We start from the raw sequence: 520,878 nt of genomic DNA, 5'->3' as shown, positions 1-520,878 counted from the left end.
GAATTATAGAGCCTTTAAAACAGGGATATCCAACTCCTACAGGTGTTGTTGGGCTCCAGTGCCATTGGCCATGCTGACTGGGGCAGATGGGCATTGAATCCAACACTTGGAGGGCACTATATTGGCTACCCTCCTTTTAAGATTAAGAAACCTTCATAAAAGTTCTCAAAACTTTCAAGTAAGTTCTCTTTTCGTGTTAACAAACTCAACAGCAAAATCCTTAAAAAAAAAAAAAAGACTTTTGACTTTTTCTTGCTTTTTAAAGAACAGGAAAAACTTCCCAAGAAGCTGTCTTCCTCATCATTTCTCTCCTCAATATCTTTCTCCATCTTCTTTTTTTGCCAATCCCATTATCTGTTAATTATGACTTCTTTTTTTAAATGAAGCAAGACAAAGACCACTTTTGTCACTCACACAAATGGCTGCTGCAATTGCTCTGATGCGACTGAAGAAGTGGCCCAGACAGAAGGGAAACAGTTTCTCAAGCCTGTTATCAAACCCCTTTATTGCCCCCCTCCCCACTGCATGATGCTGCTCAGTAAATAATTAATATGATAGCTTAATTGTAGATGCCACACCACATGGCTGTAACGGAAACCCAGAAGAAGAAGAAGAAGAAGCCCGGGAAACAGAGCCTGGATTCTGCTGACAAAGGACAGGCACGTTAGAAAAGGAACTAACGGCTCATAGCTGCTTAAAGTTACCCGAAAGAGTTTTGCAAGCATCCCTCCTAATGCATCCCATGCGAATGCAACTCTCTCAAGCCGGATGGCAAGGGCAAACATCATGGGGGTGGTGCTGCAGCAGCTTCCTTTGCAGGCAGAAGGCTCCAGATTCATAGGAAGCTGCCTTATCAGCCAGGAGCGCAGTGGCAAATTCCAAACGCAGGGTCCCTGCAGGATACAGCCAGGGCCCCTCACAGCCAGACCTCCTCCTGGCCATGCTCCCTTCTAAGAATATGCAACCTGAGATTATACAATTGTCTTATAGTTAAACAGTAATTATAATTAGGGATGCATTGCAACAATCAGTGCAGATCTCCATGCACTGCCTTTCAGTGAGATTTTCTGTAGATGGGCAAATGAACTAGAGTGCTGCACTGGAGTGCTTCTTTCGGTGTGACTTAAGTTGTGTTTTCCATTGCACATAACAAAACTTGCATGTCTTGAAACTGAAGCCCCTTGTGTTCTCTTAAACGGGCAGAGAGACGAATGCAAATGCTATCTCCCTGCAAGCTTCTGTTGCAGATGCTCACCCCTGCCTCTATCCTCCATCCAGGCAAGCAAGAGGCACTAACGGAGGTCAAGGCCAGGTTAAAAAAACAACAACTCAAGGAGGGTGTGAAGTAGGGCAGGTGAGAAGTGTGTCTGAGGACAGGATGCAGCCAGAGAAGAGTCCCAAGAACAAGATAGAAAAGCATTTGGCTCCAACGCCTGAGGTGCCCTTCCCTGGTTTAAATCTCTACAAGCTGATTAAGTACCCTTGGGCAAATCTTCATCTCCTCCACTTGTTTGAAATATGAAGATTACACTCACTACTGTTCCACCTTGCAAGATGATTGTAAAAATGCAAGGTAAAATGCTTTGATCCCACAAAACTGCAAAATGATGCTGATTCTATTGAAAACAGATGCCAAGTCTTCTGATAGTCAGGAAGCTCGGTGATCCAGGCTCCTGCAACCCCTGGAAAGCTGCTGGTCTGACTCGGTGGGATGGTGTGACTCAGTATAAGACAGCTTCCTCTCTTCCTGTGGGTCTCAGCGGCTACAGCAGCAGAAAAATACCATAGTGTTCTGGGGCAAGGCATTAGTGGCCAGCTCTTTTTAAGGGCAGAGGCGTTCTTTCCACAATTGCTCCAGAACAGCTGCAAATTTGACAGGCTCATCTTTCTCCATCGTATGTAATGCTCCGGAGGTGCCCCCAGAGGCTAGGGTCTCAGTCCAGGAGGTGAACGCCTGTTACTAAAACCCACAAGAGTGTGGGGTTCCATGTGCAGCATAGTCTCAACAAGGTCACGGATACAGAATCAGCTTTAGGTTTGCTGGCCTCCTAAACCATACTCTAACCGTTGCTCCTCTTAGAGAAGGAGCAGCAGGGATTGCATACTCACAAGGCACAAGTAGATCAGCAACTGCACCTGTAGATTCATGCTGTCATTGCTCTTCAGCCTGGACCTCTCAGCTTTAGGTGTTGGCTCTTTCAAGGATGCTCTACCTTCTCCTCTGACAGTTCCAAGGGCTCTTCATCAGGTATAAATCCACAGAGCCACTAAGGGCAGGCCATCCCATTCATGAGGTAGACTGAGGTGGCTTCCTTGGGCTGCAGAATCCAAGGGGTGGGCATGCTCTTTACCTCCACCAGAGAAGCAAGGAGAAATGGCTGCAGCAACTTCCAGGTTCTGGTGAAATTTTGCAAGAGCATTGGATTCAGGAGATCCTGGACCTGTTGAGTGTCTGGTCCATTCTCTAATGACTCAGTAACCGTATTCAGGGCTGGGAGAAGCTTTCCTGGTGAATTTCTGCCCAAGAGATGCTGTCAAAAAGCACACAGGAGCCCCAGGCAGGAAACACAACACAACCCTTCCCTCCTCCTTAGCAGGGATGTAATCAGTTAATGGATCAATTAAAAGCCTTAGTTGATTAAACCATGAAGGTCAATTTTCATTGCTGAGGGTCGGTTTTAATTGGTGGGGCTGCAATCAGGAGAATATCTGATAACATGTTGAGACTGTCTTCTGCCGGTGTTACCTGTAACTGAGAATGAATTGTGGTTGGCGGGGGAGGAGGAGATATGAAGGATAGTCTCCCTACATTGCAGGTATGCACATTTTGTTTGCTAAACTGTGTGCTTGCTTATATTTCCTTCAATATCTCTCTCCCAATGGGGTGGTGGGGTGGTACCTGTACTGAAGTTTCACTGATTTGCAAAGATGTTTCTTTTTAAAAAAACAACAACAAATCAGTTCATTGTTTAAAAGCGGATGATTCATCAGCTCAAAATCCTTTAATTGGTCAATAGTCTGAGAGATTCTGAGCCAATAATCTACAAATTGTATGCAGAAAGTGGCACCACAAACACACAGAGGGGAGAAGGGAGAGGGAGGGAGATAAAGGAGGAAGCACAGAAAAGGTACATTGTATATGGGTTGGGGTAGAAAGGAGTGTTTTCTCAGATTTCTGAGAGCAAAAGAGTGGTCTATTTTTCAGTAAGTCTCCCATATTAAGGCCTTTGGGGGATTAAATGTTATTGCTTCCCCTGTGGCTCAGAAGTGGGGCTCGTATCCGCCAGCAACCATGCATTCAGTATTGTGTACCCAAATTTCATGAAACTCCCTTTTGCAGGAGACCAGACAGGCCCCCCCACTGCAGCACCTACTGAATACAGTGGTACCTTGCAAGACGAATGCCTCGCAAGACAAAAAACTCGCTAGACGAAAGGGTTTTTTGTTTTTTGAGCTGCTTCGCAAGACGATTTTCCCTATGGGCTTGCTTCGCAAGACGGAGACGTCTTGCAAGTTTGTTTCCTTTTTCTTAACACTGTTAATACAGTTGCGACTTGACTTCGAGGAGCAACTCATAGAACGCGATGTGGTAGCCTTTTTTGAGGTTTTTAAAGACTTTGGTGATTTTTGAAGCTTTTCCAAAACTTTCCCGACACCGTGCTTCGCAAGACGAAAAAAATCGCAAGACGACAAAACTCGCGGAACGAATTAATTTCGTCTTGCGAGGCACCACTGTACTTTTTATTTATTATTCCAGCAGGCATTTTAACTGAATTTTGATGTATTTACTTTAACTGATTCTATTTTTCATTGTATTTTTTTGTACATTGCCCAGAGATTATAATAATTAAGCAGGATAGAAATTGTCATAATAGGATAAAATAACATAAAGCTTAACACAAGCTGACAGTGTGATTCAGCAGCAAAAAAACCCCTAATGCAATTCTCAGCTGCATCAACAGAAGCATAGTATCTAGATCAAGGGAAGTAACAGTAGCGCTCTCTAATCAGACCACACCTGGAGTACTGTGCCCAGTTCTGGGCGCCACAGTTTAAGAAGGATATTGACAAGCAGAAATGTGTGCAGAGGAAGGTGACAAAGAAGATGATAAAGGGCCTGGAAATAATGAGGAATGGATGAGGGATTTAGCCTGGAGAAGACATGACTGAGATGATATGATAGCCCTCTTGAAATATCTGAAGGGCTGTCAACATAGGAAGATGGAGCAAGCTTGTTTTCTCCTGCTCTGGAGGGTAGGACCCAAACCAATGGATTCAAATGGCAAGAAAGAAGATGCTGATTAAACATTAGCTGGAACTTTCTTACCGTTAAAGCAGTTGGGCAGTGGAACAGACCCCCTCGGAGGGTGGTGGAGTCTCCAGCATTGGAGAGTTCTTAAACAGAAGTTGGGTGGCTGTCTTGTTGGGGATTCTTTAGCTGCGGTTCCTGCATTGCAGGGGATTAGACTAGATTATGCATGGAATACCTACCAACTCTACCAATTCTATGCTTCTGTATATTTCCTCTGAAGTTCAATCCTGTTTATTTTGTTGGTGTTAATATTAAAGCAAGCAGGTGTGTATTTAGAGGAGGGCACCCACAGCATATCTGCATTACCCCACTGGGTTGGCTTTCCTTATTTCCAATGAGCCCCAATAAGGGACTGGTGAATCTGCCATGTCTTTGAATGGATCAGACTATCACTCCCACTGCAGAGATGCCGGAAAATTATCTGCTGCCCATTGCATTGCTCTAGGCCAGGGGTCAGCAAACTTTTTCAGCAGGGGGCCGGTCCACTGTCCCTCAGACCTTGTGGGGGACCAGACTATATTTTGTAAAGAAAAAAAAATGAACAAATTCCTATGCCCCACAAATAACCCAGAGATGCATTTTAAATAAAAGCACACATCCTACTCATGTAAAAGCACCAGGCAGGCCCCACAAATAACCCAGAGATGCATTTTAAATAAAAGCACACATTCTACTCATGTAAAAACACGCTGATTCCTGGACCGTCCACGGGCCGGATTTAGAAGGTGATTGGGCTGGATCCGGCCCCCGTGCTCTAGGCTTCCTTCTTTCCACAACAACTGCCTGATACAATACTACTTGTCCACTTGGCCTTAGTCAAAGAAGTGTCTTTCCCATCACATCCTACTTGGTCTTTTTAACTGGAGGTGCCTGGGATTGAACCTGGGACACTCAGCATGCAAAGTACTTGTTGTTAGGACATTTATATAATGCTTGATTACTCACATTTCTAAGTAATGTACATAAAAGCAACCCACAGAAAAGAGGACAATAAAACAATCAAAATATATTGTAAAAATTGAACATTTCCTTATTTCCTTATTTATTTATTTATCAGTCAGTCTATAACAAAAGTATCAGGGCAGGGTACAGCAATGTGAACATTTTAAAAACAATGCAAAACAATCATTAGAATGACTCAAGGAAAAAAACACACCTGTACGAGCCTATTCTTGCTATTTACATTTGTCAGTTGCTTTATACAAAACTCTCAAAGCAACTTAATACGATAGCAAATAGAAGTAATGTGAAACCAGAAAAAAAATAAGATGATGAACAATTTTATTTTATGTATTTCATAAGATTTATATACTGCTTGTAATCAAGCCTCAAAGCGGTTTACAAGAAGAATAAAACGATAAAATTACCTGTTAAAAAAACAGTTAACAGCAACTACTTATTCAAAACAGTTTAAAAATAATTAAAATCAACAATAAGCTGGCAACCAGGTTAAAACACATGTCAGTATTCTATATTTCTGGTTCAGCTGGCCTAAATGTTTCAAGCATGCACCTAAAAGGCCACAGCAAAGGCACTTGCCTGTTGTCAATAGGCAAGGAGTTCCAAAGTAGGGGTGCTGCCACACTAAAAGATTGATTTCTTACAAATGTGGAATGGGCGTTATTTGGCACCTGTCCCAATGCCAGTTCCACCAGGGGTGGACTTTGATAATATGGCACCCTGAACAGGGACAAAATTTGACACCCCCTCCCCCAAACATTTCTTATTTTCACAATAATTCCTTTGGGTACAGTTGCTTTTTAATGGATCTTCTCCGTAAGTACCTGCATAAATATAGGTTGTTGTTGTTGTTGTTTTGCACCCCCTCGGCTTGGTGCCCTGTCTGAAGGAACTGCCTCTACCATCCTAAATCCTGTGCTGGTTCCACTCATGCAATCGCATACAAATAAGGACGAGTCCACCCACCCCACCATAGAGGGCAACTTAGTTAACCAAAGGCCTAAACGAACTAAAAAGTCTTAACGTGGCTCCTAAAGACTTGACAGTGATGGTACCCAGCACATCTCCCTGGGGAGAGCATTCTACAGATGGGGGGGGGGGCACCACTGAAAACACCCGTTCTCATGTGGCCACCCTCCATACCTCCTTCGGATAGGCAGATGGAGATGGGCCTCTTTACCATTGAGCTACGGGCTCTTTGCTTAAACGTGTTTTTACACAGCATACTCCTCTGAAGGTGGATCGTTTTCATGCTGTACACACACACTTTTTTGTGCGGGTGGGAGGGAAAGAGTGAAAGATGCTTTTGCTTTTAGTTCAATTCAGCTTTCAGAAGTCTGGGAAGCACTTTTCTGAGCGATTGAGACTAGGAGGTTCCTGTGCTAGATGGGAGGGAGCTGGTGGATGTGGCAAGAGCACTGGGAGAAAGGGGGCGGTTAAGACTCTAATGTGGTCAGTTTTATCTTGGCTTGGGTTGCTGATCATCATGGACAGGTACGGCCTGGCCCTTCCAGTAATGAACAAAGTTGAACTGGGAGATCGACCAATTCTCTTGTCTAATGAGCGAGTGGGGTTATGTGCTGGACACCCTGAAACTCAACTTTCATCTCTCTCTGACCCCACCCCTCCACTGAGCTGAGGGCAGCCCCCACTGGGACCCGGTCTCCCATCATGCACTTTTTCACATCACAGCTGCCTTTGAGCTGACCCCCCAGCACACAAGAGCAGGGATGTGGGCAAGTGAAAGTAATTGCCCAAACTGGAAAATTGGCCTGGGAGAAGGAGATCTTTGCTGGCTCGCTCTCACTGTAGGATCTTTAATTACCAAGATGGGTCAAGACCCTTGGGCTTTTAACCAGTTGCGTTTAATCAGAAAGGACGGCTCCTTGGGATGTTGAGCTTGCCTCTGTCAACTTAGCATTTTGTCTGTGGCATCCCTCCTCCCCTCCTCCCTCTCCTTTCCAAGTGGTGGGAACCTCCAAGAGCATACGGCTTTTTGCAAAGCCAGGGATCCTTTCAAAACCCACCTGTAAACATAAACATTCAGGATTTTTCAGTTTCGAGAAAAGGCGAGCGACAGGTGACATGATCCAAGTTTGTAAAGTTATGCGTGGCATGGAGCGAGTGGATAGAGAAAGGTTTTTTGCCTTCTTCCATCATGTTAGAACCTGGGGACATCCAATGAAGCTGAGGACAGATGAAAGAAAGTGCTTCCTCACACAGTGCATAGTTAATCTATGGAACTCTCTCCCACAGGAAGCAGTGGTGGCCACCATCTTGAATGGCTTCAAAGGAGAATAAGACAAGTTCATGGAGAATAAGGCTATTGTTGATGGTTACGAGCCATGACTCCATGGTTGGAGGCAGTAACGCTTCTGAATACCAGCTGCCACAGGAATGTAGAGGGCTCTTGTGCTTGGGTCTTGCTAGAGGAATTCCCACAGGCATCTGGATGGCCACTGTGAGAGCAGTTTGGCCAGTTTGGTTCTTGCAGCTCTGCATTTCTACCTTTCCTTTCTAAGGACATAAGGAAAACCTGCTGGGTGCCCCCAAACTGACATCTTTAGTGGACTTAGGGCTTCTCCACACTTACCTGCCTGTTTCTTGCCCATCCAAACACCCCCACCAAAAGCCCCCCCCCCCATCTGCCTGTCGTCTGCGCAGCCAGAAAGCCAGAGAGTGCAAGTTAATTAAGAATCTACTTCTGTTTTCTTAGGAGACATCTCCTTTTGTTACCCGCTAAGGAGCCAGCTCGTTAGGGAGAATCAACAGCCCTTTGACCATCTGTCATCCGAGTATGTACCTGGCAGAAAGACCGGGGGTGGGTGGGGGAAACAGAAGCCCCAACCAGGGAGGGCTCCTAAGCCTCTGAAGTCTCAGCAAAGCAGACGATTCTTCCCACAATATAATTACATCAGGTCTGCCAGAGAATGACAGATCTAGTGAGTGGAAAATAGAAGAATGTAATTAAAATCTCAGGGAGGAGGAGGGAAACACACACACACACACACACACACCCCTCACACACATGGAGTGTGGGGGTGGGAAAAGAGAAAGGTATAGAGGCAGGGTGGGATGTAAAAGGAAAGGGATACAAATTTACAGGAATCTGTTTGACTTGTGGAATGTGTAGCATATACACCATAGCACCATTTAACAAGAACCGAAAAAAGTTACGCGGCCAAGATTTTCCTCTCTCCGAAACCACTCTTCTAACAAAATTGTCATCAAATTTAGATTGTCTTTTTTCCCTCTGTAAAATTTTGGGGTGGAGGAGGAGGCTGGCAGCCAGGATCTCCCACAGGAATGGTTGTAAGTCCGGAGGCATGCAGGCAGGGCCTGGCTGAGGGCAGGCCTAATGCACTAGCCTCCACTGTGGATGGCCCCAGACAGCTTTGTCTTCCCCACACCTTGCTAGAGTTCCTCCAATTGCTGGTCTCCCAGCAGTTGCCGCCTGAGATGACTGCTTCAGCCTGCTTAATGGTAGGGGCTGGCCCTTGGACAAAACCCTTTTATAGGATGCTCCCCTCCTCCCTAGCCTAGCTGCTGTTTCTGGTGAGGAAGCAAGACAGTGTTCATTTCTTCAATCACATGAAGCCAGGATACCTAAAATACTCTCTCACCCTTTTTATACCCAAAAAGGCCTTGGGCCGTTCGGCTCTGTCAGGATCTGGCATGGTAGCCCCAGAGGTAAGAGGAGGAAGGAGGAAGGAAGAGGAGCAGATACACAAAGCGATCTGGAAGGCTGGTACACAGAGATGGAGGAGAGAGACCCTCCCCTTGTGGCTGTAGATATCAAAGAGGGGGAAGCACACCTGCCCACTCTTCCCATTACACCTTCTGCAGAGATCAGAGCCTTGTCAGGGAGGGGGGAAGCATGTGCTTTCGAACTGCTAGGTTGGCAGGACCTGGGACCGAACAACGGGAGCTCACCCTGTCGCGGGGATTCAAACCACTGACCTTCTGATCGGTAAGCCCTAGGCTCTGTGGTTTAGACCACAGCGCCACCCGCATTCCCAATAGAATAATAGAATCATATAATTGTAGAGTTGGAAGGGACCACAAGGCTCATCTAGTCCAACCCCCTGCAATGCAGGAATCTTTTGCCTGACATGGGGCTTGAACCCAAGACCCTCTCAGCGCCAAGAACCAGGTGCTGCCTTTGTAGGTGGGATCAGATATACCCACCCAGATGGAGTACACCACCTTGTATTTAAAAGCTTGGTGGGAAGGGCATGTTAACTGCTGGGACATCTTTGTCACTTCTGTTCTGCTACAAACCTCTTTCCTTGCTCACGTAGCTTGGAATCCTGACTTCTGGGCCCTGAGCTTGCTGCTGAGTCTATCCTGCAATTAGTCTGAATAAAGAGCTCTTATTTACTCTAAAGTAATTGCAGAATACGCCAGCAAATAGAAAGAAAAAACATGAAACAAAAAGCCACCAGTCTGGAGAGGCCCACACACTCATTATGTAAGAGCCAGTTTCATTTCTGCAAATAGTTTTAACGTGACAGGAATATGATGGGAGATGAAGCTTCATGCTTGCTCCACGTGCAAACCATTGACTGACATTCTGCAGTATCGTGAATATTTTAAATACGGTGGAGTGGAGGATGCTCAGTGGCAGAAAGTTGAAAAAAATTGCAGCTTTGGAGCCGGAAGTGAGAGATAACGGCTTGGCAGGAGCAAAAATAAAACCACACTTCTGGGAATGGGAGTAGCTGTGCAGTGTTGGCAAGAGTTCTGGTCCAGGAGGCAAGGGGGCTGAAGGAATAGTGTGGATGTAGTGAAAAGTAGAAACCTGGAAGAATCAGTGTGTGAAGAAGATTTTTCAATGGAGGTGGTGTGTGCAACAGAGGGGCTGGAATGGAAGAACTCAGATCCGTATGCAGTGTTTCACCATAGTCAAAAACTTTAGTATAGTGGGGCCATATCAAGCTCCTAGTCCTCTTTGTGATTAACGTTTCCAGGTATTTGAGGCACAGCAGGGAAGACAAATGGTGTGCCCCATTTCCTAATGACCATCTTCTTGCCCCCCGCCCCTTTTGGGGACACTGTGATATGCATCCCAGCTTTAATTATTTTTTATGTTTCTCTCTCTCTCTCTCTCTCTCTCTCTCTCTCTCTCTCTCTCTCACACACACACACACACACACACAATCTCGTGTGTGTGTGTGTGTGAGAGAGAGAGAGAGAGAGAGAGAGACCCTTTCCCCTGATATTGATGGGAAGAAGCTGGCTTCTCATGAAAGGCACTCTCTTCTTCTTCCTCATCATTTGATGCTCAAAGTGCTTCAATTAGCCACATTGGCGTCGCCTTTGATGCTTTGTTCCCTGAGGTTCTTTTGCTGTGCACTCAGAACACTTCCCCCACCCGCGCTCTGATCCCGCCACAATCAAGTCCCCCCACCACCACCTTTGTCGGCCTCTCCCGGGGCAGTTTGGGGGGACCCAGGTCTCCTCTGTGTCCTTGTCCTTTCTCCCGCAGCAGTCAACCCACCAGCGTCTCCCCGTCTCTCTTTTGACAGCTTTGCCCCCCTACCAACCACCACATCTGTTCTAAAACCAATATTGACTCAAAGAAAAGTAAAAGAGAGAGAAAAAGAGAGAGTGAAGGAAGCACCCCTGCCTGTTCATTTTAATCAAAAGTCCCCCTTCTCAAGCAAACGAAGTTTTTGCAAAGTCTCCAGGTGCTAGTCTGGGGAGGGTAGGTAGAAGGCACACACACTGTCCAATTCAGCTGGGAAGAGAGGAACCTCTCTCTCTCTCTCTCTCTCTCTTTCTCTTCTGAATAGGGAGTTGGAGACTCACGAAGCGAACACTCACACCTGTTGGAAGCAGCACTGCAGAAACTGAAGTCACATTCGTATCATACATTTAAAGTGCTCTTATACCACTTAAACTGTCTTGTCTGGCTCCCAGCACTACCACCACCAAAAGAATCCTAGGGACTCTGGTTTGTCATAGAGAGCTCCAGTTCTCAGTACTCTTAACAAACTACAGTTCCCAGGATTCTCTGGGGGAAGCCAGGACTGTGGCAGTGGTAGAAGTGCTTTAAATATATGCCGTGGGTGCAACTTCGATTCTGGCATACCAATGGGTTACTCACTCCCCCCCCCCATCCCAAGACAGCTTATAATAAAAGCACAATGTTAAAAGCAAATCTGCCCTTTTCTTCCAGGAAAACCCAATCTTTGCTGCTGAATTGGAGCAAATGGCCATCAGATTGCTGTTTGCTCCAATGCAACACCAAAGAGAGAGTTTTCCTGGAGGAAATGGCAGGACAAATAGAAAACCACTCAGACCTGTGATTTCTAGGCACAGGAAAAGCAGAAGTGTGGACAAGCCCTCAGTGTGAAAAATGAGGCAAACTTCTCACTGATACTCAATCTTCCTACCTATGTCTGGGTTGCTAGCATTCAATGTTGGTTCTGCTCAGATGAGACCCCATTCATATGAATGGACCTGATTGACCTAGGTGCATAAATTTCAGTGGGCCTGAAGAACTTAGAAACTCCCACCCCGTCCCCATCTGCACTATGTACCGTATTTCAAACAGTGTCATAAAACTTTTAACATTCATGGCTTTCCCCAAAGAATCCTGAGGGCTGTAGTTTGTTACAGGGTATTGAGGGATGTTCAGGGCTGCATTGTTTTTAAGGGCTGTAGTTGAGGGTAGAGCACCTGCTTTTGCATGCAGAAGGTCCCAAGTTCAATCCCCGGCATCTCCAGGTAGGGCTGGGAATATCTCCTGCCTGAAGCTCTGGGGAGCTGTTGCTGCCAGTCAGTGTCAACAGCTTTAAGCTAGAAAGTATCAGTGCATTGATTCAGAGTAAAGCAGCTTCCAGTGTTCCCATCTTAAGCTAGCAGCTTCCAGTGTTCCCATCTTAAGCTAGCAGCTTCCAGTGTTCCCATCTTAAGCTAGCAGCTTTCACCATAACTCGTCGTTCATGAATTTTATTGGTTAATTATGTGTTGCAGAGGTACCAATTTTGGGCTTCGCTGTTCGAAAACAATTGCTGTGGGCTCTGATGAGGGGGCAGGGGGTAAGCGGTGGCCCTATAAATATCGAGCCTCGTTGTTAAAGCTTTGACACATGAGCAGCAATTAGAAAATGCTACCAGCCATCCTTCTAAATGAAGTTTCTTTGATTTCCACCAAACCCCACCCTGGCTTTTACGGGGGAATGTAATTAGTTGGAAAACCAGCAGCCGGGAGTCAGTAGGGGGGCTCCTTTGCTTGAGATAATGGCCCAAATACCTCCTCAACCCAGCCCAGCATATTTCAATCTTCTGATGAGACAGGCCTGGTATTGCCTGGAGCCTAGATCTCCCCCTTCCCTCCATCTCACACTCTACCCTGAGAACCACTTCAGGCTATTGCAAATCTTGTGGATTTTTTTATTAACAGGCCCCAGGGCTTGGTTACTTGACAGGCTGCCTGGCTCCTGTTTCCTGGGAGGGGGCATGAGAAGGATGCTGAGACAGCAATATTTTTGCACAATAGCTTGCTTCCAGATGTCAGGCTAGCCTGGCTCGGCCCCTAGGTGAAGAAGCCGCTAGGCTCTCATCCCCTTAGGTAGCTGCCCCTCGCCAGAAAATGGCACTTAAAAGGATTGTCGTCTCTCTGGTCACATCCCCATCATCCATTTAAAGCACACAAGAAGAGCCTGCTGGATCAGGCCAAAGGACCATTTAGTCCAGCATCATATTGTCAAAATGGTTAACCAGATGCCTGTGGGAAACCCACAAACAGAACTTGAGCACAAGAGTTCTCTCCCTTCTTGTGTTGTCCAGCAACTGGTATTCAGAAGCATTCCTGTCTCCCAGCTATGGAGGAAGAGAGCAAAACCATCATGACTCATAGACATTGATGGCATTATCCTCCAAAGCCCATCCAAGTTTGTGGCCATCACTGCCTCCTGTGGTGCAGAGTTCCATAACTTAACTATGTGCACATTTAAAAAAACCATGGCTTCCCTTTAAAAACATTGAGAACTGTACCTTGTTTAAAGGTGTTGGGAATCATAGCTTTGGATTTTGACTACAGTTCCCAGAATTCTTTTGTGGAACACATGTGTTTTAAATGCATGGTTTGGCTGGAGAACTGCATTGTAAAATGTGGAGAAGTTACAAATTCCAAAGATTAGCTATGTTGCTAGGCTCTCCTTTATAAGCAGAGGCTGGATGGTCATCCATCAGAAATGTTGTGGATGCAAGATCCTTGCTCTGAGTGGCTGGCTGGACTGAATGACCACCATGATTATCTTCTGGCTCTAAAATTCTGTGATTCTAAGTGTGAATGGGATTGCAGCCTTCATTGTGAATAGGTTTTCTTCCTTTAGTCAGTCCTGAATCTGCTGCCAATCAGTCTCATTGAATGACACCCCACAATTCAAGCATTATGAGAAAGATTACCAGATGTTCATCTGGTCCCCATAGCTGTCACAACAGAGAAGGCTCTCCTCTGTCTCCACAGTCAGAGGTGGTAATGTTTCTGAATACCTGTTGCTGGAAACCACAGGAAGAAGAGTACTGTTGTGCCCAAGTCTTGCTTGTGGGTTTCCCATTGGGGGATTTGATTGGCTACTGTGAGAATAGGATGCTGCAAAAGCTGGACCATTGGACTGGTCTAACATATCTGAAGGACTATTGTATTTTAATATTTTGTTGGAAGCTGCCCAGAGTGGCTGGGGAATGAATGAATGAATAAAATAATTATTAACAAGGCTTTTCTTATGTTGTTAACGTTCATGACCAGCGGCATTTAAGAGGTGCATTTATCTCAATGCTTTGAAAAGTTTCTGTTGCTGATTTATTTTTATCATTAAGTTAAAGACACAAGAGTAAGACTGAACACTTTTCTGGTCAGCTGACAGCTCTGTTTAAGAGAAAAGAGGGTGGGGTGGGTATCTTTCACTCACCACTTTTCATAATTTCATCAACCTCTAACATGGCTTTTAGTCATTATTTCTCCTCTAAGTTAATATGCCTTAGCCAGACTTGACAGAAAAGGTTACTCCCCACCCCCACTCCCCAGAGATATTTTTCAGCTTCGTCTAGGTTGCCACGGACCCGGGGGTTTTATTGCTGGGAGACAGACTCCACCAAGTTAATCAACAGCCCACAAGGGGAGTCAGACTGTTTTGCTTAAAAGCATTCCCTCTGGTCATCAGAGCTTTACGGCTCTTTTGAGGCTACAACCATGAAGCATCAATAGTTGACCGCAGGAACATAGGAAGCTGCCTCATACCGAGTCAGACCATTGGGTCCATCTGTGTCGGTACTGCCCGCACTGACTGGCAGAGGCTTTCCAGGGTTTCAGACATTAACCTTCCCCAGCCCTACCTGAAGATGGCTGGGATTCAACATGGAACTTTCTGCATGCAAAGCAGGTGCTCTACCACTGAGCTAAGTTCCTTCCTTTAGTGCTAGGCAAAAATGCTGGCCATCTGATATTGTGGCCCTATTTGCAGACTGCAAAAACAATGGGGCGTTTGGGCAATTTGGGGGGGTAGCAGGGAATTTCAGAGATGCACATGGAACTCACCTGGAGGCCTCCTGGTGCTCACGTGCTGCTGTTTGTTCATCCCTGGGCTGATGCTACACCATAACCCCGTTTACATGTTAACTGGAATATGGGGACACAGGGAGCTGTCTTAAACAGACCATTGCTCCATCAAGCTCAGTATTGTCTACACTGACTGGCAGCAGCTTTCCAGGGTTTCAGACAGGAGTGTCTCGGAGCTCTCCTTGCCAGGGATTGAACTTGGGACCTTCTGCATGCAAAGCAGATGTTTTACCATTGAGCTATGGCCCTTCCTCAAGATTGTATGAATAGTAGGTGGGGAACAAGCCATCAGTGAGATGTCTAGACACATTTATACAGACGTCTGCAAGGAGCAGGAAGCTTACATGTTAACAGCCACTGCAGATGTCCATGCCAATGTGTGAACACAGATTGTGGCTTTGGAAGAGGGGGAATCATGATATTTCAAGTGGTGCAAAGCCTATTTTGCTTATCTATTAAATTTATATCCCACTTCTTCCTCTAAGAAGTTCATGGTCTGTCACACACACCCTTTTGATTTAATCCTCACAACAACCCTGTGAGTTAAGTTAGGCTGAGAGGCAGTAATGGCAGTAAAGGCTGAGAGGCAGTAAAGGCTCAACCAGTGAGCCTTGTGGCTAAATGAGGATTTGAACACTGGTCTCCCAAGACTCTAACCACTATGCCACATTTGTAGCGTTATAGGAATTCTAAGGTCTCAGATATAGAAGAAATGGTGATAATTGCACAAGGTAAACACACATGCATAAGTATATAAACCACATGTCTAAAATAGTACAGGAGAGCAATCCAAAAGCCATCTTGGCTCTCCTAAAGACTAAATATTTCCTTTGCCTCCTTAATCCCCCCTGGCCTGATAACAGGTAGGCAGATAGCAATCAGGGGAAGTTCCTGAAGGGATTCCTCTCCTATATCTATAAACCTCCTTTGTATTCATTGTCATTGTTTGCCCAGATGATCTGCATTGAGGGATGTCTGACCAGCATCCTGATTGTCTTATTGAACACTAATGTTTTGTGTAAACTGCAATGATGTAAAACTTGTCAGATCCTCAGGAATATCACACCTTGTCCTGCCCGAGCCACAGTAACCCCACCTTAAAAGCTTCTCTAAACAGAGCTGCCTTCAGATGTCTTCTAAAAGTCTGGTAGTTGGTATCTGGTGGGAGGGAGTTCCACAGGACGGGGGCCACTACCGAGAAGGCCCTCTGCCTGGTCCACTGTAACTTGGCTTCTTGCGGTGAGGGAATCGCCAGAAGGCCCTTGGCGCTGGACCTTAGTGTCCGGGTAGAACGATAGGGGTGGAGACGCTCCTTCAGGTATACTGGGCCGAGGCCGTTTAGGGCTTTAAAGGTCAGCACCAACACTTTGAGTTGTGCTCGGAAACGTACTGGGAGCCAATGTAGGTCTTTTAAGACCAGTCTAGCTGCCGCATTCTGGATTAGTTGTAGTTTCCAGGTCACCTTCAAAGGTAGCCCCACGTAGGGCGCATTGCAGTAGTCCAAGCAAGAGATAACCAGAGCATGCACCACTCTGGCGAGACAGTCCGCTGGCATAGGGTCTCAGCCTGCATACCAGATGGAGCTGGTAAACAGCTGCCCCGGACACAGAATTGACCTGCGTCTCCATGGACAGCAGTCTCCCAGGCTGTGCACCTGATCCTTCAGGGGGCACAGTTACCTCATTCAGCCAACCAACCCTATTTTTCTATATCAGTAGTTAAGCAAGGCCTGTATAGACACCCAAAGGAAGTTTAAAGTGGTCACATCTTCTCATTGCTTGATATCATGTTCTAAGTCCTCCCCGTGTGTGTGTGTGTGTGTGTGTGTGTGTGTGTGTGTGTGTAGGCAGGGGTGGACTTTGATCTTTCAAATTTCAGCAGCGCCCTGTACGAGGCCAATTTTTGGGCAGGGGGCCACCTCTTACCTTCCATTTGTGTATGCACAATGCCATAGTTGCAATGCCCTGCAGCACCGCCTGTGGCTTGGCGCCCAGTGTGGGGGAACCAGTCATGCAGCCCTAATTCCGCCCTTTTTGTAGGCAACCTTAAAATGGTAAAATATAGCTGAAAAGCAACACATGGAGAGCTGCATTCATTGTAAGTATAATTATAAGATTATTGTATAATCCTATAAGGGGGTGTGGCTGTGACTATAATGAAGGGACCCTGCATTTCTGAATTTATGTACCACTCCATTAGTGCAACTTTATGTGTGCAACCTGAATTTCTGTGTATGTGGTTGAATCCCATTGGAAAAGAGCAATGGCCCAGAAGTGCTCTCTTGAAAAGCACCAGGGTTCATTGACAAGCAATGCATAAAATGATAAAGAGCAAATATTACAAAGCGGTGCCAGCAGCAACCCTCCCTTCCACGCATCTACCAGGCACGCTAAGGCCGCCTGGCTGACTGCATCTGATCGCTTAATTCCACCAGGAGGAAAGGGGGTGTTGGTTGAACCACAGGAGCCAAGGCAACACGAAACCAGAGCCGAGCCAGAGCAGGGTGGGGAGGAATCTAGTCCTGAACATTTGACCTGGCAACAGCTGCTGGCGTGGAGACAGGTCTTCCTCTCTCCCTTTCTGACAGCAGCTGCAACTGCCTGGAAGCCCGTGATGTGACTCTGGGGAGGCCAGCCAGTAAGAGGTTTGACCTCCAGGCTCGGAACCCAGCCAGTGGATTAAAGCAGCGGTTTTTCCAAACAAGCCCCAAGCGCTCCCCTTAGGCTGAGCGTTGCATCAGAAAGAACAGTGGTGATAGGCAAGCTGTCTCTTCCAGGGATGTTTTTCTGCCGTTGATAGGCTTCTTGTCGAGGATGTGTCTTCATGGAACCTCAGAAGAGATGGCACACTTCTAAATGTCAAATGCGTGGGTGGGCGGGATGTCAAGCAAGATAGCTCAGTGCTAGAGTGTCTCTTTGCATATAGGATGTCCTGTGTTCAGTCCCCAGCATCTCTAAGTAATGCTGGGAATGCCCCCTGCCTGAAATCCTGGAGTGCTGCTGCCAGTCAGTGTTGACAAACCCGAGCTAGGTTCATAAAGCAGCTTCTTATGTTCCCTTGCATGTTTACTTAAAAGCAAGTCCTTCTTTGCTCATTGGAGCTTTCTCCTTACTGTGTGTGTTTAGGATTGCAGCCTTAAGTGGCATTCCAAGCAAGGATAGGGGCCCTTCTTCTGCTGATGCTGTTCTCCACTTCAAATTCTACACACACACACACACACCCCTCCAAGGAATGAACTCCTGTTTTGCAAAGCCTTCGTACCCAGCTCCCCACTGAATGGTGGAGTGGCACCAGGAGTTTGACCCCAATATGGGTTTATGGCGCTCAGCACAGCCAGAGGTGGAGACACAACTCCAAGGCGGCGTCAGGGGGCAGCAATGTGATCTCACATCAGCCACCGAGCTTCAAAACAACAGCTGCTCCACAATAAAGAGCTCTCGTTCTTTCGTTCCTCCCACCCCACCCAAAAATAACTCATGCCCTCAAAATAATTAGTTAAATGCCTGTCCACACAGCAGGTTGTGTGTATGTAGCTATGTGCAGAAAGGGCCTTATATAGACCCTCAAATATTACAAAGAGTCCTGCAAGTTTCTGCACACAGAGATAAATTGCAATCACCTCCTGGGAACCTGCATCCTCTCCTCACCGTGGCCAACCAGTTGCAAAGGGAAGCCTGAAAGAAGTATTTGAGTGCAACAGCAACTCTCCCCACAGCAACTGGTATTCAGAGGCATAACGTCTCCACCTCCAGAGATAGTGCACAGCCATCATGACTAGCAGGCACTGATACCCTTCTCCTATATCAGGCATGTCCAAAGTCCAGCCCAGGGGCCACTGGCGGCTCCTGGCCTGGTTTCAAGCGCCCCCCCGGGCAATTTTGAAAAAGCAATCTCTTGCGGCCCCTGAACGCCTGCCCACCCAAAGCCGTTTCCTTTTTGCGGGCTCACCGGGAGCTCTGCTCTCTGCACGGGAGGTGTGGATAGCCCCTGTGACATTAGGGAGTCCCCAGCTGGGTCACTCCTTGGGTCGACCAATCTGGTTGGCCAGGGGTGTGTGGCTAAATAAATAAATACTACAGTACACGTTCGGGATGTTGATGCTGCAGCGATGGCGGTGGCAGAGGGGTGGCCATCACCTTGACCCAGTGCCGGATTTATGTATAGGCTAAGTAGGCTGAAGCCCAGGGCCTCTAAATCTAGGGGGCCTCGCCAGCCCTCCCACTCTCGAGTGCCGCAGTCTTCCCTCTCCCAAAATTGTAAACCCAAGACTTCATGCAAGGGCAGGGCAACTCAGGCCCAGCAAATATGAGACTCAGGGCTAGCCAGTGGGGCCCAATTTGAAGCAGTGGGGCACAACTTGATTTTTTTTGGTAGGGCCCCAGTTCCCAGCCAAAGTCTGCAAAATCTTATAAATATAAATAAAATCCATCTAGATTGCCCTGGTTGGGGGGCCCCTTAGGAGCAGCACACGGAGCCCAATTTGGCCAAATTGCTCCAGTTGCCTTAAGGTCAGCCCTGATGAGACTGTGCAGGGGTTGGACTGACAAGCCCTGCACCTTCTAGGTCCCTGGTGTCACCATTCAGAGTACAGACTCAAGGACTTATTATGGAAATTAAGGGGGGCACTTATTGGAAATCAGTTTTGTCACCTCTTCCCCTCCAAACCCTGAGACAATGAGCCCAACCATCTTCTATTCACAGTTGCATAAGCACTATACTACAGCATGGCCATAAACCTGTACGTTCAACCTCTGAAATATACACCCAATATGTAGCAATGGAGATTTATGTTACTTCTTAATGAATGAGCACTGTGTTTTATGAATGGACTCTGTATTTTGTGAATTACCTAAGAGCCACCAATAGGGAGTTCTAGAATTTGACAGCTAACCAATTGGGTACTACCAAACAGTGACCCCTATTGCTGAAAGCAGGTAACCACCAGGGAATGCTTCAGCTCAGCCTTTGCACTGTTGACTGAACACCCCCTGCTGTGGAGATAATGGAGAAAGCTTGTAAATTGTATCCCTTCTGGCATCCTGGCCAACTCTATCATGCTGGTGTAAACCCTGGTGCACCAGAAGCCCAGAATAGCAGCAAATAAAACCCTTTCATACATCAGCAACTGATAAGACTTGTCAACCAGTTCTTCCAAAGTCTTCCTAAATTATAAAGCTTCAAAATACAGGCCAAAAGAGAGCAGGTCTGGGAAGAGCGAGCCATACAATGGGCACCACCAGTGAAAAGGCCCTGCTCCGTGTAGCTCCTGTCCTGTCATTTGATAGGGTGCCCACTTGCACTCCTTCCTGACATGGAATGCTCTCTGTTGGAGTCTCCAGGTCCAGTACAAAGACCATAAGAAGGGAGAGCAGGGACCTTGAAGTTCCCAACAGCTGTTAATCCAGCAAGCAAGCACACAGGTCACCTTTGTCACAGTCAGGATGCTTATGTCCTGGCCAGGCCTGCACCCAATCTTGTTTTTGTACAATCTTGTTTGTCCTCAGTAACCAAAGTTATGTTATCAACATATACAAGCAGAAAAGTTGTTTTCCTTCATTTGCAAGGAATCGTACAAAACAAAGTGGCCCTAATAAAGAAAAGTTCCAGGGTGGCAACAGAAAGCAAACTAAAAAGGCTTTTGCAGTTCATCAGAACTATCCAGCAATATCAAGTTATAGGAAAACTGGTGCTATTAACAGTAACCCTTCTAGTTGGTTAATTGGTTCAGCAACTTCCATGAACATGATGTGTGATGCTAATTATTTCCCCCAAGAGTTAAATGATAACTACTCAGAGGCAGCTACAGTTGCAAATGGCAACAAAATATCTGTGAAAGGAAGAGGAGCAAATTTCCTCAAATGTGTTGCAGGTAGAAATACTGTTTGTAATGAAGTGAGAGCAGTAGTTTACTTGCTTGATTTAACAAATAAGAAAGTTTTGAGAATTTAAATTCTAGATTAAAATTGATTACTTAATTGAGAAGGGGATTGTAACAAAAACACTGGGGCCTATTTTGAATAGTAGAGTGCCTGGTATTTGGTGGGCAATATTATCTTTTATTTCCACACTGTGGCTGCAGATCAAATCACCTGTCAAGAGAGCTATGAGATTCAGGTGAGGGTCAGATGCCTTGTGAATCCCAGCAGGTATATAACAGGAAGACTCTGCCTGCCCTCTTTTAAAGTTGGTGGCCATCATTAAGCCGAAAATGCTGCTCTTATTTCTGAGCTCAGTTTTTTGGTCATGCAGGAGTGTGATGGAAAGTTGGGACGAGTGTGATGGAATGTGACAGAACTGTCTGCTAGAGGGAGCCTGCAACAAAATGTTGCAGCATAGAGTCCTTGTGCTTTGGGATTCCAGCTATTTAATTTCTCTTCCCCTCAGTTCCTTCCACACACACGCACACACACACACACACACACACACACACAACAGCCAGTCAGCATTCTGTGGCAACACAGCACTTTCATTTCTCATTGGCCTTTGTTGGAGAGCTCTCTCTCACTTAGGGTTCATATACATCTCGCTCTCCTTCAAACTCTTGGGGTTCTCCAAAGCTTGCTAGTGCCTTCTTCTTGTGCATGGGTGATACACCCTGAACATCAGCAATAGACGGGATTGTGACCAGAGGATCAGGCCAATGGCTCATCTATTCCAACATCCTGTTCTCACAGCGACCAATGAAATGCCCCAGTGGGAAACCAGCAAGCAGGAACAGAGCATGACAGCAACTTTCACCACCTGATGTTTCCAGCAATTGGTCTTCAGATGCGTACACCAGGAATAAGACACCAGTCTAGAAGGGCCTTGATATAATGAATTAATTCCCCCAGCCACTCTGGGCGGCTTCCAACAAATTAAAACACAATACAACATCAAACATTAACATTTGCTCTGGTGCAATGTCATCTAACCTCCCAGCAAACAAATCAGAATGAATGCTCCTTAAAGAGCCAGCTGTGGTTTCCTCTCCCTGCATACAAATCAGGATGAATGCTCAACAAACACCCATAGCTAGGGGTTTTCAACCCCTTTGGAAAGCTCACAAAAAAAGACCACATGATAGTTTTCTTCAAATACCTGAAGGGCCGAATAGGTTATCTAGAGGCGGGTGGATAGGTGGCAATTGCATCACAGAAACAAATTAAAGCAGAATAACTCTGCCATTAATTCCCCATCATCGTGTCACAGGTTAGTTGCAGAATACACCCACAATAATAACAGACCAGCCTGCAGGAGATCTCAGAAGTAGAAGGCAATTGGTGGCTACTAGCCATGATTGCGATGCTCTGCCTCGATGGCTGCTTCTGAACTCCAGTTGCTGGAAACTGCAGGAGGGCAGACTGCTCTTGTGCTCTGTCCCCGCCTTGAGGATTTTCCACAAGCATCTGGTCGGTGGCCACTGTGAAAACAGGATGCTGAAGTAGGTGGGCCATTGGCAAGTCTCTTCTTAGCCTCAGAAGGCATGTCAGTATTTTATTAATGTCATTGGAGGAACTGATGAGAGACCAGAAGCAACCTTTGGCGCAAATAAAAGGGGGGAGGGGAAAGAAAACCCTACCCCCAAATACCCTTTAAAGAACCCATCTCCAGCAGACGGGACACCACACTTATGGCATCTGCGAGCCGCTAACTCTTTACGTGGCAAACCTCAGAGGGCTGGGGCTCCCTCTTGTTTACGAGCTCTCATAATTTAGAGGAGGAAATGTGAGGCACATTTTTTTTTTAAGTCCTGCAGTTTCTTCCCCCAACCCCCCACCCCACCCCCGCTTCTCCAGCAGATGCCTCTGCTTTGCTCAATTGCTTTTCTCCTGTCCCCGCCCCGGCAGCCCCCTCTCTCCTCCCAGCAGCTCAACCCTTTGCTCCTTCCGGGCAGCCGGAAGAGCAGAGTGTACTCAAATCCCCTTATGGGTTTTCCGCGCAGGCAGGGAGAGTTTGGGGAGCCAGAAGTCTTGTAAACGGAGGCAGCTGCAGAAGAAAAGACAGGTGGGGAGAGGAAGGGTGGGTGGATTGGCTGGGAGACTAACACTGTGTCTGCAAGAGGAAGGGAGGGAGGGCTGAGTCAGACCCATTTAAGATGCCCCAGGTGGCTAACTGGCTTTGGACAAGAACATGCCTCCTGTCAGTTCAGCCTATTCATTGCTCTGCCCAGCTGAGTTTTGACTGTGCTTACAAGCAGCAGCTCTCTAGGATCTCAGAAAAGGACTTTCTCAGCTGTACCTGGAGGTGCTTGGGACCTTCTTAAGAACCGCCTCTGCCCATTTAAAGCAATCCAGACCCTGCAATCATCATCTGAGGCCATTCTTTGTGTGCCCCTCCACAAGAGGTCTAAGGGGACGCGGTTGGCTCTGTGGGTTAAACCATAGAGCCTAGGACTTGCCGATCAGAAGGTCGCCGGTTCGAATCCCCGCAACGGGGTGAGCTCCCGTTGCTCGGTCCCTGCTCCTGCCAACCTAGCAGTTTGAAAGCACATCAAAGTGCAAGTAGATAAATAGGTACCGCTCCAGCGGGAAGGTAAACGGCGTTTCCGTGCGGTGCTCTGGTTCACCAGAAGCGGCTTAGTCATGCTGGCCACATGACCCGGAAGCTGTATGCCAGCTCCCTTGGCCAATAAAGCAAGATGAGCGCCACAACCCCAGAGTCGGTCACCACTGGACCTAACGGTCAGGGGTCCCTTTACCACAAGAGGTCTGGAGGTAGCGAAACAGGAATGGGCCTTTTCTGTGGTGGCTCCCTCCTTGTGGAATGCCCTACCCAGGGGGCTTGCTTAGAGCCTTTGTTACAAATCTTTAGGCACCAGGCAAAAACATCAGCCTCTGGCTGATTAAACAATTTATGGCCTTTTAAAGTGTGTGTGTGTATTGGGCAGGTTTATTGTTTGCTACTGTGGTATGCATTTTTGTGTTTTATATTGTAAACTGCCCTGTCATCCTCGGATGAAGGGTGGTATAAAAATTCAATACATAATGGTGATAAAGGTGATGATGATGATGATGATGATGATGCAGAGCAGATGTTCTGCCACAGAGCTATGGTCCTTCCCTGAACAGATGGCAACACAGGAATACCATTGGTCTGTCTAACTCAATACATAATGGTTAGCAGCAACTCTCCTGGGTTTCAGGCAGGGTGGTTTTCCCAGCCCTACCTGGAGATGCACAGGATTGAACCAGGACCTTCTGCATGCAAATCAGGTGCTCAACCACAGGGCCACAGTCCCTTCCCTATACTTACACTTGGAATCCTTGCCCTGCCTTTGGCCTGTGTTTCCCCTTTCCCTGTAACATCATTATACAGTTCTTTCGTTGGACTTCCGGTTGGCCTCAGCTTGAATAAAAACCACTCCTGCCTGCCTGCTGCGGATGCAAATGGGCTGTGACTGTATGGTGGCAGCTGGTGAATGCAGAAACTTTAGCACGCCCATGCAAGTAATTGTGGCCACCGAGGACCCACAATCTGACTGAGAGGATGAATCCCCTGCAGCTCCTCCCAGCTGTGCTGAACCCCAAAGATGACAAAATAAAGAGGTGGCCAAAAAATAAAATAAAGAGATGGCCCTTTAACCAGCTAGCCAGTGATTCCAGGCAGGTGTAGCTTACCGCACATCAGGCCTGGTCAGCCTACATCAGCTGATACCAGCTCTCTGCAAAAACAGCTTTTGTGTGTGGTTGTTTTTGAAGGGCTCCTTGGAGGTTCTCTTAGGTGGACTTGGGCTCAGGACTTGACACTCAGGTGCCTACAGAACTGGACAGTGGGGCTGCTTGGGGGAGAAGGAAGGTTGAAAGTCTGCATAGAAAGAGGATTCCAGAAGCCTGAGAGCCTAAGAAATAGGTAGTCAGAGCAGAGGCATGGTGGCTGGAGAGAAAGTGTACCATAGTTTTAATATTGGCAAGGCTTGTTAGTGCCGATGGGAGTTGCGGTTTGGCAACATCTAGAGGGCCAAAGTTTCCTCACCCCTGCCGTATAGGCATTGACATGGGAAGTGATAAAAGCCCAGAGGGAAACCTGAGCAGAGGGTTGAGGGAATATGGGAGCAGGAGAAAAAATCAAAGAGATGGGGTGGAGAAAGGTCACACCAGACCTAACTTGAACAACAGCAGCTGCAGGCTATTGGAAGTGGCTCAGCAAAGAAGGTTGTGTACAGACCATACATTTAGAGCACATGACCCCCCCCCCACAATGAATCCTGGGAACTGTAGTTTGAGCCTCATAGAGCTACAGTTCCCAGCGCCCTTAACATACTAAAGTTCCCAGAATTCTTTTTTTTGTAATAATTTTTATTAATTTTCAATACAAACATACATGTAATACTATATCAAAGTTTTTCACAAATTTTCTCTTTTGTACTTCCTTCAGCTTCTCTGCCAATCATCCATATTTAATTTTTCTTTAATTTCGCATTTCCTAAATTTAATATTGCCTTTTAATATACCCTTCCAATCTTATTTTCTTTTTTACAATACTCCTCAAACTTTCACAGAGCTTCTTGAAATGCCACTAGCGTTATTCTTTCATCACATATACATTCCAGATAATCTACAAATTTTCCCCAGTCCTCGATGAACTTTTGGTCTCGTAGATATCTAATCTTCCCTGTTAGTTAAAGTTCCCAGAATTCTTGGAGGAGGGGGGATGTGCTTTAAATGTATGCTGTGTACACAGCCAATATCTGGCTGAGGAAGCAGTATCAAAACAAAGAAGAGAGAGTAATGGTTGGGTGGAATTTCACATGTTGGCAATTTTCTGAGTTGTAAAATGGGATAGAATTATTCAGTCGAACCAGCCGGTCACAGGATGCGGGTAACAATCTATCCTTGTTTATGTCATCCTGCCCCCTGGTGGGCACAGTAGCAAATGACCACTGTGGCAAAGCTGGAATTTAGACATTGAAAAAAAACCCAAATCTGTTTAAAAAGGGTTAAGGGGGAAAATGGTAAAGTAGCAATGAAGTATAAACCTCCAGAATGGATTAGAGTGAGCAATGATGGGCTAGAGAGAGAGAAAAGTTTAAAGATAAGTGGAATCCCTTAACTGAATTTATGTGGAATAAATATAACATAACTGTTGATGGGTATAATAGCTTTTCTAGGTGGGGAAGTATTAATATATGCATATCAAAAGGTATTGCATGTGTGTATTTAATAACTTCTTGTAACTACTGCATATCTTTGAGATTTAACAGTTTTTTTAAAAAAAATAAAAATAAAAAGCAAAGCCCAAATAAATAAATAAATAAATAAATAGATAAATAGAAAATCTTTACAGTGCAATGATCTAATGCATTCTGCCTCCCCTTAGGCATGCTCAGGTGGGCTTGTGGATGGACACCCCTCACGTGAAGGTGCCGTTTTGCATGAACCAGCACCGAAGGCTGAGTGAGTATGATTGTCTACATGACCATGAATAACTTTCCTGATTGTAAGATGCTTTGCGCAGCGGGGGAAAGCATGGACAGAAATTAAATGAAGCTAAAACTCAGCTTCCATCCTAGCTTTGATCAGTTTTAAATGTTCACATAGAATTAAAAACACATGATCTTTCTCCCTTTTCCCTTCCCCCCACCGCGCCGCCACACTCTACTTTCCAGGATAATTTCCCCTCAAAGACAAACGCTGATACTCTCAGCCAACCTGATACAACTGTTCCCCCTACTGGCGAAAGATAGCATTGCATCGGGCACACAGAACTTTGCTGCACGGAAAGTGCTTTAAGCACATTACCCCTGCTGTAAGCTACATGTAAAGATTGCCAACTGGCTTCCCACCCAGTGCTTTAGGGAAGGGCCATAGCTCAGTGCTCATGCAAAAGACCCCAGGTTCAAGCCCCAGCCCAGCATCTCCAGGTAGGGGTGGGAGGGAGACCCCCTTCTGATATCCTGGAGAGCTGCTGCCAGCCAGTGTAGGTGTTACTGAGCTAGATGGACCAATGGTCTGACTCAGTATAAGGCAGTGAGCACCCTGTGTTCTAAACAGAAGCCGTTGTGTTAGCACAGTGGTCAGCTTTCTTCTCCGGAATTTCACTTGGCACGCCAACCAGCCGTTCGGCCTCTTGCTTGGAAGGGGCTTTGTCAAAATCTGAGCCAGAGGCTGCGGGGAATGGGAAGTGCTGAGGGATCCTTGGGTGGGGGGGGGGAGGAACAAGCCCTCAATGGCTCCCTAACATCCCCCCCACCCCGCGCTTCCTTGTACTCAATCCTCATTAGCGCGAAACCCCACTTCAATTAACAAAGGGCTTCCAAGGCTCCTCCTCCCCTTTTGTCTTTCCTGTAATTGGACTGGTCCCGCTGCTTTAAGTAGGCAGCTTACATGTCCCGAGGTACCCTGAGAAAAGCTGGGCATGGCACGGAACGGTCCCTGTCCCCACTTGATGGATCTTGCAAGTGGGGAGGGCAAATGACAACATAATTGGAACCTCTTCTTTTGTGATGCAGACATCCCCCCCCAGTGCCCATTCATGGGTTGAGGGAGGAGAGAGGGTGACAGATGGGGACAGGATGGTATGGCATCAATGGGGCATGTCCAAAAGCCTTTTCATTGATCTCGCTGCCAGTCTGAACCTCTCCTACCCCCCCTCACTTCCCAGCTTTCTATCTGTTGACATCCAAACTCCCACCGGGCCAGTGAGTCATATTCTTTACCTCTTTTGTGCCACGGGACTCGCAATAAGTTTAACATATGAACATAAGAACAGCCTTGGTGGATCAAGCCATTGACCCATCTAGCCCTATATCCTGTTCTCGCAGTGACTAACCTGTAAGCAAGACCTGAGCACAACCTTTTCTTACCTGTTTTCAGCAACACATCCAGAAGTATTGCTGCCTCCCAACTGTGGAGGCAAAGCATAGTCATTGTGGCTAGTAGCCATCAGTAGCATTTACTTCCATAAACTTTCTTTTTTTAAATACATTTTTAGTGGTTTTTTAACATATCATTTCCAACAATCATTTAACATAAATTCTTATCTTATACAATATTTTAGACTTCCATCAACAACCTCTGAAGATTTTCCGTTCCATATCACTTATTCTGCATTTCTTAATTTCTCTATTACTTTTAATTATCATTAACTAATAATTCTCTTCATAATTCTCTTTGCAATATTTCACATAATCCTCCTTACAGAACATCTTGCAGTCCTGCTAGCGTAATCTGTTTATTACAATTGCTTTTTAGATAGTTCAAATATTTACTCCAGTCTTCTAAGAATCTCTGGTCCCGCAGGTTTCGAATCCTTCCTGTTAATTTGTCTAATTCTGCATAGTCCATTAATTTCATTTGCCACTCTTCTTTTGTCGTTAATTCTTGTTTCCATTTCTGTGCCAGTAATATTCTTGCTGCCGTTATTGCATATAAAAACAATTTACAATCGTGTCTGTTAATGTCCTCCCCTACAATGCCCAGTAAAAATGCTTCTGGTTTTTAATATACTTCCATAAACTTTCTAATCCTCTTTGGGAGCCATCCAAGCCAATGGCCATCCCTGTCTCCTGTGGGAGTGAGTTCCATAGTTGAACTGCATGAGAAGAAGTGCTTCCTTTTATCAGTCCTGACTCTTCCCCAACAATGGATGCCCAAGAGTGTGTGCATGTTTTGTGGGTGCAGTGATGTTGATGGTGGGGATCCCACAACCAGAGTGTCCCATAGAGGTTGCCTTCCACAAAGCATTCAGAGTGGCTCGCTTCCCCTTGTAGGTGGGGGTGGGTGGGGATTTGATTCAATTTGCCTTTCAATGCAAATCATACAAGAGGAGAACTTGAAACATCCATCCTTCAAAAGGCGCACTTCTTTGTCTTCTTGGTTTCTGAGACAAAAACTTTAAGAAAGTTTAAGAAAGAATGGGAAAAATTTATAATTTAGTTAGGAGACAACTGTAAGCAGATGAAAACATTAGCAGGATTTTAACCCCACTTGTAATGTAACAAATACAGTCATACCTCGGGTTGAATGTGCTTTGGGTTGAGCGCGTTCGAGTTGCGCTCCACGGCAACCCGGAAGTAACGCAGCACATTACTTCCGGGTTTCGCCGCTTGCGCAGGCACAGATGCTCAAAATGACGTCATGTGCAAGCGCAGAAGTGGTGAAAAACGACACACACGTGCGCAGATGTGCCATCGCTAGTTACGTTTGCTTCTAGATGCTAACGGGGCTCCGGAACGGATCCCATTCATATCTAGAGGTACCACTGTAATATAATAATAATAATAATAATAATAATAATAATAATAATAAATTTTATTTATATTCCGCCCTCCCCAGCCAAAGCCGGGCTCAGGGCGGCTAACAACACTAAAATAGTGTACTATGGACAATACGGGTAGATACAAAATATAGACTATGAAATAATATGCAGTTGGAAATGTTGGCAATAGGACCCATGGAGGGGATGGGGGGAAGTCTCGAGATTCAGAGAAATCTCTTTTTATGGATATCTATTTGGTATTGTAATAAATTTACATTTGTAAAATCAAATAAAAATTATTTCAAAAGTCGCACTTCTTTGGATTTTGGAATGCAGGTCTCCAGCCAAGCGATGTGTACAAAAACATATACACTGGGACAAAATTTCCATGAAATGTATATGTTCCAGAAAACAACATGCCAGTTTTCGAGAACTGCAGGTGGGGAGAGCTGCTGTTGCTCTCGGGTCCTGTTTGCAGGCTTCCCATAGGCATCTGGTTGGCCACTGCAAGAATGGGATGCTGGACGAGGTGGGCCTTTGGACTGATTCAGCAGGGCTCTTCTTAACATTCTTAACCTGGAGTGCTGCTGGTGATCAGCGCAGACAATACTGAGTTAGAGAGGCTAAGAGTCTGATGCAGTATAAGATGGTTTCCAACATTCCCTAGGAAAGATAGTTCCTTAGATAGCCTTAATAGGCAAATTAGCCTGCCTGGTAAAGGTGTCTTCCTGGGTTCTATATCAGCCATGCTTAACAGAGACTTCCAGATTTTATTGAGCTGCTGCTGCTACCATCAGTCCCAACCACCCTGGTCAGGGGTGAAGGGGGAGGGCAGAGAGGTCTTAAGCTTGGGATTTCTCACCAACAGCACAACACTTCTGGCCAGCCTTGATTCTGTTTGCTATGACAACCGGTTAAAACGACTGCAAAAGCAATAGAGCTTGCACATCCTGCCGTCAGCCCCCTGTACAGAACCCTCAGTGTTCTCAGGTCAAATCCAGAGAAACTTGAATAAATCTTGAGTTCATTAAACTGCAAGTGCTTTTAAGCTGTTGTGACCTGGTCATCTGGAGGCTAGAAAGATTTGGAGCAATAACATGTCTCGGGTGCAGTTGGGCGAGGCAGATCAGGTTGACCCGTTGGGGCCAAATTAGCACGTGCTGTTGCAAAAAATAAAATAAAAAACACAGTCCAGAGGCCATAAATCTTCTGCAAAGCAACAAAGGGTGAGAAAGAAATGACAAAGAGAGCATCTGGTCCGAGAGCTGCTGGAAGGGTGTTTTCGGAGGAGGAAAAGCGGGCAGGCGGCACCCGTCCGAAAGCCGGACAAAGCTGCTTAGCTGATGCCTCCTCTGCTAAATGACTCCTCAGCTTTTAAAGTGCCCAGCTGGGTGACTTGGGAACAGCCCCAGCCACCCAAAAAACAAAGGCAAGTAAGTTAATTTGTACAAAAGGAGCTGGGTCTTTAAAAGGCTGTGTGGTGGTCCTGAGAGCTTGGTAGAATCCTATATATAGTACTTCAGGCTGCAGGTGTCAGATGACCATTTTTTGAATGTGAAAAAACCCGCTGTCAGTAGAAAATCAGCACCCAAGGAAAAAAATTTCCCTGCTGTGCTAGTTTTCTACTTGCATGTAGTTCATAAGTGTATGAGTGTATGCATAAGATTGTAAAAAGAGCCAGCATCCTTTACAGTCAACCAGATGCCTCCTAGGAAGCTCCTAGGAAGCTCCTGAGTACAAAAGAAAACTCTCTGCTTGCGTATGAACATAAGATCCAGGAGGCTATTATGTTCTTCGTTTGTTAAAGGTGCTGTTTTGTGAGAGGTAAACTACAGTTCTCATAATTCTTGCAGCAGAGGGAGCCGTGTTCTTTAAGCCTATGGTATGGAGATGTGACTGTACAACTTCTTGCTGCAGCAGCAACTGAGGATGCTACAATGTCATGTGTGTGCAGTGGGTATCCCTATATCCTCTCCTCCTGCCTCTCTTCATCAGCTACTGAATGTATCAGGTCATATATTCTGGAAGCCCTTTGCAGGGGAGGGGGGAGATTCCAGATGGTGTCAGTTCCACCTCCACCTCTCCAGCCCTGTTGGGAGCACATGGGAGGCAGCTGGAAACAGAAGAGAAGCAGCCGCCTTCAATACTGTATCTTGCCAAGGACCACAGCAGGAAGCATGCCTGGACTGGGCCTGTTTCCCTGGAAACTGCAGTGTGGGGAACACAATGAGGACTGGATGCTTTTTTAAAAAAACACAACAACAACCCACCCCCTTTTTATAACCTCAGGGGAGCCAGGGTGGGTTAAGGTTTGCCCTTCTCGGACAGCCAAATGCTATTGTGTTTTTATGACAGTGGAACGTAGCAAGGTTGGGTTTCTTCGCAGCTGCCGGAGTGACTTATAGGGCTGCCCAGGGCGAGGCTGAGATTTAGGAGGGGGGGGGTTGCTCCGAGTTGCAATTCTCATAAGGAATTCCCTCCCCTGGTTTCGAATTTGATGAGGAGATCTAAGGGCACCAAGTGAGGCTTTGAGGCAAAGCAGCTCAAAGCAGTTGTGGTGTGTGTGTGGGGGGGGTATATTTTGAGCCCCCACCCCTAGAACGGAGCCCTACAACCTGTTCTTGAGGCTTTTAGAAAGGGACATGGCTTAGTGTCAGAGCTCCTGCTTTTCATGCAGATAGTCCCAGGTTCAATCCCTCCATGTAGGGCTGGAATAGACCTCTGCCTGAAATCCTGGAGAGCCGTTACCGGTCAGTGTAGACAACATTGAGCTAGATTATCATCATTCTACACCACTGAAGGCTCAGTGATAAGAGCACATGCACAAGGCCCCAGGTTTAGTCTCCAGCATCTCCAGGTAGGACTGGGAATGTCCTCTGCCTGAAACACTGGGGGGCTTCTCTTAGTCAGCATAGCCCATGCTGAGCTAGATGGATCAGTTGCCCGACACGGTACCAGGCAGCTTCCTATCTTCCTGTCCCACTGTTGGCCCTGCCAAGTTTCTGAGGCCCCATCGGCTGCTCAAGGATGCCAGATGTTGACACCAGCCCAGCCCAGGGCTCTCTCGCCAAGGCAGTGTGACCAAGTGGCAGCATCAACCATTATTCCAGATCAGGGTTTCCCAACCTTGGGTCTCTAGCTGTTTTTGGACTACAACTCCCATCATCCCTAGCTAGCAGGACCAGTGGTCAGGGATGATGGGAACTGTAGTCCAATAACAGCTGGAGACCCAAGGTTGGGAAACTCTGTTCTAGATAGTGCAATAGGGCATCTCAGAGAACCTCAGGAGGCTGCATCGGTGCAGTCGCAGCATGAGGCCTGAGATGTGTCCTCTGCAGGTAGAAAAAACGCCTCCCCCCAAATAAATAAATAAATAAATCTTTCTCTGAAGGCAACAACCCTGAGCTGGAATTGTCTCTCTATGAGGTCTCATACCCACCTAATCTGAAGATGCAGCAATTGGGGAGCTTGCCAGAGTCTCTAGGTGTGGCCTCTACAGTGATGTAATTAGGTGAGGCTGGGTGATGTTGCTGGGTTGCCAACTCCAGAAAGTGAAAAATCTGATATGTGGGGTGGACTTTGGCGCAGAGCCCAGCAGTAAAGGGGCAGAGCTAGGAATGTAGAGAAATACAGGGCATTTTCTCCTCCTCCTCCTCCCCCCCCCTTTTTTAAAGGAATTGCTTCTAATTGTCCCCCTCTAGTGGGGTTGCTGGTGTTGGAGACAGAATGCCTCTGTACCAGTTGCTGGAAATCACAAGTGGGGAGAGTTGCCATTGACCTCAAGCCCTGTTCGTGGCATTTCTGGAGCCTTCAGTTTGGATACTTTGAGAACAGGATGCTGGACTAGATGGGCCTCTGCCTATGATGACATACTCTTCTTGATTTGACATGTTATTGACACGATAACGGTGCATTAGCAGTGGAATAACTTGCTTTATTTTTTTTTTTAAAGCAATTTATTAGGTTTTACAATAAAAATAAACATAATAAGCAATGTAACATTGATCTTAACATATTTTCACTTTTTCTTTGGACTTCCTCACATCTCCCGCTCCCATTTTCATCGTTGTAACGTTTTGTCAGCAATTTATCATCTTATTTAAATTCTTATAACCCTTATATTTCATAATCTTATAATTCTCAAAAGGAGCTAAATTTCACAATCTTACTTATTTTCTTAAAAACTTCTAAATTTAGTGGTGCTCAGTTATTTTGATCTAGCATCTTGTTTAGCATTCACTCAAATTACAGTACTTTTGTAAATAGTTCTTAAATTTCTTCCAGTCCTCCTCAATCCTCTCTTCTCCCAGGTCACGGATTCTGCCGGTCATTTCAGCCAGTTCCATGTAGTCTATCAGCTGTATCTGCCATTCTTCCGGTGTGGGTAGATCTTGAGTTTTCCAATGTTTTGCGAGAAGTATCCTTGCTGCTGTTGTTGCATACATAAAAAATGTCTGGTCCTTCTTTGCCACCCCTTGGCCGACAATACCCAAAAGGAAAGCCTCTGGTTTCTTAGTGAAGGTATATTTAAATACCTTTTTCAGTTCATTATAAATCATTTCCCAGAACGCCTTCACTTTAGGGCAAGTCCACCAGAGGTGGAAGAACGTTCCCTCACACTCTTTGCATTTCCAACACTTATTATCAGACAGGTGGTAAATTTTGGCAAGTTTGACTGGGGTCATATACCATCTATAAATCATTTTCATTACATTTTCTTTCAGAGCGTTACATGCAGTAAATTTCAATCCATTGCTCCACAACCTCTCCCAGTCCTCAAACATGATATTATGCCCAATATCCTGTGCCCACCTTATCATAGCCGATTTAACCGTTTCATCTTGTGTATTCCATTTCAACAGCAAGTTATACATCCTTGAAAGTACCTTAATCTTTGGTTCTAACAATTCTGTTTCTAATTTCGATTTCTCCACCTGGAACCCTAGTTTCTTATCATTTTTAAAAACTTCTTTAATCTGAGCGTAATGTAACCAATCTCGCACTTTGTCTTTCATTTTCTCCAAACTCTGCAATTTCCAATTGTCTCCATCCTTTTCTAATATTTCCCAATATTTTGGCCATTTAGCCTCCATATTGGGTCTTTTTCGGGCCTTGGCTTCCAAAGGTGAAAGCCACCTTGGTGTTTTATTTTCCAACAAGTCTTTATATTTTGTCCAGACATTAAACAATGATTTTCTGACAATATGGTTCTTAAAGGCCTTATTTGCTTTAACCTTGTCATACCATAAGTATGCATGCCATCCAAAGGCATTGTTAAACCCTTCCAAATCTAGCACCTCAGTGTCCTCAAGAAGTAGCCAATCTTTTAGCCAGCAGAACGCTGCGGCTTCATAATACAACTTTAAGTCTGGCAGGGCAAAGCCCCCTCTTTGTTTTGCATCAGTTAATATCTTAAACTTAATTCTGGGCTTTTTGCCCTGCCAGACAAACTTAGAAATGTCTCTCTGCCACTTCTGAAAGCACCCCGTTTTGTCCAAGACCTGAAGTGTTTGAAATAAAAACAACATCCTTGGCAATACATTCATCTTGATAGCAGCAATTCGGCCTAACATAGAAAGTTTCAATTTTGACCAACTATCTAAGTCTCTCTTAATTTCTGTCCAGCATTTTTCATAATTGTCCTTAAATAGACTTAGATTTTTTGGTGTTATGTTTACCCCTAGGTATTTTACTTTTTTAACCACATTAAGTTCCGTCTCATTCTGAAACCGTTCTGACTCTGTATCAGTCAAATTTTTCCCCAAAAATCCAGCCACCCGACCAAAGTCATTAATCAATTGTAATACTCTTTTCGTACTGGGCTCTGGCTTCTGCAAGGTCAAAACCAGGTCATCTGCAAAAGCTTTTAGTTTATATTGTTTCTGACCGACCTGAATTCCTTCCACCAACCGATCCTCTCTAATCATGTTCAATAGCACTTCCAGAACCGAAATAAATAACAAAGGGGAAATAGGGCAACCTTGTCGTGTCCCTTTTTCAATTTTAAACTCTTCTGTTACCACATTATTAACTATCAGTTTAGCTTTCTGTTCTGAATATATCGCCTCGATCCCATTCTCAAAACCCCGTCCCACTCCCATCTCTTTTAAATTTCCCATCATAAATTTCCAGGAGATATTGTCAAAGGCCTTCTCCGCGTCTATAAAAATTAAAACTGCTTTTGTATTTATGTCTGTTTGCAAAAGTTCCAAAATGTCAATAATGTTCCTTGTATTAGCAAACAGATGTCTTCCTGGGAGAAAGCCGGCCTGGTCCTTATGAATTACTTCATTTAAAACTTTTTTAAATCTATTTGCCAAAATGTCTGCAAATATTTTGTAATCCACATTTAAAAGAGAGATGGGACGGTAGTTCTTAAGTTGTGTCTTTTCAGCTTCCGACTTTGGTATTAATGTGATAAACGCTTCCTTCCACGACTCCGGTGCCCTCTTCCCCTCCATAATTTCATTGCTGACCTCCATCAAAGGTTGTATCAAATAGTCTTTTAATGTCTTATAGTACTTGGAGGTCAGCCCATCTGGTCCTGGAGATTTGCCAAGTTGCATGTTCTGGATGGCTTGTTCGATCTCCTGTCGTGTTATTTTAGAATTCAGGATTGTCCTATTTTCTTGTGTCAATTTAGGTAGTCCGTTTTTTGCCAAAAATTGTTTAATCTCATCATCATCTTGCGGCCCTTGGGTGTATAATTTTTTGAAGTATCTCTGGAAACACTTTCTGATGTCCACTGGATTCTGGATGTTTTTTCCATCAACCTCTAAGTTTGTAACAGTATTTAATCTTTGTCTTCTCTTCAGCTGCCAAGCTAGCAGTTTTCCACATTTATTCGCCGACTCAAACGTTTTTTGTTTCATTAATTTAACCTTCCATTCAATTTCCTGATTTATCAATTTAGAATATTGTGTTTGATAAAGTTTAATTTCTCTCAGAGTTGGCTGTGACTTCGGATTCACTCTTAATTTCTTCTCTAATTCTTTTATTTTATCCAAGATCTTATCTTTTTTCTCATTTTGTGTTCTTTTCTTTGCTGCATTCTGTTGTATCAAGAATCCCCTCATTACAGCTTTGCTTGCGTCCCAGATTATTCTTTTTTCCACCATATCATTCATATTTATCTCAAAGTAGTCCTTCAAAACTTTTTGGGCCTTCTTGGTAATTTCCTGATCTCTAAACAGATTGTCATTCATCTTCCATCTAAAGGATCCAGTTGGTAATAGTGTCATATCCATCTTTACTGCATTATGGTCGGAGCAGGTCTTTGGGCAGATTTCCACTTTTCTGACCTTAGGTGCCAGGCCTCTGGAAATCCATATTTGGTCGATTCTTGTCCAGGTCAGTTGGGCTTCAGAAAAGAATGTTCCCTCTCTTCCTAGTGGGTTCTTTGTCCTCCAAATGTCAATCAAATCCATATTGTCAGTCATTTCAAAAAAGGTTTTAGGTAGTCTGCCGTCTTTTGTAACATTTTGACTTTGTGACTTGTCCATGTTAGTTGATACGACCCCATTCATATCTCCCATCATTATGATGTTGTTGTAGTCTAGATAGTCCAGCATTGTCTCCTGCAACTTCTTGTAAAATTCCGATTTCCCTTCATTGGGTGCATAGATTCCTAATATCAGCAGTTTCTCTCCTTGATATTGTATCTCAATAGCCAAGATTCTTCCATGTTCATCTTTAAATAGGAATTTAGGTGACAGGCTCTCTTTTGCATATATCACCACGCCTCTCTTCTTAACTTTGTCGGACGATACAAATTCCTGGCCCAATCTTTTATTTATTAACACTTTTCTGTGGAGCCTCGTCACATGTGTTTCTTGTAAACAAATAATGTCCAATTGTTCTTTTTTTAATATATGAAATATTTTCTTCCTTTTTTCCGGAATGTTACAACCATTAATATTCCAGCTCAACAGTTGCAGAGACATCCTGAACTATCTGGTTATTTTTCAAGGGGTGGTATCTTCTCAGGATCTTCAGGTTCCACAGATGCTGATGTTGGTACTGGCGTTGCCTCAGGCCCAGAAGGTAGTTCAATTCCTTTTTGAAGGTCCTCTCCGTATGTAGACAGGAATTTGTCTCTCTCTTCCAGTGTTCTTACTTTAACCTTTCTCCCTCTAAAGGTAAAAGATATTCCTTGGGGAAATTCCCACCTAAATGGAATTGCGTTGCTCCTTAGTAGTTTAACAAGTTCAGAATAGGCGGCTCTAAGATCAAGCAGTAGTCTTGGGATATCTTTATAAATTTCAATTCTTTTATCCAAAACCTCCAGTGATTTTACAAAATGTAGTCCCAAAATCTTATCCCTTTCCTCCTTTGATCTCAATGTTATCAAACAGTCTCTGGGCCTCTCCTTCTTTATGAATCTTCCAAGTCTGAAAGCTGACACGATTTTAAAGTCCTTTTCTTCCAAGTTCCAGAACTTGGAGAATTCTTTGGTCAAAAACTCAGTTAGATGTCCTTCTTCTGCCTCTTGTAGTGATCTAATCCTTAAGTTGTTCTCACGGTTTCGCAGTTCTATCATAGAAAGATAAATCTGATGTTCCCCTACTTGTTTAGTGAGTGGTCTTACCTCTTGCTCTAAATTTTCTAATTTTTGTCTGGTGTCCTCAGTCAATTTCCGATTTTCTGCTGAGGCCTCCGTTAACTGTCCAATTGCTTGTGCATTCTGTGCCACTTGTGTAGTTAATTTATTTAGACATTCTGTATTTTTGTCAATCTTTGCTGATTGCGCATCTACTTTCTTGTCCAAAGCTTCCAATTTTTCAAAAATTTTGTCTAGAACAGAAACAGATGCTCCTGAGGCCATATCTTCCAATTGTAACTGCTCTGCTTCGCCCTCTCCCTCCACTTCTGAGGGCAAAGTAGGTACAGATGATCTACGTGTCTGTGAGGCTGAGGTTAGAGTTGTTAAAGTTGTTTGTTTAGCTCTCCCTCTTTTTCTTGTGCCACTCATTCCAACGTTATCTGTCAGTCAAGGTCACACTGAGTTGTTCCCATGGGAATGGAAAGGTCCAGAGCAAGCAAACAGCAAGGGAATCGAAAGTAAAAAGTGCATGTAAAATCACTGTTTTAATCCAATCCTCTAGAGGGAGCTTAATATGTCTTTCAGAGTCTAATTTAATGTCCAAGAACCTTCAAATACAAATGTTTAGCAGAGTTTATAAATGGTCACTTTGTTACAGACAGTGCTTATTTATCTCCAAAAAGAATGTTTCAAATTTAAAAGGTCTCAATACCCTCAGATTGTTTCAAATTCCAATATACAGTATCCAAATCTGCAGTGCTGACAGCTCCCTTAGTGCTCAGGCAGCTCCTGACTCTGGGTTTCACCTTCTAATTTGTAATCCAATAAAAGGAGGAAAGTCAAGTGCAAGTAAAAATCCCAAATCTTTAGCTTAAAGTCTTTACTTTAAGATGCAAGTTCAATAGATGCTTAGATCTGTACAACTTAGAGTCTCTTTCTTTCAGCCTCCACTCCTCCAGCTGGTTGCTTTTTTCAAGTTCAATGGCTGCGGAAGACGGACTTCCTGCTTCCACGTCTCTCCGCTTTCAGCCAAGTTCAAGCCAATTTAAATTTTCCCTTTAAAGTCTCAAATTCAAGTGACTCAGTCTTTTACTCACAAGTTAGTTGCTTTTTCGTCCGAATCCGTAATTTAGCAGGAAAAGGGATCAGCGCTCACCGACAGTAGCAGCGCGGCTTCGCTCCTCAGGCTGTGAAACAGCTCTCAGCGCCGCAACCCCCCTCCGCGCTCCGGAGCCCCTTACGGGGTTCCTTCTGCGCTTGGAGGGTCGCTCAAGGCGCCCACCGAGCCTCAAGACCCCAGGCTCTTGCCGCCTGGGGTTTTCCAGAGTGGGTCTCCGCTTCGCCGTAGCGGACGACCCGTTGCCTGCGGAGCCTCCTCTCCCGTTCAGAAGAGGACCGCCATTGCCGTTCGCGCCGCCCCCGGAAGTCCTGGAATAACTTGCTTTAGATGCTTGCCCAATGCCTCCGTGCTATTCCTGTCTAAAGGGGCTACAGAGCAACAAAAGTGGGTCAAGGACCAGAACCTTCATGGGTTAAAAAAATACAGTGGTACCTCGGGTTACATGCACTTCAGGTTACATACGCTTCAGGTTACAGACTCTGCTAACTCAGAAATAGTACCTTGGGTTAAGAACTTTGCTTCAGGATGAGAACAGAAATCGCACGGTGGCGGCGGCGCAACAGCACCGGGAGGCCACATTACCTAATGTGGCGCTTCACGTTAAGAACAGTTTCAGGTTAAGAACAGACCTCCAGAACGAATTAAGTACGTAACCAGAGCTACCACTGTATATATATGGGGATTCAACTGGAAGTTACTGATTGGAAATGTAGCACCGTGACTGCCCTGAAACTTTTGCAGGCACATACAGTACTGAAAGCAGGATCACATGTGAGACCACCTTGATGGCATCATAAACACAAAATATTATGAACGCAAGAAGAAGAAGAAGAAGAAGAAGAAGAAGAAGAAGAAGAAGAAGAAGCTGCTACTGCAGGGTCTCTTTCATACTTCCCAGTGTGTTTCTCTATCACTTGCCTTACATAAGAAAGTTCAGTATTTGGGAGTTTGTGGGCTTGTTGCGCAAGACCTCCCAATCAGTGATTACTGGGTAACCTGAATCTACTGGTATGTGATTGAATCTTTCGTGGAAATAGCCAGAGATTGGAAGTATCTTAGGAATGATATTGCTGTGGGATTCTTCCACAGTTTGAACAGATGTATCTGGGCTCAGGAGGGAGGAGAAATTTGTTTCAGTTAGGATTTTAATACGAACCTACCTAATTCACACTTCCTGAGACAACGTGCAAATAGAAATGCAGTTTTCATGAGAAATTCACTCTTCTACATTTGTGCTGCTGTTCTCCAACCAAATAATGGGGCCAGAAATGTGTATATTAAGGGAAAGTGTGTGTAAAAAAGAACATATAAAATGCATTGTATTCGGGGAAACTGCCTGCAAAAATGTGTGTATGGTGACGAATTTTCACAAAGACCTATTTTAGAAATCGCAAACTGATGTGTATATGTAGAGAACTGAACTTAAGACTGGTAAAACGAGAAATTGAAACGGACGGCGTTCTCCATCCCTAGCCCCAAACCCCTCTCTCTCCTCCCCCACCCCCATTTATATCTCCCCAATGTGGTTTCCAGATGTTGCACAGCCTTCCAAATAGGTCTTGCCAGCATGCTGGCGACAGGCCTCTTGCCTTGTAAACCATGCCTTGTCTTTATCAAGAGGGGACTAAAGCAGAAAGCCAAACCTTTCTAAAGAGAGTGTCCCCTCTGCCTTTTTTTTCCATCCAGAAGCACCCACCCACAGAGGACTTTGGCATGACCTAGAAACAAAGAGCCAACTGTGTATACCGTGTTGAGGTCAGTGACCTACCTTATTGTCCATGGGTTGGGGGGGTCACGCGCTCCACCTTTTGACAGACTTTCCCGTTGTCCACGTTCAAAAGGGAAGAAAAGAGGTAGAGTTTGCAGCGACAACAGGGGTCAGGACCTGACCTATTGTGTCTTCCCAAAAGGAGAAACAAAAGGCTCAGATGGGGTGCTCCAGTGAAACTCAGCTCCGTGAGTGATGGGGGTCCCCACCCTTCTGTCCAATTTTGGAACGACAAATGTCAGCCCTGACCTCGGAGGTTTGCGAAAACAACCTCTCTTTGGCCAGGACATGCTTTTCGCTTTTGTCCCTCAGAAGAAGATGAACCTCGGAGGTGTTTATGGAAGGCTTAGCTGGGCATAACTCAACAGAATAAGAAAGAGGCCAAACAGTGCCACGGAAGGGAACACCAGAAGTGGAAGCAAGCGGTGTGGGCAAACAGAAATTCAGCAGACTTTTTTCTTTTCTTTTGCCAGGGAAGAATTGGCAACTATGAGTTCTGTAAACCCGGTTCAAAACCAGAAGAAAACTTTCTTTCATCTTTCAGAGCCGGAGTGGATAACCTTTTCCACCCTGAGGGCCGCATTCCCTCTTGCACGATCTTCTGGGTGGGGCTGGAGGCAGAAGTGGGTGGAGAAATGGATGCAGCTCTCACCTTTGTTACAGTAGGCTACATTCCAGCCATGCAGCACATACACTCAAATACATACCCCGCTCCTTCCTCCATCTAGACAAGCAATAGACATTATCTATTGGTCATTCTAGTCAGGCAAAACCCATGTTGACAGCATGGAGCAGGGCTGGTGAGAAGGCACTGCTCCAACTTCCATGTGACAGCCATCTTGATATTTGAAGATGGCTATCATATCTCCTCTTGGTCTTCTCTTGGCTAAACATATCCAGCTCTGTCAACCATTTCTCATAAGGCTTGGTTTCCAGACCCTTGATCATCTTGGTCGCCCTTCTCTGCACACATTCCAACTTATCAATATCCTTCCAAAATTTTCGTGCCCAGAACTGGACACAGTGTGATCTGACCAAGTCAAAATAGAGAGGTACTATTACTTCCCTTAATTGGGACACTATACTTCTGATGATGCAGCGTAAAATAGCATTCACTCTTTTTGCTGCTGCATCACACTCTTGACCCATGTTAAGCTTGTGCTCTACTAAGACATCTAGATATTTTTCACTAGTACTACTGGCAAGCCTGATGTCCCCCATCTTATAATTGTGTAGCTGGCTATTCCTGCCTAGAACCTTACATTTGTCCCTATTGAAATTCATTTTATTAGTCTTATTGAGCTCTAACATGTTCCTGATTTCTGGATTGCTCCACAAACCTGCCTCCCAGGTTCATTCCTGGCTACTAGTTTACCCCACAGCCTCCAGGTTACCTAAAAACATTAAGGAGAACCCTGTTGGATAAGGCTAAAATCCCATCTACTCCAGCTTCCGGTTCTCACAATCTGATGCCTCTGGGAATGTCAAAACCAGGACCAGAGCACAATAACATTACCTTGTGATTTCCAGCAACCTAGTACAGTGGTACCTCGGGTTAAGAACTTAATTCGTTCTGGAGGTCCGTTCTTAACCTGAAACTGTTCTTAACCTGAAGCACCACTTTAGCTAATGGGGCCTCCTGCTGCCACTGCGCCGCCAGAGCACGATTTCTCTTCTCACCCTGAAACAAAGTTCTTAACCCGAGGTAATATTTCTGGGTCTGTAACCTGAAGTGTATGTAACCTGAAGCATATGTAACCTGAGGTACCACTGTATTAAGAGGCAGATTGCCTCTGCCAGTGGAGGGAGAATACAGCATTGTGTCCAGCAGCCACTGCCAGCTTTATCCTCCATTATAGTGGTACCTCTAGTTACGAACTTAATTCATTCCGGAGGTCCATTATTAACCTGAAACTATTCTTAACTAGAGGTGTGCTTTCATTAATGGGGCCTCTTGCTGCCGCTGCACTGCCGCCACACTGTTTCCGTTCTCATCCTGGGGCAAAGTTCTCTACTTGAGGTAACTCTTCCAGATTACCGGAGTTTGTAACCTGAAGCGTTTGTAACCTGAGGCATTTATAACTTGAGGTACCACTGTACATCTTGTGGCAGTGAATTCCATAGTTTAACTATACGTTGTGTGGGTAAGTACCTCCTTTTGTCTGTCCTGAATCTTCCAGCTTCATTTCATCTTCATTCATCTTCACTGGATGTCCTTGAGTTCTAGTGTAGTGAGAGAAGACTGTTGTTCAGCTCAGACACACTAGATAAGCTGAGGGGATGGGTAGATTTTATGATGTCAGGAGCTACTTTGTCCAGTCATTCTGCTGCTGCTTGTCATGACCCCTGTACCCAGCAGTGATCTGGACACAAGAGTTGGAGATTGCAGGGGAGCCAGATCTGGGCCAGGGCTCAGAGCTGACTACAGAAGACAGGGAGGCCAGTGAGCCTGAGATGTTTGGACAAGAACTCCTGGCAGAACCTCCCAGACCACCAGGGCCTATATGGCCAGAGCCTGGACCCTCTCAGTCACCTTCCCCTGAGCCTGAAGAACAGGATGCCTCTCACCAAACATCAGCAGTGCAGAAGTTCCAGGAGCACACCAGGAAGGAGGCTATTGAACTGAGGAGGTGTGCCCATCTTCAGGCCACACAGCTGGCTTTTTAAGGCTCTGAAGTTCTCTCAAGGGAATGGAGCTGGAGAAGGTTGTCTGGAGACAGATGCAAGAGGCCTCAGTCTGCTCCCAACTTTTCTTGGAGCACGCTGCTCACTCAGAGCTCCCCATGGTTCAGCAACCTTCAGCTAGCCTTGTCATGTGCTGTGTGACATAACTCTGCCATCGATGAAGAAGCAGGAGTCAGAAACCCAGAGTCAGCCCAAGTCATTTTGCAGCCTGAGGCAAAGGACAAAGTCTCATCTCCTCCTTGTTCTTTGTACAGAACCTGACTGGTCTAGCAATTGGATCTTACTTCTTGAGTGGGCCAAGTCAGTGATGGCTCACCCTTGAGGGTGTCTTGATTGACACTTGGTACGCCCGTGTGGGAAGTTGCACTGGCAGAAAAAAAATGCCTGGCTCAATCATAAAAGCCTCAAGGATGATCCTGCAAGGGAGGTTTTCATGCTGTTTGGTCTGCTTTTATTTCCTATGTAAACAAGAACAGGCAGGGGAGAAGGGCATCCCAAGCACATGGGCACTCTCAAAATTAATGATGGATATATTAGGCTGTGGCTTTATAGGGCCTGGTCAGCAGGGATTGGCCACTGAGGTCAGCTGACCATGATGGCAGTGCAGCCTAGAGGGCACCCTTGAAGCACAAAACTCAATCTGCCAATCATGCAGTAGATACAGAGCATAGGTGAGGCCAGGAATTAAGGCTGCTGCAAGCCCTGCTTTGAGGCAATAGCTGTCTACACACTAAACATTTGATGCACATCTGAGGCACTTTCTTTCCCTCCAAAGAATTCTGGGCACTGCAGCTTGTTAAGGGCTGCTGGGAATTGTAACCCATGATGAATAAATTAGAGTGTCCCAGACTTCTTTGAGGAAAACAATGTGTCTCAAATGTGCTTTAAAGCTACAGTGTGGACGCAGTCACACATGTGAAGATGCCTCATACCAGGGCAGATTGTTTGATCCATCTAGCCCAGTACTGTCTTCTCTGAATGACAGCAGCTCCCCAGGGTTTCAGGACAATGTCTTTTGCCATCACCTAAATGGAAATAGAGGGGGTTGAACCTACCACTGCAATATGGGCACACACAATGTTGTTGTTGTTGTTGTCACTTTACTTAAAAAAAAGTCTCAAAGTGACTTACAAGCACAGTGGAATTACTTAAACCAATTTCAATAAAACCCTTTTTTAAAAAACAACAACACCAAACTCCATATTTATATAAATAAAAGGCAGGTCTTGCAAATCCTACTGCATCAAAAGAAACCACAAATACTTTAAAATTCTTCAAACTAAGGGTGGATAAAAAGGAAACTTTTTACCTGGGAACTACAATTAGACAAATATGGCAACAGGAAAACCTCCTTGGGAAGAGTAATCCACAAATGCATACGCTCCAGTTGTCCTGATATTCCAGGTATAGTCCCAGAATTAAGCTGCCCTGGTTTCTGATTTGATCCCAGACTGTCCTGCTTTTCAACAGGATGTCCCTATTTTCATTGGAAAAATGTTGGCAGGGATGCAAATGGGGAGTCACCACAGAGAAAGTGTTTGCTCATTTCCACCCTCCAGACCTCCTGTGGAGAAGATACATGGAGAAGGGTCTCAAATCACAGGTTCCAGGTTGCTTCATATGGGGAGAAGCGGTCCTTGAGGTATTCGGGTCCTCAGCTGCATAAGGCTTTATATACCTCAAAACCAGCATTTGGAATTGGACTCAGAGGCTGATTAGCAGTCAGGGCAGTCAGGCCAGGATTGGTATTATGTGATCAGACTGTCTTGGCCCGGTGAGCAACCTGGCCACTGAATCGTGCATCAGCTGAAGTTTCCAAACCATCTTCAAAGGCAGCCCCACCTATAACACATTGCAATAATCTAATTTAGAGGTTATGAGAATGTAGACAACAGAAGTTAGGGGAATAGCTGTACAGATAGGGGCACAATTGGGCCACCAGCTAAAGTTGATAGAAGGCACACACCAACAACCTTTAAGAAGCTGCGTAGCAGGTGTTGTACGCACTAGAGAAACCCCTTTTGACTTGGGTCCTCTCTGTGGAGGATTTGGGATCATGGTTAACCCAGTTCAGCTTGGGAAACATAAATGTGGTTCTGGGGAAAACTTCCAATAACACTTCCAGGGGCAAAAGATGCAGGCTTGTGGCTGAGAATAGCTCCGGCCTCCCACCTCCCCTCTGGCCCCTCCACTTACCCAGTGGCGTTTGCGTTTAATCTTGGCCTCCGCACAGAATGAATGTAAGCAGGTGGTTATTATCATCCGCCCCTGCTAAGAACTGGCTGTAAGTCCCTTCTGTATGGGGACGTGGGCCAGCAGGGTGGGGGTTCTCCTGACAGGCTCATGGGACCGGCCGGGGCCTCTTAACAAGCATCCGCGCCCAGCCCTCCGGGAGCGGATGTGTTAACTGTTTCTGGTTCACTGGAGGGAAAAATGGGCACAATGGACGATGTACAAATATTGTGGGAAATCTATTGGCCCCTTCAGATTTCGCGAAGGCCAGGGCCCATTCAGCGGGATGAATTCCCCAGCAAGGTCTCATTCAGGCGGCGTCAATGGGAAACTTTTAATTGAGAGCCACTTCATTCAAGACCCCGTGAATGAGGAGGGGGCTTTTCTGAAGGGTGAACAGAGGCCTTCGTCTTAGCTGAGATAGGCCAAAAAAGAGAGAGAGAAGGGGTAGCATGAAAGAATAGAAAAGCCACTGTTTCCAACACTTAATGCTTCAGTCATGAGGGCTTTTAATCCTTCAATGTAAGGATGGTGGAAAACTGATTCCCTTATTTCTGGAGTAACAAAACTGAGCAGGGAAGAGGAGTGGCGGAGTTGAGGGTAAAAGGCCGTGGAAGACAATGTTGAGGGGGCAGGGGGAGCAGCGGCGTTAAACCCGGCTAGGGCCGGATGGAGACTATGTTTTGGGAGGAAAGCAGTGAGTCAGAGATAGCAGGGAAAATGAAATCAGGTGCTCCCCCCCCCGGAAAAAAAAATCCATACACACATCCCTCATTGATTGTCACAAGGACTTTTCACAGGTAAACTGATAGGAGCTTCCTAAGCTCCCGGTGTGTGCTTGTAATGCCTCTTTCATCAGACCAATAGGGTGGTCTCTTAAGTATCGTCGAAAAAAAAGAGGAAACCTGTCGCCCAAAAAAGAGGGCACAGACCTGCGTAACTTTTGCATGTACAGTGGTACCTCGGGTTAAGAACTTAATTCGTTCTGGAGGTCCGTTCTTAACCTGAAACTGTTCTTAACCTGAGGTACCACTTTAGCTAATGGGGCCTGCCGCTGTGCGGCCGCCACGCGATTTCTGTTCTCATCCTGAAGCAAAGTTCTTAACCCAAGGTACTATTTCTGGGTTAGCGGAGTCTGTAACCTGAAGCGTCTGTAACCCGAAGTACCACTGTATTAAGTTATATGGACTGATACAATTTTTGGAAACCATGGTTTGCTTGCATCCAACGAAATCCGAATCGGAGTAGACCGGTTCTAATTAACAGACCTAAAATACTCATGTCCATTAATTTATGTGGGTGTGCTCTGAGCAGGATCAACACCGGGCACAACCCAATGTCTATAACTTAAAATAAGAACAGATGCCTCCAAGGACAGAGGCATTATACTTCTGATCACCAGTTGTGGAAACTGCAGGAGGGGAGAGGGTGTACTTGCACTGAGTTCCTGGTTATGTGCTTCTCCTAATGGGCTAATGCAGGGATGATCTGTGTGCTTGCTCAGCCTGCTGTCCAGGAGCTATTGATGGGCAGCTTTGAGACCCCGCTGCTCTCTCTTCTTAGGACTCATTTGGGCAGGAGGGAGGACTTGACTTGAACCCCCTTCAAACAGAGGATTGTGCTTTGCAAAGCAGGGCACACAGCCATCTTGCAGACCAAATGATCACAGCCAGAAACAACTCTTCTCCCTGGCTGACCTAAGACACTTTGCTGCCTGAAAGGGACTGGGAGACCAACTTTATTCAGATACATTTAATTTGTACTTTCTGAAATAATGCATGAACCAAAACACAGCCATCTATTGGGATAACAGGGTCCAAATACCTGTTGAAGCCCTTTCAAAAGGTGCAGCGTTTGGCTAGTGAATCTTGGTTAGAGAGATTTTACTTGTTGCAATCACACGTACCGAGATGCTTGTAGGCAAGGAAATAATAAAGTTGCTTATTGTAGGGAAAACATAACATGGATAGAAGAGTTTCTTGTTCTAGTCTAGCTAGTTTGGAGAAGAACATGGTAGCCATGCTTGCTCCTTAGTTGCCTCAGAGGATAGTTAAAGATGACCTCTCATTTTGAGGTCCAAGAGAAAAGTGTGAGGAAGGGGAAGTTGTAAACAGGATGATAAGACGTATCATTTTTAAAGAACAAAGAGATAGAACCATAGAAGTGTAGAGTTGGAAGGGATTCCCTGCAATGCAGGAATATTTTACCCAATGTGGGGCTCCTGAGTCTCATACTTTACCAACTGAGCTATGTTGGACTATAGAGAAGTAAACTGAAAGGTTAAAGGTACAGGAACTGTCTGGGAATCTGGAGGCACCTCATACTATCTGTCTTAACCCCATGCAAATCCCTCTTTTGCAAGCTGAGTAACACCCAAACTTCCAGCAGCATCCTTTGACAGTTGCACCTATCCAGATTTTGCAGAGCAATTCTGCAGCCATGTAATAAGCATGAAAATGCATATTCTGGGGCAGAGTAAGCCTAAAGATGTGTATATTAGTGAAATCAACATGTTAGGGAAAATCACTTTGCAAAAATGTGTATATAAGCAAAATTGCATACAAACATGTGTATATTAGGAGAAATTTGCACTTAAATGCCCGTGAATTTTCTTGATGACTTTAAAAACACACACACACACAAACGGATCTGAAAATGTTGAGAACTGATGAGCAGAAAAACTAGAAGGAAAACGAAATTGACAGATTCCTGCCTCCTACCCTTTGCTCAAAGTAGAATGTCAGCCTTGTATTCAGAAGATCCTAGGTTCAGTCCCTGGCACCTCCAGGTAGCACTGGGAGACAGCACTGCCTGAAACCCTATAAAGCTGCTGCCAGTCAGTGTAGACAGTACTGAGCTAGATGGACCATTTATTTGACTTGGTACCACACAGCTTCAGGTCATTATCCTCTGTTGACACAAGGCCTCTTCTGTGCGCTCTGATCTGGGCTGGTGCCTCAGATGTGCTGGAAGATGCTATTCTGTCACCAGTGTTGAAATGAGATTCAACTGCAGTCCAGTCAGCTTCTGTACCAAGGTAAGGTGGGTATTGCCATCTCACTCTTAGTTTCAGGAAGCAGATTGTGTTCGGCTGGCCCTCTGTACAATTAAGAGCCTAAGAGCCTAAGGAGAGCCCTGCTGGGTCTGGCCAAAAGCCCACCAAGGCCAGCATCTTGTTCTCACTGTGGCCAACCACACGCCCACTATGGGAAGCAAGCGGGATCTAAGTGCGACACCCCGCTTTCCCCTTGTGACCCCCAGCAACTTGCATTCAGAGGCATGCTCCCTCCGACTACAGAAGCAGAGCAGAGCCATCATGACTAGTAGCTGTCAATAGCTTTATCCTCTATGGATTTGTCAAGTCGTCTTTGAAAGCCATCTGGGTCAGTGGCCATCGCTAGTTCTGGTGGGAGCAAATCCCACAGCTTAACTATGTGCTGCGTGTGATTGGGTACTTTCTTTTCTCTGTCCTGAAAAAATATTCCAACATTCCGAGTTATGGGATGCCCCCCCCCCCAACACTGAGAGGGAGGCTTTCTCCCTATCTGAAGCGGGCTGAGTCAAAAAGACCCAGTGGACAGTGGTGTCAGGTCCACTGGGGGAAATCATTTAAAGCCTCTTGCCTGCCCCTGGCCCAGAATTCTGTAAATGGCACTGCTTTGACCCGCTGCTGTCTCTCAACCTACTTCGCTAGATGGTTGAGGGAATCAAACTGGGATTGCTGCCCTGAGCTCATCAGAGGAAGAGTGGGACCCAAAAGTAATAAAAATATTGCGAAAGGCCTGGTCAGATGAAACCAGCTATTTGCTTCAACCTCCATAGTTTATTGCACAAGATCTAGCTATATATGTGGACATAGATGGATCCAAAGACCTTGCAACTGCCTTTTCCAAATCTCCAAATCTGTTGTCTTTTCCAAATCTGTGGAGCAGAGCTTCCCAGCAGTGCCACAGAAATCTCTTTCTTTAGGTGGTCCCAGGAATGAACTGGGAGGGTGGGGGCAGCTTGTGCATTCCTTCCCTGCTCCTCCCCCCTGGGCCAAAAAAAAAGCGCCCCCCAGAAAAATAACAACGCATTTGTTAAGTCTGAAGTTCCCATCCCCTCGACAAAAGCTCTCAGATATTTTAACCGTGGACCCGGCCAGGCTGACAGCTCCGATTGTTAACCGCGCCGCAGCGGCAAAGGTTCCAACACCCCCGGCAATCTGCAAAGAATAACGCTCATTAGCGCGATGCTTGGAACAGTGTATCGGGAGGTGGCATCGAGGAAAAGAGAGGGTGGGTTGCATTCCCCCTTACTTTCTGGACAAAATTTTTTCTCACACTTAAATTCATTGAAGAAGAAGGGAGGGAAAGAGAGAGGAGCGCGGTGGTGTGTGTGGTGGGGAGGGGATTGGGAATGACAGAGGACACCAAAGCTTCAAGAAAAAGTGGATGAGCAAATAATACATTGTTCCTGTTGCACAGAGCCCCCCCCCCCCCGCAGATGTCCCTTTCGTCAGGCCTTCATGACGATTTGTGCTCATGATGGGATCAGGGTGGTTAAGCGTGACCCCCACCTTCCATACCGTTTTGCGCCTGCGAAATCTTGAGGGCGGGCATACTGCTCCGTGTCCATTTGGTGCGTGCCTTGTGAATTCCTGCTGAAATCCTAGAACTGTAGAGTTAGAAGCGACTACGAGGGTCCATCTTTTGTAGGAATATTTTGCCCAATGAGGCTTGAACCCACGTCCCTGACCCATGTCGTCAAAACCCAAAACCACAAAATGTTTGGGTTTCTTTTTCATCTCAGCATGAGACCTGCCCCCCCCCCATGGCAACAAAGTGGTGACATCAGGTAAGCATTGCAGAACAGCTAATAAAGTGGAGTGGTGTCTGGAAAGTCCAGCATAAACACACCATTAAGGAGCTGTCATTGCGTTGGTAGACATGTTGCAGAATGCACCTGCCAATGTCACCCCCTGCCCCCAGAACAACCACCTACCAGTTTACACTGGTTTTTGATGTCATTCCCTTCCCCAAGAAGAACGATAGTTCCATAAGAAGGGCTCATAGCACATCTGCAGCACGTCAACAAAACTAAATTTCTGGAAATGTCAGCCTTGATATAAAACTGGTATATAAATTCCTAACAGCTTTCACCAACTTGGCACCCTCCAGATGTTTTGGACTACAACTCCCATCAGCCCCAGGCAGCAGCTTTCCAGGGTGTCCACCTGCAGACTCTCCCAGCCCTACCTGCAAATGCCAGGGATTGAATCCAGGACCTTCTGCATGCAGGGCAGGTGTCCTACCACTCAGCTGTGGCCCTTTCCAGTGTTAAGCAATTTGTCTCCTACCTAGTTCTCCAAAAAGAATCAAGGCAGCTTCTCAGATTCTCTACCTATCAACTGAGTGATGAATTAGGGGTGAGCGCTCTCATTTCAGCTCTAATTACAGCAGCCAGTGGCTAATGATGCTAATGCTGATAATCAGTAATAGCTGATACATTTATTGTAGTATTACTTTAGTTGTTCATATTCTGCTTTCCTATTGAAAAAATAATCAGTGCAGCGTAGGAAAACACAACAAAACAATACATCCATTGGAACAACAGTAACAAATGCCCTTCCAGTTTCACGTTAACAGCTACCAAGGCACGTTTGGTCTCAAATGACCATCTCCTCTTACCCTTCCAATCAAAAAAACTCATGCACCATTCCTCCCCTCTATTGACCTGGAAATAGTTTACACGTCCCAAGAGGTCATAGGTCAAAATGCTGCCATTTTCCAGGTCATCACACACTCCCTGAGTGTGACAGCCAATTAGCCACCTGGCTTCCCCACTGCCTCACCCAAGCCCAGTCCTACCCTCCGTGGGAAGGATTTAGGTCTGCTTCACCTTTAGAATCGCTGTTCTGTTTGCGGAGTGGGCAGGAGTGACCTGTAATGGTATTGCTAGAAATCTCCCTCTGTTTTCTACTAGATATAGGGACTTCCAAGGGAAGGTCCATAAAGCATCTGTGGTAGAGCATCTGCTCTGCATGCAGAAATGTCCTTGGTTCAATCCCCGCCATCTCCAGGTAAGGCTGGAGAAAGAAACCTCAGAGAGATGCTGCCAGTCAGTGCAGACAATACTGAGCTATATGGAGCAGCGGTCTGATTCAGGATAAGGCAGTTCTCTGTGCTCCTAGGGCTTGCCGTCAGAAATTCATAATCTGTACTCCAGTCAGTTACCTGGGTTTGTGTGTATTTTGAACTCAGAACCCTGTTCATGTGTGGGATGGAATAAAAGCAGCATCAGGAATGAAGTTTTGGGGTTGACCAGCCCTGATATAGAACAATAATGGCAAAACCTTGTACCTAGAAGAAGGGGTGTTTCCATTTTGATGTGGTGGGTAACAGCATGTATATGATCTCTCTTGGGATAGGGCCATAGCTTAGTGGTAGACCACCTGCTCTGCTTGCAGAAGGTCCCAGGTTCGATCCTGAATCAGTTAGGACTAGGAATATCCCCTGTGAAACCCCAGGTGCCTGCTGCCAGTCAGTGTAGACAATATACCTCCAGGTCCCTTGTGTTAAATTTGGCTACTGCCTGCCTAAGTAAGCACAAAGTAATTCACTGCATATGATTTCCCTATTTATGCCCTGCCTCCATTTTCCTCCCTTTCCTCTCTTTCTCCTGTGTCAGGCTTCAGATTGCAAGTTCCTCAGGGCAGGTACTGGGCCTCCTGTGCTCTGCAAAGTCCCACAAACAATTATGGTGCTCTATTGAATGAGCAGATGAATGGCACTGTTATTTTGTGATTAGGAGCCTAGGGCTGCACACTCACCATGCATTTAAAGCCCACATCTTCTCCAAAAGAATCCTGGGAGCTGTAGTTTGCTAAGACTGCTGAGAATTGTAGCTCTGTGGGATGTAAACTAGTCTCTACTATTCTTTGGTGGCGCAGGAGGAAACAGCCTTTAAACAGGCCTTTCAACACACAAACGGACCTTTTCTGCAGTGGCTCCCCAATCCAGAATGCTCTCCCCGGGGAGGTGCGCTTGGTGCCTTCATTATACACCTATAGGCGCCTGACAAAAGCGTTCCTCTTCAACCAGGCCTTTGGTTGACTAACATCCTATATCCTCTTGAATATGCTTGAGGGTGGGGGTGAGTTATTGGTTTGTTTTGTTCTTGTTTTATTATGTATTTTGTATTTTTATCTTGTATTTTTTATGTTGTGAACCACCCTGAGATCTATGGATGAAGGGTGGTATACAACTTCTTATAAAAATAAAAATAAATAAATGCATGGTGTAGATTGTAGCCAAAGAAAACAAGGAGAAATCGGGTTCTGTTAAGCCATTGGGAAGTGGGTAATCTTTCAAACTAGCTGGGAGTCCGTTTGCGAGAAGCTGCCAGAACTGTAAGGCAGAAGAGCAGTTTTCAAAAGCAGGTGGGGTGGCGAGAGAGCACTCTGTCTTCAAGGTGGTTCGTGAAAGAGTCCCCTTTGCCTCCATATGGGACAATGCTGGTCTGTATGGTGATACACCGGCAGACATCTGGAACAACAGGAAGCGGCAACAAGGGTCGCCGCGGCAACGGTGCCTCCGTCTCTTTGATCCTACACCGGGAGAGTTGGGGAGCCAGAGAACCCGCAGGGCCCCGGCCCATTGAGCCTGAAGGGGCTGATTGATGGGCCGGCTTCAGTACGGAGGGAATACGATAAATCAAGGCTTCCACGCCTCCCCTCCCCTGCTGGAAAAATGACAATACTGCTTAGCTCCGGCCGGAGCTTTGATGCCTCTCTGTATCCCAGAGTTCAGTCATGGAGTTGATGCGTCTCTCGAGCCCCTCCTATGGAAAAGTTGTCTGCAGGAGCTGTTTTAATTCCACAATCCCACCCCCACCGCAACTTCTCTGTAAAAGTAGGCCTGCAACAGAGCAGTTCCCAGGTGTGGAGGTGAATAATAATAATAATAATAATTTATTATTAATACCCCGCCCATCTGGCTGGGTTTCCCCAGCCACTCTGGGCGGCTTCCAACAAAACACTAAAATACAATAACCTATTAAACATTAAAAGCTTCCCTAAACAGGGCTGCCTTCAGATGTCTTCTAAAAGTTTGGTAGTTATTTTTCTCTTTGACATCTGGTGGGAGGGTGTTCCACAGGGCGGGTGCCACTACCGAGAAGGCCCTCTGCCTGATTCCCTGTAACTTGGCTTCTCACAGTGAGGGAATCACCAGAAGCCCCTTGGCTCTGGACCTCAGTGTCCAGGCAGAACGATGGAGGTGGAGACACTCCTTCAGGTATACTGAGGTTCCACTGCACTCGACGCCCATGCACATTTACCCAGAGGAAGCTGTGATCCACCCCGAAGGTCTTTTTTGACAAATGACAAGGGTTTTCTCCAACTAAGTCCTACTCATCGTAGGCCCCTTGAAATGAATGAACCTAAGTTAGACATGTCCATAAACTTCAATGGGTCTACTCTGAACAGGACAAGCATTGGCTCCACCCTAAATTATTAAAAAGAAAACCACAAATGAATAAAGTCTTACTGTGTTCAGCGGGGGGGGGGGGTCCCTAGTGCTGGGTAACTGAGCATAGGATTGCAATTGAGCATTTGATATTTATGTATTTATAAACAAAAGTACAATCATACCTCATGTTGCGGCTGTTTCAGGTTGCGTGTTTTTGTCTTGCATCCTGCAGCAACCCGGAAGTACCGGAATGGGTTACTTCTGGGTTTTGCCGCTCACGCATGCACAGAAGCTCTAAAACGTGCTTCGCGCATGCGCAGAAGCTCTAAAACGCACTGCACGCAGATGTGGCGCTTCAGCTTACGTCAGTTCCGTGTTATGAACAGGCCTCCAGAACGGATCCTGTCTGTAACAGGAGGTTCCACTGTAGTTCTAAACTGCCAGTTGTTGTTTTCTGTTTTATAAAAAAGGATCATGTTCGTGTAGCAATCGTGTTAGTCTAACAATAAAATTGTTAGAACGTCATACAATTATAAAATCATAAAGTACAGAGCCAGTGACCAGCACTGATTCAAAGTTCATTTTATTTATTATTTATTTCTCGCATTTACATTATTATTTATTTAATTTCTATAACATTTTATATTTTAAATAAAAAAGATATCAAAGTGGCTTATGCCACCTTTTCCTCCAAGCAGCTCAAGGTGGTGTGCTCGTTTCATCTTCACAACAACCCTGTGAAGGAGGCAGGGTGAGAGAAAGTGACTGGCCCAAGGTCACCCAGTGAACTTCACGGCTTGAGTGGGGATTTGAAGAATGGCCTCCCAGGCCCTTGTCCAACACTCTAACATTTGCACTACACTGGGCTCTAGCCCAAAAGTGCATTACAAGCCCCACTGTGGTAAATGGATCAGCTTTAAGAATAACAACGACCCACAGAGATTCTGCCTGAGTTTCTGTTCTGGGCGTGCCACTACATGCAAAGGAGAACATACCCAAAGCTGTGAAATTATTCATTCATGGAGAGAGGTCAGCAAATTCCCTAACCCTACCCTACTCTAGACAATAACAAAACAACTTCATCTTCCCCCCAGGTGAATTGACTCTCACAAGACATAGTGATAGTGGGCAAGGATCTGCATTCAGCTCCCCCTTGTGGTGAAATCCCCAAATTACACCTAGATGGACAAGATGGGCTTTTGGCCTGACCGGGTTCTTCTGAAGTTAAATGGGCAGCCACTCTGACCTGATACTAGGCTGTTTCCAACACAAGGGACCAAGACAAAACTAGTGAAATAGGCATGGTCATAACAGACTTCACTGTGCATTTTTGCTGTCAGAAGCTTTAAATGAACGGACATCTTTTCCTCTCCTTGCTGGTGGAGATGAGCAGATCTATCAGTTTCAGTTTCTCCCCATTTCTCATTTTTAGGGGCATAAGAAGAGCCTGCTGGAGCAGGTGAAAAGGCCTGTCATCCGTTTCTCACAGTGGCCAAGCAGATGCCCCTGTGGGAAGCCTGCAAGCTGAACCTGAGCAAAACAGTACTCTTGATTCAGAACAACTGGCATGTGAAGGCAGACTTCCTCCAACAGTGGAGACAGAAATTAGCTGTAATGGCTAGTAGCCATCCATAGCCTTCATGAATTTGCCTAGCCATATTTTAAAGTCATCCAAGTTGTTGGCCATTGGTACAGTCACATTTACACAGTGGCACATTTACACGTTTATATAGTGCTATTTTCACTACTATATGCATTTTTGCACACGTTACTTTGCTGGAGAACTGCGTTGCAAAATTCAGAGAAGTGCAAATTTCAAAGGCTGTCTGTCTCTTGGTTCATGTTATTTTCTTCAGAAAGTGCAAATCAGAGCGGTTCGCCTCTAAAATATGAACCATTCCCACCCCCCATCCCTACATCACTGCACACTAAGCTCGTCCTCACACAGCACATGCATATGCCCTGCTAAGATGACCTTTGTTGTCTGCAAGATGTTCAGCTAAGCAGGGGGTAGAGTGTTTGGTGGGGGGAGAGCACCTTTTGTAAAGGCAAAGGTATTTGAGGGCTTGTTATTGTTCTTAAGGCAATGGTTGGTGAAGGGGTCTGGAAAGGGGGCTTAAAACATATTAGAGGGTAGTTAATCCCTGTTGAGCATTCTTCAGGACCCACTCTTTCCCCTTCTCCACTGCTCCACTCTCCCAAATAATGTTTTGTGTTATGCGCTACTGCCCTCTATTGGCAGAAAGGTGGTGACAGCAAAACAATTTTGATTGAGTTGGTTTTCTTGTCCCATCTCCAGCTTGGCATGCTATCCAAGGCTTCTGTCTTCGTCTCTACGTCCCTTCAAGAAGCATGACACTGGACTTGATGGGCAGTTGCTTGGATCCAGCAGGGATCCCTTTTCTTCCTAGCTCTTTCACTTTCTTATAGGGATGGGCACCCTGGGGCCCTCTGGATGTTGCTGAACTGCCACTCCCATCATCCTCAACCACTGGCCATGCTGGCTCCCAGGGTTGTTGTTGGGAGTTGGAGTCCTACAACATCTGGAGGGCCACAAATTCCCCAACATGTGACCAAAATCTCCAAGCTGGGGTTGGTGGTGGGTGCAAGTTGTCCATAACACATATAAAGTGGTACCTTGGGTTAAGAACTTAATTTGTTCCGGAGGTCCGTTCTTAACCTCAAACTGTTCTTAACCTGAAGCACCACTTTAGCTAATGGGGCCTCCTGCTGTCACTGTGCCACAGCTGCACAATTTCTGTTCTCATCCTGAAGCAAAGTTCTTAACCTGAGGTAATATTTCTGGGTTAGCGGAGTCTGTAACCTGAAGCGTATGTAACCTGAAGCATATGTAACCCGAGGTACCACTGTATTCACAAATGTGTTGTTGTTGTTGTTTAGTCGTTTAGTCGTGTCCGACTATTTGTGACCCCATGGACCAAAGCAGGCCAGGCACTCCTGTCTTCTACTGCCTCCCCCAGTTTGGTCAAACTCATGCTGGTAGCTTCGAGAACATTATCCATCCATCTTGTCCTCTGCCGTCCCCTTCTCCTTGTGCCCTCCATCTTTCCCAACATCAGGGTCTTTCCCAGGGAGTCTTCTCTTCTCATGAGGTGGCAAAAGTATTGGAACCTCAGCTTCACGATTTGTCCTTCCAGTGAGCACTCAGGGCTGATTTCCTTCAGAATTGATAGGTTTGATCTTCTTGCAGTCCATGGGACTCTCAAGAGTCTCCTCCAGCACCATAATTCAAAAGCATCAATTCTTCGGCGATCAGCCTTCTTTATGGTCCAGCTCTCACTTCCATACATCACTACTGGGAAAACCATGGCTTTAACTATGCGAACCTTTGTTGGCAAGATGATGTCTCTACTTTTTAAGATGCATTCACAAATGTACACATCGCTTGAATGTTAAGGCACTGTGCAATGTGCTGTCTGGCAATTTGCAGAATGGAGAGTCTCATTTTGACATAGTATAGATATCTGACCATTGCCATCAATGAGCTTTTTTAGCCACTGAGAAGGGGTCTCCTCACCCCTTTGGGCTGATTGGAGCCAATCAGAGTCAACAGAGGTGACCAGATACTGAAGACTTACTCTAGCATCACTCTGGAGAAGGTGCAAGGGAAGAACACAGAGGAGGAGCTGTTCTGTATGTTGCAAAGCTCAGCGTTTAGGAGCACTGAAAACACAAGTTGATTCAGTTTTGGGGGAACAGTGTGCAATTTTTGCTCTGTACAATGGAACTTCCAGGAAAACCCAACTTAAAATATTGGAACACCCCAAATCATTTGCCTGTGTACATACACGGGAAATCATAGATCTAGCTGAAAGGTTACACATGGAGATCTCCACTGATTGCTGCCATACATCCCTAATTATTATTATTGTAAAATATTATTTTATAATCTTAGAAGGGGTGTGGCTGTGAGGGGGTGTGGCTAATCATCATGTGGCTAATCATCATGCACTTCTGAATTTGCCACCACAGGAGTGCTTACTTGAGAGTATGGCCTGCTGAACTCAGTGGGGCTTAGTTCTGCGTGGACACCTGCAGCAGATACGGGGAGCCTGTGACTCTCCAGATGCTGCTGAAGTACACCTTCCGTCATCCGTGGCCATGGACCATGCTTGCTGGAGCTGGTGGGAGTTTAGTTCAGCAACATCTGGCAGGCCAAAAGCTTCCCACACCTAACCTACTGGATTGTACTGTTCCAATGCAATTGGCCTTCAAAATATGCAGGTCCGTGCTTTCCAAGCTCTGGCGCAGATGTTTTCTCTTTCTCCCCTCCCACCCTAATAAAAATTAAAGGCAAAATTCATATCTGCATTGAAAAGGGGGCACAAATTATCTCAATCAGCTCTGAAACTTTGGGCCAGCCACAAGACACGGCAGCAGTTTTCCAAATCCCTGAATAGTTGTCCCTTGCTGCCCTCTAGAGGGCATGACTAGATCCAATGGGCTGATGCTACTACTAAGGTGTAGATTTTGGAGGAGCATTGTGATAAATTTATTGATGACACAAGCAGTTCAACAATGGAACCAATTGTCTCTCCGTCCCCTCTCCCCTCCCACCCCTGGGTAGCCATTTCTCGGGAATGTGCTGGCTCTAGATTTCTTGCCCTGAGCAGCAGGGTAGACTAAATTACCTACAACCCCCCACCCTGCAACTCTGATTATAAGAAAGAGTATAATGTGCTGCAATGTGATGCTCTAGGCTGCCCCCTAGTAGCACCTGGTGGTAAAACTGTCCCCTTCCTCTATGCTTAACTCTGAGCAATTAACAGCTCTGCTCTGCCTGCTCTAAATGTGGCTGGGTGGATTCCAGACAGAAATTGTGCACAAGCTCAGTTGATTTACGAGGACAGAGGTTAATATATATTCAGATATATATTAACCTGCTGAGTCTACTTGGAAGAACAAGTGCTGGACTGCTGAGTCAAACACTCTTGTTTGAAATTAAATTCTTGATTTCCATGGCCAAGCGAAAAGAAACACTCCCCCCACATAGCAACAGAAGTACTTTTTTGTTTTAAATTCCAAGCACTAATATGAATTTATTGAGAGCTCATTTTGGGAGGTTGTTACTCTGTAGTCCCTTATCACAGTGCTTTCTTATAGGTGACACACTCTTTGTCCTCTCCAAACTTAAAACTGAAGGGACGCTGCACTCTTAGGAACTCCCCCTTTAAATGTTTCAAATGTGGAAATGTATGAATGTTCTCTCCACATAGTAGCTTGTCTCCTATATTTTATTTGCTTCTTAGTTGGAAAGAGGCAAGCCCAGAATAGTGATTCACAAGGATGCAATGGGCAACCTCCTCTGACTAGAGGTAGTTCAGCTGCATCTCTGCATCAGGTCAGCTGGTTGCTCCCAATCACACTTGGTGCAGAAGATTCTGCAGAATGATGTGACCCCAGCAGAGACTGATTAGACAGCCAGGCAGAAGCAGTTACTCATGGGGTAGTTACTCAGTGGGCAGTCTCCTTTGTTGGGTGTGCCTCTCTGCCATTTGGAGTGGGCAGGCTGTTTGCTCTGATCACACCTGCTGCAGAAATGGGAGCGCCATTATCTGTCCTTAGTGCAGAGACACAGCAGGTAGCCTCCTCTGTGGGCGGGTAATACTGCTATGTCTCTGTATTGCGGGTGGTTGAATGCTTTACTCACACCCTCTTCAGCAATGGAGCATTGTAGCCTTTGCTCATACAGAAAGTGCTCCAGCTCCTTCCACATTCAGATTGCTTTTTTCTGCATCTTCCCTGCCCCCTCAAACTGTGCAGTATACTGTACCTATTTGAGATAAGGGAGACCCAAACTGTATATGGTCCTCTTAATGTGTCCACCCTGGGGATTAAAATAATGGTTTTATGGATAGCTGCGACTTTCCTAATCATTCCTAACAAGGAATTTGCCTCTTTGGTGCCAGCTACTGTACAGAAGTTGGGGTTCAGCAAAGCCCCCACCCAGGACCTAGCAACAGTTCCAATTACTGAAGTGCTCAGTCTGCAGAAATCTCTGCTTCCACGGCTGGTCAATATCTTCGGCAAGATAATTAATATTAAAGCACCCGCTTCCTGGAATTATGATGAGTGAGGGTTTGGTTCCTTGTTCCTAAAGGTTCCTCTGCAATTCATTTGGCCAATGTCTTAATGTGCCAGAGAGCCCTGAGCCAACCATTCACTTTAGCAATATTAATTCTCTCTCTCTCTCTCTCTCTCTCTCTCTCTCTTTCTCTCTCTCTCTCTCTCGTCAGCTTTGCTTACATTGTGATTTTAATTCCTACGCTGTCTATATTCTGTCTCGCTAGCCTTCCACCCCCACCCCCTCACCATTTTCTGGCTTGATTCCCTTCTAGCAAAAAATGGTCTATGCAACTACTTCTGAGTTTAAAAGCCACATTGACATAATGCATAATGAATGGTTCGTTTGCAGGTGGCTGTTGCGCTTTGTTCATGCTATTTGTGCAGAGAGAGGATGAATGCCAAACAGCAGCTGGGAGGCCTGTTGCTCTTCCTTTACATCAATCTTTTACCTGAGTTTTTTTTGGGGGGGGGTCCCTTTAGGGGGCATCTAGTCTGACCCCGCTGTTTGTTGCAGAAAACTCGGCAGCCCAGCTTCTGCTTCAAGACCTCCAGCAATTCTTCAAACAGCTCTTGTTTATTCACAGGCCAGAACAGAACTGAACTGAAGGGTTCAGCCAGCCTGCTTATATAGAGCTCCACTACAACGCAACAGTAACCATTTTCTGTAACTATCCAATCACTGAACGTCACTTTCAATCCCTTATTTGTGTATGTGGACCTGAGTGAAAACTATCTACAGTATCCCCCTGCTGGCCCAGAGTGAGAACTTCAGTACATAACACCACCATTCTTCTAAGTCACAGTTGGGTGACTTTTTCAGCCTAAAGGCCACATTCCCTTCTGGGTAGGAGTCCGGGGGCCATGGGGCAGTGGCGGGTGGGGCCAGAGGCAGAAGTAGGCAGAGCAATGAATGTAAATGTTTGCCTTTGTACAAGGGGATAGATCGTATGCACACGCAAGCACACCTATCCCTATGCTCCATCCAACGAAGCAAGAGGCATTATCAAGATTCAAGGACACATTTACAGCCAAGGAAACTGTGAAGCAAGACCAGTGAAATGTGTGTCTGGGGAGAGTCTCGGGGCTAGATGGAGAGGCCTGGAGGGCCGCATGTGGCCCCCAGACTTAGGATTCTCCACCCCTGGCTTGCACCGACTGCAAGCAGCTCTCCAGAATTTTGGAGGTAGGCACCCTGCCCAGCTGTACCTGGAGATGCTGGGGATTGAACTTGGGACATTCTACATGCCAAGCAGATGCTGTCACTAAGCTAAGGCCCTTCCCTTCAGACACAGCAATGTAGGAAGTTGCCTTATACTTAGTCTATCTTGCTCCAAGGACGCTCTACAGGGACTCACTGACCCTTTTGCCCAAGCCTACAAGTGATTGGCCTTGAATTGGACAAGCATATTGGGCAAGGCAGCCAGGGCAATGGCTTGCCTCTCCAGAAGGGTATGGAAGAACGTGGTGCTAATGTCCAATGCCAAGATGAAGCTCTGTCGGGCTTGCATGTTGAGCACGCAGCTTTATGGAAGTGAGTCGTGGACAACTTGCAATCACCATAAGTGGTGCCTCAACGCCTTCCACATGCACCACATCAGGAAGATTTTGGTCATCACATGGCAGGACAGAGTATCAAGCAAAGATGTGCTCTCCCAGGCCCACATTCCCAGCATGTTCGCATTCCTGTCTCAGTGACATCTGTTCTGCGTTGGTCACGTCCACAGAATGGAAAGTGGCAGGATCCCCAAGGAAGTATTCTATAGAGAGCTGGCTTCTGGTACCAGGCCAATGGGCAGACCAACTCTGTGCTACAAAGATGTCTGCAAATGCAACGTGAAGGCTGGTCCCATCAACCCTGCCATGTGGGAGTCCCTGGCAGATGACTAGCACCTGGAGACAGAGGTGGAATCTACACACACGTTAAAAATGCTGTGAAAATGCTTTTATTTAAAACATTTTGTGTGTGTGTGTGTGAGAGAGAGAGAGACAGACAGATGCCAACAACTTGCTCAGTTCTGTTGACACTGACAGGTGCCCCCCTGTCCCCAGTCCTACTTGGTGTTGCCAGAGATCGAGCCTGATGCTCCACCACTGAGCTATGGTCCTTCCCTTAAGATGTAAGGAGCTGCCTTATACAGAGGCACAGGGACACGGGTGGCGCTGTGGTCTAAACCACAGAGCCTAGGGCTTGCCAATCGGAAGGTCGGCAGTTCGAATCCCCGCGATGGGGTGACCCCCCAATGTTCAGTCCCAGCTCCCGGCCACCTAGCAGTTAGAAAGCACGTCAAGTGCAAGTAGATAAATAGGTACCGCTCCAGCGGGAAGGTAAACAGTGTTTCCGTGTGCTGCTCTGGTTCGCCAGAAGCGACTTAGTCATGCTAGCCACATAACCAGGAAGCTGTCTGTGGACAAACGCCGGCTCCCTTGGCCTATAGAGCGAGATGATTGTGCAACCTTGTGCAACCCCAGAGTCGTCCGTGACTGGACCTAATGGTCAGGGGTACCTTTACCTTTATACAGAGTCACAGCCATTGGCCTACCAGTAATGTCTACTGCCCAGGGTTTCAGGCAGGGGACGTTCCCATCCCTACTTGGAGATGTCATGGGGACTAAACCTGCATGCAAAGCAGACGCTATGGCCCTTCCCCAACTCTCTCCTCTTGCCTTGTTGCGAGGCTGTCTCCTTTGTCTGGGAAGAGGGGCATTTCATCTGAGAAGGTACCTGATGCCAGGCTGGGGCAGGAAAAGTCTCCATTTGTCGGTGAGCCTGGGAACGCTGCCAACGAACTGAAAGCATTGCTCTGAGAGCGGCTGCGACTGGGAGCCAAGGGCCCTCCATGCGCTGTATATCTCTCTTTAGTTAGCTCCTGTCAGGAGGAAATGCATTTTTTACTTGCCTTTCTGGCACCCAGCTCCCCAGTGCCTTTCAATTAAATTAATTGCTCCAGTGAATTTTCGCCTCTTCATTACATTAAGCACTCTCAGACAGGCTCCTTCTCTGAAGAGTTTCATTTGCGAAATGGTTTTAATTTTTTAAATGTGCGTGTGATGGTGGGAGAGGGGGGTAGAATTGGACAGGGTGGCCAAGCAACTAGCATGTTGGGCTTCCAACTGGTGCTGCAATGCTTCAGCACAGTGCTAATTCCAGGTTAGGGGAGTGAGGGCATGAGCCAGGTGTTCTTGATGTGCACCCCTCCCTGAAGACCACCACCACCTCCTTCTGCCCATTGGCTCATTGCTGGCACTAACTGACAGCAGCTCTCCAGTGTGTCAGACAGAGAGTCTTTCTCAGCCCTACCTGGAGATGCCGGGGACTGAATCTGGGAGTTTCTGCATGCTCTACCACTGAGTTATGGCATTTCCTTCAAGACATAGGACGCTGCCTTGTATGGAGCCAGACCCATTGACCCATCTAGCTCAATACTGTCTACACTGACTGGCAGTGGTTGTGCAGGGTTTCAGACAGGGAGTCTCTCCTGGCCTGCTTGGTGATACAGGGGAAAATATAATGATCATTGGCTTTTTTTGAGTACCAAGAGAAAGCTTTAATTACTCCTTTGTCTCAGGACACACAGCAGAGTCATTAGGAATTGCATAAAGGTTAAATGACTTAGCTGCAGTAATAAAACTGCTGGCACATCTGCAAAGCTAAGCAGTGGCTGGTATGGTTTCAAACTGGCCATGTGTTGAGCTTTCTGCATTGCAGGAGATTGGACTAGATGACCCTCGGGGTCCCTTCCAACTCTATAATTCTATGATTCTAAGTACTGATTCAAAAGTGGTTTCTGCTTCAAACTCACTAGGTAGCCTAGTGAGGCTAGCCACATATTGACCTACCTTATAGGGATGTTGTGAGTATTACAGCAAGATGTGAAGTACTTTAAACACTATCCAGGAGCAATGTATACTTTTACAGTACTATCAATTTACCCTAACTACAGCACTGCAGTAATGCCTACCAATCAGAAGATGGCACTACACTTTACTTTTAGCTAGAAGCCAGGTTTCTCCATAGACGCTCCAATTCACTGGGGTTTTCTTTGGCAAAGATGCGGAATCCAGAGGGGGCATCTGCATTCTTGCAGTGCAGACACAGGATCAGATGTTATGCCTTATTGCTCACTTGCTTGAAACCCCAGGAGGGTTTCATTTTACAGAGGGACTTTTCATTCATCCATACAAATTTATTCAGCCCATGGGCACATTTGCAAACCGGAGAAAGTACTGTAGGTGCCACATTTTTTATTATTCAGGAAAGGGGTATAGCTCAGTGGTAGAACATCTCTGCTTTGCTTGCAGAAAGTCCCTGGCACCTCCAGGTAAGGGTGGGAAACTCCCTGTATGTGATGCTAGAGAGCCACTTCCATTTAGTGTCAGCAAGTCCTGAGCTAGAAGCACCTACGGACTTGACTCTGTTCCTGGTATGCTTTGACCTCTCTTTCCGGGAGATGGTGCAGGCTGGTCCTAGCGGCTCTGTTCTGCCTCCATGGTGGGAGCCAGAAGAATACCAGTTGCTGGAAACTGCACTATTGGAGAGCGCTTTTGTGTCCAGATCCTGCTTGCGGGCTTCCCACAGGCATGTTGCACCTTGGGAGACCAGGGTTCAAATCCCCACTCAGCCATGAAGCTCACTGGGTGACCTTGAGCCACAGCCACAGTCTCTCAGCCTAATCTCAGGGTGGGATTAAAATGAGGAAGGGGGAGAACCATGTATGCCACCTCGATTTCTTTGGAGGAAAAGGTCGGATACAAATGCAACAAATAAAATTGGCAGACACTGGAGAGACCTGTCAGGAGTAAGCATGGACCAATGGTACCAAATAGTATGGGAAACAGCCCTACTAGAAAAATTAACCAATAAACTGAAACTGACACGGGGACAAACAGAAGAAGCCCCTGTATGGCTCCCCTTTATCACACACACAGCCCAACGAGACAATGACAAAAATCCACCAACAGCATACAAATCAATATGGCTAACCTGATTCAAAACGCCCACCCACCCCACTCACACACAAAAACAAAGACCACCACAGCCAACCACAAATGAATAACCACACCCTAGGCCAACCCCAACCTCTCTCACCACCAAAGGAACACAAGTGAACAGCAAAGAACCTGCACAAGCAACGCTGACACCAAACCCCACATATAGTAAGTAAAATAGAAACATCGCCACCCGACCCCACCCCCACCCATCTTCCCCGCCTCCACCTCTTTCCCCCTTTTCTTCCTAATGTCTCAACAAATGAAACTGATTTGTAAAAATGTTACATGGGGGGAAAAGTACGAGAGAGAGACATTGCACACTTTTGTAAATCAACAAAATCTTTAATAATACACACACACACACACACAAAATAAAAATAAAAAAGTTGGCAGGCCAACTGTGAGAACAGGACGCAGGACTAGATGATCCGTTGGCCTGATCCAGCAGAGCTCGTCCAATCTCCTTATGCTGCAGACTGCAACACTAGGGTAGTTTAATCTGAGTTAGTCTTAGACAACTGCTTTGCACTGGAAGTGTTTCCTTTACTGTTTTAAGAAATCCAATTACCAGAAGAAAGAGAAAAGGGTATTAAGCAGCAAAGCACTCAGTCCAATGAGGCCGTAAAAGTGGAGCCAGGAGGAAGCACAGAAGACCGTCTGTTCCCCTCGTCCTTCTCGCTCAGGGCCTGCTTATTCATTCTCCTCTAAGTACTGGCTCCAGCAGACAGCTCCGCCACACTTTATCATCCCCAGAAATAGCAGCCGGGAGAGGGAGGGGGAAGAAAAGAGGGTCTCTACACTGAGGGCATTTCGCTTCCCTCTCCCACAACACTTTATCTCCAGCGCCCAGTCAAGGCATTCGCTGCCGCTGTCACTGGGGAATCTCAGATAGGCAACTCCAACCTGTGTCTCCTCCTTGCACACTGGGCTGTTGGATGATGTTATCAACTTGGGACAGCTGCAGTTTTCTGGTACCTGTCCCCAGGTTGGCACTGCCAGGCACCTGCCAATGCCCCCACCCCAGCAAGCATTGGAGGCTTGTTTATTAGGGCAAATGAAGCAGTGTCCCACCAACCTCAGTCTGCCCTCATAAGAAGATAGGTGCCTTATACTGAATCAGACCATTGGTTCATCTAGTGTGGTCCAAAATGGCACCATGCACCTGTGAGATAGCCATAGCCTTAGGGGGGGACCCAATGTTTGCAGAAGTACCACCTCCCCCCCCCAAAAAAAAAATTCTAGTAGAGGAGCAACTCTGTAATGCAACATTTGGTTGCAGGTTCCACTTATTAAAAATCTACCGGCAATTTGAAATTTAGTATTGTTGACCTTGTTGATCAAGACAATGGCAGCATCTGTTTTTATGTCCGAATCTGCCTTGCTGCACTCAGACCAGTACCCAGATCTATTTGCTGGATCACAACTTTACCATAGGTGGATAAACTCTGCATGGTCATTGTCCTCAAACAACCAAGGCCTTTCATTTCCCATTAGCTATTCAGGAGGATTATATCATGTCACTTTAAAACACAAAAAACACAAATTTTGGTCTTTTGCAGACATTGCATAACGTTTTGATCCCTGCACCGGTGAGTCCAAAGTATCATTTATATGAATAGAAATATATGTTAGGAACATAGGAAGCTGCCTTATGCAGAGTCATACCATTGGTTCATCTAACCTCTGAGCAATGGCTGTTTCCCAAATGCACATTTAATGCATCATGTAAAAATGTACATGTACACAAAAGTTAAAATGTCTATAGACAATAGTGCCTTCATAAAATCACATTATTCCAAGTATTCAGCAGTCCTCAGTATCACTGGTATTCAAATGTGCAAACACTCAACATTCATCTGGTAAACATTTGTCAGTAAATATTTGCTCTTTGGCAAACTACAAGATCCAACAATGGACTTTAATCCTACTGCAGGATTTTCTCCACACATCCAGTCTTGAGGCCAAAACGCATATTTCTGTCAGTGGTGTAAGCAGTGGTGATGGTTGGGGTGCCATTATTGCTGATTCTGTGAAGCCCTTATGTCGCTTAGTCACAGTTGTCCCCAGATTGTCATTATTCTTTGGGAAGGTTCAAACACACACCAAAAATTTAGGTTTGTGCAATTAGGATAATAGAATCCTAGAATTGTAGAGTTGGAAGGTATCCCAAAGGTCATCAAGTCCAATCCCCTTCAATGCAGGAACCACTGGAATCTATAGTTAGTTGAATGGAGTGCCTTGCTACTCTGGGTCCAACAAATCCAATCTCTACAAAAGAACAACAGGTTTGGTTTTATGTTTTGTTGGGGTTTTTTGCAGTTAGGATAATGCATGGAGAAGTGTGGGGTGAACAGTTGAGGGGGAGTTGTTATGACCATGGTGCAAACAAATCTAGGTGAAATCAGGCTCATTGTTGAGTAACCTCCCTGCAAACGAATGAGAAGGAATGCTCAAGAAAGACCAGACACCATTTAACCTTCTGGCGAACTTTGTGCAAGCAAATACGAATGAATAGGTGTGGTAGGAAGCAGGAGCAGGTGCTCCCATTTTAATTTCCCACAATCCCCTGGAACGAAACTGCTTTGGGGGGGATTGTGGGTAATTAAAATGGTGTCCAATGCACAATCTAGCTGCTTGGGGGGCGTGTGTTGTGGAGAGGGGTAGCCCCAAGGCCAGTCTCAGCACATTAGTGCCCGCCCCCAATCATAGGAACATAGGAAGGTGCCTTATATCAAGTCAAGCCATTGATCCACCTAGCTTAGTATTGTCTACACTGACTGGCAGTGGCTTGCCAGTATTTCAGACAGAGGTCTCTCCCAGTCTGGCATGGAGTTGCCAGGCAATGAAATTGGGATCTTTTACATGCAAAGCAAAGGCACTTCCACTGATCTACTGTCCCTCCCTTGCCCAATGATGCTAAGTGCTGACTGGCCTGGAGCTATCCCCACCAAATATTTTATGCTTTCCTGCATGCTCTGCAATTATCGTAGGAGGTCCATAAATAACCTTCTCCCAGTGAAGGTAATCTAGAAAGTGAGCAGCAGATGATCCAAGTTAGGGATGGCGGTGAGGAATGGCTGCTTTAAAACACACCCACTCCCACCCTGCAGCTAGGATAATGTGCTGAGGAGTGCATGTCTTTTAAGAGCTGGTAATGAAGTCAGGACGAGGTCAGTTGTTGGAAAGCAATGATGGACCTGAACAAAGAGGCATGGCGGGAGGTTGCTTTTCCGTCCTGTGACAGCACAGCATGCCCAAGGCAGATTCGGGGAAGCTGTCTGCGCTTCTTCTAAAACAGCAACAGATTAGACCGGGGTGAAGGATCCTATTCACCCCAAGGGCCACATTCCCTCTGGTGCAACATTCCAGGGGCCACGTGCCGGGGGGGGGCAGGGGTAAAAGTGGGCAGAGCAACGAATCTGAATGTTGCCTTCATACCTTCATCCTCAAACAGCACTCTTTCCAGTTGTGATTTCCAGCACCTAACCCTAACCAGGTTAGTGGGGTGGTGGTTCTCCTGGGGGCTGAATGGCCATGGAAGGCTGACATGGATGGAATGGAAAAGCCTGGGAAACAAGCAAGGCCAGCCGGCTGGAATCCCTGACAGGAGGAGCAGCCTGTGCTGCAACATTCTGTTGCAGATCCTACTATTACCAGTCTGGACCAGCACCAAGGCAAATCACACAAACAGAAGCCCCTCCCCTCCCCCTCTGTTTCCAATGTCTCCTGCACTGGTAAGGAGCTTCAGTCGTCACCCACCCACCCACCATTAGGCTGATCGCTTAAGCTGCCTTGCCCCATCTTTGAAGGAGGTGAGTTGGCAGGCACCTCGAAAGAGGAGATGGAGGATAAAATCCAGCTGTATTTGGGTACTCTGCTTGAACTGAAAAAAGCATCAAGGGTTCTGGGAAAGAGGTTTCCAGTAGAAAGAGGTGCTATTAAGATTCAAGGCACGGTTTTCTTCTTCTTCTTTTGGCACAAGCCCCCAAACCGTTGAAATACCAAAGCTGTATCTCGTGGATGCCCTCCACGCCACAGGGCAGAGGACTGGCTGCTTACAAGGGTGCGGGGGTCTGGAATGTCCCTCTCCCTCCCACCCATTTCTCTTCCTGCCCCCCTCCCCCTGCCCTCCGTGGCAAGGGGGTGGGGAGGCGAGGGAGGCGGAATAGAGAGATTTCCAACCTGCAATTCTGCAGTTCCCTTAAATCCATAAAAACAGGATTAATGGGTGCAAACTGTCAGGGGGAAGATAATTAAAAGAGAGAGAGAATTCTTGAAGTTTAGCCAAATACTTAATGTAACCATTGCCATTGCCATTAGCGTGGGCAAGAAAAGAGAAGGGTGAGGGGGAAGAAAAGCACTAAAAAAAAACCCCACCCTCCAAGCTCTTAAAAGATTTTTCTTTCTTCTATAATATATACATCAATTTCCTTTTAAGTCTTGTACAGAAGGAAGAGATTAGTCCATAAATAGGAGCCCCTCTTTTTTCTGGTCGCCAAACCTCAAAAAGGTTGTTATAGTACTAGAAAGGGTTCAGAAAGGGGCAAAGAACAAGACCTAGGGGTTTAGTGGAGCAACTGCATTGTGAGGAAAGGCTGGAACATTTTGGGCTTAGAGAGAGGGGGTGAGTAGAGGGGCGATCTGATAGAGCTGTATAAAACGAAGGTGGGGGCTTCATGATAATCACAGCCAAGCGCACCCCCTCACAGCCACACACTCTTCTAAGGTTTTGTTGTTGCTGTTGTTGTTGCTCAGTCGTTTAGTTGTATCTGACTCTTCGTGACCCCATGGACCAGACCACGCCAGGCACTCCTGTCTTCCACTGCCTCCCGCAGTTTGGTCAAACTCATGCTGGTTGCTTTGAGAATCCTGTCTAACCATCTCGTCCTCTGTTGTCCCCTTCTCCTTGTTCCCTCAATCTTTCCCAACATCAGGGTCTTTTCCAGGAAGTCTTCCCTTCTCATGAGGTGGCCAAATTATTGGAGCCTCAGCTTCAGGATCTGTCCTTCCAGTGAGCACTCAGGGCTGATTTCCTTCAGAATGGATAGGTTTGATCTTCTTGCAGTCCATGGGACTCTCAAGAGTCTCCTCCAGCACCATAATTCAAAAGCATCAATTCTTCGGCGATCAGCCTTCTATATGGTCCAGTTCTCACTTCCATACATCACTACTGGCTTCTAAGGTTTGAATACTGTTATATAAGATATAATGAGGAATGCAATGCAGCAATGATCAGTGCAGATCCCCATGTGTTGACTTTCAGCTAGATCTTCTATTTTCTGTTCACGGTGGTGGGCAAATGATTAGAAGTGCTCCAATACCATTTTTGGAGTGACTTAAGGTGTGTTTCCTGCAAAGTTCTGTTGCACGTATTAGGCCTTGCACGCCATTCCCTTGAAACCAAAGCCCCTTGCGTTTTCAGTGCACTGAATGTTTAGCTTTGGGATGTACAGAACAACTCCTCCCTAGTGCTCTTCCAGCATGCCTTCTCCAGGGTGACCCTAGGAGCCAATCCTCAGTCGCTCACTTCCATTCTCTTTCATCAGCTCCAATCAACATTACCTACCTTTAAAATTGATCAGATTTAGGGTATTATCTTTGTGTGTTACATCAGCCTGTGGGGAAGGGATAGAGATCCAAAAACAGGAAGCCCTGGGGGGCGGAAGTCAGCAGCTGCTTACTCATGAGTAGCCCTACCAGCAATCGGCCAGGAAAGGTTGCAGCTGAGGAAGGGCCTGGGCCTGGTAAGATGCTGCAAGCTTCCAGGTTGGGGCTGATGGCTTATTAGCCTCAGAGGGTAGCAGGGAAGGAAAAGCACGAGCAGCTTGTTTTAATTCTTCCACAAACTCTAATCCAGAGTTTTCTGAACTGTGTGTCGTGACATGTTCATGTGTCAGCTGCGGTGTGTAGATGTGCTGTGTCCGTATCTCTTATAAGGGGTTAGTTTAACCTCCAGTTTGCTAATAAAATTGAATTACTGCATTGCAAAATGATGCATGTCTAAAATGCGTGTCACCAACATAAAATGTCTGGAAAGCTCTGCTCGAATCTGACAAGAAGTCAGCTGTGCACATATTATACCTTTGAAGCACATCATTTTCCCTCAAAGAATTCTGGGCACTGCAGTTTCCTAAGGGTTGCTGGGAGTTGTAACTCTGTGACGGGTGAACTACTACAGTGCCCAAAATGATTTGAGGGAAAGAAAAGTGTTTTAAATGGATAGCGTAGATACAGCCTGGGAAATAGGGCTGACTCACGGCTGGAAACAGTTTGAATGCCTGGGTGCATTCAGGATGCAGAGAGCAAGGACAAAAACAAAACTACCTATGAGCACATGCAGAGTGTGGCAGGAAACCAACCACCACTACTCAGGTTTGCCAATTTTATTCATTTTCACAGTTCTGTGTAGTGCTGCTAACTATAGCCCTTGCCATTTCCTTGAAATCTCAGGGGAGGCCAAAGGAAGAGAAAGGAGCATGGAGACCTGCCTTATCCCCTGCCAGAACCATACACTGCAACATTTCTCGGATGAAAATAGAGACCATAATCATAATCATAGTAGCAGCAATATTTTATTTATGCCCCCACCCATCTGACTGGGTTGCCCCATCCACTCTGGGAAGCTTTCAACATATATAAAAATAATAATGAAACATTAAACATTTTTTTAAAAACTTCCATATACAGGGCTGCCTTCAGATGTCTTCTAAAAAGTTGTAAAGTTAGTTGGCTCAGGGATCGCATAATTCCATACCCTCCAACATTTCTCTGAAATGAAAATAGGGACATCCTAAGGAAAAGCAGGACATTCTGGAATCAAATCAGAAACCAGGACGGCTTCTGTAAATCTGGGACTGTCCCTGGAAATTAAGGACACTAGGAGAGTCTGGTCCAGTAATATCTGCAGTCCAGGAGTTGAAATGGCTGAAAATGGCTGTGGCCCACCAGTCACAAAATGGGTGGGGTGGGGTGGGCAGAGCCAGTCACAAAATGGTGGCAGATGGAGGTACTGATGGCTTTTGCACCACCAAATTTAAACAGTGATGACTTTCCACAAAGAACCCTGAGAAGCGTATTCGTTGAGGGTGCTAGGAATTGCTTGTTTTGTTTGCTGCATTTTGATTTCACTTTTTTCTTTAAGGAGCATACATGGTGGCATACGTGGTTATTTCCTCCTCATTTAATCCTCACAACAGCCCTGTGAGGTAGGTAAGGCCAAGGTCATGCCGTGGCTGAGTGGGTATTCGAACCTTGGTCACAGCTTTCCAAACTCTGTGTTGCGACACATTAGTGTGTCGGCTGCAGTGTGTAGGTGTGTCGCACGCACGAACGCTCCCCACACTCCTCCCGGGGCTGGAAAGGGATTAGTTTAACCTCTGGTTTGCTACTAAAACTGAATTACTATGTCGCGAAATGATGCATGTCTAAAAAGTGTGTCACCAACATGAAAAGTTTGGAAAGGGATAAACTACAATACCCAATGTTCTTTTGTGGTGGGGTAATGTGCTTTGAATGTGTGGTGTGTGTGTAGTACAGAGAGATTGTTAAGGCGGCTGAATTTGACAGATTGGTCTAAAATAACCAGCCAAACCTTTAGCTGTCAATCCTTATAAAACAGGAACTGTACGAAGCAATTTGTGTTACGGGAATGGTTTTTAAATAAAATAGCAAGAGGCCCTTTCTGCAACAGGGGGATTGTTGCTGTATTAGCAATCAATCAATATTCTATCATCCTTCAGATTTTTTTATCTTAAAAAGTACCATCACGGAGGGGGTGTAATGTTTTATTTGATAAAGAGCATAGCTGCATTTCCCCCCTCTGTCCCTCAGACCTCCCCCCACGCTTAGCCCAATTTATCTTCTCCCACCGCTTTCAAATGCCTCTTTAAAAAAATTCTACAGGAGGAATTGCAGAAATCCATTTCCTACGATGCCGCAGTGAGAAAGAGAAGCGTTTTTATTTCTCTGTTATTAGCCCCGTGACAAGGTAAGTAACTTTGAGAAGATGGATTGCTCAATGAAGCATTTTTACTTTCCCAATTAATCCAGGCATAATAGTAATAAATCCACCAGGAGCGGTAATTAAATACAACCGGTCTGTGGCATCCCCTAGTTGCCAGCATGTCAGAGGTAATGTACAGGAACATCCTTCTCCTGGAATTGGTTGAGGGAAAAGTCAATTGCGATGGGATGCCGGAGGTGGAGGGTGAGGTGGGGGTAAGGAGAGAAGGATGTCAAAGGCTTGAGATCACAGGCTTCCCCCCTTCGCTGCTCCCATCTACAGAGAACAGATTTATCCCATCAATCCCTGCTAGGATGCCTCTGCTGTTAAAGATGGCAGTCCAGCCCCAGTAATACAATTAACCTCGGTGCACTTTTAAAATGGGATTTACTAATGGGGAACCCTTTTGTGTGTGCGTTCCTGGCCTTTTCAAAATTAAAAGAAGCTCTCTGGCTTCTTCGGAACTTGATAGATTAGCTTGTGCCAGGATGAAATGACATCTCGTCGCAACAAAACACGTTTTCATGAACCCACGTTCCCCGTCGGAATGCCAGTGTGTGTGTGTGTGTGTGTGTGTGTGTGTGTAGATGACATTTGTAATGAAAAGTCAGCTGGCAGGAGGAGAGGATGTGTAGCCTTTCCTACTTACTCTCCCCTGCAGTGACATTCAATAGCATAACTGACTTACAAAATTTGCTACGGTTGATATAAGAATACAGGAAAAGCCCTCTTTAGTTTGTGCAGTTAAAAAAGGTAAAGGTAAAGGACTCCTGACAGTTAAGTCCAGTCGCGTGACCTTAAACTCTGAACTTCGGTTCAGCGGTGGGGAATCTTTTTTTCCCTTTCCAATTTGAGGGCTGCATTCCCTTCTGCATAGCGCGGCACATGCCAATGATGGGCAGGGCCAGAGGCAAACGTGGGCAGAGCAATGAATACAGATGTTAACTGTGCACAGGAGGGTAGTTTCTGCACAGACTCACATGCGCCCACCTCAGTCCCTCATCCAGACATGATGTTCCAGCCAGCCAATACCACTTGATGAGGGTGCAAAGCAGAGCCAATAAGGGGTGTCGCCTGGGGAAAGGGGTGTGGCTGTGGATGAAGTGCAGGCTGAGAAGAGGACCAGACAGAGCGGGTTGAACAGCTGCATTTGGAGCCCAGGACTTGGGATCTCCACCCCAGCTTGACATGGTCCTATCACGGGAAACCCTGCTTGAGATGGTAACTACCGGCTTCAAAATAGCTGGAAGCCGTGGAAAATTGAGGATGTGGGTTTTAGTGCCTCATCTTGGAATTCTGCACATCTGTCCCTAACATTGCAGTTGCTTGCTTGCTCAGGTCTGACTCAGATATTGTTTTAACAAAAATAAAAACCTGTTTCCTCCAGACCCTCCAAGATATGCCCCTGATCCCGGCAGACGCTCCATTCCGCCAATATAAACAGATCTGGGTTATGTAATGTTGATGGGGTGCTCAGCAGCCACAGGAAGTGAGCGTGATGGAGCTATTGCTCATGTGGGGCCAAAGGCTTCCATGGAGTAATGAGCTCTGATTTCAGTGGGGGTTACGCTACGGATCAACTTGAGCACAAGCTGCGAAAGAGCTCTAAAGAAACCCAGGCTCTGCTCTAAAGATAGGAGGGGGCCAAAGAGAATTCTTTCACTAGGAAAAATAGGAAGCTGCCACATACCAAGTCAAGACTCTTTGTCCCGCTCAGGGGTGGAGCTGTGGGCTGAATGGAGCCCCCTCCCCGAAAAAAAATCTCAATTTGGCCCTTGGAACTCATCCCAGACCACAACCCTCACGGATTCCACTGTGCACCCTTGAGTGCTTTTGGTTTATTTCTTTTTATTATTACATTTATACCCTGCCTCCCGCCCCCCTCCGGGAGCTTGAGGTGGCATCCCCCTTCCTTACAACAACCTTGTGAGGTAGGTCAGGCTGAATTCGTCCTTGAGCTGTGATGGTCCCTCTCCCCTCCCTAGATGGATGATGGAGAGAGAAGCGTGTGGAGAACCCCCTGGGTGTTTGTGTGCTGTGAAATGTAGCCCTGCCACTGTTGGGCACAGGGTGCTGGACTGGAGGCAGCGATGCTGAGTTCTTTATTTCTTAATTAAAACAAAGCAGGTCTTTCCAAGGAGAGGGCGAAGGAGCAACTTCTCAGCCTGGCCCATGCATCAGTTAAAAAGTAAAAGAAAAAAGAAAAAACCCAGGTGGTTTGTTTATGTTTTTTATTTATTTCATCAAAGTTACATCCTGCTTGTAAACAAACAAACAAGCAAACCTCAGCTAAACTGCAAACTGACAATAAAATCTTTAGTAAAGAAAAAAAAGAAAAATTTTCAGAAAATATTTAAAATCAGCCAGCTTAAGAGCCATGTCAACATTCTACATGTCTGGATAGGCTTGCCTTAACAAAAATGTTTTTACGCAGCACTGAAAAGATGTCCTGGGAAATAGGGTAGTATACCTCTCTTTGCCAAGAGTCCCAACTGATTAAAAAGAACCCCAGACACACATCCCCCACTTTAGCCTCTTCTGACTCATTATTGCTCCCACTGTGATCTCATTAACAGATTTACTTATTTGGAAATCATTATCCAGGCAGACAGGCCTAACTAAGAAGCCATCTCTCAGGGGTGACTCCTTAGGGAAGGTGCTGGATTGCGACATTAGGAGATTTGCCTCAACGCTACACAGAGACACACATGCAAGCCATTTCTAAAGAGGAAGGGAAATGGAGGGGAGAGGCAAACTTACACATTCAAACACATTGCCAAGCTTTTAGCAAAGATTTGAACACACCAATGTAAAACAAAACAAAACAAAACCAGCAAGGTTTTCTAACATTGTTTATTTTATTCATTAGATTTCTTGGTCACTTTACTTCCCCCCCAAGGTAACTCAAAGCAACTTACAATATATAAACAAGCAAACAAACACATACATTTAAACCAGCAGAAAAGCAAAGCAAAGCAAAGCAAAATCTGAAAGACAATCCTGTGACTTAAGAAACGGGATTAAAACATCCCACCCACTCAATGAGGCCACAGAGAATTAATAATATATATATACAAATCCCATCGTCCTTGGCCATTGTCCACACTGGCTGAGGTTGATGGATGTTGGAGTCCAATAGCTTCCCCACCTCTGGCCTATAACTCCATCCCCAACCATTAGCTATGCTGACTTGGGCTGATGGGAGTTGGAGTTCAACAACATCTGGAGGGGCGCAGGTTCCTGAGCCCTGAAATTAATAATAATAAAAATTTTATTATTTATACCCCACCCATTAGCAAAGTTTAATATAAATAGAAAAATCTCCTGGGTGTTGTAGTTTGATCCTGGAGCTTGTGCGTACACACGATGATATATTCTGATTTTACCACATATGCTAACTCCGGTCCTCTCCAGAACTTAGACTGTGAGGTCCTTGGGAAGGAAGGTGGGAAGACTGGCCCTCCTGTGCTCCGTGAAGCGCCACAAACCATTATGGTGCTTTATTGAATGAATGAATGGAATTGATTTTTGTGATTCGCTGAGTGGGACTGTGTACACACCATACATTTAAAGCACATGACTTCCTCCAAAGAATCCTGGGAACTGACATTTGGTAAGGGTGCTGGGAATCATAGCTCTGTGGGCGTAAACTTGTTTCCAGGACTCTTTATTTTGGGGTGGGAGGGTGGGGGGTTCTTTAAATGTATGGTGATTACACAGCCTATACACACCTACCTGGGAGTGAGCATACCCTCCAATATTTCCCTGATGAAAATAGGGACGTCCCATTCCATAATGATAATTTTTCTATTTATACCCCACCATAGGCAGCTTCCATCATATATAAAAACATAATAAAACATCAAATATTTTTTTTAAAAAAACCTCCCTTTACAGGATTGCCTTCAGACAGCTTGGGGGTCAGATAACTCCATATCCTACATCATGTCTCCAATGAAAACAGGGACATCCTAAGGAAAAGTGGGACATTCCGGGATGAAATCAGAAACCAGGGCAGCTTCTCTAAATCAGGGCTGCCCCTGGAAAATAGGGACACTTGGAGGGTCTGAGTAAGTCAAACTCCATTCAATGACACTTATTTCTAGGTAGACATATATAGGATTACAGTCACACCTCAAGTTGAATGTGCTTCGGGTTGAGCATGTTCGAGTTGCGCTCCGCGGCAACCCGGAAGTAATGGAGCATGTTACTTCCGGGTTTCGCCGCTCGTGCAGACGCACAAAATGACATCACGTGTATGCGCAGAAGTGGCAAAACGCAACCCACGCACACACAGACGCGCCATCGTGTCTTGCGCTCCGTTCGGGATACGAACGGGACTCCGGAACGGATCCCATTCGCATCCCAATGTACCACTGTATTCTGTGAATCTGGAAAAAAAGGCTGCATGCTAATAATGCTTATTGCTTGTGAGAGTGGAGCATATGAAAGGCTATGGCGATTGATTTATTTTTTTAAATTTTTTAAAAATAGCACTCTGCCCCCATCTCCACCTCCCCGGGTTCCCAGAGGCCTTTCTCAGCTCTGCTATGTAGATCCACTGCGTCAGCAACTCTGAAAGGTTTTTTTGTGAAATTGACTCAAAAGAGCGAGCCAAGGAAATAGTCTCACATCAGCAAAATCATGTTCAATCCATTTGCTCCTCAACTACCTCCAGACAGGGGTGTGTGTGTGCACACACAATAAAGGCACATTCACATCATACATTTAAATGATGCCCTCTTTAAGCAGCCATGACTTCCCCCAAAGAATTCTGGGAAGTGTCACTTATTAAGTGTGCTATGTGTTGTTAGGGGACCACTTAGTCCCCTTCCAGAGCAACAATTCCCAGAGTTCCCTGGGAAGAGGGATTGACTCTTTAACCATTCTGGAAATTGTAGCTCTGTTAGGGGAACAGGTCTCTCCTAACAATTATCAGCAACCATAACAAACTACATACAGCTCCCAGGGCTCTTTGGAAGTAGCGACAATTGTTTAATGTGGTATCATAGTGCTTTAAATATGGTGTGAATGAGGCCTAATGTGAGATTGGACTCCCTTTTCAACGTATCCCATATAAGGGGTATGTTGACCTTAAGCAATCTCCGGGTCAGATTATATAAGAAGAAGATGAAGAGTTTGGATTTGATATCCTGCCTTTCACTCCCTTTAAGGAGTCTCAAAGCGGCTAACATTCTCCTTTCCCTTCCTCCCCCACAACAAAGACTCTGTGAGGTGAGTGGGGCTGAGAGACTTCAAAGAAGTGTGACTGGCCCAAGGTCACCCAGCAGCTGCATGTGGAGGAGCGGGGAAGCGAACCCGGTTCACCAGATTATGAGTCCACCGCTCTTAACCACTACACCACACTGGCCCTTTCTCATATATAAATAACCCTTGTACCGTAAACACACATATATAAAACCTTTACCATAGATGTTATGTACTGAAGTTCTCACCCTAGGCCAGCAGGGGGATACTGTAGATAGTTATGCAAATGAAGGATCGAAAGTGACGTTCAATGATTGGATGGATACTGTAGATAGTTATGCAAATGAAGGATCGAAAGTGACATTCAGTGATTGGATAGTTTTAGAAAGTTGTTACAGTAACATGGTACTGGAGCTCTATATAAGCAGGCTGACTTAGCCCTTCAGTTCAGTTCTGTTCTGGCATCTGAATAAAAAAGAGCTGATGAAGAATCGCTGTGTCGTCTGATATGTTCACCCACAACTTAACAATAGACACCGGGTCTCTTTTAAAATCCCAGTTCAAACCTGGCTTCCTGTTAATTAGAATTACTGTATATTAGAAATGGAGGGTTTTGGTGCCAACCAAATCCAATATCACTATGATTAGAACTGAAGTTTAAATATACCCAATCAAATATTTACTGTACTTATTAAACATGCACATGAAACATTTAAGAAATAGAACCTCTGTACATGTATAGTTTTATATACTTCTGAGGTCCAGAGGAATGGAAATGTGTGGGTCAACAGGAAAAACAGCTAGCACTTAAAAGGCTAGATGTCTAAAATGATCCCAACTAGCCATGCTTTGCTAGAAGCGTTCAAGTGACCTAGCGGATCACACCAAAGCTCTCCGTCCAGCCCTTGCATTCAGCCAGTGACCAGCCAGATTTCTCTAAGGCTGTGTGCAACAGGCAACCTTTCCAATGACTGCAGTGTATAGGTCAAGTTCATGCAGAAGGACAAAAATCATTCTAGTATCTTTAATGGTTCTGCCATTGTGCCTTTAACAACAGCCTCACAAATACAGAAGTGATGCATCCACCAGGCCTGGGAATCTAATCCCAGATTGCAATCCCAGAATCCAGTGTGAATAGTTCTGTCCTGCTGCATTGGCTTATTATCCCCCCCACTTCCTTCACCTCAAAATCTGGTTGGTTACCATGGGAAAGAGGATACTGGACTGGATAGGCTTTTGGTCTGGTCCTTCAGGACTTTTCTTGTGTTTGTATATCCTTACTTATTTATTGATTAAAAGATTTATAAATTGCTTTTGAGGGCGGTTGCTCTCAGAAGGTGGAATGCAAAGTAACTGCATGCTAAGTATAACAATATTTTATTCATTGTGTGTGTGTGTGTGAGAGAGAGAGAGAGAGAGAGAGATTGGGGGTATAAATTATGTATAGACTTGGGTGGCTTACACAGCAACACAACCTCAAAAACTTAACAATAGCAACAGTGTTAACAATCATTTCGAAAACACAAACCAATGAAAACAAAGTAATATAAAATCCCAGAAGTAGAAAACTGATTATTCTTAAAATAGCTCTTTAACAATGAACGTCTTATTTGCTCCAAAATAAATGGGTTTAAACACACACACACACACACACACACACACACACACACACACACAGCTCATTCAAAGTTTGCAGCATTGGGGTTAAAATCTCCATAAGTGGGGAAAGCCTTCAAAAAAGTGAAAAGCTCACATGCAGTCTTAAGTGAATCCTACCACCCTAACTTATCAACCTCATTCTGTGAAATGGATAGACCAGGCATGAACTGTGGAAATATAACAGGTGGTTTTGTTGTCTCTTTCCATGGTGATGGGGAAAACGTTGCTTGCTAGATTTCTTGTTTATTTAAAACATGTGTACTGTATACAGCCCCCTCCTCCAGCTTGAGAAACCTCATCTGTAACTTTTACACCAAATGGGACAAAGTCGCATTTGAGTACATCATCTTGATTCAAAATGGCATCAAACATAGACTAAGATTTCCGACCCCCAACTTGGGCCCCCTTGTGCTGGGTTTGGCAACATCTCAAGAGACGCCTAAACTTAGAGAACAGATGGGTGGACAAACCACAGATAGATAGACGTGAAGTGTTGCAGGTCCCAGGAAAACAAATGAACGAATGGTCAGTACTCAGTTCACCACTGGAATAAAAGCTCTGTGTGTGCAATCTTGTGTGCTTTTGCAGAAAGGCAGGGCATGAAATCAAATAATAACAGTAATAATAATAGATGTGACTTGAATATGATTCTGCTGTCAAACTAACCCCCCTGTAATGCTGGATTCTCCAGAGCCTCAAACTTTTGAGTACCGTATTTTTTTCGCTCTATAACACGCACTCGACCATAACACGCACATAGTTTTTAGAGGAGGAAAATCCGTAGGCATGCCACCCGTAGGCATTCCCTCCATAACACGCACAGACATTTCCCCTTACTTTTTAGGAGGAAAAAAGTGAGTGTTATGGTGCAAAAAATACGGTATTTCCACTTTGTTCTTAATATTCTATAATCTTATTAAGGAAGTAAGTCCTGCTGAATGTGGTGGTGAGCCAGTGTGGTGTAGTGGTTAAGAGTGGTAGTCTCGTAATCTGGGGAACCGGGTTCGTGTCTCTGCTCCTCCACATGCAGCTGCTGGGTGACCTTGGGCCAGTCACACTTCTCTGAAGTCTCTCAGCCCCACTCACCTCACAGAGTGTTTGTTGTGGGGGAGGAAGGGAAAGGAGAATGTTAGCCGCTTTGAGACTCCTTCGGGTAGTGATAAAGCGGGATATCAAATCCAAACTCTTCTTCTTCTGCGTAACTTACCGAGGACCAGACTGGATGGGTGCATTGCTGTGTATGTGTGTGTGTGTGCAGCCATCTTTGTATTTTCACTGTCCTTGTTTTTCCTTTATTTTTCATTAAACTTATTATTCACCTTGTTTGTCAATGCAGCTCAAAGTGACTTACAACAATGAACAAACAGCATACATTTAAACCCCCGTAAAACAAAGCAAGGAAAAATCTTAAAACACTATCCTATTTTTAAAAGGCAGGATTAAAACATCTCACCCACTAAAAGCGGCCACAAATCATTTAAAGCCAAAGGCCTGATGAAAAAGGAATATTTTTGCCCACTGACTATAAATATGTCATGATGGTACCCAGCCTCCCTGAGAAGAACATTCCAAAAGTAGGGTGCCAACACTGAAAAAGCCTGTTCTTATGTGGCCACCCTCCAAACCTCCCATGGAGGGGGCACAGGAAAAAGGTCTCAGATGATGACTGCAGAATCCTTGTTGATTCACGTAGGGAGAGGCGGTCCTTTGAAGTGCTGGGGTCCTGATATGCATAAGGCTTTTAGGTCAAAACCAGCAGTTTGAACTGAGCCCAGCAACTAATTGGTAGCTGTGCAGTGGGGCCGGAACTGTTGATGTGCTCAGATCATTTCCCCCCAGTGAACAACTTGACTGCCAAATTCTGCACCAGCTGCAGTTTCTGAACCATCTTCAAAGGCAGCCCCATGTATAACACATTGCAGTAATCTAACCTAGAGGCTGCCAGAGCATAGACAGCAGACGTTTAGGCTGTTTCCAGACTAAACATGCCCAACTTCACCACCTGTTTCTCATAAGACTTGGTTTCCAGACCATCAATCACCTTGGTGAAAGCGTGGACCAGAGATAAAAGTTTGAGAACCACTGTGTTAAGGTTGCATTGAATCCCAACTCTGTCTTCTGCATAAGCTATCCCTCCCAGTTTTGTATCATCTGCAAATATGATGCACATCCTCTCAATTCCTTTGTCCAAGTCGTTTATAAAGACGTTGAACAACAACTGTCCAGGACAGAAGCCTGTGGCACCCCATATTTCACTCTTTCTCTCTGTGTGTCACTTTTTTCCAGCATGCTGAGGAACCATTATTGAGTGCTCTTTGGGTTTAGTGAGTCTACCAGCTACAAATTCACTTAACAGTTAACCTCACCCAGCCCACATTTTACCATCTTCCTCACAATAATATCATGGGGGACCTTTGTCAAAAGCCTTACTGAAATCAAGATAACACAACATTCACAGCATTCCCCTGATCTACCAAGATTGTAACTCTTAACGGGGGGGGGGGGGATGAGATTCGTCAGGGATGACTAGTTTTTCAGAAACCCATACTAGGTCTTAGTAATCACAGTACCCTTTTCTAAGTGTTCACAGACTGACCATCTATCGTGGTATCAACGTCAAGCTGGTCAGTAGGTAGTTACCTGGGTCATTTTCTCCCCTTTTGAAAATGGGGACATCATTTGACCACCTCCAGTTTGCAGTGACCTCACCTGTTCTCCAAGACTTCTCTAATGATTTTATTTAATCTTCCAAATAATAATAATAATAATAATAATAATAATAATAATAATAATAATAATAAATTTTATTTATATCCCGCCCTCCCCAGCCGAAGCCGGGCTCAGGGCGGCTAACAACAATAAAACAGTACAAAAGTACAGCATAAACAACAGTCTAAAATCATTCATTATAAAATTAATTAATTCAAGCCACTGGCAACCATTGGGCCAGAGCTCCGCGAAGATTGCCGAGGGAGGGAGTCAGGCTGTGCCCTGGCCAAAGGCCTGGTGGAACAGCTCTGTCTTGCAGGCCCTGCGGAAAGATGTCAAGTCCCGCAGGGCCCTGGTCTCTTGTGACAGAGTGTTCCACCAGATCGGAGCCACAGCCGAAAAAGCCCTGGCTCTAGTTGAGGCCAGCCTAACTTCTCTGTGGCCTGGGACCTTCAAGATGTTTTTATTCGAAGACTGTAAGTTTCTCTGTGGGGCATACCAGGAGAGGCGGTCCCGTAGGTACGAGGGTCCTAGGCCGTATAGGGCTTTAAAGGTTAAAACCTTTAACCTTTTACTATATATTTTTATATACTTTATATAATTACTATATAACTCCAATCAGGTGTGTGTGTGTAGATACATAGATAGATAGTTCTCCAATAATTCTTAAAGGTTATAGACAGAGGCTCTGAGATTACATCTGCAAGCTCCTTTAGTACCCTTGGGTGTAGCTCAACAGGCCCTGGAGGTTTGAATTCATTTAAAGTAGCTAGGTGTTCCCTTACCACCTCTTTTCCCATATTGGATTGTAGCTCCCTCCTTGCATTGTTTATTCTGTTATCTCCAGATTGGGCATTGCTTTCCTTTTGAGTAAAGACAGAGGCAAAGTAGGTGCTGAGCAGTTCTGCCTTCTCTCTGACACTGAATACCATTTCTCCATCTTCCCTTCGCAGAGGACCTACTACTTGCCTGTTCTTCCTCTTGCTTCAAACATAGCTGAATAAGTCTTTATTATTATTTTCAGCCTCTCTTGCAAGCCTGAGCTCATCCTGAGGTTTGGCCCGCCTGACCTTCTCCCTGCAACTGTTGGCTACTCGTGAATATTCTTCCTTTGTGATTTCCCCTTCTTTCCATTTCTTATACATGCCCTTCTTAAATCTCAGCTCATCTGTAAGCTCCTTATGCAGCCACATCGGTTTCTCTAGACGCCTCTCACTTTTCTTTCTTGTTGGAATTGTCTGCATTTGTGCTTTCAATATTTCACTTTTAAGAAACACCCATCCACCTTGCACTCCCTTCTCTTTGAGTATTTCTGGCCATGGGATCTTGCCCAGTAGTTGTTGAAGCTTTTTGAAATTGGCTTTCTTAAAGGCCAGAGTGCATGTCTGATTGCACTCAGCTTTATCTTATCTCTGTATCATGAAACCCAAGAGGATTTGGTCACTTCTTTCCAAGGTTCTCAATACTTCCGCTTTGTCTATCAGTTCATTGTTGGTGAGGATCAGATCCAAGATAGGTGATGCCCTAGTTGGTTTTTCTACCTTCTGGGAAATGAAATTGTCAGCGAAGCAACTGGCGAATTTGTTGGACCTTACATTTTTGCCAGAGTTTGAGTTCCAGCAAATATCAGGGTAGTTGAAGTCTCCCATGAATAATCTCTCTCTCTTTTTTGAATATTTGGTATTCTGTTCTAGGAAGGCATCATTCAAGTCTTCAGTCTGGCTTGTAGGTCTACAGCAGACACCTACAGTAAGGTCACTCTTGTTTCTCTCTCCTACAATTTCCCCCCATAGACCATCAATCTGCCTTTCATGCTCCAGGTCATGCTCCAGGTCATGGATCTCTTTACATATAATGCTATTCCTCCTCCCTTCCTGTTTGGTCTATTCCTTTTGAACAGGTTATACCCCTCAATCTCTACATTCTAGTCACAAGTTTCATCCCATGTTTCAGTACAGTGGTACCTCGGGTTAAGAACTTAATTTGTTGCTTGAGGTCCATTCTTAATCTGAAACTGTTCTTAACCTGAGGTACCACTTTAGCTAATGGGGCCTCCTGCTGTCACGCAATTTCTGTTCTCATCCTGAAGCAAAGTTCTTAACCCGAGGTACTATTTCTGGGTTAGCGGAGTCTGTAATCTGAAACGGCTGTAACCCGAGGTACCACTGTAATGCCTATTAGGTCATATTTGCCATCTGGTATGCTCAATTTTGTTTTGTTTCCCATATTCTGTGCATTAGTATAGAGACAACTGAAACTGCACGTCATCCCTCCAGCTGCTGCCTTCTTATAGTTGCCTGCCCTTTAGCAGGTTTCCGGAGCACCATCTCAGTTTCCTGTGCATCCATGAAGCTATTATCTCCAGTACCAGGTGTTCCCCTGTTGTTGTTGTTATTATTATTCACTGAATTTATATACAGTGGTACCTTGGTTCTCAAACGCCCTGATACTCAAACAACTTGGAATCCAAACACTGCAAACCTGGAAGTAAGTGTTCCGGTTTGCGTACTTTTTTCAGAAGCTGAATGTGCTCTGTTTTGAGTGTTATGCTTCCGATTTGAGTGCCACACTTCCGTTTTGAGTGTTATGCTTCCAAATTGAGTATTACACTTCCAATTTGCGTGCCACACTTGCCACACTTCCATTTTGAGTGTTATGCTGTGGTCTGTCTGTTTTTGCTATTTATTTTGCGTTTTGTGGCTCTTTTTGTTTTGTTTTTGTGACTGTGTGGAATCCAGTTCAGCTATTGATTGATTGATTGATTGTGTGTGTGACTGCAGTACATTGTTTATTGCTTTCACTTTATGGATCAATGGTCTCGTTAGATAGTAAAATTCATGTTAAATTACTGTTTTAGGGGTTGTTTTTAAAAGTCTGGAATGGATTAATCCATTTTGCATTATTTTCTATGGGAAAGTGCACCTTGGCTTTGGAACGCTTTGGTTTTGGAACGGACTTCTGGAATGGATTAAGTTTGAGAGCCAAGGTACCACTGTACCACCCTACACCCAGAGGTCTCAGGGCGGTTCACAGAACAAAATCAAAATATGAAACCACAAAATATATAATCAAAATAAAAACAACAACCAAATAATGTCTGTAATAATTGTCTCCCTTCCGGTCATGATTTTCTTTAAACTTCTTCTGATCCAGTTCACGAGATTCTTAACAAACACATTTTTGCCAATAGTTGTGAGGTTCAACCCATCCCGTATAAGACAAATAAATAAACAAACAATTTAAAAATAATTATAAATATTAAAACAGTTTAAAACAACAGCAGCACATGCCTAAGGTCAATCATTTCTGCACTTTTCAGGGTCCTTGTTAAGTGGTATATAAACTGTTTAAATAAATAAAAGTAGTTTGTGCATTAGTGTTGCACACTCATAGTTCTTCCACAGTAAACTACTCAACTTTCCATCCTTTGGCAGGTATTGTGCTTATTTATTTATTCATTATAAAAATTAGACTCTGCTTTGCCCTCCACAAAGCAGCTCAAAGTCAATTACCAATAAAAAAGGTGAGGTCAAAAGAACAATAATCCGGCCATTAAAACACATTTGCAAACTAGAAAGAGCAAAACCCAAAGAGCACCACTCACAATGAATATGTTTACAAAGTAAAATGTTTTCAGTTGCTATAAGAACGCATATAAAGGGACACGGGTGGCGCTTTGGTCTAAACCAGAGCCTAGGGCTTGCCGATCAGAAGGTCGGTGGTTCGAATACCCGCGACGGAGTGAGCTCCCGTTGCTCGATCCCTGTTCCTGCCAACCTGGCAGTTCGAAAGCACGTCAAAGTGCAAGCAGATAAATAGGTACTGCTCCGGCGGGAAGGTAAACGGAATTTCTGTGCGCTGCTCTGGTTCGCCAGAAGCGGCTTAGTCATGCTGGCCACATGACCCAGAAGCTGTACAACGGCGCTCTCAGCCAGTAAAGTGAGATGAGCACCGCAACCCCAGAGTCGTCCGCTACTGGACCTAACAGTCAGGGGTCCCTTTACCTTTTTAAGAACACAAATGACTTTGTGCATTGATTTCCCCCATCTTTGGTCATTTTTATTCCTTAAAGAGGGCAAAGCCTGGTGGTATTCAACTAAGATTTACTCAGAGAAGACCCACTCAAATGAACGAACATGACTAGGTTAGGTCCATTAATTTCAAAGCGTCTGCTCTGAACAAAACACAACTGAATACCAACCCTAGTGTGGAAGCACCCAGAGGATGGGGGGTGGGGAAGCCTGCAACATTATTTTCCTCTAGTAGGGCTCCTGTGCTACACGACAAGCAGAAATTCAACAGGCAAAGTTCCTATGTGCTGGGAATGACTTAAATTTATACTGTCAGATTATACATCTCTTCTGGATGCAAACAGAAGGTGGAGGCAGGCAAAAGCCCAGAAAAGAGAAATAAGGGGTTTTAAACAGGTAAGAACATAAGAAAAGCCCTGCTGGATCAGGCCAATGGTCCATCTATTTCAGCATCTTGTTCTCACAGTGGCCAACCAGATGCCTGTGGGAAACTCAGAAGCAGAACCAGAGAACAAGAATTCCCTCCTCTCCTGCGGTTTCCAGCAAATGGCATTTAGAAGCATTACTGCTTTTGATTGTTGTGGTAAAGCACAGTCATCATGGCTAGTAGCCACTGATAGCCTTGTCCATGAATTTGTCCCATCTTTTGTTTTGAAACCAAAAAAAGCTAAGTTGGTGGTCAGATCGGAAAGAAGATGAGGGGCTCGTGCACCTTTAATTGTTGTGTTGAAGAGGGAACGCCCTTTTCTACAAAACTATTAAAGGTGTAAGAGCACTCCCCACTTTTTGCACCCTAGTTTTAAATATATATATATATATATAACAAGTAAAATCTAATTATCCAAGCAGAAGGTGTAAACCAAGAGAGCACACTGGGAAAGAAGGCTTGTGATTTAAAAAAAAATAAAAATAAAAATAAATCCACTCTCCAAGCAGAAGACTGCTCCACTTCCTCTTCTGCCCGTCTTAAGCTGCACCTTTAAAAGTCACATCACGTTTGGCGGCCTGATTATCCATTAACCTGATGTGAGCTGTATTTCCTGCGGGTGGCGTTTCTCCCCTTATTACTCCAGCTCTTTCTTTCTTTTTCTTTTCGCTTTTGCAAAGAAGACAGAAGCAGAGCAGCAGGCAGGGAGCCAGCTAGGAGCGAAGCTAGGCTTTCTCTTCTTCTTCTTCTTCTTCTCTCTCCCCCCCCCTTTCCTTTTCGCAAACCCTCCCCTCCGCTTCCCCCCTCCCCTTTTTCCTTATCAGCAATTCAGATCGCATGCAAATTCCCTCCCACCCCCCTTTTGCCTTTTCTCACACTGGAGAGAGAGCGAGCGAGAGAAGCAGGGGCAGGAAAACCAGGAGAAGCAAATCTCTCTTTCTCTCTGCCTCACCAGAGCTAGAAATCCATCCCTTTCTCCCCTCTTTCTTTTAGCTTTCTCCTCCCCTCACCAGCTTTCCTTTCAACCCCCTTTTGCAATAAAAGTAACCTTCCTTTCCTCCCTCTGCAAAATCCCATTTTGGGGGTGCAACTGTGCAGTTTGTAAGGGCTTGATCCTTTCGCCCCCTCTCTCTCCAGCAAAGCTGCTTCCCGCCCCCCCTCCTCTCCGCCTCCCTCCTGTTACCTTTTCTCTCCTCTCTCTCTCTCGTTCTCTTTTTTGCAAGCCTCCTCTATCCACCCACCCACCCATCCCGCGCCCGGATTGCTTTTGTGCCGCGATGGGGTGGGAAAAGCGAGCCCCCGGGTCCCCCTTCGCTGGCGCTCGCCTCCTGCGCCTCCTCTTGCCGCCGCTGCTGCTGGCATCGTGGCTGGGCAGTTGCAATGGAAGTTGTCCCGAGAGGGAACTGGAGAGGAGGGAGGAAGAAGCCAACGTTGTCCTCACAGGGACGGTGGAGGAAATCGTGAACGTGGATCCGGTTCATCAGACCTACTCTTGCAAGGTAATTCGGGGCAGAGGGAGGTGGGCGCACACGCTCAACTGGCTGCGCTTCCTGGCTGGGTTGAAACCTTCACTGTTCCCCATGCCAAAGTCTCTGTGTTGTGATCTTCACTCTCTTGCAAAACTTTCACTGTCTCTGCTTTTTTTTTTTTTAAAGATAATTTATAACACCCCCCCCCCGCAACTTGTCGATCTCTTAATTGCAAACCTGCGGATGGGAACAAACTGGGTTGGGGAGGAGTCAGGCTTGGAAAAGATTCTTTTCCCCACACACCCGCTCCTATTTCCTAGTTTAAAACTTACATCCGAGTAGCCCCACTGGACATCTCTGGAACTTTTTCCCCCCCTGCTATTTCTTGCTGAAACAGGCCAACTTAGAAACAACTTTATTTCCGACGCCAGGCCCTTAACTGCCTCTTACATTGATTGCAACCCCCCCCCCCCCCCAGCAAGAAATAGTTGAGTTTTCGGGTGGGCGGGCATGGACTGAAATGCTGTTTTCCCCCCTGTTCAATAAGTGAATGGACAAATACATCCGCACCACTCCCCCAACCCGCCGATTGCCATCCATTTCACAACTGTTGCTAGAACTAAAGGGTGATGTTGCTTTTTAGTTGAGTGACTTACCACTTTTGAAAAATTAAAAGTAGAAACTGAACATTTGAAAAACAAAAGGTGTTTCTGAGGTGTGAAGTTCATCTTTTGCTTGTTCCCGGTTATGTTTTTGGTACATTCCTGGGGAGTTTTTAAAAGTGCAAGATTTTATTTTATTTTTTGGCTCCCAAAGAAAATGCAAGGAAGGTGTTGTAGGAGAACAGTGCTCTTGGTGCCGTGACAATGCTCACTTTGAGCCAGAATAGGATAGCGGCTTGTTGAAACCAGTTATTTAAAAACACAGTTTGAATGGGCTGAAGTTCCAGATAAATCATTGCTATGTATTATCCCACCCCCCCAAAAAGAAAACCCACTGTAATACTACAGAACACAGAAAGCTGCCTTAAACTGAGAGTCAGACCACTGGTCTATCTTGCTCAGTATTGTTGACATGGACTGGCAGCAGCTCTCCAGGATTTCAGACAGGGTTTCCTTCCAGACTTACCTTGGGGATTGAACCTGGGACCTTCCGCATGCAAAGCAGATGCTCTACCAGTGAGCTGCTTCCCATCTCCATATGCATGGATACTTTTCTGAGAGCAACCACCACTGGGTACAGCAAGGATTTCTTCTGAGGCCATAGGATTGGCTTTGTTAAGTGAGCGAATATCAGTTCAGTGGAGCTCAGGCCTGGAATTATTTCCCACTTCCTTCCGAGTAGTCCCAGTGGACTCCAGCAAGATAGCTTGCTCCCAAGTGTGTAATTGCATCTCACAGATATCTAAGACTGATCTTGCTCTGGGTCAGCCTACAATCCCACCTCCATAAGTGTTAGGGGCATGAAGGCATTGGTCCTCCTCTTGCAGTTGTACTTTGCAGCTGGTATTTCTAGATAGGCTGCCTCAGAACATGGAAGTTCTATAGTTTTCACAACTAATAACCATTGACAGAACAGACCGTACCACACCCAACCTTGTCTGTAAGCCTTAGGCTAGTAAAAAACAAATGCTTTCCATTAAACTAGCTTGCAAAGGAGGGCTGGATCTCAGTGACCCTTGTCTAACAACCTCCTTGGTTTTCATGCTGACCTTGGAGGAAAGGGTTTCGAATCCTCTGCAACTAATGCAGAAATAGATGGCTGTCGGTGGGGTAGAGTGAGCCATCCCTGTTCTGCTAGCCTGTTCAAGTCACTTGTGTGGAATTCCTTGTTGCCCACAGTGACCCCGCACAGTGACCCCGCATAGTAATATGCAAGGCTGACGTAACCTTCAATATTTCCCCCCATGATCCTATGTTAAAGCTATCGCTTCATCCTTGCAACAATGAGTTCTGCAAATTCATTAAGCGCTGGGTGGTGAAGCCTTCTTCTTCCTTCACCCAATGTCTATACCCTACCACAAGATAAGAGGTTTGTGGGCTCTGTGGAGTCACACTTGGGCTTCATCCAGTTTGGTCTCGGTGATGTCCAAGGCTGCATACACACCATACATTTAAAGCACCCCCTCAAAAAAGAGATATTGGGAACTGTAGTTTAACAATCACAGAGCTAACATTCCAAGCACCTGTAAACTACAGTTCCCAGGATTCCTTGGGGGGAAATATGCACTTTTGATTTATGGTGCATGCACAACCCAAGTGGCTAAATCTGCCTAGAACTTGGTGTGATGTCAGTTCAATTCTGGACTTTATTCAGCCTTAGGACAGCATGAGGCATCTGAACTAAAAGTGCCCCTGAACATTGTGGGTGGAAGGCTACCAACTTGAATGGTTTTAAAAGAGGATGAGACAAATTCATGGAGGAGAAAGCTATCAGTGGTTGTTAGCCACAATGGATGCCTATGTGCTCTGTGTCTACTGTCAGAGGCAGTACGCCTCTCCAGCAAATGTAGGAGAGGAGAGTGTGGTTGCGCTCGGTTCCTGCTTGCAGGCTTCCCATTGTGGCATCTGGTTGCCCACTGTGAGAACAGGATACTGGGCTGGATGAGCCTTTGCCCTGATCCAGCAGGGCTCTTCTGATGTTCTTCTGTTCCGCTTCAAAGGTTGCTTCCTTCCACCTCTATGAACAACTGCAAGTTTAGGAAGCTGCCTTTATATACCATGTCAGACTGTTTGTTCATTGCAGTCCAGCAGTTCCTTCACCTGCTTCCTGATCCTGTTAACTGTAGATGCCAGGGGGAAATTAACCTGGGACTGTCTGCATGCAGAGCCACTCAATTTGGGTCTCCGTTCTGTAAGTCTAATATGAAAGAATGGAGCACTTTATGTGACATAAAGCAACCTTCCTCCGACCCCAGATAATTTTGGACTCCAGATCCCATCAGCCGTGGCCAGCATGGCCAATGGACATGTATGATGGGAGCTGTAGTCTAGCAGTGTCTGGTAGGCGCCACATTGGGGAATGCTGATGTAAGGCATAGCATCACTGCAAGCTTGGATCACTCACTAAAAACAGTGCAGTCCTAAAATAAGTATCTGCCAAGTTCATTTGCCTTTAACCAACCGGGTTTCCCAAACCTTTAGGCCCACTGAGATGGGAGGGATGCTTTATCCTTGTACCCAAGGAAGTTGATATATAAGATGCTGCTTGATACAGAGTGAAACCACCGGTCCAAATAGCTCAGTATTGCTACCCTGACTTGCGCTGTCTCTCCAGGGTTTCAAACAGGGGAATATTCCCAGTCCTGCATGCAGATACTGGGGAATGAACTTGAGACCTTTTGTCCTACAGATCAGATGCTTTACCACGGAGATATGTCCCTTTGTTTAATAGGATTATAGGAAACTTCTTTATACTGAGTCAGACCATTGGTCTGTGTAGCTGAATATTGTCTACACTGACTCGCAGCGGCTGTCCCAGGATTTCAGGCAGGATAATATTCCCAACGCTACCTGGGGATGCTGGGGATTGAAGCTGGCATGAAAAGCAGGCACCCTGCCAATGAGCTATGGTCTCTTCCTGACTTCTTAGGGTGTGTGTAAAGATTAAGAAGTTAATTACCCACCATTGGAGGAGCCCACCCTCCTAGGTTTCTGCATGAACCACCGCCATCATAATGGAAGGAGGCAAGCTGAGAACACTGACCCACGTGGAGGCACAGCAGACAGCCTCCCATCTGTGAAGAGCAATTACTTGAACTTGATTGATTTAAATCTGTCTGTCTGTCCATCTCTCCCCCCCCCCCATTTCACAGTGGATTAATTTGGAAAGGTGAGCGCCACCCTCACTTCATGTTGCTTGATGTACTTATAAACCAGCTGATAACACACACACCCCCTCCCCACAATCTTGTCTAGATCTCAAAGTCAGTGGAAATGTAATCTTGAGAATCGCTGCACCAGTATATTTCTGTTTTGATTGATGGCAGGTCTTTTCTTTGTAACCTTCCTTCTTCTAAATCTAAACAAGTTCCTTTTAAAAGAAAAAAGCTAGGACACATGTTTTTCATTGGGCGACTTGAAAAGCTTCAGTACATAATTATGTATTTTTAGATGGAGAGTAGCCTTCTTAAAAAGTGCGGCTAACCCCGGAGCAGGCAACATCTTTGCAAGACTGCTTTTAAGCAAACCCAATTCCGAGTGTCTGCAGCAGAGCACATTGCCTTTATACTTCCAGGCTGGGAAAGTTTCAAAGCCACCAGCTTGGAAGAGTGTAGTATGTTCCCTCTTCTTCCACTAAACCTGTGTAATTAAAAAAAAAAAGAAACAAGAATGACCCAGCATGGTTGCTGACAATTTCTTTTATTTATATTGCAGCGTTGGTAGGCATGGAGCTTTTCTAGAGTAGGATTAACCCAGAGAGCCCTCTGCCCCATGGAGCTTGCAGTGCAAATTCTGGCAGGGGAGGAATTTTGATGGGAAGGAAAAGGTCACACCGACTGGGTGAATATGTTTGGACGCCATCATGCTGTAAAACGTTCCTCAAGATTGACCCCTGTTGCTGCAGACTCACTGCTTATTACCACTGCAAATAACCCCTGCTGCTACAAGGTATAGCTTGTGTTTGGTCTTGGAACAGAAATCTTGGTTAACTGCAGGAAGATCTTCTGTTTCTAAGTATGCCAGGAGAGCTGGGGTCAACAGGACCTGCACAGGCCATACTGATGATGATTCCCCCCCCCCCCTTTATGGGCCAACACAGCTTCCTTTAAAAATAATAATTAACCACACTATTATTTATAAGGATCAAGGGTATTGAGAACAGTGGAGGTTGCTTTCTCACAGGGAGAGTCCATGTGCCTGATTTCCTCCTTGCAACCTGTCCAGGGGGTAGCCTTTGCTGTCACTCTGTCTAAGGAGCACCCTAGTAGAATTCAGCAGGACATAGTGTGGGGACAAGCCAGGAATTAGCTGGCTTCATCTCTCATTGGGTCTGACTCTGAATATCATTGACTCTGACTTCACCTGCTGTTGACCCTCCCTGGGCTTCCACCCCGTCACTCCCAGTAGCCACCAGTCAAGGGGTAATTTTCAACGTACCTTTTGTTTAAGAGTTGCTTTCAAGGCAGATTCTGCAGAGATTGGCAACCATGCCCACCATTAAGGCACTGGCATAAAGCAGGGGTGGCTCTGTTTGGGGAGGGGGACCCCTTGATCAAGCCCCCTCAAGTATTTCTTTCTGGAACTGTTTCCCTCTACCAGAGACCCCCACTGATTTGGGTGGGGGGACAAAAGGAAAAAAAAAATATGGATGCAGAGCTGGAGTAGGCAGAGGCCAGCTCCCTGTTGGAGATGTCAGTGAACCCCTCCTGGCTCATCAGATCAGTCATTTGATGAGTGAAGAGCCGGCAGTAACCCTCTGTCCTCTGCTAATCAACCCAGATCTGCTGAGGGAGGTGGGTGACACTGTCTGCTTGTGTGTGAGCATGCAAGAGTGTGGGGTGACTGCATCCACCATTGGCATGTACCCCCCTCCCCAGGCTGAATCTGCCCCTCAGGCCAAAAAAGGTTAGCCAGCCCCTGGTATAAGTGAATGGAAGCCGTTGTTGTTGTTGTTTAGTCGTGTCCGACTCTTTGTGACCCCATGGACCAGATAATCACAGCCAAGCGCACCCCCTCACGGCCACACACTCTTCTAAGGTTTTTGTTGTTGTTGTTGTTACTTAGTCGTTTAGTTGTGTCCGACTCTTCGTGACCCCATGGACCAGAGCACGCCAGGCTCTCCTGTCTTCCACTGCCTCCCGCAGTTTGGTCAAACTCATGTTCATAGCTTCGAGAACACTGTCCAACCATCTCGTCCTCTGTCGTCCCCTTCTCCTTGTGCCCTCAATCTTTCCCAACATCAGAGTCTTTTCCAGGGAGTCTTCTCATGATGTGGCCAAAGTATTGGAGCCTCAGCTTCAGGATCTGTCCTTCCAGCGAGCACTCAGGGCTGATTTCCTTCAGAATGGATAGGTTTGATCTTCTTGCAGTCCATGGGACTCTCAAGAGTCTCCTCCAGCACCATAATTCAAAAGCATCAATTCTTCGGTGATCACCCTTCCTTATGGTCCAGCTCTCATTTCCATACATCACTAATGGAAGCCGTAGGCTTATGAAATTAGCTCGGTGATAGTGTGCATGCTTTGCACACAAAATGTCTTCAGGTAGCACCACCTGGAGAGTATGGGGATTGACCCTGGGCTCTTCGGCATGCAGAAAAGATGTCCTCCTGCTGAGCTGTGGCTCTCCCCACATGTTTGTGTGGAGGAATGAACCTAGCGGATTCCAAATTTGCATGGCAGCTGTTCCTTCAAAGTGTGGAACATGGAGTGGGGGATGGACAGAGGCACACAAGAAGCTGTCTTCTACTGAGTCAGACCAATGGTCCATCTGGCTCAGTATTGTCCAGACTCAGCAGCTCTCTGCTGTTTCAGACTGCATTTGCCCAAATTGTTGTTGGCTACAGATGGCAGTGATTGCCAAGCTACTTCTGCACACCTTAAGGGCGTGAGGGAAGGCTTTTTTTTTTTGGGGGGGGGTGTTCCTGTTCTATCAAGTCGTTTTTGGAATGGCAGCATGTTGTAGTCCAAGAACCGCTTTTGTAAATGGTGTGTGGGGAGGTTTTGCTGTTCATGAACGGGAACTCAAAATCTCCACTGTGTCTGTGTGTGAGTGGATAAACCACAAGGGAGGGCGAGGAAAACTGGCCAGTTGCAGCCCATCTCCCCAAATGCCCCCTTTTGTCCGCACCCCAATAAAGATTGGAAGAGGGAGGACTGGGTTGAAATCCTTTCAGAGCTTTACACCTTTCTCTATCTGGGTAAAGTTATACTTTGGCAAATGTGTATTAGCCAAATGCAGATGTGTATATAATAATAATAATAATAATAATTTATTATTTATACCCCGCCCATCTGGCTGGGTTTCCCCAGCCACTCTGGGCGGCTTCCAAAAGAATATTAAAATACTATGTATATATGTATGTGTTTTAGATGGAAAATTGGAGGGTGAGAGTGAGGCCTAATCCAGCACCTGCAAAAGACCTCCCTCCCACAAGCAGGGCATATGTCTGTTCCAAAAGCTGGGCAGGGGGATGATGACCTGTTTAAAAATGGCTGGGTAGGTTGTATTCATATGGGTAAATCAGCGGGCAGGGCATAGATAAGCCCTTGAGCTGCCAGTACCCTGCCTTTACTTACCAGATAAGTGATGTGAGTCATTGTGAATCCCGTGCTGGACTTGGCAGGTATAGTTGTGTCCTCAACCTAACCTGCCTTGCAGGGCTGTTCTGAGGATATTGCAGAGGAGAAGCGGTGGGGATGGTGGTGGACCCATCTGTGCCATTCTGAGCCCTTTTGGTGTGAGAGAAGATGAAGCCAAAACCAGGATCTCATAGAATCAGCATTATAACTAAGGCGCACTACCACCACCACAGGATCTAGGCCTTTGCTGCTGATTAAACTGGTTTGCCCATTGCAGCTTCATGGGAGGGAAGATTGAGATTGTGCAGGCATTTAACGTATAGCATAGGTGTGTTGATTAAAATAAATAAATACAAATCTTTCATCGGCCAATTTGTACCTAATTTTCCTCTGTCAGTGATTGGAGGTTGCATAACGGATTGCATATAACACCCTGGATTTTAACCTGTTTGAGGTGTTGCAGTGAGAACCTTTGGCCGGGCTGCTTCATGGCGTGATGTTCCCCCACCTGCCGCCTCCCGTTCTGCTTCTCCCCCAGTTGGGAATGTTTTAATAAGGACTGGGTGGTCCGCAGTCAACGTGCTCTCTGAAGATGTGCTGTGCATTCCGCTGAAGTTTCTCTGTCTCTGCTGGTTAAATCCTAACCCTCCCAGGATGAAGCCTCCAATATACACAAAAGATGAGTGAGATAGAGCCAATGAAAGAAATTAGAGCTAATGCTGTTTAAACAGTTGCGGATTGCTTCCAGGCATTGCTTTCCCTGCCAACTGATTAAGAATCGAGTGGGGTGGGGGCGGAGAGGAAGGACAGAGGGCAAATGCTGGGATGGAGACTTGCTCATCTTGCTTCCCTGTTGCTGGATGGAGTGACTAAGCGAGGAGAAGAATCGAGGTGTGTGTGTGTCGCCCTTCTGTGCTGTTGACCCAAGTTCATTGTCTGCTCTCTGAGTCAGAAGCCAGTGGACGAAATACTTGAGTGTATGAGCTGTGCTCCCCCCCCCCTTTCCCCTTTGCTCAGACCAGCTCCTGTGTGGAATGTTGTATCTGATCTTTTGAGTCACACAGGGCTCTTTATCAGCCTGGGGAGGGGGGGGGGAGAGGTTTCTGCATGTGTTAGGTCCACAGTTAGTGTTTGCTATTTTAACCCAGGTGCAAAAGGGAGGTTGGCCTATCCAGTTCTGTATCAGGTGTGCTAGCCTTTCGATCTAACTCATTGAATATTGACTCCAAAACTGGCAGCGAGACAGGGTCCTCTATTGCAGTGGGCTACGTAGGGAATGCATGAAAGGAGAATTGGCGGTAGTGGGAGCAGTGGGGGAACTGCTCCTGCAGCACCCCCCCCCATATGTGTCACCTGGGAAAATTGCATCCCTCTGCCACATGTTGCGGACAGCTCTGTTCCTTCCCTTCCTGTCCTGCTTTCCATAGCTGATGTTTCCCCCACCCCTGAGTATTTGGAATGTGTGGTGAATGTTCCGTGATGTCACAGCAGTCCCATGGGAGCGGGTTTGAGGGGTGGGGATGTGCAGGCAAAAGATAATGTGACTTAACCCTTGGTCTCCCTTAAAAGGCTGACCTCCCCCCTCCCGTGTGTGTGTGTGTGTGTGTGTGTGTGTGTGTGTAAGGAGGGGAATGACTGTCCAATTAACCCCACACACATTTTTAATAGGAATTGTCCATCCTCAGCTAATTGATTGGATGTACCCATTAATGCTCCCAGCTGTAATTTAAACGCAAGATATTTCGTAAAAGCATTTTTGTCTTCCACGGCCCCTGCTCTCGCTGTCTTTATAAATCTCTCTAAAGCACACTTTTGTCGCTGGAAGGGTCTTAACTGCCGCTGTTATCTCCCAGGCTTGATCTCCTTATGTCTCTTCCTTCACAGCTCCCCCCCCCCTTTTAAAATAAATTCTTCACGTGCCTGGTGACTCACTGTGCAAGGAGTCTTAATTGCCCTTGATGAATTCAGTGTCTCTGCATATACTGTATGACCTTCCCATCCCATCCATTCATCCCCCTCATGAGAAGCAGAGGGTTGAAAATGCTGCTTGCAGAGTTTGACCCAGCTCTCTCTCTCACTCTCTGCCATAGCTGTCAACTTACAGATTTGAAAATAAGGGACCAGCAGCCAAAATAAGGGACCTGCAGCCTCACCTGTTCCAGGCACTCCAGTCTCCCTGTCCTCCTGCAGTCTGGTCAAACTCATGCTGGTAGCTTCGAGAACACTGTCCAACCAACTTTGTAACCAGAGGTTCAACTGAATAGAATCACATGCACCACAAGGCCTATGCAGCCTCAACTTAAGATGGCTCCCCGGCCTGGCTTTGCACTGCAAAGTTTGCAGCAGCACGTGCAACAAAATGGCGTCCAGCATTCAAAAAACCCCTCAGCTTGCATTAACTAGCCACACACAAGGCATGCAAGCTCCACCCCCCCCCGTCGTTCTTAGACTTATTGGGTGAGCAACACAGCCAAGCAACACAGTTGGAGCCTCCCTCCTCCCTGGCCGGCAGGGAGGGAGGGAGAGGAGCTGCTTCCTTTGAAATTTAAGGGACATCATTTAAGGGACATTTAAGGGACATCTATCAATAAGGGACAGCAGCGGGACATGGCGCTGGAATAAGGGACTGTCCCTTCAAATAAGGGACACTTGACAGCTATGCTCTCTGCAGATGCTGGAACACAGGCTTTTTTGCCTTATACTGAGTCAGACCCTTGATCCATGTAGCTCAGTATTGTCTGCACTGACTGGCAGTGACCTTCCATGGTTCCGGGTAGGGTTCTCTCCTGGAGATGTTGGGGGTTGAGTTTGGGACCTTCTGCATGCAAAGCCGCTGCTGTACTATGGAGCTACATCCCTTTGCTTACAATATAGAAACTTAGGACGCTACTGAGGCAGACCATTTGTCTACCCAGCTCAGCATCGTCTGCATTGATTTGCAGTGCCTCTCCAGGGTTTGAGGCAGGTGATATTCTCCGCGTCTTACCTAGGGACCGACCTCCTTTTAAGGCATATGCTCTACCACTGAGCCACAGTGTACTCATACAAAATAAATAAAGCAACTTCTCTTTATCAGAGGTGGGCTGATGGGGATCTACTGGTCAATCTATAACTCATTTGCGGTGGATCAGCAACAATTCTGCCTTGCAATTGATTAACAGTACCAACTAAAAAGAGAGAGGGGCCCTCCCATCTAAATTACTCTGCTCAGATAAATTATGCTTGGGGTGGGAATGACCAGGAGTTAGTGGGGAGGGCCATAGCTCAAAGGTTAGAGCATTTGCTTTGCATGCAGAAAGTTCCCAGGTTCAGTCCCCAGCATTTCTATGTTGGTTTGGGAAAAAGACTCCTGAGACCCTGGAGTGCTGCTGCCAGTCAGTGTAGACAGTACTGGGCTTCCCTAGTTCCCCTACCTATGTGCATGGCGTACCCAAGCATCTCTTTGCACTCAAGCTGGGATGTGAGGCCAGTCTTTGCCTTTGCTGCTGAGCTGCAAATCCCTTTTTCTTGTACCTTTGCAAATAAAATGGGTGGGGTTCATCCTGTGGTTTTCTTTTTTTCCTTTTCTCTTCCCTTGCCTCGACTTGAATCTGGGGTAAAGTGTACCTGCAGGGCGCACCTTGGCAAGCAGCTGGTGCGAAGGGCCTTTCATGCCTCCTTTGGCATGGTTTTGGAACTGGCTCCGTTCCCGGCGGGGAAGAGATGCATTCCATAACTCTGCGGCTTCAGGTGGCCCCTCTTAACCTGAGCTTCGGCATGTTTATTACCGCGCTCTCTGTGCCCTGTCAGAGGCAGTGAGCTCGCCCCAGATTTTTCGCAGGCAGGGAGAAACGGGCACCTTTGCTGGTGTTAGAATCATGGAAACAAAACCCCCAAGCTGATTACAGTGAGAAGGGGGGGACGGGGACAGACAAGCTATGGTCTGTGATTGTTCCTCTCCACTGCAGTGGGTCTGGCAGTTCGCCAGTCTGTGGAAAATGTTCGCGCCAGGAAAACAAGGCCTGCAGTTGGGATTTTTGACACTGAAAAGGGGGTGAGATTTGCTTTTAGGTGACGGAAGCTTGGCACTTTTCCTGTGATTTAAAGAGTACTGCTTTCCCTTGTTTGTTTGTTTTTTAAAAAAAAAGAGTGCAAGAGAAGGAGAGGAGTTTTGTTACACCCTCCCTGCAGCTGTAACTTGACCAAGGGTATGCATCAGATTTGGGGGCCAAATGCAGACACCCCCCCCAGGCCTCTCCACCTGGCTCACAGGGCTCTCCCCATGCCATTCGCCCCCCAGCTTGCGTCACACATTCCTCAAGTGGTGGTGGTGTTTTTTGCCCGACTGGAATGTGCCCTTGAACCCTGATCATGCCGCTTGGATGGAGGGTAGACAGCGCTGTGTGAAACTAGCCTACCGTAAGAACAAAAAATTTACATTTGTCGCTCCACCCACTTTCACTTCTGGGCCTGCCCACCACCAGCATGTGGCCCCCAAAAGGTCTCTGTGAGGGGAATGTGGCCCACAGGATGAAATAGGGTCCTCAGCTCAGCTTTAGAGTTTTCTATTTTTGTTATGAGTGCCTGTTTTTTCCTCTCATGGAAGTAGTTCTGATATGACCGGCATCGATGGTTTGTAGTGCTGATATGGCAAACGTCGATGGTTTGTCTTTGCTGTCTCAGAATCGTAGATATTCTCTCTCGCTCTGTGTGTGTGTGTGTGTGTGTGTGTATACTGCAATAGGGAATAGCAAGTGGCCTCCTTGCAACATCCATGCCCATAATGACGTATGCTTGAGATGTGCCCAGACAGGAAATAAAAAGGCCTGCGGATTCGGTTATGGCATCAGATCAAGTCCTCCTGTGCTCCAGCTTGCCTCTCCACCCGCGCCAACAGTTCTCTTTCCTCGGTAGCAGAGATGTAAAGCCACCCCAAGGAATATGGGGCTGGGACTTTGGGGGGATTAGTGTACAGTACTGTGGTACTTCGGGTAAAGTGCTTAATTCGTTCCAGAGGTCCGTTCTTAACCTGAAACTGTTCTTAACCTGAAGCACCACTTTAGCTAATGGGGCTTCCTGCTGCCACCGCGCCGCCAGAGCACAATTTCTCTTCTCATCCTGAAGCAAAGTTCTTAACCCGAGGTAATATTTCTGGGTTAGCGGAGTCTGTAACCTGAAGTGTATGTAACCCGAAGCGTATGTAACCCGAGGTACCACTATACTGTATATGGAATTTGCTGCACACGGACCTGGCCCAGTTTTCAATAGGGGTGGTCACTGTTGAAGTATTACGGTGTTGTCCAAGGATGTGGGGTCACAGGAAGCTGCCTTCTACAGAGTCAGGCCATTGGTCCCATCTGGCTCAGTATTACCTGCACTGGCTGGCAGTGGCTATCCAGGGTTTCATGTAGGGGACAGTCCCAGCCATACTTGGGGATTGAACCTGCCATCTTCTGCATGCAAAGCAGAGCTACAGCCCTTCAAGGACATAACACTTAGCAAAGGTTTGTCATCACAGAAGTATTTACTGTGTTTTTCAAGTGCATGCTCTTGACAAAGTGATGTAAGGGGGCAGACATGTCTGTTTCTCTAAGGAGCTTTCCATCTTTTAAGTCTCAACTGTTGGGGATGGATAAATAGGAGCAAGTATTCACTTATGTTTAGGTAGCCTTTGCTTCACTGGAAAGGCATTCTCTTTCCCAGAGTGGCCACTTGGATTCTCTCCTCCTATTCCTGATATTTGGTGGCTCACTGGTTCTGAATGTGAGGTCTCCCATAGCCCTGATTCCGAACCTGTTTTAGCCCAGAGGCTACATTTCCTTGTGGACAACATTCTGGGGGCCACATACCAGCAGTGGGCAGGGCCAAAAGTGTACAGGTCAATTAATGCAAATTTCATCATTGCACAGTAGCCCAGTTTTTCCTCACATATAAACTACCACACACTGTCCCTTTGTCCAGGCAAGCAAAATGCAGTTCAAGGGCACATTTCAGCCAGGCAAAAACACCTGAGGAGGGTGAAAAGCCCCAGGGATGGGATGTGAGGTGGGGTGGGGGAGAGTCCTGAGGTCCTGACAGAGAAGCCTGGAGCCGCCCCCTGCACCAGGCCTGAGGTGGTTCACCCATCTCAACCATCACATCATTGATGGGCTTTTTAAATAATAAATGTCCTGCTTTCTTTTTCATTCTCCAGGTGAGGGTCTGGCGGTATCTGAAGGGCAAAGAGGTTGTGACTCACGAGATCCTCCTGGAAGGTGGAAACAAAGTCATGATTGGGGGATTTGGGGACCCCTTGATCTGCGACAACCAGGTGTCTACAGGGGACACCCGGATTTTCTTCGTCAACCCTGCCCCGCATTATATGTGGCCTGCTCACAAGAACGAACTGATGCTCAACTCAAGCCTCATGCGGATTACACTGCGCAATTTGGAAGAGGTGGAGCACTGTGTGGAAGGTAGGTCTGTTGTTGTTTTTGCTGTTCAGACTTTGCCTAAAGTGTGCAGATTTCAACCTGCCTGTCCTGCACGGCTAGATTTTGTGTATGCTGAAAGGTTTCGGTCTGTTTGGGCAAATGCCCTCTGCAGTCTTGCATACCTTGAGCAAATAACTTGTTATTTCTTCACCACTTTTGCTGCTTTGTATTGTTTTTTTCTACTTCCGTTAGTCCGGGGTGGGTGGAGGAGTGCTGTGCTGGACATTGAAGATCCCTCCCAACCACTAGAAATCGCATTCAACCACCTCTCCAACTTCTGAGATCTCACCAGAGGTCTCTCACATTCTTTAAAGCACGATTTCACAACCACGAAGGACTAGGAACTTGATGTGTGTTCTTTAAAAAACCAACACAGGCAGGCAGCTGAATATTCTGCACATGGTACCACATTTTGTGCTGCTGTGATATATGACCCGATTACCATGTCTCATGAGGCTGTGGTGTTATGAATGCTGAAACTTTTGGCTCGGCTGGATTTTGCTTTCTGGACCCTAAATCTTTTGATGGAATGGGAAGCAGTTCTGAGAGTGGCAACTGTAAATGGTTTTGCATCTTGCTGGGCATTAGTTGGAATCTTGACTTGGGAAGCAGGGCACAGGGTGAAATCGAATGTGTTCCAAATTGGAGCATAAGCTTTAGATGGAGCTTCCATGTTCAGAGGCAGTTTACCTCTTGCTAACACTTGCTTTGGAGGACAGAGTTTAAAAGAAGAGGTTGCTATTGTCTTTGTATACATTTTCTTTCTTTCAGCCTCTGTTGGAAACAGGTTGCCGGACTAAATGAACCTTGTGTTCCAATTAGAATTTGGGAGCCTTGTTGTAGAAGGAAGCACATTTTGCTCCCCTCTAGTTGACTGTTCCGATGTTTCATCTGATGATGAAAATAATATTGCCAATATCCTAATGCTGTATTATACCAACCTATGGTGCCGGCCGCATTTGGAATACTGTGTACTGTTCTGGTCGCCTCACCTCAAAAAGGATATTGCAGAGTTGGAAGAGGAACTGAAAGGATCAAGGGGCTAGAGCAACTCCCCTATTAAGGAAGGTTGCAATTCTGGGGACTTTTTAGGTTGGAAAAAATGCGAGTAAGAGGAGACATGATAGAAGTATAGAATTATGCATGGCATGGAACAGGAGGCAGGGATGGCCACTAACCTTAGATGGCTTAAGAGGATCAGACGCATTCTTGGAGGAGAGGGCTATTGATGGCTACTAGCTTTACTTTGCCTCCACAACTGGAGGAGCTTCTGCTTATGAAAACCCATTGCTGGAAACCACAGGAGGAGGGAGGGCTCTTGTGTTCAAGTCCTGCTTGCGGGTTTCTCACAGGCAGCTGTGAGAACAGGATGCTGGACTTGATGAGCTGTTGGCCTGATCCAGTAGGCTCTTCTTATGCTTTTATGATGTTCTTACTGGTAGGAGGTGGCCCCCAGTATGATCCATGATTAATCCAATGTCGCTTAGGAACATGTGGGCTTGCATTTCTGAAATGTACCTGACTTCATGCTTCTGCCCAAAGGCTGTATTGATTTTTCTGTGTGAGTTTCTTTTTTTGCAAACAAATCCACTTCTCGTGCAGAGCCCACAAATTCAGCCCAAGGAGCAGGTGAGCAAATAAGACAGAAGGCTGCTGGAATCCTGGTTGAGCCAGCAAATAAACATTCCAGTCAGTCTTTGCCTCTACTCCTCTTTCTGGGGCCTCTGAAACAAACAAGAAAGAAGGGGGGGGGGAGCCTCCTAAAGACTTGAGGCTGAAATGAGCTTCTTGCCATTATTATTAGTATTACTAGAACATTTTTATCCCTCTCTTCAGCTGAGAAAATTTCCCAGAGTAGCTTACATACAATTTGTACCTTTTTAATTAAAAAATATATATTTCTACAACAATAATAAACTGCAGTGGTTAATAAAAAAACACCTGTACAATTAAATGTAAGACAGCCCCTGTCCTCAGGTTTACAATCCAAGAGATATGACACAAAAGGAGGAGGAGGAGGAGGAGGAGGAGGAGGGAAGAGAAAAATCCAGGCTAGGCACCCGAAAGGCTCAGGGGCCAAATCTGATTTTTCAAGGGCTTCCATTATGCTTCTAAGGTATTAGAAGTCTGGGAAACTTTGGCATATGCATTTGATTCCTGAACTGGTGACTCTTTGGTTCAGAGCTGAGATTTCTAATGTTCTGTATCGGCTTCCTTCTTCTTTTCCTTCACTCATTTGAAAGGTCCTTCCCCCTCACCCGACCTGACTAATCCCTCTCTGATTTCCCATCAGGATGAGTGTCTCTTTATTTCCTTCCGATTGTTGGCTGCAAAGAAAGTTGAGTATTTTTTGTGTACGGCCCAAGTGCGGCTGACTCTCAAGTTGAGGTTTCTGTGGAAGGAAACGGAGATAAGAAAGAGGGGGCCAGGAGGTGGGGGAGAGACAGACGGCCCTGTGAGGGCAAAATGTCGACATTCCTATATGCAGGGCGATCTCTGTTCATTCCTGGGGATTTGACTCAGCTGCAATTGTTGCTCTCTTAGTCATGTGGACCTTGAACCAAGCCGCAGAGCTTTGTGTCGCTTGGGGTCAGGCACCTATCAAGCTGGTGGTGCCTCATGTTCTGTCGCACCTGTGGGATACAGCAATGTGAGTGGCAAATTCAGAAATGTGTGGTCTCTTCATGATGGCTACAGCCACACTCCCTTCTGCGATTGTTCAAGATTGGCTCCATTCAGCATAAAGGGTGAGAAGACTTCTTCTCAGTGGCTATAGGCTCCCCTTTCAGGCTGATGGGATGGCTCTAGGGCCCTGGAGAGCACGCTGTAGAAATATAATCATCACCAATACATGCATCTTAATTTAAACGTATAAATCTTTACAAGTCATCCAGACAGGAATTTACATGAAGCTGACGTTTATAAGAATTGTGTTCAAATGTAGCCAGGGCAGCGAGGTCCTCGCTTCGTTGCATAATAGATGGTGGGTGTTCCTGCTTCCAGGCTCCAAGTGCAAGGCTTTCAAAATCCACTTCTGTTGTCCTGCCATTAATCCCCACGCTGCAGGAATATAATTTAGAAGCCCATGGACATCTGTAGATATCAGTGGTTTTCCAGTACAAATTTGACACAGAAAACAACTTCAGACCAAAAGAAAATATCAGTGGATATGCCCACATAATTTCCAAACATTGCACCTCTAGAATCTATCTGTATAAGACGGTGCAATCCAATTTTCTAAATCAGTTCTGATCTTCCTTCCTAATCTCTGCTGCATCACAGTGAACCATGGTTTAGCATGATGTGCTCAATCCCATCCTGACCTCAAGCTTGTATGCTCCCCTCTCCCTTTCCAACGTGTCATTGAAGAAAAATTCGGAAGCTTTCACTTCTGTTGTTGGTTAACTGTGGCTTGTTGTGCTATCAGAGCCTGACAGACTGTGGTTAATCTTTAACTATGGTTTGTCTGAAATGAGCCAACTTTAAACTGTGGACCTAGACATTACATTTCAGCTGAAAACTAGGAGACATTTCTTGATGAATGAAAGCAGTTTCCTAGAGGGATGAGTAGGAGGGTGACTCTCCTAGGGGGTCTTTAAGCTGAGGCTGGACAGCAGTTGGGGAAACTCTGCCTCTGGATTTATCCAGAGGTCAGACTAGATTGCCTGCAGGGGTCCCTTCCACCTCTGATTATACCCCAGGTCAATCAGGATTCCTGCCCTACCTCATGATTAGAAACAAGCTTCCAGATATCAGTACTTGTAGGGGAGAGGAGGAGGAAGTGGTGGGAATAATTTAAACGAGGGCATACAGAATGCCATTTGATGTATAATCCAGTCTGCAGTAGGTCCTGCTGAAACCTTGGTTTTATTTTTACAGATCGCTCAATGTTACTGGGTTAACATCTGTCTCTACATGTAACATCGTCTTATTTGAACATCTTGAACACCTGAAGAAGGACTCTGTATAGGGCACTTAACCTGATCAAAGAAATATTACTTGTTTGATTTTTGCGAATTTTAATCAGCGACTTGATTAAATCTGCATAAATCTTGCATATCAATAAAAGTACAGTTATGGAGCAAAGAGCCTCTATTTGGCTTTAGACTATGCATGCCTGTGTTGAGAAGAGGCATTCATTCTTTTCTGTGCACAAGGATGGGCGGATGCCTCTTCTAAAAGCTATCTGCAGCATTTGTAGGTATGTAACAATTTCTTTACCCTTCCCAGAGTGGTGTACATAAAATAAATTGAAGCAAGACTGCCCACTGGCTTACAATCTAAAAAACACGACCCAAGAGGGAGAAGAGATGTGGAGGGAAGAGGGGAAAAGCCCAGATTCAGAAACAGTTGTTATAATGACCAACTGGCATAGAAACAGTTCCTGTTGGAACTGGTCTTTTAGCATCACTGATGGAATGAACCCTGCAAATGGGGTTGGTAAGTTTTGGTGTTTTGGTCATGTGTGGTTCATATATTGGGGGGAAACAAGGCCCCTGTTCTGATTGCTGCTCTTCTGTTTTGTGTCTTGATGTCTTGAGCCGAGTTTTGCCTGTATACTTGCATGGACCTTCATATTTTCATAGGAAACCATCTTTCAGTTTTCCCTACCTAAAAGACAAGAGGTATGTGGTTACATAAGGAAGATGGCATTTTTGGAGGTGGCATCCCAATTATGGAATGCTCTCCCCTGCAATATTTGCCTTGTGTTCCCTACATTAATGTCCTGATAGTGCCAAGTGAAGATCTTTTAATTTTCCTAAGCCTTCTATATTATAGCCCTTGGAGCATATTACAGTGGTTCCTCAGGTTACAGACACTTCAGGTTACAGACTCCACTAACCCAGAAATAGTACCTCGCGTTAAGAACTTTGCTTCAGGATGAGAACAGAAATCGCGCGGCAGCGGGAGGCCCCATTAGCTAAAGTGGTACCTCAGGTTAAGAACAGTTTCAGGTTAAGAACAGACCTCCGGAATGAATTAAGTTCTTAACCCGAGGTACCACTGTATTTCTGCTGGGTTCTGAATATGACTAAGATGCTTGTGTTCGTCTTTTGGCAAAATAGTGATCTGATAAAAATAAAATAAAATAACGCCTGCCTTCCACGCTCGCCATTTTTGTGAGGAGAAGAACCATTGCCCCAAGAACTTCTGTGTTCTTGATTACTACATCATACCCAGCCTTCAAGGAGGATAAAACATGGGGCCATTTTGTGCTCCCAACAACTCTGTGAGGTTGGACAGGTTGAGAGTTCATAACTAGCATAGAGCACCATGGCCAGTTGGGGTCTTGGTACCCTATCCATCCTATCATGCTGGCTTTTTAAAACATTTATTTTATTTATTTCACAGAATTTATAGGACACTCGATTGTAAAAAAAACAAGCAAACTTCTTAAGTGGTTCACAAAAAGAATAAAGCATCCATAAAATATATTTTTATAAACAACTTATTTAAGACATTCAATCAATGATAAACTAAAAACAAGATTAAAACACATTTCAGCATTCTGTGTGTGTGGATAAGCTTGCCTAAATGAAAATGTTTTCAGCAAGCGCCGAAAAGAGTTCAGTGAAGGCGTCTGCCTGATGTGGATAGGCAGGGAGTTCCATAGTGTGGGTGCTGCCAGACTTACAATTTCCTACAGGTATTATGTGGCACCTGCAACCCAGCTGTGCAGATTAAAGTGCTTGAGTGGGCAAATATATGCAGTAAAGTGATCTCGCAGGTAAACTGGCCACAAGCTGTTAAGGGCACCTTGAGAACCCCTTGAGCTTTTAGAACAGCCTTCCCCAGCTGCACTGGCTGGGGCTGATGGGAATTGTAGTTGAAAACATCAGGAGGGCACCAGGTTGGAGAAGCCTGCCTTGCGACTTGTCTGCATGATGAGTTTATGTGTATGTTTCCACTTTTATTTATTTGCTCTCTTCCTGCCTGTTCTTTATTACTTTCCATCCTCCTTTTCTTCCTTCTCTCCCCTTGCACAGGCTCCCTCTTAATACTGAGAGGCTTTGTTCTTGTAAAGCGGCCCGTGCAAAATTCCCTTTTCAGAGTCCTTAAAAGAGCTTGTAAGAGTCTCCTGGAGGGTGGCTCTGAGCAAGGAAATCGCTGGCATGGAGGCCAGCGGTTGGTGAATCCGGGGTCCCGTTCTTTCCCATGCTCCTGCCCCTGAGCACGGCATCTCTCTCTCTGGAAAGCCTCCTGCTTTTCTCTCTCTTAATCCTTCCTTGGCCTTTTTTGTGGTGGTGTTCCTCCCCCCCCCAACCGATCCTTTTGGAGGCCTTGTTTCCTTAAAATGTGGGGTTCTGTTGTTCTTTTTGGCGTGAACGGGCTTCCACTGCATCTTCGAAAGAGGCTGAGAAAGTTCCTCCAACAGCTGTGAAAAATGGTAGCTTAGCTATGAGGAACTCCTGCTGCTCAGATTATTATGGGTGGAGGTTTCTGGGGTGGGGAGGCGGCTTAAATAGCTGTGGAGGCTTCAGGGGGCTACTGGATGCATGCCTGCTGCAAGATACATATTAGAATATTTGCCCTCCTCAAAAAAACCTCCCACAATTAGCATCTGTCTAAATTAAACCAGAAAGATTTATTTTTCAATTCAGAAAGTTGTGTGTTTGTTTTCTTTCAGAATAATAGGCAGGTGTACTCTCTGCAACTGAATGATTCCTTGCAACTGAAATAACCATCTATGGCCCTCCAGACCTCTCTATCTGGCCCTTGGAATGCTCCCCTCACCACACCCCTCACCGGCCCTGCCTTACACCTTCCTTGAGTGGTTTTGCCTATCTGGACTATGCCCTTGATCTCTGATCATGTATGTCGAAAATAGCCTAGTGTACAAAGGTAAAATTTGCATTTATTCTCCCCATCTACTTGGGCTTTTGGCCGCGCCCACCACAAGTCCACAGTCCCTGTAAGATTGCTGAGGAGGATATACAGCCCTCAGGCTGAAAGGGGTTCTCCACCTCTCTGTGAGACCACTACCAAAACAAAGCAGGAAATCAGTATATACACTGTGGGTGGGGCTAGTACCTTCTCTCTCTGATCTGCTCGGTTTTAACTGCAGGGATTGGTTTATTTTATTTCATGTGACACCCCTACAGTCTGCAAAGGGGTGTCATAGAATAGAATCAAAGAATTGTAGAGTTGGAAGGGACCACGAGGGCCATCTAGTGCAAGAATATTTTGCCCAACGTGGCAAACCCACAATTAATGAGATTAAGAGTCTCATTCTCTAACTGCTGAGCCATCTGTTTGCTGTCGTCCACCTAAGACTTTACCACTTTGTCCCACAGCCTGCCTTATTAATGGGCCCATTGGCCACTATGACAAAGACTGTGGCCGCACAATGTGAACCACAGCTGGATGTGGAGTGGGGTTGCATTTTAATCTTGCGTAGGAGGAAATTTGTCTGCTTCTTGCTGTTGCCTCCTACCCACTGCACATGGAATTTTCTTCTTCTTCCCCTGTGTGGGATCAGTAAAGACAACTTCTCTGGTTAATGACCCAGATGTCTTTTTTAATTTTTTTAAACTCCTCTGTTTCCGTCTCTTCTTCTCCCACCCCTCCCGCCCCCCGAGCCCCCACTCCCACTCCCGACCGTTCTTGCTCTGGTAGCCTGATGCAATTTTGTCAGGCTATTTGGCCTGTGGCCCATGAGCTACTTCTGTTTTGAGAAGAAACATGTAATGTTAACAATTGGCTTGGCCAGTGCCTTGGGGTCACTATTGAAGATCTTGGCAACATCCAGCCCTCCGTTTCAGAATCACAACTCTTTTTTTTTTGGTGGGGCGGGGGCTATACGAGGACTTTGAGCGTAATGCAGTCTTCCCCAACCTGGTGCCCTCCAGATGTTTTGTACTGCAACTCCCAACAGCCACACCACCTCCCACCATCTGAGATGCTAGAGGGGTACAGTCTGGGACCCTCCGACGCAAATGCATGCAAGGTGACCATATCCAAAAAGCAAGGGGAACACCAACCTCCAACTTTACTGTGCAAATTTTAGCATGTGGAGTGAAAGAGAGAAACCCTGGTCTCACTCGAGCCCTAAACTACACTTCTCTGGTAAATTCTGTTTTGATATGTTCAACCTAGAATCTTTTGAGTTTTCTTTTAATTATTACTTCCCGGATCGCCTTACCCCACTTGACTGCTATAATCTGCAGAACTGACATTGTTACAAGTGTCACATAATACTGATTCAGGACTTGTAAGAAACCAATATTAGTGTGGTAGAACCTACACTTTGGAACTCTCTGCCTACTGACATCACATTTTCTTTAGGCAAGCCTGTATCAACGTGTACAACGTTGGCATGTGTTTTAATCTCTTTTTAGCTTCCTATTGATTTCCATTATCTTTCGAATGTTTTAAAATACCTTTTATTGGTTATTTCAGTGTTTGCATTTTTTTATTTTTTATTGCAAACCGCTCGGAGGTTTTATTGCAGTTGAGCGGCATATAAATTTTGCTAAATACCAAGACATTCGGCCGAAGATTGTCTTCCTCTTCCAACTTCAGCCTGTGTCCTCTTTACTGTGCACTGCTGTCCTGAAGTCCCTGGGGAAACCAGGCACCTCCACAGAGCTTGCCTGGGCTTGCCATTTTCCCTCACAGCCTTGCCCTGAAGTGTGAGTTCGGCTTTGGCGTGTTTACCTTTGTTATATGTTCCATATGCATCTGTATTTAAAAACCCACATTCCTTGAACATGACTCCCAGGGACACCCAGGAACAAATTTGAGGGGAGGACCCTTCTCTAAGCAAAAGGGTCTCGGAGAATCCATTTTGATCTTTTTTCAGCTGGCACATCCCACTTCCTCTCCTCCCTCATCAAAATTGCCTCTCTTTTTAATTTTTCTATATATCTGCCTCTTCAGCTATACACTGAGCCACTCTCTTTGATTAGCAGGGAAATACGATTCGAGACGCTTAAATTATTTATGCCCAATTTGGTTAATTCCCTGAGTGGGCTCTTTTGACGCCAAACTACAAAGTCAGTTAATATTCCCCCCCCCCAAGAAAAAAAACCTAAAAGAGCATGTGGAAGGTAGTGTTTCTTCCCTCCCCCTCTTCTATAAATGTTCCCTTTTCTCCTTTTCCCCCTTCCCCGAAACTCAGTTTTACCCCCTGTTGACTTTAAAATCTAGCAAAGTTTGAACATGAGCTCAACAGGGACCTCATCACTATTTTCCAGTCTACATAGCACAAGTTTTGCATAAGATTTTTTTTCCACAGTGATATTCATCAAGCTGATGGGGCGATAATTGTAGGCTTGGCTTTCTTTCTTTTTTTCCTCTTGTAAATGGAGATGATGATGAATCCCAGCCTTTGGGGGTGGGGGGGAGGAACACCCAGTGGAATGAAGGGGATTAAAACATACACACACCTAGACAGAAAAATATAGACACCTGCTAATCAAGGTGTATTCTTCGGAAAGGTCAGTTGAAATGGCATTTTCTGGTAGTGCCTTATTATCTCTGAGGGAAAGTGAGATACATTCTTAATGTCACAATGTGGTGCAAATGACTATGGTTCAAGCATATTAAAGTTTCTCATTAGGATTTAGATTAGCATTTAGGTTAAGTTATGGAAGGCTCAACCTTGACAGTTTCAGAACCCTGGGCAAGTTCTTGAGACAGACAAGGCTGCCATTTTGATTGTTAAGACCCTCTTGGGCACTGTCTCATCCAGGCCACCAGTAAGAACGTTACCTTAAGCAAGGTGGTGACCTCGCTTGCTTTCGGATTGTACCCTGAAACTAAGACGCTCTGTAGAGTTTCAACAGGTAGCCGACACCGCTGGCTTTTTGGCATCTGTCTGTCTCAAGAGACAATGGAGTGCGCTTCCTGGGGTGAAGTCAAACCGCTGTGTTAGCAGCACCAAAATGACCTGTCCCTGGGGTGCAACCCTGGGCAGTATGTATGGAGGCCCTGGGCTGCCCAGATGACAAGACCTACCCTCCACCCCGGTGGTCCAAAGGAAGACAGAGCAATATATTTGGCACCAGCTTGGCTGCAGGAGTTGCTTGAAGGAGGCATTGAAGGCGCCCTCCAACCATCTTAGGGACACCACTCTGGATTTGTGTAGGGTTTCCTCCTTAGCCTTTTCTTCTGAAGATATCCCACAAGGCAGCTGAGGCTTAAGATGAGTTTTCCTTTTCCTTTTCCTCACTGACTTTTTCCTTCCCAGGTTGACAAGCCCCAGCTGCCCCTCAGGACAGCACAGGCAGAAACTGCCTTCTTGACCATTGGACCCACTATTGGTCTTATCTGCTCAAGCCAGTCTTTGCATGCAGGGGAAGTCTGTAATTCACCAAGGGTTGGAGACCTGTTGGCTATAATCACCTGTCTCTTAGTCACTGTGGACAATGGGCCTTGTAGTCCAACATCATCTGGGGACCCAAAACTGGAGAATAGGACTGAGAGGCAGGTTTATCAGCTTGGTAAGAACTAGGTTCTCTCTAGGTGTGGGTTTTGGAACCTCAGGTCCAAATGCTAAATACAACCCTCTAGGTCCCTCTTTCTGGCCTTCAGGACTCTCCCCAGGCCACACCTAAATGCTGAATAAGGGTTTTAGGGGTGGGGCGGGGGAGGAGATTTGAGTCAGATCTGGGGATGCCTGGTTTACTTTAAACCAGGGCGGCCCAACTTTTCATACCAAGTGGGCCGCAAGAGTACTTTGACATGGAACTCAAGGCCTTGTTCATGGCGGGCAGGAGCGAGCCTTCCTAAAGATAGCTAAGTGAGATGCTGGACTTTGGCAAGGAGGCATGGGGCTTTGGCAAGGTCCTAAAGCCCTTGCACCTCCTTCCCAAGGCTGGGAAAGCACTAGCTAGGCTTTGGGAATGAGGACCCTGTCAGAGCCCTCACACCTCATTCCCAAAGCCCAGCACGCTTACCTGGCTTTGGGAAGGCAGGGTGGGTAGGTGCTCAAATGTTGAGGGCCGCCAAAAAAGGCCTTGAGGGCCACATGTGTTGGACCACCTTGCCTTAAACCCTTTCCTTCTAGCTTCCTTCATTTCTCACTCTCCGCCGCCTTTTCTTCCTCCTCCTTCCCTCTGTTCTGCTATGGCATTGCGGATCTAAATATTCCTACAAGACTTGCAGTAAATTCATTCCCATCTAATATTAGTCTACCTCTGCCTGGACTCCCCCCCCCCTTTATTTTTGGCAGAGGATGTTAATTAGCCTAAAGTGATCCAGAGGACTGGCTGTGCCTTTGCCTATTTTGATTTGCAGCTGATTTTATTGTGTCTGTGTTTGTGTATGTCTGTCGCAGGGTGGGGGTGCAGAGACATAAAGAAGCAGAGTTGGGGGGGGAGTTTGACTGAGCGTTGTTCTTTCCCGCCAGCCTTGAGGGATTTTTGAGCTGCTTGACATTTTCCTTTCTTTATGGATGTCCATTGCAACCGTTTGGCACCCTGCGTTAGGAACCGGTCTAAGCTAGTGGAGAGAACTCAACCATCTTAAAAGATCAAAGATGCCCTGGTTAGCTGCTGGTAGCTCACATGGGTATCCTATAGAAAGGTGCCCTTACAACTTGGCAGGGCCTGGGGCACTGGGGCACTGTCTCACCTACCTCAGTCTGACTTCAGCCAGAAAACCACCTGCCTGCTTTCTTTCTTGCAACCTGTCCAGGGTGTGGTCCTGGCTGTCAGTGTCATCCTCCGTAGTCTCAATTTTGCCCCTTCAAGAAGTCTACAGATAGGAGGATGGAGGCATAACTAATGTGAGTTTGCTCTGTCAGCCATTGGCCCTGGCTGATTGGTCTCCCCACCTTTCACCCGACACTGTTCGTACTGAGTTGGGACCGTTTGTCTATCTAGTTAGGTATTTGTTTTTCGTTTTTAAATTAATTTATTAACAGGCAGCAGCAACAAAAGTTGCAAGCATAACAAAAAGAAAAGAAACAAGAGAGTCAGAAATGTAAACCACAAAGGGTCACAGCCTGGAAGGACAGAAAGCACAAAGAACGCAGAGCAGCTCCAAAGGGATGATAAGTATTAACTCTTACCAAGGTTCCCTAGCTCAGTACACTGGCTGGCAGCGGCTCTTCGGGGTTTCAGACAAAGGGCACCCACAGCTCTGGCAGTGTGGCGGGGAAGGGGCTTAAAGAGAAGATGCAAACGAATCAATAGTGTGTTTTGCTGGCAAACACGGGTGCTCTGAGCAAACCTAAACGGGGGCGTCTGGTTGGAAGCTATTAAAGGGAGCATCAAGGGGCCAATCTCTGGTGTGGATGGAGTTGTGCAAGTCAACTGGAGCTGTAAACAGCCCACTTGGGATCTCTGTTCAGTCTGAAAACATAAGATGGCCGTGAGCAAGTGCATGCTGCTCTTAGATTTTGCAGGATTATTGTAGGGTTGTCTGCTTGCCCCTGCATGGTAGTTTCATACAGATGGAGCGTGTATGGAGGTTTCTGTTGATTGCCCTTGGTTTTTCCCTGTATTTTAAAGAACTACACAGGAAGCTGCCTAATGTGAGCCAGTGTCACCGGTCCATCTAGCTCAGCATGGGCTGCACTGACTGGCAGCAGCCCTCCGTGGTTTCAGGCATGAGCGATTTCCCAGCTCTGTTTGGAGATGCTGGGGATTGAACCCTGGGGCCTTTTTCAAAGAAAGCACATACTTCACCGCTGTGCCATGATCGTTCTTATGAGTATGCTCTGCACACACATCTCTGACTGCAACCCTGGAGAGCTGCTGCCAGTCAGAGTAGACAACACTGAGCTTGTATTCTGTGTAAAACAGTTTCCTATGTCCCATTCTCTTCTGTTTTCAAAATAAAGTTTCTTCTGCTTATAGTAATAGAGGAAAAACCACATGATTGAGCTTGTCTCTGTGTGGGGAGAACTCCCTAATGGTAGAAATGCTAATGATTTATTTTTCAGAGAGAGCCGAAGGGGGCAAAGGAGTTTTAAGCTGAGTTTTAAATTAGTCCCCCAGCCATTTTTCCTCCTCCCAAGCAAACGACAAACAGGTTCCTTAATCTATTTCTCATGCTCTCTCCTCTCTTTCTGTCTCCTTTTGTTTTTGCTGGTGCTGAATTTCTTTCCCTTTTTCTTTAAAGCGGCTGAGCGGGATCTCATTACAGGCAACACGATTAGCATATAGTTTAACTGGAGCGCCTAGTGCCCTACATCTTCAAAGCGGGGAAGTTGGGAGAAAATGACCCAAGAAACATCCAAAGCGATTAATAAAGCTCTGCAGACTGTATCTTGGCAAGATCATAAACACTGTGGAGGAAACAGCAGGCAGTTCTTGTGGGTGGGTGGGAAGGCGCTCTGGCGCTTTGCTTCCAGTGAGATCATTTGATTTAATTTCAGCCCTTCATCTGCTGGAACCAGTTTGGCTTTTCTTTTGTTTTTAAACACAGAACCTGTGCAGCAGACAGGTACTCAAAAGGAGCTGCATCAGCTAATGAAGATAGAGGGGTTTTTCCTCCTGGGGTGGTGGGTTTCCCCCCCTGCCCAGTGCTCTGGCCCTCAGGGTTATAGCCACTGCTATGGACATGATTAGATCTGTTTATTTCAGTACATCTCTCCTGTTGCATTGTAAATAGAACTTAGTTTGATGCAACCCTCAATTTCTTCTAACATGGTAGATGCTATTCATGGGGGATCAGTGCCTACTATCCACAATGACTATATTCTTCTCGACTAGGTGGGCCACTGGCCTGATCCAGCAGGAAGCTGCTTATATAGGAGCTGGGGAAAGTGCTGTGACCTCATCAGATCTGCCCCTCTCTTCTCTGCCTCCTCCAATGCTCCCTCTATTAATATTTTAGCAGTTAATTTTTGGGCCAGAGCTACATTGTACCACCTGCTGTGCTCGCCATGGTTAAATCCAGGATTGCAAAACCTTGACTAATTAGCCATGGTTACAGTGGCGTAGCGTGGGTTGTCAGCACCCGGGGCAAGGCAAGTAATTTGCGCCCCCTAACCTGTGGATTTGCGCCCCCTAACCCGTGGATTTGCGCCCACTAACCCTAACCCCCAGAAGTTGCGCCCGGTGCGGCCGGCCCCCCCTGCACCCCCCACGCTACGCCACTGCATGGTTAGCGTTCAGCTGGGCGCACGGGTATTGCTAAATGTAATTAAAGCCCAGGTTTGCAAACCGCATCTTCAGCTCAAGAACCATGGTTAGCGCTGAGTTCAGTGCCCATGTAGCAAAGCTGTTCACTGTCTCTCAGGGTTAAGTCAGCAGGCACCGTTAACCTCAGCACTACAGAGCTGATCCTCCAGGATCCTCAATCTCTTGGCTGTTTTTTCACGAAGTCCAAATAGTTCCCTCCCTGGTTACCTTTTGGCAGGTAGTGAAGTGGTAGTGGCACACCTCTCTGCAAACCACAGTATTTAATATGCTCTCTTTGAGCCCTGCTACATAATCCCAGATATGCAGGGACAGTTGGAAACCTCTGACAGAAAAAGCCTGCCGTAAGGTTTGGCTTAATATTTCTGTGACATCTTTATATCTGTGAGAGATAAAGAACCACCAGCCTGCGTTTAGCTCAGTGTTTGTATCCTTCTTGCAAATTGAAAAAATAATAATACGCATTTTTGGCAACCCCCTTCCCTACCCATAATCTGATTTCTGTAGTTTAATTCTTCACACTTTCATGATTAAACCCCATGTTTCAAAAACTGGATTCCTGTACAGTGGTACCTCTGGTTACATACTTAATTCGTTCCAGAGGTCCGTTCTTAACCTGAAACTGTTCTTAACCTGAAGCACCACTTTAGCTAATGGGGCCTCCTGCTGCTGCTGCGCCGCCAGAGCACGATTTCTGTTCTCATCCTCAAGCAAAGTTCTTAACCTGAAGCACTATTTCTGGGTTAGTAACCTGAAGCGTATGTAACCCGAGGTACCACTGTATACCCCCACTGTGACCCTAATAAGCCACCTGCCTACCTGCTCATTTAAGTAGCCTTGCAGGGGAAAGGCATCTGTCTTGCATGCAGAAGGGCCCAGGGTTTGACCCCCAGCATCTCCAGGAAGGGCTGGGAAAGACTTCCCAAATCTCTGAAGAGCGCTGCCGGTTAGTGTAGACATTACTGAGCTAGATAGACCAATGCCCTAATTCGGTGGTTCCCAGTTAGGGGTCCGGGGACCCCTGGGGCTCCATGGCACCATCCACTGCCAGGGACTTACTTATCTTGCACAGTGAAAGCCTTCCACGGATCATCCATCCTCTGCCCATAACCAGGGCCTGCTTGCTGGCAGGGAAAAATTTGGGAAAGAGTTGCTGGATGGCAAGTGAGCTAGGATTGGGCACAAACCTCTGGCACAGTTTCTTAGGGCTCTTGCGATATGTAAGCACCATATAAGGTCTACCCTTTGAGTAGTGTTGGTTTTTTAAAATCAAAACAGAAGACACAACATATACATGCAGTTTATTCTATCTCATTTTCTGAACTACTGCTATCATTTTAAATTTCTTCTTGCTCTTCCTCTTTGTCATTTTTCTCATAGACTTCTAAAAAATGGCTTTGGGAAAAAACCATTTCCCCAGTTTTCTCCCAGGCCTTTCTATCTCTACGTGAGGACAGCCGGGGCAAAGCATAAGGCAATTTTTTGCATGCCAGGCCCAGAGGTAACTAACATCCAGTTACTGAATAGTATGTTGCACTAAGGCTCAAACTCTGTTTGAAAGGAAAAGGAGTGTGTGTGTTTTTTTTAATTGAACTTGTTATTATATATTATAAACCACATGATGGTAAGAGCTTTCTAAACAGTTTACAAAAATATACAACAGAATATTAAAATGATTGATAAAACACAGCTAAAAGCAGGTATTTAAGAGTATTCAAAAGATGCTTAAAGTCAGCAGTGGTTAAAAAGAAGTAAATCACATGCAGCTTTTACGTGTTCATATGGGCTGGCCGTAAAGAAAATGTTTTGAGTAGTTGCCGGAAAGAGTACAGTGAGAGCACCTGCCTGGTGTCAGTTGGCAAGGAGCTTCAAAGTGTGGGTGCTGGAAGTCCTGGAAAAAAATAATGAAAAAATTGGGGGCGGGGGGGAGGGAACAGGTTTTTTCAGTTTTTTTCCAAAGCCTTTTTTCCCCCCCAGGAAAAATTGGGGGGAAAATAGTGTGCGGAATATTCAAACTATATCAAACTATTTTTTTCAATTTTTCTGGAAAAAAACAGCTTTGGGGGGGAAGAAAAGGAAAAAAACTGTTTTTCCCCCAGTTTTTTTCCAGGCCTTCCCATGTTTACTCAGCAGTATATTGCTGATGTTACCAACATTACAGAATTCCAGCTGTTTTCTATTCAGTCTTCACCAATACGTTCTCAAGCCCCAACCAAGCCTTCACCTATGTCTTGAAGGTGCAAGATCCATCAGTTAGCAGAACCATATGCTGTAAAGTTTTGCTAAAATGTACCACCTCAGATTGCAAGTAAGAAATAGCATGTTTGAATACTCTCTCATATAAAAAAGCCTTCTGCATATAGAACACTTGCAAGTTAGGGACACAATTGTTTTTTAATTATTTATTCAGTTGTAGTGGAGCAATGGATACAAGTTTTTCCTACTGTCCTGGGATTGGAAATTTGTGGTAATATCACAAATTTTATGGTCTGTTTTTCAGTGTGCCTAAAATCCTTTGTTTATTAGAGGCTACCCCACGTTTTGTTCAAAAATTGCTTTGCACAGGTAACTACCATAGAGTTATTTAAATTTTCAAAAGTAGGGGGTCCGTGGCTTGGCTTTTGAAAAATAGGGGCTCCTCAGTAATGAGCTAATTGGGAACCACTGGCCTAACACATTTTCCTATGTCCCTGAGTCTGATTAATGGTTGCTCTGTTTATTCTTGGCATAGATTTCCCTTTTTGTTATGAAATTATCCCTGCCTCTCTCCAAGCCCTTCCCCACCCTATTTCTCTCTCCCCCTTCCCTCTCCCATAGTGTGTCTGGCTTCTTATATTTAAATATCTCCTGATCTCTTTATGTATGAAGAGGTGATGCCCAGACCTGTGTCCAGAGGCAATATAGCATTCCGCTCATAGCTGGGGAATGCATGTTTCGGGAAAAGACGGCGCTCAGGACCTGAGGGCCTGATCTCTGCAAAGGAGGGTGAGGTAGGAAGAGAGAATATGGATGTTCCTGGGTGTTCCTGCCCAAGCCACCATTGGAGCAAAGGCACAGCTCAATTGGCACGGGTGGCATGGACTGGCACATACCTGCCAAATGTCTGGAGGAGGGGAAACTTTGCAGAGTGTGCATGAGGCTGCGCCAGGAAATTTTGGGTTGGCTTAACATAACATCAGAAGAGCCCTGCAGGGAGGATCTGGTCATAAGGCCAGATCTAGTCCAGCTTCCTGTTCTCACCTTGGCCAACCAGATGCCTCAACGGGAAGCGTGCAAGCTAGGACACAAAACACTACCGCACTTTCCCCTCCTGCAGGTTCCAGCAATTTGCTGACATATCTGTAACACAGTGTTGGTCTGCCAATGGGCCTGATGTCTGAAGCCAGCTCCCTGTAGTGTACAGTGGTACCTTGGCTAAAGTACTTAATTCGTTCTGGAGGTCCGTTCTTAACCTGAAACTGTTCTTAACCTGAAGCACCACTTTAGCTAATGGGGCCTCCCGCTGCTGCCGTTCCGCCAGAGCACGATTTCTGTTCTCATCCTGAAGCAAAATTCTTAGCCCGAGGTACTATTTCTGGGTTAGCGGAGTCTGTAACCTCAAGCGTATGTAACCTGAAGCGTATGTAACCCGAGGTACCACTCTATTCTGCCTCTGAAGCGTAGCAGGGGAAACTTTCCAGCCTGAGGGCCATATTCCCTTCGGAACAACCTCCTGGGGGCCGTATGCCGGGGTGGGTGGGGCCAGAGGCAAAAGTGGGTGGAGCAATGAACATGCCGTTTACATTTGTACTGTAGGCTGGTTTCTAGATTTTCCCCTCCCCCTTCCCATCCTGAATCCTCCATCCAGGCAAGCGAGAGGCTTTGTGGGAGTTGAAGGACACATTCCAGCAGAAAGAAACACTCCAGGAAGGGAGTGTAAGGAAGGCCAGTGAGCAGGGCAGGGGTTGTGGCCTGTGGAGAGTTTCAAGGGCCTGAGAGAAAAGCCTGGAGGGCCACATTTGACCCCTGAGCCCTACAAAGAATCTGGGGAACTGTAGCAGGGACAGATTTCAGTAAAAATTCACAATAATTCATTACCTGTATATTTAACCGTATTGTTGGCATTCGTCTGCCTCGAGAGACAATGGAGTGCGCTTCCGGGGGTGAATTCCAACTGCCGCATTAGCAGTACTGCAGTGGCTGCCTCAGGGCAGAAATCTAGGCAGTGTGTATGTGGGTCCTGGGCTGCCCTGACAAAAAGACCTCCCATTCGGCTTCCCTGGTGTGGCTGAAAGCAAAGCAGAGCAATACGTTTGGCCGTAGCTTGGCTGCAGGAGTTGCCGGAAGTAGACATTCAAGGTGCCATCTAACTGTCTTAGGGACTTTGCTCCAGATTTGTGTAAGGTTTACTCCCGAGCCTTTTCTTCTCTTTTCAGGTCTTTAGCCAAGCCCCTTCTGGCAGGCAAATAAATTTGGCAACTGTAGTTACCACCCCTGTAGGAAGGTAAACTGTAATTGTGATAGGTGGGCAGGAATACTACTACCACAAGGTAGTATGCTTTTCTTTTCGTGAGGAGGAGGCCATTGTAATGCTTGGGGGTTTCCTGCATAACCTGCAGGAGTTATGCCTTAGAGCTCCTATTATTGTTAGAGACTGTGGGATTTTCCAAGCAGCTTCAGAAACGAGAGGGGCTGCCAAGATCCTAGATCCCTTTTCTTGGAGAAGTGGATGCAACTCTAGGCTGATTCCAGGCATATCAATAAAGTGTTCAAGGCTGATTTGCAGGGTGGGGAGGTTTCAGCTGAGGATACGTCTGAGTGGTTGTGCTTCAGACTGAATGCTTTCACAGCAGATTTCCTCATTGTTATAATCATTTATCACTTGCTTTATTTGATTTCTTAGCAGTTCTGTGCTCTAAAGGCCCCAACTGCCCTATACATCTAAAGCACATTTATATCACTTTAAAACAGTCATGGTTTTCCCCATAGAATCCTGGGAAACGATTATTTTCTAATAATAATAATATTTTTTTATTTGTATCCCGCCCTCCCCTGCCGGAGCTGGGCTCAGAGCGGCTACCATCATTTTAATAACATAATATACATAAAAACAAGCAATCAATCGATTAAAATGCATCCCAAATAAATCAAAATTAAATTAAACTAAACAAGTGGCAGTCCTCAGGTTAAATTGAGGTCCCCTGCCCATGCACTAAATCTTAAATTTAAGGAATTTGAAAATACAGTGCTTTACATCCCCCCCCCCCAAGAATAGTGTGTGTCCAAAAATGTGTATGCATATGTATTTCAAGTGTCAAAGGTCAAGGTCCAAATACTCTTGAACCCCAAACTCTCTTTGTCCCAGCCGGCATGGCCAGTGGTCCAGGATGATGGGAGTTGTAGTCCAGAATATATCTGGAAGGAGCTACGTTGTGGGAGGCTGCACTACACTAACACTCCCTGCACAGAGAAAATAAGTATATCAGGGAGAGAGCTCTCAGCATAGTGCTTTATCTGTGTGTGTAATTTATATTGTACAAGCAAGTGCAAATATCGCAGTGTCTGGAGTGCTGCGGTTCAGGGTTCTATTCCCCCTCAAGCCCTGCTTTTCTGCTCCCCAACTCATTCCATGGCCACTGAGCATACCAGCTCTATTTTGGGCTGCTTTTTTGGGGGGGGTAGCTGTCAACTTTTCCCTTTTCTTGCAAGGAATCCTATTTGGAATAAGGGAATTTCCCTTTAAAAAAGGGAAACGTTGACAGCTATGGATTCTTTCTCCTCTCCACTTGGTTTTTTCCTCCCTCTAAGTAGGTTCTTGTACTGGAAATGTTAGAGTTTTCCCCAGGCTTGCTGAAACATCTTAAGTTGCGTATGCACCAGACATTTACAAATCAGGGAAGGATAACAGATCTGTTTGTTTGTTTATTCAAAATTTGGTATCCCCCCCTTTCTCCAGAGCGGCAAACATCAACACAGACTGTTTACAATTTAAAATATTACAGAAATAATACTTAACAGATTCAAAAGCAATGAAAATCGCTTAGTTTTGTTTTTAGGACATCAACAACATTTAAAAGCAGGAGTTAAAGTCTGTTTAAAGCACATGACTTTGCCCAAAAAATATTTAGAACTGTAGTTTACCCCCCCCCCCCAGAGCTACAGTTCCCAGCACCCTTAACAAACTACAGTTTATAAAATCCTTGGGTGGGTGGGGGCGATGTGCTTTCAATATATGATGGTTGTGCACAGCCTAGGCTACATAAGGAATGGCGCTCACAACCTGAACATTGGGAATACTAAGGAACAATGAGTCTGTTCCCTGAAAGGGTGTGACCTAGGCACAAATTACCACCAGTGGGAGCTAGGCCTAGAGCAGCTGTGGGGAACATTTGGCCCTTCGTATGCTGCAGGACTACATCTCCCATCATCCCTGACCTTGGGAGTTGTTGTTCAGATGTATGCCCATCTAGAGCTCCTTGGAGGAAAGGTGGAACATGAAACAAACAAATCTTCTCTTCCACAAGAGGCCAAGCATCTTGACAGACCACATTTGACCCATCTTGCATCCTTTCTTTTTTAGACTTCATAAATACAAGTAGCTGAGACTTAGTTCGTTCTCTCTCTCCTCCTCTCTTCCTTCCTTTTCTAAAGGGCCCTTGAAATCTCTCCCTCTTTCTCCCAGCGGGAGCTCCTTTCTTTAACCTGTTCTGGCATGCGCTGTGGGTCAGGTGGATTAACTGAGGTAGAAAGTCTGCCAGGCTGGAATGCCAGCTATGTAACTCTTCTGAGTTAGATAGTAACAGGAGTCTTTGTGTTTCTCAAGAAATGGGTGGCCTCTTGTGCTTGGGGGTGGAAGGCAGTTCTCTCTCTCTCTCTCTCTCTCTCTCTCTCTCTCTCTCTCTCTCTGTGTGTGTGTGTGTGTGTGTGTGTAGAGCTCGGGTACAATCAGGCACCAAGGAAAGAAGTTAAGGACCTCCCATTCTTCCCTTCACACCGCTTTTCCTTTAGAAACATGCATGTTGCTCCATTTCATTTTTCTCTTGCTTCTTCCTCTGCTAACTGACAGGTTTAGCGGTTACTTTTACTCTCTTTTGGTGGCTCACAGGTCTCTCTTCTGTGTCCAATCTTCCTGCACATCCTGCTGGAAGAAAGATTGTGCCCTATCTTGCATACCCTGCAACACAGTTGTTTTCCAGGCCATTAGCATCACCATTGTTTATTTGTATTATGCATTTAAAAGATGATTGGACAAATTCATGCCATGGAAGGAGGATAAGGCTATCCACAGCTACTAGCCACAACACCTGTGTTCTGCCTCCACGCTTGGAGGCAGTGATGCTTCTGAGTTGCTGGAAACCACAGGTGGAAAGTGTACCATTGCGCTTGCGCGCTTCCGATAGGGACCTGGTTGGCCACTGTGAGAACGGGATCCTGCACTAGATGGGCCATTGGCTTTTCTCGTGCTATTATGCTCCATAGTTACCGGTAAATCATGCTCAAGGCAGCTTACAACATTGGACAATTGACATCATAAACATTGGATTAAAATGTCTCAACAGGTATACGCTAAAATTAAACAAAATTAATTGGCCTGATCCAGCAGGCTCCTTTTCTGTTCTCATGCAATCTCAGCAACAAGATCTATCAGCAAAGCCACTGGAACATTGTACCAATAGCAGTCTACCAATTTAAATTCTTGACTCCCAACAAAAACTTGGAAACAGTACCCCATTCTGATACAGTGGTACCTCGGGTTAAGTACTTAATTCATTCCGGAAGTCCGTTCTTAACCTGAAACTGTTCTTAACCTGAAGCACCACTTTAGCTAATGGGGCCTCCTGCTGCCGCGCCACCGCTGCCATGCGATTTCTGTTCTCATCCTGAAGCAAAGTTCTTAACCCGAGGTACTATTTCTGGGTTAGCAGAGTCTGTAACCTGAAGCGTATGTAGCCCGAGATACCACTGTAGTCTCTAGGCCTCCTAGGTATCAGGTCCTCCAGGGCCCAGGTGGAACTAGGCCAGCCAAGCAGGGAACAGGTCTTGCAGGACTCACAGCAAAGGTGGTCCCTGCTCACCTCAAAGATGGCTTACCATGCATGGAAGGAAGCCACTTCCTCTTCACTCCATTCTGGTTCTCTAGGGCTCTCATTGCGAGGCCGCCTAAATTGGGACCTGTGCCTGGGTTTAAGTAGGCCTGTGAACCAGAGGTTCTCACCCAAGTTTAGTATCAAAGCAGTTATCTGTGTGATCTCTGGTTGGGTGAGATTATCCATGGGATTAATTCAAGAAGGAGGAAGTCACAGTAGCCAGGGTGGTAGTGGGGGAACATGAAAGGGAGGTGGGAAGAGTAGCTAAGGAGAATGATGGAGCCACTCAGCCTTAAAAGAGGTGAATCTTAACCCAAATCTGTGTATGTGTGTTTGAAGTGGGGGCCAAAATCTCTGCTCCATGAACAGTGCAAAATCAAAACGACTGAATGTTTTAGCAAATATCCCAATCTTGCTTGTGGGCTCTTCAAATCCTGGAGCCAGGCCCCGCAGCTGATTGGCACATGTTTTGAATAGAATTTGGTTCTGCAAATTAACATCTGCCTCCTTTGTATAATTGACAGTGTTTAATTTTTCTGGCCGGGCAGGAATGTTTGCCTTCTTTACAGTTTTGTGACTTTACAATCAGTGGAGATCCCCACTGTAAAACAAATCCCATATAAGCAAATAAATCAAAGCTCGAGCACCCCCGGCCCTCTGCTACGTCGTCGTTGCTCCTAAATTACTTGGAGAGGAAAAGCAGGCTTGTTCAATTATTTTTTTAAAAAAAAGTTTTAATCTCTTTGTTGAAAGAGAGGCCAATCATTTTTCCATTTACACCTGGGCTGAGTCGCACCCAGCACAGAGCAACATTGTTCTGTACAGGAAACGAAAAGGATGAAACTTTTAAAATCCTATTAAGAATAATCCAAAACTCTGCTCCCCTCCACCAAATCTGGTCTTATTACTTGACTCTGTCTGGCTTTTGTACCTCTTGTGTTGTCAATTTGTCACACTCGAGAGTTTGAAATCATATCTCCACTGCAACACAGTTATTGTCTTAAGAGGCAATTCATCTGTTTTGCTTGTGAAACCAGAGGGTTTAACAATGAAATAATAAAAAAGGGCTGTCTTCAGTGAAGTTATATGCAGAGTAGACATAGTGGCATTAATGTACATGAGGAAGGTAGCAATCTCGACTCTGCTTACCTGAGAGTAATTTGCATTGGCTGCTCAACCCACTTTTGTCTCTGGCCCTGCCCACCCTTGGCATGCGGCCCTTGGAATCTTGCTCGAAAGGGAATGTGGCCCTTGGGCTTCATAAAGTCACACAACAATACTGTATCTGGTTAAACAACTATAGCGGGAGAGAGAAAGAGGAAGACAATGTGTATTTTATATTCATAGGATTTCCTGCTGCAAAGGATGGTGTGGAGCTGTCATGACTTTAAAAGGCCATTGGGCAAATTCATGGAAGATAAGGCTGTCCATGGCTGCTGGTCATGATTGCCAGATGGAAACTCCAGATTCAGAGGCAGTATACCTCTGAATGCCAGCTGTTGAATGGCAGACAATAAGGCTGTCAACTTCGCACTTCTCGGAGATTCCCAGGGGCCTCTGGTTGACTGTGCTGGGAAGCAGGCTGCTGAACTTTGGTATTTCCTGTGTGCAAAGCAGATGCTCTGCCACTGCTACCGAGATACAACCCCCTTGCATGTTCTGCCTCAGTGCTCCTAAGCCATTAAATTGGTATGTGCCTAATATTTGCCTAAGAAGGAGCTCACACTCACACTATAAAGCACATGGGTCCCTCCCAAAGAATCTTGGGAACAGTAGTTTATTTGTAACTCTCTTTCTCTGTACGTGTAAACTACATTTCCCAGGATTCTTTAGGGAAGCCCATGTGCTTTAAATATATGGTTGTGGATGTTCCCCTGGAAAGCTTAGAACCTTCTAAGCATAACACACACACACACACTCTCTCTCTATATATATATAAATTAATGTTTTTAAAATGCTTTTAAATACATAATGAAGTAAGACACTTCTCTCCCTCCCTTTTGTTTTTAACTTTTAAAAGTGATTGTTAAATGAGGAGAGAGTCACAGTTCGGTGGTGGAGCAGCTGCTTCGCATTCAGAAGGCCCCAGGTTCAATCCCTGCCATCTCCATTTTAAATTACTATTATTATTAATTACCTGCCCATCACCCTAAGCTTCCAGGGCAGGTTAGAGCAAATTAAGTGCAATGTTAAAAGCAATTTAAAACAGCAGGTGTTCTTTCAGGTGTGTGGGGCCTGGGCTGTTTAGGGCATCAAACACTAACATGAGTGGGCACCTTGAACTGGGCCCAGAAACAGGGGTTATATGAACTCTAAATGGAAGGGCAGCAGATGACAGGAGAGGCCTCTCTCTCTGCCTGGCACTCTAGAGTGCTGCTGCGAGTCATAGTAGATAGTACAGGACTCCGTGGGCCAGTGGCCTGACTCTGAACAAGTCAGCTTCCTAGACTCGGATGCCTCTATCTGCACTAGCTGCAACAAACATGTCTCTCCTGTATCGGTCTGTACAGCCACCACAGGCGCTACAACCTTCCAATGGTTTGACTTCATCCCCAAAAAGTACACTCCTCCATTGTCTCCCGAGACAGAAGGATGCCCTGTCTAACTTTTGGGGTGCATCGCTCAATACTAAACCCACCACTCCTTCTTTTTCACATCCTTCTCAAGTCCTTTTTCCTGGCTGGATTGCATCCTGGAATGTGTTTGCCTGAATGGAAGTGTGTGTGTGTGTGTGTGTGTGTGTGTGTGTGGTTTTGTAAATTTCTGTCTTTTGCGCGGCTGGTATGTAACCCGGTATATACCAAGGTAAGAATCATGTCTGCTGCTCCACCCACCTCTGCCTCTTGCCCCACCCACCACTGGCATGCGCCTCTGGTGATGATCTCAAGACTTAACAGAGATGCCTTTCACAGGGGATTAGTCAAATTAATGGAGAGGTTGATCAAGGGCTATTAGTCATGACAGCAAAATGGAACTACCCCAAGTTTTAAGAGGTAGCGTATCCTCAGGTATACTAGCTGTGTAATGGCAAATACTGGGAACAGGTAAATACTGCCTATCTTATTTTGTGAGGTGTCTTGAACTGTTAGAGACAAAAACCGAGTACTTTCTAACATTTCTGATTATTCAAGAATATCTTTATATAAAATAATTGCTGATGAATTTAACTGGTTTTTTTTAGAGCAGTAGAATTGGAAATTGCAGCCAGAACATTATTATTTTTTTAGGTCACAGACCTCAAATATTTACCTGAATATAAGTTATATTGAGATTAAGAGAACGGACCTGGAAAGTCTCATGTACAGATACTTGATCAGACTGACACTGTTTTTTGTAAGTCGCTTTGGGCCACTTTTGTGAGGAAAGCGACTAATAAATATGAATGATGGTGATGATGGTGATGATGATATACATTAATAATAAATGCTGTATTCACAGTCTCTTTGTGGGCCTCTTGTGGGAATATCTGGTCAGCTACTCTGGGAAACTACATGGATCTTTGGCCTGATCCAGCAGTGCTTGTCTGATGTTCTTGGTGAGTTGTCCACCACCTTTAACCCAGAGGGCTTTGGGGCCTGTTTGTGAATGTGCTCTCATCTCCACCAGAACAATGCCAGATTGCAGGAATGTGATAAGGCTAGAGAGGAAATCGCCCTTATCATGGGGAAAATACCACCCACAGCGTGTGCTAGGAAGAAAAACCAGCAGGGTGATGTTGGTTGGGATAAGGTGAAGATCATGGGAGAGGTCTGCAGGGACTTCCTCTGGGTGTTTCCGGCAAGAGTGGAAGCCATCTGTGGACCCTCTGCCCTTGCTGGTGGTAAACAAAACAAAACTTTTCCCACGGATCTGACGTTAGTTTCCCCACTGTTTAAATAGGATATTCCCCATTGAGCTGCTTGCTTTGTCTCCTTCCCATCCCCTCTCTTTTTGAAGTTGCTGTTGGGAGGATCGAAACCCTCCGAGTTGCTGCATCCATTCCATGTGTTTGCCAGTCCTGTCTGCTTTTAAAAATGGTCCATCTGGCTCTCAGTAATGCCCACACTGACTGGCAGCAGCTGTCTAGGATTGCAGGCAGGGCGTGTTCCAATCTGACTTGCAGATGATTGAACCGGGGACCTTTTTGCATGCAAAGCAGATGCTCTACCACTAACGCCCCTCCTTACAATCCAGAATTTTCATTATGTTATATGTTTTCTACCCCCAGATCTCCCGCCAAACAATTCTGTTGGGTGAGGGGAACACGATTCTGTTTTCTCTGCACCACGCATCATTTTATAAAGCTCTCTCCTTTCCCCACTCTTAGTAATCTTTAACCACCTAAACAACAAAGGCCCAAATATTTTACCCCTTTTCTTCACACAGGAGTTGCTGCATCAGCACCCCACGCCCCAGATCATTTTCCTTGCCCTCTCACCCACCTTTTCCAGATCTAAGGTACCCTTTTTGAGAGGAGGTGGCTGGAGGTGCACCCATACGTGGCTTTACTGTAGAGTTATACATAAAGGCATGACTATACCAGCTCTCTATTTTCAGCCTCTTTCCTAATAATCCATATAAAATGGGTTTTTACTCACACCCACCTACCTGCCACTACCAAGACAAGGGGCTCTTTACAAGTCTGGCCCAAAAGACAGAAAGAAGGGATGACAGGAGTGTCTTTTGTCTTCTAGATCATTTCAGAGAGATGGAAATTTCAGCCGCTAGCCTGAAAAGGCAGCTTGCCGTGTGCCTTTCGAAAGCTGCTTGTCTCAGTGTTGCTGTTCAAATCGATTGTTGGTTTTGATATGGGCCACTATAATTTTTTTTTTGGGTCCCACTTTTTCAGTTGTGCCGGCTTTCCCTTGGAGAATAAAAGCGGGGATATAAATACGGAATGAAACGATGAACTGTTAGGAGCCCCAGCTTGTTAAAACTTGAAACCCCTGAATTAAAAAATGTCCAGGAATTGCACTGCAGCACAAAACCTGGGCAACGGCATACCAGGATGGTGTCATTTGTGTGGACCCAGCCTGGTGCCCATTGCTACAATGATTAAGCCGGTATCAGTGGCTGTTCATGGCTGGTGCCAGACTTCGGTGGGTCCTTGAAGCAGTGCTGTTGATGGGTCTCAACACAGCTCCCCCAAACCAGGTCCTACCTGGTTCTACCTGGGCTATAGACCAGGTGTACTGGTTAAGAGCAGTGGACTTGTAATCTGGGGAACCGGGTTTGCGTCTCCGCTCCTCCACATGCAGCTGCTGGGTGACCTTGGGCCAGTCACACTTCTTTGAAGTCTCAGCCCCACTCACCTCACAGGGTGTTTGTTGTGGGGGAGGAAGGGAAAGGAGAATGTTAGCTGCTTTGAGACTCCTTCGGGTAGTGATAAAGCGGGATATCAAATCCAAACTCTTCTTCATCTCATCAATACATGTCATGCATCTGTAGGCCAGGGCATGGCATTTTGGGAAACTTAAAATGGCGGGTAGCCAGAACTACTCATCAGTAGGGTAGCCATACAGGGCTGGTGCCCGACTTGGGTGAGCACTTGAATCAGCATCCAGGGGCCTTGTGTGGAGTGCAGAGAATGGTAGCATGACCAGGTCTGGCCAGTGAGGTGCCCTCTTAAGCCCCTGGGGCCACCAGCAAGTGCCCCACCTGGCTTACCTCTGGTGCCAGACCTGCAGTCTTATCCCAGCTGTTCAGAAAACGGGGGCAGAACAGCTGGGGGAGAAGAGCCTGGGTCTGTGAGGGGGTGGAGTGGGGGGAACGTGTGTGTATTTGCACATACAACTTGCAGGGCCTTGTTTAGGTTCATTGGGTAGCCAGCTGTGGTGAAAAGCAGCCCCTGCCCTCTGCTTGGAGTACAGCAGGAGCTGAGCTTGGAAGGGCGCTAAGGGGCTTCCTCCCTAACTTATGCCATTTCCAAATGGGAACGTGACCCCATGGCGGTTAACTCATCTTACTCTAGGCTGTGCTTTCTACAGGAAACCAACAATAACGGGGGGGAAAGGTAGAGTAGCAAGCTTGTAAAAGCAGCATTTTATAGGCTCACGGTGGTGAATTTCCATTTTTCGCACGCCTCTTTCCTTCTGTGAGTGTTCCCACCCCGTCCCCTGCCCTGGAGAGGGGGTGGCGCTGTGCACCGGATGCTGGCTTGCATGCCGATCCTAATCGAAGCCCGCGGCCTTGAGCGGGGGCGAGGGGTGCCACAGCGGGCAATGCAAACAAGTTCCACAAAGCCTGCCTGTGTGCTCATCTTTTCTCTGTAGCTGCGGGCTATTCTTTTCTTCTTTTGGGTGTGCTCACTGCTCCTGGTTACCTGCTGCCTCTGGTTTTCCCTCTTTCTCCTCTGCTCTGCAGTCCTCACCCCCCGCCTCAGCTTCTATGGTAAGGCCAGAGAAACCAGATGCACAAGTTCATGGCTGCCTTGTGGGGCCTGTCTCGACCTGTGAGCCCAACTCCATTTGCAGTGGGTTGGAAGGAAGTGTTTCTCAGGCGGGGTGAAACGTTATGCCCTCGTCTCCCTAAACTAGGCATTCACAAACAGAACTGCAATTCCACCACGTAAAACAGATTGGAGGACTAACTGATCCCACAAGGAGGTTGCCTGTTGTGTCTCTGTATGAGTCACTACTCTTAGGTAGTTCCTTTTTTCCAATCAGCCTTTGTCGGAATGGGTCATTCTGTTGCTCCTTGTTTGTAACCTTGCTGGTTGATTTGGACAATGCTGAGCTTGATGGATGAGTGATATGACTTGGTGCAAGACATCAAACTATGCTGCTATGCCCCATTAGATCACTCTTGACACAGAAATTTAACTTTCCGTTGGAAGGAGTTTGCTCCCTTTGTTTCTGTGTGAGTCAGTGTTCTGGATTATGCCACCAGTTTGGAAAGAGATCAACCCAGGACAATGGTTCATGCAGTGATAAATTGGGCCACATTCTCTGAGGGTGGGTAGCTTTGCTGTGTCTCTGCATCAGGAACAGTTTGAATGATTCAGTAGACAGCCGCTTCATTTGTCCCTTGCAGGAGCTGACTAGAGGGTAGCAAAACCAGAAGAGTAAATCATACAGAGACTCTGCAGGCAGCCTCTCCTGTGAATGGATGGCCAGCTCAGAGGCACCTCTAATTAACTTATTTCTTACAATACAGTATATGACTGCTGTGTGTCTCTGCAGCTCCTCTCCAGCTTCAAAAAGAAATGATGTGCAACAGTGACTTTTTCCAGATATATTGCCTTGAGGGAATCCTTGCCACACCAGGTTTTTTTGTCTGCCTTGCAAAGGATTCTGGGATGCATAATGAAGGCAAAAACAATTTTGTGGAGCGCTCCTAAGGCTTAGATCAGGCTAGTGGCAGACAAGCTCTCTCTCTCCCCCGCCCCTGGGAAGCCTTTCCTGCCATTGCCACTTTCCCAAGTGAAGGAGCTCGACAGGTTGTCTGGAGGAATCCCCAGGTACCTAAGAACAAAACTCGAAAAGCATTGGTGTAGAACCGTTATGTCAAAGAAGAGCGGCTCACAAATCTTTGGGAAAGGTTGCCCCTACCCCATGGAAACAAAATTGCTTTGTCAAACATTTTAAAGATGTGTGTGCATGAGTGCTTTCTTTCTTGAGATTATGCAAAATGCAGCCGGGTGGATCAGAACAGAAGGGGTGGGGCACTTGTAATTATTGGCAGCTGTCTGCTTTGCACCTCGGTAAATTTGTGCGCGCACAAACTCTCAAGCCTTTCCGTTCATTGCTCTCTCTCTGTCACGCGGTATCTTATCCTCTTCCCTCCTCAAACCCCAGACGATTTGTCTCACTGTCTTTCTGCAAGAAAAGGGCACAGAATTCCAATGACTCTGAGCCCTCTTCCTTCCCTTAACCCTCAGGTCTGCCACAAAAGTGTCTGCATGAATTCCAAGGTAGTGTTTTCTGCTTAATTTACCGTACGTGTAACGCCACCCATCCACCTGCTCTCCCCTCACCTCCCATGGCTACTCCTTAAAGTGATTAAAACAAGTGCTTGGTAACCACAGCTACTGCTGTACTTGCAGTTACAAGCTCCTTGCCTAGTCGCCTGTGGTGAGTAAGCACCGCTCCAGGTGACCAAGCAGGAATCACCCCCCTATAAACTTGAACTTGGTTATTTTCTGTCAATGGGTGGTATTCAATGATATTCAAATAAATGTGCAAGTGGAATGATTTCTGCTTACACAATAGGACTTTACTCCCTCCACACATGTTCTGTCCTACATCTGCTCCAAAGGGTTGGGGGAAAACCCTGAACAGATTTAAGGGGTGCATGGGGGCAGGAGGGGGAAAGTCTGGTCACACAGGCAGAAGTTTTTCTGCGCTCACAAAGTGCTCTTTTGAATTCAGCCCAATGTGATTCAAAATATTAATGTGGACTAGTAACTTCCTTAGTCATATCCCTCACTTTGTCCCTGTTTTGCAGAAACAGTTCTAGTTTTCTGGTTCCCTGTGCTAAATTGTCCTAATTTTTTACTTCTGGGGTGCTTCCTCTTATTCTTCTTTAATAAGTTTCAAACTTCCCTTCTGGGCCTTGAGAAGTTAATTTTACATGTAGCCTGATTGCATTACTTAGAAGTGGGACTTACTGTCAAGTAGATGTGCATAAGTTTGTCATGCTAGTTCAGGAACAGGCAAACTCGGCCCCCCAGATGTTTTGGGACTACAATTCCCATCATCCCTAGCTAACAGGACGAGTGGTCAGGGATGATGGGAATTGTAGTCCGAAAACATCTGGAGGGCCAAGTTTGCCTATGCCTGTGCTAGCTGGAGAGTGGCTGCATCCTGAAAGCACTGCATAGGGATGTTGATACAGGTGCCCCTAATGGATAGCTCTGTTGGTTAGAGTGTGGTGTTGATAATGCCAAGGTTTGTAGGTTTGATCCCTGTAAGAGACAGCTGCATATTCTTGCATTCGAGGGGGTTGCACTACTAGATGATCCTCAGGGTTGCTTCCAACTCTATGATTCCAATGTGCTATATGATGGCCGCCCATTCCCTGTGAATCCTAGATTTGGAAAGGATCTCAGAGGTCGTCTGGTCGAGCCTTCCGCTACTACAGCATCCCCAATTGGTGCCCATCAAGTCTTGAATTAAAAACTTCTCCCAAAACAAAGACCACAGCCTTCCAAGGCAGCTGGTCTTGTACTGTCAGGCAGTTCTTTTCAGTGTTTCATAGAAATCCCCACCTTTTTTGCAATTTGTATCTGTTGGTTGGAGTCCCATCCTCTAGAGCAGTGTTTCCAACCTTTTTCTGACCATGGCCCTATGGTCCTACTGGTAGAAAGGTAACTATTTAAATGTTTGTAGATAGAACATGTTTTATTTATAATTTTTATAATTTATACAAAATACAATTACATAAAATGCTAGGAACATAATGAAACATTGTTGAAGCAGAAGAACATAGAATTGTGGAGCTGGAAGGGATCCCAAGGGCTTTAGTTGAGCTTTATTTATTTTTTGTGGAGGGGGAAATTGCAAAAATATATATGCTGTTTTTGAGCTATTTTCATGGGAAGATGGTACTGCCATATGTCCAGGTTTTCCTCATTTCCACCCAGACTTGGCTGCCAACTGCAATATTCTGGATATGTCCAGGAAAATCCGGACGTATGGCAACCCTATTCTAGTGCAACCCTCTGCAATGTAGGAAACTCAGCTAAAGCATCCATGACAGATGGCCAACCAACCTCTGCTTAGAAACCTCCAAGGAAGGAGAGTCCAGAACCTTGCGAGAGAGATCCATCTGCCATGTATTATAAAAATTAAACAACACTTATTTGACCGCAGTTATTTTACATTGAGAGATAAACCTCCAGATACAGCCCAAAAGGTGCACAGGGAGTTCTGTATATATGGGAGAATTTTAAAAAGCAAGTGGTCTTCACTGACCTGGTGCAAAAAGATATTGTCATCCGGAGGAGCCCTGGCTGCCTGGATAAAACACTCTAACACCACACATCCTTACCTGGGAGTAAGGCCCACTGAGCTCAGTGTGGCTTTCTTCTGAGTAGACATTTAGTTATTTACTAGCAGCACCAAATGACTCCTCTCGGCTTGGGTGGATTGCACCCTGCATCTTGCAGAGCTGGGCTGATGCTGCCAGCAGGCCCTGTGCCCCACAACAACATCCAAATGCCCTGATCCACTAGGTGCTGGGATGGATTGCATCCTGTACCTTGCAGAGTTAGGCCCAGGCTGCCAACAGGCCCAGCACTGGTTGCAGCAACAAGCAGCTCTGGCTTGCCCGTCCCTACCCATTGCCATCGTACCACCACACTTACCCAGCGGCGTAGCGTGGGTTGTCAGCACCCGGGGCAAGGCAAGTAATTTGTGCCCCCTAACTCGGGGCAAGGCAAGTAATTTGCGTCCCCTAACCCGGGGCAAGGCAAGTAATTTGCGCCCCCTAACCCCTAACCTGCCGCCGCTGCCAGCTTCTTCTTGCTGCTGCCTGGTCTGGTCTGGTGTGGTTCTCTCCCGCGCTCAGCGCTGCGCTGGGCGGCCGCTGCACTGTCCCTCCCCCAGATAGACCCTCGCTCTCTCTCCGCACCGCACACCTGGCACCCACCCCCTCCACAGTGGGCGACGACCCAGCGGCTCGGATCGGATTCGCACAGCCAGCACTGCAGTGAGAGAGAGTGAGTGAGCCAGGTAGGGGCAGAGAGCTGCGAGTGCGAGCGCCCCCCCCTAGATGTTGCGCCCGGTGCGGCCGGCCCCCTCCTGCACCCCCCACGCTACGCCACTGCACTTACCTGACCTGGGAGTTCTGTATCATGGGCTCTACCGGCAAAAACAGGAGCCTCGGCGATCACCCTCTCCCGCCGGAAACAAACCAGGACTGCTAAAAGAAAATGCACATGGCAAAAAGGAGCACTAGGCCCTGTGGGCTACCCCCAATACCGCTTGTATCCAAGCAGATAGCCAGCCGATCAGGACTTTCCTCCTTCACTTCTCACATCCATCTGTGGCCCCCTAGCCTCTTGCTGTGGCCCCCCTTTTACACATTTTTCACCTGTGGCCCCCTTATAATATCCTGGGACCCCCAGGGGGCCATATGGCCCCCGGTTGGGAAACACTGCTCTAGAGCAGGGATAGCTAGCAGTGTGCCTCCCAGATATTATTGAACTCTTAGCTCCCTTCAGCCTCAGCAAGTGTGGCTAGTAGTCAAGTATGGTGGGAGTTGCAGCTCTACAACATCTGTAGGCACCAAGTTGGCTGCCACTGGTCTAGAGCAACAGAAAGCAACACTTGCCCCTTGCCATCGTTGCCAACTTCCTATGTGCATGTTCCAGTTTGTTGATTGCCTTCTTAAACTGCAAAGCCCAGAGGCCTTACCAGATTAGAATAGAGCAATCCCCTTATGTCTTGCGATCTGGACACTATACATCAGTTGATGTAAGAGAGAAGTGCATTAAACATTTCTGCCTGCACATCACACACCCCTGATTTGGAAGTCTAGCTTGTGGTCAACTAAAACCCCTAGATCCTTTTGAGATGGACTGCTGTCAAACCACATATGCACATATTTCAGGACAATTATGGTGCTCTTTTCTTTTAATCCTCCAGAAGGTCTTTTAGCAAAAGAACAGACACCCTCTTTTTGCTTTTAAATATGTGCAAGACAGACAGTCGAAGGGTAAATGAAAGTAATGAATAGAGCATTCTGCAAATGGGAAAAAAACTTTGAGCAATGTGTAATAGTGGGGAGGGGCGGTTGCTTGGGCACAGCTCTTTGGAATGGAGATAGGGGTGTTTCAAGTACACAAGAGTGTCTGTATTTTCATCTGTGAAATATTTAAGGGTATGGGAACTCTGTGGGCAGCAGACATAGTCGTTGCTACACATTGTGCACCCAAAGTGATAACATTGTTCAGCAGACAGCATGGACGCATTGTTAGCCCACAAATGTCAGGGGTCGGTGTTCAAAATGTTCAATATTTTAAGTACCTTTTTATTTTATTTTTTAGAAAACAAAACCTAGCATCCAGATTTAAATTTCTGTGAGCACATTTATTTTAGTGGCCAAAGCTGAGTGAAAAGAACACCTGCTTTGCATGCAGAAGGCCCCAGGTTCAATCCGCAGCATCTCCAGGAACTTTCTCTGTCTAAACCTGCCAGTCAGTGTAGACAATACTGAGTTAGATTGATCAATGGTCAGACTCAGTATAAAGCAACTTCTTACATGCCTAAGCTGGTGCTTATAAGAAGAACCAAAAGAGCTACGTAGCCCAACTTCTTGTTTCTCTCAGTGAACAACAGAAACCCCTCTGAATGGAGAAGCTCTATGGCTAATAACCTTTGACACACTTTTCCTTCTCCTTGAATCATCTAAATCCCTCTTTCATGCCACCTTAAACCATTGAAGGCCATTGAAACATCTTGTGGCAGTGAATTCCATAAGTTAATCCAGCACATTGTTTGAAGGAGTCTCTCTCTTGCTCATGCCAGATCAGAATCTACTGCCCATCAGTGCAAGAAAAAAATCATGCTCCGACCATATAGTTGACAGCTTATCTCTAGCCTTCAAACTTGGGCTGTGTCAGGCCTGGTGAATCCTGTCTTAGCCAAACCTCTTTGAGGCCCAAACTAGATGTTGTGGGGGCAGTCGTGCTTACGCAAGTCCCATGTTCAAGGGCTTAGCTTTGGCCTTTGAAACTTGTCCAGAGGCCTTGGTGGATCCTTTTTTAATTTAAGACAAACTAGATATGCTGTGGCTGGGACAGCCACGTTGGTTTGTTCACATATAATACAGACGTTGGGTGTTTAATTTTTCACACGTCCATAGGCTTCATTTTGGCCTTCAAAATGTGACTATGGCCCAAACCCCTGTCTCAGCTCAATATCTGAGGGCCAAACTACATTCCATGGGGGCCACCTCGTTTGTGGTATACATTGGTGAATACATGAATACACTCAATCCTAAGCGTAAACAAAAGAAGCGGTAAGATTCCCATTAAAAATCAATATGAGCATTTAATGCAAGGGGAGATCTGCTGTCCTCTGTCTTCAACCACACACCCGCAAACATGCCACACAACCTCAATGAAGTCTGTTAGTTGTTTGCGGACCACAGTTTGGGAACCCCTGATCTAAGGGAGTGCTCACTGTTAATTGGTATTTGGCCTATAAGCAGAATATAGGAGAGCATTTTTAATATTTGTCGGTAGCGTCTATTTTATCTCATGGGACAATTCAATTTTATTTTTATGTTTGTATAAACTACAATTGTGCATTTTACCTTAACTCAGCCTTTTTGAAGTCGCTTTTTCTTAAGGAGAGTGTGCAAACGAATAAGGCAAGCGTAAGACTCTTTTTGTGTGTGCAAACGAAAAGGGCAGGCAGGTAAATAAAGAGTTGGCAGGGAAAATCAATTTTTTACAGCAGAATGCGCACAAGGGCAAGAGGAGCTGAGTGCTCCCTCACACTGGACCATATATTCTATATCTATGATTCTATGATTTCACATGCTTTTCTCCTAAGCTGGACCCAATTCTCATGTTGGACCCAGGCTGGTAGAAATATTTAGGCTTTGAATAAACTTCAAAGGCCAAAGTTAAGCCCTCAGAACGTACAATCTCTCTCTCCCCATGTGTGTCTGTGTAGGAAATGGGCCCCCTGCCCCATTGTTTTCTATGTGAGTGCTGCAGAACATGAACAACATGGCTGGCCTTGGCATATCTAGTTTGGGCCTTGTGCAGCTTAAATTGAGACAGGATATATACACCAGGGCCTCTGGCCTTGGACACGTTTCAAAGGCTGGAGCTAAGCTCTTGAACATGGGCCTTATGTAAAAAATAATAACCCCCCCTACCCACTGTTTTAGATGTGAACAGAAAAAGCACATGAACAACAAATATGGCTGCCCTCCTGTCACATCTGGTTGGCCCTTAGTCAACAGTTTGAGGCCTGTGTTTTGGGTTTCGCTAATCGTCGTTTGGCCTGGTTTGGTAAATTGGCCGGCATTCCCTTTTTTTGATTTCCTGAGAACCCAGATCCCTCACTTGAAAAATGTCGTGCTTTTTTGGCCAGGCACCCTGGAAGCAGAGTTGGTTTTTGTTGTGCACCCAAATGATAATGACCCACTCCTGGCTTCTGTTTAATAGATCGCTTTGGATAGCTTAATACGGCAAGCGACAGGCAATTGGGCAAATAGGGTTCCGTGGGGAGGGGGACTTTCCCCTCTGTCCCAAAAAACCTCTCCACTCTCAAAACACCCTCCACTTTTTACAACAACATAGCCCAACTGCCCCCAGATTCTTTACCATTTAATCCTCATGCTGATGCCCTTACTCCCCTAGAGGCTTACTCTTCTTTAATCTCACTGGAGCTCCCAGGATACTTTGCCATGACTGTTGAAGTGATATAGGTAAAGGGACCCCTGACCGTTAGGTCCAGTCGTGACCGACTCTGGGGTTGCGGCGCTCATCTCGCTTTATTGGCCGAGGGAGCCGGCGTACAGCTCCCGGGTCACGTTGCCAGCATGACTAAGCCACTTCTGGCGAACCAGAGCAGTGAATGGAAATGCCGTTTACTTTCCCGCCAGAGCGGTACTTATTTATCTACTTGCGCTTTGACGTGCTTTTGAACTGCTGGGCTGGCAGGAGCAGGGACCGAGCAACGGGAGCTCACCCTGTTGCGGGGATTCGAACCGCCGACCTTCTGATCGGCAAGCCCTAGGCTCTGTGGTTTAACCCACAGCGCCACCCGCATCTAAAGTGATATAGTAGTGCTTTAAATGCGCGGTGTAGATATGGCCTTGAACCTGGGTCTCTCAAATCCAACTTGGCCTTCCCCAAACTTGTGCCCTCAGATGTTCATGCTGGCTGAGGCCAAATGGGAGTTGGAGTCCAAAAGCATCTCAAGGGCACCACATTCACAGGACATGGCAATTTCTCCAGCTGCCCTTGTGCTGGTTCCCTTGGACCTAATCTGCTTTGCTGCCGTCCTGGCAGTGGCGAATGTTGCTGCTGTCTCTCCTCATGCCAGTCGCTGCTCCTATTACTGGCAGGTGTCGGGTGCTCTGTGGCTTTTAACATTTCGAGAGCTTTAACTCATAGGGTGACGGCTTCTTGTCCCTTATATTCCATGTTTCCTCCTCAGCAGTCAGCATTCCATGCCTGCTGAGCAAATTCATTCTCCTGGGCTGTTGTTGTTTTTTATTCAGGGTGGGGGTGGGCCCTACGTAGTTTTCTTCTTGAAGATTTGTTTTATTTTTGCCAACTTTCCTGTGCGTGGGTCCTGCTGTTTTGACTGCATAGGGACTGGCGCCCTCACACGTAGCATCAGAAATAGAGGGGATTATGTGTGTGTTTTTATCTGTGGAATGTTGAAGAGTGCGCCACTCTCAAAAGCCTCTCTCTCTTGGTCACCTCCAAGCGTGGAATACTTGACCGCTGATCAATGGAGCCTTCCATGTTGACTCTTCTGTCTCAAGCCTTCCGTGCTGTAGATTACGGCAGCTCTCAGGTGCTGCTCCTCAACCCTCTCTCCATCACCCAGTTGGCATTGCAAGGCTTCATTTGAGCCAAACTTTAGACTTACAACTTTATTGGGATTCATTCTCTCTCTCTCTCTCTCTCTCTCTCTCTCTCTCTCTCTCTCTCTTCTCTCTGTGTGTATGTGTACACACTGTCATTTTCAGATCTCAGCTCCTCAAAGATGTACAGTGGTACCTCGGGTTACATACGCTTCAGGTTACATACGCTTCAGGTTACAGACTCCGCTAACCCAGAAATAGTACCTCGGGATAAGAACTTTGTTTCAGGACAAGTACAGAAATCGTGCTCCGGCGGCGCGGCAGCAGCAGGAGGCCCCATTAGCTAAAGTGGTGTTTCAGGTTTAGAACAGTTTCAGGTTAAGAACGGACCTCTGGAACGAATTAAGTACTTAATCCGAGGTACCACTGTATCGATGGCCACCCACTTGGATGGCTTTAAAAGAGGATCAGACATATTCATGGAAGATAAGGCTATCAATGGCTATTAGCCATGATGGTTAAGTTCCACCTCCCCTGTTGCCTCTTCAGTGCTGGGAATCACAAGTGGGGAGAGTTGCTGTTGCGTTCAGGTCCTGTTTGTAGGTTTCCTGTTGTGGCATCTGGTTGGCCACTGTGAGAGAACAGGATGCCAGACTTGCCTTTGGCCAGATCCAGCAGAACTCTTCTTATGAGCGCTGTTCCATTCATGCTCCCTGCCCATGGGATTCTAAGAGATATCTGACTCTGCCACTGTTGGGAACAGGATGCTAGATTATTGATCGAATAATCTAGATGCTAGATGTTGATCGGAACCCCAAGGCTCTTATGGCTTTTAAAAATGAAGGAAAGCAAACTCCAAGGTTCCAGACCTTATGGATGTGAATATATGTTTGCAAGTACCTGTATATGGAGGAGCGAGTGGTGCTGTGGTCTAAACCACTGAGCCTCTTGGGCTTGCTGATTGGAAGGTCAGCAGTTCGAATCCCCGTGACGGGATGAGCTTCCGTTGCTCTGTCCCAGCTCCTGCCAACCTAGCAGTTCGAAAGCATGCCAGTGCAAGTAGACAAATAGGTACTGCTGCGGTGGAAAGGTAAATGGTGTTTCCATGCACTCTGGTTTCCATCACAGTGTTCTGTTGTGCCGGAAGCGGTTTAGTCATGCTGGCCACATGACCTGGAAAGCTGTCTGTGGACAAACGTTGGCTCCCTTGGCCTAAAGAGAGATGAGCACTGCAACCCCATAGTCGCCTTTCACTGGACTTAACTGTCTTTACCTTTTTTTATGAGCAATGCCTGTAGAAACCTCAGAAGCCAGAATGGTGGGGTCTGATTCCCAAAGGTCAGGGTAGAGGTGTTAGTGCCCCTTCCCCAAGATTTGCAAAATTACAATAAATAAGTAGTGAGAATTGCTATTGACTTTACAGGAGCCAGAATCCAGCACTAAAAGAGTATTAGAACTAATTCAAGAATTTGGTCAGGTAGCAGGTTTTAAGTTGAATAAGACGAAAACTAAGGTTTTAGAGAAGAATCTAACAGAGATTGAGAGAGATAAGTTTCAGAAGGAGACAGGACTGACACTGGTTAAGAAAGTGAAATATTTAGGGGTTAACATGACTGCTAAGAATGTGAATTTATTTAAGGATAACTATGAAAAATGTTGGACTGAAGTGAAAAAAGATTTAGAAATATGGTCAAATTTGAAGCTATCGTTGTTAGGCCGAATTGCTGTGATAAAAATGAATGTATTGCCAAGAATGCTGTTTTTGTTTCAAACACTGCAAATTTTGGACAAAATGGACTGTTTCAAGAAGTGGCAGAGAGATATTTCCAGATTTGTCTGGCAGGGCAAGAAGCCTCGTATAAAATTTAAGATACTAACCGATGCCAAAGAAAGAGGTGGATTTGCCCTGCCAGACTTAAAACTTTATTATGAATCGGCCGCCTTTTGCTGGCTGAGAGAATGGATGCTTCTTGAAAACACGGACGTTTTGGATTTGGAAGGTTTCAATAATGTATTTGGTTGGCATGCATATTTGTGGTATGATAAGGTTAAAGCACACAAAGCATTCAAAAACCATATTGTAAGGAAAGCACTGTTTAATGTTTGGATAAGATATAAGGATTTGTTAGAAAATAAAACCCCAAGATGGTTGTCACCAATGGAAGCAAAGGCTCAGAAAAAACTCAATATGGAGGCCAAATGGCCGAAGTATTGGGAAATTTTGGAACAAGAGGGTGACAAGATTAAAACTGCAGAGCTTTGAAAAATTAAAAAACAGAGTACGAGATTGGCTCCATTATTATCAAATAATGGAGGCTTATAACTTGGATAAAAAACTAGGCTTCCAGGTGGAAAAATCAAAATTGGAAACAGAATTGTTAGACCCTAAAGTTAAGAATTTGTCAAGAAGTATAACTTGCTGTTGAAATGGAATACTCAAGATGAAATGGTGAAATCTGCTATGATTAAATGGGCACAAGATGTTGGACACAATATTATGATGGCTGACTGGGAACAGTTATGGACCACTGGTATGAAGTTTACGGCATGTAATGCCTTAAAAGAGAATTTAATGAAAATGATTTATAGGTGGTACATAACACCAGTCAAGCTTGCAAAAATCTACCATCTGCCCGATAACAAATGTTGGAAATGTAATGAAACTGAAGTCACATTCTTTCACCTTTGGTGGACATGCCCAAAGATTAAGGCATTCTGGGAGATGATCTATAATGAAATGAATAAGGTATTTAAATATACCTTCCTGAAGAAACCAGAGGCCTTTCTCCTGGGCATGGTCAGCCAATTGGTGCCAAAGAAGGATAGAACTTTCTTTATGTATGCTACAACAGCAGCAAGAATACTTATTGCAAAGTATTGGAAGACACAAGATCTACCCACCAGGGAAGAATGGCAGATGAAGCTGATGGACTACATGGAACTGGTGGAAATGACTGGCAGAATCCGAGACCAGGGAGAAGAGTCGGTGGAAGAAGATTGGAAAAAATTTAAAGTATATTTACAGAAACATTGTAAAATTAATGAGTGTTAGAAGGATGCTGGAATGAAGCTATATGGTTTTAGTAGAAAGGTAATAAAGAATTAAGTAAAAGCTGATTGATAACGGGCCAAAATGAAAAAATTTAAGGTTAGACCGTTAAGATAAATTATAGAACAAAAATTGAGAAAGATGGAAAGAATTTGCTGAAATAGTGAATTGAACTAGAATACAAAAAAAGGGAGGTGTGAGGAGGTTGATGAAACAAGTAAAGGAAAGGTAAAGATATGGAATATTGGATGTGTGTTTTAGTGTTTTTTTCTTTGTTGTTTCTGTTTGCTGTATTGTTGTATTGTTTTTCTATGTTTTTTTTCTTTTTTCTTTTTTATTGTTGTCTTTTTTTCTTCTTTCTGTAATCTTTAAACTTTTAATAAATATCATTTTTTAAAAAAAGAGAGAATTGCTATTCAAATCAGGAGAAATAATGCACATTTTGCATAATGTATTCAGGGTGCAGCTCTTCAATGTTGCTTGCTGCAGATATTTTTCATTGTAGCGCAGTCTCAGACTGCTGGGCCCCATTGTTTTGGGACATTCTTGAACATTTAAGATGTTAAATCCTGCATTCAGGATCCTAAATACCACAATCCCACCAAATACAGAATCCCACCAGGCAGCTCTGTGGGAGGTGAAGACTCTGCTTACCCACCAGCACGTACTCATGTGCGCATTTCAGAGTTTCCTCCGCCCTTCCGCTCCCTCCCTCCTGATCTGTTTCCTAATCTTGCATACTGAGGAGGATTAGAATTCCTGAGGAGCAGGCAGAGCCCCACATGGTGTTCCTTTTTGCTAAAATCTTCCTATTTGCTAACATCCCCCCCCCCCCCGCCTGTGTGAAAGGAGTTCTGAGATATAGCAGAAAAACTGAAAAAATGAACCTTTTTTTTTTTTTGCAGAAAAATAAATAAAAAAATACTGGAGCAGGAGAACATAAGGGGCAAAGATGTTCGATTTCTAAAAGAGGAATAATGGCTTGTTTTGCATTAATGCTTCCCATCCTAAACATGTTGTCTTTGAAGTCCTATTAATTTTGGTGGTTAACTTTCTAGTGAGCACACTGAGGCTTGCTGCCTTATTTAACCGGTTATAATTTGTGAATGAATTTTATTATTACAGTCACAGACCAGTTCCTGCTCACTTACAAAATCAGGAAAATCATAAAACACAACAGGAATACATTGAATTGCAATTGGGTATAACAGAGACAATTCAGATATAGCGGCGGTTAAAAGTATAATTTGTATTTTGGAAATTACTTTGATTTCAGGAAGCCTCAGGGACCCAGCAATTGGGTGGCATTTTTTGGGGCATGAGGGCAAGCTATTTCGCTGTGGGGGTGACTTGCAGCCCCATTGCCTGCCCTCTGCTTGATATTAGAAACAGATAATAAGTTCAAATAATGGTAGAATCAAAAGGTGTGGTTTGCAGACCATTTAGCATCAGTTGGTTTACTCAGATATTTCTTACCCTTGGGATCTGTTGGTATTTGCATCTCTGGGCAGTTAAATGTGTGAAAGGTGTTTCATTAGGGAATATGGACATTCTGGCTGTGGAATGCAATAAAAAGCCTAGTAACCCGTTTAAGGCTAACAGACATATAATAAGGCTTCATGGAGCAATTACCAGTATCTGCAGTAGACCATAGAATTGGGAGCTGAACATCGTATACACTGGTGGACGAAGTGGGGGCGGGGGGAGTGGCCTGACCTGGGTGCCATCCAGGGGGGTGTTTGACATCGCGCCCGCTCCCGGCCCCGGGATGCTCAGTGCTTGCCACGCACATCCCAACACGTGCCATGCCCCCCACGGGCGGCGCCCCATGCCCCCTGGGACGCATGCCACACTCCCTGGGACACGCACCAGCCACGCACCTGGATGTACACCGCGCCTGGTGCTGGAGCAGGTAGCTCCGCCACTGATCGTATATATTTTTAGTGTTACTGTTGCCACCCAAGCAAAGACCCAGTCTAAACAGGAAACTCTTTATAGCCATTCCAAATCAGCAGGAGCCCTGGCCAGCCTTAGCTCAGCGGCAGGGCTTCTCTGCTTTGCATGCAGGAAGGTCCCAGGTTCAGTTCCTGGCATTTCCAGGTAGGGCTAGGAATGTCCCCTGCCTGAAATGCTGGAGGGCTGCTGCCAGTCAGTGTAGGCAGTATTGAGCTAGATGGACCATCGGTCTGACTTAGTATATGACAGCTTCTTATGTGGGTGGAGTCAACCTAGAGTCCAGGAACCCTTTACTGGCCAGGTCGCATTCTGACCTACAGCACCAGTGGATCAACACTGGAGCTCCTGATTCCTGTCCAAGCTGCTTTACGCCAGACCTTTCCCCAACCTGGTACCCACCAGAAGTTATGGACTGTAACTTCCCATCAGCCCCAGCCAGCATGGGATGATGGGCGTTGGAGTCCACAACTTCTGGTGGGCTTCAGGTTGGGGTAGGCTGGTCTAAATGGGGAGGTCATTTTTTGGGGGGGGTGTTGGGTGGGAGACCCACACTTCTAAGCTGGGCAGAACCAGTTTGGCGAAGGCTGCTTCAGACAATGCACAAAGTGACAACCTCAGTTGATGGGGACCATGTTCATATATTATATTTGTCCCTTGTTGTCTACAATGTTAGCCCTACACAGAGTAGACCTATTAAAATGAGTGGGCATGTGAAACTTAGACCCATTAATTACAATGGGTCCACTCTGATTAGGACTTAAGCTACGGTACATTCTCACCATGCCTTTAAAGCACCATTTGACCACTTTAACCAGTCTCTGCTTCCTCTAAGGAATCCTGGGAGTTGTAGTTTGTTAATGGTGCTGAGAGTTGCTTGGAGACCCCTTGCAGAACTACATTTCCCAGCAAGGCTTTTTTCCAGCTGGAACTTAGTTCTGGCACCTCTCAGGTGGGTGCCATTGCCATTCCAAGAGAACAAGGGAGGCGTTCATGGTGAGTTCCGGCACCTCCTGTTCTAGAAAAATCGCATTGATTCCCAGAATGCTTTAACAACCAACCCCTTTCTGCAAGGAACTCTAGGAATAGTAGCTTAGGGAGGTCGCCCAACAACTCCTAGCACTTTCATCAAACTACAGCTCCCATAATTCTTTGGGGGAAGCCGTGACTGTTTGATGCTACTTTAAAGTGCTTTCAGTGCATTGTGTGAATGTGGCCTTAGTTGGTTACAGTCCTCCATTTCCAGGAGATAAGATAAAACAAATGGACTCATTTTGGAGTGTAGGGACCTGGTGGTGGTGGTAGGAGAGACCCTCAGCAGGAATGCACAGCTGGAGAAGGCGCATTCTCGCCTGCCTCACTGTAGTCAGCTGTGGCCATAAGCCAGGCCCAAATCGCATTGTTAATAAGCTCACATACCATTCGTATCAGGACTGTGGAGGGGGAGATATTGCGGATTCTTTCTTTCTTTCTTTCTTTCTTTCTTTCTTTCTTTCTTTCTCTGTCTCTCTCCTAGCCCCCTCCTTCAACCAGCAGAAGGGAGGAATGCAGAGACGCTTCTGTTGCAATGAAGCTTCTAGCCATGCCTGAGCGAAGCATATCCAGACCTTCGTGTGACATATTTCTCTTTATTGTTTTTAAGAGAAGGACTGATCAGCAGAGGATCCTGCCTCCTCCTCCTCCTCCTCCTCCTCCTCCTCCTCCTCCTCCTCCTCCAGCATCTTCCCCAGGAGCTCCTCGTTCGTCATTTCTCATCGAGCAGCTGCTCTTTCCTTTTTCCCTGGAGAAAACGGACGGCTGCTTTTCCTTTGCGGAGGGGCGAGGGTCAAGGGTCGTGTCCATCTAACCCCAGTCACAATGAGAGGCTCTGTGGTCAGGGTCCTGTCCTGCGCTTCGCTAGCCTGTGAAAAGGGGCTGTGGAGTATTTGTTCCTTCTGGTTTTTTCTGTGCGTCCCCACCTGGCTTAGCCATTCAAACAGAGAAGGAGGGTTAAGTGCTGCTGTGTTTGTGAAGAGAAGCACTGCTTTTGAGAACGCCTTGCCAGTGTCTCGAGGCATGAAATTGTAGTGCTGTGGTTTAGGCTCCTCCCACTGGCCCTTGAAAGCTCCACCTCTTGACCTGTGTCAAGCTAATACCTGTATTTGTTCTGATCAACATTCCTACAGTGATATTGGTGGCATTTTGTGAGCCACTTTGGCGTAGCGTTTAAATCAGCCTGCATAATTGAAGTGGCAAAGAGCTTTTGCTGTTACTGCCCCAGGCTGTAGATTCAAGAGGTTTAAGCTTTGTATGCAGAGAGAACTCCCTGCATCTAGAAAAATAACATGCCAGTGAGAAGTCTGCAGAGAACCTTTTCTCCCTTACATGCTGGCTCTCGAGGTGCAGGGAGAATTCCAAGACTCAACAACAGCCCCCTGTAGTCTAGAGGTGTACAATCCAGGCACGGCGGTCAGACTTGATTCTGAGGATGTGTGGCCCTACAGGCAGGCACTGGGGAGTGGACTTGCTAAATAATGAGAGAGGAGAGGAAAGGTGAGGTGTGCAGCCCGGTAGACAAAAGTGTCCTTGTGCCGCTCCAGCTCATGGGAATGATTGGCTAAAAAGGTTTTGTTGTTCAGTACACAAAGCCCTGCAGCCTGGCAACCTGCTTTGAACACGGGCACCAGCTGTCTGGCTCTGTTGTGGCTTCTCTGGGCAAAGAGGAATGTTCCAAGCTGTGCTGATGTATCCATGCACTCTTAACTGCCCCTATTGCTCTATTGACCAGGAAGAGGCCCCTGTTTCCTGTTTGCTTTCCTTGATATATTCTTGGTAAATCCATGCCGCACCCCACTTTTGCCATCCGGGGATCCCTTGGTAAAGTTTTGGGGTTTTATCACATTGGAACAGGTGTGTGTAGGTTGCATAGCTTTATTCATCTTGACAAGGAAAAGGGACGAAAAAGCTTTCTCTTCCCTTCTTCAAAATCCTGCTCAAACCCACTGATAGATTTTGGGATTCCACCAGGTGCGTTTTCCACTCCACCCCCCCCCTCCCTGACACACTTTCAGGCCTTTTCCTACATCAATAAGGATTAGAAACTTGCTTGTTGTTGTTTTTTAAACGAAAGCCAAAATTGTCCAGGTGTTGAATTCTTTGCTCCTCTTAAAATTCTACACTTGCACTGAATTGCAGAACACAAATCTGTGTGAAATAGCCTTTGCAAAGAGGAGAAAGTGTGTGTGTGGGGGGGGGGAATGGAAAAGTAATTGCCTTTGAGAAAATTCAGACTTCACCACCTCAAAGATGTAAACACAGCCTTGACCTGCATATAATTCCTCCCCGCCCGGCCAAGTGTGATCTTTGTAGAAAAGCCCAGAGGACATGATGAGAAAAGAAAATGGATGAGAGGTTTTTTTTAATAATAAAAAAAAGTCCTCCCCATTTTTAGCTTGTTTAACCCTGGGAGAATTACATCAAAACGTCTCGTTTGGAAGGTCTCCAAGAGCAATGGCCCACTGGAGGGAGAAAAGCTAACTGACTGTGTTTGTTCCTAAGTGGAATGAACATCCTTGGAAATGAAGGAATCGTAGTAACTTGCAGGCCCGGCGGTGATGGTCAGAATGTAAAAGCAAATGGTACTTTATTAACTTAATAAACAGTCCTTTTGGGGTCAGGAAGAGGCTGCAGCCTATGCTCCACAGGTTGAAGGTCCCATATCCAGTTCCTGGAATCTCCAGGTGGGTAATTCCTACCTTAAATCCAAACTCAATAGGGGAGGTATCAGGATTTAGAGGAGCCCCAAGAATTGCAAAAGTTCAAAAAAACTTCAGAGGAGAAAAACAGTCACTAATGGATAGTACACCCCCCAAGCAGCTCAACTGAGCATGTTCAGTGGTCACAGAATACTGAGTTGTGGGGGAAAGGGTGGTATGGAATAGAGTGGAATGAAATGAAATGGAAGAATGGCTGGCTGGAACCCTGAACTGGAGCACTCCATTCCGCAACATCTTGTTGCAGGTTCCATACGTTGTTGTTTTTTGTTTTTTAGTACAAGGAGTTCCTAGAAATGTTTTCTCTTCTGAGATTTCCAGATTTTCTTCGTCCTTGTTTTTGTACACTAAGAACATAGATCAGGTCAAGCCAAGTCTAGCATCCTGCTCTTATAGTAGCCAACCAGGTGCCGCCAAGCAGGACCTGAGAGGAACAGCAACTCTCCCCACTTGGTATCTCCAGCAACTGGTCTTCAGGGGCATCCTGCCTCCAATACTGGTGGTAGAACATAGTCTTCGTGTAGATTGTGGATGGGGAACCCCAGACACAGAGACTAAAGGTGGCCATAACCAGTGCTTTTCTTCTAGGAAAAAATGGTGCTGGTATTCACCATGAAGTTCTTAAGTGAGTGCCACACTTTTAACTAGAAAAAAGGTGCCAGTACTGCGTACCCTTGAGTACTCCCAGGGGGAAAAAGCACTGGCCATAACCATTATTAATCCATAAACACCAAGACAACTGTCTCAACCATTCTTTCCCTTTGTCATCCTTGTGATTTTCAGTTGTTAACAAACAGGATGCTGACACTCCTCTTTCAGCTTGGGTGGAACATTTAGGTTATGCCATACTCATCCTCAAAACAACCCTGGAAAGTAAAACTGAGAGACGGTATCTGCAGTCAAGGACTGTAGCTCAGTGGCAGAGCATCTGCTTGGCATGCAGAAGGTCGTAGGTTCAGTCCCTGACATCTCTGGGTAGGACTGCGGAGACTGCTGCCTAAATCCCCAGAGAACCATTGCCAGTCAGCATTGAGGACACCCAGCTAGATAGACCAGTGGCTTGATTCAGTATAAGTCCTAAGCTTCATGGGTGGGTTGGAGATTTGATGCTGGGTTTCGCTAGATGAGATCCAGTTGCTTTTTTCCTGCTGCACCACAAGCTCAGGACTTCAGAAGATCCTGAACTTGGAAACATTTGTATTTCAGTGTTTTTGATCTTCCGCCCTGACTAAAGAGCTGCCCTCCACTTGATGGCTTTCTCTCATTGTCACCTGTGCCAGAATAAGAAATAAAAAAAGTCTGTTTTGGGGTGGGGAGCAGTGTTTAAAGCTTTGCCCTCCAGAGATTCAAGCGATGCACCTGTTAAGTCCTAGGGTGCTTTTTGCTTTGCTTTTCTTGCACCATGAACAGACATAGCGGCGGCTCCCAGGCAGAGCATCTGGAAGGAATTACAGCTGTAAGCGAAAACAGCTGGCTGAACCCCCTCAAGGAAACACATGTTTGGAGGGAGCTGGGCTGCCAGGGGTGGCAGTGGAGGTTGGGGGCGGGGAGAGAGCAGGCTGGGTGGGTGGATTTTCCCAACGCTGCCGCCATGCCTGTTCAGAAGCCCAGCATCTCTCACCCCCACAACCCAAGAATTAGCTGCAACACGCCTTTGTCGGGGGGGGGGGGAAGCTGATAGAGTAACAGAACAGAACCGTCAGACACTTCAAATGCTGCAGCATTCGTATACTGCGTGGTTAACTCAGTGGGTTTCAGACACAAGACTCACGGCGACTTGATATTTGTACAGTGGTACCTCAGGTTACATACGCTTCTGGTTACAGACTCTGCTAACCCAGAAATATTACCTTGGGTTAAGAACTTTGCTTCAGGATGAGAATAGAAATTGTGCTCCGGCGGCACAGTGGCAGCAGGAGGCCCCATTAGCTAAAGTGGTGCTTCAGGTTAAGAATGGACCTCCAGAACGAATTAAGTACTTAACCTGAGGTACCACTGTACAAGCAAAGATACTGGAGTTTATTTTATATCATTTTTTTTTATACCACTATATCCAAGGAGTTCAAGGTGACATGCATGTTCCTCTCCCCTTCTGTTTTGTTCTCACAACAACCCTGCGAAGTAGGCTAGGCTCTGAGAGAATAACTGGTCCAAGGTCAACCTGGTCCAAGGTTCTTTTCTGTCCAGATGCTCTGAGCAGCTCTAAGCCACTCCTTTAAATTTCCCAGAAGTATCGATGCTCTGAGGAATTGTGGGAAATTCCTTCTTGAAATATTATTGCCACAGCCTGGCCCATTCACCAGAGGCACTGACAGATGAGTGAGCCCATGAGATGCCTTTACCCAGACCCCCCCTCAAACCAATATAGCTAGCCCTCCACGACCAGATCCCCTCCTTCCAACCCAGGTTCCCGTAATTCACTCCCTGCCTGTTTTTTCCAACTCCTCTTCCATCAGAGCCTGTCATCCCAACTCCGATCCCAGCAGCGCTGGCTCATGACACACACGTACATATCTGCGCTAAGGCATAGCCATCACCTGTCCCTCATTCCCCCATCGTCCTCATCTATTGGCACATTGCCCACAGTCCATTGACTTGATTAAATTGCATTGCATTAGCAAATGAACTAGCGAGGGTTTCCAGGACTTTTTGCTCTCTCAGCTCCTCTTGCAAAAACCGCTGCTTGGGAATCAATATAGAACAAGCTAAGAGACCGATTCGGATCTTGCCCCCATCCTAAGATGGTTTTTGTTTAGCCTCTCCCCTGTAGTGCTGGCATGAGAGCACTGCTGACCTACCTTCCACGGTTGTTGTATGGCAGCCTTTGTCAAAAGGCTTTGTCAAACTGGTGCCCTGCAAATGGTTTGGACCACAAACCCCATAGGAAGAAGAAGAAAGTGGTGAAGCCTCAAAACCAGTGCTGGGAAACATTGTCTCTCCCAGGTCCTAAGTCCTAACCACTATGCTACACTGTCTCTTCTTTACACATAAGACTGAGCAACTAGACCTACCCCAGACATTTAGCTATGTATGTGTGAAGATGGCAGGATCCCCAAGGATGTGCACTACAGGGAGCTGGCTTCAGACACCAGGCCCATTGGCAGACCAACACTGTGTTACAGATGTGTCGGCAAACTTGACCTGAAGGCTGGCAGCATCAACCCTGCCCTTGCAGATGACTGCAGTGCCTGTGGACAATAAGGTTGTGCATCCATAGCAATGGCCAGAGGATGAATGACCGCTGGAAGGAGAGCAGAGAGAAGAAACACTGTACAGTGGTACCTCGGGTTACATACGCTTCAGGTAACATATGCTTCAGGTTACAGACTCCGCTAACCCAGAAATAATACCTCAGGATAAGAACTTTGCTTCAGGATGAGAACAGAAATCTTGCTCCGGCGGCGCAGCAGCAGCAGGAGGCCCCATTAGCTAAAGTGGTGCTTCAGGTTAAGAACAGTTTCAGGTTAAGAACGGACCTCCAGAACAAATTAAGTACCACAGTAGTATATCTGCAGCAGCACAACCGGACACCTTCATTTGCCCCAGCTGTAACAAAACATGTCTTTACTGTATCGGTCTCTACAGCCACGGGAGGTGCTGAAATCTTCCTTCAGTTTGACTTCACCCCCAAAGTCCTCCATCTTCTCCTGAGACAGACGGATGCCAACAGAATAGCTAAGCTCTGGAACTCGCTCCCATGATAGGCAGTGAGGGCCACCAACGTGGTTGGCTTTAAAAGAGATTTAGACACCTCCACTGTTGGAGGCAGCATGGGTTTGTATACCAGTTGCTGGAAGCTCCTGGAGGGGAGAGTGCTGTTGTGCTCAGGTCCTGCTTTTGGGCTTCTCATTGGGGCATCTGGTTGGCCATAATAATAATAAAAAATTTTATTTATATCCCGCCCTCCCCAACCGAAGCCGGGCTCAGGGCGGCTAACAACACTAAAATAGTGCAACATTATAAAAACATTATAAAAATTAATTAAAATCAAAATTGATGGCAACCATAAACTAAAGGTTTGTAAAGATTGCCAAAGGAGGGAGTCAGGCTGGCCACAGTGAGGAATGGGCTTAGCTGGGCTAAGTTGGGCTGCTGGCCTGATCCATCTGCAGGACTCTTCTTGCGTTTTTACACTGCTGCATTACAGTGTCCCCTGCCCATTGGCTGTGATGGGAATCCAGCCACACCTGGGGGCTACAGGTGCCTACCTCCACCCCTGTTTTACATTCTGTAGCTGCTGAGCATCCTCTGTCCTTGCTGGGGAGCTGTTTCTGGGATAGCCTATTTGCATGGTAGGTTTGTTTGGATCACAGTTGCATTGGCCCTCGCCACTCGAGAGTTTAGTATTAGGAGTGATGGCAGCCACTTGGGGTTTCTTTAAGATGTGAATCGCAGGTAAAAATGTGAAAAATAAGAATGAAACTGGGCCCCGCCTTTCGTTGTGGGTGGCCTTGGTGCCTACCTCTGTGTGCCACTTTTTTATTTATTTCCTAGATGATTAAAAAACTCTGGCAAAGCTGCCTCCTTCTCAAGCCGGTGAGAATGGAGTTAAAAAGAGCAGCCTGCCATCTGCCCTCTGTGGCACTCTTAGCAGTGACAATCCTCCCAAAGGGGAAGAGCAAATGAATTTTAATGAAAATCTTGAAAGACTTTAAAATTTCATGTTCAACTTCAATTATTCAAGACTTTTTGGAGAGGAACTTCCAAGCTTCATGTGGGAAGGCGGAAATTGGGTGGGTGGAGAAGAGAATAGGGGGCCCTCTTTATTTTCTTTAAGGGAGTAAGGGGGGGGGGGTTCCCACACATTTTTAGATGAATCGGATTCTGTTTGGTTCTGCTTGAGTTTAACAAGGATAGCCTTTGAAAAGGCCCACTTGATTTTCTCTTTGTAGCCTCCAGCAATGGCACACTGCGTGCTTGATAAGGAGGGTGGGGGGAGAGATCAAACTAGTTTATTTATTTTATTTTATTCCAAAGAAGAGGACATGAATGGAGGGTGGAGCTAGATGCTACATATATATTGCAGCATGATGGAAAGGTGTGTGTCTTGCTAGGGATGGGTGGCTAAGTTCTGAAAATCCCAACATGTGCTGTCAGTAGCAAATGAATCTGTTAGGTAAAACACCATCACCTGCAACAGCTGTTGTGCCCCTTTGTCATTTGGCATCTGGTTCAGAATTTGGAAGCTTGTAGTCCTTAAGGTGTGAGAGTAGGTTCATAATGTGTCAGGGGGAAGTAACATGGTTGGAGGCAGTGACTTTGAATGCCAGGAAAGAAAGCGACAGGTAGATGTACCAGGAGGTGTGGATTGACTCAGACAGGATATAATTCTTAATCAATGGCGACGTCATCCTATAACCTCTGTGCAAGTTTTGTGGAAAGAAATCAGGATGCATGTTCAGTAAGCAGGTCATCTGGAAGACCTCTCAATCCTTTTAACTGGAGGAGCCGGGGACGTTCTGTATGTAGGGCAGGTGCTGGGGCCCTTCCCCAGGTCTCCCCATCGTGCTAGCTCTGCCCCAGACTCAGTCCACTGAGGTTCAGTCTACATTTCCATCTCTCGGAAAGACGGAAAATAGATGCAAGATCTACAACTCAGCAATTCCCTTACTGGGGCTTCTCAGTTTTATTTCCCCGTCCCTCATTCCCCCTTCCTCCCAGATTCATGTACCTTCTCGTCTGATGAAGAACCTGAAAGCTGGACACACTTTGCGGGGCATTTTTTTGTCCATCACAGGGTGGGAGAACCCTTTTTAGCTCAAGGGCCGCTTTCTGTTCTGTTCCAGGGGTCACATCCTGGGGTGGGCGGGGCCAGAGGCAAAAGAAAATGAAGCACCGGATGTGAAATTTGCCTGTGTAAAGTAGGCTAGTTTAAACAACACACTCACTCTTCATCCAATCAAACAGGCATGACCGTAGCTTAAAGACCCATTTCCAGCCAGGAATAAGCAGGGTATGAAGCTTGGCCAGTGAGGGGTGTGGCCTAAGGAGAGGGGGTGTGGCCTGGCGGAGAATTCCGAGGACCAGACAGAGAAGCCTGGGGGCCATGTTTGATCCCTGCAATAAGGATACTGGATTTGGATTCTTTTTAAAAAGAAATCTCATTTGGCACTCCCCCAACGAGCAGGAAGGAATCATTTCCTCAATCCAATGTGGTTCTTTGCACCCTCCTCTTAAGCGCAACCCGGCGCAGCAGCTGTGCGCACCTCTGTTTCCCGGGCGCCAACAAGTTGTGGTGTGTGTAGCCATTCCCTTTTTTTGCGAAGTGCCTCTTCGGCCCAGGGTAACTCCACAGGACAAACGCGTCTTTTATTCTCTGTGGCTGAGGGCTGCCAGCCCTGGCGCTCTTCCCAGTAAACAGAGAGCTGCGTTTGGAGAACATAAGCGCCTATTGTCTCCCTGCTGGGGACTTTGTTACGGGAGCTCCCGCTGGAGGGGGCGGGGAGAGAGGGATCCTTCGCTCAAAATAGGGAGTGGGGTTGTGGGGGGAGAGGCTGGCTCTGAGAAAGGAACATCAGGAATAAAAGCAGGAGAGTGGAGGCTCTTAATTGCATTAGTTTCACCAAAAATAAAGCTGCGGTCCTCTGTTTCACTTTGATTCCCTTGTGGGTCCCCAACCCCCCAAGGGTGGTTCCCTCTTTCTCTCGCTCTCTCACTCTCTCTTGAAGAGTGGTGTCTTTGTCAAAAGGAACATGGCTGAAACTTTGGCTAATGAGGCCAATTCTCCTGGGGCAGAGAGTTGCTATCTTGGAAAACGATCTGAGCTACAAAGCCTTGTTGGGAGGATGCTGTGAACAGAAGGGAGCCCTGGATGCTGGATCAGGCCAATGGCCCGTCTAGTCCAGTATCCTGTTCTCACAGTGGATAACAAGATGTCTTAGTTGGAGGACCCAAGAGCACCAGAAACACCCCCCCACACACTTGTTATTCACAGCAACTGGGTCTCAGACATGTACAGTGGTACCTCGGGTTAAGAACTTAATTCATTCTGGAGGTCTGTTCTTAACCTGAAGCACCACTTTAGCTAATGTGGCCTCCTGCTGCCGCTGCACTGCCGCCACACGATTTCTGTTCTCATCCTGAAGCAAAGTTCTTAACCCGAGGTACTATTTCTAGGTTAGCAGAGTCTGTAACCTGCAGTGTATGTAACCTAAAGTGTATGTAACCTGAGGTACCACTGTACTGCCTTCATTAGTAGAGCTAGAACATAACCACTGGGGTTAGTAAATAATGAGAAATGGGACATGGGCGGGGGAAAGTCCATATTAGGACCATATGATGCTGTCCCAAGATTAAACCATGTGGTTGCTCCATTGAACACAGTATTGTCTCTCTTGTGCGGCAGCAGCTCCCCAGGATCTTGGCTAGATATCTCAGGATTCTCCTCAGACCTTATCGGCCCTGCTTAGTACCCTCTGCACATGCTTCGGCCTGGCTGGAATATGTCTTTGAACTGTGACGATGCCTCTTACTTGCCTGGAAAGAGGGATTCAGAGATGTCCATGTGTGTAGAAACCTCTGGCTTTGCTTGGCTGGAATGTATCCAGCTGTGCACCTGTTGCCTCACCCACTTCTGCCTTGGGCCCTGACCATCACTGACGCATGGCCCTCAGAAGGTTCTGCACAATAGGATGTGGCTCCTGAGTGCAAAAAAAGGTTCCCTTTGTGCATCTGGCAAAATGCATTCCTGTTGAAGAAAGCGGATGCTGTAGTACATTTTGTTAAACTGCACACTGTACCTTTAATGCACATTCTTTCCTTTCAAAGTGTTCTGCGTACTGTAGTCCGATAAGAGGTTGCTGGGGGGAACTGTAACTCTGTGAGGGGTAAATCTACAGTGGCCAGAATTCTTTGAGGAAATTTGAATGTGCTTCAGATGTGCTTTGAATGCACAGTGTGTGTACACAGCCTTTAAGTGCCACAGTTCTCTTTGATTCTGCTGCAACGCTTCTCTGCTCTTCCTGCAAAAGATGTAGGTGTGGTGGTTAAGAGTATCACGACTAGGACCTTCAAGACCCGGGTTCGAATCCCCTCTCAGCCATGAAGCTTTCTGGGTGTGTGAACTCAGGCCAGTCTCTCTCAGCCTCACCTACTTCACAAAGTGGTTGTGCGGGTAAAAAAGAGAAGGGGAGAACCATGTGTGCCCCCTTGAGCTCCTTGGGAGGAAGGCGGAAGGTGAATGCGATAGATGAAAGAGAAGAAACCAGGAGCCTGTGCTTGTTTTCCTGCAGAAAAGTTGTCCGTTGCCATGTGAACAGATGCCGATCAAATAAGTGAATTCAGGGGCATGCGAAGTTTTCTTATACTGAGTCAGACCACTGGTCCATTTAGGGGCCAACAAACTTTTTCAGCAGGGGGCCGGTCCACTGTCCCTCAGACCTTGTTGGGGGCTGGACTATATTTTGAAAAAATATATGAACGAATTCCTATGCCCCACAGATAACCCAGAGATGCATTTTAAATAAAAGCACACATTCTACTCATGTAAAAACACCAGGCAGGCCCCACAAACAACCCAGAGATGCATTTTAAATAAAAGGACACATACTACTCATGTAAAAATACACCGATTCCAGACTGTCTGCAGGCCAGATTTAGAAGGCGATTGGGCCAGATCTGGCCCCTGGGCCTTAGTTTGCCTACCCATGATTTAGCTCAATATTGTCTACACTGACTGGCAGTGGCTCTCCAGGGTTCCAGACAGGGGTCTCTCCCAGTTCTAACTGGAGACAGCAGGGATCAAACTGGGGCCTTCTGCATGCAAGGCGCTGTGCTACTTTGATCATTTATTTAAAAAAACCTTGACCCCTTATTGACTCCTGGTTCCTTTTTCTTAGTGTGGGAAGCCCTCAGGAGGGAAGGGCCCTGGCAGAGGTGCTTTGCTGGGCTCCCTGACAAGCGGAAGCAGCAGCCCACATATTTGTTGTTATGGCCATTTCACGACTCATTTACCCTCAATCGGAAAGGGCTCTGGGGAAGGAAAAGAGGCTGAAAGGAGCAGAAGGTGATTCCTTATGCTCCACACTTAAGCTGCCTGAAAGCGCGGCGGCTGAAAACAAACTTCCTACATAGGTTCGGCTAAGGATGTTGCATGCGCTCTGCGGTTGGGGACACTAGTCCTCAAGGATTGCTGCCCTCACTTCGGCCTTTGGATGAGGGATGATGTTTCCAAGGCATCATTCAGGTGGGTTGCACTCAACAGGATTCGGCCTCATCGCTTGTGCCTTTATGGGGTATGCGGAACTACCTGCTGCAAGATATTGCTAAGATCTAGTGTGATGTAGTGGTTAAGAGGGCTGGGCTAGCATCAAACCCCCACTGCCTCTCAGCCTGACCTACTTCACAGGGTTGCTGTGAGGATATAATTGGGAGGGGGAGAAATAGCCTTCTCCTTCATGAATTTGTCTAGGTTTTTATTGGTGGTGGTGGTGGGGAAGCCATCTAAGTTGATGGCCAACACTGCCTCCTGTGGGATTGAGTTCCATAGTTTAACTATGCACTCTGTGAAGGACTTCCTTTTGTCTGTTGTGAATCTCCCAGCAATCATCTTCGCATGGCCCGGGATTCTAGTCTTATGAAGAGAGAGTTTAGGATCAAAGATTGTGACTGACTCATTGTCACTTGGTGAGCTCCACAGCTGCATGGGGATTTGAACCATGGTCCCTTGGGTCCTAGTCTGAGTCAATATTATTATTACTATTATTATTATTATTATTATTATTAAAATTTCTGTACAGGGCAGTTTACAACATAAAAACACAAACATGCTGTTATGTGTTTTTTTGGGAGGTACGCTATATGCTGAAACCTTCTAATTCCTGGATCTAGCAAGTATTTAAAAAATCTAAGCAAGGATTCAAATTCCTGGAATAGTTAGGTTCCTGGTGAGGTAGTAGCCTGAGCCTCAATTATTTGGTAGTTAGAACGACAAAGGCCAGAGTTGAGAGTTGAGTTGTATGAGCTAGAAGCTAGAAGCTGGCAGATTGCAGGCTGGGCAGCTGATAGACAGTCATGCCTGATTTCTGTTGGAAACCAAGGTTGTGGCTATGGGAGAAGCAAGACCCTCTTGTGGTGTGTTAATGTTGTGAACTCCTCCATCTCAGGTTGTATATATGTATAAAAAAACCATATATCATATAGACACCACAATCTCCACTGTCTCTCATTCCGAAAGAAGCCAAACCATGGGTAAGAGCTTGGAACCCCTGGAATCTCACATCGCTTGGGTGACATACAACAATACATGCAGTAATAACAAATGAAAACAATAATCCCCTCAATTTAAAAGCCCATAGATTGTTTAATTTTCCTGGCGCCTAAAGATATGTAACGAAGGTGCCAGGTGGTGCTCTACTCCCTGGGGAGAGCACTCCACAAGCGGGGTGCCACCACAGAAAAGACTCTGTTCTCTTGTTGCCACCCTGCAGACCTCTTTCAGATGTGTATCTAGTGTATAGCCACAATCTTGTGGGCACCTAAAACATAATTTCATGCCAGTCCCTGACTTGACTCGCCCACTAATCACTACATTTACAGGCTGTGTCACGGCCCTTTGCTTAGAGGGGGGAAAGGGCTTTCAACCACCATCATAGCTAAATGGAGATGCCATGTTCTAAATGTCAGTTGCTGGACATAAAAAGTAGGGGGTGATTCTTGCCCACTTGTGCCACTGTGGGAGTCTATTGCCCCAAATGAACAATCCTATGCCTGGGCCTTGATGGGATGAAGCGAACTACAAGTGGCAAATCTTAACTGGGTTATCTTGGATGCCTGCCTAATGGAGGGGGGTGTTTGCAGATGGGACACACCTGAGACCACCTCTCCTTACCTTTCCTTTTTTTAGCACAGGAGCCTCAGTATTAATTAGCACCGAGCAACAAAAATCCATCGCCCACACTTTCACAGCCTCATTTGCTAGGTGTGAAAATGTGTGTCGGCTTGTTTGTTTGTTTGTTTGTTTAGCTGATTGCTTAAAAAACAAAAATAGGGAGAGGGCTAGCAAAAGAGGGTAGGTGTGTGAAACCCACCTCTTGTTGCCCAGGGCTTCTGCTGAAGTCTGTGATTTCCTAAACACACACACACACACAGAGGGTAGGGCTGGGTGGGTGGGACCCTTTTGATTTCCACAAATTTGGGAGGGTGGTCTTCTCTTTTTTCCCCTTTTGCTGACACCCCTAATGAAGCTGGAAATTCCCTTTGAAGAATTTGTGGCTCAGAACTCAGCTGATGAATCCGGGAAAAATATTGCGCCCGGGTATTTGGCCAGCCTTGTATTTTAAAGCAACAGTGTCCCTCTTGTTTCTGCCCCCCCCCCACTAGCTAGGCAGATACTTTGCCTGCCCACCCCCAAAGTAGACAGGGGCTCATGCTCAATTCAGGGGGGCGGGGCGGGATATCCTGGTGTCGATGGCTCAGAAGGGAAACCTCAAATCCTTGCAAAGCAATTATGCCTAACGAGACACTTCCGACAAGTCTGTTTCCAATTCTGGAGGCCTTCAGAGGCGGCTCTGTTACAGCGCTGAATGTTTTGCCTGCAGTTGGTTTTGGCCGTCAGCTCCTTGCGAGAAGCGAACAGGCTTTTCTCTTCGGAAAGGAGCACACCTTAACCCTCCAAGCCAAAGCAATTCATCAACACTCCCCTCCCCTCCAACCTTTCCAAAAAAATCGCACCCTCCTCCAGAGAGGGGGTGTGATTTATAGGCCTATGTTGATCGCTTGCCAGTTGATTGATATGCGTATGCTAGCAGGTGGAATGGGTCTAATTGCTCTGTAGTTTTACAAGAAGCAGAGGGCTTTTGCCTGCCTTCTGGTTGTTTGAGGGGAAAGGGTGTGCATGTGTTATAAGGAACCAGTCTGGAGCAGGAAAAAAACAAAAGAGAATCTTTTGGAGGGGTTTGAGACAGTCAGAAGAGCCTGGCTGCTGGATCAAGTCAAAAGGTCTACCACCTCCAGCATCTTGTTCTCACAGTGGCCAACCAGATGCCTGGGAAAACCTGCCAGCAGGACCCAAATACAAGAGCAACTCTCTTCCCACTTGTGATTCCCAGTTTCAAGAGGCGGACTGCGCTGTAGATAGTGGGCAGCCACCATGACCAGCAGCCATTGGTAGCCTTACCCTCTATGAATTTTATCTAATCCCCTTTTGAAGCCATCCAAGGAGATCGCAATGAATAAGACCGTAAGGAAAGCCCTGCTGGATCACCTAGAAGTTTGAAAGCATGCCATTGCAAGTAGATAAATAGGTAATGCTGTGGCAGGAAGGTAAATGGTGTTTCTGAGCGCTCTGGTTTCTGTCATGGTGTCCCGTTGCGCCAGAAGTGGTTTAGTCATGTTGGCCACATGACCCGGAAAGCTGTCTGGGGACAAAATGCTGGCTCCCTCGGCCTGAAAGCAAGATGAACGCCACAACCCCATAGTCACCATTGACTGGACTTAACTGTCTATGGGTCCTTTACCTTTTTTTACCGTTACCTAGGTCTTTGCATAAGAGAAATGACTTTTTATATAACTAGAAAGGGTTTCCCGTCTTCTTTAAAAGATTATAAATTTGTATCTTTTATCAGTGCTGTCAATTTTGCCATCTCTGCATATTCCAAGATTTTCATCAACCCACTGAGGGTGTTCTCCCCTCCTTCCATTTCTGAGCATAGAGAATCCTTGCTGCTGAGGTCACATACTGTACATAAATAGGCGTTGAGGCTTTCTTTCGGATTTCGCTGTCTAGAATATCCAGCAGGAAGGATTCTGGCCTCTTGGGGAAATGTCCCTTTAAAACTTCTGTTAATTTCATTATATATCATGTCCCAAAAGACCTCTGCCTTCCTGCAGGTCCACCACCTATGATACAATGACCCCTCACAGTCCTTACATTTCCATCCCTTGTTTGATGCACTTTTGTACATTTGTTGTTGTTTTTTAAAATAATTTTTATTGATTTTACAAATTAAGTTACACACTTAACACAAATAAAATTTTAAAATAAAAACAAGATTCTTCCAAATCTTAGGACTTCCATCCTCCCCTCTGTGGGTCCTTAAAATGTCTTAATCAACTGCATATTATAGTTCGTCCGAATTGTGCAAAGCCTGCCAAAGATTTCAAGTATTTACACATTTTTTGTACATTTGAATTAGCTTCTTTGGGGTTAAATGCCATTTCCTATCTCATCTTATAATAGGTGTTTTTTTTAAGCCATAACATGTTGTAAATTCCATTCCTGTTTCATACTTTTCTTGACTGGCTTTAAAAGGAATTTGACAAATTCACAGAGGACCAGGCTATCATTGGCTACTAGTCACAATGGCTATAGGATAGTAGAATTGTAGGGTTGGGAGGGACCAAGAGGGTCATTCAGTTCAACTCCTGCAGTGCAGGAATCTTATGCCCAACATGGGACTCGAACCCACAATCCTGAGATTAAGTCTCATGCTCTACCAATTGAGCTATCCCAAGGATTCATCTTCTGCCTTCATTGTTGGAGGCAGTAGCACCAGTTGCAGGGAATCCCAAGTGGTCCAGCTTTCAGGCTTCCCCTTGGGGCAACTGTGGTTGGCCACTGTGAGAACAGGATGCTGAACTGGACGGTCCTTTGCCCGGATCCAGCAGGGAGGCTCTTCTTATGTTCTCTCTGATTTTGCACTTCTTTCATCTCCTTCCCATCTCTTCTCCCACTTGCTTTAGAAAAGAAGTGCAGTCCAGACAGAATTCAACCCTGGCAGCATCTGAACCTCCTTTGAGTGCTGGTAGATCTAAACTCCCCTTTGATTCTGCCTTTCCCCCCCTGCCCCCCCCAGCTTTCATTGCTATTCTGCTCAGAAAGCGCAGGTGTCAAGATAAAGAGACTGCAAGGAAAGTATTTTTTGTTTTAATGTGTGCAATATAGATAAATGCAATTAAAAAGAAAGAGAATTACGTGGGGAGAGAATTGTGCTTCTGTTTCAAGGACAAGTTCATTGACTTTGAGACTTGCTTTTTTTCCAGGCTTGGATAGAGATGGGCCAGGACGAAGCAGGGGCAAGGATCTATGGGGAAGGGCCGTAGCTCAGTGGTTAGAGCACCTGCTTTGCATGCAGAGGGTCCCAGGTCCAATCTCCAGGTAGAGTTGGGCATGTCCCCTGCCTGAAACTCTACACAGTCCCCACTGGAGGATTTGTAGTGGCACATCACAATCCTCTATTTGCATGAAAAAATGGGGTTGGGAAGAGCCAAACATTTTTGGGCCACCACCCCTTTGGTTTCATGAACTCATCTCCAGTGCCCCCGCCTTTCCCTATAAAAAGAGAAATAGCGGTTTGCACAACCCACTAAGGAAGATAATGGCACAATAAACGCGGTAACAATTAATTGTGCCTTTATTCAAAATCCAATTAAAACTGTGTAGTTTAATTAATTCAACAAAAGTTATGAACTTGATCCAGTCATACCAGCTTTTCAAAGCCTGATATTCATTTACACCTTCATCTCTCCCTTGCCTCTTAGGGCCCCCCTAAATAATCCCACTGCCCCAGGTGTTGGCCCTGCCCTCTTTGTGAGTTGCTGCTCCAAGTGGGTTAATGTGGGGGGAATGACATCGGGGTTGGTGGGCGGAGCAACAGAAGACAGAAAGAAAGCAATTATAGTGTGATTTAAAAATCACACACAGTTGCAGCCCATTACATTTCCTACAAGAGGCAGGAAAGTCATTAAGTGGTCTGCCAAGACCCTTAGCAAATTTCAAGTGGTGGGTGGGTGGGTGGGTGGGTGGGTGGGGGGAGAGTTTGGGAACCCGTGAGAAAGGGCCATCTGCAATGCCTCCTGTGTTTGGGATAGACATGGGCCTTTGATCTGCCCCCCTTGTTTGGTTTAGAAGGTTCCTGTCCAGCCAGAGATGCTCAAAACAGCTCAGATTTTAAGACCAAGATCACAATCTCCTTTGATTCAGAGCAAGGACTGGGGTGGGGTGGGACTGGAATCTCTCCCAACAATCTGCAAGTTTTCCCTGAGCTGTTTCTGCTGAAGCTTTTGCTTCTCTTTTATTGGGGGTTCTCTGTGAGTTGCGAGAGGGACCCAGTGGTCTGACTCAGTGTCAGCCCACGGGCCATTGCCGGTAGCTTGCTGGTCATTATGTTAATCCGGTGACGGTTCTGGTCTGTTTTTAAATCACTCATCTTTTGTATGTGCTCATGAAACAGCATCCTTCTCCTCTCTCACACGCACACACAAACTCTCAAAAGAACCTATTCATTCTTCCACCCCATCCCAAAAATAACCCTACTGGTCTGGGATATTTTAAGCCACCATAATCCTAGCCCAAAGCCCATGGCACGGGAAGTGGCACGGGTTGCCAGCAGCATTGCATCATTGACTTGGCAGGCGTCCTCACTGGAGGCTTGGAAGGTCAATTTGGGAGGTTCTCCTCCCTTCCCTCATCATCGGTTTGTGACTCTTCCAAAGTCACGTTCGCCCGTTTGCTCAGCCTCTTGTCTGGGAGGCTGCTGGCATTATCCGCCTGGCGCCCGGGAGGGTGCAGGACCCCCTGGCCAGAGGGTTGCCACCCCACCCCCGCATTTCCTGTAGCAACTGCTCCAGCATACATAATGCCAATACCTCAGGAACTAGGGAATACCATCCCACTAAAAATAAAAATGAAAATCTTCATTCGAGCTATTTGAGCTCCAGGCAGTCTTTTAGAGGCTGGGCTGTTGGAGCTGCGGGCTCAGTACTTCATTGACCGTCTGCTCTGAATTCGTTTTTTCCTTTCATTCTGTCAGGGATAGGATGGCGTGCAGAAACTTCTTGAGCCCAGGAGATTTGCAATCCAGATTGGAAGATGGCAACCAGGGGCGTAAAGCAGGACTTGTAATGCACAGCTCTCACAGTTAACTAAAAAGCTGCTCCTGATTAAATGGCTGGATTATTATTTTTTAAAAAAATGGGAGGATGGAAGTTGGAATCCAGTGGCAGAACATCTGCTTTGCTTGCAGAAGGTCTCAGGTTCAATCCCTGGCATCTCCCAGGTGGAGCTGGGAGAGATTCTGCCTGACACTCTTGGAAAGTATCTGGTAATAAGTGCAATACGGAGTGAAACAGTACCTGCATATTAAGGCCTTCTGATTGCAAGGACTGTAGCTCAGTGGTAGAGCCATTAGCATTGCACGCAGAAGGTCCCAGGTTCAGTCTTCAGGGAGAGATTCCTGCCTGAAACCCTGGAGAGTGCTGAGCTAGATGGTCCAATGTTCTGACTCATTATAAGGCAGCTTCCTATAGAATTTGTTGGAGATCAGCTCTGAGAAGGCTACATATACAAATAGAGATCTCATTCTCCAATTGTGGATTGTTATGTAGCCAAAACTGTACCACCCAAACCCAATCCAACCTAACCTGAGAGATATCATCATCAGGGTTAAGAAAAACTCTGAGGTTTGCAAAAGTTAAAAATTCTTTAAAGCAGGGGAACCCCCCAATGAATGAGACACTCCGAAGGCAGCCTAACTGAGCAGGTTCAGTGGTCACAGAATGCTGAGTGATTATTGTGGGGCGGGGAGAGGGAGGAGATGGAATGGAGTGGAGAGGAAGCAGGCATGGCTGGCTGGAACCCTGAACTGGAGCATTTTGTCGTGAGTTTCACATGTTATTATATTTTTTTTTAACACAATGAGTTACTAGGAACGGGTTGCTTTCTTTTCTGAGAACTCCAGATATCTTCTTTCCTCGTTATTGCACACAAAGAACTTAAGAGACTGACTGCTGGTTCAGGTCAAAAGACCCACCTGGTCCAGCTTCCTAATGCTGTTTGATATACAACAGAGATGGAACATAGAGCCACAATGGTCCAATTAAGTTTGCAGATAAAGTGTTTTCTCAGTTCCTTGGATTGTGATTATAAAAGATGCATCACAAGGATTAATGGAGGGTATTCTTTTCCTCCTCCCCCTTCCCTCTTATTCGTCTCAGTTTTCCTTTTTTCTCTTTTTGTATCAGTATGTTTGCTGTTGTTTGTACAGTGGTGCCCCGCAAGACGAATGCCTCGCAAGACGAAAAACTCGCTAGACGAAAGGGTTTTGCGTTTTTTGAGCTGCTTCGCAAGACGAATTTCCCTATGGGCTTGCTTCGCAAGACGAAAACGTCTTGCAAGTTTGTTTCCTTTTTCTTAACACTGTTAATACAGTTGCGACTTGACTTCGAGGAGCAACTCATAGAACGTGGTGTCGTAGCCTTTTTTGAGGTTTTTGAAGACTTTGGTGATTTTTGAAGCTTTTCCAAAACTTTCCCGACACCGTGCTTCGCAAGACGAAAAATTCGCTAGACGAAAAAACTCACGGAACGAATTAATTTCGTCTTGCGAGGCACCACTGTATTTTGTCTTTATCCTAATAATTAATCAAGTGTCTTTTTAAAAAGCCTTTGGGCAGGGGTGGGCATTTGTGAGGAGACAAATAGCTTCCCACAGGCATCTCTCTGGCTGTCCTCTGTTGGAAACTGGGTACTGTTCTTGATAGATCTTTGGCATGCTCTGTCGGGCTCTTTTGCTTGTATGCATGTTTGGAATGGCCGTCATTGGTCCTTTCTGTTCTAATGCCTTATTTTCTCCTTTTTCTTCTTCCCTTTCTCCCTTCCCCTGCTTTCTAAAGAACATAAGAGACTTCTTGCTGGTAAGTGCTGGCATTGTTCTCAGACTCCTTCATTAGTCAATCCATTTATCCTTTAATGGGGTATCAGCTCATAGCTCTTTTTCCAGACTTGTTCAACTAGTGACATAGAGGCTGGGCTCTGATCCAAGAGACTCTCAGTTCAAAATTCATCTCTCTCTCCCCGCTTAGCTTTCTCCCTCCCCATTTGCAGTGTGGAGAATATAATTCTGGCCTACCTTGCAAGGTTGTTATACAGCCTAGTGAACTAATGGGTGTGAAAAAGGGCTCTTGAGCAACCCAAGAACCTTGGTTTGGTTGATCTTATGAGTGTTAAAACTGCAACTGTGTCTACTCTTAACCTGAGATTAAGCCCCATTGAACTCAATGGGCTTATATTTGAGTAGGCAAGCATAGGGCTGCGCTCTTAGTCCATTTGCTGGTTAATGAATTGAGTACATTGATTATGAGAAATGGTTTGTCTGAAGAAGAGAGGTGTACTTTGTTTTCAGTTGATACTTACAGCAGTTACTGAAGGAGGTATTGCTCTTTTTGTCAACCACAGGATAAAAATGCTTTTTTCAAGATGAGTTCCAAAACCCATTTTAAGGAACCATCTTCATTAGGGCAACCAATTTATCAGAAAATAGTGGGCAGGGTTTTTTATTTTTAATTGCTTTAATTGCTTGTTGCTGTTTAATAAGTATCGGTCTTAGAGATTATAACACATTTAAGTGGGGGGGGGGGAGGATTGATGGAATTCATTGGGGGAACTTTTTTGATATATTTTAAAATAAATTAATGAGTGAATGTTGTGGGCCTGATGTGAAAGAACAAAATAAACACTGATTTGTAATGTTAGAAAATGCTTAAGACCTCCAGAAGGGCCCTGCAGGGTCAGGCCCATCTTGTCCAGCATCCTTTCCCCCCACAGCGGACATCCAAATGCTCTTCTGGAAAACCCAGAGTGTGAAAGCGCTCCCCCCTCCATGTGATTCCCAGCCGCTGACATTCAGAGGCCTCCTTCCTCTGACAGTGGACAGCTTGTCTCTCCTTCCTCTACAGCTTGCTTTCTGGAGAAGGCATAATTCCTAATCTGCTGCTGTTTGCTTGTTATATGCAGAAATGAAAGTTTTTTTGCATTTGTTTTCATCCTTAATGGTGGGAACTTCGGATGACGAGGGCCTCTGGAAACTGATACGGAATGTTTTGAACCATTTGGGCATGTAAACTTGGAGAAGAAAAATTAGATGAAGGGGAGACAGCATAGCACTCATGGTGTAGATAGAAGGCCTTGCTGCCTAAGGGTGGAGCATCTGCTTTGGGTGCAGAAGGACACAGGTTCAATCCCCAACAGCATCTCCAGGTAGAACAGGGATGAGACACCCTGTCCGCTAGGTGCTCCGGCACCCGGAGCGGCGGGGGCGAGCCGCCATCCGCGCATGGGGCCGCTGTGGCGATCCGACCAGGGGGGTGCTGTGGCGAGCTGCCCACAGAGTCTACCGGGCAGACGCAAGCCCCATGCTGCCATTTCGGGCAGCGCAGGGCCCCGAGCCACCACGTCACTCCCAGGAGAGATGTGTGGCTCAGGCATGCTACAGGCCAGGCCCCATGGTAAGTGCCACCCTCCCGGCAGTATTCCATTTTGTTACCCCCTCAGGGATGGCACCCGGGGCCGGCTGCATCCCGCTTCCTATGCCCCTGCTCCCTGTCGTTCCATCCATAAGGACTAGAACAGTGGAACCTCAGGGGCCTCTTTATCTGGCTCTCACGACTCTTCCCCAAGTCACATCCTTCACCAGCCCTGCTCTTGCGTGCTTTTGCTTGGCTTGGATACAGCCCTTGATAGGATAGAGAAGGGTGTGTGTAGAAACTGGCCTACTGCAGAGGTGAGATTTACATCCATTGCTCCACCCACTTGGCCCCCTGAAGGTTGCTGAGAATGAAATCCGGCCCTTGGCACGGAAAAGGTTCCCTGCCCTGGACTGGAAGTTAGCCCTTTTAGATTCCCCACATGCCAACGTCTGGGCTTTTTCCTGCTGAATTACTCCCCTCTTATTTACAGCCCCCCCCCCAGCCTACCCAAACAGTGCGAGAGGTTGTTGCTCCAACACTGTCTTTAAAACCAGGATATCCGAGCTCTTGGAACAAGAGGGCAGGAGGCACAGAGGGCAAGTGGGAGGGTGTGACACACCGTTGGCCCAAACCTGGCCCGTGGCCCGTTCATCCCGGGAACCCCAGCTCTGGGAATCCCAGGATGCCAAGGGAGTGTGTGTGTGTGTGTGGTGGAGCAACTGGCTTTGAAGAGAAGGAATAAACTGTCGGTCCCTTTGTTCAGCCGCTGCAGATATGGCTGGCATGCGAGGACTGGAATTTGGAATCTGACCGGCTCTGCCAAGTTATGTCTTGCTTCTCTGCAAAGCGTTTCACATGCCTTTGCTTTTATCCGGTGGGCGACTGCAGCTTGCAGGGTTTCCAGCACACACACACACACACACACACACACACACACCCTCCCGATAAGGGACTCCAGGCAGGTGGACCAGGCTGGTACATGAAACGGTGCCTCCTAGTGTCTGAAGCAAGGCAGACCATCCCTCCAGCAAAACATGTGCCCCATAGCTCAGGGGTAAAATATTTTTTTCAGCATGAAGGAGGTCTCAGGTTCAATCCCCGGCATCTTGAAACTCCGAAGGGTCCCTGCTAGTCAGTATAGACAATACAGTGTTCACACTGCAAAGCAGACCAGTATACTGTTTAAGTCCATCTAGTTCAGTAGGGATGCGGGTGGCACTGTGGTCTGAACCACTGAGCGTCTTGGGCTTGCTGATCAGAAGGTCGGTGGTTTGAATCTGCATGACGGAGCGAGCTCCCGTTGCTGTGTCCCAGCTTCTGCCAACCTAGCAGTTCGAAAGCACACCAGTTCAAATAGAGAAATAGGTACCACTGCAGTGAGAAGGTAAACGGTGTTTCCGTGCACTCTGATTTCTGTCATGGTGTTCCATTGCACTAGAAATGGTTTAGTCCTGCTGGCCACATGACCCGGAAAGCTTTCTGTGGACAAACACCGGCTCCCTCGGCCTGAAGCGAGATGAGCTCTGCAACCCCACAGTCACCTTTGACTGGACTTAACCATCCAGGGGTCTTTTACCTTTACCATCTAGTTCAGTATTGTCTACACTGCCTGACAAAAGCTCTTTGGGGTTTTGGGCAGGGAACTTTCCTAGCGCTCCCTAGAGATTGAACCCAAGACCTGCGTGCAAAGCAGATGCTATACCAGGGGTCGGCAACCTAATGCCCATGGGCCGGAAGTGGCCCATGGAAGCTGTTTAACCGGCCCACAAGCCGCCCCTGAACCGAGTCGCCCGCTTTCTGAGGGTGCCACAATCAAAATACTCTTTGCTTTCTGGATTGCTAAATGCCGCATTGCCGCTGGTGCTCTGAGCTCACCCCCAGAGGCAAGCCACTCCAATTTGTCTTTTTAATGCTTTTAATTCCTTGCTTGGTATTTGGGTGTTATGCCAGCAAGGAAGCCAAGGGTGATGCATAGCCTGTGCTTGAAAGCGCGGGGGGTGGGGAGGGATTCTGCACTGAGATCCAAGTTCCAAAAATCGTCAAACTCAGCAACCTGCTGGAATTTTGCAAATAATGCAAATACGTGCAGAAAATGCTTAAAACTCTGGCTCTGCTTGATGCAGGGAGGGGGCAGTGCGCTACTCGCCGCATTGAACCCAGAATTGCCCTACCTAATTTTCAAGACTATTTCTGCATCCATGATGGCTGGGAACTTAAGCTTTTCAGAGTGAAAGATGAAGTTCTTCAGGATTTAGTGCAGAGTGCCAGGAAGTTACCCCAACTGCACCCTCATGTGCAACACATTCAAGGCCACGCCATTAGACTGGTTGTAAGTAAAAAAAGCATGCAGGTGGGGTATCTGGCTGAGGGCAGACTGAGGTCTGTAGGGCAGTGACCTCCCCATTTCGCCTAAAGGACCAGTCTCCACTGCAGTCTGGCTGCCCAGTTTGGCACAGCGAACACTTCTGACAGGGTTCGATTCCATGCCACACCAACTTTGATGGGGATTCCCCCGATCCAGAAGGGCTTATATACATATCAGCCAGTTGGGGGAGAGAGGCGTTAAGCTACCGTATTTTTCGCTCTATAAGACGCACCAGACCACAAGACGCACCTAGTTTTTGGAGGAGGAAAACAAGAAAAAAAATATTCTGAATCTCAGAAGCCAGAACAGCAAGAGGGATTGCTGCCCAGTGAAAGCAGCAATCCCTCTTGCTGTTCTGGCTTCTGGGATAGCTGCGCAGCCTGCATTCGCTCCATAAGACGCACACACATTTCCCCTTACTTTTTAGGGGGGGAAAAGTGAGTCTTATAGAGCAAAAAATACGGTAATTTAACATCTGGGGGGATCTGGAAAAGCACTACTGGCCATGCTCCCTGGTGGTTAGTCTTCTGGGGGCTGCATGGCTGGGGCCAAGGCAAAAGGGGATAGAAGAATAGATTTGATTGTTTAGCATTGTATAGGAGGCTCCATTCTAACTATGAAAAAGCCAGTGTTGTGTACACCCCCCCCCCTCCAGAGGTGAGCAACGATGGATCCTCACAAGTCAAGGACATTTTCTGGCTTGGCAAAAGCACAGAGCAGGGCTGGGTGTGCAGCCCAGGACCGGATGCAAAGGTTTGAAGGGCCACATTTTAGCCTAAGGGTGGAGCCTTCTCACTCATGTACTAAGCAGATTACTATTTTCCAGAGTGCTTGACCTCCAGACTATAAGAAGTCGATTGTGTGCTCTAACTTCCTAGTCTGTGTGCAAACCATACATTTAAAGCTCATTCAGCCCCCACCTGCCCAGCCGCCCTGGCAAAGAATCTTGGGAACTGCAGTTTATGCCCTCACAGAGCTACAGCTTCTAGCACTCTTAACAAACTACAGTTACCATGATTTTGAGTGTGGGTGCTTTAAGCGTATTGTGTCCATGAAGCCCCTCTCCCTATCCCTCCTCAGTTGCATCACTAAGCCTCTGGGTTTCTCCAGGAGACTGGAAAGTTTCATTCCACTCGGCCAACCTTGAAAACCTGCACATTCGAAAATAACTTTCCCTTAGCTGAATACATATCTATGCAAGAAAGTGTAGTGGAATTCAATAGCACTCTCTTCTGGTTGAAGGACAGAATGCTTCTCTTTTTCTTCTTCGCTTTTTGCCGGTGGCTTGTGGTTTGTTGACTGTTAATATTTTTTAATAGAAGCATAAGAAGAACCTGCTGGATCAGGCCAGTGGCCCACATATTGTTGTGAACAGAGATTTTCAGCTCTGGCAAATAAAAGATCAGATAAAAGAAAGGCTTCTTTGTCTTGAGGAGGAGATGAGAGTTTGTTAGTCTCAAATTAGACCGAATATAAAGGATATTACTTGGCAAAAGCAAGCTCACACCTCTCATTGAGTTTGTATACATACTTAAGGTATATATACCTATGTAAGAGGCTTGTTTATAATTATATTTTGGGAATGATTCTTGTTCTTAACGTAGGTGCATTGTTTTATACTTTCTGGATGTCCCATGATCATATTCTAAAGCAGTTGTGTTCTAGGTTATAAATCAAGCACAGCTAGTTGTTGTTTCTTTTTGTTTTCCAATGTATTTCTTAGTTTTTTAAAAAAATTGGTATGTCACAAACAAATTTTCATTCTGAAATGTGGCCTGGAGAAGAAAGTTTGAGAACCACTTCCTTAAAGGAAGCTTAGTGGAAAAGCATCTGAAGTTAAAAGGGATCAGGTAGGAATTACAGAATCATAGAATTTTAGAGATGGAAGGGACCAAAAAACCCCACCTAGTCTAGCCCCCTGCCATTCAGGAATATTTTGCCCAGTGTAGGGCTCGGACAGACAGCCCTGAGATTAAGAATCTCATGCTCCACCAGCTGAGCTATCTCACCTCAGGAGGTGATTAAGAAGACCTTTCTCTGCTGAAGACCATGGAGAGTCACACTCAGAAATGCTTTATGACAGTGTCCGAAACTCCCATTGTTCTAGGCGCATTTTGCGACAGGGATTTTCATTAGCGTGAGTAGTTTCTGAGTTCCGGGCGCAGTACTGCGCCTAAGATTTCAGATTAAAACTGCAGAGTGGAAGGAAAGGAGGACCTTTTTCTTTTCTTTTTTTTTTAATAATTTTTTATTAAGGTTTTAAGCAAAGAAAAAAGAAAAGCAACACACACACACACAAAAAAAAAAAAAAAACAATACAAGATTTAACAGTAAAAACACAAAACATAACAATTAAAAACAAACTCTCTTTTCCATTCCCAATTTTAAATTACTTATTTTCTGGACTTCCCCATACCTCCCTCTTTTGTATTCCAATCTGCATTATTTGTCCAGCAGTTTCTTTTCCACTTTTTTAAACCCAATCTTTAATTTAATAAAATATTAATATATATAACTTCAACTTTTTTAAACATAATCCTTGTTCTTAATGTCATATACCTTTAAATTTTTCCCTTTTGTTATCAAGTTTCCATTTCTTTAAACATCTTTAATCTTAATCTTTAATCTTAATCTATCCTTAACTTTAACCTGTACAGCTGGAAACCACTTATTTTCAATCCAACATCACTCTAACATTCCTTAATTTTGCAGTGTTTCTGAAGATAGTCTTTGAATTTCTTCCAGTCTTCCTCCATCGACTCTTCTCCCTGGTCACGGATTCTGCCAGTCATTTCCGCCAATTCCATATAGTCCATAAGTTTCATCTGCCATTCCTCCAGTGTGGGAAGTTCTTGTGTCTTCCAATACTTTGCGATGAGTATTCTTGCTGCTGTTGTTGCATACATAAAGAAAGTTCTATCCTTTTTTAACACCATTTGGCCCACTATGCCCAGGAGAAAGGACTCTGGTTTCTTGGGGAAGGTATACTTAAATACCTTTTTTAATTCATTATATATCATTTCCCAGAAAGCCTTAATCTTTGGGCACGTCCACCAAAGGTGAAAAAATGTACCTTCAGTTTCTTTACATTTCCAACATTTGTTATCGGGCAAGTGATAAATTTTCGCAAGCTTGACTGGGGTTATGTACCACCTGTATATCATTTTCATAATATTCTCTCTTAAGGCATTACATGCCGTAAATTTCATACCAGTGGTCCATAACTGTTCCCAGTCAGCGAACATAATGTTATGTCCTACGTCCTGTGCCCATTTAATCATAGCCGATTTTACTGTTTCATCTTGAGTATTCCATTTCAGCAGCAAGTTATACATTCTTGACAGATTCTTAGTATTGGGTTCTAACAATTCTGTTTCTAATTTTGATTTTTCCACCTGGAAGCCAATTTTCCTGTCTAATTTAAATGCCTCCATTATTTGATAATAATGAAGCCAGTCTCGCACTTTGTTTTTTAGTTTTTCAAAACTCTGCAATTTCAGTCTATCTCCGTCTTGTTCCAAAATTTCCCAATATTTCGGCCATTTGACCTCCATATTGACCCTTTTCAAGGCTTTCGCTTCCATTGGTGACAGCCACCTTGGGGTTTTATTTTCTAGCAAATCCTTATATCTTATCCAAACATTAAATAGCGCTTTCCTGACAATGTGGTTTTTAAATGCTTTGTGTGCTTTAACCTTATCATACCATAAATATGCATGCCATCCAAATACATTATTGAAACCCTCCAAATCCAAAATGTCAGTGTTTTCAAGAAGTAGCCATTCTTTCAACCAGCAAAAAGCTGCTGATTCATAATAAAGTTTGAGGTCTGGCAGGGCAAATCCACCTCTTTCCTTTGCATCTGTTAGTATTTTAAATTTTATTCTAGGTTTCTTGCCCTGCCAGACAAATTTAGAAATATCTTTCTGCCACCTCTTGAAACAGTCCATTTTGTCCACAATCTGCAAAGTTTGAAACAAAAACAACATTCTAGGCAATACATTCATTTTTATCGCAGCAATACGGCCTAGCAGTGAAAGCTTCAAGTTTGACCAAATTTCTAAATCTTTTTTCACTTCTGACCAACATTTTTCATAATTATCTTTAAATAAATTCCCATTTTTTGCTGTCATGTTAATCCCCAGGTATTTAACTTTCTTAACCACTGTTAACCCTGTCTCATTCTGAAACCTCTCTCTTTCAACCGGTGTTAAATTTTTCTCTAAAACCTTGGTTTTTGATTTGTTCAATTTAAATCCTGCCACTTGACCAAATTCTTGAATCAGTTCTAAAACCCTTTTTGTACTAGATTCTGGCTCCTGTAACGTCAATACTAAGTCATCTGCAAATGCTCTCAATTTATAGTGTTTAGTTCCGACCTGTATACCTTTAACCATCTGGTCCCTTCTAATCATATTCAGCAACACCTCCAGGACCGAAACAAAAAGAAGAGGGGAAATTGGGCAACCTTGTCGTGTCCCTTTTTCAATTTTAAGTTCTTCCGTCACAACGTTATTTACAATTAGTTTAGCCTTTTGTTCTGAATAAATTGCACTTATACCATTCTCAAAACCTTGGCCTACCCCCATACCCTGAAGATTCTTCTTCATAAAATTCCAAGAAATATTGTCAAAGGCTTTCTCCGCGTCTACGAATATCAACACTGCTTTAGTGTTTATATTCACTTCTAATTTTTCCAAAATATCAATTATATTCCTCAGATTATCAGACAAGTGTCTTCCTGGGAGAAAGCCCGCTTGGTCTTTATGAATCTCTTCCAACAGCACTTTTTTAAATCTCTTCGCCAAAATATCTGCAAAAATTTTATAATCCACATTAAGTAATGATATTGGGCGGTAGTTCTGAAAGGAGGACCTTTTTCTGCCTCCCCACTTCCAGCTACTCTCTGAAGACTGGAGAAGAGACCATCTTAAGAATATTAAAGGGGTGGGCAGGGGAAGGACTAGACCACTGTGAAAAATGAACGTAATATTTTACCTGCAGTTCATTCGTTTTCAGCTTTGTATTCTTGTTATAAAAAAAGCGTGCCTGGACATTCCCTTGTTGCTCCCGTAATCTAGGTTTAAGGTGCCATTTAGCTCCTAGCTTTCATATCTCAGTTTCTAACACTGCTTTATTAATATTAATACTATTGTGGAGGGTTTCTGTTCACGTTCCCAGCCAGCCATGCCTTCTTCTCTTCGTTCTATCCCTTGCTCCCCAATTTCCTGTCCTCACCCCCCCATCCTGCTCAATCTTCATTGGGCTGTTTTTTTTTGGGTGGGGGGGGTGTTACCCTCCCTCTTTAGTGTTTTCTCTTTAAGAAGATTTTGTGAACTTCTGCAAGCGCTTAGGGTTTCCTCAAAGCCTACTGACGCCTCCCTCTTTTTCCATGGATGGCGCTGTTTTTTAGGCTGCATAAGGAATGGTGCTTGCGCCATGAACATCGGAAATAGAAAGGGAGGATAAATAATGGTGGGCATTCTAGCCAGGGGAGGAAGGGTCATAGCTCGGTGCTAGAGCAGCTGCTTGGCATGCAGAAGGCCCCCAGATTCGATCCTCCAATCAGAGTCTCCCAGTGGAAACCCTGGCATAGGCAAACACAGCCCTCCAGATGTTTTGGGACTACAACTCCCATCATCCCTAGCTAACAGGACCAGTGGTCAGGGATGATGGGAGTTGTAGTCCCAAAACATCTGGAGGGCCGAGTTTGCCTATGCCTGGCGTAGGCAGTACTGAGGAAGATGGACTTATGTATCTGACTCAGTCTCATGCAGCTTTCTATTCTCATTCAGCTTGCAAATTCCTTTTTCAGACTCTAGGTTTGCTATATTACCCTGTCTCTTGAGGGTCCTGATATACGGCAATTGTTCGCCATTCTGTTCCCTGCTTAAACACCCTCCCTCCCCGCCGCCAGCCCATCATGGTAAGGCTGTTGTTAATTCTAAGCACCCCCAAGGGACCAATCCCACTTCCACTCCCTCGGCCGCCTCTGTGGCTTGTTTCTCCTTTATGCCGAGCCGTTAACAAGAAGCCTCTAAAATCCTCCAGCCAGGAAGGAGGTCTGCGTGCTTTAAATGGAAAGTGTCTGGTTTGAGTTGGCCACCATCCCGGCCTCTGCGGTCAAGGAAGGGGCTGTGAGAAAACTTAACTCACATGTTGGCTGCCCTGAGCTGCAGGATTGGTGGATGGGGTGGGGGCAGGACTCATCTCCCAAAATTTCTTGGCTTGAAAATAATTGGCTGGTCTCTTTTCCAAAGTTGAATCCAGGTGCGTCTTATCTCTGACAGGCCAGTAGGTGGCAGTGTTACTCTGCCAGAAGAGAACGAAGCGCGTAAAAGAAAGACTTTTATCTGCCTGCTACTGTAGCCAATATTGTGCTCTCCAGATGTTGTGGACTACAGTTCCCATCATCCCTGACCACCGGCCATGCTAGCTACTGGGGATTAGGGGAGTTGTAGTCCACAGGTTCCCCAGCCCTGCTAGATTTCCTTTGGTTTTTGGTGGTGGGGAAGGGGCTGTTTAATTGAGGGAGTCTACAATTTTATTATCATCATCGCCGTTAACAATAATAATTTATCATCATCAACTGCTCTTCTCCAGAAAGTCCCAGGGCAAGTCACAGCAGTGCCAAATACAACAGTAAAAACAGTTTGAACCAAATGGCAATCACAAATAGGGTGAGTCCTAATATAGCTATACTTATAATATATTGTTAGGGACGCGGGTGGCGCTGTGGGTTAAACCACAGAGCCTAGGACTTGGCGATCTGAAGGTCGGCGGTTTGAATCCCTGCAAAGGGGTGAGCTCCCGTTGCTCGGTCCCTGCTCCTGCCCACCTAGAAGTTCAAAAGCACCTCAGAGTGCAAGTAGATAAATAGGTACCGCTCCGGCGGGAAGGTAAAGGGCGTTTCCGTGCGCTGCTCTGGTTCACCAGAAGCGGCTTAGTCATGCTGGCCACATGACCCGGAAGCTGTACGCCGGCTCCCTCGGCCAATAAAGTGAGATGAGCGCCGCAACCCCAGAGTCGGCCATGACTGGACCTAATGGTCAGGGGTCCCTTTACCTTTTTATAATATATTGTTATGAGTTTGTGGGTGACAGGCTCCCATGCATTCTTGGGTCTAGTAGGTGTTAGAATTTAACCAAGTCTGGGAGAGTCAATCTGGATGGCAGACTCCTAAATCCCTGGACCCAGCTTCCCATGTTCAAGAAATCACCTGGGGTGAGCGTCTGGTACCGCTGAAATCTTGCACCACTCGGAGATTGGGGTGGCACGCAACAACATGTATCTCAGGTATCAAAAGCCAGGGAAGCAAGGCTGTTTCATGAAGGCGCCAGATGCCCCTCTGTGGAGAGGGAATTCAGCTGCTTAGGGGCTTCCACAGAGAATGCACAAAAACAATTGCCAATAAAGAAGGCTTTCCCCCCAGAATTTAGACTCAACTGTGCTATCCTTTCTCCTTCCTTCGGTGTTTGTCTCTTCCTGATCCCCCCCATGCCCCCTTTTTCTGCTGCCGCCGTATTAAATGACATCATTAAAATCCCTGCAGGCTAAAAGGGGGCAGGAACGGACTCTTCCCCCACCCTCATCTCCTTTTGGTTGTTTTTCTCATTAATGCTGCTAATTAGCTTGTAAAAGCAAAGGAAGAGTGTGCAGTGTCTCTGTTTCTGTGTTAACCCATTAGCACTTCAGACAGGGTTCCTTGAGGGAGCTAGATTGGATAGAGGGGGCATCATAAAACCTGTTTATGCTGCCCGCCTGGGCTGCGGGATAAATACCAATTAGCCCTCTAGCCAAACTGGATTTTAAAAGACCCCAGTGCACAGCTGGAAAGGGATCAGGGATATTACTGCCATTCTCTCAGGCTCACTGGCCTGCCGTCGGAGAGCGTGGCTGCTGAATTGGATTTCCTAAGCACATATACTAATAACAAAACTCATTTTCTGAGAGCGGGTGCTTCTGCAGCCAAGTTGCTAGTGTCTGTGTGCAGGAGGGGGTGGTCAGCAGACCCCTAGGAATCTCAAAGGTTTGCAGAAATCTCACACTGGGAAGCTCTCTTAATGAGAGGGAAGGGGCTTTGCTGAGGCAGCAGGAGACCAGCAGAGGGGTTTCTATAAGCTAAAAGGCAGGATTTTGGGTGGTGGTGATTTATTATTATTTTTTAAATAGATTTTATTAACGTTTGAAAAAGAGTAACAAAGCTCAGCACCAAATATCTTTTTTATCAGATATTAAAAAACCCTAGTCTAAACAGGTTGTTTTTTTAAAGTAAGGGGGGAGCTTTCAACAAGGACTTTTATTTATCCCGTAGGATTTATATGCTGCTTACGTGTAAAAAAAACAAAACAACCCAAACAAAAAATCTCTAAGTCTCTGGTAGGCAAACTAAGGCCCAGGGGCTGGATCCGGCCCAATCACCTTCTAAATCCGGCCCGCGGACAATCCGGGAATCAGCGTGTTTTTACATGTGTAGAATGCGTGCTTTTATTTAAAATGCATCTCTGGGTTATTTGTGGGGCCTGCCTGGTGTTTTTACATAAGTAGAATGTGTGCTTTTATTTAAAATGCATCTCTGGGTTATTTGTGGGGCATAGGAATTGGTTAATTTTTAATTTCTTTCAAAATATAGACCGGCCCCCCACAAGGTTTGAGGGACAGTGGACCGGCCCCCTGCTGAAGGAAGTTTGCTGACCCCTGCTCTAAGTGATTAATCAGGACTGAGCAGTAGTGTGAAGCGGTCATTGGGACTGGTAGGGCAGAAAGCAGGGAGCTTAACAGTAGGTGGCGCCAGAGCAGAGTCAGAGCTAATGACAGTCAGAGCCAACACATTCTAGTTTTGTCTCCATCCTCCTCCCACCTGAGCAATATTGAGACTGAGGAGGAGGAAGCTGACAGCCCCTTCAGCTTGTAAGGAAGAAGGCAAGTAGGTGGGAGATTCCAGAGGTTGGTGGGGCAGTGCCCTCATTTGCCCCAAATGGACCAGCATCCAGTGGGACTGAGCAATGCAGCAATGACTATGTGGTGGGGGAATAGAATGGAGTCTACTGGGTGAGGTAGAACTTGTGAAACCACACCCTTGGCTGCCAGGCTGATAGATAAAAGGGAGGAAGAGTGAAAAGAAGAAGAAGCCCTAATCCTTCAGAGTCAGATTTTTCATAGCGCTCCCTCTTCGCTGCTCCTGTCTCTGTTTCTGGGTTGGGGCTCCTGTTTAGACAAAAGCCAGACCAGAGCAACCAGCCCCTCTCCACTTTCTCCGCACTGCACAGAGCTTTACAAAGCTGCCATCAGTCATCGGTTTAATGGCAGAGGTTAGTGAATGCTGTTGAGGTGAGAGGCCAAAGATGGTTAAGAGCACAGGTGGGTGGGGACCAACTTTCTGCGACCTCCTTCCCCATCCTGGTTCTCTCCTGTCCTTCAGTCCACCCACCCCATACATCCTTTGGGCTGTCTCTGGTGGCAGGCGAGCAGCTGTGGTCTCCCCATTGCTAGCATTTTCCTAACAAACCCATTAGCAACTCCCTGGGGCTGCTTGGCCACACAGTGGCTTTAATGCATTTAAACGCTCTGGTTCATAAAGCTGTGGGGGGATGTGTGAAGTTAGGGGCAGGGAGAGAGAGGGAGAGAAAGAGGGGGGGAATGTGTGTGGGGGCAGCAGCAGAGATTTGCCCCTAGTCTTTCCCCTTTAAATAACATAACAATAGCTTCCCTGATCATTCTCCTCTCTCTTCTTCTTCTTATTGTTGTTGTTGAGATGGATGGACAGAACTTTTAAGTTTTTAATTTTAATTTTAAGTACACATAGGTCCTGTTTACTGGAACACAAGGAGCTAGAATCTCTTCCTCCCTCCCTGCCTGCCCCCCCTCCTCCAACCAGCAAAAGGCAAACAGGGACTTAAAAAATGCACTCTGGTTGGATATCTGAATCTGCAGGGTGTTTAGCAAGGTTTAGCGAGCGTTCATAAAGCGGGACCTGGGTGTGCAGACTCCCTGTTGATTTATACTGGTGATAATGATACCCATTTTACCTATCCCTGCCCTCCTCTCATATCTATTTGCATGCTTAGCAACCAACTCCGGCTCAACAAGCCGAAAGCTCAATAAGAAGTGTGGGCACATAGATGGGTGGGTAACCGTGCTAGATCTGTACAGTGTAAATTCCCAGCTGGCGGTTCAGTTCAATTGCTGAATATTTCATTTTCATTTCACTTATTGCTTATATCTTGCTTTCCCCCTGCTTCCCAGGGGAAGCTCAGAACAGCAAACAGCCAGCAGAGAGCAGCTCAATTAACACAAGATATCAAAATAACCAATATAATAAAACATAGCATATGTCAAAACATAAAGCAAGTTTACGTCTAAACAGTAATACAATACCCATCTGTTAAACCCTTAAGAATTAATTCAATAACAAGGATGTCCTTCTGGCTTTGATCCCCCCCCCCATACACAGCTTTATTTATAGGGGAAGGGCTGTAGCTCAGTGACAGAGCATATGCTTTGCCTGCAGAAGGTCCCAGGTTCAATCCCTCATATCTCCAAATAAAGCTGGGAGTGTCCCCTGCCTGAAACCCTGGAGAGCCTCTGCCGGTCAGTGTAGACAATGCTGAGCTGAATGGCCCAGTGCCCTGGCTCAGGGGTTGCCAAACTTTTTCCTGGGCCTTGGACACAGTTAGATTTTTGAGTGAGTGCCACTATCCGGTCATGTCTCTCCTCCAGATCAGCCATGCCACTCCCACAAAAGAGATGAAGTGTGAACCAAGGGATCATGGTAAAAAAGACCAGTACAGTGGTACCTTAGGTTACAGACGCTTCAGGTTACAGACTCCGCTAACCCAGAAATAGTACCTCGGGTTAAGAACTTTGCTTCAGGATGAGAACAGAAATCGCATGGCGGCAGCGGGAGGCCCTATTAGCTAAAGTGGTACCTCAGGTTAAGAACAGTTTTAGATTAAGAACGGACCTCCAGAACGAATTAAGTTCTTAACCCGAGGTACCTCTGTAGAATCACTCATGAGCCCTGGAACAGCACATAGGTCTGAAGTGGGATAGAGCTCCCTTCTTCCAGCTTCCTACTTCACCGCTGTGTACTTTTCAAGAGCGATAAAGGTTATCTGCCCTTACCACCTCATGACCAAGGGAGCAGGGAGCTTGGAGGTTTTTTGGACACAGGTGCCTTGGTGGCGAGTCGCAACCCCTTCTCTTACACAACGTAAGGCAACTTCCTGTACTCTTCAAATCCAGTGATGGGATGACCCCATGCCGCTGGGGAGGCCATCCGAGTACAGTGGTACCTCAGGTTAATAACTTAATTCGTTCCGGAGGTCTGCTCTTAACCTGAAACTGTTCTTAACCTGAGGTACCACTTTAGCTAATGGGGCCTCCTGCTGCTGCCGCCACGTGATTTCTGTTCTCATCCTGAAGCAAAGTTCTTAACCCGAGGTACTATTTCTGGGTTAGCGGAGTCTGTAACCTGAAGCATCTGTAACCTGAGGAACCACTGTAGTCTTCTTGTGTATATCTTGGATATGTACCGCATTGGCCCAAATATAAGACGCACCCGCAAATAAGCCACACCTTTAAAATTCAAGACTTACCGTATTTTTCCGTCTGTAAGTTGCCCCCATGTATTTTGGGTGTCTCAGATTTAAGAAAACGGGGGGGGGGGGATATATCCTTGTATAGATGCCTCCCCAATTTTTGACATTATTTTTTAGGGGGGAGGGAAACCTGGTCTTATACATGGGAAAATACAGTATTTGCCGGTGCTGGGGGAGACTTGGGAGTGGCGGGTGGGTGGCGCGCCGTTGCCCTGTGCTGCTTCCTGGGGGGGGGGGGGGTTTGACAAAACGCAGAAGCAATACTTTAATTTCACCATGTTCTTTTGCAACCCATTGCTAGGAGAATATATATATGTTCTCTTTAGGCATTTCTAACCTGCTCTCCCAAACAATGAAGATTTCCCACAGGGGCATATATTATTAAACAAGTTTTAAATACAGTTAAAAGGAATAAAATAGCTTAAAGTTTTAACAAAGCCAGTAATAAAATACAGTGTAACAAAAAATCGATTCTTATAAACAAATTGCTATCTGTGAATGGGTTCACCTTTCTGGGAATTTTAAATTTCAGTTTCAGATCCAGTGTTCTGGCGGCTTCCCCCCTCTCCTCCCATCTTGGAGTAGGGTAAATCAAATGTAATAATTCAAAGCTAAGCAGGGTCTGGTATGGTTTCAAACAGGATGGGGATCATATGTTAAGACTCCTGCATTGCAAGGGGTTGGGCTAAATGACCCTTGAGGTCCCTTCCAAGTCTATAATTCTATGATTGTATGAAAATGACCTCATGCTTCTGAGAGGTAAGGCAGGAATGCAGTGGACGGATTGCGCAGTTTGCAGCGGTGGACAGCAGAGGGCGCCTAGGAGACGGATCTTTTGCACTGAAGAATCACAAGTTTCTAGGGGAGAATTTCTCCGTCTGCGTTGGCAATTGTCTTGGACTACACAGCGCTGTTGGAATTAGGTGGCTGCTTGCTGATGAGCAAACAGAGACAGGAGATTCAGGAAGTTATTCACCCCCAACTCCCCTCATCCCTGACCATTGACCATGATGACTGGGACAGGTTGGAGAAGTCTCAGGTAGACCTTAGCCCTGTTTCCGCAAAGCTCTTCTTATGCCAGCAGCAGTTCCCAATAAATCCATAGGATTTAATCATTTGAATCCTAGGAATGGCCCCAGGATATTGTGTAATGTGGAGAACATAGATAGAGACCATTTTCCCCTCCCTCTCCTGACACTAGAACTCTGGGACATTTGAATGTTGGAAAATTGGGAGCAGAGTTATTCGCACAGCACATAGTTAAACTATGGAACTGACTCAGTGAACTGGCAGTGATGGCCACCAAGCTGGGTGGCTTTAAAAGTGGACTGGACAAATTCATGAAGGATAAGGATATGGCTACTACCCATGGTGGCTAGGCTGCTGGAGGAAGTTTGCTTCTGAATGCCAGATCCTGAAAGTTGCAGAAAGAAAGAGTGCTTTTGTGCTCAGGTCTTGCCTGAGGGTTTCCTTAGAGGCATCTGTGAGAACAGGATGCTGGACTAGGTGAGCCACTGGCCTGATCCAGAAGGGCTCGTCTTGTGTTCTGCTTGGGAAGATGTCAGTAGGTGTGTTTATGTTATTTGCCAAAAAGGAATAATAACAATAGTAATATGTGGAAAAGGAATTCTCCTGCCATTGCCTGTGTGCCTTTTTGACCACACAGATCTGTGACTCTTCCTGTCTTACATTTTCAGTGATATGATTTGACGGGTTTGGGGGTGCTGCAACTCAGCAGTCAGAGCACTTAGAGAGGTTTATCAATCAATTCCTCTTCACAGGGAACTCTGGGAATTGCAGCTCTCTGAAGGGATTTGGGGTCTCCTAACAAGTCACAGGACCCTTTAGAAGGCAGGCACACTTTCCAGGAGTCTTGGGGGGGGGGGCAGAGCCATGACTGGATTATTTCCCTGTTTGTGCAAGTTTGGGGTGAGACGGAATCACCTCTGAGCATGCACAGAGAGTTCCTTCCCTGGCCATAGGAGCCACCACAAGCATGAGTCCTCATGCACCTGTATATGAGGTTTTGAAATTAAATTGCGCTGAGTGCCTCTCTTTAACAGAGATCCAGCTTTCTTCCTTTTGGCTGATCTCTTCTCTGTTTTTTTCACCATGCTTCCACTTCTCAGATCTGCCCTTTATGTCTTGGTTTCTATTGAGGTGGTTAACCACAATCTAGGCTAATGCCATTTCATTTGGAGTTGAGAGGGCTGTAGCTCAGTGGTAGAGCATGAATTCTGAGTGCAGAACGACCAGAATGTCTAGGCAGGGCTGGGAAAGACACTTGCCTAAAACTCTAGAAGGCTGCTGCCTTCCAGTGCTGACAATACTGAGTTAGATGGACCAGTGACATGACTTACTATAGGGCACCTTCCTGTGTTCCTGTATTGCAGGAGGGAGATGTTCAAATGCTCCTTCAGATGTACATCAATCAATCAATCAATCAATCAATCAATCCCTAAAGAGACAGGCAGGCAGACAGAGATCTAGCATGTCAGGGGGAGACTTTCTCCTTGAGATTCTTTATTTCTGTGTGTAGGGATTGATTGATTGATTGATTGATTGATTGATTGAACGAAGGAATGTTCCATCTTTTGTGCCCTCTGCCTGCAGTCTGATTTGGCCAGACCAGAAACAGATAGATGATCGCAGTTCGGGTCTCTGTTAAAAGTCTGCCTGGACAAGGTTCACTTCTGTCAATGAATTACTCCCTTTCCCCTTCTCCTTCTCTAGACCATTGTCTGTGCAGGGGAAGGGGGGGTCATATTCTGCTGCCAAGGAGCGTGGAAAGGGACAGGCTTCTTCGCACCCTGCCTGCACGTATTTGGCGGGGGCCCTCTCAAAGGGGCACATTCCTGCCGTCCTCATGAGATTTCCTAGGCTTGCTTTGCATATGGAAACATGCAAATGGAGGCATGCAAATTAATTGTTTGCCACTCTCCCCCCCCCCCCATGTTTCTTCCAGGGGTGAGGAAGAGGGATGGGAGATTTAAAGCTTTTGGATTAGGTCCAACTGTTTCCAAGAGAGTGTGGCTTTGAAATCCAAGGCATTCTTGGCTAAGGCATGGAGACGGTCCCACAGGCTGATTAGGGTGCGTTTCTGTGTGTTTAACTTGTGCCTTATTGGTGCAAGACCTTGTTTCACTTTTAGGACACATTTTTACCCTTAGGCCCCTGTCGAAAGCACTGTGGGGTGGAAATGCTTCTCAGCCCTCTTTGATGAATCACACCTCCAGGTCCTCTGCGTGATTCCTGGAGGTTCTGCCGCCAGGAGCAAAATTTATAAGCGGCAGGGCCAGTTCTAGTTTTGAGAGGGCCTTCGACACAGTGGGGTCCCTCCGCCATTGTTTATTTCCCAGAATGCTCCAGAGATATGCTGTGCTGGAAGCGCTCTGTGCACACAGAACAACTCACACGTTCTTCATGGGACAATGCACCCCTCTCTTCCCGTAACACATTCCTTCCTAAATCTGCTCTAGGGCTTCCACACACCCTTCAGAGCAGATCTGGTGATTGCTGGGGTGCTTATGGGCAGAAGAGGGGGGCAAAATTCCATTGCACTGGCAGGAATCCTTGGACCAGCTCCCACTAGTGCAGCGGTTAATTGAAACATGCTCATTATCACTATTATTTATTAGAATTTGTATAGCAGCAGCAGCTCTCATGGTACATTAGAGTAGCCGTTACCAGCCTGGTGCATTCCAGATGTTTTGGCCTGCATCTGCTGTGCTGGCAGGGGCTGATGGGAATTGTAGTCTCCAAACATCTGGAAGGCACTAGGTTAGTGAAGGCTTTCACAGTGTGTAAGATGGCAGTTTTAAGAACCTAAGACGAACCTTGCTGGACCAAACCAAAGGTCCACCTAGTCCATCATCCTGCTTCCCACAGTGATCAGCTAGGCACATAGGAAACTGCCTTATAGTGAGTCAGACCATTGTTCCATCTAGCTCAGTATTGTCAACCCTGACTGGCAGCAGCTCTCTGGGCTTTCTGGCAGAGGTCTCTCTCAGCCCTACCTGGAGATGCTGGGGACTGAACCTGGGACCTTCTGTATTCAAAGCCCCCTCCCCTTTTGTCCACCCTAGAATCCCATTTTGAAGGTCACATCACACTCCATTCCTCTTATCAGTGCGCATGTGCGGGCTGTCATAGCACATGTGCGCTAAGGCAAAAAATTTTTATCATTCCGACAGTGGGCAGACAGTGTTTCTGGGAAACTCACAAGCAGATGTGTGGTGGCAAATGCTTTCTCATCAGACTTTATCCACTAGCAACATGTATTCAGAGATATACTGCTTTGGAGCCTGGAAGCTTCATTTAGCTGAGGGAGAGGGGATAAACTATTGATAGGCTTCTCCTCCGAATATTTTTGTCAGTCTTTTTTTTTAAAAAAAAAGCCATCCCAGGCTTTGTCCCAGCTGAGAAGCAGCAGCTGAGAGAAAGAATGTCACTTGCAATGCGAAAATTTTATGAGACTTGTTTTTAATTCCCTCCCTGCTTTCACATCCACCCGGCTCACAACTCTGGGACGATTCCTCCTGCTTTTCTAAAGAGGGAATTCCCTTCCTTCAAAAAGTAGCGATCTCCTGTTCCGTCTTCTTATCCTCTCTCTCTGCCCCCGCCCGCACACCCTGCCCCGCGTACTCCATTACAGCTTGTAACGCGATCCATATCGCTATCCTCCCCCCCTTTTGACACGCCATCCTGCCAGGATCTTCCCTGGCATTTCCCCTCACTCAAAAATACCAAAATAAAAAAATCAGCTCTTGAGGCGACCCAGCCTGTATGTGCCTGCCTGCTGACAGAGGGTGCGCCTTTTGTGTGTGTGTGTCTGTGCGTGTGCAGAGAGGCGAGAAGCTCAGAGTGGCTGAGAAAGAGACACATAATGAGTTTTGACACTGCCTTCTCCGCCCCTTTCAACATCTTGAGTTCACAAATGAGACGCGGGGCTTGTCGAGGGGGGCGGGGGTTGGATGGTTGGAGAGCGAGAGAGAGCGGAGGGAGGGGAGATAATTTCCCTTTCGCTCTCTTCCAGGGAGGCAGGGAGAGCTGAACGAAGCCTTCCTTCCCCACCCCTCCCTCCCATCTCCCTGGAAATGCTGACAGGTGTCCGTAGCTCCAGAGGTATCTTTCGGAAGCAGTGGGGGTGGTGCCCGTGGGGTCCTGCCTCCTCTTTGCATGACAGCAGCTCCCTCCGGAACACACCGCAATCTTCCCTCCTTTGTTTTTAACCGCTTCTCCACCTCTTGAGCCGCGGAGGAGAGCCTCCAACATCCCTCCTTGCCACAGCCGAACTCTTGCATTGTTGGTTTTGTTTTGAGGGAGACCCGGGTCAGGGAAGGATGGAACCGCTGACCGACGTCCGGACATGGACAGCTCACGCCGGGTGAGGACAGCAAAGCTGCAGCGGTGCCCAGGGGACGGCAACGGACAGCCAAGGAACGGCCGCGGACATTCATCTCGTTTCCTCGCTTGGCTTTCTCGCCACCCTGAGTCGTTGGGGGGCGGCTTGAGAAACTTGGGCGTGCGTTGTACGCCTGGCGGCTTCCGATCCTGAGCTTCTCCGCGAGCGGCACCCTGTGTTGCCAGAACTCTTGAATCGGGGCTCTGTGCCCTTTTGCAAGCCTGCGTTTCACGTTTCCTTTCTTTTTTATGCTTCTTACTCTTCGGATGGTTTTATTCATTTCTGGTGTGTGAGGAATCGGTAGCGAGGGCTGGCGTCCTGGCTCTGTGCAGGGAGAGAAGGCGGCGGTGCGTTTAGCTCATCTCAGCAGCTGTTCCGGCATCGGCGAAAGGAGCTCGGGATCCGTCTCCCATCAAGAGAGCCCATCGCCAGCCAGAGAGCCCTGCCGCCAGCTGCTGTCGAGGAAACCGCAGCTGAGCCCTCGGTGGACTTTGGAATCCCTTTGAAAGAGGAAGCAGAGAAAAGGGGATTCTGACCCCGTCTCCTGGCTCCCAGGCGATAAGAGAATTCATCAGCTCCCTCTCTGGATTAAGTTTCAGGGTGTGTGTGTCACATGCAGGGGTCTGTTTTCATTCTCACTTCTTCTGTGTTTCTCTTCAACATGCGTTTCTCTGACAACACGCGTTGTCAGAGGTGCGCATGGGCTGGAGGAACTCGCTCCAGCCCCGAGGACCACCCAGCAACCGGGTCGACGGTTTAATAGTGAGCCACGCCTTGTGAGGACCCTCCCCCCAAAGACTCAACTAATGTTTGCGGTCCTTGGAAGATCTATCTCCCCCCGCTCACCCTCTAATTTTTCTCCACAATAGCATACTCCTCCTTGTCTGAGGGTTTGACAAGTCTTGAAAACCAGGATTATAACCCCTTTTATTTCCGCGAAAGCTGTCTGCTGAAGGAGTTACCGTTGGATGGAGTTATCCTGCATTGTTTCCGCAGCTGGCCTCTCTCCTAATCGGATGGTAGATTTGGGGAGCGTTCCAGAGTCAGGGGGCCCCTTCAAAGCCTCCCTCACAGTTTTTGCCGTGGCAGGCATTGCTTGTTGAGGACGGAACCCCAGCGCCCATGACTGGTTCAGAGAGGATGACTCTTCGAATCCCTCAGAGGGGAAGCAGTCTGACGGGACACCAGTTCCTTTGGCTTAGGTTTCCCTTCGCCTAGATTTGGATTACAACCTCAAGATGGTCTGCGCGATGTTTGGTTCTTCCTCCTGAACTCTGAACCCCTCATGCCGGCCGGCCAGCCTGAGGATGTCGGTTCCTGAGAACACTTAGAACGCAGCCACCATTTTGGAAACGGGCAAGCGAGGGGCGAAAGCTTCCTTGTGCCCAAAGCAACCGCTATCCTGGATCTCCCAGTAGGGGCCTGGGCCCCAGTGAGCGGCATGACCGCTTGCCAGTACCCCATGGGGCCCGGCTCCTTGGAGAGGGACCGGATGTACCAGCACAAAGTCTCCCTAGTGGTTCGATATTTCATGATCCCCTGCAACATCTGCCTGATCCTCTTGGCCACCTCCACGCTAGGATTTGCTGTCCTGCTTTTCCTCAACAACTGTAGGTGTCTCCCTCGGCACGTGGCGGCAGTGGCGGGGGGAAAACAAGGGGGAGGAGCTTAAAGGCAACATGGGTGTGGCTCGGAGGGTGTGGCTGTCTTAATTTGCTTGCTTAGTAAACCTGTAATGAATTGCTGACACTTAAATGCAGGCTGAACGAACAGGGATGGCCCCATAGGACTTTGGGTTGCTTCCAGTTGAGTCCTGTTCAGAGCAGACCCACTGAAATTAACAAGCCGAAGTCTGTCATCTTCAGTAACCTGTTCTGAGTAGGACTGACACGGGATGCAACCCCTTCGTGCCTCTTTGATTTCCTCGTGTCGATAAAAACTACTTTGCACACAACAGCTGCGTTCTTCGCTCTGAGCTGTGTCTCTGAACTAATTCCCATTCCATGGGAGCAAAGGGGGATATGCCTTATGCCTGGCATTGACGCCCCACCTGAAATGGACCGGGGGGGGGGTGTCGGGCTGCTGCTAGCTATTGGCTGTCATAGCTAAGCAGACTCTCCATGTGCAGAGACGGTTATTCAGAGGAGGGACCTTGTAGCTCAGCGGCAGAGCAGCCGCCTTCCATGCAGAAGGTCCCAGGTTCAGTTCCCGGCCTTTCTAGTTGGGGCTGTGAATGCTGCTGGAGTCTTAAACCCCAGGGAGGTGCTCTGCCAGTCAGTGCAGACATTATCAAGCTAGGTGGACTTAGTCTTTGTCAGATTGCTGTGTTCACAGTATGGGAAGAGCTGCAGCTTGGTGTGTGGATGGGCGTAGAGCATCTGCGATGCATGCAGAAGGCCCCGGGTTCAGTTTCCAGGTAGAACTGGAGGAGACTCTCTGACGAAACCCAGGAAAGCAAATGTTAATCCTAACTCAGTAGAAGACAGCTTCCTGTGTTGTTTCCTACAAGACCTGTAGCCCAGTGGCAGAGCACCCTCTTTGCATGCTGATGTAGTCCCAAGTTAGGGTTCAAAGGATCACGTACAGACAATGGGTAAGACCCTTCTCTACCAAAGCCCCCAAGAGCTGCTGCCAGACAGGGTAGACAGTACTGGGCTACAGGGACAAACACCTGGGGTAACGAGGCAGCCCCTTGCGTTTCCCAGTGGATCTCTGAATATCAAACACTGGGGGCAAGCAGGAGGATAAACGGGGCTGCCTTCGTGCACTGCTTGCGATCTTTCCAGAAGCATCTGACTTGGCAGTGTTGGATACAGGGCGACGGACCTTTTGGTCTCATCTGGCATGGCATTCATCTTGCTTTCCTATCCCCAGATAAGTGGAATCGCTGCTCAAACACTTCCTTGGAGGAATCTACATTTACAGCCCCTAGAGCCTGAATGTGCTTATATTTAGTTGTGTGTGTGTGTGTGTGTTTAAGTGAAAGCTGATGTTCTCTGGGTACTGAATCTCATGTCCTAATGCATGCTGCTTTCTGTGCTGAGGGTGCATTGTGCGTAGCTTACAGCCCTGGTTAGGGAGGGGCAGTTACTAGTCATGATGGCCAGATGGAACCTCCATGCCCAGATGCAGTATACTTCTGAATTGCCAGATGCTCAGGAGCAAACTAAAACAAAGCAAACAGATGCTAGGTGGGCCTTTGGGTCTGATCCATCAGGGCTCCTTTTGCGAGCCAAGTTGAGGGAGGGCTCTTGCCTTTGTGCCCTGCCTCTGAGCATCCCTGAGCCATTGGACTGGCCTCTGTGAGAACAGGAAACTGGACTAGATGGGTCTCATTCACCAGGGCCCTTTTTTACGTTTTAATATCAGTTTCAAAGCACTTCTGCGAATCACAGCACTCGTTATCAACATAAAGTTCTGCCTAGTGATGCTCAAAAGACGGCCCGCTCTTTCCGCCAACCTCAATTTTACCCGGTATGAAACCTCATTTTCCACTGCTTCATTTTCTTATACAATTTTGACAGACACATCCTGCATTGGCCCCTTCTCCCCTCATAAATTTAAAGCGCTATTTTACAACTTCCAGCAGCCATGGCTTCCCCCAAATCATCCTGGAAAGTCTGTTTTTGTAAAGGGTCCTGAGATTTGTCAGGAGACCCCTCTACCCCTCTCAAAGCTACAGTTCCCGGAGTTTCCTGGGAAGAGGGATCAATTGTTAAACCACTCTTGAGAACTGTGTCTCTGTGAGGTGAATCAGTGTCTTCTCTCAGCACCCTGAAATGCAGCTCCCAGGGCTATTTGGAGGAAGCTGTGGTTGTTTAAAATGGCATGATAGAGGTATATCCCAGATCACGGGTGTAGTCAAGGGGGGCAGGGAGGGGCATTTGAAACCGAATCTCTGTGGGTGACAGAAGCAGGGATTTGGAGCCAGAAGGCTTTGGGTGGCGAAATCTCCTCCCCATCACTTATTTTTTCAGCTGTCGTCTCCCAATGTTGCTTCCCGTCAACAAGCAACCCTCTGCTATTTTTGTTTGTAAAGCAGGGATGGGGGACCTCAGGCCTGGGGGCCACATGTGACCCTCCATGCCCCTCTAATTGGCCCCTGAAACTCTCTTTGGACCGCACCCCCTCACTGGCCCTGCTTCAAACCCTCCTTGAGTGTGTGTGGAAACTAGCCTATTATGCAAAGGAGAAATTTGCATTCCCTGCCCTGCCCACTTTAGCCTCTGGCTCCACCTACCGCTTGCATGCAGCCTTTGGGAGGTTGCCTAGGAGAGAATGCCGCCCTCGGACTGAAGAAGGGTCCCCATGCCGAGTGAAACCTGTAGTTAACAACTCCCTCCCAAAAACCGTCTGGTGTTATCTGCAGGCTACCCACCAGTAGTTCTTAATGACATCTTTTGACCAGAGTTCACACCTTTTGTCCTGGAAATCCCTAATCCTTTTTGGGTGGCAGCTCCCATCTTCCAGGCTTGGCTGGAAGTCATGGATATTTTGAGTCCCAATGATACCTTAGAGGGGCACCCTGTTGATTACCCTTGCTCCAATCCCACATACATAAGAAAAGGAACAGCGTTCTGCACAAGCTCCAGGGCACCTTTGTCCTTCCTTCTGACTTCACATGCCACAAGGCTGAGATCCTACCAAAGAAAATGGGGTCCCAGGCTCTGCCCTTGGCTTGGATTTTCAAGGCTCGCCTCTGTTTTCTGAGAATCCCTAAAGTGCTTCTTGTGCTGGATATAGAAGCAGACTGGGGTGTGGCAGTTAAGTGTGTGGGTGGCTTTTCTATCGAGACGCAGCTATTTTATACCCAGCGTTGTACAAAATGCTGGGGGTGTGTGTGTGTGTACACAAGTGTGTGTGATCTGAGAGGAGATACAGACATACAGAAGCAGATGTGCAAATTTGACAGCTGTGGTTGGATTGTGACAACGGGTGTTAGCAGAGGACAAACATACACACCCCGGGAAAAGCTGTACTCGTTTTACATTTCTGGAGAGCGATCTCTTTTTATAGGATTGCTCTGTACAGGAACGGCGGGGCATTCTCTGTGATGATGATTTAAATGCAGCCCCCCTCCAACCACTGGAAATAGTTATTACTGCTGGACACACCCAACTAACATCACAGCCAAGATGACTAGAGCCTTGATTTCTTACCAAATTCTGAAAAACAGGGTTCAAACATTGCAGTGGTAGACATAGGGTATGTTAGCCTTTTTGTTTTTCTAACAAACTAGTATGCTGTTCTTTCTAGATGTTGCCTAGTTGTATTTTTGACTCAGGTTTCTCCGTGACATGCTAGCTTTCTACACACAGGGTGGGCCGTATTAGAGCATGCATCTTTCCACTTTTTAATTGCTCCACTCTTGCTGCCCGAAGTGGGTCCTTTACTCCTTGAATCTGCAGAATGAAAAGAAAGAGGTTCTTTTGATCAGGGTTGTGGGGGTGGCAGTTTTAGTGCTGCTTATGCCTCTCCTGTCTTTTATGACACCCCTTCCTCTCCCGGCCTCCCCCAACCAAACTGGATAACAAGCGGCAGCTTTGCAAACACAGGTCACCAATCAACTCAAATGGCTTTGATGGATCAGTGTCTTGGGAGACCCTTGCACGATAGGTAATAAATAGTTTGATTTGCATCGCAGCTGGGGTCAGGAGGGGCCTTGACAGATTGACTTGCCCAAGGCAGCTGCTGTCACATCCCTTACCTCCCCCAGTGCTAGAAGAGAAATATATTTACTATTGGGTTTTTGTGTGTGCTTTTGTGTGTGGATACAAACAGCGTCCCCTTAAGCATCAGTGTGCGTTTTTTTAATTCCGAATTAGCATCGGAGACGGGCATGGCTCCAGAAAAGGTTTACTTTTGGAGCCTTATTGACCTGCTCTCAAGGGAGCCTGCCCCTTGGACTCTGCATGAGTGTCCGTCCTTGGTAGGCTTCCTCATTGGAAAGTATCAAGCCCAGAATGGGGCATCATTCAGAGGCATGACAGATTTGCCTCTGTTTGAAGGCAAATCATATTTTGCCACATTGCTATACATCAGGGGGTCGCCTCCGGACTACAACTTCCAACATCTGTGACCATTGGCCATGCTGGCTAGGCTCTGCTGTTGAGAGGCGTGGTCCCACAGCAACTCTGCTGTTGAGAGGCGTGGTCCCACAGCAACTCCCAGGATGGCTAACCCTGCTCTACATGATAATTGAATCCATCTATTACAGCTGCTGCAAAGACATGGCTGATTGGCAGGAAGCAGGTCCAGAACAGGTAGTCATTCAGGGAGGCAGCGAGCACCCTCATTTGTAGATTGGTGTTTAGGGCATACGGTTTGATAGTATGGAAGGATCTAGAAACCATTCCAATTGCAGTCACAGCATGCTCACCTGGAAGTAAGTCCCTTTGCAGTCACCGGGACTTACTTCTGAGTTGATCTGCAGATCATTGAGAGGGATTCGGAGTTCACCTTGATGTTTCTGAATACTGGTTTGTTACAGTGCCATGTGCAAGTGAGGAATAACAGCCAACAGCTGTGTGGCTCAAAGTGTTTTCTTGAATCTCTCAACTAATGCCACCCCCCCAATCTTTTGTTTTGCAGACAAACCAGGGTACTATTTTCCACAGCCGCTGCCGACGCCACAGGACGGTGAGTAGTGGGACAAAAGCAAATTCCAGATCTTGCCCCTAACATTTGGTTTTCGGTACTTGAAAGCTGATCTGATGGAGTTGATACCTCCTGCAAGGAACACTCCTTTGACCCAGTGATCTATTTCCCTGCCTTGTTGCTCCTGACTCCTCCCCCTTCCTCCCCACACGGAGCGAGCGCATCGTGCACCAATGTTCTGTCTGATACTGCTTTTGCCAGCTGGAGAGAAAAGACATTTCCCAGTAGCGGTAATCTAAGAAAAACACCTATATTTGTTGCAATGTGTGTGATGTCGTTAACACTGATGATTATACAAAAGTGTGCTGACGTCAACAAGGTACTGGGCTAGGGACCTGGGTTCAAATCTCTGTTTGCTGAGTGATTCTGGGGACCTCATTCTCTCCTGCCCTGGTGTACTTCACAGGGTTGTCGTGAGGATTTCAAAAGGGGTAGGGGAAAGACTCTGTTCAACCCTCCTCCAACTGCTTGAATGACAGAACAGCTTTAAATGTAAAGATCAAATGATTTATTTAAACTTTATGTACCAGAGCCTCAGGCTTTGCTTAAGGTTCTCCCTGTTCTTTTTTTAAAAAACGCCCAATATTTTAAAATATCTGTCTTTCAAAGTCTTCATTGATGCTTCTGCTACTCTGCTGCTGATGGCAATGATTAGTACCATGATACACTGTTTAAACCAGTCTTGGCTAAGCTGCTGCCCTGCAGATGTTTTGCACCACCAGCTCACATCAGTCCCAGCCAACAGAGCTGTGAGATGCCAGTGCTGTCACCCAAAACTTCCAGAGGGCACCAGGTTGGCAAAGGCCGCCTTAAACCAATTAAAAGTCCACAGATCCCAGCCCTTTTGGAAAAAAGAAGGAAAGGAAAGAAAATACTCTTTTTGCTTTATGCGTGAGAGTCCCACTTTTCTGTCTTTCTCTGCAAGGCCAAACATCCTGTTCTCTGCCTTACTGGAGCACTTTTCAGTGAAATTCCAATTTGATAAGCAACCCTATGAGGACAGAGATGAGGGCCCTTCACACATTTACAGAAGATGACTCTCTCCCGCTGTCTCATTTGGTGAAGCTGCACACATCCTCTTGGGGTGATTCCCCCGGTGCATGGATGTGAGTTTGATGAAGATGCCTACTTCAGACATGATGGTGTGCAACCCTGTGTGCTGCTGTATAAACACAGGCACTCTGCAGTGCATGAATGCGATGCTGTCACTTCCCAAGGGCTGAAGAGGGCATTTGGACCTGCCACCCCAATCTTGCCAACGGAAAACAACTCTCTAGCTATTGCATCACTTTTTCAACTGGTTTTTAGGGATTATTGGCAGTTTATCCACAAACCAGAACAGTGAATAATCCATTTGCAACAGCAGCAAGGAGACATGTGTTTGGGGGACGGAGAGCCCCCCCAGTAATTTTAGGGCACATTGTCTGCAACTGTAACCTCTATCCCTCTCCTCCAAATTTTCTCCCCTTCCCATCGTCTAGGATGCCACCCTTCCCTCTCCTTTCGTTATACAATGTCGCTCATTGCACCTTCCTGTGACCAAACTGTGTCTGCAGATTCCATGTACTGAGCGTACATTTCCTCCATGGAATGCAGTGGGAAAGCAGCTATGGAAAGTGGGGAAACATAGGCTGGAATGAAATCTTGATGGGAGTGTGGGCTGAGCCAACATGGAGTTTTTGTGGGAGCATGGGCAAAGTCAGAATGGAATCTTGGTGGGGGCATGGGCGGAGTCAGAATAGAATCTTGGCGGCAGCATGGGCGGAGTCAGAATGTAATCTTGGTGGGGGGAGCATGGGCGGAGTCAGAATGGAATCTTGGCGGGGGCATGGGCGGAGTCAGAATGGAATCTTGGAGGGTGCGTGGGTGGAGTCAGAATGAAATCTTGGTGGCGGTGTTTGCCGAATTTTCCGGCTTTTCTATCTTCCTTGTAAAGCCATGCAGCCCAGTAAGAGGAAGCTGTATGTGGTAAGTGAGAAATCTTGGCTGTGTTCTGCACTTAGCTTTTATGCCAGCCCATGTATATATACATGTATGTTAAATATAAATGTCATTTAAATTCACTGCTACTGCCAAAGCAAACCTACCTTGTGCACAGATACTGCACCAGGCGGGTCCCTAGCAGGCTGTGGTTTGCATTCATGCAGCTTTTCCCTAATATCAGGATACATATATACGGCCTTAGCAAATTGCATCCTCATGCCCACTGAACTGGCAAGAGATTGTTAATGGGTTTCTTGTATTCCCCTTGAAGAAAAAGAGAGCACTTTTGGAGTTTTGTGAGCCCTTGTCAAAATTATATGTTGTCTTTGAGTTTTGAAACCAAGAAGCATAGAGAAGACTTGTCATAATTGACAAAGAGGGAGAAGCAATGGTGATGGGTTTGAAACTGTAAAGTATGTCCGCCCACCCCCAAGGTGAATTTAGATGATGGTGCAGAAGAGGAGGTACTGCAAAGACACTAGTGCAGGGGTCCCCAAACTATTTTTTTTAAAAAAAATAATATTTATTAAAATTTAAAAGATTACAAAAAGAAAAAATAGAAAACAGCATATTAAACAGAAAAACAGAACATCACATCACAATAAAGAAAAAAAGAAAAAAGAAAAATATATATACAATAAATCTTCCCATAATTTATCTTTCATTTGCTTGTTTCCTTGACCTCCTCACACCTCCCTTTTTTTGTATTCTAGTTCAGTTAGCTATTTCAGCAAGTCCTTTCCATCTTTTCCAGTTTTTGTCCTCTATTTTATCTTAATATATTGTAACTTTACTTTCCCTCCTTTCACCATTTAACAATCTATTTTTTCTTAATCCTTTATAGCATTTCTGCTAAAACCACATTACTTCATTCCAACATCCTTCTAACATTCCTTAATTTTACAATGTTTCTGTAAATAAACTTTAAATTTCTTCCAATCTTCTTCCACCGACGCAGGGGTCCCCAAACTAAGGCCTGTGGGCCAGATAAGGCCCGAGGGACTCGTTTATCCGGTCTGCGGTGACCCCCGCTGTCAGGGAACTGACATCGGAGCTAGAGGCGGAGGGAAGGCTCTCAAATGATGCTGGAGAAGGGCCCAGCAGGGAGAGAGGCAGCTCAGCAGATGGGGAAGCAATTCAGCGCAACACCAGGAATAAAGAGGGGCAGATGGGGGAAGCGGCGAGAGGGCTCCCAGACTCTTCACCGGACACCAGCGGGGAGAGCACGGGTCCTCCGCTACCCACGCCCTCCCTGCGCAGAAGACTTCCGCGCAGAGAGAGTAGGAGGAGACTGGGTGTCAAACAACTTTTATGTTGGAAAAGGTTTAAGAAATGCCCACTGACGGATTCTGCTAGCGACTGAGGCAGCCACGAAGTGAAGGGCTGCCCAGACTGAAAGGTTTAGCAAGGCAACAAAGCCAGGAGAGGCGGCAACTTACGCACAAGCAACCCATACTCATTACACCCGCCTCCCGCTCTTACTGGCGCTGCGCTGTGTGGCTGCCCATTCTGGGTCGGAGCAGCACTGGAAATAGCTTGTGCGCATGCGCAAGCGTTATTTCTGGTGCACATCCGGGTCGGAGGAGGCCCATGCACATGTGCACAAGCTATTTCCGGTGCTTCTCCGACCCGGAAGTGTGCCGGAAATAGCATGTGCGCACATGTATGGGCACACACTCCCCCGCCCCTCGGCCCGCTGCACGATTGGCGCTTACCGAGGCACGGTAAGTTTGCTGACTCCTGCACTAGTGTGTTCCAGACTTTGAAACTGCCACACTTTCAGCTGCTCGAGTTCTTGTCCCTGCCAACTTGGAGAATCTTTCAAATATTGAGTGATACACCTGCAAAGTGTGCTTGGCAAGAGCTCAGAGCTGAGCTATCAAGCAGTTCAGTTTTAGCAGAGTATACCTTTATCAGTTTGAACAATTAGATGAGGATTTGTTAAAAATCAAGCTCCACTGTCATCTGGCAGTGGAGGACCTTCATCACTTAGCAAAGTTTGAGAAACATTCTGCAGGTGCCTTCCAGAGAAATTGAACTGTCCCTGCAAAGTGCAGATCAGTTTGCAGATGGGGCACATTTTTGTAGCAAAGTGTTTTGCTTGGTTCCCGCCAGAGTCATTTGTTGGGCAGCTTAAACTGTCCATAAGTAATGGGGATTAAATCAAAACTGATGAGGGCAAAGGTCAATTGAGGAGACAGGATTTCTTTCTTTCTTTCTTTTTTTAAATGATATTTATTCCAAGTTTAAAATTACAAAAAAAGAAGAAAAAACAATACAGAATACAAAGAAAAATTTAACCATAACAAAGCGAAAATATAACAAGAAAAAAATTGAACAATAAAATAGAATAAAAAAAGACGAAACAAAAGATATAAAAATGCATTGAGTTAAAATAGAACAAAAACAGATTAAACCTTTACATAACCTTTTCCCTTTACTTATTTCCATGACCTCCTCTCACCTCCCAATTTTGTATTCTAGTTCAGATCGTATTTCCAGCAAATCCTTCTAACCTTATTTTCATTTACGTATTTTAATTTAGTATAATGTAGTTAATCATCCTCTGTTTCATCAATTTCATCAACTCATTTTTGCTTAATCCTTTATATCATATCTACCAAAACGACCTAATTTTCTTTTTCCAACATCTTTCTAACAGTCTTTTCTATTACAATATTTTTGAAGATAAATTTTAAATTTTTTCCAATCTTCTTCCATCGACCCTTCTCCCTGGTCTCGAATTCTGCCAGTCATCTCAGCCAGTTCCATGTAGTCCATCACTTTCATCTGCCATTCTTCTCGGGTGGGTAATTCTTGCGTCTTCCAGTACTTTCCGATGAGTATTCTTGCTGCTGTTGTAGCATACATAAAAAAAGTTCTATCCTCCCTTCGCACCAATTGGCCGACCATGCCCAGAAGAAAGGCCTCTGGTTTCTTCAGGAAGGTATATTTAAATACCTCTTTCAATTCATTATATATCATTTCCCAGAAAGCCTTAATCCTTGGGCATGTCCACCAAAGGTGAAAGAATGTGCCCTCAGTCTCTTTACATTTCCAACATTTACTATCTGGCAAATGATAGATTTTTGCTAGCTTGACTGGGGTTAAGTACCACCTGTAAATCATTTTCATTATATTTTCTCTTAAGGCATTACAAGCCGTAAACTTCATACCTGTGGTCCATAACTGTTCCCAGTCAGCAAACATAATGTTAAGTCCAAAGTCTTGTGCCCATTTAATCATAACAGATTTAACCGTTTCATCTTGTGTATTCCATTTCAACAGCAAGTTATACATTCTTGATAGATTCTTAGTTTTAGGATCTAACAATTCTGTTTCCAATTTTGATTTTTCCTCCTGGAAACCAACCTTCTTATCTAAATTATAAGCCTCCCTTATTTGATAATATAGGAGACAGGATTTCAAAATGGGGGGGGGGAGGGATTATTGGGGTATCACTGCAGTGGGTGAGTGAGAAAAAGTGTTCGCTCCCGAATATTTATGACAGTAAGAGAGGCCTAGAACCAGAATGGAAAATGGCAGGTTTTGGGCGGAGCCCAAATGGAACCTGGTGGGTATGGGTGGAATCACAGGAAATACCAATTTACTTGTTTTTTAGACTCCACTGATGATTTTACCTGAGAAACAGTTTTTCAGATAGGTAAAATAAATGCTTGTTTGTAACTTTCCATGCATTAGTCCCCTTACCCTCAATTCAAAACATACTGGTGTTCAAACCAATTTAAAAAGCAGCAATCAACTAATGGTTTATTAATTCCTCTCTTTATCTTTTGTCAGAATGGGAAAGCGACGGATGCCATGATAAACAAAATGTGATTAATCTATAATTGGACCCAGGGTGTCTTGTTTAAAAATAAAAATGAACGTAGGTGTAGCTTGCATCTTGACGCTGTGAAATATTAATAAACCAAGCCTATCCAGATGACATGTTGCATTTTTTAAAAAACAACAACACATCTTGCCCTTATGTACTAGGCACAATCTCTTTCTGAGGAGGAGTCTGTAGCATATTGTGCCTCACATCTCTTGGCTTGCTGCGGAGCTGCTTTGCTTCTTGAAGAAAAACAACGGTATTGCCCTTTCTTTCCCCTTTTAAATTTAGGACAATGTTCCTTTTAATTTTTTGGGTGATCTTATCTTATGTGGAAATGCTACAAGGCTGGGTTGTGAGTGCAGATGCCTGGCATGTATTTGAGGCCCTGATGTGGTGTAGGCAAGGGGACAAGAGGACTTGAAATGGAGACATCACAGACACTGCCCAATAAGCGCTTGCTTCCCCACTCCCCGCACACACACTCAACTTTGCTTCAGCAGGTGCAGCATTCTTCCCCAAGCAGCACCCATGAGGGCTAGAAGCTTGGTTCACATTTTCAAAAGCTAAGATCCTTGGCAGGGGAGCCAGATTCTGCACCAGGCTGCCAGTTGCAAAATGCCAGGATGGTGGTGCATTATGCACAATGAAGCAGCCCTCCCCAACTCCCCATGTCTCAGGTGGAGTCTCTAGTGCCCCGGGCTCAGAGATTTTGGCTGCAAATGCACCACATATCCTAGGAACTGTAGTTTGTGGCAAATTGTAGCTCTGCAATGGGTAAACTACAGGTCCCAGGATTCTTGGAGGATGGGGGAGAATGTGCTTTAATATGTATGGTGTGCCTGCAGCCTCTGCCTTCAAACTGGTCTCATCCTGCATCATGTGAAATTTCAGCTCTTGCCTTTTCCTCTCTCCAACTTGGCACATGTTAAGAACAATTTACGTCAGGTTAACATAGCTGGTCCAGTGGGACACGGAACCCCCCCCCTTTTACCTTCCTTTTTTCGTGTAACCAAGGGCAACAAGGCACCATATCCACTTGAAAGACTGCAATAATTGTTAGTAGGGCTTCTTTTTTAAAAAATACTAATAATAGCAATAAAGGGGAATGGATGTACAAAACCAGGAGACCACACTGGCCTGCACATTTTGGGAGGAAGTGTTTTTATGACTTTTGTCTGCATAGATGATAACGGATGACAGCAGCAAGCATGGGTGGAAGCCCCTTGAGAAGAACTAAATTGGTAGCTTGGGGAAGCTGTTGCTGATACGGCCCATTTGTAAGGATGTGTAAGGATTTGTTTTATTGAGTTGGCAAGTGTGGTGGGGTGGCCAGAGCACAGGCGAGGAACCATTCCCAATGGGCTGCATTCTCCTCCCTTCTCAGCAACCTTCTGAGAGCCACATGACCATGGTGGGCGGGGCCAGAAGTAAAAGTGGGTGGAGCAGGGCATGCCCATTTGCTTGCCCCTCCTCTCTTGAACCAATCCACATACAACCTGCTTGGAAAGGAAGCAGAAGCCAAGGGTTCCACATTGATATTCTTGCTTTCCATCCTTGGCAGGGATGGTGAGGAGAAACTGTACTACAAGCCCTCCTCCTGCAGTGTGTGTGTGTGTGTGTGTTGCAGTGCTCCCCCACCCCATCCCGTACAAGGGCCTTGGAAACAACCCCCAAATGCAAAAACCACTCTACCCATGTGATTCACAGAAGCTGGCATTCCGAAGCAAACTGACTCCAGCAGCCGGATTCAGTCTGTCTTCCCCCTCTGGCCATTACAAGTTGGAAGTGGTAATCCCAACCAATCTGATGCTGGAAAGGCAAAACCTTTCCATCTGTCAATCACCCAAGTCAAGCATAGCCACTGCAATGCCTTCCAGGTGTTTTGGACTCGCCTTTCTCCTCCTGCCTTATTTTCTTAATGAGCCTCTAAAAATAGGGGAGGCATTATATAAATAATCTGAACAAGCAGCTGCTACTAGCCTTATCCTAGCTTGAATTTGTCCCGATCCCCTTTTAAAGCCACCCAAGGGCAGTATGATAAATAAGCCACCTTGAACCCAAGTCTGGGGAAAAGGCGGGATGTAAAAAATAAATATAATAATGGTGACAACAACAACAATAATAATATAAGAGAGCCCTGCAGCTGGATCTGGTCAAAAGGCCCATCTAGTCCAGTGTCCTGTGCTCCAAGTGGCCACCAGGTGTCCGTTATAAGAAACCCACAAGCAGGACCTGAATCTAACATCACCTTTTTTCACCTGTGATTCCCAGCAACTGGTGTTCAGAGGCATATTGCCTCAGACAGAGGGAAAGCATTGCCAACATGGCTAGTAGCTGTCAATAGCCTTGTCCTCCCATAGGATCATAGAATCATAGCATTTGAGAGCTGGAAGGGACCCCATGGGTCATCTAGTCCAACTCCCTGCAATGCAGGAATCTCAGCTAAATCATCCATGGCAAGTGACCATCCAACCTCTACTTGAAAACCTCCAAGGAAGGAGAGTCTATAGATTTGCCTAATCTTCTTTTCAAACCATCCATGTTGGTTGGCCATCACTGTCTCCTGTGGGAAGTGGATTCCATAGGGCTTCAATGCAGAAAATGTAGTGGGCATGTTCTCTGTTCTTCCAGAGACCAGAAGCTACGGGTGGAAACTATGGAAGAAGCAGATTTCAGCTGAACGTTAGGAGATGTTAGGAGGTGTTAGAAAATGGAACTGACTCTGCGTCAGGCAGGGATGGGCTTTCCTTCACCGTGGGGTTTGAAGCAGAGGCCAGCCGGCCATCTGACTCTGGGATGCCACCACCACAAGGTCCTTTCATTCAGCTGCGGATTGATCTAAACGGCCTCGAAGGGTCCCTTTCAGTGATTCTAAGGAGCACTCTGGAGTTGAGAGCAACAACAGCCGGTGAAGCCAACGCCAAGGGTTGGTTTGCACACTTTATCTCTGTGACACACACACACACACACACACACACACACACACACACACAAACATTTCCCGGCTTTCCTCCTAAATGAGGAATGAGCCAGGCTCGAAAAATATGGGTCACACACATGCGCGCGCACACACACAGAGTGTGCTTCAGCAGAATCTCGCGCTGCTGCTTTGCAAGGCGAGGAACTCTCTTGGGGCACAGCGAATGCCTTCTCTAATCGTGCCCTGCAGCTCTGGGTGAGCCTTCAGGGCACTGCAAATGTAGAGCTACTGGCGGCGGAGGAGAAGTTTAGTGAAAGTGGGGGTGCAGCCAGCCACAGAAGACTTGAGCGGGGTGTGTGTGTGTATGTATGTGTGAGCGGTTTCTAAAGAGAGGTGCTGCGATCGTTCCAACAACCTGCTTCCTTGGGCGTGCTGGCTTGTTTATCTACTGTGCGCAGGCGTTATCGATAATTAATGACGCCTCCGCGCTCATTTCCCAGGCTGTTTTCACACCCGGGTGGGCTCCTCTGATGTCTCAGCAGCCTGCTGCTATGCCATCCATTTTCCTGTCCTAATCCTTTTGGCCACCAGACCTGGCCCAGACTCTCCGCAGACTTGAGAGACCTAGGCTCTGAAGGTGCTTCCTTTTCCGACAACCGAGAGCTGTTCGCCAGACTTGTCACAAAGGAAGCTGAACCTCTCAGTCCCGCGCAGCCCTCAGCAGATGTCCAAAGTTGGCAGTTTTGGGGAGGAGTGGGCGGGAAAGAAGCACCTTTGACAGCCGAAACGCTGCTAGACCATTTGTTCATCTAGGTCAGTATTGTCTACACTGGCTGTCAGTAGCTCTCTAGCGTTTTGGGCAAGAGGCACTTCCAGCCGTACCTGAAGATGCCAGGGATTGAACCCAGGAGCTTCTTCATGCAAAGCACAAAGCCCTTCCTCAGTTTTATAGGAAGCTGCCATATACTGTGTGGAATTCAACGCCACACTGTTCTGTCTGTGCAAACTTTTCAGCTTGTGCAGCAGATGGAACAATACCTCCTCTTTCCTCCCTGTGCTGCTTTGGGGAGTCTACCAAAATGCACACCCTGAGCGAATTTTGGGGAGCGTGGTGGGAAGGGAGCAGAGAAAGCCCCATTCCAGCAGCAGGTCTGTTTGGAGGTTTCCACTGACAAGGTTTCTCAGGTGAGAATCCGGCCCGCTGAGTCAAATCATTGCCTGTCTTAATTCAGAATTGTCCCCACTGATTGGCAGAGGCTCTTAAGAGTTTCAGAGAAGGGACACCTGCGGGCATTGCTGGAGAAGCCAGGGATTTCAGCAGAAACATTCTTTCAATGCAGGTGCTCTAACCACTGAGCTGCGGCACCTCACCAACCCTAACTAACTCCATCTTGGGTAAGCTGTGGAAACGTCGTGGGGGCACTTTCTTTCCTGCCCACACAACCTCGTATCGGAAGGCTCTGCAGAAAGGCCTCCTCTTTACAGCCTCATAAACCCTCTGCTCCTCCCAGCAGTGACGCAAGAGGTAAAGCAGAACCACTTGATAAATTAAATATTGGAAAAACCACTCTCTCTTCCTTGTCAGCCCCATAAATACTGGGATTGTCGTCTGCCGCTTGCTAGCTTTGGGGGCATCCTGGGGCAAGGATGGGAGATGGTTTCTTTTTCACTCTCTCGCATTGAGAACCAGTTAACTGATTAAAAATGAAAGCATTGTAAATTCTCCCTGCCCCGCTCTCTTCTTCCATTTCCTTTAGTGGTATAATCAGGGCTTAGGTTTGCAGGCTGAGCTTTGGTTTCCTAGGGGTTGTGTGTGTGTGTTTACTTTGCCCTAATCGGCTAATTGATTAAATCTGCATATATTCGCATGTGGGGGAAAAATGGTTTGAACAAAAGAACCATTATATCTTTTATTGTTGAAGGATGCACACATGTATCATCTTAGGAGATGCACTCCCTTCTGTATGTATGGTGGGGGGACGACCTATGGCCCCCCAGATCTTGTTGGACTTTGGTGTTCAGGGAGGATGGGAGTTGTGATTCAACAACACCTGGAGTGCCAGTGGTTTTACACCAGTGGTTCTCAAACCCTGGTGTAAAAGGTAGAGGCTTTTAATTCAATTATTCTGCTCTGCATTGCAGCCCAGATTTGTATAATGACATAAGAAGAGCCTTTCTGGATGAGGCCAGTGGCCCATCTAGTCCAGCATCTTGTTCTCATCGTGGCCGACCAGATGCCTCTGGAAATCTTGACAGCAGGACTGGAACACAAGAGCACTCTTCTCGCTTGCAGTTTCCAGCAACTGGTATTCAGAAGCATTACTGCCTCTGACCATGGAGGCAGATCAATAGCCATTGATGGCTAGCAGCCATTGATGGCCTTATCCTTAGATTTGTCTAATCCCCTTTGAAAGCCATCCAAGATGGTGGCCATCACTGCCTCCTGCGGGAGTGAGTTCCAGAGTTCAGCAGTGCACTATGTGAAGGCTGTAGCTCTCAAGGGCGACAGGCTGAGGTCTTTCCTAGCCCTACCTGAATATGCTGGGGACCAAATCTGGGGCCTTTTGCATGCAAGATATATGTTGGAATACCATCTTTCTGAACCCATGCCTTCCCTGCCAGAACACCTCTGTTCACTGAAGCTCATCCTCTCCCCTCAGCACCACATGAAGCCATCCTCTTAGCCAAACAGAACATTTCTCTCCCGTCAGAGCGGCTGCACTGATCTTCCACATTCTCTTACCACCCCTTTCCCCCCTCAGGAGTTGGAATGATCATGAATATTCTATGAGTGCTCGCAAGATTGCTTAATACAGATTAATGACCTTCTTAGCAGGCTTTAACCACTTCTTTGGGCGCCCACACCACAGTGCTTCGGTCGGGTGCTATATTTTGTGGGCTCCCCCCTCCCCGCGTCCCCCCCCCATCTACACTTCCAAATAACACGTAAAGGGATCTGGAAGTGTTTCTAGTCTGCAGTTTTAATAATTGCCGGAACACTTCAGGGCGATAAAGCTGGAAGTGAAAATGCAGAGTAACGATCGGGACTGTCCTTCAAATCCTGTGGGAGACTGTCGTTATAGTGTTTTCCAAAGTTTAGATGCAGTTGGGCTCAGTTTTTTTCTTCTTCTCGGTTTAAAATTCAAAGCATGCTTCATTCTCAGACTCTAAAAGGTATTCTTGGGATTTCTTGATTGACTCCCAACATGTTGAGTAGGCATCTCATTGCAGTTATGGGATGGGCCAGTCAATACTGCCTCCTGTGGGCCTGGTCTCCCCTTTATCCACCCCCCAGGGCTCAGAAATGGGTCTCTTCCTTCTGGGCACTCAGTCCTTCATTTGGAAATTGCTGCTAATTGCTTCTGTCACAGGCACCTCAGAAGCTGCCAGACCAGACTATTATACAGGCTGAAATATATGTCTGATCTAGGTTGGTGTTGTCTATTCTGACTGGCAGTGGCTCCCTTGGGTTACAGGCAGAGAAGGTGCCTTTTCTGTCACCTAATACCTGGTTCTTTTTTTTAGCAGGAGATGCTAGGGATTGAACCTGGGACCTTCTGCATGCAAAGCAGACTCTCTACCACTGAGTTGTGGTCCTTTTCTTAAGACACAGAAACATAGGAATTTGCTTTGTGCAGAGCCCGGCCACAGGTCCATCTAGTTCAGGGTTGTCTTATCTGATGGGAAGCAGCTGTCCGGAATTTCAGATAGGGGATAATTCCCATTCCTACCTTGAGATGCCAGGGATCGAAACCAAGTCCTTCTGCATACAAAGCGGATATTCTCCCACCGATCTGTGGCCCCTTTTTGCGATTTTAATCAAAGGTCTTTTGGTCCATGGGGGATGTTTATCTAAGCTTCCTCATCGCCGTTGCCTTTAAAAAAAGAAAAAAGAAGAGGAAAAATCGATTTAATCACATTTATATTTAAATGGCTCAGAACTTCAACAGGGATTGTAGTAATTCCACAGCCTCAGACATTTCTGCAGGCTGGTCTGTGATCAACTAATGCATGGTAATGCAGTCCCGTGAGCTGCTGCTGGGAATCAGGTAGTGTGAATTTTTCTAAGCAATGAAGATCTGCACCCCATCAGGACTACACATTTAAAGTACTGTTATACTACTTTAAACAGTCACGACCTCCCCCGAAGTATCTTGGAAACTGTAGTTTGTTAAGGGTGCTGAGAGTTGTTAGGAAACCCCTATTCCCCTTACAGAGCTACAATTCCCAGAGCTTCCTGGGAAGAGGGATTGATCATTAGGCTACTCTGGAAATAGCAACTTTGTGAGGCGAACTGGAGTCTCCTTACAGCACCCTGCAGCCTTAACAAACTACACCTCCCAGGATTTCTTGGGGGAAGCCGTGGCGCTTGAAGTGGCATGATACTTCTTTAAACGGATGATTGTGGTTGTTTGGGGTTGTGTCCCATGCTACTCAGAGGGTAAGGGGTCTGCTTTGAGTAGAACTTAGTTGGAAACAACCCTTGATCATCTGGGTCAGCTCTCTTTAAGGGATCAATGCAGAGGGTTGAATCCAGGCGCAAGGAAAAAGCTATGCAGAAATGTAGTTGATTCCACCCCTGGCATTATCATTCGTAATGCAAAGTTTGTATTATTGTCCTTGTGTTGGTTTTGTGCCTGAGCTGTTTTGCGTGGGCATCTGCCCAGAAAAGCATAATTTTGTATACTTCAAAGCAGTTAACAAACGGAATAAAACAATAAAATTATCATTAAAAAAAAAAAGTTGAAAGCTTTAACCCTTAAAACCCCCCGATTAAAAGCAATATAAATGCAAGAGGCACACAAGGGCAAAAGTGCCTTCTGTCAGGACGGTGACCTGCCCCGGCCAAAGGAGCAGTAGGTGTGTGGGACAGGTGAGTGTCCTGATGAGACAGAGCAGGAGGTGGGAGTGGTTATTTGAGTCAATGCTATCCTAAAGGATTAGGAGCTCAGCCGAGCAGCGGCCAAAACCCTTCTCTTCCTACGCCTGCCTAAGAAGCGAAGACCTTTCCTTTCCCAAAAGTGCCCTTGAGAGGAGAAATTCCTTTGTGGCAATTGTACTTGTGACCGGAGTTCCTAAGGAGGAAATGCAACAGGCAGGATGGATAGGAGGACCATTTATATTGGGGGGAGGCCCTCCCATGCAGCCTCGAGATGTCCGTTTTCTTCTCCTTGCCAGCATCTTCAGCTCTGACCCTTCTGTTTCCTCCACATTAAGCCTCTCCCAGCTGACCTCCTTCCCCCAGAGGGGAGAGGTCACGCCGGCCCTCTCTGGGGCCTTAAAGAGAGGAGCATCAGCCTGGCTTATCGTCAAAGCCGCGTCTGTCTGAGAGAATTTGTTATGTGGAAAACTGACGCAGGTGGACACAGCAGCCCCGAGGCCTTAGCAAGATGGATTACTGCTGGGGTGGATCAATTTCTTCACTCAAGCTGCTGGAAGTCAGCGGCAGACACTTCAAAAGCCATGTGGATATCTGAGCGTGTGAGTGTGTGTTTGCTAGCTGCCGCTGGGAATACGGAGAAAAAGGGCTGGCGAGCAGCAGAGAAGGAAAAAGGGCCACGGAGCGTCTGCACTCCATTAAACCAGCAGCGGCGGCCGCCCCCCCCTTTCCCCTGGCCGTGAATTCACTTGGCAGAACACGACAGATCGCATTCGCCTGTGTCAGAGAAGAAATAGGCTGGGATTAGTCCGCAAAGCCGACGGGAGGAAAATAGATTGATCAGTTTGCATGTTTGATTCTCTCTCTCACACACACTGCTATTTTTTTTATTAAAGTTAGATTTCTTTTTTGTCTTTTAAATAGCCTCCCTCTCAATTGATTGGGTTTTGATCCTTGCTGTCCCCAAAGGAGACGTGCGGAGGAATGGGTCGCCAATCTAATCGGGGTTGCCTTTCCATCAAACTGGGGAGCGGCATAGAAAGGAGCACCATACCCAATCAGACCATTGCTCCATCTAGCTCAGTATTGTATACCCTGACTGGCAGCAGTCTCTCACAGTCCTACCTGGAGGTGCCATTGGGGATTGACCCTTGAACCCTCTGCAGGCATTACAGGTGCTCTGGCACCAGGCTACTGCCTTCCTCCATTTTGATACTCCATTATCTTGGGATAAAGAGACCTTGAATTCAAACACTTACTTGTTTTACCTCAGGAGCAGGGAACATTTCCCCCACCCACCCCTGAGGGCCGCATCCCCTCCTTCGCAGCCTTGCAGGGGCCGCATGAGTGGTGGGCGGGTTCAGAATCAGAAGTGGGCGGAGTCACGTACCTGACTCCTTTCTTTGTACAGCAGTGGTACCTCGGGTTACAGACGCTTCAGGTTACAGACTCCGCTAACCCAGAAATAGTACCTCGAGCTAAGAACTTTGCTTCAGGATGAGAACAGAAATTGTGCAGCGGCAGCAGGAGGCCCCATTAGCTAAAGTGGTACCTCAGGTTAAGAACAGTTTCAGGTTAAGAACGGACCCCCAGAACAAATTAAGTTCTTAACCCGAGGTACCACTGTATTTTAGCCGCTACAAAATGCAGAGCTTTCTACATTGTTGGGTGAGGATGACAACCTCTGGCCAAATAGGCTAATCTTTGGCCTGTGAGGCCATTTAACCCCCCCCAGCCACACCCACCTTTGAATCCACGAATGACGTCAGCTGACAGGTGGGAGAGCTGGGTTAAACTTCTGCGTTGGCTGAACGCACCTGTTCCCAGCAGGATTTAAGCCCCCGCTCATCAGCTTATGAGTGGGGTGGGCGTGTGTGAAATCCTGCTCGGTTTGCCTGCGTGCCTGTTTCCTGTATGCAGCTATAGCAAGCACCCTGGAGGTTTTTATTTTTTTTAAATGCATCAGCTGTGAGAGGGTCTTCTCCCACACGCAGTCAGTGCTTTCAAAAGGCAAGTCTCTTTCTCCCCATCCCGCGCCAGCTGAGGAGGAGGAGGAGGGGAGAAAGAACCACCCAGCCAACCCTGTGCCCAAAGTGCCAAGCAGAAAACTGGCCAACACGCCTTGCTCTGTGGTTCGCTTGCACTAGCTGTTGGGCACTTGGAAACCCCACACAAGGGATTTTGACAGGTGGGCAAGACAACCCGCCTGCCAATCATACCGTGTCATGATGATGTCATGTGATTGACTGGTGGGCTGGCCAGAAAGGTTCCCCTACTTGTTCTGCACAAGGTATGGTTACTGTTGAAGGACGGATTTCAACCAGGCTGAAAAACAATTTGTAGGGCTGGTGAGGGGTGTGGCCTCCTCTGGGGGTGTGGCCTAAGGAAGAGTTCCAAGGGCCATGTAGAGAGGCCCAGAGGGCCACATTCCCTGCTTTACATGCAGACAGTTCTAGTCTCATGTTTGCAGGAAAGCCATCGAAACAGGCAATGCAAATGTCTTACACCTCCCTGCCATACCTAAATGCTTGAAACTGCTCTCTGCGATGTGCAGAAAAAGCCACGATGAACAGAAATCTTTTTTTAAAGTAGCAGTTGTAGTAGTAGTAGTAAATAGGGCATATCATCTCTGGAGAATGAGGCTTGGAGCAGAGATCCTTCTCCTGGTACAGTATTTATCATCCTCCAGGACCAAAATATTACCAGACATTTTCCAGCATCAGGCACCTTGGTTGTAGCACGAAGGCAGGTGTAAATGTTTAAAGAAATTAATTAATTAGTAAATTTCATGGCTGTTGAGTGGCAGGTCATTTTCAAAGCTTGCAAGCATTATTCAGATGATAGGTTTATCAATAGGTCATCCACAGGCACTCCTTAATTATCGATCTGAACTACCAGTGTTCAGTGTTGACTCCTACAGTCATATCTGATACTAGTCCTACTCCAAATAGACCCATTAAAGCTAATGGAAATGATCAACTTAGGTCCATTAATTCCAGTGAGTCTACTCTACGTAGAACACACAGTATATGGATACAATCCCAGGTATTATTTGGGAGTAGGGTTACTTTGGGAACCCCCCTCTCCCTATGAGGCTACCTTTAGTGTCATTCTCACCACCTGCTCCTCAGCCTTCTTTCTGCTATTAATTTCAAAGGTTTCTACTCTGAGTAAGATTATCATTGGGTACAGCCCTGCCTTTTTCCTTTGCCTGTTACCGTCTCCTCTGTCTGCTGAGGGGGTCCCCTTCTTAATGAAAATATCAGACACTGGATTCTGACAACAGGTGCGTTCTTCATTCAGGTGTTGCTTTCCAACTGTGTAACTTGCAAACTTACCCAGAGTCCTAGCTTGGGAACCTTCCAGAAGTCATGCAAACCTGTCTGTTTGAGCTAATCTTAGGAGCTCTGCGAAGAAAGCCCCTGGGGGAAATTCCAGTGAATTGCTTGAAATTTTGGGCACAGCCACTACCACGCCATTAAAACACTATCATACCACTTTAAACTGTCAAAGCTTCCCCCAAAGAATTCTGGGCGCTGTAGTCTGTTAAGAGTACTGAGAGCTGTTAGGGGACTCTGCCTAGAACTACAATTCCCAGTGCAACTTAACAATCTGCCCTTCCCAGGCCAGGGAACTCTTGGAACTGAGGTATAACTATTATACCACAACATAGAAAGATCTTCTTGCCTGGGAGTCTGCTGTTTCCCAGGATGAAGAAGTCCTTTCCCAGAGAGAAGATGTCCGTTGCCACAGGACTGGTGTTCAGCACCTGTTTCTGACACTATGGATCACTAGGAGCTCATATTGGATTGTATTAATTGTTAATTAATTAATTAATTAATTGTTGGATTGTATTAGTTGTTGGGTGAAGACAGGAGTGCCTGGCGTGCTCTGGTCCATGGGGTCACGAAGAGTCGGACACAACTAAATGACTGAACAACAACAACAAATTGTTGGGTGTGTTTATTTGGTTTCCCCCCCTCATTGGCCTTACTTATATGCTATTGTGTTTTTGGTATGATTATGGCAAGTGTAACATTTGCTGGTTTTTTTAATGCTGTTCTTATTGTGAGCTGCGTTGGACTCAGCATTGTTGTCAGAAAAGTGGGATGTAAATATCAAATCAAAACCAAATTGAATGGTACGGATGTGGCCTTTATTATCATTTGGGGGGGGGAGGAAGAGGCAGGAATTTATCTTTCCCAAGCCTTTAGGATAGAGGTGGGCTATAAATCTAACTAATAGGTACAGGCTAAAAAAGGCTGATGACCTCCGTCTTAACAGTCTGTGCTCCCACGCGATGGTGAGTTTGCAAACTTTGTTCCCTCTGGAACAGATTCTTGACAGTTGCTGGTGAAGGAGGCTTGTCCAGGATGGAATATTGCTTGAAGACATGAGCTCATTATCCTCCTTAGCTGTGCAGCCTTACCTGGCTCCTTGTCAAAATCAGATACTGTGTTTGAGGTGCTCTGCCTCTTCCCTTCCCTTCCCTTCTCTTCTTTCTTTCTCCTCTTCTCTCTCTCTCCCTCCAGAATGCAGCATGAGACAAATCCCCCCTCAAGGAATTCAGAATGATGTCTCTGGGGATGTCCCCCCCCCAAAAAAAATTGAAGGGGTACTCTCTTAAGGGTGCTTTGTAAAACAGTCCTTAACCGTGCCCTGGTTTTCTTTGCACATGTGGGTTGACTTTGCACAGCTCCTGTTGACTTCAGCAAAGTCTGAGCACAAGAACTTCCCAGCAGACGGTAACCTTTTGTTAATTGGTGTGTGCAAAAGCGATGCCTTTCGGTTTACCCACTTCAGACACCAACATTTCTGTTTATTTCTGGCTATGTTTTAGCCTCACCCTTCTTCCCAAGAAGCTCAGGCTGGAAATCATAGGCTCCCCCTGCCACCCTCACTGCTATTTTGTCCTCACAACAACCCTGTGAGGTAAGCTATCCCCAGAGCTAACAATTGGCTCACAGCCACCACCTGGTGAGTTTCATGGCCGAGCAGAGATTTGAACCCTGCTCTCCCTGGCTGTAGTCGCAGAATTCTGCCCAATATACATGAGCTCCATGTGGGTTGTGTTTTGTTTTTTTTGTAGACTGCCTTGTGTTTCTGCATGTGGTGGGCTAGTCCCTTCAGATATTCTTGAAGTTGACATTTTCCTTTTAATGTCAAGCACAGAGCAGTGTTTCGTAGGTAGTGTTTCCTGAATTAAAACTGGATGCCTCTTTCTTGGCCACACCCCAAAATGTTTTCTTTTGAGAGTGTGTAAGAGAATGACTTGGCCTCAGAAGGAATCCCACACCTTTGTGTCTCTGCACGAGTTCTGACTGGGAGCGGGCGACCATGCAGAGATGCGACGGGCAGCCTCTTCTTTTGAGTAGAGGGAGGTTCCTTGAGCCCTTTATTGTGCGAGCAATTGGATCATCCCATCTCACCCATTGGAGAGAGACAGCAAAATCACCTGCCCCAAGTGGAGGTTGGTTGAAACGAGGCAAGGGGTCCTGATCCGTCACAGCTTCCACCACTGCGAGGAGGTGGTGGCCTAACTTGAGCTGGAGATGAGCAGGCCTGTGGTTCTGGTGTTGGTGGTGCTGAGGCGAGACAGCACCCTGGACAGGGGCAGAGTTGCTGATCCAGTGTGTTCAGTAGCTTTCATTCAGGACCATGGTTAGCAATCATGCAGCGGATACAGAAGGAGTCAGTTGACTCGGCTTTGGCCTGGAACAATTGTCAGGGGCTTTCTCGTCTGGGCTGTGGAGTCAAGGCCAAAAGCTCCTTTAAAGCCCCAGTGCTGTTTATGCAGCACTAGCTTCTTCTAAAAAGTGGGGCTTGACGTTCAAGGGTCTATGTCTATGTCTTGATCTGCTAAGGAATTTGCGGCCCACTCACCAGAATCCAGTAACAGGTGCTTCCTGTGAGGCTCAGGGAGCAGGGTGCGGATTCTAGTAGCAGTGAATCTACTCAGGAACAGCCGGCAAATAAACGACAAATACTGTTTCTCAAGGACTCCACATCCTAGGGCTAAGAACATAAGAAGAGCCTGTTGGATGAAGCCAGTGGCACATCCAGCCCAGCATCCTCTTCTCACAGGGGCCAACCAGGTGCCTCAATGGGAAACCCACAAGCCGGGTCCGAGCGCAAGAACTGGCATTCAGAAGCATTGCTGCCTCCAGCTGTGGGCAGAGCATAGCCACCAAGGCTCATAGCTTGGTCTGAAGCCATGACCCAAGTCCTAGAGTAGTAAATCATGCAGTGACAGAGCGGTTAACCTCTCTTGGTGGATCCCTGACTATTTCAGGCACATGGAAAGCTGTATTTCTTGCAATGTACAGTGGTACCTCGGGTTACATACGCTTCAGGTTATGTATGCTTCGGGTTACAGACTCCGCTAACCCAGAAATAGTACCTCTGGTTAAGAACTTTGCTTCAGGATGAGAACAGAAATCGTGCTCCGGCAGCAGGAGGCCCCATGAGCTAAAGTGGTGCTTCAGGTTAAGAACAGTTTCAGGTTAAGAACGGACCTTCAGAACGAGTTAAGTACTTAACCCGAGGTACCACTGTACTGGCAGGTCTTTCTCAGCACATAGTGCTGTAATTACTGCGATAGATTCCTCTCCTCTGTTACTACTTGCTGGGATGTTTTCTCTCTCTTCCTGACCAGACTGTGATTGGGAAGGGAGAAGTGAGTGAGTGAAGAGGCTCACCCCCCCCTTGTCTGCACCCACCAGCCTTGGCTCTTAGCTGAGGGTGCTTAAGTCTGAACTGATTTGAGGCTGTTTCAGTGGTACTCTGCAGAGGGAGAGGGAGAGTGAATGCTAAACATAGCTCTTGAAGAATGCTGTGCAGAAAAAAAGAAAGCTGCTGGTGGTTAGTTATTAGGTACCACTTGTGATCTCTTGAGAATACCGACACAGTGTGCGCCGTTTTCATCTTCTTTCCCACCTGTATTCACAAGCAAAGCTTTAGCAGCCTCTTGGGGATCAGCTTCTCCACTTTCTGCGTGGCAAGGTGTCACTGTCGCTGGGGAGGGAATGAAGGAGAAAGTGGGAGAATCGTTTTGGATTTGATGGCATGACTCCTTTGCTCAGGTTTCATCTTGGACTGCAAAGTCCCCTAATCCTTTTCTCTACGTGTTGTTTCAAGTCCTCATTTTTTAAACTCTTGCCCTCCCGACATGAGCATTGCAGCGGTTTCTGAACACGCAGCGAATATTTTCCTCCCTTTTCTCCAACTTAGGATCCTTTAGAAGGAGAAAAACCCTCTCCTGCATACCCTAAAGCAGCCTTCTGCAGCGTGGTGCCTTCCGTATGTTTTGGATTACAACTCCCATGCACTGGCTGGGGCTGCTGGGAGTTGTAGTCCAAAACATCTGGTAGGCAACAGCTTCTGGAAGGCTGCTCTAAAACCAAGCCTTATAGCTTACAGTTAAACTGGGGAACTCATTCCCACAGGAGACAGTGGTGGCCACCAACTTGGATGGCTATAAAAGAGGATTAGATAAATTCATGGAGGAGACTGCTATTGATGGAAGCAACAATGTTTCCGAAAACCAGCTGCCAGGAACTGCCGCAAGGGAAAGTGCTGTTGTGCCCAAATCCTGCTTTCAGACTTTCCACAGGCATCTGGTGGACAAGAAGCTGGCCTAGATGGCCCACTGGCCTCACCCAACAATCTTTTCTTACATTCCTTAGCAGAAAAAAAGGGGGGGAAAGATACAGTTCCCTTTTATATCAAGCTCACAGGGCCGGTGCTGAGGATGCATTTGATCTGGGCCCCTAGGCAGCCTGGGTTTATCTCCAATGCTGTTCCTACTCAGAGTGGACCCATTGAAGTTAATGGGTATAATCATTGCCTTGGGCCAATTAATTTCAGTGTGTTTAAGGTGAGTGGGTTGCAACCCATACTTAAGGGGCTCAATCCAAGAGCAGAACAGCACTGGAAATGATGGGAGAGGACAGTAGCCTTCATGCTCGGCTTGCAGGTTTCCCAAAAGAGACATCTGGCTGTTCTCTCTGTGAAATAGGATATGGGACTAAACAGCCCCATGGCCTGAGCCTGTTGCAATCTTATACCCAGAAGACTTAATTCTCATTACGCAGAGGCCTCAGTTGCCTCAAATCATCCCCTCCCTAAAGCAAAATTAGAAGCAAGACAGACATTTACTAGAGGCGGTCCCTGGTAAATAGGGATATGTCATCAGCTTGTGGCCTTAGCTTAGTGGCAGAGCATCTGTCCCAGGTTCAATCTCCAGGTAGGGTTAGGAGAGAATCCTTCTCTGAAAACCTGGAAAGCTAATCAGCCAAGTAATGCTGACTATATCATCATGGGCACCACCCACCACCACCATGTGTGGGTTGTAGCCAATGCTAGTCCTGCTCAGAGTAGACCCACTGTATTCCTTTATTTACTATGTTTATACCACCTTTCCTCCAAGAAGCTCCAGGTGGTGTACATTATTCTCCCCCTCCCCATTTTATCCTCACGACAACCCTGTGAGGTGGGTTAGGCTGAGAGAGAATGGCTAACCCAAGGTTGCCAAGTGAGCATCATGGCTGAGCAAGGATTTGAACCCTGTTTCCTAGGTCCTACTCTAACCCCTACACCACATTGGCTCTCTGATTTAGGACCATTAAATCCAGCGGGATTACTCTGCTTAAAACTTAGTTGAACACAATGCCATGCGCTTTCGACCACTTCTGGTGCTGTCGTTTTTAAAAAATAAAATCTTCCATCAAAATGAGAAGATGCAAACAGCTTTGCGGATGGCCGGCCGATTAGAGGGGATAGGGTTAAGTGATTCAGATGCAACTGGGAGGGGTGGGTGCATGGGAATTTGGGTGCTGGCTTGGAACTGCAGGTGAATTGGCTGTTTTGCTCTAAATATACAATCCTCCCATTCTGTCCTTTGGAAGCACTTGGGCTCCCGTACTGCGTTGCCATGGTGAAGGGGGGGGGAGAAAGGGAGAGGGGAGGGTAGAGAAGAGAGAGCGAGTCACCAAAGAACAAGTGGCACCAGAAGGGGACAGATGGGGGGACCAGCAGGTGATGTGAGAGTGGAAGTGACCTAGGGAGTCAGCAGCTGGTCCGGGGCTCTGATGGCCTCCCAGCTGAGCTCTTGATTGGAAGGATGGATGGATGGTGAGCCAAAAGAGAAAGAAAAAAGGATGCTTTTGCCTGAGAAAACTTCCAGGGACTCCCAGCATCTCTTCAAAAGGGTGTGTGTGTGTGTGTGAAGGAACATTAAAGAGCACAGTGGGGTCCAGGGCGCACATTCCTGGCGGAGGGCTCATGCATCGTCGGGCAATGTTTTCACTCAAAGGCTGGCCGGCTCTTCAACTTTCTCCAAATGCGGGCGCTGATTGCCTGCTTGCTTCTGACTGTCCCCCAGGTTCGGCTTTGTTCCGCTCAGTTTGCACGGCAGTTTTCCAGGCACCACATTTTTATTTTTTTTAAAAAAAGGCTGCCCAAATGTGGAGTTGGGGGTGGGGTGGGGATTGCTCCGCCACAGAGCACTATTGAGCCTGATATTTGGCCTCATCAAGAGGGCTGTAGTTCAGTGGAAGAGCATCTGCACTGCATGCAGAACGTCCCAAATTCAATCCTCAGCACCTGCAGGTAGGATTGGGAATGCCCCCTGCCTGAAACCCGGGTGAGCAACAGCCCTTCAGTGTAGGCACTACTGCACTAAGATGGACCAATAGTTCTGACTCATTGTAGTTTCCTGTTTTCCTGTGTCTTAAGGGAAGGGTTGCAGTTCAGTGGTAGAGCAGCTGCTTTGCATGCAGAAAGCCCCTGGCTCAATCCTTGGCGTCTTCGGGTATGGCTGGGGGGCTGCTGCCAGTCTGTGTAAACAGTATTGAACTTAAATGGACCAATGGCCTGATTCAGTATCAGGCAGCTTCCTATGTTCCTATGGCTTTCCACCAGTTCAGTCTACCAGCTCAAGCAGAAATCCTGACCCTTTATAAGACTTGGACCTACAACTGCCCTGGGGCTCGTGTTTTTTTCCTTTTTTTAAAATCAAACTTTATTTTGGTCACAGACAAGCATGAGATAAAACATGCAGATAAACTGAACACATAAGACTTAAAACAGGTAAGGGATAAAAACTAGTAGTTAAAAGGTGATATATCATATATAACTTAAAAAGATAGGAAACTAGGACAAACGGTTAAAAGTGACTATAAGGGAGGGAGCGTGGAGGAGTACAGGTCTTGCATTTTGGGCCTAGTTTGGGACTCTGGGTAGCATCTCTGAAAGATAGCCACATATATATATATATATATATATATATATATATATATATATATATATATAAAACCAGCTATAAAGAGAGAGATTCTGGTGTTGCTGTTCCCTCACCTCCCTTCTCTTTCGCACGCCTCCCCTGCTCACACCCCGACTCCTTTTAATTTAAAGCATATTCCTTAATGTGCATCACGCTGCTTCCTGTGTTTTCACGGCTGATCGTTCCTCCAGGGCAGATTCCTCCTCTTGGCTGTGTTTTATTTCCAGTAAGGGGTGGGAGGCTGTGTTGTAGAGGTGGCAAAAAAAAAAGGAGAAGAAAAAAGGAGAAATAAAGAGCAGAGGTATGCCAGAAGCCGGTTATTATAAAAGGGGAGGCTTAGCCGTGGCAAACCACAATGGAGCCAGCCTGCCTCCTGACCTGTGCTGCTTAAGCACTCCCTCCCCAGTCTTCATCCCACTACCCCCCCCACGCTCTGCACCCCACACCCCACAGCTGATTAATTCTTCTGGTGATTGAGAGCCAGCCCGCTAGCCAACCCTGAAGCCTTTGTCATGATGCAAATCATGACAAATGAATGAACACCATGTTCAGATTGTTTGACTGGCAAAGGTGGCATGGTGGCACTTCCTAATAATGAAAAAGCATCACCTGGGCCACAGCTGCCTGCTCTTGAGCGTTTCGTCACCCCTACACTCCAGAACCTTCTTCCATGCTCTCATTGCACCAGTTGCAACTAAGCTTTGCCTGTGGGAGCTCTTCTTATGGGGATAAACTCTTCACCCTCTACTCCTTAATTACTGAATCCTACATAATCCACCTTTCTTGCCCATTCCTCCCTGCTGTCCAGTTCTTGTGTATGCAGGCGGCCTGGAGGGAGTTTGCTGTGTTCCTAGATGAGACGTCTACGGTTCTGTGGTAGTGGCAAATTTAGAAGCGCAGGGTCCCTTCGTGATTGTCACAGCCACTCCTCCTCACAGCCAGGCCGCCTTCTGAGATTATGCAACCTTTTTAAGTTTATACAATAATCCTATAATTATACAATAATAATAATTAGGAATACGTTGCAATGATTGATGCAGATCTCACTGTGTTGCCTTTCAGCTATGTATTCTATTTTCTGTGCACATACATGGGCAAATGCTTTGGAGTACTCCAGTGTTTTATTTCAGAGGTACTTGAGTTGTGTTTTCTGTGACATTCCATGGCGTGTAACAGAACTTAACACCCCACTCCCTTGAAACCAAAGCCTTCTGAGTCTTCAGTGTTCCTAAATGCTGAGCTTGGGAGCATACAGAACAACAACTTATTGGTGTTCTTCCTACTTGCCTTCTCCAAAGGGACCCTAGGAGCCAATCCTCACTCCTTGACTCACATCCTTTCACTCTGATTGGCTCCAGTCAGCACAAAGAGTACGGAGACATTTTCTCAGGGCCTAAAAAGCTCCCCTTTCATGCCAAATGAGTGGCTTTAGAATGATGGAGACAGGGCCCTTGCGGCAGAAATAGTGACAGGACTTTGACCCCCTCTGTGACTCCAGACCACTATGTCTCTGGACATCTACCTCATTTTCTACACTAGGTTTTTTTTAATAACCAGAGAGTTGAGACATACTATTTGACTTTGGGTGATGGTGGCCAGCTGCAAAGAGGAGAAGATGGCTTATGTACCTTTAATAGTTTTGTAGAACAGAGCATTCCTTCTTCAGCACAACTATTAAAAGTGTATGAGCCCCCTCTTTTGCATCTAGCCAACCTATTAAAAACCCTTCGCTAGAAGACAGGGCTTCTGGACCTTTAATATCTTATGGACGAGGGGGTTTCAGCAGGTATATAGGTGTCAGCTGCTGAAATTTCTCTTTCTACACTACTATTAAAGGTGCAAGAGCTCTTTCTTTCTTTCTTTCTTTCTTTCTTTCTTTCTTTCTTTCTTTCCATCCTTGTTTTGAAAAACCAAAATAGCCCTGCATCACATTTCATGCTACATACTGGGAAAGGGTGCCCTCCCAGTCAGTGGTTGTGGTGGAATCTCCCAGTATTTGATCTTTAAAAAGTGAGGATTAAGTTTGTTCACAGCTAAGAGGTCATAGAGTAATCCTGGGGGTCTCCCTTAATCTCTTGGTTTACAGAAGCACAAAGCGAACTTTCTCTTGCCATTTCCACAAAAGCATCCAGCAGAAAGAGTCTGGGGCTATATTCATGTGAACAAACTGTGTTAAAATGTTTGTATAGGGATTATTATTTTAGAAGACGGACTTGGCTTCTGCTCTCTTCTTTGAGGCATGTATCATAAAATTGTAGAACAGAGTCGGACGAAATCTCAGTGGTCAAGAAGTCTAACCCCTTAGCCATGCAGGCAATCTGCTGCTGTTGGATTGCTGATAGGTTGCTGCTCAGCCTCTTTTTAAAAAACTTATGACAAAAGAATGTCCACCACCTTTCAATGCATCCTTTTCCACTATCAAACAGCTGGTGCTGCCAGGAGTGTTTTTACCTGACAGGTCATCAAATTTTTCTTCCTTGTAATTCTGACCTCTTTGATTCAGGCTCCTGTTCTCTGGAACAGAAAATTATTTGCTCCATCATGTATTTGTTGTCCCTTCACATAGGTGGTAGTTGGAGATGGCTGCCATCATAGGAGCCAACTCCTAGGGGCTGTGAGGTTTCAGCCGCCCCCACAATAAAATATTTGAGGGGGCCGGCCCCCCACAAAGTTGATGGGCATTGGCATTCAAATGGGGTGTGTGTGTGCATTGTGCCATGTGATTGATTATGCGGGGCGGGACTTACCTAGGCCCCCACAATATTTCATTCAAGTTGGCACCCCTGGCTGCCATGTCTAATCTCGAATCATCTTTTCTTCAGGAAAAACACCCCCACTGTGTCTCAGGTCAGCACCTAGTTATTCTTGAGGGCCGCTTTTGGAGCAGGGTGTCTCTGAATTGCAAGTGAGGAGAGTGTTCTTGCGCTCAGATCCAGCTTGGGGGCTTCCAATTGAGACAACTGGTGGATTGCTGTGAGAACAGGATGCTGGACTAGCCCTCTTATGTTCTTAAAGGAACGTGCCCTTCTGATAATGCCTCCTACATGCATTGAAGAAGGACAGAGAGCAGCTTGTACATGTGCAAAGTTAAAATCTGCATTCACTGCCCTGCCTACCTTTGCCCCTGCCCGGCTTTGCATGTGGCCCCCAGAAGCAAATGCGGCCCTCGGGGTGAAAAAGATCCCCCTGTCGTAGAGAGGACTACTGTCAGACCGATCCATGCATGAGCAACAGACTTGCGCGGTCTGGATTTTGAAACTTTCTGACACATTGCTGTGCCCACGTGGCTTTGGCGGGATTCCACCAGAAAACCTCCAATGCCTATCCTGGGCGATGGGTACCACCCGTACCCTGGTCCCAAGCTCCGAATGATGCCGCAAGGTGTCTGGAAGGGCTGGGTGTGCGAGCCTCTTGCCGTCGTCGCCCTTGTACGCGCCCGCAGTATATTTCTCCTGCAACATGTATTTGTTTTCCCAAGCCTTTCCGCTGTATTTAAATAGGGCGGCCTCCAGCTGTTCCACCGGAGCCTACAAAAACTAGCGGGAATCCTCCCCCTTCCTCGAACAAGCCTGGGGTGATATAATTAATATTGATGGAGGGGAGGGAGGGCCTGCAGTGGAGGAGTGACTGTACACTGTCTCAGTTGGATCTCCGGCCTAACAGGTCTCCATGGCAACGTACACCTCAGCCTCATGCAGAATTCATGTTGGCCTTTCCTGTCCTGTCAGTATGGTTCCTCTCTTCCCCATCACTCGTCACTGGCATCCCTGAGTGACTTTTTGTGTATGTGTGGGGGGTGTGTGTATAGGTTTTATCCTCCCCCCCCCCTTTTTTTGGCATGTGTATCCTTTGCAAAATACCTGTAGGAATAAAAACCCCATTGTCTTTGAAGCCCCTGACACTTCCAGGTTTGCTCGAGATGATTTGTGTTTTCATAGTAAGCTGCCTTGTACCAAGTCAGAGCGCAGATCAGCATTGCCTACACGGGCAGGCAGCAACCCTCCAGGGTTTCAGTGGCAGCTCTCATAAGAGATGCCAAAGATCAAGCTTGGGACCTTCTGCATTCAAATCAGATGCATGCTCTGCCATTGAGTTACGACCATTCGCCTGTCTTTCTTTCTTCAAAAGAGGAGGAAAAATTGGGGTGTGGAGAGGGAGCAAGAGAGCGCAGTGTGGGCCTTAGACTCTTAATAAAGGCAGTTCTTCAAAGCCTCGTTGCTTCCCCACCCCCAACTCCAGTGTTTGACATCAGGGAAATTTATAATGTACTCTCGGCTTGTGGTGATAATAGTGAAGAGGGGTGGAACACGGGTCACCCAAAGGTTGAGGTTGTTTCCCCCCTTCCCTTTCGGCTGTCAGCATTTCGGGTACGATTGAAACACACACTGGCAAATCCAAGCTGCACAATTGATGTTGATTTGGAGCTCTTGGGCAGCAAAGCCGCTTCCCTCAAAAAAAGTTTGTTGATGATGGGAAGTGATGGGGGAAGTGCCCTGTAAAGTGCAGGATAACAATTGCTCAGCATTGTCTAACCTCCCCACAAACAAATCAGAATAGATGCTCAGTAAACAGGCTATCTGGAAGCAACCTGGGAATTGTTCACCTCCTGTTGAGGGCTTAGAACTCAAATGCTAGATTCTGGAAAAGCAAAATATTTTTGCAATCCTCAGTCAGGATTAAGAGGACACCGCTTGATTAAGAGGGTGCCATTTGTGTACGCCAGCAGAGGCCATAATAATGGACGCCAGAAATACTACCACTGCAATTCAGTAAATCACATTTCCCTATTTTTAAGATGTTACAAATGGTTGGCATTTTCATTGCCTTCCATTTCTTCTAATGTAGGGAGTTTCCGGATGGGTGTGTATTTTGGGATTGGTGCTTCTCATGAGTGCCTTTTGCAGCTTTCACACAACATAGTTGGCATTAAAATTCCAGCCAGGAGCTATTCCCCCTCCCCATTTCATTTGGATTTGCCCTTTCTGGAGTTGGGGCATCCAAGAAGGAAACGAAACCTGTTTCCAGTGACCCATTTGCGATACCTCAGTGAACAATTTACAAATGACACTTGGAATAACGCTTAAAATAATAATAACAATAATAACACCACAGAGGGTATCTGTACACTGAAAATGTTTATTTCCTCCTTTCCCCAGTGAAACTGGCATGGCATCCTGCAAATAATTGCAATTCTGTTTCAGGAATTGCAGTTTGGTCCAGGAAGCCCACCCCCTTTGGACCCACCTGCTGCTGGAATAAGGCAGGAGACAGGTAGAAGGCCCCCACACCCCTGCCTTAGAGAGAGATAGGCTTTATTGCAACTCTTTGTTTTGTGCATGTGGGTGTATTTCGAGTTTGTCTTTCCTGCCCTCACACACCTACCAGTTACCTGGGGAATACATCCTTGAGGTATGCACAATGACAACCTGTAGACAAATCTTGCCTCTGTGGCCCATCAATACCCATTAGAAGTAGAGAACAGCCTACTCAATTAGGCAGCCTATTTTCGGCCCCCTGCTGCCAAGGCTAAATTGCCCTCTGCAGAATATTCCCCAAAGCCTCCAGCAATGTAACTTTTCTTTAAGGGGGCCAATCCTCCCCCTTTGTCTAATTGGGTTAGGGGGGGAAGGACGTAGTATAACTCTGTGTAACTGGCCTAAAATATTTTTCTCCTTTCTTATACACTACCGCTATATTCCTCCTCCACCCCAGTACTTTGAAGCAGTTCTTGCTGACTATGAACCTAATATTTTGATTATTTGCTCCATAAACACCTCTTTGCTTTAGTAGCCTTTTTACTCAGCAGCCAGCAGCCTAGAGATGGGGAAATCTGTTTCTCGTCTTGTGTCCCGTGAACGTCACTGTATCATACCTGTGCAACTTGTTACCTATCACATTTGGGGACCTTAAGCTGAAAGATAAAATATTTTTAGGCCTAAGGACTACAAACTTGTATACCCCTCCCTCCCTCCCTCCCAAGAACATCATGTAGTTCGCTAGCATATGAGTCTCCTGAAGCTCTGTTTCATTTGCTGTTTATGTGATGTCTTTACACTGTTTTATTGGTTTGAGACTGTAATTCTGTTTTAATGGATATTGTGTTTTATATACTGTACACCATGTACCCGGCCAAGAGATTTTAAAAAAATATTAAGAGGTTTAGAAATATTTTAAATGAATTTATTAAATACATATCAAGACACAGAGGATAGCATGGCCTCTGATGTGATAAATTCCTACATACAGGGTGTGGTTTGTTTGTTTTTACTGCCAGTGAGCTTTCAAAAACAAACCCAATCCTTTCACCTCTAGACCAAAGCAGAATTTCTGCAACACATGCACCAAGTTTACTAGTCGGTTTTCTGGTGAACCTCGACCTGCTCCCACTCAGAATCATCCCTAAGATGTGACTTTAGTAAGTAGCTTGTGTCCATTCAGATTGGCAAGGCAGAAGTGCAGGGAGCCCAACAGTAGGAGGAGACCGAACTAATGACAGGCGTGGCCAGGACCAACTAATTCTAGTTCCATCCCCATTCCAGGTGGAGGCTGGCTGGGGACACTCTGAGGTTGGTGAGGCTGCTCCCGAGCTATTCTAATGGACCAGCCTCCACTGGGCTTCAGCAAGCTCTTGCATTCCACCATCATTTGCAAATATGTACATATGGTAACCGAACCACGATATGATAGTTTTGCATAACTCCTAGTTGGTTCACTGTGAGCACTGGAGATGGTCCCTTTTGCTGCCTGTGCTGTAGGCTTTCTCTGCTCCAGCTCGCTCTTTCCCCACCCCTTCCCTTCCAAGAAGCATCTCGTTGCATGTTTGGACCCAAACGGAAGAGCTCTGTTTTCGTGTACACGCAGGAGGAGTGTTTATTTTTCCATCCCAGTGCTTCTGCCTTCGGAGACTTTTAAAGAGCTATGAAACTAGGTAAATCCTACGCTCCTATCTCCCACCCTGGAGTTTTAATCGCCTTTCCTGCTGAGCTTTTCTGATTGTTTTTTCTACCGCATCCTGTGTGGCAAGGGATGAGTTTGTGTGTGTGTGTGTCTTTTGGTGAGAGTGTGATCTGGATCCCCTCCAGACTGGCAAATGGACATCATGCTTTAAATGAGAGAGATTCGGATTCAGAACAAAAGCCAGGAAGATTGTTTACCAGGATGGATCCCCTCTTTCCAACATAGGAAACTGAGTCAGGCCATTGCTCCATCTGCTCTCTACACTGAATAGCAGAGAATCTCCTGGGTTTCAGGCAGGGTACATTCACATCCACACCTGGAGGTGCCAGGAATTGAACCCAAGACTTTCTGCATGCAAGGCAGATGCTGTCAGCTCAGTACCAGAAGGTTGCTGGGGGTTACCCAGAAGCCAAGTCCCCTGACCTCAAGGGAACTCTGCACATGCTTGAGGGTACTCTCTCTATTACAGTGGTACCTCAGGTTAAGTACTTAATTCGTTCCAGAGGTCTGTTCTTAACCTGAAACTGTTCTTAACCTGAAGCACCACTTTAGCTAATGGGGCCTCCTGCCGCCGAAGCACAATTTCTGTTCTCATCCTGAAGCAAAGTTCTTAACTTGAAGCACTATTTCTGGGTTAGTGGAGTCTGTAACCTGAAGCGTATGTAACCCGAGGTACCACTGTATTGCTTCCTTTCTTCTCAAGGCTGACCTGTGGCTCTAGAAAACTGGCTTTGGGGACTAAGCTTCAAATCAAGCCCTTGCCCCAACCTTGTGTGGGTCTCCCTATGTGGGTCTTCTGGTGGAAGAAGGACTGATGTGGATTTAGAATCATAGAATCATAGAGTTGGAAGAGACCACAAGGGCCATCGAGTCCAACCCCCTGCCAAGCAGGAAACACCATCAGAGCACTCCTGACATATGGTTGTCAAGCCTCTACTTAAAGACCTCCAAAGAAGGAGACTCCACCACACTCCTTGGCAGCAAATCCCACTGTCGAACAGCTCTTACTGTCAGGAAGTTCTTCCTAATGTTTAGGTGGAATCTTCTTTCTTGTAGCTTGGATCCATTGCTCCGTGTCCGCTTCTCTGGAGCAGCAGAAAACAACCTTTCTCCCTCCTCTATGTGACATCCTTTTATATATTTGAACATGGCTATCATATCACCCCTTAACCTCCTCTTCTCCAGGCTAAACATGCCCAGCTCCCTTAGCCGTTCCTCATAAGGCATCGTTTCCAGGCCTTTGACCATCTTGGTTGCCCTCCTCTGGACACGTTCCAGGGCAACCAAAATGGTTCTGCAACAAACCTTTGGGGCTGTGAAGTTGGCTTCTGACAACTCCTACACCTGTTTTCTTGAGTGAAGAGCTTGCTTTAAAAAAAGGAAACAGGTTTAAGAATCTATCTCAATGTTTTTTCCAGATTCTCTACTTGGACTCTTTGGGCTCTTTCCAACTAAGATCTGCTTAGAATAGACTTACTGTAAATAATGGAACACAAGTTAGCCGTGTTGGTTAATTTCAATAGCTCTACTCTTAGTAGGGCTAACATTGGATACAACTCAATATCCCCGACCCCTGCAGACCACCTCTGACAGGGCCGCCTACCTGTCATTCACCTGACATCATTATGCCCCCCCCCCCGTTAAAATTGGCCCACCCCAATGTAATTGATTCAGGGAGGATATTTTTTAGCATTTTAAAGGACACCACAACCCATTGCAGCATTTATCAGAAGTGCCCACTGAAATCAGGAAGGCTTACTTCAGAGTAAACATGTTGGGCAGAAAACTAGCCAGCTGCTAAATTTGTTCTGCTGTTGAGACTTGCTATTTCCACCCCCACTCAGCTTTTGAAAATAACAATCGGTCTGCTTGCCTGCCTTTTTTCCACACTTTGCAACAAGTGCAGACAGGGAGGCTGCCAAAACAGAGGACATAAGCAGGAGAGAGTGGCTAATTAAATCTGCCCTGGTTTAATCTGACACTGCAGAACCCCATTTAAATTGCACAAAGATATCCTCCTGCTCTCCAACCCCTGCAGACATCTATTGGTGATCTGTAAGTTGAAATGTGTTGAGATTTCAAATATACCACTTAAGTGCCACCAGTTGCTGGGAATTTTTCTACAATGTCACGATCAAGTGTTCTGACTTTGGATTTTCCTGCACTTGCTTTTGAGAAGAGATGTATAGGATTACGCTCTTAGGCCACAATCCTATGCTCATTTAAAATGGGAGTAAACCCCATTTCACACCAATTTACCTGCGGGATTGTCTGACCTCCACATGCAACACTTGACTACAGTGGTACCTCAGGTTAAGTACTTAATTCGTTCCGGAGGTCCGTACTTAACCTGAAACTGTTCTTAACCTGAAGCACCACTTTAGCTAATGGGGCCACCTGCTGTTGCTGCACCGCCAGAACACGATTTCTGTTCTCATCCTGAAGCAAAGTTCTTAAGCCGAGGTATTATTTCTGGGTTGGCGGAGTCTGTAACCTGAAGCGTATGTAACCTGAACTGTATGTAACCCGAGGTACTACTGTACTTTGTCTGTTACAATTGCCCCATAATACTCATTCCGTATTTGTAAGAGTTCCACACTTTGGAACTCCCTGCCTATTGACATCAGGCAGGTGCCTTCACTGCACACCTTTTGGTGCCTGCTAAAAACATTTTTGTTTAGGCCAGCCTACTCAGACTTCTAAAAATCTGTTTTTATCTTATGTTTATTTTTATTTTTTACTGTTTTAATTAGTTGTTTTAAACTGTTTTTTATTTACTATTTTTATTTACTATTTATTTACTATTTTATTTATTTATTGTTTCATTTTTTTTGCAGTCCACTTTGGGGCTTGTTGTTTGTTTGTTTTTGCAACCAAGAGGCCTACAAATTTTGTGAAATAAATAAATAAATGGAACGCAGCGGAACTTCCTTTGAATAGGATTGCATCTGAGGAGGGCTGGTGAAGTGCAAACAGTGACCCACCAGAAAACGCTTCTTGCCATAAAAGTCTCCAGGGTTGGGTTGCATTAGGTGTTTTAGGACCGTGCAAGCCAAGATTCCCCTGCCCCCCCCCCCGGCTCAGAATTTAATCCGAGATGGAGATAAATCAGGATCATTCCTTTGAGCTTAGCATTGCCACCCTGAAGAAGCTCATTTCTGGTTCTGGAGAACTTCCCCAGAATCTCTCTTATCTGACCACATTGAAGTTATTTCACAAGGGCCTGGAAGGGAGTCTCTGGCGATACCCTAGTGATTCAGCATTGCTTTTGGAGCTTCCTATCCACATTTGTTGTCTAATCTTCATACCTTCATATTGCTTGGCACACCATCCCCTTCTCCCAGCTCTGGCTGTCCCTGGAACCCTTTGTCCTGTTTCTCCGCCCCATTTTGGGGGAAAAGGCGACTCTGAAATCCCCCACAATGCCCGCTCTCTTTTTCTTCTGGGGCCTTTTCTTGCTTTTTTTATTTATAGAGTTTCCAGCTGCTTCATTCCTGCCATTTTGCCCGTGTTACCAGGGCTCTGCCTGACTTGGAATAAAGACTCCTTTCCACGGGTCACTTCTGCTGTGGCTTGGTTTGTGTATGTTGTCGGTGTGACTGCTCTGGGAAAGCAAGGACACCCCCTCCTGTTTCAGTGGGGGGGGGGGCTACATTCTTTGGGGGTGTCTCCACTTGTCTGGGTGGGGTCTGGAAGCCATTCTTGTTAATTTGCTGTTATAACTGGGATTGGCACTCCGCTCCTCCATCTGGTCCCAGCGGGTGGGGGAAGAGGAGGCAGTGAATGCAGCCATCAGGACAGCTGTTACACCACAGAAAGTGACTCGGGTTACCTGTTTGAAGGGATGAGCAGTGACATCCATCTCCTCCTCCTCCTCCCCTTGCTCAGCCAGGCCCAGGCGAACATCCTGCCCTCGCCATTCTGCACATGTTTGGGGTTGGGACCATCTCACCTTCCTTTGCCAAAGGTACCTCTCCTCAAATTACTCCCCTCCTTAATTCTTTCCCGCCCACAACCCTCCTGGAAACAGGTCAATCAGTAGGAAAGGGAAGCATGTGGAAATTGGAGGTGCATCACCTTTAGGGAGGCAAATTAGGAGTAGTAGGCAATCACACGCTTTGTTTCCCCAGCAAGATTGCAGACCCTGCCCGTGCTTACTGACGAGTAAGCCTTAGGGATGTGGATTTTGTTTTGACAAACCTTTGCCCCCTTTCTCTCACTCCCCCCTCTTTTCCTACAGCAACGGGTGGTGGTGGTGGTGAGGGCTGGAAAAGGTCAGCTACGCAGCTCCTGCTCTCCGCCCCCCCTCCTCTGTGGTCTTCGTCTGCTAATCCAATCCTTTCCAGGAGTCTCTGCCGTTCTTGAAGGTTTTAGGCTAACACTATAATTTATCTTCTGCAACACGTCTCTTGTTCTTGCTGCCCCCACTCCCCAATACATAGGCTTGCTGCCAGACTCTGGAAAAAAAAGCAGGATTGGGGTTGGAATTTGCAATTGCAGTAAGCTGGGGCAGGTTTACCAGAATCGGGAGCTTCCCCTCAAGTGCAGTGCGTGCTTATTCAGCTACAGCCAGACTAGCCAATGTGGTTGTTGTTGGACCACAGTTCAAATCATGACACACACACACCACTTTTTTTTAGCACAATTATCCCTCCAGTGGTTCCAAACCTTTCTTACCAAGTCTTCCACCTGTAATCTTGTCCATTCCCAACAGTACTTGTTTATCGAGCTGTAATACTACAAAATCCATGATGCAGTGCAACCTACTGTGTGCAAAAGCATAGGAACATACCGTGAGTGGCCAGGAGCCAGAAGCAAAAATGGGTGGAGCCATGGATGCAACTCTAACCTCTGTACAGTAGGTTACATTGCAGCCACGGAAAAGTCGGATTATCTGCAGACCTCACTCTCTCCATCCAGGCCAGCAAGAGGTGTTATCACACATTATCACTGGGCAAAAGCACACAGGGAGGATGCAGGGCATCAGTGTTGCCTGAGAAGGGAGTGGCCTGAAGATAAGGGGTGTGGTCTGGGAAAGGAGGTGTGGCCTGAAGAGAAGGGGTTGTGACCCAAGGAGAATTCTGGAAGCCAGATAGTCCTGGAAGGCTGCATCTGGTCCCCAGGCATGAGGGTCCCCCTTCCTGGAGTAAATGGACCAGTGCTCTGACTCCATATAAGAGCATCACAAGAAGGAAACAGAGAAACTGGAACAGGTTCAGAAGAGAGCAGCGAAGATGGCTGTGGTATTGAAGGGAAGCTTGAAGGAACTGGGTGTGTTTATCCTGGAAAGGAGAAGGACTGATAATCACACTTCAAGTACCTGACGGGCTCTGTTGACACAGATCTGCTGTCAAGTGTGAAGAAAAGCCATAGTCAGTTTTGTATGTATTCAGCAGCCCGGAATCCCTGAAATAGGCTCACTCCCTAAGCGTCAGGAACAGGGAGGCTGGCTGGCCTGGCTTTGACTCCCCCCCCCTCTCTCTCTCTTGAACCCGCTCAGCCTGCTGTGCACAAAGGCATCTTCCCTTGTCTGTGGAGGAATAAAAGATTGCCATGGCACCTTTAGATGAGATTTCATTTCAGACGCAGTAATCTAACAAGAATGTTCCCATCCCTTAACAGCCCACCTGCAGTTTGATATTTAATCAGGAATCGGCTGTCGCGTTTATTACAGTGGGAATCCCAAGACCATTTCGCATCACGCTTCGTATGGAGGATCCCCCGCCACCCCCCCACCCTTTCTCATCCAATTTGGGTTCCTCTTTTAGCCACGCACACTCGAAATAAATAGGACAACCCCCCACGGTGCCTTAATTTAATTTAACTGTGGGTTTAAAAGTGTTGCTCAATCCGCGCCTTAAAACATTCATCCTTTATTTTTCCTGGTAAGTTTTCCCATTTGATTATTCCTTTCCCTTGCTTTACTAGACTCATTTCTGCCAAGACGCCTGGAATTTTGATTGCATATAAAGGACTCCCATTTCAGCAGTGGGGGGGGGGGGGAGAGTACCTTCTGACTCAAAACACAGGCCACCATCGCCACCCCCCTCTGACTTCCGCCTGCAATGATGGAGCCAATTATCTTAAACCTGTTCCATGTTTTTAACATTTCGCTGGGCGCATTAAAGCCTTCGTTTCATTTATTCATCCTGTCTTTTTAGAGGTGTCTTGGAGAGAAATCCATCTCCCCCACCCCCTGCTGGTGGAACCAAAGCTATGGATTAAGACCCCCTCCCTGCAAACACAGGGCATTCATTTATTTTATTATTTAGTGCGTTTGTGCTTCGTTCTTCAGCCAAAAAGACTCCTACAGTGGCTTACATATAATCAATTGAAAGTTGACAGCTCCTGTCCACAGGCATGCAATCCAGAAGACACAACACACAAGGAAAATGGGACAGGAAGGGCAGAGGAAGCAAACCTGGGTGCCCATCCTTAAATCCAGATGGATTTGAACGTAATTGTAATGTGGGGGTCACCAACACAATACTCAATCCCAATTGGTTCCCCTTAAGATTTGAGTGTAAGGTTTTGGTATGTTCCTTTAAATCTAAGGATCTGCCCCTCACCGTTCCCTACTCACCATGGGTATGCTTTTACCTCCTGCTTGGATTCTCTGTAGCCCTGTTTTGGCTATAATCCAGTTGGTGCTCACTACCTGAGGTTGCTATTAGAAGGCGTAGTAAAATGTCTTGCTAAATTATGTGGGGCACCTCTTTAGTCAGCTTAAGCTTTTCTTCATCCATTAAGGTAATTGATTAACTAGAAGGAGCAGCAGACAGAGAGAAAATAAGAGAGAGAGTTCAAGACTCCTGCACCCTTTACAGTTGCATCAGAAAACAGCATTGGGGCAGATGCAGCTTGTCACTCCTATATTTTTGGGGGGGGGGGGAGGGGGGAAGTAACCCCAGCCAATTGCTTTCTTTTGCAGAAGTATTGCGGGTACAGTAAACTAGCCTAGCCTTCCAACGGGCTGCAGTTAAGGAGGGGAAAGGCCGAGGTGAAAAGGGGGTGGCTGCTAGCCCTCCAGCTAAAAATTCAGTTAAATTAATTATTTCTTTTAAAAAAAAATCCCCTTTGTTTCTTTCCCTGTGATGCACAAGGAAGTGGATCTTTCTTTGTTTGCTCAGTAGATTGGACCCCGACTGAGTCAGTAAGATATAATGGCCGATAATAAGCACCTTTTGCGAAGAGCCAGGGACCTCTCTAATAAGAAGAAAAGGCTTCGGAGGGGGCTAAGTGCTCCTTGCCCTTTCTTTGAGAAGACCACCACTTAAGCCCCCCCACCCCAACCTCTTTCTCCTGTGTGTTTTAGGAGCAGAAGGTTTAATAACAAATTTCATTCCTGTACTCCTTTGGGGTAGCTGAGCTGCCCACTTTGATTAATTGACCCTGACAGCTAAAATAATTTGTAGCCTTAAAAAAAAAAAAAAAAAAAAAGCTTTATTATTATCTCCTACTGTCTCAGTAACAAGTATGAGTAAGCAGCATCTTCATGTACAGCCAGAAGGGTTGGAAGAATGGAGCAGTCCTTCCTCCTTCCCTGACTCCCCGCTCTGTCTTCCTGCCCTTCCATCCCAGCAAACATCCGTCTACAGTGCAGCTGCAGCAAACCATCCTTTTAATGGGAAAGACCGAAGGAAGCGTTAGCTTAGTGATTGGAATTAACCCAAAGTGGGTGTGTGTGTGTGAAGGAATACACCTGGGCCTACCGAGGTGGCTTTCCTTCTGAGCCCACCACAATATATCACTCTTTGTTCAATCAAGGAGCAGCTGGCAAAATAGATGGCTGTTTTTCTCCCCCCCCCCCCCCCATGGCCGTTGACCCTTTGCTTCCTTTCAGAGATTTGCTCTGATTGTCAACATTCTGTTGCTTGCATCTCACCAGCCGCTTCTGAGTGGCTAGGATGCTCACAAACATTCCGTGGCATCACAGGCGGCTAGCCAATGGGGAGGCATGGTGATAGACTGCTGACGGGTTGTTGTTTTTTTGAGCTTTTCTGTTTGTTGGTTTCGATAACTAACAACTGCCACAAGATTCCTTAGCAGATGCTCAGGAGTTTGCCGATAGGATGTGTGAAAACCTCCTCCATCCTTCAAAGGGAATTTCTCGACTGCAGCCCAGTTCAGACAAGCACAGAATTCCTTGTGTGCTGTTTACTTACAAGATTGTCAGTTCATTCTCTCTGGACAGGGAACCATGCCCTTTCAGATGTTTTCTCTCATGTATTCAGGCACCCAGTTAAGCATGCTGATGTAAGCATGTTCCTGGGTTATATCCCCATCCTTATCACAGCAGTGAGGAGCCAGGAAATAAGCTGATATTCAACAGTACTTGCACTACTCTATAATTTTGTACACCAGGACAGGGAACCAGCAGGTCAGTTTTGGCCTGTCAGGGATTCCAGTTCAGATTGAGACACTGGGCTTTGCTAAGCTATGCCCACCTGTCAGGTGATATCGCTCCCATGGGTGGGTAATGTTGCCTGAGGGCCGTTCAGTCCTCTGTCTCCACCCATCACTCCTAGGAGTCAAATTGGACAAGTGGGTGGGATTATTCACCTGTCAATCACCTGTCATCTTTGTGCTGCCCCCTTGTCAAAGTTGGCCCATGGAATGAGAGGAGATGGATGGAGGACACAGAGGAGTATGCGAATATGCAACTGGCCTGCTGTACAAAGGCAAACACTTGCATTTGTTGCCCTGCTCAAATTTGCCTCTGGCCCCGCTCACCACTGACATTTGGCCCTCAAAAGGTCGCCATGAAGGGCATGTGGCCCTTGGGTCTACACTGTTTGGCAAGATCTCTCCAGAGTTTGGGGCAGATGTCTTCCATCTGTGGATTGAACCCGGGGCCTTCTGCAGTAACCCCTTGCAGTGTGACTGTTGCGATGGTTCCCCTCAACCCTGCTGCAGCCCTGGCTTGGGGCAGAGATGCTGGAGCAAGGTACGGCTGGAGGGGATAAATAGGGTGCCGGGAGGACTGCGAAGCAACTCAGCCATATGCCATCCACTCCACATTCATATATCTTTCATGGCCTCCCCATCCAGCTGCGTCCTCGCACGCTCCCGGCCCTGCCAGGGGAGGCAGAGGCACGAGAGCCTCGCTGAACCTGCGCTGAATTATTCACCAGGCCTTGGCCCTGACAGAATGAAATAGGGAAAGAAGGGGAAGTTATCTTGCAACCGAGGGGAAGGGCTCAGTCTCAGACCAACATGGGCGACAGAAGCAAAGCAGGGCGCCTGATACAGCCTCGGGCTTGGACTTGCCACTATCTCTTGGGATGCACTCAGACAAGGGTGGGAAAACTCAGACCCGGCCCTGCAGACCTCTCTTTGCCCCTCCTGAGTCTCCCTAGGCCACCCCCCTTCCCCAAACAACACCCCCCACCCAGCCTTAATCCATGCCTCCTCCATAATGGCTTTTGCGTGGCAGGGATGTGCTTTGGGATTGTGATAACGTGTCTCTGTTAGCTGGATAGAGCATGGGAAGATAGGTGTGTGTGTACAGGAATCTCTGGTAGAGCAGAAGATCCCAGGTTCAATTCCTGGCATCTCCAGGTAGGGCTGGGAATCTTCCCTGTCTGAAACCCTGGAGAGCCACTGCCAGTCACTGTGGACAATGGGGATGATGATAATTTCATTGTTTGTACTCCACCCATCTGCCTAGGTTGCCCCAGTCACCCTGGATGGCTTCCGGCATATAAAAAAAATGATAAAACATTAAAGATTAAAAACTTCCCTCTACAGGGCTGCCTTCAGATGTCTTTTAAATATTGTATAGTTGCTTATCTCCTTGACATCTGATACGAGGACGTTCCACAGGGTGGGTGCCACTACCGAGAAGGCCCTCTGCCTGCTCATGATGGTCATGATGACAGTTTATTCATGGGGCATCTCAGTCAGAAGTGTGGCATAAAAATGAAATAACAATAACAGTAACAGCTATTTTTGATGATGATGATGTTTACCAATGAATTCCCAAGGGGGCTTCTATAGTCTTGCCTGCCTGGGGTGTGAGTAGAAACCAATTTAGTGTGCAAAAATAATTTACACACGTTGCCCTGCCCACTTTTGCCTCTGACCCCGCCCACTACTGGCATGTGCCCCCCGTCCCCCGTCCCAAGCTTTCCCATAAGGGAATGTTGACCTTGGGGTGGGAATAAAAATGTCATCTCCCTTTTCTGAATGGGAGTGTCCAGGGGCTGAACTCAGGACCTTCTGCATGCATAGGAGATGCTTACAGCTCTTGCATCTAGAAGGCTTTAATCTGCAGGGATGGCTTCACTAGGGGATACACTGATTAGCAGGTGCTTTCCATGAATTCAGGGAGGGAGTCTCTCCCAGATCTACCTGGAGATGCCGGGGGCAGGGTCGAACCCAGGACCTTCTGCATGCCGGGCAGATGCTCTAACCGCTGAGCTACAGCTCATTTTTTTCTTGACCATTGAGCTCCAGCCCCCACAGCTTGGCAAGAGGTGCCTATGTGCCTTCAGTCCTTTTCCCAACACGTGTGTCTTCTCCCAGTGCCACCGAGACGCTTTGTCTTCTGTGCCTTCCTTGCTCTCTGAGTGACAGCTTGATAATGCACTACAAACTCTTTTAAGACTTCAGCTCCAGGAAGAAGGAGCACAAGGAGGATGGGGAGGAGGGCAGCCAGGGTGCGGGGGGGGGGGGAGAGTGGGCTGGTTGGCTGGATGTGGGGGTGGAGAAAGGGAAGGAAATAATCATCAAGTCAATCCCTCTCTCGCTTTGCATTTTTAGACCCCCATTTTGCTTTTCTCGCCTCCCTTCCCCACCCCCTTATCTCACTGTGTGAAAATTGGGGGGGTTGTTTCCAGAAAAAGACTCTCTCTCTCTCATATATATATATATATATATATATATGCTGAGAAAGAGACGATCCACAGAGCTTCATAAAAATGATAAATTGCTTTTAGATATTGGGCAGGAGCGAACGAAAGCTTCTTCGTCTTCTTCGTCTTCTTTATTTATTTGACGATATTAGTCTCTTAGCGCTGTGCATTGTTGCTGTGCATATGAGCTTAAACTCTCTCCAGGCAGCTGAAGCCAGGCGCCCAAGTATTGAAGTGTAAATGAACCGCCGGCAAGCGTGCTGTTTTTCTTTTCTTTTTCCTTTTTTTTTTTTTTTTAAAAAAGCATTCCTCTCCCCTTTTATGATTTCTCTTTTCCCACACATTATCTTTTTTTATTCATTTATTTTTTATTTATTTCCGTTCTCCCGCTGTTATATAGGCCAGGCCATTTCCTTAGCTGGGCGCTTTGTCCGTAGAACGCAGCTCTTTGCGTGTGGGTCTGCGATGTCCCTATACAATTATGAATTAAAATATACATATAACTAAATCGGTAACGGAGAGAAATGCATAATAGGGTGTGTGTGCATTGTGAAGGTGGAGAGGGCACGAGGGGGGCTGTTCTTAACACAGACAAACATGCCAGGGCATTTATGTGTTTTTGACATTTCTGCCCCAGCTCTCCATCCCCCAGGATCCACAAGGCAATGGTGAGAGAGATTTGTTTGTTATTTATTGTGTTTATATCCCTGTTTTGTCCAAGGAGCCCAAGGGGCACGGCTCTCCCTCTCCCCATTTAATCCTTAAAACAACCCTGTGAAGTCTGTTAGGCCGAGAGAGGCAGTGACTGACGGCAAGGCCACACCCAGTGAGCTTCATGGCCAAGCAGGGATCTGAACGGTATTATATATATATATATATATCTGAATCATAGTTAAGCAGCAATATTTTTACAAAGTTAAACAAGCAAACAAGCAAAAATCAATCCTCACACAAGCAGCAATAAATCAACAGAATTATTGAGGGCAATAATTAATTATGCCAATTCTCCTTCCTGTCTTCCTCTATTGATATCCCACCTTTACTCCAAGGAGCTCACGATGGCATTCCTATTCTTTCCCCAGGTTATCCTGACAACAACCCTGTGAGGTAGGCTGAGAGACAAAGGCTAGCTCATGGGTAGGCAAACTAAGGTCCAGGGGCCGGATCCGGCCCAATTGCCTTCTAAATCCGGCCCACGAATGGTCTGGGAATCAGCGTGTTCTTACATGAGTAGAATGTGTCCTTTTATTTAAAATGCATCTCTGGGTTATTTGTGGGGCATAGGAATTCTTCACTTTTTTCCCCTTCAAAATATAGTCCGGCCCCCCCCCATAAGTTCTGAGGAACAGTGGACCGGCCCCCTGCTGAAAAAGTTTCTGACCCCTGGCTAACCCAAAAGCTTCATGGCTGAGTAGGAATTTTGCTACAAATAGAGAGGGGAGGGGAAGGGAGAGAGAAAGAAGTGATTGTAAAAGGAGTGGCAAGGAGAGATGGAAGCACTTGTCAGCTTGGGGAGGTCAAGAGGGTGAAGATCGGAGGAATGGAGAAAGCTGCTTTATACCCAGTCCATCTCGCCCAATATTGTCTACATAGGCTGGCAGCACCTCTCTGGAACCTTCTGCATGGCAAGCAGAAGGCTCTACCACTGAGTTTTGGCCTTTAATTGTAAGTCAGGTGAGGAAGGAGACAGAAATTACAGCATCACTCTGCTGAACACTTTCCACCTAATGGGTAGACAGCATGAGTGGCAGGACTGTGGGTGTCACGGCAGCGGCGCTTCTCCATTAAGCCCGCAGCTGCCTGCCAGGGGTTTGGATTGCAGCCTTAGAGCCTGTGGATCAGGAAATCCTGTCTGCATTGGAGAGGCTCAGCACAATTCATCACATCAAGAGCACAAATCATTACAAAATGTGGCTGGCTTTTTACATTTGCGAAAATGTACTATGGCTTTGTACATTTAAAGCACATCTCCCCCTTCCCAAAGAATCATGGGAACTGCAGTTCATCCCCAGAGCTACAACTCCCAGCACCCTTGACAAACTACAGTTCCCAAGATTCTTTGAGAAAGGGAGAGGCGTGATTTAAATGTTCTTTAAATGGGCAGTGTGGACGTAACAGGTGTTTGGAGGGGACCCTGGTGTCTTTAGGCCACTTCCTGCCTCCCTCCTTCTACCCAGAAGGGCCCACATTCTGCACTGAGAGGAAAAAGACTGCAGACCTACGGAAGGTGCCAGAACATCTCCATTTGCGCAACGCTTTCCAGAGCGCAATGACTGCAGCTTAAAAAAAACAACCTGAAATTTGGTTGTAAGGATGAGTATGTGTGTGCAAGATCAAAGATGCACAGAATCATCTCAGCTAAGAGCAAGTTGCCCAAGGCTGTTGGGGGGCAAATGAGGATTTGCTACCCTGGTGTCCGAGATCTGAGGCTGATGCTTTGGAAAACGCCTCTCTTTGGAGACGACATGAAAAGTCACACGCTACACACACACACTGTGTGTGTGTGTGTGTGTGTGTGTGTGTACACTTCTCAGCTTCCCGTACCTGGCATTCCTCCCACCACCACCACCCACCTCCCAAATTAAAAAAGAACAGCCAAGCACCTCTCCTTCATTTGCAATTTAGATGGGGAACTGGCTGGTGCTGGCTCCTCTGATTAGCATGCGTGATAACAAGAATAGTGCATCTCTTATTAGGAAGGCGACCCACCCTCCCGCCACATTCCTAATTGCAATCTGTAATTATTGTGTGTCTATCAAGTTGGTGGTTTTGAGGCTCGAAGCCTTGAAAGTTCCCCTAGAAACTCCATATTTTAAAACAAAAATAATAATAATAAAAAAATCAAACAGAATGTTTTAAAAGAGTTTGAATTTTTGCAGCAAATGTAACAAAAATGAGATCAAAGCAAACATACAATGAACAAGCATATTTAAAAACAGAAGAGCCAAATTATTACAGTGGTACCTCAGGTTACATACGCTTCAGGTTACAGACTCCGCTAACCCAGAAATAGTGCTTCAGATTAAGAACTTTGCTTCAGGATGAGAACAGAAATCGTGCTCTGGCGGTGCGGCGGCAGCAGGAGGCCCCATTAGCTAAAGTGGTGCTTCAGGTTAAGAACAGTTTCAGGTTAAGTACGGACCTCTGGAACGAATTAAGTACTTAACCTGAGGTACCACTGTACTTAATAATAATAATAATAATAATAATAATAATAATAATATGCTGCTCATCCAACTCGGTTGCCCCAGCCACTTTTGCTCTCAACAATAAATAGTAAAAGGACAATACAATATCACACTGTGTACTCAGAAATAAAAACAGCAATTCAACAGTTTTGTTTGGAGAACTGCCAGGTATATTGGCTTGAGAGGGCCTCTGCAACCAGGGATTGATTTATGATGTGTCTGTCCTCTCTCTTTTGCCTCGCGGACTTTCAGAAACAAAACAAAGCATGATTTCTTTTTGAAAACAAAACTGTGTGAGGTACCTGCATCCTCCCAGGGGCCGTGTGCCAGCAGTGGGCGGGGCCAGGTGCAAAAGGAGGTGGGGCTAAGCTAAAGAACGTAAAGCAAAGGGTGCGACACACATCTCTCTGCCGTCTTCTTCCCAGGTAAGTGTTCATGGTGGGGGGAGTGGCTTGCCAGGTTCCCAGAAGCATCTGATGGGCTACTGTGAGAACAGGATGCTGGACTAGGTGGGCCTTTGGCCTGAGACAGAAGGACTGAAGTTATCCCACACTGGGGTGTGCTGTTTCCACATATCTACTAACCTTGCTGCTGACTTTTGCTCCCAAATTGTCTGGTAACCTTCCATACGTCAGGAGGGAATTTTGCAAAATTCAGCAAAATGTGATGGGAAACCCAGATGTATGGCAACGCGATGGAAAAAGCAGCGAAAGCAGTTCAAAAAGCTTAAAGTCACTATTTTCGGGGTAGGTTTTAGTGTGTGTGTGTTTTTTAAAGGCTCAACAATATAGGGGTCTTTGCGGGTGTCAGGAATTTTACTTTTTGAAATATGGCAACCCTAGGTAACCTGTTCCTCAGATTCTGACACTCGCACCCAAAACAATCTGGCAACAGGCTCAACCCCTCCCCCTGCAGCCTCCCCCACACCTCTGTTTTATTTATTTATTGCGCTTATATCCCACCATTTCCTCCAGGGAGCTCAAGCTGGCACCCATGGTTCTCCCCCCCCCCCCGCTCTCTCATCTCATTCCCACAACAACCCTGAGAAGTAGGTTAGGCTGGGTGGCAGTGACTGGCTGGCCCAAGATCACCGTGGTGGGCATCATGGCCAAGTGGGCGATTTGCACCCCGGTCTCCCAGGTCCTCGGTCTCCCATTCTAGCATCCTGGTTGCTATGCCACTACAGCTCTCCTCCTCGCCAAACACACATTTTCTTTGCAAAACTATCTGCGATGAGTAGACTATTTTGATTAATGTTGATTTTATGGCTTTATTGAGTTGAGTCACTGGACTTTTTTTGGGGGGGGGTTGCTAATTGAGTTGTTCATTGATTATTGAGCGGAGGCTTCATGCGTTTGGTTATGTTTATCTTGTCATTATCTGCCTCAAGGCACAGAGAGAGAAAAAAGCAGGCATCTGTTCCTAAATAGATAAATTTGAGAAAAAGCATGCCAAGGGAACTATCTATCTTTTGAGGAAGTATGTAGAGATAACCATCACCTGGAGTGCTAGGATTTAGTAGGGGGGGGTCCATTTAGCTTGGTGCTGCCTCCTTCTTTGGGAAAAGACCATAGCTCCATGGTAGAGCATCGGCTTTGATGCAGAAGATCCAGATTCAGCCCCCAGCATCTCCAGGTAGAGCTGGGAATGTCCCTTTACCTGGAAAATTGAAGGAATGCTGCCAGTCAGTGCAAACAGTACTGAGCTAGATGGACAAGTGGTGGCCAAAGGGCTCTTGGCCTTCCCTCCGGGCATCCTGGCAGCAGAGGAGAGACTCCTGCGTGAAACCCTGGAGAGCCGCTGCCAGTCAGTGTAGACAACACTGAGGTTGGTGGACCAAAGTTCTGATTCAGCATAAGGCAGCTTCCTATGTTCCCGTTTCAATCCTTTATTGAGAGCCATGAGGACTAGAATCGTCCTTTATTTTCAGAGAAAGGGCTGTGGCTCGGCGGTGGATGTAGCACAGGACAGGGGGATCTGGGGACGCAGAGTGAGCAGCCCGCCAGTGGCCGCCTTCCATGCTGGGGCTTCCCAGCTCATTTTTCTCAGACTCTGGGGGCTCCTGTGATTCCTGCATGGGACCCTTCCAACCCTATGATTCTGTAGTTCTAGGACTCAGTATAAAACAGCTTCCCACCTTCCTGTTAAGGAAAGGGGTGCAGATAAAAGGAAGAGCATCTTTTTTGCATACAGAAGGTCCCAGGTTCAAGGCTGGGAATATTCCTTGCCTGAAGCCCTGGGGGTGCATTCTGCAGTGTGCTCCATAATTCTGTAGAGCGAAGCCAGAAAGTGCCACACCTAGAAAATCATTTCCTTAATCCCAAATTGCCTCAATTGCTCCTCTTTCTATCACCTCCCGAGATCTCACTACATCCTGCTGTGATGTAGCATTCGCACAACGCATATTAATTCACAAAGCCCTTCGTTGACTTTAGTTGCTGTGCCTTCACAACAACTCTGTGAGGAAGGCCAGTGTTTCCATTTCACAGATGCTAAGGTTGAGAGTGACTTCAGGAAGTCCGTGCTCTTAAGCTAGTACTGTACCTTGCATGTGAGTTTCTGAGATCCCAGTTCATTGTCTACACAGGCTTATTGGCCATAATTTTTTTCAGTCTTTTTCCCCATAGGCATAAGGACTGGAAACTTGAGCTGGAAACACACACACTATATTAAAGTTGAGAATCATGCTCAGTTTTCCCTCTTTTGACAAACCAACCCTCATTCATTGCTTAATTATCTTTTTCTTCTTTGCACTCCCATCCAGTGTGCCGAGGTGTGCTGTGTGGGTTTGGCGCCGTGTGCGAGAGAAGTGCAACGGGCCCCTCCCAGGGACTATGTGTGTGCAAGAAGACCACATGCCCCTCAGTGGTGGCCCCTGTCTGTGGCTCGGATTATTCTACCTACAGCAACGAATGCGAGCTGGAAAAGGCTCAATGCAACCAACAGCGCCGGATCAAAGTCATCAGCAAAGGGGCTTGTGGTGAGTAACTGAGCTGGGCCTTGACTCATTTGGGTCAGGACGAGCCTCCTTGCCTAGTATCTAATTCCCTAGTTCAGGAAGGTTTAGGGTTATGTTTATTAACTGCATACATTGCTTCCTACTGAAGGAAGCCATTTACAAGCAAAGGAAAAAAGATGCTATAATAAAATTGCAAAAACGTTACTAAAAACGGATTCAGCAGTATGCTAACCTGTTAAACAGTACAGTGTCCTTTAGCTGGTGTTGCACAAGAGCCCAGGAGAACAAAAATGTATTTGATTGGCACCCAAATGACAGGATTGGTGCCAGGCAGGCCTTCCTGGAGAGAGCATTCTGTAGACAGGGAGCCACTGCAGACCAGACCTGTTCTCTTCTCACCACTCTCCAAACCTCTGGGCATGTGTGAACACTGCCACCCTTCTTTAAATCTCACCTCTGTCACTTAACAGGTAGGGTTGCCACATGCCTGGATTTTCCTGGAAATAAATACCCGGAATACTGCAGTCGAAAGCAGTGTCTGGGAGGAAATCGGCTAAATGTCTGGGAAAATCTGGATGTATGGCAATCAATGTCAGCTGTGTCATTTTTTGCCAATTTCCCTTAAAAATAGCTCAACAACTTTGGCAAAAAAAAAAAAGCTGACAGAATTTTCACTTTTTGAAATATGGCAACCCTGTTAGCAGGAAGTATGTGAGTGTCAGGGACGCGGGTGGCGCTGTGGGTTAAACCACAGAGCCTAGGACTTGCCGATCAGAAGGTCGGTGGTTCAAATCCCCATGATGGGGTGAGCTCCTGTTGTTCGGTCCCTGCTCCTGCCAACCTAGCAGTTTGAAAGCACGTCAAAGTGCAAGTAGATAAATAGGTACCACTCCGGCGGGAAGGTAAACGGCGTTTCCATGCGCTGCTCTGGTTTGCCAGAAGCGGCTTAGTCATGCTGGCCACATCACCCGGAAGCTGTACGCTGGCTCCCTTGGCCAGTAAAGCGAGATGAGCACCGCAACCCCAGAGTCGGCCACGACTGGACCTAATGATCAGGGGTCCCCTTTAGCTTTATGTGAATGTCTGGTGGGGAGGAAACAGGAAGTGGGTTTCTGGGTGCAGATGAAATGGGAAGTGGGTGCCTGGTGGGGTGCAAACAGGAAGTGAGCTTTAGCTGGAAATGGGAAGTAGGGGGGAAATTGGAAGCAGACATTAGCTGGGGGCAGTCTAGGGAGAATGAGGGTAAGGGAGATCGCCTGATAGCCTGTGGGGATACATGAAAGCTGAGCTGGGGAAGGAGGAGAGGGAAAGCTGGGGGCACTTTCTCTCTGAGTCCTGAGTAGAATCCCTCGGCCAAAATTCCTGCTCCGCTTCTTGCCGCCACCCCAGCCTTCTCAATGACAAACAGGCCTGCTTCCTTATGCCTCGGGTCTACCTGCGACAGAAGCACTTTGTGCATGCACGCAGAGTCTGATGTGCCTAAGTATGGCTTGTGCCCCAGAGCAGCTTATTTCCTGGAGAGGCCTGGCCGTAAGTGAGGCTAATGGACCCTCCTTGGTAACATGGCACGCACCAGCTGCTAGCGAAGAATTGTGCAAATGAACACCTCCCCCCCACCCCCCAGCCTGCATGTCTCCAAGTAAATTAAGTTGACCTTCCCTCCCTCCATTCTCAGTGCCCTCCCCTGATGAGGATCCCTCTCGGCTCTCTCGATAAATCTGAGCTTCTCGCCTCCCGCTGGGGGCTCTCCTGGAAGCAGGGAAGGGAGGACGATGCGAGTGCCAGAGTGATTTATTTAAAATAATAATGGGGGATTGGGAAAGGAGGAGGGAGGGAGGAGAGTGACAAATGAGGGGGGGGTGTTGTAAATAAATAATTAAATAAATGAGGCTGTAGCCGGGGCCTATAAATAACATTTGGCCCATCCCGGTCAAATGTAGAGCAGCTTCCTTCCCTCATTACATTTTGCTCATGGTGCGTTAAGAGATGTCCTGTGGCTGGCACAGTTTGGGGTTTCTTTGGCTTCTGACCACTCCCCCCCCCCCCATGGGAATGCCGCCTTCAGAAAGACTGCCCAAAAGAGAATGTGGTCTGTAGAAGGTTCCCTGTTCCTGGCCTAGCTCATATAATATAACAAGCCTACCGCAAACTCCTTCAAGTCTTTTATCCTCTCCATTTCCTTTTAGTATCAGTCATTTCATATCCCTAACTTCCTGCAAATAACGTTGTACTCAGAGCCATCCATGTAAGAGACAATTTAAGCACGGGAGCACAATAGCCGTAACGAATCAAAGTACGCTACCGTATACCTCTGAGAACTCAACAATTACCGTTTAATTTAAAACATTGAAAGTTTAAATGACCATTAAGCATGCTAAGAGGTTACTTTACAATACGCAGCGCCAATCATGTCAACATTATACCCACATAGAGGCCCCGTCTGCACATTTAAAGCAGTATCATACCACTTTAAACAGCCATGGCTCCCCCCCCCCCCCGAGACTCCTTTTTTAAGGGTGCCGAGATTTATTAGGTGATGGCCCCATTCCCCTCACAGAACTACAATTCCTAGAATGGCTTGACAATCCCTCTTCCCAGGGAACTCTGGGAGTTGTAGTTCTGTAAGGTCTATTTCTCACCATTTGGTGGGGATTCCCACCAAACATTATCATTTATTGTTTCAGCAATAACCACATCCATCTCTAAGCAGTGTACAAAAAACCCCAATGCAATAAGACTAAAAAATGAGATATAACTATAAAATGAGAATTCAGTTTAAAAGCCTTTGGAGGGGGGAGGGGGAGTCTTCAATAACTGTTGGAAGTTCAACAGGGAGATGAGGCCTCTTTGGCTTCAGCTGGAAGGGGGTTCCATAAAATTGGACCCCCAATACTGAACCCACAGGAAACCACTAACAGTGACTCCCCTGAAGACCTTAGTGATCTGGCAAGGATATAAGGGATCAAGTGGTCCCTGAGATATCCTGGATCCAAGTTGTTAAGCGCCATTCCTAAGCAACATCTCCCCCACCATGCACACTTGCCAAACATTGCACCTCCCATCAGTTCCCTTGTTCAGTCTGTTGGCTTTTTGCAGTATAGTAGCGCTGCAGAGAGCTTGCTGGGGAGACCATGCATTAAAAAGGGACTCAAAAATAACTTAAACAAGGTTTTAATTACAAAAACAAAAACTCCTTATACACTAAATACATCAACAACAAACCAGACCCAACCACCAACCCATCCCCCAGGGTAATGGGAGAGCTAGGTGCTGCTCCTTATATACTACACCCAATTGCCAACACAGCTTAATCAATACAACTCAGCAGCACCTGCTATGTTTCACAGCTGTAAAGCTGGGTCTCGTTATCTTGCTCTTGCCCTTGCTCTGGCCCCTTAAAGAAATACACATCGGGTGGAACAGTGATGAACCTTTACATTTAAAGAAACCATTCAACACAGTCATGCTTTTGCATGCTCATCAGTCCAGGCCCTGCGCCTCCTCTTCTTTCCCCAGGTTCGAAGGACCCCTGCGCAGAGGTGACCTGCAGCTTTGGAAGCACCTGTGCCCGCTCCACGGATGGGCTGTCGGCTAAGTGCATCTGCCCGTCTTCATGCAGTGGTGTGCCTGAGAACGTGGTGTGCGGCAGCGACGGCAAGGACTACCGCAGCGAGTGCCACCTCAACAGGCACGCCTGCGACAAGCAAGAGAACCTTTTCAAGAAGTTTGACGGGCCTTGTGGTGAGTTTTCTGGGGCTTCCGGCTGCCTCGCTGTTCTCTCTTTGGCCCTCCAGATGTTGCTGGGCTGCCACACCCATCTTCCCTCAGGCTGCTGCTCCCATCTTCCCTCAATGCTGGCTGAGGCTAATGTGAGTTCCCCACCTGTGTTTCAGTGTCTTAATAAAAGCCAGAGCAGCCATTCATGCAGAGGCACAGCAGAGAACCTCCTTTCTAAATGGTGCTCCCATCTCCCAGGCACCTTTAATCCAGGGATGGGGAAACTATGGGCCTTCCAGTGTCGTTGGATTATGACTCCCAGCATCCCTGACCATTGGCCGTGCAGGCTGGGGCTGATGGGAGTTGGAGTCCAGCAAACATGCAGTGAGCAACTGCTTGCCCACCTTTGCTTTAGAGCCGTGTTTTCCAAACTTGGGTCGCCAGCTGTTTCTGGACTACAATTCCCATCATCCCTGACTACTGGTCCTGCTAGCTAGGGATGATGGGAGTCGTAGTCCAAAAAACAGCTGGAGGCCCCAGTTTGAGAAACACCTTCCCACAACCTTGGTTCCCTAGATGGTTTTGGACTACATCTCCCATCATCTCCATACCATCTGGGGGTGGTAGGAGTTGCAGTCCAACCATACCTGGGGACTCAAAAGTTTGGGAAAGGCTGTCTTAGTATGAAAGTACTGTGAGGCTGTGCATCGTTAAAAGCTAAAACAAAAATGCTCTGTACATTCTCAAGGGAATTGTTTTCTTCTTTCTTTTTCCCCACTCGGGTAAAACGGCCTCTTGCCCAAGTACCCACCAAAATTTGTAACCAGCTTCAGTCATGCTCTGCTGTGTGTTTTTGAGGTTAAAGAGTCCTCTCTCTCCCAACCCAATATATACATGTGTGGCTCTTCTAGTCTCCATGGTGATGTGTTAATCCTCCATCCTCCCTTTTGGGTTTCTCTCTCTCTCGGGAGGGGCAGGATAGGAATGTAGATATTTCAGAGTCTTCGGATTTTATTTTATTTTTCAGAACTTGTGGGTTATGTTTGTTGGGAAATAATGCCCTTTTGTGCATATGTGTTGAATCAAGTTGGTTCCTCCCAGGTATTAGCTGGGCGCTGAAAATGCCCCGTGGAGAGACAGAGAAGGAGGATTAGCCAATAAGTAGTCCTGTATCTTCGGTGTTTCTATAAAAGTGCCCAAGGGGTGAATGGAAGGCGATTTCGATAAACCCGGATTAGGTGGGAGGGAGCTGGAAGGCCAAGGATCTCCACCTGTGCTCAGATACCTGGGGTGTGTGAGAGATGGCTGCTCATGCACATTGGTTCTGCACATCTCCTTTTGACATGGCCCATGTCCTGGCCACCTGGAAAGTCTGTCTTTTCTAAGTGGTCAGTATCCTTCCGGGACCCTTGACTCACCTTTCTTGCACCCTGCAATAAGTCTGTAGGTGTGAACTCTTGCAAGGCTCTCTAGCCTCCAGCAAGTGGGTAGATTTCCATGGAGAACCATGGAGAATTATCACGTAGCCATTGAGGGTGTGTGTTTTTCTGAAATTGTGTGTGTGATGCGGTGATGTGAGTTATGCCCATCTGCAATAAACATTTAAAGCAGTATCCTATCATGGCTCCCCCCCACAAAGAATCATGAGCACCGTCACTTTTTAAGGGTGCTGAGAGTAGGGACACCCCCCCCCCCAATTCCCATTGCAGAGCTACAGTTCTCAGACTGGTTTAACAGTCAGTCCCTCTTCCCAGGGAACTCTGGGAATTGTAGCTCTGGAAAGGGGAATAGAGCATCATCCATCCACCAGCACTTGTGCCAGGGAAAGACCCCCATCCTGAGACCCTAGAGAACTGCTTTCACTTCTACAGTGTTGGACTAGATAAATCAAAGGCAGCTTCTGTGGAGAAACTATATCTGCAGTGTTGAGTCCATAGTTAGAGAAGCAGCGTTACACACTGAAAGTCCCAGATTCAATTCCTGGGATGGCTGCAAGATTTTTCCGCTCTCATCATTCCTCACCTACTTTTCCCCAGACCCTTGCAAGAGCACCCACAACGACATGAACAGAGTTTGCCGGGTCAACCCTCGCACTCGGCGTGCTGAGCTCCTGCTCCGGCCTGAGAGCTGCCCTCTGAAGCGGGATCCAGTGTGTAGCGATGAGGGGGTAACCTATGACAATGACTGTGTCATGCTGAGGTCGGGCGCCATTCGGGGGATCGAGATCCAGAAAGTGCGGTCAGGACAGTGCCTGCTTCAGGGTAAGAGAGTCTAAATTCCAAGTTGTTACAGGTCTACGTGAAGGGTGTCTGAAACAAAAACCTCTAGGGACAGATTTCCGCAGTTGGAGGGGGTGGCCAGCACTGGAAAGGCCCTGTCCTTAGAATGAATTGCGATAGGTTTCATTTACATTTCCCCATACAAAAGTATTGGGACCATTTTCTTCTTGAGGAGAAAAGCAAGTCCTGTAGGCAGTGAGGAGGAATATGGTTGAAGGGGCAAAACAAATCAATAGAATCAGAACCCTCTTGCTTCTGAGGTGACTTGTCGGCGTTCATGCTCTGTGGAAGATGGTGGAGAATGCTCAAAGCACCCAAACGTCATCCAGTGTTTCTCGCTGGTCAGAATGCATATTCTCCACTTGGAGACTTTGCACATTCACAGGCCAATGTGTACAATACACCACAAAATGTGACTTAGAGATTTTGCTCACCAACCAGTTTCTGCAGTACTCTGTTCACCATTTTAATATGCACATCTTTCTCCACAATGGCTTGAGATCTGTGCAGGGGCTGGTTCCTAGGCACCTTCTCCTTTCAACTGCCATTGATCCAGACATGTGTGTATGTGTGTGTATATGTATATGTATATGTATATGTATACACGCGCGCACACACACACACACACACACACACAGCCTAGCCACAGTGGTCAATACATTGGTAACCCTCAAGACTCGATTACCATAGTGCACTGTATGTCAGGCTGCCCTTGTGTCTGTCCAGGAAGATGCAATTAGTGCAGAATGTAGTGGCCAGATAGTTTACTGGCAGCATGTCACTTCGCTGCTGAGAGGGCTGCAGTGGTTGCCAATTTGCTGCTGGACCAGGTTCGAAATTCCTGTGTTAATTCACAAAGACTTAAAAAACTTGGAACCAGAGTACCTTCAAGACCACCTAATTCCTTATGCTCTACTGCAATAGCTGAGGGAACCATTGGCAGTCCCACACATGCCCCTGAGGGTCAGCTGGCTTTTATCGGGGGCCGGGGCTTTAGTTCTGCCAGCCCTGCCCTGTGGGACTCCTTGCCACCAGAGGTTCTGCAGGAGCTTCCTGTGAAAACCATATTATTCAAGACGGGCCTTTCAAACCTGAGACGCTTTGCCACTTGCTCTTACTGACGTTTTTGATGTTTCTGTTGCATTTTTAGCCTGTACACCTCCTTGTGATATTTTGCACAGAAGTGCGGTTTATAAATATTCAAATAAATAAAATATATTGTAACACGAGAGAGCTCTCAGTTTGCAAAATGCCTACCATTTATTCATCCTGGGCCTCAGGATTTACTCTGTCACGGAATTATAGAATCATAGAGTTGGAAGGAACCAAAGGGCCCATCTAGCCCAGCCCTCTTCAATAATCAATAACGGAAGGGACAGATTGGATGTGCCTCTTAATTTAAAGTGGCTACTGACCCACCCTCCAGTGCTGCTCCTGAATTTCATTGCTTTCTCGTGCCCGGTTCCTTTCCAGACAAGTGCAAGGACGAGTGTCGCTTTAACGGCGTGTGCCTGAACCGCCGGGGGGCTGCCCGCTGCTCGTGCGAGCGTATCGCTTGTGATGGCTCCTACCGGCCTCTCTGTGGCAGGGACAGCCGGACCTACGCCAACGACTGCGAGCGGCAGAAAGCTGAGTGCCAGCAAAGAGCCGCCATCCCGGTCAAGCACCAGGGCCCTTGTGGTAAGTGGTGCGAAACTGCTGGGGGCGACAGCTTCTCCCTGTCTCCCTAGCTGTTGAGAGTGGAAGAGGCCCAAGCCCTTCTCTCTCCCTGTATCATCCGTTTGATGAGTCCCCGCGAACCCAATTTTCAAAGGTAAGTCGCTGCTTGTTTTGCCATTTTAATGGGCCACTGGTGGCAGGTCTGAACTGCCGGCTCATCTCCCCTGAAGTGGTTGTGGCCCTGCGCCTGCTCTGTTTCTTCTGGCTAAAGTTGTCTTGGGATTTTGCCTTCCGGTCATCTCCCTCCTTTGCTCGCTCCCTTTCTGTAAAGGGGAAAGTTTGAATAACGGTGTCTGGAGTGTTCAGTCTCTGTCTCCCACCCACCCAGCCTTACTCCCTTCCATCTGTCTGTCCATCCGTTTGTGACGTCCACCCGCTCTGCCTGCCATGCCATTCAGAAGCAGCTCCCATTGCTGTCCTTTTGCACCACAGGCGATTCCTTTCCCCCCAGGTAACGCCACTTTGGGGCAGCTCTCTGCACCTTTTGCCTTCTCCCCCATCTCCATTCTGCCCTACAAACCTTTCTCAGTTTACAGGTGTGATCTGTAGGCCATGTTTCTCGCCTTCGTCTTTTCTTGTCTGTTTCAAATCTGTCGAGAGGGAGAGAGCCTGATACACGTGAAACAGGTATTGATTTCCCTAGAGTAGACTTGCAGTCCTGAAGTGAGCAGGCCCAACAGAGCCCCTTGGGGGAGGGAGCGCCAAAGTTGTGAGGCCACCACTGAGAAGAGCCCGTCGTCCCAGCTGCCCAACACGATTGACTCAAGGGATTGACTGATTTACTCACTGGCCCCATCAAAGGGGCAGGGAAGACCTGGTGGGAACTTCAGTTGAGACAAAGCCTAGCAAGGAGAAGGTGCTGGCAAGGAACTTGAGGGGAGGAAAGTTCACAGCGTGAGGAGGCCTCAGACTATATCCAACAAGGAACTGCTGGAGTGTACTCCGTGAGGGACTGATATTTGATGTAACACCCTGTCCCCCAGAAACAGCGGCAAACTGAACAATCCAGCAGTTGTGGCTGTTTGTAAGCACATAATTCTGGGTATGTCCCTTTGGAAAGGAGTGGGGAGAGTATCCACCTGTATCTTCAGCATCATTTTCAGACCTCACAGTTTCCTCCTCCTAGGAAGGGGAGAGAGCTGAGGAGTGGGAAGTCTGTCTCTTCACACACCCACCCCCCAAAAAACCCACCCCGTGGGAGTCATGATGTTGTTAGCAAAGCCCAGGGATTAATTTTGAAAGTGCGCTAGGCAAAGCCAATCAAAGGCAAATGGAACGCAACTACCTTTGAAGCCGAAGGCCCCCGAAGCCTGAAATCGCAGCACAGAGCTTGGCAGAGCTTCAAGGTTTGCTCCTGGCTTTTATCCGTACCTGGCAGAGGAGGCCAAAGGCTCTTCAGGGGCACAGAGAGCGCCTGACTCAGCTGTTCCTTGCTAGATCCAGGACAGGAAACGCTTGGAGGCATTTCTGTGTTCTCTTCCCCCACCTAACCCGCCTTGTTTTAGATTTTTAGAGGGCAGGCTGTTCTCGTGTGTCCTGGGTGGCCTTCTGCCCCTTCTCCTCTTCCTCCTCCTCTCTCCAGGGCATTGTACTCTGCCAACCCCAGTGGACACAACATGATCTCCCCGCCCCCCCCCCCCCATCAAACAGCTAGGGAATAAATGAAACCTTTCCTGGGATATGCCATCAGCCAGGACTTGAGAGATGCTTCTCTCCCCAAGGCAGCTGCACTCGACAGCTCAAAGGTTGGCCTCTAACCAGCAAGGCATGCCCTCTGTCATGCAAAGTGAGCCTCCTCCTCCCATTTGATGCAGACCCTCTGGAGATAGAGAGGCTTTATATATATATTGCTCACAAGTCACTGGTCCAAAGTCCAGCTGAAGGTGATGTTCTGCTTGTGCTGCTCACAGCGAGGCTTGGAGGCAAAGCACACACATTGCATGCAGGCTGTCCCAGGTTGACTCACCAACTAATAAGGAGGCAGGGACCCTGTAGGGCAGCTGCCATTCAGAGTAGGTGGCGCTAAACAAAGATGGGCAGACATTCTGACTCTGTATGAGGCAGCGTCATGTGCTTAGCAGGATGCAGATTTCTCCTTGTTGTTAACTGCATGATTAAAAAGTGGGATGCTAACAGGACCCAGGTTTAGCTTGGGTGAATATTCCAGGGCAACAATACTTGGGGGCAGTTTAGACTACAGTGACACCCACCCACACCCTACTCCATACATGCACACTGCACTTCTGATACATGTTCAGCCCACATTCCCAACTGCAGATGAGAATGTTCACAAACCGGAACACTCAGTTCTGGGTTTGCAGCGTTCAGGAGCCAAAATGTTTGACTTGCAAGGTGTTTGGGATCCAAGGTACAACTGTACTTTGCAGCATTTAATAAAAAGAAGAAGATAAGCTGCCATTCTTTATCATATGAAAATGCCAACTTTTGATGACTTCTGTTTTCCCCATCCTACTATTTTAACATGCTAAAACACTCTTGCAATTGAAGCTCTGCCCTACAGCTTAATTCTCCACCCACCCTGCTTTCCACTCAGAACTGTCCCATGATGATAAGTTGACAAAACCTTTAGCAGATTGAACTGCCAATGAAAGCTTGCAACTTGCTGGAGTGACCTCTTGTCAATTAGTCCCATCCCTGGGTCTTGGGTGCTGGGCTCTTCATTGCAAGAGGAGGGGAGGAATTAAACAGGGTATGTCTGAAGGGGGCAAGAAGAGGGAGGTTGTCCATAGCTTTGTCTGTCTTCTCCCTCCCTCCTGCTCTCTCTCTCTCTCTTCTTCTTGCCTTTCTTTCTTTCTTTCTTTCTTTCTTTCTTTCTTTCTTTCTTTCCGTTGTGTGTCTTGTGTCTTCCAGCGTTGCCTGTTTGGAGAAAGGAGGCCCGTCCGCACAGTGCCCGGCCGCACCCCACCAGGATGTCTCTGCTCCGAGGTCGGCTTTCCACCCTTCCTGCCCCCCCGCTCACCACCCTTCCTTAGCTCTGCCCAAGACGATCTATCCTCTTCTCTTTGTGCCCTTAGTCCAAAGGACTAAGCAACCCCTTCCCTACTTGGAATGGAAGTTTTTGAGCCTTGTAAAATGCTTTGCATTTCCTCTTCCCCAAGACGGGTTATGCACGCAGTTATGCCACCAGCATTTGCTTTTCATGGTTGCTGTCATTGCAAGAGGCCACTGCCACCCACCCACCCTGAACGGTGTCCCTTCTCTCCAGCACGCACTGTGTGGTTCTCCTGTTCCCTGCGAATGAGGTGATTTGGGCTGCTCCTGGTTGGTTTTTATGATAACCCTTTGCCTGGCTTCTTATCATGCTGTCTTCAGACCCTTTCTTCCATCTTTGGTGTGTTTGTTTCTTTCTCTCTCTCTCTCTCTCTCTCTCTCTCTCTCTCTGTGTGTGTACATGCATGAAAGCAGCCACTCTTGGGTGGGGTTGGTATACCTGGGGACAGTATTCTTTCATGCCAACACACTCACTTCAGGCACAGGAAGGAATAGCAATGTCCATTGTCTTCTTCCTTGACTAGCATGCAATAAGAAACCTTTGGATTGACTGGGCCTGTTATAAATACTGGGAGCAGGATCTTCTGCATGCCATACACCAATCCCCCGGTCCCAGCTCTTAACAACTTGAGAGCCAGTATGCCCAGAAACCAATGTCCCCACTGTGGAAGGACGTGTGGATCCAGAATTGGCCTCCACAGTCACTAACGGACTCATTGTTAAAACCGTGTTTATGGAAGACAATCTTACTCGGCTAGGAGTTATCGAAGAAGAAGAAGAAGAAGAAGAAGAAGAAGAAGAAGAAGAAGAAGTGGTAGTTAGGAAATTGCATTAGGACAAGATTAGATGTAGGCTTCAGTGGGGATAAAAACTGGGATGGGACACCATATATGCCGCCCTGGGATCTTGGAGGAAGGGCAGAACATTGGAAGATTCAGGACAGACGAAAGGAAGTCCTTCTTACAGCACTTAAGTTAAAACTATGGAACACATTCCCACAGGAGGCAGCAATGGCCACCAATTTGGATGGCTTTAAAAGAAAGGATTAGACAAATTCATGGGGGAGAAGGTTATCAGTGTCCACTAGCCCAATGGCTATTCTCTGCCTTCACTGTCTGATGCAGTCATGCTTCTCTGAATGGGAGTCGCAGGTGGGGCGAGTGCGGTTGTGCTCAGCTCTTGCTTGTGCACATCCCATCAGGGCATGCGCTTGGCCACTGTGAGAACAGGATGCTGTGCGCTATAATGAGCCGTTGGCCTGATCCGGTGGGCTCCTTTTTTTGTTCCTGTGTTCCTACGCCATGCCACCTGCTGGGCATGGAAAACCCTTAACTCTTTACGCATGCAGGAATAAATTCCCCGTTTGTGGAGTCCTGTTTAGTTTATTTGCATCGACGGTGGCTCATCACAAATTCCTCCAAAAGAAGGTTCCAGTTTGCATACACTGCAAGGGAAGCCCATTAATGCCACGGGCTCAGTTAGTTACATCTGTCAGAACCTTGAGCTTCTTGGTTGCTAGGGCAAGTAATGCTGTGCTATAAGGCAAACAAATAAGATATCTATCTCTGCAAGGAGCATTCAACCAAATGAGTTCCCATCTACAGTCTGAAGAGGTATAGCCCTGACACAAGGTTTCCGCTTCACTGAAGCCTAAGAGTAGTAATTGTCTATCCATTGCGCTGTCCATGCATCACACCCTCCTGTCTGTCTGTCTGTCTGTCTGTCTGTCTGTCTTCCATGTCTCCCACCTTCTTTCTGTCTGTCTCCTCCTTTCTCTACTTGTTCAGGGCTGTTGTCTGAACCCCATGGAATGTGGTCTCTCCTCCCCCAGCCACACGCACATACCGCCCCTGTAATGCCTCATCCCTGCCTTTGGCTTTCCTCTTTTGACCTGTAAGCATCCTGAGACTGCATAGTACCAGCATATGGCCTTTGGCAGAACAACAGCAGGTTCCTCCCCCTCCCCACCCCTGCATTCACCCGCCCACCCTTTGATCCTGTTGCCTGCCGGTTGCATGAAGATTATGAATCCAGTGAAAACTCTTAAGCAAGAGAGACTGCTTTTGAAACACCGAACAACCTCCTGCGCGGCTTAGGGTGACCTTGAGGCTGAGGAGAACTCCTGCAGCGAGGAGGAATTCCAACTTAAGACTTGGCTGCGGTGGGAGGGTCTCGCCTGTGGATTGATGGGGGGCAAAGCACTTTCCCGTCCGCAATTCTATAGGCAAGCACAGAACTAGGCATTCTGAGAACCAGAGCTGCTTCTTCGCTACCGTTACTTAGAAGCAGCAAAGCTTCCAGCCCTCATGAAACTTGTGGGAGGTGATGTCACGGAAGGTGCAGATAGGGCTGAGCAAATCGTCACATAGCATCGAAGCCCACTGAGTAACTGTGGGGCAGTCTCTCTCTCTCAGCCTAGCCTACTTCACAGGACTGCTGCGAGGATAAAATGGGGAGTAGTGGGACCTGAACTCCTTGGAATAATAATACAAATGCATTATCATCATCAACAACAACATTCGCTCTCACCCTCAGCAGGGGAGGGACTCAGTGCCCTATAGCTCCTTGCCTCCCACTGCAAACAGCAGCGGCAAAATAAATGGAAGAATGCCGGTGTGTGTATAAATACACCCACAAGTTTGTTTCATGGGCATCATTAGTACCAGTTAGAGCATTTAGCTTTTCACGGCAAAGAAATTTGGTTTACTTTGAGATAGCTAGTTTACTTTTATCTTATTTTAAAAGATGTAGACTTCAGGGGAGGGGGCAGGAAAGCATGTTGGAATAGACTCTAATTCAGACAAGTAGGTAGGTGTTTGTGCTCTGTCAGCTTGGGGTAATTTGCTTATAAGGTACAGGCGGCCGTTCCCCACCCCCCATCTCCTTTTCTCCATTTTGAAACCAAGAAAGTCTCCACCAAGCTTTCTCCCCTGAGTACGTTGAGTAAGCATGTGGTGGTTTTTGGTTCGCCCAAAAGACAAATAGATTCCTATATTACCTCACACATCTTTTTGATGTGAGGGCGGTAGGGCGGCAGAATACCTCCACTGTCCCTCCCCTCACACTCACAATTAATGGCACCATTGCGGCTGCGACAATGGCACCATTGCGGCTGCGACAACAGGAGTCAACTGTGCAGCCATGATGGGCCTTCCCTCTGCCCCTTCATCCTGTTTGCTTAGAAGCTCCAAAATGGAACTGGGAAAGGGGAGCAGGAGGGGGCGTACCTGCCCAGGTGACGTTGATAAAGGAGCCCCATTACAGAGCAGGTTCTGTTGAGGGAATAGATTACCCTTGGAAGGGACAATGAGGCATTCATTCTCATAAATAATGCTGTGTGAGGGGGAATCGCCCCAGCAAAGTGGGGCATGGGCCTGAAAAGAAAGTTGGTATATATATATACAGAAGATTTAGTAGACATTTGTTTGTTAATGTATTTGTCCTGCCTTCTATCCAAGGAGTTCAAAGCAGTGTACATGGATGGCTCTCCTCCCACCATTTTATCCTCACAACAACCTTGTGAGGTAAATTAAGCTGAGAGAGGTCTATATATACAAGCTATAATTAGGCTGAGTGAGATGGCCGCCTCAAGCAGCTGATATTGGGTGTCCCAGAAGGACAGCCAATTGTTACTTTCTTTCCGTATATTTAAAGCACTTGGCTTTCCGCAAGAGAATCCCAGGAACTGTAGTTCCCCCACCCTTTGCAGAGTTACAATTCCCAGCATCCTGGTTCCCATGATTTTTCAGGGGAAGCTATGCTCTTCAAATGTATGGTGAGAGGGTGACCTCCAGGGCAAAAGTAACTCGGCCAGCCTTGAATACTATGCACCTTGACTCGGGAGGTGGCACGATTTTCCACTGGCAAAATGTATTGCACTGTCCCTAACTTGTTCACACATGCACGTTAGCTGAAGATCGGTTTTAATGAGAAACGTGTGGTGAACATGTAAGTAGGGTTATATGTACAGCCCTTCGGGCCGCTGGCCCAAGGTCACCCAGCGAGGAGGGATTTCAACCCAGGTCTTCATGCTCCTAGTCAGACACTTAGGCCGCATGCTATACATTGAAAGCAGATTTCTACAATTCTCAGCGCCCTAAACAAACTACAGTTCCCATGATTCTTTGAGGGGTGGGTGACGCTTTAATTGTATGGTGACACTGGCTCCCAGGAGTCCTTACCCTTTTGTCAACTGTAGTTCAGAAATGACACAGTGCGGAAACAAAACCTGTGGGAACCATACTCTCTATGGAGGGGAAAAGGCCCCCCTCAGAGGTGGCTCAAAATAGTGACGTGCCAGAGGCAGATAAACAACCCACCCCCTGGCAGAAGTGTTTTAATCGTTTAATTAATTGGCCGTTTGCTGCCCTTTTAATGCATTATTATCCCTTAATCCTTAGCTAACACCACAGGCACCCTGGTGTAGGTAGTTCTATGGTAACATTTATATATGGAACCCCCACAAAATTGGAATAGGGGAATAAAGTCCTCTTTACTGAGGAGTTGGTGCTCCCTCCTTGCTTTAACTTATGCCTCAGCGTAAAAAGAAGCCAGAAGTTAATACCCTGAAGGATTTGTGTTAACTTTTCATGCTTAAGACGGATGCTTAGGTCAGGTGTGCAGAACATTGAGCGCACCAGATGTGGGCTAGTGGTGATGGGAACTGTAGTCCTGCAACATCTGGAAGACCAAAGGTTCCCCACACCTGGCTTAGAAAACTTGGAAGTAATTCTATAGGGACAGCCCCTTTTACTGGAAGAAGTGTTTTTTGCTGGCAAAAGCAGTCTCCCTTGCTCCCCACTTAGGACTGTGTTTAGGGTGGGTCTTTTGCAAATCTGAAGCAGGGTGGTAGTGGTCTTGGGGATGTGCGTATCTGCCACACTGTGCCTCTTGGTGGAAGACAAGGGGGTGGGGAGTGAGTTGGGATGAGAGAGTTAAAGTGGCAAAGGATTCTAAGATGTGTGATAAAGAGAGATAATCCTCTCCCTGACCCGCTGTCAGCTATGTGCTTCTGCCATGTATGAACAGTAAAGGGTGGCTTTCGCCTAGTCGTGGTTGAAAAGAATATGAATGGGCTTCAGAAATTCCTTTGGCTGACATCAGATGTTTATCAATAAGGACTAGCTGCTTAGGGAAATCTGCGGTCCTGAGCAGCTGTGTCAGGAAATAAAACAGTACTACTTTTAGTTGGCACACTGAAGATGCTTTTGTATTCACAATGAAACAGTTAGGAACAGTTAGGGATGCAGACCCAGGAGTCCCAGTCCTAATTCCAAATTTCTAGGTGCTGGACTATGCTGATTCTCAAAAGTGGCATCATGTCAGAACCTGGGTTTGATCACTCATGATGAAATAGGTTTTTTTTAAAAAAAAAAAATTATGTAAAGGGGTCAGGATTCTTCAAATATACTGTCTTGAATATTTCTTCCACCAGGAGGCAGTGTTTGGTTTGGGGGAGGTCATTGTTTTTTTAACTTGCCCTTTGACCCCTCTAAACCAAGGAAACCCTCCTAACTGTGAACAGAGGACAAATGAGGTACCCTAGTTTTCTTTTACACTGACAAGAGGCCTCAAAGTATGCAGGAGTCCTGATAAAATAACCAAGCCATCACTCATGAGATCTAGCCACATGCCTTGCTGCAAAATTTTGGAAATGTGAATTTCAAAATATGCTTTTCCTTTACAAATCCAGGAAACACCCTTTTGACATTTGGGTTAGTCATGTGCTTCCAAATTTTGTTTTCCTCTCCCAAAAACCAAAGTGTTCAGGATTTCAGAATTCTGAATATCTTGGCTAAACTGTCTTCTACTTCCCTAAAAAGAAGGAGCAATATTGTGCTGACTGACTAAAAGGAAGAGCAGTAGGTTTTGGCTGCACTCCAGGAGATTTTTCTTCAGTCAGATAGATTTATCGCTCCCTGCCAAATAGTGAACTGTGGAACCTATAATGAAGGGTTGGCAAACACATGCTAGACTTATTTCCATGTTTTGAGGTTTCTGGCATGGTAAGGGGTAAATGATAGCATCTATGCCTTGAAACTTTCATATAGTTGGATGACAGGAGCATGAATACAGAGGGTCATATACAGCATTTGTTTATTCACTAGCTCAAAGCCACTTGCACTAGTGGACAGGGGAGTTCTAACGTTGCACACCAGAGGAATCGAACACAATAGCTGTGCCAGTGGAAATGTGTTGTGCAACAAGATTGCATGATCTGTTGTGCAGCAAAGTTACCACCGACTTGCTTAGGCATTTTCGCACAGCGATGTTCCTCTGGCATAAATGTTTCGCCAGTAGCACAAGTTATAAGCTAAGTACCGTATTTTTCGCTCTATATGATGCACCTTGTTTAAGAGGGGGAGAACAAGAAAAAAAATTCTCCCCCTCTCTGCTCAGCGCTCCCCGAGCTTGTGGGGCTGGCAGTGGGGGGAAGCGCTGCTTTCCCCCAACGCCAGCCTCAAAGACCAGGTCGGGGAGCAGTACAAAGGCTGCACACAGCCTTCCTGCTGCCCCCCGAGCTTCTGGGGCAGCGGTTCCCCCCACCGCCAGCCTCAAAGATCCCTGAAGCCTTCGGAGCGCAGCGCGAGTTCACGCTGCGCTCCGCAGGCTTCGGGTTCCTTTTGCTGAAGCCAGGAGATGCTCTCCCGGCTATCCCTGAAGCCTGGAGAGCGAGAGGGGTAGGTGCGACCAACCCCTCTCGCTCTCCAGGCTTCAGCGAAAGCAACGCGAAGCCTCCGGAGTGCAGAGGGAGCGCTCCCTCTGCGCTTCGGAGGCTTTGCGTTGCTATCGCTGAAGCCAAGGAGCCTGCATTCGCTCCATAGGATGCACACACATTTCCCCTTAATTTTTGGAGGGGGAAAAGTGCATCCTATAGAGTGAAAATACGGTAATTTTTAACTGAGTGCTGCATTGGATGCAAACCATATTCCGCCCGTTCAGTCCGTACACTTGGAGATGGAGACCCTCCCTCACCTACTGCGTCCAAGCAGAAGATTTGTAGGTGAGCGAAACACTTAACAAGCTTTGCTTTCTCTCCCTACTTCTTGATCCAGATCTTGGCACGCCTAGCCCCTGCCTGAGTGTTGAGTGCACTTTTGGGGCTACCTGCGTGGTGAAGAACCAGGAAGCGGTGTGCGAATGCCAGCAAGTGTGCCAGAGCATCTACGACCCGGTCTGTGGCAGTGATGGCCTCACCTATGGCAACCCCTGTGAGCTTGATGCCATGGCTTGCGCCCTCCGGAAGGAGATTAGGGTGAAACACAAGGGCCCTTGTGGTGAGTTTATAACCAGGGGATGGGTTTTTTAGCCTCCGAAGTGGGAGATTTTCATCCTGATCTGTACGTGTATTGGATTTGAAATCGTTTCTACATATGAAATAGTTTTTTATACGTGCAGTTGGTTTTTACTGTTTTTTATATAACTGTTTTTAATATATGTTTTTATACATTGTTGTATTTATTTACTTACTTATATACCACGCATCATAAAAAAAAGGACAGCCCCACATATAGCTCATTGCAGTAATCTAACTTCAAGGTTAATAATAGTAACAACAACAACGATGACGATAATACTAATGCAGCCCTACAGTCACTGGCCTAAGGTCACCCACTAAGAATGGATAAAAAATTAGTAGTGGTCCTCAGTCTCTGGTGGTGCCTGCAGTTTTCTCAATTTTTTTGCCCCAGGGAGCACAGCCAGTGGCCAGGGATGATTATGATGATCAAATTTATATCCTTTTCATTTCACTTTTAATTTGTATACATCCTTTCTATATAACTATATACAAGGCAGTTTACAAGTTGAAGAAGCAACAACAAACATCACACACCTTGTAGCAATCTGATCCGATACAAAAAAGTTATAATAAAAACATAACCTTAAAATTACCTATATCTAATTAAGTAATGTTGAATAATCCATCATAATAAAATAGGACGCAGATTAATTAAATATCATCAAATAATAATTAAACGGAAATTCACTCTTAATATTGATAATAAATAATTACTAAACTGTAATCAATAAAAATAACAGCAGGTCACAATGCTTAAAATGCCACAAGTGATAAAACAATTTAAAAACAACTCTAATACAGAGGCAGCCTGGGGATGTTCTCAACTTTAAAGGCTTGTTGGAAGACGGTAGTCAATCAAAAAGTCAACAGAGACAGTGCTGGCACTGGGAGCTGATGGGAGTGGTCTTCCAGCAGCATCAAGAGTGAAACAGGTTTTCCCCAATCCCTGTTTTAAAAGCTGGGTGAGGATACGTCCTGATCTAGGACAGTGTAGCTTCAGGGTCCTTGGCACAGCAGGTTGAAAAAGCATAGGTAATGATGCTGCCTTCTGCTGCCCTGTTTTTAAATCGCTTGAGGTTTTATTTGACTGTTTGTACTTACTATGATTTTGTTGTATTTTTAAAGATGTGGTTAAAATTAGTAGTAGTAGTAGTAGTAAACTGCCACAACAGCCCGAAGAGACTGATTTGAACGGGTGGAATCCCACTATTGCCATGCTCCTCATTCATTGTCCATTTCTCCCTTAGGTCCTTCCACCCTTGAGAAAAAGAGCCTTGATAGGTTTTCCCCTCCTCAATATAATGCATACCATATGTGACTGAACTAACCATGCAATATAGGGAAGGGCTATAACTCGGTGGGGGGAGAGCTTGATCCTCCAGGTCAGGCTGGGAAAAACTCCCTCTCTGAAACCCCGGAGAGCTGCTGCCAGTCGTCTTAGCCAGTACTGAGTTAGATAGGCTAATGGTTTGACTTGGTGTACGGCAGATTCCTTTGCCTTAAGGGTAGGGCTGTAGCTCAGTGGCAGACAGTGCTTTTTTAATAGAAAAATACTCACCATGAAGTTGTTACAGTAAGTGCCACACTTTTAAACAAAAAAAGGTACCGGTACTCTGTACCATTGAGTACCCCCTGAAGAGGGAAAAGGCACTGGTTGTAGAGCAGAAGGCGCCAGGTTGAACCCCTAGTGGCATCTCCAGGTAGAACCAGGAAAGATAACTGCCTGAGACCTTTGGAGATCTGAGTAGACAGTACCAGTGATCTGATTTGGTTACATTCCAACATCAAAAACCTTCGAAAGCGATATGCTGAGCTCGTTTGCTGGGGCAAGCATCGGAAGGGGAGCCTTTGTGTCTCAAAACTCTTACCTTGGCAGAAAGACTCTCCTTGGCTTAACCGTTTGTGCCGGTGTCCTCTTGCATTCAGTAACCAAACTGCATTAAATCCTAGAAGAGCAGAAAGCGGTGGGGTGGACAGGGAGGCAGAACAAAGCCCTGCTGCTTTGAGCGGCGGTTACAGAATGGCTTGCTTTTTGGCTGCTAGTCAAAGCGGCTATGGTTACTTAGCAGGCGAGCTGGATGTGCAGGTGAATTTGTATCCCTCGGAAATGTTATTTGCTTCCCACTGATGCCCTAGCAATGGCATGTGATTATGTGCGGTGGAAGCAGGCCGTTTCCCAAGCGTGAACTATCTGTTCGGCAGGGAGATTTGCGGAAGGCGGGGGAGTAGTCCTCATGCCAGAGCATCCATTTGAGTTGTGCCCTTGTACGGTGATGCGCAGCAGCTGACAGCACATTGCCAATTTGAAGCTGTAATTAAATTGGCAGGCGACACACAGAGCGCAGGTTAACATGCTGGGCACGGTGCGCTGGGGGGGTGTCCCACACGAGCCCTCGTGGAAGTGTGCAGGAGCTGTGCATGTCAGCATCTCAGCTTTGCATCGGTGTCGCTCTGGCAATAACGAATCTGGGCCGACTTCGGAAGATCAGAAGCTGCCTAAAGCCAAGGCACCGCGAGGAATTTAGTTTCTCTATAAAGACCCTGCTGCCTTGTGGGATATCTTCAGAAGAAGAAAAGGCTCAGGAGCAAGCCCCACACTAATCTGGAGTCCCTAAGACAGTTGCATGGTGCCTTCTATGCCTCCTTCTGCCAACTCCTGCAGCCAAGCTGGTGCCAAACATATTACTCTGCTTTCCTTCGGACCTCATCCGTGAGGCTGAAAGGGAGATCGTGTCATCTGGGCAGCTCAGGATCTCCATATACTCTGCCCAGACTTGTACCCTGGGGTGATCACTTCAGTGCTGCTAACACAGAGGTTTGACTTCACCCCCGGAAGTGCACTCCATTGTCTCTCGAGTCAGACAGGTGCCAACAGGTATAAAGGCTCCAGCCATCCAAACCCAAATAGCAAAACCACTGAGTGGAGCTCCAGCTAGAGACCTCACAAAGAAATAACCAGGCCATCCATTCCTCCTCCCTCCCTCCCTTCCTCCCTCCCTCCCTCCCTCCCTCCCTCCCTCCCCTCCTCCTTCTTCTTCTTTCTCTGGGCACTAAAAGAAGTACGGTTTGGTGAATGAATTATGAAGACGAACTACCCTTCCCAAACCCCTCTTTCCCCCTTCCCTGTCCGCCCCATGCTGCGAACGCACATTGGCTCGAGGAGATGGGGAGAAGGAGATGGCAGGCGCCGTGAATTATTGGTGTCATGTTGTAAATACATCCGCTCCCAGGAAGGCGAAGCTATTAAAATGAGAGAAAGAAGCCCGTAGGGTTGTAGAGCCTGTTTAGAGAGACACAAAGTGTTCATCACCCTCCGCCATGGATTTAATGGGCCCGGCGTGGACTACTCTCCTTTGGCTGCGCTCCGTCCCGAAAGCACTTTCCGACTGATGCTCTTGAATGGCAGTCGGTGAATGCCTCTCGATGCAGAGGAGGAGGAGGGGTGTGGGAAGGGGTGCTATAGTGGATAAAATTAGCTTTGCTGGATCAAGGCAATAGCCTTGTCTAGTTCAGCATTCTGCGCCCAACCATTATTTTCATTATTTATTTGTTTTGAGAATATATATCACACTTTTCACCATCTAGGCCTTAAAGAGGCTTGCAGTGATAAAAATCTACCATGTACAAAATTTGACACATAAATTAAACCTCAAAATTTAGAAGTCTTTAAAATTTTAATCAGAGAAATTGGGGGGGGGGGGACACAACGACGTTAAAATACCAGAGATGATGATGCAGAGACCTTCTGAAATAAAATTATTTTAGCCAGGCACTGAAACTTCCACTATCTTGACATCTAGTGGGAGGGAGTTCCACAGTGTTGGGCCCGTGGCACTGAAGACACAGCTCCTTGTTGACAGGAGTTGTGTTTCTTGTCTATGTGGGGGGGCCACTTCTCCAGATGATTTTGGCGACTGGATTGGGGCATACAGGGTTAGGCAGTTTAGGGTGAACTAGAGCCTGATAATTACTTTATTTATTAAATTTCTATCCTGTCCTTCCTCTGTAAAGGAGCTGAGGGTGTCAAGCAGCAAAGCAGTAAAAGAGCACAATTAAAAATAGAAGAAATAAAACATGAAGAATGTGTAAAAACATTTCAACACTTGTAAGAGCATCTAAACACACTTTAAAAGCCATCACATATCCTAATAATGTAAAGGTTTTCCAAAACGGGGTATTTCAGGGATGCTTTCAGATATTCCTCCTGATGGTTAATAATGTGGGAGGGAGACAAACCTCACTGGGTGGGGGGTAGGGGAGGCATTCCTCCACAAACAGGGAACTTCCACCTACTTCCCCTGCCCAAAGGAGGCTCCAAGCTGTGGTTTGAGTGACTCGCCCCAAGTGGCAATTGCACAGAGAGCTCAAGGTTCCTGGTTTTAGCCTCAGTGTGGCTCCTGACATCTCAGCAGGAAGGACTATGAAGGGCTTCCCATTCAGACTATAACTTTTCACCGGGGTGGTGACACTCTTGACCCATAACAGTAACACATGGGCCTGGTTCCTGAAGCAGACCTCTGGCTCTCGCTAGGCTTACTAGTGACTTACGGCTCAGCCCCGACAACGTGAAGAGAAGACACCTGCTTTGGAATGCATGGCAGACAAACCATAGCTTGCCAGTTCGTGTCCATGATGGTTTGGGGGATGGGGTATTTCTCTGTTCTACATATTGCATTCACAGCACCAATTGTCAATATAACCAGTGTATGCTTGAATGAAGGCCCTGCTAATGAGTCTGGCCATTGTGATTAATGCATTGGTAACCTCAAGATTTGATTATTGCAGTGCAATCTATGTGGGGCTACCCTTGGGCATGGTCTGGAGCAGGCATCCCCCAAAATTGCCCCTCCAGCTGTTTTGGGACTACAACTCCCATCATCCCTAGCTAACAGGACCAGTGGTCAGGAATGATGGGAACTGTAGTCCCAAAACAGCTAGAGGGCCAAGTTTGGGGGTGCCTGGTCTGGAGACTCCAGCTAGTGCAAAATTCTGTGGCTAGATGGTTGATGGGGACAGACCATTGCCAGTACATAACTCCCATGCTCAAAAACATGCATTGGCTGCCCGTATGCTACCTGGCCAGCTTCAAGGTTTTTGGATTAATTTACAAGGCCCTTAACAATTTGGGTCCAGGATACCTCAGGGACCACCTAATCCTTTATAACCCTGCCTGATCACTGTGGTATTGTGGGAATCACAGCTAGTCGTACCCCATGTCTCAGATGAATGGCTTATATCCACCTTAGTCTCAGTGTTGCCCTTGTAGAACTCAGCAGGGAGGAAAAGGATGGGGACAAACCTAGAATTAGTTGATTCCACCTATCATTGGCATTGACTCTGGCTCCAACCACTGTTTGGGCTGCCTGTCTCCTGCCCCATCAGTCCCAGTGAACACCAGCCATCTAAGAATCATAGAATTGTAGAGTTGGAAGGGACCACCAGGGTCATCTAGTCCAACACCCTTGGACCCATTACCCTGAGATTAAGAGTCTCACGCTCTATCGACGAAGCTATCCCATGGCTAGTGTTGGGTGAGGCTCAAATCAAGCCAAGCTATCCCTCCTCCACAAACTAAAATGACTCCCTTTAATCTGAGCCATCCCAACCCAAACTGATATTTGTCTTTGAAGTAAGCATCAAAAATCCAAGACTTGTGTTTTCCCACTAGGAAATATGGCATTTTTATTCATGACCCATAGGCACTTGCCCTGCCCCCACCCCCTTGGTCACTTTTGCAGCTCCCAATCAAGTTAGGAGGGTGAGTGTGTGGGGGGAAGATTTGCAAGGTGGGCCAGACAGATTGCAGGGACCTGCTTTAATGACAGAACCACATGAGAGAGGACCCCGTGAGTACCAGCAAATTGCAAAGCTCCACATTTCTCTAGTAGATCTGGAAGGTCCCTTTCACAGCTGCTGATTTGCAGTTGTGCTTTCCTCTTGATACAAGCTTGTGGCTTAATACAGCTTTATAAGTGTGCCCGACCTGGCACTCCCTCCTGCCTCCCCTGTTTAGAAGCTTACAACAGCACACGGAGCTTGCATGACATTTTGTGGCTCTGGCTCTTGGCTTTGACAGATTTAATGACTGGTTGTCACCCCTCTGTCTCTGAGCGCCCCTCTCTTCCCCTTCCTTGGGGGTCAGCCTCCCTCTGTGCCGGCTGCACTGAACTGAGCTGAAGAGGGGGGTAGGGGTGGGGGTGGGAGATTGTAGCAGGATTTTACGACTGCCCTGACACTTCATTAAGACGAAGAAGAAAAAGAGACGCTTGCCTGGCTCTCCCATTACCATATTCCATCCCCAGCCAAGACAGTGCTCAGGGTCAGCTGGAGGCTTTGTGGGTACTGAACTGCCCTCTGCTGGTTTTATTGCTGAAACACTAAGCTGAAGTGACCACAACTCAGGTAGAGCACCTGAGAAGGTCCCAGGTTCATTCCCTGGCACCCCGGTTTAAAAAGATCTCAGTTAGCAGGTGATGAGAAGGATCTTGGGGGAATCTTCTACCAGTCAGTCATATGGGCAATTTGCAGTGCCATCTACGTAGGTGTTTCATAGGACGTTCCCTCACATAACCTGAGACTGACCTGTACAGTTTGGATGACCACCACGCTTCCTTCCTTAACCAGTGAGTTCCCTCTCCTTTATTTTTAGACCATTGTGGGAAATGTCAGTTTGGTGCCATCTGCGAGGCAGAGACGGGGAGGTGCATTTGCCCCACTGAGTGCGTCCCCTCTGCTCAGCCGGTCTGCGGCACAGACGGAAACACCTATGGAAACGAGTGCGAACTCCACGTGCGGGCCTGCACCCAGCAGACCAACATCGAGGTGGCGGCACAAGGCAACTGCAGTGAGTCCCTGCCTCTCTTTGCTCTAGTTCTCATTGAGGTGATCAGCCTACCCCGGGTTGCAGCACTTGAGACTGCAGGCATGGTCTCACGTAATGGAACGCTCCTGCCTTCACAAAAGCCACTGGAAGTTAAAACGCACCGAAAGCATGTGTGTCAAGGAAAAGGATTTGCACACAGCCTTCTCCCTGCAGTGCTACTTTTCTATGTGCAGATGTATATTTTGGGGGGTTATTTTTGGTATGGAGGAGTTTTCCATTCAATGAGCCTACTCTTGCATTCTAGGAACCTAGGAAGCTGCCCTTATACTGAATAAGACTGTAAAAGTCCCTTTGTCATTGAAGCAGTATACAAATGAATAATAAAATTAAAAATAGTGTTATAACAACAACAACAACAATAATAATAGTAATCGGTATTGTCCTTGCTAACTGGCAATGGTCCTCCAGAGTTTGGGGCAAGGGACATCCCCAGCCCTATGGGGGGATGCTGGGGATTGAACCTGAGACCTTCTGCATGCAAATCAGATGCTCTGCCACCGATCTGTGTCCCTTCCTCTAAAGTGGCAAGAGCCACTGAGATCCCGCCAGTGAGAACACGACACTCCTCTAAACTAGTTCCTTAAGGGGCAGCGCTGGGTTTATGCGTCCTCAGGAAGAGAGGAACCTCATTTGGGTTTCCCAGATAAAGCGAACAGCGAACTCTCAGCGCTGCCGCCTGGTGATTGGGTACTTGAATATCTACCTCGTCAGCACGAGATAACAAGCAGCTTGATTTCTCAAGGACTTTTGCCTCGCAGAGTTTGCAGGCTGGAAAAAACTCAAGGCAAAGATTTCTTCAGAGATAGTTAAGAGATTTATAAGGGGATCTCTACGTGTAATTGGATTGTTTATGTTTTTTAAAAGTTGCTTTATGGTTTTAATTGCCTTTTGCAAACAGCCTCGGGCGGACAGGCGGGGGGGGGGTGTGTCCTCCCTAGCATCATCAGCATGCCAGAACAATGTTGTTGCTTGTTGTTTGTTTTTTGCAAGGGAAGCAGAAAGCCCCCGATTCAGTCCCTGGCATCTCCCAGACAGGGCTGGGAACACCCCCTGTCTGGAAACCTGGGAAATTGTTGGCAGTCAATGTGGACAATACCAGGTTAGATGGACTAGTGGTCTGACTTTGTATAAAGCAGCTACCCATGTTCCCATGTTTTTAAGCCCAGGACGAGCATCAGCAGTGGGCATTTGAATTACAGCAATTACCCAGTGCTGAAGCCAGGCCTGGGGCAGAGGGGGCCAGCACCCACCAAGTAGGAGGTGGTGCAACTCTTCCAGATTAATGTTCGCCTTTCAGGTACCCCTTTTAAACTTTCTGAGGATGTGGTGATAAGACTGTTGGATGTACCTAAACAAGCTCTAAGGATGCCATAGATGGCAGTGGATTTAACCTCTAAGCAGCTGGGCCAAAGAGAATCCTTTTTCTACTTCCCCACTAGTCCAAAGCACAAAGCTTAGTGGTAGAGCATCTGTTTCGCATTCGTCTGCAGAAGGTTTGGGTTCGAAACCTGCCATCTCCGTGTTATGTTATGTTCAAGGCTGCAAATGACCCCAGACTTTGGGGAGATATTGCCCATCAGTGGAAACAAGACTAATCTAGATGGGCCAGTGGTCTGACACAGTATAACTCAGCTAGCTTCCTGTATTCCCATGTTTGCCCCACAGGCTAATGATTCTCTTGGTATCTAATGCAGCTGCTTTTCTTCCTCTTCTCCCCCCCCCCCCGGCTTTTCCCACCTCTAGAAACCTGTGGGACTACGACGTGCTCCTTTGGGGCCATATGTGTGGGTGGGCAGTGCATCTGCCCACGCTGCGAGAAGCAGCCTTTGGCCCGAGTGTGCGGGAGCAATGGTGTGACCTACGACAATGCATGCGAGCTGCGGGTGGCGGCTTGTCAGCAGAAAAAGGACATTGAGATATCAAGGACGGGCCCTTGCGAGGATGGTAAGTCTTCTCTCCCTCCTCCCAGCAGCAGGATGGTAAGCAGGAGCGGAGAACTGGATCTGGCTGGCATGGCAGATCCTACACCCATGGACCAACTTTGACATGTGATCAGGGCCCACCCACCTCTCCAAATTCAATGGGGCTTATTGTAACTGCTATATCAGTAGTGATAGTAGGGTCCTTTGAAGTCCCTTTACATTGGCACCTTTATGCAGCTGATCCCAGTAGGGCTTGCTATCAGTGCCGATAAGCTGATTGGCACTGACAGCAAGCGCTTCTTGCAAAGGAACAACCAGGAGCTCACTTCAAGCTCCTGCATCTTCCTTTGTAACCACATCCTTTCCTGCTCGGCACCTGACATCACATATGTCATCAGGTGCGGGGCAGGTGGGCATGGTTTGGGAGAAATGACATAATGGACCAAATTGAGATGCGTTCCAGGCCTCATTTGACCAACAAGCCAGAGGTTCCCCACCTCAAAGTAAAACATTTTCCAGTAGATCCATTTTCCTTTCATTTCTGTAAAGCACAGCCCCAGAACTTGTTTAATACTGAAACAAAAATTCAGAAAAATTACTGAATTTTCAAAACTTGAGCTTTGGAATCTAAATTTGACCTTGAAATTCAAAATTCTTCTCTTTTGATCTGCTGAATGAATGAATGAATGAATGAAACTAAATCCTTACTAAATTCATGAGACAAGTCATCTTGGTCAAATATTGATACTATCCCATGCAGGCTGTTACATGTTCCCCCGCCCCACAACAAAACTTGCTGATCATAAACTCCAAATTTTGCCTTGCCAGTTTAGCATTTGTAGCAAAAGACCGAGCCCTGTGTGAATAGAATCAAACTTGCTGATAGATTCCAGCTCCTTGGTTTCCTCCCTTTGAAAGTCTTTTGCTGAAAAAACGATGGCTTTACGGTCAGCAGCAAAGGTGTCCCTGAGGAATTCAAAATGTTCCCCCATCTGTTTTTAGAAACTTGGCATATATATTTTTTGGCGTCAGGTTTTTGCCTGTTTATTCTTACACACACACAGTGTGGCCTGTGGAGGAGGTTCTGACCTTCCCTTTGTGCCCACCCCCTCACTTCCTCCCTAGTTGCACCTGAGCCCTATTGTAGACCAGGTGTGCTCTCCTCCTGTTGCCTAGCAACCCCTTGCACACCTCTGAGTTTGGGGTGCGTGTGCTCGCGTGTGCACTCTGTGAGGGTGTGCGCGTGTGGAAGCTGCTTTGCTTCTCTGTTCATTAAGCTTCCCTGCCTCCCGGTTCTGTCACAAGCTGCTCTTCCACCCGCCCCCCCTTTCCCTCCCATAACCCTCCTTCTCATTGTCTTTTTATCTGCCAATAATGAAAGGTGACGGCACGTAATAGGCCTCGGCAAAGAGGTTTATCAGTGCTTTAATTTCACACTTCAAAGAGTGGAGGGAGGTGGGTGGAGAAAGCACCCGGCTGCTCTTCTCTCCCCTTCTCTTTCTCGTTCCTCTCTCACTTTCCTATCACCGTGGGAGGAAGTTAGGACAAAAAGAGGACAAGGCAGGGCCCTTACTGGCCAAGCCTTGGCTCCAGAATGGCACTGCCGAGCTCTGAAGCCTGTCTCTTAAAAGCATGTGAAGTAGGGAGAAAGGAGAGACTTTGAGTGCAGAAGGCAGGGATAAGGAACCTCAGACCCCCATACCATATATGTCCCCACTCCAGGGCTCTCTGTCTTGCCCTCATATTAATAATAATAATATAAAATAATAATAATAATTTATTATTTATACCCCACCCATCTGGCTGGGTCTCCCCAGCCACCCTGGGCGGCTTCCAACAAAGTATTAAAATACAGTGATCTGTTAAACATCCCCAAACACACACTCCCTGCTTGAATGTTTTTGCCTGCTAGAATGTGTCCTTCAACTCTGAGAATGCTTTTTGCTTGCCTGGATGGAGGCTGGAGAAGGGTGTTTGGGTGTGGGTGTGTGGAAAGAAGCCTACACAGAGGTAAAATTGCATATCATTTTATATAAATTAAATAATTTCTTTTTGTTGTTGCTGCTTGGTTGTATTCAGTGTTAGCCCTACGCGGAGTAGAATCACTGATGATAATAGATACGCCTCACTAGGGCTCATTAATTCCCATGGGCCTACTCTGAGTAGGACTAGCACCGGATTCAACCTATAGTTATCAATCCGCTCCACACTCACTTTTGCTTCTGGACACACACACACACACACCCCACTGGTTTATTGCCCTGAAAGTTGCCTAGAAGGAAATGTCATCCTTGGGCTGAAAAAGTTTCCCCCACCCATTGACAGAACGAGTGTATCTCTCTGAGTGCTGGGGGTTAATGGGGAAGCCCAGCAAATAAATAAATCTGAGATTTGAGATGCCAGAGTCCATGGGTAGGCAAACTAAGGCCCAATCACCTTCTAAATCCGGCCCACAGATGGTCCAGGAATCGTCGTGTTTTTACATGCGCAGAATGTGTCCTTTTATTTAAAAGGCATCTCTGGGTTATTTGTGGACTTGCCTGGTGTTTTTACATGAGTAGAATGTGTCCTTTTATTTAAAATGCATCTCTGGGTTATTTGTGGGGCATAGGAATTCGTTCATTCCCCCCCCCCCCCCAAAAAAAAGAATAGTCCGGCCCCCCACAAGGTCTGAGGGACTGTGGACCGGCCTCCTGCTGAAAAAGTTTGCTGACCCCTGTGCCAGACCTTGCAGATCCAAAAATGTCATTACTAGAAATGTTTGAATCCAGGCGGACTGGACCCTACAGTTTCCTGGAAAGAGAGGTTGATTGTCAAACCACTCTGGGAATTATAGCTCTGGGAGGGGGGAAAGGGGTCTCTTAACAACTCTCAGCACTCCTTAACAGACTATAGTTCCCAGGATTCTTTGGGGGAAGCCACAACTGTTTAAAGTGGTATGATGCTGCTTTAAGGTGCAGGTGGGGCCCAAGTCTGTGACGTTGGTTTCAGCATCTCAACATCCCAGAGATAAGTCTTTAACTTTGTGTCTCTCCATGCCAGTGAAAAGAATCTGCTCTCTCTGGGAGTCTTGCCTCTTGTTCCAAAGCCGCCTCTACCATTCTGCGCATGCGATTTAGCCAGGGCGGGACTTCACCAACAGTTGGGCAAAGGCTGAGGAAGGGAGCAGGCAGCAGAAGATGGCATTTAATCAAAGAGTCCTCCTCATGGAATTCCAAGTTGCTGTCCCTCTGGGAGAAGCACTTGAATAATTCTCTGTGTTAACGCCAACTTCCTGCCTTTGATCGCTCAATAAAAAGAAAAAAAGGAAGAGGGGGGAAAGTATGAAGAGGGGCACTTTGAAAATTTTTTAAATAAATAAATAGCATTTCATTCGGCACAAATTAAGAGTAATGCAGGTAAGGCTGAGGAAACCAGTTGGAACTCAGCTCTGTGTGACCTCTTATTAGGGAGCTGCTCCATCACGCTGGGCAAGTTTGGAATTTGATACTGGAATAGCTCTGTGTGGGGATGTGGTTGCAGTTAATAAATAAAGCAATTCATCCATTTCTCTGTGCCTAGGGAAATGTAAAAGTTAAATTCTGCAACCAGTGTCAATGAGAATGGTTGAGCGTGGATTCCAAATCCATAGCCAGAAAGTCTGCGGAAGGATATAAGGAATCGCGGCAGAGCAACCAAATCATACATGGATGATGGCCTAGCCTAGTAATTAAACCCAAATTCCCTCCAGGTGTTGTTGGACTCCCAACTCCCATCTGTTCCAGCCAGCATGGCCTAGAACAGGCATCCCCAAACTCGGCCCTCCAGCTGTTTTGGGACTACAACTCCCATCATTCCTAGCTAACAGGACCAGTGGTCAGGGGTGATGGGAGTTGTAGTCCCAAAACATCTGGAGGGCCGAGTTTGGGGATACCTGGCCTAGGATAAAGGGGTGGGTGGGAGTTATAGTCCGCGAAAGTTACAAGTAGTTTGACTAACTTGGCAGACGGCAAGTGAAAAGCTTCACCCTTCCTGCTGTAGCCTCCTGCATTTCCAGTGCTATTTTTCTAAAAAAAGAAGTTCTGGAAACTCACCATGAACACCTCTCTCGTTCTCTTAGAATAGCAGTGGCACCAACCTGAAAGATGCCGGAACTGAGTTCCTGTGAGTTCCCCTTTAAAAAAAGCCCTGTGTCCTTCTATGCTGGCTGTGGAGGATGGGGGGGCTCAATGTGCCTTGACTAGCTCACTTGGATGCTTGACTAGCTCACTTCTCCAGTAGCCTACTGCATGCAGTTCCTTGTCACGTATGGCTACCAGGCTAGTGTTTGAATGCAAGGCAATTTTATGATTTTTAAATGTATTTTTTATTGAGTTTAAATATGGTAACAGTGTTGAGAAAACAAATGGCCAATTACACAGAGTTTGCAATATATCAGTCTCGTTGATGTTCGAAGCAGTATTTATTGGGACAATTCTGTTCCTCTAAGTACTGTTTTCTATAGAGCCCTATGTACGGGGAGGGTGGGTAATATGTGCCTTTCGACAATGACACACATTCAGTAAATTTGTAACAAACCATATGCCATTTATCTGTCATCGATACATACCTTTGTGCACTGACCTGGTAGGTGAGGTTTTCCATTAAAACAATTTGCCATTGTTCTTGATATCGGAATCCTAGGAGATTAAGATGAGAAGTCTTCCAGTGTTTTGCAATTACTAGTCTAGCAGCAGCTGCTGTTAGCATAATTATTAAATCCTTTAAGTGTGTATTCTTCATTGAACCTTCAAAGCTCATTAATAATAATTATTTATTATTTTATTAATTTTCATGAAATTTATATACAAGTTTATTTTTTTATTAAAAAACCCTCAAAGCAGTTTGCAGAAAGCATAAAACAATATTATTAGTAAAAAAAATAATTAAAACATTCAGAAAATTAAAACCAGAGATAAAGTAAACACTGATAATTGGGCAGGGTTATTTTTTTAAAAAGTGTTATTAGCTGGCACTGAAAATAGTGCAGTGAAGGCACTGCCAGATGCCATTAGGCAGAGAAACCCAAAGTGCAGGTTCCACCACACTAAAAGATTGATTATAATAATGCTTTAGTCAGGTTTGGCTGTACATTTTGACCAGTAATCTTGCTGATTTCATTGAAAACTTCTAACCAAAATGTTTGTTTGCAAGACTACCACTAGTGGTAAAAAATGTCCAACTTTTCACCACAATTTCATAGCCCCATATTTTCCAAAGGTATTCAGCTTGGTTAGGAAGCTGCCTTGTACCAGGTCTAACCTGTAATCCATCTAGACCAGGGGTCAGCAAACTTTTTCAGCAGAGGGCTGGTCCACTGTCCCTCAGACCATGTGGTGGGCTGGACTATATTGGGGGGGGGGGAATGAACGAATTCCTATGCCCCACAAATAACCCAGGGATGCATTTTAAATAAAAGGACACATTCTACTCATGTAAAAACAGGCTGATTCACGGGCCAGATTTAGAAGGTGCTGGGCCAGATCCGGCCCCCGGGCCTTAGTTTGCCTACCCATGATCATTCTAGACCAGTCTTATCAACTCTTGAGTGGCAGTAGCTCTCCAGGGTTCCAGGCAGAAAGAGACCTTTTTGCATCTGACACCTGCCACTTGATGCTTGAACTGAGCCCTTCTGCATGCAGAACAGGTGAGCTGTTACTGAGATAATACCACTCCCATCCCCGGGCCAATTAATCATTTGAGCCTGCCTTGTACCAGCCCATTGACCAATTTATTCCAGAATTGTATACCCTGGATGTTGGTGGTTCTCCAGCATCTCAGGCAGAGATAAGTCTTTCCATTATCTGCTGCCTGTACCTTTTAGCTAGGTTTGAACTTGGGACCTCCTGCATGCCTCTTCCCCTGCAAATTCAGCGTAACTTGCTCTGCGGATCATGAGGAGGAGCAAAGAACTACGCAGAGCATGAGATGCTGCCTTGGATAAGCAAGATCACTTGCTTATCCAACCCAGTGACCTCTTGCTCTGACTGGTAGCAGGTCTCCAAGGTTCTAGCCAAGCCCAGACCTACCAACATGCTTTGTGCTGAGTCTGATCATTGGTCCACCTAGCTCAGCATTGTCTGCACTGACTGGCATCAGCTCTTCAAGGTTTCAGTAATGGAATCTCTGTCAGTGAGCTACAGTTCCTTTCTTCCCTATATAGAGATGCCTCCTCCCTGAAGGTTCAATTAACTGGCTAAGGATGCTTGAGTTCTAAAATATAATTAATAATAAAATGAGCAATAGTGTATTATAGCTATAAGACTTGATTATAGTTTTAAATGAGCACTGGAATTTGAGCACCAAATTCCACATGTTTCTTTATTTTTTTAGATTACTATAATATCCTAAGCTGGGTTTCAGCAGCACAACAAAACAGAACAATTAACAAGTGTAAAATAAGAAAAGTAGTGGGGGGGGGGGAACCAGTTCCATTTGGGAAAGCAGTGGGAAAACAATTCCACATATAAAAACAATACAAACGTTTAAAAACAATTCCACCCACAACAACAGCTACAGAACAATGATGCATGACTCAAACCTGCGCCGCCAGTACCTAACCACTAAGTTAATTGATTTACCAACGGAAACAAATGCAATTAATCTGCTGAGATTGCTCCAGTGCTTAAATATAATAAGAATAAGACTATAAGTTCACTGAGTGCTAAATTCCACACACGTGTGGTGGGATCACATAAATGAGGACAACACAGTCCTGATTAAGGCAGCGTTTATGTAGGGAACTGTATTTTTTTACTCTGCTTTTCTTTCCTTGGGCAGAATGTGGCTCAGGAGGATCTGGCTCTGGGGACTCCAACGAGTGTGACCGGGACAGCTGCCGACAATACGGCGGCTCGTGGGATGAGGATGTGGAAGATGACCGCTGTGTGTGTGACTATACCTGTGGAGCTGTGCCAAGGAACCCAGTAGGTGTTGAGAGCCCGTGCTGTCCTTAAGCCTAGCTAATCACCCATGGCAGGGTTTTTGCAAACAACTCAGTGTATTATTGCAGCATTTGGGGCTACTTAGTTTGTAGAAAAGGCAAGTGAAAAGGTAACATGGTAGAATCATGGAAGAAGCTGAAGGTGGCAAGAGACAAGGGCTGGGGTGTGAAAGGGCACATTTGCAGCAGATTGATTTTCTTTTATTGCATATGTGAATACAGCGGACAGTGATGGTCTTACAGCAGCTTAGAACATTTTCAAGTTGGTTCGATTACATACCGTATTTTTCGCTCTATAGGACGTACTTTTCCCCCTCCAAAAACTAAGGGGAAATGTGTGTGCGTCCTATGGAGCAAATGCAGGCTCCTTGGCTTCAGCGATAGCAACGCGAAGCCTCCAAAGCGCAGAGGGAGTGCTCCCTCCACGCCCCGGAGGCTTCGCATTGCTTTCACTGAAGCTTGGAGAGCGCACCGACCCCTCTCACTCTCCAGGCTTCAGCGAAAGCAACGCGAAGCCTTCGGAGCGCAGCGCGAGTTCCCACTGCGCTCCGCAGACTTCAGGTTCCTTTCACTGAAGCCAGGAGAGCAAGACTCTCCTGGCTTCAGCAGAGAGGGAGAGCTGCGCAGTGCCCCTTCAGCCAAGCAGGAGGAGAAATGGAAGGGGCTCCAATTCTCCTGCCGCTTCTCTGAAGGGGCGCTGAGCAGAGAGGGGGAGAATTTTTTTCCCCTTGTTCTCCCCCTCTAAAACAAGGTGCATCCTATGGTCCGGTGCGTCCTATAGAACGAAAAATACGGTACTTTTTTCTCTCTTCCATTTTATTGGAAGATCGGCTGTTTTCCTTCTACCTGTAATATGTGTTGTGTTTATTTGTACTGAGTTGTACCTTTGTTCGGAGGGTTGGGCGCGTTTGGTGCCTTGTATTTCTTTAGGAATGGTCAAGCGGTATGGATTACATTAGAAATAAAAATGGTTTGTTTTTTTTTAAAATGATCAGGTGTGGGCGCAAGCCTAAGCATAAAGTGATGCTTCCTTCCAAGGCACACCCTCTGCCCTTGGTACGGTAATTTCTAAGCCTGTCTTGGGTGTACAACAGAAGGAGATGGAGTTACCTCCTCTTTCTCTTCCCTGCAGGTATGTGGCTCTGATGGTGTGACCTACGCTAATGAGTGCGAACTCAAAAAGACACGCTGCGAAAAGCGACAGGATATCTATGTGACGGGTCAGGGCGGCTGCCGAGGTAAACCTCTCATGGGGGTCTGGCAAAGCTTTCAGTCAACCCACATCCCTTTGTCCTGTGCTGGCATCTCATCCTCTTGTTTACTCCCCGCCCACCTCCCTAGATCAGGGATGGGAAACCCATGGCCCTCCATGAGTTGTTGGACTCCCAACTCCTATCATTTCTAACCTGTGTATTTTTGTTTTTTGTTTTCTCCATAGGAACCACAATCCTACCTCCTCCACTCCTCCACTGCAGCCAGACCGTTTATGGATGCTGCCCAGACAATGTGACCTTGGCTCTTGGTGTTGGCTCTGCAGGCTGCCCCAGTGAGTTAAATATGTACTTCATTTTCTTCTTTTGTCTTGTGACAGTGGGGATGTTAAACACCGATGCCATAGGGCTTCCCCGAGCTGAAGAAATAGCTTTCTAAGGCCAGGGAGTGATCACAGGCAGTCATACCTAGAGCTGGATCTGAAGTTGTTGTTGTTGTTTAGTCGTTTAGTCATGTCCGACTCTTCGTGACCCCATGGACCAGAGCACGCCAGGCCTCCCGCAGTTTGGTCAAACTCATGCTGGTAGCTTCGAGAACACTGTCCCACCATCTTGTCCTCTGTCGTCCCCTTCTCCTTGTGCCTTCAATCTTTCCCAACATCAGGGTCTTTTCCAGGGAGTCTTCTCTTCTCATGAGGTGGCCAAAGTCTTGGAGCCTCAGCTTCAGGATCTGTCCTTCCAGTGAGCACTCAGGGCTGATTTCCTTAAGAATGGATAGGTTTGATCTTCTTGCAGTCCATGGGACTCTCAAGAGTCTCCTCCAACACCACAATTCAAAAGCAGCACCTCTAATGCAGAAGGAGCTGATTGCAGGAGGCAGAAGATCTTGCTTGGAGCTCAGGCAAAAGCAGGAAACTAGATCCTGATATTTACATCAAGCCTGTCCAGTCCAGAGATCTGCCAATCCCGGGGGGTGATGCTGAGCACAACCTGCTCGCCTCTTGTGCCTGAAGATGGCAGGCACAGAGGGAGAACTCTGGATTTGTAGTCCCATTCTGAGCACATTCCTGCAGGCGCTCATTGTCTGAGTTTGCCATTAGAGGGGGTGATGTGTGCATTCATTGCCTTGGCCCCCTCCCTTTCCTATAACCTCAGAATGTGCCCAGTGTTTTAAACTGCGTGCATCCCAATTGCAGGGCCCCCTTCCTCTTCGCTGCAGCCGGCCACATCCGCGAAGGTTTTATTAATATTTTATAAAATAATTAGCCGGAAACGGCTCTTTAACCTAACGAGATGAGAAAGCATTAGCAACATTTTTAACAGCTGAGGCTGACAGCCAGCTGGTTCACGGGTATCCATTAGGGCATCGGCTGGTCTGTGGCCATCATAGGCGAGCGTGCCGAGATGAGGCAGTCTTGATTGGGGATGTAGAATCATTTCATGCGCCATATAATTTAATAAGAGGAAGCGTTCTGAAAGCAGCTTTAATCGCTCGGGAGCTCCTGGGCTGTGGAGTCACAGAGGTCACCAGTAAGGGTGGGCAGCGGGGAGGGGCTGGCTGGCTTCTCTCATGGTGCCACACTGACTGCTTATGCAATGTAGCCACTAAGAGACTGAGCCATGATTTGGGCCTCATCTCTGCTATTAAGGTTCAGAAAAGGGCGAGCAGAATGATCTGCGGGGTGGAGCAACTCCTCTACAAAGAAAGGTTATGACATTTGGAGCTGCTTCTCCTATTTTTGGTTTAGAGCAAAGATCTGTATGAGAAGACATGAAGATAGAGATGTGCAGAATTCTGCATGGCATGGAGAAAGTGGATAGAGAAAAGGTTTTCCCTCTTTGCATCTCCAGGAGATGCAAAGAGGTTCGGGGAACGTTTTTTACAAGTCCACCACATATGAAAGGAGTATTGGCAAATGATCCATAATGAATGGAAGAAAATGTTTAAAAGTACTTCCCCCCCAAAACCAGAGTCCTTTCTGTTGGGTTCAGGCTGAAATTCCCTGGTGTCAAAAAAGAAAAGAAAAAGGTTATTTATGTATGCCACTACTGCGGCCCATGTTTTGTTAGCCCAAAAATGGAAAATGAGCGAGGTCCCAACCAAAGAAGAGTGGCAACTTAAGTTGACAGAATATACACAGCTTGCAGACTTAACATATAGAATAAGAGAACAAGAAGAACATACTTTTAGAGAAGATTGGAAAACGTTTATTGAATATATTAGAAATAACTGTGTACAGCTGAAAACGCTGGCAGCATTAAGATAAATTCAACAGTGTAAATAAGTTACGATGGATGTAATAATGGAATACTGAATGGTATAGTTTCTGTAAAATATACAGGGATTTATGATATGTAAAATGAACCATGGAAAGAGAAGAAAGGAAGTCATCAATATCTTAAGGATGTAAAAATGAGTACTTTAAATTGTAAAACAGAAAAATATATATATATATATATATATATATATATATATATATATATATATATATATTAGAGAGAAAAGGTTTCCCCCCTCTCTCATAGAATGCTAGAACTCAAGGAATGAAGCAGAACATTGGAAGATTTCAGGAGAGACCAAAGAAAGTCCTTTCCCCTTTGGAATTCGCTGCCACAAGTGGCAGTGATGGCCACAAACTTGGATGGCTTTAAAAGAGGATTATATAAATTCATGGAGGACAAGGCTGTCAGTAGCTGCTAACCATGATGGCTTCATTCTACCTCCCCTGTCAGAAGCAATGTGCTTCTGAATGCCAGTCGCTTGGAATTGCAAGGGAGGAGAGAGGACTCTTGCTCTCAAGTCCTGCTTGCAGGTCTCCCTTAATGGGTATCTAGTTGGCCATTGCGAGAAAAGGACCAGGCGGGCCGCTGGCCTGATCCAGCTAGCTCTCCTTATGTTCTGATGCACCAGATGGGTTCCAGCAATGCATTATCTTGCACCGCTCCATACCATGCCACCCACCTTAATGTGCAATATTGGGATAATAAGGCAGACCTACTGTCACGGTCCGGTCTATGGGCGATTGAAGTCCTGGCTGAGAACGTCGGGACTGGGGGCAAGATGGCAGGGTGGGAGCAGGAGCAAGAGTCCAGAAGCCAGGGGTCTGAGGGTCAGGAAGCCAAGGTCTGAGGATCAGGAAGCAAGAAGCCAAATGCAGCAAGGCAGGAAACGTGTTGCTGTGGCAAAGAGCTGAAGGGAAATGCTGACCTTATAGCCCTTCCCGGCTCTTGCCACCAGGTGCAGTGAGTTACCCAGCGGCCTCACCTGTGTGGCTGCGCCTTGTCTCTCCAGAACAAACTTCGGAAGGCCCCAGTCCTGCGAAGCCCTACTGGTCACAGGGCCTGGCTCCTGCACACACTCCTGACACCTACCTTATACGGCATGTCTCTGTGAGAGTTGCAAAGCTAGGTGTCTGTGAAGCAGCCATTTAAAAACTTGTTGGCTCTAAGAAGCCTTCACCATAACCTGCCACAAAAAGTGCAGGGTTATGGCAGAGGCATTGTGGGGAGTGTTCCAGGCTGCAGACTCAATTGACATCAGACTTGAGCCAGGATTGTCAAGCCTCACTTTTCACCCTGCATGAACTAGAACGTGCCCAGAACATAATAAGGATTAGCAACGTGGCTTAGGAGATGATTGGCAGTAGGAGGGTGAGAGTGCTTTTTCAAGGAAGCTTTTCTGCTGTAATTGATCACTTAATTGAGGAACATCCACAGAATCCCAGGCGTCTGCAGGACACCGTTCGAAAGCAATTGCTATTGATCAGGGATAGCCAGTGCAATGCCCTCTGCTTGTTGCTTGACTCTGACTTCCATCTGCCCCAGTCGGCATGACCAGAGGTCAAGTATGATGGGAGCTATAGCTCCAGCAACACCTGGAGGTCAACAAGCTGGCTGCCCCTGCTCTATTTCATCATTTTTATTAATTATTACTGTTTTTTTAGGTGACGATGGTCCTTGTGATGGCCAGTGTGTGGTGCTACATGCCATCAGGCCTGTGCATTTCTTCTGTGTCCCCGTGGTTTGCATATTACACGGAAAGGCCATAGCTTAGTGGTTAGAGCATCTGCTTCTTGTGCAGAAGGTCCTAGGTTCAATCCTTGGCATCTCCAGGTAGGGCTGGGAGAGGACCCAGTCTGAAACCCTGCAGAGCTGCTGCCAGTTAGTGTAGACAGTACTGAGCTAGATTGCCCAAAAATCTGACACAGCATAAGGCCTAACCATACGAGTATCCATAGGTCTATGGTACAGCACCTGCTTTGGGTGCAGAAAGTCCCACATTCAGACACCATCATCTCCAGGTAGGGCTGAGAATGATTCCTTTTCTTAAAACCCTAGACAGCCACTGCCAGTCAGTGTAGACACTACTGAGCTAGATGGGCCAATAGTCTGATTCAGTATAAGACATCTTCCTATTTTCCTGTTTGCAGAAACTAGCATAGGGCTTCCCCACCTTGAGATCTTCTGCCTTCATGGAAGGTGGGATGGAGTGTGGGGAAAGGGGCAGTGACAGTCCTCTAGGCTTGGAATTCCCACAGCTGTGAAGGTGAGCTTAAAAACTTCCAGGTGTTGTGTTGTGAGATCTTAGAGCCCTAGAAAGGACAAGAGGAAAAGCAATGATCATCAGGTTCAGAGCAACCCAGTTTTCAGTCACTCATACCTATTGCTCATGGCGTTAGGCATCACTTCCCCGTTTGTCAAGCCAGCTCCATTTGCGCCCCCTTCCTAAAGTTTATCTGCTGTGTCTTGAATCAAACCTCTCTTTAACTTGTGTCTCGCTCATGCCCTTGCGTCCACAGCAGGGGGTATAAATCAAGATGTAATCACCGGCCTGAAAACTGTGCTGCAGGACTCAGATTTATTCCCTGCGGCCAGCTTCTGCAATAATTTCCCCCCCTCTAGTGTTTTCCTGCAATGGAAGGAAAACATTCAGCGTCACATAAGCCACTTTGGTTTGTCCAAGAATCTCTTTCTGGCCTGCCTCAAGAGTGAGCAGCTTCAAGGGGAATGGATTATCTGCCTATATCTGCCCAGGAACCAATGTACTTGTACCTGCTCCCATAGAGGAACAGACAGAGGGTTGGACCGTGGGTGCATCCACATTTGATTCCCAGCAGCTGGGAATTTGCATGCAGACAGCAAGGAGCAGATGGACCTTGGCTGGGAAGTTTTGCATGCCAATAAGCCGATGAAATCTGAGAACAATCTCTTTTTGACATTGTGCGAGAGAGCAGCTCCACATAGCGGGGCAGAAAGTAAACAAGGATGGAAGAGGGAAAGCCCTACAAAATCGTACAGCTTGAAAAGTAGAGTTCCTTAAAAACCATGTACTGTTTTGTTTCAATTGCTAGTATTTCTCAAGAAACAATTTCACAGGAGAAATATGGAATGTGATAGTGGGCATAGAACACAGCTTTCTGAGAATCGCAGGTTGTTATTATTAGCTTCTTTGTCCTTCTCCTCCTCCTGTTCCTCCTCCACCAGTTTTCAGTGCTTATCGCGGCAAAGAAAGTGTTGGGAGGCAACTCAGTGTTGCCTTAGCTCAATGATACAGCATCTCCTTTGCATACAGAAAGTCCAAGATTCAATCTCCAGCACCTCCAATAGAAGGATCAGGCAGTATGTGATGGGAAAGACTCCTTGTCTGAAATGCTGGGGTTCCCCTGCCAGTCATTGTAGACAATCCTGAGCTAGATGGACCAGTGCTCTCACTCAGAATCAGGCAGATTTCATTATTATTGTTGTTGTTGTTGTTGTTGTTGTTGTTATTATTATTATTCTACCCCACCCATCTGGCTGAGCTTCCAGCTAGAGAAGAGACTGAATAAAGCACAACGGCATACCTCCATTGCTCTCCAACCCCCCATTATAAATTATAAAAAGCAAATAAAAGTAGGATGCTGTATAAAATAAGACAATCACACAATCCTGCATAATTTAGATAGGTCACGGAAACTGGTTCATTTTTTAAAAATATGAAAGAAGGCTCAGATTCTTAGGAACCAGAATCCTGTGGCTTTTCTGTGCCCTTTGTTGATTTGCAAGCATATACAAAACATTTCCACAGCTACCACTGTTCTTTCCCACCTCCATTTCTTTCTTCTCAATCACTATGTTTGAGGGCTTCCAAAGGTTGGCATGATATACTAGCTATTTATTATTTGTGATCTGCACAAAGCCCTCTCTTCCTCTAAAGGGCTCAGGAGAGAGGCAAAGCTTACTTTCACATGTGCCAGGGTTTCGAGGAAACAGCAGGGTCTTTTCCAAGCCATTTGAGAGAGTTTCTGCTGTTTTCTGAGCTTCACTTCAGCTTCTGCAGAACTTGGGGGACGGGATCTGTGTGCTGCTTAAGTGTTTTGCTTTGGGTGCTTGTCCTTGGCAAGTAGATTTGTAGAATACAAGGCAGTGGCTACTAGCTGAGATGGCTATGTTGTATCTCCAGGCAGCGTTTCTCTGAATGCCAGGTGCTGGGAATCATAAGTGGGGAGATCTCATTTGACGTCAGATCCTGACTTGAGGCTTCCCAGAAGCATCTTGCTGGCCACTGTGAGAACAGGATGCTGGACCAGCCACAATGGCTATGCCACGCCTCCACAGTCGGAGGCAGCAAGGCCTGTGAATACCAATTGCTGGAAGCTTCAGGAGGAGAGAGTGCTCTTGTGCTTGGGTCCTGCTTGTGGGTTTCCCACAGGCATCCAGCTGGCCACTGAGAAACTGGACGTTCTTATAACTAGATGGGCTATTGCTCTGACCCAGCAGGGCCCCTTTTATGTTATTAAACATATCTGACCTCCTACCCGTCTTTTGCAGGTACCTGCCACTGTAACCCCTACGGTTCCTATGGAGGCAGTTGTGACCCTGCCACGGGGCAGTGCTCCTGCAAACCTGGCGTGGGGGGCCTGAAGTGCGACCGCTGTGAGCCGGGCTTCTGGAACTTCCGTGGCATTGTCACCGACAGCAAGAGTGGCTGTACCCGTGAGTATTGCAGTCTCAACCACGAAGGGGAAATTTTTGCCAGGAGATCCTGGAGGTTTGCATGACTCCTGCCCAGCATCAGCAAAGCTGTTTGGTGGCAGAGTGAATGTTGACGTTGCATTTTGATCGCATGCTCTTGGGAAGGTGCAGTAGATCAATAGTAAATCAGGCCCTTTGCATGCAGAAGATCCCAGGTTCATTTGTTTTCCAGCACCTCCATATAAAAAAAAGGGTCTGATGGTAAATCATAGAATTTTAGAGTTGGAAGGTACCCCAAGGGTCGTTTAGTCCAATTTTAGGAATCACAGCTGAAGAATCCCTGACAGATGACTATTTTTAAAACAGTGAAAGAGAGTCCACCACCTTTTGAGGGGGTCCGTTCGACTGTCAAGCAGCTCTTACTGTCAGAAAGTTATTCCTAACGATTCACAGAATCATAGAATTGTAGCATTAGAAGAGACCCTGAGGGTCATCTTGGCCAATCCACTGAAATGCAGAAATCTCTTTTCATGTAATTTGAATTCATTAGTTTGGGTCCTGCCGTGTGGAGTAGCAGAAAACAAGCTTGCTCTATTTTCCATGTGGCAGGCCATTAGGTGCTTTAAAATACGAAGCTAATTGGATCCATGAGACTTGATATAAGGCAGTTTCACATATCCAATTGTCTTTTGCATGCAGAAGGTTATCTCCCTGTTGGGCTGGGGAAGACCTGCCTAAGACCTTAGAACAGCCGCCTCCAACCTGGTGCCCTCCGGATGTTTTGGATTACTGCTGCCATCAGCAGACTCCCATGCTCTTGGTCTGAGGTCTGCTCATTTTCAGACTGTTTTGGCCTTGGCAGTCATACAAGGAGCAAACCCTCCTTGGAAGCTGACAGACTCCATGCCCGCGCCCTGCAAGACCAAATCTGTGAGCAATAACAACGTCCAGGTCTGGAGGTCAGGTCACATCCACTGTATGTGGCATGAAGTTGTTTTTCAAAGAGTTGCAGCACGGAGCCAGATTTACAAAAGGTCTGCCTTAGGTTCAACTTGTGTGTTAATTTGAAACAGATGAGCCTGTGCTTGTAAGATGTGGAGCAGGCCTTGCGGCAAGGGAAATCGCAAAGCCCTGTCAACAGGCTGGAGGAAGCTGATCTGACCAATTCCGTCTTGTTAGTTCATGGGAGTTGAAAACTCCAGATGTTAAGTGGAAGCTTTCCCCCTCCAATCCCCTTCTAATAATAATGTTCTGCAAAAACATACCTTTCCTTTCCTCCAGATGGTAGAGAAATTTGTTCTGATGCCTTCCAGATGCTGGCCATGGGAGAAACCCGACACTCTCTTTTCCAGATGTTAGTAATAACCATTTTGGGTTTCACTTAGCCAGATGTTAGTAGTAGTCCCCATGAGAAATGTATTCTTGCTCTCCTCCAGATGTTAGCAGAAGCCCCAAATTTAATCCCGCCTGTTGTCTCCAGCTGTAGAAATGAATATTTTGCCAGCTGACTGAATAGGAATCAACCTACATTTTGTTCCTAGCTTGAAGGTGTTAGGTTTTCCTGCAGACTTCAACCTTCCACTTCATAAGCTTTTAGTTCTTATTCCTGAGGTGACACATGGCTGAAGGCTCAGTAAAATTGATGAACCATCCACCATGCTACATTTACATTTATTAATGTGAAACAACAACAAATATCTTTCAGAGTATCTACTTCCAGTGCAACTTGCAGTGATACGAAATTAAAAACAATAAAACAAAAAGAACAGATTCACACATACAAATAACTATATCAATGTTTTATTTAATTTTATTTCTTACATTTATATCCTTGTCTTTACTCTAAGGAGCTAAAGGAAGCTTATGTGGTTCTTGCCCCCTTCCTCTCCACTTTATCCTAACAACCTCCCTGTGAGATAGCTTAGGTTAAGTGATATGATGGCTGTCCCAAAGCCATCCAGTGAGCTTCATGGGTGAGGGGGGATTCAAATTGCTACAACTTTCCAGTCTGACACACTAAACACTATATAAGCACAACAGCATAGTAAAACCCAAGTTAAGTAGTGCCTTAAAAAGAAGAGGGGGAATTAAAAAGGCTCCACCTAGTGGTTATGAAAGGAGGTACCAGGTAAGCTTTCTTGACCGGGTACCACAACTTAAAAGGTCGCCACTTGCCTAACTCTGGTCATCATAGGTCACTAGGTGAGTGGGGTGCAGAAGAGGCAGACAGCATTCTACCCCTCCTCTGGCAGCCCTCTGCATTCCTTTGCTAGGTGCAGAGGAGAAGGGTGTTCTACCTCCTCCGCTCAGCAGCAAGCAGTGCTCTGTCCTATCCTTGTCCACTGTACAAGCCCACAGTGCAAAACAGCAAGGTAGGCAGGCTGCTTCAGCACCAAGGAGAGCTCCTAGTAAGCAATGCAACTTGTGCTCCAACACGGAAGTGAACTGAGGATTTATTGGCTTCCAGTTCTATGGGCACTAGTGCTGCGGCCTTGGGTTCAGAGGGCTCCTGGTCTGCATATTCCGTTTCAGGGCTAAGAACCCAGTCTAGCTCCTTAGCACCTAACTCTGAATCCTGGTTGTTGCTGGACTCTGGAGCCAATGACATGTACTGTTCATTCTTAGGAGTAAAAAAAATGCAGGCTAGTAACTTTTGGTTGGGTTAATTTAGACTCCAGGCCAATAGGCCGGTAGTTTGCTGGTGGAATGCTGTTTTCCTTCTGCTCGCCCCTAGCTAAAAACCCAGCTCTCTGTCCCCTGCACTGCATACCAGTGTTCCCTGCACTGCACACCCTGCACTGCACACCAGTGTCTTCCATTTTCCACCCCTCCTTTGACACCCCAGATGGCCCCTTATATTTCTGTTGAGAAATTGGGGCAAGGGATACAGCCCAATCTTGATCACTTTCCCCAGATCTGTATTGAGGCTATTCCTCTGTGCAAATAAGGAAGTGAACTGCGATAGGGCAAGTGGTGGTGGTGGTGGGGGTTAGGGGAGAGAGAGAGAGAAGTGGAGGCAGGGGAAGGCTGTGTTAATTTCAAGCTCCATTGGAGACAAAAGCAAAGGAATCGATAAGGTTGTGAACGGGGAGAGGGCGGAATTATCATGGGAAGAAGAGTTATTTGGAAAGGATAGCAAACAACAAAGAAGTGTGTGTGTGTGTGTGTGTGTGTGTGTGAGAGAGAGAGAGAGAGAGAGAGAGAGAGAAATTATTATAGTGATACCATCCCCCTCTTCCTTTCTCTCTTGGGCGATGGATCCGAATTGTTCTGAAGCAGTCGTTCCTCAAATGGAGATGGCTTTATCCATCCCAGCGATTAAAAACAACAAGCCCTTCCTCAGAGTTCAGCACTGAACTGGGAGTTGAGACTCTTGGGTTCCATCCTGGGTGCTGAGAACAAGTGTTACCTCATTAAAGTTATAAAAGCCCACGCTCACAGTAGGCTTAAGAGCTAATAAGATCACGCTGGGAATTGGGATGTGTGCATCTAATGGCATCACTCATTAACCACTGGAACTGACGACTGGAAGGGGATTGATGAATCCTCCACCATCCCAAACCCAGCTGTCCCTTCTCAAAAGGAACCCGCTGTCTGCAAAATGAACCAGAGAGTTTTGTTTTCCATTGAGAGTTTTCAGACAATAAGTGGTTTTGTCTTATAACTTTATGCCCCTCTCCCTCCCATTCCCTTCTTAAACGCTCAACAGAGAGCTGGGAAATTCATTGGGGGTGGGTTCGGGGTTGCAGTCAGGATTTGCCTGTCTGTCTGGTGTGCCTAGAGAATAGAGCCAAGAACATCTGCATGTGTGCACACATGCCCTTTGATTTGGGGTCATGATTGGAAGTTTTACAAGACTGGCTGGGTGCAGAGGAATGGTGGGAGGCACCAGCTGGGGAACCCCCAAGGAAAGAAGACTCAGAGCCAGGAGATTGGTGATGGGATGACAATGAGTGTCAGAGGGAGAAGAGGGAGCAGATTAGCAGGAGGAGGTGCTAGAAGCTGAAGAGGCAACAGGATTTAGTGATCAGGAAGAGGCTGTGGCAGAGAGCAGTCCGGAATCAGAGGCAGAAGTGGAGGCTGGAGAGAAGGGGGGCCAAGAGGCAGAGATGAGGCAGGCTGATGATGAATCCAAGGAGTATCCCCCTCCAGCTGTAATCAGCTCCCCTCCCCCTTGGTCTCCCAGAACCTGCAGAAGTATGAAGAGGGCAGAGCAAAGACAGATCAGGCAGCGAGGTCTCAGGTTGCAACTGCCTCATTGGGGCAAGAACTACTGGGGAGTTGCTGTTCTTACTAGGCCTGAGCTGTTTTGTTTCTTTGAATAAAGAGTTAACTTCACTGACACCTTGTGAGTTATTCTTGATCTGCACCCAGCTATATACATGGCCCTCCATGTTGACCTCAACTATCCATGCAGCCCATTAAGAATGTAAGAGGTGGCCTTAACTCATACATAAACATTTTTGAGGTTTGCACTTCCACAAATGCCACACAGATGGCAGTTCCTGTCCTGTCATAACAAATGATGGTCACATCCAAACCACACATTTGAAGCACTGTTGTGATGCTTTAGGAATGACTCCTTTAGTGTGGCAGCACCTGTACTTTGTGGAACTCCCTGCCCATTGATATAAGGCAGGCGTCATCACTGTACCCTTTTAGTGGCCTGATGAAAACTCTGCATGTTTGGCTGCATCTGTTCTTAATTTTTTCTTGTGTTTTAGAGGTTTTTAAATAAGTTTTTGTTTTATTTTAAATGATATTTTTTTAAAAATCACAGAAATGTTTGCCCTCACCCCCACTCTGGGCTCTTTTGGGAGAAAGGGCAGGATTAATAAAGATATTATATTTAATAAATAAAAGGATATCTTGAATACATAAAAGAACAAGAAGAGCCCTGCTGGAGCAGAACAAAAGCCATCTAGTCCAGAGTCCTGTTTCTCTCACAGTGGGTCCATCAGGTGCTTCTGGGAAGCCCACAAGTGGGGCAGGAAGGCAGTAGCCCCCTCTCATTGTTACTGCCTGATATTTTCAGTTGGTGGTGGAGTGGAGCACATAGCAAAAGGGAATGGTCTCTTGGCATTTGATGTACTTTCCCCCACTGGCATTTGTTACCATTTCCCTTTAAAACTTTCGTATGGCAGTGAAATCTATAAGTTAAATGATGCATTGTTATGACAGTGTGCTAAGGGTTGTTAGGGGACTCAAACACCCCTCCATTCTCTTCGCAGAGCTACAATTCCCAGACTTCCCTGGGAAGAGGGAGAGTGATTTTTAAACCACTTGAGAATTATAGCTTGGTGAAGGGAAGGGGTGGGTGTGTGCCTCCTAACAATTCTCAGCACCTTTAGCAAACGACAGTTTCCAAGGGAGTAACCATGGCTGTTTAAAGTAGTATCATAGAGCTTTAACTGGATAGGGCCAGAGGGAGAGGGGGGCATTTCTGTGTCATAAATTCAGTTTGTTCCTTCCCATCCTGTTGCTTTCCTGTGAAGCTTGCCACTGTGATCCCGTGGGCTCGGTGCGCGATGACTGTGAGCAGATGACAGGCTTGTGTTCCTGCAAAACCGGCATCACTGGCATGAAATGCAACCAGTGTCCCAACGGAAGCAAGCTGGGAATGTCTGGCTGCGAGAAAGGTGAGCGGGGAGGGGCTGCTTTCTTCGTGGGCTTTCCTCTCCCACATTGGTTTGGAGAACCCAAGATTGCGGTATAATACAACTGTTTGTGAATATGGCTTCAACACCTCTCTGGCTGTGTGCGCCCCACACATCCTAAAGCACATTGCTTCCCCCAGAGAATCCTAGGGTTCCTGGCTCTATTAACAAACTACAGTTCTTTGGGGGGGAGTCATGTGCTTTAAATGTGTTTTATAAATGGAGCAGTGTAATGGCATAATCAGAAGTGCAAGGTTCCTTCATGGTAGTCACAACCACACCCTTCTAAGATTAAAGGTAAAGGGACCCTTGACCATTAGGTCCAGTCGTGACCGACTCTGGGGTTGCGGTGCTCATCTCGCTTTATTGGCCGAGGGAGCTGGCGTACAGCTTCTGGGTCATGTGGCCAGCATGACTAAGCCACTTCTGGTGAACCAGAGCAGCGCACGGAAACGCCATTTACCTTCCTGCCAGAGCGGTACCTATTTATCTACTTGCACTTTGACATGCTTTCAAACTGCTAGGTGGGCAGGAGCAGGGACCGAGCAACGGGAGCTCACCCCGTTGTGGGGATTCAAACCGCTGACCTTCTGATCGGCAAGTCCTAGGCTCTGTGGTTTAACCCACAGCGCCACCCACGTCCCTTCCTTCTAAGATTATACAATATTAATTAGGGGTGCATTGCAACAATTAATGCAAGTCTCCATATATTGCTTTTCAGCTAGATCTACTATTTCAGCCTGTGCACGTACATGGACAAAGGATTTGGAGTGCTCCAGTATCTTCTTTCGGGGGGGCCTTAAGTTGTGCTTCCCATGCAGCTCCATCCTACATAACAGAACTTGCACACCACTCTCTTGAAACGGAAGCACCTTGTGTTTTCAGTGTTCCTAAATGCTTAGCATGGGGGCATACAGTGGCTAAGAAGCTCCCCTTTCGTGCAGATTGGGGAGCTCTAGGATGCTAGAGACAGGGACCCTGCTGCAGAAACAGTGACCTCTCGTGACCCCAGAACACTTCCCCACTGCTTAGATGTGTGGTGTGCATGCCGCCTCCATCATCTGCAAAGGAAGACCTACCAAATGTTAGTCAAAATCCAGATGTATGTGTTTTCATGCCATGCCTCTGCTGTTATTTATCCTACCCTACTCAGACCCATCTGCACCCTCGTCCTGCACTGAAATGGTGTGTGAGTTTGGGGCATCCTGCGTGGAAGTAAATGGCTTTGCACACTGTGAGTGCCCATCTCCACTCTGCATGGAGGCCAACATGACCAAGGTAAGTAGACACAATTGTGTCCATTCTCAGCCCTACTCAGCATAGGACACCCACCCACCCACGCACTCATGACATTAGTAGATCTAAGCTAGTCATGTCATTAATTTCAGTGAGACTCTTCTGACTAGGACATCACATGGGAGACAACTCCTAGAATTTATTGTTCTCATTTTACAAATTGGGGGAACAGATGAGCTTATTTACAGCTGAACTCGAGTCACCTGTGGTCTTACTACAACCTGACCTTGCTTCACCTTCCACTGCCCTCTCTTCTCGTGTTAGTTGTTGCCAAGAAAGTACTTCTTCATTCAGTGCATAGTTAAATCATGAAACTTGCTCCCTCAGAAGGTGGTGATCGCCACCAACTTGGAGGCTTTAAAAGACAACTGGTCAAATTCATGTCGGATAAGGCTGTCAGTGGCTATTAGCCACAGTGGCTATACTCTGCCTTCACAGTCGGAGGCTGTATTGTTTTTGAATATTGGTTGCTAGAAACCACAGGAGGCGCTTGGGCCCTGCTTGAGGGTTCCTGCAGGCACCTGGTTGGCTACTGTGGGAACAAGATGCTGGATAAGATGAACCAATGGACTGATCCAGCAAGTTTTTCTTATGTTCTTACACTTTTATGTTCCTATACCCCTCCAAATCCTACTGGGCTTTGATCTCTGTCCCTGTTGTATCAGCAGAGGAGCATCCCTATTGCCTCTCCACTGGAGAACCTGGATAGCTCAGTTGGTTAGTGCATGGTGCTGATAACGCCAAGGTTGCAGGTTAGATCCCTGTAAGGAACAGCTGCATATTCCTGCAGTGGACCAGATGATCCTCAGGGTCCCTTCCATCTCTATGCGTCTGAACTGCCATTATCTGTTTCACTCTCACTCATTCACATAGACACATATGTCAACAGGCTCAGGGCTGATGCTCAGCAGCCACTGCATTAATTGTTTTGATTAATTGTTTTGCTTTCTGCTTTATTGTGTTTTTGATATGGCTATAATGACTGTGATGGCCCCTTAATTTTTAATCCTATTATTACTGAGTGCTGCTTTCATCTCAACACACTTGCTGTGGAAAAGTGGAATTACAAATATGAAATCTGATCAAATATCCTAGGTCTGCGGCTCGGACGGAGTGACCTATGGTGACCAGTGCCAGCTGAGGACCATTGCTTGCCGGCAAGGGCAGGTCATAGAGGTGAAGCACTTCGGCCAGTGCCAAGGTAAATACACGAGCACCATGTCAAGCTTCTTGTTTGGGCAGTGACGTAATGGTTGTAGAGTGTTGAACCTGGACTTGGGGCGCCAGGGTTCGAATTCCCATGTAGCCACAAAGCTTACTGGGTAACCGTGGGCCAGTCACCATCTCAAAGCTAACCTACCTCATGGGGATGTTGTGAGCAGAAAATGGGGAGGGAGAAACCACGTATACCACCTTGAATTCCTTGGAGGAAAAGTTGGCATATAAATTTAATTCATTAATAGAGAGATAGATAGGAACTTGATTGATTGATTGATTGCATTTTCACCTTGTTCTTTAGCCAAAAAGGGTCCCACAGTGGTTTATATGCAGCCAGGTAAAACAAGACATTCCCTGCCTATAGGCTTACAATCTAAAAAAAAAAAAAGACATATAAGGGAAAAGGGACAGGGAGGGTGGTGGGTGGGGATCAAACTCAGGCATCAAATTTTAAACAGCTCTTTTTAACTACTACTGACAATCAGTTATGATTACCAGGGGTGCTGGGGATGCAGTTGTGGGGTTATGGACCAGCTAAAATGGACACAGGACTATATATTTATTTTTACCTTTGTAACCTGCCTTATGGGACGCAGGTGGCGCTGTGGGTTAAACCACAGAGCCTAGGACTTGCCGATCAGAAGGTCGGCGGTTCGAATTTCCGCAACGGGGTGAGCTCCTGTTGCTTGGTCCCAGCTCCTGCCAACCTAGCAGTTCGAAAGCACGTCAAAGTGCAAGTGGATAAATAGGTACCACTCCGGTGGGAAGGTAAACAGCGTTTCCGTGCGCTGCTCTGGTTTGCCAGAAGCGGCTTAGTCGTGCTGGCCACATGACCTGGAAGCTGTACGCCGGCTCCCTCGGCCAATAAAGCGAGATGAGCACCACAACCCCAGAGTCAGCCACGACTGGACCTAATGGGCAGGGGTCCCTTTACCTTTTTAAACCTGCCTTATAAGTCCCAGTTGGTCCTCACAAAACATGAATGGGGATACTGTGACCTTTTTGATGTTGGGCTACAACTCCCATCATCGCTGCCCATTGGCAATGCTGGTTGGGGCTGACAGGAGACAGATCCACAGCTAAAAATGTCCATTTTAAAAAAACAACAGTGGAAAGATCCAAATGTCAAAAGCTGCCGTCAAGGTCTGAGTTAAGGTCTGGGAGCTATTCAGCCTTCCAATGTTGTATGAATGTAATAAGCAGGGCTCAAATCTTAATGATGAGCCTTCAGGTTTTTCGACCCTGTAATTGTCAAAAAGCCAGATATCAGATTTGTTCTGAAACAAAAGAGAGCAAATATATACACTCTTTTGAGCCTTGGTGCCTGATGAGAGGTTATTGATTTTGGCATGTGATATGCAAGCCAATCTGATGTACTCACTTGAGTTGCAAACAAATTGGTATGGGAGCAGGTCTCAAATTCCAAAGGTGTTCTTTGGAAATCTGTTATCTCACAATCAGCGGTGGAGCTAAGTCATTTTAGACTCTTGACTCCGTGGCCATTTTTTGTGTAGCAGGGTGTGTGTGTGTTTAAATAATAAAGTGCATTACTTCACCCACTCCAACATGCAGTCAGCACATCCTACTGTATTTGAGGTCCCTCCTGCTCCCTTCTGCCCAGTGGGGCCCTGGACAGGTGCCCCAAAGTCTTGATGGCACCACCACTAAAAGAACTATTTCCCCCCAGTTTTAACATGGCGATGAAGAAGACCATGTGTCACACGTGCAAACTTGTCACCAATCTGAAAACTAGGGAAGGCCCCTCATTCAGTAGTAGAGTGCCTGCTTTACATGCAAGAGGTCACATGTTTAGTCCCTGAGATCTCCAGGTGATGCTATGAAACTCTGGAACCCTGGAGAGCCACTCAATGGAGATCGTTCTTATGATAGCCTACTAAGTGCTTTGCAACTACAGACAGCAGCACCCATGAGATTTATTCACCCACTTCTCTGTCCCCATATGTGACTTGTGGGCTGAGCCAGCTTTGGCAGGTGATGTGTTCTGCAGGCCTGACTGGTCCTGGCCTGCCTCTTAACCACTGCCTTCCTTTTGCTTTCCCTGCAGAATCCATCACTCATGCCAGCCACGCTACACCACCTGCAACCTTGGGATCGCTTCTCCCTCCAACCCCTCAAGCCACCCCCCAGGTTCCTGAGCTGCCCAGGACGCCAGGCAGCTCCCAGCACTTTGAAGTCAAGGCTTCCCCACAAAGCCACCCAGTCACGCAACGGATCAGCACCTCCCCTCGCCCAGCCACAACTGCTTGGACCACGCATAGTGTCCGCCAGACCACAATCCGACCTCTGTCGACTGCCCCAGTTGTCCCAGTCACCAGCCAGCCAGCTTACGTGGAGCCAGGCAGCGCAGAAGGCAGTGGGGACCCAGAGATGGGCATCAGTGGCGACCAAGAAGGCAGTGGCGCAAGCTCCACTGGTGAGCTGGCTGTGCCGTTTTTATGTCAGTTTTTTGTTGCCTGAGTACCGTGCAAAGGGGTCGTATTGGCCTGGCAATGCATTCTCCCAGGCATTTTATACCTAAAAAGGCATGCTGTAATCTGGGTGCCACTGCAGAGAAGGCCATGTCTCTGGAAGGGGGGAACCACATTTTTAGGCTGGCTTTGCTGATCAGGGTCTTGTTGGGCCCTGCACAGCAAGTTTCTTGTCCATCTGGCTTTGGAGTGCAAGACTCTCAATGGCTACTAGCCACTTAAGGCTATATTCCCCCTCCAACGTTGGAGGTGGAATGCCCCTGAATGCCAAACGCAGGGAATCATAAGTGGGGAGAGTTGCTCTCATTGTCCACCTAGCAAGTTTCCCATCATGGTTGGTCACTGTGAGAAGAGGAGCGTGGACTATGATGGGCCATTGGCCTGTTCCAGGAAGGCTCTCCTTTCGTTCTTATTCGTTGTATTCTCTTGGGATGGCTTTAAAAAGTGGACTAGACAAATTCATGGAGGAGAAAGCTCTCACTGACTACCAGCCATGCCTCTGAATGCCTGTTGGTGGGGGCCACAAGGTGGGAGATTTGCTGTTGTGCTTGTGTCCTGCTTGTGGCCTTCCCGTTGGGGCATCTTGTTGGCCTCGGTCCAGTATACCTGAAGGAGCGTCTCCATCTCCATCATTCTGCCCGGACACTGAGGTCCAGCACCAAGGGCCTTCTGGCGGTTCCCTCGCTGCGAGAAGCCAAGTTACAGGGAACCAGGCAGCGGGCCTTCTCGGTAGTGGCACCCGCCCTGTGGAACACCCTCCCACCAGATGTCAAAGAGAAAAATAACTACCAAACTTTTGGAAGACATCTGAAGGCAGCCCTCTTTAGGGAAGCTTTTAATGTTTAATAGGTTATTGTATTTTAGTGTTTTGTTGGAAGCCGCCCAGAGTGGCTGGGGAAACCCAGCCAGATGGGCGGGGTATAAATAATAAATTATTATAATATTATTATTATTGGCCCCTGTGAGAAAAGCCCTTTTGAACTGACCGAGCAAGACTCTTCTCAGAGGCAAATTTGCAAATATTTTCCTCACAGTAAACGTGGTAGCCCTTTTATCACAGACCTGTCCTGCAGGAATCTGATCGAGGAAAACAACAGGATTTCCACAAAGAAACCTCTTGTGGTAGGAACTTTAAAATCCTAAGAGTTCTTCCTCTCCCCCCCCCCCCAAAGATTTAAAGCCTTCTTCCTGTTGTTATGCAGGGGACGAGGAGATGGAAGAAGCAAGGGTCACGAGCACCCCAGTTATAGAGAGGGCCACGTGTTATAACACCCCTTTGGGATGCTGCTCTGATGGCAAGACAGCTGCTGCCGATGCAGAGGGAAGCAACTGCCCAGGTAAATATAGTTTTGTTCAATTGTAGCCTGCCTTCCATGGGCAAAGTGGTCCATAACTCGCCTTAGTTGGGAACAGAATCCCAGCTCTGCTTAAAATCCATTAAACTATCAGCCCGGGGACTCTGCAAATTGTAGTTTTGCAAAAGAGGGTACTGTTGTGCTCTGAGGTACAGCATGGCTCAGCCAGGGTGTGGGACAAGGTTCAGGCTGGAATGCAAGGCACATGTTTGGGATGGATGCAAGGCAAGGTCCAGGGACACAGAGCTCTGAAGCTGTTCTGGGAAGGAACAAGCTATAACGGAGCCCTTATATAGTAGCAGCAGGAACAGCCTTACTGGTAGCACCAGCTGCGTTTTAAGAGGCTGTTCTACTTCAAGGACCCAGTCTTCTCCAGTAACCTCCTGCTGTGATGGAGCAAGGGAGCCTCACGTTTTCCTGGGAGTCCTCTGGATCACATCCTCGGGCTGGGGGTGGGGGCCGAAAGCGCTTCTGGGGCTGACCCTGCATGCCCTCTTCTGCTTCAAAGTCCTTGCCCTCATCCCCTGGAGCTGAGGATTCAGGCTCCAGGGTTATGATGGCCATGTACCTTGGTGAAATTTGCTCAGCATTGTTACTCTGTCCTTGGCGACGTTTGAAGACTAGCTCATTTCAAACCTGTTTTTCCTGACCTACTTCTCCACTGTCAGTGAACCCTGGGTCAAGTAATTCTGTTTTAGGGACCAGGCCTTAAGTTCCCTCACAAAACTTCAGATCTTTCTAGGAGGCGAACCATGGCGGTCAACCCTGTTTCAGCCTACATTCAATGTTGACAATGTAAACATTCCCTTGGACCAGGGATTGGGAAAACCACGGCCCTCCAGAGGTTGCTGGACTCCCATTTCTGATCAGCCCAAATCCTCCTGGCCTAGTTTGGTCGGGGCTGAGGTGAGTTGTAGCTCATCAACATCTGGAGGGCTACTTTGCCAGCTGCCCTGAAGCTCCTGCCTGGCTCCTTGTGTGCTCTGCTGTTGTGGCCTTGGGGATAACAATGAGGGGTTTGAGGGCCAAGGCAGGGGAAGAGGGAGAGTTCAGTATGGTGGCTGGAATGTCTGGGTCCAAAGGCTCCTGAAGGCCTGACCATGGTGTAAAGGGATCATTAGGGAAGAAACTGATTTCGTAACCGTTTATAACGGTGTTGTACCAATCTTTGGTGCGACAGCATTCGGAATATTGTGTACGATTCTGGTCACCACACTTCAAAAAGGATATGGTAGAGCTGGAAAAGAGCAAGCAAAATGATCAAGGGGGTGGGGCAACTTCCCTAGGAAGAAAGATTATACCATCTGGGGCTTTTTAGTTTAGAGAAAAGGTGAGATTAAAAGGCAACATCATAATTTATAAAATTATGGAGGAAGTGGATGGAGGGGGGGGTAAATTGCCTCTCTCGTAGCACTAGACTTTGCAGGACTGACAGCTACAGACATCCCACTGATGTCTTCTAGGAGGCTGGCCTAGTTGCTTTGCGTTTCCCCATTCTTTTGAAAGGATGCAGTCCTGACCATGCCCATTGTGATACTACTGTTCATTGCCTGTTTTTCCTGGGGTTGGGGTTGAGTGGGTGGTCTTTTGAAGTCCATGGAAACATCAATGCGTCTGAGGAAGAAGGTTGCTTCAGACCCTCCTAGAGACTGCAGAGGAAATGAAAACAAGGCAGCCAACAGCAACCTAGTGGGCTGAGTAGATTTGACTCTGCCTGATAACAAAACTAAAGCAATCTGCCTAAGCGGCTTCTCGAGTCCAGCTCTGCTCCTCAGCAGCATTTAAGTAGCAATTCCAGCAAAATGTCTCGTGGCACCTTAAAGACTCTTGGCTGTTTTTGCTGAAAGACCAGCAGAGATGGCTGACGCCTCTGGAACTTGAGCAGAGATTGAGTCTGGGACTTCAGCAGGCAGGACACTTTTTGCTCAGCTACCACTGAGCTGTGGGTTAAGCTTCCTAATCAGAATGTTTCCCAGGTGTGAGTTTCCTGATTTCCCCGTGGACACATGAAGTGGCTTTATCTTTACTGAAGGGCAATGTATGCTGCCCTTTCTCCCAAAGGAGCCAAATAAAAATCACAATTGAAAACAAAACAAAGCATTTCAAAATGTAAAAACAAAACAAAAAACACCCAGCAGAACATCTAACACAAATTTAAGAACAGATGTAACCAAATAATGCATTTGGATAGAGCATCTGAAGCAGCAAACCTGCATGGCTTTATTTGAGGACTGATGTATTTCACAAAAAGTAAGTTTCTAGTCCCTATTGCTACAGAGGTGAATGTCAACATCCCTTTTTGTCTCTTATTATAGCTCTCAGCATAGAAAAGCATAGCAAATAGCCAGATATTTAGAGTTGTATCCAGTGCTACTCCTACTCAGAGTCGACCTGCTGATATTAATGGACATGAATCAGTGGGTCTACTCTAAGCAGGACTAAGCTGGGTAAAACCTTTAAAATCCCCACCACCTCTCTTTTTGAGAAATTAAATTCTGTCCCCGGCATTAACAGCTTTTTCTGAAAAACAATCTTTACTTTTGTCTTTTTGAAAATGTAGAAATGTGGTAGAAAATAAGAGGAAGTTGCATCAGTAAAACTGGGAAAATAAGTGTCTTCCATCAAGACTTGTTTAAAATTAATATATTCATAATTCAACATCCACACGAAGTCAGAAGGGAAAGGAGGCATCATTATCAATACATCCCCCTCCCCAATATTGTGAAAGAAATAGGATGCTGACCACATATAGCTGGACTGAGATGATATCAAACATAGGAATCCCGCTAAATCACATTGAGGATTAGGCTGGTAAAATGTTTGAATTGCTTTCATCACATGTGTCTCCTTTTTCTCCTTCATTTGTGTATTAAGAATACAGAGTACTCAGATTCTCTTCTGCTTTTAAAGGTGTTTTGCTATGTTAATGTGTCAGAAATAATCTGTATGTATAACAAAATGCTGGCGTTCGCAAAGGGGGCGTCACATTTCTGCAACAGAAATAATTGAATAGGGTTGTATCCAGCCACGCCCTTTTCAGAGTAGACCCACTTAAACCAATGCACCTGTGTTAGTTGTATCCATAATCTTAAATGAATCTTAAAAGTAGAACTGGCATTGGATACAACCCTCAATTTTTAACATTTTTAAAACACAGGTTTATGGCAGTACTCTCATGCTGCCACTAAACCTTACCCGTACCTGACCGTAGCCACTCACTTTCACCCTTGTCCTTTCCCAGATCCCTTTAGTCCTTGCTCCTGTGGTTTCTTAGAGAATACCATGCGGCAGCTGTTTCTACCTCCTCTTTCCTTTCTCTCCGTCCCTTTGGGAGTTTCCCAGAAGCCCACGTTTTCTGCATGTGAGCCCCGCACTCCCCCAGCCTTTGTTATGTGACATGTATTCCTTCTTCCAGCTAACCGTCTTGTTCTCTTATTACTCAGCCAGTCCAGGACAGCCACCATCCAGGGTGGAGCTTGGAGGAACCTGTATGGTAAACTCTGCCGATTCTAAAGCACTTGGAGCCTTCGCCTTATTGACCCAGCATTCTCAAAATACTAACCTCCATAGCGCTGAACACCCCCACCCCCAACCCATCCAGACTAACCCCAGACTCTGGCACTACCCATATGCTGCCATCTTCTCGCTTCCCCTCCCCCACCAAGGGACTGAACACTCTTTATGGTTGCTTTGCTGTGAATACTCTGTTATTGTTGTTGTTGCTGCTCATTAATGCTGTTTGCTTCTCTGTTGAGCTAACAGATTTGTGTCTCCTCCTCTGACTTCCCACCCCTTCCCTTCAGCAACAAAAGTCTTCCAGGGGGTCCTCATCTTGGAAGAGGTGGAAGGCCAAGAGCTTTTCTACACACCAGAGATGGCTGACCCCAAATCAGAGCTCTTTGGGGAGACCGCCAGGAGCATCGAAAGCGCGGTGAGCACAAGCGAATAGGAATAGGAATGTGCTGAGGCCCTAACAGCAGCCCCAGAAGCCCTCCTCTTTGGCCTACGATTTGGTTAGCGTGCATTAAGGGCAGGCCTCTTCAGTGGTAGCCTCCCACTTGTGGAATTCTCTCTCTTGAGGTTGTCTCCCTCTCGTTAAGTGGACCCTAAAGGAGCAACCAACGAGACCTGCAACAAAATGTTACCATGTGGATGGTCTTTGTTCAGGATTCCAGATACTCCATTGAGATCTTCCTCCTACCCTCTGGTTTTGCATTCCCTTTCCCAATGTGCTGCAGCTGTTGGACATGCTCAGTCTACCTGAAGGGTCCCTCTGCAAATGTTTCCAAAGATTTTTCTTTCACAAATCTCAGGGCTTCACCAAGCCTGCTGATACTTCTTCTCTGGTGGTTCATAGCCTGAACATCAGAAACAGATGAGATTACTGTATATTTTACAGCATATTCAAAACCATTCACGTACCTGTGTTATATATTTACTAAAAGACAGAAGTCATGTGAAATGGTACCACAAGTACCTTTCCCTAAACCTTTCTTGCTTTCATTTTACTTTCTCACTGCCCCACCTGCTGGACCTTTAGCTGGACGAACTTTTCCGCAACTCTGATGTCAAGAAGGATTTCAAGAGCATCCGAGTACGAGACCTGGGTCAGAGCAATGCCGTGCGTGTCATCGTCGAGTCTCATTTTGACCCAGGTGAGTGCCACACTCCCATTTCTGCTGGATAATAATAATAATAATAATACTAATAATAATAATTTATTATTTATACCCCACCCATCTGGCTGGGTTTCCTCAGCCACTCTGGGCGGCTCCCAACAGAATATTAAAAGCACGATAAAACATCAAACATTCAAAACGTCCCTGAACAGGACTGCCTTTAGATGTCTTCTAAAAGCCAGATAGTTGTTTATTTCCTTGACATCTGATGGGAGGGCGTTCCACAGGGCAGAACAGGGATCACTTTCACTGGGCTGACCCAACAGGTGCATGCCCTGATTCTGTGAGAACACAGACAATACATGGGAAGTGGTGGGGAAAACGCAGACATGGGAAGTTGTGTCTGGTATAGAGTTACACTAGACACCACTTCGTGTGAGTACAGTACTAAGACCTTTTAGATAAGTGCTTTATAAATGCTTTGGATTCCAGCTGATTTTTAATACTGTATGTGTTTCTTGCAGCAAAACAACATTTTGTTTTAATGCCCTCCAGACCCTCCTCCTTTTTACTGGATTACCTAAATCATTAAGAGTCCAGGAACACATTTTTACACTCACGATGGTATTTTAAAAGCAAGACAATCGTATTTTCCTTTGGTTGAGATGTTATAGCACTGACATTCATCCTTGTTCTTCTGTTCCATTTCCCTCCTGCTCCCTTCCAGCCAAATACAGCACTGCAGCTTAACCATTAATAAGCCACTACCCTTCATAGTCTCCTTGGTAGAGACGCAATATGGATTCAACTGGTGAATCCATGGAAAAGATGCATGGATTAGGGAATGAGTTAAACACCACTTCTACTGCTCTTCCTGAACATCAAACATACAACACACATACACAGCAAATTAACAGGTCACCCAGGTATTATTGCTTACCATCTCCTGCACAGCTATTAAATGAAGGTTCCAAACTATATTCTAGGACTAAATTATGAGAATAAAATTCCATTCAAGTGTTCAAGTGTTCCATTCATTGTATTTGCTTTCCCATAGGATTTTTATACTGCTTTTCTTTTATTTACATTGCCAGTTGTATAGACCCTCATGTGCTTGTTCTTCCTCTTCTTCCTACAGCTATCTTCTTGGAATTCTAATTTTCCCAGCATTTGTCTGACATCGGCATTATTATTTTTGAGTCCAATTAGTTTAAATGAGTAGCCCCATTTGTATTGTATCCTAGAGTCAAAGAGCAAAGGCGTGTATTTTTTTTTTGAAAAACTCTTCTTTTCAGTAGCGTTTCAGCACACAAGTAATTGAAGATTGAGACTTTTTGTCCCTATACAGATAGATCCAAGGCTGCTTTCATGATTTAGTCCTTTAAATAAAATCACACCATTTTGGCTGTGAAGTCTCTCGGTCGTTGCCCTGCAGGCAGCTGAGGAGTGAGGGCTCTGTGCGCTCTTTCCACATCACTCAGGACTACTTTTAAGGCTGGAAATTGCTTGTTAAGCCATTCAGTGAAAATGCTTTCTTTTCAGACCTTCAGTCCCCTCAACCTGTTCAGCACCCCTCCCCCCATCTAAAATTGCCCCTCCTGCTTTAACTCTCCCATGATTCTGTGTGTGATTGGAGATTTATTGTAGTTTTGATTAATTTCTTAATGGCAGATTTATGTCTCATTCTGAGTTCCAATGCTTCACTGGCTGCGGCTGACAAATCTGTAAGTTTTCAGATAGAGCCTTTAAGTTCCATCTTAATTTCACTTTTAAAATCTGTGAATGCCGTGTTCTATTGCTCTTTAAGGTCCTTTCAAAATTGCTTTAAACTGTCTTGAAAGAGCTCATAATCCTGTTTGGAAAAGTGCACAGATTTCCAGGCCATGGTAGGGTCCATTTCTTAATCTGTCGTGGCTGAGTTTCCAGTGCTGTCCTTGAGATTAAAGTAACTGCTCAGTTATTTTTCTTTTACTCCTTGAGAGGAGGAGAGCACAACCCTTGATTTGCCAGTAATTATTAGGATGTCCCCAAGCTTTGAGACTCTTAAAATTGCTAAGAAGGGAGGTGGACAGTCAGAGCAGATGGATTATTCCATAATCTTAGCATATGATGACATCATACCCGCGAACTTCCACTAAAAAAAAAAGCATGTTTTTAGGCCTTATGATTGTGAAGATACACTTGAAAATGTGTGAGTGATGCCTGACAAAGCCTCAGATGCCAGAAGGGTGGCTTAACAAGCATAAATTTGCCTTAGGTCATGGAGATGGTTTCGTACTTGTGTTCCAAACATGATTCCAGTTAGGGCAAAACTCTGGTTTGTCTCTAGCTAAGTTCTGCTCAGAGTAAACCTATTGAAATTAATGGACATGTTAGTCATACTTCAGTGGGTCTACTCTGGGTAGGACTAGCATTGGATGCAACCCTCTGTCTCTTACCTGTAGGATTAACACGGTGCAGAATGTCCATTTAAAAAGAATGAATGAAATAATAATAAGTACAGAGTCGACACACAGCCCTATATTTAACCAGACAGAGAGAAAGGGAGGCTCTTGCCTACAAGAAGGTCATTTGCAAGCTCAAAGCACGTCTGAGCCAGAGGGCAAAAAATACCTCCTCCTAAGATGTGCCTTTTGCCCTGCAGCAAGGACAAACAGGGGAGGTCTGTGGCTGGAACTGACTGTGCGCTGGCCCTCCGAACTCTTTTCCGTGGGAGTTGGGGGGAAATAAAAGGGGATGGTTTCCAAGGGTGGCGTGAAAAGGATGCTTCAAACCTTCCAATGCCTCATTCTCCCTCCCTCCCTTTCCTGGGTCCTTGCAGCCACCACCTACACAGCTGCCGACATCCAGAGGGCCCTTCTGAAGCAGATCAAAGCCTCCAAGAAGAAAACCATCCTCGTGAAAAGGCCCCAGCAGGAGAACATCAAATTCATGGACTTTGGTGAGTTCCTCCCCCAGGCCAATCCTCATCTGCATTCCCCCCTCCTGCCTTTACCTTCCCTCTCTGCCTGGGTCGTGCTTTTTTCCCTTTCAAAAGATGTCTCCACTTGGCTGCTTTCATGCCCGGAGCCTATCAAAAAGTGCCTACTGGCATATTGTGTCCCCCCCCCCCTTCCTTTCCACTTTCGTTTTGAAACACAGGTAAGTTTCTGTGCTGTTGAGTTGTGAGCCGCAGAGATTCATCTGGACTCCCCTGTGTGTGGGGATGGGTGGGGTGAGATCTGCCTTTTTCCAGCCTCAAAGCCCTCCTTGGTTCCTTTTGGAAAGACGGGAGCTTTACCACAGTTAATGAGCATGAGATCTCCCCCGCACTTTTGATCCTCTGCTGTGTCCCCAGCAAAAGCGCGGAGGAACAATGTTCGCATTGCAATTGATGGGCTCTCTTAATGCAGAAAGAAGTGCTTGATGTGTAAAAAGCACCCTTTGCAATCTGAGAGCTGGGACTGTTTCAGGTGTGACGATACCTGCAGATTGCAAGATGCATTTTTGAGCACGAATGCTCAGGTCCAGGTGTGGCGACAAGGGTTGGCAAACAGCCTGATGCCGTTCCTGCTTTGTGTCGAACACCCCTCCCCCCCCCCAAAAAGAAAATCAGAGTCAGCAAAAGAGAATTTTTGCTTTTCCTCGCCCAAGTTGAGATCATTCATGTGGCCTTTCTTGGAGGTCTCTGAATGCTTGGTGCTAGCAATGTATAGCAACATAGAAAGCAATCTTATCTGGAGTCAGACCATTGCTCCCTTCAACTCAGCATTGCCTGCGCTGACTTGGTACTGTCTCCCCCGGAGTTCAGGCAGGGATCTCTCCCAGCCCTACATGGAGATGCCAGGGATTGAACTTGGGACCTTCTGCATTCAAAGCAAGTGCTCTACCACTGAGCCACAGCCTTTTGAGAGCCAGTGTGGTGTTGAGAGCCAGTGTGTAGTGGTTAAGAGTTGTAGACTCGTAATCTGGGGAACCGGGTTCGTGTCTCCGCTCCTCCACATGCAGCTGCTGGGTGACCTTGGGCTAGTCACACTTCTCTGAAGTCTCTCAGCCCCACTCACCTCACAGAGTGTTTGTTGTGGGGGAGGAAGGGAAAGGAGAATGTTAGCCGCTTTGAGACTCCTTCGGGTAGTGATAAAGTGGGATATCAAATCCAAACTCTCCTTCTTTCCCCAGAAGAAAGGGACTTCTTTAAACAGTGCCCCCAAAACTCACTTCTCCTTTATTGGCTTCCACTAGACTGGATCCCCCAGCTTTTCACCACCACGACCACCACCACGACAGCCAGCACCATGGCACCGGCTGCCGCCACCACCCGCCACTTCACCACCACCGCTGTTCCCCGGGCCCTGTACCCAGGGAGGTCCAATGGTAAAGCAACCGGGGCAGTCACCACCAAAAGACCTGTCACCACCGCTCCAGCCACCACCGCCAGGAAGAAGCCCATGCGCCTGACCCCAACCCCAAAGAAGCCGGCCCGGCCCTGCGATTCCCACCCCTGCCTGCACGGCGGCACCTGTGAGGATGATGGCCGGGAATTCACCTGCAGTTGCCCGGCTGGAAAAGGAGGGGCAGTTTGTGAAAAATGTAAGTGTCTTGGTGAGGTGGTACTGTGTTTGTTGGGGGGGGGGGGACACACACAGCGGAGCCCTTTTAAAATAGCCTAGCAGATATGTTTGCCTGCAGTATGTGATTATGCAAAAAAAAGGAGTGGTACCAGGTTTGAAACAAATTGACTGCCCAAAGCTAGTGAGAAGTACAGTGGTACCTCAGGTTAAGTACTTAATTCGTTCTGGAGGTCTGTTCTTAACCTGAAACTGTTCTTAACCTGAAGCACCGCTTTAGCTAATGGAGCCTCCTTCTGCTGCCGCACTGCTGGAGCCTGATTTCTGTTCTTATCCTGAAGCAAAGTTCTTAACCCGAGGTACTATTTCTGGGTTAGCGGAGTGTGTAACCTGAAGCATATGTAACCCGAGGTACCACTGTAGCAGAGGATAAGCCTCACACCTCTGTTTGCCCAGGGAGCAGGCCAGCATTTTGAAAACGTCTTTTGTCTCAGCACAGCAAGGCAAGTGAATCTGCAAGTCTCAAGGGCATTTGCTATAGCCTTGTCAGTTGCAGATCATTGCAGCGCCCTTGCTTGAATTGAAATGGGATGCTTTCTATCTCAAATATCAAAGACTCCAGATATATAATAAGGTTTTTGCGCTGTTTCTTTTCTCCCATTCTGCTTGCCTTTTTTTAATAATAAAAAAAAACGCTTCACCTTTTACACTCTACCATCTCTGCCTGCCCTCTGCAGCGATCAGGTACTTCATCCCCAGTTTTGGAGGAAAATCCTACCTGGCCTTCAAAATGATGAAGGCGTACCACACCGTGCGCATTGCCATGGAGTTCCGGGCTTCTGACCTCAGCGGGCTGCTCTTGTACAATGGGCAGAACCGCGGCAAGGATTTCATCTCCCTGGCGCTGGTCAACGGCTTTGTGGAGCTCAGGTGAGTGGGCTTTGTTGTGGCTCAGGAACCACGCCAGCTGCAGGAACAGAGGGGAGGCTGAGAGAGACAACTTATCAGAAGAGCCCCGGCTGTGCCAGAGCAAAGCCCCACCTAGTCCAGCATTTCCCAGAGTGCTCAGCAACAGACCTATAGCAGGTGTGGGGAACCTCAGGCCTGGGGGCAGTATGGTCCTCTCCATGTAGCCCTTGGAGAGTTTGGAGCTGGGGGCATCTAAACATCAATCAGGGTGCACTGGGACACCTTAAAGTGTGTCCTTCCTCAATCTGGGCATCTTCCCAGGTGGCGGTGTCAAGAATTGGTGGGAAGTGCTATATCATACAGTAGAGGGTACCAACCTTTCATGACCCAAGGGCCACATTTGTCCTAGATCAATTCTCTGAGGGCTGTCAAACAGCAGTGGGGGGGGGGCACTTCATACAACACATATGCACACTTACCTGATTTGATCCATGCAAATCAGCTGCAGAGAAGAGTTGGATGCTGAGCTTGGTGGGGGGTGGGGCTGCATCCATTGCTAGTCCTACTCAGAGTAGACCCATTGAAAGTTATGGACATGACTAACTCAGGTCTGTTAATTTCAATGGGCCTACTCTCGAGTGAAACTTGGTTGGATACAACGCTTTTTCTTTTCTTGTCTTTGTGCCACTGCCACCCAAATTGATAGGCCATAAAAGTCCGCCTGAAGGACCGGATCAGGCCTCTTGGGCAGAGGGTTAGCCACCCGATTTGCATAGGGTTTGTCCACCAACCACCACATTGAACTCTGTAGGTGGCAGAGTCTTCTTCCCAGGAAGTCTCACTTCTTCCCACATTGGTTCCGAGAGGTCGGTGGTAGAATATAGCCCCCTGATTCAGCGTGGGATGCAAAAAGGCTGCTGCTAAAGTATTCCCCATGTTATCCTCTGTGCTCTCATTCTCTCAAAAACTCTGCATCCTTTTGTGCCTTCCCTTCTCCAGCAGCATTGGTTAAAGTAAAACTCTCCCCTCCCCTCCACTCCTTTGCTTGCTCTTTTCCAGGTTCAACACGGGCTCTGGGACAGGCATCATCACCAGCAGAGTGCCCGTCGAGCCTGGCAGATGGCACCAGCTGGTTGTCAACCGCAATCGAAGGAACGGCATGCTCTCCGTGGACGGGGAGCCACATGTCAACGGTGAGAGCCCCAGCGGCACGGATGGGCTGAATCTCGACACGGATCTCTTTGTTGGAGGAGCCCCAGAAGATCAAATAGCAGCGTAAGTAGTGGGTGTGCAGGTGTGGAATCTTCCTAATTTGTTTGCAGGGTTTTTCTAGAACCCCATGACAAGTAGAGGTTGAATGCTTTTGTCTTTGTGGGAAAAAGCGCTAATTAAAAAGAAAGAAACTCCCTGCATGTAGAAAAGTAGTGCAGCAGGAGGGAGAGGTGGTTTAGAGCCCTTCTCTCCAACATGCTATTTTAGTAATTGCTACTGCTGCTGCTGCTGCTGCTGCTGTTGTTGTTAATTAAATTTGTATTCCACCCTTCATCCGTAGATCTCACGGTGGTTCACAACTTAAAATTACAATATAAAAAACACAAAATACATAACAAAAGTAAGAACAAAAACAAAACCACCCCTCCAATAATTGGACGAGCAATCAAAATCAGTCAATCCTGGTTTCCTTATATACCTCACTTCCTGAGTCTCATTCTGCACTGTTTATACCTAGAAGATACATCAATATTCCATAACAATGGCGCTGGTTATAAAAATGGATCATCAAAACTGGCAGAACTGCAGGAACAAACGATTCAAATAAGCAACTCAACAAGGGCTGACGTTCTAAGAACAATGCCTTATAGAAGAACTAACAATGATAGAATGATGACACCCGCGAAGAGCAAGTCGCAATCTGCTTCTCCATGCTAGCAAAAAAAGGAGAAGATGCACAGCATCAGCAACAAAAACAAATACAGATTAAATTTCAATGTCAGTGTTAAGACAGGTGCAGTGACAACGTTAAAATGCACAGCTGAAAGCTGAAATTGAAAAACGGAATCTCTGATTTAGCCCACGTCCGGGAGGATGACTAGGACAGCTCACCATAATGCCAGACCAGGATTCTGCCACCTTATTCTGCTACACGTGTAGACCAGGATTTTAGGCTATAAGCATCTGAGATTGGCAGTAAGGGTATCCTGAGCAGACACTGAGGTCATACATTTAAAGCATTAGGATACCACTTCAAGCATCCATGGCTTTGCCCAAAGAAATCTGGGAGCTGTAATTCTTTGAAGATGCTGAAAGCTGGTAGGAGGCCCCTGTTCCACTCACAGTGCTACAATTCCCAGAGTTCTCTGGGAAGAGGCGTTGACTGTTAAGCTGCCCTGGGAATTGTTAAGAGCCTCTGAGATTGACTGTTGAACCTCTCTGAGTGCAAACCACTCGCCCCACTCTGAAAAAGAGCCTTAATAGTTATTTTTCTCCGAAATATAATGTATACACTGTCCAGCGAATCTTTCCCTGCAGCATAGGGAAGGGCCATTGCTTAGTGGGAGAGCAGGCGCTTTGCATGCAGAAGGTCCCAGGTTTGGAGCTGGGACCCTGGAGTGCCACTGCCAGTCCGTGCAGGCAGTACTGAGCTAGGTGGGCCAGTGCTCTGACTATGGTATAAGGCAGCTTCCTGTGAAACTCTGGAGAGCCACTGCCAGTCAGTGGAGACCAACCTTCCCCAGCCTGGTGTCCTCCCGATGTTTTGAACTACAACTCCCTTCAGCCCTCGCTAGCTGAGACCAATGGGAATTGTATTTCCGGGATGTGTGGACTGGGGAGCACCAGATTGGGGGAGGCTGCTGTAGACTTTCCTGAGCTAGTAATTCTTTTGTCCCTATAAGATGCCAGAGATTGACCCTGGACCTTCCAGAGTTATAGCATGTGCCTTGGTCCCTCCCCCACATATCCCTCCTGGACATGGGATTTCACTGTGGCTGCCCTTCCAGCATTGCCCATCCAGCCACCCCTCCTGAACTTCGGCCTTGTTCTTCTGCCTTCCTCTCAGGGTGGCAGAGCGCACATCAGTCACAACTGGCCTGAAGGGCTGCATCCGCCTGCTGGACGTCAACAACCAGATGTACGACCTGAGGGAGAAGGGCAGCGACGTGCTGTACGGCAGCGGAGTGGGCGAGTGTGGCAACAACCCCTGCCACCCCAACCCCTGCCACCACGGCGGCCTCTGCCACGTCAAAGAGGCGGAGATGTTCCACTGCGAGTGCCTCAACGGTTACACAGGTTGGCCTAGCAGGGTGTGGAACGGGAAGGGAGTTGCCTGGACCCTTTTGCCTCTCATAGGCTCGTTTTCTTTGTGCAAGGTGTGGTGGGGAGGGTGACCTGAATCTTTCTGCTTGACATGATAGCTTTCCGGGTGCAGAGTTGTTACTTACCCACCCCGAGGCCCCAGAGCAGGTTGTGGCAATTAAAGCAGGGGTCAGCAGACTTTTTCAGCAGGGGGCTGGTCCACTGTCCCTCAGACCTTGTTGGGGGCCAGACTATATTTGGGGGGTGGATGAATGAATTCCTATGTCCCACAAATAACCCAGAAATGCATTTTAAATAAAAGGACACACTCTACTCATGTAAAAACACACTGATTTCCGGACCGTCCGCGGGCCAGATTTAGAAGGCGATTGGGCCAGATCCAGCCCCTGGGCCTTAGTTTGCCTACCCATAAATTAAAGCATGTTTAAAGCATCTTAACAATCACAAAAATAAGGCGGTTCTTAAAATATGTACCTCAATGTCGAAAGGCGAGGTAAAGATGTGTGGCTTCGGCATTCTACGAAAGGCGCGAGGTGCATCACTGTGGGAAGAGAGTTCCACAGCTTAGGGGCTGCCACAGAGAAGGCCCTATCCTGGGCCGCCACACTCACTGAGCCTCGGAGGGTGAAGGAACTACCATGAGGGCCTCCTCTGCTGATCTCAGCCTCGAGGAGGGTCTGTAGGGAAGGATGCCATCTTTCTGAGTTGCAGAGTGGTGAGGATGACAGCCGAAATCTTTCTCCCTCACATGCTGGCTTTCTATAAATGATGTTATATATTTGTACCCGAGAGAAAACCCCAAACCAGCTAACAGGAACATACCAGGATAAACACAATTGTATCGAAACAACACGGCTGCTGACTTAGCTGACCTTTCTCTCCTCTTCCTTCAGGGCCAACCTGTGCTGACGAGAGGAACCCCTGTGACCCCAACCCATGCCACATCTCTGCCACCTGCTTGGTGCTGCCAGAAGGAGGTGCCAAGTGTGAATGCCCCATGGGGCGGGAGGGAGAGTTCTGTCAGACGGGTAAGTGGTGCTTTGTCTGATACACATTGGTTGGTGTGGAGTGAAAAACACTGCAGGGCTGAGATATGGTTAGAGAGAGAACACTTTTAGATAGGCGTTTAACATAGGTCAAATTGGACAAATGCAATGAGATACAGGACCAATCAAACATAAAATTAACTTTGTTCAAGTGATTATTCCTTGGGTCACCTACATTTATGTGCGTTCCTCTTCCAGCATGCTAAAATCAGTATATATTTGACAAGCAACCTGTATATAATTTTTACAACATTTTGTGTGTTTCCACCTTGTTTCCACCCCCTCCCTATAACATTTATTAATGTTGCATCCAATGCCATCAGTCTCACAGTGGACCCAGTGAAATTAATAAACTTAGCTAACTTAGGACCCTTAATTTCAGTGGATCTATCCTGAGTGAAAGTTAGCTGGGTAAGAAGTGTGCATGCTGTTGAGTTGTCATGTATTAAAATATTCCAGATTCCAGTGAAAGCTTTGAAATTGTTTTGATACAACATTTAAAATGTTGCTGTATTATACCCACTTACCTGTCAGTGACTGCCCATGAACTCAATGGGAACTACTAATGTGCAGACATCGACAGGAGGTTCTGAAAGGCTGCAATCCTGAGTACACTTGCTAGGGAGTAGATCCCATTTAGTTGGGTTAAGTGTAGATACAGGATTTCCCTGTAAGTGCACTTGAATGAATTTCACTTTCCCACTTAATATTATAGTTCAACTACTTTCGACTACTGGCAAAAAAAAATTCAGATATTTATGCAAGCATGTGGCGTGCCTTGTTTGTTTTTGTTTGTTTGTTTGTTTACTAAATGTAAGTTAAATAAGCATGCTAAATCAGCATCAACTTAGGGCAGAAAATTTTGTGGTTCAAATTTCTTCAGAAAACCCACATTGTTGCTACTTACACTGGGGTGGGAGGCAGCAGTTGAGGCTGCAAGCCTTTACTCCAGGGATGGTGAACTTACAGCCCTCCAGGTGTTCTCTCAACAGCCCCGGCCAGCATGACCACTTACTTGGGTGTAAGCTTCATTGGGACTTACCCAGTGGGACTTAAATTTGGGTGGAGATGTATAGGATTGAGCTGTCAGCGTCCTCTCTCTCTGTCTGGGACCATCCCCGCTGGCCACTTAATCTGACGTTTCTGCTGTTTGTTCCCTCAATTTCCTCCTCTCCTTTAGTCACAGAGCTGGACCAGACAGTTCCCTTCCTGCCAGAATTTAATGGGTTCTCCTACCTAGAGCTGAACGGTCTCCAAGCCTTCGTGCCGGAGCTGCAGTAAGTTCTGTTCCCTCTGCTTTCTCACCTCCGCAAAAGTGATTCAGTTTAATGGGGCATACATATCACGGGAGCATTTGAAACTTGCCTTATACCAAGTAAGACCAGTGTATTGTCTACACTGACTGGCAGCCGCTCTCTGGGGTTTCACAGAGGGAGTCTTTCCCATCCCTCTCCAGAGATGTCAGGGTTTAAACTTGGCCTTGGCCTTGACCTCTCCTGCATGAAAAAAACTTTTTTTTTTGCTTCTGTTTAAAGTCACATCTCCACCCACCCACTCCAGCAGTATTCATAGGAAGCTGCCTCAGGCCGGGTCAGATTATTTGTCCGTTTTACCCAGTAATGACCAATAGCAGCAGCTGCCCAGGATCTCAAAGATCATAGGTAGAATATATTGGGACGTCGGAGGTGAGATATCAGTTGCTGTCTTATTCCCAACTGCTGTTTCTACACCTTAACCCTGAGTATTGCAAGAGAATTTGGCTGCATACAGATCATACATTTAAACCATGCCTCCTCCCGCAAGACTCATGAGAACTGTAGCTTAACCCTCACAGAACTGCAATTCACACCTCCCTTACCAAATGACATTTCCATGGATTCTTTGGTGGAAGCCATGTGCTTTAAACGTAAGGCATGTATTCAACCAAAGTCACTTGTGAGGTCTTCAGGGACACCTGGTAGGAACACAAGGACGTATTGTGGATGGTAAGCATTAGTGAGGCTCCTGCTACCCTTTTTTCTATGGGGAGAATGACTTGAAAGTTGAGACTTGGGTTTATGCTATTCCTCAGGGAGAAGATGGCCATGGAAGTCGTGTTCCTAGCGAAGAACCCCAGTGGCATGATCTTCTACAATGGGCAGAAGACAGACGGCAAAGGGGATTTCATCTCCCTGGCTCTTCATGATGGCTACCTGGAATATAGATATGACCTGGGCAAAGGAGCAGCTGTAATCAAGTACGATCAACTTCCTTCTGAGGGTAGGGGTAAGAGTGGGGGTGGAGAGAGATGTAGCAGTAGTAGTTGTTGTTGATTACCCACCCTTCATTCTGGGGCAAATTATAATAATTAAAACAAAATATTGAAAACAATCTAAAACAACATATAATCACAGAAATAAAGTGGGTCTTAAAAATATACACCTCAAATGTCAAAAGATGGACTAATGCAGGGCAGGTTTAGGTGAGGTTAACTCTGTGTTGTGTGTATTTGATCACATTGCGAAAATGTATTTATTTGTATATCATTACCTCGTAAGTGGTTTGCAGATAGAGAAATAGAGAGATGGAAAGATAGCGCTCTCTCGCTCTCTCTCTCTCTCTCTCTCTCACACACACCCACACCCACCCACACACACACACCGGTGTGTGTGTGTGTGTGTGTGTGTGAGAGAGAGAGAGAGAGAGAGAGACAGAACGGATATTTAAAAACACACCAAAATGAATTAAAAATCAACAGTAAGCAAAAAAGCGATTAAAACACATTCCATCATTCTACAGGTCTGGGTAGGCTTGCCTAAAACACAAAACAAACATGGAATCCCATGCTCATTCTTTCAGTGGTTGTTAACCCTGGGTTATAATATCCTCTAGGAGCAGAATCCTGTGCAGGTTTGCTTAAAAGTAAGTCTCACTGTAGTCGGAGGGGCTAACTCCAAGGCAAGTGTGCCTAGAACTGCGTCTTTAATCAGACCTGAGTAAACAAACTTTCTGTTCTCCTTTTTCTCCCCCCTTCCCCCCCCCCCGTCATACACTTGCCACATCCTTTCTAGGAGCAAGGAACCAATCCCGTTAAACACCTGGATCAGTGTATCACTAGAGAGGAACGCACGCAAAGGGGTGATGAGGATCAATAACGGCGAACGGATCATGGGAGAGTCTCCGGTAAGTGGGTGAGCCCTAAGCGTTGGTCCAATGAGCTGAAGTGGTTTGTGGCAGCCCCTCTGACTTGGCTGAGCAAATGGAGTCCAGCATCAAGAAGCCAGCAATCAGTGGTGTTCTCCCTTCGGCTCAGACGAGGGGCATAAGATTGTCCACACACAAATCAGTTTGGGGTTCCAAATGGTTACTAGAGGGACAGGGAACCTGTGGCCCCTCCAGATGGTGTTGCCCTGGCCCAGTGGTCAGGGATGATGGGAGCTGCAGTCTGGCAACATCTGGGTTCCCTGTCCCTAGCTTTAGAAGACATCAAAGAATTGTTCTATCCTGATATGTCTGGACTCCAGCTTCCAACAGCCCTGGTCAGCAAGGCCAGTGGTCAGGGATGATGGGAGTCATAGACCTGCAACCTCTGTTTTTAACACATTGGGGTTGTTTGCTGTGAAGAAGCAGACCCCAACATCTAGCCCAGCATTCTGTCTCCAACAGCATCCAGCTAGAAATTGTCACAAGCAGGAGACGATGGCAACAGCACTTCAACATTTCCTCCCTACTGTATTCTTATTTAGACGTGAACAAGGTGGCTTCATAGCTGTCACAATCTATAGATCACTCCTCCATGAATTTGTTTGATCCCTCCTTTGAAGCTAGCTAAACCAGTGGTCATTATCAGCACATGGCATAAGTAAATTACATCATGAGAGGGGACATTTTCTCTTGCCCATCCGTAATCTACTGACTGTTCATTTCACTGCTTGACTCCTGACGTCTGGTGAGAGAACCTGTGAACCAATCATAAATATATAAAACTGAATCATGTCCTGCCACTTCCCATCTTCACTCAATCCCTCCCCAAAATTGTAAGTTTTCCATGTAAGAAAGATCCTCTCATGCTTTCATCATTTTGGTCGCCTCCTTTATGCCACCTGCACTCAATCTCAATTTTCTCCCTACGCATCTGAAATCACTAGTACTGTTTGCATCGTTCCGTCCAGCTAAGTATTTCCAGCTGTCTGGCATACCCACTCCGCATACTAAGCACATGCCCTAGAACCTTCCCAGAATCCTCTGCGGTACGCAAGAAGAATTTGTAATGAAAAAGGTCCCCTGTACATAAGGTGGTTTTTGTCGTTGTTAAACAGACCAAGGTATACACCCTGCCCATTTCTACTTTCAAAACACCAGCCTTTGACCCCTGTCTCCAAGCTTAGCCTAGTTATCTGAAACACAATGGTTTCTCCCTACCCTTCCTTTTAATTCTGGGAAGGAAACACACCTCAGAAAGGGGAAGCTGCAGAATAAATCTGTGCAGAACAGCAAACCGATAGGCCTGTGGCTTGTGTCTGATCTTTTACACATGCTCCTTTTTCTCCTCTTCCCAGCTTTAAAGCTTCCTTTTTGAAAGAGCTGCTGCCTCGTGTCTTATCAGAGCTGCACCTGCTTCTTCCCTGTGCCCCCTGCTCTGATCTGTACCTTTTACTCTACCAACGGCCCGCTAACCAGGGGACAGGGTTGCCGCTTGTATCTTGTGTGACTCTTTTCTGCCTGGTGATGTTATTGCACTGATCTTTTCTTTTGTCTCTTTCTCTCTCCGTCTTTCTTTTTGATTTTTGTTTGTGTTTCTTCCTTCTCCCCCACCCACCCCTTTCTCCTCCCTGCTGTCTGGATTTCAGAAATCCCGTAAGGTAAAGATAAGTATGACGGTCCTCATTACCATCTCACCCGACACTGGCTCATCCCTCCGCCCAAACCCTGTCGCTCTCTTCACTTCTCCATCCAGCCGCCAGTAATTTATCATCGCCTGCCTGCCTGTTCCATCTTACAAAAATCACCTGTTGGTTTTTCATTTTGCTAGAATAGCTTCTTCTTCTCCTCCTCCTCCTCCTCGCTTTTTTATTTTTAAGGCGTCATTAAGTTCATTAACTATTTTGTTTGTTTCTTTCTCCTCTCCACTCACCCCCTCACCCTACATTTCCCCCAGAAAGTTTGGCCATTTCTCCATTTTTTAATATTATTGTGCATTAGATTTAGCCTTTTTAACGCAACCAGAGGTGGCTTTGATGCCATGACTCGCAACGGGGACAGTAGGAACCTGGAAGGAAAGGGCTGGGGGGTGGGTGCCTTTCACCTGTGGCTTCATGCCAGAGTTTCCTGGGAAGAGGAATTGATTGCCAAACCACTGTGGGAGGGGAATTGAGATCTGGCTTGGAGGAGAGTTCCGGGGGCCAGGTAGGAGCCACATTTGGCCTCCAGGCCTGAGGTTGCCCAGCTCTGGTTCTTGCTTCCTTCTCTGTCCCAGGACAGAGAGGGACATGAGTTACAACCTGGGTCTTCTCCTTTCTCACTGTGTGTTTTTCTTTCCCCTTCTCCCCACCCATCCAGCTTCCTCACACCTCCCTTAACCTGAAAGAACCCCTCTACGTTGGGGGAGCACCCGACTTCAGCAAACTCGCCCGTGCTGCGGCTATTTCCACCAGCTTTGATGGCGCCATCCAGAGGGTGAGGCATATATGATCTCTGTCAGTCAGTAGTGCTCCTCAAAGGAGATCAGGGCTACGTAGTTTGTGTTTGCGGCCACTTGTGCTGTGTGTGCTTCATTTAATAAGATATTATTGTACCTCACAGATAAGGAAACCTTTTTTTGAGCCCTAGGGCCACAACTTTCATAGGTCCACATGCCAGAGGCAAAAGTGGATGGAGCAATGAATGTAATTTATGTGTTCAGGAAGCTAGTTTCTACCCACATTCAGACACATCCCTCTCTGTTCTCCATCCAGGCAAGCAAAAGGCATTAGCGGAGCTCAAGGACACATCCCAGCCAGGCAAAAACACTCAGGGAGGGTGTGAAGCAGAGTTGGTGCAGGGGTGTGCCCTGGGGAGAGTCTCAAATGCCAGACAGAGAGACCTGGGGGGCCTGAGACTCCTTATCCTTGTTGTGTGTCAAAAAAGTTATGGTTTCACAGTGAAATCTCCTAAACACCTGTAGGAGGATCCCTGGCTCTGTTGCCTGGTGGAAAATTCTCACAATCTATTTTTACTAGAGATACCATCCATTAAAAATAAACACCTTTTTTTAAAAAAAAACACCTTTTTTTCATCTCCTTGGGGGCTCATTTGCAGGACCTGACAGTCTTCCTTGCCCTCCTCTGAACCCTTTCCAAGAAGAGCGTAAACCAATTGGAGCAGGTTCACAGGATGGCAACAAAGATGGGCAGAATTATGGAAAGTAAGTCCTGCGAGAAATAGTTTAAAGAAACAGGATCTCCTTAACTTGGAGAAGAGAAGATTAAGGGGAGACATTAGTGCAGTCTCTGAATTGACCTCTAAGGCCTATTCTGTCTCTGCGGTGCTAAGACTTGGTTAACCTGCACATGTGTCCAAAGCCCGATACGTCTGGGTACCTAAAAGGATGCCTAAAAGACTGTCCCAACTCTTATATATCCAACGCATCACTGTGCTCTGCTGGAGGGGGACCCCTGCAGACACCATCTCATCAGAAGGTCTAATCCATACGTGGTACAAGCCAGCCCTTCAGGTTGGAGGCACCTATCTTTTGGACCTCCCTTCCATTTGGACATGTCAGACAGACACAGCATCTGTTGTCTTTCTGGGGGCTACTGAAGACCTTCGTTTCGCGGCAAGCCTTTTAAAAGGGAGATCCACACCCCAGTCTGCACTGAACCAGAAACTCTTCGCAAATATCCTTTTATTGTTAGATTGCTGCAAGATGTGGGAAGCGAGTCATAAACGAAATAAAGTAATAAGCCTGCAAAAATTACAGGGTTTCCTCATTCTCTGGCAAGGTGTCTCTGGCTTTTAATTTAAAAATAAAGTAAAACCCACCCTGATTCTTTTGTTTCTTCTTCTTTCCTCCCCACCTGCTCAGATTTCTATAAAAGGCGTCCCAATTCTGAAGGAAGAGAACATCCGTGGTGCCGTCGAGATCTCGTCCTTCCGCTCCCATCCGTGCATCCAGAAGCCCAGCCCTTGCCAGAATGGGGGGATGTGTAGTCCTCGCATGGAAAGTTACGAGTGCACATGCCAGAGGGGCTCCTTCGGGGTGCACTGCGAGAAAGGTGCGGCTCTCTCACGCATGCTAGAAGTTGCCGGTGAAGACCAGGAAAACGCTGCTTAACATAAAGTAGAATAGTTGGGTGTCATCCTAGAGTTGTACCTTGGTTCTCGAATGCCTTGCGACTCAAACATTTTGGCTCCCGAATGCCACAAACCCGGAAGTGAGTTTTCTGGTTTGGGAACATTCTTTGGAACCTGAATGTCTGACACGGCTACCACGGCTTCCGATTGAGTGCAGGAAGCTCCTGCAGCCAATTGGAAGCCGTGCCTTGGTTTTCAAACGTTTTCAGAAGTCGAGCGGACTTCCGGAACGGATTCGGTTCGAGAACCAAGGTACGACTGTAATTTCTTTGACAAACAGAAAATCAGAAGCCGTTTTCCCTCTCTTTCCTTTCTTTTCTTTATTCTTCTTTGTGTCCTCTGCTCTGGGCCGTTATTGGGGTCCAAGGATTACACACACATGAAGGTGGTGGATGGTTCTTCAAAGAACCCTGAGTGAGAGGCAGGGAAGTGAAGATCTCCCAGAGTAAGAGACTGGGAAGGGGAAAGGAAGCTCCCAGGTGAGAGCTGGGAGGGTCCACCACTTTCTGTGAGTGACAAGGGTTAAGAGCTACTTTTGATAGAGGATTCTGTGTTTTCCTCCCCCCCCCCCTTTTTTGGCTCTGTTTTTGTTTTTATTAAGATTAGTTTCTTTTGTCTTTTACTGTATTATGAAAAAAGCTCTAATAAAATCTTACTAGAAGCAGCAGCAGCAGTTGCCAGTGGGAGTCATTCAGTGGAGCTGAATGTTGGTCGATCATAACCAATCTGCCTTCTTCTTCTTCTTCCTCCCCCAGTCATCACTGAGAAGGCGGCAGGAGACACAGAGGCCATTGCTTTCGATGGCAGGACCTACATAGAATACCACAATGCTGTGACCAAAAGGTAATGCCTTTTCTTTGGACTAACAAAGCAAGGGTAGAAAAGCAAGCCTGTTGGCAGGAACTGAACTCAGAGCTTAACAATTAACCGTCTGAACTGGAGGGGTGAGGAAGAACCCCAGGGTCTTCTACAGTGGAGTCAGAGGGTGGCAGCGCCACATCCTCAGGCCAGGGAGGAGTGGGGCACTGGCCCTATAGGTTCTTCTGGCAGCAGTGCCTCCGTTTGCCCTTCAGGTTCATCCATCATCTTATGGAAGAGGAATCTGACTACTGGTCCCTGATAGTTCTTTATCCCCAGTATTACATGGAAGTTTCATTCAGCTGTGACAGAAGAAAGCAGCACAATAAGATCCCCTCCTAATCCCAGCCCTCCTGTCTGCCCACCTTCGCATGTGTGTGTGTGTGTATTCTCTTGTCTCATGAATAACATTTTTGTGTGTCTTTAATCTTGGCTCCTGTACCACACATCTCTGCAACCCATTTGGGGACAGGGGCTTCTTTTATGTGTGTTTATTCTGTGTGTAGGTGTTGCTCAGATGCTCTGGGCATTGGACCCACCTCTTCCCCACCTCTGGTTTTTGGTCACCCCTTTGGAGACTGCGATGGGTTGTATCCAACTAAGTTTTACTCCTACCCGCTGAACTTAATGGGCCTATTCTCCTCGTGCCCATGGATAGTGTGGTGGCACCTATCCTTTAAAATTCCCTCCTCTTAAATATGAGACAGGCGTCATTTCTGTTGCCTTTTGGGCACCTATGAAAGACCTTCCCCTTCCAACAAGCCTTTTAGGCAAGAGATCTTTCCCAGTCTGCATCTGTACTGGAAATATTTTAAGGCATTTTAATATTTTTTAAATGACTTCTTGTTTGCCCCCCTGGACTGCTTTGGGAGGAAGGGCATGGTACAAATAAAATGAAATAGTAAATTTCAATGAGACTATCGGAAACACTGCCTCCTGCCCTACAGACCCTCTCAAGATCAGCAGAGAAGGCCCTCTTGGTAGTTGCCCTGCCCTCGGAAGCATAAGGGGTAGCGGCACGGGAGAGGGCCTTCTCTGTGGCAGCCCCTAGGCTGTGGAACTCTGCCCTGCAGAGGTGTCTCTCGTTCCTTCATTATGGAGTTTTGCCATATGCTAAAGATGGGTGGTACTGTGGTCTAAACCACAGAGCCTAGGGCTTGCCGATCAGAAGGTCGGCGGTTCGATTCCCCGCAATGGGGTGAGCTCCCGTTGCTCGGTCCCTGCTCCTGCCAACCTAGCAGTTTGAAAGCACGTCAAAGTGCAAATAGATAAATAGGTACCGCTCCGGCGGGAAGGTAAACGGCGTTTCCGTGTGCTGCTCTGGTTCGCCAGAAGCGACTTAGTCATGCTGGCTACATGACCCGGAAGCTGTCTGCAGACAAACGCCAGCTCCCTCGGCCAGTAAAGCGAGATGAGCGCTGCAACCCCAGAGTTGTCCGTGACTGGACCTAAGGGTCAGGGGTCCCTTTACCTTTACCTTTAAAGGTGCCTCTCCTTATCCTGGCCTTTGACACCTAAGAGGTGTGTGTGTGTGTGTGTGTGTGTACAGCCCACTCTAGTTGTGGTTGCAGTTCGTTTTTAATGGAGTTTGTCCTAGGACATTTGGGTGAAGGATGAATTAGAAACACAGTCATCATCACAGTAATAATACTTGGATTAGGACTAATGTTGGATACAACCCTATGTTTCTTTCCTACTTGTGCTCTCTTGTCTTGTCTGTCACCTCACTTTCTCTGTCGCTCTCTGTGTCCTGAATGTCTTTGTTTCTTTGTTTTCAAGCCAACTGACCAATGAGATCCCAGCGTAAGTAGACCTCCTTCCTCTCCCTCCCACCCCCCCTCCTGTAATCGCCATCTCACATCAACCATCCTGCCACCTACCAACCCCAACCACGTCACTCAGTTGCCGCCACCATTCACTTGGGAATAAGAACTGAAAGTGAGCCTTCTTGGAGTGGGGAGACAGGGGACAGGTGGTCCTACAGGGGGAGCACCCACACCTTCACTTTACACAGATGTGTGCACTGTATTAGACTTAATCCACAGCACCAGAGCTGCCTGTCATCCTCACCCCATTCCCAGCACCCAGGAAATATGCCAAGACATAGGTTATGCAAAAGAGAGCCGTAGTCTGAATCTTTTCAGCAGCTCACTGAGCAAAAAAACAAAGGGGGGGGGGAGTTATCCCAGCTAAACGGTTCCACTAGCACAAGGAGTTTTAAAACATTTGTTTCTTAGTGAGAATTTATTGGTGGAAAGGGGGGAAAGGCACAAAAAATGGAAAACGAAACAATTGCTGGGTTTGTCAGCTCACGTTCACAATACAGTGGTACCTCTAGTTACAAACTTAATTCATTCTGGAGGTCCATTCTTAACCTGAAACTGTTCTTAACTAGAGGCATGCTTTCGCTAATGGGGCCTCTTGCTGCCACTGCGCCGCCAGCAGACAATTTTCGTTCTCATCCTGGGGCAAAGTTCTCAACTCAAGATAACTCTTCCAAGTTAGCGGAGTTTGTAACCTGAAGCGTTTGTAACCTGAGGCATTTGTAACTCGAGGTACCACTGTACATGGAAAATCAATAAACGAGACATTAAGGTCTTCTGACCATTGCATAAGAGATGGCGAGTGTTTAATCCTTCCAGGAGTTTTAGCTGTGCCCTGGTGCTTCCCCAGCCTCTCCTGTGTGCCCTGTAAATCTGCAGCAAATTTACAGGGCCTGCAGGAGGGGTGTGGGCAGAAGGGAGGGTGGGGAAGCTCCACTGCACATCTAAAACTCATTGCGGTAGCAGAACTGTTTAGCTGGCCACCTTCTGTGAGGACTTCAGATCCATACAAGGGCCTAACAGGCTGGGGTGAGGTCTTCCAACTCTTCATGCACTAAAACACCAAATCTGAAATGCCACCCCTTGACATTGGGCCTTCTTATCTTCTTGTGGCAGCTTTCCCCATGAGGACTAGTGACCTGAATTAAAACTAACATTGTTTCAGAACCATGGCATAATGCACGTATATAGGTTGGGGCCTCTGTGGGTCTCCTAAGTAATCACACAGTTGCTTTTCTACATCTGTGACATCTTTTTAAAAGAGAGGCACACACTCAAAGTCTAACCAATTGTTGAAAATTGGATCCAGAACAAATACAGTGGAATGTTACTTTATTCCTTTATATATAGAAACACTTCAAATACATATAAAGAGAGAAGTGAGTGAAAGATTTTCAGTATGTTGACAATCCATCATGGTCCCCCCCACCTCGCTGCTCCTCTACAACATTAAGAAGAAGAAGAAAGAAATTGTTCACCAAATCACATTGAACGAGATGACTAGACAGCTGTGACCCAGCTTTAGCAGGGGTTAAGGGTCTCTGTACAATCTTTGCAGATGAAAACTACCATGGTGGACCTCAGATCCCATTCCGGAAAGGAAAAAATAACAGATCTCTGTTATATCTCTGGAATTGAAAATGTGTTTTCCAAAAAAATAAAAAACCCTCAAGGTGCCCTTGTATTCTGGTTAAAAAGTGGGACCAGCGGGTAGTTATAGTTGCTGAGGTTGCCTTACATAATCAGAGACATCACAGGTTGTTTAAAAAACGGCTGGTTTGGGGTTGTTGTTTTTTTCTGAAACAAGCTTCCTTGTTTTACATGGGCAGGCAACTCTGGTCCATCCCTTTTACTTGGAATGTCGAATCACTCTTAAGCCACCGCATGCTTGCATTGGTTTGAAAGAAACCCCCTTCTGCATACCTGAGATAATAATACGCTGCTGTACATGTGGTCACTTACTCTGATTTGAAATTGAGCACCTAATTAATCGGGGTGGGTGGGTTTGAGGCTCTTTCCTTTCCTTTCCACTTCCTGCCCTGGTTTAACCTCTTGCGACTCCCCCCCCCCCCCGCAACTAACCCCAGACTAAAGTGACTTCAACGGTTTGTTATCTCATAACTGATCGTCTGAACAAACATAATGAAGGTATGTCAAGAGCCTTTATTTAACAAAGAGATAGAGGCCCTTAATTCTTCATCATGTTCCAGCCACTTGATCATGTAAACAAATCCAGGGCAGAAGTGAGTTGAAAGGGTGGTCTTTACCCAGAGGCTCAATTCCTCGCCTCTCACTTCTGCCTCTGATGATTATCCCTTAACTGTTGTAAACAAGCTTAAGGGGCTATTATTTCAGGATGTGCAGAAACCCATTGCGTTGCCCGGTGGTACTACATTTCTCATTCGCAAAGATCTCACATCGCTGGGTTACATCCAAACTTTAAAGTCCTGCTCAGTGCAGACCCCATTGAAATTAATGGACCTAGGTTAGCGGTCTCCATTAATTCCAATGAGGAGGGCTAAGGCTGGACACAGCCCTGCATTTAGAAAGAGCTGCTGGGATCTCTCAGAGGTTTCGCAGGGACTGGCCACTTCTCACTATTTGCCATGGGCGCTTATTGCATGCCTCCCCTTTCTTCCTGCTTCTAAGTCCTGATGCTCTGGACTACCCTCTGGATATCAGGTGAGTGTCAGCAAGGCTTCTGCTCTGGTGTCCAGATGTTTGCTTCCGCTGCCACCATTTCTTCACCTTTTAAAAATCTCCTTTGCATTCCGCTTTGCTCTTACGCATGATTGCTGCATTGTTACATCTTAATAATAATAATAATAATCACCAAGGGCCTAAAAATGAATAAATCACAAAGACCGTACAACCGAGCCCAGCTCAGCGAGAGCGCTTTACCCATGAGCTCATTTTGAGACGTCCTTTTTCCATGTTCCTCCCCCCTTGTTTTGAACATGGTCATCATGTTCAAAACAAGGAGGAGGAAAAAAATCAGATGTTCGTGTCTTTCATTTCTGAGCTTTGAGAGCAGGGTTTGCACAGAACGGTTTACCTGATTCAGAGTAACAAGAGCTGACATGATCCAAATTTCCCAGTTACTGAAAAGCACCAGGGATCTCGAGCCAGAGACACTGGTGGAGGGAACCTGGGTACTTTGCTTACTGTGTTCCACCAGGGCAGAGGGAACAGCCGGTCCATTGAAATGACACCCCAACCTTCCATATCTCTAAAGCAGTTGTGTGGTGGGGATGGGGGGGGTACCTGTGGCCTTCCAGATATTGTGGACTCCAGATCCCAACAGCCCCAGCTACACAGCTGGTGGCCAGGGATGGTGGGAGTTGTAGTCCAGCTACATCTGGTGGGCCACCAGTTCCCCATACCTGCTCTAAAATTCTAAATATTCCACTAAAGGGTGTAAGAAGAGCCCTATTGGATCAGCCATTGCTAGTCTTAATCTCTGCAGGTTTTACAGGTCCGAAGCTTACCCAGTAAAATGGGGTGGTGTGCAGTCACAATTGCAGACCAGTTGCTGTCACATGGTGCACTGCTGCAGAGCTCCCAGCTCTAAAAGATAAAAGAGTTGGGACCAACGCTAGTCCTACTCAGCGTAGACCCTTTAAAATTAATGGAGGTGATGAACTCGGGGCCATTAATTTCAGTGGGCCTGCTCTCTGGCAGAGTGGGACTTGGCAGTTGACAACCCAAACAGCTTAGCAACATTTGGGAGCTTGGTTTCAATTACCTAGATTGCCGTAACAAGCTAATCCAGATAACTTGCAAAAAAATAATAATAAATTAATTAAGAATGGAAAGGCTGGGGGGTGGGGACCAGCAATGTGCATCCAGTCATCCTTAATAAAGCTGTTATCTGCCGAGGCCAGAACAAAGGAGAAGAATCAAATTAAGAGGTTCTCAATTCCATTCACGCAACAGATAAATTAAAGAGAGCATCCATCTCAAACAGAAAACAACCAAGTGAGGATCTAAGTATGACATAGTAACCACTCCTTCCTGGACTAGCTGGCAGCAGAGTCAGAGATGGCATTCAGGTTTTTCTCTTGCCTTATTCCCAGATGCTGTTTTAAGAACAGGGGGAGGGCCCTGATGAATCAGACCACAATCTAGATCAGCATCCGTGGTTGTATCCAGTGCCAGCCCTACTCAAAGTAGACCCATTGAAGTTAATGCGAGTGACTAACTTGGGTTCGTTACTTCCAGTGGGTATACTCTGAGTAGGAGTTAGGTGAATACAACTGGGCATCCCTGAGAGTTGAGGCTGGCACTGCCCCCGACCTCATCCAGATGCCAGCATCCTGCCTTCTTGTGTCCCTCCAGTCCTGGGGATGGCCCTGCCTGCCAGCTTCTACCTCCTTAGCTTCAGTGTCACCCTTGTAGAACTTAGCAGGGAGGAGGAAGAGGATGGGGACAAACCTAGAATCAGTCAGTTCTGCCTGTCATTGGCTCTGGCTCAGGGCATCCTGTCCTTCACCCTACCTGACTCAAAAAGAACATAAGTCGAGCTAGCTAGGATAGGCCAACCTCCTGTTCCCACAGTGGCCAGCCTGGGGAGCCTGAGAGGAAAACCTGAGCACAGCAGCCACCACTTCCCTCCACTTTCCCCTGGGTAGCTCACATGTATGGCTTTAAGGCCTGTTGGCTGCCCATCTTGGCTATTTAGTTAACAGCTTCTGGACACAGAAGATCCATTTAGCTAAGAGCCATTGGCAGACTTCTTTATGGGCTAGTGTCCTCCTCGTTAAAAATACTTGAAGCATTGCACACATTTTTAGTGGCCGTATTTATAAAGGGTGTTAGAACTCCTTTCAGGTCATTTGGTATTATTGGGTCATAGCTGGTGTTAATCCTACTCAGAATAGACCTATTTGAATCAGTGGACATGACCAATGTAGGTCCATTAATTTCAGTGGGTATACTCTTGAGTTAACACACAGTTAACCTACTATTATTTATTACATTTATTTGTCACTCACTACATGAAATGTATCGGAGCGATACATTTTCTTTTTAAAGAAACGCAAATGCAAAAGTTTAAAACAAAACATCCAAATAATAAAACATTATCTACTAGAAGTGGTCATTCTCCAATATTATAAAAAGGATGAATCCTGCCCCACCCCACTGAACAATGAGCACCTCAACATTTGGTCCTATCCAAAATTGGTCCTACGTGGAGCAAACCCATTGAAACGAATAAAGATGGCTAGCTAAGCTCCATTAATTACAATGGGTCTCCTGTGAGTAAAAAGTAGTTGGCTAGAACCCATAATTTTCTAGAACTGCTCACCTCGCAATTCAGTAAATTGTCCCCCACTTTTCTAAAAGCTTCTGAATTTGTTTCAATGTGGAATTCACCAACAGCCACTGGCCACCTATTTCTATCCTGTGTCTGTTGGGGGATGAAACACTCTTCTTTCCCATGCTGTTGTGTGTCTCGTGTTGTGTGGTACGTGCGTGGTACATGTGCGTCTTTGTGGCAGTTGAAGCTTAAAAAAGCCCTTTCTTCTAAGGCCTATAGGCCTTCTATATGCTTGTCAAAGCAACCTTATTTCCTTCTCAGATATGAGGACCGGGGCCAAGCTAGGCCTGAGCTAGAAAAAAATGGGACTTTCTCCATGGTTTGGTTGCCTCAGTAATCTGCAAGGTGAAACGGGGTGTCCTTTTGTAGCGTTCTTCAGAACGCAAACTCCATCCCGTTTTCTGAATGGATGTTGTCACCTGGTGATGCTTCCACCTCAAATTGGCGTACACCATTGAAACAACGCTGAGAACTGGGACTCAGCACCATCCACTCATCCATCGAGAATGCAGCTCTCCCTCCTTGTGTCATTATGTGGGCATACAAGGAGTGGGGAGATCCCTCCCCCCCATCTCAGAATCTGACACCCCACTTTATCTCCATGCAGTGAGAAGGCCTTGCAGTCGAACCACTTTGAGCTGAGCATCAAGACCGAAGCCACGCAAGGCCTCATCCTCTGGAGCGGGAAAGGACTGGAGCGTTCAGATTACATTGCTTTGGCCATTGTGGACGGCCGCGTACAGATGACCTATGACCTTGGCTCCAAGCCTATGGTCCTGCGTTCCACTGTCCCAGTCAACACGAACCAGTGGATCCAAATCAAAGCATACAGGTGAGGGACATTTGGGGAGAATGCTTGCTCACAGTATCATTTGTCAGCCTCTTCCTTCAACCTTCATAAGCTGCTTCAGCCAGGGATGTCCAACTTCTGAGAAACTGCTATTTACTCCCAGTAAAAAGACATTGGCAGTGACTTGCCCATTGTATTGACCAGAGTTATTGAGTTTTCTTAGGGAGCCAAAGTTGTTTGCGGGGGCGTCAGGGTCCCGCAATCGACCAGGGACACCCCACAACCGACCAGTAGATCACGATCGACCTGTTGGACATCCCTGCTGAGCATTGGTTTTGAATGTCGAACAGCACATGTTCAGTCCTGGGCATGCCAAGTTAGGACTGGGAAAGGTTCCCTGTCTGAAACTTCTTAAGAGCTGCTGCCAGTCGGTGTAGAGAATACTGAGCTAGATAGAACCTATGATCTAACTCAGGGTAAGTTGCCGTAACTTCAGAAGTTATGTGAAGAATGGAAATTCAGTAGTTTGAGTCGGGACGGAGATCTTTCAGCTGTTTGTGGCCTGAGTCATCTAGGGCTTTAAACACTAGGGTGAGCAGCTTTACAGAAACCAGTAACAAACTGGCAACTAGTCAGCCATCCTGGGCTCTGCCTGATTGAGCTGTGATTCCTGCATTGCAGGGGTTGGACTAGATGACCCTTGGGGAACCCTCCAACTCTAGAGTTCTGTTATTCTAAGAAGGATGGGATATAGTAGTAGTGAAAACAATGGTAACATAAGCTGCTTTATGCCAAGTCAGACCGTTAATCCATCTAGCTCAATATAGTCTGCACTGGCAACATTGCCTGAAATGGAATTGCCATTCTTTTAAAGCAAATTCTGAAAGTCCTTTGTCCAGCTTATTTCAAGTAGTCCAGATGACTAGCAATCGCTCTCGGGGGTCTCGGGCAAAAGTCTTCCCCAGCCCTATCTGGAGATGCCAAGAATCGAACCTGGGACCTTCTGCATACAAAGCAGGAGCTCTGCCACTGAGCCCACAGCCCTTGTCCTGTCCTTCCATGGTGTTCCCGATCCCAGATAATGTTCCTCCTTTCCTCTGCACCATGTGAGGCTAAGGAAGCAAAGGTTCACCCCTAGAGCTTGGCAGGTCATGCACACACATACAAAAATAATCCTCGGGTGACTCAGACTGCCTTTGGGCAGATCATGCCTAGACTTGTCCACCCTGGGCTCTAGGAAGAGGTCCCGAAAAGGGTCAAGCAAAAAGTCCCTTGCACTGAGTTGTAATGCCTATGGCTTTGGCAGTCCACCCCCATGAACATCTTATTTCCCCCGCCCACCTCTGGGTTTTTATTTTTATCTCGGATGTGTGGCTGAGATACCTAAAGCGGAGTGGGTGGGTGGGTTCTGCAGCTGCCTTTTGAGGTCCAGGATGGAGTAATGAGTGTGTGTGTGTGTGTGTGTGTGTGTGTGTGTGTGTTTGTGTTTGAATAACATGGGGCAAGGGAAAGAGAGGACCTTACCCTCTGACCTTATGTGGCACCCTTAGCTCAGGGGTCAGCAAATCTTTTCAGCAGGGGGCCGGTTCACTGTCCCTCAGACCTTGTTGAGGGGCCAGACTATATTTTTTTGAGGGAAATGAACAAATTCCTATGCCCCACAAATAACCCAGAGATGCATTTTAAATAAAAGGACACATTCTACTCATGTAAAAACACGCTGATTCCTGGACCGTCTGCTGGCCGGATTTAGAAGGCGATTGGGCCGGATCCGGCCCCTGGGCCTTAGTTTGCCTACCCATGCCTTAGCTGCTCCATTTAGAAGGCAAGGAGGGTCCATGAATTGGCTAGATTAGGGAGGAGCCTGCAGTGGGGCTTGTAGATATTAGAACCGTCTTCCCCACCTTCAATCCAGGGGGCCCAAATGGTGCTTTGAAGGCAGCGGAAACCTTGAAACCAATCATGCAAATGAAGGCTTGTTTCCTGGGCTGTCATTCAGTGAACAAGATACTAATTGATGAGTCATGCGAGCTTTTTTGAACCAAGTAATTGATTCATCAAGTGCTCTTAGATTTCCAGGAGCGTAAAAACATTTCAGAAGCAAAGAGCAGGCTTTACTTTGTTTTCAGGAAATGCACACATAACATCACAGAATAATCTTAGAAGAGGCGCTCCTTCAAAAACATCTCAGAAATAGATGCCCCAGTTAATCAGGTAGCAGAATTTCCCCCCACCCCAATTGTCTTAGTTCTTAAAATTCCTAATGGCAAGAATAATTTTAGAAGACACATTCTGTCCCACGGCTGTGTGTGAGAGAGAAAGGAAACACCTCTTTAACCATGCCACTTGCTATTGGCAATTTTTATAAGCACTTGTATGAGAAATATATGAAATTAGGGAGGAAAACCAGGACACAATCTTAGTCAATCATTCTTCACTTTTTTTAAATTCCACTCTTCAGTCGAAAAGGTTCACAGAGCTGCTTGCAGGCCAAGGAAACCCTAACAGTCCCAGCTCTCAGGCTTAGTGTCTAAAAGATATGACCCGCAAGGAAAAAGAGATTTTTTTGGGGGGGGGGGAGCAAATCCAGGCACCAGTTCTTAAAGTTACAGATCTTTGTAACAAGCAGCTGGGATGGGAGCAGTTCAGATAGCCTAATGGGATGTCTGCCACTCAGTTATAGATAAAGAGGAAGACAAGCCAAAAGCAGCTGGTTTTTTAAGCAAGGCCGATGGAGTAGCCTTGCATCCCTTCTCTCTACTGCAGCCTGAAAATGGCTGCTGCTAAATGACAGCTGAGACAGAGCCCAAAGGTAAACTGGTCTCTCAGCAAAGCCGTCGAAATGAATATGTTGTTAAACATTTCAACATTTTAAGGAAAATGGCTGGTCAAACAATGTTTACTGTTTTATTTTTACAAGGTTTGTGGGGTGCTTAGGAAAGAAAAATGTCATAGGTACTGGGGGTAGGTTGTCACTGTGAAACCGAATGGCGAACGATTACCACCAAGGTAACCAAATCCCTCTAGAAGAAGGAGAGCAAAGCAAAATTTCCTCCACCTGGTACGAACCAACGTTCCACACATACAGAACCCCAAGCCTTTTAGCAACTGCTTGTGTTTTCCCCTCTTTCTGCAGAGTGCATCGAGATGGGTCCTTGCAGGTCGGCAATGAGTCCCCCATCACAGGCTCCTCGCCTCTCGGAGCAACTCAGTTGGACACAGACGGGGCTCTTTGGCTGGGTGAGTTGAACCCCACTTAACCCAGGTTGTGTACTTGCCCGCCACACAGGGCGTTGGCTGGCGAAACCCCTCCTCCAGGTAGCCTGGTAGCTTCCAGAATAGACTGTGAAAGAAAACACTCCACACTAAAGGCCCAAATTGCTGCTGCTGTTGCGCCAACGAAGCACATAGCATTTTGAAGAGAAGGGATTGTGACCAAACAGGTCCCACTCAGAGTAGACCCGTCGAAGTTCACAGACGCAACTAACTTAGGCCTGTTCTTTTCAGTGGGCCTAACTCTGAGTAGAACATAGTTAAATCCTAACTTAGTTAGCCATGTCTATTAATTGGAACAGGTTTACCCTGAGTAAAACCATCACTGGGTAGAAGTCAGAGCAAGAAAAAGAGGGATGGCCTCGGTTCAAAGAGCATTTGTCCCCAGTGCATTTTGAAGAAGATCTTCCTCAGAGGAAACATAGCAGTTTTATTTCTGTCTTCTAACACTCTCCAAATAATCTTTTGTAAATGGTTCACCATCATGATTTGGAGTATGCAGAGCACAAGAGTTATAGAACCCTATAGCTGTGAGGTTGGAAAGGACCCCCCAAGGATCATTTATTGCAACTCCCTGAAATGCAGGAATGACAGCTAAAGAATCCCAGGCGGATGGTCATCCAGCCTCTGTTTCAAAAGCCCCCAAGGAATGAGAGCCCACCACTTTCCAAGGCAGTCCTGTGTTTCCCATAAGGAAGATCTCCTTCGAAAACGACGTTACTGTCATGTGCACTTCACAGAGTCGGGTCTCTGCCCCAAGGAATACATAGTACATTTGGCATGGGGAGAGCGATACAGAAGGGAGGGGAGGAAGATGGAGACGTGAGTGAAGAAAGCGAAAGAGGTGTGTTGCCAGGTGAGAGTTCACCTTAACCCTCTCCTTTGCTCTCCCTTCCCCACCTGCGCCCTCTTTTGCAGGAGGACTAGAGAAGCTCAGCGTGGCCCACAAACTCCCCAAAGCCTACAGCACCGGCTACGTTGGCTGCATAAGAGACGTCACTGTCGACCGTCAAGAACTGCACTTGGTGGAGGACGCTTTAAACAACCCCACCATATTACACTGCTCAGCCAAATAATATGGCCTGCGGCCCTCCCTCCCTCTCTCCTCCCTTCCCTCCCTCCCTTCCTCCCCCCTCCCCCCTCATCCTTCTGGCTATTGCTGTAATTATTTTCTATTTTTGTAAACTTATTGCTTTTTATATTTTTGTGGGGGAAGGGAGGGGGGAAAGCGAGGAGGCAGAGAAGAAGAAGAGGAGGAGGAGGAAGAAGAAGAAGAAGAAGAAGAAGAAGAAGAGATGGAAGATAAAACTTTGGGTTGGGGGGAGTCATTTTTGGTTACTTTTTTGGTGCACTGTTCTCTCTCATCCAAGCTGGTTGGACTCTTGAGCAGGAGCCAAGCCTCCCTGTGGGGTGGTTTTTTTTTTTTTAATTATTATTATTTAGAAAAAGAAAAAGAAGAAATCCTTCCAGGCAATGACCAAGGAGCAAACATGCTCCCACCTTCTATATCCCGCCTTCAGGCGTCATCCTCTGCTGTAAATGCCGTACATACTTGAAACTTTTTCTTAAAAAACATCGGTTTTGGATGTTAACACCCACAAGGAGGAAATCATGACAATTCCTCCCTGACCCCAGGCGACGAACTGAAGCCCTCGCAGGAGCAGAAACCAGAAGTCCTCTTTCATAACAGCTTTGAACAAAAGAAGCAACAGCCGGGTGGACAATTGGAGGGAGGGGCAAGCAAGGGGGCATGTGGGGAAGGCCGCTCGTGGGTGGGGGGAAATGGGGTGCCTGCTGACGAGGTCCAAGGAAGTTGGAACAAAAACCTTCAAACCAAGGCACCCACCTGCTGGTCTTTGCCTTATCTTTAGTCTTAAAGAGGTTTGCTATTATCTTCTTGTAACCACAAATAGGGTGGACAAAAGGTTGGAAAGCTCTCTCGCTCACACACACTCATTTTTTTTCTTTCAACGTACTTCCAATGCCTATAAGTGAACTTCGGGGGGGCAGGATTCTCCTGTCTCCTGCAGGAATGTCTGGAGGTCTGATCTAGCATTGGGGGGGGGGGGAGGCCAGAGAGATTAGAGAGGAGACAGGGGATGGCAGCACTCCTGGGCAGCACCCAAGTCCTCCCAATGGCTGGAAGGTGACTTCTTGAGTTTCCCAATCCATTCTTTGTTGACCACTGAGAAGAGCAGCAGTCTTCTTTTGGTTATACTTCATTAGCTCAGATTGGGTCCTCTCTCCCACCCCACCCCCCAAAAAAGATGCTGGAACTTATAACTGTGGGTCAAGTGGGTGCTTTAACACTCTAGTGAAGGAGGAGGGGAAACCTCTGTGTCTCTTCAGATGTGGTTGGATGACAGCTCCTGTCTTCCCTGACCATTGGGCCTTGCCAATGAGGAGTGATGGGAGGTGAGGGTTCCAATGTTTGGAGGGCCTTGAAAGGACCCCCAGATGATAGCCTGTCTCCATGTGCTCTATAACACAAATACTTGTATGGAGGCATAAAAATCCGCTTTTGGGGTCCCCTCCCCTAAAATCCCAATATCTCAAAGACAAAGTCTAGGGATTTGTTCTGAGTTCCAGAACTACATTGAGCTCAAAAGCCCTTTCAACACACAAGAAGTCTGCTTTCTGCAATTTAGCAACCTAACCTTGGTGGGAAAAGCTTTGATGTTTGCCATGGTTTAAAAAATTGGGAGTCAGAAAACCTCACCATTCCGCTGCCCAGATCACCTCATAGGTCTGTCAGTTGAGTTCCTGATCTAGTTTGTGTTCTGGTCGTACACTGCCCTGCACTTCCGATGGAAACCGCCATATGCGGGGTCAGAGCACAGGGCAAGCAGGAGCCACTCGGCCCCTCCCAGATCTCTATGGTGCTCTACTCCACTTGCCTAACTTTGGGTCTCCCTCCCAAACTCCCCCCCCCCCCATGGCTGTGTTTTATGGATGCCAGCCTGTTGACGGATGAGGAGGGGAGGGAATCTTATTTCTAAGGTGTGCATGTTAAAGGCAGATTGGGAGGGACTGCGAACCCCAAAGGCCTCTCTGGAACATTCCAAACACAGTCGCCTCAGAGGTGGCCCCAAGCCTTTTGGGTGCCTGTGGCAGAAAATTCAAATGGCACCCTCCGCCCACCCCCTTTGGTGGTAAATAATGTAATAAAAAAAGACTAAATAAGTGAAATTTTCCTGGCTTTTCATGGTGCTTCACAAATGGGAAGAAAGAATGCCGCCATCCTGCCTAACAGTTTGGGTAGCCTGTGCAGATAACGTACCCCTCACCCCAAGACAGGCCTGCACAGAGAACCACCCAAAGAGGAGTTAACAGGTTGGCAACCTGGCTTTTGTTTTTTAAATAACTCCCCCACCCTACGCACACACACCCCCCCTTGGACTTGCACAGGAGCAGCTGTGAAACCTATTTCCACACGTTATTTTTATCCAGACATGTCTCGACTCTGTGCGGCCTCGCCACTCTTTGTTGTTTACAACAACCCACCGACAGGAATAGGTCTGAAGCCTCAGACTTACTGCGGGAAAACGATCCTTGGAGATGTTCTCTGTGTGTATGTGTGTGTATGGCCGTCCCCCAAAAGAACGACTCCCAGGAGCCCTCGCTGCAAGTGTCAACCAGGCCCTTAAATAGAATATTCTGGATTGCTTTGCAGCTATCTGCCACTCTCAGATTGTGGTATTTATATGCCCCTACCTCATGCAACATGGGCTTTGGAATTGCCAGGTTTCAGAAGGGTTGTAGCTGTAGGGCTAGCAGAATTTATGGCTAGAAGTCCGGAATAGCACAGCTCAGCGTTTTCATGAGCCTGTTGCGTGAGCAGGTGCTACTCTTGAGCAGCTGACAGGGACCAAAACACCCCAGCCAGGCCCACCAATGGCATCTGATCTGGGTTCCCCTTAGAGTGCAGGGGGGGCGGGATAAAGCTTCCTATATTCCCATCCAGGGTGAGTGGCTAGAACATCTCCCCCCCCCCCCCATTGCCCCTAATCATGCAATGCCTGGTCTGGTCCCAAAGAGGTGGTCTCAGCACCAAGGATAGCTCCTATTCCTCTAAAGCAGGCTGGAGGCAAACCAAGCCCTTTTGAGCTGCTTCTGTTACACTTCTCTTACACTCCACCTTGTTGAACTGCATACAGTGGTACCTCGCTTCAGGTTACAGACTCCGCTAACCCAGAAATAGTACCTCGGGTTAAGAACTTTGCTTCAGGATGAGAACAGAAATCGTGCTCCGGCGGCGCGGCAGCAGCAGGAGGCCCCCATTAGCTAAAGTGGTGCTTCAGGTTAAGAACAGATCCAGGTTAAGAACGGACCTCCGGAACGAATTAAGTACTTAACCCGAGGTACCACTGAACTCTTAAAAGGCCACCTCTCTGGCCTGAAGACAGGCGTTTCTCTTCTGCTCTGTAGCCTTAGTATTTAGCATCATTGCACTGGCAATGTACTGTTGGGGGGGGGCATGTGATGGTTCTGGCTCCAGCTCAAGGGACCTTTGTGCTTTGGGCTGTGGCTTTGTGGGCTCCTGCCTGCCATCTCCCTGTTTTCCAGATAAATGCAAATACTCCCGGGCTGTAGGTATGCCTCCCTATTTGTGCTTCCCCACATTGGCATACATGCACCGGATTTCTTTGTGAAAGGGAAACTGCCCAAAATACTGCTACAGGAATGTATGTGCAGCAGGCCAGATTGCTGGAAAAGGGTGGTTGTGTTTGGACTCTTGGTCTCTGAGGACAAAATACAGAAATAAGTTGTGCCGGGTCATTTCTGGTGGCTTTTGAGTTGGTGCGATGGATTTGTGAAAAGGGGATCATCAAAAGGATGGTGGGGCATCCCTTGCTAGTCCAGGCTGGGTAGCATCTATGGCGAACCTCCCAGGTAGTGCTGGAATCTCCAACCATGAAATGGGCTTCATTCATAGCAAGTGGTGCCTACACAAGAATGCAGGCAGTTTGGGAGTTTCTTCATGCACCTCCACAGGTAGGTTGGTGTTAGGTGTGCTCTATGCATGGGAGATGTGGCTGGATGCAGTAAGAAATTCAATTCACTTGGCATTTAAAGGTAAACTTGCCTTGTCGGCACCTTCCAAAAATAGTACAAGGACCAAAAGAAGCCCCTCTTTCAGAGTCTGCTGCTTTGGATTTTGCAACACAGCTCTCCCAACAATGAGCCAGTTGCGCGAAAATGAATATATTGGGATAAAGTGGCCATTTGAAAATGCATCTGCCAGTGAAAAGCAACATGCAAGGGGGAAACTAGCTTTGCAGAAATAGGTACACGAAGGTAAAACTGCATACAAAGATGTATTTATTAGGAGAAGATCCACACGAAAAGGCTGATGGAATTCTCATGAGGACTTTAAAAAATAAGTATCACAAACTGGTGAGGGAAATGGAATTTTAAGATTGGAAAAGTGAATCTCCCATTTATGGTGACGTGTTTGGTGTAGCATGTACCTATAATGCTAGGGAAAGAAGTAGGGGATGAGATGGGGATGAGGGCAGCCCCAGTGGTCCTTGGGGATAGGGGATTCCAAGCTGGAAGAGCACCTTCCTAACTTTTATTCGGATTACCAATTAAAAAGCAACACACAACAGTGTTTTGAAATAACACTTTAAGAGAGGAGAAGCCCATCCTGCCATCTGTTTCAGTCTTCAGGTGGTGACTGGGGAATGCTCTTTAGAGACTATTCAGCTTGAATTTGGGTCCAGATTGGTGGGGCAGCCGCCTGGCTTGTGCCACGTTTATTAGAACCATTTGGAGTTTCCCCCATTGGCCTCACCAGATTTAAATGCACAAAAGGTGTTGTTGGCAGGCGATAGCCTGATTACTGAAGAACCAGGATTTTTAAAATGATTTAAAAAAAAAAAAAAATCTGGCATAAGTTTCATCCTAAACAAGATTTATTAAGCTTTGGCTTTCTGTTCAGCAATGTTTTATACGCCCCCAGAAGGAAAGATTAATGATAGAGGTTTGGATCTATTCACTTGGGTCTTCTTTTTAACAAGGGTTTTGATTTTTTTAATGTCCATCTGGCATCTGTTTTGGTTTGTTAGCTTCTTAGGGTAAACAAATGACTTACGGCCTGCTGTACGAATTCCGTGGGCTGATGATGCTCTAGCGATGCACTCTAGGGCAGATGTGCTCCCACCTTTAACCAAAATATGCATTTGGGGATTTGTATGGCAGTCCTGACTCAACTTGGGTTAGGGAGCCTGGTTTAATAACCATTAATTGTTGAGTTTTTATGTCAGTCCCCCAGAAATGTTTTTTTCTTTTCTTTTCTTTCTTTATTAAAATGGAAACCCTTCCATACATTTAAAAGAGGGTGTGGTCCATGTTTCCCTTCCTTTTCTTTTTGAAACTAGTGAGCAGTAGTTTCTGGACAGATCCACCACCACAACCAAAAGTGCTTTCATCTATCAACTCCGATAGATATTCTCTCCCAAGTTCAGAGGCAGTATATCTTTGAATAAAGTATTTGGGGATCATGAGTACAGGAGGGGTAGTTCGCTTCCTACCAGCTGCTGCCAAGAAGCACCTGGTAGCCATGGTGAAAAACTAGATGCGGCGCTAGATAGGCCTTTGGTTGTATGTCCATTTGTTTGGCCAGTTGGTTTCAGCATCACTGTTATGGGCAGATAATGGGTGTGCATGTGAAGACACATACAGTGCTGGCAAGTGCTGATGGGCGTTGTAGTCCAAAACATCTGGTGGGTGAAGACCAAGATAACGTAGGCAAAATGCTTTTTGTTGAAGGCAGGAAAACTGTTCAAACCCCATTTGTTGCATCTGTCTTTAGCTATAAAGTGTTGCCTCTGTCTTCACTTGTAAGACACTTGTAAGACACTGTAAAAAAATGCCAAGCAGCATTAATCATTACCCCTAAATTTATTAACTGATACTAGGTTCTCTTCTAGTGTGAGCTGCACAGTTGGGCAAGTTAGGTGCTTTTAATGGTTGTAAGGCAGTAGTGGGGGAATCTCAGGCCTGGGGGGCAAAGGCAGCCCCACAGGCCTTTGTTTGGTCCTCTCCTTGGGCCACAATCCTACTTCAGGCCAAACCCATCACTGGCCCTGCTCTGCATTCACCTCTAATGCATTTGCTAGACTGCAATATGTCACTGAACTGTCTTAAAGGAAGGAAAGAGTTCAGTGTTAGAACATTTGCCTTGCATTTGGAAGGTCCCAGATGGAATCCCAGGATCTCCAAGGACGAGAGAGTAATAGACCCCCTACCTGGAATCCTGGAGAGCTGCTGCCTGCCAGTGTAGACAATACTGAGCTAGATGGACCATGTTTCTGACTCAGTACCAGGCAGGCCCCTACCCTTTGGCTGCACTGGGCGCGGCAGAAATCCGGATGGGCCTCTTGACTTCCTCCCCTGGCCTGCCTCTCCAGCTTGTAGTTGGCACAAGCCAGATGTTTTCATCCCCTGCCAGCAGACACCAGCCGCCGCCTCCCCCGAGGCTCGCTTTGCGTCAGACCCCGCAAAAGAGGCATGGATGTTACGAGCCGCCCGTACAACAAGGCCATTGTTGGGAAACTGCTGCTGCAAGAGGGCCGGGCGCTGGCAAAAACATGCAGACGGTGCCAAGCTGTGCAGCTTCTCTTCCTCTCTTCTCTCTCTCTCTCTCTCTCTCTCTCTCTCTCTCTCTCTCTCTCTCTTCCTCTTCTCTGCCCAGACCTGAGATTCAGTTTGACTCTGTGCATTGGATCCCCTTTTTCGGTCAGCGGTGCAGTTTTGGGTTACGTTTGGAGGGAGTTTTATTTCCACCACCTGGTCCAGAAAGCAACAAGCAAAATAAAATATTTAAGCAAGCCACACTTGCTCCCCCTGTCGTGGCACCATCAGGGCAGGATTTTAAGGGCAGACATCAAGGGTCCCTCAAGCAGAATGAACAGGAGGCCACCTTAGCAGCAGGGCTGACTTATTACATGTTGAAGCAAGTGAACCATCTGAATCAGGAGTGGGGGGAGCCCCGGACTGCAGGCTGGATTGCCCCCAAAGGTCCATTTCCCACCACAGCTGCCTGAGATGTTCTCTCACCCAGTGGGTCCCTGTGCAGAATTGTAGGCTGCATCCTCTTTGCTAGACTGGGGTTTGCAATCCCAGTTGGTTGTGCTCAGGATTAATACAAAAAGTGGCCCGATATATCTTGCTACCCAAAACAGCATCCTAATGGGCTACTGTTCAGCAGGAAATGGCCCTGGGGGGCTTAGCCAACCCCCTAATGGACAATCCGCAGCTGAGGACAGACATGGTCTGTTCGAACTGTCTGGCATAGTCTTGAATGCCCTGGGGAGAGAGGGAGAGAGAAGGGGCTGTTTTGTTCTCTCTTTTCCCTCCTCTGGGGACTTCTTTTTTAAATATAAAAAAACTGGGGATGGAAATTTTGACTCCTAGCTTCCGCTAACAATGGCACCTCAGTAGTCTCAGTGGAAAGCTTTTGGAGTGACAACAGAGGTCCCTCAGGGTTGGTCTCTGGGCAGAAACACAGGCTTAAAAGTCTCTCTCTGTGGGTCAGATGAAACCAGGTCATGGCTGCGGTGGGCCATTGCTATCAAATGTGATGAGCTCATGAGTGGATCCACATCCTCTGGATTTCCCCTAAGCAGATGTAGCCTTAATATAGATCCCTCAAATGATTATTCTGCATAGCTCCGTGGGACTTGTGGGTGGCATTGCGGCGTTGCTCGGTCGCCTTCCTCTCCCACATTCTCCTCTCCCAAACCCAGTCGCTGGTCATTTTATTAAGAAGACAGTAACGTATAACAAGAGCCCTGCAGGATCAGGCCAGGGGCCCATCTACTTGGGCATCCTGTTCTCAACGTCAACCTATGTGGCTTCCAGCAACAGGAGGGCTTAAGAGTGAGGCCTTATATCCAAAACCAGCCTCCCTAACCACAGCTGCTGGCCCCGAAAGAGCACCAGGGAGTGCTTACTCATGAGTAAACCAATCACTCTGGGCCTGTAGAAGCACACTGTGTTGTCAGTCTTTGACCTGGACCTGAAACCGCTGGCACTGATGCTCTCAGGAACTGAGGGGGCAGCTCTCCCTCCTGCTCTGGTGGCTCCAGGGCTTTGTCATCAGGTATCAAACCAGAGGGACCCTCAAAGTGACCCTCAGCATTGTATTTGGGGGCAGGGGGCTGCCTGTCCTCTGAGGACTCCATGCCCAGCACCAGGTTGGGGCTAAGCATCTGGCAAGTGGACTGGCCGCTTGAATGTTATCCCTCCCAACAATGTGGTCCAAAAGAGATGCTTTGAAGCAGGTTTATCCATCTCCGCAAATTCCCCAGTTGGGAAATGCATGCAGCTCAGTGCAAGAGCGGCATTGCTGGCAGAAAGTCCCAGGTCTAATTTCCAGGAACTCCAAGTAGGGCTGGGAGAGATTTTCTGCCTGAAACCCTGGAGAGCTTCTGCCACTCAGTGTAGACAACACTGACCTAAGATGGACCAATTCAGTATAAGGTAGCTTCCTATGTTCCCATCAGACACTGCACACCATTAAACAAGTGAAAGAAACTTGCTCTTTGCTTGCACCCTGTGCCAGATGCAGTTTCTCCAAAGGGGCCCATCGTTCTTACCTCCCGCACAGCAGCATTTATGAACTTGCCACAGCTGAGCAACTAACAGGCACAAGAAAGTACTTTTAAGGCTATTTAAAGGGATGTGACAAAGTGCCGCCTGCCCAGAGATGTAGGTGAAAAAGAGGAGGATGAGGGCCTTGAGAGGAAGGTGTTTTGATATGGTTTGGGCCGTTTGTTTCAAGAATGGAAACTGAGCTCATTCTGCCCTTTATATAATTTGTGCACAGGCTGTCCCTGACGTGGCCTGTCATTTAAGCACTGAATAAACACATACGCCTAACAGGTCTAATTTCTCTCTCCCACACACCACTTCCCAAACTGCACATTATCAGCTCTCCAACTCCACATTTATTTACAGCTTCACTCCCTCTCACACACAGAGGAGCTGCCTCTCCTGCCACCGTGCCCCCCCCCCCCAGTTTGCCCATCTGGATCCAGTAGATCTCTCCCTACCATTAAGCCGAGTGAAGCAGATTCCTCAGGTGGCAAAAAGCCTGGGACTTGGTAGAAGGCAGCTTCCTATGAGTGGCATTCCACAAAGCTTGTCTCAGAGCAAGCCCATTGAAATGAATGGACACACGACTCAGCTAGGTCCATTCATTCCTATGAGGTCTGCTCTGGGCAAAACTTTGCTGAATACCGTCCTACGCTCCTACAGTCACAGTTAAGTACTATCCATCAGATCAGCTTTGCGCTGCGGCGGGAAGGTAATAATGTTATTTGTTTGATCATAAGCCGTGGCGAAACGACAACAACCCGTAAATCTGGCAAATAATTACAAAAGGATAACATTACAGAACGACAAAACCAATTGTCTTGACGGCAGCTCCAGGCGGAACCTAATTTATTGCAAAAACTTCCGTTCTTCAAATGGCGCTCAGGCGCACTCGCAGCAATGCAGATTTCCTGCCCTTCTCCAGCGCCAAAACAAAAGGCAGGAGCTGTGACAAGAGTGCAGCTGCTTTGCATGTAGAAGGTCTGTGGCTCAATCCCCCATGGTATCTCCAGGTAGGCCTGGGAGTGACACTGGTCGGATGCTCCCAGATGCTCCCAGTCAGTGCAGATAATGCTGGTTTAGCTGGACTTATAACCCAATTCAGAATAAGACAGCTAACTATGTCTTACGGGTTGTGGCTCAATTAGACCAGCTGCTTGGCAGGCTGAAGGTCCCATGTTCAGTCTCTGGCGTCTCCAGTTAAAAGGCTCTCACATCACAAAGCTAAAAGCAACCAGTTCCAATTGTCAGACCCAGAGGGCAGCTGCTGTAAGGCTCACATGTTTGTCCATAATCAAATGAGGGATATAATTTGGCCCCAGCAAAAGGCATCGAGTTGAGGCTCACTTCAAGAAGACCTGTTGCAAAACTCCAGCTCCCATCCTTGGTTATTGTCAAGAGCAAGCCAGCAGTTGGAATCCAACAATATCTGGAGGGCCACATGTTCCCCCTACCTGCCTGTCTCAGCATGTTGGGTGGGGCTTAAAGGTAAAGGGACCCCTGACCATTAGGTCCAGTTGTGGCCGACTCTGGGGTTGCGGCACTCATCTTGCTTTATTGGCCAAGGGAGCCAGCATACAGCCTCTGGGTCATGTGGCCAGCATGACTAAGCCGCTTGGGGCTTACACACAGGTAAATAAATCTGCCTAGGCCTGCAGTTTTCTTCACTCTGAACTCCCTCGCCCTCTAGTGGCCAGGTGGATTTAACTCACTAGAACAACTCTTCAGAGGCCCCATTGAACCAAAGGTGTGTGCCCATGCATGCACACACACGATTGAACTGTCTTAACACACAGGCATCTCCTCACCCCAGGCAACTCTAAGGGGTCTCTAGCTGGGCATTATTTATTGCATTTATACCCTCGCCTTCTTTTCCAAAGAGCTCAAGTCCATGGTTCTCCTCCCATTCATTTAATCCTCACAACAACCCTGTGAGGTAGGTTAGGCTGAGAGGAGACAGTGATGGCCCCAAGGTCACCCAGGGAGATTTCTTGTGGACTGGAGACTTGAACTGTGGTCTCTCCCAGGTCCTGGTCTAACCACTGTGCCGCACTGGCTCCCCAGCAACCTCAGGGGGCTGCAAGAACTGTGTTCTCTCTGTGTGTAAGAGACACACACATAGAGAATAAGGCCAGCAGTGGCTGCATATTAGGGTGTCTAAACATCGCCTCCACTGTTGAATTGGAAGCAAGGAAGATGTTGCGGTGCTCAGGTGCTCAGATTGGGGCTTATCATTGAGGCACCTGGCTGGTCACTGTGAGAATAGAATATTGGACCTGGTGGGCCTTTGACTCACGTTACATTCATATTTTTAGAACATCCTGCCCTGTGCAGAGTTCTGCGTTGGTTGAAAGCTCACACACCATCTTGTGAATCTCGGTGGCTGGTAGGGTCATTTTATTCCATTGTTTTGCTGCTGTTAACAAACGTTGCATGCCAGCATCCCCAGTCTCTGCTGAGCAGGAGCAATATTCCAGGGTTCTCTCCCAGGGTTGTGCTGCCATTGGGAAATTGAGGCCCATAGGAAACTAAGAAATAGGGTTAATTCGCACATATTTACACCCAAAGCCTAACAACAACAACAACAACAACAATAACAACTTATTATTTATACCCTGCCCATCTGGCTGGGTTTCCCCAGCTGCTCTGGGTGGCTTCCAACAAAACACTAAAATGCAATAACCTATTAAACATGAAAAGCTTCCCTAAACAGGGCTGCCTTCAGATGTCTTCTAAAAGTTTGGTAGTTATTTTTCTCTTTGACATCTGGTGGGAGGGCGTTCCACAGGGTGGGTGCCACTACTAAGAAGGCCCTCTGCCTGGTTCCCTGTAGCTTTGCTTCTTGCAATGAGGGAACCACCAGAAGGCCCTCAGCGCTGGACCTCAGTGTCCGGGCAGAACGATGGAGGTGGAGACGCTCCTTCAGGTGTACTGGAGAGAGTTCAGAGCATCACATCTCAAGAGCGGTGTGTTTCCCCAGTGCTGGATTTCCAAGGCATCCTGACCGCCATCTCATTGCCTCTGCCCCAGCCTGCCAAGATGGTTCCTGCCCTCACAGCAGCTCCTGAAGTTCTGCCCACTTCTTTTCTTCTTCTTCCCAAGAATGCCTGCTCCAAGCAACTCCTCCCCATCTGTCTGCCTGCCCCACTGTATCCAAAACTGTTGGGGTTTTTTAAAGAGCATTTTTCCTGTGTGACATCATGCCCCCCCTGTCACTTTGACAACTGGATGGTTTCCATTGATGGGTTAATGATTTGCTTCCTGGCCTGAGGGATAAAAAGCTTTCCCTGTATTTTTCATTGGCCTGGCATCTTCCCTTCAAATGCTATCTAAATCCCATCATTTATTAATTTCTCAACACACCTTAGCAGTTACGGGTGCCCTTGCACCCAAAACTGTGTTACCGCAGATCTGTAACACTACAAATCTTTGGATTTTTGCTAAACACCTTTTGTGAAAAAAGAAGAAAGATTTATTTTCCTATCATCTGTCAATCGATAGGGTTCAGTCATGGAGGCTGGTCTATTAGGAGAACAGGAGGAGGAGGAGGACAAATCTAGAATGAGTTGGCTCCTCCTCTCATTGCATAAAGGTAAAGGTAAAGGGACCCCTGACCATTAGGTCCAGTCGTGACCGACTCTGGGGTTACGGCGCTCATCTCACTTTATTGGCTGAGGGAGCTGGCGTTTGTCCGCAGACAGCTTCCGGGTCATGTGGCCAGCATGACTAAGCCGCTTCTGGCGAATCAGAGCAGCACACGGAAATGCCGTTTACCTTCCCGCCGTTTACCTTACCTATTTATCTACTTGCACTTTGACGTGCTTTCGAGCTGCTATGTTGGCAGGAGCAGGGACCGAGCAACGGGAGCTCACCCCGTGGTGGGGATTCGAACCGTCGACCTTCTGATCTGCAAGTCCTAGGCTCTGTGGTTTAACCCACAGCGCCACCCTACCCTCCAACATTTCTCCCATGAAAATAGGGACGTCCTGAGGAAAAGTGGGACATTCTGGGATCAAATAGGAAACCGGGAGGGCTTCTCTAAATCAGGGACTGTCCCTGGGAAATAGGGACACTTGGAAGGTCTGTCATTAGCTCTGGCTCAGCCAATCATCTTCTGCTCCACTAGTTCTGATGGGCGCCAGCCAAGAAAGCTCAGTGTCATTTCGTCTGCCTGGCAGAAACAGCCAAAGAATTTGAGCAGGGAGAAAGAAGCCTTTCCTAGCTTCAGGATCTCAGCTCCTTTTAACTAGGAAAAGGGCAAGGAAATAACGTTTTCTGGCTGCAAAGTAGTTTGTTTCATTGCTCAGTTTTGGATCTCTCCCACCCCGGCAAGGACATAGTGTGTTAATAGTATAAATAACATTATTTAATCGTAAATATATAAATAATATAACAGCCCAGTGCATACACAGATGTCTTTATTTAAGAAAACACTACACCGTTTTACACTTCCCAAAGAAATAAAAATAGTAAATCTCTTAAGTGGTTTACAACTTGTCTTAAAATGTAAAACAGAGCATTGCAAACTATCAAAACAAACCATCACAAATGAAAACAGAACTGAAAGGCCCACATTTAAAGCAGAATAATTAACAGAAAACCTCTTTTAAAAAAATTTAAACACCCTTAGAGATTTTTGAAACATGAATAAGTGCTTTCAAATAGTTCAAAGCAGAAAAACAACTTAAACCTACAAAATAGATAGCCAGATAAATAATAAAGCTACAGTGAGGCAGCATGGTATAGTGGTTAGAGATTAGGACCAGGACTTGGGAGACCAAGGTTCAAATTCTCCACTTCATCACAAAGCTCACTGGGTGACTTTGGGCCTGTCACTGCCTCTCTGCCTAACCTCCCTCACGGGAGTTTGTTGTGGGGATTAAATGAAGAGGGCAAGGAAGAATCATGTATGTCGTCTATATCATCACTTTGAGCTCTTTGGGGGGGAAAGGCAATGAATAAATGAGTAGAGTTCTGAGTAGGATGTTCTGAGTAGAGTTTGTGTGAGGTTATTGTTTTGTTTTCTTCCTGTTCTTCTTATGTATTTTGCTTTTTTATCTTGCATTTTTATGCTGCGAACAGCCCACAGATCTACGGGTGAAGCGGGGAATACAAATTTGTTAAGTAATAAATAATTTAAAAATGTTGAAGCTTTTGCAGAGGCGGCTGCAAAAAACAGGACAACCAACCAACACCAACCCCCAATTAACGCCCCTCGCTTAAAAACACCTCCTCCCCTCAAAAAAAAAAAATCCCCCTTACGTAAATAAACTTCACACCCCCTACAAAAGCTTTCAAGGGCTGTCTCTTTAAGCGCAGCTCCTCCGTTGCCAGGCGGTGCCTGTTGCCAGGCGGCGTTGATTGGCGGATCGGGGATTCCCCTCTCACACATCTCCCTCTCTCTCTGCAGGGAGGGCTTTCCCCTTGGCCGACACGTGGGTTTGCCAGAGCCCCAGCTGGAGGAGCGCGGGGCGGGGGCGTGTCCTGGGCTGCTTCCACCCTCCGGCCAATGAGCGGCTTCGGCGTCGGGCCAGAGGGCGGGACTGGGCGCCCATATATGGAGGTGGGCGAGGGGGCGTGACCCGGGAGTGTTGCCCCTCCCTCTCTCAGTCTTTAGGGAAGCCGCTCCCTTTGGCTCCTTCGCCTGAACTGGCGCTGATGCTGCGAGAGGAGCGGACCGCGCTGTGAACTAGGGAAATACACGCAACTTTTTTTTCCCCCTTTTGGTGGGGGGGGCGTGTCCCTCCCGGGGCTGGAGCTGCGATGACCTCCCGCAGGTAAGATCCGCTTAATCTCCTGCGGCGCGTTCGAAATGTGTGGAGTTTTGCAATTTGGGGTTTTTGTTTGCTTTCGGTGGTGGTGCGGCGTGAAGCTCGGAAACGGGGCAGCGGACAGCCTCCGTCCCCACCCCGTTCTTCCTTTGCTTCCCCACACCGCTCCGTATCTAATATTTGCAGGTAGACCGCCCCTGAACATGGAGGATTTAAAACAACCTCCTTCTCCCCCCCCCCCCCGCAAAAAGGTGGTGTACTTCAGCGGATGTTTTGCACTACAGCTCCCGTCAGCGTAGGAGGGTGGGAATAATCCCTTAATATTTGGAGGTAGATTGCCCCTTATCATGGAGGGTCTCTTTATTTAGATCATCCTTCCCACCCACCCCAGGCTTCTCCAGATGTTTTTGGGCTACAACTCCCGTCCGAACCCCCCCTCCCAGCCAGCCAGTGTGTTTTTGAGTTTGTAAACAAGGCACAGGTCTCTACCCTCCTTTCCGCCCCACCCCCTTATCTGTTATTATTTGGAGGTAGACTCCCCCTGGTCGTGGAGGGTCTCTATATTTAGCTCAACCTTCCCCCCATGTTTGCTGTTCTCCTCTAAATGTTTCGGACTACAACTCCCGTCAGAGCCTCCAACCCTATGGCGAGGAGGAGGGAGAGTTGCCCAACTCTCCTCTCTCCGACCCTCGGTACCTAATATTTGCAGATAGACTGTCCGTGAGCATGGAGGCCTGTCCTTAGGTCAGCCTGTGCCAAGCTGATGCGACTCTCCCCCCCCCCCCATCACCGCTTTGCAATGTTTTGGACAACAACTCCCATCAGACCTTGCCAGTACACTGTTTGCACTGCGGGGCTGTTATTTTCAGTTTCTAATTTCTTCATTCTTAGTTCTTCTGACTAGTTTACCTTTAAAATAAATTTAAAAAGCTCTGTGTCTGTGTATAAAGCAAACATTTGTAGCCAATCTACGCTGAGTAGACCCATTTAAATTAATGGACCTTGCTACTTCAGGTATGTTAATTTCAGTGGCTCTACACTGATCAGACTTTGTTGGATTAATTAAATGGAAAGCAGCAGCAACCGCCTTTTGGTCCCGTCCCCCCTGCCTCCTGTTTGCGGTACTTGGAGGTAGACTGCTCTTATACAGGGGTGCACCATGTACCTGTTGTGTAGAATAATTTACAACAGACCTATCTTATTTGTTGTTGTTGTTAACCTGCCCTTCATTCTAAGGCCCCGGAGTTGATTATATTTAAAGCATGGTATTAGAAACAGTTAAAAACAACATACAATCATGGGACTAATATTTGTCTTAAAACTATACATTATCAGGTCTCGAAATCCAGGGCAAAGATGAACACTTTAGCTACTTTGGTCATTCCTGCATCATGTGGTAGGGAAGTCTTAAGTCAGACTGAATTGGGTGAAAGAGAAAAGTTTCCTTCTGCCTCATCACCAACTTCCTTTGGTCATTTCCACATTTTAATCTCTCCCTCCAACCCGCCCCAATTTTCTTCTTTTGAGCTCTGGAGGCTGGGTATTGGGTTGTTGTTTTTAATGTTACTTGAACTCTGAATCCCTCTAATGGATATCAACTGATATTCTGCATTGTACTGTAATTTTCCCCCTTTTGTTTGCCTTGTTTAAATTAAAATCTTTAGGAAACAAAAACAAAAAAACTCTGATGGAAGACCCTTCTTTTCATTCTCCTCCTACCCCCACCCAGAGTAACCTCTTTTCCCTTCTATCTTCTTTCGTGGTTATAATGCAGATAACAGGTTTTTGTGGTGCAATTTCTTTCCTTTCCCCTCTGCCTACTAAATATTTAATTCTGCAGTCAGGAGGTAAGCTCACAGCTTTGCTTTGAAAGCTGCCCTTCAGCGTGGGTGCGCCTGAGGATGTGCAGAGTGCAGAATCTGCAATTTCTGCAGTTGTGTAACTGCGATTGTGTAAATGACAGGCGCACCTCTGAGCCACTGACTTCCTAACTCACTGCTCGATAGCTATAGATTCACACACATACCTCAGTGCAAATAATCTCCAAATCAGAAAAGTGCCCTCTCGCAAGCTTTAACCCTGGAGCATAATTTTTTTTTTAAAGGATGGCTTCCTTTCGGTTTAGCAACCATGATTGCAAAGGAACATTTTTATGGTTAAAAGAGTTTGGAACAGCTTGTCAGGTAGTATCTCTCCCCCCCACCCCGCCACTGACGTCACCCTGTTTGACCTCATGTTCCTTCTGCTCAAACCCAAAATCTCGGAACTCGGAACCCAAAAAGGAACTCTGAATTCTTGGAACCCAAAAGCCTTTTAATTGTTGTTGGTACTCTTTGGCCGTTGCAACATTTGGGGAGGCCTAGACTGATGTCTGCCAAGCTTGATTAGAGGTTTGTGCTGAATGTTCTGTAACTTAAAGCTTCATTTTGCTGGGAGCGTGGTGTAATGGTTACAGCAGTCTTGGCCAACCAGGTGTTTGGGACTCTTAACCCCCATCAGCCCCGCCTAGGACAGGTTAAAATGTTGGACCTAATCTCCAGGTAACACAGGTCCAAACTCCAATGAGTGACCTTGGGGCCTGTCGCTTGTCATTACCTTCGCCTACCTCGCAAGGTTGTTGTGGGAATGAGGAGGTGTGAATGCATTGCGCATGTATTCAGACTTACCCCTCAACCTAGTGCCCTCCGGATGCATTGGATTACAACTCCCATGGAGCTGATGGGAGTTGTAGCCCAAAGCAGCCAGGGAGGGCGATAGGTTGGGGGATGCTGTCGTAGACATCGGCCTAAGCTTTTTGCAGAAAGGGCAGAGATAAAAACGTAGGAAACAGATATTGCTTGCTGAGTCACTCCAGAGGAATTTCTTATTTTAATGATCTATTTTAAAATGGGCTGTCCTGCCGGTAGGCCAGCAGGCTCTCCACGTTCTCTTAAGAATATATATATTCTGTAATCGCCCATTCCACCCCCTGCAAAAATATAAACAAGCCTTTTCTTTTATTTAAGCTAGAAAACATCCATAGCAGTGGAACTGCTATGGGGCAGCTGTCCTTGTTTGCTTAGGGTGTTCCCTGTTTCCTCTCCATCAGGGTCTTCCTTTGTTACCTTTCGAGGTGTATTATTACTATTAGTGAAGCATTTGATGCCATCCGAGAGCCCTGTATTCCACAGAGCAGGAGCAGATGGTCCCTGCCCCGAGGAGATGACAATCTATAAGGTTCTGGCACAGAGAAAACAACAAAGGGGAGGAATTTGTGGCAGGAGTAAATAGTGACTTTGTCCATAGTGGGAGCAAACAAAACAGGAACCCCAACACAATCTGCTCCTGGACCTTCCCCCCACTTTAAATGCAGGGTTTTTCAGTACTGGCCATTTTGGACTTTCCATGGTTTGGGGGCTGGGGGGGGGGGATGTATTTAAAGGGAGAAAGGTCCAGGCTAACACCAGAGAGTGTTTGAGAAGAAAGTGCTCAAGTTTCCAATGGGACCAGGGAGCTTGTGTGACAAGTTGTCCTGGAAGGCTGCGCCAAGCACATGGGGCAGCGAGGGAGAAAGGATGGAGTTTTTGGAGGGAGCAGGAGGCCTTGGGGTGTCTGGGGCTGTCAGAGCTACTAGCTATGGTTTGTGGTGGCCTGGTGGCTGTGTTCTACTACCTCTGTCTGAGGCAGTGCACCTCTGAATACCAGTTGCTGGGAATCGCAAACGGTTCTCGCACTCAGGTCCTGCTGTGGGGCTTCCCACTGGGGCATCCGGTGGGCCACTGGGAGGAGAGGATGCCAGACTAGATAGGCCTTTGGACCTGGTCCAGCTATAGGGCTCATTTTGGGTTCTTGCGGAAAGGGGAGGAACCTGTGTTGAACCTGAGAGCAGACAGGACATCCATGTAGTATGTTTCCAATGCTTGGGTCTCCATCATCCCTAGCTAGCAAAACCGGTGGTCAGGGATGATGGGAATTGTTGTCTGAAAACAACCGGAGACCCAAGGTTGGGAAACCCTGGTTTGGACAGGAGTAGTATAACACTGCAGATTTAAGTCCTCTTGCCTTGAGTCAGAGGCAACTGTATCTTGACTCTGGTTGCACATGCATGTTAAGTCTTGCACATGACCACAAATGCTGATGGTGCATTTTCCTTCTACGTCTGTATCTCTTTATCTGTCTACCCAGTTAGTGTGTTTTTTTTTTTATGGGGTGCATCTAACATTCTCCTTTCTCTTCTTAAATTTGTTACCCACCCTTTGCCAGCAGGTACCCTTTGCCACCAGGTACCGGGACGCGGGTGGCGCTGTGGGTTAAACCACAGAGCCTAGGGCTTGCCGATCAGAAGTTTGGCAGTTCGAATCCCCATGACGGCGTGAGCTCCCGTTGCTCGGTCCCTGCTCCTGCCAACCTAGTAGTTCGAAAGCACGTCAAAGTGCAAGTAGATAAATAGGTACCGCTCCGGCGGGAAGGTAAACGGCTTTTCCGTGTGCTGCTCTGGTTCGCCAGAAGCGGCTTAGTCATGCTGACCACATGACCCGAAAGCTGTACGCCGGCTCCCTTGGCCAGTAAAGCAAGATGAGCGCCGCAATCCCAGAGTCGGCCACGACTGAACCTAATGGTCAGGGGTCCCTTTACCTTTTACAAGGGTGGGTTACACCAAATTAAAATTCAGTATTAGAAACAATTAGACCAGTCATCGGAATAGGGTAGGTCCTGAAAACAGCCATCTCTGGTATCCAAAGGTTAGCGCATGTTTGAAACTATAAAACAAAGGTGCCCCATGCACCTCTGTAGGGCAGGAATCGCACAACTTGGTCCTGCTCAGAGTAGACCCACTGAAAGTAATGGGCATGGCTAACTTAGGTGTATTAATTTTAGTTGGTCTACTCTGAGTAGGACTCGGTTGGCTACAACCCAATAAGTTTTTTTCTTCCTATATACATAAAAACGCAAGGTTGTCATCAGGCGGCTGCCCTTAGGAGGACTTTTTATGGCCACATCACAGTCCTGGATTTGCATGAAGAAATGGGTTTGGGAAGGTGAAGAGTGAGGTTAGTAGTTGCATGGGGTGGGAAGGGGAAACCCTAAGAGAGTAATGTGGGGAGAGTGGCAGGTGGGTTGGTGAGCAGAGCAAGCCCCTAGTAATTGTTATATTTGTTCATTTGATTCATTGTGAGCTGTGACGGTTTTGTGGCAAAGTGGCGTGCAAATGGAACTGACAATGAGTGAACATATTTGATTGGCACATATTATGTACTAAGCAGAACCAGAATAAATATCCTAGTACACTTTTTAAAAAGGAAAAAGGATGGTGTTCTGGCAGGTTAATTAAAGCCCCTCATTTCAAAATTGCGAGTGTAAGTCAGGCTGTTTCAGAGGAATACAAGTCTGGAAAATCTGTGACCCTCCGGACGTGATTGGACTTCAACTCCCAGCAGCCAGCATGCCTAATGGTCAGGGTGTTTTGTAGCCGGATTGCAATGGTAAAATATCAAAAGTTGCAAGAGATTGAAAAATCAATAAAAAATCAATAAAATAACATGAAACGACGTAAAAGTTTGAGCAGCAGAGAGCAAAAGAGTATGACGCGATTAACACAGCATCACTAAAATCGAAAATTCAGTGGAGAAAAGCGCACAGCTATGGAAAGCCTGTGGTATAAAAAGATCTCTTTTGATCCAAGGCTCAGAGCAGGAATATGAGGAAGGCAGTGGTGGACCTACATTTTGGGGGGCTCTGAAGCCTCATTAGTTCCACAGTAGATCTGCCTCTGGAGGACGGTCTCAGGTGAACCTCTCCAGGCTGGAGACAAATAGCACAGGTGGAATCTTGCTTTTCCAAGATGGTGGCATGTTGCTGACTGCTGTGGTAAATAGGATGCTTCAGGAGTTGTAGTTCATAACATCAGAAAGTCACCCTTTGAGCTGCCCCCGATCCACCCATATACTTCCTGGGCTTTGTTCCGTTTACATCTCATCTCATCCTTTTTGGTTCTCGAGTAGGTGGGACGGGCTCTGTCCTCGTGCGAGTGAGTCACGGCTGCATGTGCTCAATCTGTGGCGAAAGCACCTTTAAAAAATAATAATACATGAATTGAAATCTGTTTCCCCTTGTCGTCTTCACTGGCTACTTCCTCCTCCGCAGAGAGAGAGAGCTGACTTGACGGAAAAGAGGCAGGCCAAACTGTTTCCATAGAAGGTGAAGGAGCAAGGAAAAAGAGGTGGTAGAAAAGTTCGATGCGTTGTTTTTCTTGAAAGTTTCTGGCAGCTGATTCATCAGTGCTTTGGTTGTGGGGAAAAAGCATTGCCCTCTAATGGGGAAGAACCTCAGCTCAGTGGTGGAGCATGTGCTTTGAGTGTAGAAGATCCCAGGTTCAGTCCCTGGCATGTTCAGGTAAGGCTGGGAAGGTCCCCTCTTTAAAACGCTGCAGAACGTTGGCTAGTCAGTGTAGACCAGCCTTTCTCAACCTTGGGTTCCCAGATGTTGGAGAACTACAACTCCCATCATTCATAGCCAGCAGAGGCAGCAGACCCCACCACTGATCCAATGGAGTCTCTAGGTTCAGAGGCTGTATGTCATGGGAATCGACCATCGTAAGAAGAACCCGCTGGTTCAGGCCAGGGTCTCATCTAGCCAACGTCTTCTCCTCATAGTAGCTGGGGCCGGACCAATATATTTTGCTGCCTGAGGCAAAGAAGAAGATGGCGCCTCTCCTCACCTGCAGCCTAATCCATGTGTGCAAGCTGATCAAACTGAACTTTACGTGAAGATTGGTGGTGTCCTCTATGGCAGCCGAGGGCAGCAGGCTTGCTTAGGGAACCACAGTCCCAACCTTTCAGCAATTGCAGCCTGAGGCGCCTGCTGATCACTTTGCCTAATGGTAGGGCCAGCCCCAAGAATAGCCAGCAGCCTGACACTGCAGCAAGGTTGCTCCAACTTCCACAGCACCACCATTGGGAATCCCAACGCTTCGGGTGCATCTCTTCTGACAGCAGTGAGCGAGAAAGACAGAGAGAGCAGCATTCTGCTCCATAACACTCTCTGGCTTGCTCAAGAGGTCAGCTAAGAATAGCCCCCCCTCCTGCTCTCACGCTCCCCCCCCCCGCCGCCGGAGATTAAGAGCCTTGTGGCGTGATGAGATGAACACATGCGGGGAGCCACGGATTTGCATGCCTTGTGGGCTGTTACTGGATCCTGGATGCCCTCTGCGTGACGTTCCTCGAAAGGAGAGGCAGGGCACCCTGAGCGTTACTCAGCACCCTCCCACTCCCCCCACCTCCTACTGACTCAGGACAGGGGGGGGGCACCTGCCCTTGAGAGAGAGAGACGAGGCCATGGAGGAAACCTGTGCTGTATAAAGCTTCTTTGCCCGGATGGGTTTATTCCAGACCCTCCAAGTGTCCCTGTTTTCCAGGGACAGCTCCAGATTTACAGAAGCCATCCCAGTTTCTGATTGGATCCCGGAATGTCCTGCTTTTCCTTTGGAAGTCCCTGTTTTCATTGGAGAAATGTTGGAGGGTATGTCCCAGTGCGATCTGGCTCAAGGATCTAAATAAATAATAAAAAATATTAATAAATAACCATTAACACATTACAGTGGTACCTCAGGTTAAGAACTTAATTCGTTCCGGAGGTCCGTTCTTAACCTGAAATTGTTCTTAACATGAGGTACCACTTCAGCTAATGGGGCCTCCCGCTGCCACCTCGCCACTGCTGCACAATTTCTGTTCTCGTCCTGAAGCAAAGTTCTTAACCCGATGTACTATTTCTGGGTTAGTGGAGTCTGTAACCTGAAGCGTCTGTAACCCAAGGTAAGGTAAAGGGACCCCTGACCATTAGGTCCAGTCGACTCTTGGGTTGCAGCGCTCATCTCACTTTACTGGCCGAGGGAGTCGGTGTACAGCTTCCGGGTCATGTGGCCAGCATGACTAAGCCACTTCTGCCGAACCAGACCAGTGCATGGAGGTACCACTGTATTAATGGCAAGTAAAATGTATAGCAGTTGTTTTTAATGAGTTTTGCGCAATTTTACACATATTTCACTTGCCAAGCAAAACTGAATCCTATTAATTTAACCCAAATGTCTTTTGAATTCTCATGTCATGTTGCAACTAGTTAGCACCCCTCATTTTGGGAAGTTGAAAAATTCAACGTGCGCTATTGCCCTACCAGCAAAACGGCCGCAGGTTGAAGCAGGTAAACTAGGTATATATTTGCAGAAAGGCGAGCTGACAAATATATTTGGCTCCTGGGCCTGAGGTTCCTCACTATTCCCCTAAACCCCAGTTCCTGTGAGCTGGATCTCATTCATTCCTCCTTGCGCAGCACCCGGAGGGGAGTGGCAAACTGATTCACTCTGGATCACGCTGGAAGTGTTGCAAAACAGCAGCAGGAGCAGGCTGTGCGACTTAAGGCAAGCAGCAAAAGTGTCTCGCGCTTTTCCGGGCTTCCCTGCCTCCAGGGTGAAGCAAGGAGGTGGAAGGCAAAAGAGGGAATTGGGGTGGAGCAACAGGAGCTCGTTAAATCAGAGGGATTTCATTGTTATTCACTGTCATTTTCCAAGCAAGCTTTGAGCTGCCTCTCTTTGAACAGCCAGAAAGAACTCTGGAGCCAAAGGCTTGTGCTGGGCAGAAAACTCGAGGGTTTTGGGCCTTGGCAGGTGACACTCAGGAAATCCTGACACCTTGCAGGAAGGCCCTTTTGCATGCGTCACAAGCCGAGCACCTCACAGTCTGAATGTTGGAGGAGTCGGGACAGATAAGAGAAAGTGCTTCCTCACATGGCACATACCGTATTTTTTGCTCTATAAGACTCACTTTTTCTCTCCTAAAAAGTAAGGAAGAATGTGTGTGCGTCTTATGGAGTGAATGCAGGCTGCACAACTATCACAGAAGCCAGAACAGCAAGAGGGATTGCTGCTTTCACTGCGCAGCGATCCCTCTTGCTGTTCTGGCTCCTGAGATTCAGAATATTTTTTTTCTTGTTTTCCTCCTCCAAAAACTAGGTGCGTCTTGTGGTCTGGTGCGTATTATCGAACGAAAAATATGGTAGTTAAACTATGGAACTCTCTCCTGCAGGATGGCCACTGACTCAGATGGCTTGAAAGGAGGATTGGACAAATTCATGGGGGGAAATAAGGCTTTTGATAAGCACGATGGCTCAGCTCTGCCACCATGGTTGGAAGCAGCAATGCTTCTGAATACCAGTTGCTGGAAATGACAGGAGGGGAGAGGACTCTCTTGTGCTCAGGTCCTGACTCTTTGTGTTGTTTTCTTGGTCAGTATTGTAACACAGAAGGGCTGTAGCCAAGTGGTGGGTCATCTGCTCTGCACGCAGAAGGCCCCAGGTTCAGTCCCTGGCATCTCCAGGTAGGACTGGGAAGGTCCCCTGCCTGAAACCCTGGAGACCTGTTGCTGCCAGCCAGTGTAGATGACACTGAGCTAATGGTCTGATGGTTTTCCCAGTAGTGATGTATGGAAGTGAGAGCTGGATCAACCTAGATAGCATCTAGATAGCAACCTAGATAGCATCTTAAAAAGCAGAAACATCACCTTGCCGACAAAGGTCCGAATAGGTGAAGCTATGATTTTCCCAGTAGTGATGTATGGAAGTGAGAGCTGGACCATCAAGAAGGCTGATTGCCGAAGAATTGATGCTTTTGAATTATGGTGCTGGAGGAGACTCTTGAGAGTCCCATGGACTGCAAGAAGATCAAACCGATCCATTCCGAAGGAAATCAGCCCTGAGTGCTCACTGGAAGGACAGATCCTGAAGCTGAGAAGAGAAGAGAAGACTCCCTGGAAAAGACTCTGATGCTGGGAAAGATGGAGGGCACAAGGAGAAGGGGACGACAGAGGACGAGATGGTTGGACAGTGTTCTTGAAGCAACCAGCATGAGTTTGACCAAACTGCGGGAGGCAGTGGAAGACAGGAGTGCCTGGCGTGCTCTGGTCCATGGGGTCACGAAGAGTCAGACACGACTAAACGACTCAACAACAACAACAAAAATGGTCTGATGCAGGATAAGGCAGCTTCTCCTGGGCACAGTGTCTGCTTCCTAACACAGTACAGCAAATTCAGCTTCTGGCAAGGTGGCCAGGGGCAGAGAGACATGTGACACTGGATTGTAGCAGCCCAAACATATGTTATGTTCTGATTTTCTCTTTTCGTCTGGTGCAGCAGCTAGTGGCAGGAGCAGTGTGAGAACGTGCTGGTTCGACAGCAGTATCTGGGATGGTTTGGCACTAGTTCTTCACAAGGACCTGCTACTGGGGCCAGGCAGAGCCCACATTGCAAACAAAACCGGGCTGTTCAGAGTGAAAGGGAGCAGGATTGAATCCTGGCCAGCTGGTGAACGGAGGAAGGCCTGCTTTCTGCAGAGGTCTGCTTTACGCCTGCCTTCCCCGCCCCCAACCCTCCAGGAATGCACACTGGAAGCAGACCCCAGCAGGACCACGCTGTCCGCTCAACAGTGTTGGCTGGAGAGGACTGCTTTGCCAGGAGAGTTCAATCCTGCTGGCTGCAAGGGGTCTACATCACCAGTGCATTCCCCCCTGCAACTAACAGGATTGCACTCCCCCCTGGTGAGTGGAACGATCAGTCCTGCTGTCTGCAGTGTGGTTGAGAGGAGGAAGGGTCTCTCACCCCCCCCCCCGCCCAGCTCCTGACTGTATGCTTAATAGGCATTTAAAACCCTAACTGAACATTAGGACTCCCCCTCCCAATTGATTCAGGGCCTACAGCTGAGTTGGCCTGGGGCCAATCCAAACCCCTGCATAAGGCCCTGCATGGGGGCTGGGTGTATGTGCTTGTAGCCCTACTTGTTACTGGTAGGAAAGTGGTGGCCACGCCTTTATTACTGGTTTTTAAGCAAGAATTTTGTAGTTGTGGAGTTTCTGCAGAGGGTTGCACCAGATGACCTCTGGAGAGACCCAATTTTATGAATCGGGAGCCTGATCTATGTGGTTGTACTGGTGGCAAAGTGTGATGGGTTATGGCTCTGTCTGTGGTTTGCCTTTTTCTTTTGCGGGGAGATGGGCTGAACCCACAAGTGAGGCTTGGTCTGCATGTTTCCTCCTGCACCTTGTCTCTCCCCCCGCCCCCCCGGTGGCTCGTGTCCAGGAAATGTGTCTAGGATGGTTGTTTAATCAGGCGGCTGGGCTTGTCCGCTCTGTGGGCTTCCTGCCCTCGGGTCTGAAGGGAAGATCGGAAACTCTGCTGCTTTAAAACAGGACTGGTAATCCGGAAATGGAGAATTTCCTGGATGTGTGTATCCCCCCCTCCCACTTTTGTGTAAAATCGTGGCATTTAATGGCTTTACATTTTACCAGCTATAACGGTTGGAGGGAGAGAGGAAGCAGCGAGGCCAAGTTCCTGCTGATTTGCTAAAGCAATCTCTTATTTATTTACAAAACAAATTAGATGCCTTTTCCCCAAAGATCCAGGGAATGTGGAGCAAGCCATTAGAGCAATGTGCACGTTTTTAAAAAACCCTTTTATCATTCTTCAGTAGGAAGCTTGAGTTCTTTGTGCATAGAACCTCACAATGCATTGTGTGCTATATAATAGCAAGGCATGATACCAACGCGTTGAAAAAGCCAAGATCAGGTGGTATTGGTATTCTGATTACAGTGCCATCACGCCTTAAGAGTTGCATAGGTCTCTGCACCCAAGGATCATGCAATTGACAGGCGGAACAATGAGCAGAGCGCAGGACCAAAGGTCCTAATTAAAAGCAGGTGAATCTGTGCAGGGTTTTGCAGGTCCACCATAACGAACGGGAAATGCGACAATGGGTTGCAGCACACAGTTAATTTCCCCCAGATATTATATTCCATTTTCCCTCCTGGTTTTCCGTCCTCTCTCCGCACACCAGCTGGTCAGCTTTCTGTGGCTATTGAGCATGCTCAGTCCTCATTGGGCTGTTTTTCCAAAGTATTCTGCCCCGCCCAACGAAACTGGGTGTCCCCCTTCCCCCCCAAACACATTTTGTACTTTTGCAAACATTGAGTTCTCCCATGTTTGCTGATAACCTCCGCTCCCCTTTGTGGTTTGGGTAGGACTCTCACCTGGAGAACATGTCTGTATACAACGACCACTGCAGCTGTTCTAGAATTCGAGTCGGGAAGTTCCTACAGCGCACCTAGAGTTAGCAAACAGGGATCTTGTATGTCTTGCAGTAGAAATGCTTTCTGAGTTGTTGTTGGGGGGGTTTTTGTGTGTGTGTGTGGGGGGGGGGAGTTATTCTTGCAGTCTCTGCAAAAGGTAGCCAGTTCTGGTTTCTGCGGAGTCCCTATTCCAAGTGCAGGGCTGTATCTGCTCAGCTCAGGTAACACTTGGCATAGACCCATTGAAATGAATGGACCTAAGTTAGTCATGTCTGTTCACTTCAGTGGGTCTACAGTGAGTAGGGCTGGCATTGAGTACAACCTGCAATATTAATACAGGTCTCATTATCCTCTCTGTGTTATAAGAATATATATAAGAACCTGGGGCCTTCCAGATGCCACTCCACATCGCTCTGATGAGTGACTAGTTTGGGGTTATTCCTGGAAAGTGTCACTGGAGACCAAAGCATCCTCTCTGCCTTTTACCAGCTTCATCTGGTTCTCCAGCTAGGGTCGTTCCTGGGCAGGGATAGCATTCCCTCCAACATTTCTCCGGTGAAAATAGGGATGTCCTATTCAATACTGTGCGGCTTCCAACATACATAAAAACATAATAAAATATTAACCATTTTTAAAACTTGCCTAAAAACTTGTCTTCTAAAGGTTGTAGAGTTACTTATCTCCTTGGTTTGGGGCGGGGGTGTCACATAACTCCATACCCTCCAACATTTCGCCGATGAAAATAGGGATGTCCTAAGGAAAAGCGGGACATTCCGGGATCAAATCAGAAACCGGGACAGTTTCTGTAAATCTGAGAATTTCCCTGGAAAGACACTTGAAGGGTCTGGGAAAGCCTGACCACTATGGTCCATGTGCTGGTGACCTCGAGGCTGGATTGCTGCAATGCACTCTGTGTGGGGCTGCCCTTGGCCTTGGTTTGGAAGCTGTGGCTGGTGCAGGATGCAGCTCCCAGACTGCTGGTGGGGGCAGGCATCTGACTGAATACATTGTTAAAGCTGCATTGGCTACCCATCTACTAGGTTCGAGACCCTTGAATTAACTGACAAAGCCTTAAGCAATTTAAGTCTAGAGCATCCTTAGGGACCACCTGATCCTAACTCAATCCTTGAGAGAGCACCTACAGGAGCATCACTGGTCGTCTCCACAAGTTGGCGGGGCTCATTTGACATCAACACAAAACTGAGCATTTAGTGTCATCCACCTAGTTTTGTGGAATAGGTTGCTGACAGATGTTCAGCAGGCGCTTTCTGTTTCAACTCTGAAATGCGTGCTGAAAACTTTTCTACACTGTCAGGCTTATGCAGGTGATTAAAAGTGCACCTTTCCGTAACAGTTAATCTCCACTTTTTATTTTTGTTTTTTTTAAAAATATTTTTATTAGCAATTACAACATAACAACTTATCAAAACATATCATATTCATTATTTTCCCCCTCCCCCCACCCCTCAAACTCTCCCTCCCCTCCCCCAGAGACTTCCCTCAGCTCCTCTCTCTGATTTCTCAACACATATTATTCTCTGCATGTTATAAAATTATGCAAATCCTTACATTATCTATCTACCATGTTATCAATCAATAAATTTGTGTGTGTTTATTCAAAATAATCTCCATTTTTTAAATACACCTACTTGGTTTTTATGGTGCGGTTTTGCATACGACTCTTGTGAAGTGGTCTGGGTTTGTTTTATGAATGCACATATATTTTTATACATAAATAAATTGGCCCTCCTGGTTGGGGCTGATGTAACCCCTACAAAATACACAGAGCGTTAAAATAAGTTAAATAAAAACCATTCAACTGTGCTCCAGATGCTTGGGTTGCTTGAGAGGGCTTTGATGTGTTGCAGGGGACTAGATCATCCTTTGGGTCTCTACACTCCTATGCTGACCTTTGCTGGCTGGTGTTTGCTGTTTAGAGTTCCTTCTGCCTGTCTTCAGGCACGGGAGCGAAGTTGGGTTAAAAGGGCGGGGGCGTTTGTGAAGTGTGTTTGCTGGGTTGCCTGAACACAGTCACGGGCATTTAATCCCGTCCGGGACATTGCAGGGGGTGACCTGCTAATCTCTGATATTCTTAATATAGGAAAGTCTGCTCTTAAATAAACCCAGGGTTGCTATATCCAGCAGCAGGGGAGCTAAATATAAAGGAAGATTCTCCCTCGCTCCTTTCACCAGCTCTGGTTCCCCTTAGTAGCCTTGGTAAACAGAGGCTAAACAAGGGAAAGCAGTCATCCCCGGAGGCAAGCTTGATCCCTCTGTGCAGGATGCTAAGCCTCAGGGAGGAACAAGGGTGATGCTCTGACCCCTCCTGTCTTGGGAGCTGGGCAGTGGCCAATTTGAATGGGAAAAAACCCACACTGTTAGCCTGAACAAAACCCCTCTGTCTTTCAAGCTTGTTGATAGGAACAAATAAAGGGACATAGGAAGGAACCTGCTTTAGACTGAGTCAGACGGTTGCTCCCTTTAGCTCCATATTGTCTACACTGGCTGGCAGAAGCTCTCTGGGGTTTTAGGTGCTTCTGAGCTACCACTTTGACACTTTCCTACTCAGGTAGGAAGCTGCTTCCTATCAAGGGTTGGCCCATTTAGCTTGGTATTGTCTACCCTGACTGGCAGCTGCTCTCTAGGGTTTTGAGATAGCAATGTGCCCCAGCCCTGGTTGGAGAGGCTGGGGATTGAACCTGGGACCTTCTGCATACGAAGCAGATGGTCTGCCGCTGAGCTACGGCCTTCCCTTCCCACCCGTGCCCAGGCATAGGGCGGCTGAGTGTTGATACGCTTTTTGTAATGTGTCTTGATTTATTTAGCTCCCAGGCAAAATGGCTCCCTGCAAACTCTCTATCCTGTTTGCAGGTGACAAAATAGGAGCTGGTGAGGGGGTTGCATATTGCAGAATATTCTCTGAAAGGTTTTGTAGTAGAAAGATCTCTCCTGAGAAATGTTGGCTGGGCATGATGCTTGGAAAGTTGCTGTCAGCCTGTGTACGCAACACTAAGCTAGGTGTTCTAATGGTTTGACTCTGCACGATGCAGCTGCTGCTGATGTTGCTGTGTTTGGGGGAAGAGTCATAACTCAGTAGTAGAACATCTGCCTTGCGTGCAGAAGGCCGCAGGTTCAACTCCCAGCATCTCCAGGTGAGGCTGCGAAAGGTCTCAGTCTGGAACCCTGGAGAGCTGCTGCCCGTCGGTGTGCTCTGACTTGGTCTAAGGCAGCTTCCTATGTTGGGAGCTGGTTCTTTTCTCCTGGCATTCACGTCTTTCTGAATCTCCTGCTGCTGAGTCTCACTGAGCTGTATAATTTGCATAATTTGAAGGGACCTCAAGAGTCATCTAGTCCAACCCTGCAATGCAGGAATCGCAGCTAAATGACCCCTGATTCAAATAATATGAACTTGTGGGCAATAGGGAGGTGGTCATCAGCTAGCAGTGGACTCTGTTAGGTAGCTTCTGCATGAACGCCAGGAATATATATATATGGCATTTCCCAAATGCAAAAAACAGGGTGGCATGATTATTTGGTGAGAATGGCTGGAAAATATCAACAATGGGAATGCATGAGTGAAAACTGGTGTGTTTTCTTTTTAAAAAAGAAGTTATTATAGAGAGGCATTGAAAGGTGCCATTAACCTAATTTTGTCAGTGATCAAAAAACCACAACACGTTTATTAGAAACGTTTGTGTCTGGGCTGCCTGCCAGAGGTGGTTGTTTTTTTTTAAAAAAAACTGGAACCAAATGCTCGTAATAATAACCTCTGACTTGCGCGTAGCAAAACCCACCAGTCTTGGGCGCATAAAGAAAATGTCTCTGCCTTGAGCTTAACATTTGAGCCTCAGAAGCAAAGTCATTAGCATCTCCCTTAATTAGCCAGGCTGGTGTTTTGTTACGGTTAGTGAGCAAAACAGCAAGAACTCTCGGCTGTGGGCAAGGGACCGTCCTCCTAGTGATTTAATAAGATTCCCACTGGATCGTCTAGTGGTAAAAGGCAACCCACAAATTCATTGCATCTTTCCAAAAACGAGAAGTCAGCAGGTTTGGACGTAGGAGTATTTTATGAGTGAATGAGCACGCGTTCGCACTTGGTCTTCGCCAAAAGGCAAAAGAAAGCAAAGTGTACAAATAAAGCTGAAGCAACACTCTGCCAAAATGATCTCCAGAGTTATTCAGCAGGTGAGGTGGTCTGGTGTAGTGGTTAGAGTGTCAGACTAGGACCTGGGTAAGACCAGGATTCAAATCCTCCACTAAGCTATGAAGCTCACTGGGGGTGTGACTTTGGGCCAATTGCTGCCTCTCAGCCTAACCTGCCTTGCAGGGTTGTTGTGGAGATTAAATGAGGAGCGGGGAGAACCATGGCTGCCCTCTTGAGCTCCTTGGGGCATGGGGGGGGGGGGAGATATAACTGCAATAAAATATTACGAGGCGGCCTGTCTCTCCTGGGTCAGGGAATGGTGTATATTACAAAATACTGACCTTCAGGACCTAGAAGGACATGACAACCGTTATGGCTGGCAAGCCTACTTAGGTTACGATAAAGTCAAGATCTATAAAAACTTTCCAAATCACATTATAAGGCAATCTCTCTATATGGTTTGGGCAAAATACAATGATTTGCTCAAACCTAAAACTCCATGGTGGATATCCCCGCTTGAAGCATTAGCAGTAAAGAAAAAAGTACGAAAGGGAATTGGCCAATAAAATAAATGAAATAAAATATCATTCTTGACAGCAGAGTACACCTAATGCAGAAATAAACTAGTGGATTGATCCATCTCCTGGGCTAAGGTACCCTGATTCCCCCCCCCCCAAACGATATCCCAAATAACTGTCAGTAGCAATCTTGCTGCTTGGAAGTCCTGGGAGGTGTTCTGTATTGACATCGTCCTTTCCTAAGCAAGCAAACCAGCTTACTTATTAGGATTTGAATATAAGAAACTGAGTGGGTGGGTGGATTCTCTTTTTCCCTTCTGAGCCTTTTTGTATCTAAAAGTTCCATTTAAAAAATAAACGCCCTGTTATATCTTCAAGGATGGAAATTAGCCTTGTCACAATCTATATTTCTGACTGGTCATCATGCCCTGGCTACAAAAATAGACCTTGATCTGGAATTGGCTGGTACAGGGTGTCTTATCTAAAAACCCTGGGAGGCTTGTGATAAACCTGAGCAATGGGGTGTGTGTGTGTGTGTGTGTGTGTGTGTGTGTGTGTGTGTGTAGGGGATAGCAATAGTTGTCGCTCCTTGATCCTAACTGCCTCGCCAGTGTAAATATTAAGGTTTTTAAATGTGTCTTCATTACTAAGCCTGTAACGTTTGGTGGTAGTTGTTTTCAATTTGTTTATTTTATTTATTTTATTTTAGGGGGCGGGGAAACCTCTGTTTGAAGAATGTACTCACTACCCAGCATAGGAGCCAACTCCTAGGGGCTGAAGGGTCTTTGTCCTCCAATAAAATATTTGAGGGGGCATCGCTATTCAAATGGTGTGTGTTCACCACATCCTGTGATCATATACCTGCCCCCCCCCATATTTTGCTCTCTAGCTCCATCTGGTGTTGCATAACGTAGTTAAAATGCTGTTTTTTGACTAATGTAGCTGAGTCCTAAGTTTGACTAGGAGTAGACTTGTTGAAATTAATGGCTCTAACTTAGGAAGTCAAGGTGGTTCTACCCCACAACACGTTCCTCCTCACAACGAACCTGTGATGTAGGTTAGCTTGAGAGACTGTGACCAGCCCAACGTCACGCCTGGCAAGCGTCATGGCTGAGCAGGTCTCTCAGGTCCTAATCCTGGCTCTCTTACTCGATGGAGGTCATTTTGGCCTGAAGGGTGTTCAAAGAACCCTTTCTGCCTTTCATTCTGCAACACAATTCTGATGTCACAAACCCACCTGGTTCCGACTTAACCGAGTCTATTCACCGCTGGATTGAGGGGGAAAGGCTGTTCTGAGGCGCTTCACTGCTTCAAGCATTCGCACGGAGTGGCGTCCTGTTGTAGCCCTGGAGAATACTTTTAACCAGATTTTATTTCCCACCTCTTAAATCTTGCTTCATGAGGTAAGGTGTGCCTTTTCGAACCAGCGTCTTCTGGAGGAACGGTTCTCGTTTTTGTCAAGGCTGCAGAAGCTGATGTGTGAGGTGATTCTTTCTAGTTACCATATTTTTCCGTCTATAAGGCGCCCCCATGTATAAGATGACTCCTATTTTGGGGGACTCCAATTTAAGAAAATTGGGGGGGGGGGGAGATCTATCCGTGTATAAGATGCCCCCAAATTTTGAACATTATTTTTTAGGGGGGAAACCTGGTCTTATACATGGAAAAATACGGTAAACTGTGAATTTGCTGCCTCAAAAGGGAGTGACAGCTACCATCTTGGATGACTTAAAAAGAGGATTAGAGAAATTTGTGGAGGAGATAAGACTGGGTTCCGCCTCCGCAGTCACGTACCCTCCAAAATTTATTTGATGATAATAAGGGCATCCTATTCAATAATAATAATAATAATAATAATAATAATAATAATACCCCAGCTTTATACTATTTATTGCCCCAGCCACTCTGGGTGGTTTCCAACATATATAAAAACCTAATAAAATATTAAACATTAATACAGGACTGCCTTCAGATGGCCTGGTGGGTTGGATAACTCCATACCCTCCAACATTTCTCTGATGAATATAGGGACGTCCTAAGGAAAAGTGAGACATTCCAGGATCAAACCAGAAACTAGGATGGCTTCTGCAAATCCAGGGCTGTCCCTGGAAAATAGGGACACTTGGAGAGTCTGCTGTCAGAGGCAGGGTGCCTCTGAATAGCAGTCCTGGGCATCACAAGTAGGGAGAGTTGCTCTTGAGCTCAGGTCCTTCTTTTGGGCTTCTCCTTTGGAGCATCTGGTTGGGCGCTGGACTTAGAAGCATCTTTGGCCTGATCCTGTGGCAGGGCTCTAGTTTGGGCCTTATGGGCACTTGAGAAAACAACAACTTCCGCTCAGCAATATCAGGAAAAGAATTCTGTTCCGCGCCTGTGGCGCAAAGCAAAACTACTCTGTGCATGCTCGGTTATTCTCACTAAAAAGCATGTGCCGATTCTGCTTAAGTGGGGAGGTGTTGCAAACTGGGTCTTCTCTATCGGGGTTTTCGGAGTCAGCTGTCCTAACCAAGTCACAGATGCTCTGCAACGACCTTTATCCCCAGACACAGGAATATTGGAAGGTGCCTTTACAACAGAGTCAGTCCCTTTGGTCCCCTTAACTCAGCGTTGTCTACTGACAGGCAGCAGGTCTTTGTGGTTTCAGGCAGGTGTCCCTCTTAGCTGTACCTGGAGACGCCATCAGGAATGGAGCCTGGGACCCTCTGCACACCAAGCGGATGCTCTTAACCGCTGAGCCGTGTTCATTTCTACCCCGCTCTTAACATGAACACCCTTCTCCTTCTGTCCGCCCCCCCCCCCCAGCTGTGTTGGAAGGAAATGTTTGACTGGGTAGATCCTGTCTTGCTCTCTCTCTCTCAAAAAAGAAAAAAAAAGTCATTTTAGCGGCAGCTGGACTCGTGCTGATAAGAAAAGACTTGGTTTCCTTCATCCTCTCCACCCACTCTTTCCCTTTCAGTATACGTGTCTGTTCTCCTCTACCCCACAAAATTAATCACCTGCAACTCGACTGCAAAACATGTGTGTCAGCCTGGGCACCCCAAGCCCTCTCTGAAGGGCGAATCGGTGTACGCTGCCAACTTTTCTTTCTTTTCAGTGCTCCTCCGTGTATTATTTCGCACCCGGCATGTGTGCTTTTATAGACTAATGTTAGTAAGCAGCAGCTGTGAGGTCTCTGCTCCCCCCTTCTGATCTTGGTGTGAGCCAGCCAGGCCCTTTTTTCAAGTTACCCCGTTCTATCCCTCTTCCCCATTATCCATTCCGCCCATGCAAGACCAGCCAGCATTGTATGCTACTGAGCATGCTCGGACCTGGGTACTTTTTTGGTGTGTGTGTGTGTGTGTGTTATTTTCTTAAGACTTGCTGCGCTTCTGCAAAACTTGGGATACCCTTCGCTCCTGCCGATATCTCCTTCTTGAGTGGTTCTGTCTGTGCTTCACCAGGTTCCATGCTTAGAGAATAATTAATATAATTTTGTACTAAATATGCAGGATTTCTCCCTTATTCCGCTCTCCCCCTGCCATTTTTAGGGAGAGGAAAAAGAACTCTCTCGCAGGGTTTAGCACTATACAAAGGTAGGAAAAACACTGTAAAAGGCCAAATTCCTGGCACAAGGCACTCATCACAGAGGTGGCTTTCTCTCTCCCCCCCCCCCCCCCGTTTTGGTAGGAGTTCTAAATTTAGCATCCCGTCAGGGAAACCTCAGTGACAGATTTACACGCTGTAGTGTCTGTCACTGGCTGCAGTGTCACATCCCAGGACGATGGAGACGCTTTTCTTCAGGGCGGAAGCCAGACAGTCCACATCGACCGAACGGATCCCGTTTGGTGGGAGGGAAGGGTGTGTGTGTGTGTGTGTGTGTGTGTGTGTGTGTTAGGAATGAACAAACAATGGGTTGTAGCCAACTAACATTAACTTAGAGTGAAACCAATGAAATGGATGGACAGGACTCACTTAGGCCTATTCATTTCAGTGGGCCTACTCGGAGTAAAAATGCAACCCAAACGTCTTAGAATCAGGATTACGGGATGCCCAAAGGCCATCTGGTTTGACCCCCTGCAATCAAAGCTAAAGAATCCCTGACAGATGTTCTTCCATCCTCAAACAGTTGTGTTTGCGGCCCATGACTGTTTTTTGAGGCCTGAAAATTAGGTCTCCATGCCTCCCCACCAAATCATCTGTCACAGAGGCAGCTCCAAGCTAAAGCAGGTTAGACGACGTACTTGGCCACTGAGCCTAGTATTTTCCTCTCTGGCTCACAAAATCTCCCTAGAGTCACAGGCAGAGAAGTCATATTTTTCCCCAATTCCATGTTAGCTTGACCCTTTCAGCTGCAAATGTTGGATGTTGACCCTGGGACCTTCTAACATGCCAGGCAGGTGCTCTAGCACTGAGCAACGACCTTTCCCTTAAGACATGGGAACAAAGGAAACTGTTTTGTACTGAGTCAGACCATTAGGTCCACCTAACGCAGCACCGTCGGGCGTGGGGAACCTTTGGCCCCTCCACATGTATTTGGACTACAGCTCCCATCATCCCTCTCTCTTAGCCATGTGGCTGGTGTCCAGCAACATTTGGAGGGGGCCACATAGGGATTTTAACTTTGAGTTGAAATCCCATCCCATCATACCGTTATGCCTGTCTCATTAGCAGCAAACAAAGCCACACCCATGAGATCCAGGGGCATGTTTAGTTAAGGCTAAAATAGTTTTGACACATGGGATTTAAGGTTCTGAAGATTCTGTGTTCCCTACTCTCTAGATCAGCCTCTGCTAACCAGGCGCTTCCCACCCCTGGCACGCTGGCTGGGACTGATGGGAGTTATAGGGCACCGGGTGCAGAACGCAGGAAGTTGCTGAGTCAGGTCATTGTTCCTTCTAGCTCAGTATTGCTGGTGCTGGCTGGGCTTTGCAAGATTTTGGGCAAGCTGTTTTTACCAGCCCTTGGGGACTGGGAAATGCCGTTGGGGACTGAACCTAGCACATTCCGCTTGTGCAGCAAGGTTCCCCACTGGGCCTAATCCAGACCAATCAAGTGTGCCACGCTATTTCCCAGCATGCCTTTTGCTTTGGCACTCTGATTTATGAGGAGATAATACTAAACCACAGAGCCCAGGGCTTGCCGATCAGAAGGTTGGCGGTTCGAATCCCCGCGACGGGGAGAGCTCCCGTTGCTCGGTCCCTGCTCCTGCCAACCTAGCAGTTCGAAAGCACGTCAAAGTGCAAGTAGATAAATAGGTACCGCTCCGGCGGGAAGGTAAACGGTGTTTCCTTGCGCTGCTCTGGCTCGCCAGAAGTGGCTTAGTCATGCTGGCCACATGACCCGGAAGCTGTACGCCGGCTCCCTCGGCCAATAAAGCGAGATGAGCGCCGCAACCCCAGAGTCGTCCGCAACTGGACCTAATGGTCAGGAGTCCCTTTACATTTACCTTTAATACTTCTGTTGCTCTGTGCTCTAAATGGTTTCAGTTGAGATTCCTGCATTGCAAGGGGTTGGACTAGATAACCCATTGAGGTGCCTTCCAACTTCACGATTCTATGACCAGGATTGTACACCAGCCTGTTCTGCATGTAGCCACCTTCTGAAGTTCAAAACTTGTGGGAAAGTTTCCTGTCTCTCCACCGTTCCGCCCCCGCTTTCCTTCTAATTTCACTCCCCCCTCCCCTTCCCAGTTAACTCTGGAGGGGCTCGGAATTAGAGCAGAAACATTATTATGATTATGATTATGATTTCTTAGAAATGGTTTCCCTTCCTCCAGAAATGTCAAAACAAGGGGGCTCATCCGGACAGCTCCATTTGCAAGGACCACCTAGCTTTTATGTTTGCCGATAAACCATACGGAAAATGTGGAGGCGAGAGAATGATAATGCCTCTTGTAAACAATCTGAATGGCCGAGGAAAGAACTTGGCCTTTAGAACTATGTAAGCTTTTTAAAACAAAAAACAAAAACAAAACAAGAAGGAGAAATTGGCATGAGGGTGAGTCAGTTTGATTTGGGACTAAGGACAGCTGCAAGTCTACCCCAAGCATACGAGATTGCATTCTGGCTGAAATAGGTACCCACCCTAGTCACAAACATTCTGAATAAAACATATCCTGAAACAGCAACTTGCAGAACTGTAGATCTGAGCCATTTGTCTAAGGAAGTACTGTAATGGAAGGAGCTTGCACTAGAGTTTACCTTCAGGCCTTCTTGTTTCTTTCAAAGCAAAAGCAAGGACAAAGAGCATCTGGGAAATTAATGAGGCAACAATAAGGCTTTCAAGTTTGCTTGCGGCAGATTTAGGATAGGCGAAGTTGGGGAATTTGGCAAAGAATCAAGCGGAGGCTGGGTACTTCTTTCCTTTCTTTTGATGGGGTCCCTGCTTCATGCTTTCCAGTATAGACAGCAGCACTTCTTTGCATGATTGCCTGCCTTTCTCTCTGAAAGCCAAAGGTTGGGTTTCAGCTGGCAGAGGAGCTTTTGTGAAAGCTCAAATGTGTTCTGCAAGTTGAACCTAGGCAGCCAGCAGGAAACATATCGTAGAGTCCAATGGAGCTTACTCCTAGGCAGCTATAGATAAGACTGAAGTTATGCTGATCCAAGTAAATTGCCTATTGTGCATTGCTGCTGAGTGCTATACTCTGCCCATGTTTGCTCCTGGTCCCACCTACCGCTAACATGTGGCCCTTGGAATATTGCCCAGAAGGAAATGTGGCCCTCAGGCTGGAAAAAGGTCCCCAGACCCAGCTATAAATCCCCTGCTCAGGAGCGTCCAGAAATACCCGACTGACCGCTCTTGGAAGCAGTGAACTGGGCTATGTGGTCAGCCACTTCCTTTATCTGGCCAGATTCAGCCTTTTAATCTCATTTCAAAGTCCTAATAGCTGCTCTTGATTGGCTGCATCTCTTTGATACCAGCTAATGGTGCTGCCTTGCACTCCGTCTTCCTTATGGCCTTTTCTTCCTGGTGTGCTAGAACATTAATCCGTGATGTTCAGCCACTCTGTCTCATCCTTAAGTCTCATTAAACCTCATTATCTGGTTCTTTCAGCTGTGGCAAAACAATGTTTAGAGGGGCAATTCTTTGCCTGGCCGAAAGCTGCCTTTTCTGGAGAGGGTCCTGGTTACAGAGCAGGGCATTGCGCCACTGCTGCCAATCGTATCAGGCCCCGTTCACACCACTCATGTAAAGCATCACGATACCACTTTAAAACAGTTGTGGCTTCCCCCAAAGGATTCTGGGACCTGTGGTTTGTTAAGGATGGTGATGGATTTTAGGAAGCCCCTATTCCCCCACACAGAATACAATTCCCAGAATCCCCTGGGAAGAAGGATTGGCCGTTAAACCACTCTGGGAATTCCACTGAGGAGGAATAAGGGTCTCCTCAAAACTCTCAACATCCTGAGCAAACTGCAGCTCCCAGAATCCTTTGGGGGAGGGAACTAATGACTGCTCAAAATGATATCACAGGGCTTTAAATGTATGGCGTTAAACGTGGCCTCAGAGATCTGGGCTGAAATTTAGAACTGGGCTTTCTGGCATGAATTCGGGGGGGGGGCAGGTACCCCTGTGCATTTTACTGCAAAAAATCCATTTGCGAAAATAAAATGGGAAAGGGGGTAGGTGTGTTTGATCTGCTCTCATTGCACAACATACATTTGCTTGTATGCGATTGAGCCCCACCTCCCCACTTGAAAACAGGAAGTGGCCTAAATTCGGTGCTCGAAAATTACAAGGCCTGCCTCTCTCCTCGGCCTAATCGCTTCTTGGCATGGACTTCAAAAGCCTTCTAGCCCCGGCCAGGACGATCAGCTTCACATACCTCTGTCTCTGCCGGTATCTCGCAGCAGCTATCAGCAGTCTTCCTCTCCTGTAAGCGCTGTGGATCTGGGCCCATAACCCTGTTGTTGGGATACTGCCGGGAGACGGGGGCATTTGGCAGGCCCCCAGCCACCGGCCGACAGCCTGGCAATCTCCGTGTCAATCAATGACACGAGCCTCATATATGTTTAGAGACTCGGCACACTCTTATCAGCAGAGTGAATAACTTCTAACAACGGAAGTGGCGGACAGAGACATGCGTAAGCGTTATTTACAGGCGTTTATTCAGCATAGTTCAGGAACAAAGGAAAAACATGTCTGCTTCCCTTCGTCTCCAGCAAACAGCAATACAAAAGCAATATACAAACGGAAGTTCCCAGCAGACCTGTGCTGGAAGTAAACAGGCATGTGATACACAACAGTCATGCCTGCTCTTTCTAAGGTGGAATGGAACTATATCCTAACAGTCTGCACATGTTGTGGCAATGGGTTCCCAAGTATGCAAAGTATGGAGAAGGGTGTGTGTTGGGGGGATGAGGGCCCTCCTCTCCAATGGGTCTCTGCCCCCAAAGCAGCATCTCTATGGAAGACATTACATCTGGAAAAGTGCCAAAATCACCACTTGCATTCCCTGTGAGGCGAGTTGCTGTTTGTGGGCTTCCCATATAGGTCCCTGGTTGGCTTCTGCGAAAATAGGATGCTGGACTAGGTGGGCCTTTGGCCTGATCCAGCAACCAGCAGGCGGCTCTTTACGGTCACCGAAATGACTCTGCACTAGTTATATCGACTTACATTTTGTTTGATTGCCGGAAGCTTCCTCCAAGTGTTTTGGGAGAGGCAGGTTCTATAAATATTTGGACCATTTTTGTAGCATCCGCTTAAAACATATACAATTTGGAGTTGTTTACCACCCTAAGAACCTTCCAATCCCCTTAACCTCCTTCCTTTCGGCTCCATCAAAAGGGCCGTGCAACATTTTTCTTTTTTAAAAACCTTTCTTTGCTTTTATTTTCTCTTATTAAAGTAATCACTCACTCTGTTGCAAGCCAGGACATTAAGAGGAGGAGAGTCCTGACCCTTTTTGACAACCTTATTTCAGAGCTAATGGCATTAAAACTGGTTGCCTGGTGCTATTTTAAGCTGGCTCCCTCTTCCTTCCTGGTGATCTTCCCGTCGCTGAGAAGTGAGTCATTCGCTGTGTGATGGTCAGATGCCTTTTCTAGTTTTTCGGCTGCAATGGAGTGATAGTGGGCTGGTCAATGGATTCTTTGTTGATGGGTTGCATTGATATCCCCACCTTTTCCTTCACGGAGTTCAAGGCGGTATTCATAGTTCTTCTGCTCTCCATTTTATCCTCACAACAACCCTGTGAGGTAGATTAGGCTGGCCACTCCCAGTTCACTTAATGGCCGAGTGGGGATTTGAAGTCTTGTCTCCGAGGTACTAGGGCTACACTCTAACCACTGCTCTGTAGATGAAGTTGTGTGTCAGGTAAACTGGTCCATTAGGGTGGAAGTGGCACTGCAGATTTATTTATTTCAAAGCCTTTATACAGTGGTTGCTTGTAATCAAAGCTGTAAGTAATGGTTGGCAAACTAAGGCCCGGGGGCCAGATCTGGCCCAATCGCCTTCTCAATCCGGCCTGCGGATGGTCTGGGAATCAGCTTGTTTTTACCTGAGTAGAATGTGTCCTTTTATTTAAAATGCACCTCTGGGTTACTTGTGGGGCCTGCCTGGTGTTTTTACATGAGTAGAATGTGTGCTTTTATTTAAAATGCATCTCTGGGTTACTTGTGGGGCATAGGAATTCATTCATTTCCCCCCTCAAAATATAGTCCGCCCCCCCACAAGGTCTGAGGGACAGTGGACCGGCCCCCTGCTGAAAAAGTTTGCTGACCCCTGCTAAGTGGTTTATGAAATAAAAATGCAAGTGTTAGAAGGAGGTATTTTAAGAATGCTTAAAAGAGAATTAAAATAAACTGTAAGCAGATTGGAAGGCAGGTTTGCATTCTGTCAGTTATATCCAGGGCTGGTTGTTTTCAGAATAGACCAACTGAAATTGATGGACGTAAGTTCATTCATTTCCATTGGTGTACTCTACTTAAGACTAGCATTGGAGGCAACCTGTTTTTCTGGATATGCTGTTGGCCTAAACAAAAAATGTTTCAGGGAGAATAGATAAAGAATAGATGGGGGTTCTTTCCTGACGCCAATAGACAGGGAGTTCCAAAGTGCTACAGCAGAAAATAAAATGACCTGGCTTTGATGGATATCTGTGTATGGCAAGAGGGAATCTCTCACTGACACCTTGCACATTAGGGTGTGTTGAATTTTTCAACTTTCAAACTCCCAAATGAGGGGTGCTGAAAAGTTGTAGCATGACTTGGGAATTCGAAAGATACTTGGGTTAAATGGATATAATTTAGTTTTGATTGGTAAGTAAAATGTATGTAAGATTGCACAGAAATCGTTAAACATGATTCCCAAGTTTTCCATTTATATTATACAGTCGTACCTGGGAAGTCGAACAGAATCCGTTCCAGAAATCTTAACACTGTATATCTGACCTGGCGTCAACACCCAGCATCCTCGACCCCAACCCATTGTTATTGACCCCAACCCTGGACCCCTTTTTAAACCCAGACTCAGCAGCTGAGTGCCACCATCTTAATTTCCTGCATTGCCCTGAGACAGTGTTGCTCTGTAGGTATTATGGCAAATTAAAATGGTGGCTCATTCAGAGTACTGCCGCTGCCCACCACTGTCAGGTGAGCCCATGAGGTAGCACAGAGGTAGGAAGGAGCCCATCAAACTTGGAATCAACCCTGCTCTGTACTCCATAGGAACCTGTGTCCCTTGAGACAACAGTTCCCCACATCCCCAGCTGCCATGAGCAATGATCCTATATGGGTGCTGTGAATCAGGCATAGGCAAACTCAGCCCTCCAGATGTTTTGGGACCACAACTCCCATCATCCCTGACCACTGGCCCTGTTAGCTAGGGATGATGGGAGTTGTAGTCCCAAAACAGCTGGAGGGCCGAGTTTGCCTATGCCTGCTCTAGATGTTGTTTGACTGCAAACCACCCCCCTTCCTTAAGGGAATGGATAACAATTCCCTTAGTTTCCTCTGGAACTCACTCCCACAAGAAGTAAAGCCACCAAGTTGGCTGGCTTTAAAAGAGGCTGAAATAAATTTGTGACAGAGAAGGCCATGAATGGATACTACCTGTGACGGCCCATGTTCTACCACCATTCGAAGTAAATATTCCTCTGAACGTCACTTCTTGGGAATCACAAGTGGGGAGAGTTGTTGCGCTCAGATCCATCTTGCAGGCTTATGGCCTCTCCGGTGACTTCCCTCATCTTCCCTCTCTGGTTTGTTACAAAAATTGTTATCTTCTGCATGTTAATATACACAAAATATCATTACAGTGGTGCCCCGCAAGACGAATGCCTCGCAAGACGGAAAACCCGCTAGACGAAAGGGTTTTCCGTTTTTGAGTTGCTTCGCAGGACGAATTTCCCTATGGGCTTGCTTCGCAAGACGAAAATGTCTTGCGAGTCTAGAGATTTTTTTTTCGCTCCCCCCCCCCCTTTATCTAATCTGCTAAGCCTTTAATAGCCTTTAATAGCCTTTTAGCAGCTAATCCGCTAAGCCTTTAAGCCTTTAATAGCCGCTAAACCGCTAATAGCGCTAATCCGTTAAGCCGCTAATAGGGTTGCTTCGCAAGACGAAAAAACCGCTAGACGAAGACTCTCGCGGAACGGATTAATTTCGTCTTGCGAGGCACCACTGTACATTATCTTCCTCCATGTTTTAATTAAATAAAATTGTGGGTGTTTATTCAAAACCTGCCAATGAGTCCAATTCTTTATGTTATTTTTGTAAATAAACTGTGAAAGATTCCCATTCATTTTTAAAGTTTCTATTGTCCTTTTCATGCAGTTTATCTGTTAATGTTTCTAATTCTGCATAGTTCCTCAAATTTTCTTGCCATTGTTCTTTCGTTGGTACTTCTTCTTTCTTCTACCCTTGAGCTAATAAGATTCTCGCCGCTGTTGTAGCATACAAAAACATTTTCCATTTTTCTTTCAGCAGTTCTTGACCAGAAATGCCTAGCAAAAGGCTTCTGTTGTTGTTTTTTTAACAAATGTTATTTTAAACATTTTTTTCAGTTCGTTGTATATCATTTCCCAGAAGTTTTTTTAAACAATCTTACATTCCCACCACATAGAGCTCTCCTTATTTTATTGTGTTCTGAAATAAAACAATCAGCAAATGGGTTTTGTTTTTTTTGTTTTTTAAAGATATTTATTGAAGTTTCAAAAAAAGATTACATAGATAAGAACCAAAAAAAATAATAAAGAAAAGAAAAATACAAAATACAAAAAAAAACAACAAACACAATTAAAAACAGTTCCATCTTTTCATCACATGTCTTTCATTTAATTGTTTCCCGGACCTCCTCATGCCTCCCTTTTTTGTATTCCAGTTCAATTTATTAGTTCAGCAATTCCTTTCCCTCCTTATTTTATCCTGATCTTTAATCTTAATATATTATGGCGTTAAATTTTTACGTATTGAAAATCCAATTTTTCCATATTCTTTTATACCATTACAGCTAGAAACCACTTAACTTCAATCCAACATCATTCTAACATTCATTAATTTTACAATATTTCTGTAAATAGTCTTTAAATTTCTTCCAATCTTCTTCCACCGACTCTTCTCCCTGGTCTCGGATTCTGCCAGTCATTTCCGCCAATTCCATGTAGTCCATCATTTTCATCTGCCATTCTTCCAGAGTGGGTAAATCTTGTGTCTTCCAATACTTTGCGATAAGTATTCTTGCTGCTGTTGTGGCATACATAAAAAAAGTTCTGTCCTTTGGCACCAATTGACCGACTATGCCCAGGAGAAAGGCCTCTGGTTTCTTCAAGAAGGTATATTTAAATACCTTTTTCAATTCATTATATATCATCTCCCAGAAAGCCTTAATCCTTGGGCACGTCCACCAAAGGTGAAAGAATGTACCTTCAGTCTCTTTACATTTCCAACATTTATTATCGGGCAAATGGTAGATTTTTGCAAGCTTGACTGGGGTTATGTACCACCTGTATATCATTTTCATAATATTCTCTCTTAGGGCATTACATGCCGTAAACTTCATACCTGTGGTCCATAACTGTTCCCAGTCAGCAAACATAATATTATATCCAACATTTTGTGCCCATTTAATCATAGCAGATTTCACCGTTTCATCCTGAGTATTCCATTTCAACAGCAAGTTATACATTCTTGACAAATTCTTAGTTTTGGGTTCTAACAGTTCTGTTTCTAGTTTTGATTTTTCCACCTGGAAGCCAATTTTCTTGTCCAAATTGTATGCCTCCATTATCTGATAATAATGAAGCCAGTCTCGCACTTTGTTTTTTAGTTTTTCAAACCCAATCAGTAAATGGGTTTTGGAGGCAGGGTGTGGGAGGGGAACCAAGCCAATGCCGGCCACAGGTGCCTCAGAGCTATGCAAAATAATCATCTGTGGGATCTATATTAAGGCTGCATCTGCCTAGGGGAAGCCCAGAGGACGTAGAACCACCCGTGAGCTCATCACATTTGATAGCAATGAGCCACCACCACGATGACCTGGTTTCATCCGATGCACACAGAGACTCTTAAGTCTCTGCCCAGATACCAACCTAGAGGGACTTCCGAAAGCTTTCCACTGAGAATGCTCAGGTGCGATTGTTACAGATGCAGGGAGTCTTAACTTTCCATTCCCATTTTTTTTATATAAAAAAAGCAAAAGTGGGGAGATTTGCTGTCCTGTTTGCTAGCTTCCCGTAGTTATCTAGCTGGCCACTGTGGGAACAGCATGCTGGACTAGGTGGAATTTTTGACCTGGTCCAACTTCTTATATTCTACTTGGATGGCTTTAAAAGTGGGGTTGATAAATTCATGGAGGATAAGGCTTGTCGGTGGCTACTTGCCACAATGGCTATGTTGTAGGCCAGCATCGGAGGCAGGATACTGCCCAATACCAGTTCCTGGGAATTGCAAGAAGGGACAGTTGCTGTTGTTGGCTGGCAACTGTAAGAACAGGATCTTGGGCTAGGTGGGCCTTTGAGATGATCTAGCAGGACTGTTCTTAAGTGTGTATCCATCTCCTATCCTGGAAGAATGCTCTGTGTCATCTTTTTATTAATGCTGTGGTTCTCTTCTGCTTTTCTCTCCCCCCCCCCAACCTCAAGGTGGTTTCACCCAAACATCAATGGCATTGAAGCGGAGAAGTTGCTGTTAACCCGAGGAGTCCATGGGAGTTTTTTAGCCCGGCCTAGTAAAAGCAATCCGGGAGACTTCACCTTATCTGTCAGGTATGAAATGTTCAAAAACAACAACTTTGGGGTGGATGGGCCAGCTTGGAACCAACAGCATGGTGCCATGTTCTCAGCAGAACAAATTCTGAGTGTAACGAATCTGAAGGAGAGTCTCCACCCCAATCATTCAGCCTGGACGCTGAGGTCTAGCTTGGAGGGCCTTCTGGCAGTTCCCTCACTGCAAGAAGCCAAGTTAGAGGGAACCAGGCAGAGGGCCTTCTCGGTAGTGGCACCCGCCCTGTGGAACGCCCTCCCACCAGATGTCAAAGAGAACAACTACCAGACTTTTGAAGACATCTGAAGGCAGCCCTTAGGAAAACTTTTAATGTTTGATGCATTACTGTATTTTAATATTTTGTTGGAAGCCACCCAGAGTGGCTGGGGAAGCCCAGCCAGATGGGCGGGGTATAAATAAATTATTATTATTATTATTATTATTATTATTATGCAACATCAAAACATTTGCTGTGCCCTCACCTTCAGTACACATCAGACATTCAGTTTTTCTGCTCACCCACAAGAAGGATGGAAAGACCAGTGGCAGAGCTGCTACTCTGCATGCAGAAGATACAACCAGGCAGGGCTGAAATTCTGGAGAGACTTTGCTGGTCAGTGTAGACCAATGTTTCCCAAACTTGGGTCTCCAGCTGTTTCGGGACTACAGATCCCATCATCCCTGACCACTGGTCTTGCTAGCTAGGGATGATGGGATTTGTAGTCCCCAAACAGCTAGAGATTCACGTTTGGGAAACATTGGTGTAGACCAATGCTAGCCAGCTGGTGCCTCACCTCCACAAGCTACCAGCTTGGGTTGCTTTCAAAGAGGACTAGACAAATTAATAGAGGGGAAGGCTATCAGTGACTGCTAGCCAGGACTGGTGATACTCTGCCTCCATGGTCAGAGGCAGAAACACATCTGAATAACAGTTTTGTTTTGTTTGAAAGTTGCAGGAGAAAGAGAGGGTCCTGCAAAATGAAACTGTTTTGATCAGGTGAAAAAGAACTCTTGTGCGAGAGATGAGGCACTCTGCGCATGCTCAGAGGCACACTCTGCATGGGGTGCTAGCGTTCTTGCATCTGCAGGTTGGCCAGCTTCTTCGGGGCTGCTGCCAAACCATCCGGTGATCTCAGGGCAGAGTCCGCTGGCTTGGAAAAACCCCTCTTGATCTTTCCAAACCTCTGAATGTTTAGCTGCTTGTGGGGGGAGGGCAGGGAATAAGCTCATCCACTTACAGCTGTAGCTGGATCTCGGTAAATAATTTAAGGAGCAGGAATTGGTGCTCTGTGTATTTCTGTAAGAGGTGTTTGGGCTGCAAGCCAGCCTTCGGGGAAACGCAAGCGCCAAGGAAAGGGAGTTTGAAGAGCCTCTGGACGAGGAATCCATTTAACATGGAAAACGGGGGACGTTTTCTAAGAGCGGCTCTCATGTTCTTGGCTGCAGCTATAATGCAGATTATTTCAGGGGGAGTGGGGAGGAGATATTGCTAGATAATAGTGTGCCTCCTCTTCCACATTGTCACATGGCTACAGAAATTTCCCTTTGTGAAAGTGGCCCCTATTTGCTTACATGCTAAGCAGGTGCAGGAATATTTTTGTTATTGTTACATTCCCCCACTCTCCCCCCCCCCCAAAGCTCCAAGTACAGTGGTACCTCAGATTAAGTACTTAATTGGTTCCGGAAGTCTGTACTTAACCTGAAGCGTTCTTAATCTGAAGCGGACTTTCCCATTGAAAGTAATGGAAAGTGGATTGATCCGTTCCAGACGATGAAAAAAACACCCCCTAAAACAGCAATTTAACACTAATTTTACTGTTTCACGAGACCATTGATCCATAAAATGAAGGCAATAATCAATGTACTGTATTATAAAATAAATAAGACAGTATTTTAGATGAAAAAAAAATTATTTCCAAACTCACTGTTTGGAGGGGCTCAGGGTCCTCTTCCACAATCACAATCGGCTTGGCTCCCTGCATTTGCGGAGGCCTCAGAGAGCTCCGTAGGCCCTGCCGATGTCCGGATTTCCCTCCAGGCAGCGGCGAGGCCTCCGAGAGCTTGGACAACTTACTTCCGGGTTACAATCGTTCGTAACCCGAAAAAACGTAAGTTGAAGCGTTCGTAACCCGAGGTACCACTGTATTTAAAGACTCCAAGAGTTGCAGTGCTATCCTAGAATTGGGTTTCCTTTGAATGGACCAGTGGAGATTCTGGTGCCTGTAGTAGGTTTTAGTTACACATAGATACAGCCTAAGCCTAGGATGGAAGTACTCGCAGCATTAACACCCCCAGATACCTTCCTTCTCCATCAGTTGCTGCTCTGGATCCTGCACAGAGCAAGCACATCTCTGCATCTCCAGCCTCATGCTCCTCTCTCTGATGTCTGTTCTCCTGCCTAGCAGCCAATTCTGTGGAACTTTTATTCCTAGACTTCTCTGGGGAGCCAGTGTGGTGTAGTGGTTAAGAGCGGTGGACTCGTAATCTGGTGAACTGGGTTCGCATCTCCGCTCCTCCACATGCAGCTGCTGGGTGACCTTGGGCCAGTCACACTTCTTTGAAGTCTCTCAGCCCCACTCACCTCACAGAGTGTTTGTTGTGGGGGAGGAAGGGAAAGGAGAATGTTAGCCTCTTTGAGACTCCTTAAAGGGAGTGATAAAGCGGGATATCAAATCCAAACTCTTCTTCTTCTTCTTCTTCTTCTCTCTCCTCGCGACTATCCTGCGAGGTAGGTTAGGTTGGGCGGGATATGAACTCGGGTCCCTGCAGTCCTCTTTACCGCTCCCCTCGCTGTCATGAGCTCCAACCAGCAGGTGAACACATTTCCCACCCCCCTCCACTGTGAGTCTTACAAGGAACAGTTTTGGCCTCCGTCAAACACGGTTGTGATAGAGACGCCTGTGTGCGTTTTTGAGGGCAGCACGGATTTATTGCCGATCGGCGGGCAAGAGAACCCCATCCCGGCATTCTTGGCAGTTCATTTTTTTTTTTTTAAATGATATTTATTAAAGTTTCAACAAATACAAAAACAGAAAAATAAAAATACAAGAAAGTACAAAATACAGAAAAAAGAATAAGATTTTTAAAGTATAACAAAAAAAAAAAAAAAAGAAAAATAAAGGAAAACATACGAGATACAGTTAAAAACACATTAACTTTCCATAGTATACCTTCCCTAGCCTTATTTCCCCGGACCTCCTCATACCTCCCTTTTTTGTATTCCAATTTGGTTTGTTAGTTCAGCAAATCCTTACCATTAAGCTTTTACCCATTTGTAAACCTTTTTTCATATCTCTTAAAGCATTGCAGCTGGAAACCACTTAGTTTCTATCTAACATCCTTCTAAGATTCATTAATTTTACAATATTTCTGTAAGTAGTCTTTAAATTTCTTCCAGTCTTCTTTCACCGACTCTTCTCCCTGGTCTCGGATTCTGCCAGTCATTTCTGCTAATTCCATGTAATCAATCACCTTCATCTGCCATTCTTCCAGAGTGGGTAAATCTTGTGTCTTGGCAGTTCAGCTTTCATATCTAAGAGAGCTTTTGAGGTAATTAGCAGCTGCAGCTGTGTGCTTCGGAGAGGGAAAGAGAGCCGTCTTCCTTTCTAAAACCGCGCCAAGACGGATCTGAGGGCGACGGAGGTTCTTCTCCCGCGAAGCGAAATTTGCAGCCGCAGCCGTTTTCATGTAATTATTTAATCCAGCTGCTGGTTTGGAGAGGGACCCTGCCGCCTTCGCTCAATAGCTGCCTCTGTGGCGAGGCCACAGGTGTCCCTTCTTTGTGTAGAAGCGATTTTGGCATCAAACAAATTGAGCGTGACTCCACGGAAGCATTGTCGGGCGTTTAGATGTAGGCGGTTCTGGCAGAGAAGCATTTGTGTGGTGGCCTGGTCATTTGCAAAGGATTGTGTGTAATTTCCTCTTTTATTCCCCACCCCCCACCCCAGTTTTAGAACTGCACACTTTTTTTCCAGGTGCTAGCATAGCCTGCCCATTTAAAAATATTTCCCTTGCTTTCACCACATTCATTCTCAGCTCAGTAATGCTCCAGGATCACGCAGGAGCAATCGTGTCAATGAGCATACGAGATGCCAGAATGAAAGATGAGGTTGCTGGATCAGGCCAATGGCCCCTCTAGCCCAGCATCCTGTTCTCACAGTGCTGACCAGATGCCTGTGGGAAAACCCACAAACACGGTTTGAGCACACAAGCTCTTGTGGTTTCAATGCAGAGCCATTGTGGCTTGCAGCCATCAGTGGCACTCTCCTCCCTGAGAGAATCTGCTTGTAAAGCCATCCAAGTTGGGGTGCCATCACTGCCTCCTGTGGCAGTGAGTTCCATAGTTGCAGTGCTTTGCAAGCAGACGGTCCCCAGTCCAGTCCCTGGCATCTGGGAGAGACTCTGGTCTGCAAACTTGCGATATTTGGGTTTGAAGATTGAAAAAATACTGGTTTCTGGAAAGTAGAATCTTATTGTGGAGCAAATGTTTCGAATAATCCTTTATATGTAACTGACAGATGAAGAACTGGAAGCCCTCTTTTCTTTCTTTCTTTCTTTCTTTCTTTCTTTCTTTCTTTCTTGCTTGCTTGCTTGCTTGCTTGCTTTTCCTTCCTTCCTTCCTTCCTTCCTTCCTTCCTTCCTTCCTTCCTTCCTTCCTCCTTTCCTTCCCTCCCACTTTTCTTTTTTCTTTCTTTTCTGATTTTTTCTCCCCCCCCCATGCATGCTTCTCTCTCTTCTTTTTCTGCTTTTGTTTTTATATAGATTAGTTTTTGTATCATTAAAAAGCTTTAACAATGACAACAATAATGCAAAGAAAGACACCGGTCTGTGATACCCCAGAGGGATGCTGGACACCCCATAATATGCTTTCCGGTTTTTTAAAACTTCATTTAACAGGTTAGGAAGGAAACAGTGGTTTGTGAGCAACTTTCTGTCGTCTTCTTCTTTCTAGCATGGAACGGGTTAATCCCATTTGGCTATTAGCAGTGCTGAGAGCACAGGCACAGTCCCATTGGGGACCCTTTCTGGCCTTTTCTCCCCTCCCTGGCTTTCCTAAGAGGAGGGAGGCTAATTGCATTTAAAGGCACTTAAGAGGCTGCCTGCCTGCCTGCTGAGCTGGCCCCTTTAGGCCTCCAGACGCCTGATGGATGAGTTCAGTCCGGGAGGGGTTGTCTGCTTCTAAAAAGCTTGGTGGGCCAGTGAATTTGGTCACTCCCAGTTGCGGGACTCCAGTAAGATTGGCAGCAGGGGACTCTCCCCTAAGAGCTGGGCTCATTTAGGAACACAGGAAACTTTCTTATTATACTGAATTAGGCCTTTATTCAGAGTCTTTATTCATAGTGGTGACAAATGCTAATACTATTTAAAAAAACAAAAAAATGCACATTAAACAATAAAACAAAACCTTGCATCGGTTTCTGACCCTCCTGGCTGTGCACATATTCTGATGCTGATGTTTATCCCACTTTTGATTTAATTATTATTTATTGAATTTATATCCTTCCCTTCCTCAACTGGGAGCCCAGAGCGGCAAACAGATACACAGTTTTAAAAAAGATAGCATTTTAAAACAAATGAAAGCATTCTACAAAAAAACCAATTGCAAACGTCTAAAAGCAGTTATGGTCAGAAACGTTCTTCCGTCCAGTGATTTTGGGGTTGCCAGGAACAGGGTTGTTCAGCCAGGGGGAGCAGGAATGCATTTCCTTCTGAAGGTTAATGAAGGGCATTCCACAACCGGGGAGCCATCACTGAAAAGGCCCTGTCAGCATCAACGGGGAAGTCCCTGGTGCTGGCACTTGATCCAGGAATTTCAGAGCAGCGTGCGTGATTCTACCCCCCCACACACCAAATTTGTCTTTACAACAAGTGTGCAAGAAGAGAGAGAGAGAAAGAGACTGGCCAGAGTCCCTCAGAGAGCTTCAAGGCCAAGTGAAGATTTGCACCTGAATGTCAACCTACCACTCTGCCTCATGTAGCCTCTTGCTTCCAGGGTTTGTTTTGCAAACAGGTGTTACAATCAGTTTTTAGCTCATTTTTAGACCCCACTTTTCCTCCCCACACAAGAACCCTGTTTGGTAGAGTGACAATGAGTGACACATAATCTTCAGGGCTTGGTGGGGTTTTGAACCCAAAGCCACATTCACACCATACCTCTCAAGCATCACAATGTCACTTGGAACAGTTAAGTCTTCCCCCAAAGATTTATGGGAGCTGTAGTTCGTTAAGGGTGCCAAGAACGGTTAGGAAACCTCTGTTCCCTTCACAATATTACATTTCCCTGGGAAGGGGGTCTGGTAGTTAAACCACGCTGGGGACTGTAGGCAAGTAGCGTGTGCAAAAATGCATATACTGGGGTCAAGGGTGCATATAATAAACGCATATATTGGTGAAAATAACATGGAAAAATGCTTTATATCACAGGAAACCACTTTGCAAAAATATGTACCGTATTTTTCGCCCTATAGGACGCACTTTTTCCCCTCCAAAAATGAAGGGAAAATGTGTGTGCGTCTTATGGGGCGAATGCAGGCTTTTGCTGAAGCCTGGAGAGCGAGGGGGGTCGGTGCGCACCGACCCCCTCACTCTCCAGGCAGCTATCCGCTAGCCGTGGGAGAGCTTGCTGGCACCCAGAAGCTTGGGGCGCGCTGAGCTCATCACGCCCCAAGCTTTGGGCTTCGCGCAGCTCTACGCTAGCCGTGGGAGAGCAACCTGTTCTGGGGGCTGGGGTCAGGGGAAGCTCGGGCTTGCCCCGCCCCAGCCCCGCACCTGGGGGGGAAATAATATTTTTTTCTTTATTCCCCCCCCCCAAAAAACTAGGTGCGTCCTATGGGCCGGTGCGTCCTATGGGGTGAAAAATACGGTATATTAGGCAGTGCAAAATGAGCCCTAAAATGCTGATCATTTTTCATGATTCTACCCCCCCCCCAAAAAAAACAAAGTTCACAAATAGATGTGGAAATGTAGGGAACCTAAGCTTGGGGGGGGGGATGGATTTGCCCCCATCCACCATTTGCCCTTGGGCTGGTTGTTTGATAGGTCACTGAATATGCTGCTTTTGTTTGTCTTTATACCCAGCGTTACAAATTCTGTTCTCTTCTTTCTCCTGCTCGCCACCGCTTTCCGGCTCCAGGAGGAATGACGAAGTCACCCACATCAAAATCCAGAACTCTGGGGACTACTACGACCTGTATGGCGGGGAGAAGTTTGCCACGTTGGCGGAGCTGGTCCAGTATTACACTGAACAGCAGGGTCTCCTGCGAGAAAAGAACAGCAACATCATTGAGCTGAAGTTTCCTCTCAACTGCCAAGATCCCACCTCGGAGAGGTGAGCTGGGAGCTCCTGTCCCAGATCCAGCTCTGTTTGCATGCTCTCATACTGACCTTCCCTGGGCACCGTCCTGGCCTACCTTATAGGGTGGTTGTGAGAGAGACGGAACATGCGTGTAAACTGCTTTGAACTTCAAGTGTTGTATAAATGCAAAGAATCATAGTTTCTGCTGCTGCTTCCTAGATCAGGGCTGTGTCCCTCCAGCTGTTTTTGGACCCCAGTGGCCAGGGATGATGAGAATTGTGGTCCAAAAGCAGCTAGAGACCTGGATTTGGGAAACCCTGACCTAGAGGGTCACAGGCTTCCGGAGAATGGGGAGCCTGTGGCCCTCCAGGGGTTGCTAGACTCCAGCTCCCATCAGCCTTAGCTAGCATAGCCTCTGATCATGGATGATGGAAGTTGGTGTCCAACAATATCTGAAGGGCCACAGGTTCTCCTTGTCTGTTATAGAAGCAGCTCTCAGCATGCTGCTGTGTTAAGGGCCCCTTCCTGTACCAGTTGGACACCTCCGTTAGGCTTACCCAGCACTTTCTGATCAGGTGGGCACCATGTTTATTTCCCACAATGCCTCTGGTGTAGAATCACTCTGGGGCTTTGTGGGGGATTTAAAATGGCAGCATCCTGACACTGAGGAAGAATATTAAGGAATGGGGAGGAGAATAGGGCAAGAGTCTCTGGCAGGTCCTGGCATCTGCTTGGCGATACCAGACCTGGCCCTGGGTCTGTTGGCAAATTTGGGCCCCACCTGTGTTATCCATGTATTGTACCACTTTAAATAGTCACGCTTCCTCCAAGGAATCCTGGGAATTGTAGTTTGTTAGGGGTGCTGAGAGTCGTTAGAAGACTCCGTCGCCTCACAGAGCTATAATTGGCATCGTAATTGTTGATTTATTAATTACTTTCTGAGCCATGGTCTCAAGGCGATTTACACATAAATTAACTAAAGTATTAAAAAGCTAGTTTAAATTCCTAGAGTGGTTTAACGATCCATCTGTTTTCTCAGGGAGGTCTGGGAATCATAGTTCTATAAGAGGAATAGGGGTCTCCTAACAACTCTCAGGGCCAATCCACAAACTACAGCTCCCAGGATTCTTTGGGGGAAGCCACGACAGCTTAAAGATGGGGCCTTGATTTCCAGGTGTTTGCTTAACTCTTGTTCCCATCTCTTAATTCCTATATTTCTTCACAGCCAGGGCTGATGACATAAAGATAGGAACCTCTAGGACCCAGGGGCAGAAAGTACCTCCATGGTGAGGGGTTTGTTTTGCTGTGTAGGGAAAGAGAGTCACTCCTCAAAATAGGCTGATGGCGCCATCTAGGGATGAAGGGGTAGAGGTTCAAGCTTACAAGAAAGAGAGGCCTTCCTCATGGGGCAAACTGGAGGCCTAGTCCTGGTGTCTGCCTCAGGTGTGCAGTCAGGATGGAGGAATCTGTCAATCATGCTTTTTCTCGTTTTCTCATTTTTGCAGTTTTCCATTCCGTTCTCCACATTTCCATAGCAATTGGCGATCTCCCCACCCCATGAAAATCCACCAGCGTTTTCATGTCAAGTTTCTCCTAACGGACGCATTATTATATCCAGTTTTAACTAATAATATACATTTTTGCTGCAACTTCTCTCCTCATGTAATGCATTTTCCTTGTGTTATTTTCACACAATTTTCCAGCACACTTTCCCTCCCAGTATATGCATTATTTGGACGGAGAGTTGCATTGCAAAATTCGGGGAAGATAGAATTTTTGAAATATTATTGGGTTTTGGCTTGTGAATTGGTTCAAGAAGTGTGAACTGGGTATCTTCTCACTAAAATGCAAATAATCAGTTTCTCCCCTGTGCTTAGAATGGACAGGCTATTATTATTATTATTACTACTATCATTATCACTATTATTGTCCGTATCTGCTCACCACATATAAAGTAGGCATGTGTGTAAAAAATTTACATAAAGAGGCAAGCTAAAGCCTGATGTATCATCACATCTGTGAGGCCCACTGGTCAACTGTAGGTGGGTCTAGAAGGGAAAGGGGGTGGAGCTTGCAGGACTGCCTTCTCTCTCCCTTATACACCTGCACCCCCATGATGCAAGCAGGCATGGAGGCAAATTGCAGGCCAGGGTGGCCCTTGGGGTTCTTTCCAGACCACACCCCCTACTAAGCCATGCCCACTTCCCCAGACCACACCCCTCTCCAGCTCCGCTTTGTATCCTTAGTAACACCGTAACTTAACACTGAGGTTGAATTCCAAGCATCATGCCTAAAGCCAAAATCGCATATAGTCAAAACACATTGGGTGCAATAGGAGGTGGGATTGCCAAAGTCTTTTTTAATCTGCCCCCCCTTTCCACTTCCTTTTTTTAAAAAAAAATTAAAATTGCCAAGTGCTGAATGCACACAAGTTAAATGTGCACAAGTTGCGGGCTTACTATATTAATGCTAACTAATACCCTTAGTATCCCCCCCCCCCTGCCTGGAACATGTCCTTGAGCAAACATGTTTCACAATGTTGAAATCGACTATAAATATATGAAATTTAGCTGTGATTAAATGTAGTTCCAACAACTGGTATTTAGAGGTCTACTGCCTCTGACTGTGGAGGGTGGAACATTGCCATTGTTGCTAGGAGCCATGACTGTCTTTGGTCCAGGAAAGGGCTGTAGCTCAATGGCAGAACATCTGCTTTGCCTACAAAAGAGTCCAGGTTCAATCCCCGGGATTTCCAGGCAGGACTGGGAAAGATGTCTTGTCTGGAACCTTGGAGAGGCGGACAATCAGTCAGTGTGGACAATACCAAGCTATATGGACCCAGGGGTCTGATACTGTATCAGTGTCCTGTGTTCCTGCCCATTAACTTCAGTGGTGCAGAATTCAGTGGCCAGGTTGCTCACCGGAGCAAGATGGTTTGAGCATATTACACCAATCCTGGTCCGACTGCACTGGCTACCAAGTAGTTTCCTGGCCCAATTCAAAGTGCTGGTCTTGACCTCTAAAGCCTTCAATGGCTCAGGACCACAGTACCTCAAAGACTGCCTCTTTCCATATGAACCAACCCAGACCCTGAGATCATCTTCTGAGGCCCTTCTTTGTGTGCCTCCTCCTCAAGAGGAGGGTGGCAACACGAGAACGGGGCCTTCTCTGCAGTGGCTCCCCGTCTGTGGAATGCTCCCCCCAGGGAAGTTCGCCTGGCGCCTTCATTATACACCTTTAGGTGCCAGGGAAAAACATTTCTTTTTAACCAGGCCTTTGGTTGATCTGATTTACATCTTATGTCCTTTAAAGATGGTTTTTTGGGGGGGCTATTGGGTTGTTGTTTTCATTTTTATTAGGTATTTTGTGGTTTTATATCTTGAGTTTATTCTGTGAACTGCCCTGAGACCCCAGGGTATAGGGCGGTATATAAATTCAATAAATAATCATACTCTAGACAGAATGTAGGTAAAGGTAAAGGGACCCCTGACCATTAGGTCCAGTCATGGCCGACTCTGGGGTTGCAGCGCTCATCTCACTTTATTGGCTGAGGGAGCTGGCGTACAGCTTCCAGGTCATGTGGCCAGCATGACTAAGCCGCTTCTGGTGAACCAGGGCAGCACACAGAAATGCCGTTTACCTTCCTGCCGGAGCGGTACCTATTTATCTACTTGCACTGGTGTACTTTCGAACTGCTAGGTTGGCAGGAGCAGGGACCGAGCAACGGGAGCTCACCCCATCGTGGGGATTTCAACCGCCGACCTTCTGATCGGCAAGTCCTAGGATCTGTGGTTTAACCCACAGCGCCACCCGCGTCCCTAAGTCCCAGAACTTAGTTGGCCATAACTCCTGATCTCTTGGCCTACTGCACCACCCCAAACTCTCTCCCTGAAGCTCTTTGCCTTCCTAGATGGTACCACGGCCACCTGACGGGAAAAGAAGCCGAGAAGCTCCTCACTGAGAAGGGCAAGCCCGGGAGCTTCCTGGTGAGGGGCAGCCAGAGCAAGCCTGGAGACTTTGTCTTGTCGGTGTTGACGAATGAGGACAAAGCTGATACGGGGGACCGGAAGCCCGGGTGACTCACATCATGATCCGGTACCAGGTAAGGTGTTGTGAAAGCAGATTGTCAGACATTCCTCAGAGATTTCTAGTTAAATTCCCCCGGGGGGTGGGAATCCAACATGAAGTTTCTCCTTGCCGCTGAGCTTTAATCCATTGTGCTGATGGACAGGCATTGATGCTACAGTGAAAGGTTTTGCCATTCGCCTGTTTTGAGCCAATGAACTCTCAAGACTGTAAAATGCCAATAACTGTTCTGTCTGCATCACTAAATACAGTGGTACCTCGGGTTAAGTAATTAATTTTGTTCCGGAGGTCCGTTCTTAACCTGAAACTGTTCTTAACCTGAAGCACCACTTTAGCTAATGGGGCCTCCCGCTGCTGCTGCGTGATTTATGTTCTCATCCTGAAGCAAAGTTCTTAACCCAAGGTACTATTTCTGGGTTAGCAGAGTCTGTAACCTGAAGCGTCTGTAACCCGAGGTACCACTGTGTAATAATAAAAAATAGCAATTGCGGTGAGCCAAATTATTATTTATTTATAATAGTAGTCTCATATCCAGTGTCGCTTGGGGATTCTAAGACACCCCCCCCAAAGTACACTTTTGTGAGGTACGCCATCTTGATTCCAAATGGCACCCAGTTGTACCCAAACGTAGATTAAAGCCCTGTTTTCTTGATCTCAGGAACCATTATGCAAAATATACCGTATTTTTCGCTCTATAGGACGCATCGGACCATAGGAGGGGAGAACAGGAAGGGGGGGGGGAAAATCTCCCTCTCTCTGCCCCCATAGGACGCTGTCAGGGGTTCAGGGACAGAGGCACAGGGTAGGCAGGAGATGGAGAGCGATGGGGATGAATCCCAGGACAGCAAGGAAGAGGATGACAATGACTCAAGAGATTCCATGAGTCTTTCCAGTGAATCAGAGGATTCCCAGAAGGGGGCGCCGGTGGTCAAGGCCAGGGGAGCACCAGGGGGGACGTGTCAGGAGCAGGGGGCCAGCGGGGGATCCCAAAGTGGCAGCTGGGCGTCAGGACCAGCCTCCCCGCCAGAGTGCAGCGAAGGGGGTGGAGGTTTCAGTGTATCAGGGGAAGCGGCTCCGGCAGCAGAGGAAGGAGGGAGGTCGGAGCAAGCCACCCTCCCGGAAGGGGAGGGGAGTAGTGAAGGGAGTAGTGTAGCTGTTAAAAGGAAGGTTAGAGGTTGGGCGCGCGCGCCAAGTTCAAATGTAGAGGCGCGCGGAAGTACAGGGAGCCCGGAGGAGGGGCCAGGTCCCAAAGCCCGCAGGAGGGGGCAAGAGCAGTCTGATTCCGCGTCAGAGGAATCCAGGAGGGGCGAAACCCCAGCGGGCAGAAAGACCCTGCGGAAAAGGAAAGAGAGAAAGAGGTGGAGCAGCGCAAGCCTCTTAAACTGGTGCAGGGGAGGGACGGATTCAGAGGGGACTTCAGCGGTCTAAGCCTAGCAGACGTAGGGCTGCGCGCCTCGGATGTGAAGCAAACAATGAACTGCAATAAACACTCTTGTATATAAGAAGAGATAGGCGTTGGTCTTTTGTGAGCTGAGACTTGAGGCAGCCCTGACAGACGCACACACATTTCCCCTTAATTTTTGGAGGGGAACAGTGCGTCCTATAGAGCGAAAAATACAGTATCTTAAGTGAGATTCATATGCCAAGCAAACCAACAGTTTTCATATATGTATATGTATATGTATATGTATATGTATATGTATATGTATATGTATATGTATATGTATATGAGACAGGATTAGATTAGATTTATAAATAATGGCACAAATTGTTCCTTTCTCCCCTTCTGCCCTCAAAAAATAAGTTAGTCTTATCCTTGCAACAAATCTAAGAGGCAGAAAGCCTAGCGAAGCCTCTTGGATGAGGCTGAACTTTGGTTTCCCTCGACTAACATGCTTTTCGCTGCTCTACACAGCCCTTTGAATTAGGCAAGGTGAGATCTGAGATCATGTACGGAGTGAGGATTTGAGTCAACATTGTCCTAGTCCACATCTTGTTCTGCCTCTACCTCAGTCTCTCTGTGTGTGTTCATTTCTGCAGTCATAACTCTGCCTTCCCCCCCACAGCTGGATGGAAAATACGACGTTGGGGGTGGCGAGCGTTTTGACACCCTCACGGACTTAGTGGAGCACTACAAGAAAAACCCTATGGTGGAGAAGTCTGGGGCAGTTGTACACCTGAAACAGGTAACATGGCAACAGTTATTTAGGTGGGACTGAGTTGTCCCTGATTGGAGAAGCCATCCGAGAAAGGGGCCTGCCTTCGCTGAGTCCTCCAGGGATGTCCTTTTTCTGGTTCCTGTCACCCCAACTCAACCCCTTTCTCTCTTCTTGGCCCTTCATGTTGTGAGGTTGTCTTCTGCGCATCCCTGTCTTGCAGCCTTTCAATGCCACACGAATCATTGCTGCCAACATCGAGAACCGGGTAAAGGAACTGAACAAAATGGCAGACCACAGCGAGAAGGCCAAGCAAGGCTTCTGGGAGGAGTTTGAGGTACACAAGAAAAACAAGAATTAGATAACAGAAACTACAGTCTCCACACAAAAAACCCAAGTTTGGCAAATACTGCATCTGTTTTTATTTATTTATTTTAAACATGTACAGTGGTACCTCGGCTTACATACGCTTCAGGTTACATACTCTTCAAGTTACAGACTCCGCTAACCCAGAAATAGTACCTCAGGTTAAGAACTTTGCTTCAGGATGAGAACAGAAATTGTGCTCCGGTGGCGCGGCGGCAGCAGGAGGCCCCATTAGCTAAAGTGGTGCTTCAGGTTAAGAACAGTTTCAGGTTAAGAACGGACCTCCAGAATGAATTAAGTACTTAACCCGAGGTATGGGGCCTCCCGTATATCCTACTTTTTACCATCCTAGCTGTAAAAGCAGCTTATAGCAAGAAATAAGATATATGTACATTAAACAAAATGTAGAGCAACGTTTTGAATGTCAGAAATTTGAACAAAGATCATCAGAAAGAAAGAATTTTTTTGATTGCAAAGGCCTCCTGAAATAAAAAGGTTTTAACCATAAACAAATGTGAGGTCATGGAGGGTTAAGAATAAGAATAACAACAGTAGTAAAAATAGAAATATTTCTTTTCCTTTTTATATTTCCTTCTTCTTTTTAATTTTGTTAGATTTGCAAATAAAAAAGCAAAGAAACCATCAATAAATCAACAAGTCCGTCATAGAACTGAACTAAACAGTTATGAGTCCAACTGTTTCCCTTTATTATTATTAAATATATTTATTGAAACTTATTCAAAGATACACAAAAATACATACCCATGGCAAAGTAGCTTTTTATAATATGCTGAGATAAAACAGCTACTTTAGTCTAAAAGAGAAAAAAGAAGGAAGAAAAGACAAGGAGAAAGAAAGAAAGAAGAAAGAGAAAGCGAGAGGAAAGGAAGAGCGAGGACGACAGTTTTCAATGTAACCAAATCGCCTTGACAGTAGTTCCCATCCCATTGCTCACCTGGGTGAGCCATTTGCTCCCCTCTGTGCCTCACCCAAAGGAGATCCCTCCTGCCAACAGATTCCCAATCCAGTTCTGATATTGCACTTTGCCATAATGAGACCCCTTAGGCCAGTGTTTCCCAAGGTTGGGTCTCCAGGTGTTTTTGAACTACAACTCCCATCATCCCTAGCTAGCAAGACCAGTGACAGGGAAGATGGGAACTGTAGTCTGAAAACAGCTGGAGACCCAAGTTTGGGAAACACTGCCTTAGGCAACTAGTGGTTTTTAATACTTCAGCGCCCCCTATTTGCAATCCTGGGGATACTGGCCTACCTTTCAGGTAGTTTGTACAGATTTCACTTCAAGGTTTACACTCCCTCTTCGAAAGCACTTTGCGGATGCGAAGTGTCTTTTAAAATTCAAGCTTTCTCTCTTTATTGTTTCTGCCCTTGCAGATGCTGCAGCAGCAGGAGTGCAAGTTCCTCTACCCCCGGAAAGAGGGACAGCGTGCAGAGAACAAAGCGAAGAACCGCTACAAAAACATCCTTCCCTGTAAGCATCACAGCTTTTTCACCCAAGGGCCACATCCTGTCCAGGACAACCTTCCGAGGGCCGCGTGCCAGTGGTGGGCGGAGTCAGAAGCAAAAGTAGGCAGAGCATTGGGTCTGGTGTGGTGGAGCGATTAGGATTTGTATCAGGACTTAACCATCTTGGGACAGTGACGTGTGTGTGTGTACTTTTTTGTGTTGCCATAAACTACCTTGCAAGGGACGCGGGTGGCGCTGTGGGTAAAATCTCAGCGCCTAGGACTTGCCGATCGCATGGTCGGCGGTTCGAATCCCCGCGGCGGGGTGCGCTCCCGTCATTCGGTCCCAGCGCCTGCCAACCTAGCAGTTCGAAAGCACCTTCGGGTGCAAATAGATAAATAGGGACCGCTTGCCAGCGGGAAGGTAAACGGCGTTCCGTGTGCTGCGCTGGCTCGCCAGATGCAGCTTGTCACGCTGGCCACGTGACCCGGAAGTGTCTGCGGACAGCGCTGGCTCCCGGCCTATAGAGTGAGATGAGCGCACAACCCTAGAGTCTGGCAAGACTGGCCCGTACGGGCAGGGGTACCTTTACCTTTACCTTAAACTACCTTGCATGGTCATTTGTGAGGGTTATCCAGGAGACAACCTATAAATACATCTGGAATTGCTGCAATTTTCTCCCCAAAATATCATGCCATGTTTCTCTTTTCATGTAGTTGACACGACTCGGGTGGCTCTCCGAGATGTAGATGAGAGTGTCCCGGGTTCCGATTACATCAATGCCAATTATATTAAGGTGAGCAGAGAAGGCCTGATGCCGGGAAGGGGAGGTCCAGAGGACTTGATCTTAACCTGCAAAGCAATGGGTGGCAAAGTAGCAGGTGTCTCTGAACATGGACAAAGGGCCTTTCGTTCTCAGCACTACTTTGTGCAGAGAGCCAGTGTGGTGTAGTGGTTAAGAGCGGTAGTCTTGTAATCTGGGGAACCGGGTTTGCGTCTCCGCTCCTCCACATGCAGCTGCTGGGTGACCTTGGGTTAGTCACACTTCTCTGAAGTTTCTCAGCCTCACTCACCTCACAGAGTGTTTGTTGTGGGGGAGGAAGGGAAAAGGAGATTGTTAGCCGCTTTGAGACTCCTTCGGGTAGTGATAAAGCGGGATGTCAAATCCAAACTCCTCTTCTTCTAAGCTGGGCAGAGAGGTAAGATATTGGGTCCTCCCAGCCCCCAACTTCAGCACTCTAAATTAGGGCAGTCCAGCTTTTCAAACCAAGTGGGCAGCAAGAGTACTTCAACATGGAACCCACAGCCCACACAGTGCCAAAATTTGATGGGAAATTAGTGCTGGGAAGCCACTAGCTAGGCTTCGGGAAGGAGGTGGGGAGACTCTAGGACCCTTCCAGAGTCTCACACCTCCTTCCCAAAGCCCAGTGCTTCAGGAAGGCAGCTGAGGGCTGCGGAGTTTGTGTGTCAAATGTTGCCAAGGGCCGCCAAAAAGGCCTCAAGGGCCACATGTTGGACCGCCCTGCCCCTGATGCTTTTGGACTCCCAAGTCCCAATAGCCCCAACTTGCCCAGCCAAAAGCAAGGCATGATGGGAGTCGTAGTCCACCAACTTCTGGACGAGGATAGGTTCCCCATTCCTGCTTTAACTACTACTATGCCACAGGGGTGCTCAGTTAGATCAGCTTAGTGGTCCTGGGTTCACCCAGAGGGTCATGGGAATTATTTTTAGTTTTGTTAAATTCTCCTTTTTAAACTTAAACATGTACCATTTCAGCTGTTGGTGTACAGTCGTACCTTGGATCCCGAACGCCTTGCAAGTTGAACATTTTGGCTCCTGAACGCCGCAAACCCGGAAGTGAGTGTTCCGGTTTGTGTACGTTCTTTGGAACCTGAATGTCCGACAGGGCTTCCACAGCTTCTGATTGGCTGCAGGAGCTCCCTGCAGCCAATCAGAAGCTGTGCTTTGGTTTCCAAATGTTTTGGAAGTCAAACGAACTTCTGGAACGGATTCTGTTTGACATCCGAGGTACCACTGTACAAGCATTTTTATCGTGTCAGCCTAATACTTTGGCTTCTGTTCGTTTAAAAGTTTAATGTGCCAGACAATCAGATGATTTTGTTATTGTTGGAAAAATTGAGTCTTTTATAAAATTATTGGACCAGAAAGGCAGTGTAAACCCACATGTAGTACAGGGAACTCTGTGACCCTAACATTATTATTATTATTATTATTATTATTAATTATTTATTTATTAGCTGAGGTGATTAAACTTTTTCATTTATTATTTTATTTTACATAGGTTTTTTCCCCTTTTAAATGTGTCTGTATAGTAAAGAGGCTGTAGCTTTGGATGTCATAATTTAATCATTAAACAAATACATTAAAATGTGGTGGGGGAAAACGATAATTTAGGGTGACATTCAACTCATTTTTACTCAGAGCAGACCTGCTGAAATTAATGGACCACACTTAGGCACGTTCACTGATTTCAGTGGGTGAAATTAATAAATTTAAATTAATTAAATGAGCACAACGAAGCTAGTCATCCATTAGAGCTTGTCTTTCTGTTCTTCCTTATACTCACCAACCTCTTTTTCGTGTTTGTGGGTGTCCCATTTCCCTTACTTACCAACACCCCCTGCCCCCCCGCCCTGTTCTAGAATGTTCTTGAAGACGGGAAGAGCTCTGAACACAGCAAAGTCTACATTGCCACCCAGGGCTGCCTCCAAACCACAGTCAACGACTTCTGGGCGATGGTCTACCAAGAGAATACTCACGTCATTGTCATGACGACCAAAGAAGTGGAGCGAGGGAGGGTGAGCCATTCAGGAGTGCGGGGGGGGGGGGGCTTTTTTCAGCATAAGGGCTACATTCCCCTCCCAGCAACCTTCTGAGGGCCACGTGCCAAGGAGGGAAAGGGTCAGAGGCAAAAGTCAGCAAAGCAACAAATGCGAATTTTACCTTTCCAGAGTAGGCTAGTTTCCACACGCGTGCTCCCACACCCCACTGCCCAAATGTCAAGTGGTGCTCCGATGGTGTCAGAAGTTGTGCTGTGGCTCATAACCTTTTTGGTTTGAAGTAACGGCTCGGATGAGCTGGCCAGGGCTCCCTTTTTCTTAATTTTTGTCCCCACCTCTGCATGTCAGAAAGAGCAAGTGGGTTATAATTAGCTGATGATGAGCTTGAACAGCCTCTTCAAACGGAGACTTTAAAGGGAGCCAGCACAGAACCCAGCCGGTAATTGCCACGCTGGCTGAGAGCCTTATTAACAGCCTTGCCTCTCAAAATGCTGGTTTCATTACCAACAACGAGAAAGGGAAATCGCAGTGTTCGTAATCACTTCCTTGATACCCTCCAGCTCTGTTTGGAAACTTGTTCATAGAATGCTATCATTTTTTTTTAATATACTTTTTTATTAGTTTTTTTAACATATCATTTTCAACAGTAATTAAACATACTTTTACATATTATTCAAATTTTTGACTTCCATCAATCCTGTCTGAAAATTTTCCAATCTAATCTCTCAGTATGCATTTCTTATCCTCCCTATTACATTTCAAACTCATAACCAATATCTCTATCTTTTTATACTTTGTAACACTTTGTATATTTCGCCTTACAAAACTTACTGTAATCCTACTAGCGTAATTTGTTGATTACAGTTGCTCTTCAAATAATTCATATACGGTGGTGCCTCGCAAGACGAAATTAATTCGTTCCGCGAGTTTTGTCGTCTTGCGATTTTTTTCGTCTTGCGAAGCACGGTGTCGGGAAAGTTTTGGAAAAGCTTCAAAAATCACCAAAGTCTTTAAAAACCTCAAAAAAGGCTACCACACCGCGTTCTATGAGTTGCCTCTCGAAGTCAAGTCGCAACTGTATTAACGGTGTTAAGAAAAAGGAAACAAACTTGCAAGACGTTTCCGTCTTGCAAAGCAAGCCCATAGGGAAAATCGTCTTGCGAAGCAGCTCAAAAAACGAAAAACCCTTTCGTCTAGCGAGTTTTTCGTCTTGTGAGGCATTCGTCTTGCGGGGCACCACTGTACTTCTTCCAATCTTCTGTAAATCTCTGGTCCTGCAGGTTTCGAATCCTTCCTGTCATTTTGTCCAATTTTGCATAGTCCATTAATTTCGTCTGCCATTCTTCTTTCATCGGAATTTTTTCTTGTTTCCATTTCTGGGCTAATAATACTCTTGCCGCAGTTGTTGCATATAAAAACAATTAAACATCTTGCCTATTAATGTCCTGACCTATAGGTCATAGGATGCTATCATAGCCTGCCCCCCACCCATCCACCAACCACTTTAAGCTTGTATTTTTTCCTCCTCTTTCATGGATAACAGATAGTTAAGGGACCGTCTTATCCGGTGATGTAGCAGTCCAGGATTGTGGGAATTGAAGATCCCTTACGATTTGTGCGGCAGGGCCCCTGTCTCCAGCATCCTAGAGCTTGCCCAATCACAGCATGGAAGGGGGAAGATTTTTAGCCATTCTCACCCTTTTTGGCTGATCGGAGCCAATCAGAGAGAGAGTAAGGAAGTGAGTCAGCCAGTGAGAATAGGCTCCTGGAGTCGTTCTGGGGAAAGGTGTGCATGAGAACACCAAGGAGGAATTGTTCCATATGCTCCAAAGCTAAGCATTTGGGAACACCAGAAAAACAAGGTGCTTTCATTTCAGGAGAACGGGGTGCAAGTTCTGTTATGTACAAAGGAAACCACAACTTCCGTCAGCTTTGAGATACTGCAGCACTCCAAATCATGTGCCCACAGAAAATAGTAGACCTAGCTGAAGGGCAACACATGGAGATCTGCATTGATTATAGAGTCAGAGAATTGTAGAGATGGAAGAGACCCCGAGAGCCATCTAGACCAGCCTTTCTCAGCCTGAGGGTTCCCAGATGTTGTTGGACTACAAACTCCCATCACCCCTAGCTAGCAAGGTCAGAGCTCAGGGATGATGGGAGTTGTAGTCCAACAACATCTGGGGACCCACAGGTTGAGAACCGCTGAATTCTAGACCATCCCTGTACAATACAGGAACCACAGCTGAAGAACCCCTGACAGATAGCCTTCCAGCCTCTGTTTAAACACCTCCTGTGAAGGAGAGCCTGTTTGCACTGTCCAATCAGAAAGTTCTTCCTAATCATAGCTGTCAACCGTCCCTTATTTGGCGGGAAAGTCCCTTATCCCAGCGCTGTGTCCCGCTGCTGTCCCTTATTGATGATGTCCCTTAAATTTCCCGAGTTTCAAAGGAAGCAGCTCCTCTCCCCTCCCTGCCGGCCAGGGAGGAGGCAGGCTCCAACTGTGTTGCTTGGCTGCGTTGCTCACCCAATAAGGAGTCTAAGAACGACTGGGGGGTGGAGCTTGCATGCCTTGTGCCGATCAAATCGGCCGCATTGCATGGGGACTCGCCTTTGCTCAGCGCTTCCCAGCGGAGAGGCGACGGTGGTTTTCCTTGCTGCATCCCCTTTGCCGGGTTGCTGCACTGTGGGAACCACCGCTTGAGGCTTCATTTGGCTGCTGGCTGGGCTTTCTGCCTTTGGCTCAGAGGGGCTCAGAGGTTGAACATACCTGTGCTTGGAAAATCCCTTATTTTGGCTGCAGATCCCTTATTTTTGAGGCTGCTGGTCCCTTATTTTCAAATCTGTAAGTTGACAGCTATGTTCCTAATGCTTAGCTAGAATCTCCTTTCCTGTCATTTGAATCCACTGGTTCACACCCTTGCTTCTTAGGGCGATGGAAAGCAAGTTTGCTCCCTCTTCTATGTGAGAGCACTTGAGATATTTGAAGGTGGCCATCCCATCACCTCTCACTTTCCTCTTTTCCAGGCTAAACATACTCAATTCCCTCAACCGCTCCTCATAAGGCTCCGTTTCTGGACCCTCCATCATCTTAGTCTCCCTCCTCTGCACACATTCCAATATCCTCCTTAAATTTTGGTGCCCAGAAATGGGCACAGCACGCCAGGTGGGGTTCTGACCAAGGCAGAATAGAGTGGCACTGTTGTTTCTCTTGATCCTTTTGTTGATGCAGTCCGGAATTTTGCTTTTAATGGGATTTAATCTCTCTCTCTCTCTCCCCACAGAATAAATGTTTCCGCTACTGGCCGGATAAAAACTGTGCCAAGGAATATGGTTACATCAGCGTGAGGAATGTTGGCGAACGAGAAGCTCAAGGTTATCACATCCGAGAGCTGGAGATTTCACGGATGGACAGGGTGAGAGGTCACCTCTTTAATAGCCCTTTTGCATGTGATGGTGTTTGCTTTGAGATGGCATTTTCGTCTAATCTCGCTGGATCATCTGCCTGTAGATAAACTCCCTACCTTCCAGCCTGGAAAGACCTAGGAATGAGTATACACTGTTGCCCCACAAGGGTGTGGGAAAAGTGGAAAATTCTGCAGAATTCAGAAATCCCTCTGATCTTTAAAAAAATAAAATAAAATAAAGTTTCTAGCGCCTTCAGAAAAATGAAGCTTCAGAAGAGTGCGTCTCAGCAAAGCTGGCTGCAAGCTCAATGCAATCTTTCAGCAGTTTGCATTGTGATTCCAGTGCCTGTTGCAGATCTTGCAGATCGTTCCTCCCGCAACCAGCAAAATAGAGAACCCCGCCGAGCTAAATAATACAAAGTAGGAGCATAAGGCAAGCTGTTTTCAGTTTTGCATATGGCACACAGGTGACAGAATCTTCTCCACTCAATCCATGTGCCTCCTGCTGTCCCCTACTCTCCCACCTCACAGATGTTCATGAATCAGTGGTGTCGGGCAAGAGAGTGTATATGCGCTTCTATATATACATTGAACGCTTGGAACTGATCTCCTGTGGAAGATGCAATCATGGTATACAACTTCCTTTGCGCCAGAGTTTAGTACCTGTGCAAACATTTTCCTAGTTTTGTCCCCCACCTCTCCAATTCCTTGACAAATCATCCCACTACCCATAACACTTAACAGTTCCCACTGCCACTATTTCCCTAAACCAGGCAGATCTATGTTTCTCTTCCCTGACCTACACTACTCAAAGCTGCATATGCATTTAGCCTTACAAAACTATCTCCTCCTCCTCTCCAATGTTGCAGGAAGAGCGCCCCAGGCAGATCAAGCACTTCCAGTATTTCAGCTGGCCAGATCACGGGGTCCCCAATGAGCCGGGGGGAGTCCTTGGCTTCCTGGATCAAGTCAACAGGGCCCAGAGGAGCGTCCCGGACACTGGGCCTATCGTAGTGCACTGCAGGTGAGTGGCCAGGAGGGGGCGATGCTTGGCTGAACTGGCTGCGGAGGTTGGCAGTGTTGGGCATTTGCCGGAACTCCTCCAATGAATTTTCTATGGATTGCTCAAGTAATAATATCAAAGCACTCTCTCTTTGTACGCTCTAGATTTTCTAGGCTCCCCACTCTTTTAAAGCCATCTTGTGGGAGTGAGTTCCATAGTTCCACGCTGCATGAAGGACTTTCTGTTATCTATCAGGGATCTACGCTCCTCCCTTACAGATTATAAACCAACATAGAGAATGTGAACATCTTAAGATGTCAAGAACAGGCGATGGGAGGAGAAAACAGTGATTCTGGGATGGTTGGAGTTCAGTGGGACTGGGGGGGGTGGTGGTGGCATATAATTACAAGGATTACGATCCTTGCGTCAGGAATCCCATCGGCGCTGTTTTTATGGCTGCCTTGTAGTCTCCTTAATGGCAGTAATCTCAATGTTAAACCCTCTAGAGAAAAGGGTTTAAATGTTGGGTGATTGATTTTCTCACCCATCCCTTCCTTGAATGTTGTCAAGGGTCCCAGCCCTTCCTGTACCTGTTGTAGCCATTCTCACCTTGGCTGACCAATGGGCTGATGTCTGCGCTGGGCTGGTGGCAACTTTGCCCTCCTCACCTCTCTTTCTTCCCCCAGTGCCGGGATAGGACGAACGGGCACCATCATAGTGATAGACATCTTGGTGGACACTATTCACAGGCAAGGTAAACAATAGAACTTTGAGGTTCTCTCCCCCTTTTAATTCTAAGGAGGATCTGGGGCATGCAGAATGTTTAATGCAGTCTTGTAAATAATAGGCACTCGCCTATAGTGAGCTGGTACTGCATCCAGGAGACCAGTTAGCGGAGAAACTTTGCTTTAGGTCACAAACTACTAACTGCTCTGGGCAAACAGGCTCTCTGGGTGTTTTCAGGGCTGAAAACTCTGAAGATGCCTGACCAGTGAGCTTTTATACTATAGACTTGACCCCAGAGCTTGCCCCCATTCTTGTTCCTCTGGAGCTTGCCCTCTTCATTTCATTCTTGCTGGCCGCCATGCAGTTAGTTAGGCATTCAGCAGCTTTTTGTGTTCCAAAAGGGATTTCAAGATTGTTCCGGATGATCCTAGGGACAAGGAACTTGAATTTTAACTACATCATTATGGGAAAGTTTAACACTTCCCACCTGGGCGCGATTCTCGTTTTATAAATGAGTTGGCCTTTTGGAGCCACTCACAAGAGTGGTCACTAACAGACTGTCACTGTTTTACGGAAGGGATTTGATCACCTACTGTAACTGATAAGGCTGCACGTTGAATTCAAGGGATGAATTCTCTGTTGTATAACCTCCCCAAAAACAAATTGGGATGAATGCTCAGTAAAGACAGCATAGTCTTGACCAGTGCTGGATTTACGTATAAGCTAAACAAGCTATGGCTTAGGGCCGCACTCTCTTGGGGCCCCTCAAAAAATTTAAAGGGAAAAAACAACTGGATGTACATTTCCAAAATATAAGATAAAAAATAAATAAAATAAAACCTATGTACAGCAACAGTGTTTTGTGTTGTGTAGGCTCCTATTTGTTATGTGCAAATGGCTTTTAGGTCCCTATTTTAGGTACCTATTAGGTCCATAAATTACCATATAGCATATATTCAACACGAAAAACAGTGACAATTTGTTGTTGACAAAGGACAGCTGGACATATAAAGGGCCCCATTACCTTCAGTAGCTTAGGGCCTCATCAAACCTAAATCTGGCCCTGGTCTTGACTACTGATTAAGCTATGTGCAAGGAAATCTGAGTGAATATTCAAAGAATATATCATCTGAGGTTCCTGTGTGTCCATCGTAATCTTCTTTTTGGCTCATATGCATATCCCTTCCCTAAAACATTCGTTTCCACCAAATAATCTTGGGAAATGTTGTTTTCTTACACTTTCTTTAAGAGGAAGCCATCTTGGCTGTATGGGTGGTCCCCCAATTCTAAATCTGCCGCAGGGGAAAACGCTCTTTTTCCACATCACACTTTTAAAGCACATGGCTCCCCCCCCCCCCGCAAAAGGATCCTGGGAATTGTAGTGTTCAGAGCTACAATTCCCAGCACTCTTGATGGATGACAGTTCCCAGGACCCTTTGGGGGAGAAGCCGCATGCTTTAAGTGTACAGTGCGGATGTGGCCTAAGGCTGCCCCACCTTTCTTGCCCATGAATAGGCTTGGACTGTGACATCGATATCCCCAAGACCATCCAGATGGTACGGAGGCAGCGCTCTGGCATGGTGCAAACAGAAGCGCAGTACAAGTTCGTCTACATGGCTGTCCAGCAGTACATTGCCACAGAACAAAAGGAGCTGGAAGAGGAACAGGTAGGGGGCGTCCCATTTGCCCACCAAAAGAGGGGCGGTTTTGACCTGAAGAGTGCTTAGGGATGGGACTGGGGACTGGATCACACCAGGCCAGTTTTGGAATCAAAGGAATGGTGGGAGGAACCAGCTAGGGAAAGGAAGAAGGCTCAGAGACTGGGGAGTGGTGGTGGGATGACCATGGGTGGTCAGAGAGAGAAGTCTAGGAGGAGGAGGTGTCAGAAGCTGAAGAGGTAACAGGGCTTAGTGAGCTGGGAGAGTCTGTGGCAGAGAGAAGCCCAGAATCGGAGGCAGAAGCTGAATCAGGAATGTTGGGGAAAGGGATGCCAAGAGGCAGATATGAGTCCAGCTGTTGAAGAGTCACGGGTGTCTCCCAGTCCTGCTGCAACCAGCTCCCCTCCTCTCTGGTCTCCCAGAACCAGAAGAGGGCTGAAATGGGTAAAGACGACGTTGGCTTAATGCAGATGCAGTCTCTGATTGCTTAGGAAAAACTCTGAAGAGGAGAGGACTTAGACTGCTGTGGGGAGGTGGGGACTTTCAGTCTTGACAACTGATCCATGGGGCAAGACCTGTGCTCATTAGGCCTGACACTCCGCCAAGTCTGTGCACATCATGCGCTTGCCAATAAAGAGTTAATTCCAACTTTCAGGGAGTCATTTACTGCTGGCTCACTCCTGTCACCAATTGCTTTCCGAGCTTAACTCCCAAGGTGTTTGCTCTGAAAGCATTTAAACCAGAGGTGGGGAACCAGACTCCCATCTCCCATCAGCCCCCAGCCAGCATGGCCAATGGCCAGGGATGGTGAGAGCAACATCTGGAGGGCTGTAGGCTCCTCATCCCTGAACTAGACTGTCACTTGCCTGTATTTCCCTGAGCTACCTCCATCACAGCTCTGCCTTTTTTTTAAACGCAGGAATAAGGAACCTGCTGGGCTCCAACCTCCACCAGCCGCAGTTGCATCCAGTGCTGGTCCTACTCAGAGTAGACCCATGGAAGTTGTTGGACGTTGGCTAACTCGGGCACAGTGATTTCCATGAGTCCACTCTTGAGTAAAAGTAGGTGGGATGCTGCCCAGTGAACCCAAGTTAGTCTCGTCCATGGATTTCAGTGGGTCTACTCTGAGTGAGAGTAGGTCACATTTTAGAAATGGCCTCAAAGGTTGGAGGAGCTGTGGAACCAATCAGGTCTGTCCGGTTGTCCGTTTCAGAGAAATACGAGGAAGGAGAGAGAGTACTTGAATATCCGATACCTGCCGATGGAGCAGCCCAGAATGAAAGCTCGTCCCCCGTCACCAAGAGTCCAGGCAGGGTAAGGTGGAGCTGTGTGGAAGAGGGCCTTATTTGAAGGCAAAGTGGGGTGGGGTAGGGGAGTTGGGGAGACAGCGTAGAATCGAAGCCTTGGACCAACATGAATTCAGAGCAAACGTTTGGCTACATTATTTTCAGAGTTGGGGGTGCCAGAGGAAATTGTGAGAGGGCAGAAATACAAATTGTTGTGAGCAGCATAGCATCCAATTGGCATGTTGGGAGGGTGGGAAGCCAACAGTTCACCTCCATGCCCAAAGGCCTCCCAGCAAACAGTACTGTTAAGGAACCCAATCATTACCTCAGTTCTTTGTAAGATTTAGTGTTTATTTTGTTGTTACATTTCTATACCACCCTTCCTTTAAGGAATTAAAGGTGTCTTACCTGGTTCACCTCTCTCTCCATTTCATCACTGCAACAACCCTGTGGTAGGCTGAGAGGCAGTGACTGGCCCAAGGTCACACATACACACACCCCGGTGGGCGAGAGGGGGATTTGAAGCCTGGTCCTCCAACACTCTACCCATTACACCGCACTGCCTCTCAAGATGAGAATGCTTTCATAGACAGGGGAAGCAGCAGCAAAACAGCCATGTGGTTACAGCTAGATAATAGATGTGAAAGACTTTGAACACTCGAAAGCCCCCAAGAAATGCAAAATGTGATGTCCCAGGCAGGCATATTAGCTGGCTGTTTTTGCAAGACTTCTTCTCTTCTCCACACCCTGCTTCCAGAGGTTTTTCTTTGGGGGGGGAGGGGGGTTGGAGGATGGGAGTTTGCTTTTGGTTGATGTGTTCCAGCCCCCTTTCTCCTGTTTTGCGCAAGACGAGGGTTGAGCTAGATGCCCCACTAGGCCCCTTCCAACTCTACAATTCTGTGTTTCTACAGAGTCGACGAAGAATCTGCCTCCGTATACGAGAACCTCAGCGTTAAAGCCACAAAGGTCTCAAGTTTAAGCAGCTCAGGGAGATAGCAGCTTTAGAGAGGGACGTGTACTTGGTGGCTATAAAACAGGTCTGTGGTTTGTTTGTTTAACTTTAACGCTGTTTTAAGGGACGAGTGGGATCTGCAACAAAAATGTTGCAGCGTGGAATGTTCCTGTTCTGTATGCCGTAGAGAAAGAGAGATTTCCCCTCCCCCCCTCCTCATCACCTAATATTTACTGCCCCGTTCACAGGAGACAAATTTTAGGCAGGGGGCATTTTGAAAGGTTTTCTTTTAATTTTCAGTGGTGTGGTTTGGTTTGGTTTTAAAACTCTCTGAAAAGGTTTGGAGGTTATTACTGGTAGTACCATAGTCTAGCTTTCTTTTCTTTTTTTTAAAGGCGATCCAGTTTGAGTGGAACTGCTTCTGGCCGTTTTGCAATCCCTCTCGTCCACTCTGCCTGCCCAAATGCCCCAGGCATTTTATATTTGAGGGCAGAGAAGGAAATGGTAGCCACCGCAGCCCACAGATCAGAGATGGGGGACCTCAGGCCATGGGATCAAATGTGCCCCTTCCAGACTCGCTTGCATAACCCTCAGAATTCCCCCTGGGCAACGCCCCCTCTCAGCAGACCACACCCCCTTCCACACAGGCCACACCCCTCCCCACAGGCCACGGCCCCTCCCCGGCCCTATTCCACATCTTCTTTGTCAGGCTGAAAGTGCCCTTGCAACTCTGATAGTGCCTCTTGTTTGCCTGCATGGAGGATAGATAGGGGTTTGTGTGTGGGGAGATTAGCCTACCCCACCAAGATAGAATTCTGCTTTCATTGCTCCGCTCACCATTGGCATGTGGCCCTCAGAAGGTTTCCCCAAAGGGGATGTGGCCCTTGAGCTGAAAAGCATTCCCTTTCCCTGCCAGAGAGAGAGAGAGAGAAAGAGATATGTCATCTCAATGTGGACTAGAGGCATGCAGGGGCGTAGCTAGGGGTGGTGAGGTGGGCCCCCGCCAGGGACGCGGGCGATTGTGGGCCCTTATGGATTATGTCCATAAATATAAATACAGTGGTACCTCTGGATGCGAACAGGATCCATTCTGGAGCCCCATTCGCATCCAGAGCAGAACGCAACCCGCGTTTGTGTGAGTCACGATTTGCCGCTTCTGCACATCTGTGTGACGTCATTTTGAGCGCATGCGCAAGTGGCGAAACCCAGAAGTAACGTGTTCCGTTACTTCCGGGTCACTGCAGAGCATAACCTGAAAACGTTCAACCTGAAGCGATTTTAATCCAAGGTATGACTGTATTGATTATTGCCTCATAAGAAATGGTTTTAAATAGAGGGTGAATGGAATGGGTGGAGGAGAGGCGGAAAGAAGAGCTAATTTGTCCATGGCTAGGGGGTGCGATCTGGGCGGTTCTGCCAGGGGCAGATGATCACCTGGCTACAGCTCTGGTGGCATGACCTTAAAACAAAGCAATGCGCTTGACCAAAACAGAGACACCTGCTATTCTGTCTCTGTTAATACTGTGATGTTCAAATTGCTGGGAGGCAGAGCAACCTCCATTGGTTCTGCTGTGTGATAGGCCGGCCCCCATCAGGCTTCCTCTCCCTTCCACTGTCATCTAGGGGGCAGCTGCTTCAGTGGGAGAGATAGCAAGCAGAAGGCTAGTTTCATCTGCGTTGCTAGATGCTCTGGGAGTGTTTTTTGGTTGAACAGTGGGGTACAAATGCTCAGAGCAAATAAATAAAGCGAATACCTCTTTCCCCCTCCCTTTTTTCCTGCCCTTATATTAGGGGTTGGCGAGAGCCGCATCTGCACGTCCTCCACAACCTTCCATCACCACCTATTGCTCGTTTTCACCACTTGAACCTTGGATTCAGCACAGAAAACCAAAGATTGACCCAGCATGCCACCTGTCAAGGGAGGAGCTGTCTATGCTTTAGGAACAACTCTTGGCCTAACTTATTCAGGAGAGAGACAAACTTTCCCCCCGTCGTGCACAAATTCCCTGATGCCGTTTATCTGCAAGTGCCTCTGGATGTCTGTAATAGAACCTACGAATCTCCTTTTAACTTGTTTTTTTTATAGATATATAGATATATATATAAGCACAATAAGCTAATGAGTGTCCTTTTTTGTGGGGTGGGGTGGAGAGGGGAAAGTTGTTAAAACGTCACAGAAATAGGAGGCAAAAGCACATTATTGTGCGTGGAGTGTGGTACGGTTTTCTCCTCAATGGGGTAGGGTTTACTGAGCTGCAGAGGAGAGAATTGTAGTAGTAGTAGTAGTAGTAGTAGTAGTAGTAGTAGTAGTAATTTATTATTGATACGCCTGCCACCTGGCTGGGTTTCCCCAGCCACTCTGGGCGGCTCCCAACAGAAGATTAAAAACACGATAAAAGATCAAACATTAAAAACTTCTCTAAACAGGGCTGCCTTCAGATGTCTTCTAAAAGTCAGATAGTTGTTTGTTTCCTTGACATCTCATGGGAGGACGTTCCACAGGGCAGGTGCCACTACCGAGAAGGCCCTCTGCCTGGTTCCCTGTAACTTCACTTCTCACAGTGAGGGAACTGCCAGAAGGCCCTTGGAGCTGGACCTCAGTGTCTGGGCTGAATGATAGGGGTGGAGACGCTCCTTCAGGTATACTGGGCTGAGGCCGTAGTATGTTGCAGCAACTCTCGTTTGTGATTTTTGCTCATTTTGCCCATGCCCCCCAATTGTGGCTCCCTAGTAGGCTATGATCAGCTAGCTAACAGAACGATCCAGGCTGATCATGGCTTACTAGGGAGCTACCGGCATCCTTCCACACACCTTGTTCAGAAACAGCTAGAAGTTGAAGCTTCTTTGTTGTCTTATTCTGCCAGGAGAGGAGCAAAATAGGAGTAGATTGGGTGTCACACTTCAGTGTGATGCTTGCTTCAGAGAAACCACATTATGGCAGAATCGGAATTGTAAAGTTGGAAGGGACCCTGTGGGTCATCTAGTCCAACCCCCTGCCATGCAAGATTCACAGTTAAAGAATCCCTGGCAGACAGCTGCCCCCAACCTCTGTCTAAAAACCTCCAATGAGGGAGAAGTCCATCACCTTCAGAGCAGCTCTGGCTTACTGTTATGACTGAACATGGCTGTGCTACCTTACAGTAATGCCACCCCTTTAGTCACTGCCTGGAGAAAATGCTAAATTGTGCCATCATTTTGAGAATATTAGGAATGCTTCTCTATGTCAACGAGAGGTTTTTTTAAACAGGGTACCTTTTTCCCCACACCAGGGATGGCTAACATCTGTGGCATTCCAGATTTTGCTGGACTCTTAAATCACACCAGCCCTCTGACCACTGACCCCATCTTGGGCTGGCAGCAGCTCGGGCCCTGACCTCTTTTTTTCTTGCTCTTCAAGATATGGCAACCCTATCTTAGTAGAAGTTGTCTTTTTAAAAAGAGTAGTTTCGAGGTGAGAAACTTCCAAATTAAACCTTGAATGCTTGCAGTAAACAAAGGGGCCATGCTGAAAGCTGTAAACGAACACTTAATGGGTGCAAGTTGTCAGGAGCTCGTCCTACTCTCAAGTAGGACCGCCATGTGAAAGACAACAATCCCATGGCTGCAATCACGGAGCAGGAATTCAACATAAATGTCACGGCATTTGCAAGACACCATGTTCCCCTGCCTTCGGAAAAGGTTAGGGGGGAGTCTCTGCGAGTTGCTTCAGAGCTGCGATGTCTTGCTGGTGCGTTTTGTTTCTGTGTGCTTAAAACAGAGTTGGGAAAAATGACCACTGCTAGCTTAAAGGGTCATGATTTGTTTGCTGATGTCTCAATACAGATCAGGCTTAAGAACCCGCTGGGTGGTGATGGTTGGGAGGGAGGGATTGTTTAATCAAAACACGAGTTTTTAAAAGTTCTTTCTTCTAGAAAATCTTTACGAAAGTTAGTCGCTTGCTGAGGAACCTTCTGCGTGTGGCAAAGGATTTGCAGTGTGTGTGTGTGTGTTGTACAGTGTATTCATGGTGCATTCTCCTAGGCTAGTCATACCAGTGATAAACCACGAAGGAACCTCATTGACACCCATCTAGCAAGATAAGCCCTGCTTGATTGGGCCAAAGCGTGGCCATCTAGTCTAGCCTCCTGTTCTCATAGCAGCCAATCATATGCCCCCAATGGGAAGACCACAAGTGCAGGTAGCCCCTCGTAACCTCTTTAAAAACCATTCTCTGCTTGTTTTCTCTCTCTTTCAATTGCGTACTGCTACCCACCCTTCGGGGGGGGTGGAATCCTGCAAAACACCAACACATATTTAAGTCAATTTAAAGAAACTGCCATATTTGTAGAATACCACACACCATCTATATAAAATTGAAATGTTTAATAACACATATAAAATTAAATACGTTCTCTTCCCACTCCAAGATATAATTGCGCATAAGCTTCATTCAAGCTGTTGGTGAAGGGAGTTAGTCTCTGGGGAAAAGTCCCCTTTTCATTGTCCTTTCACATATAATGGGCCCAGGGGACAACACTGTGCAATTTTTAACAGTTGGCCTCTTATTCCTGCTGGTATGATAGGCGTGTGGGGAGGCATCATTCCAGGTAACTCTTTGGTGGGCATCCTTCGGAGCAGCAGGTGTCTACAGTTTCTGGTCTTGACCTTGCATTGCTCTCCGCATTGCCATGGGAGTCACAAACTGGGTTAACACAGAAGAACCCACAGGGTGTATGGAACGGCAATGTCTTTATTTAAAAGTTTCCAGAGGTTCCTCAAAAGAGCAGCATGAGCATGTTGAGAGAGCAGAAAGCACCGATGTCCGAACTCAGAAAGCCAGACCGTTGGACCACCTAGAGTCTAGAGTTGTCCGCTGTGACAGTCTTAGGCCAAGAGGGTTTTGTTCAACTTGGAGGTACAAAATACCTCCTGCGTGCAAAATATGTGCTCTGCCCACTGAAACACAGTCCCTCCCTCTCTGGGGCTCACCCTAGGAGGTCAAGAATGTCGCTCATCGTTGGCGCTGGGGTGGTGGTTGGAGGTGGTGGCACATAGTGTGGCCTGCTCAGCGTGTAAGTCCTGGTGAAGCAGCGGAGGTTGCCCGTCTTCAGGGCGCACTGAACCGGCCACAGGATGATGCAGAAGAGAATGATGATCAAGGCCGAGAGCAGCATGATGCGCTTCCAGTCATCGCACATGTCGCAGCGGGCAAGCCTGCTCATGAAGCTCTCTGGGGGCACCACAGGGATTTCGGGTTTGCTGGGGGCGACGTCGATGCTGATGCAGGGCTCAGCACTCTCTGGGTCGGACGACTGCCTGCAGCAGAGGCGGGTGCCCTCCATCCAGATCATTTTCTCCTTCTGTAGCTCGGGAGGCAGGGTGGCCAAAAGTTCCTTGCTTGTCTGGAGGCCCGGAGGCCCTTCCAGAGGGATCTCGGTGATCTGGCGGCAGAAGGGGCAGGGGAGCTGGTCCTCGACTCGGTGAGGGGGGAGGGTGGCGGTCAGGCGGGCCAGGCACTCCAGGCAGAAGGTGTGTTGGCACTGGAGGACCTTGGGCGTCTTGAAGAGGTTGTCATAGGTGTTGAAGCAGATGGAGCACTCGATGGGGGAACCCGGCTGCGGTGAGGTGGGGGAGCCCAGCCGAACCTTCCCGGAGGTGGGAGAGCACACCGGCGAGCACACGCGGGGGCGGCCTTCCGAGGCGGGAGATGTTATCACGATGGGGCTGAGGGGGACGGGGATCTCGTGCGGGGCAGCTGGGACGGGGCTGGTGGGGCTGGTGGGAGGAGAGTTGGGCACTTCCGTGTGCCACACGTGGGAGAAGCAGGACATGACGGAATCTGCAGAGAGAGAGAGAGAGAATCTGTATTAAGGGAAGCCAAGACAAGGAAGAACCAAAATGGGATGGGTAGCTACGTGAGCTTGCATTCCCTCTTGCGGGGCGGGGGTGAAGCACATGCAAATTTTAGCTATGTACATTAGGCTAGTTTCTACACAAACACACTCCTCTCTGTCCTCAGGCAAGCAAGAAGCAATGTCAAAGCGCAAGGGTGCAAACCAGCCACACAAAAGCACTCAAGGAAGGTTTGAAGCAGGGTAGGGTGATGGGTAGCCTGGGAGAAAGTTGCAAGGGCCACACAGAGAGGCCTGGAGGGCCACATGTGGCCCCCAGGACTGACATTCCCCACCCCTCATCTATACACACTATATATATATATATATATATATATATATATATATATATAAAAATATCCGTAATGGAAATGACACTCTAATCCAGTTTTAGGACAAATATTACTAGCTTTAAGGAATTCTGTTTTTCCTGAAAGGAATTAGACTAATTGGCAGAAGAGAGCATCTATCAACAGCTATAGACTGAGGGGGCTGCATCTATATACCTCTGAATTCCAATTGCTGGGGATGTATGTACACACACACACACACACACACACACACTGCCTGTGGGCAGAAGCAACCAGCTGACCCCTACTGGAATCAGAATACTGGGGCAAGATGAAGCTTTTGGCTGATCCAGCAAGGCTCTTGCATTTATATATTTTACTTAGACACCTCAGACTACTGTTAATGTCACCACCTCCCGTCACTTGCAGTTTCTCCACCCTTAAGCAGGGAATAGACAAAGCAGGGGAGGCTGGCCGAATAGGAGGGCACTGCTACAACCAACCTCAGCCAGTCCCCCGCCTGCCTGCCTGCCTGCCTTCTTCTAGCCGGACAGGGGGTGACTGTGCCTGACCATGGCTCTGGCTCCATCCACTGCTGGCCTCCTCACCTTCTGCCCTTCCAGTTCCACCAGCCACCAGCCACCAGGGGCACAGCCACCGATAGAAAAGTGTAAAAACATACCCCAGCCGGTGCTTCTCCTAAGCTGAGAAGAGAGAAGTGTTGCCGTCTCCATGAAATCCACAAGGGATCTCTCTAAGGTTGGCTATCTAGCCTGCTCGGTGGTGGAGGAGGAGGAGGAAGTGGCGACGGGCAGCTTGCGCAAGAGCCTAAGACAGACAGACAAGTCCATTCAGAGCTGGAGGTAAGTACTAGCACCAGAGAGCTAAACACAGGTCTCAACTATTTAGGTGGGCAGGAAGGCACACGGTGGGTCTTGAACCCATAGTTTGCAAGCCACAACAGACCCCTGTGGTGCTTACAGCGCCACTAGTGGGTGGAGGCTGGTACTGCAGTGGCCAGTTCAGCAGGGATCACCGGCTAGAAGAAGCCAATAGGGTTTGGGGGCCTGGAATTTTCTGTCTTTGAAATAACAGCTGGCCCTGGACTTGCCCATCTCTGTGCTGCCTGGAACTTCTGGGAGTTGTAGTTCAACGCTGCTTGCCTGGGCAGCACTTTGGGGAAGGTTCTCATCTCATCCTAAGGGACAGGAAGAGTTTTGCTTGTGCTCTTAGACCCAGTTCTGGCAAGCCCGTCCCTGTCCACTAGTTTACGGCCAAATTAAACCTTATTTAATAGGCTGGGAGTTTGCGTAGGCAAGATTATGACTGTGTCTTAACGTAACCAGCTTCTGTCACATACACACACACACACTTTCCCGTTTCCAACAAAACGTTTAAAGGGTGTCATCTGACAACAGTCCAGTTCCTAGAAGCCTGGTGTAATAAAGCTATAGTGTTAGGCACTTCCAAAAAGGAAGCCAGATGAGACTATGGTCCTTTCCTGGGGAAAGACCATGGCTGGGTAGCATCTGCTTTGCATGCAGAAGTTCAATCCCAGGTAGAGGCTGGGAATATCCCCTGCCTGAAACCCTGGAAAGCTGCTGCCAGTCAGTGTAGGGATCAGTGAGCTAGATGGGCCAAAGGTCTGGTTTGGGAGGGCTTCCTCCTAGAGTCGTTTAAATCTCACTTCCTAGAAGGCCAGAAAGGAACGTGGGAATTAACGACAATCAAATTCTTGCAACAATTTGATAACTCAAACTTGGGCTGCATATGTTGCTAAACTACAACTCCCACCTGCTAAGCTTGCTGGGGCTGATGAGAGTTGTAGCTCCCATCCTTCCCAATAATTAAATTCTTTGTTTTTCTTTTGCACTCAGAAGATCTACCTGGCTGTTTTTATGCTGTCTTTCCTCCATGGAGCTGAGGCTGAGCGATATAGTTCTGTTTCCCCCTTCCCCACCTTTTTATCCCCACAGCAACCCTGCAAAGCATGGAAGGCTGGGAGATTACGATTGGCCAAAGGTCACCTGGCAGCTTCATTGGAACCCAGGTCTCCTCACTTGTACATTTTGCCTGCTACCACACTCGGCTTGCCCTGTGCCAATCCAGGAAACTTTAAACAAAGCTCGTGCCAAGTCACAGCAACTAGTCCTCTTTAGACATCTGGAAGAATTACGCTGTGTTTTAAAAACATCCAGTGAGGTGTCTAATGGGACAGGCTCCCTGCGACCAGGTGAGATGCTCAGAGCCCTGAAGCGAGGAACACTAATTCCCATCTACAGTACTCATGGAACTAGCTCAACCTGTTTTTGAGGCTAGGCTGAGCTGGGAATAATTCAAATTCAACCAGGAGGATTGAGTCACCCCAATTCAATGGAAGCAAAATGTGCTGCATGCTGCGGCTCCAGGTTAATTAATCTGCACCCGTTTGCTTCTGCCTGTTCATGTGCCTCAGTCACATGCCAATTCCTGGAAGAAGATGCCACTATAGCCCCTGGCATGGCAGGTTTTACCTTACCCAGAAGCAATAGCAAGGACTCCTACGCACTCAAGTCTAGCCCGCATTAAGTAACTTGGGAGATTTGGGCTAAAAGCTTGATGGCAGAGTTGCTCAGATCCTGCCTGTTTCCCATTGAGGCATCTGGTTGGCCACTGTGCAAACAGGATGCTGGACTAGATGGGTCTCTGGCCTGACCCAGCTTCAAGGCAAGAGTACCTCCGATTACTAAACACTGGAGACAGAGGTAAATGAATGGGACTTGTGACCACCAAGTATTCCCATTTTATTCAATGCAACAATTATGTGAGGTAGGTGGATTTTACAGCCGTGTGAAGATTTGAACCTGGATTCACCTGTTCCTACCTCGACACCATATTGATTCTGTCAGATGTCTTTAAAGGACATGCAACATATGAGAATTTATCCTGGAGAAGCTCATCCCTCTTGCGTCTGCATGAATCAATACATCAGGCTTGACTCAGCCTAATCAGTGATTCACACCCAGTTAGGTGACTCATACAGAGATGCAGCAGGGAACCTTCTCCGAGGGCATGCGATCAATTTCCAACTCTGAACTCAGGATTAGCGCATGAATCTCATGCTCAGTGCAGAGGCATGTGACAGAATCAGCTGTGGCCCCACACGAGCAGAATTGGAAAGAGGCAATGTCAGAGCAGTGAATCACAAAGAGAAGCAACAGGGAAACTCCCAATATGGGTGGGTTCTCCAAGTCCCAGCATGTGTCTGTTTTGCTTGCGGCAGATCCAGCAAGAAGTTTGGGAATGATCAGAACAGACTGTGAACCAGCTTTTGCAAACTCCATGCACCGGACACCCAGAAAACCAGTGTGGTAGATGGGTTAGCATGTCGGATTAGGAGTGGGATTAGGAGCGGGGCACTTGCTCAAGAACAATTTACCATTTCTGCTGAGGATCTGATATATGGAAATGGCAACAACTGCATTAAATGGAGGGGGGGCAGAATCTGATTGCACGTCTATGAGGACTTCACACTGTGTGGATGCAGCACAGAACGTGCATGCAGGAACAACGCCGAGCCCCCCAAAACCTTGCTGCCCTCGGCTCCTTTGGGTGGAAGTCAGAGATATAAATTTAATAAGTAAAACAAACAAATGCAATAAATAAAACTGCTGTGTGGAAGCAGTTGGCCCCTGCTGGCCCCACTTCAAATCCGTATTGCAGGGATGGACATTTTGACAGGTGGACAGAACTTCCCACCAGTCCCTTCGTTGTCCCTCTGCACCACTGTTTCCCAAACTCGGATCTCCAGCTGTCGTTGGACTACAACTCCCAACATCCCTCGCTAGCAGGACCAGTGGTCAGGGATGATGGGACTTGCAGCTGGAGACCCAAGTTTGCAAAACACCTCTCTGCACTCTTAACAAAACACCTGCATTGAAAGCAATGGCTATGATCCAAGGACAGGGTTTGTTTTAATCTACGCTGGAAAGCAGGTGGGTGGAAGACGGTCTTGGTATATAAGGCAGCTTCCTGTGTTCTTTCCCTTTACAAAGCCCACCTAGTTCGGTATTGCCTGCACTGACTGGCAGTTGCTCTCCAGGGATTTAGGCAGGGAGTCTTTCCCAGACCTGCCTGGAGAATCTGAGACCACCTTTTTATTATTGACAGTATGAAATTTGTACACCACCCTTCATCCGAAGATCACAGGGCAGTTCACAACATAAATATACAAAATGAGAACACGAAATACCAGTTTGGAAGATGAACACCACACACACACCAATTTTCTGGCCTTACGCTCTTCTGCATGCAAAGCAGATGCTCTGAGAGTTCACTACGGCCCTCCTTGAAAATAAATCTTCCTTTGCATGACAGGCCTATGGAATACGAAAGATATTCCCACCCTTTGCCCCCTATCCTGTGCCTGATGTGTCAATTTCATCCTCAATGTGTCATTTTCATTCCTACTCCATGGCAGGCGGCTGTTGGCCTGTCTCAGTCTGGCAGGTAGTTTGGACCCATCGCCTCCCTGCATCAACATCCTCCTCTCTCATTCTGATGTCACTCAATTGCCACACTTGGGATGATGGCAGGATGTTTGTCTCAAAAGTGTCAGGAGGTGGAGTCACCGAAAGCCCAACGCTCAGAGGTATCTTTTGGGTTGCTGCCTCCGAGGCCTTTCCAGAAATTATACTTCTTCCAGGAGTGGATTTATCTTATCTGCTTTGCAAAACTACGCCGGAATTTGCATTCCACACCCTTGCTCCCAAGAGAGGCCCGGTTGCCTCAGGAAAGCATTCACCGTTAGGAAAATTAAATTTCAAAGCCCCACACATCTCTCTTGGTTCCGCTCATTACTTAAGCTCAAGTCCTTTGCCCCATCCACCGCAGAAAACATTTCCGATCGCAGGCTCTTTCTCGCACAACTTTGCATCAGTTCTGTTGAGGATATTATTAGATAATAACCTTAATTCTGGGTGCAGGCTGAAGAACAGTAACACACCAAAGACTACCTTAAAAACTCGGTGGCAGAACTGGGATGTGATGAAGTTTTTCTTCCGGTGGATTGGGCCCCATAGATTACCAGGAGAAGGGGAGCCATTTGGATTGGGGGGGTCCCTCTCCTCGGGCCCTAAAAGTTCCCATGGCAACCTTGAAGTTGGTTTGGTCTTTTCTGCTGACCCAGAAGTTAGGAGAAAGCAAAACATCAACTTACCTGTCTGAGTGTGCAAAATCTTTGAAGTAGTTCTGTTCCTCTTCACGGCATGCTGGTATGCTTCCCTGATATAAACCTTCCCAATACGCTGCTCTTAACTTGTCCTGGTGCCTTCTCAAAGGACACCATCCACACCACTGGCCACTGGGCCAATTACTCAGGTGTCTTTTATACCTTCTGGTCTAGCAGGATGACTTACCTGATCAGCATTACCTGTCTCTCCTGATTGTCAGGCAAGGCCTGCGTTGTCATTGGCCGGCTTCGCCCAGAGGGCGGGGCTTCCAGTGTTGACAAACAGGACCGGCTGGAGCAGCTTCTGAAGAGAAGAATCAAAGTTCCTGAGAGCCCTGCCCACTTCGTGGAATTTTGTCCTTTTGGAGATCTGGCAAAGTAAATACTTTTTTGTTCCGGTTTCAAGCAGCTCAGCGAAGGCAATGGACCTCTGGCATATATATTTTCTGGTGCTTTCAGGCCCAGAGTTAGATCTGTTGTGTCTATGCCACCATTTAGAAAGAAAAGAGAACTTTTCGCCTTTTCATTTAGAAAGGTTTATGTTAATCAACAAAAACCTCACAGCAGTTTACATGAAATGTATAAAATATTTGTTAAAATACCGATTCATACCCTCCAACATTTCTCTGATGAAAATAGTGACATCCTATTCCATAATACAGTGGTACCTCGGGTTAAGTACTTAATTTGTTCCGGAGGTCCGTTCTTAACCTGAAACTGTTCTTAACCTGAAGCACCACTTTAGCTAATGGGGCCTCCCGCTGCCGCTGCTATGCGATTTCTGTTCTCATCCTGAAGCAAAGTTCTTAACCTGAGGTACTATTTCTGGGTTAGCAGAGTCTGTAACCTGAAGCATATGTAACCTGAAGCGTATGTAACCCGAGGTACCACTGTAATAGTAGTAGTAATAATCATCTTATTATTATACCCCACCCATCTGACTGGGTTGTCCCAGCCACTCTGGGCAGCTTCCAACAGATATAAAAACACAACAAAGCATTCAACATGAAAATATTAATGTTAAAATATTAATATTAATTAATTAAAATATACAGGCCTGCCTTCAGGTGCCTTCTGAAGGTGATATAGCTACTTATCTCCTTGGCTCAGAGTTCACCTAAACTCAATACCCTCCAACATTTCTCTGATGAACATAGGGACGTCCTAAGGCAAAGTGGGACGTTCCAGGATCAAATCAGAAACTGTGACGGCTTCTGGAAATCTGAGACTGTCCCTGGAAAATGGGGACACTTGGTCTGCTGATCTAGAGCAGGGATGGGGAACTGTTTCCAGCTAGACAGCCACATTCCTTTCTAGGTAGTAGTAGTAATAAATAAGAATAAGAATAATTGATTATTTATACCCTGCCCATCTGGCTGGGCTTCCCCAGCCACTCTGGATGGTGCTGAGAAGAGCCAGAGGCAAAAGAGAGGGGAACAATAAAGGTAAACTTTACTTTTATTTAGGCTAGTTTCTACACACATCCACACACCCCTCTCTATCCTCTGTTTTTTCTGGCTTAGGAACACACCAAGCTGACTTAAGGGCTCGTCTGTTTGTCCACCTGTCATGAGAAAGTTTATAATTTAAAGATAACCCCTTAGCATTAAGGAGCTGGCAATATGAGGATTTGCCCTAAGGTCACATGAGCCAGGCAGTTCCAAAGTTGCTGCACAAGTTTGTCTTAGAGGCTAGGAAGAACAAAGCTGTCACAAGCCGTTTCTCATTCCGGCAGTTTGTCTGTGGACCCAGAATCACTAGACCACCCAGCTCAGCACTGTCTTCTCTGACTGGCAGCAGCGATCCAAGATCTCAGGAAAAGAAGTCTTTTCTCTCACCTGCTTACCTGATCTAGCTTAGGAGGAGATGCTCAGCATTGACCCTGGGGCAAAATGTGTGCTATACCATAGAACTACAGTTTCACGTTTTTTTGCTTTGCCAGCATATTTTTGCAGCCCTTAAGTGCTAGAAACTTGTAATTTTAAAAAAGTGATTTCTTTTTTTTTAACCTTTTAAAATAGTATCATCTTACCTTATTCCACAGAATCTTTTGAAGTTGTAAAAAGGTAAAGAGACCCCTGACCATTAGGTCCAGTCATGGCTGACTCTGGGGTTGCGGCGCTCATCTCGCTTTATTGGCCGAGGGAGCCGGCGTACAGCTTCCGGGTCATGTGGCCAGCATGACTAAGCCGCTTCTGGCGAACCAGAGCAGCGAATGGAAACGCCGTTTACCTTCCCGCCGGAGTGGTACCTATTTATCTACTTGCACTTTGACGTGCTTTTGAACTGCTAGGTTGGCAGGAGCAGGGACCGAGCCATGGGAGCTCACCCCGTTGCAGGGATTCGAACCGCTGACCTTCTGCTCAGCAAGTCCTAGGCTCTGTGGTTTAACCCACAGCGCCACCCGCGTCCCTTTGAAGTTGTAGGTGCCACCTTTTTGTAGCAAAGTATCTTGCTTTTCTACTTTCCACCCTTCATGCACATATATCATGTTGCACAAATTTCACAAAAGGCATTCCTTCAAGAGCTCTTCTGACGTCCATTGCAGGAAAGCTCCCTGAGAGTTCTTCTATTAATTGTGGAGGAGAAGAAAGGGAAGACTCTGCTCCAGTGCTTTATGCTTACAATGGCTGTTAAAAAATCTCTCCCCTTTGTTGATGCACATAATAGGCATATGGAGCAGTGGGCTTTGCAAATGACATTGGAAAAAAACACAAAACACAACCTCATGTATATATTTCTGCCTGGTGGTGTCATCTGCATTTTGTATGAAAATCTCCGTGCCTTTCAGACGAGGCTGCATCAGATGCTAAATTAATAAGCAGGGTTTGTGCAGGTGATCCTAACTTGGTGATTCCTCTTAGCCAGGGGTCAGCAAACTTTTTCAGCAGGGGGCCGGTCCACTGTCTCGCAGACCTTATCGGGGGCCGGACTATATTTTTTTTGGGAAACTGAATGAATTTCTATGCCCCACAAATAACTCAGAAATACACTTTAAATAAAAGCACACATTCTACTCATGTAAAAAGACGCTGATTCTCGGACCATCTGTGGGCTGGATTTAGAAGGCAATTGGGCCGGATCCGGCCCCCAGCCCTTAGTTTGCCTACCCATGCTCTTAGCACTTGCTTCTGGTCCCCGTGGCTGATGGAGACGAGCAGGGACTGTGCAGTTGGTATTATTGAGCCACTGAAAATTTATGGATCAGGGATGGAGGAGAACTTGGTTCCTGATAATTGGCCTTGCTGGCTGAGGCTGATGGGAATTGTAGGCTAATAGCACCTGCAGGGCCACAAGTTCCCTACCCCCTGCTACAGATTACAGTTTAAGCAGCAAGCAGCCTGGAGCTTAAGTCTCACCTGGCCCTTCAATTATCCTCTCTCATCCTCCTTTCCATTGCTCTGCCTCGTATTCATTTTTTTCCACACACAGGATGGGAAATGAAGACACAAGCATTTGAGCAAAAAATGGGGAGGGGGATGCTCTCCCCTTTGCTCACACTTGCTTCTTTCCTTCTCACTCTGAACCACATCAGGGACCATGGAGGGAAAGAGCAGGGAGAGTGGAGGGGAAGGGGAAAGGGAGAGTGGAGGGGAAGGGGAAAGGGAGAGTGGAGGGGAAGGGTCCCAGGGTCTCACCAGCAAAACAACAGGGCCGCCCCACCCATGAGGCAAGGTGAAGTGACTGCCTCAGGCAGCAGATCTGGCCTCCAAGGAATGCCTTGCCCCCAGCTGATGCTGCTGTGACAGGAACACGACTTGAATGCCAGATCTGCTGCCTCTTAAGCATCCCTAATGATGATGATGATGATGATGTATTTGTAAGCTGCCTCTATAGTGGTGTCTTGGCAAATATGAGGAGCTGCTGCTCTCCTCCCACCCCTAGGAAGGAAATGGCGGTGGTTGCCCTTTGGGTGGCTCTTGGAGGGGAAAGGAAAGGAGATTGTTAGCCACTTTGAGACTCCTTAAGGGAAGTGAAAGGCTGGATATCAAGTCCAAACTCCTCCTCCTCCTCCTCCTCTTCTTCGTCTTCATCTTCTTCGCTCTGCACCCACCTGCCATGATTCAGAGCAGGCCCCTTTCCCTCCTGCGATGGCCTTTGATTTCTACTTCAGTAAGGTTGTTCTGATTCTTCACCTTGTTCCCAATGTATATCTTCACTCCCGGCTCAAACTTGATACCAATCTTCACTCACCCCCTTCTTCCCTGGCCGGGGTGGGGGATGTATTGGGATGGTCCTGCAGGACAAGTTGGAGTCTTTTGGATTCCTCTGTTGGCGCAAAGCTTGTTCCAAACAGCATCTGTATCGGCACAGGTTTGGCAAAATCAGTTGGGGACACATTTGTTTAACCCAAGGTGAAGATCTAGGCTACGTTTTCTCTCTTCCCCCACACCCCACTTTCCAGAGCTTGAAAGTGTAAAATGGTTGTAAACAAACCCAGTTCAGTCCCACCAGTATATGCAACTGTCTGGCTCATTTAAGATGATACAGAACCTCTGCTTTCAATAATGATAGAATCCGCAGGTGGAGAATACTTCTGATATATCTTTATTATTTGCAAAGGGAACCTTCGTATGAGGTACTGCTTCGTTATCCCTTTGGAGCTGAGTTGCATCTGTGTACTTTTGTCCTTCTGGGCTGTGTGCTTTAAATTTTTAATTCTTTGTCCTGGTTGCACTTTTTTGTTGTTGCTAACAAATCAATAAAACATATATTTAAAAAGCAATTGAATAAAAAATAAAGCAAGCTGGCAAGTAAATAAATGAAGGAATGTTAGCTGTTTTAATGCACTAAGGGTTTTCTGCTTCCTGTGATCAGGGGCTGGAAGAACAAACACGAGTTACTCTTGTGTGTGCACTTTTTAAACATGTCTGCTGTGTTCATGCTTCGGCTTTCTGCTCCTGATCCATATGCAAATGACATGTGCAGGAAAGTCTGGATGTGGTCCAGGGTCTGGTTGCCTGGAGGGGAGTATCAGATCCATATCACGCACAATGGCACGTGTCTCTCCCACAGAAGCCACTCTAGGAATGCCAGGAGTGATTCGTCACCAGGCAAGGCAAGGAAGTCTCCAAAGAGGAGCAGGAGTTGGCTTTCATCACAGATCTCCTTCCAGTCACTTAGAAGAAATGTGGCGAAGAAACTTTGAACTGTCTGGCTAATTCAAGCCATCCTCTGAGGTTCTGTCTTTGCCAATATCCTGGTATAAAGAGAATAGAACTTTTGCATTGTATTTCAATGCCAACTTTTTTGAGTTATCCATGCCTGCTTTTAGCACTTTTCAGGGACATTAACTGTCCCCCCCCCACCCATGTTAAACAAGGCACAGTTTTCACAAGAAAAAATCCACAATGCAAAAATTCGGCTCAGACACACACACAAAACAACAACAAAGTGAGAGGAATATACAGTGGTACCTCAGGTTACATATGCTTCAGGTTACATACGCTTCAGGTTACAGACTCCGCTAACCCAGAAATAGTGCTTCAGGTTAAGAACTTTGCTTCAGGATGAGAACAGAAATCGTGCTCCGGCAGCGCAGCAGCAGCGGGAGGTCCCATTAGCTAAAGTGGTGCTTCAGGTTAAGAACAGTTTCATGTTAAGTACGGACCTCCAGAACGAAATAAGTACTTAACCTGAGGTACCACTGTAGTTGGAGAACCAAAACAGTTCTCTGTAATGCATTGGGAGAGCAATACTTAGGACAATTTTTATGGGGAGATCTGATCACGAGTCTCCAATTTATCTACCAGGCGGACAAAATAAACATTCAGCTGTGAAGGCTATGCATTTTCTGCAGTTTAACAGATAAGAGGAGAAAGCTCTTAAAAAGAAAACACTGTTCTTAAAGAGAGGCTGCTGTGCCTTGTCAGGGAAATTCAAGATTTCGTTTTACGTCTTTATTCAATTAGGTCTTACATAATTTCATTCAGATTTGCATAAATTCATTTTACTCGGTCCTGTTTTATTTTCTCTTCCTGCTACACGTTAATATTTTCCCAAACCATTATTGGCTAAAAAATACAGTAACAGCAACAATAATAAATGTGATCTGAAAAAGAAATCTGACACTACACCTTTGTTTATACTGTAGTTTATTTGGGCCTGAGTCTACTGAGTCTACTGAGGTTATTTTGTGTGCCTTCCAGCCAGTGGCTAACAGCTGACTCAGAACTGGTGTGGGCCAGAGGAAACCAGCTGTTTGTCGAAAGCCATGGTGGGGAATCTGTGGCCCTCCAGATGTTGCTGGAAAACCCCTTCAGCACCAGCCCACATAACCAATAGTCAGCAGTGATGGGAGCTGTAGTCCAGTAAAGACATAGCTGAGCCGCTGAAAATACAAAACTAAAGTTCAGGGATGGGGGCGGGGAAACTAGACCACAAAAACTATCCTACTTAATCATTGGCCATGCTACCTGAAGGTCGTGTCTGTTTGTTTTTTAAATTATTAGAAACGGCTAATCAGTTTACACAAAACATAAAATACACACCAGGATTTTCAACAAAAATCAGGAGTTAAAAGCAAGTTGACCTAAAAAGGTAACTCAAGTATACATAAAATCCACTGCTCAAAATATGCATTACTTTGAAAAGGAAAAACTGCCTATTAAGATGCATATCAATCTCATTTTTTAAAACCTGTTTTTAAAATCTGTATGCTGCTTTATTGTCATGAAACAGGGCCTTGTGGAACGCCCTCCCATCAAATGTCAAATAAATAAACAACTATCTGACATTTAGAAGACATCTGAAGGCAGCCCTGCTTAGGGAAGTTTTTAATGACTGATGTTTTAATGTATTTTTATTCTTTTGTTGGAAGCCACCCAGAATGGCTGGGGAAACCCAGCCAGGTGGGCAGGGTATAAATTTATTATTATTATTATTATTGTGCTCTGGCGGCGCGGCAGCAGCAGCAGCAGCAGGAGGCCCCATTAGCTAAAGTGGTGCTTCAGGTTAAGAACAGTTTCAGGTTAAGTACGGACCTGTGGAACGAATTAAGTACTTAACCCAAGGTACCATTGTATTATTATTATGTCCTGCACTCCACTGTACTAACACACCTGGAAGGAAATCCTAGGTCCCTAATTATGTGAGAATATGCTGCAATGTCTCAGGCCGGGAAAGGCATTCTGCCCATGTTCAGAGGAACTCTTATATAACGCTTTGAAAGAAAAGCCAGTGTATTTGTACTTTGAAGGGCGGCTTGTTTTCCTTTTATTCGTTTCCTGCTTATGTGGCTCAATGTCAAGAAGGTTGAGTCAGCGATTCTGCAAGCAGGTATCACGAAAGATCAGGGGACACCCTACTCCCAAGCCTTGGTTAATCTGAGCACATGCCAGCTTTTGGATCCTGCTCCTCCTCCCATTACACACTCTTTGGCCAGTCTTCATTTCCTGCTGCTGGTCGGGGAGACTGCCCTAAACGATTATGTAACTATTATAATGGGCTGAAAGGTGCAAGGCAAGTGATGTCACCCTTCAGAGCCAGGTGACTCATTAGTCACGGCTCTGCTTCCCAATTACAGGAATAGCAACCATTCTCCCGGGGTTGATGTCAGGTTCTTTTCCCACGCAATTACTGGTCAGGAGGCAATGATCGAGGCAAAGCTTGAGAGCAAAGGAAGCAGCAGCCTTATACAGAATTTCAAAGCACTGATCCATCTAACTTAGGAGTTGGGGAACTGCCGGCCCTCCAAGCAGACTCTGTGCAACCACCTCCTTTAACTTCATCATTAAAACTCACTCTTTCTAATCAGTCTAAATAAATTCAGATCAGATCCTCATGCAGAGACACGGCAGGAACCCTATGATGATGATGATGATGATGATGATGATGATTATTTACCCACCCTTCACCTAAAGTCCCACGGTGGGTTGCAACATTAAAACTCAAGGTTAAAAGCTCTTTAAAACAATTTAATGGCTTTCAGGAGCCTGAGGCCTTCCAGATGCTGCTGAACTACAATTTCCATCATCCTTTGTCATTGTCCATGCTTTGGGAGGATCTGGAGGAGCAACTGTTGGACTGGACAAATTCACAGAGGATATCTGTGGCTACGCTCTGCCTTCATGGTCAGAGGCAGCAATGCACCTGAATACCAGTTGCTGGAAGCCATCGGAGGGGAGAATGGTATTTGGGTCCTGCTTGTGGATTTCCCACAGGCACCTGGTTGGCCACCGTGAGAACAGGATGCTGGTCTAGACGGGCCATTGGCCTGATCCTGCAGGACTCTTCTCATGTTCATATGGAAAAGAGACCACAGCCTTTATGCCTGATGAATAGGGGAGAAACATTTGAGTTTGTTTGCATTTTAATGAGAAGCTACCTAACTCTCAGGGACATGGGTTAAACCACAGAGCCTAGGACTTGCAGATCAGAAGGTCGGCAGTTCGAATCCCCGCGACGGGGTGAGCTCCCGTTGCTCGGTCCCTGCTCCTGCCAACCTAGCAGTTCGAAAGCACGTCAAAGTGTGAGCAGATAAATAGGTACCGCTCCGCTGGGAAGATAAACAGCGTTTCCGTGCACTGCTCTGGTTCGCCAGATGCGGCGTAGTCATGCTGGCCACATGACCCAGAAGCTGTACGCCTGCTCCCTCGGCCAATAAAGCAAGATGAGCGCCACAACCCCACGACTGGACCTAATGGTCAGGGGTCCCTTTACCTTTACCTTACCTAACTCTCATTTCTTGAGCCAATACTGGAACCAAAACCTGAACATCTGTTGAAATTCACCCTTCTCATAATTTTGCAGAGCAGTACCCCAACCAACTCGTGTGTAGGAGAACGCACATACAGTGGTACCTTGTATTTATACAGTGGTTAAGTATTTAATTCGTTCCGGAGGTCCATTCTTAACCTGAAATTGTTCTTAACTTGAAGTACCACTTTAGCTAATGGGGCCTCCTGCTGCTGCCGCGCCTCAGGAGCACGATTTCTGTTCTCATCCTGAAGCAAAGTTCTTAACCTGAGGTACTATTTCTAGGTTAGCGGAGTCTGTAACCTGAAGCATATGTAACCTGAAGCGTATGTAACCCGAGGTACCACTGTATTAGAGAGGAAATATACACTTTTGCAAACAATACTGTGCTATTATGAGTGTTCTAGCTTAGATTACTACAGCACGTTATTTGTAGGGCTGCCACTGAAGACAGTTCGGAAACTTCAGCTGGTGCAGAATTCAGTGGCCAGGTTGCTCAGTGAGGCAAGACGGTTTGAGCACAGAACACCAACCCTGGTCCAACAGCACTGGCTGCCAGTTACTAGTAGTTTCCAGGCCCAATTCAAAGTGCTGGTTTTGACGTATAAAGCCTGATACGGCTCAGGACCGCAAAACCTCAAGGACCACCTCTCCCCATATAAACTGACCCACACCCTGTAGTCATCATCTGAGGCCTTTCTTCAGGTATCCTCTATGAGAGGTCCAGAGGGCAGAAACATGAGAATGGGCCTTTTCTAAAGCGGGATACTTTCCCCAGGGACACTTGCCAGGCACCTTCATTACATATCTTTAGGCACCAGGCTAAAACATTTCTCTCCAGCCAGGAGTTCGGCTGATTGATGTTCTATGGCAGGGGTCAGCAACCTTTTTCAGCTGTGGGCCGGTCCACCATCCCTCAGACTATGTGGTGGGCCGGACTATATTTTGAAAAAAACAAATGAACAAATTCCTATGCCCCACAAATAACCCAGAGATGCATTTTAAATAAAAGCACACATTCTACTCATGTAAAAACATGCTGATTCCTGGACTGTCTGCGGGCCAGATTGAGAAGGCGATTGGGCCGCATCCAGCTCACGGGCCTTAGGTTGCCTACCCCTGTTCTATGGCCTTTTAAATGTGTCTGTGGGAGAGGGGTTATTGGTTTGTTTATTTTTACAGTGGTACCTCAGGTTACAGACACTTCAGGACGCTTCAGGATGAGAACAGAAATCGCGCAGCGGCAGCAGGAGGCCCCATTAGCTAAAGTGTTATATCAGGTTAAGAACAGTTTCAGGTTAAGAATGGACCTCCAGAAAGAATAAAGTTCTTAACCTGAGGTACCACTGTATTATTATTATGTAGGTTTTTTTTTCTTCTTTTCATATTGTGTTTTATGTTGTGAATGAACCACTCTGTGATCTTCAGAGGAAGGGTTGTCTACAAATCAAAACAAACTGTATACAAAAATATGTATGGTAGGGGAAATTTGAACTGACACACTGATGGATTTCCCATAAGATATTTTATAATTATGAGTTCTGTGGGAGCGTAAAGATTTTAAGATTTTTTGGGAGGTGGGCATGAGAACCACAGTTGACAGATCTCTCCATCCCTGCCAATGAGCTCCTTCCCCACTCTCCCCACACACGGTAAGGCCTTTCAATAAAGCACAGCGTGGGACATTCTCAGGTCTGAGCTTCAGCACTATCCTTATGGAATGGCCCCTCTCTGCTTTTATGCAGGGCCCAGGGAGGCACACCGATGAGCCAGAGAACAGTAAAGAGGCAGCTCCTGATCAGTGCATGAGAACTCGGGATAATTGTTATCCCCAGGTATGGCGGGAATGTTCAGAAGGATGCCTATTCATAAGCGAGGCGTCCGTGATCATGCAGAGCAGCAAAACAGGGCCTGGAGCAACTGGCAGTCACGGTCCCATTAACGAGTGCCAATTAGTCAGCGGGCCTCATTAAAGAACCACCATTTGGAGGAGGCAAGAGGCAACAAGCCCCGAGATCAAATCAATTAGCCACATGGCTATTTGCAAATCCCTCTGACAGTGCTTCCAGTACTTACTCACTCCCTGGGCTCTCAGTGTTTCCATAACCTGAGCTTGGGCAGCAGACGTTTCGATGTAACGGCCATCTGCTCCAGCTGTCCCCATCTTCTGTTTCACATCACTCCCTGGTAAAAAAAAACAAAAAACCCTCCCTCCAATAATTCTTTTTGGGAAGACACAGTCCGCCTCCGAATGCTAGTTGCTGGGAATCGAAAGCAGGGAGAGTGCTGTTTTATGGGGGATTCCTAACACGCATCTGGAAGGCCACCATAATGACAGGAGGCTAGACTAGATGGGCCTTTCGCCAGATCTAGCAGGGTTCTCCATGTGTCCTTAGGGAGATGATCTAGTAGAAGAGTTTGGATTTGATATCCCACTTTATCACTACCCGAAGGAGTCTCAAAGCGGCTAACATTCTCCTTTCCCTTCCTCCCCCACAACAAACACTCTGTGAGGTGAGTGGGGCTGAGAGACTTCAAAGAAGTATGACTGGCCCAAGGTCACCCAGAAGCTGCATGTGGAGGAGTGGAGATGCGAACCTGGTTCCCCAGAATACGAGTCTATCACTCTTAACCACTACACCACACTGGCTCCCTAGTCACAGTTATCCATGCCCCAATAACATGTTGGCTGGATAACTGCCAAGTTGGGGTTCTCACCGTGGCACCTGCAGACCCCCAAGGGCTCACAGATGTTTACTCAGGGGCCTCCACCAGGTTCTCTTTGCATGAGATTACTTAGATTGGCTCTGTGGGTTTCTTTCCCTCCCCCAAGCGCTGCCCAGGTTATCAATGGCTATGTTCCCCCAGAGGCAGTAGGTTTCTAAACACCTGTTGCTGAGAATGGCAAGTGGGGAAGAGTTGCTGTTGCGCTCAAGTCAGGGCCGGCCTGCTCATTAGCCACCTCAGGCGGCAGGCTGGGCACAGCAGGGAGAGGTGACAGAGCCATGCTCCATAGCATTGCACTGCTCACAATGGAGTAGGGGAACTAGGCCAGTCCCCTAAATGTGCCCCTAAGCTTCTGCCCAGCTTAGGGAGGGAAGCACTATGCTCACATGCAGGACATCAGGACATCATGTGCATGATGTCAACCCCCCAATTGCCCTTGCAAGCTAGTGCCTCTAGCCCTTACTGTTCCCCTATGAAAAATTTCACTGCATGCCACTGACCGATCACCTCCTTCTCTTGTGCTTGTCACCTGTGGCCACCTCCTGGGAAGAGAAGGGAGACCTGCTGCTGCCTGCTTCTCTTTGGCCTCCTTATTTTTCTCCCACCACCTTCAGTGCTCCTGGGCTTCCCTTGGCTGCCTCCGGTTGCCTCAGGCAGCAACAGCAGGGGAGGGAGGCACCATTTTCTATTTTGCCACAGGTGGCAAAATATCTTCAACTGGCCTTGCTTGCATGCTTCCCCTAGGCTTCTGTTTGGTCACTTTGAGAGCAGGCTGCTGGACTAGATGGGCCATGGGTCCAATCCAGCAGGGGGTTCTTGTGTTGACATCTGCACACTTTGACCATCCTCTCCTTCCTCTGCAAACTTAAGACTCCCGGTTCCAGATGAAACACGACTGAACTGCACCAGGCCATGATGGTGCCTTCCTTTTTTCAGTTCTGTTTGTTTCCCCGGTGGGAAATAGCTGGTTTTTTTATTTGTTTATTCAGTTTTAACTTAACTAGTGGCCATTAAGAAAAGGAGGCCCTCGCCTTATCTCTCTTCAGCCAGGCCCCCTAGCCAGAGAACTCAGCTTCCAAGCCAAGGGAGGCTATATATCTTTCCTTATACAAATACCAGCACTATCTATGACAGCTCAATTCCTGCTTGCAGAGCAATAAACTGTTTGCAGGCTTGCAAGAAGTCGAAAACCCCCAACATAACACTTAAAAAGAAGAAGAAAGCTTGTGAGAATTGATTCACATGAAACAACAAAAAAAGCACTGAACTAGGCTTAATTTCAAGTAGCGCTGATGCCCTCCAGAAATTGTCTCAGTGATCAGAGATGCGTATTGTAGCAAAGCAAACCTCTTAGCCTGGAGCAATTTCCTTTGGCGCAAGGGTTTAATAGGATTAAACTTGTAGTACTGTGGCTTAGTGGCTGAGAGCTTGCAGCGCTGTAGAAGAATTCCACACACCCCGCCAACGAAACTCACTTCCGGCATATTTACTCAGTGCTGTCAGCACACAGGCCACATTAGAGAGCACAAGAGATATGGATCCCTGCCCCAGGGAGCTTACAGTCTTAAATTTACTACAAGGGAAAGAAAGGAAAGGAAGGTAAGTGGACAGGGAGAGAATATGTGTCTGTTTTAGTTAGCATTTGCTTAGACTTTGTTATAGGTAGGGAAAGGCAAATGGTTTCTCACCATTTCTTAGTTCCCTAATCTAAAATTCAGTTCTCCACATTTCCCAGCAATCTGCAGATCCTTTTTTTTAAAGAAAAGAAATAACAATCATTAATTTTTTTTCAGTTTTTAGCAGGGGTTTCCCCTAATCAGCATACCTTTGAATGAAGTTTTGACAAATACTGTACGCACATTTTCTCAAGCAGTTTCTCCTTGTTATTTAGGCGTTTAGTCGTGTCCGACTCTTCATGGCCCCATAGACCAGAGCACGCCATCTCGTCCTCTGTTGTCCTCTTCTTGTGCCCTCAATTCTTTCCCAGCATCAAGGTCTTTTCCAGGGAGTCATCTCTTCTCATGAGGTGGCCAAAGTATTGGAGCCTCAGCTTCCAGCGAGCACTCAGGGCTGATTTCCTTCAGAATGGAGAGTTTTGATCTTCTTGCAGTCCATGGGACTCTCAAGAGTCTCCTCCAGCACCATAATTCAAAAGCACCAATTCTTCGGCGATCAGCCTTCTTTATGGTCCAGCTCTCACTTCCATACATCACTACAGTACTGGGGAAACAATAGCTTTAACTATTCGGACCTTTGTCGGCAAGGTGATGTTTCTGCTTTTTAAGATGCTGTCTAGGTTTGTCATTGCTTTCCCCCCAAGAAGCAGTTTCTCCTAATGCAATGTATTTCCGAATGCTCACTAATACAGGCATATTTATACATACACATATCCCCCAGGTGATATTGCTGGCTTCTGTCTCGAGAAACAATGGAGTGTGCCTCTGGAGGTGAAGTAAAACTGCTGCGTTAAGTAGCACAGAAGTGACGTCTCTGGGACAGGAGCCTGGGCAGTGTGTATGGAGGTCCTGGGCTGCCCAGACAACAAAACTCCACTCTCAGCCTCACTGATGTGGTCCAAAGGAAAGTAGAGTAAGACATTTGGCGCCAGTTTGGCTGCAGGAGTTGCCAGGAGGAGGCATACAAGACGCCACCCAACCACCTTAGGGACTCCACTCTGCATTTGTGTAAGGTTTACTTCTTAGCCTTTTCTTCTCCCAAAGATATCCTGCAAGGCAGCAGGGGGTTAGGATCAGAGTTTTCCTTCTTCCAGAATAGATGGGCTACCTTCCCAGGTTGACAGGCCCCATCTGCCCCTCACTTTTTCTCTTGAAATAATTTTTTTTAGGTCTTATACATATATATAAAAGATAAATGTTCATAACTGCATATATAAACCACATGTCTGAAACCCCACAGAAAAAGTCCTGAAACCATTTTGTCCCTCCCAAATTGACCTCTGCAATGTCAAAGGAAAATGGAAAAGCCTCCCCATTGTTTTTTCGTTCATAAATCCTGTCTTAAGGGTATGTCTGTGTATGAATAGGGTGAGCCTGTGACCTGGCTCAGTAACTAAGTATTTGTCATTACAAAAGACTGGCCAGGCTCCCCAGGGCATCCAATCAAGTGACCATTAACAGGTAACCTGCCAGACAGGAGATAAACAACGCACTCAGATTTCTGTTGTAGACCGCCTTTTCTGTGATGTAGGTATGATGTTTCTGGGGGTGGTCTTGAGTGCCAGGGAAGGCAATTTAAAATGTCTATATAAGGGCAGGCACACCTTTGTTTGGGGTCTTCCTCCTTTCCTGTGTGTGAGGGGAGCATTCTGTTGCAACAGTTTCAATAAAGATCAGGCTTACTAGCTGCTTTGCTTCTCAATATTCTCTGGTTGGCCTCTGTTATTTTCTCCTACCGATGGAGAACCTACAAAGGACTCTATAAGGGTTCTTGTGCTCCCAATAAGGGAATAAGGGCAGATTTTTGTTTATTACACTCTGCAGCACGTGCAAAAACTGCCTTGTTGACTGTTGGACCCCCTGTTGGTTTCTCCTGCTCAGTCCTCTTAAAACATAGGAAGAACCCTACCAGATCAAAGCAAAGGGTCCTCTAGTCCAACATCCTAATTCTTCACAGTGTGTCCAGTCAGGTGCCTGAAGGGAGCCTACAAGCAGGAACCTAGGTAAAGCAAAACTCTTCCATGTGTGGTTCCATGGTGTGAAATATAGTGGCACAAATACAAAAATAGGTGCCTCTATTTTTTCAAATAAAAAAATAAGCAATCTGATAGAACAAGAACATTACAGAGGAAAGTGATAAAACAAAGTCATTAAAAGTTTAACAGCGAAAGCAAAAAGTGCATCTACCAACATGAGAATTAAAATAGATTTCTTAATATGATGTCTTAATACGTTAATCAATCAGGGAAAATGATAAAACATTAATATGGCAATAAATAGGATTTGTAGATAATGGCACGAGTATATCATGAATAAATAACATTATTAAAAAGAGGGAGAAAATATAAAAGACAAATTAATGGATAGATTACTTTGGGTAATGAAGTACCAGATTGGAAGAGGAAATGGGACACCTGCAAGCACATTCTGCTTTGTGTTTTATGGGTTGTGCTCAGAGCTGTTATTAGTTATTATTTATTGAATTTATATACCGCCCTATACTCCCGGAGGGCTCAAGGCAGTTCACAGAGCAAAATCAGAATATAAAACCACAAAATATATAATCAAAATAAAAACAGCAACCCAATAAACCACCCCCTTGTTGTTGGCATCTTACTCAGAGTAGACCCACTAAAATTCATGGCCATGATTAAAGCCTCATTTGCATTACATACTTAAAGTAGGATCATACCAATTTAAACTGCCATGGCTTCCCACAAAAAAATCCTGGGAACTGTAGCTTGTTAAAGGTGCTGAGCGTTGTTAGGAAACCCCCTCACAGAGATACAGTTCCCAGAGTTGTTTAAGGGTCAATCCATCTTCCCAGGGAACTCTGGGAATTGTACCACTGCCAAGGGTAATAGGCAGTCTCCTAACAACACTCAGCACCCTTAACAAACTACAGCTCCCACAATTCCTTGGGGCGGAGGGGAGCCATGTCTGTTTAAAGTGGCATCATAATGCTTTAAATGCACGGATTGAATGTGGTCCTTATATTATCCTCTGGGCTCTGTTATGTACTGAGTTGAATAGGATCCAAACTGTAGCAGTCTGATTGGTCCTAGAACAATAGGATCCAAAAGGCAGCAGTCTGATTGGTCCTAGAACAATAGGATTCAGAATGCAGCAGTCTGATTGGTCCTAGAACAATGCAGCAGTATGATTGGTTGGCAGGAACCACCCAATCCTGCTCCAGATAGAAGTGAATCCACAACCTGATTGGCTTACAGTAGAATTCCAGAATTAGCCAATCATGTGCAGCCCATTGTGTAAATAATGTATATAAAGCAGATACTGTGAGGGGACATTTATTCATTCCTCCTCACCACTATGAGCTGAATAAAGAGCATGAAATCACTTTGCGACTCTGAGTATATTTCACTGGCGACGAGGATGGGATCCCGCTGAGCTGACTGCCACACACAGCACCGCAGCACCGCCAACTGCCGCACCGCTGCCTCGCACCGTGTATCCAGGCTTCAGCTCCGGGGCACAAGGAACTCAGAATGGCAGCCAACAGCAGCTTCTCGCCATTCAACCCAGCATCTGGAGACTGGGAAGCGTACGCCTCCCGTTTCACCTTCCTCCTAGAAACCAAAGGGGTCACCGACGAAGAAGACGCCAAGAAGAGGGCGATATTCTTCAGCGTCTGCGGAGAGGAGACGTTTGAAATCGCCCGGGCTCTCCTTGCGCCTGAAGACGTCGCTACTGTTCCATACAAAACAATAATGGAACAGCTGAAGGGGCACTTTTCGCCGCAGCCCTCAGTGGTGGCTCGTCGAAATGCCTTCTACGCAAAGCGGCAAGCCCCTGGGGAAACCATAACTGGGTTTGTGACCTCTCTCCGCCAAGCCGCCCGGTTCTGCAACTTCTCAGAGCTGGAGAACATGCTTCGTGACCGCCTCGTCGGTGGCCTGAAGGATGAGAAGCTGCAACGGCGCCTCTACGCTAAGAAGGACCTAACGTTCCAGGTCGCTCTGGAGGAGGCCCTGGCAACAGAAGCTGCCGAGAGGTCGACCCAAGAGGCACGGCCGAGGCTGCCATCCCAACCGAGGGTCCACCATGAAGACCTCACCGACGACTCAGGATCCGACAGGGAGGAGGTGCACCGAGTACAGCAGCGCACTCAAGCAGCGCACAGACCACAGCTGCCTCGACGAGAAGGAGGGAACTGCGCAAGCTGCGGGGAGAGTCACGAGAGGAGGACCTGCCGTTTCCGCAACGCAGAGTGCAGGCAGTGCAGAAAATCGGGACACATCGCCCGGGTGTGTCGGGCTCGGCCCACCCGACACCAGGCATCAGATGACCAATCCAAGAGCCCCAGGTCCCGGGGCCCAACGCACCAAGGCAACTCGACGGAGCTCACGGACTTCCAGGTATACCAGTTGCCCCACCCCAACGTAGAGAAAATTTATGTAGAGGTACAGATAGAGGGGGCCCCATGCCGCATGGAGCTTGACACGGGTTCAACTCTATCCATAATCTCGGCAAGGACCTTAAGGAAACTGTGTCCCACTGGGGGTCCCAAACTCAGGCCGGCCCCATTCACCCTCCGGGACTTCCAGAAACGTAAGGTCCCCACAATGGGGGTGGGGACCTTCAGGGTGCAATACCGAGGGCGGACGCGGCAACTGGACTTGCTTGTGGTCAAGGGCCCCTACATTAGCTTACTGGGATTGGCATGGTTTGGACCACTGGGGCTAGCTGTCACCGGGGTGAACCACACTAGCTTACAAGTGGACGTGGACGCCATATGCAAGGAATTTCCAGGGGTTTTCGATGGGAAATTGGGACAGTATACGGGCCCCCCCATTGCGCTACAGCTTGACCCCGCAGTACGACCGGTCAGGCTCAAGGCCCGCCGGGTCCCGTTCGCCTTGAAACCCCGTATAGACGAGGAATTGGACCGACTCGTAGAGCAAGGAGTGCTGGAGCCGGTGCCTAATGCTCCCTGGGAAACCCCAATCGTCACACCCGTCAAGCCTAATGGTTCGGTCCGCATCTGCGCAGACTACAAATGTACCATAAACAAGGCCCTCACGGCCCACGCATACCCAGTGCCAGTGGTCAGCCATGTCCTTGCCACCCTGGCTGGGTCGAAAATTTTTGGCAAGCTGGACTTGGCCCAAGCATATCAACAGCTGCCAGTAGATGAGGCCACAGCAGAGGCACAGACGATTGTGACGCACAGAGGAGCGTTCAGGGTAAAGCGGCTGCAATTCGGTGTCAGCGTGGCACCAGGCATATTCCAGAATATAATGGACTCTCTCCTTAAAGGGATTCCTGGCGTCACCCCCTTCTTCGATGATGTGTTGATTGCCGGCCCCACACCAGAGGAGTTTGAGGACCGCCTCCGCACCGTTCTGCACCGTTTCCAGACGGCGGGTCTCAAGGTGAAGCGGGAAAAATGTCTACTAGGAGTGCCTCAGGTGGACTTTCTGGGATTTATGGTGGACGCAGAAGGGGTCCACCCGACTGGGGACAAGGTACGGGCCATTTGTGATGCCCCAGCGCCCAAGAGCAAGACTGAACTTCAGGCCTTCTTGGGACTATTGAACTTTTACCATTCCTTCCTTCCCCACAAGGCGGCGGTAGCGGAGCCCCTACACAGACTCCTGGACAAGCGGGCCCCTTGGGTGTGGGGCCAGCGCCAGGAGGCCGCATTCCAGGCAGTCAAGGACTTGCTTGTCTCAAACTCGGTCTTGGCACACTTCGACGAGAGGCTGCCGGTGGTGCTAGCATGCGACGCCTCACCCTATGGCATTGGAGCTGTCCTGGGGCACCAACTCCCGGATGGAAGAGAGGTACCGGTGGCGTACTTTTCCCAGACACTCAACACAACCGAGCGGAACTACTCGCAAATCGACAAGGAGGGTCTGGCAATCGTAAAGGGAGTAAAAAAATTCCATGATTTCTTGTACGGGCGGCCCTTCACCGTGGTGACTGACCACAAGCCGTTGCTTGGCTTGTTTGCCCCCGAAAAGCAGACCCCCCAAGTGCTGTCTCCTCGCGTCCTCAGGTGGTCAATTTTCCTTGCCAGCTACCAGTATGCACTGATTCACCGACCTGGGAAGGCGATGGGCCATGCGGACGCCCTCAGCAGGCTACCACTACCGGAAACAGGCCCTGACCCAGCACCTGCACAAGAGGTTATGAGCCTGGAGCTGCTTCCCGACCGCCCCATTCAGGCACAAGAAGTTGCACACCATTCCAAGAAAGATAGGGTCATCTCCCGGGTCCTGGACTGGGTGTGGAGGGGATGGCCCAGCAGCAGCCCCGGGCCAGAATTCGCCGGCTACACAACCCGCAAACATGAACTGTCGGCCCACAAGGGGTGCCTGTTATGGGGAAGCAGAGTCGTTGTTCCCCAGCCCCTCTGCAAAAGGGTCCTCACAGCCCTACACGAGACACATCCAGGGGTAGTAAGAATGAAGGCCCTTGCCAGGAGTTATGTGTGGTGGCCGGGGATCGATGGAGAGATAGAGGCCTGGGTCAAACACTGCCAGGCCTGCCAAGAATCCCGCCCAGATCCCCCAAGGGCCCCAGTCCAGTCCTGGGAGTCCGCCCGAGCACCATGGTCACGCCTGCATGTGGATTTCGCTGGCCCCTTTCAGGGGAAAACATTCTTCATAGTGGTGGACTCCTACACCAAATGGCTGGAAGTCGCACTGGTACCGTCCACTTCCACGTCCGCAGCCATCCGGGTACTACGCAGGCTGTTTGCAACCCACGGGCTCCCTGACACTCTCGTCTCAGACAACGGGACTGCATTTACGTCAGGAGAATTCCAAACCTTCACAGCGCAGAACGCCATCCGCCACATCCGTTCGGCGCCGTTCCACCCTGCCACCAATGGCCAAGCAGAACGCATGGTGCGGACCACCAAGGACACCCTTCGCCGCATGACGCAAGGGGACTGGGAGTACCGCCTTGCCACATTCCTTCTAGCACAGCACAGCACAGCACCCCCAGCTCAACGACTGGCCGGAGCCCCGCTGAACTACTAATGGGTCGGCGCCTTGCAATCAGATTGGACCGCCTTCACCCCGATAGAGCTCAGGATGAGGTAGTGGTGGGGGAAGGCAGGAACCCCCGGACCTTCGAGGCCCAGGACCCAGTGTACGCAAAGAATTTTGGGGCAGGCCCAGCATGGGTACCCGCCACAATCACCAGGGTCACTGGCCCCGTGTCGTACGAGGTGCTAACGGATGGGGGGCAATGCTGGCGCCGCCACTGCGACCAGATACGGCGACGATTCCCGGGAGAAAACCAGGAGGAGGACAGGTCAGAGGAGTCCCAAGGGAACAGCGGGGCAGTGAGGCCCATAGAGCAGGAGGGGCCAGCAGGAGAGGCAGAATCAGTAAATACAGAGAGGACCCGTGAGGCCGAAAGGACACCGGAACCAGAACCACGACTGAGCGAGCCGGTTGCACCAGACCAAACAGCCGCATCACAGCCAGCATCCTTGGAACACGAGCCAGAACCCGGAGCCCGGACCAGGGAACACCCCAGGCCACAACGCACACGTAGGCCGCCGGCATACCTTGAGGACTATGAATGCGACCTCCCGGGCAGGACTGGAACTTAGAGGGGAGGGGTGTTATGTACTGAGTTGAATAGGATCCAAACTGTAGCAGTCTGATTGGTCCTAGAACAATAGGATCCAAAAGGCAGCAGTCTGATTGGTCCTAGAACAATAGGATTCAGAATGCAGCAGTCTGATTGGTCCTAGAACAATGCAGCAGTATGATTGGTTGGCAGGAACCACCCAATCCTGCTCCAGATAGAAGTGAATCCACAACCTGATTGGCTTACAGTAGAATTCCAGAATTAGCCAATCATGTGCAGCCCATTGTGTAAATAATGTATATAAAGCAGATACTGTGAGGGGACATTTATTCATTCCTCCTCACCACTATGAGCTGAATAAAGAGCATGAAATCACTTTGCGACTCTGAGTATATTTCAGGCTCCTAGCCCACTCCCCAACTCCAGCTGCTGGTAGTAAAGGATCAGTTACTCACAAGTAGACCTCTTGCTCAAGAGCAGACCCCTCACGAGCTGAGCAACGACTCTGGGACTGCGGTTATGTTGTTGCTCTTTGGGCTACTCCTGGATTATTATTTTTATGCTTGCTTTCTTGATGGCTGGTTGCATCTCCTCCTCTGATATCTCCAAGGGTTCTTCAATAGGCCTCTCCCCAAAGGACCCCGCAAGGGGGTCCTCAGCACTTGTTTCAGGAATCCCTGCCTGCTCCTCAAGCTCCTAGGACCTGTGGAGTGTCTGGTTCATCCAGGATGGATGGCGGCTAACAGATTGAGGTTGAATCCTGACAAGACAGAAGTACTGTTCTTGGGGGACAGGGGGCGGGCTGGTGTGGAGGGCTCCCTGGTCCTGAATGGGGTAACTGTGCCCCTGAAGGACCAGGTGCGTAGCCTGGGAGTCATTTTGGACTCACAGCTGTCCATGGAGGTGCAGGTCAATTCTGTGTCCGGGGCAGCTGTCTACCAGCTCCACCTGGTACGCAGGCTGAGACCCTATCTGCCCATGGACTGCCTCGCCAGAGTGGTGCATGCTCTGGTTATCTCTCGCTTGGACTACTGCAATGCACTCTATGTGGGGCTACCTTTGAAGGTGACCCGGAAACTACAACTAATCCAGAATGTGGCAGCTAGACTGGTGACTGGGAGCAGCCACCGAGACCACATAACACCGGTCTTGAAAGACCTACATTGGCTCCCAGTACGTTTCCGAGCACAATTCAAAGTGTTGGTGCTGACCTTTAAAGCCCTAAACAGCCTCGGTCCAGTATATCTGAAGGAGCATCTCCACCCACATTGTTCTACCCGGACACTGAGGTCCAACTCCGAGGGCCTTCTGGCGGTTCCCTCACTGCGAGAAGCCAAGTTACAGAGAACCAGGCAGAGGGCCTTCTCGGGAGTGGCACCCGCCCTGTGGAACTCCCTCCCACCAGATGTCAAAGAGAACAACAACTAACAGACTTTTAGACAACATCTGAAGGTAGCCCTGTTTAGGGAAGCTTTTAATGTTTGATGCATTACTGTATTTTAATATTATGTTGGAAGCCACCCAGAGTGGCTGGGGAAACCCAGCCAGATGGGCGGCCGGGATATAAATAATAAATAAATAATAAATTTATTATTATTATTATTATTATTATTATTATTATTATTATATATCATCCTCTGAGGACTCTGTGTCTAGCGCCAGGCCAAGGCTATGCTGGTCAAGGGATGAGATCCAGCTGCACTTAGCTTACTTAGTTAGGGTTGGGAAAGACCCCTGTGTGAAACACTAGAAAACTGCTGCCAGCCAGTGTAGACAGTACTGAGCTAGATGGACCAAAGTCTGACTCAGTGCAATGCAGATTCCTATCTCTCTCCCCCCCCCCCCCCCCGAGAACAGAACTATCAACGGTTTCTAGCCACAATGCCTAAGGATGGAAACCTCCCTCTTCAGGGGACATTGCACCTCAAATTACAAGACTTCGCATGTGAAGTCCAATGACTTCTGGAGGGCACTAGGTTCCGATCCTGAAGTAGGCTTCGGCCTACTCCAGAAACGCAATTGTTCCGTCCCGTTGTTAAGTTTCTTCTGCCTCATTGTTCTTCTCTACTTTTCACCTTGAGAGAGAAGGGAGAAAGAAAGGGAAAAAAATCTCTTTCCCAGTATCACAGCTCATTCGATAGACGTCCTACGGCAGCAGAGAGGCCCCGTCTCTTGTGAGGAAGAGCAGTTAGCGTTGGCGACATTAATTTCCCCTCAGCGTCTCCCAAACGGCCCGAGTTGCTAAGTAGGGTTGCGATAAGGGAAAGCCAGCTCGCCTGGCCGCTTTATAGATAAGCGCCGTTCTGTATAAAAACTGCCGCTATGGAATTTTTGTTTCTAAATGAAAGGGGGAAATGAAAAAAAAGCACCCAGCTCATGGCAGAGTTCGAGAGAGCAACCGACGGGAAAAAAGAGGATTAAGCTATTGATACAAGAGCAACGCTGCTTCAAAATGCGGGAAGGAGAGGGAAATGTCATGGCTGTACTACCGGAGTGAGCCAACCGTCAGGAGGCTGGAAGGGCTGAGCTCACATTTTGCCTTCACTGTAGAATCATAGAATTGTAAAGTCAGAAGGGACCCAAAGGGGCATCTAGTCCAACCCCCTGCAATGAGGGAACACAGCTGCAGACTCTCTGACAGGTGGCCATCTGACCTCCGTTTAAAAACCTTCAATGAAGGAGAGCCCGCCACCTTCCAACCTAGTCTGTTCCACTGTCAAGCAGCTCTCACCTCCTTAAAGTTCTCCCTAAAGTTTAGTCATTTGAATCTTTGTTTGGGTCCCACCCTCTGGAGCAGGAGAAAACAAGCTTGCTGTGTCTACAGATATTTGAATGTGGCTGTCACACCACCTCTCATTCTTCTCTTCTCCAGGCTAAACATACCCAGCTCCCTCAATCAAGAGTTTCCAAACTCTTGATCATCTTGATCGCCGTCCTCTGCACATGTTCCAGCTCACCTAAATCCTCCTTAAACTGTGGTGTCCAGAATTCCTCCCTATCTGCTATTTGACAAAGGGACAATTTAACAGGCTTTGAAGGACACTCAGCATGGCTTCAATACTGGAAGGAGAAGTCTAACCAATCCACCCTGATCATAGTGGATGGAGGACATGGCTCAACTGGCGGTTCATGAGGAGGTGACCACCTGCTAACAAAAGAAAGATCGGAATTTGTCTGTTATATGTACTCTTTTTGCAGATCTGTTTGCTTGGATGTCCGAGCACTTGCTTGGTCTGGACCACCAGCCATTTCCCTTCTTCTTCCCCATCTCTTCCTCACCATAGCTGTCAACTTTTCCCTTTTCTTGCGAGGAATCCTATTCAGAATAAGGGAATTTCCCTTTTAAAAAGGGAACAGTTGACAGCTATGCTCCTCACTTGCAAACATAGAACATGCTGTCTTGATTCATTAACACTTAGATTGGATTGCTTGACTGTATTTGTTTCTTTTGGGAAAATTCAATTAAAAATTATGAATAACAAGAAAGAAAGAAAGAAAGAAAGAAAGAAAGAAAGAAAGAAAGAAAGAAAGAAAGAAAGAAAGGAAGGAAGGAAGGAAGGGAGAGGATGGGGTGACAACCAGGAAGCCATGACGGAAAAGGCCCTCAGCACCAAAGTCAGAGAGCTGGATAAGACCCCATGAGGACGATACTAACAATTTGAAAGTTCATACGGGTGAAGGTGGTCTTATTGGTAAGTGCAGTCCCAAGCTGCATGAAGCTTTGAAGTGGAATAATGACTAGGAATCAAAGCTGTGCTTGAAAACTGATTGTGAGCTTTGGGGACACTGAGAAGGTAGCCAAGTACCTGTTGAAGATTCATTCCCCGTGTCTGCAGTCATGGGATTGTTGTCTATCACATGATGGTGTACGTTTTCATTCCACAGAGTGGGAAGTGACGGAGACAGGATGTTTGTGTTACTGTGTTCCGTGAAGTGGGACTATTGTCCTTTGTTTCTTCTCTTTGCTGTCTGATGCTAGAGATGTTGCAGTGCTCTGTGTTTGTTTATAGGCAAATAAAGTAGAATAGCCAAAATGCTGAGTTGCTGAGGTCTGTTACGCAAACTGCGAACACTCTGTGGATCCCTAAGTGTGCTGGTGTCTGTTGGCATCGGTCGCTGTGATATTCAGGCAGAAGAAAGCTTTTGAAGCCAGTCAGGCATGTGTCTCTGCCAGGGTCCTACTCAAGTGTAGGATGAGCTCCTGACAGTACCATCTGTTTAACCTGACTTGCAACGCTTCCTAGGTCACATTCCCAGCATGCATTTAAAGCACCATGATGCCACTTAAATAGTCGTGGCTTCTCCCCCAAAATTGTAGTTTGTTAAGGGTGCTAAGATTTGGGAGGAAACCCTCTATTCTCAGAGACACAATTCCCAGAGTAGTTTAACAATCAATCCCTCTTCCCAGGGAATTCTGGGAATTGTAGCTCTGGGAGGGGAATGGGGGGGGATCTCCTAAGCAAACTATCCTTCCCAGAATTCTTTCGGGGAAGCCGTGACTGTTTAACGTGGAATCAAAATGCTTTAGAAGTATGGTGTGAATATGGCCCTAGTCTCAGTTGTGTTTCCCAGCGCAAGCTCCCAGAACCTTTTAAACTAGTGATGTCCTGGATTGAACCAGGGAACTTTGGCACACAAAGCCGGTGCTTTGCCACTCAGCTACTGCCCTCCTTCTCCCGCCTTCAAAACATAGAGCTGAGAAACTAGCCAAAGCAGGACGAAGCAGGAGTCGTGTTGTGGCCAAACACATTATTGCTTCAGTTGCTCCAGCAACCAAAACACCTACAATCAGCTCTGGGCAATTAAGACCCAATGCATGGTAGGCAAACAGGGAGCAGAGGGCATGTCTGTGTGTAGCATGTGTGTAGCATGAATATTTCCTATCCCTGACATCCAGTTTGGTTGACTCACAGACTTTTGTCACCATTCTGCCTTTTCAGGGCTGTCTTAAGCATATCTGGCGCCAGGGTGCAAAGATTCCTCTGGCGCCCCACACCCTCTTTCCCAGAGTTGTCAACCTTTTCCCAAGCCTCTGAGGGAATTGCTCTCCTCCTGTGGAAGTTTGGGAGGCAAGCTGCATGCCCGCCAGCCATATGGTTGATGGGGCGCAGCTGGCGGGCATGCAGGAGGGAAAGGGGAGGCCGCCGGCAAAGCCGCGCAGCTCCCCCACTTGCTGGGGTGCCCCTGAGAGGTTGGCGCCCTGGCGCAACGCGCAAGTAAACCCAATGGGAAATACGGCTATGTGCCTTCTGCTAAAGCAGGGGAGGGGGATGTTTTTCATCCTGAGGGCCACATTCCCTTCTAGGCAACATTCAAAGGGCCACACGCCAGTAGTGGGCAGGGCCAGAAGCATAAGTGGGCGGAGCCACACATTAATTCACTGGTGCGTTCCTCTCCATCCTCCATCCGGGTGAGCAAGAAGTGTTATTTTCTATTGGGATCACTGTGGGATTTCCATCGCCCGAGGCAGCTGCTTCAGTGCTTAAGGGTATCCTGAACCCAAGTTTTTCAGGGCTTCGTAAATTAATACAAGAATCTTGAACCTGAGCCAGTAGCATACAGGGAGCCAGTGCAAGCTTTTGAGCACTGGAGTTATGTGCGGGTGGTATCCTGTGCCCATAAACGGTCTAGCCACAGCATTTATCACACCAACAGGCACAAGCATAGCCCTACATAGAGTGCATTGCAACAACAACAACAACAACAACAATTTATTATTTATACCACGCCCATCTGGCTGGGCTTCCCCAGCCACTCTGGGCAGCTTAAAACAAAATATTAAAATACAGTAATGCATCAAACATTAAAAGCTTCCCTAAACAGGGCTGCCTTCAGATGTCTTTTAAAAGTCTGGTAGTTGTTGTTCTTTGACATCTGGTGGGAGGGTGTTCCACAGGGCGGGTGCCACTCCTGAGAAGGCCCTCTGCCTGGTTCCCTGTAACTTGGCTTCTTGTAGTGAGGGAACCGCCAGAAGGCCCTCGGCGCTGGAACTCAATGTCCGGGCAGAACAATGGGGGTGGAGACGCTCCTTCAGTCTTAAGCTTACACAGGAACTATATAAAGCCTCTTAAATATCCAAGTCCTGGGAATTAGGTACCAGATTCAACCGAAAGAGATGCTGATCCCAGGCTGTATGTAAACCCGCCTGTACTTAGAAGTGACACAGCCACACCTGCCTCCTCTGCCAGCTCCTGCACATGCAAAGCGCTCTCAAGAAAAGAGATGGGCAGATGTTATTTGGGCCATAAATGTTCCTTTATGGAGATTTATAAAATGTGTGACGCGGGGAAACAGCGGTGACAGAGCAATAGAGGTTTATGAGCAGTACTTCTGATACCTTGTTGAGCTTTCTGAGAACCTTTAAAAGACAGTGGGGACAGAGTTGGTGTGGACACTCCAATAAGGCAATAGAAATAAAAGCGAGAACAATATTTATTTATATCTTTGAAAGTTACATAACCATCCCTTCTTTTTCCAGTCCTCAGGCATGAGCATAGTTGTACCCTTGTAAGAGGGAGGTCCCAGGTTAGCAGAAGTTTTTTTTAAAAATAAAAATAAAAAAACGTTCTACTAAGTGTAAAGGTAAAGGGACCCCTGACCACTAGGTCCAGTCGTGGCTGACTCTGGGGTTGAGGCGCTCATCTCGCTTTCTTGGCCGAGGGAGCCTGCGTACAACTTCCGGGTCATGTGGCCAGCATGGCTAAGCCGCTGCTGGCGAACCAGAGCAGTGCATGGAAATGCCGTTTACCTTCCCGCCGGAAACCTATTTATCTACTTGCACTTTGAGCTCACCCCATCGCGGGGATTCGAACCGCCGACCTTCTGATCAGCAAGTCCTAGGCTCTGTGGTTTAACCCACAGCGCCACCTGCGTCCCATTCTACTAAGAGAGGAACCCCCAAAAGCAGCCTGGTGGGGAAAGACACTTTGTTCAGCTATCATGCCAATTAATTTCATTTTATTATTATTATTTCACCCAAGGGATTCTGGGTAGCACCCATGGTCTCCCCTGTTTTATCCTTGCAACAACCCTGGAAGGTAGATTAGGTTGAGCGCAGTATTCAAAATTTGCATTGTTCTAGGCACATTTTGCAACAGGGAATTTCATTAGCACAAGCAGTTTCTGAGCTCCGGGCGCAGTGCTGCGCCTAAGATTTCAGATTAAAACTGCAGCGAGGAAGGAAAGGAGGACCTTTTTCTGCCTCCCCACTTCCAGCTACTCTCTTAAGACTGGAGAAGAGACCTTCTTAAGAATATTAGGGGGTTGGACAGGGGAAGGACTAGACCTTGTGAAAAATGATCAAAATTTTTTAGCTGCAGTTCATTTCAGCTTTGTATTGTTATATAAAAAAAGCATGCCTAGGCATTCCATGGTTGCACCCATAACCTAGGTTTAAGGTGTCAGTTAGCTCCTAGCTTTCATCTCTCAGTTTCTGACACTAGTTGAGTAATAGTGACACGGGCAAGGTAACTTTAGGGATGGGCAAATCTGTCAATTTCAGTTTCTCTTGGCTTCTCGTTTTTCCAATCTTACACTGAGTTCTCCACATTTCCACATCAGTTTGCAAATTTCCTTAATAGAATTCATTTCCATGCAGTTTTCACGAATATATGCTTTCATGCTTGGCCAGAGAATTGTATTGCAAAATTCAGATAAGTCTAAATTTTGAGGGATGGCTGTCTTCCAGTTTGCATATTGTTTCAGAAAGTGATCTTCCCCTGAAGTGCCAAACTAGCTTTTTTAAAAAAGAAGAAGCCCAAGGCCCATCAGTATTACAGAAATCCCAGTGTAAAGAGCCATACAGTGGTACCTCGGATTAAGAACTTAATTCGTTCTGGAGGTCCATTCTTAACCTGAAACTGTTCTTAACCTGAAGCACCACTTTAGCTAATGGGGCCTTCCGCTGCCACACAATTTCTGTTCTTATCCTGAAGCAAAGTTCTTAACACGAGGTACTATTTCTGGGTTAGCAGAGTCTGTAACCTGAAGCGTCTGTAACCCGAGATACCACTGTATTTAATGAATAGAGATTTGTGCTACATGCAGTCCAACTCTCTTCTGGAGCTGTGCCAAATCACCATAGCATCACGAGCTGTTGTACAATTGTCCTCTGCGTTCTTGTTAGGTAAACCAGAGCTGAGCCTACAACACTTATGGAGAAATCACTGCTGTTACTAAACTTAATTTTACATGCAACCTCTTGAGCATTTTTCATCCTGTTGGAGCCATATGGTACTTTGAGTACCATTGCTGTGGGTGAATGGCACTCATTCTGTTTTGCAATTTTGATCTGCCCAGGTTCTACTACACCTGACCTTTGGTTTAACCAGGAAGATATCTTATACCGAGTCAGACCATTGGTCTATTAAGCTCAGTAGTGCCTACACTGACTGGCAGCAGATCTCCAGGGGTCTTTCCCAGTTCCATCTGGAGATGCCGGGGATTGGACCTGGGACCTTCTCTGGGCAAATCAGGTGCTCTGGCACTGAGCTACAGTCTCTCCCATAGAAGGGAATTTTAAAAATTACTTCTGAGCATGCTCAGTTTGCTGCTACTTTCGGTTCCTTTCTCACTAGTTTTCTGCATGGAAAGGTTTATTTTTAAAACCTGGGAGGATATTACAACTATATACGGCGACCTCCTACATCCCCTCTGCAATCCAAAGTGATGCACTCCACTTCCTACGGTGTGAATCTGTACGCCACAGGTTTAGTTTCCTGGGTTTATTGCTGAGTATTCTAGATGTTGTTGTTGTTGTTTAGTCGTTTAGTCGTGTCCTACTCTTCGTGGCCCATGGACCAGAGCATGCCAGGCACTCCTGTCTTCCACTGTCTCCCGCAGTTTGGTCAAACTCATGCTGGTAGCTCCGAGAACACTGTCCAACCATTTCATCCTCTGTCGTCCCCTTCTCCTTGTGCCCTCCATCATTCCCAACATCAGGGTCTTTTCCAGGGAGTCTTCTCTTCTCATGAGGTGGCCAAAGTATTGGAGTCAGGATCTGTCCTTCCAGTGAGCACTCAGGGCTGATTTCCTTCGGAATGGATCTGTTTGATCTTCTTGCAGTCCATGGGACTCTCAAGAGTCTCCTCCAGACCATAATTCAAAAGCATCAATTCTTTGGCGATCAGCCTTCTTTATGGTCCAGCTCTCACTTCCATACATCACTACTGGGAAAACCATAGCTTTAACTATACGGACCTTTGTTGGCAAGGTGATGTCTCTGCTTTTTAAGATGCTGTCTAGGTTTGCCATCGCTTTTCTCCCAAGAAGCAGGTGTCTTTTAATTTCATGGCTGCTGTCACCATCTGCAGTGATCATGGAGCCCAAGAAAGTAAAATCTCTCACTGCCTCCATTTCTTCCCCTTCTATTTGCCAGGAGGTGATGGGACCAGTGTCCAAATATCTGAAGGGCTGCCACACACAAGATGGGGCAGACGTATTCTCTGTTGCCCTGGAGGGAAAGGCCAGAGCTGTGCACTGTATTTGCCCATGGCCCCAATCCTGAGTCAAACTGGGCCCGTTTTGTGGGGGGGGGGGGGATCTGGGCCTCGTTCCAGTTGGATTGAGACAGGCTGGTAAATAGTCACATTCCAGGATTTGACATTTCTATAAAGCCATCTGGATTTAGAAAAAAAGGGCAGAGGAGTGCTTTGACCTTTGCTATTAATTAACAACTTCTTACTGCAGATGAGGCACGTATGCAAATTGACCTATGCGTTTATTGGAGAATATGGAAAAGGGCTTGATGTGTCAGTCTCTCTTCCCGTTCACACTCACTCTGAAATAATGGGCGTTGCCCAGACCGGCAGCCCTCACATGGGTACACTGAGCAGCGTGTCAAGTGACTGATGGAACAGAATTTCAAATCATGCGAGCTTTGAGCCTGGCGTCATATTGCCAAGTTCTTGGGAAGCAGCTGTGACCATAAAATAAGTTTTGATTTTGTTTTATTTATTAGGTATGGTTTTTTTTTTATGAAAACCACCTTTCAACCCCACAGGTCCTCAGGGAGGCGGAAGACACCATCCTCTTCTGCCATTTATTTTGGACAGTTTTGGAACTGAAAGAGCAGCCACAAAGATCAAGGGAACTGGGTATATCCCCTAGAATGAAAGACTGCAGCACTGGGGGCTTTTTAGTTTAGTGAAAAGGCAAGGAAGAGGGGACATGATAGAAGTTTATAAAATTATGCATGGTAAAGAGAAAGAGGATAGAGAAGTTTTTCTCTCTCGTAACGCTAGAAATCGTGTATATTATTATTATTATTAATATTATTATTATTACTGTTGTTATTGTTTCTATTAATATACTGTCCTTTATCAATAGACCTCAGGGTGGTGTATAACATTAAAAACACATCACAGAACATCCATGATAAAAACATAATAAAAAGCTTACTGACAGGCAGCCTAATAAGAAAATACAGTGGTACCTCGGGTTAAGAACTTAATTCGTTGTGGTTGGCGTACCAGATGAAGCTGGTAGAAGGCAATCCTAGCCACAGAGGTTTTTGTTTTGTCCTTCTGTTGCCCCAAGCTAGCTAATACCTTCCTCTCGGGCATGGGTGGTGACACTTTGACTACTTTTTTTTTTTAAAAGAGGATCTTTATTGATTTTTTAAATTACATACTATACATACACATAAGGGACGTGGGTGGTGCTGTGCGTTAAACCACAGAGCCTAGGACTTGCCGATCAGAAGGTCGGCGGTTCGAATCCCCGTGACGAGGTGAGCTCCCGTTGCTCGGTCCCTGCTCCTGCCAACCTAGCAGTTCGAAAGCACGTCAAAGTGCAAGTAGATGAATAGGTACCGCTCCGGCGGGAAGGTAAACGGCGTTTCTATGCACTGCTCTGGTTCGCCAGAAGCGGCTTAGTCATGCTGGCCACATGACCCGGAAGCTGTACGCCAGCTCCCTCGGCCAATAAAGCGAGATGAGCGCCGCAACCCCAGAGCCGGCCACAACTGGACCTAATGGTCAGGGGTCCATTTACCTTTAACTATACACACACATATTACATTATATTTCACATTTGTTCTTGCTGTCCCAAGCTGACTTCCCTCCTTACTTCTTCAGGCTTTTTTGTGTCATCTTTAACTTTTCGCATTGTCTTTATCCATTTTGTATATGGTTGTTGTTCTTCAATTTTTGTCCATGAAATGTCTGTAAACAAATAAATCTTTCTATATGTATATTCTTGTTGTCTGTCTATATTCATTTACAAATACTGTTCAACAATGGTCATAATATACATTTTTAATAATTTTTAATAATTTAATTTATCCAATAAAATTCTTTGTATTTTCCCATTATGAGGTTTCTTTCAGTTCTACTGGTTTCCCTATTTCACATAGTCTTCTCTATATATAACATAAATTTCCCCCATTCTTTTTGATATGTTTCGTCACCCTGATGTCGGATTTTTGCTGTTAGTTTGGATATTTCTGCATACTCCATAACCTTGTACTGCCACTCTTCTATTGTAGGCAATTGGTACTGTTTCCACCCAGCAATAACCTCACCGCTGTTGTTGCGTATAAAAACAGTTTCTGGTCACTTTGACTACTTAGCTCATGAATTTGCTGTTAGTGTGTATAGGACGTACAAAGCAAAAAAGCATGCAAGTTAATAAAAGCAGTAAATGAAAACACATAACGTAGTTCAGAACCAGAAAGACTAGGACTTCCTTAAGGATTGGAAGAAATATATGATTTATTTGAAAGACAATTGTATTAATGTTACATCGCTTGTAGGTTTACAAGATGTTTTGTAAGGAGGACTATATAAATTATTATAAAATGATTTAGGAAGGAGATAATTAGGAAACGAAGTTTAAAAGCATTAATTATAATAATAAAATGCAAGATCAGATAACAAATTTGAAAATCACTAGACAGGATTGACGGAAGTCTCAGGCTATAATAGCCAAAATGAGGATGATGTGATGTGAAGTTTTGTTTGGAAAATGTATGCAAAAACTAATAAAAAAGATTTTTTAAAAAACACATAAGGTGATACAAATTCCTAGATGCACCAGCCAGGACCCAACAGAACAACAAAACTGTTTTCACCCTTGCTCTCTTGATTTCTATTTTTCTCTGAATCTGCTCCGCCTCCACTCAGAGCAGATTCCATTTGTGAGAGTTTCGCCATTCTGGTTGCAAAATAGAGAGGACTGCAGTCAAATGATGGACGAGAGACGGCAGGAACTGGTCATAGCCAAGTGATCTGCCTTTTAAAAAAGAAAAAAAAGCCCGTTGCATAATGTGGGCCATGAATTCACCATATCAATTAGCCTTCAGCCCTCTTTGATTAAACAGTAATTGCAAGCAAATTAGTAGTGACTTGAGTGACAAAGGCCTCTGGTGTTGCAATAGACAGACATGCAACCGTCGTGGGGAGTTGGAGGTGCTTAATCCATATCATGCTGCTAGACTCTGGTTGGCCAGTGAAAGAACAGGATGCTAGACTCAATGGGCCCCTGGCTCTCCCTATGTGCTTATCATATGAAGGCAGGTCTTATGGGGAGATGTCCAGGGCCTCCCTCTCTAGAGTGAACAGGAGGGCCCCCACTTCAAAAACAGCAACCATGGCTTACTATAATTTGAATGCAATAAATAATACCATTAAGCTCAGAATCATGATCAGAATTCCTTTTTAAAAAGCAGTTAACTACCCACTTTTAAGGGACGCGGGTGGTGCTGTGGGTTAAACCACGGAGCCTAGGACTTGCCGATCAGAAGGTCGGCGGTTCAAATCCCCGTGATGGGGTGAGCTCCCGTTGCTCGGTCCCTGCTCCTGCCAACCTAGCAGTTCGAAAGCACGTCAAAGTGCAAGTAGATAAATAGGTACCGCTCCGGCGGGAAGGTAAACGGCGTTTCCGTGCGCTGCTCTGGTTCACCAGAAGCGGCTTAGTCATGCTGGCCACATGACCTGGAAGCTGTGTGCAGACAAACGCCTGCTCCCTTGGCCAATAAAGCAAGATGAGCGCTGCAACCCCAGAGTCGGCCACGACTGGGCCTAATGGTCAGGGGTCCCTTTACCTTTACCCACTTTTAAATTTGCTTTTGAGAGTGAGAGTAGGTCAAATGTTCAAATCTAAATGCTTAAATCCTTGGAAGTTCCTGAACAGAATAGGGACACAGGAATCGTACTAAGTCAGACCAGTAATGTCTACACTGGCTGGCAGTGGCTCTCCAGGGTTTCAGACAGAGGTATTGTAGGCTGAGCCTAGTCCATGCCAGGGAATCGTTGGCCCGCGTCCTCAGATCCAGAGAGAGAGCAAAAGAAAGCACCAGGAAAGATCCTTCTTTGGAGGAAAGCAGTTTATTCTCTGTGCACAGCAGACAGCCAGCAGAATAATTTCTGGAAGACTGGCTGCCCCGAAATACGCCTCTGCAAACTTTCTTATACCTTGAGAAAGCTCTCTCCCTCCTCCCGTCTCCCTCCTCCCGTCTCCCTCGTCTCGTATGTGTCTTTCTTATCTTGCATTCCTAAAGTAAGAAAGCGAGGGGCCTCTGGTTATTTCTAGCTTACAGTCTCCTTCATATGTGTCTTTCTTATCTTACATTCCTAAAGCGAGGGGCCTCTTTTGCAGAAGTCAAATTAGCTCAGAAATTTACTTAGATCCAAAGTACAGAGAATATAGAAGATCCTTCTTAGGTACAAGGTACAAGGTATAGAAAGCATATAGAAAGCAATCCTTCCCTCTCCCTTCACTCCCTCCTCTTCTTATGAACAACCTAATACTTAGGTTCGTTCTGGGGTAGGGGTCTATAATCTCTCATGAAAGCAAGCACACGAGGTCCCATCATGCGAGACATCATCTTCTCCATCATATTTTGCATACATTGCATCAAGCAGGGCATACAGAAGCAGAAAAGCAATAGAAGCATTATTGGACTTATCACCATAATAAATATCCTCCCCATCCATCCACCTGGGAAGATGCCGTCCAACCAAGACATATCCCAGCCCTCCCAGGTTTGTACAGGGACATGTGCTACCTTTTCAATGCTTGCTGCCAGATCACGGATAGCCTCGCCGTGGTCTGAAATGTTGAAGCAACATGCTCCACCTGTGAGATTTAACGCTGCACAAAAGCCTCCATGTTGCGCCAGGAGAAAGTCCAATGCTAATTGGACTGAGAGAAACGCATTGCATGTCTCATCCAATTGCGTAGCAATTAGCCTAAGGGCCGTGGCTGTCGTGTTAGCAACAATCTCTACCACTGCCTGGAGTCTGATTACGCGGTTCAAGTTATAGATCGGCCCCCTTGCCCCAGAGATTTTCTCTCCCTGATTCCATGAGGCTGGAGCATAATGGGCCAGTATCCTTTCCGGAGGCCACTGATTTTTGCCCCAATTCTGGGAGCTGCCACCTGCAAGTGTTGCCAGGTCAGCCGAACGCCTCCTTCTACGGGGTGCAGAGGCAATCTGGTCAGGAATCCACATGGGGGGTATTAAGTAGGCTGGAAAACAGACCCCATACCATCCTCTTGGGAGGGCATGATAGGCCTTCCTGCCACACACCCAGTAAACGTCCTGACCATGGGCAGATATGGTGCCTCTCAGCAAGCGGGCCAGGCATGCAATCAAATTGGAACCAGAAAAGGTTCCTGTCTCGGACTCAAACATGTTAGTCGGGGCTGGGAAGGTACGATCACAGTGGGAAGTGCCCACATAGGTCTGAGCGTCACTTATGTCATTTGATTTGTTGACACAAAGGCAGCCAGTGATCCTGTGAACCTGGAAAGGGACGGAATGATTCCATAAAGAAGAATGGTTGCCCAGAGGCTGGAAGGCAACAAGTGGAGTTGTAACCAAGGATTCATTCCAAGGCACAGGGAGGAGTGGCATTCCTCCCAGAGCATCTACAGGGGCCAGAGTGCAGACGGCACAATTGGTCCGATTTGCAGAGAACGCAACCATCTCAGCAACCTGAATCCACTTATTATATGTGTGGTGGGCCCCCCACGATTGCAGCAGTTGTCTGGTCACTGTGAGTGGTATTGGCATTTCAAAGGTCAAAGGCAGCAGAAATACCAGCATGGGGACCCACAGTCGTATTTGAGCCATTGTATGCACGGGGAGGGGCTTAGGTAAGTGCTAGAGAGTGGGCTGGGGTGTAATTACGCTGAAAGAAAAGACCCACTAGACACCCTCCTCTGCAGGGGTGGCGTAAAGCAAACCAGGCCCAGGTACCTTCAATAAAGTTCAGTTATGCGAAAGGAAAGAAAAGAAAATGTGAAAATGTTCTCTTTCAATCCATGCTGGATCCTGGAGCCGTGCCAAGCGTCAGCGTCCGGAGTGACGTAGGCAGGGCTGTAGTCTGGTGGGTGTCGGGTCGTCTGGTGGGCGTTGGGCATCTTGGGTCCCTTCCAACAAGGCTGGAGCGATGTCTGGGCATCTGGGTCCAATCTGGGTCCTCATCATAGGGATGCAGAGGCTCGACCAAGGCACAAGGCGTTCCAGCAAAAGCTCACCTGTTAAGAGAAGAGATAACAAAGACGGCAGCGATTGCACAGAACAAATTGATAGGTAACATTTGCACATAAGGTATAGGCCTAGCAAACATTAATTCAAAAGGGTATGCTTGGCAGGAAACTTCGCAAGGGGTTAACAGTTCTGTTCCTTGGGTTAAATTTTGCCAGCTGAGATTTTTAAAAGTCTCATTTGTGTGCTCTAGGTTTCAGAGCTTTAAGCCATGTTGCAAATTTCAGTTCATTTGCCAGTGTCTGTAGAAAGAACAATGCGCTCCTTGCTTCTGGCAAAGTTTCAAATTCCTCAAAATATCAATTCCTATGTTATGCTGCGGCTCCTTTTTCAGAATAAAATTGCACCTTAAAAAGAAAAACTTGACAAAGTTCACAGAAAGCATTCACTGGCTTTTAAGAAAGTCACTTCTTCAGGTTAATACTTTGGGGCAGGGGGGTGGGTAACTCTTGGCCTTCTGGGTTTATGTGGCTGAACTGTAAATCCAGAAAGTGTGAGGTTCAGGGTAACTGGCTGAATGCAGCAGTGTCCTTGGAATAGCTGCCAAGAGATAACGCTCTGAAGCTACCTCCAAGCGCCTGGCAGAAAGGGGGGGGGAGAGCTGATGTCCTGTGACTTGCATGATTTTTTTTTTAAAAAAAACAGTCTGTTCAATTGCTTTTTTGCTGCAACAGTCTTTTTGAGCAAGAACAGAGATGAAAAGAAATAATTTTTGAGAAATCTTGTTGTTCCCAGCCTGTGGGGAGTGGGGCCTGTGGGCATTCCATTTCCCAATGACTCCCTTGCCTGCAGATGGCGCACTGGCTTCTTCCCTAGGCGTCTTCTGACCCTCCCGTGGACACCCTCGCTTGCTCCAGGATTGCGTTTTTGGCTTTCTGGCTGCTGGCTGTTTGAAGACAAACCCCTAATTATTTTGGCCAGGTCCTCTTCGAAAGAAGGATTCTGATTTAAAGTGCTTGGAGGTCTGTGGTCCTGGGCATCGGATGACTCCAGGGGGTCGTACACTCAGTGGAGTGGGGCCATCAAAGTGGAGTTTTAGCTGCCTCAATTGCAACTATTAGCTGCCTCAATTGCAACATCAGTATTATCCGCTGCCCTGAGGGCATTTTTCTTGCGGATTTCCTCAATGGTCAGTAATTGTAATTCTAGGGTTTTAAATCCCTTGGGTTTTAATTGTCTCTTTTTTAACAGTTCTGTCCTATGCGGCTCTCAAAGCCTTCCCTTCTGTTTCTTTCTGCCAGTTCACATCCTTGCATTGTGCTGCTTCTAGAACCAAGAAGCCACATCCAGCTCTGTTTTAAACAGTTCTACATACTGGAACACTCTGTCAAACTGCTTACTAGTCCATCTTATCTCTTTATCTAGAGTTTTTCTGAAGTCTTCATCATCATCATCATCAACAACACCTTTCTCTTCACCTTCCTTGCTAACTCAACCAATCCCTTTACAAATTCCTCATCATCCTCTTCTTCCTCTTCTGATTCATCAGCCTTGGGGGGTTCAGGCTGGGGGCCAACTCCTCCCGGTGCCTGGGGGCCTGGGTCCAGGGGAGGGGCAGTTGGTGGAGCATAGGGTGGAGGTGGTTTAATGACTTCCCCCTCCTCTTCTTCTGGGTCTGGTATCACTGGGGGCTTTTCTGACTTCCCTGTCGGTCGAACTGCACAAACTGTACTTTGTGGGGCGTCGCCTCGGCAGGCTTTCAACCATGATGGGTTCTTTTCTACATTGGTTTTCCAAGTAGAAATGTAGGGGATCTGGTCTGGGTGGACGTTCAAGATATTTTGATACAGTGGGTTGATTAGTTGCAAATCAAAACTCCCCTCCGAGGGCCAGTTAGTTTGTTGCGAGGGCCAGTCAACCTCACATAATGTTCTCATCCTCCGTTGCCTCAATTTGATTCCCTAATCATCATGCTTTGTGGCTGCTTTCCAGTTGTTTAAAAAGCATTCCAGAGGACTACATTGGCTTGCCCCAGACCCCATTTTCAGATACTCTGCTGCTAACAGGTTGTAAATTCTCTCACTCTACACACACTACAGCCCTACAATCGCTCGGCCAAGGGGGACACTAAGCCCTGGCCCACACTTGACAATTCAGTCACTAGAGTATCTGACATGCAACATACAACATACAAAACACATCAATATAATTTCAACATGTAACACACTAAACACACCAAAATAATTTCAGCATGCAATACACAAAACACACCAAAATAATTTCAACATGTAATACACAAAACACACCAAAATAATTTTCCCCTCTGTTCCCCCCCCCCCTTTTTTTTTTTTTTTTACCAAACCTTACCGGTGGCACACCACTGCCACGCCCCCTTTTTTTTTCCTTCCTGGCTGCACTCTACTGCATAACCAATCCCCTTATTCCTGGTGGCACCTTATTGCCTGTGGCACCCTGCCACAACCAGGGGAGGTTGATCAAGCCTCCTGCCCTTTCCGTCGGGCTGCCCTTTCCGTCGGGCTTACCTTTTCCGCTGCGGACCTGTCCCCTCGGCGCCGTCCTCTTTCCTCCCTCGACCTGGGTCCTTGCTCCGGAGCGGTGTGGCTGGCTCCCCCCACAAATTGGCAGGGTGCGCGTGGAGTCTGCAATTGCCGATCCGAGCTGTCCACCAAGGTCGAGCCTGGCTCTCCCCAGCCCTCTGAGGTGGGGCAGATTCCCGGTCAGGGAACCAAGATGTAGGCTGAGCCTAGTCCATGCCAGGGAATCGTTGGCCCGCGTCCTCAGATCCAGAGAGAGAGCAAAAGAAAGCACCAGGAAAGATCCTTCTTTGGAGGAAAGCAGTTTATTCTCTGTGCACAGCAGACAGCCAGCAGAATAATTTCTGGAAGACTGGCTGCCCCGAAATACGCCTCTGCAAACTTTCTTATACCTTGAGAAAGCTCTCTCCCTCCTCCCGTCTCCCTCCTCCCGTCTCCCTCGTCTCGTATGTGTCTTTCTTATCTTGCATTCCTAAAGTAAGAAAGCGAGGGGCCTCTGGTTATTTCTAGCTTACAGTCTCCTTCATATGTGTCTTTCTTATCTTACATTCCTAAAGCGAGGGGCCTCTTTTGCAGAAGTCAAATTAGCTCAGAAATTTACTTAGATCCAAAGTACAGAGAATATAGAAGATCCTTCTTAGGTACAAGGTACAAGGTATAGAAAGCATATAGAAAGCAATCCTTCCCTCTCCCTTCACTATCTCCTAGTCCAGGGGTCAGCAAACGTTTTTGGCCAGGGGCTGGTCCACTGTCCCTCAGACCTTGTGGGGGGGGGACGACCAGATTATATTTTTTTTTTGGGGGGGGGAATTGAACGAATTCCTATGCCCCACAAATAACCCAGAGATGCCTTTTAAATAAAAGGACACATTCTACTCATGTAAAAACACGCTGATTCCCAGACCGCCTGTGGGCCGGATTTATAAGGTGATTGGGTCGGATCCAGCCCCCAAGCTTTAGCTTGCCTATCCATGTCCTAGTCTTTACCTGGAGATGCCAGGAATTGAACCTGGGAGGTGTTTTTTGCATGCAAAGAATGCTACATACAGCTGGTGTCAGCCATTGACTTGATAGTCCATCTTTCTTCAAATAATAATAATAATAATAATAATAATAATAATAAATTTTTATTTATATCCCGCCCTCCCCAGCCGAAGCCAGGCTCAGAGCGGCTAACAACAGTAAAATGATAAAACATTCTAAAACCATTTCATTATAAAATTAATTCCAATCAGATTAATGGTAACCATTGGGCTAGAGTTCTGTGAGGATTGTCAAAGGAGGGAGTCAGGCTGTGCCTTGGCCAAAGGCCTGGTGGAACAGCTCTGTCTTGCAGGCCTTGCGGAAAGATGTCAAGTCCCGCAGGGCCCTAGTCTCTTGTGACAGAGCGTTCCACCAGATTGGAGCCACAGCCGAAAAAGCCCTGGCTCTAGTTGAGGCCAGCCTAACCTCTCTGTGGCCCGGGACCTCCAAGATGTTGGAACTAAAAAGTGGGCTGCACAAATATCTACTAAACTCTTGGGTTCAAAAGGGCTCAAAAGATTGCTCCTCACAACATTTCCTGCTTCATGCATGGAATCCCCTGCAGGGCTATTTTCTTTTGACTTTGACCCGCCCAAGCCAAAGAGGAAGTGGTAAGATTCATCCAACATCCAGAAATTCTCCTGCTGTGCTGCTCGTAAGCACCAGGAAACGTTCTCTAGAGCCAAGATCCAAGGCCACCAGGTAGAACTTCAGACCAAACTGTTCCTGGAACTGTTCAGTCAAGCTTTCATGCCAAGTTGTTTGTGATTACACAATGAGCTTATCTACATTTAAAAAAAAGACGACTCAAGCATCTTTATCCCCAGAATAAAAGGAGGCGAGGGTCAAGGCCCTTCTTTGGGAAGGATAGAGCAGAAGGCAGGGAGCCAGAGTCAAGGACAGGCCGAGCCAAGGGGAAAGCTGAGAAGAGGAGGAAGCTCATAGCCAGCGCCACCCCCTGCCTGAAACTCTGGAGAGTGGCTGCCCGCCAGTGTAGACAATAGTTAGCTAGGTGTACCAATGGTCTGGCTCAGGGAAAGGCAGTTTCCTTTTTTTATATAAAATATTTTTATTAAGTACAAATTAGAAAACATACATATTCACAACAAAAGAAAATACGAAAGAAAAAGAAAATACATCTAACCAAGGAAAAAAAATTAGAGAATATTTTGTCTCTTTTCATATTTACTGTTATTTATACCTCTATAAAATGCTATTCACAATAAAGCAGTGAAATGAAAGATAAGATATCAGAAAAAAGAAAAAAAGAACAGAGAAAGAATAAAGAAGTAAAAGAAAAAGATCATAGGTGAAAATTTTTAAAAGTAGATAAGTACTCACAATACATAGCCGTTTCCCATCTATATTTATATTCAATTGTATAATTTCATCTTGTCCTTATCTACCTTAAATAAAGTGGGTTGTTTTTTTTAAAAAAAGACTTCCACTGTTTACCTCACGCGTTTTTACTAATCCGTTCGTCAGAACCTCCGTTCTTCATATTTTCCCTTTGGATTTCCTTAATGTCTCACTTTGTATTTTTTATATTACACACAAGATTATTCTAAACACAACCAGATTTTTGTAGTTGAGCCCTGGTTTTGTAAATAATCATTTAAGAACTCCCATTGCTTCATAACCATAGTTTTGGATTTTCTCCTTATTATATTCGTCAGTTTTGCTGGTTCCAGGTACTCACAAAGTTTCCCCAACCATTCTCTTTTTGTTGGGATGCTGTCTTCTTTCCAATAGCTAGCAATCAAAATTCTTGCCACTGTTGTTGCGTATAGAAATAAGTTAGTTTTATCTTTTGGGATATCTTTATCTAGAATTCCTAATAGATATGGAAAGGCAGTTTCCTTTGCCCCTTTTGTCCGTCCTGCTCTAATGTCCACCATCAAGTTCCATCTCGCAACAGGCAGGAAGACTTCGGCAACTCTTTGGCTACAAAATTCAGCCAGCCAATTATGAGTTGTGCAGATAGAAGTGCTTTGCAGCTAATATGGAAATGAGTGCTGAATGAGCGCTGTATTTTCACCATAGGTCCAAAAGCGGCTTTTACATCTTGTGGAAGCTGAAATGTAATGCGGAACTAATAGGGAAATGTGAAAATGGAATAAACTGCCATGGGAATGCAGCCATAGAATGCCTGACTTCAGCAGGGTGGGAGAGAAGACTGTGGGCACCTGGGAAGGTGCTCATGGGCACAAGAGAGCCCACGGGCACCACATTGGCAACCCACGCCGTGGAAAATTATTGAGCTATGTGGACCAGTAGCCTGACTCAGTACAGTGGTACCTTGGGTTAAGTACTTAATTCGTTCCGGAGGTCCATTCTTAACCTGAAACTGTTCTTAACCTGAAGCACCACTTTAGCTAATGGGGCCTCCCGCTGCCGCCGCACCGCCGGAGCCTGATTTCTGTTCTTATCCTGAAGCAAAGTTCTTAACCTGAAGCACTATTTCTGGGTTAGTGGAGTGTGTAAAACCTGAAGCGTATGTAACCTGAAGCGTATGTAACCTGAAGCGTATGTAACCTGAGGTACCACTGTATTTTTTCCCTTTTTTAAACAGTCAGTTCTGTACACTGTGCGAAAACACCAGACAGTGTTTCAGCTGAAACCCCTCAGGGCAAAAAAATATCGGTGCAGTGTGTTCTTTTTAAAGAGGACATTTCTCCTCTCGACAATAACTGTGGCATTTTGTTCTTGAGTCGCTAGCGAGAAACTCCCGCTGCAAAGCAGCACAGATGTTGCTGGTTATTTGATGCACAGGCCGCCGCTGCTGTGCCCCCCCTTCCCTTTGCGTTTTGCTTCAGCCCGAGTGTCAGGTTGCTGGCAGGAGAAATTCTGAAGAAAGCCTAATTGGGCATCAGCCTTCCGGCACGCACAGCGCCTTTACAACTTATTGTTTTTAAAGTCATTTTGCCTGTCGCTTTCTCTTTGAGGCATGCAACGGCAGCGCATGTCACAGCTGTTTTTTTCTTTCTTAGTGGGATGGTATTGGGGGCAGGGGAGACAACTTGTTTCAGGTATGTAGAATACGCCGTGGGTGCTGTCACCCACATCTTACCCTCGTTGTTTGATTCCTGTTCTTTCAAGCAGACACCTAACAGCTGGGACTTCGCGCCTGTCATCTTGACGAAGGTCATTCTGTTTCGGTCAGGGGCTGGTTAACTGACAAATTTGCCTTCAAGTGCTTTTTAAAATGATTTCTCTACCCCCCACCCACTCTTCATTCTTCTTTCCCCTGATATCACTTCACTTTGAATAGTACGTGATCATCTCCTTGCTTTGACAACGCAGCTTAGTGCAGTTTTCACAGTGGGCCACACATACCCCTCAAAAGCTTTTCGGCGAATATTTTACAGCAAGACAGACCTTACAGGGTGGAAAGAAAGAAAGAAAGAAAGGGTGTGTGGGGTTTTTGGGCACTCAAGTAGATGTTTTCAACACCACGCTGTTCTCCCGCTACCTTTGGTGGTTTTTAAAAAACCCCAAAATTGATTTTAACCATTGTGTAAATCAAGCTGCTTTGGCCGTGTGTCAAGTTTTTCTTTTTCTGCCTGTGTGTGGCTTATTCAACTTTCCCTACACCGCTGTGAATATTTTATGAACAAACTAGAAGTGTTAGGATGACAGCCTCTTCATTTTCTCCCGCAGACGCCAATAAGGGAGCCAGTAAAAGCATTAACATCCCTCCTCCACCACCTCCAGCAAAGAGAGTTCCAAGAATGCTTCTTTCCTTTCCAAACTGACTCTGAATTACCATTTGCTAAGGAAGTGAGAGCTGGACCATAAAGAAGGCTGATCGCCAAAGAATTGATGCTTTTGAATTATGGTACTGGAGGAGACTCTTGAGAGTCCCATGGACTGCAAGAAGATCAAACCTATCCATTCTGAAGGAAATCAGCCCTGAGTGCTCACTGGAAGGACAGATCCTGAAGCTGAGGCTCCAATACTTTGGCCACCTCATGAGAAGAGAAGACTCCCTGGAAAAGACCCTTATGTTGGGAAAGATGGAGGGCACCAGGAGAAGGGGACGACAGAGGATGAGATGGTTGGACAGTGTTCTCGAAGCTACCAGCAGGAGTTTGACTAAACTGTGGGAGGCAGTGGAAGACAGGAGTACGTGGCGTGCTCTGGTCCATGGGTCACGAAGAGTCGGACACGACTAAACGACTAAACAACAACAACCACCACGAGCAGGAGTGTCCTCTTGGAAATTGCCTCTGGGGCACATATGTAACTGTGTATTTTTGTTATATTTTGTTTAAGCTGTCTGTTGTTGCTTCATTTTCTTAGAGATATCTTTCATATATTAAGTGATATAGAAATTAAATAATCAATCAATCAATCAATCAATCAATCAATCAATCGTCTGGTTGGGTCTTGTGCAAAGAGAATGATGAATCCTGCTGGGCTCATTTGATGCGATCTTTCTACTCTGGAAATGAATGGTTGTCCTTTCTAAGGTAGCTAACCACAGTGACAATGCTCCCTCTAGAGGGCAGGAGGGCACATGACACCACAAGGACCACAACTTCCACTACCAGAGCCAGGAACTGACTTTAAGGTCACATTCGCACCATACTTTTAAAACCAGTATCATGCCACTTTAAACAGTCATAGCTCCCCACCGCAAAACCTGGGAGAAGTAGTTTATTAAGGGTGCTGAGAGTTGTTAGGAAACTGCCTTCTCCCTGCCCCAGTTTCCTTCACGGAAGTACAATTCTCCAGAATGGTTCAATCCCCTCTTCCCAGGGAACTCTGGGAAACATAGCTCTCTGCCCCTTCACTTACTTTTGCCTGGCTGGAAATTTTCCTTGAACTGTGGTTATCTTTCCTGCTTAACTGGATTGAGAGATTGGGGGGGGGGGGCACGTAAAAAAAATACTCTTTTAAGACTTTTGCACAGATGGCGCAAAGGGAAGAGTCACATTCATTGCTCTACTTTCCTATGCCTCTGACCTTTCCCAGCACTGGAATAGAGTCCCTGGAAGGTTTGGAATGCAGCCCTTGTTCCAAAAAAACCACAACCCCCAGCGCATTTTATGATGTTTCCCCACCCATTAGCAGTACAGATGAAGAGTGGGCTATGATCATTTATTCATAATAAACACACAATTAAGTCAACTTGCTGAGGTGCACCCACAACCGTGAGGTCTGAAAACATTGATTCCTCAGTTGTTGCCATTGGCATTGGACTGCCCGTGATGCCACAAAATGACATAGGATAAGGCAGTTATTAGTGGATGGAAAGAGTTTCAGGGGAAAGGCCCAGCTGGTTAAGGGTGCTGGGAGCTGTTAGGACACACCCCTTATCCCCCCACAAAGCTACAATTCCTGGAGGAGTTCCCTGGGAAGAGGGACTGACGATTAAACCATTCTGGGAAGTGTACCTTTGTGAGAGGAATAGGGGTCTCTTTGCAACTTTACAGCAAACTAGTTTCCAGGATTCTTTGGGCGAAAGCCACGAAAGCTTAAAGTGTTATCACGGCACATTAAATGCGTGGTGCGGATGTGGCCCCAGCCCTGCAGCCTGCATAGAAAAACTGCCATGAGAAAGAAGTCTGGCAAGATCTGGTACACACCTCACCTCTGCACTTCAGCCTCAAGTCTGTAGGCCTCATGTTTGCCTACAGACAGCTGCTATATTGGATCGCCCCCTTTTGCTAAATAACTTCCAATCGTTTATTTATTATTACTACATCCATATCCCAAGGAGTGGAGAGTGGCGTACGCACTTCTCTTCCTCTTCATTTAATCCCCACAAGAACTCTATGGGATAGAGGTTAGGCTGAGAGGCAACAAGGTCATACCCAGTGAGGTTTATTGCTGAGTGGGGATTTTTTTAAAAAATATTTTTTTATTAAGTTTACATTTTGATATTCAACACATTTATCATATAAAAGAAATGCAATAAAACAAATCTCCCACACCCCATTACTTCCCCCAACTTCTGGTTCATTAACTATTTGCTGCTTCTGCTTAATTTTTGTCTTATTTTCCATCTTTTAACTAAGGGCTCTTATATTCTTATCATTTTTATCCCAAATTTTCTTCAAATTGCCTCTTACATTTAGTTAATTTCCATATTATTGTTTCTTGACTTTTGTTCATGTTTTCTTAATTGCGTTTACTCAAAACCTGCTAGCGAATCCATTTCATTACAATATTTTTGTAAATACAACATAAACGATTCCCAGTCTTTTTTAAAGTCTCTGTTGTCTTTATCTCTAAGTCTTCCTGTAAGTTTTGCCATGTCTGCGTATTCCATAAGTTTAACTTGCCATTCTTTTGTTAGCCCAAAAATGGAAAGACGACAAGGTACTAACAGAGTCCTAGCAGCTGTAGCGTACATGAAAAGCTTCTTCTGTTGTTTTGGCAATTCCTGTCCTATAATACCTAATAAGAAAGCTTCTGATTTATGGCTGAATGGGGATTTGAACCCTGGTCTCCCAGGTCCTAATCCAGGACTCTAACCACTACACCACAGGGACTAAGTTTAGATGACCCCTGCTGTATACTATCCTCGATACAATGCAGGGAACTTTCATTTACCACTGAGGTGGGAGGAGTAATCTGTTTTAAATTGATATATACATGGGATTTAACTGATCCGACTGGATCAAGCTTTGCATGGAACCACTTCTCGTACTGACCATTGGTTTAGGGCCAAGCTATTCAAGCAGATCTTTAAAGAAAGCCTAAGCATATGCAAACGAGTCTTCTATCTAAATATAATATACAAGCACCACATAGTGCAACAGATTGCAGTCCACCAAAGTCCTACTAAGAGCAGACCCACAGAAATTAATGCAGTCACTTGCATTAACTTCAACGAGTCTACTCTTGAGTAGGACTAGCATGGGCTACAACCCTTATTTATATGGTCGCATTAATACAGAAAGTATTTCTATGCAGTTAAAAATAATTCATGGTTGTGCTGGTTACTTTAGGAAGTCTGCAGTTTAAATATGTATAAGCGTAAGAATATATTATGCACATTGTTTTTTTAACATAACCGGCAAAAAACAAAACAAAACCCCACCAACTTGCTGATTGTCAAGATCAAGGAGCAAGATGGGACTGAAGACAGATCTGCATGCATAAGCTTGACAGAGACATCAGAAAATCGAATCCCCATTTGCCATAGGAATGGTAATTTGTCCCTACGATGCCCACCTCTGACCTGAAGAGGGAGAACTCCTAGCACCTCGTTTCCAAAACTAGGGGCAAGTGCCCAAACCAGCCAGCTTGAAAAATTAATACGCCGAACTCAGGACTTTGTGTGCTTTTATTAAAGCCAGTGAAAGGGAAAAGTAAGGGAGTGGGGAGAGATGTACACAAAGACAAGTTTGCATTTGACACAACAGTGGGAGTAAAAAAATAATAATAAAGCAGCCCACACTTGCCTCTTTTCCACTAGAATGGCACAGCAGGAGATACAACCCCCCCCCCCCCCACAACTACACTGGCAAGTAAGAACAGATTTCCCTGCATTGAATGGTGTGACCACACACACACACACACACACACACCAGAGTGACTTCAACCATCTATTAGAAAGTAGAGGCATGTGCTTTGGGGTCAAGGCAGGGCATCAGACAGCCTAGCAGAAAGAACTGTGCCTGGGGTGAAAGGGCAGCACCACCAACCTAAATGCACAAGGAAGGGGAGCGTACTGACTTTACAAAAAGGGAGATTGCATCCGAGCAAGGGGAGGCGGTTTCCTTGCATGGCATCATTGCATAGTAATATGTCCACCCGGGGGGGGGGGGGAGAAGTTTTGGAATCTCCGCTGGTCTCTTCCCAGTTGTGTTTTCACTTGCAGGGAATCTGAGAGATTGTAAAAGGATGGGGAGAAGAGGAGGAGCTAATATACAAAAACCCCTCAGGATTCTGATCTCAAGAAATGGCACCTGCATTTAAATAAAAGATATAAATATAAGCAAGTGAAGGTTGAGGACTCCCCATACAGAAATAAAGCATTTGCCTTTGGAGGAAGGTTGTGGACTGCAGAGTCTTCTGTGGGGACTAAGTCAGAGATACCTCCTTGGGTGGTTCTACATTTGATTTGTAGCAATCTAAAAACTTGGGGAGGTGTGGGGATGTCCCGTCCCCCCCCTTTTCATCCTGACGAGGCTCAAAAGCATTGTTTAAAAACAGAAGAAAATGAGGATGCTCCCAGCTTAGGAAGGACAATTTCAAAGCTACATCTTAGCTCATTAAAATAAATGAGAGGGTTGAATCCAATGATGTCCTACTCACCCGAGTGGGCCCACTGATATGAAGGAGCAAGGCTCAGATTAATTTCAATGGGTCTACTCTGAGTAGGAGACAACCCAAAGAGATTAAAGTGCCCCCGCCGTGAGACATTTCTGCACTTATCCTGACCACATCCTGTATCCTCCCTGGACAGGCAGGAAGGACCCTTTAGTCTGTGAGGGTCAAAAAAATTAAACTGCGTTGTGAAATCTACGCCAGAGGTGGGGAGCAGGTTTTCTGGCTCTTAGGGAGACAAGAAACATGGATGCACAGTTGACACTGCATCTCCACCACTGAACGGTACTGTAAAAGGTACCTGGCATCATCTAAAACAGGGGAAGCCATTGCGGTGCCCTCCAGATGTTGCTTAACTACAACCCCCATCAGTCCCAGCAGGACGGCCAAGAGCCAGAGATGATGGGGGTTGTAGTGCCATCGAAGCTGAAGAGCACCAGCTTCACTACTGCTGAAACAAAGGATACAGAAAGCCAGGGTGGGGAACCTGTGGCCTTTCAGATGTTGCTGGATGTTCCCAGCCCTGGCCAGCCCTAGGACACACAACCAACCATCAGAGACAATGGGAACTGTAGTCTAGCGGTCTGGAAGGCTGCAAGTTCCCCAGGATGGATGCAGAGCTTGAGGAGTAAGAAAACAGAGTGCAAAAATACAAAACAAATGGATCAACTATTGCAGTATTTGCAAATTCCCACCTCTCCTGTTCCAAACATTTGGAGATGAGAGGCCACTGAGTGTGCTTTTTGCTCACAATGGTTTGGCCACTCTTGCCTCCGTGCGCTGTCAAGCACACACATCAAAAAACCAGCAGAGCCTCCTAGAGGTGGGTGTGCTCAGTGGATAAACCTGGAAGGAAATTCTACTGCCTGCCATCATGAAATACAGAGGAAGGGGGAGAAGGAAATAAAATCTTTCAGCGGCTCGGCGATGACAACACTGCAATAAGCTTAAGGCCTCGTTCAAAACCCACTTGTTTAAAAAGAGAGAGAGAAGCGACTTGCATGGTGCGCTGGAAGAGCAGTTCCTGGCTAGCAGCCCAGCTCGCATCTCAGAACCTGAAGGCATGCTGCAAAATTTTGCATTACGAGATGCCAAACGCTTCCCACCGGCATTAAAAAAACATGGCACTTTTGTGTTTCACACTGAGCAGCGGCCACCGCAAGCCAGTTCACCTCCTCAAAAAGAAATGGCCCAGCGGTGCAGGAGCTAGGCTGCCAACCAGACCTCCAAATCCTGACAAGTCAGAGAGACGATGGTGGAGCTGGAGCGGCCGTGCAGTGAGCACGCAGCGTCCCAAAAGGGGAGCGGAGAGTCTTTCGCTACGATCCAGGAAAGAAAACAGAATTGGCAGCCTGCCTGAGAGCAGTTAACTGAACTGGCTCCCCTCTCCGGAACTCCTCTGATCGTGAGTCTTCGTTCCATGCTTCATTGGCACAAGCCCGTTGGATGCAAAGCTGCTGGCATCTTTTCCCTCTTCCCAGCCGGCCACTTTCTCAGCTGTTTTCCTGGCACTTTTGCTAGCAACCGGGTGCATGGGCACCGTGCCGCCTACGGCAGTATTTACAATTCCTCAGGGCTCCAAAGACTGGCTGCTACACATTGCTGACTCTGGTCTCTGCAGAAATAGTTGTGCTGGTACCGGAAGTCATCAGTGACCTCTCTCTCCTGACGTAGCGGGGTTTGCGGACTGCAGAAAAGGGAAGTGAAAAGGAGACGCTATTAACTTAACTGCTTAAGGTAGGAAATTGGGGGAGGGATTAGCTTTAGATGTTGCTTTTGCTTCCTTGCACCCCAATTTTTTCTTGATTTTTGAGAGGGGGAGAACTAGGTCACTTCCCTTGTGGCTGGAAGTTATTTAAGATCCCTGGGTCAGCACCGGGTTTTTCTAGAGAAGATGGGAGAACCCGTGGCCCACCAGAGGGTGAAAGACTACAACTCCCAACATCCATATCTGGCTGCACTTGCTAGGAACATAGGAAGTGTACGGTGTCCAGTCAAATTTGTCCATCTGGCTCAGTAGGGTCTACACTGACTGTCGCTCTCGATAAAAACAATTAACACATCTGAAAAACAAATTCCAATACAGAGGCAGACTGGGAAAGATCTCTCCAAAAAGCATCTGTTGGATGAAGTAGCCCTTCAAGCAGGCACTGAAAAGACAATTGGCTTCCATTGCCAAATATATGACTCACCTACACCTTTTTTGATTTTGTGATTACTGCATCACAAGAAAGCGTGGCCCCAAAGTATAAAAGGTAGGGGGCAGAGAAAGGATTTCTGGATTAAGAGCCCCCCCCCCCAAAAACCTGAAAGCCAGGGTGGTATAACAGTTAAGAGTGTGAGACTAGGGGTCAAATCCCCAGTTCAAAACTGCCACAAAAGAGTCACTGTCTCTCAGCCTAACCTGTGAGGATAAACTGGAAGAGAGGGAGAACCACGTATGCCAGACCGTGAGCAGCTTAGGAGAAAAGGTGGGATATAAATGGAAAAATAAAACACGTGCACTTTTTTGTTTTAGAAAAATCATTATGCGCAAGGGTTTCTTGTACGAACAAGCTTTAAAGAAGAAATATATTCCAATTAGACTACATGCACTTCTAGGGAATAGGAATGGTTTCGAGCATCAAATGCTTTTTATAATTATTTTGCAGAAGAAAAGAAATCATGGGTGGGCGGGGTGGGAAGAACTCAAACCACCCCCTATATTTTTTGTGTTCCATCTGTCATCTATTCTGAGCTGTACGACACATTTCAATCCACCGAGGCTAAGAATGAGCCACTTGGGAACCCGGGAGACAGTCTGAGCTGCGAGAAGCCAGGACCAGCTCAGTAATTCTCTCTCAAGCGCCCATAAAACCCCTCGCTGCCTGAAATCCATCTACTTTTAAAGCACACCCCCCTTAAGTACCAAATATGCTATTAAAGCGGGGGGGGGGGGGGGGAGAACCTTTTCACGAGGCAATATAAGCTTTGCCTTTATGACCGGAGAGGGGCCTGATTAGCAGCGTTAATGCCGCAAGGTGCCATCGAGAAAGGTTTTGGTTTTTAGGCGATTATTGTAAGGAACTCTCCACAAATCAAGATGCAAACAAAAATGGCACTCTAAAAGGGGGAGGCCGTATATCTGTTTAAAAATAAAGTTTCCAGGCAGGGGCTCTCAGTTTTCCTTTTCCTTGCCACCACTTGACAAAAGGGACTTTTAGCAGAAACCAAAGGGATGGGGTGGGGGTGGAATCCTTACCTGAGGACGGTGGAGATAACATTGATGCCTGAAAAGATAAGAATGCAGATTAGGGTATCTCAGAAGTTTCGGGGTAGTGAACTTTCTTCTAAGTTTCATATGACTTCCTCCAAACTTTCCAGTGTATCTGAGAGCCGATTCTACACGCATATATGTGCACACCTCTAAGGTGGTACAGTCCTCCCCAAAGCTGCATTAACTTCCCCCAATTCCAGTGAAACTGCATTCTTGGAACTGCCCCACACCAAGCACAAATTTGAGAGGTTTTGAAACCCGAAACACAGTTCTGCTACAATTCAGTCATCAGACTGAAGCAGTAACCCACCACTGCAAAACAGATGAAGTGGGAATGGTTTCAACAGAAGCGATCAACTGTTGTTAGTTTCGGTGCTCCTAAACAGAGCTTTTATGGAGCCTGAAGCCTGAGTCTGGAAACTCAGGACTTATTGCTACTCCTGTTAAGAAAGATTAATTATAAAGGCTGGAGTTTTACTTACTGATTCAGCAGACTGTACAACAGACCCTAAAGAGGAAGGGTTAAAAGAGAGAGTAGTAGTATTAGTGATCTAATTGGTCCAATGTCAGTTGCAGGAACTGTACACACAAAGCTGCCCTATGCTGGATGCTTGTTTCAAAATGACCTGGAAGTAGTTCTGGTCAGCTCAAATCCCCAAAGAATGGAACAAGGAACTGCTGCTTCTGTGTATTTACCGTATTTTTCACTTCATAAGACGCAATTTTTCCCTCTTAAAATCTAAGGGGAAATGTCTGTGCGTCTTATGGAGCAAATGTGTGGTCCCTGGGGATGGGGAACCCGGGCTTCCCTCGCCAGCCCCACAAGCGCGGGGAGCAGTGGAAAGGCTATGCGCAGCCTTTCCGCTGCTCCCCGACCTGCTCTTTGGGGAAAGCCACCTCCAGCCCCAAAGAGCAGGTCGAAAGGAACCTGAAGCCTCCGGAGCGCGGTGGGAACTCCCTCTCGCTCTCGCACCGACCCCTCTCACTCTCTAGGCTTCCAAGGTAGCCGCCTGAAGCCTCCAGAGATCAGCGGGAGCTCCCGCCGTGCTCTGGAGGCTTCGGGTTGCCTTCACTGAAGGCACCTTGTTTTAGAGGGGGAGAACAAGAAAAAAAAATTCTCCCCCTCTCTGCGCAGCACCCCTCTCCTGCCGCTTCGCCAAAGGGGCGCTGTGCAGAGAGGGGGAGAATTTTTCTTCTTGTTCTCCCCCTCTAAAACAAGGTGCGTCCTATGGTCGGGTGCGTCCTATAGAGTGAAAAATATGGTAACTCATGGAATTCACTGGTACAAAACTTGCTCTCTCTTGTTGCAGATGGCAGAGCTAGAAGTGATGGGTGGGAGTTTGCAAGGAAATAGACTTCAGCTAAATGCCTCAACACTAAGAACTGCTTGGCAGTGGAACAGTCTAGCTTGAAAGCCACTGCCTCCTTTGGTGTACTGAAGTGTACTGAAATGCAACTTCCATCGGTCTCGGGCAGGATGGGCAATGGCCAGGGATGATGGAAGCTGCACTACAACTACATCTGGAGGATACTAGGTTGGGGAAAGACTTATCCTAGGGCATGGATTGAGGACAGACGGTGCTGCATCTTGCTGAGAGTTAACCAGGCCTGGGTCTGGTCAATGCCTAGGTGGGAGATCTCCTGGGTGACCCACATAAGCCATCCTGAATTCCATGATGGAAGAAAGATGGGATGTGCCAACACGTTGATCTGGATCCAAAGCCACCTAAAAAAAAAAATTGGCTAAAGATGGAAGCGACAGAAGCAGCGTACCTTTGCTCCTTCTGTAGAAGAGATTTGGAAGTTTGTTGGCACGTTTGAGGTAGAAGAACGAAGCAACACACAGTATGAGGAAGAGGCTGATGACAAACGTCCCAAAGATAAGAGAAGCGGCTACTTCTGGGCCCCCTGTGAAGGAGAGACAGGAGAGAGGATGAACAGGCCTCCTAGCATCGTCACAGGCAAAACTGGGTCCTCGCAACTGTCACTATTTATTCAGAAAAAATGTATATGCCACTCCATCAAACAAAAGCAAACACACACATAAATAAGCCATTTTCCATAAAACGGTGCAATGTGTTCATTAAAAACAAGCAATTAAAGCAGACTTTAAAAAGTCATAATAAAATTATAACACCAGGTAAAATCAACAAATATACACAATGAAATTATGTGTCAGACACAATCTTCAGGGTTGGTGGTTTTTTTTTTTGAGGGGGTGGCAGCAACTGGTTTCCAACAGCAGGACACATACTTTTGTGAGAAGAGGAGCAATTTCATCTTTAATGGTTAAAAAAAAAAAAAAGAACTGTCAGAGATGATGGATGCAGTCTGGACTCTGGAGGTTTGTTCATTTCCAAATTTGTCTATTTAAGGGTGCTCTATCCCATTTCCTTTTCCAGAAGCAAACTGGGAGAAAATCTCCCTGAGGTGGGATGGGAGGGGGCTATGAGTGCCTTAAAGCAACAGAAGTATTAACAGAAGGGAGAATTCACAAACAGAGTAATTGAGGCCGCTGATCTGGCTCAGTTGGTGAGAAGGTGTGGGGCAAAATGGAAGTAGCTTTGCGGATGGTTCAAGGCCATAGCTACCTGAACAAACACTGGGGTGTCAGCAGCCCTTTCTGATCCAGCCCCCTTCAGTATACGCAGCCCACTTCCCAGAATTACTCACCTACACCCAGAGTAACTGGGGTTACGGTAGTTAGATTCATCTGGGAATTCATTCCTCTGCCGCCATCTACAAGGGAACCAGCGGGGGAGAGGAGCAAAAAGCGTTACCTAATTCACATTAGGTTCAAGTCAGAAGTGGTCTACCTATTACACACACACACCACCCTTTAGTCTGCTTTAGGTTTTGTGCTTACGTATAATGCAACAGGCCGAGACTCCCCTCCTTGACAGATACAAAGGAAGCTGCCTTAAACCATTGGTCCATCCAACTCAGTATTGTCTACACTGACTGACAGCCACTCTCCAAGATATCCAACCATATTTGGATAATTCAGGATCCGAACCTGGGACCTCCGACATGCAAAGCAGGTGATGCTCTACTAAGGAGCCACTCGACTGCTATTTACTAAACACATTCCCTCCCCCCCTCATTGCTAGTATTGATTTGGTATTCATAGCACAGTCTTACTTTTGCAATTCTCTCTCTATGTCACTTTGGAACATTTGGGAGCACCTCCCATTGTCTCCCAGTGTAAAGCAGCCAGTAATTTCCCCCTGCGGCTAAAGTGAAGTGGGGAAAAAGAGGGTGAAAGCTAAGCTTTGTCTGTTTTAAGGCCGTCTAGGGATATGATAGGATATAAACTTGAGAGGCTTCCCAGCTCATGGTCATTTCACTAATTTCAATGGGCCTACTCAGAGTAAGAGACTCCCAAGCATCCGTTACACCTGCTCTTTGTAATGCACCATGTGCACAGATGGCACTATAGGAAATATGCAGCGTGGCTAATAGAAGAATGATTACAACTTTGAACAACTGTATCTCAGGAAAGTAAGCCTAAAAGTGCTCTGTAGTGACCTCTGTTGGACGGTTGGGAGGAAGCAATCTAGAGAATAAGGGCATCAACAGGATGCTTGAGAAAGAATTCAAGAAGAGCCTTGGAGCTGGATCAACCTAAAGGCCTATCAGGATCCAGCATCCTGTTCTCACAGCGGCAAACCACTGGGAAGCCTGCAGGCAGGGCTTGAGTGAAACAGCTCTCTCCACTCTTGCAATTCCCAGCAAAGGGTCTTCAGAGGAATACCGCCTCTGGCTGTGGAGGTAGAACACAGCCATCGCAGTGATAAACCTTATCCTCCAATCCTCTTTTAAATCCATCCAAGTTGGCAGCCATCACTGCCTCCAGTGGGCGGGAGTTCCACAGTTTAACCATGTGCTGTGTGAAGAAGTGTTTTCTTTTGCCTGTCCCGAATCTCCCAAGCTTCATTGGATGCCTCCAAGTTCTCGTGCTATGGGAGAGGGAGGGAAAGTCTTCCTATCCACTTTCTGCATGCGACACATGATTTCATTACACCTCTGCTGTGTCACCTGTTCTGCACCTTTTCTCCAAACTTAGAAGTCTAAACTAAGGGAAGCACAGAAATAAGCCCCTATGAAGGCCTTTCCTATAAGGGCTCAAATTGGGGAAGAACACGCTGCACAGATGGCTTACTGTTTCGGCAGTCAGTCAGGTTGTACGCTGGCGTGGCAGCGACAGTTTCGTTATCACATTTGATGCAGCTACTGCTGCCATCTTCATTCCACCGCCTGTAGCAGCCTGCATGCGAGGGGGTGGGGAACAAAAGGATGAAGGCAGAATGAGAAGAGTAAAAAAAGAAGAAGCCTCAGAAGTACCTTTCATGCAGAAACAAGCATCAGATGAAACCCACTTCATTCGTCTGACTGCCCCAAAGGCCCATTTCCTCACAGCTCCTTGCATAGGGCCTGGGACACTTGCATGAGGTCTGAGCGACAGAATTCAAATAGTTTTGTGAGCAAGAGGGCTCCGACCCAGGGGATGGAGAGAGCTTTAGGCACACCCCGCAATGTTTTCAAATTTTCACCTACGGCAGGTTCTTTCCCTGCAAACAGCTTGAAAACACAGCAGTTGTGCAGAAAGCAGGGGTGTCAGCAGGAGCTGAAGGCAGAGCCAAGCACGGACAGAATCCGTCCCTCACCGGTTGTAAAAAATGGGCAAGCAGGCGGGGTTTGGCTGAGGTTGGTGGGGCAATGCCAATTGCCCTAATGTCTCCGCCTTCACTGCTGATGAGGCAGGCAGCAAAAGCAGGGTGGAGAAGGCAAGCCCCTTTTGTTTTGAGAAACACATGAGTCCACCACACTCCTTGCGAATGTAACAACTGCATTCATCTTTGGAAAGTGGCTGAAGACTTGCCCCATGAGCTGCCAGAACCTGATGGATTTGTGTGCTATTATTGCCCTGTAAGCCCCAGGTCAGAATGGATGCTGGGTAAAAAGGAGAGAGTTCCAAGTTCGAGAGCAGGGGTGCCCAAACTTTTTTCAAAGAGGGCCACATTTGATGAAGTGAACATGCGTGAGGGCCGATGCATGGGGACTGAAGTTGCTGAGCTTTTTTTACAATTTTACCCTAAAGTAAAATCAACCGGAGGACCAGATTAGACCCCCGAAACGCACTTTGGACATGCCTGTTCTAGAGCAACTCCACCCATCCCAAGCATTCATCCCTTGTTAGCAAGAAACAAAGAGGGGAGGTTTACTGCCTTTATCTGCTGCTTGTGATCTTCACAGAGGCATCTCGCTGCCCTAATGTAGGCAAAGCACTGGTCTGGGTGGGTCTTTGATTACTGTATTTTTCGCTCTATAAGACGCACAAGACCACAAGATGCACCTAGTTTTTGGAGGAGGAAAACAAAAACAAAAAATATATTCTGAATCTCAGAAGCCAGAACAGCAAGAGGGATCACTGTGCAGTGAAAGCAGCAATCCCTCTTGCTGTTCTGGCTTGTGGGATAGCTGCACAGCCTGCATTTGCTCCATAAGATGCACACACATTTCCCCTTACTTTTTAGGAGGGAAAAAGTGAGTCTTATAGAGCAAAAAATACGGTAAATCCTGCAGGGGAGTTCTTATGCCCATAACCATAGCTGTTAACTTTTCCCTTTTCTTGTGAGGAATCCTATTTGGAATAAGGGAATTTCCCTTAAAAAAAGGGAAACATTGACAGCTATGCCCATAACTTGTAAGCTCCTCAGGGGGCTCTGTCCTTACTTTAACGTGGCACTCTGCAATGCAACACGGAAGAGGGCAAAGCTATTTCCCCCCATTCAACCTTTCTGGACAAGTGGCTGGAGTGCATCAGCCGTGGAGAGCTGCTGCTTTGATCTCAGGAGCCCAAACCGGCTGCCTAGTAGCCTCACCAGGCCAGCCCTCCGCAGCCAACGATGGGGATCAATTATTCCATAAAGCACATGATGAGTGAGGCACTGATTGGGAAACAAACACGGCTGTTCCGCTTCCCTCAGCTGGAAGCGGCACATTAGATACCCTTGGTGATAAATTACATCTGACATTTAATCTAAACATAAAAACAGACCTACTGGGAGGGCAAAGCTATCTGACAGTAATATAAAAAAAGGAAGGAGAAAATGACAACAAAGCTCTTTTAGTGGCACTGAAGATAGTGATCGATTAACCTTTTGAAATATATGAAAAACCGAAATCTGGAATTTATTGGCAACTGTTCAGCAGCTCCCCTCCTCGATACATCACTCTCAACAACAAAACCTCAAAGGTTATGTTGCAACATTAATGTAACCCAAGACAGGGGGGAGCCAGCAATTTATTAACTTTTTAGTTTTAAAGGGGGCCACTAATTTGCCAACCAGAATTTTCTGACATGTTCTTTGGTCGTTTGCCTGGAAGTCCCTAGGCCACTTACCTCCCCTACCGTGCCCAAGATGCAAGGCTACGCTCAGCAAAAATTATCAGCTCATTCTTTGGAAAATTGTATTTCTGGGCTGTGGCAAGTGGCTGTACGCAGGGTTGGTTGCGCAGAAGTGTGTGGACATAATTGCTGTGATATAGAATTAATATAATTAAGCCAGACAAGGACCTAAAGGATCAGTTTGTACTCTGCTTTCCCCTACCCCAGAAAGAGAGTCTGCAAGGCTAGATAGAAGAGGCTTGCAACTAAATATGTGGGTCTTTACTGCAGCTTTGACTGGGAGCGGTCTCCTGATGCCCTAACATACATCACCACAGGGTGAAAGTTATTCAGTTAAGGCTGGTGAGTCTCTGGTTTAAGACCTAGGTTGACGTTGGGCCAATCCCCATCATTCAGCTTAGTCTACCTCACAGGGCTGTTGTGGGGATAAAAGTGTAGGAAGATCCACCACAAATGCTCCATTTTATTGCTTCTTTTATTTCTTATATATTGTGTTCCTGAGGAATACAATATAGAAAAATAAATAAAAGCAGTTGCTTAAAAGTGCAATTAAAATCCATACAGAGTGCAATACAATGGCTAAAGTGGGAAGAGAAATCATTAAGTGGTTCAGCAAGACCCTCAGACATTTTCAAGCGGCCTGTAGGGAAAGGAGTTTGGGAACCACTGGATTAGTGCGTAACAACCACCAATAACTTACCTGGACTGCACTGGTTCTCGGCTAGACAGGTGGTATTGGTCTCCATTGCATCCATGCAACATTCCAACTCCGATTCCTAGAGCAATAGAGGAAAATAAAGATTCTCAGTTCATGTAAAAATTTCCATTCACTTTTACAGCAAGAGCGCAAACTCAGCTGAACTCCAGTTTCATGACATTGCCTAATAAGTAGAGGGGAGTCTCACAACCCCCACACAAGCATGAACAACATGGATTTTTTTTTTGGGGGGGGGGGGGGTTGAGTAACAACTGTGTGTGGAGGGAAAAAGCTTACAGGCTAGTATTCCTTGCAAAGTGTACACAGCTTAACCTTTCCCCAAAGGGGTGCCTTTTTAAAGGCACAACATTCAGTAGTAGGATGAAAGAAAGAAAACAAGAACGATTCATTCTCATAGGGTGGATCTTCACATCTGGAATGAACACCCCCCCCCCCAAGTCGGGTTCTCACAGCACAGATTTGCTCAACCATTTATGCACACGAAGAAGAGGTGGGAATCCTTTTCAGGGAAAGACCAAGCAGTTCCTCCTGTATGCAGTCACAGCTAACTGGTGAGGAGAATCTGTGGATGCTCAAGGATGGGCGTGCCTTGCTTTCAAGTCCTGTTCACCTTCACCAGAGGAAGTTGTGGGTCTGCAGGTGTTGCTGATCCAGGCTGTGTACACACCACACCTTTTCCTGCTGCAAACCTACCCTTTGTAATCCCGTCCCCAGGTTTATTCATTTCAGCAGGGGACAAGGGGGCGGGAGAGAAGGAAAAGCCCCTTTTGTTGTGCCAATTGTTAGACCAATTCGGAGACAGAAACCTTTTGCCGGCCTATTGCAAAATATCCAGAGATCTACCAGCAGAACCCAAACGACCATTTTTCACCCCAGTTCTTTGTTTGCCAAGTGGGGAGCAGGGGAAGGTAGTATTCATTGGTAGAGTATCTGTTTTGCATGCAGAAGACCTGAGGTTCAATCCCTGGCATCTCTAGGTAGGGCTGGGAACGACTCCCTGCCTGAAACCGCAGAGAGTGGCTGCCAGTCAGTGCAGGCAGTACTGAGATTGATGGTCCAATGATCTGACTCGGTAGAAAGCAGCTTCCTATGCATAACCCTAACCCTGTGCCAGAGTGTCACAAACTCCCAGCTTGGGCCGCTGGGTCTGATTGGCTAACCATGCTATAGAAATAGGGTCCACACGCTCTGAAACGGCCCATCCAAAATGGCAGCTGAAGACAAGCGGAGAACCAGAGGAAGCAGGAGTAAGGGGTTCAGCGTACTTTCAGAACACGCAAGCAGAGCACGAGTGGAACATTATGCTTTTCCAATGTTGATTGGGTGCATGCAAAAGTGCCAACACAGCATAGGGAGGGAAGCAACAACACGCCAGCTCTTCTTCAGGCAAAAATGCTGTGACGAGAAGGCGGATGCCATATATTTCTTGTCAACAACATGCATGACATTTTGAAACAAGGGATGAGGTTGTGGAGGAGGCGCATGTTTGCACAGACGCACACTCACACACATGTTGGCAAGGGAGCTGCTCCTTTCTGGAATATGCAGAGATGCGCCCAGACAGTCATGACAGACAGTATCTATAAACCATATGTATCCTTTTTGCTATTTGACAGGAAACTGGCCTAAGATCTCTCCATAAAACTGTTCCTTGAAGGGTTCAGAAAAGTGACGCTTCTACTGCTGAAGATCCTTGCTAATTATTAATTAGCATGCTTTTTAAAAAGTAGCTTTATGGAGCTGGGGCCAAGGAAATTTCCAATGACATGAGAAACTCCAATTACTAAGAAACCCGCCACTGAGCTTGGCGAGACAACTTCGGGAGACGTGGCCCTTTCAAGTGAGCCGTCAAGGTCTCTTCAGGCAAGCCTTTTTATGACTAAGGTGCTGCCCAATTGCCAAGCTCTTTGTTTCCTTCTCTCCCTTGACCATGTTTTATTGCCATCGCTGCAACTTTATTGGTACTTCCCCAACCCCACTTTAACAGTAACCTGCCGCCAGAACAATTGCGGAAAAGCAGGCTATGAAATTTGCCGACTAAATAAATAATAATTTCATTTAGACACAGCACCTGCCACTGGCACTGTGCGTTGAATTTTAAGCGGGGACTAAGCTGCTTTGTGGAAATACTATAGCCTGTTTCACAGATAAAAATTACAAATGAAAAATTTGCTATCTCAAATGTCTCTTGCTTCAGACGGGTGAAATGGCAACCTTGGGCAGGGGGGCATACCAGTGGTGGGTGGGCACCAGAGGCAAACATGAGCATAACAAGGGACGAGAAATTTGTAGAGTAGGCAACATCCCCCCCCCCCATCTATACCCACACCTCTCCAGCGGTCAACAAGAGGCAAGCAAGAAGGATCACCCAGTTTGAGGGCACATTCTAGCCACACATAAGGACCTGAGGTGGGTACAGATCAGAACCAGTGAGGGGTGTGGCCCAGGAAGAGAGGGCGTGGCCTGAGAAGGAGGTGTGGCTCGGGAGGGTCTCCAGGGCCAGACAGAGAGAACTGCATTTTAACTCGAGGACTTCAGCTTCCAAACTCCTGGTCTGGAGGAGATAACAATCCGTTCTGGGTTCTTAGTCAAGGTAGAGCAGATCTTGGGAAGTAGTCCGTATTCATAATCTAGCACATTTATACTCCACTTAAAAAAAGCCACCACCCCCACGACAACAATTAAATCAAGATTTTAAAATAATTTAAGGCCCAAATACAACCGCAATGAAAAACACTCCTGGCTTAGCAATGAGTCCAGCATGGTTTAAATAGGCAAAGGCAGATTATGAACCTTAGATCTCATGCAGGAAAGAACTACTCAGCTGCAGTTCCTCTCCCAAGACCCCACCTCTGGTAGCCCTGACCTTCAGAAGTGAAATGGGTGGCCGGATAGAAAAAGGCATTTGTAAAAGATCTTAACACGCCAAGCAAGTTTGTCTGGGAGGAGGAGGTATTCTGGACCCAGACAGTTTAGGGCTTTCAGAAAAGGTTAGATCAAACCCTTTTGAGTTGTATCTGGAAGCAACTCGATAACAACCTGGTGAGATCGTGAGGCGTTGCAACAAACGGCTATCCTCTTACCGGGAACGGGATTTTCTTCAGCGAAAGAGGGCAGGTTTTTCTAAAATTAGACTACAAGCTTGCAGCTCAGGGAATTCTTCTGTTACTGTACAGTACAAGTAACCCACCCTCCTCTTCCTTAGAGGCTCTAAATCAAGATGAATATGATGAGTCACCCACAAACAAACAGGTAAAGGAGATTAAAAGCACACATGGGGGAAAGAGTGTATCACTCAGCCTTGATCGGCTTTGTAAATCAAACCTGTAATGATTGGGGCAGGCTTCATCCATCTGGTGGAAGGACAGAAGGGGAGGAGGACACAGAACGGCACACACAGAAAGCATAATATGGATTACTTTTACAGATGTGCGGGCTAGGTTGCTCTGTTTCAGAGGAGAAAGATTCCCCACTTTGCAGTTATAAATGACGAGTGTGCAAATGCTGTCCTATATATATATTTTAAAGGAATCCTGTAATAAGGACATCTGGACTGCAAGAACTGTATAAAGCAGTGGTAGCCAACGTGCTGCCCTCCACGTTGCTAGACTACACCTGCCATCAGCTTCAGCTAGTATGGCCCAAGGCCAGGGATTATAGGAGCTGCAGCCAAACAACATCTGGAGAGTCAGCTCCCCCTAGAATAAAGCATGCAAAGCCAGCCGATTTGCAGAGATCTACATATGTTGAATAGTTCAATGCTGTTTCTAACCAGTAATGGGGCAGGAGAGATGGTAGAAGCTGGCCCATTAGGACAAATGCGGGGGGGGGGCACTGCCCCACCAACCTCAGACAACCTGCCTGCCTTCTTAATATCAGCCAGTCCAGGGATGGCCCTGGCAGTCAGCTTTATCCTCCTCAGTCTCAGATGCGACCTGTGTAGAACTCAGCAGGGAGGAGAAGGATGGGGTCAAAATCAGAATCAGGTAGCTCTGCCTGCCATTGGCTGCATTTGCACCTGTCATTGGTTCTGGCTCCACCCACTGTTGGGCTCCCTACCTTACACCCTCCTCGTCCTGATGGACACCAGCCACCACCGCAAACAGGTGAACAGATGGCTATGCACAAAACCAAGTCCCTGCTTTCCCTACCCTAGATGTCATGCATAGCTCACATCTGGCTTCTGGAAACTTACTAGGCAATGCTCGCCAGCTTTCAACCATATATCAATGGCTTATACCAACCTGGTTAAAAAGAACTGGCATCCTCCCGCATGATCTAATATTTACAAGTGCATGACTGGGAGGTGCATTCTTAAAAGAATGGCTCCTCCTTCACTTACACGTAGCAGAGACTACTCTAATGTAGAGGTGGGAAACCTCTGACCCTCCAGATGTTGGACTCCAATCCCCATGTGTCCCAGTGATCACTGCCAAAGGACAGGGTTCTGGCCTATCAAAAACTGGCATGTCACAGATATCCCCACCCTGGCTCTAAGATGTTGCTTGCTGTGACTGGTGTTCAAAATTTGCCGGGCGCATTTTGCACCTGGCTATCGACCACTTGTGACCAAGTGACAATGCCCAGGTGCCAGGATGACGCCCGACTTCTCCATCATCTGGAGGTGAATGTCTGGGGATGCTTGGATCCTGACTGTTTTCACACACCAGCAGAGGTCACCGTGTTTCTCAAATTCTGGATAGGCAACAGGACTCAAAGGATAGAACTAGCCTTGTTTAGAGGCTTTTAATTCACTGCAAAATACATACCAAACTGTCAGAGGATTTGCTGTTTACTTCCACCCCAAGAACAGTTAGGAGGAGAACACATGGCACAGCCATACTAAATAAGGAGGGAAGTCTAAAAGAAAGAAAGAAAGAAAGAAAGAGAAATAGTTCAGCTGCAGAGAACGTACAAAGAGCTCCCATAATCCCCACTTCACACAAGAACCGTGGACCAAAGATCTCAAGGGGGGTGGGTGGGGGAAAAGCAGGCACCTTACCTTGTTTTTCATTTTTAAAAATGGTGCTAATTTGGAGACATTCAGGATTGTCACTGCTACTGCAGTAGGACAAGCTTCTGCTCATGCAAGACATGTGTGGTTGCTAAGAAACTGGGAGCCTTATCAGTTGGGCTCAGAGCAGAGCCTGTTCCACACCCGGAATCAATGAGGTTGCAGATGGGAACAGCAACTGCCTGGCACTGTCGCCGATAAAAACCTCATTGGGAGCAGAAAGCAACTGGGTGCAGCACTCAGCTATACCGGATCAATACGAGACAGGGAGAGAGAATGACCAAAAACACAAATGGCTTTTCAGACAGCACACACAACACACTCAGCCTGTCCTCCCTCCCAGCCAGGAGACAGACCTGAAGACTTTACAGAAGTTTGGACTTCAGATTACAAACTGCAGCAGCTTTGCTCAGCCTTGCTGAGCTGGTGCACAAGTCTCAACATGGAAGTTTAGCAAATTTTAGTGAGTTCAGTCAGCCACACCTGGAAACACAAGAAGCTGCCTTATGCCGAGTCCAGCTTTGTCCTTCCAGCCCTGGCCTATTTGCTCTGACCGGCAGGGGATGATGGAGACTGATAACTGGGAGCTTTTGCATGAAAAACAGGCATACGACGACTGGGATGCTGCCATGTTGGTGGCCTCCTAACTCTCTTCTGGTTCACAGACGCCTGCCAGCCTAGTTGTCAGGACCAGGAGGCAAATTTCCACCTGCCACCAAGAAGCAGGCAAATGGCTGTTTACAAGGCCTGAGAATCCCCTGCCTTTGCTTTCACAGGCAGTACCAATTAAATGTTAATTGCTCTGAAGGACCCAAGAGAGAAAAGTTTCCCTAGACTTTGCTAATTATATGCATTCACCTCCCAGCTTAGTCTCAGCAATTCATCTATCAGAAGCAGCGCCTGGTTCTTGATTAGGCCAGAGGCCCACCTAGTTCATCATCCTGATCTCACAGTGGCCAACCAGATGCCCACAACAAGCCCGTAAGCCAGACCCAAGCACCACAGCTCTCTCTCCACCCAAGATTCCCAGAAAATGGCATTCAGATGCAACGGGCAGATATCGAATCAGGGGAACATGGGAACCCTGACTTCTCAAGGGTACACAGAGGATAAAGAGACAACCCAAATGAAAGTTCCACATTAAGTACTTTGCACAGTGCACATGAATACGTGGCATTTACAAGGTAGTAAGCTATGCCTATTCTTTCTGAACTACTTGGAAAGGCTTTGCATCTTAAGGGGGGACGGAAGAGGTGGTTTGGGAGGGCTGGGTCAACTTTTGCTTTTGCCCTTTCTTAGCTTAACTGACCTTACAGTCTTGTTTGGAGGCAATAATGGGTATGTGAGGATAATATTGTGTGTGTCTGTGCTTGTGAGAGAGAAGACTATGCTATTGGGTGCTTCTTAAAAGATGGGCGAGATAAAATAAAATTCCATTAATGAAGCCTTACTGTACCAGCAAGATGCTCAATGTTATTTTAAAACCCCAGCATGGATTTTATTTGGAATGCTTCTATCCCGCTATATAGCTCCCCCAAGGCTCTCAAAGCTGCTCCACAAAATATTATTGGAATAAAATCAAAGCCACATTTTAAAGTCTGGTATAAGAGATACAAACATGGCAGCCCTATGGTGCCATGATTATTCAGGTGGCATTTGCTGCCCTCATTCTTTGCCCTCATTCAACATTTGACCTCTGCCTACTAGGCAGCAGAGCCCACAGACAACCTCCAAGGCAAGGAAGTGGAGAGGCTGAGCGGCTGAAACTCACTCAGTCCATGATGAACGAAAGTCTAGGAAATAAAAACTTTAGGAAAGAGCTATGAGACTATCAAGATCTAGTGTATCAGCTCAGGGATGGAAGTCACCATTCTCCGTGTGACCTCTTTCTGGTGTATGGGAGAAGGCCAGTGGCGACTACAAGTCATGAATGCTATGCTCTGCCTCCATGGTTGAAGGCAGTAATGCTTCTAATACCAATGCTGGAAATGGCAAGAGAGAAGAGAGCTCTTGTGCTCAGGTCCTCCTTGTGGTTTCCCCACAAGCATCTGACTGGCTACTGTGAGAATAGGATGCTGAGCCATTGGCTTGATCCAGCAGCCTCTTCTTGTGTTGTTAGGCTTTTTCAAAAGAAAAGGAAGAAGAAGAAGATTCTTTCCCTTCCACCCTGTGCCATGAGTAACATAAACTGAATTGCCATCCAGTAAAATTTTGTTTGCTAATAACTTGTGTGAACCTATTTATGAGGCTGTTCTAATTTTATATTCACAAACTGAGAAGCGCCCAGTAACATAAAAGCAATCTTGGCCAGATTCAAAAGGAAGGCGGGGAGGGAACAAAATCTGAAAAGGAAGCCACACCATCTAAACAGAACAAATTGGGTTTTTGATAAATCAAGATTAGGGAAAAATGCTTCTCTTAAGTGATAATTGGATGCTTCCACCCCTCTTCTGCCCCTGTCTTCATCCTTAGAAGATGAAGCATTCCCTTCATCTCCAAAAACTTCACTAAATTTAGCTTGCTGAGCTCAAGGAAGGAATAAACATTCTTCATCCATCATCTTCCTCGTAACCAGCCCTGCCTACTCACTTCTAGGAGTTCTGACACATCAAGGGGGTGATACAGGCATATTAAAAAGAGGGAGATGGGAAAACCTGAAAAAAGACGACGTGCAGAGCTACTGTTCTTGTGCCTAAACCAAACAGAGATATCAAAGCTTGTACTCCATCAAAGTCCAACGCTTTTCATGCTTTTGACATTTGGAGCATCTAAAGGAGACATGTACAAGTTTAGATTGCGGGCCCTTCGGAGACTTGTTCCTTTCACAAAGAAGAAAGGAAGAAATTGTTGTTACCTGATATAGCTAACTGCCTGGGGTTAAGCCAAATCTATAAACTCAAATAAATGGTGCATCCCAGAGACAACCTTCTGTGACGATTTCATCACATTCCTTTTAAGTCAAAGGGCCGCCTAAAGATTCAGGCCAAGCACCTAGTTTGGAATGTTTCCATTATAAAATGTGAACAGTGGTTGCTCCGCTAGTGTTTCATTGCCAGGGGGACGGAAGCGCCTGCAGATAAAAGGAAGATCCAAGTTGGTGGGTTGATCTCTTCACTATCAGAAACAGACAGAGCCCATTGCACATTCTGTTCCCTTCCACTGGTTCCATCAGGGACCAGAAATGAGAGATCGCACCTATCTACATTTCCCTATTGTACCTGGCTGCTGGATTTTAAATGTTGTAAGCCAATTCTTGCCCAAAAATCAATGTGTAAATAAATCCTGAGGTACTGGCTGGGTGAGTGCCATACTGCTGCTGAATCCCACTGGCTGCTTGGTGGCCACTGTTTCCTTACAATGCCCAGCAGGTCCTGGGGAGCCATTGAAGAAAGGGCTGAGACAAGGGCAAGATAGAAGAGCATGAAGAGGCCCGGCAAGATAGCAGGGAGTTCATGAGATCCCTCTTGCAAACAACACATAAGATTAAGCCTTCCACAGATGGCTTACCAAGTCCTGTGAGCCATTTAAGTGATGGCTCTGAATAGTTTTAAATACACTTGGAACATTAAAAGTTGCCCAATACTGAGCTAAGCCACTAGTCTACTACAGAGACTGGAAGTGGATCTCCAGGGTTTCAGACACTGCAAGCCCTACCCACAGATAACAGGGACTGAACTTGAAATGGGATCAGAAAAGAATGTGTTTTTCAGGTCCCAGATTCATTCTTTACAGGAGATGCCAGAAATTTGGCCAGATGGCAGCCGACGCGAGAGACCTCTTTGCCCAAGATCCAAGAGAGAAAGAGTCAGAGTAATTCTGGGCTAGGTGCACAAATAGTCTGACTTGCTTTAAGGTAGCTTCTGATGCTCCTGTGCTTTGCCAACATTGGCTGATGTGACAGCAACAGGCAGTTTCTGTATTTGAAGCTGGGTGGCGCTGTGGGTTAAACTACAGAGCCTAGGGCTTGCCGGTCAGAAGGTCGGTGATTCAAATCCCCTCAATGGGGTGAGCTCCTGTTGCTTGGTCCCTGCTTCTGCCAACCTAGCAGTTCTAAAGCACATCAAAGTGCAAGTAGATAAATAGGTACCGCTTCGGCGGGAAGATAAAAGGCATTTCCATGCGCTGCTCTGGTTCGGCAGAAGTGGCTTAGTCATGCTGGCCACATGACCCGGAAGCTGTACACTGGCTCCATTGGCCAGTAAAGCGAGATGAGCGCTGCAACCCCAGAGTCATCCGTGACTGGACCTAATGGTCAGGGGTCCCTTTACCTTTACCATTAATGTTTGTTCACAACAGCTACTATCCTAACTGGTAAATGGGTCGATACATTGCAATTGAAATGTTCAAGCCAACAAAACACACCACAGCCCACCTACCTACTTCCAGTGACAAAGTGTATTAAATAACTGTTGCTTTTTCTTTAAGTGACTCCGGCTTCTCTAAAAATGTGGAGATTGTTTCCTCAAGATGTTAAAAAAAGAAGAGATCGGCAAAGAGAAGAGCGGCTCTGTTTACAGACATTTGCTAACACATCCATCATCATCGTGGTTACTTTGCGCAAGCTGCCACCGGCCCTTGCTTCATTTGCGGCAGAGAACCTGAAGAGGATTGTTTGAACAAGCATGCTCACCACTCATCCAAAAGCATCTATCTTCAGCAACGTACAACAAAAAATCCCTCGAAGCCACAGCATGTGTAATCTATGTAACTAACTGCTGTTGGAATGACCGATGCACCATCAGCAATCAGACTCACTGGTTTGAGCTAGGAACCTCCGTTTCCCAGCCTCAATGCTCATAATGGCACTTATCAACCAGACAATGCATTTACGAGGAGCTTTTCATAGCTGCAAATTATTATACTAAAAATTAGGATATCTGCCCCAAGGCTGTTTCATCAAGGACAGGACACTGGATTTATCTTCATTTGCAGAAGAACTGATATGCCTCTCTCTTTGACTGAACTGTTTTGTGTTTTTCACTCTGTTGGAGCCTATATTTTGTTAAGGGACGTGTTAACTGCTGGGGGACCAGCATGCCTACTGGAACTGCTCAATGTCAGCTTGGCCTCAAGATTCACTTCACAGCATCACACTGGATAAATCCAGTGAGAGGGCTCCTTAGAACGTATTGAACACTTCCAGAGTGATCAAAGGGCTTTGATATACACAATTCTCAGTCATTCTTACCTCACACCTATGGAGTCAATAGTCCAGTCAGTTTCTCAGCAGTTCTGTGCCTCAGCGGGCGGGTGCCCCTTTTAAAGCTTTCCCCCAATGGAGCCAGATTCCAGATTTCTTTGTAGCTTGGGATAAGGAAATGGAGCCTGTTTTATGGCACCCAAAACAGCTTCTTCCAGCTAACCCTGGGATCTTGACAAAGGGACAGGGCCACTGCTCCATCACCTCCTGGGGGAAAGGCTGTAGCTCGGTGGTAGAACATTTGCCTTGAATGCTGAAGATTGCATTTTCAATCCCAGCATCTCCAGGTGGGGCTGGGAGAGACTTCTTGCCTGGAGAGCTGCAAACAGTCAATGCAGACTAGATGGCTATGGACCAGACTGAGCTAGACGGCCCAATGGTCCAATTCAGCATAAGGCAGCTTCCTAGGTTCCCCTTTATATATACTGCTTGGGAAGCAGCCAGGATGTTCCATGAGGTCTCCAGGACCTGCAAACAGGCCAGCAACTTCTCCTTTGTCACCAAACCCACAGTTGGCCACTAATCCAGCCTGTTTCTTCCCACCGGTTTCGACATTGGTAGTTTGTCCTCTTACTTGCTGTCAGGGGTGCTGACTTGGCCCCCCAATTGTGGGTGCCCAGTGACACCTGCGATGTAACATGATGTCATGACATCATGTTACATTGGCGCCACAGCAGCGCTTCCAGGGCCTCGGAGGTCATGTTGGAGGCCTCGCGAGACCTCTGATGCCACTTCCGGTTTCTACCAGTGGTCACTTCTGAGGCTTTGCATGTAGAAACTGGAAGTCGTATCAGAGCCCCGTGGTGTGGGTGTTGAGCACCTACCCAAAATTTGTGTGCCCCCTGGCACACAGGGACTCCTAGATTGGCACTAGTGCTGGCTGTCATCTTGGTTTGACTCACCAACTTCCCAGGCAGGTTCCCATACCCAGCAAAGAAGTCAGGGACTATGGAGGCCAAGAGATAGCAGCGTACCCAAGACCAACAAATAAACGTATGGTAGATTTATGATTGAAACGGGAGACTTGATGGACCGTGGTTAAGCTCCAAGCACCATGCAGACAGAAGATATTGTCATTATTATTTATTAATTTATAGACTGCACCACTCTATACTGGAGCAGTATATATACTGTGTATATGCTGTCCCAGTTATTCAGGGACCTATCCCAGGGGCCCTTCACAACAGACAGGCAAGAAGTGGGACATTCCCAACTGAGCCTATTTACTCATCCCAAGAGAAGAACGGCAGGATCTCTCTCAAACATTACAGTTGTTCAGCAAAACGCATGAAGCCAACACAACGTACACAAGGTTACAGTTATTCTGCTATGCTAAGCAATCCTCCCCCCCCCCCTCCTAAAGTAGGTTTCGGTGATAGTGGCTGTAAAGATATCTAATGCTTCAGTATTTAAGCTGATTAAAATAAAGAGAAGACTGTCAAAGCAGGATATTAACTAGGATTGTGGCTCAAACAATGGTCTTTGAAGGCTCATCTATTAGGAGCAGACAAAAGGCACAATTCATTTGACTTGAAAAATAGCTGTTATTACCACCAGATTTTATACTTGTTATTTAGCTGGAATTAAGCTGAAAATGAATCCTTTACGCACAAATCTCGATTCAGACCATCAGGAAAGCATCTTGGGCTGGCATGCTCCCTCCCCCCACTGACACCCCCGCAACACACTCTCTCACCCCATTCTCAGTGGCTCTAACCACACTTTGCTGAGACATCTGGATCCAGCAATAATGGTTTGCAAGCCCACTTCAAAACCATGATTTGGAGGTTAATGCTAACCACAGTTTGCCCATCACCAGTTGCATCCAACTGCAGCCTTATCTGCTCAAGCTATGTCGGTGTACAAGAAAACACCATAAGCCACATACAGGAAGAGCACTAGTCAAGTAATTCAGTGTTTCTCAACCCATTTGAGCTTGGGGTGAGGTTTCCTGAATTCATTGCACCTTTTGTGTTCTCCTGCCCCTCTGCCAGCATCTTTTCCCACAAGTGACAATGCAGAGATCCTGGCAGACAGGCAGGTCCATACAAGCTGTGGGAAGCCAGGACTTGTGGACTGGGCATGAATCTCAATACTGGCATTAGAGGAACAGAGCAGGATGTTTCTGAACCCTCCCTAAAAAGAGACATTAAAATAAAGCAACAGGCCTGCAAATACAATCAGGTGGGGACAGGGCAGTTGGGATGCAGTGATGGCGGCAAGTTTGGAAGCAATAGGCTGCAGCTAGACTCCTAAGTGGGAAACCATATAACACCGACATCACCAGAGCTGCGAAAAGGGTGTTAGCTGCCGATTTGCTCCAGAGCCAAGTTTAATGGTACTGCTGGCAACTTTCAAGGCCATACACAGATTAGGACCACGCTATCTGAAACAATGGCTCCACCTGTGTAGATCTACCTGCCCACCACAGTGATCAGAAGAAGCCCTCTTGGTCCTGCCTCGTCCTGCTGATCTTTATCTAATGGCCACTTGGAGACAGGCTCTCTCCGCTGGCACCCCCTTTGCAGAATGGAGACTCTCTCGATATCCAGGTGACAGATATCCTTCCCCTGATCGCGGATTCTGCCAGTCATCTCAGCCAGTGTCATATAGTCCATCACTTTCATCTGCCATTCTTCCAGAGTGGGTAAGTCTTGTGTCTTCCAATACTTTGTGATGAGTATTCTTGCTGCTGTCGTAGCATACATAAAAAAGATTCTATCTTTCTTTGACACCAATTGGCCGACAATGCCCAAGAGAAAGGCTTCTGGTTTTTTCAGGAAAGTACATTTAAGTACCTTTTTCATTTCATTATATATCATTTCCCAGAAAGCCTTAATCTTCGGGCACGTCCACCAAAGGTGATAGAAAGTACCTTCAGTTTCTTTACACTTCCAACACTTATTATCAGGCAAATGATAAATTTTTGCTAGCTTGACTGGGGTCATGTACCACCTATAGATCATTTTCATAATATTTTCCTTTAAGGCATTACATGCCGTAAATTTTATACCGGTGTTCCACAACCATTCCCAGTCAGCAAACATAATGTTATGACCAATGTCCTGTGCCCACTTAATCATAGCCGATTTAACTGTTTCATCTTGTGTATTCCATTTCAGCAGCAAATTATACATTCTTGATAAATTCTTAGTATTGGGTTCTAACAATTCAGTTTCTAATTTTGATTTCTCCACCTGGAAGCCAATTTTCCTATCTTGTTTGTAGACCTCCATTATTTGATAATAATAGAGCCAATCTCGTACTTTAGGTTTCAATTTCTCATGACTCTGTAATTTCAATTTGTCTCCATCTTGTTCCAAGATTTCCCAATACTTTGGCCATTCGGCCTCCATATTGAGTTTCTTCAATGCCTTAGCCTCCAAGGGTGACAACCATCTAGGGGTTTTGTTTTCCAACAAGTCTTTATATCTTATCCAAACATTAAATAACGCTTTTCTGACAATGTGATTTTTAAAGGCCCTATGCACTTTGATTTTATCATACCATAGATATGCATGCCAACCACATGTATTATTGAAACCTTCTAAATCCAAGATATCTGTGTTCTCGAGGAGCATCCACTCTTTCAGCCAGCAAAACGCTGCTGCTTCATAATACAGTTTTAAGTCCGGCAGGGCAAATCCCCCTCTTTCTTTTGCATCTGTAAGTACTTTAAATTTTATTCTGGGCTTTTTGCCCTGCCAGACAAATTTCGCAATATCTTTCTGCCACCTCTTGAAACAGTCCATCTTGTCAAGAATCTGCAAAGTTTGAAACAAAAATAACATTCTAGGCAATACATTCATCTTAATAACTGCAATTCGGCCTAACATTGACAATTTCAAATTTGACCATATTTCTAGATCTTTTTTAATTTCTGACCAACACTTTTCATAATTATCTTTATACAAGTTCAAATTTTTAGATGTCAAGTGAACCCCTAGGTATTTCACCTTCTTAACCACTGTCAACCCTGTCTCTTCTTGAAATTTCTCCTTCTCCATGACTGTTAGATTTTTTTCTAAGACTTTAGTCTTCTGTTTGTTCAGTTTAAATCCGGCTACCTGGCCAAATTGTTGAATTATCTCCAGCACCCTTTTCGTACTAGTGTCTGGCTCTTGTAAGGTCAATACTAAGTCATCTGCAAAGGCCCTTAACTTGTAATGTTTGGCTCCGACCTGTACACCTTTAACCTGCTGGTCATTTCTAATCATATTTAGCAACACCTCCAGAACAGAAATGAAAAGCAATGGGGAAATTGGGCACCCCTGTCGTGTTCCTTTTTCTATCTTAAGTTCCTCAGTTATCACATTATTTACAATCAGCTTAGCTTTTTGTTCAGAATATATCGCACCCATACCGTTCTCAAAACCTTGACCTACCCCCATCCCATGAAGATTCTTTTTCATAAAACTCCAAGAAATATTGCTAAAGGCTTTCTCCGCGTCCACAAAGATCAACACTGCTTTGGTGTTTAAGTTCACCTCTAGTAGTTCCAAAATGTCTATTATATTCCTTACATTGTCTGATAAATGCCTTTTTGGGAGAAAGCCTGCTTGGTCCTTGTGAATCTTCTCCATCAACACTCTTTTAAATCTTTTTGCCAAAATGTCTGCAAAAATTTTATAATCCACATTGAGTAATGATATTGGGCGGTAGTTCTTAAGTTGAGTCTTTTCAGTCTCTGTCTTTGGTATGAGTGTAATATAAGCTTCTTTCCACGACTCTGGTGCCTTTTTCCCCTCTAAAATCTCGTTACAGACTTCTTTTAACGGTTGAACCAACCACTCCTTCAAGGCTTTGTAATATCTGGAAGTCAATCCATCTGGTCCTGGAGATTTGCCCAGTTGCATGTCCTGAATGGCACCCTCTATCTCTTGTTCTGTTATTCTCTGGTTTAAATCCACCTTACTTTGATGAGAGATTTTTTGTAATCCATATTTATTAAGGAATTCATCTATGTCCTTTTCATTTTGTGGCCCTTGAGAGTATAGTTTTTTAAAATAACTCAAAAAACAGTTTCTAATCTCGTTAGGTTTAGATATATTCTTTCCATCCACTTCTAGGCTTGTAACTGTATTTAATTTCTGCCTTTTCTTCAATTGCCAAGCCAGAAGTTTGCCACATTTATCTGCCGATTCAAATGTCTTTTGTTTCATTTGCTTTATCTTCCATTCAATCTCTTGATTCATCAATTCCATATATTGTGTTTGATATAACTTGATCTCTCTCAGAATCTCCTGGGAATTTGGTTTTGATCTTAATTTTTTCTCTCCTTCTTTTATCTTTTCCAAAATCTTTTCCTTCTTCTCATTCTGCTTTCTCTTTTTTATTGAATTTTGTTGAATCAGAAATCCTCGCATCACAGCTTTGCTTGCGTCCCAGATCACTCTTTTTTCCACATCGGCCTTTAGATTTATTTCAAAGTAGTCCTTTAACGTTTTTTGGGCCTTCATGTGGATCTCCTCATCTCGAAACAGGGTGTCATTCATCCTCCATCTAAATTGACCAGTTGTTGTAAGTTTCATTTCCATCTTCACGGCGTTATGGTCGGAGCAAGTTTTTGGGCAGATTTCTACCTTCTTAATCTTTGGAGCCATCCCACTAGTAATCCAAATTTGATCAATTCTGGTCCAGGTCATCATTGCTTGAGAGAAAAAAGTTCCCTCTCTCTCAAGAGGGTTCCTCGTTCTCCATATGTCTATTAGGTCCATATTTTCAGTCATTTCAAAGAAGGTCTTCGGAAGTCTGCCTTCCTTGGAGATTGTCAGTCTTTGTGCCTTGTCCATATTTGTAGAGACCACACCATTCATATCTCCCATAATTATTACATTATAATCCAAATAATCCATCAGAGTTTCATGAAGCTTCTTAAAAAATTCCGCCTTGCCTTCATTTGGTGCATAAACTCCAACTATTAAAAATTTTTCTCCTTGTACTTGTATTTCAACTGCCAGGTATCTTCCTTGTTCATCTTTAAACATCATTTTTGGGGTCCATTTCTCTTTTACATAAATCACAACTCCTCTTTTCTTGACTTTGTCCGATGAGATAAATTCTTGTCCTAATCTTTTATTTATAAGTAGTTTCCTGTGTACCCTGGTTACATGAGTTTCTTGTAAACAAATCAAATCCAATTGTTCTTTTTTCAAAATATGAAACACCTGTCGTCTCTTCAAAGGCATGTTCAGCCCATTACAATTCCAACTGAGGAATTGCAGGGCCATCTTATTGTTTCTCCGTTACTCCTCCTACTGCTCCAAGTTGTTGCTCTTCCTCTGATGGCGGTGGTTTAAGTCCAAACGATAGGTTCAAAATATCTAACGCTCTCCTTTGTTCTAGAATTGGATCCACCGTTCCCTTCTGTAAGTCCTCGTTATTTCTCTCCAGGAACTTCTCTTTGTCTTGGATTGTCTTTATTTTCACCTTCTTTCCCTTGTAGTTAAAGGACAGTCCTTGTGGAAACTCCCACCTAAAGAGGATGTTGTTCTTCTTCAGCAGGTAGACCAAATCCTTATAGAAGGTTCTCACCTCCAAGATATATTTAGGGATGTCTTTAAAGATTTGTATAGGTGAATTTTCAATTTCCAAGGCCTTTTGGTAATGTAGTTTTAATATTTTGTCTCTTTCTTCCGTGGATCTGAGAGTAATCAGACAATCCCTCGGGGTCTTTCTGTTCTGTCTCCTGCCCAATCTAAATGCTGTTATTATCTTAAATTCTTCCTCCTCCAAATCCTCCTGCCAAAAGTCAGCAAATGCTTGTGTTAGGAACTCCACGAGACTGTCCCCTTCACTCTCGGGAATTGATCTTAATTTCAGGTTTCTCTCCTTTCTCTGTAATTCCATCAAAGACAGGGTCGCATCATGCTCATATACCTTCTTAGCAATCGGTTCTAACTTCTCCTGTGCCTCTCCAGCAATTTTTCTGGCGTCCTCTGCAATTTTACGTGTTGCCGAGTTTTCTTCAATCAACTTATTTATAGATTCTGTATTGGATGTCACACTTTTCGTGTTCAAGTCCAATCTCGCTGTTAGTTCTGTTAGTTTTTTTTAGTTTTTATGAGTTTTCTGTACTCTGCTTTGTCAAAGTCTCCAAAGATTGGTTTATCTTAAGTAATGCCTGTGTCACTGACTCCATGGAGGCAGCTGTCACTTTTTCTTGCCCAGCTGCTCCTGTAGGAGTTAGACTAGAAATTGAGCCTCTTTTCTTTTGTTGCAGTTGTTGCTGTTTAGCTTTAGCTCTGGTAGTTATCTCTTCTGCCTGGCCACTCATGTCCCAAGGACGTTCCCACAAAGACAGTTCCCTGATGGAAAATCCCACTGTCTTAAACCGTTGCAACTAATACTTTCAGCCCTCTAGAGGGAGCAAAACAAAATGTCCAAGTGAGGGAAACAAAGAAGTTAAAAACAAGTATATCAGGAGGCTTGAACATATAAACTGCAACACTTTTTTCCTGTAGATACTCTTTCAACACACTCCAGTATACTGTAGCAATAAAGTCCCAAAACTTTGTATCAAGCAAAACTTTAACCATGTAACTTTCCCACAAGTTTCTAAAGACAGTTCAGTGCCCTAATATCTTGTTTGGCAGTCCGTTTCAGTGGATTAAGACAGCGGAAGGCTTTTTTTCTTTAGGTAGATCATGCAGGATTCTAATGTCCCTTTTCCTCCCCTCTGCCCTGCTTGCTAGAGGGGAATCTATATTCAATGTCAGGTTTAAACAGTTCTGAATTGCTTCCTGCGGATGCAGCTTTAAAACTCCGTTGCTTTAACTGTCATGCAGTCGGGGGAAGGCAGACTTCCTTAATTTTCACCTTCCCCGTTTTCAGCCAAATTTCAGGTTTAAATCTTTAGTTCCAGATAGACATCCAATCTTACTCACGGGGTTTTCAGCCCAAAATTTACAGGAAGGAATCGGCGCTCTCCGTCAATGGCGACGCGGCTTCACCCTGCGGGCTGGGTAACGACTCTCAGCACCGCGCTCTCCCGATGCCGTTCCGGAGCCTTTAAAAAGGCTCTTTCGCAGTAAGGGGGGCGCTTCTGGTGCCCACCGAGTCTCCTTGTTCACAGGCTTCCACGCCTGTGATTTTAGGGGTCCCCCGCTTGCCGTAGCGGGTCAGACCCGAACTCGCAGAGCAGTCCTCCTCCGGAGCTCGGAAAGAGGACCGCCATTAACGCTGGCGCCGACCGGAAGTCTCCCCACCTCAAGGTCCTATTCCTCACTGGAACTTTATTCACACATACTTTTCATAGCATCCTGTGCCAGGAGTGCCAACTTGAATAAAATATTGGGGGGGGGGGAGAGCCAGGTAAGCCCCACCCCACAAAATCGATCACATGACACGGTGCATGCACACCATTTGAATGGCAATGCCCATCAACTTTGGGGGGACCCAGTCCTATTAAATATTTTATTGGGGGGACTGAAGCCCCCTTGGCCCCTAGGAGTTGGCTCCTGTGTCCTGTGCTCTCACATCTCAGGTTGCCCCACAGCTCCTACTTTCAGCCCCTACAAGGGAGGAAAAATCACGTCATCAAGACCATCACAACCTTCTTCTCTCAAACTTTTCATTGTCATTCCTTAACCTTCGTCCTTCTATTCAGAATTCATCACCTTCGACAATTAGACCAGCTTCTGCTTCACCTTAAATGTCAACTGTGTCGTCTTTCTTCTCTCCACTCACAAATCCAACACAGTCTACTTGTCATTTTACCTTCAGAGTCTATCTCCCACTTTAAAGCTCAACTTCTCTGTGAAGTCATTCCACACAAACCATTAGATGCGGGGGGCACTAAGACCACATATGGGTAACGGAACAGTATGCATATATATATCCTCCCCCGCCATTGACTTTTCAATTTTCAGCTCTTTGGGGAAGGGATTTTTCTGTGTTCGTTAATCTGTAAAAGTGCCATGCACTGTGATGGCATAATAATGGCATGCATTTTACACAGCAGGGTCACAGAGTTACACTCGTGTCCTGTTTGTGGGCTTCTGGTTAATCACTCTGAGAAAAGAAAGCTGGACTAGATAGGCCTTTAACCTGTTCTCGTGCACAAGGGCTTTCTGGCTATATCTGAGAAACACAGGCTCTTGTGGGTCACTTTTTAAAACCCACACACCCTCACATAGGGGTGAGTGGGAAATGGAAGTAGGAAAACGGATATAAATTAGGGTCACTAACAGAATAGCATCTTAGGCTGTAAAATGTGACATGCAGGAGTCGATAAAACCTGCTGCTAAGAGCAGAATAGAAAGCAATAAAATTGGCAGCAAATGGTTTTTGTTTTTTTTAAAGTTATTTTAAAAAGTTCAGAAGTTGTAAGGAAAGTCAAAGAAAGAAGAATGTACAGGTCCACCCCATTATCCAAGATAGTGCCCAGAGTAATGAGGTTTCTGGGGCCCAGGCAAAAAAAAAAAAGCAGTAAGGTTGTTTCGGAAGTCTTGAAGAAAGCATTGCAGCAGACAATAGAAACCCAAGGCTTGACTATTGGGAGCATGAACACTACCTTTGCACTTCAGGGCTTTCTCATTAGCAGAACCTGGTCCACTTTGTGCGAAATAAAGGTTCAAAATAATAGAGTAAATGTAGGGCAGATCCTCAAACCCATTTCAATTCCTGAGCTTTCGAACACACACAGTCAATGTGTTCTCAAAATTTTCCAGGGCTGACCATAGACAGTTTTGTACCTTAAAGGAAAAGTTCTCTCTCTCTCTCTCTCACACACACACACACACACACACTGCAGAAAGAGGAATGTCAGACTTTCTGTAGAACTCACTGCCTAAAGCAACTACAGTGGTACCTCGGGTTACATACGCTTCAGGTTACATACTCTTCAGGTTACAGACTCTAACCCATAAATAGTACCTCGGGTTAAGAACTTTGCTTCAGGATGAGAACGGAAATCGTGCTCCGGCGGTGCGGCAGCAGCAGCAGGTCCCATTAGCTAAAGTGGTGCTTCAGGTTAAGAACAGTTTCAGGTTAAGAACGGACCTCCGGAACGAATTAAGTACTTAACCCGAGGTACCACTGTACTTCATGCTAAGGTCTACAGTGAACAGTGCCATTTATTTCACCAAGTTCTAACCTTTAAGGTTGTGATCAGAGTGCAGAGCCTCAGCAATGATGATCTGTGTTGGAAATTTGGTCACCATATCCTAGGTGCATCCAGCAAGACACAGGAACACAGGAAGCTGCCTTTTACAGAGTCAAGAGACCATTGGTTCATCCTGCCCAGTACTGTCTGCACTGACTGGCATCAACTCTCCAGGTTTCAGACTGGAGGTTCTCCCTGCCATAATTGGAGACGCTGGGGATTGAACTTGGAACCTTCTGCATGCAAGGCAGATTTCCTACCACTGAGCTACTGTCCTTCCCCAAAGAATGTTCCCATGGCTCTGCCATTTTTTCAGGGCAGCTAGGTCTCTTGGCTAAGTTTCTAGACAAGAACACACTAAGACTGACAGGGCTTTACTTGCCAAAGCACAGTGAGATGACTCAGCCATTGGCATTTTGGAAACTTCTGGCATCTCGAGAAGGGGTCATCCCCCCCCCCCTTTTTTTACAGTTTGGCAACGGTTGCACAGCCTGCTCTGCTGGTAGCTCTAGCCAACTTTGACTCATCACGATTCTTGTACAGCTGCAGGAATTAGTGAAAACACAACCCAGAAAAACTCAAGACTGTGTGAGACTTACAAAATGCACACAGTATAGCGAGAGTTGTGGATGCAGAGAGAATACCAGACTCTAAAGCCCCAGCTAGATAGTTCAACTTTCTTAAAAGGATTGAAACACTTTATTTGAAATATGCCTGGCTAGGACTTAGCAGACAACAGGATATTGCAGAGAAAGGCTCAGAAGTCAGAGAAGCCAAGAAAATTCAAGGCTGTCACAGCCCCTCTCTTAACTCAAAGTTTGGAATCCTTTTCCTGCCAGAAATGCAATGCTTCTCCACCCACCCCTCTATTTCTTGCTGGGCCTTGCATTGTCTGCTAAATATACAAACAAATTTTCCTTCATCAACAACTTCAAGAAGTTTGAATGACATCCCCTGCCCATTCCAGGAATCTGACCGATTTATTATTTAAGGCACCATGCCCATTCCTCTCCCCTTTGGACAGCCTTGCTTCCAGGAGTAATGGTGACTTATTTCAGTTAGGTGTATTAAATTACACAGCTGTCTTTTATGTAACAGTCATTTAAATAATAATAATAAAAAACCTCTAGCTGCCATAGCTGGATGAAACTTTTGCTACAGGACATCCCCAATACGAAAGGTTTCTCTATCCAGGGATGGAGACATACAAAACAAGGAAACAGAATCAAGGCACAGCAACCCCCAGTCCTGCTCCAGATCATTTTTCATAGAATCACAGAATTGTAGAGTTGGATGGAATCTAGTCCAACCCCCTGCAATGCAGGAATCTCAATTACATCATACATGACAGATGACCATCTAACCTCCACTTAAAAACGTCCAAGGAAGGAGAATCCACCACCTTGTCCATTCCATTGTTGAACAGCTCCTACTGTCTTAAAGTTCTTCCTGATGTTTAATTGAAATCTCTTTTCTTGTAACTTGTAGCCATTGGCTATCACATCTCCTCTTAGTTTCCTCTTTTCCAGCATAAACATACCCAGTTCCCTCAACCATTCCTCATAAGGCTCCAGGTGTGGTCTGATCAAAACAGAATAGAGTAGTAATATTCATTCATTCATTGAATTTATAAACTGCCCTATACCCGGAGTTCTCAGGACGGTTCACGAAAAAAGATCACAATACAGTGGTACCTCCGTCTCCGATCTTAATTTGTTCCGGAGGTCTGTTCTTATCCTGAAGCCGTTCTTAACATGAGGTGCGCTTTTGCCAATGGGGCTTCCCACTGCTCACGTGCCTTTGGCGTGCAACTTCCACTCACATCCCGAGGCAAAGTTCACTTCCAGGAGCACCTACTTCCAGGTTAGTGGAGCTGTTTACCTGGAGCGTTCACAAGGAGGATGGTATGTAACCAGAGGTATTACTCTATATAAAATCAAAATCAAAACAATAATCCAATAACGCGCCCCCGCAAAAGAGCCACATTTTAAAACTTCCGTTGATCAGGACACTATACTTCTGTTGATGCAGCCTAGAATAGCATTAGGTTTTTTTGCTGCTACATCACACTATTGACTCATGTTAAGCTTGTAGTCTACTAAGATCCTTTTCATATGTACTACTGGCAAGCCAGGTGTCCCCCCATCTTATAGTTGTATAGCTGGTTCTTCCTGCATACATGCAGAATCTTACATTTGTCCCTATTGAAATTTATTTTGTTCGTCATTTTGTTGTTTCTTTCACTGGATAATTTATGCTTGTCCTGCTCAATAAGGAAGTCACGTTTATAGTCCTCATAGGTACAGGGGTCAAACTCCAAAGCACAGATGCTTCCACTCACCTATGTAAGATGCTCCAGTCTCACCAAGCAGTTCAAAAATTAAGGAACCTTCGCAGCAGTTTCCATTTTTATTACACATACCTCAAACACACCCCAATTAGCAGGAAAAGGAAGAATTGGATATATGCAGCTCAGAACATGAAGCTTTTTCAGAACAGTACTCAGTAGCTGTGAGAGTTCCCATGACACACCTAAAAGCATTACTGAATTGTAGAAATGAGAAAATTTGCAACAGCCACTGCCAACTTTATCTATAGATGCAGAGTACAGGCTGTATTGTCTAGTTGCTCGTATATCCATTACATTCTTTGCCTGCTGCATGCACATGGTACCAGGTAATTTTCTCCACAAGCACACTACCAAAATGAGTCAGTTAATCTTTTGAGATGCCATGTGTTGCTTTTCCTTTAAAACTGCAACACAGAAACACGAAAATGCTGTTTATACTAGGCCAGACCCAGTACCCAGTCAGCAGGTCTAACTAGGCCCACCAAACTTCCTCATTTGGTCCATGAGGCGTCAGGTGTGCACCAGGTAAAGCTCTCCATCTTGCCCAGTATTGTCTGCTCTGGCTAGCAGCAGCAGCTCTCAGGCACTTTCCTGTCACCTGATCATTTAAAAGTCAAATTAATAAGGGAACCCAAGATATGCCTCTCTGTAAAAATCTGATGCCAGAGCCCAGATACTCCCCGCCCCTTACTGATTACTCCTATTGATCATAAATTAAATTCAGATGGGGGAAATGCACCCACAACAAACACCATGCAAAACTATTCTTACAATGGTGAACTTGAGCCGGTCACTATCTCAGCTTAACCTTCATTACAAAGCTCTTCTGAGGACAAAAGGTACCTCACCTTGCATGCCTTGGAAGAAGATGGGATATTAAGTGGAATTATAAAATAAATAATATTCTCCTTATTGGAACTTGCTTGTTTTACTGTCCCACATACTTCTGTTTAGAGTGTCTGTAGGGAGCCAGACATACAGGTGTGAGGCCTAAAACACTCTCCCTTTTAGGGGAGCTTCTCCTCATTTTCCTAGGTGAGTAGGTGGGTCAACCCTGAGATCCAATATTGGGCCATTCTCTTTGTGAGAGACTAACTCCTTTATTAAATATATTCTTGATGGCTACGTCCTCACAAAGCAACATACAAACCAGAGCAGGGCATGTTATAAAGATATAGCATCCACATTGCCAAGCACAGAAAAAAACTTTTAACAAGCTGCTCTGTAACTCGCAGGCTAATTAGAATCTCAAGTTAAATACAGCATTGGAGAGGAAGGTTTTCAACACTGACCTAAACAACTGGCTACACAGAGCAAGGTGAGGACCTCGGGTCCAGGATCACCATCAAGAAGGCCCCACTTCTTATGCACAACTGACCTTAAGGGTAGGTACCGAAGGTCCCCTGACTCAGGTTGGCAGCGGGGAGTATCCAGTCGGCAGGTCTAACTAGGCCCACCAGACTTGGTCCATGAGGTGTAATGTGTGCACCAGGTAAAGCTATAGTTCAGTGGAAAAGGGAGGGGGCAGCTGATTGGCTGTATATGCAAAACTCCACATAATAATATCAATGATATATTATGTACACCCCACCCATCTGCAGGCCATCCTTCAAATCACCCCCCAAACAAGCCCACTTCTTTCTCCAACCCCCCATAGCATCTATCAAGATGCATATGAAAACAAGAACCAAGTTTCATAACAAATACAGACGGGAACCTTCTGTCCCAAATATTTAACAAGTCAAGAGGACACCGTCCCATAAGCTTCACCCTTGGTCCCTAAAAATATACAGGTGCCAAAATGCTCCTGGCAAAATACCCCTCTCCTCCCAAAAAAACGTGTGTATGTTCACAGGAGTATCAGGACGAGACTCCCCCAAATATGTGTGTGTGTGTATGTAGGTGGAGGTCAGGGTTAAATAATAATAATAATAATAATAATAATAATAATGTTTATTTATACCCCACCCTCCCCAGCCAAGGCCGGGCTCAGGGCGGCTAACAAGCAATAATAAAAACAAGTTGAATGAATACAACTTAAAAACAAGATTAAAATACAACATTAAAATATTGAAACAGTAAAATATTAAAATATTAGCCCAAATGCATAGGGGAGGGGAGGAAATAGTCTAGACTAGACTCCCCCAAATATATGGGAAGGGAAAGGGGGGCAAAGCTAGATGCCCACAAATGTTTGTCTGTGGGAGGTGGGGTGGAAGGGTCAAGTTAGATCCCCCAGACGCCTATGTGGGAGGAGGTCAATGCAGGTGACGTCAAGGCGAGATTCCACCCGACCCCCCACCTCCCGACCCCCCGAGCAGGAGGCGCCACTGCCTGAGCCTTCCATGCTCGCTGAGGGACAACGGGGGACCCTCCTCCAGCTCTTCAGGGGCTCTACCTTCAGAGAGGAGGAATGGGGGGAAAGACGGGAGACAGCCCCGCCAAGCCCCGCCCACCTGCGCCCCTTTCCCGGCCTCACCTGAGCGAGCGGACCCAACAGCCGTTGGCAACAGCCGACTCCAACCGACTCCCTTTCGTACCCCCCGCCCTGAGGCGGCGCCCTGCCCCGCTCCCTCCCGCTCCTCTCTGGGATTTGTAGTCCCGCTGGGGCCCTACGGCCCGCCTGCGCCGCTGGAGCCTCCTGCTATTCGGAAACTACACCTCCCATCAGCCACCGCGCTTCCGTGCCTCACCTCGTCCAGGTAAACGCGCTTCGCCTGCCCCACTTCCCCTCTTTTTACCGCGGCGCCTCTTGGGAAGTGTAGTTTTCAGGCGAGAAGGAGACGCTGCCGTTGAATGCAGCCCTGGACTACAACGACCAGAAATCCTTCCGGGTGGAGAGGCCATCTTGAGCGTTGCTAGGACACGGAGACGCCCCTGGAAGAGGTGGCGGTAGTATTTGGAGGAGGAAGGGATCAGGTGAGAGAGAAAGATTATTTTGAGGATGGGGGATAGGTGTTAATTTTTAGGGGTGGTGGTCCACGAAGATCCCTATGCACATACGTTCCATAGGTACAATATAGAAAAAGTTATTCTTACATTAAAAACAATAGTACTAAATTATGTTGACATATATAATCATTATTTTTATGTTTTCAATATTACATGCTAAGCAGTTAAACAGAAACAATAGCACTGTATTCTTATTATTATTAACAATAATATTCACTATGCAATTATGCAAACATAAACTGAGTAATTTATTCCACATTGCAGCACAGAATCATTCAGTTGAATCGTAGAAGATTGTTCCCTTTCCTTAACTCAAGCAGAAGGGAAATGAAACACAGTTCTAATTCACCTTTAAGCACACTGAAAAGTAAAAGAGAGAGAAGAGATGGGGGAACCAAGCTGCAAAGTATTTAAAAATCTCAGATGGGTCCATTCACATATCTGCATACTTCTGTCTAAACAAACTAACATACAAGCAGTCTGTGTAATACTAGTGCAGTGATAAATTTTGCATTTATTGCTCCACCCACTGTTGACTCTAGCCATGCCCACTGCTGTCAAGTGGCCCCTGGAAGATTGCCCAAGATGGGAATGTGGCCCTTGGTGTGAAAAATGTCCCCCACAAAGTTTTACTCAGAGTACACCAATTGAAATTAATGAACCTAATTTAGTCATGGCCACGGATTTCAATGGGTGTACTCCTGAGTAGCACTAGTGTTGAATACATCACATAACGCACAATCAATACCCATTCCCCCATCAGCTGGTTAGCAAATAGAATTCTACTGCCCAGCTGGCTTTGCAGCTAAAGCTCCCTCTTTGGTTTTGCACCGCTCAAAGACATCTCAACATGAAACCCTGATTCTTATTATATCCAGGAAGGGGTGGAGAGAAGCCACAACAGCGTTTTGATGTCACCGAAGAATCAAAGGCTGCTTTGATTCGATAGATACCTTTGATTTTTGTAGGGTGGTGTGGTGTGAGGAAGGGAAAAGGTGAAGAGTCTTAAAGCCAGCGGAGAGAATAGGGAATCCCCTTCCTTCCTGTAGCTTGGTCCAACAAAACACAACTTCTCCTGAAGACAAAAGGGTTTAACATGCAGCTCTTTACACTGTTATTACTGAAGCTCGCTGTTTTCAGCACTGATTTTCATTTTTTTTGGGGGGGGGGGAAGAGAGATGTTCTGAAAGGGACAGTTGGCAGGTGACAACATTTCTATATGGATGCCCCTTTAAGAATAATTATAATAGTTATAATAAAGTGACAAAGAAATAACAATTCTTCATCACCCATAAAAGGTGGCTCTGTAAAGTATAATGGAAGCCCCTTATTTTTAGAATCTGATAACCATGGCTACCAAACAGCTCCCCCAAAATGTCAACCCTCTTTTGAAGACAAGGGGAGACCAAGGTATGGAATGACCAAAAAGTTTGAAAGGTCTGGACTGCCACCTTCTGAGAGGCTGGCAATTTGGAACCACCAGCTGGTTCAATAGGAGGTAAAGTTGCCACCCCTCTTGGTTTCAACCTCCATCCTCAGGGTCTCCAGTAAGAAACAAGGGAGCAGCCTGCGTTTTAGTTGGCTCAAGTATTTGGAGACTAGTTCTGTCCCTGTGTTCATCAGGCTGCACCCCTGAACCGCAAAGTAAAGCCATGTTCTCCCTCCTGACACACCATCTTGCCATACGTACACTACTAGGATGTGTTCCTACCACACAGGCTTCACCTGCTCACTTCTGAGCCTCAGGAGACATGACAACTAATTGGCCATTGAGCCAATGGTAGGATTCTGTGAGCACCTCAGCAACATTGCCTAGACCATGGGCCGGCAAACTAAGACCCGCGGGCTGGATCAGGCCCAATTGCCTTCTAAATCCGGCCTGTGGATGGTCCAGGAATCACTGTGTGGACTGCCAGCATGTGGATCACCAGTGCGCATGCGTTCTTCTCCTCTCCCTCCCTCTCCCTCACAGGGCGCGTCGGCGTCTCCTCCTCCCTCCCTCCTCCTGGTTTCTCCCTACCCTGCCTAGAGGAGGAAGGGGGCTGGGCTTTGTTGGTGCCAGCCCCTTTCCGGAGCCCTTTCACGCGCCACTTATTGTCCCTCCGCTGCCACCACCAGCCCCTGCCGCTTGCAAGACACAGGATCCGCGGTTGGCTGAGCGCCCCTATCAAGCAGCCGTCATTAAAAGCAGCCCCTTTCCAGAGCCCTTTCGCGCACCGCTCATCGTCCCTCCCTATGTGCAGTGTGCATAGGAATTTGTTCACCCCCCAAAAAAATATAGTCTGCCCCCACAAGGTTTGAGGGACAGTGGACTGGCCCCCTGCTGAAGAAGTTTGAGGACCCCTGGCCCAGACTAAGTTGCTAGGGCAGAGTGAGTAGCAACTGTATAAGACCAATTGGAACATAATTGGTGCCTTGTGTCACCTGAGTCTTGGTGGGCCAGAACCACACTACTGCCTTCTGGCCATCTCTGGTGGCTGCGCTGTAAATACCAGAGCACCACATTGATGCTGGGAGTAATCAGGAGTGGGAGGCCTTTTTTTCCAGCATGAGGGCCACATTCTCTTCTGGGCAACCTTCTAAGGGCCGCATGTCAGTGATGGGCGAGACTAGAGGTAAAGGTGGTTGGGGCAATAAATGTAAATATGACCATTATATAGTAGGCTATTATTTATTTATTCGATTTATGTACAGCACTTTATCCAAAGATCCCAGGGTGATGTACAACATTAAGAAGACAATTTTTCAGCCTTTTGGCTAATATCAAGTCCAGTGAAGAAGATAATTTGCACAACATAATGATAAAATAATGGTAATAACTGTCCCCCTGCCCCCCATTTAGCAAGCCATAGATTGCTTAATGGTTGAATGGTTGGGTAAAGAGGAATGTTTTCGCCTGCTGCCTAAATCCATGTAATGATCCTCCCAGGATCCTCTGGGGAGGGCATTCCACAGATGCGGAGCCACCACCAAAAAGGCCTGTTGTCACCCTCGGAACTTCTCATGGAGAGCGGGAGACATAGAGAAGAACCTTGGATGATAAGCACAGGGTCCGGGTCAGTTTGTATAGGGAGAGGCCTGAGGTCCTGAGCCATGTAAGACTTAAAAGGTCAGCACCAGCAGTTTGAATTGGGCCCGGGAACTAATTGGCAGCCAGTGCAGTTGGGCTGGTATCAGCGTTATATGCTCAAACTCTCTTGTTCCGGTGAGCAACCTGGCTGTCAAATTTTGCACCAGCTGAAGTTTCTGAACTGTTTCCAGAGGCAGCCCCGCATATAATACATTGCAGTAATCCATTGACTAGCTTCTATGCACACTCTCAGACTCCTCTTTACGCTGCACCCAGCAACCAAGAGGCAGTATCAGAGTTGAAGGACATGTTGCAGGCAGGCAAAAACAACTGAGGTGGGACTTAGGGCCGGTGAGGGATGTGGTCAGGGGAATCTCCAGTTATGAGGGCAGAAAAGCTTTGGTGCGAGTGGGGGAAACGCTTGCAAGCACCTTTGCAAACACCAGCCAGAACCATGGAGCACGGGAGCTGGTTTGTTTCTTGTTTAGCAATCAGCTTGAAAATTGTTTGCTTGTTTTTTGTTACATCTCTGTAAATGAAATGACTTGAGACTCACTTTTCCTGAGAGAGAAAGAGAGAAATAAATAATTAAAAATAAAAATAAAAATTGGAGGGCCCCAGCATATCCATTCTGTTAAGGCTGCTCAACTTTCATGCCTACTTGGTAATCCAGCCAGACATTTGGAGAAAGCCGTTAAAATCCTGGAAGAACACACACAGTGACATTTTTACAAATATTTTAATAGACTAGGTTATTGGTCTTGTGCACTACTGAGTGAAATTTTAATTATCTGTGTAATGAGGCTAGGACAGATTTAAGTGCTTCCCTGCCTGTCTTTTCGAAAACGGTAGTCATTTGTTCCCACATTAACAAGCAGCGAAGGACTTCACTTCTGCTCCGATCATGGAGTCATTTCAATAGGATTCAGATTATGGCTCTTCCTTCCCAGAGGTGCCCCCCACCCTGCAAAGTAGGAGAGGGCAAATCTGTTCATTTTGGTGTCTCACTTTGCCAGTCTAAATATGAGTCTTCCCCATTTCTACATCAATTTGCAAGTTACTTTTTTTTTAAAGTCCTCAAGAAAATTCATCAGCATTTTAGTGTGATTTTTTCCTAATATACATGTTAGTATGTAATTTCCCCTAATGTGTACATTCACGCAAAGTGATTTTTCCTAATGGGATGCATTTTCATATGTTGCTTTCATTAATATAAACATTTTTATGAACACTTTACCCCCAGTGTGTACATTTTTGTACCCATTACTTGGCTGGAGAGAAGCGTGAATTTTGAAGGATGGCTGTGTTTCAGTTTGCGTATTGTTTTGGAAAGTGTGAATTAGGTTGTTTCACCTTAAGCTGCACACTGAGTCAAATTTCTCATTCAGCACTACCCAAAAACAAACATGATCTCCCTCCACTGTCAGTGGTAGTACAGGCCATTACCATTCTGTGCACGTTCAAAGCACCCACGACTGTGCATGTGTGCATTGTCATGAACCCAGAAGTGGCATAATAATAATAATAATAATAATAATAATAATAATAATAATTTATTTATACCCCGCCCATCAGGCTTCCCCAGCCACTCTGGGCAGCTTCTAAAAAAATATTAAAATACTGTAATACATCATAGTTACATAGTTATTGAATTACTACACTATGTAGTAGTGATTTCATTAAAACCCACAGATGCTTTAAAGATCATTAGGGTCTTGACTGCCTTTCATATCCAGGTGAAAAAGATGGTGCCTAATACTTAAATACACAGAATACTGTTATGTACTGAAGTTCTCACCCTGGGCCAGCAAGGGGATACTGTAGATAGTTATGCAAATGAAGGATTGAAAAGTGACATTCAGTGATTGGATAGTTTTGTATGCAAATGAAGGATCGAAAAGTGACGTTCAGTGATTGGATAGTTTTAGAAAATGGCAACAGTTACATTGTTCTGGAGCAGGCTGACTGAGCTCCTCAGCTTAGTTCTGTTCCAGCTTACAAAATAAAGAGCTGCTTTGGAGAAATCGCTGTGTCGTCTGCTATGTCAACCCACAACTTAACAAATACAATGCAGTAGTCTTTGTCCACCTAAACATGTACACTAAGTCATACATCCAACATTGGTCCCACTGGACAGAATGAAGTAGGGGAAGTTGGCATTTAGAGGTGAATATCTCACTTAAATTACAGGCAGAGTAATTTCTTGGTGGAAAAACTTAGAAGTTCATTTTTTATTTCAACAAATCAAAGAAAAAGGCATAAAAAGGGGGCGTAACTGTGCAGAGCAAGCTTATACACGCTCCACCATCGTGGGGTTGTAATGACCTGGAATGCAACCCCCCTGCAAATCAGGGGTTGCTTGTATACTTCTGAATATCAGTCACTGGGAATGGCAGGTGGGGAGAATGCTCTTGCTCTCAGGACCTGCTTGTGAGCTTCCCATAGACATCTGGTTGACATTATGAAACATGACTAGATGGGCCTTTGGTATGATCCAGCAGAGCCCTTCCTATGTTCTTGTTTCCTTATGAGGTGGACCACTCTAGGAAGTAGTCTTCTAAAACTTGGTGGAATTAAAATGTGAATTTCTGGCAAATGACCATTTGAACTTCTTTGTACGGAAGGTACAAAAGAATGATGGCATCGGGAAGGAAGAACAATTACTGTGCTTTCACAGTAACTCTTGAGGGATCTGATGATGAAGGCAAGGAGAAAAGAACAGATACTGAGAGCATGCAGGAGGCTTTCGAGAAGTTCAGAAGACGGCGGCAGGTAAGGGTGAACAGTGTTGCGGCTTGCACAAAGGTATTGAGATCAGTTGACTGAACGTTGTTGGCTTTCCGCTAGGCATCAGAAAGCAACAAATGCTCACCCGTTAATGTTTGATATTAGCAGAATAGGTCAAAACAGTGTAACCCTCCTATCTGGTTACAGTGATCTGTGCCTCATTCCTTTCTTGATTATTGTAATGCGCTATATGTGGGTTGCCTTTAAAGACCATTCAGAAACTTCAGTCGCTTCTGAATGCTGCAGCCACACTTCTTACAGAGGTGGGATTATAGGGCTCATATATCTCTTCTCCCCCATCACCACCTTTGTAGCAGCTGCAGTGATGGCTTGGTTATTTCTGATCGCAATTCAAAGTGCTGGTTTCGAAAGCCCTAAGTGAAGGCAGTGATGTGGGTTTTCTGGAAAACAATCATATGCAAATTAGAGTAAAAGATTGTCTCATGCATTTTATGTCCAACTGATCACTGCGCTCTGCAGGAGAGGGCCTCCTGCAGATACCATCTTGTCAAGACTTTCATTCCGTACAATGTAGGGATTAGGTCTGCAGCATGCTGGCAATTGCCCTATAGAATGCTCTCATGTTATATATTAGAGAGATACCGGCCCTTTTGTTGTTTCAGAAGCTCTATTAGAAGACCTTCCTCTTGTGACAAATCTTTTGGGGGGAGATCTTTATCCCAATCTTCATCTGCTGTGCAATTGTTTTTATATATAAAATTCGTTCTTTAATGTTTTAATTGCATTGTCTTATCATTTATGTGTTTGCTACCCTGGGATCCTTTGGGAGGAACGGTGTGTTAAGATTTTATGCATAAATGAATAACATCATTCTAGTTACAGGTAGGTAGCCGTGTTGGTCTGCCATAGTCAAAACAAAATTTAAAAATTCCTTCCAGTAACACCTTAGAGACCAACTAAGTTTGTTATTGGTATGAGCTTTCGTGTGCATGCACACACCTTCGGATACACTGAAAGAGAAGTCACCAGACCCTTATATATAGTGAGAGGGTGGGGAGGGGTATTACTCAGAAGGGTGGTGGGAATGGGTGATTGGCTGATAGGTGTGGTAAACCTGTTGACGACTGTTGACGACTGCAATTGGTCTTACAGGAAAAAGCAAGGAGTGAGATGGCTATATCATGTATACAGTAATGAGATAAGAATCCAATGTCTCTATTTTTATTAAAATGCTTTTCAAGTGTTGTAGACAGCACGGCAGTTGATACATAAAATGGTGGAGTTCTTTATCTATGGGCTGGTTTGCTGGATCAGATGTTACATTTTACTTAGATCTATCCTGTTATATATAGCAGGAAGCCCTATCCAATTCAGGTAGGTGCTGGAGGTGTAAAACTGTAAATACCTCTCTGAGACACAGGATATGAGCATGTCCCGTGATACTTCTTTTTCATCAGAAGTTGTCATCCATATCAATTTTGTATTGGCAAGATCCTTGAAATTTTCAGATGTTTGTGTAGTTTTAAATCATATTTCTCACATGGAGATTAATGGTGGGACAACAAGAACGGATGCTGTGGGCCGTACTGGTCACTAAGAGACTTATTATTTGAGCCTGAAAGGATAAATATCTGCTATCTCTTTTGCAATGGTTTGATGACATTAACACTCTTGTTACAATTGAGCATGTTTTATATAAACACCAACTCTTGGATACATAATTGGACATTTAGATGGTATATATTGATCTATATGTGTAAACTAAGATGGATGTGTTGATGTTTAAATGTATTGTCAATGTAAGCTGAGGGTTATCCCCCCCCCCCCCCGATTTTTAAAAATAAAACATGTGCAATAAAAATCAATGATAATATTAGTTTTAAAAATGCATAGCAGGAAGCAAGAGAGTGCCCTCCTTCCCTGCTCACCTGGTGTGCCCACCCTGCCTCCAACACTGCTGACTGCTCATATGTGGGTGTCAGCATTTGAGCAGGACCTCAGGAACAGCCCAGGGTGTGGATGCCTGCATTCTGCCTTCTAACCAGCCCAGCACCACTCATGGGGAAATAATTAAACAAAAACAAAACACTAAACAATTAAAAAAAGAAAATAAATTGAGATGGTGTGGCGTCTGTGGTGGGTGCCACGGAGGGGGATTCCTGAAATATATTGTTACATGCCACCCCACCCTCCAAGCAGTGAGAGGCGCAAGGGATCTCAAGCGCATCACCCAGGGTTTGGTTTCCTTGGAATGCAAGTTAGCAGAAGGTGTGGTGTTTTTAGGGCCTATGACTTTATTTCCACACACAGTGGACGCTTGGGTAGTGAACATGATCCATGAGCAAAGCAAGTTTGCAACCCGCAGCGCCACATCTGTGCACGTGCGGTTGCGATTCAGCGTTTCTGCGCATGCACAAGTGCTGAAACCCACAAGTAACCCATTCCGGTACTTCTGGGTTCAGCGAGGTGTGCAACCCGAAATCGCGCAACCCAAAGTGTCTGTAACCCGAGGTATGACTGTATATACAAGCTGAGCATCGGGTGGAGGGGCTCTCAGTCTTAATACCTCAACAAATCCAGCACGGAGCAAAAAACATTGCTCTCTGCCTGCAGTTTCTAGCATTTAGCTTTTCATCTCTCTCTCTCTCTCTCTCTCTCTCTCACACACACACACACACGACCACCAACTCTGGCTATTGTTCTTTTCCCTACCTAGGATTGCATGGCCTCTAGCTGGGTGAGCACAATGGGGTGAAATGTCTTCCTCCCTTTCTTTGCCACTTCCTTGACAAAGGGACTACCGTATTTTTCACTCTATAAGATGCACCAGACCACAAGACGCACCTAGTTTTTGGAGGAGGAAAACAAGAAAAAAAATATTCTGAATCTCAGAAGCCAGAACAGCAAGAGAGATCGCTGTGCAGTGAAAGCAGCAATCCCTCTTGCTGTTCTGGCTTCTGGGATAGCTGTGCAGCCTGCAATCGCTCCATAAGACGCACACACATTTCCCCTTACTTTTTAGGAGGGAAAAAGTGAGTCTTATAGAGCAAAAAATACGGTAGTTTGGTAGGCTTCCTCTTACATATTCTGCCCCCACAGGTATAGGTTGAAGGTTTGGAAGGGAACCCAGGGTTCCATCCAGACTGACTGGCGCCCCCCCAAATCATAACACTACATACTTTGAAAGTGCATAGAAATTGATTCGCTGACAACTCTGCTGGAGACACTGGCCCCGTTTCTCAGCTTACAAAGTTTTAGACAGCCATAAACTTCCAGGAACAAAAGCATCCCTTGATGCAAAGCATCCGTTAGAAGAAGAAGAAGAAGAAGAAAATCTAAACAGGTTTATCTTAAGCCCCAAATGGTATTGTGCAACCGGACACAGATTGAAAAGATGGATATGGAAATAACCAGTTTAGTCCACTGAGAGAGACATTGCTGCGAGTGTGTACGATATTCCGTTACCTGGTGCGAACATCCGCTGCATTTTAAGGATCCAGACAAGCTGGCTCTCCCCATTCATATTTAAGGAAAGAAAGTTTAATTCTTCTTTGATGCCTCCCAAGAGGTGAAGCTGTTGTCTTGATGCTGAAAACTCATCTCGGCACATAGTAATTCTAGGCATTATTAAAATTAATGATTGTTTTTCCTCCTTATAGATTTCTGCACCCGCTTGCAGATTAAAGCTCTGTGCACAAATTGTATTGGCTTGTCGTTTTACCTATAGATTTAATTGTGTGTCTTGGTAACAGCCCGAGTTGCTAATTAAGTCTGATGAAGATTATTCCTATATTAGTTTTTCCTTTGTGGCATTTGGTTTTAATTTTTGCTTAAAAGCAATTTTAACTGTTTCGGCCATGCCCCGCGTTTGATGGCTTCAGTTGCAACCTGTAGTTGCATAGTGGATTAGGAAGGTAAAGTGGGGCAGTGCAGTGCAAACTAAGACACTATTGATGGGATGGGATGGGTTTTGAGGAGGGATCTGGCAGTGGGAAGTGGGATGTAACCAGAAGAAGGGGAAGAGCTATAGCAAGTTGGAGAGACCTTTCAGGGACAGCAGATAGATGGCTAATCCAGCAAACTTTTAAAGGCTCAACTTCAAAAGCTCAAACTTTTAAAGGCCCTATAGCATTGAACCACAACATTAGAAGGGAACTTGGTGGTCATGTAGTCTAACCCTGCCTCCATAGTGCAAAAAACAACAAGACCAAAACCCTATTGCGTCAGCATCCAGATAGCTGGTCACCCAGCTTAGAAACAGGAAGGCAGCAAGGGTGTGGCACGTCCTTGCATTTCTCCAGCCTTGGCTCAGTTGGAAGTAAACACTGGAGCGTAGAGGTTTGGAGAGATGCAGTGGAAGTTGGCTGCGGTATGTGCCTATCCCCTCGCTGTGGCCGTATAAGAGCCTGTCGGCAGGAAGGGAAGGACAACTCAGCAGCGAGACAGGCGGGGAATGTAACTGGGGAGGCAGGCCCAAGGAAACTGCAGAAGGTTGTCTCCAACTAAGTTCTGCTCAGAGTAGATCCACTGAAATGAATAGCCATCCCCTTTCATTCCAGCAGGCCTGATCCACTGCCTGGCAGTCACAGGAGCAGATCCTGCAGACTGCAGTTAGGCCTGTAAAGGACTTAAACACACAATTCCTAGTAGCTCCCTATGGCTAGGCTGATGCACGCCTTCTTCATACAAGCCTCTTATTCACCTCCTAAATGTTAGCATGGGAGTAAGGAACCTCAGAATGGGACATGGGTGGCGCTGTGGGTTAAACCACAGAGCCCAGGACTGATCAGAAGGTCGGCGGTTCGAATCCCCGTGATGGGGTGAGCTCCCGTTGCCTGGTCCCAGCTCCTGCCAACCTAGCAGTTCAAAAGCATGTCAAAGTGCAAGTAGATAAATAGGTACCACTTCGGTGGGAAGGTAAACGGCGTTTCCGTGCGCTGCTCTGGTTCACCAGAAGCAGCTTAGTCATGCTGGCCACATGACCCGGAAGCTGTATGCCGGCTCCCTTGGCCAGTAAAGCGAGATGAGCGCTGCAACCCCAGAGTCGGCCATGACTGGACCTAATGGTCAGGGGTCCCTTTACCTTTTTAAGGAACCTCAGGTCCTGGGAACAAATGTGGCCCTATGGACCTCTCTACCTGGCCCTTGGCATTCTCCCTAGGCCACACTCCTTCCCCTCTGCTCTGCTTCCTTGAGTGCTTTTGCCTGGCTGGGAAGTTTCTGTGAAATGTGACAGCACCTATTAACTTGCCTGGAAAAGCCCCCACCCTCATTCTAAAAGAACACAGGGAGCCACTTTATACCAAGGCAGGCTTGGGCAGTTCACACTCGCAGAGTTTCCATTTCTGGGTTTTTAACCCATGTCCACACGACATTCTCCCAAATGCTTATGTAGCCTGTGCTTTGCTTTAAAATACTGCTGTTGGATGCTTTGTTTATCAAACCAGCTTCACACCAGTTGGAGTCCGCCAGCTATTCCTGTTTTGTCTCCAGCCAAGGTGCAAAGACCCTTGCATAAGGGTAAAGACATGCCTGCCCTGTGCACACACAGAAATGAATCTGACACTAATGAAGTCCTGTGGATGTGAACAGCTGGGGAGAAAGCTGTTAACGCACTGGAACAACCCCACACGACTTCACTGCACTCTAAATCGGAAATGTGAGCACCCTTTAGCTGTCCCTATCTAGCCCAGTATTGCTTCCAGTGCCTGACAGCAGCACTTTAGGCTCTCAGGCAGAAATAGGGACTGCATCATCTGCTTCCTGGTCCTTTTGAAGATGCCGTGAATCAAACTCGGGCCCTTCTGTATGCAATGCATGTGCTTTACTGCTGAGCAGCTGTCCCTCCCTAAAGGGACGGCATACTGAGATGTGGCATTCAACATACATCTTCTAAAGTCACCCTGCGTGGCACATAAACAACAGCTGATTTTACAACAGTTGGTAGAAAGAAGGGGGGGGCTCTCTGCGTTTGTGGGGGAAACAATTGAGATCGAAGCAATTATCTGAGGGGGCCTAAGTTAGCTGAGCTTGATATATAGCCATTGTAAAAATCCTCGCCGCAGTGGGGTTAATTATTTCTGGGCTGTGGTTAATTTGCCAGAAAACTGCGGTGCCTTTTGTAAGGTGTTAACGGTGGGGAGCCTGGTGCTTTCTGCGAAAGGGGGGCGCAGTTGGGTTGCCTTTCTCGTTTCATTAAGTAGAGACCAAAGTGCCGTGTCAGGAGGCCGTTTGCAGGGAAACCAGAGAGATTACACTAATATCACGGTCCCACCTAAAGGCCTAAATGGATTTAGGATGCCCAGCAGAAGCCGGTTACCTCCCACTGAGCACATTTTCTTATCTCTGATCCATGCCTTGTACTCTTAAGGCGGGCGCACAGCATCGCCCACTGATAGGGAAAGCGGCCCCGTTTAACTACATCTCTCAGCGTGAAATCCAAGCTGTTGGAAAACAGCTTGTGATCTCTTTTTTTGTTGTTGCCGTAGCACAGTCTTGTTCAGTTATTTCAGTTTTCTTACATTTTCTTGTTTCCCAACTACTCCTGTACCATCCTCGCCAACATTGCATCGGAAGCTGCCGTCTGCTGAGCCCAGACCATTGGTCCATTTAGCTCAGGACTGTCTACACTGAGTGGCAATGGCTCTCCAGGGTTTCAGACAGGGGTCTCTCCTAGCCCTAACCTGGCGATGCCAGGGATTCAACCTGGGCCTTCTGCACACAAAGCAGTCCTAATAAGAATACATCCCCTTGGGTCCCCAGATGTTGCTGGACTACAACTCCCATGATCCCTGAACCTTGGCTAAGGTGGCTGGGAAAGATGGGAGTTGCAGTCCACCACATTGCGTTTTGTTGCACCTTTTGATCTCAACTTCCGACTTGGCTCACCCAGTTTGAAGGGAGGTTATATAGGAACATAGGAAGCTGCCTTATACTGAGTCAGACCACTGATCCTTGGTCAGCACCTAGTTTTCCTAGAGCAGAGGAAGGTGAACTTGTGGCCCTCCAGATGATAATAGGCTACCACCTCCATCACCCATATTGGCTGTTCATGCTGCCTTGGGCTGATAGGAACATAGGATGCTACCTTAGTTGGTCCATCTGGCTCAGTACACTGATTGGCTGTGGCTCTCCAGGGTTTCAGGCAGGGGATCTGCCCCAGCCCTAACCAGAGATGATGGGCATTGAACCTGTGGCCTTCTGCATGCAAAGCAGATGCTCTACCACTGAGCTGTGACCCTCCTCTTAAGACACAGGAACACAGGGAGTCTCCAGCAGCTTTTCCTGAAGATGCCAGAGATTGAACCTGAGGCCTTCTGCACACCAAGCAGGTGCTCCAACATCAAGCCGGGTCTGCTTCCCTTGCTCTTTTGTCCAGATGTGGTCCAGCAGAAGCCTCCTCCTCCTTTCATCTGGGCCTCGTCCTCAGCTTGGCATCGTGACTTGGCTCCCACTCCCATGGAGAAGATGAAATGTCAAGCCAAGGAAATATTGGTGGAATGAGGGCCTTGTATACAATTTGTCTCGCTGCAAGAATATGCCTCATAAAGTTGAAATATGTGGACAGCCAGGCTGACAGTAAAAACTGAAGGCTCGTTACATTGCTTTTTGCTGTTGAATTCTCAATTACCAAAGCTGACAAGGCAGAAAGATATCAAGGAAGGAGATTTGGAGGGGGGGGGTATTTTTTTTTTTGCCACAGAGGCAACTAAAATAATAATTTTTGTTATGTGCAATACTGGTGGGGGGCTTAGATTTGCATCTGCCTTCATCTATCCTTAAACAAATGTTGCCTACAAAAATACTTAGGCTAGAAGAAATCACAGACTCTTAACTTTGCAAATAAGTGAATGTTTTATTCACGGATTTTCCAGAAGTTACAGTAAGCAACTCTCCATTGGCAGTAAAATGAAGATGAAAAAGGTTTAAATGACTTAAAAGGAAAAGAACTTGGTTTCCTTACAAAAAGGACCATGTAATCTCTGGGTTAGCAAAGGTGCAGGCTTTAAAATCTCCATTTTGGAGAGATTCAGTTCACTTGGGTTTTTTGCTACTGGGAGCCATTGACCACATGTCTCCTTGCTCTGGGAAGCATAGGAAGAAAGGAGAATAGCAGGAAACTAAAAGGTTGCAGGGAGTCTGCTAAGCTCCACCCCCATGGGCAATTCAGGGTTCATGCACACAGGCCTGAGTCAGTAGCTGTATATTACAACATTTTGTAGTTTCAATATTTCTTCATTCAAGATTGATTTCAGCAATTTCTAAGTGCTTAATTACAAATGTCTCTAGGTGGTGTGCAAAGAAACTCAGTGCAATTAGTTAAAACCAGGAAACTAGAATTTATTTGAATTGCCTGCAGGAATAAAGAAGTCTTCTGTAGGTCCTGGAAGGTCAACAGGAAGAGGGCCTGTCAGACCTCAACTGGGAGTTCCATAAAACTGGGCTCACAACACTGAACACACAGCTCCTGGTGAATATGAGCCGTGGATCCGAGCCAGGGGGATCACTAAGAGTGACTTCAATGATTGGGCAAGGATTTAAAGGTTCAGGCGGTACCTGAGGTCTCCTAGACCTAACAACTTAAGGGCCTTGCAAATTACAGTGGTGCCCCGCAAGACGAATGCCTCGCAAGACGGAAAACCCGCTAGACGAAAGCGTTTTCCGTTTTGGAGGTGCTTCGCAAAACGAATTTCCTATGGGCTTGCTTCGCAAGACGAAAATGTCTTGCGAGTTCCTGCGGGGTTTTTCCCCCTCCCCCCCTTTTTCCCAAGCCGCTAAGCCGCTTATCAGCTGGTCCGCTAAGCCGCTTAACAGCTGATCGCTAAGCCGCTTATCAGCTGATCCGCTAAGCCGCTTAACAGCTGATCCGTTAAGCCACTAAGCCGCTTATCAGCTGATCCGCTAAGCCCGCTAAGCCGCTAATAGCGCTAATCCCCTAAACCGCTAATGGGCTTGCTTCGCAAGACGAAAAAACCACAAGACGAAGAGACTCGCGGAACGGATTCTTTTCGTCTTGCGAGGCACCACTGTATTACAATAACCTTGACCCTGACCTGGTAGCATATGGGCACCCAGTGCAAGCTTTTGAGCACCAGCTATCAATAGTCTGTCCCCATCAACGCTCTATTCACAGTACAGTGGTACCTCAGGTTACAGATGCTTCAGGTTACAGACTCCACTAACCCAGAAATAGTACCTCGGGTTAAGAACTTTGCTTCAGGATGAGAACAGAAATCGTGCTCCGGCGGTGCGGCGGCGGCAGAAGGCCCCATTAGCTAAAGTGGTACCTCAGGTTAAGAACAGTTTCAGGTTAAGAATGGACCTCCAGAACGAATTAAGTCCTTAACCCGAGGTACCACTGTATTTTGCAGCAGCTGGAGCCTCCAAACCAGGCCCAATGGGGAGTTCCACATAGAGTATGTTGCAAGTCTTGAGGTTACCAATGCATGGTTCATTGTGATCAGGCTAACTCTGTCCAAGGACTGCTATAGGCATACCAGCCACAGCTGGTAAAAGGCACTCCTAGCCACTAAGGCTACCCGAGCCTCCAGCAACAAAGATGGATGCAGGAACACACACCCGCCCATCAATTTGAGCAGACAGGTTGGACCTGCTGACGCCCAAGATCCTGTCCAACTCTAAAGTTATGTACCCATACTTTGAGTAGACTATTGACTATGAATAAGTGATGTCTGTTAATGTCAGTGGGTCTAATCTGTGTAGAACACAGTTGAACACAACCCAATGATTCTCATTTCCTCCCTTTCTCTCGACCTTTTTGGTGGCCCAAACCCACAAGAATTCTCCTTAAGTTCTCCTCTGATGCTTACACACTCCCCACCACTTTATGCTGCTCCCATCAGATGCCTAACATTCTTCCAAGTTCAGTCTCCATCAACACCTGCCCATGTGCAGTACTCATTTTTCCAGAAGAGGCTGAGCTAAGCTTGGCTTAGTCTGCTCACAGCACTAGGAACTGATAAGACACCATGGTTGGCGATAAGAGAAACAGAAGGAGAGAGAGAGAGAGAGAGAGAGAAGGGCTCCCAGGAGACAAGAAGCTGATTGAAGCTTCTCGGAGGGAAATGGCTTGTTTATCGCAAACATCATGGATCATTAGCAAAAGTGGCAAGGAAGGTTTTGAAGAAAAAACAAACCTTGATTATTTATTGAGTACCGACGACGAGCTCCGCATCTTGCAAAGGCAGAAGGGAGAAGCCGACTTCATTTCTCTTGCAATTAAGAAGTGCATAATGCTTCTGAAGGAAGAAAGGCATTTGGAATTTTGCATGCAAATTTGCATGGAATAAATAATCAAAGGCGTGTGCGTGCGTGCAGGGGGTGGGAAAATGCCTTTGCATAAACACACACACGATTTGCCTGCTTGGCGTGCAGTTCCTGTTTCTTTTTCCCAGAGAAGGTTTGGAGCTGGAGGACTCCCTAGGAGGACAAGCTGCCCCATTGTGGTTTAACACTAGAACTCATGGAAATCCTAGGAAGCTGAATGTTGGAAGATTCAGGATAGAGAAAAGGAAAGACTTCTTCACGCAGCGCATAGTTGACCTAAGGAACTCGCTCCCACAGGGGCCACCCCCCCAGGAACTTGCAGGGGAAAACTGACAGTGATGATACTTTAAACAGAGGAAGAAAGAGAAATATCCTTGTTAGAAGGAATCCTTTTATAATCCACTCCTTGACATCGGAATCCCTGCTAAGAACCTAAGAACCAAAGAATATGCTCCAGCACCCTGTTCTCACAGTGGCCAACCAGATGCTGCAACGGGAAGCCCACAAGCAGGACCTGAGTGCAACAGCCCTTTCCTGACTTGCAGTTCCAAGAAACTGGCATTCAGAAGCATTACTGCCTTTGGCAGTGGAGAACATAGCCATCATGCCTAGTAGCCATTGCTTGCAGGGATCAATCAATGGAGCTTTCCCCTCCATCATAAATTTCAGCTCATTTATGTGTGACAGTGAGTGGAGGCTTCTTTCATCAGGATCACGGCAGGGGAAAGTTTACCGTTCCCTTCTCTATGTGCCGCAACCTCCGTGGAAATCTCCACCTATGTTTAAGATGGAAGGTACAAAAATGCCTGACATGGCTGCAAGCTGTTCTTTGCTAAGCCCTGAGACCCCGGAGGGCTGCTGCCAGTCAGAGAAGACACCACTGGTCTAGACGAACTCAGCCTAAGGCAGCTTCCTGTGTTCACAGCCACAAAATACTTAGTTACCCTAATAATCCCAAGTAGCCTAATAAATTTGCAGGAGGGTGGGAGTAGATGACGCTGCCGTCACTGCAGGCAATTCCTCTCCCTTTGTCTCATTAACTGAACGGATGATTGTCAGCACCTGGGCGAGCCTTCCTTCCGAAAGAGATCCGTGTGTCATAAACCGTTTGCGGGCAGATCCTGACTCTGGAGATGAAGTTATAAATTAAGCTTTTATGAAGGCATAGAAAAGCATCCTGATGTCCTTTTTATAGCTACATATCTGAGTAATGGCAGTAAATTAGCTGACATGCACCCAAGGACATCTTACCCTTGTGCCACCATTGATTGCTTGGTTCTATAAATCCCCCCCCCCCCCAGCATCTCGTTGGAGCAGAATTTATCGTGCCGAGGCCCTTAATATGTTTATGATGAGCCTAGATGAGGATGCTGTGATTTTCTGTCACTCAGGCAAAAATCTGGGAAATGGAGGCAAAGCTTGCCACCGCACGCGCATACATATCTCTGATGTTTTCTCCACCGCTGCAACAGGAGCACTGTTGGGCTGTGTGAAATGATCTGGTTTTAGTGTATAAAGCCCTTGAACAACTTGGGACCAGGATACCTGCAAGATTGTCTTACCCAATGCCCAACCAGTCACTATGCTCTGCAGGTGAGGGCCTCCTGCAGATACCTCTGTTCTGCACAATGTAGGTATCACATCCCAGTGTTGTGGTACCTACTTTTTGGAATTTCTTCCCCTTGAATATTAGGCAGGCACTGTCTCTGTTCCAACACCTGCTGAAGACACTTCTCTTCCAACAAGGCTTTTCAGCAGAGATCTTTCCCCCATCTTCATCTTTATTGGAAATATTTTAAAGATGCGCTTAGATGTTTTATCATTTGCCGCCCTGGACTAATTTGGGAGGAAGAGCAGGATATAAATGTAATAAATGTGAAACAAATAAGTAAGTGAAGAGAGAGAAACCACCTCTAGGCTTCTTCTTAGCTGGCCATGAAAGATTGTTCTATGCCAGGCATAGGCAAACTCAGCCCTCCAGATCTTTTGGGACTATAACTCCCATGATCCCTAGCTAACAGGACCAGTGGTCAGGGATGATGGGAGTTGTAGTCCCAAAACCTCTGGAGGGCCGAGTTTGCCTATTCCTGTTCTATGCTGTGTCCAGGCTAGACTAAGGAGGTACTTGCTTTGATGGCTTTTGATGTCTGGTGGCTGCTTGCTAGCGGACACCCCCTGCTTCCATGAGTATGGGCTGAAGTAGGGCTGCCATATGTCCAGAATTTCCTGGGCATAGCCAGGATTCATCCATCGCAAAAAGCGTCCAGGTGAAATTTTCAGGAAGTAGCTAAAATGTCCGGAAAACCCGGGTGTATGTCAGCCTATATTGGAAGCTCAACAACTTTTGTTTTCAGGTTTTCTCTTTTTGAAATATTGCAACCCTAGCTGAAGACTAAAAAATAGGGTAGGCTGTTGCGATGTAGGAGAGAAAGGTTTGCTAGCAAGAAGGAACCCGAATATGACATTGTGTGGGTTTTTTGGAGGGGGCAGGAATATATGCTTGTCTGCCACCCTCTTGCATAACATATACGTCTGCAAATAAATATTGACTCCTTAACTCTCAAGTGCTTCAGGAAAGAGAATCTTTAGAAGGCTTTCCCTTCCTTTCCTACCAAAACTTTGCACAGCTCCAGAAAGCAAGGGGCATAAAACAAGCCCCTGGCAGAACCTGCCCAAGCCATAAGCAGCATTATCTGCCTGTAAATGGAATACTGGATAATAAAGGAAGCCGAATGGAGGGTTGTGCAGGCATAATTACTGGAAGGCAGAGGAGTGGATTTGCTTGAGTTATGTGCCGGCAGTAACCCCAAACGTCACCCATGAAATAGCTTCCACCCTCTTCCGGCCAACTGAAGACCGGCTCAAGTGGTATTTCAGAAATGGGAGGGCCACAAAACAAAAATACTCCCACTGTATATCGCAGCCCGTAAAAATGCCAGAGTCCGCTATATACTTGCAGGATTTCTGGCCCATCCAGCGTCTCTGCAGGCAGGGACTCGGGGCAATGATGTGAAGAAAAGGGAAAGAAAGAAGAATGCGAGTCTATGTGTGTGTTTAAAGTAATCTAGGGGATTGAGAGCAAAACAACAACGAGATGCAGCCATTTCCCCATTGTGACAAAGTCGTGGGGCTTGAAAAACGGATGCTGCGTGAGGGAACGTTCTTCCACCTCTGGTGGACTTGCCCTAAAGTGAAGGCGTTCTGGGAAATGATTTATAATGAACTGAAAAAGGTATTTAAATATACCTTCACTAAGAAACCAGAGGCTTTCCTTTTGGGTATTGTCGGCAAAGGGGTGGCAAAGAAGGACCAGACATTCTTTATGTATGCAACAACAGCAGCAAGGATACTTCTCGCAAAACATTGGAAAACTCAAGATCTACCCACACTGGAAGAATGGCAGATACAACTGATAGACTACATGGAACTGGCTGAAATGACCGGCAGAATCCGTGACCTGGGAGAAGAGAGGACTGAGGAGGACTGGAAGAAATTTAAGAACTATTTACAAAAGTATTGTAATTTGAGTGAATGCTAAACAAGATGCTAGATCAAAATAACTGAGCACCACTAAATTTAGAAGTTTTTAAGAAAATAAGTAAGACTGTGAAATTTAGCTCCTTCTGAGAATTATAAGATTATGAAATATAGAAGGGATATAAGAATTTAAATAAGATGATAAATTGCTGACAAAATGTTATAACGATGAAAGTGGGAGCGGGAGATGTGAGGAAGTCCAAAGAAAATGTGAAAATATGTTAAGATGAATGTTACATTGTTTATTATGTTTATTTTTACTGTAAAATTTAATAAATTGCTTTAAAAAAAAAAAAAAAGAAAGAAAAACGGATGCTGCGTGCTGGCCCAAGACTGTTGTGGAAACAGCACCGTCTTTCCTTGGCAGAGATGATTTCGTGGGGAAGAGAAGTGGTCTCACATTCATGATAGCTGATACCCTGATAAATCTGTAAGTCTTTCAGATGCTGCACAAAGCTCACTGGGTCATTTTCAACTACGTAAGTCCTACACTTACTGAAATGAATGGGCCGTGTTAGTAATGTCCATGAACTTCAATAGATTAGACACTCCCTTTTATTGTTTTAACATTATCTACTGTGTGTGGCTTCCTGGGCAGCAACCAGCTTCCGACTTCAGCAGACTGGCTTCCGGCTTTGAATTCCAGGCTCTCGTTCCACAGTTGCATCAAGTCCGTTCTCTTTCAAAACACCTTCATCTCCAGAAAATAAAATAAAACTCTCTCCAGCTAAGCAGTTCCTGGAACGCTTTGCCCCATGGCACACAACAGCAGGCAATTCAGAGAGCGAGCCTCTCCAGCTTCCTCTGGGAAGACAATCCTCACGGGTGAATAGTGTTTATTGTAAAGGAGAACATTTCCCCGTGAAAGGACGGTCATTTCTTTTGGCCAGCTTTAACCCTTTGCATACGTTGCTTCTGACAAGCCGCAGTGGAGCACATCTCGAACTCACCGCCACATTGTTTCCCACAACTTGCTCTGTTTTCCACTAACAATGGGCCTTTTAGAAAACAATGGCTGGCCCGGTCGAGTTGTTCTGGCGCCCTACTTTCTCGCGGCGAGACAGTCTGATTATCCTTGGCACCAGGTTGCCTTCAGCTCTGAAACATGCTGCAAATGGAAGAAAACACCTGTAGCTAAGTTTTGCATAGACTCCAGTTGAGTGCCCGGATTTTGAGGCAAGGAAATTTCAGCAGGGCCTGTTAAGCTAGAAGATTCAGGGCATGCAAACTCGAGTATTTCCCCACATTCTCTGTCAGGTGGCCCATGCAAAATGAGCATCAGGAGCTGCTGGGTTGCCATGCAGTGCTCCATACAGTGGACCTCTGAATTGCAAGGAGGCATCCTTCTCAGTGAAGCACCTTCAGGCTTGTCAACCCAGGTTGGCCACTGGACTCCCCAGAATATAGAAGGGGGCGTGCAGCTCCAGTTGAGTGTTGTTCAGCTGACAATGTCTTCCTGAAGTCTGGCGTGTCCCTGCAATGCTCTCCCTCCTCTGTCAGAGGCAGCATGACTCTGAGCACCAGTTGCCAAGTATCCGAAGTGGAGGGAGCGCTGCAGCAATCAGGTCCTGCAGGTGGCCGTCCCAGAAGAGGGATCTGACTGGCCACTGCAAGAACAGAATACTGGGCTAGATTGGCCTTTTGACATGGTCCAGCAGGGCTCTTTTTATGTCCTTATCCTTGATTTATGCTTGAGTCCCAACTTACAGCTTGCTTCTTGACCTGGTTGGCTCTCAGGTCCTGTCTACTGGCTGGCCTCCCGGCTCACCTTGCTGCCCATGGTCCAGACTTGGCAAGAGTCCAACACTGTATACTACAGGACACACACGGGAATCTTCTCCGTGGTTTGTTTTCAAGTGGAAGAGGCAACGAGTTCCATATCTGTATGGAAACACAGACAGTGTGGAGTAGTGGTTAGTGTCAGGAGCTCATCCTACACTCGAGTAGGACCCTGGCAGAGACACATGCCCGACTGGCATGTTCTCTCCCTTCTGGTCGATCGTTTGGGAGCTTCAAAAGCTTTCTTCACCCCGAACATCACAGCGACCGATACCAACAGACATCGGCACACTTAGGGATCCGCAGAGTCTTTGCAGCTTGCGTAACAGACCTCAGCAACTCAGCATTTCGGCTAATCTACTTTATTTACATATAAACACTCAAGGAGCACTGCAACATGGCTCCCTCTCTTTCTAGGATCAGATAGCAAAAAGAAAGAACAAAGGACAATAGTCCCACTTCACGGAACACAGTAACACAAACATCCTGTCTCCGTCACTTCCCACTTTGTGAAGTCAAAACATACACCATCATGTGATAGACAAAAATCCCATGACTGCAGACATGGAGCAGGAATTCTAACAGTTAGAGTGTCAGACGAGAACCTGGGAGACCAGGGTTCAAATCCCCACTCAGCCATGAAACAACTTGGGTGACCTTGGACCAGTCACTCACTCTCAGCCTGACATAACCTCACTCTGCACGTTCCCTAGCATGGAAAGGAGATGCTGGGGCTGCCTGGTGACCCCGACACAAGTCCAGAAGGATTAGGCTAGATGACATCCAGACTCCTCCTGATTCTCATCATTGTTTCTACCTGGTTGGGCAAATGGGGCATTGCCCAACCAAACTCAGTTTGTCCCCACTTGGCACTTGCCTGTCTTCCTCCCTGCTTACCACCAATGCAAGAGGTGGCGACAGTGGCCCTTCCTCCTCCTTCATCTCAGTGCTGCCCCTTGTAGAACTTGGCAGGGAGGAGGAAGGCAAACCTAGAATGCATTGGCACTGTTTGTCATTGGCTCTGGCTCTGCTAATCACCAGTTCTGGCTCCGCCTACTGTTGGGCTCCTTGCCTCCCCACTCTCCGTCTCAATGGGCACCGCCGCATAATAAGATAGGCTACAGTTTTGGAAACAGGTTGATACTGAACCCCTCCCCTGGGGTTGGTAGGAATGTACAGGGAGCGAATGAAGAGCTAGGGGGTTGAAAGGGGGTTTAGAAAGGGCAAGGGGCAGGAAAAAGGTTTACGCAGTAAAGTGTGAGAAAATCAATTAGGAAACTACGAGCC

At 46.5% G+C, this 520,878-nt stretch overlaps 5 protein-coding genes and 3 long non-coding RNA genes across 19 annotated transcripts in view; 5 read left to right on the top strand and 3 right to left on the bottom strand.

The window, feature by feature from the left end:
- The first annotated feature begins 87,680 nt into the window (after positions 1 to 87,680).
- On the top strand, positions 87,681 to 332,519 carry AGRN (agrin). 4 transcript variants are annotated; one of them, XM_081015949.1, is made up of 38 exons: positions 87,681 to 88,428; positions 101,814 to 102,075; positions 166,093 to 166,113; positions 193,625 to 193,672; positions 241,358 to 241,573; positions 245,069 to 245,293; positions 247,306 to 247,530; positions 249,022 to 249,228; positions 259,335 to 259,556; positions 266,229 to 266,423; positions 268,206 to 268,406; positions 275,183 to 275,328; positions 276,478 to 276,583; positions 276,784 to 276,891; positions 283,367 to 283,531; positions 289,006 to 289,149; positions 290,321 to 290,445; positions 291,559 to 291,664; positions 293,747 to 294,115; positions 295,373 to 295,507; positions 299,329 to 299,456; positions 300,066 to 300,180; positions 302,966 to 303,085; positions 304,366 to 304,713; positions 305,429 to 305,621; positions 306,660 to 306,875; positions 308,659 to 308,888; positions 309,809 to 309,943; positions 311,142 to 311,238; positions 312,033 to 312,197; positions 313,012 to 313,123; positions 315,500 to 315,616; positions 317,004 to 317,193; positions 318,028 to 318,115; positions 322,603 to 322,635; positions 325,881 to 326,105; positions 329,200 to 329,303; positions 330,255 to 332,519. In XM_081015949.1, the coding sequence occupies exons 1-38, from the start codon at positions 88,207 to 88,209 to the stop codon at positions 330,410 to 330,412; spliced, it is 6,222 nt and encodes a 2,073-aa protein (XP_080872075.1). In that variant the 5' UTR covers positions 87,681 to 88,206; the 3' UTR covers positions 330,413 to 332,519. The 4 variants fall into 4 exon arrangements, with proteins under 4 accessions (XP_080872075.1, XP_080872076.1, XP_080872077.1 ...); XM_081015950.1 differs by lacking the exon at positions 322,603 to 322,635 and having other exon boundaries at positions 87,683 to 88,428; XM_081015951.1 differs by lacking the exons at positions 166,093 to 166,113; positions 322,603 to 322,635 and having other exon boundaries at positions 87,684 to 88,428.
- A 12,040-nt stretch (positions 332,520 to 344,559) lies between these two features.
- LOC308482710 (tyrosine-protein phosphatase non-receptor type 11-like) lies at positions 344,560 to 404,946 on the top strand. The gene is given in 17 exon segments (XM_081016138.1): positions 344,560 to 344,716; positions 375,512 to 375,634; positions 382,765 to 382,959; positions 386,837 to 386,997; positions 387,000 to 387,028; positions 389,079 to 389,198; positions 389,392 to 389,505; positions 390,927 to 391,023; positions 391,715 to 391,794; positions 393,662 to 393,817; positions 397,084 to 397,215; positions 398,076 to 398,230; positions 398,896 to 398,963; positions 400,451 to 400,602; positions 401,807 to 401,907; positions 402,791 to 402,916; positions 404,623 to 404,946. Coding segments are annotated over 16 exon segments (1,782 nt in total). The 5' UTR covers positions 344,560 to 344,702; the 3' UTR covers positions 402,876 to 402,916; positions 404,623 to 404,946.
- On the bottom strand, positions 351,922 to 362,861 carry LOC308482856. Its single transcript, XR_013989465.1, has 3 exons — positions 362,505 to 362,861; positions 356,758 to 356,831; positions 351,922 to 352,237 (listed from the first exon to the last, which is right to left on the bottom strand). It is a non-coding gene; the product is annotated as an uncharacterized lncRNA (long non-coding RNA).
- A 2,232-nt stretch (positions 404,947 to 407,178) lies between the features above and the next one.
- RNF223 (ring finger protein 223) lies at positions 407,179 to 415,055 on the bottom strand. Of its 4 annotated transcripts, none has more exons than XM_081016260.1 (3): positions 414,402 to 415,055; positions 409,674 to 409,819; positions 407,179 to 408,649 (listed from the first exon to the last, which is right to left on the bottom strand). In XM_081016260.1, exons 2-3 carry the CDS (start codon positions 409,723 to 409,725, stop codon positions 407,796 to 407,798), a joined length of 906 nt encoding a protein of 301 aa, XP_080872386.1. In that variant the 5' UTR covers positions 409,726 to 409,819; positions 414,402 to 415,055; the 3' UTR covers positions 407,179 to 407,795. The 4 variants fall into 4 exon arrangements, with proteins under 4 accessions (XP_080872386.1, XP_080872385.1, XP_080872387.1 ...); XM_081016259.1 differs by lacking the exon at positions 414,402 to 415,055 and adding an exon at positions 414,189 to 414,389; XM_081016261.1 differs by lacking the exon at positions 414,402 to 415,055 and adding an exon at positions 410,878 to 414,177.
- Positions 415,056 to 430,219: 15,164 nt separating this feature from the next.
- LOC308482853 lies at positions 430,220 to 437,822 on the top strand. Its single transcript, XR_013989462.1, has 3 exons — positions 430,220 to 430,307; positions 435,270 to 436,321; positions 437,742 to 437,822. It is a non-coding gene; the product is annotated as an uncharacterized lncRNA (long non-coding RNA).
- A 23,337-nt stretch (positions 437,823 to 461,159) lies between these two features.
- On the bottom strand, positions 461,160 to 497,780 carry LOC308482791 (uncharacterized protein C1orf159). Of its 6 annotated transcripts, XM_081016310.1 has the most exons (10): positions 497,698 to 497,780; positions 494,563 to 494,749; positions 477,319 to 477,409; positions 472,532 to 472,607; positions 469,582 to 469,686; positions 468,093 to 468,158; positions 467,193 to 467,327; positions 465,902 to 465,927; positions 465,405 to 465,450; positions 461,160 to 463,850 (listed from the first exon to the last, which is right to left on the bottom strand). In XM_081016310.1, exons 3-10 carry the CDS (start codon positions 477,388 to 477,390, stop codon positions 463,756 to 463,758), a joined length of 621 nt encoding a protein of 206 aa, XP_080872436.1. In that variant the 5' UTR covers positions 477,391 to 477,409; positions 494,563 to 494,749; positions 497,698 to 497,780; the 3' UTR covers positions 461,160 to 463,755. The 6 variants fall into 6 exon arrangements, with proteins under 6 accessions (XP_080872436.1, XP_080872439.1, XP_080872437.1 ...); XM_081016313.1 differs by lacking the exons at positions 494,563 to 494,749; positions 497,698 to 497,780 and adding an exon at positions 497,617 to 497,640; XM_081016311.1 differs by lacking the exons at positions 494,563 to 494,749; positions 497,698 to 497,780 and adding an exon at positions 496,597 to 496,731.
- LOC308482851 lies at positions 473,927 to 485,264 on the top strand. The gene is made up of 3 exons (XR_013989460.1): positions 473,927 to 475,142; positions 481,989 to 482,718; positions 483,526 to 485,264. It is a non-coding gene; the product is annotated as an uncharacterized lncRNA (long non-coding RNA).
- TTLL10 (tubulin tyrosine ligase like 10) overlaps positions 497,703 to 520,878 on the top strand; it is a 171,403-nt gene continuing 148,227 nt past the window's right edge. The window contains exons 1-2 of the mRNA XM_081016027.1: positions 497,703 to 497,920; positions 503,865 to 504,012. Of these exons, the coding sequence (XP_080872153.1) occupies positions 503,875 to 504,012 (138 nt within the window). The 5' untranslated portion in view covers positions 497,703 to 497,920; positions 503,865 to 503,874. The remainder of the gene's footprint in view (positions 497,921 to 503,864; positions 504,013 to 520,878) is intronic.

The sequence above is a fragment of the Podarcis pityusensis genome (assembly GCF_964106645.2).
Source record: "Podarcis pityusensis genome assembly, chromosome: 8".
In the NCBI taxonomy this organism is placed as follows: Eukaryota; Metazoa; Chordata; class Lepidosauria; order Squamata; family Lacertidae; genus Podarcis; species Podarcis pityusensis.
The sequence above is the reverse complement of the archived record's forward strand: the minus strand, read 5'-3'. Positions and strand labels throughout refer to the sequence as shown.

Bases quoted from the DNA above. Each gene is read 5' to 3' on its own strand.
- LOC308482791 (XM_081016310.1), bottom strand. From the start codon at position 477,390: ATGGCTGTGCCATGTGTTCTCCTCCTAACTGTTCTTGGGGTGGAAGTA. The intron at 472,608-477,318 runs GTATGTATTTTG...CTATTGCTCTAG, and splicing joins GCAAATCCTCTGACAGTTTG to GAATCGGAGTTGGAATGTTG. The intron at 467,328-468,092 runs GTGAGTAATTCT...TCTCCTTCACAG, and splicing joins CCCAGTTACTCTGGGTGTAG to GGGGCCCAGAAGTAGCCGCT.
- RNF223 (XM_081016260.1), bottom strand. From the start codon at position 409,725: ATGGAGACGGCAACACTTCTCTCTTCTCAGCTTAGGAGAAGCACCGGC. The intron at 408,650-409,673 runs GTATGTTTTTAC...CTCTCTCTGCAG, and splicing joins TAGGAGAAGCACCGGCTGGG to ATTCCGTCATGTCCTGCTTC.
- AGRN (XM_081015949.1), top strand. From the start codon at position 88,207: ATGGGGTGGGAAAAGCGAGCCCCCGGGTCCCCCTTCGCTGGCGCTCGC. The intron at 193,673-241,357 runs GTGAGTAGTGGG...ACTCCCATCCAG, and splicing joins GCTGCCGACGCCACAGGACG to TGTGCCGAGGTGTGCTGTGT. The intron at 313,124-315,499 runs GTAAGTGGGTGA...CCACCCATCCAG, and splicing joins GGATCATGGGAGAGTCTCCG to CTTCCTCACACCTCCCTTAA.